Source organism: Xyrauchen texanus, chromosome 37 (genome assembly GCF_025860055.1).
Source record: "Xyrauchen texanus isolate HMW12.3.18 chromosome 37, RBS_HiC_50CHRs, whole genome shotgun sequence".
In the NCBI taxonomy this organism is placed as follows: Eukaryota; Metazoa; Chordata; class Actinopteri; order Cypriniformes; family Catostomidae; genus Xyrauchen; species Xyrauchen texanus.
The window spans coordinates 32,114,667-32,687,980 of record NC_068312.1 but is presented as its reverse complement, the minus strand read 5'-3'; the positions used below and the strand labels follow the sequence as shown (position 1 = coordinate 32,687,980).

The window sequence follows — 573,314 nt, the reverse complement described above, 5'->3', positions numbered from 1 at the left end:
GTGAGGAAGACAGCCTACAAGTTCAGCCATGATCAGAATAGCTCTGCATTGATCTTACGGAGAAGTAATCAATCTCACCGTCTTTTCAAAGCACAAAGCAGAGTTGACTGAATATTTAAAGACACAATGCTTGACATCAGACACAAATATAGTCTCAGCAAAGTCCACTTGTTAAAGATGTTAAATATGGAATCATATGGAATGTTTAGTGAAAATAATTAATCGGAATTTAAAAAGACACTTGTCGAAAAACATGATGAAATATTATTCTTATCACATCCATCCATCCATCCATCGTCAACCGCTTATCCTGTGTACAGGGTCGCGGGGGGCTGGAGCCTATCCCAGCTAACATTGGGCGAAAGGCGGGGGACACCCTGGACAGGTCGCCAGTCCATCGCAGGGTTCCTATCACATATGAAACTAAAATATAAAGATGGGTAATACATCTCTTTCTCTCGCTTCTGTTACAGATGTGTAATCTATTCAAAATTGTATCCAAAGCAACTTAAAGTGCGTTCAAGGTTTACTTTTTATCAGTGTATGTTCCCTTCGAATCGAACTAATGGCATTGGCGTTGCTAGCACTTTTATAAACCAGTTGAGCAACAGGAACAGGTTTCTCTCATTGTTTTGATGAAGCACTTCTGCAATAACTGATCTGATTAAATAGTTTAACCTAAACTAAATTTCAGCGATTGGTCTCGCGTGGTCTTGCACAGAACACATAAGTAGTGGAGTCATTTCTTACAATGTGTAAAAAACCTTTCATTAAACGGAGCGCCAGTGTATCTATGTAATACTTGTGTGTAATAGTTTCTGCAGTGTCATTATCATTTTAAAAGCAATTAATGGTACTTTCCATAATGGAGCGAACAACAACATCAGGCATCTGAGGAAGCTGATAATGCAGGAGAGCTGTACTTTCTTTTTAGAAAATGTAAAAGAAGTCACATGACTGAAAAAAAAGATTTTCCTTGCTCTTATATGCTGTGCTATGAACATTCTAATATTTACAATTTACAATAAGGTTAAATATGCTAACAGGAGTAAATACATTAGGTATCATAGGTATCATGGACTAACAATGAACATTGTTACGAACACCGAGAGCGCCTCCCCCTCCTGTCATCGGAGATCTGATTCTCCGGAGTATTGACCGCTAAGACTACATTTCCCATAAGCCCGCATACCTAGGTCTGATTACTACACAGCTGTTCTCCATTTCCCACGCCCTATATTAACTGTTCAGTTCATTCACTCTTTGCGAAGTCTTGTTTGCTCCGGCGACTCTACCGTGCCAGTTTATCTCTGGTTTACCTTCTAGTTATTCTGTGTACCATTCCTGCCTGTTGTTTAACCCTGCTAGTTTACTGCCTGCCTTGTTTATCTCCTGCCTGTTCAGTTCTTCGATTGTTTGCTGCCTGCCCTGACCTCTGCCTGTTCTAGTTACTCTTCTGCCTGCCTTCTACATTCTCTGTTTGCCTGCCTTTGACCCTGCCTGTACGACTTGTGTGCTGTTTATAATAAATACCGCAGATGGATCCCAATTTGCCTGAGGCTTCATTACAAACATATTTTTTTGTGTTTATTTATCTTTGTTTTTAATGTTAATTTATAAAGATATAATTGTTGATTGTAAGTTCATACAACAAAGTCAACTTTTAAAAGTATAATAGTACATGTAAAAAAATAAAGCAAGATTAATACATGCTGACAAAGTATTGTTCATTGCTAGCTATTCATGGTAAATTATGTAAATTACAACCTAAATAAAACCGTATTGCAAGGTGATACATTTCATCATGCAAAACATCCTTCCCAGTTCACTCAGACTAATATATTTATAAGTCATTTCCTGACTGTATTACAGTACATTTAATACATACATAAATAGAAACACTGCAATACAAGGATTAGTTTAAATAAATTTGTTTTTGCATTACAGTAATGAAAATAATAATAATATATATATATATATATATATATATATATATATATATATATATATATATATATATATATACAGTATACTGTATATATATATGTTTTGCATTATGGTAATGAGAATTGGGGGTAAAAATGTGGTTAATCATCATGAAAGTAATGCCACAATGCAAAAACTCTTACTTCAATAGGCTTTCTTTTATTTATGCAAAATATAACTTCTGTGAAATATGACCTGGACATATTCTTGGCTGGTTTCATTGAGATTCAACCAAAGGCATGGAAACATATTTGAAGAAATCTTGATTAAAGTCCATTTTCAGTTCAATCTACCCATTCTCAGATTAACTGTAAAGTCCAATTTTGCAGAAGAACACCATAACCTTATTACTTCCCCTAAAACCCCATCTTCCGTCACTAATGTAATTATAGAAAGAGACTAAAAAGTGAACAATTTCAATATCTGTATTGACTAAATTACTCACGGGAAACAGTGCAGTTAATACCTCTCTCAACAGAGAGCAACAGTGTCCACCCACCGCCCATGCAGGCTTGGTTCCAGAACACTTTTCTCATTCAATTTCTTCATAGATAAAAAAAAGCACCGTCTTTCGGATGGGACGTTAAACCGAGGTCCTGACTCTCTGGGGTCTTAAAAATCCCTAGGGCACTTTCTCGTAAAGAGTAGGGGTTTAACCCCGGTGTCCTGGCCAAATTCCCCCATTGGCCCCTATCTATCATGGCCTCCTAATAATCTCCATCCCTGAATTGGCTACATCACTCTACCATCTCCTCTCCACCAATAGCTGGTGTGTGGTGGGCGTTCTGGCGCACTATGGCTGCCGTCGCATCATCCAGGTGGATGCTGCACACTGGTGGTGGTTGAGGAGATTCCCCCATACTATGTAAAGCGCTTTGAGTTTGAGAAAAGCGCTATATAAATGTAAGTTGTTGTTGATAGATATTTCAATAAATTCCTCAGAGTTCCAAGCCATAAACCAAACCAACCAGCTCCTAGATGAAGTAAAACAATATATACAGGATTCTGTATATTTAGTTTCTTGCAGAATATGTCCTGGACTTCTCTGATTGATGGATCTGTCTTCAGAATTATGGATATATATAGTTCTTTACAGGCATTCAACTATTATACATTCATTTTTTTTTTTTTTTAAGAAATGTTGTAATTACATTGACTTATGGTTTTTACAGAAGGACATACCATTGTATATGATCTGAAGTTTTCATCAAATGAAAATGTTATTTTTACATGGTGGTGGCGTAGTGGGCTAAGCGCATAACTTGTAATCAGAAGGTCACTGGTTCGATCCCCACAGGCACCACCATTGTGTCCTTGAGCAAAGCACTTAACTCCAGGTTGCTCTGGGGGGATTGTCCCTGTAATAAGTGCACTGTAAGTCGCTTTGGCTAAAAACATATGTAATATGGAACCCTTTAGAGCGCAACAGTCATTTTCCTGAAGTAAAAATCCCATTCAAGTTTCTTCCATAGGCACATTCATTTCAAACAATTACTTATAAAACTTTCACAACAGACCTACCATAAGCTCCGTACGGAAGAGGATTAGGGCCAAGCAATAACGGAAGAGGATTAGGGCCAAGCAATAATAAAAAAATAAAACCATCTCGAGATTAAAGTCATTATAATGCGAGATTAAACTCGTTAAATTTCGAGAAAAAAGTCGAAATACAATCTTGAGAATAAACTCATTAAATATCGAGAATAAAGTCATTATAATGCGAGATTAAACTTAACGAGTTTTTTCTCGAAACACAACGACTTTATTCTCGATATTTAATGAGTTTACTCTCAAGATTGTATTTGGACTTTTTTCTCGAAATTTAACGAGTTTAAACTCGCATTATAATGACTTTAATCTCGAGATGGCTTTATTTATTTTTATTATTGCTTGGCCCTAATCCTCTTCCGTAGCTCCGAACCATCAGTACATACTATTTCAAAATATTTTTTTTACAAATCCTGTTTAATAGCAGAATTCATGGTAAGAACTACACTACCCATAATCTTGAGAAAAATAAATAAATCATCCACCAATTAGAAAATCACAGCCAACATAAATGCGCCAAACAAGCACTGAGGCGACCACCGACCTGCATGATGCAGTCACAATAGACACAATAGAATTGGTCTCCCTACAGTCTCAAACTACTTATATATTTGTATATATATAAATATTTTGCAATACAATTAAAAATATATTCTTTATATACTTTTAATCAACAACTTTAAATCAACTATTTAATAGTTTCCTATCATTTGTAATTTGATTACATCATCTGCAATTCTTCATAGTGCCCTCATGAAAGACGTTAAAGGGTTAGTTCACCCCAAAATGTTAATCCTCTAATGATTTATTTACTTTTAAGCCATTCCAGATGTGTATGATTTTATTCAGTAGATCCGAAGTTAGGATCTTTATAAGCCCATTTCAGCTCAGTTTGTCCATACAGTGCATGGAAATGGGTGCCATCAGGCTGCTGGCTTTTTGACGGTCCAAAAGGAATATTTAGGCAGCATAAAAGTAATCTACATGACTCCAGTTTACAAATTAATACCTTCTGAAGAAAACCGATAGGTTGGTGTAAGAAACAAATCAATAATTAAAATGTTTTTAACTTTAAATAGTTGCTACTGCCCAGCGCTGCTTTACTGTTTGAAATGAACTAACCCTCGAGCGACGTTCATTCCTCTGTTGTATACAAAGTGCACGTTTCTGAGTTCTCGTGTGAATGCGCCATAGCGCTTACATCACTGATGCTTCGAATGCTGGCAGAAAGCGATTTTTTTAAGTAAATAAAGTTTTAATTAAAACACAAACCTATCGATTTTCTAAAGAACACGTTAATTGATAGACTGGAGTCATGTGGATTACTTTTATGCTGTCTAAATATGCCTTTTGGACCATCAAACAGCCAGCAGCCTGATGGCACCCATTCACTTGCATTGTATGGACAAACTGAGCTGAAATCTGTTTATAAAATAACTTTGTCTTTTTGTCTGATTTTAAAATATTTTTTTGATTCACCTCAGAGCTGGCTGGTTTGGATCATAGATTAGAACTCTTTTATGAGGCATTTTATAAAGAGCCCATGGAAAAATACAAAACCAAAAAAAAAGAAAAGCACAAAAACAAAACAATGCAGCTGAAAAAGTGGGCAAGCACCACTGCACTCTATTGTTATGTTACACAGTGTTGCCTCATGGGAAATGTATCTCAATGGTTACTGTTGGAGTGTAGAGAAAATCAGACTATTTTACCACACAAAAATGTGTTTGACAGTAAGCTTTTGGAGGGTGGGGGGGGGGTGGTACGAAGAGAAAGCAACAATTAATTAAGCACACAGAAAACAGCGAGATATATGTGACAGCTGGGAGGGGAAGATGAGAGGCGGCTCGTCCCTTCAGTTTGTGGCAGTCCTGGCTCGAGTTAGTGTTTGGAGCTGAAGAAATAATGAAATAAACAGTTTGGTCCTTTGATCAGCCAATGCAGATGCAAAAAGCTCAGTTACAATGTTATAAAGCAGGCTCTCACCAACATTTCTCTTTAAGATGCAGGCAGCTAGTCATATGCGTTCTATCTCCCATGAAATGGAAGCAAGTTTTCTCTATCTCTCTTTGAAAGGTCCAACAACAGGGTCCAAAATTAACTTTTTCACACATCTGAATTGAAAGAACGCACCTACCATAATTTTTTTTTACCTGCAATGTATCCATTAATTATATATTAATATATATGAGAAATATTCCAAATATATTCTTTAATATTCCAAATATACACTCACCTAAAGGATTATTAGGAACACCTGTTCAATTTCTCATTAATGCAATTATCTAATCAACCAATCACATGGCAGTTGCTTCAATGCATTTAGGGGTGTGGTCCTGGTCAAGACAATCTCCTGAACTCCAAACTGAATGTCAGAATGGGAAAGAAAGGTGATTTAAGCAATTTTGAGCGTGGCATGGTTGTTGGTGCCAGACGGGCCGGTCTGAGTATTTCACAATCTGCTCAGTTACTGGGATTTTCATGCACAACAATTTCTAGGGTTTACAAAGAATGGTGTGAAAAGGGAAAAACATCCAGTATGCGGCAGTCCTGTGGGCGAAAATGCCTTGTTGATGCTAGAGGTCAGAGGAGAATGGGCCGACAGATTCAAGCTGATAGAAGAGCAACTTTGCCTGAAATAACCACTCGTTACAACCGAGGTATGCAGCAAAGCATTTGTGAAGCCAAAATGAAGGCGGATGGGCTACAACAGCAGAAGACCCCACTGGGTACCACTCATCTCCACTACAAATAGGAGAAAGAGGCTACAATTTGCAAGAGCTCACCAAAATTGGACAGTTGAAGACTGGAAAAATGTTGCCTGGTCTGATGAGTCTCGATTTCTGTTGAGACATTCAGATGGTAGAGTCAGAATTTGGCGTAAACAGAATGAGAACATGGATCCATCGTGCCTTGTTACCACTGTGCAGGCTGGTGGTGGTGGTGTAATGGTGTGGGGGATGTTTTCTTGGCACACTTTAGGCCCCTTAGTGCCAATTGGGCATCGTTTAAATACCACGGCCTACCTGAGCATTGTTTCTGACCATGTCCATCCCTTTATGGCCACCATGTACCCATCCTCTGATGGCTACTTCCAGTAGGATAATGCACCATGTCACAAAGCTCGAATCATTTCAAATTGGTTTCTTGAACATGACAATGAGTTCACTGTACTAAAATGGCCCCCACAGTCACCAGATCTCAACCCAATAGAGCATCTTTGGGATGTGGTGGAACGGGAGCTTCGTGCCCTGGATGTGCATCCCACAAATCTCCATCAACTGCAAGATGCTATCCTATCAATATGGGCCAACATTTCTAAAGAATGCTTTCAGCACCTTGTTGAATCAATGCCACATAGAATTAAGGCAGTTCTGAAGGCGAAAGGGGGTCAAACACAGTATTAGTATGGTGTTCCTAATAATCCTTTAGGTGAGTGTATATTGATGAATATGTATAACACAACTACATTTTGGGCTCACATATTAACTCTTTCCCCGCCAGCGTTTTTAAAAAAAAGTTGCCAGCCACCGCCAGGGTTTTTGACGATTTTCGCTAAACTTTAATGGCCCGCAGAATATTTTCTTCCATGAATATATGAAGATGCTATATATCACAATAAAGATCTGAGCCTGTGCTTTTAGGCAAAAATAACGATTTTATTTTATCTTCATTTGTTCTTTTTTTATTGCGACTTGAACAGAGGTCGGTTTTGTCAAAAAACAACATTTCAGACAAAAAGCTGATAAAAAGGCATGTTTATGTCTGATATTTTGAGCTTCTCATACTCCACTTCTTCATGTTTGAGACGATCGCAGTCTGTTTCTTTGATCAAAGAGTTGCGTACTCTTTCAAAACATGCGGAGGGGTCTTCCTTACCGTATAACACCTAAAACACGGAAACCCGGAAAATTCCGTGTTTGGCGGAGAAGCGTTTTTTCATAAAACACGGAAAATTCCGTGTTTGGCGGGGAAAGAGTTAAAAGTTGAATTTGCTCTAACATTTTCTGTTTTTGAAATGACTTTCAGACTTGGAAAATCACTTTGCGGGTGCAATTTTATTCATCAAGACGTGCTTTTTTGCGCATCTGAAATACCCTATCCACAAAAAAACGTATTTGCGCATGTTATAAACTTTGCTCATGTTTTCGTACATGCAAATATTTAGTAAATCAGGGCCCAGCATTTTTATTTACTTGCCAAAAACAATATTTACTAACATTTGTCGCTTGCCGAGTGTTAGTTTTGGACCCTGTGTTTAAGCATTACTCAGACTACATAGCATCATCTATCTACCTCAGAGGCTGACTGCTCTTTATTTTTCAGTAATGAGATTCCGGTAGGGTGGAATAAACAGGACTGAAGCCTAGATGTTTGGGGGGGGGGGGGTTGTCAAATGAAGGAGATGTGGTTTGAAGTAAAATTTAATCAAAAACACAGGGACAAATGTTGTGTGAGGGATGAAAGGCAGAGGCCAGTGGCGAGATGACAAGAAATGTGTCTGTCAATGAGAAGAGAGATCTCATTAGGATACACTGGATGAGGATTTTACGGATGTGCAATTTAAATTTATTTATTAATTTATTGCACTGCTATTGCACTGGAAGACAGGATAATTTCATTACCATGACAATACTTCATGACATGTGTTATGGTTAATGAAACACACTCTGATGGAGGTGTTCTCAACCGGTTTTACTTCAGGACCCAGATTTTACATTGGACATCTAGTGGTGACCCAACAAGTACCAAAAATATTTTATCATATAAAAGTCATTGAACTGCATAGGCCCAACAATATGCAAAATTATTAACATAGTATTGGCTGAGGAGAACAATTTACATTTTTTTGTTGGTAAACATCTCTAGTTTTGTACATGATTTTCAAGAATGAGGGCATGTAACGCAACCTGTTCATATTGGCATCTGCCTACTGTAATTTGGCTAGTTTCTACCAAGTGAGAAATTTGGCTCTCCTTTTGAAAAACTCGATAGTTGGACTTTGAACAGATATCCAGCTAAAAGACACAGTAGACAGAAAAGTACATTTCAAATGTGAGTGCATATAATTTTCCAGATCACAGGTTGATTCAAATAATGACATGATACTTTCGTTTAATGGAAAAGTGCCTAACGTCTCCTTTTTTTATTGATGCAAAATATTTATCCAACATCTATATCACCCATGTGAAAAACTAACTGCCCCCTTAAACTTAATTGCTGGTTGTTCCACCTATAGCAGCAACAACCACCAGCAAACCCTTCTGATAACTGGAGATCAGTCATTCACAACGCTGTGGTGGAATTTTGGCTCACTCTTCTTTGCAGAACTGCTTTAGTTCAGCCACATTGGAGGGTTTTTGAGCATGAACTGCCTGTTTAAGGTCCTGCCACAACATCACAATCTGGTTCAAGTCAGGATTTTGACTAGGCCGCTCCAAAGAAAAATGATTTAGCTTCTTTTGAGCCAATTAGAGGTGGACTTTGGCTCATTGTCTTGCTGCATAATCCAGTTGCGCTTAAGCTTCAACTCACTGACTGATGACCGGAAGTTCTCCTTTAGGATTTTCAGGTAGAAAGCAGAATTCATGTTTCCCTCAATTATTGCAAGTCGCCCTGACCCTGAAAGAGCAAAGCATTCCCACACACTCACACTACCACCACCATGCTTGACTGTAGGTATGATGTTCTTTTTGTGGAATTCTGTTTGATTTACGTCAGATGTAACGGGAACCCTGTCTTCAAACAGTCCCGCTTTCGGCTCATCAGTCCACAGAACATTCTTCCACAAGGTTTGAGGATCATCAAGGTGTGTTTTGGCTTAATTCAGACAAGCCTTAATGTTCCTCTGGGTTAGCAGTTTTTTCACCTAGCCACACTTACATGGATGGCATTTTTGGCCAGTGTATTTCTGAGAGTGGAGTCATGAACAGTGATCTTTATTGATGCGAGAGAGGTCTGAAGTTCCTTGGATGTTGTCCTTGGCTTTTTTGTGACTTCCTGGATGAATCATCGCTGTGCTCTTGGAGGAATTCTGGAAGGTCGACCACTTCTGGGAAAGTTCACTACTGTGCCAAGTTTTCTCCATTTGGAGATAATGGCTCTCACTGTGGTTGTTTGGAGTCTCAGAGCCTTTGAAATAGCTTTGTAACCCTTCCCAGACTGATGTATTTCAATCACCTTTTTCCTCATAATTTCTGGAATTTCTTTAGACCTTGGTATAGTGTGCTATTGGGTGAAACATTTTGGCCAAATTCATCCTGCTAAAAAAGTTTTATTTTGGTGTTGATTTGATTGAACAGAGCTGGCAGTAATCAGGCCTGGGTGTGTAGTCCAGCTGAACCCCATTAGTAATGCTGTTTAATAGATTTGGGGATTTAGTAATTAAGGGGGCAAATATTTTTTCACACAGGCCCAGTTGGTATTGGATAACTTTTTTACTTAAATAAATACATTTTTAAAAACTGCATTTTGTGTTTACTCAGATTATCTTGTTTTATGTTATATTTTATTTGAATTTTTGAATAATTTTGTATGAGATACACATAAAAACAGAAGAAATCATACACTGCACTGTATGTACCCCTGTTTTGACAGAGTAGAGGTCAATCATGTCTAGCCCTGTGTCCAAAGTTAGTCCTTATTATGTGACGGTGAAAAAACCCCACACTAATCAGTCCGTTGAGTGAAGGTCATCAGAATAGTTTTCAAAGACGACAACAAATCAAAATGTTCTCTGATTCTAATATCAAACAGGCACGGTGTCAGCCTTTATCAGAGAAATCAAAAATCTCCCCTCCATCCTCCAACCCACCTCCATACACTGTTGCACTTTAAAGTAAAAAAGAATGCCGGATCGCAAATTACCCAAGAGATGTCTGAGACAGTCTTTGAAGCCCTACTTTGATAGCGTAATTTCCTTTCACCTACCCTCTTTCTCTCTCTCTTACTGTGTGCTTGGAGGCTCTGGTGGGCCTCTTGCGTATGGTTATGGTAAGCTATGTGGCATAATTTGGATTGTTAAAACCAGAGAGGGCATTTAAAGACAAAGCCTCGATATTCTATCAATAGTCTGTCATATATTACATCTCACTTAGTCCAGAAATGACCTTTAAGGTTGATTCAAGGGCAAGAGCTGTTCGCAGCCTTCAATACAGATCTTTTCTACTGTTATTTACCATTTTTACAGACATTTAGATACAATTCAAAAGAGTCATTTTTTATTTTCTCCTAAAACATTAGATGACAGATATATCTACTACGGTACCTTTCTAAACCCCTGTACCACTGCAACAAATTGTTTGACATAAGAAGGAAGGAATGGATATGTTGCAATGGATGTGTAAAGTGGGCCCATTTTGACTGCTGGAAAAGGCAATAGAGATACATTTGTGAAATTGCCATATACTAAACTACTACTAAAATTGTAACTCTGAAATGTACAATGTTGATTTTCTACTTGCAGAATGAATCAGAAATTGTTGTAATATAGTCTGGACATTATAAAATGCTGAATAAAAAAGTGACTGAAATAAAAATAATACACTCACAGCAACAATGTGAATACTTGTAAAATAAAATGTTTAAGTTGAACGTTGCAATCTGCACTCACAGACAATAATCAAAAACCTGTGATTTGAATTCAAAGTCAAAATGACATTCACATAAAACAATGACAGAAACAAACTTGTATAACATATTTCATTTTGTACTTTAATTCACTTTCGCAGTCCAACAACAAATCAACCTCACAATTCTGACACTGTAACTTCAAATATTCCCGCCTTGACTTTTGCAACTACTTTTGTGATAAACCTATATCAAACTTCACTTATGCACTTGTAAACCCAGATGAGAGAGAGCAAGCTACCGGTGTTGTGGAGAAGTTGTGACCAATCACAAGAGCTGGAACAACTGATGCCGTACCAATCAAAATGGATACAAATATTGTACAAATATTTATTGTATAAGTTCTCAAATTCAAATCTACAAGCTCTCGAGTTTTGCAACCGATTTATCTTCATATTATTTCACTAAGAGATATAGTCTCTGACATAACATAATAGTTTGCCTCTATGGCAATCTATCTACACAGCATGAACTCTGCATTGACCAATCAGCATCCAGGACTGGAACTGATCTGATTATAACGCTTAACAGATAATTAATTACGTTATATTCAAACAGTTCAGTTCTTAAACTTTGATTCATACGGTATATTTATATATGATTATATATGAGTTTATTATATAAAAATATAGACAATATTCAGTGTTATTAATAATTAAATAATGAAAGTCATACTGAAAAGTGCAGCTGAAATTAGTTTTTTGTTTGGGCAGAATTCATTAGTGTTCGTTTATGGCTGTTTGCATAACAGTCTTCAAATAAATTTCTGCTCAATCAAAGGCTGAACAGTATGTTTTTTTAATATCCACAAATGGCTCATTTTAAAGCTCAGCAATCATAAATATTCAATAAATTAGATTTAATAAATGTTTGTTAACTTGCCATCCCTGGAGTTAACGGGTGGTTGCGTTTTTTTCTCTAAAAATGAACAGAGGTTTAAAGTTGTTTTTTTTTTTCAGAGAGAGAGAAGAGTTTCACAGTCGGTCCGTGTACAATCCGTATCATTCGTTTATTTCATATTCAAAATCGAAGAAAATAAAAACTACTTATTTCATTATTTGTTTACAAAATCAATACTAAAAAACAAATAATGACTTGTTTTTCGTAAACTCGAATTAATGCTCAAGCTAAAAATAGGAAAATGGAAAAATTTCCACAGGACACTGTGCATTTTAATTATTTGTTTTCACTAATATATGGCTAATATATAACTAATATTTTAGTGTCTTCACAGCTGTAAAGTTGGACATGTTTTGAAAACTGTACATAATTGTGGTAATTTTAAAGCATATTAAGTCTAATTGGAACCTGAAGAGTTTGTTGTACCAAGATTATGTACATACTGTGAATACAGGGGAGGTCCAGACAGCAGGATGCTCGTGTATTACAATACTCAGGCGATGAGACTGCCATGCTGCCATTATTCAGATAAAATTTAATTATTTTGCAGGAGATGAATGTGTAGTAAGCTAAATCTAGCTTTATAACTGTCAATTTACACACTTAATCTCTGAATCTAAATGCTATTACCTACATGAAATGTTTTAGTGTTGACTGAACAACTGATCCTGTTGATAAATTTAATTTATTGTTCTTGTGTAGGAAATAATTATGTATTATGTACACAATAAACTGTACCGTACATAAAGAACTACATGCAATACAAATGAACATTAATTTGGACATACATAATAAACATTGCACACAAAAGTTCAATGTTCTCCTTCTGTCACTCTTGGGGTCTTTCTTGAGAGCCTCGCGTACCTCTGAACTTGAGAAAAGGCCAGATGGAATTTGCATATCCCGCCACCGGGACATACAGGTATAAAGGGAAGCGGGCGTGCGTCTGTCAGTCAGATATTTTCTTCTGAACCGAGCGGTTGTGCAGCAGCAAGCTGAGTCTCACTACTGTTCCACTCACCTCTATCAGAGCACTCATAACCACGCCCCCCCCGGTTACTTTCTTCCCGGAAGTGCATGATGAGCTGATGAGGTCGTGGAGGGCACATTTTACTACCGTGATCCGACCTCCTCGCTTGTCCGCTCTCACTACCCTTGACGGTGGGGCGGCCCACAGGCACACGTTGGGATCGTCCGGTACTCCCCTCCAAGGCCTGTAGGATGATGTCATCACTGACTTCGAAAGCCTACAGCGCCACTGGACAGGCCGCCTCCGCCCTGCATGCCATGGCTCTCCTGCAAGTCCACCAATCCAAGGCACTTAAAGATCTGCACTTGGGAAGTCCTGATCCCGACGTGCTGCAGGAACTGCGCTCTGCCACCGACCTCGCTCTCAGAGCCATGAAGGTCACAGTGCGTGCACTCGGGCAGGCGATGGCCACCCTTGTGGTCCAGGAATGTCACCTATGGCTGAACATGGTCAAGATGCACGACGTTGAGAAGGCTCGCTTTCTCAACGCCCCTGTCTCCCAGCTTGGCCTCTTCGTCGACACATCTAAGACTTTGCCCTGCAGTCTTTGGCGGTAGAGAGGCAGACGGAAACGATCTTGCACATCATGCCGCGGTGCCGCCCCAGCACGGACCGCGCCCTGTCTGCCTGCCGAGGGCGTCCCCCTGCAGCTTCTCCCAAGCGTCCCGCCCCAGACATACAGGTATAAAGGGAAGCTGGCATGCGTCTGTTAGTCAGATTTTTTCTTTGGAGCCGAGTGTTTGTGCAGCAGCAAGCTGTGTCTCACTACTGTTCCACTCACCTCTATCAGAGCATTGCTGTTGGGTCTACGGTGCATTACTAGCGGCTTTCTCCCACGCTGTGCAGTCCACGCCCCACATGAGCACGAGGTTTGACTGGAAACTTCCATACCCCCTCACCCCTCACACACACTTTCTTCCCAGAAGTGCATGATGAGCTGACGACGTCGTGACATTTTACTACACAGATCCGACCTCCTCGCTTGTCCGCTCTCACTACCCTTGACGATGGGGTGGCCCACGGGCACACGTCGGGATCATCCGGTACTCCCCTCCAAGGCCTGTAGGATGAAGTTGTCACTGACTTTGAAAGCCCCACTGGACAGGCTGCCTCCGCCCTGCATGCCATGGCTCTCCTGCAAGTCCACCAAGCCAAGGCACTTAAAGAGCTGCACTAGGGTAGTCCTGACCCCGACGTGCTGCAGGAACTGCGCTCTGCCACCAACCACGCTCTCAGAGCCACGAAGGTCAGGCGATGGCCACCCTTGTGGTCTAGGAATGTCACCTATGTCTGAACATGGTTGAGATGTGCGACGTTGACAAGGCTCGCTTTCTCAATGTCCCCGTCTCCCAGCTTGGCCTCTTCGGCGACACCATCTACGACTTTGCCCAGCAGTCTTCGGCGGTAGAGAGGCAGACGGAAGCGATCTTGCACATCATGCCGCGGCGCCGCCCCAGTACCACAGTCCCTGTTCCGCGGATGCAGTAACTTCGCCTCCGGACCCGCGACTGCCCATCTCCAGCAGGCCGGTACAGACGAGTTCCAAGGACGTCTTCACAGAACCTCCTCCTCAGTCTCTAACCTGCCACCTGCCGGTGCGTGGAGCAAGGGGGACAAATGTTCATGATGTAAATTTATTTTATATCCATGAGCAATAAACACGGGATAATAGCAAATATTTTGCTTTTATATATATATATATATATATATATATATATATATATATATATATATATATATATAAAAGAATAATCAAAAAACAAGCCCTTTTTCCATTTTCGCCAATTGCTTTTGAAATAAAAATAAAAACATTCAAAGCATAATAGATTTTTTGTTTTTTAATTAAAAAAAAATAAAAAAACACAAATGAACACAACATACACAGGCCCAGTCTCTTAATCGCATCCACGTTAGGTCTGACTGGAATTACTGTTGCTTCTTACTTTTTGATGAACAACTGATAACTGATAACTGATTAAGATATTAAAAGACATTATAAATGAAATTTGATTGCTTGGATCCTGTCTTTGATGGACACACATTACCCATAAATGATGCACTGTCACATTACACTTGTCTGAAGAGTCACATGCGTTAAAACTGAGAAACTTGTGAAAACAGTCTGTGGTCAAATTTAACCAAAGTAACAGTTGACCTCATTAAATACAGTGTAAATGTCATTTCAGGCCTCAAACTAAAGAGATGGTGACATCCATACAGCCAAACCATGTGTACATTTCCTTCAGAGTGTGTGTTCATGCGACACAACACATTATGAAAGTTTTTTGCCACCACAACTCAGTCACTGGCAAGTGGTTAATGACAACACATTTTTTCACCTAGCACAAAATCTGGTAGCATATGTGAGTTGTAGAGGTGTCTGTGCAAAGACATTGACATTTGGCAACAACACAGTGCACAGTCCTTTTTAAAGAATTTTTATCCGCCCCACCATGTCACCTTAAAAAAACGAAATGAGCTGTGGTTGGTCGCTTTTCATGTCTGTCAAAGGGCCTCTTCCAATCTTGGGCAGTTCAAATATGTACGCTGTGAGTGGGAGGATATTGTGAAAATAATCAAAAGATATGAGGAAAATTAATGCGTTTCTAAGGCATGCTAAATGTATATACATTTTCTGTGTTCATTTAAAGCACTTTTAAGCACTTTTCAACAAAACATGCTGGTTTTACAGACATTCCAGTCCTTACATTTCTAAAAGTTGAATTCAAGCTCTTTAAGGACCTTGTACGAACCTTAAATAATGCTGCCTTCACATGCTATTGGAATTATTGTAAATACGAGTTTCCCCACTCGGAAGTTGCACATGAACGACCACTCAAGTCGCAATTATGACTGGGAAACTCTGAGATAATTTTGATACCCAAGTTTCCGAGATGGTAGGGGTCCTAATCTTTCAATATGGTGGAGAAGAGTACAGTTTCTGTAGTGAATGACAGGGTTTGTTAATTTTTCTACAACAAATTGTTAGCACTTACCATTTCGGTCCATTTCTATATATCAACAACCATTCTATGCATATTGTAGATTTTTACACCATGAAAATAGCTTGAATATGACCAAAATTCCATTATCTTCAGCAAGGTAACTGAGTATTATGGTGTCAAAATAAAAGTTCCTTAACACATATGTATGAATGTGCTTGGCGTCATCAATGTTTAGGGTTCTTTCTGGCAACAAAGCATTTGAACACGATTGTCTCATAATTACCACTTAAGAAGTGGGAAGTAGGATCATTCTGATAGCAGAAAGCAGAATTATATGCAGTATACATTTTAAACTGTACAGCATGCAGTACACTAGTACTCCATTCTCAAAATGTCTCCCCCTTTACCTAAAGTATTTAACAACCTTTTTCTCTCTCTCTCTCTCTCTCTCTCTCTCTCTCTCTCTCTCTCTCTCTCTCTTCAGAGGGGTTTGGACTGAGTTACTTGTATCCTGGTGTGAGGATTGCTGCAACTGTCAGTTAGAGCATTCTCGTGTTGTAACAGAGGTTAATTTGCAATTGCTCACCACACACGTTTGGACGCAGAGGCCCAGCGGTGCACAGCACAAAGCTTCGGCCTGGCAAGCAGTTCAGAACATTCACATTTGCTGCCATAATTTACTGTGATCAAGCATCTCAAAAGCTTTGATGGCCACCTCATATTAGTGTCACCAAAGAGTGTTCAAACGCTGCGGCTTTCTGAGAGACGTACAGGTTGCTTCAGAACCAATGAGAGGACTCTGCTGAACCTGACATGGGGGATGTGAGGATAGAGGATGTCTTATACATACAATGCGTTTCATGTTCAAGAGGGAGCCGAACATGTCATGTGAATTATTTAAACACTGCACAGAGACTTTATCAATAGCTAAAAAATCCAAGGATTGCACAGCCTTACCTAAGCCAGAGGTACTTGCGCTGAATTTTAAAGTTCAGCTGAGAGAAAAAGAACAATGATGGGTCTTAAACTATACTTAGATGTGTAATGACATGACATGTTAACTCATGTTTTACCTTGCCATCTGAGTATATGTTCTCATGAAAATCTCTGACAATTGTACGTCGATGAAAAGCTCCTCATTACCACAATAGCTTTCAAAACTTTTCCCAGTGTGACCTGGACAGAAAGTAATATAGAATGGTTATCATTTCACAGAAGATACTGTAGGTGATTGGGCAATATTTGATAATAACTAATGGCACTTTGTCATGGCATTTTTGCCATGTACATTCTTATATCTGCAAACAGACAATAAATATACACTGATCAGCCAGACAGCCACAACATTAAAAGCACTTTCCTTATATCATGTAGGTCCCCCTCGTTCTGCCTAAACAGCTCTGACCCATCGAGGCATTGACTCCACAAGACCTCTGAAGGTGTCCTGTGGTATCTGGCACCAAGACGTTAGCAGCAGATCCTTGAAGTTGTGAGGTGTGGCCTCCATTAATTGTTTGTCCAGCACATCCCATAGATACTCAGTCAGATGGAGATCTGGGGAATTTGGAGGCCAAGTCGACACCTTGAACACTTTGTCATGTTCCTCAAACATTCCTGAACAATTTTTGCAGTGTGACAGGGTGCATAATCCTGCTGAATGAGGCCACTGCCATCAGGGAATACCGTTGCCATGATGTGGTGTACGTGGTCTGCAACAATCTTGAGATAGGTGGTACATGTCAAAGTAACATCCACATGAATGCCAGGACCCAAGGTTTCCCAGCAGAACATTGACTAGAGTATCACACTGCCTCTGCCGGCCTGCCTTCTTCCCTTAGTGAATCCTGCTGCCATCACTTCCCCAGGTAAATGACACAGAAGCACAGTTGAATGACGTTTTTTAAGACAGTGACATCTGAGGGATCAGAGATCACGCTCGTTCAGAAATGGTTTTTGTCTTGCCCTTTACGCACCATGATTTGATCAGATTTCTTGAATCTTTCAACTATATTGTGCACTGTAGAGGGGGAGATTCCAAAATCCTTTCAATTTGTCTTTTGGGAACATTCTTCTCAAATTGCTGGATTATTTGCTGAAGCATCTGTTGGTGAATTGACAAGTCTCGAATGATCCATGCTGTTGAAGGACTAGGCTGTTTTTGGAGGCTCATTATAGACTATGACATGATTGCCTTACCTGTTTAAAATCTCCTGTTTCATATCGCCTCGTTATTTCAAATTGTCAAATTGATATTAGTCATAAATTGTCAAATTTTGGGAGTGTGTTGCAATCATCTGATTTGAAATTTGAAGGTAAAACATCATATAATGTGTAGTTGTAGTGTTTTGCTTTCAACATTGCAGAGGGTAAATATAATGGACAAATCACTACTTTTAGTTTTATTAGCATTATTCATAATGTCCCACATTTTTGGGAATTGGGGTTGTAAAAGAAAATGTGATTCATTAGACTAGGCTACCTTCTTCCATTACTCCATGGTCCAGATCTGACCCTCACATGCCCATTGTAGGCACTTTTGGCTGTGGACAGGGGTTAGCATGGGCACTCTGACTGGTCTGTGGCTACAAAGACCCATATGCAGCAAGCTATGATGCACTGTGTTCTGACAAATTTCTATTGAACTGCCAGCATTACGTTTTTCAGCAATCTGTGCTTCCAACACATGAAATTCAAGAACTGACTGTTCACTTGCTGCCTAATATATCCCACCCCTTGACAGGTGCCATAGTAATTATATAATCAATGCTATTCACTTCACCTGTCAGTGGATTTAATGTAGTGGCTGATCAGTGTACATTGGTCACAGGGTGATTCTGTAATTTGTTTGTCAATTTTTTAAACTGTAATTTTTAAGAACAAACTATAGTCATTTCCACCAAACATTACTATTCAATGTGGCAAACACACCCAAATTTCTTCACTTCAGTTGTTTATTCTCATGCCAAAAATATTTAAACCCCACCCTGAAACAGCTGCTGTCAGGAGGGGTTTTGGTTGAGTCGTTGGGTTTAAAATGGGTTTAATCTAAAGCAAAGGAGGAAATCTCATTACAATATACTTAAAATTCTCAGATTCACTTTGGTTTCCTAGTAAGCACACCTAGGAGAGAGAGAGAGAAAGAGAGAGTACATCACAGACAAGAAGAGGAGAGATAGGTGTGAGATTTCTAAACCCAGCCCGTTTTATTTGTCAAAACTGTTCAAACATCAACACCGTCCCACGAACAAAACAGCTTAGCTTTTCGGCTTAGTCCTACTTCCTGAATAATTTATGTGTCAGCGCAGTGAGTGGGAGAGAGCAAATTAATGCTGTATAAAGGTGTGCCAAGCCTGTATGGGCGGCACGGTGGTGACAATCCTTTTTGTGGCCCCATTGAAGTTTTCATGGCCTGATGGGTTTGACCCAACCACTGACTGTGAGGGAGGAACGTATTCTGGTATTCTGAAAACCAGGAGGACGATGCAGACCAGCGTGATAAAGTTCAGCTAAAATAACACCTGTGTGACAATGTTTGACAAAAACTTTATATAAAACCTGTGCTCACTAAGGAATAGAGGAACTAAAATGTCAGTTCATTTGAGGTTCAAAAAAGAGTTTTAAGGTTCCTCAGAACTCCATTTTTATAAATGCCAAGCCAATAATGCAACACGGGGGAATGCAGTTAACAAAAGGGATTTTATTTTTACAGATCTGGGTCTTTATGTTTGTGGGTGTTGTGTCAATTGTTGACTGCATCATTAAAACTGTCTTTGAAACACTAATATGCCTTTTAGTAATTTTATGCGGCAAAAAAATCTACCAAGAGCATAAAATATTTTTACATATTTATGTATTCAAATCAAACTATGATAATCTTAATAAATATTTCAATATTCATAGTGTGGAAATTAATATATACTTTTGCACAAATTATGACCCTTTGTAGTGGTGTATTTTTTCCTTAATAAAGTTTTTTCAAAATAAAATATGACAAATGTGATGAAGAATGAAGACAAATATCACTTGTAAACAGAATACTTTCAATGTGCGTCATTTCCCATTTAGCTGTAGAGCTGTAAAATATGTGTAGTAATATTGCCGTTGAGTCATCTACAACTCATGGTGACCCTATGTGGAATGGAAAGAAATGTTGCCTGGTTCTGCTCCATGCTTATGATCGCTGTAATGTTTGCATTCACTGTTCTGCTATTGGGTCAATCTATCACATTGAGGATTTCCCTCATTTTAACTCCAATTGACCAATCATGATGCCCTTTTCTAGCAATCTATCTTTCCTGATGACGTGTCCAAAGTATGAGAGTCTTGCCATCCTTGCTTCTAAGGAACATTCTGGTTGAGTTTCTTCTAAGACTGATTTGTTCGTTCTTCTGGCAGTAGGGGTGTTCAATGTTCTTTGCCAACACCACCATTCGAATGCATAATTTCGTCTTCTGTCTTCCTTGTTCAGTGTTCAACTTTTGCAAGCATATGAGGTGACTGAAAATATCAGAGCTTGGGTCAGAAGCACTCTCATCTTTAATGTAACATATTTGCGTTTGAAAACTTTGAATATGTCTCTGATCTTCATCAATGAGTGCTGCAAGTCGTCTTCATTTTCAAAAAGCAAGGTTGTGTTGTCTGCATATCACAGGTTGTTTATGAATCTTCCTCCAATCCTGATGCTACGTTCTACTTTGTACAGTCCAGCTTTTCAGATTATTTGTTCAGCATACAGACTGAATAAGTAAGGTGAAAGGATACAACCCACCCGCACACCTTTTCCAATTTTGAACCATGCAATATCCCCTTGTTCTTTTCAACTGATGGTCCATGTACAGGTTCACCGTGAGCACAATTAAGTGTTCTGGAATTCCCATTCCTAGTAATATTATCCATACTTTTCTGTGAATCACACAGTCGAATGCCTTTGTGTAGTTGATAAAACACAGGTAAAGTTATTTCTGAAATTCTTTGCTTTCGGCCAAGATCTACTTGACATCAGCAATGATAATACTCATTCTACGTCCTCTTCTGACTCTGGCTTGAACTTCTGGTGGTTACCTGCCTATTAAAGACAGCAGTCGCTGTGAAATGATCTTCAGCAAAATTGTGTTAGCGTGTGACATTAAAGATATTGTTCAATAATTTCCACAATCTGTTTGATCGCCTCTCTATGGAATGGGCACAAAAATGGAACTCTTCCAGTCGTTGGCCAGTTAATTGTCTTTTAGACTACTTGACATGGAAAAATAAGTGCTCCCACCATTGAATCTGTTTGTTGAAGCAACTCAATTGGTTTTCCATCAATTCCTGGAGCCTTGTTTTTCGCCATTGCCTTCAGTGCAGCTAGATTTACATTTATGCATTTGGCAGATCTTCCCCCCCTTTTGTACCAGCAGTTCTTGATCATATGCTACCTATTGAAATGGTTGAGCCTGGGCCACGTGACTTGTCTGTCAGTTTGCCATGCTGTGGTGGCTTGTGTGTTGCTATGATTGTAGAAGCTTTGCCACTGGTAGTTTCAACTATCCATGGTGGATAGGTTTCAGCAGAGCTTCAGCAGTTAAGTAACAAATGCAAGTGACCAAGTGTAAATACCCCCAAAGGGAGTATGCTTTTTATTCCAAAAATGTATAAAATGTAATTTCCACCACAAAATGAATTGTGATTTGAAATGGAGTGAAAATTCAAACAGAAATGACAGGATTCTCCTGGCAGTGATGCATATTTATACATTGGACATAGTTAATTTGTAACAAATTAAATAAAATAGTGAGTTAAGAATTTTGTTTTAAAGGAGATTAATTTCTAAAAGTCCACAGAACCAAAAGTGCCACAGTTGAAGAAACACCCTTGTTGAAGATAGTCTCATAACAAAGACGAAAGAAGAAAAATGAATATCAATGACACTTCAAAAGCATTAGAACTGATGGATTGTCTTGCAGTCAATGTAGAAACGCAAACAGATCAGCTAAAGTCCAGCGATAAAATCTGACGCTTTATGCATACATGAATAAATATATGAATAGGAAATTATTTGTTTTTGGGGTGGCACAGCTGATTGTAAACAAAACGTATCTGCTGAAGGAAATGGCACTGTCATAAACTCCCAGGTCCAGTAATTGGAAAACAGTTTTTTGTCAAGCTAGGAATGATTTGGTCTCAAACTGAGAAACTGAGATAAACTTACTCAGACTTTGGTTTCCAAGTCAAAATGGTAAAGTAAGTTGCAGATTTTCCTTTTAAACAAAGTACAGTGATGTATCAAATGCAATGCTATGATATATTTCATGTTACCGAATAGTTACAATATTCTTATTCTACAGAATTGTTCAATTCGTTATTCTGATTGGGTGACAAGTTCCAGGGTGTTGATCTGGTGACAAATGTTGCAAGGTGTTGATTGATAAAGTTATATAAACAGCTATATAGTAGTTCCAGAATTGTTGAGCACATAACAGTTCCATAGAACTAAGTCACATATAATACACTTCACTTTTAAATGCAAATTATGATGTTTCTTGCCTATTCTGCACTATGCTGTTGAAGAAAACTGAATGATTAAAAATGTCACATATGGGTGGAACCTACATTTGTATGGGCTGAAAAGGATTGGTGTGACAGGGTTGAGTTTAGATTGAGGGACAAAACTTTATAGCCTGCTTTTAATAAAAAATCATACACTTTTGTGGTGAAATATTTTTTCTCAACATAGGAACACAAATAAATGTTTACATTAATGATAAAAATTATATATAGGGTGCACATTTTGTTTTATTATTCTCCAGGAGATAATCAGTGAAGTGCCTTGGGGACATGGCAAAATGCTTGGTATAAGATAGAGAGATCTTTTACTTTTATGCAAATTATTATTTTAATGCAATAATTATTTTAATTCATTATAATGGACATTCAATTTTGTAAAAAGCTTTTAACATTTCATTTTATTAAACCACCAAATTAAAAGGTCTGAGGGACTGAAATATTAGCGAATCCCAAGCATGACCCATACCTTGTTGACATGATCCATCCATCCAACTTTAACCGCTTACCCAAAGTCGGGTTGCGGGGGCAGCAGCTGCAGCAGGGGGCCCCAAACTTCCCTATCCTGAGCCACATTAACCAGCTCTGACGGGTGGACCCCCCAGGCCAGTGTGGAGATGCAGTTGTTGACATGATAAGGTTTTATAATGAGACATCATGCGGCTGCAGGGCTCTGCGTCAGGGTGGATGATATACCAGTAGAAATGTGTAGACCACTTAATGTATCATGTCTATCATGGTTATTCAAAATCCAGCCACATGGAAGGGATTCCCAAAAAATCATTGTAGTCATATTATTTGTATCCGTTACTATAATTTTGCATTATTTAAATAGGCATCTTTGTTTATGAATTCTGTAGTAATTCTTAATGCTTACTTGTGTATTTGCTAGGGTTAGGGTTAACTGATAATGTACCTCTATTGTGGTACACTAACAGTTACACATAAAAATCTGTGCCACAACATTTTTGACCATGCCCCTAAAATGTTTCACTTAGGGGCACGAGTGCTCCTATACAAATATATTAGCAAATACCCTACTGGTTCAGAGTTTGATAAGCAATGATACATTCTTCTGAAGAGGCCAAAGGTAAGTGTGATTTCAACTTCTCTTTGAAACAGCCAAATTTGAAGTGAAATTCTACACTACCCATAATCCTGAAGGGAGATCCACCACTATTTAGAGTAATTTTTTTATCCCCATTTTACTTCAAATCAATGATTGCTCCTTCAGTCACCCTACATGAAAATAAGAGCATTCAAATATCTAGCATCTGGTACACTAAACACTCTATCACACGTCCACAGCCATGATCAATCATGTCAAGATGCAGTAGAAATATGCAATCACACCCGTTCATACCCTGTGAGCCCTCACAACACGTTTTATCCTGCTTTAAGGTGTTCTTATTAAATTCTTGTCTGTGAGAGTAGCTGAATGCCTGGCCTCTGCCCAGAGCCGCTCCGTGTTGGCAGCCGACGTTAGTACTCAGCCTGAATCCATTACCCCTGACAGCCTTTAAAGTCATAGTTCTCCCAAATATAAATTGAAATATAATTTTTCATGCCACTGAGGCAATTTAGAGGGTGGATGTGAGAAAGATGAATGCCTTTATGTTGTTTTTGCTCACTTATACCTGCTGCCTTACAAACATCCAGCAAAGAGTTGATTCTGATTGGTCAATCGTGACATTCTGCCTTACAATATTTGTAAATAAGGACCACTTAATTGTATAACTGACCATTGACACCGGCTATATAGCCATGTAGTTTCATGTCTCTTGTCTCACTCCATGGTGTGACGAGGCAGGCAAAGAATGGGGATCTAAGTGCAGATTTAATAAAACAAAAGATAAACAAGGTATCGCAGAATATAACAAAAACACAGAAAAACCAAGCACAGCGCATGACAACACATGTGAGAACTGACAAACTAACTGGGGGAAACAAGGGCTTAAATATACAAGGAACAAACAAGGGAACAAGGAACACCTGTGGAAACAATCAGGACTACAAAAACTACAAAGCACTACAAAAACTAACAGGAAGCAGGAACTAAACAAGAATTTCAACATAAAAGCACAAAAACAAAAGACAACAGGGAATATATGACACATGGTCTCTTCTCGCATAATAAAATATTTTTAATTGGAGGTCTTTATATTTATTTATTGTTAAGTACCCAATATACAAAATACACCATATAATATACAGTTAACCCTTCATTTAATGGCAAAATAAACCCCTTTAGTGTGAAAAAACACAAAGTAGTGTCAGACCCATGGCCTAGCAGGTAATGCATGTACTCTGACACACTGAGGTACGACATGAGTTTGAATTCGGCTTGCAACTTTTTCAAATTTTGGACAGAAATTATCCAGATCCAAATCAACTTTTCTGAATAAGAGTGACAAAAAGCCAAAAATAAGTAAGGACATTGTGAAGTCAGCCAGTCATTAGAACGACACGATTAATGATTATGATAAAGCAATGATGATCGACTTACATATCCCTTACATATTTTGTTGTAATATAAATGCAAACACTTGGTTCAGATAAATAAAGCTGATATGTGGTACTTTCTTTGTCCTTGGCAGATATTATTATTTAAAGTACCGTTTGGTTGCAGAATAAGAATAGCTCCTCATTCTCTTTGGAGAAATCTCCAGGCTAAATATTTGTTGGTAGTTTTTGGCAAGTGTATAGGCTCTAGATGATTTAGATTTAGCACGCATGGATTTCAGATACATTTTTCCCTACACATCTAAAGCAGAATCCCTGAGGACACATCAGATGTCTTAATGAGTTTTATGAATCATGTACAAAGTGTCCGGCAATAAAGCAGAATGCCCATGTCAGCATCAGTTAAGTATGCAGCAAAGCACTTGTATGAACAGTTACTGAAAAACAGTAAAAAATGAAATAAGAAAAAATCCTCTAAACAGCCCACTCCTTTACATAATTTATCCTAATGTTCAAAAAACAAACAAACATGGTGGTAGAATTTATGTAGCAATTAATCCTAAAATTTTGTAATTTTTATTTTTACATTATTTATTCTTTATGGTGGATATTTACATACGAAAATATGTATGTTTTTTTGGTGTGTGGGAATAAACATAAATATATATATTTTTTATTGTATTATTTGTACATGTTCGAAATAAAGTTTTTAATTCATTCATTCATTCATTCATTCATTCATTCATTCAATCAATTGTGTGACTTTTATTGCAAGTTACCTGGATGAGATTCTCTTCGATAAATAAAATATATGTATGTATATAATGTAAGAACATTTTTGACAATATTCTCTTATAGAATAAATATATATTTTTTTAAATATAGTAAAATTAAAAACTATTATGAAATAGATGTGATAGGAAAAAAGGTTTTAGTTAAGATTCTCTTATAGCCAATAAAATTAAATGAAATAAATTAAAATAAAATAAAAGTGTTTGATAAGATTCAATTAAAGGGTAAATAAAATAAAGAAAAAAATACAATAAAATACAATTGTCAGAAATCTTCATAAAAGTTTCTCTTTTAGAGTCAGAAATAAAAGTACAATTAAAACATTTAAATAAGGGTTGGAAAAAGATTCCAATAAGATTCGCTGATAATCAGTCAATAAAATTAATTAAAATGTAAGTGTTTGAAAAAGTTTGATTAGATTATCTTATACAGTAAATAAAATAAAATAAAATAAAGAAAAATATCAAATTAAACCGATAGATTCTTTTCCAGGTATGATTATCTTTAGTCAATATAATGAAATAAATTAAGTAAAATAAACATAAATAAATGTGATAAAAAAGTTTCAGATAAGATTGTAAAAAAATACAAATATATAGTTTTTTCCAATTAAAATAAAATAATAAATGTGTTAGAAACCCTAAGAGATAAGATTCTCTTATAAAATAAAATTAACATACAATAAAAGTGTTTAGAATAGTCAGACCCATGGCCTAGCAGGTAATTGAGTGAATCTGCCTTTTGGTCTATCTTTTTCTTTTTCTGAGAGTCCTGCTGAGTGCTGCTGCAATAAACCCATCACTGATCACTAGCTGGAGGTGCACAACATTTTGTATTTTCCCCTCCCACATGCTGTGTTTCTTTTACTTCTTTTTGCCTGGTTCCACCACAAAATTATTTCTAAAAGAAACAGAATTATGGAGGCTACAAAATAAATAATGGTTAAATTGCTGCCCATCTGCTTCATGCACACACAAAACATTTAGCTAAATACATTCAAAAGAACATCTGGAACCTTTATTTTCCGATTAACTGATTAATGAAATTCATTACTCATTAGCTATTCTAAGCCAATTCCATTAATGACAAAAAAGACAAAATACAGTATATTGTTTGTTTTTGTAAACATCCTGTTTAGCCTGAAAGTTATAATTCCTTTAATCTTATATAATTATATTCATGTCAGATCATACCAAACTAGTGTTGAGGGCAGAGGACCTTTTTTGTTATTATGTTGTTCTTTTTGCAAAATGCTTCTATTTTGCATTATTTTCAAATTCTTGATTACAAATACTATTGTAAGCATAATAATTAGATGTGAAAAGTTGAATTGAAAAATCATTATTTCAGATTTTTTTTCTTTCTAAATATTAGTTTATGATAAAACAATTAATACTCAGTTCTGCACAGATAAATCATTGTCAAACTCATATCCCGATGGGCTTTCATACTGAAACTGTTATTGTCTGAATCACTAACTTAAAAGCCATAACTTACACTCAACAAATGCAAACTTTTCAGCACAAATATGTGCAAATAGTTGCTCGCCAATGTGACTCAAACCAATTTCTCATGAAATAAAGAAATGAAAAACACTAAATCCCTCACCATATCCTAGGTATGAAGCCAGTTATCAACATTGATAGCAATTCTGATTCTTCTTTTCAGCTACTGGTTAGTGGCAAAGAAAATCGCTGGCCTTAGGCCAAAGCAAGATAAATACTATGGAGAACAGAAGTTGACTTAGAGTGTAGCAAACGTCAGGGTGTCCTGGAAAGGTTTATTTGCTGATCTTAAGTGCATCCCCTGATCGACTGGATCACAGTGGCGGCAGATGGTACTTTTTATTTGGAGCGAGAGTGGGCTGCGGGAAGAGAGTGGGAAAGTGGCAAAAACTGTGTGATTTAACAAAAAAAAAAAACAGTTTCTAAGCAACAAGTGAGTCTCAAATCAGCTGCGAACAAGGAAAGAAGCCAGGCGAGAACGTGGCCAAGCATCCTTCCCCTATGACCTCCCAATTCTTTAGTTCTTAAGTTGCTTGAGAATAAAATAAGTTGAATATGTTCAGTCGAATCATTCTGTTGTGTCCTACTAAACTCACTCTGTGCATTTTTAAAGCATGCCTGCACTCAATTTCGCCAGGAAATTTGGATAATAACGATGCTTTTAACAGCTTTTGGTATGGACCGTATCCGTTTGACGTCCGTGTTCCTTTTGTATATTTGGTTGGTTTCATCAAGTAACACGAGGAACAAGCTGACACACTATCACGTCCCTCAGTGCAAAGAGGGGTGTTTTCCAATGCCCCGTTCCACCTCTCTGAATATGACCTGCTGTGAACTCTCCACCTCACACTGATTCTGTCCATATCTGCACAATCCCCCCCATTTAGAGGTCATTCCAGAATCCTGTCAATATTTTTACACTCAGAACACTTCTGAATGCCCACCCGAAACCAGGGTTTTGACTGTCGTGGCAGCGACTTTGAGGTGGGGAAAATAATTTTATATAGATCAATAGAATTACAAGGTCACTTGAAAATTCAATCACCAAAAATATTTTAACTCTGAACCTTTGAGGTGATGAAAATGTATACATTAGGGCTGTCAATCGCTTTAAAAAAATTAAATTAATTATATGGTGTCCCGATTAATTAATCGTGATTAATTGCATATACAAATATTTGCTAAAAAAAAAAAAAATGCATGTTGCAACTAATAAAAATAACCTCATGATGTGTGTAAAACACTTATCTTGTGTTGACAACGTCAAAGTCTGTGTGCACATCCAAACTCTACTACAGTATTCTGTCACAGAATCATCTGCCACTTGGAAATACAGCTGATACCAAAACAAATATTTTGCCCAGTGTTTGTTTCAAGCATTCACAATAAAATTGTACTTTATTGTTTATTTACAAGACAGTTATAACAAAGAACACTTTTGCATCAAATGTAGGCCTAGCCTCTTTAATTTAATCTTTAATTTATTTCAATTTATAACATTCAAATTGTGTACTGTGTCATTTTGTTGTGCTTGGTAAAAACAAACATGAACAAGGAAAATGTCCTTTTGTGTGTAAATAGGTTTAAATCACAGCAAAAATGTCAAACAAATGACCTGTTTCCAATAATTATTCTCAAGGAAGCACAACCAAGGATTAAGTAACCATAAACAGCAAAATAATTTCCTTGAAATGACCATTGCATGTACCCTTTACGAACAGCCACGTGGAATGGCCCATCTTGAAGGAATTTTGAACAACCCCTCCCGACAGTACCCTTCAAGGCCCTTCAAAAATGCAGTTTTTAATTTGTCCGATGCCTTGAACAATTAGATGAAACCCCACAATGAAGTACAATTATCATCTAGGGGGGAACAAGGTTAAGCTGTTGGTATTACAGGGCCAAAGGAAGCAGGTAGAGGGCCTGAGAAAGATGTATTTTCCATTCAAATGAACATCCCCAAATTATGATCAGGCAATGCTGTTGGGTGGAATCTGTCTTGTGCCCCAATTAATTCTGTCTCACTCTGCACAACCTTGCCTGTTTATAAACTGATTTTTAAGGAGATTTGTGGTAAGGTATAGGACACTTAATTGTCTCCAGTTGTAAATGGTAGATTTGCACAACACTTTAATGATTTCCACCCTCCCTCCTGTGCGCTGTTGTTTGCTCCAATCAAGAATGTCTATAATACCTGGAGAGAACCATCACATAACATTGCAATTCATTTCAATGGCAGTTGCTTGGCTAGCGCATATTTGCGTCAGCAAATGAAAATTAATCTCATACTCGTCAGTCACGCAACAATGAGTGATCCTGAAACTAATCTAGGAAACGTAATGGGCAAGTTAATAGCTCACTAAATTAATCGCAATATTCACGGTGCTGCTTAATTTTAAATAGTAAGCAAAATCATGCAAATACATTTTAAATATTCAACATGTATTTCCTAGCCCTGGATGCTGTGATCTTTAATTTTGTAAACTATCACAATGAGACAAAGGACATTCCTGTTGAAAGTTTTGTTGAGGACCGCAGCAGTCCAGAGGAGGGCCTGGCAAACGAATTAGCCCCCACAGTGACAGATCGCTCTGGCCTGCCAACTGGGCCATCTGGAAGTGCATGCCCTGTGGGTGTGAACCAGTGAACCCCCACTGCTGTGGAAGGGGCATTTGTAGTCTTCCTGGCATTGCTGCCAAGATCCCTCAGTCTCTCATTCCTCTCAGTCAGTGTTGCCAAAGACATGGTGGCAGTGAGACGTGGCAGAGGAAGTCTCAAAGGAAAGGGGGAGGGTGTCTGTTGTGAATGACCCAACTGACAACATGTAGGGCCGATCAATGGTACATCATCTCAGAATGTGATAAATCAGACCACAAAGGCCAAAAAAACTGTCTAGACGGGGAAAAAAATCCTTACCAGGGGACATGAAAAATATCAGTACATTGACATGCTGTCCCACTGACAAGTTTTTGTCAAAAATAGCAAAAAGATCAGATGTGACATCTTAATGTTGATGTTATACACTCTTCCATGGGTTTAAAATCAAATAGAATCAAATCTTTTTTTAATCGCCACAGGACCAAGGCCAGTGGGGTTTGTTTCACAATGAAATGTGCCAGGAACTTATTACAGGGACAATTTAAATCTGGAGTTATGTGTTTTGCTCATGGGCATAATGGTTTTGGCTCATAGCCAGCTTCTCATGAGGATCGAAACCAGCAAACTTGCGGTAACCAGTCTGGGGCCTTGATCAAAATTATCACTAAACCAAAGTCACTGCATATAAATGAATATACTCCTCCGCTATTCAGGAGTTGTATATGCTTCCTATTACATTGTCCTCAATGATTGGACACAAAAATAATCATACAGCACAACGTGCTGCCCAGTTCTCAAAAGAATCATTCAATTGGAGGAGATCTTTTTAATGAATCAGTTAATAACTGAATCGATTGCAGGAGTCACCAGTCTGAATCATGGACTGAGTGGTGGTGGTGTAGTGGGCTAAAGCACATAACTGTTAATCAGAAGGTTGCTGGTTAGATCCCCACAGCCACCACCATTGTGTCCTTGAGCAAGGCACTTAACTCCAGGTTGCTCCGGGGGGATTGTCCCTGTAATAAGTGCACTGTAAGTTGCTTTAGATAAAAGTGTCTGCCAAATGCATAAATGTAAATGAATTGGTCCATGAACTCACTGATTCGTTTCAGATTACTCAATAAACTTACTGAACGGCACTAAGAACTGTTACTGTGTTATGTGTACTTTTTGAAACTTATGTCAACTTCTGCAACAGCTGTAATAAATACTTATATATATATATATATACATAAATCATCTACAGTAAAGAATTTTATTTTTATAAAATGTTATTGCTGAGCAATTTCTTAGGCCCAATACCAGAGTTATTTATTGAGCGCTTATGTACATTTAACCTGTGTAAATAACAAAATCTAGGAAGTGTATCTAAAAATAAATAAGGGGTGATAAATAAATACTAATACAACAGGCTGGAAAAATAGACATTTTAATATCATTTATATATTTTGAATGTGTTGAAACTTGACACTGGGCGACGCACCCTGAAAAGTGCACCATTTGCATGGTTTTATGCTGAAAAGAAGGAAATTAATTCATTAAAGAAATGATGGTGGGTGGCTTGTGGAAGGATTTGTTTAAAAGCCACTTGAAAATTATTTGACCAAGTGAGTTGTAACTTACGTATAGCTAGTGCAACCAGCCCCAGTAGACTATTATCTCTTAGCCCCATTATTCAACAGTCCATTATACAAGATTTGTCACTCCTTTGCTGCCATAACCAACTAATAATAATAAAAAATAAAACGAATAACCTGAAATTAGATGACTGTCATTGCTGAAAAAGACACTGATCAAAACTGCTCTTTCTGCAACTAAAATGATTGTTGTAAATCACTCAAGTAAAAAGTGAATCTGTAGCTATGGTCTTGTCTGACTGTCTTTTATTTCCATTATTATGCATGAACCCTGGCAAAACTTTCAAATTGTGGAGCAAACTCCTTAAAGAGTCAACGATCTCAGCCCCTCTGGGATGTTCTCAGGGACAGATCGCAAGGAGACTGACAGAGCAGTCAACAGAGCGATTGCTCCCAGACTACAAGGGCATCCAGCTCTCCTTCATCATTAACTCACGTTGCTCATACGGCATTAGTCAGAGAATGTTCTAAATGGTGCACTTTAATTCTTACTTTCCTGCTTCATTAATCAGACTACAAATGGCTACATTTAGCATTTCATGCCTTCTCAAATGTTTATTAAACCTAATACATCCACTGATCAACAAGCACAAGGCCCCAAGGGAGTAAAGCAAAATAACTAACCATTTAAGTGACAATTTACCAGTTGTATAACAGTTGTAATGCCTAAGAAGTGCTTACAATATTTCAAAGCAGCAAAACATAAATAAATAAACTAAAACACTGAATTAATGCTTGTTGCATTGCGTGTCTCACCAATAGAACTACTGATGTCCCGTTAGGGTGGAAGAGCTCAATTGACATATCGGTAACATTCGTCCAATTCCGGATATGACATCATCCACATACAGAGTGGACCGAATATTACAAGTCAAACAGTTGCAGAAGAAGAGGTCCTTAGGTCACGGTCACTGTCAAAACTAAATCAATGGCTTTTCATTAAAGTCTCGGTATTGAACAAAGAAATTGTTGCTGTGGATGCAACACTATTGATGCCGCCTAAACAGTTGAGGAGGTCCATGTCAGCATGTAATGGTCACTCTTGATTAGTCTTTGATTTTGACTAATTCTCCCTTTTCATTGTAATGGTTTATAGGATTTATTGATTTGATGCGTTCGCCTGCAGACATACAAATCACACTAGGTTGTTGTGTACAGATGTTTTCAAAGCTTAATAAGAACAGTTAAATATAAAAATTCTGACCCTGATGACATTTCAAAGCCATATGACTGCTCTTTACCATACAATGAATGGGAATAGTGACTACAGCTTAAATTGCAGTCTGTTCCTCACAAAAAAACTAGCATATGGCTTCAAAAACTTGGAATAAAACACAACATTTGTATGTATTGCCAGACTGGTATATTGACCAGGCCAGTTTATCTGCCAAACTTTGACATTTTTACATTTGCCTGGCCAATTAACAAGTTATTTTTAATTGTATAGCTCTTTTCACAACACACATTGTTTCAAAGCAGCTTTACAGAAATTCATGCTTTCATAGAAAATAAAACTTTAATACCTATCAAGTCTTTGAGTCATCATTACGTAGTTTGAATAAAATAAGGGTTAACTTTCCCTTGAGTTCCAAAATCTACCAATAGATTTGCCAATGAATGGATAGCAAAGCATTTCTGTTTTCAAGTTATTTCCCCCCAAATTTCCCCCCAAGTGAATTTGAGAAACTATTGTATAAAATAGGTGTGCATTTCAGTTTTGAAATGTTGTGTCCATCTGATTTGCTGTTGTTAAATTGTATTATGTATATTGGCCATCAGCCATCCTACTCTCTAAATATTGGTCGACCACAAGTTGTATGGACTACTTTTATTATGCTTTTTGGTTCCTTTTAGTTCCTTTTGGAAATTGACAGCCCCAGTCCTAAACCTCTCTTTTGGCCTTCAACAGAAGAAAGTAAGTCATATGGGTTTTGAACAACTTGAGGGTGAGTACATGATCAAATCTCTTTCAATAGAAAAAACAACTTCCCTATCAACTGTAGAGCAGCTCTAGGCCTAAAGTTTTTACAAACTGTTTCACGTCCACCATCAACAAGCGGCTCTGCTGTTCATCGAGCAGCTCACATCTGACATGACCTTCAATGTTTCAGAAGAAAATGAATACTTCAGACCCTGCCAGGGCTACTCAACATCCTCGTTAGACATCAATAAACTGGACTCAGAAAGCCAAAAGCCTTCAGCCATCCCTGGAGTCAGCAGAATAGTCACCAAGAAGAGTCGCCCAACATGTATTAAAGGGTCAATGCTAATAAGGGTTTAATGAAAATCTCCGTTGCCATCAGCTATCAATAGACTTCAGGGACTGGCTCTGCACACAGAGAAGGAAAATAATTCATTAAAGAAATGATGGTGGGTTGCTGGTGGAAGGATTTGTTTAAAAGTCACTTGAAAGTTATTTGACAAAGTGAGATACTCTTTGTTTAAAAGGTGCTTAAAGGTAGTGGAACCCAAATAACCCATGGACAGGTGCAAACTGGGAAACGCATGTGCTTGCATCCACACATGCATGCAAGCATAGGCAATGCAGCTGGAACAACTGACAAAGATTAAATTGCTAAATCTTGTTGAGTGGGGCTGGTAAAGTTCTTTGTGATTTTCCTACAACTGCATTTTCTTTCCCATAAGGGAACATCAAAAGCAAACAGAAATTGTTCAACATTTGTTCACAAGCTTTTTATATGTTCACAATTTCCCTTGTGCCTGCTCTATGCTTCATCATATACTATAGCTTAAATTATATAGCAGCATATTAATCATGAGAGAACATAACAAGAGTTCATTAACATCTTGATATAAGCAAGCATACCTGTATATAATAATTTTACAAAGGCTTAGTTCAGACAGGCAGTGAAAATCTGAATTTGACATCCAAAAAATTTATAAATAAATGTGTTACCAAGTGTACCAATCAGATCCAAGCCAAACCTATAAGGATCTTTTTGCATCTGGTAAAATCACATTTCAAGTTGTTTTTTTGAGCACTTGTGACGCAATGTGTATTGTTAAATTAAATGTGTTGCTATGCGATTGCTTAGGGGTTCTGGGTGGTTGCTTGCTAGGCCCAATCCAAAAGACCCACAAGTCCTTAAATAAAGCTTGGGTTCATCAGCGAAAGTCATTCCATGAAAAAACAACTACCCACTTGCAAATATCCAATTAACAATATAACTTTTAATTTCACTCATTTAAATGGGATGGGATTTTGAAATAACCTTGAATAACTGTCATAAGGAAAGCATGAGATAATTTTTGCATAAAAACCTCAAATAAATTGAAACCAGATTTTCCAGCCAACCAGGCACTTCAGCCAGGCAATTATCTTAACTCCTGGCATTGGTGGTTTATTGGCAATAGAATGGATGATATGAAAACCAGAGGGATGCCAGTCTGTCACAAGACAAGGCGTGTTTTATTATTTAAATGCTTCAGAACTCATAATCTCTGGAGAGAAACATACCAAATCTCCATGCAAACTAACTCACCATGTCTGGATTAAAATAATAATAATTTTATTTTCTGTGTCTCTGAATGTTTCCTCAAGCAGAGCAATGTGGCTAATGATGAATTTTAGGCAAGGTGAAGCTTAGACTAACACAGGGGTCAGCACAATGCTGGCATGCGGAGGGGTAATCACTGGCATGCCAGCAACAGTGAGAGAGGAGTAGACTCATTTATTTATATAAATTCTGCACATGCATTCCAATCAACATCTTGATGCAATCCTTCCTCATGATCACGTTGCATGTTTTCATGAGCTGAATGGGAGACTAATCAAAAAGTAAAAATGTGACGAGACTGCAGTATACCCAACAGACTTGTGCAGCGCGTGCAAGGTTAAGGTTCACTGTTGGGTTAATCGCGTTAGTAAACGCGCCCGCTTTGGTCAGGTGCGCGGATGACAGCCTACATTCCGTGCTTCATTTGATTCTTTTTGCTTTCAGAACAACAACATGATGTAATAAGGAAAACATCACTATTAATCCTTGAGATTTCCAACCCAGCACACAGCTACACCCTCCTTAAACCATAGTCACAATCAAAATTGCATTAAACAATTAAAAGAGAAAACATAAACCCACATCGTGGAGTTCAAAAATCAGAGTTTATTCAAAATATTAGTAAAACCTGGAAATAAAGTTTTAGGATTTTGCAGGTGCGATCCCCAAAAAGGGCAAAATAATTGATCGGCTTGTAATGCATGAATGGCTTACACGCGCAGCGTGAGACTCATCACACTTTACTCCACTAATGGTTAAGGTAAGCTTTGGGTTTAGGTTGGGGGATAGAATCTATAAATATACTCTTTTTCTCTTCATTGTATAATGTCCTGTAAAGCTGAAAACAACTTGCTTCACTACTAGCTTTTGGCAACCTCTCCTGGCCATAAATGGAGCTCACACGTGCCCATATGCCCTACAACATTTACCGCTTTGGCCACTGGGGGCAGTGTTTCAAAATTTCAGTCAATGTATACCGATTTTGACGAAAGTCGGTCTGCTCTTTCCGGTTTCAGTGTGAGATCAGGCTGCTAAACTAGTGTGCTGAGGGGCTGCCATGTCTTGTATGTTTATTGTTACAATACTGCTACGAATGTTGCCTTCGATGCTTACATAAAATACTGCCTTACATAAAACAATATACTGCAGCCTCCAGGTGAAAAAGTAAATAACACAGAAATGTATTACTATTGTATACAACAAATCCTCAAAGTTATACAACCCAATAAATAATTGTTGGGTTATAATAATAAATGACAACTGAATTGAAGTAGTAGGTTTTGCACACACTGTTCATTGAAAATGTTTTATAAAAAGTGTTTTGTAAAAATATATGTATTGCTATTTTATCACTGTATTGTGGAAAAACTGGAAAAAATGTATTAATTATCTTTAACTAGATTTTTATTTCATTAAACATTTTGAATGTACTTGACTGCAATGGCTGATAGGAAAAATAAAAAATTATAATTTTAAGCTAAAATTTTAGAAATTGGGCACAGCCATTGAAAAAAAATGGCACTCAATGTCAAAAAGGTTGCCGACCCCTGGAACATATCGAACATTATTTGCACATCAACAAATGCACATTCATTAAATCACTGGGTATATTCCAATTGTTCGATAATGCTATGCGAAATAGACTTCACAGGGTATTCGGGGATCTTAAGTGAGATTTAAAGGGTCATGATTTTTTTTTTAGTCATTTTGTTCTTCTGGTTTAAAAACTAAATTTGAAGCAATGTCAAATAACATGATGTATTTGCATAAACATGTGAGTTGTGATTGGTAGAAGAGTCTGCTAAAACAGGTGAAACTCGAAAAATTAGAAGTTCATTAATTTCAGTAATTCAACTTAAAAGGTGAAACTAATATATTATATAGACTCATTACAAGCAAAGTAAGATATTTCAAGCCTTTATTTGATATAATTTTGATGATTATGGCTTACAGCTTATGAAAACCCCAAATTCAGAATCTCAGAAAATTAGAATATTGTGAAAAGGTTCAGTATTGTAGGCTCAAAGTGTCACACTCTAATCAGCTAAACACCTGCAAAGGGTTCCTGAGCCTTTAAATGGTCTCTCAGTCTGGTTCAGTTGAATTCACAATCATGGGGAAGACTGCTGACCTGACAGTTGTGCAGAAAACCATCATTGACACCCTCCACAAGGAGGGAAAGCCTCAAAAGGTAATTGCAAAAGAAGTTGGATGTTCTCAAAGTGCTTTATCAAAGCACATTAATAGAAAGTTAAGTGGAAGGGAAAAGTGTGGAAGAAAAAGGTGCACAAGCAGCAGGGATGACCGTAGCCTGGAGAGGATTGTCAGGAAAAGGCCATTCAAATGTGTGGGGAGCTTCACAAGGAGTGGACTGAGGCTGGAGTTACTGCATCAAGAGCCACCACACACAGACGGGTCCTGGACATGGGCTTCAAATGTCAAACGTCTTACCTGGGCTAAAGAAAAAAAGAACTGGTCTGTTGCTCAGTGGTCCAAAGTCCTCTTTTCTGATGAGAGCAAATTTTGCATCTCATTTGGAAACCAAGGTCCCAGAGTCTGGAGGAAGAATGGAGAGGCACACAATCCAAGATGCTTGAAGTCCAGTGTGAAGTTTCCACAGTCTGTGTTGGTTTGGGGAGCCATGTCATCGGCTGGTGTTGGTCCACTGTGCTTTATTAAGTCCAGAGTCAATGCAGCCGTCTATCGGGACATTTTAGAGCACTTCATGCTTCCTTCAGCAGACAAGCTTTATGGAGATGCTGACTTCATTTTCCAGCAGGACTTGGCACCTGCCCACACTGCCAAAAGTACCAAAACCTGGTTCAATGACCATGGTATTACTGTGCTTGATTGGCCAGCAAACTCGCCTGACCTGAACCCCATAGAGAATCTATGGGGCATTGCCAAGAGAAAGATGAGAGACATGAGACCAAACAATGCAGAAGAGCTGAAGGCCGCTATTGAAGCATCTTGGTCTTCCATAACACCTCAGCAGTGCCACAGGCTGATAGAATCCATGCCACGCCGCATTGAGGCAGTAATTAATGCAAAAGGGGCCCAAACCAAGTACTGAGTACATATGCGTGATTATACTTTTCAGAGGGCCGACATTTCTGTATTTAAAATCCTTTTTTTTTATTGATTTCATGTAATATTCTAATTTTCTGAGATTCTGAATTTGGGGTTTTCATAAGCTATAAGCCATAATCATCAAAATTATATCAAATAAAGGCTTGAAATATCTTACTTTGCTTGTAATGAGTCCATATAATATATTAGTTTCACCTTTTAAGTTGAATTACTGAAATTAATGAACTTTTGCACGATATTCTAATTTTTCGAGTTTCACCTGTGCATCATTCGGTTCTGAGCATTTCTCCACATTAGTCATGACAAGGAACGCTTCCATCAATGGTTGCGCTGCCTCATACATGAGTTTTCATTACAGTGGAGAATTCAAAATCACACACGTGCGTGACAGCGGTGCCTAACCCAGATATGGGTGCAGACTTTTACAGTAAACACGGTGGTGAGATCAAAATAACTTGTCAGAATGGACCACAGACGATAACCGGACTGGAGCCAATCTAATAATATCCAGCGTGAGTAGCAAAACTTTGGCCAACAAACATTACCCGAAGTTTTGCTACTCACGCTGGATATTATTGGATTGTTTAGAGACGCACATTCCACTGCATCCTCTCTGTACGTCTGATAATGGCCAGGACAACACGACAGCTTGTTGTAGTAATCAACATTATGCCACAAATGTCAATAGAGTTTAACTTGAATTAAACCTGAAACATTCCTATTAATAATTGATATCTATCAATTTAACTTAGGTCTCTAAGCAGTCCTGGTTTTGGTGGCAATGCCTGCTTTCACTTAATTCTTTAAAGTTTGTACAAAATATATGAAAGTTTGATTTGCAAACATTTCTATCGTCTACACTCTTTACACGTTCATACTTTTGTACAATTACTGATATTCAGCAAAGTGCCCCAAAGCTCTATTGCTTTTGTTTAATACATTTTGATGTTCAGCCATATCTACCTTGAGTGAGAGGGAGTTGTTATGCTTGACCCCCTCCCATCCTCCACTCCTTCCTATCCATTACCCTCCCACCTTTTTACATCTTTTCACACCAATTTCATGACCCTTTCTGAGGTGCGAACGACTGGTACTGAACTGGGGGGGGTTTCATGAAACGTCAAAATTACAGTGAGTGTACATGCACGGTATGAAGGGCACTTCAAAAAGTATAGGGAACAAGTGTTAATCGATATATCACTTCACTGGAAGTGGACAGGGAAATTTAGCCACCAGTCACTGTGCACCACCTCAGAACCATACAAAGTTTGCCTAAAATAACTGTGGTTACAAAGGAGTTAAAGCTCACACATTTTGTTTTTTGAGCTTAATTGAGTTGTTTGCGTATATAACGTGCACAAGGTTATTTAACAATTAAGAATTAAGACAAATACATATTGTAGTTTGACCAAATTAGAATACGGTAAGTTATACATTTTTACAGTATATTTTCAAGTCTGTTTTGATATTATGTTGATGATATTCCACATAAACAAATTCTGTCTAGTGATGTGAACATCTCCATAAATCTCCTGCTCAGTGTGTAGGAAGCAGTGAACACAGCATAGGCACCCTGAACTGAAGCCGATATAACTTTTGAGGTCTAAGACATGGTCAACAACATATAAAACATACAGTGAGGAGTGTTGTCTTTGAGCCTGCCTTAAACCTCAATGTGTAAAGGTCCTTGCTAAATTTACTCCCTCTGGCTCTGCCCCAAGGCATCTTTCTGAGCCAGTTTTTAATTGCCTAAAACCCATCTGCCCTGTTTTACCAAAACACCAGTACAGGATGAGAGAAACTGAGGTCATGAAATCCAATGGAAGCTGGATGCGGATGTACCCTCTGCTCTTGGTTATGCTGTATCACTTTTCATTTCCGAGAAAAATATATATGAAGTAAAAACTCACCAGAGTGTAATTTACTACTAGACCAGGTTTTATCGTAAATTGTCTGCACTTATATAACACCTTTTTAACCTTTGCGGTATTCAAAGCACTTTACACTGTCTCGTTCACCCATTCACCCATTCTCACACACACACCAAGCGCTAGCCTGCCATTGGGAGCAACTTGGGGTTCGGTGTCTTGCCCATGTTGAGGACACTTTGGCACATGGAGTCGCGTGGGCCAGGAATCGAACCACCAACCCTGCGATAAGTGAAAACCCGCTCTACCACCTGAGTGTTGGGGAAGCTAATTTAAAATTGTAGCTTAGTCAAGCTATCCTTTAGGGAAAGCATTTAGCTACATTGAAAGCTACATGAAGTATCCTTCAGCTGATCATAATGACCTCCATTAAACAAATAGCAATGTTCCCCAATTTACACTTACAAATAATTTTTACCTCATAAAAATACCCCAGTGTTTGGCTTTAGTTGATCTGGAGATACTAGAGAGCCGTTCGAATTTGTGCACTCCATGAGATTCTGGGAGAAGAGCAAACAAATGTTGACTTCTTGACTTTCTTTGGTGGTTTCTTTTTTCTATCAACCTTGTAATCTAAATGGAAAGTTAATGAATGCTCTGTGGACATGTGGGTTCAGTAACACAGTTTAAGGATCCAATCTGTAGTGTGGTTTGAATGATAATGCATCAAATTATTATCCGAATGATGAAAGTGGATTTAGTGGATTACACGTCAACTGCTTCAAAAGGTGACGTGGTCAAAAGAAAGAGCATTTTTGATACCCATGAGAATGGCAGAAGTTGGTGTCGGGGGACCACAATAAAGGAGGTGCATGTACTTTGTTCATGTTGATGTAACAGGGTAACGTTGCTCTCCTGGCATGATGGATGATACAAAGTGATCAAATAGCCCTTTCTAGTGACTGCATGTGAGGGTGAGATGAATACTGATAAACAAGCGCTGTCTTCCTCTCTTTCCTCTAATAAGGGATCAGCAATGACTAAAATTTTCATAACACTCTGCTCTCTACGGTTGCTGCAATGCAGCACAGGAAAGAGACAGATCTTGACCAGTGTTGTCTTCGATCTGGAGTTTAAACATGATGATATGTTGCACCTAAAATGCTTGACATTTATATTACAATACATTAATCCATTAATTTAATATATTTAAAAATAAAAGTTGGACATTAAAAGCACATAAAACTCCTGTGCAGTGGGGTCAACAATCATAGTGGTTTTCACTTCTTCAAGTGTATAATATATATATATATATATAAACAGCGACTGCCCATTTGTTCAGCAGCTTTGGTTCAAAAGGTATATTTCATTCTTTTTTCTCAAGGTTTTTTAAAACTTTCTTAAACCGAAAGTTCTAAGCCACAAAACAATCGAACTGCAATCAAATATTGATGAAGCCAGAAAGTGAATGAATATCAGAAATAAAGACAAACTTGTGCCATGATGCATTCTAAATCTCATCATCAACTCAAAATAAAGTTACATCGATTTTACACATTTCTCCAACAACAGGTCAATGCTTTTAAAACAATTATGAGCACGTTGTAGTTGTCCTAAACAAACTGTAGATTTTTCTTGATTTGTATAATTTTCTCAAAAGACTACACACAAATTTCTCTGATCCAAGATTCATGCTTTCAAGTTACCACAGACAACTAAATTAAAGTCATATTCTCAAATGCACGTGCCAGGTTGTCAAATCCCTTTATACAGACATCAGCTGTGTTAGTAATGCACACAGCAAAGACCACTAGCTAAATCAGTCCTTATCTCTGCCACCCATCTATATTGCTGCTCAATGTATTTCTCCATTACGGTCTACTGGCATTGAAATAACTGTGTCTGCAGCTCTACAATGCAGCACCTTCATGTCGCTGGGTGGGGGAGAGAGGCAACATGTGTGCAAAAGGGCATTAATGAAGCGTGTTTGGTGTTAGAGAAAAAGATTAAAAGATATAGCACTGAAAGATCATGTGTTATCTATGCTCGGAGTGCTTGTTATGTACACAGCTCCATTGTTTTGTCATGCTGTTAATATAAAGTGTAGAAACGGTGACATTGGGCACCGCTGTCATGATGTCTCTTGGACCTGGATGGACCACGACCCGCTATTTGGGGACTGCTGGCATAGAGTATTGCGATCAGACAAAATAACGATTCAGAAAAATAGAAAGATTATGAATATCGGATCTGATTATTGGCCAGGCCCAGGGCTGGACTGGTAATCTGGCATACCGGGCATTTTCCCGGTGGGCCGACACATCATTGGGCACTTTGGGGCTGATCCACAATCAATGTCCAAAGTACTGTACCATTTGTGCTTACAGTGCGTCTTACGTAGGTCCATACAATATAGCAAGACTGCTATTTTGTTTGTACTTTACAGTAAAAGTCCTCATCATCTTTCCAGAGGAAAATATTTTTAAGAGAAATTTTGAGGAATTTTACAAAAACACACAGAAAAAGGTCTTTATTGTGGATTTTGTGGCACATTTTTGACAAATGTGTTACATCAATAGTAGAGTTGTGTGTCTATAGCTGAAAATGTTATGAATTCAATAGAGAATACGTCTATAGTTTTGATGTATTAAGTTTTATAAATGCATTATCAGAAAAGAATACAGTGCTTCATGATGCAGTGAAATTGAATTGTTCGGCAAAATTAAGTGTCTGTTTTGTCATCTGTGTGAATTGTTAGGAGAGCATTGACTATAGTTTCGAGAAATGTGTAAAATCCCCAAATTTTATGAAACAATTTTATTCTAAGTTTTATTATGTATGTATAAATATACTTTGTTTTCATGCTAAATATTCAAATATAAAAGTAGTTTTAGATTAAGCAAGGTGACTCAATTATGTCTAAAGCAGTATTATTATTATAGAAAACAATCGATTAACTAAAATGTAAATGTAAACTAAATTAATTAATCAAAAATTATTTCGATAACTTAAATAGAAATAAAAAAAATCATAATATTGGGGAGTTAAACTAAACTAAACTACATTTCACTCCAAATCTAACTAAAATCTAATAAAAATTACCTCAAATTCATAATTTTATTTGATAAACATTATATTATCAAATTAAAACCTTAACAACCCGCCTTTATTAAGCATGAAAATGCCACTAGAGAGTGATAACACTAGACATCCTTGAGGAATGTAATGCAATTAAACATTTATCAAATATCAGTTTAAAAAGCGTTTGGCTAAATGTCAACATTTTTTATACATTTGAAGTAAAAATGAACTAATATGAAACTAAAAAAACATTGAAAACACTAAAAATATATGAAAACTAAGAGTTTGAGTTCAATCTAAACTAATTCGTTTTTTTATTATAAAAACATTCAACACCATAATATCCCTGATGGGTGATGACTACTCTACTCATTCTAAATAGGAATTCACAATAGTAAAATGTAACTTGCGTAACAGGGACACAATTACATAATGCATTAACAGAAGTAGCAATACATGTTCATAAAAAACATTATAAACTGCCATACTACTTAAAACTGCACAACATCAAAGCGCTGTAATCTGCACTGGATTCCTGAGAGGCATTACAAGTCACATGAGGAGAGAATGGTGTTTGATCCTGATAAAGGAGATGACAGAATGTTTTCCTCAGTCACCATTTACTTCCACTGAATGGAATACTGAAAGTAAATACCCCAGAAGGTGAATTGTGACGGAAGCTGTCATTCTCCTTATTATCTTCTTTTGTGTTCCTTAGAAGAAAGTTGTATGGGTTTGGAACAACATGAGGGTAAAAAAAATCAGGGCAGAATTTGAACTTTCCTTAAGTTGCTAATTATTTACCATCTAGATCACCCAAAACCCACACAGGGACTGTTATAGCCAACACCAACCTATTTATTAGTTCGAAACCAGTTACTTTTGGTTCAAAACTATGAAATCTTTGTGTTTTACATGTAGGAGGGAGAGAGTTCTAACACAGTCGCAATCCCTCGGAGCCACATTATATGACTAAATGCTATGTAATTCTGTTTACAGGATTAATATTGAGATGAATGCAGGGGATGGAAATCAATCAGACTCTCCTTTGGGCCTCAATTATCACGCTAGTTTAATATGCTGTGATTTTAAACTAATTATTTTGTGGTTCTCCATACGACAAACCCTGCTGCTTCATTAATGTTAATATATGAATGATTATAACAGACTAATGGTAAAAAATGTATCAATAGAGTGTCTTGTTTCTTGATTTAATTAGTTCAAGGATTCCTCAGGCTGCTATTTATTTTCTTTTTAATAAATTTTAAATGTTTATCGCTGTGACTGGGCAGTGGGCATCCCTTTGCTTACATATTACTCTAGGCCAATTATCATTGCAATTATTTATCATATTTTTACTTATTTACACAGTAAACATTTAAAATGCATTTAGAAGTTTTTGGATTCTGGACAACATTATTTTCTTCAGTTGTCGGACCACTAATTACAGCAACCAGCGATGTTGGGGCAGAAAGCTAGCAAAAAAACCAGCACGAAAAAAAAAAAGAACATAAAAGCAAACCAGCATGAAGGTTGTGCTGCATAATTCATGCGCCGCTCCTTTTAGAAACAGCAAATTCATCAGGACAGTGACGTTTGACAGAGGAGCCAGTGTCTCTGCTCTCCTTTCAACATCCTCTCCCATCCAAGAAACAGCACAGTGCTATTAAGGATCCACAACGGGGCCTGGGTAGCTACCATACCTGCAGTCACGAGTTCGAATCCAGGGTGCGCTGAGTGACTCCAGACAGGTCTCCTAAGCAAACAAATTGTCACGGTTGCTAGGGAGGGTAGAGTCACATGGGGTAACCTCCTCGTGGTCACGATTAGTGGTTCTCGCTCTCAATGGGGCAGGTGGTAGGTTGTGCCAAGATCACTGAGAGTAGCTGGATGTGGAGACTCTGCGGTGTCATGCACAATGAGCCACGTGATAAGATGCACGGATTGACGGTCTCAGAAGCGGAGGCAACTGAGACTTGTCCTAAGCCACACGGATTGAGGTGAGTAACCGCGCCACCAAGAGGACCTTCCAAGTAGTAGGAATTGGGCATTCCAAATTGGGAGAAAAGGGGATAAAAGAGATCCACACTGAATTGCAGACTGATGGTCCAGTGTAGCCACTTTGAATCACCCAAAAGCTGATTTACCAGAGCACATACATTTTCTGTAGTTTTTTTTTTTTTTGTACTTTTCAGGTCAAAAATGTGTCCAGTGAATCAGGCCTGCCACGTGGCTGTGCCTGTGTCCCGGGCACCACAGTATACCCTCCTAAGAAATGGCAAACCTCCACCGAAGCCACTGGCTGACATTTGTGGGAAGCTTATTCTTGTCTTGACATTATGTGGAAACTTGGGTTTAATGGGTATAAGTGGTATTTTGAAAAACCAATAGAATCAGCTTGCTTTTGGGTAATTTCCATATACAGTATTTCTCTCCACACAGATATATATAGGACATCTGTTCCAAAATATAGTGAGCTGCCTAAATACACAGGCAGCATTGATAAAGAACAAAAGGTGGACTCTGACACAAAAGCTGATCCAAAAGGACATTTTTATTAATATCTCATTCCTTATCTTAAAAAAGAGCAACACTTACAATGGAAGTGAATGGGGCTAGTCCATAAACAACAGAATATACAGTTTCAAAAGTACTGCCACGAGACATTACCGTTTTACATGTTAACATGATTACAGTGTTTACAAGATTACAGGGTTTGCAGGCATCATGTGGTATGTCATGAAAACCAAGCTATAATAATGAATATCATTTTACTCATAAGATATTAGTGGGCAATTTTATCACACTAAAAATCTTATAATACAAAATAACATATAATGTTTATGTCCTGTGGCTTGACTATAAAAAACAGTGAGGATTTTAACTTTTATGGACTGGCCCAATTCACTTCCATACCTGTAGATGCATTGTCCTTTGTTAGTTGGCTGATGAAGGCTTTTGCTGGCAATTAATTTATAGTCTATGTATTAAATTTTACAGTAAGTGTGTAGCCCATCATTAGACAAAGTTGATGCAGCCAGAGATCAGTGAGGCGCATCGCAGTTCAACTGGCAGGTCATTTCGGTGAGGTCTATCCTAAGTCCACAGTTCAGGCAGTGGCACACAAAGTATCTCATGTCATACGGTTGGAGCTGGCATCAGTTCATCCTCTGAAATCAATCGTTATAGACTGAAGTGATGTCTGGCGCACCAGCTGCAGTTAGTCGTCATCACTCAGCAACACATAGCAGTGGAGTCAGACACCAAGTAGGAACGGAGCTGGATCTGTACAGCTCTGGTAACCTCAGGTTATGAATCTTGAGGCTGAGACAAGGAAACAAATAGAATAATATTAGCGTAGATGCTATTCAATTTATTGCAGAGTTATAGATTATGAGAAGTGTTTCCAGATCCGACAGACCTAACTAAAGCAGTCTAATTGTGAGTTGAAGGATTATGTGTATGCTTGGCTGAATAGATGAGTCTTTAGTCTAGATTTAAACTGAGTGAGTCTGCATCACAAACAGTGTTAGGGAGACCTCCTCCTTTTGTGGATTTTGATATTCTAGGAACTATTAACAAGCCATAATTTTGTGATCGTAATGCACATGATGGAATATATCATGGTAGAATATACTGTGGAGCTAGACCATTCAAAGCTATGTAAGCAGTTAACAGAATTTTTTAATTAATAAGAAATGTAACAGTTAGCCAATGTAACAATGATAAAATGTGGCAAATTTGATCATATTTCTTGGTTCTAGTCAGCATTCTGGCAGCTGCATTTTGAACAAATTGAAGTTTATTTCTTATATTATTTTATAAGGAACTTGCAGGACATCCTCCCAGAAATGCATTACAATAATCTAGTCTTGAGGTCATGACCGTATGAATAATTTTTTCGGCATCAGCATGTCGCATTTCTGAGGTGGAAAAATGCTGTTCTACAAACATTGGAAAATTGATTTTCAAAGGACAGATTGGTATCAAATACAACACCTAAATTATTTGCTGTAGAAGACGGTATATTAATCAACACTACCTTTACTTTTTCATTTTCAACATAAATGGGAGATTTGAAATATATCTACAATTAGACAATTCTCCAGGATCAAGCTGTAGCTTCTCAATAACAATTTGATAACTGCCATTTTAAAGTTTCTTGGAAAATATCCTAAGGACAGTGATGAGCTAATAACATTATGAAGAGATTACAGAGAATACCTCTTTTAAGGACTTAGTTGGTATTGGATCTAATATACATGTTGTAGCTTTTTATATTTCGATAAGTTTTGTTAGCTCTTCTTGACCTATGACAGCGAAGGATTGAAGTTGCTCATGAGGAAAAGACACTGTTTTCTGAGGTGCTATGACAGACGATTGCATAATTCCATAATTCAAATTCATAAGTAAAGAAATTAATGAAGTCATTATTATTGTTCCACGATTGTTCGTTCGATGCTTTATTCCCAACCAATTTAGCAACAGTACTAAATAAACAACTAAGATTGTTGTGGTTATTTACTATGAGTTTGCATAAATGAAAACAAAGTGGTGCCATATCAATGGCAGCTTTTTCAATGTCTTGTGCAGGAGCAATGCATTTTTAAGACACAGCAGAGCCTTTATGTTGCAAATATTTGTTTCTTTCTCATTGTCCTTCATCCATGGACAGAACATTGCTTTACGAGCACACAGGTAGGCATCAGAGCAAAGACGAAACCACTACAACTTGAAATAAATGAACAATCACTTTGAAGGACCTTGGAAAGGAAATAAAAACACTGCAATAGAATGAGATTAAAAGAGCACTTTGCAAGGAGAAACACAGGAGTGGTATCCCATCAGTAGGCTTTTCAGAAGGAAAGAGACCACCTGGGCTCAACTCTCATGTGTTCTCTTCATTCACCATTCTTATTTTTTGGTTAATTCCCTCTCCATCTTTCATCTTCTCTCCAGAGTCTGTGCTCTATTCACCGCTCAGTTCGCCAAATCTCACTACTTTATTAAAGCCTACACTCCACGACCCCGGTGACACCATGCCAGACAATGAGCTATTCTACTGTGTCACCATAATCAGATGAACCAATAGAGAGGAAGAGAATCAATGGTCACCTCTGACCTGCTGCTTGTGGTTTCATGGACAAGCAGATGTTTGTAAGTTTAGTTTTCATGAATGTAAGCCTTGTGTTCCTTGTGTTGTGGTTCTTTAATCCTACATGAATGCAGTACATAAGAATCAATACAAAATACGAGACTACCAAGGAAATATGGCAGACTACACATACTGTTCTGTATAGAGGGGAATGTGTAAAAGAAATAACCTTGCACTATCACACGTACAGCCTTAACCTAAAATTATGTTATTTTTTTCTGTGTATACAGGCCACAAATTTTTAATGTCAGCCACAAATCTATTCCAAATTGGGAGATCAAAAGTACTAGTATTTTGGTGCCAATTCAATGTAAAAATTTGAAATCTCTAAGCTACAATTTAACAGTTTTCATGTATGAAAGTGACTACTGGGTTCATTATACACTCTCACTTCACAAGTTATGAGAGTAGGTATATATACTGGGAAAAATCTGAAATCATACTCACTGTGTCGGCAGGACAAGGGTGCTTGGCTGGACTTTGGGCCTTCTTTTGGCAGAAGTTCCCATCTGATTGGCTAATCGTTTGAGGGGTCTGCTGGCTTAGAAGACATGTGGCCAGGCCTACATGACAATGCAACTATGGAAAACAAACAATGATTTGTATTTATTATGCCTGTTGCAATGATAACATATAATTGCTTGACAGGGATTATTTAATTTTTCGGTTTAAACATGGATTGACATTCATTGTGAATGCAAAGCACTCAAGCATTACAGCAATATTTCTAGCTATGTTTGGTTATCATATATTATCGTTATTATTTATTTGGAGACGACAGAATGAAGAGCATATCTGTAAGAAAATATTTTAAGAAACACAGAAACTCAAAGGTCATCCTTAATGCGAAGTGAGTTCATACCGCATTCAAATTATGGTGAAAGTGAAGATTTTTTTCAACAGACTGGATAATAATATTCAACAATAACAACACCACCACCAACAATAATACAATTAATAATAATAACAATGATAATAATTACAGTCATTTATTAAACATAACACAAATAGTATTAAATAATAATTTTAATATTTATCAATGTAATATAACATTATGTTTGGCTGGGATTCAATAAAAGCAACAGCAAAGCAGACCAAAAAATTTAAATATTAGAAACATTGCAAATATTTATTTTAAATATTATTATACATATCATTCTATGTTTGTGCAATATTTGTTTACACAACTTTAAAAAAGTGCTATAAGCAATTTTTATGCAATAGTAAATATAAAATGTCCCAAACATCACAGACATTGGTGTCCTGAGAAATCACACCTGTCTATGTATCTCTAAGATCTGTAAACAGCAAAACAGTGTTAAAGCTTTATTAGTCAATCAGAAAACGAGCCATTCAGAAATGCACGTTTTCTGACATGAGGGTGGGGTCTTGGCGATAGGGCAGGCAAATTAAACTTTTAAAGAAAGTCTTTGTAGAGTATGAGTCCAAGTTCAGTGTGGAAAAAAAATACTTTTTAAGCTGTATATGTAGCAATATGAAACTGTAAATGACATTGCATTCAGCACAGTTATTTCTACAAAAATGAATCGGGACAGCCCTAATTTTGTACTTGCATCGTTCCATCGATAAAACGTTTAAAAAAGGATAGTTCTCATTTTTCTTTCCCTATTACTAAGAGTTTCAACTCACTGTGGTGGAGCTGCGACGTAATTTTATTATTGTGAATTATTTAAACAATTTCTGTTACAACTGTCCTCCAATTTTCACAACTGTCCATTACCGGCAGAGCTGTTACCGTGCGAAGAGCAAGCGTACAGCACTTAGCAGAGGTCAAAAAAGATTTCATTTTTAATGATTTAAGGATTTTAAACTCAGAGATGTGGATTTGCACGGTAATTAAATTGCCATACAACCTTGGTGTTTGTAAAAAACAGTAGGCAATTCGTCCAGGTATTTTCTCGCGGGAGGTGGGAGAAAAACAGAGATATTTTGGAATCGGATGACAATTAAATAATTGACTACCCCCTGTAAATGCTGGAATTACATCATGTCACCATGTACCCTGTGTTCATTCAAAGCACAGTTTCAACCTCATCAACAATCTTTTCTTCTTGGAGAAAGCACAGTTGCTTTTATATACTGCTCTATCACGTTTCAGTTCCTCCCTTCCTCATCCTCTCCTGCCCAATTCCTCCCCTCTCCTCCTGTCTCTCTATCTTGAATGTAACATGGCGAGTCTAATATCTTTGGCTTTGATGTAGTGGTAGCCTTTCATTAGCTCTTCTGGTCAAGTGATGAAATCATGGGAAAGGTGTCCAATACCCAGAATGCTCAGCACTGTAAAACAGTGTCACTCATGTCAGAAGAGCTGTTGATGAATGTGACAGAATTAACAGTTAACTACTTAAAATGTATGCAGCATGCTAAGCCAAATTCTGAGCACATTTATACTGGGTAAAGGGACAGAATAAAAGAAAAACATATTTACACTGATGACTAAAAATTAGCTACTCTGTATCTACACTTTCTACATTCTCAGTAAAGGGATAGTTCACCTAGAAATAAAATTACTCTCATCATTTACTCATCCTCTAATGCTAACTAGATGTGTGTGTGACTTTCTTTCTTCAGCAGAACACAATTGAAGAAAAATAGAAAAATATCTTAGCTCAGTAGGTCCTTAAAATGCAAGTGGATGGTGATCGACAATATTGAATGTACGGCAGATACTCTGGGAGTGTTGATTACTGCTTTTGGAAAAGGTCATGAGGCATCAGTGTATTACTCTCTGTTCAGATTCTGGGGGACGGAGCTTCAACTTCTCTAGTGACTATGGGAGAAAGATTTCAACTTGGTATTGGAGGAGGGAGTATGGGCTAAGATTCTAAAATACGTTATGTCTGTATCTAGAGATGCAAGGGTGCACCTGATTTAATTTAAGATTTCACATCGATTCTATTGGACCCCCTCTAGCTTGTTAAGGCTTGATCTTAAAGACACACCCATCTGCTGGTGATGTCAATCAGAAGATGCGGACACAACCCATGTTTTTTGGTGGTGTGTTAAGTGGTTGTATTGGTTGAGGGTTCAGAGCTTTATGGAGGACGAATTGGACACTCAATATTCATTTTGCTCCAGAATCTGGGGTGGTCATTAATATAGGGGACAGACATATAAAAAGTTGGGTCCTAGCTGGAGTTATGATTGGCAGACGGATCATTCTCAGGATCTGGATCATCCTCATTTTAGGAGTGGTGCAAAGAGATGAGCAGGGTGGTGGCATTCGAGGAGGTAATATATAGAAGGCTGGGAAAATGAGATTTGTTTAACAGGAAGTGGGGTAGATATTTGGCCTTTTTGGAGGGTTCATGGTGAGGAATTTGTAGTTTTAAATGTGTATGTGCATTCTTATTGTTTATTGAATGTATACTTTTTGAATGTTATTTTTTTAATGTAATTTATTATTTATATAGCACTGGAGTGTGTGTTTGTGTCGGGAGGGGGCGGAATGTTCAGGGGAGGGGCTTAATGTATATAATTTGATTCCGTATTTTCTGTTATGTTTATTTACTTTGTGAATGGAATCAATACATATTGTTAATAACAAGGATTACATGTTGGAGTAATGGCTGCTGAAAATGGGCCCTGTCTAGATGTGATCAAAAATTATTTTCAAATAGTGATGGTGCTGATTTTTACATCAGTAATGTCCTGACTATACTTTGTGATCAGTTGAATGTCACTTTGGTTAACTTAAGTACCAATTTCCTTCCGAAACAGCAAGATCTGTACATTATTCCATATTTTTGTCTCCCAGTGTGTGTGTGTATATGTGTGTGTATATGTGTGTGTATATATATATATATATATATATATATATATATATATATATATATATATACACACACACACACACACACACACACACACACACACACACACACACACACACACCGATGAGCCACAACATTAAAAACCACCTGCCAAATATTGTGTAGGTCCCCCTCTTGCCACCAGTGCCAACCCATATCTCCAAATAGCATTCTGAGATGATATTCTTCTCACCACAATTGTACAGAGCGATTATCTGAGTTACTGTAGACTTTGTAAGTTCGAACCATTCTGGCCATTCTCTGTTGTCCTCTCTCATCAATAAGGCATTTCTGTCCACAGAACTGCCGCTCACTGGATATTTTTTGTTTTTGGCACCATTCTGAGTAAATTCTAGAGACTGTTGTGTGTGAAAATCTCAGGAGATCAGCAGTTACAGAAATACTCAAACCAGCCCGTCTGGCACCAACAATCATCCATCCAGCAGTGCAGTGCATAAAATCAGGCAAATATGGGTCAGGAGCTTCAGTTAATGTTCACATCAACAATCAGAATGGGTAAAAAAATTTATCTCAGTGATTTGATAATCACGTGGGTGATTGCTGGTGCCAGATGGGCTGGTTTGAGTATTTCTGTAACAGCTGATCTCCTGAGATATTCAAGCAAAACAGTCTCTAGAATGTACTCAGAATGGTGCCAAAAACAAAAAACGGAAATGCCTTGATGACGTGAGAAGTCAACAGAGAATGGCCAGACTGGTTGGAACTGACAAAGTCTATGGTAACACAGATAACCACTCTGTTCAATTGTGGTGAGAAGAACCGCCTCTCAGAATGCTATTTTGGGGGACCTACACAATATTTGGCTATATAAAGAAATTGTCCCCTGAATTACAGTTTTGTGCAAAAGTTTTAGGCACTTGTGAAAAATTTGCATAGTCAGAATGTCTTCAGAAATTATGCCATAAATAGCTTTCATTTATCAGTTAACATCATACAAATTCCAGTAAACATAAAACACCTAAATCAATATTTGATGTGACCACCTTTGCCTTCAAAACAGCACCAATTCTCCTAATTGGCTAATTCCTTTTTAAAGGGTAACTACTTAAAATTATGAGCAGCATGTGGCTTGAAAACAGTTTCAAAGTATTTTCCCAAACACTGCTGCCCCAGGCAGACAGCTTGCTGTGAAATTTTAAGAATATCAATAGTCCAGAGGTACCACAAGCAACGTGCTGCTTGCGAGTGAGTCTGATCGTAACACTAATGGTGACAAAAAGCGATCTCATCAGGCTCACTTCCTTTGCTTCAGAATTCATCTGCATGCACCCCTACACAAACCGGGCTCTTAAATCAGAGCATGTATAGGCCCGTGCCTCATTACTTGCTATTAAAATATTCCTCCTATTGAGCTAATTAGCCATGTTCCAAGGCAGCAGAGCGACATTCTCTGAGTGAGAAGCAGACGGCACAGCACTCCCCCCGTTTAATCTGGCTGACCAAATCAGCTGTGTTAATGGGGAATTATTTTAATGAACTGAATATCCTTTTCGAAGCTAATGAGCCTACTTGGTAAGGGCCAGATCTTGTACGAGCATAGCGTGTATGGTAAGAAGCTGTGTTCCAGCTGTATAAAGAGCACTTGTTAATAAATTAAAAGCCTACCTAACAAGATAAGGAATAAAACACACATGTTGTCAAGATGTTGTAAAGACAGCTCAAGTGCCTTTGAATGTCAAGTGGTGTGGTTCATTTAAAATATACACTTTAATCAACATTGGTTTAAATATTGTCCAAAAGTAATAATTATTATTATTTTCCTTCCCCATAATGTATTTTTCATCTTGAGAAAGGTGGCCCATGCTGGATGCTACAGCATAATGGTAGAAATGTCGATTATGTCGCGGTTATGCAAACCCTGACCCTCTACTAAGCCTCGTCCCCATTAATTACTCTTGCTCACGCATCTGCTTTCCTACCAGCGCTTGTTCTGCTGAAAACACAGAGAGAAACATATGCACTAAGTTACAGGAATTACTTAACACCATTTTCAACTGTGCATTTCTATATAACAGGGATTTGCAAAGTCTTAAGGCCAAAGTACACTTGGTTTTCAGCATTTTTAAATGCACACAGAATGTGTGATGCAAATTTCCTCATCACCACAGTCTGTCTGCGGACTTCACGGTATTGACACCACAGTCCTTGTCTGTGCACGATATAACTGTACAAAAAAAGTATCATTAAGCAGTCATAGCGTGCATACATCCAACACGTTCATGTTTGCTTGCGTCCAGAAGAATATACTTTGAAATGCTGAGTGCTCGACTGTGTTAGAGACAATCCGGCAAGCAAAAAAATGAAGTATACCTAAGCATTTAGACAGTGAGTCCATATTCCACCCCCACCCTGACAAAATGTACATGCCAGGGCTTCCCTTAAGACAAGCCCCCATATATATATACACATACAATTACATAGGCTACTCCATATTGTATAGTAAGTAATAAAAGCTAATAGTTCAGAATAATCACTTTCTTCAGCTACAATACAGCAATAGCCTAAATCTTTGCCACTTATTTGAAGTTTAATCAAGAACTGCCGACTAGTGTTATCAAAATTCTGTCTCTAAATTTAAAATATGTCAGACACATGAAGACACATCGTCAAACCGATCTCATGTTGAGGTTTTGTTTCACAAGGGATATTTTTTAATTTCCCACATACAGTACGTCACCACAATATCCTTTATGCATCGTAGATAAACTTGTGCAAATTTTCCACAGAAGTCGTAAGATAATGTGAGTCACAACACGTTTTAGTTGCCGGTTTAGCCTATAGCCAATGTCATTTGATGTCAATGTCATATCTCTTACGTCATCAGGGAGCATTATATTATCATTAATGTTTTCATTTCATATACAGTGATGCTCTATTGTGCAACACTTTACTTGAGAAATAACTCCAGTGTTGTGTTTAGATTGTGCTGTGAGGATCTAAAAATTAATTTGATAAAAATGTTCTAAAAAAGTGCAATGTTATAATTACAATTAATTATTCTATTTTTCATTATGAATTAGTTTAATTAGACACCCTTTTAATAAAAAAAAAAAAAGTAATTCAAATTTAAAAATTCTGAAATTCTGAAAAAATAAAATGGAAAACAGTATTTTGGAAAAATACAACAAAATGAAATTTGGAAAAATACGGTCTTACTAAAGTTGTTTCATCCATAAGTGTATATTGTGATGTATATCATCACCGACCAAATATTTCAAGAATACTGTGACAGATTTGTGCTTATATCGCCTACCCCTAGCTGCTGATAGAAATTATGTGACATTGTTAATATTGCAATGATTTAAATGCACTTTTTATTTGCCCATTACGTTTCCTAAAGACATCATCATTAAATACATTTCGTGATCCTGAGATTAATTAAATCAGATGTTCTAATAGCATCTCTGATTTGGACAGTTTTTATCCAATTTAACAAATCATTACAAAACTCTACATTAATTCAATGTTTTTAATAAAACATATTTTTAGGTATCACAGCTCTTTCCACACCCTCAAAATTTATCTTACGCATTCCCATCCATAAAATGCTTTATCGGAGTTATCTCTGGCATGTAGGTGTTTTGCAAATCTATTTACAGTATGTCAATTTTACCTGTTGTGTCTTGTTTCAGGGCTTCTCTCAGAGACCCCTGAGGACCTGGGCCCATTAGCCTGACCCATTAACCGTCATTGGGACCAAACAAACACTTAACAGAACAGCACACAAAGCCTATCTTGCCCTGAATCATGTTTCATGACAAATTTACAAGACTCAAGATGCCTTGAGTTCACAAAGGCAAAGGTAGAGCGACAGTGGGAAGACAGTAACAGAGGACAGAAAATGAGGATTGTGGAGGATGGGAAAGAGACAGAGGCAGTAGACAAGACAGGCATTCTCCAGAATGTTGTCAGGCAGCTGAGTGTCATTTCATTGGGGCAGATGAAGATTAAAGCAGCGGGTCAGAATGTGACTTGTGAGAGGATTCATGGGACATCCACACACAATCAATGTCACGGTCAAAAATAACTCAACAAGACAGCCTCTTTCACTGGAACAAAACACAATCATGTGTGGAGAAAAAGCTATTGCATCATGATAAAATGCATTAACATTGCTATCATACAAGAAATGCTGCTTTACACACTATATTTAATAAGAGAGTCTTCAAACAGGGCCTGTAAAAATGGCCATACATACAATTACCAATGTTTGCTATATATATAATGGATTGAAGTTATTCTTATACATTTTCTTACACATTTGAATACATTTCTTTACATATAATTGTAATCACGGTAGATTAGGCTAATATTATTCATAGTTACAGCTTTAATGTATAATGGATTACAACACATTTTAACATTAAGGTGTTATTATAACACATTATAAGGTCTGAATCCAAGGGGAACTGACTTCGTACATCCACTAAAAATCACCCTGTGACCTGTTGGTACACTCTCAAAAAGGATGTGTTAATTAATAACACATTTTTTGTGTTATTGCTATTCTAACACATTTTGTGTCATTTTAAGTTGATCATGTGTAAAAAGAAAAAGAAATAGAGAGAAAGAAACAACACAGTGTGTCCAACACAATATGTGTTAACTATCATCCAATCACATTGCTGCAACGTCATCCAGCCTCAAGAAGCAAGTTCAGCCTCTTTTTCCATCGATGGATGACTTGGATGCACACGTCAGGTATTTCGATTTATTTTTTATTAGAAATTGTCAAATATAAATTGTCAAATGTATTTTATTATTGTTGTTTATTGTTATTATTGTTGTTGTGTTTTTAGACGGTCAAATGTGCATTTAGTTAGCGGCCTCTACTGTGTACGGGTATTTTCCGTTGACGCGAGAGGCTTGAACAAGGCAGCAACGGCATCTGATAGTTAACGTTATTGTTCACAAATTATTTTTATTTCTCCTCATATACTTTGGTAGGTTTGTTCCTCACTTTCTAGAGAGAACTCCTTTTGAACGAGTTTTGTTTTTCTTTGTTTGATTTGTTGCAAATGACATGATGTCTGATAAAACGCTGCAGCTCGTTAACGAGTTTGACAAACCGTTAGGCCTAACTGTTAGCAGCTAGTGGTAACGTTATCACTTTCATTCCTATCTGTCGCCTCTATTTCATTAAACAACATAACGTTAATGTATTGACGTTTTGTGAAATGCCCTTTAATATTAACATGATTTATCAAGGTAACGGTACAAATTTGATTGACCTCAGTTTGCGCATTTAGTTGTAACTTACGTAATTGACACAAATCGTGTAATAACACATTGGTGTGTAGAAAATTAGCAGGAATAACACATTGTTGAGTTAAAAGTAACACAAACGTGTTGTCCTCAACACAAGTTGTGTTGTTTTCAACATCCTTTTATGAGTGCATTGTAATACCAGACAAACAGATTCGGAATTTCGGAACCGCGTACTAGCACACTAACGTTACTTTTAATATTTTGGGGCAGAATGAAATAGTATTAGTATGAAGTACCAAATTCAGGAAGACTCTTCATTAAAAATGGACTGGTTTTCGGAGATCAAAAGATTGCTTTAGGTTTATCTCGGAAGATTATTATGCTAGCTTGATGTTTTCGTAAATTGATATTGTTCATTCTTACACTGCTTGTTAACTACTCTTTTACATTATTAATGTGAATACTATGCTTAATCAGTATATAACATTATATATATAACAGATTGGTGTTGTTGTTTGCCCTTTTGCAGCTTCAAATGGAGGACACTCCGAAAACACTAGTGGCTGTACTACTTGATGAAAAGGAGATATGCAAAAAATTGCAGCATCTCAAGAGTGCAGCAGAAATAATTGATGCTTCCAAATGTCTCCTCCCCTGTGCTGCAGAGTATCACCGAATTTTAAAATTTAACGCTGATTTTAATGAATTTATTGACACCGACCTAACTGAGAAAGTGGAAGCATTGGACAAGTTTCAAGTTTTGTTTAAGTCGATTAAGAGAAGTGGATCAAATGCATTGGTATGTAATTCCCTTTTCAGTAACATAACATATAATAAGTGACCTGTGTATCCTGCATACAGATTCCAGTATTATTGTACTTTTCTTAAACATTAAAAATGAATATTACGTTTCAATTTTGAGCATGGTAAGAAACCGTTCAAGTGGCATTTCCATTCAAACATGGTGTGGGATGATGATCACAAATGATAATGTAAAGTAGTACAGTATTTATCTACATTTCTTTTTTCATTTGCATGGTACATAATGGTAGCAATTGAAAACTCAAATTAACTTGTCAATTAGTAAACACACTTTACTAGTTTGGGATTGTTTAACTTTGTATTATATGATCATCCACCATATAATGCTTCAGCATTTTCCTACAGCATTACACGTCAAACTTTTGTGTTGCGTACATTGTAATCCTGATTTCATATTTAAACACAATTAAAACAAAATAATTTAATTCAGACACTATTCAGACCAGAAATAGACAACTTTATAAATTAAACTTATCCATTGATAAAAGATTACTTTAACCTTTTTGTACATAACATAAGAGTAGATGCAGTTTCATTGTATTTCATATCTTTATTATTGTACTAATTCTTGTTACATTTGTTGTCCTTTGAGGATGAAAAATTGGATGTAGATGCAGCCTGTCCAAGTCATCAACAGAATGTATGTTCATGGATGACTTGTATATACATAATTACAAGTAATATACTTGAACATACTTTAACTGCCTTTTTTTTTCTTTTCTTTTTTTGAAAGTTGCCCCAAAGAACACGCATGAAGCTGGTCCAAGTAGTCAACAGAAGGTTTGTATATATAACAGAGTGCTGAAATAACAGCACTATTTTCAATATTTGTATTACTCTGTTTGAATTTTTTTGCCCATTCCACAGAAACTAACAGTCTGTACACTTGTACAGTACATCTGTACATTTTGTCAGTCTTTATTAATGAGTGAATCATTCATCAGTTCATTTAAAACTGCTGATTCATTCAGGAGCAATATAAGGGATTAACTTTGAGTAACTGAATCACTAACTCATCTAATAAGAACTACTTTGTGCTTTTTATATTTCCAGCATCAACGTAATATACTTGATGTAGACACAATGCGAGCACTACTTGAAAGCAAAGGTCTGAGTATATATAAGGATTATGAAGCTTCAGGAATGCTTTCAGAGACATCAAGAAAGCTCCTTGTGAAGATAGGAGTCAGTGCGTTGGTGGAACAAAGTGGATTGTAAGTTTACAGTTGAGAAATTAACTACAACAACTGTGAATGCAATAACGTATAAAGATGTTGAATACTTTGAAAACACACTGATTACTTTTAATAATTTGAACATAATTGGGGGGGAAACTTGTAAAACAAACTGCTTATCAGCAGCAGAAAAAACTGACTGAATTTGGTTCCTGTATTTTATTTTAATGTATTATGTATGAGTTGAATTAGGTAATTCTTCCATGCTATGTCTTTATTTTGCTTATAGTTACCCTTCTAATGAAGAGAAACGGATGTTGGCAGAAAGTGTGGTAACACTGTTTCCTTCTCTGAAGATCAAGATGGGAGAAGAGAATGAAGGATTTGTAAGTTGCACTTATTAAAACACACAAAGACCACTTTAAATAAATGCAAATTGGAATAGTACTAATTGTGGTATGTTAATTAGTTAACAGGATACAAATCAATTGAAAATTTAGTGACTGTCATTGGTTTTATTTTTATTTTTTAAATTATCAATATCACAGTTACAATAACACCAAAAGTACATCCACTCTGGTTTGCTCGCCACACATGGGTTCTTGTAAAAGTTACAATTGTTAGGGTTAGCAATAACAATTTCACCATATAATGCTTCAGCATTTTCACTTTTGTGTCGCGTACATTGTAATCCTGATTTCATATTTAAACACAATTAAAACAAAATAATGTAAAAAAAAATCACCATGCCATCTGGCCCATTGACACTGTTTTTTGCAAGGAGCACTATTCAGACCAGAAATAGACAACTATTTATTTATAATTCCTCCCCCTTTCATCCAGGAACATTTCTATGACCCAATTTCCCACAGTGGATTTATTGAGATGAGACTTCGGAATCTACGGAGGAAACTTCATGATGATCAGCGTCGCTACCAGCGCAAACGTAGTCGAATCAGTGATTCCTCTGGAGTGTCTATCATTTGGAAATAACTGCTGAAGGGGAGGAGGAGTCCTCTCGGGAGTGGACGACTGTGATCAAAAGGATGAAACCATCTCCAGAAAACCTCAATACCATCAAATCTGGCATGGAGAAAACGTACAATAATCGCAGGTTATGGGTCGCAAACAAGTCCCCAACAGTGAAAGAGATTTTTGAACAATATCCTCGATTTGTAGACATGCCATACTTGGTAAGGACTTGTGTTTTGCTTGGCTTTTCCTTATAGCTAGGTATGAATAGACTTGTCAAGGGACATGGCTGGTAGATATTATTAAAAATGATTGTTTTTTTAACTTTGCTAGTGCATAATACTAGTCTTATGGTGAAAAATGTATCTATGCAATTAATCCCCACCACTTATTATTCTTCATTCAGTTTAAGTAAAATCGTAATACTGCTAGCTATATATTTATAATTCTTTTTTGCCTACTGTTATTCATAACCTGAAATGGCCCACAATGCCTCTCTGAAGTTAAGATTGCATAAACTTGACTCAAAAAGACTCATACTGAGCAAAACATACTGAGCAAACAGTAGTTTTGTAATTGTGCATTCTATCCTGTGTTGTAGCTTGACACTGAGTTTGGAAAAATGTTTCCTGGGAAGGCTGACCTCTTTCTTCGAAAATGGGAAGGAAATATTGTTCCAAAATTGCAAAAGATGTCCACAGTGAAAAACACTCTGGTCATGCCAACTGAAAATGAGAGTGAAGGTAGGCTACTTTGCTCGTTTTGTCAAAATGTTGTTTTTCTTTCAGTGGACACCATTAGTTTTAGTAGTTCAAAGAGTTTAAAGTCAGCCATTATACCAGCCATGAAAAATGTCATTATATTTTGTGTTTTTCTATCATATTACAGATTCATGTTACAGAGCTCTTCAAATTCTTATTACATTGCTTCCCCCTACTGCGTCAGGAAGGAGCAAAGGGTGGGCCAAATGCAGTACAAAGTCAGCCCTTGCTTATCTCTTGGACATTAAGCCGGTAAGCAAATTATTTGTCCTTTTATGTTAGCTTTATTTTTGTTTGTTAGTTTTCTGTACAAGCACTTTGTGATGTTATTAAATTATATGACTCTGATTTACATAAAACTATACTGTTTTAATTTTGTTTTGTTGTTTAGGTATGCATGATATTAGATTTTTGCATATATTTTTAAACTCATTTTTGCCAAGTGTCTAAAGATTATTTCTGTATTTTAATTTTATTTATTACCAAATGGGCATTAGGACCCAGGGGAGGCTGTTTTTGCTGCTCACGGTAGTGACTGTTTACTCTATCATGCTGGGGTGTGTTTCCCGTACAACGCCGTAACTCATTGCTTCACTACCATAGTACGATGCATCTTGAAGAAATCAACTAGCTAGTCACGACTGTTTCCCGAAACCATATTGTCGCAAACTGGTCGTTCAACCACGTTGGTTTATAACTAGAGGTCGACCAATTCATCGGTTTTGCCGATATATCGGTACCGATAGTTGATTGGTGGAACTATCGTTATCGGCAAAAATCCACACCGATAGTTTTTCTGAGGACTATTTCTCATATTTCTCTGTTATTTCGCTTTATTTCCAGATTCAATCATAGGCTCGTTCTTGCATAGTAGAGCACGTTCGCACATGCGCAGTCTTCAAAATCTCTTGACAAACTCAAAGATGTAAAACACATTTGTATGTATTCTAAATAAAAGACACAGGTTGTACTGAATGTCAGCTTGCTTATTTTGCTCAACATACGGATTTATTAAGTCCACATGTCATGCAATTTAGAAACTATGCTTAAACCACAGGTCGAGAGCTGTCGTTCCAACCACACAACTTTGCGATGCTGTTTGGGAATGTTCGTTGGAACAATGGTTTCTGGAAACACCAACTTGTTGAACTATGTTGATAACGACAGAACTTGCGACCATAGTTGGATAACGATGCTTTCGGGAAACGCACCCCTGGATGTTTCATTCTGTATGTACATTCTCAAATTAAATGCAGTGATCCAAAACTATGGAGGTAAATCAGTAGCTTACATACCTGCAAACTTGTCGCTTTTCGGCGAAAATCGCCGTTTTCTTGGTCAATTGGGTCATTTACGTGAATCGCGTAGAACCGGACAGTTTTTTTATAGGGGGTATGCTGCCCGCCCTTCATCTGCATGCCATGGAGGCTAGAATTGAGAAATATTATTGGATAATTCTTATAATTGACATTTCTCTGGGCCAATCGGAATCTTAGCACAAATGTTTACGACATTTCCTTTTGCACTTTACTTCAGTTTCGCTGCACAATCTCAAGTCGGCACTTATAAACTCTCAGATCTGGCAGTACAAGTTCAAATCCTAGCGCTCTGACTTTTGCTACTCCTTTTGCGGTATTCCTGTTGCAAAAAATGGATTTTATAAAATGTACTTTTATTTTTACAGGCTGGAACCAGCATCTCCAGCCTCCTGGATAGTTCCCAGACAATGGTGGAAAGCCATCAACCCCACATTGTCTGCTTAGGAGCTCCAAGTTCTACAGCGCAATACATCATTGTGGCCGAGAATGACAAAGTCACCATTCCACTTGAGGATAACAGTCTGACGTGTGCCATCGACAAGCTGTTTCAAATGTATTGGGTTTGCAATGTAGAATATCCTGCCCAACTCACATCTGTCTTCAATTTCTTTGAAAATGTGTATGACATTCCTTTCTCTGGTGGGAAGAGATCTAAAGTTGTGGAGCTTATTTCAAAGCTTCAAGCACTTTCCTAAATTGTACCGCCATGTATATATGTCCGAAGTGCAAAAAATCAACTTCAAAAGACATCCGGAAACTTTTAAGTCATCTTAGGCATGTCCATGCACTTTCTGATGGACAGGATTATACAATTGTTTGTAGTCAAAACAACTGTCAACGAACATACCATAACTTCAATTCTTATGCTAAACATCTAAATAGAAACCATGCTCAAGCTGCAAACCCAGTACATTTAGAACAAGATTCTGACACTAGCATGAGTGAGAACTTCTCAGCTGCATCTTGCTCTGCTGCTGTTGATATTCAAGAGACTAATTTTGATGGCTCCAGTAATTTCAGCACTTCTGACTACCAAAGCTGTGCAGCAGCGTTTGTTGCAAAAATGTACTCCTCTTCAAATTGTACCCTGACCGATGTGCAAAGAAGCATCACATGCACAAAAGAACTACTCTGTGAAACTCTGGACTGTTTGCAAGAGAGAACCACATCTCTGCTTAATCGTTACTCTATACCCAATGATGAATTGCAGACTTTGATGAAAGATTTTGAAAGAGGACGAAATATGTTTGAGGAAGTTGATACCCCCTACAAAATGACCAAGTATTTTGCTGAAAACCACTCTTTTATCAAGCCAACAGAACTCTTCCTTGGAAACAGAGGTGACACTGCAAGAAAGCAAGGTAAATTAACTCAAGTGTTAATAGCAGATACATGTCAATACATATCTATTATTGACACCCTGAAGTTTCTTTTTGACAATGAACAAATGCAAAAGCTCTTTGTGGATTTAACTGAAAGTGATGGTAAATTGCGTGACTACTGTGATGGCTCACATTTTAAAAATCACAAATTGTACAGTAGATTTCCTCAAGCTTTACAAATTCAACTTTATTTTGATGATTTTGAAACAACAAATCCTTTAGGCTCTAAAACCAAAGTTCACAAAATGGGAGCAGTTTATTTTTGTTTGAGGAATTTACCTGCTAGATTTAACTCGTCTCTTGAAAACATCCATCTATGTTTGCTTTTTAATTCCATTGACAGAGAAGTTTATGGTTTCGACAAAATATTTGAGCCATTGTTGGATGATATTAAACTTCTTGAAACCTAGAAGTTCAGATAAATGGCCAAAGTTCAGTGTTATTTGGCACAATATGCTTATTTACTGCTGATAATCTGGCCTGCCATTCACTTGGAGGATATTTGGAGAGTTTTGCAGCCAACAAATCCTGTCATTACTGTCTGATTGACAAACATGATATGCAGAGTATATTTGACGACGATTGTTTGGAGTTGCGCAATGAAGTTAATTACAATGAACATGTCATGCTTAAAAATCCTAGTTTAACAGGCATAAAAGCAGACTCTTGCCTAAACTCTCTAGAGTACTTTCATATTACCGATAATGTCTGCGTTGACATTATGCATGACATTTTAGAGGGTGTGGCTCCACTCGAGATCAAACTAATGTTACAACATTTCATCTATGAGCAAAAACTTTTCACTTTAGATCAGTTGAATGACCGAATGAAAAGCTTTGACTATGGTGTGACAAACGCGAAAAACAAGCCTAGTGCCATTCATAATTTAAGAACATCAGAGAACCCCATTAAGCAAAATGCCAGTCAAATGTGGTGTCTCATCCTTTTTTTGCCTTTCCTGATTGGAAATTTTATAAGTGAAGGTGATAGTCACTGGAAATTGTTCCTTCTCCTTAAGGAAATTTGTAGTATAATTTTTGCACCAGTTGTTACCAAAGGATTAGCTGTATTTTTAAAGCAGCTAGTTATTGATCACCATAATTTGTTTAAGACTCTATATCCAAACAAATCACTAATACCAAAGCATCATTTTATGACTCATTACTGGCGAATGATGATAAAATTTGGCCCACTGTCTAAATTTTGGTGCATGAGATTTGAGGGAAAGCATGGTCCTCTAAAAAGACAAGCACAAGTTGTATGTAATTTTATAAATATAAGTAAGACATTAGCCTACAAGAGTCAGGTTCAGACTATGTTTCATTGGAAACTGGGAAGTCCATTAACAGAGAAAATTACTGTCCCAAATGTTTTTCCAGTCATGGTTGGATCTTTGGAAAAAAGTGTTCTGTTTGTTGAAAACATGACAGACTTTGGCTATGAACTTGACACATGTAGCACTGTTCATCTTTCTCACTCTGTTGGTGTGTTCGGTCAGACCTTTCAAACTGGTTGTGTACTTGCTTTAAACTGTGACTTAAGAGAAGAGCGTCTCTTTGGTGAAGTTTTACACATAGTTCCACAATTTGAAAAAGAAATTGTTTTAGTTTTTTAACACAAATGTACTTTCACCCACACTTGTATGCTTACGCTGTCCAAAGAACAAATGAGTACAAAGTGATTAATTTGAGCAATGCTGCTGATGTAAAACCTCTTCACATGATTTCCTACAAAGAAAACCTTTTTGTAAATCCAAGATATAAAATTGTTTAAAAATGTCTTTATGAAAATCAAAAGACATGTGAATGTTGACTTTGTGAAATGTTGAATGTTGTCTTTACTGATTGATGAGTACAGTCAAATTATTAAGTCTCATTTACTACAATTTAAAGCTTCTAGTATTATTTATTTTTTATATTAAGTATTTTTTGTTCAGTCTAATTTTGTAAGTTGGTATATAGAATTATATTCAGTACTCGTTAGCAGCAGAACTAATATGAATATGAATGAAGTGACTTCTCAATTATATTGATTTGTGAGCGGTGTGATTTTCTGCATCTGTTTAGATGTACGTGTATAAATGATTTTCCCTACATGACATTGACATTAAAGAGGTTATACTTCCAGTTTATCTATATTACTGACGAATGTTTTCTGAATGTGCTGCTCTTTTGTGTGAACAAAATGTGAGTGGTGCTTGTTTTGTGAAAATGTAGCAGTTAAGTTTTTAATAAATTATTTTTTTTAAATGCTTTTTTTGTTTTGTGTTCATTTTAACTGGTCAAAAATAGCACATCTATGACACAAATTGTGTGATTTACGACACATTTTGTGTTACTTTTAACACAACCAGTGTGTTATTGTTCTTAACACAGGGAGTGTGTTAAAATATTTAACACACTCCCTGTGTTAAGAACAATAACACACTGGTTGTGTTAAAAGTAACACAAAATGTGTTGTCCTTAACTAGACACACAGGTGTGTTAAGATATAACACAGGTTGTGTTGTTTTTAACACATCCGTTTTAAGAGTGTACAAAAAGTAATAATAAGTGAGAAAATGTCCAACATCATTTGTTAGTAGATGCCACTTGGTTGGACTTTTTTGTTATCTAATGCAAAAAACAACAAAAAAAGCACACATTTCATATGTGGTTTAAGTGTCCAAATATTTTGGGGGCTTCTGTATATTATTCAACTAAGTTGTTATCAAACCTTTTATAATTGATGCATTCTTAGCACTTTTCTCAAACATGGGGTGTTTATACGTTCAAACTTAAACATACTTTAAATTCTTATATACCTATAAAAGATTATTCTTTTAATTAGGCCAGTACGTCGCATCCTCCTCCCAAAGCTCTGACTGTAGTGCATCTCATTCCTGAAATTGATGTTTTTGCATTTAATTCTATAAGCTGCAGACCTCCAGGACCAGTGCTTGATGCAGGGGAGCTTTCCTGCATTATCCAATGCAACTAATTGCACACTCCCATTAAACCCATACCTTTTTAATGGGCTTTGCTGAGCAGGAACAGCAAAATCATGTAAGGAATATTTAGTACAATTTAAACAACCATCTTTGATCATTCTATGGTTATTATGCCCCCAGAAGTGATGAAATGACTGTTTATTTGAGTGCTTCTTTACCTAGAATCCTCCACAAACTTTACATTGCCTTGAGGGGAAATTGGCTCCATTTGTTCAAATCAATTCTGGTTGCTTATGAGAGGGAGATTACTATGAAACAGACTGAAAGTGTACATTGGTTGTTATAGGTGTAGTTAAGCATGACTTTGAGAAGACCATATAGTAGACCATTATTGTAGACCAATTCCGAAAAACAAAGTAAGTGAATTAGGCTTGAGATCTGCCTTAATTATCACAAAACTGCATCTCTAATAGCATTGGTGTAGTGTAGTTCTTCAAAAACAGGTCTGGTAATCAAAAGGTATAGGTTCAAACCCCACAAGCAAACATCTCACTAATTAGTTTGATATTATTACAATTGGTGGGGCGTTCTCTTGAGTTAGATTCATGCACTGATAATCAGTCATCTTTATGATACTATGCATTATGCAATGTATATACAAATACATTGTACTCCAGAATGTGAATTTTAAGCTGCAAGAAAATACATTTTTGTAAATCTTGTGATCCAAACTCCAAAAGCTATGGCCAGTTATAACATTAGGGCACGCACAACAACAATGCGACTGAGACCTCGTTGAGTGTGACAGATCTACGGCAGAAGAGGCCAAGATCTCAGCAATAAAGGCAGGTGTCATAAGAGTTGAACCTTAAACAATAAACTGAAACACAGGAATAATAATAATAAAAATAATAAAAAAAACTGACAGAGAGGTAGCTATAAATGCTGTTCCATGCATATGCATAATCCATGAGCTTGTTGAAAAAATATTTAGTCACAAGTGATAATTAAGATATTAATCCCCAAGCACAGAGAGTTAGAAAACAGCCACCTCAACCATGGGAAGGTGGACGAGGGAAAGAGAGATTGACGGGTTGAGTGAGGAAGAAGCAGCAATGCTGCAGTCAGGGGTTAATTAATTTTTAAATATAAGCCAGAGATCACAAGGTCTAGGGTATTTTCTGTGACTGGTTCTGATAAATCAGGGTTATAGGTAACGCAAATGAGATCAGTCATATTCCTTGCAGGAAACCCATTTGGATTGAAACAGGTTTCTACAGGCAGTGATGATTGAATATGGATAAAGAGGAAAATGACATCAAAGCAGTTTTAATAAATCCAAAACCTGTATCGGCTTCTTCGAGCAGTGGGAATGAAATTTTCCCAATTAAGTAATTGGTTCTTAAAATGCTTGGAATGTTCAAAAGAACAGAGGAGTAAATGTTCCTCAACTGCCATCATAAAAGCTTACAAGTAAATTAGATCAATGGTGCTCAACAGGAGGGTCTTGGCCCAAAAATAGGCAGCAGGTCTATTCTGATAGGATTCATGACAGCAGGGAAAAAGTAATTCTAAATGTATATACATATTATTGTGTATATTTAAGGTAGAAAAAGAAACAGAGAAATCAACAAAAGAAGAATAAAATGTTACCCTTATGCACTGTTCATTATTAAATCACACTCCAGTTGTTCCTGGTCAAAAGTGACCGGAAACAATAAAGCAAGATTTTGGAAATTGTTATGAAAGAAACGTAACAACTCTAATATAAATCATATTAAAGCACTTACGTTGTGCATTTTGGGTGGTTTTTCTGTATATAGACCAAATTTTACTAATATTATATAATAGTTTTATTTACTAATTTATTTACTTATATGACACTTTTAACTTTTTTATGAATATTTTCTCAAATACTGAATCAATCCTTATAAATTATACAAAGTTTGAAAGCTTAAAGTCTAAAGAATAAAACCAGATGAAATTCCAAGTATAAAAACTAGGTGGCTGCAGAGAGCTACTTATTCATCTCTGGTTGAAGAGAAGATGATTTCTAGATTTTGTCACAAGTTCTGCATTTAGATATACATTTAAACATGATCAAAAACTACTTTTGTCAAAGTTTTGCATTTTGTTTAAATTGTTTAAGGTTTTTGCATACCTGAAATGAGTAAAATAACAAGTAATAACCTAATTTATCCCTTGTTGTAAAAAGATGAATGTGTGCGTGTGTTCAGCTTTGTGGGTGTGTTATGGTCTCACCAATTCATTTTAGTGTGTGAATGTTCTGCATTGTGGATGATATTTCTGTCCTTTATCTGTTTTATAATCTGACCAGTTCAGTTTTGTGTGTGTATGTTTTTTTTTTTTGCACACTTGATGTTTAGTAGTCTCATCCCTTCATGTCTGAGTTTGTTTTTTTTCTGCATTGTGACTGTTTTTTAGATTTGATGTAATATATAATGAAAAAATAATCTCAGATTTTTAGTGTTTCCCGTTCATTTCCTTTGGTGATCACTTTTGACCGGGAACCGTAAAAGTGTAACTTATTTTCCGCTACTACTTAGACTTATCGAATCAACTCCAGTTTTTTTGTGTGTTCAGATATCAAATGGACAAAAAGTCACCAAAAGAATGCCAATGCATTTATCTGTTATTTGGTAGACATTACCCAAATTAGGCAGATGCCTTGTTCAATGTACAAGTTATGTGGCATGACCACATCTTTAAAACAGTTTCATTTCAAGGACATTTTTGTTTACTTTTGGAAGGGTGTTGGGTCGCCACTTAATGATCAATGTAAAATTTGGGTCCTCAAGCACAACCAGATGAAGATATCTTAAAGAATTAGGTTAACCCTAATTATAATGATCATATATGTTTATAAAATTATATCAGCAATATGACACCTTGCAAAGGGGGAAAAATGAAATGATGGTCTACTACACAAACTATTTTAAATATTCCCCCATATGAATAGCAAATACTAAACATGATTTTTTTTTTTTTTATGATCAAAGGCTTGTGGTTGTCCCTTGCTCTTTTAATGAGGAATTAGCAGGCCAAGGCGGACAGAGACCACTGTTCTTTCAACTTTACACTCCCTTGTCTTGGAACTAATAAGGAATCCAAGCTAGCTAAAGTTACAACATCAAACATTTTCCTCAGTGCAGTACATTTTCAAAAGGTTGCTGCTTTTTTCAACTCCTCTAAGTTGTTTCTCTTTCTTTGGCATCCCTTCGCGTCATGCTGATCTTGAAGACTGACCAGGCTATTAGTCCTTCCTGGCAAAGCAATTGGTGGACACATGCTCCATCATTAACCGCAGGGCTGAAACATGTTGTGATGGCAAGTCCGTTGCACTCTGATCTTGTGGGTTGTGGGTTTGAGGCCTGCCATTTGTTTCTTCTGACAGCTTAGTTCAACACATGATTAAAGCACCTAACTAGCTGCACGGTTTCAGGCCAGTGTAGGGTGTGAAAAGCCATTAGCCTCTGGAACATTCACGCCAGTCTTTTGATTAGTTTGAGGGCAAAAAAAGGAAAAAAAGACAAAGTTGTAGACTTGTGTGATTACATAAATATCCATAAACTCTGCTACAAGGGATTGACATATGACTGAGCTGTTGGAAGCCCAAACTTAGTGCAATCTAAATGACTGATATAATCATGCACTGCCTTGAATGTGTTAAGTCTGGATATATTACAGCAGGCAGGGCTGCTGGCCCAGTTCAGATTTTTACTTGCCCAACCCAAAAACAAAAAAAAAACATTTGGTAACTTATGTAAGAAAAGTACATATTACTATTTTATTTGATATTAATGATAATGTAATATTGATATCATTAAATATAAAATTTTCTAAACAAAAACTGAGGCAATTGAGATGGAAAATTATTTTTTTTAATTATTCAAATTCAGACTGATTCACTACATTCAATTTATGAATTAGTTTGAGTGATTCACAGAAAGTAATTGACTCATAAGAATGATTCGCTCATAAGGAAGTATTATGAGCGAATAGAGTTTCCTTCAATGACATACATATGTATTCATGAGGCTTGTGATGAGCTGTTGTGTGTAACATGAAAGACAATTAAAGGGAAACTTGTTTAGCCCTTGGTTCCTAGCCATCACTCAACATCACTTATTGCCTGACGTGTTTGTTCCTGGAAATCTCAAGGTCCAATCATTCCTAAGGCTTTATTAAATGGGAAGCTTATATATACACTACCGGTCAAAAGTTTTGAAACTCTTGTCTGAAATGTTTCTCATGATCTTAAATTATTTTTTTTAATCTTAAGGAGTATGCTTAAATGTTTGAAATTAGTTTTGTAGACAAAAATATATTTGTGCCACCATATTACTTTATTTCAATATAAAACAAAAATTGTATTTAAATTATTATTATTATTTATTTTTTTTAATTGCTGACTTGGACCAAATAATAAAGAAAAGCAGCCAATAAGTGCCCAACATGGGAACTCCTTCAATACGGTTTAAAAAGCATCCCAGGGTGATACCTCAAGAAGTAGGTTGAGAAAATGTCAAGAGTACATAGTATGTTAATTCTAGGTAAAGGGTGACTTACTTTGAAGATGCTAAAATATAACACAGTTTTGATTTATCACAACATAATTCCCATAGTTCCATTTATGTTATTCCATAGTTTTGATGACTTTACTATTATTCTAAAATATGGAGAGAAAAAAAAATAATAATGGTAAAAAATTAAATAACTGGTAATGTATATTAGGGGTGTAATGGTCCAAATTTCTCACAGTTCAGTTTGTATCACGGTTTTAGGGTCACGGTTTCAGTACGGTTCAGAAAAAAATATATTTTTGCCAAATCATTTGGTAATGAACACTTAAACAGGTTTGCCCTTAATAAAAATCTATGTTTTAGAGTAACCATAGTTTAACTATGGTATTTGTAGTAAAAACAGTATAACCACAAAGTCAACATGGTTACTGTCATGTTTACAATATATAGTATAATCATTACTATATGGAAACTACAGTATTACTGTTGTAAAACCATGGTTAATTGTATCAAAACCATGATTTCTGCAAAGAAAACCATGGTGACAGCAGTCATGGTTACTACAATATTACTAGAGTAAAACCATGGATCATTTTCGTTAGGGTCTAACAAAAATAAATTCTCTAATTACTAAATCAATATTTTAACTTAATACCTGCACTATTATGTTACATGCATCGACATAAAATTCATTTAAAACTCTACTGCACATATTCAATATTTGGAAGCTGTTCATCACTATAGACGGAACTTTGCGGCTCGAGTATTTTAATCATATGAGGAAATCAAACATCTTTGTCGGCGGAGTAGGGAAACATATCGCTGATAATGAACACCCCAATTGCTTTAGTCATTGATTTATGCCTGTCCTAATTAGCACAGAGTGCCTGCTTAAAAACAAAAAGGAGTGTGTGCCGTTTCGGCTCATCGTGCGCTATCCTTCCCCGGTGATTGCGGCGTAAATGATCAGATATCGATGCAGGGGCGGACTGGGAAGAAAATTCAGCCTGGGATTTTACATAGAAACTGGCCCAAAATGTGGCGTTTTGTGGAGCGTTCTACATAACGTGGTGACCCATGCGGCCCCATTTCGCGGCCGGCCCACCAGGAAAAGTCCCGGTTCTCCCAATGGCCAGTCCGCACCTGCGTCGATGTATTTACCAGTATACAGCTCTCGCGTTGATCAATGTCTGCAACAGGCACTGTTTTGTAAAAAAAACGTTGACCATCGCTGTTGTTATTGACTGCAAAAGAAAATGTTTCCAGACAGGACATCTGAATAACCCAGTGGCTCGTTTTCTCCACTTGCCATTTTCAATTACACACAACACTTGCATAACAGTGATGTCATCAAGTTGACCCATGTGAAACACAGAAGGAGTGTATCCATCTATTGGTCCATTCAGGTGCATTAGCTTAAGTTGTAACTGTACGTGTCTATTTGACTCTTTATTTTCTTCGCAAAAACTTGTGCTCAAGATACATCAAGAAACTTGAGGTGAACCGCGGTGCCAGTGCTCGCTTGCTCTCTCTCTCTCTCACATATACATATATATAGATATATATATATATATATATATATATATATATATATATATATATATATATATATATACACACACCTATTTATATACAGTGAGGAAAATAAGTATTTGAACACCCTGCTATTTTGCAAGTTCTCCCACTTGGAAATCATGGAGGCGTCTGAAATTGTCATCGTAGGTGCATGTCCACTGTGAGAGACATAATCTAAAAAAAAAATCCAGAAATCACAATATATGATTTTTTTAACTATTTATTTGTATGATACAGCTGCAAATAAGTATTTGAACACCTGTCTATCAGCTAGAATTCTGACCCTCAAAGACCTGTTAGTCTGCCTTTAAAATGTCCACCTCCACTCCATTTATTATCCTAAATTAGATGCACCTGTTTGAGGTCGTTAGCTGCATAAAGACACCTGTCCACCCCATACAATCAGTAAGAATCCAACTACTAACATGGCCAAGACCAAAGAGCTGTCCAAAGACACTAGAGACAAAATTGTACACCTCCACAAGACTGGAAAGGGCTACGGGAAATTGCCAAGCAGCTTGGTGAAAAAAGGTTCACTGTTGGAGCAATCATTAGAAAATGGAAGAAGCTAAACATGACTGTCAATCTCCCTCGGACTGGGGCTCCATGCAAGATCTCACCTCGTGGGGTCTCAATGATCCTAAGAAAGGTGAGAAATCAGCCCAGAACTACACGGGAGGAGCTGGTCAATGACCTGAAAAGAGCTGGGACCACCGTTTCCAAGGTTACTGTTGGTAATACACTAAGACGTCATGGTTTGAAATCATGCATGGCACGGAAGGTTCCCCTGCTTAAACCAGCACATGTCAAGGCCCGTCTTAAGTTTGCCAATGACCATTTGGATGATCCAGAGGAGTCATGGGAGAAAGTCATGTGGTCAGATGAGACCAAAATAGAACTTTTTGGTCATAATTCCACTAACCGTGTTTGGAGGAAGAAGAATGATGAGTACCATCCCAAGAACACCATCCCTACTGTGAAGCATGGGGGTGGTAGCATCATGCTTTGGGGGTGTTTTTCTGCACATGGGACAGGGCTGACTGCACTGTATTAAGGAGAGGATGACCGGGGCCATGTATTGCAAGATTTTGGGGAAAAACCTCCTTCCCTCAGTTAGAGCATTGAAGATGGGTCGAGGCTGGGTCTTCCAACATGACAATGACCCGAAGCACACAGCCAGGATAACCAAGGAGTGGCTCTGTAAGAAGCATATCAAGGTTCTGGCGTGGCCTAGCCAGTCTCCAGACCTAAACCCAATAGAGAATCTTTGGAGGGAGCTCAAACTCCGTGTTTCTCAGCGACAGCCCCGAAACCTGACTGATCTAGAGAAGATCTGTGTGGAGGAGTGGGCCAAAATCCCTCCTGCAGTGTGTGCAAACCTGGTGAAAAACTACAGGAAACGTTTGACCTCTGTAATTGCAAACAAAGGCTACTGTACCAAATATTAACATTGATTTTCTCAGGTGTTCAAATACTTATTTGCAGCTGTATCATACAAATAAATAGTTAAAAAATCATACATTGTGATTTCTGGATTTTCTTTTTTTATTATGTCTCTCACAGTGGACATGCACCTACGATGACAATTTCAGACCCCTCCATGATTTCTAAGTGGGAGAACTTGCAAAATAGCAGGGTGTTCAAATACTTATTTTCCTCACTGTAACTATTTATTGCTTTTTCCTGATATAATTTCCCCCATGCAATTAACTTTTACAGTAATTATAACTATAATATAATAATACAATTAACAATATATTAATTATAAATACATGAATTTATGAGCAGAAGGACATAACTTAGGTTACATCTTTGCCCTACGCATCTCATAAGTTTTAACATTACATTTCCCACTCTTCACTAGATTTTATGGAAGTAAATCTGAATTGTCTCATAATTCATCTGTTCATCTGGCAGTTGCAGCTCAGGTGTTTATAGCTGGCAAAATAGCAGCCAAATATCTTCACTGTGTGCTGATACAAAGATAGATGATACCTTTGTTAATTACCCGGGTTCAGAATTTAATTGAGAATGCCTTTTAAATTCCAAATCAATTAAATTCCTGAATTTGGACTGCATTTGAAATGAGGTAGCAATCAAGTTGCAGAAATGAATTTAAGGAAGTAAGAAATTCATACTTTATATTCAACTGTTGTTATGGCAGTTTTAATAATACTATTTAATTAAAAAATATTTCATTTCAGTTTTTCAATAACAACTTATAATACAATTGGCCATATTTATAAAAAGGCAAGCAGAACAAATGTGTAAATCATTAGAAAAACAATTCTTACATAAATCGTCCCATTGAATTCATCGAGACGTTAATTAATTCATTCATTAATTAATGAACAAGGTTCATGAACAACCAACATACATTGGTTATTTCCAGAATCATTACAAAATATGAATAATCAAAATGTTGGAAATGCCACTTTCATGTTATGGACAATGGAGGAAGAACACTTCATTTCTCAGAATAAGGTACTAATAAGGTATAGAAATGTATTATCCATTAGTGGGAATAAATAGTTCAAATGAATGACGTATTTTGTCTAAACACAACAGTTATGGCAAAACTTGTGTTGGACAAAATTAAATCTAACAACATCATCCTCTGTTGTGTGACTGTTTTAAATTTATTTGAATTGCAATTCATTACATTCCTCGCACTGCCCTGAATTTTGGCCATCATGGATGCCTTTTCCCACTTTTTCTTAGTACCTATAAGTGCAAAATGCTTCCCCATTTTAATAAAAACAAAGCCTCAGGAAAGAGTAGTCCTTGAGATTTCTGCCACCAAACACATCAGGAAATAATGAAATAAGTGACATAGCCAAAGGCAAAACATGTTCCCCTTTGATGAAATGTTTATCTTTTCATGCTCAAATCCAATCAAAACACCTTAACAGACTGTCATTCATGAACGGATAAAGTACTCCTTAAAAATGCAGTCATTTATTCAGAAACTTTTATCATGGCAAATACGCTGGGCTAAAATCACATTACAAAATGTTCTCCATCCTTATTAATGCATAATTACACATTATGTTACACATTACACAGGTTTTGTGGTATATTGATTATTAAAAGGTATATGCTATTGCACCCTAGTGCAAATAATGGTATATGGCATTTAAACCCCAGTGCAAATAGCAGCAAATAGCACCCCAAACCTGGTGCAAATAATGGTAGATAATAATTGCAACCTGGTGCAAATAGTGTCAGATCCTATTTGCAACCACAATTAAATACTAACATACAGTATGGGCATCACTGCCTTGTGTTTATTGTTTTTGAGAGTCCCACAGACAAACTACATTAACCCCTACCTCTTAACCTAACCCTAACCTTTCCTTAGAAACAATAGCCTTGGTTTTCATATAGTAGCCATGGTTTCACCATGGTATTTTGTTTTGTACATTTACAGTAATCACAAAATTAACCATGGTTACTATATTACAACCATATTACTGTACTAACATGGTGGTATATTGCATTCAAACTATGGTTTCTGCCAACAAAATATTGTTATTACAATATTAGTAATACAATGATGCAATCTTCACACAATCAACGATGAGCCCCGGGAACAAGTGCAATCGACAGACCCCGCCTCCGGATCATACCCTTCTCTGTACACCTCGACATTAACCGTGACCAAATAACTGTGATGAAGTCAACATTTATATACATTTTTATCTATTATTTTAAGTAATATTATAGAAAATATTAAGAGTGGAAACAGGAAATTAGATTATCTGTTTCCACTCTTAATATTTTCTATAATATTACTAATATTAATTAGTAGTCTTTGTATTTGGACAGAACCAAATGTGGGTGTGGCTTAAACTGTAACGAATTTTAAAATAGAAGGCTTACATTTATCGTTTCTGTATATAAAATATGCCTCGGACAGACCTATTTAAATATTATAATTATAATTATTATTTAATTATATTATTAATATATTCTTAATTTTTTCTCACCAGATGAAGCGGTCTATGTAGGCTAGTTTAACTGTAGAATGTGTTTTTAGCTTTGGTTTCTCCTGGTATTTTTTACATTAATATCTAGAGAAACAGAATTTTGCTTTATGTCTGCAATATGCAAGTAACAATATTATTATGGAGGCACGAGGTGTCAAACAACTTTTAAATGTCAAGCACGCATTTTGCAGTGAATATTATATACAAATGCAAATATTAAAATAAATGAATTAAGCCTATAAACAGGTGAAAACTCCGTAAATTTATGTCAGAAAGTTTTATGATAGGCTACACTTAAGGCTTATTTTGTGAGCACATATTTTAACAATGTAATTATTTAGTTTATAGTTAAATTTAGATAAATTACATGTGCAGAATTAGCAAAATGCAGTGGAATAAATAGCAAGCGCTAGCCTATATATATTTCTAGAAGAGAAAAGCATACAAATTTGCATTTTTTGTTTTCTCTGCAATCCTAAGTGTGCATGAATAGTTTGGGAATAAAGATTAAACCATGTATTACCTTAATTGGTGATGTTGATATAAATGTGGTCAGCTTTAAGAGATGAACAGATGAGCTCTGCTATAAAACAGCACACTTGCAACTGACTATCAACCCACAGCCTGAATGATAATACAACACTTTACAACCAACTGTATATTTTATATATATTATATTTATTGTATAATGTGTATCTATATTGTTGTATTGCATACTGTACATTGTATATTATTATTTGTATATTTGTCAATGAATCAATCTCAAAATTAAAAATAAGCTCACTCTTTGACATGTTTGTGTTTAGTTGTCAGGTAATTGTCACTGGATTTCGAATTGAGAGAAAAGTCACATCATGTGTGATCACTATCGATCATTGCTGCCAAGTCCGAGAACCCAAGTCCTCGTGCCCATCCCTATATGTGGAGCGGCAGGTGCTACACAGCAAGGACAGCTTAAGATTTAATAGAATTTCCCAATTTTTACTCTTGTAAGTTCTTCATAGCATCTTACTTAATTCCACTTAGCTTAGTTAAGAGCAATATATATTTGCAGCTCAGTTTCAATGGAAGTACTTTTGGACTGGTGGAAGTTGAGTTCTAAAAGTTACAGTTTTAATAATTAACTCAACCTAAAAAGATCAAGACAAATTTGTTTCCCCCTGATATGATCCATTTATTGTTGTGATTATTCTATAATGATCTTATCTAATACTGAGGTCTGATGCCCGTATCACAGGTAGACAAGACACTGTACCAGACTCAAAGGAGACAAGGCCAAAAACAGCACTCTTACAAGGCACCCTACACATAAATCGTGTTAATTTGCATGGCGGAAACGTCTGCATTGATCGTGTTTACAGTGGGGAGGGGGTGGTGCAAACAGCGAGAAAGCATCAATACTCCTGCAGAGAGGCCTGGCCCTTCGCCCATGACCGCCTCCACATGGTCCAGCCGAGACACACCTAATCCAGCTCTAATGCTCCAAACTTCAGAGTGTGGGAAAACAGCCTGCTGACCACATAGAGGAGAGAACACTTAATGAACTGGCCCTGTTGCAGTACTGGACTCAAACTAATGAGACCAGCACAACATGGGTGATTTTCACCATGTGTGGCAGGGGAACATAAGCAGTGCTGCAAATGCCCCATACCCTGGTGCGTTTCCGTCATCAACTTAAGTCATCACAAATGTACACATGATGGGGAGCGCGAGTCACTGTTTGAGTTTTTTTTATTAATTTGGTGTCATATTGCACACGGAAATGAATGACACGGAAGTGAATGACACTTGCAGCTCTGTGCATTGCATGCTTTAATTCAGCAGGTCTGCAAGTCCAGGAGAAGGCACCTATATCTGATGTTAGCAAACTGGATTTTTCTGAGGAGACAGCTGGTTGCGAGCCATGCATTTGCAGCACTGCTTATGTTCCCCTGCCACTCATGTTACATTTATTTGTTTTTGTGCAACTGATGATGTAGTCAGGCTTAAATCTGCAAAAACACATTCAATTCAATACCACGGTCAGCTCCCCGGTCCATAAAACAGCTTTCTTACTACCGAATTTTAATGCAAACCGTGATTTGTTTTGGACTAAACTGCCAGTGACAAAGCCCCCATAGACATTTGGTGAGGGGTTTCAAAATGCAAAAAGAAACTAAAATGAATAAAGCACCCTATTTAATTTTTTTAATAGTGTCTTTGGTGCACTAATTCTTAAGAATTTTTGTTTTCATAACCTTCAAACCTGATGCTTTCTGCCACTACATCACCAAATGGAACTGCAAAAAAATATTCACTGCTTATAAACATGTTACCCAAAGCCTCTCCCCATCTACCATTGGTTAAGTTAGAGAAACACATAGTTCTGCTCCAGACTTACACTATTGGTTGAGACAATGTTGCTATGTCAAAGTAGAAAAAAAAAAGCAATGTTTTGCTCTTTCAGCCTAAAACATTAAGTGCTTGTTTATATAATTTCAGCTGAAGAAGGAACATTTATGATCATTGTTGTACGATTTTATTGCTCATTTGAAAATTAAACATTATCTTGATAATCTTGTTTTGGAGAGCTATTAGCTTTCATGTAGACAGCAGCTGTACTTGCATTACTTTTGTATTATTTGCATACATAGAAAATAGGTGCCCGGCGAAATAATTAAGAGGGCCACTGAGTGAACTGACATGCCTTAAAGGCAAGGCACAAGATTCAACAAACAAAAAGTGCAGATAACTGTTATAGTTCGATAAAATACTGACAGGACCTTCAAGACATAGATGGGGATGCACAACCGCTCATCTATATTAAATAAAACAAGGAGAATATAACATTTCGATATCCAGTCATAAAGAATTATGAAACATTTCAAACCAATTCAATTGCATCTGTGACCTGATAAAAGGAGTTTAAGTTAATGGAATGATTTCCAAAAAAAGACACCTGAATAGAGATGTTTCAAGCGCTTGTAAGTTACTACCTCTGCTGTAACCACAGGTGACATCCTTTTTGTGCAATAGCAAAGCTGAAAAGCTTTACAAAGGTTTGTTTGACGAAAAAGACCTGTGTACACCTACAATTTTGCAGACTGTGTGGAGAGTAGCTGCTGTTGATTGAGCACTTTAACCCAAAGTCTTTCCACCTCAGCGCAAATAAATAAATTCAAACTGATCAGATGATTAGGCACTTGAGAACAGCCTTCACCCTTTAATAACCTATTCTTTAAACCATCCAACACTTAATTGCAATACTTCCGAATAAACAAAATAAGAAATAAATGAACCACAGCTTTGATACGGCTGTGTCATTTTGCCAAAAAAAAAAAAACAGAATAAAAGACTCAGTTTCCCATTCAAATCCTGATCTATCATAATGCCACCTGCATGACCATAGCGCAAAGCATCAAAGAACGCAAGACCAGAGCACAGGCATCTTGCAAAATTGCATTTACTGTAAGAATATCAAATCTTGTTCAATACTACTTAGGACACAAGACCTACTCCAGATCAAAAGAAGTCAAAGCACTCAGCCGTAATGGATATTGAGCAAATGTTGGTTCTGCTGTGAGAACACCTACATCTATTGAATCTCAAGTGTGAGTTCTTCGGGCAAGACGCTGTGTGCGTTCTATTAAGAGGATTCTCTCAAGGACTTTGTGTTTGGCTGATTCAAAGAGAACATAATTTGAATGCCTTTTTGGGAACAAAGGCAAGATATACTGAGTAAAAGTACACTGCAAAAATAACATTTAATAGCAAAACTGCACAAGTTACTAAGATTTTTTTTTAGAGAATACACCTGGAATTAAGCTTATTTTTTTGCCATTGGCAAAAAAATCTTTTTAAAGGGGTCATGGCATGAGAAGTCCAATTTTCCTTGATCTTTTGACATATAAGAGGTCATTGTACTATAAAAACATACTGTAAGTTTCAGAACTCAAAACGTTCTTCTCACTGCGAAAAGAGTATTTGTTGAAACCAAGCTGCCAAAACATCTCGTACTCTACTTCCTCCACATTGTGGGATTCTACAGTTAGAATGGCTTGATTCAACAGTGTAACAGCAGCCTCTAGAAGAGAAATAAAAACAATCTAAATCTTTCATCATGAACAATTTTTATATATTTGTTTATTTGACAGGAAAAATACAGAATAACATTGCTACATAAGTTTAAGCAGCAGATACTCTGTACACAGGCTTCTAGCTAATAGCCAATTTGAGCAACACGTCCCTAGTTAGGCTTTTGGTAAAAAACATTTAAAAAAAAACAAAACAATGCAAAATAATAATAATAAAAAAATGTGTGTATATATATATATATATATATATATATATATATATATATATATATATATATATATATATATATATATATATATATATATATATATATATATATGAAATACATAATAGACAATATTGAGACTGCATACATCAATTTTCACAAACTTGATTTTGTTTAAGCCAGTGTTTTACAGTTCTATTGAACACTTTCAACTCTGTTTGTCTTTTAATTTCTATTTGTAATTTATTCCACAGCTTAGTAGACTGTTTTAGTTTGTTTGAATAATTTTACAATGATGCCATTTCATTGACCTTTGATCCATTACTTTCAAATATGTTTATTTGAAGACATAATGGGTTTAATAACTGATTGAGAAGCCTGACTTCAGACAGTCACCCAGTAGGATAATTGTAATACAATGATTGCATGTATATAATTTTGCTGCTTTATTAGGTATATACGGTCTAATCATGTGGAAACAGTTCATATTAGTTCTAATGGTTTTACACAGCCTCTTTAAATGTAGATCAAACTTTAAATGGGAATCCAGAATGACACCTAAAAATGTATCCTTCTAATTGAAAAATACATTGAAACAGTACAATTCAGGGTCAGGCATATTTTAGAATACATAATCAACTGTTGAAATTGAAGTGTGGACATGCAAAGAACAATGTGACTTCACAGAAACATGCCCAGTCTGCACATACATTACTCTCCAACTTCATATCTTGTGGATAATAAAAAAAACTCATTAAACTTAATCTGGTCAAATACAGTATATACATACACAAAATCATTCATATGCTGGATATATAGGCTATAAAAATCTTAATTTGGTAAATACTTAATTATAAAGCATTGTAATGGAGCCAAGTCTTTGTCATTTCAAAATAAGAGTCCCTTGTGTGTTTTAGGCTTGTCTATAGTTAAAAGACCTACACTATGCACCAACTCTTACATTTTTCATTCTGGACACTTGCTGCCTTCATGTTTGTGCCCGTCATAGCAAGAAAAGACCAATCAAAAGTTTTAACATTCAATAAATCATAAAAAAATAAAATAAAACTATTGACCAATTAAATGGTTCTCTGCCTTTTCCATCACCTTAGTTATCAGTATTGGCAAAATCCACTATTGGTTGACCTCTAGTTTAGAGATTTTCACAGGAAAGCAAAACAAAAAATAATTTTGTAGTCAAGAACTTCATTTCCTAAGTCGGCAAGCTGAAAGTGTAATGCCTCTCTCAGACTAGGGAATTAGATCATCAAACTGTAGACCTATTTCCTCTTGATTATAATGTAATAGTATTATTAGAAGTCGTGGTGTAGGATTTCACTGTTACAACATGGTATTCGATTCTACATCTCACTCTGCACTAGTGCTGCACAATTAATCAAAAACTAATGGCGATTACGTTTACGGCTGTCACGATTATGTAATCGTGAAAACTGATGATTATTAAATTTAAGTCTACTCCTGTTGCATTAATGGTTTCTATTTAGAATGTGTTTTTACAGCAGTTAAGTTTCTAACCAATAACAGACATGTGCGTTGAGCAATGGAATGACAACGGCCAAGCTGTGCATTGCTCGATTTTAGTGTACAATTTATAAAAAAGAATAACAGTTGTATTTATGTATTAAACAGCTATAAAGTGGCTTGTTTTGAAGTCACCTTGTTTTGGATATTTTTGACATAAACAAAATAGTCTTTAACATCATATTTCACAGACCATCTTCTTTGTTATCACGTCTGCTCAAATAAATACCTATTTGACCCACAACTGCTGTTGGTAGATTGAAAATTGTAATGAATCACACAAACCAGCTGATCTTAGTCCAAAGTACAACCACTGTGACAGATATTACAACCAAATATGATCTAACGATGATCAACAAGATCACAACATGGGATTTTAAATGCAGTAAGCAACTTCGACCTAAATCGGCTGTTCAATTTGTCTATTGAATATGTCAATTATAATTTAATGTATGTGGGTATGTATTTAAGCAGTAAAGACACATATTACATGTTGGATGGTCATTTTTGTGCCATGTTTTTCAGGCTTTGGAAGTGTGTTAAATGTTTATATATGTGTGTTAATTGTGATTTTTGTCATAATTGTGCAGCCCTACTCTGCACTCATGATGATGTCTTATTCATTATTCATTCATGTATGAATTGATAACTAACTCTAACTGTCACTAGGGATGCACTGATATGTCATTTAATTTTACTTCCTAATGTTTTAAATAAACTAATGTCCATGTCTACAGAAAAAGACATGTAAAGTACACTACATAACTAGAGAGAGTCCTTTTCCACCACAGCAAGTTAAATGGCTTTTGTACTTGCCCTCTTGATTACTGAAACTCACTCTTGTCATTTCAAAAAAGATACAGCACTGATCTATAAATGGATATACTGATATAAATAATAAATATCTGATGTAGGAATTCATTTTTCAGGTTTTTCACTTGCATCTAAATAGGGCTGCTTGATTATGACAAAAATCATAATTGTCGATTATTGCCCTTGATATTGCAATCGCAAATATTAATGACGAAATTACCGTGACGTCACTAAGCAGGAGCCCACTTCCAAGTTCTTCAGAACAGCAGGTTTTGGGCTGCGCTGCAGTTTCTTTTAAGCATTACATACTGTAATAATATTTGATAATGTTACTAAAGGATATTATAAAGGTATATCTATGGTTCAAAGTGAAACATATATATATATATATATATATATATATATATATATATATATATATATATATATATATATATATGTGTAGGTTCTTTTTTAACTATTGACAAAACCATTTTTAATTTCAGTCAATATGCCTGTGTCATGTAACATGTTGATGTATTCACATCCTCACACATTTAACACACTTCCTAAGACTTACTTGGAAAAAATACATTTTTGATCAAATCTAGACAGGCCCCATTTCCAGCAGCCATCACTCCAACACCTTATCCTTGAGCAATCATGCTAAATTGCTAATTTGGTACTATAAAATCACTAGCCATTATATATACCACAGCTGAAAGCTATTTGGTTCATTAAATGAAGCTTAACATTGTCTTTGTGTTTGTTTTGAGTTGCCACAATATGCATGTCTTAAGGTCAATATTAGGTCAAACATGGCAAAAAAAGAAACTGCTTGTCAGCTATACAATGCTTAAAATTGACAAAAAAAAATTATTTCATACAAAGGTATACAGTACAGTCTACAAAGACAAAGAACAACTGGCTCTAACAAGGACAAAAAGAGATGTGAAAGGCCAGATGTGCAACTAAACAAGAGTATAAGCACATCAGAGTCTTTAGTTTGAGAAATAGATGCCTCACATGTCCTCAGCTGATAGCTTCATTGAATTCTACCTGCTCAACACCAATTTCATGTACAACAGTAAAGAGAAGACTCAGGAGTGCAGGACTCATGAGAAGATTTGCAAAGAAAAAGCCACTTTTGAAACAGAAAAACAAAAAGAAAAAGTTAAGAGTGGGCAAAAAAACACAGACATTGGACAACAGATAATTGGAAAAGAGCATTATGGATCTTAACCACATTGAGCTTTTGTGGGATCAGTTAGACTGTAAGGTGTGTGAGAAGTGCCTGACAAGACAGCCACATCTATGGGAAGTGCTACAGGAAGTGTGGGGTGAAATGTCACCTGATTATCTGGACAAACTGGCAGCTAGAATGCCAAGGATCTGCAAAGCTGTCATTGCTGCATGTGGAGGAATATTTGATGAGAAATCTTTTAAGTAGTTTAAGAAGTTCTGAACATTATTCAAATTGTAATAGTAATTTTTCACATTATTAATGTCATGACTATATACTGTGATCGGTTGAATCCCACTTTGGTGAATAAAAGTTCCATCTTTCTATAAGAGCAAAATCTGTACATTATTCCAAACTTTTGTCCCCCGGTGTAGTTGATTGTAAAGAAAAGAAAGTGTATTAAAATATATCATATTCAATGTGAAAGGATCTCACTGATGAACACTTCACCACTATACAACACAATTACTGGTGAGTGAATTGTAAACATTTACCAGTCAGTTGCCAAATACATTCACTTTAGTCACATAGCGTGAAATATGATTGCAAATGCGAGTGATTTCCTCTCATTATAGTAGAGGGTTGTGCATTGTGAGAAAGATCAATCTTGGGATTTAAGAATTTATATCAAATGAAGATCGCGATTAAACTGTAAAACCAAGTTTTAACCCACCCCTAGTATGAACCAAGTGTGCCGCACAAGCCCTCAAAAGTGAAGCCAAAACGTCTCGATCGCCCCTCGGTGACTGGTCCTAGTATAGGTCATAAACCCCGCCTCCCCATGTTATACCAACTAAACAATTAAATTACACTTCACATATCTTTTTTACAAAGATAGTTTCTGTCATTTACTGTAGTTTCTATCACGTTGATGCAATTTCAAGTGTTTGTTTTCAAAATAAGTTTGTTTTTAGTTAGTTATTTGATGCTATAAAAACGGTGCTGTGACATCATGATTGACATGATGAGCGAAGTAGTAACTGAAGCACCAACTGACTTTTTTCGGGATCTTCGGAGGCCTGAGGAGATTGGAGCTTTAAATGTAATATCTAAATTTCTATAATTAATTATTTCACACCGTCATAAGTCAAAAGTCATAAGTGCAGGGGCATGTGCTTGCGACTGATTCAGCGAGAGTGAGGGCGGGGCCTTGATTTTGCGGCTTTACTTCCTGCTCACTACTGCGCAGGTCTGGTCCCGAAATCACAACTGCGCAGACTCAAGTCCCAAGATGTCAGCGCCATAGCGGGACACTGGCGGCTTCAGTTCTCACCAATGGAAAAGAGCGAAGGGGCGTCGTCCATCTTTTTTTTACAGTCTATGGTATGAACTGGAGGGTAACTGATTCATACATCCACTAAAAACTCACCTCGAGACCAGTTGGTTAAAACAAAAACAAAATGACTAAGGAAAGTTAGTTAGTTTGAAAGTCAGTTCTGATAAAAGGTCTAGCCACTTGGTTTGAAATTGTATTATCTGATGCATTTAAATATTTTAAGTCTTCAAATACATTTTCAGCCCACTGTAAAAATGTAGCTACCATAAAAGCAATTTGCAAATAAATTAAAAGTTAAATACATTATAAATATATAATATAGAGCTACTCTATCAAATCAGGATTCTGTAGTGCTTATTATATAAGATTGTTGACTGAGCAAAGATAAAATGCTTGCAGACAATGGGCTCAGGACATCTTGACAGAAAAATGTTGGCTAAACAATGCAGAAACTCATGAAACTTGCTCTAAAAACTTGATAATATCAGTTACTATAGTTATTTTTACTTATGCAAAGAATCGCCTGAAACACTGTAAGGAGCTTTCAGCTTTAAATTTTTTTTTAACATCATTTCTAATTGTAATATTCTGAAGGGTTACTGAATTGTCAGACTCACGTTAAATCGCGATTCACTGACTGTAAATTGTCTTGGAATTCGGACATAAAGGCTTTTTCCCGCCCACCAAAGGTTTCCTTCTTCTTCTTCCCGTCTTTAAGATAATCAAAGACCCTGGTGACACTCAATCGAAGCACCTGAATGGCATTAATAACTTGAGAAAATGCTTCAAAATTCACTCCAACATTCATAACACCCCCATGGCCGCTGAAGCGACCGCGAACACTGGCGCGCGGATGACGTCATCAATGTTGATGGTGGTATTTGTAGTTTTTGACGGGGAAACGATGCCAATATCTCCACAGATAGCATTTCAGTTTTGTAATTACCTTTAGGCAATAAACAGCATTAGCCCATGGACAGCTCCACAGGGATAAATACCATAGGCCTCATACCATGTGTTGTCTATTTTAGAGGTTGCTTTTATTTTTCAAGATTTTTTTTATAACTGGAAATAAACACAAGGCATTAAATAATACAAATAGGCGTTTATTTATATATATATATATATATATATTACTAAAAATCAGCCAAAGACAGCGTGGACGGACGCAAAAAAGCTTTCAGTGTCAAAGGCCACAAAGAAGACTTTAGATTATTAGATCTTTCTTTCCGTTTACTTTGTTGTATTATTATTATCATTATTATTATTAGTAGTAGTAGTAGTAGTAGAAGAAGTAGTAGTAGTAGTATAATTATTACTATTAGTCTATTATTATTAATGACATGCCTAGTATGCTATCAATAACTATAACTACGGTATTTCAGCAGAAACTACGGTTTCAATGGTATATTTGGTAAGGACATGCCTTGTCGCATGTAAAAGGCAACGCTTAGAGAGGAGAGAATATCTGTCATATGTAGGCTAGTTTCTACATCTGATCTGTCTCTTTAAGCGGGGCGGACTACCTGATCTGCTAGTGGGACGGTTCTGTTCTTCGAGCCCGTAGATAAACTTATGTTTCTCACTAGTTGTAGCTACTTGACAAGGTAGGTAGTTTTCAGTATCCAAAATAATTGTGGATTCTTCCGGATTTGCAAAAGGGAAACGAAACTCGAATATTAAGATGCCTTTAGAGATAGTAATTGTGCGCAAAAATAGATTGCTACACAGTGAATGAAGCAGGACGGGGGGATGGAATAAGAAAGGGAGGATAGGTAGGAATGGGAGGTGTAGTAATCTGAAGTCTGTCCTTGAGCGCGCAGGACAGATATAAATTAAGGCAAGGATAGAATCGGAAACTTTAAATGTATGTTTTTCAGGTGGTATATGATTCGCTACGGAGCATTCTGGATCTAGGGCATCTATCTAGAATGCTTTCCAACAAACTACGTAGCAGCCGAGGAAAGCACGAAAGGGAAAGCGTATGCTGTGATCTTTTTCCAGAGTGGAGTAACGTGTGCGTGTGTTTCAGTCATCTATCTCAAGTGATATGGCTGGGAACTGACTGAGAAGGAGTTTGTAGTGAAGCATTCATCTGGGAACAACGAAGGTGCTGATCTCTCTGGACCCAGGGTAAGTTTACTCAAGTGTATACTTTTAAAGTATTTGTAGTTATCCTGTTTTCTTATACCTTTCTGATGATGATCAGGACATCAGAGAATGAACTTTTTTCTCTCTTTTGTATTTTTTTATTTTTATTGGGCAACTGTAGCTTATGAAAAATTCAAATTGTAGTCTATGCTCTTACATTTTCATGATGCTTTTGCAAAAGTGCTTTCATGCATCTCATGTTACGTCATTATAGAATTTGTGTAAATTCGCTTTTTTCAGTATTGTCCCGTCCTGATGTCCTGATATATATATATATATATATATATATATATATATATATATATATATATATATATATATATATTATATATATATATAAATGGTTTGAATTCTCGTTGCAAATCAAAGTGTGAAACATTCTACTGCATAAACGCACATTCTCCACAATGCGCACGGAAAAAGTGGCATGCTCTCAAATTCTTTAAAACTTCAACTATGCAGGTTCGTTTGTAATTTATATTGTGTTTCCTATCTCCTAGGCAAAAGGTCAGAAATGAAACAACTTAACCCATCACACATGCATCGTAGACTGGACTCCGACATCAGGATTGCGCAAAAACCGTTAAATGCACTTTACATCTCTGAACTGAAGTAACATTCACCCCTGGACTTGTTGAAGTCAGTTGCCATATATATAGAATCGCTACTTTGAATTGAAAGATGTCACAACATATCTGAAATCTGAAAGGCATATAGCGTTGTCCATTAAAGATCAGACATTGCCAATTTGGAAGAAACTGATACCACAATGCATACTGGACATTTCACAATCTGAATCACTTCCATGCTGATTTTTCTAACAGCTGTGGCACCTCTTGCCTTTCTGTCATGCCCATGGACCCATCCAGTGCCATGCTCTCACAGGCGCTCCTGCTCTTACAGTGCATTATTCTGACTCTCGGCCAGTATGATATTTGTAAGTCCTTGGTCAGCACGGACGATGGACCAACATGGGAATATTACGCTTGCCAACCCAAACCCATGTCCATGAAGGAGTACATGCAGATTCGAGTGGAGCCGCCTGATATCACGTGTGGGAACCCACCAGAAAGATTCTGTACATTGGTGAGTTTATATCACTGTTGGCTCCACTGTTCTATTGTAGCAGCTCACTGTGTATTCCCATGCAAATAATCAGTTTCCAATAATTTTTATTTATGATAGTTTTAAGTTTTTTGAGTTTTCAGTTGACATGGTGAAAAAGTATCTATAAAAGGTTTATAGAAATAGAAAGTCAGCAAAACAAGTTCAAATCTTTGCAAAGTTTGCAATGGAAGACGCAACTTAAAGGGACAGTTTTATCATTATTTAACATTTTATCATTATTATTCACCCATATATTGTTCCAAACAACTTTCTTCCATGATACAGTATAAAAGGAGATGTTAGTAAAATGTAAGGGACTGGATGCATAAAAATAAAGCAGAATCCATATTCTTCAAAATTTCTCCTCATGTGTTCTATGAAAGAAAGAAAGGCTCAAGGGATTGGATAACAAGAGGGACGACAGAGGTTTATTTTTAACTGCACAATCACTTTTACAGATGCACATTCAGAATAAAACTGTCTATTTTCCTGAACTGTTAAAAAAAGCAATTGGCTGTGTTTCAGAAAAATAAGGAAATAAAGGATAAAAGAAAGCAAAGTAAATTATCTAACATTACAGTAAGATCTGATGCAAAACTATCTAAAAGTCGCAACGTGACTCAGACATGTCTATACATAGATTACGCAGTAAGCAGCAACATGAGTCCATAAACAATGTGCTTGTCCAGAGAGTCAACACAGCCTAAGCTGTTTTGCTGTGTAGTTTTACTCCTTGCATGGGACAGCAGGCACTACAGGATTATCTATGAAAATCATCTAAGGTTTAGCACCGAGCGTGAAGCTGCAAACAGTCTTTGTCTTTCCAGGACACATCTGGTGACTGGTCGACTTGATATTTGGCTTAACCTGCAAGGCAGTTGAATATAAAGAGATTAGGGTTTAGCCTTGATATTATTATTCTTTGTATACAGTAAGTGCTTGAAAACACTTTACTATATTTTTATATACTCAACATAAATTTAACACAATAGTAAACATTAATCAATGTTATAGAATAATAAAATACAACTTTTACAGCATTTTTTTTATATTGGTTAATGTAAATTTGTACATATACATTTTTAACATTAAAGTTGAATGGGCTAACATTAGTTAACAAATACATTATAAACTAACATGAACTAACAATAAACATTATACATTAGCATTAACTTAAATGAACAAATGCTGCAAAAATTATTTTTCATTGTTTGTTCATGAAACTTAATGCAACATATAGAACCAAATGTTTTGCGTGGTGAATTTTAGGTAGATTAAGCCTCGCTTCAGGGTTGTGATATAGGAAAATAGGTTTGTGAGTATAGACAAAGTTAATCTCCATCAAAGATTCAACTAACCCATGCTTTGGACTTTCAGTCAAAGGCTTGATTGCACAATAATCGGATAGAGGATTTGTCCAGCTGGACTGTCACTACGCATGGGGCTCGGAGACACAACAGTGCCTCTGACAGGGTGCTAATTCACACATTTAGAGTGTGCGGATAAAAGACAAGATGCCGTTGAGGGGGTGGCTCAAGCATTATTATCAAGCACTCATTCAATGACATCACTCTCTCACCATATACCATGTGTCTCTTCCATTGAAAACCAGTGGGAAGGAATTCTGAATTCAGACACCAAAATGATTATCCAAGGAGCAAAAATTGTACTACAAAGGCGGAATGATTCACAAGTCTTTTTAGTACTGGTCAAAAAGTTTATGGCCCTCAAAGTCTATATAAAAGTAATGATCATGTTTTTGTTTGAAAATGATCCTGTTTTTGCTGTAAAAACATAACACGCTATACATTCAGGGACTACTAACAGTGGTCAACCATTATGGGTTTTAAAAGTGGATACCTATTTTGATATCTAAAGAGAAGGGTGGCTGATGTCCAGTATATAAATAATGCAATATAAGTAATGCAACCTAATGATAGCAAATTAGATGATGTGTGATTTTTGCACCACTATCGTTACCGAACAAAATTGCAAAAATAAAGATTGTTTTTTATTACAATTGCTGTTCGCTCCCCCGGTTTCCATTGGTCTTAAACAGATAGTCCAACCCCACACTCATGCCATTGGTTGAGCCAGTGTTGCTGTGTTAGGCTTGTCAGATGCTAAAACAAACTGAAACACTTTAACATTGAAAAAATTCCACTCTACCTTTAAATGCTTAATCTCTAACATAATTTGGAAAATGGCTAGATATTGGGCCAGAAATATCGGCAAGTAAATCAGTCTGGCTGATATATCAGCCTATAACTAAGCAGTAACACCTCAAGGCCAAAGTATACTTTGCTGATCGGAAAACGCACATTATGTGCCTGCCATTGTCTGTACTAAAATAGTAAAACAAAGCAGTTGCAGTGTGCATGCATTGAATGCATTTAGTATATTTTGAAAAGTAATGTGGTCGACCGAGCACAATCTGATCTGAAACACTAAAAAACACAGTTTGCCTGGGACTTCAGTGTCAACTAAGTTCAAGTTGAACTTCAAACATGGACTCTTTTGACATAAGCATTCAAAGCACATGTAGCTAAAGCATAGCAAAACGGACATCAGCAATACAGTTTTTAGTATTTACTTTAGCAAGTTTCCCACTTTTAATTGATTGTGCCACATGAATTTCCCTTACCCTCATCACTATTCATACAATAAGCCGATGCAAGGACGTATATTTTGTGCATACTGATTACAGAATATTTTTTCATGTCGACCTGAGATGGCTTACCGAGCAATAGAAACTAGAGATGAGTTTAAGGAAAAGGGTGTAGTCATGTCCTTCCCTGTCAGCACTTTCTTCTCAGATCGATAAAAGCTGACTGTTCATCCACTGATCAGGCCTGCTCTGCATTCAGATGTTGAAAGTGAGAGAGAGAAGAGGGGCAGAGAGGCCAGGCACTTTTAAACTGACAGGACCTTCTGGCATTCACAAGATCAAACTTGCTCCACGTGAGAATAACTCCCTGTGCCTGCAATCACACCACCTTATCAAGTGTGTTCTGAAGAAGCAGCAGTTTCATGACTAAAATCTGGTATTTAAAAGGGGCAGTTTCACACTTGTTTACAGTTACAAGTCAAGGAATTTACAATTTAGTAGGAGACGTCCTTGACTGAAAATGCCTTGCCTGTGACTCTTAGCAGTAGTATGCGAATAATTTATTGCTGTTGTAATGCCTTTACAGCAACGTGGGTGTGACAGGGCGGAGGGCAGGGCCGGGTCGTGATTCCGCACACCCGGCTCCTAATCAGGCTAATCTTGCCTCAGAGAGGGATAAAGGCTGACTCGGAGCGGCAGTGGAAGAGAGAGAGAAAAAACACTTACTCGCCAGTTCTCCAATACGCCGTAGCTTGGTCCTCAGCCACTCCTCCACCCTCTAAAGGACGACAGCCGCGCCTCCCCGGACGGATCGGAGGCATACCTCCAGCCCCTGGCAGACGGAATGCCCCGCCGCATTTTTGGTGGACGGTAGGGGTCTCCCCCACCCCTGGCAGCGGTTGATTGGGAGCCCCTCCTCCCTTCGTGGTCAGTGGCACTCCTCTGCTTCCAGGCGGCCGGGCTCCTCAATCCTTCGGCAGATGGCTGCGGCTGCTCTGTTGGGGTGGATGGAAGTGGCGAGGAATCTACTACGGCACATCCCTCCTCCTTCCTGGGTTTCGGCACCAGTGTAAAGAGGATAAGATGGAAAAGAAGGAGGCGATAACCGGATTGACAATATAAATAATAGTTTAAAACTGAAACTAAAAGACAAATACACACACAGGTGTTGGACAGCTGTCCGTAAATCTCTCTCTCTCTCACACTGCTGCTTCCAGTCAGCCTTTATCCCTCTCTTATTAGCTTGATTAGGGGCCGGGTGTGTGGAATCACGACCCAGCCCGTCCTCTGCCCTGTCACAGTGGGTAATGTGGAAATATTATATATATATTAAGAGTGAATGCACTTGGCTGCATAGGAAAGCTATAGGATGCTCCCTTTCACACTTGCTCACTATTTAGTGAATGACTTAAAGTGGTTATGAGATGCAATTTTTTTAAAATAATTGTATTATCTTCTCTGAGGTACACTGATAATGTCAGTAAAGTTTTTTTTGCACCAAACGCTCATAGTTTAATAATAAATTATAATTTTCCACCCTGTCTCTGGCCCTCTGACTCAAACACTCAGTTTTGGCCTTAGCGTCTCCTTTAAACTTCAATGTAAACAGATTCAGCCATATTTGAAACTCAGTCAGATGAGAACCAATAAGCTCTCCACAACATTGTAAAACTAAATTTCAGGGTTTAAACATTATGCACATCCAACATATAACATCCGAATATATTAAACTGTTCAATCATAACTATCAAACAGTCATGACATATGAAATATTCATGAATTAAACTGTTTCACAATTTTGCAGTCAAGTCCAAATGTTTTTAACTGCCCCATTGTTCAATAACAGTTCCTTTGCAAAGCTTAAATCGCATTATGTCTGGTTGACAAGCAGTCCACAATGATATTAGCTACACAAACACAGTCCATGGCACAGTGAAACTTGATGCTTACACACAGGTGCACTGAGGCACAGATCACCAGAAACGCATCCAAACGGTCAAAGATGTCCAGCTAGTGCATGTTTACAAACACCAGCAATTACCAATTGCACTGATGGGTGCAAGAACAGCAAGACGCAGAGCAGAATGAAACCGAATGGTTTCAATCTCTGTATTTGAATTGTAATTTGGATAAGCCCATTGATTCTCAATGTGATAATGCACAGTGAATATAGGTTTTATAAGGGGAAAAAGGCCTATAGTCCTCGTAAGTAGCCATTATGCTAACAGTATGCCGTTCGCAATATATCGTTAAAATTTTCAAAATGGCATACTGGATGAAACTTGCAAGTCTAGTCTTTTGACTGAACAGGTTTCAATGTAAAAACGTAATGAGGTTTCTTACCAGATGTAGTTTTGGTGGCATTTCATATTGTTTTGTCACATGATTTGGTGCGTCATAAGTTTAACACTTGAGGTTAAAGATGTATCAATAAAAATGTGTTTGCCCGAACCTGACTGCGCTCTATTGTGTATCTAATGCCACTTTTCTTGATCCAATCAATTTAATTGATGAAATCTACTGTATCTAGCTGGTTGAGGCTGGTTTATGCTAGTTTGGTGCTGGTCACGCTGGTGGACCAGCATAGCCATGCTGCTCACCAGCAAAAAATTCTGGTCAACCATTGTTGGTCTTTCTGTTGAAGCTGGTTGACCAAGAAAGTCTTGGTGTTTGAGATAGTTAGTAAGCCTGGCTGGGACGCAAGCACAAACCAGCATCCAAAACATATGCTGGTCTTTCCAACAGGGTTCCCCCATTATTTGAATCTCACAAGCCATATAAAGCATATATTTGATATACTGCATTTGGCACTCTGTTAAGCCGGATGGAACAGTGTTTATAATCAGCGTTCTTTTTACTCATACATTGAAAGCAAGTTAATTGATCAGCATAAGCCCCCTAGATTTGGCAACTTCAGTTTCTTTGGAGAAGCTTTCCGACTCATTAAAGATTTAGAGGAAATTTCAGTCACTCAGCGCCCACAGGAGATGCCGTTGCATTTTTACTCAGCGCCTTGCTTTTTTTATATCCCCTTCTTGCATGATGTTAGCTACCGCTGGAAGCTCTCGTTGTATATAGTGCTTGCTAATTAGGGAGAGAGAGAGAGTATAAAAGATGAGGAGGAAGGAAAGGTCTCAGCTTAGCTAAGCAGAATGATCTATTGCTGCATACAGTACACAATTGAACATTGACCAAGTTGTGTGTTGTACAGTATGTCTGTGTGCGTGCCCGTTTGAAGCAAAACACAACCTCATTTGCTTATAATCGCACATATTATTAGAGTGAAACCACTCACTCCAGTCGTAGTGCCATAAGTGGAATAATCCTATTGGCCCATTTTAGAAACACACTAATGGACAGGACTAAATTTAGCTAGAGTAACTTATTGCAATGCACCTTGGGAAAATAAAAACATTTGGTCTAGATTTTTTTCCTAACTGTGTTTTGTATGCTTTGGCGATGAATTTGTCTGTCACGGAAAAGACTGTAGCTGGTTATTTTTGTCCTTTCTCAAGAATTTTCCATGAATTCAAAGTGCATCCTCCCCCATCTTGTACTCCCAAAGGGGGCTGAGTTTGTTCCCATGTGTCCACATACAATAATCCCCATCTGTCGATTTTCATGCTGCCTCAGGTCTTGGGGATTCTTCAAATCACTATGTCTTTGTGTAGTAATTTACATTCCTCAAATTGGATTGCATTTCATTGATTTATAAATATAATTTTCTTAATGAGAACCTCACTGGGGGTATCCAAACTAGTAACAAAACCAAATATATCTAGAAATCATTATTAAAAGAGGATAGGTTAACAGGGCTAGTTGTCACACTTTAGATCCTGTGAATATTTAGCACAATAGATAATTTGTTTTAAAGTCAATTAAGGCACATAACTTGAAGTCTTGGCTACAAGAACAAAAAGCTATTGAACATTTGCAATTGTAATTGTATGACAAATTACTGACAATGTTCCTTATTTGTAAGCTGCTTTGGATAAAAGTATCTTCTAAATGGCTAAATGCTATTGCACAGGAAGTAAGGCACAGTTTATTGAACACACGTTGACCTTTTGTGAAAACATGCCCCAATAATGGAACAGGTTAACACAAATATGGGCTAAGCTGTCACTATGGAAGCTTACACTAAACAGCCTATTTTTCAGCAAAATGTAAACAATGAAACAATTATGAAACACAAAACATGAAACATAAACATACAAATAGTCATTATTTTGGCCAACAAATATTTAATGTATAAACTGCATTAATATAGAACATTTATAACACTAATTGAGATTTGGAACCAACATATAAACCATAGCAAAAAATGCTGGAAAAAATCACACATTTGTGTAATTGCACTTTTGGCTAAAAACCTTTTTTCCTGAGATATACAGTAGGTCTTGTGACAACTTTTATAGGTCTCCCCTATAGTGCAGTAACCAAGTATTTCTTAAGTAAAACTCATCTAAAATGCATTTGAAATGCACTCCAAATCCATGAAAATTCCAAAGGAACAACTGCACAAACATTAATAAGTTGACTAAATTGCTTTCAAATGGTTATATAATGTATTTGCATTTTAAAGTCTATTCTGGCACACTACGGGACATTTGAAGCTCTTGTGCAAGTCACTTTCTGGCTGGTATAATTAGGCGACTGCATCCCTCTGAAGCTGTTCAGTTTCAGCTGTTATAAGACTTCATATCCAGAGGGATCTGTCTTCATTGTAATTAATTCATACTGCAGAAAAAATGAGGGCCACCTTTCCATGCAGAGGACTAGTGGTGTTTCATAGCTTGTTAGCCGCGGTCAGAACATTTTATAATACCGCAAATGACTGCTCTTATGAAACATGTCCATGTTATCCATTTAAGTCCCAAATATTTTTTTTTTCTATTTTTGTTAACAAAATCTCCTGATTCAGCAGGTTTATTTTAAGAAAACCCATCCATCTTTCTTTTCATAACTCGGCCAGCCTCTGTTTTCAGTCCCACAATGCAACGTGGGCTCTCCTAGGCAATTTTTGCATATTATTCCATATATAAAATGTGCAATATAACTAGACTCATACACCCATGTGGGGAATTCCATTGAAATGTGTGGGAAGCCAATGAGATGGACATGCCCAGCTAATGTCATTAGTCTTTCAGAGGATCAGTGACAATTGCACTGACTGCATTAGCGGCATTCAGGTATAAATAGCTTGCTTTGGGTGCCATCGCTAAACTTATACATGTGACAGGTAAAGTAAGCCAGTATTTTAAAGTGATCGTTCCCCCACAATAAAAAAAAAGGTAATAATTGACTCACCCTTATGGTGTTCCATACCTGTATGACTTACTTAGGCAGAAAACAAAAGGATATGTTTAATTGAAAATTGTCATACTCCAGGTCACCTGAAGACATATGTAGGTGATCACATAAGAACTTGCATTGGTTTTAGCTCTAACTAATGCAAGGTTTTGTGTGAACACGTGTGCCACTCTGAATGAGATTCTCTCATAGCACTCATAAAAGCACAATAGATGTCAAGATTAACACTGAAAAATTACTTCAAGGGATAGTTCACCCAAAAATGTAAATTCTTTCATCATTTACTCTAATGCCATCCCAGATGTATATGACTTTCTTTATTCTGCAAAACACAAACAAAGTTTTTTAAAAGAATATCTCAGCTCTGCAGCTCCATACAGTGCAAGTGAATAGGTACCAACATTTTGAAGCTCCGAAAGCACATAAAGATAGCATAAAAGTAATCCATATGACTCCAGTGGTTAAATACAGGTCTTCAGAAGTGATATGATAAGTGTTTTTACTATCAATCTTCACTTTCACTTTCACATTCTTCTTATTTTGTTTTTTGGCTATTTGATTTCTTCATGCATATCACTTATTTATAGTAATAAAGGACATATTGATCTGATTCTCATCCACACTTATCATATCACTTCAGAAGAGATTTAACCACTGGAGTCTTATGGATTTAATGCTCCCTTTATGTGTTTTTTTGGAGATTCAAGGTTCTGGTCACCATTCACTTGCATTGTATACCGAGCTGAGATATACTTCTAAAATCTTAATTTGTGTTCAGCAGAAGAAAGAAAGTCATACAAATCTGGAATGGCATGAGGGTGAGTAAATGATGAGAGAAATTTCCTTTTTAGGTGAACTATCCCTTTAAATTCCAGGTTGTTTCTCGCCAAAACCTATTGTGTGCCTTCAGAACACTTGGAAAATGACGTAGAAGCCCATTGCACTACAATGAAACTTCTGTGTGCTTTAAATTGAGGTACTATCCACTGCCACTGTAATAAGAAGATGGTCCATGAAGTATATTCATTTAAACATCTCTTGTGTTCTGCATAAGAAAGAAAGTCATGTGGATTTGGAAAAATATTTTACAATGTAGTAGCCTTCTTTGTCTTGCTAATCATTGGTAATAGTTTTCATTGGCTTTGTCCAGTGACATAAGCCAACATAGCCACCTACTGTATGTCTGCGAGAGTTTATGTAAGACCACCGGAGGGAGGGCAAATTATCGCATTCCCTGTTTACTGACATGGCTTCCTGCTGCCGCCAAGCAGTGGGCAAACATTCCACTTAGGCCTGTGCTGCTCTGTAGATGTGACAAGGTTCCAGCGAGGATAGCTGGAGATTTAGTCAAAGGACCACCTGGTGCAGCAGTTGGACTGGATTTGGTGTAGCAGGTAGAGTTTCAGCATTGAAACTGAGGAGTGTGTTAGGCTAAGGTGCTTGCTGGTTATGGATCAAAGCTCTAAGGTGCTCCAGATGGTTGAGACAGGTAGCCTGAATTATTTCTTAATGGAAGCTAATGGTCCATGAAGACACTTGGCCCAGGAAAAATTTAAGTGTGCTGGCTGTAAAACAATAATTATCTCTGGACATTGATCTGTCAGTTTAAAAGGTTGCAGTGTGTGTGTGTGTGTGTGTGTGTGTGTGTGTGTGTGTGTTTTGGGTCAAGGAAGGCGGATATCTCAGCTGAGACTTTTAACTCCTCGAATGCTTATAGTCTGCAATGGCTGTTGCTTATTTACAAGGGAATTAAGGGTTCAAGAGTGGCCAGATGGCAAACTGAAGGCTAATCCGTACACCTGGTGTGTCACTGGGACACAATTAGTGACATTAACAGTAATGATGGGAACGTTGGAAAGGGGGCATTTAAACACAGAGATGTTTAAGCATCAGTTTAATTTACATTTGCCTTTTGATCTAAAGGCTCATGCTTAAAAACTTGAAATTGATTTTGTTGTTGAATATAGAGTTTTTCCCACTGCCTGCATATGAATTTCTTCACAAAATTAAAACTTAAACCATTTATTTAATATGGTTAAATTTGCCCGTTGTCCTCTATCCATCATGGCTTCCTAATTACCCCCTACAAATGAACTGGTTCAGTCACTGTTCTCTCCTCCACACCAATAGCTGGTGTGCTGTGGGCGTTCTCGTGTAATATGGCTGCCGTTGCATCATCCAGGTGGATGCTTCACACTGGTAGTGGTTGAGGAGATTCACCTGCTGCTATGTAAAGTTTGAGTGCCTAAAAGCGCTATATAAATGAAAGGAATTATTAATTATTATTATATTATTTTGATCTGTAGTGGTCATTTGAGAGGTGTAGGTTTGTATTTTACCTTTACTGACCACTGTACTGTATCTATTAATAAAAAGTGAGCACCCCCCCAAAAAAAAAAACACACACACAAAATTATCCACAAACAGTCATATTTTATTATAACAACATTTCTCTTAAAGAGAAATTTATATTTATCAATTGCACAAATCCTTCCTAACATCCGACATTGTGCAGAATTGTGTTCATTGTCTTTTGGCAAACTATGACAGTTATCAGAACTTAAATATACACTATATACATAAATGTGCCAAACATATATACAATCAGATATATAAAAAATGTAACAAGTGCAGAGAGCAACAATAATATAACACATTAAGAATAATATACAAATAAAATAGAGAATAGAATATATATATATATTATATATTACACACAAATGTGAAAACACACTAAAGATAATCTAATTATTACACAATTGCACTAAGAACAGAAAACACAAACTAAAACCTGACTTTTCTGGCTTTCCTTGATGCAAAATCATCAATGATGTCATCGTATGAAATCTGCTCCCCTATTGAGTGATTGATACTAATGACGGCAAGGCCAGTGAGCCGTTCCTGGGACATGGTTGATCTCAGGTATGACTTGATCAACTTTAGTTTTGAAAAGCTCCTCTCTGCTTGAGCCACAGTGACTGGCAGAGTAAGTGCAATCCTGATAGCAGTCCAGAAATTGGGGTAGATCTCCGATAGATCCTTATCATGCATAAAAGTGATAAGCTCAAGGAGGCTCATGGTCTTTGATGGCAGTTCAGGGAAGTTCTTAATTTCCTAAAAAAAGAATAAAGAAAAATATTCATGACACAGTTATAATGGCTTCATGACAGCCAATGTCAAAACCAACATGGCAGTTTAATGCAATGTTAACTCATAAAGCTAAGTAGTTTCTTAAGTTTAATAATTAATCTGCTATGTCATGTTTTTTATGACATATTTATGACAGGTTATGATGTCTTAGTAATGTCAAGTTGTCAACAAAGGCATCTCAAGCAAATAATGTCATATTTGCATTAAAAATGTCATTATTGAGTGAGTGACACTTAATAACAGTTGTCTTAAACATGCATAAAAACCTCCTTCATATTCATGGCATGTGTCATGTAGCAAATAAGTAGTAAATAAATAGCAAATGTCGTCTCTTTGAAACTACCTACAGATCTAAAAAAAATTCCGTTGGCTAATTACAGGGCCTAACGTAACCCAACTGATGGAAATAAATAATAACTGAACTTGTAACAGTTTGGTTGCAAAGCACAATATTATGGTGAAATTAGATCTCGTGTTTGTTGACTTAAAACCGAATTATTGTTGTATAAGCATAGCAAGCATCATAGCAAATAGGCTAACGAACGTAAGAGTTACCAACAATTAACATTAGCCCTTCATTCATGACAACATGGATACCGTAATTATATCACAGAGAGAACATAATTGCATACCTTTATCTTTTGCTCGTTTCTCCTCTTCTTTTCTTTTTTTTCTAAATTGTGGACCTGATGGCTTTGACCTTTTCCTATCCATCCCTGTTTATTTGGCACTCGACAATCAACAGATTTCCCATCCCCCGCCCCCCAACACTGTCACTCACGTTACGAGTCACGGCCAGAAGTCAAGACTAAACCAATTCACCTTGGTGAGGTGACCACATAATCGTTTTGTATTACTTATTTTTATTAGCCATTTCACACAGAAAAACAAAAATGTGCAGGAACTATAGGCCTGTATTTATAATATTATGAATAAAATGTGCGTTATTTGGAAGAAAGTCGAGTGTGACTGACTTTAGCCCACTAATTTCATTAGAGTATTGCTCTGTTATACAGTGGACCCCCCAGTCAGTCACCCAGAGGTGAACTATCCCCTGCCTGCTGCGCCCCCCTCCCCTTTCCCCTTCTCACACACGGCACCTTCTCAGCACGCAGGGGCGCCAATTTGCCAATTCCCCACACGGTGAAATGATAGATAATAGAAAACCTCTATGTAGAAAACCGCAGAGGATTTTTTTTTTTGTAACTGCTCATGCCGCCCCCCATGTGACATGAAAAAATGCCGCCCCGGGCGAATGCCCGGTTCGCCCGTGCCTAAAACCGCTACTGTATAGAACAGTGGTTTTTAGCTGGATTTGCTGACCCAACACAGTATCAAAATGATTTAATGTAAAAATCTGATTGCATAGAGTCACGTTACTAAACCTACATTTTTGCAAAATGTTTTTTTTCCTTCTGTGGTTTGTTGAACATATTGCAGCACTTTCCTGGACACTAGGTGTTACAACATTGACTTTTATTGTTTATAAACCCTTTTTGCCATGTTCCTCAAATGATGCTATCTTATGACATCAAAATGATGTAAAGGACTGGGGAGCAAGTCCTGAAGAACACATTGTTCAGCACTTGAGTCATAAGTGTTAGAAACACCATTAAATTACATGGTTGCTTCAGCAATTATGTTTTTCATGTAACATTTGCTTTTTATGACACTAACGGTTAGGTTTAGGTTTAAGAATTAGGGAGGGAGGTCGATTTTGTTAATTCAAACTCAAGAGATCTGTTTGGGAGAACATTGAACTCACTTTTAGCGCCACATTTAATCAGTGTGTGTATTGCCTGGGAATAAAACCTATGGCCTTGCAGATCTAAGCGATATGCCAAGATACAGTACTCTATGGTTATATTCAAGCAACAAGGAGCTTGCTCTCTATAATTTTGTACTGTACTGTAATTTGCATTTAGCATAGCTTTTTCCTCTACACTTGATGATTGTATCAGAACAGACCTGCCATCCTTTTGGGTGGCGACCCGCCAGATGCAAACTACTGATTTTGACTAAGCTATCCTTCCATAACATAATACCACTGTTTATTTTATCTGTCATTTATCTCTCTTTGGTCCTCTTTTTCTGTAGGAAAACCCATACTTGTGTAGTGATGAATGCGATGCGTCCACCAAAGAACTCGCCCATCCTCCAGAGCTCATGCAAGATCGGGAAAGAATCGGACTCATCACGTACTGGCAGACGGTAACATGGAGTCGGTTTCCTGAGCCTCTTCTGGCCAACATATCTTTATCCTGGAACAAAAGCCTTGAGTTAACAGATGACATCCAGATAACCTTTGAGTATGGGCGGCCCACAATAATGGTGCTGGACAAGTCCCTGAATTATGGGCGAACCTGGCAGCCTTACCAGTACTACGCCGACGACTGCATGGACGCCTTCGGGATGTTGCCAAAAAGGGTGCAGGACTTGTCGGCCACTAATGTGACCAGGGTCATCTGTACTGAGCAATACTCTCGTTGGGTTGGTTCTAAGAACGAGAAGAACGTACTGTTCGAGGTGAGGGACCGCTTTTCCATATTCGCTGGGACAAAATTACAAAACATGGACAATTTGTACACGCGCATGGAGAGTATGAAAGGCCTCCGAGACTTTTTCACCTTTACGAACCTGCGGCTTAGGCTGCTAAGACCAGCTCTCGGAGGAACATACGTACAAAGAGACAACCTGCTCAAGTACTTTTACGCCATCTCCAATATCGAAATACCAGCAAGGTAATGTTGCACAACACTGTGTTTTTGTCATGGCAATTTGTTGCTTTTTTTGTATTGCATCTTCACTCTTTTTTGGCTTCTTGCCATTTTATGGAGAAAGAAAGAGATATGAAAAAAGGGGGTGGGGTATCAGGACACCACACATGTCAGATTAAAACCCACGTCCTCCAATTGAGCACCATGGCTCAATATAACCCCAACATAAATATAAATTAGGCTCATTTCTGTCATGTCAAAACTGTTTAAATGTAAACAATCAAAATACAATTAAGTACAATTGAACTACAATTGAAATCACAAATATATTGAATTCTGTCATACTATACCCACCCCTATACCCTCTTTCTTGCGCTGCACACAAAGGTGTTTTAATGAATATTGCGGTGCATCTTTTCAATAGCAGGTGATAGCGACTCCCTTCAAAGCTTAAAAAGAGGATCCAAAAAAATCATACGTCATATTCCAAGTGTTCGGAACGCGTGTTCACAGGAGAACTTGCATTGTTGATTTTAGCACTACATAATTCAAGTTCTTGCATAAGCAACTGTGTAGTAGCTTCTCTCATAACGTTCATGAATGCTCAACGGACATCACGATTTTCACTGAAAAATTACTTATATACACTGTATATATATATATATATATATACTGTATGTATGTATATTAAGATTATATAATATTATGTCAACTTCCTTCTTATACCTGCCAGAACACATTTGCAGTGCCGCTCTACACTTGAATAGACTTGTGTAGCTAAACATCTTTGCATTATTTCAAACCAGTTGCTCTTTACGTTTAGGTTTTCTTTTGGCAAACACATGCAGCTATGATAAAAATGTCCACCAGTCAATGCACGGCACAAACCTCCGGTAATGCAAACCCTCAATCAATACTTATTCTGGTATGTCGGAGAGGAAATTGTTTTAACAGGGATAGGGAATGGGATGGGTTAAGTAGACAAATGGACATGCAGAGAGAGGCCTATCAGAGCACTGACTGATGTTTCACTCTTTCATAATGAGAGGACTGGGGAGAGTGGAAATGTTAAGCTAATACCCAACGGAAAATTGTTCTGGGATATTTTATTCATTCCACAACATTGGGAAGCGTTTCAGCAGCATTTGAATAATAAAACTGGCACGGCCTCCCTGATGGCCTGCCCTGTGAATACTCCTCTAAATGGAGTCCAAGGGGTTGGCGGGGCGTTGGGTGCAGTAATCAGATCAGACTGCGACAGCGGTCCAGTAATGCTTCCTCCATCACGGCCCATTTCCCCCGTCATCAAGCATACACTAATAATCAGTGATGATTACACTAAATAGTCTACAATAACAAGGGCCAAGCATCTTTAATTGAGGGATATTAAGTGTAACTTGTTAAAAGCAATTAAGGTCTGTTGTTTATTTCCTTATTTACGTCAGTGTTGTGTTTGACAAGAATGTGTTACTTGTGCTCTAATAATACAGTTTTCATTCATTACAACCAATCATTTTCTTAATCGTTATTTTTGTCTTGTTTTTTTAATAAACATAAGCATCCTTAAAGGGATAATTTACCTGAAAATGTCAATTCTGTCCACATTTATGCACCCTTGTATTTCAAACCCATTTTTTTCTTTTTTGGAATACAGAAAGAGGCAGAATGACACACTCAGTTACCATTCACTTTCATAATATGTAAAAAAAAAATGAGATGAATGTGAATGCTGACTGAGGCTGTCATTTTACCTCACTACTCCTTTTGTGTTCCACAGAAGATAGAAAGTCATACAGTTATGGAACAACATGAGAGTGAGTATTTACTTGTTTATGTCATTTGTAGGAAACTTTAGAACTTTACTTTAGAAACAAAATTGCATGAGACATTAAGACATGTTTTCAGAGAAAGTATCCTGAAATGAGTTGATTTTTCTTAAAACATTGGTAAACAGTTTTTCTTTTCTTGCAAGCATGAATCTAACATAATTTAGAGAGGTTTATGTCTACAAAACAAAAATGGGAAAAGAAAAATAATTTTAATTGAAGATATGTTTTCTGGGGGAGGAGGGGGTCTTCATATCTCACACAAGTTTGCTTTTCAAGTAAAGTTATATTGTTTTAGGGTTGTTTAAATATTTTTACTGAAAAACAAGACAAAAATACTGATTATGATTTTTTTTTTTTTTTTTTTGCAGTGTTTTTATGCAAAGTGCCAGCAATACATTACTAACTGATCCTCCTGCAGAATGCTTCCAAAAATAGCCTGACTGAACAATGAAAACATATTCCACAGTTTCTTTTCTCTGCTGCTTTGATGACTTTTGTGAAAAATCTTCTTGATCAGCCCCTTTTCCTGCTAAAAGAAATGTTTAGAAAGCATCATGCTGAACAGCACGCCATGTGTCGCTGAACATAATGAGACAATATAATTCTCCCTCTGAAGCACATCTTGTGAGATCCATTCATCTCCATGACACTAATATGTGAGAAGATAGACTTGTGTTTTATCCTTGCTTTCTCCTCCCTTCGACGGTTTGCTGCAATCTGACGTGAGATTCAAGACAGTAAAAGAGTTCACAAACAGGCGTCCCAGAAGATGGACCGGATTTGGAAACGGTAGAACAGCAGGGGGAGGGGGTCTTGTGTTCCATCAGACAAATATCCCAAAGACATTGCTTGAACCTTAATTAAACCTGGTAGGGGAGGAAATAAATAAATAAGGCAAATTCCCATGGATCATGTTAATTTATGCAAAGACTCGAGTTGATCAAATGCATCTCCTGTTCTCATACCCAGCCTTGCCTCTTTCTGTGTTGAATCTTTTCTCCAGTATCCTCCCATGAAACCATTCTGAACATCCAATGTGCCAGGGTGCAGTCTTCATGCATACAATATGAAAGAAATATGGGATAGAGTTTTGGGAGAAAGATTCTCAGGAAGTATTGCAGTTTAATTAAAGGAACATTTTATCCAAAAATGAAAATGTTGTCATTATTTACTCACCATCATGTCTGTATGCCTGTAATCCTGTTTTTTTTTTTCTTCTTTTGTGGAACACAAAAGTAGATAAAATGTAGCCATAAAATGACAGTTAATTGAGACCAGGGGCTGTCAAGCTCCAAAAAGGACAACAATCACCATAAAACCACCATAAAATTAGCCCATATTACTTTTATTTGGAAAAGGTGTGCTATATTCCAAGTATTCTGAAGACACACAATATCTTTGTGTGAGGAACAGGCCTGTGTCCAGATTTAAAAATGTTACATCAACATCATTGATGTAAAAACAACATTGGTTTTTGCATGTGTTGTAACTGAACAACTGGGCGGTTTTTGAATTCTGGACATGAATGTGGGCTTGACACAATCTTTAGCGGAGGATGAGATTATCAGTGAATAACGACCTGAATTTAGGCCTGTTCATCACACAAACCTACAGTACATTATGGTTCAGATTCAGAAGACTTGGAATATAACAAATGAGTCATATGGACTATTTTTATGATACTTTTTAGGGATATGATGCTTTTGTGTCCTTTTTGGATTTTATGGCAAGAGCTGTGTGCAATGATTCTTTGATGATTCTTGTGCTCCACAGAAAAAAAAGACAAATAAATAGCAAAAAGTACAGGTTTGAAAAGACATGCGGGCGAATAAATAATGACAGAATTTTCATTTTGGGGTGAACTATTCCTGTAATGTACAGAGAACCTGAACCTGCCATTGCAAAAGATCAAGGTCGAACGGAAATAAAATGGGCCCTTGTAAGTCTCTCAGAACACTAGGACTTAGAGATGTCCTTGGGCTTACTTAGGATGCAAGGTGAGATGGAGGAGGCTCGAGAGGTCCCACAAGGACAACATCAGGATCATCCTGTCTTTATCACCCATGTGTGGGCAAAAACTCTATCATGAAAGAACCACTATGAAGAGGTGTTTTGTAGAGAATCTAAAGCCACTCAGAGATTGATTCACACCCACACTCAGATTGTGCAGTTGTAATGAAATGTAAGTGCTTGCGATCTCAATTATTTAATCACCAGCCTCAAAATAAATAAATAAATAAATGAACAAATAAAAGATATATTGAAAAATTCCAAAATAACTTGGAAAGTGCCTGGGTGCATACATTCAACATGTACTTTATGTTAAGCACATGTAGGCTTTGTTTGAAATGGAATATTTGCCAACTGCAAATGCAGTATGTCCTGTATACTGTCTACTGTTTGGAAACTGTATACATTATGCAATGATAATTACATTGCCTGTTCAATTTAGAATCCAGTGGCATTCATTTAACATCTCGGAAAAAAATATGGTTATTTTACAGTTTTAGTCCAAATTTGTGTAAAGATTCTGCAGTCCAATCAAATGAGTTAAGAAAGAAATTAAAATCTGGGAATTTCATGTATACAGACAATGTGCATACTATGCACAGTATACATACAATATACTGAATATACTATACAAAAGTAGTAAGTATTAAGGAGTATTATGATAGAATGCTACGCTATACAGCCATAGAAATATAACATAGGGTCCAACACTTCATGATGTAAGATATTCAGTCCATACAGAAAGTGTGCATTCCATGCACAGTATACATACTATGAGTATTATGGTAGGATGCTATTACAAACATAGCCATAGAAATGGACTGTAAACATCATCACCTTAGGATGTAATATGTAGGTATTCTGTGCATAAAAAAATGTGCATACTATGCACAGTATACAGTAGTACTATATATACTACTGTATATACTGCAGAAATACAAGAGGTATAGTAGTATGCTACTACAAACATAGACATAGCCATTGAAACAGAACATTAACTCTATCATTTCAGAGTGTAAAAAGTCAGCTACATGTATAACATGCTTACATTACATGTATAACATGAAAATGTGCATATTGTGCAGTACAGTATACATTCTATATACTGCAGAAATATTATTAGTATGGTACTATTTTTTTTCCAAACATAGCCATAGCACTGGAACATTAGATCCAACACTTCAGGGTTTAATAGGCTGGCATTATTTGATTACAGAAACATACTTCATACTGCAGAAATGGTAGATGTAGTATGGAAATACGCTACTTCAAACATAGCGATAGAAACTGATCTGATTCTACAGGGTATAATAGGCTGGTATTCCATGCATACAGGACATTTGCATACTATGCATAATATACATACTATATACTGCAGAAATAGTATGATTACTAGTATGCAGTGTGCTATTCTGAACATTAAAAATGCAACCTTAGCACCAAAACCTCAGGATGTAATAGGCAGTTATTACATGCATAAAGATAATTGGTATCCTACACAAATATATAGTACATTCAATATAGTGCAGAAATAGTACAAAAGTGTGGTACTATGCTATTCCTAACATAGAAATAGCAATAGAAATGGATCTTCAGCACCAACAATTTGGAGTGTAATATGCAATGATTATATGTATCAGAATTTAGTACTGAAGGTCCTGTAGCAGGGGTCTGATGGATGGTAAAATAGCACTCATTTTTGTATCACCATCATGGGCAGACGGATCCACTAGTTTTGTCTGACATCCAGGCAGAACCATTTATTCACTCTGACCCTCGCCCACCTCCTCCTTTGGTCCCATTAGGAAAATGTCAGTTTGTCAGGATGTTTTCCCCAGATGAAGGGAAATCTTTGGACAACAGGTAAAAGGTAGAGAAGTGAATTTTATGTGCTGTTTGGTAGGCAGTGAGACCTGAATCTGAGATGCAAGACAGGCAGGCCTTGTCAAAAGAGAACTTAGACAATTTGGAACAAGACAATTTGGGACAGATCAGGTGAGACTGGTTATTTGCTGTCAACAATTTCCCTTTCAGTTGTTTCATTGTGAGGTCAAAATATGCCATGAGAAAATATAATAATACCCTCTCACCCTGCTGAAAATATTAGCTTGAAACCAGCATCCAGAACAGAAAATATGCTGGTAACAAACTTTGGTCTATTCAGGAGGGAATGCAAAAGACAAACTTTCTTTCTTGTATATTTTTCTGATATAAATTTGACCCTGGATTTGTTTTAAGGATGTTGTTCAATTATTAAGCTGTAGATAACAGCTTGTGGAGGAATTCCCTCTGCTCTTCAGCACAAGACATTCATATTATGCAAGAATTGATGAATATCTGACCATTTTTTCAACAAATGATTGTCAGCCGTCTGTTCAAACTGAGGCACTCTTACAATTTGGTCTTCAGCATTAAAGGAATATTCCAGATTAAATACAAGTTAAGCTCAATTGACAGCATTGACAACCACCAAAAAAAAAAACAAACAAAAAAACAACGCACTTGTCCCTCCTTTTCTTTAAAAAAAGCAAAAGTCTAGGTTAAAGTGAGGCACTTACAATGGAAGTACATGCGGCCAATTCTGAAGGGTTTAAACGAAGAAATGTGAAGCTTATAATTTTATAAAAACATATTAATAAATTGTTTTAAATTAATGTATTATTTGAGCTGTAATGTTGTTAAATCGTAATTTTTACAGTCATTTTAAGATTTGTTGACATTACATTGTTGTTAAATTGGCTATAACTTTACACAGAAAAGGTTAGTAATTGATTTTATCACACTAAAAACATGTTTACATGCATATTGTTTATGTCTTGTGGCTCTACTTTTGAAAATGTGAAAATTGTAATGTTCAAAAATGTGTCCCCATTCACTTCTATTATAAGTGCCTCACATTAACCCAGATTTGTTTTTTAAGAAAAGGAGAGATGAGTTGAAATGATATTTTGTGGTAAGCAATATTATGCCACAAATGCTGTCGGTTGAGCTCAACTTACTGAACCAGGAATATTCCTTTAATGTCTTCGGTTCTTTGGAAAAACCCTTGGGTGAAAAATCAACAGCCGACACTAAGCTCTCTACAATAGGCCTATAGCAAAAGTGGATTTAGCTGAAAACTTGGTGTGAATGAATGCACTCCAATACTGTACACAACTGATATTAGTTTGAAATTAAATACAGTAAATAATTCTGATGCATCATCAATGGATTTGCAGGATTCTCTAATGCAGTGCTAACTCTAGTGTGTAGACACCCTATCAATGAAAAACCCTCTGACCCAACTGAAAAGCCAGCTTTAACAACATACAACCAATATCCAATATTTTATCCAATTAACTGAAGAGAATGATGCTGGAGACTGCGATGAATCGTAGAGAAGTACAAGATCTGAGATATTCCTTAATTCTTTCATAATTGCCTTAAAGGGAAATTGTATGCAACAGGGCCTTTTGAACCTTCTGGGCCACCAAGTCTTCATGGTGGTCAGACCCCATAAATCATATGGAAAGTCACTGCTCATATTAACAGCATAGCTTTATTTGATACAATAATATGTTCTGCTGGGATCCGTCAATATTAAAATGTGTTGACAGTTGCTTACCGTCTACAGTGCACTGTGCCGTGAATGACCTGACAGACTGTTGTATACTGCCATCTCTGCTGAAAACACCAGCATATGTTGTGTTTGGTATGCTTAACCAGATGTACTCCAAAGCTGTAATGAATGGCCATAGAATAAAATACAATAACATAAAATGCAAATGCCATTAAAAAATAATTAAATAAATTACACTACTATACTTCACACTTTTCAGTCCTCCTGTTGTACCCAGGTGTACTGCGCATAAGAAAATATTTTTTTACGACAAACTCTCTCCACTGACGTTTTGTGCTTGTCACATTATATTTAATATGGATATTATGTGATAAGAGATGCAGGGCTTGTTTCTATACTCACCTGTGTTTTTGTTCACAGTATTTTCTGACTTTTTTGCCACTGACACATAAGTGCCAGCTTTACAGGTTACATGCAGTTATGCCAGCAGGTTTGTGGGCAACAGAATTGTGTTAACAGATCAGTGAAACCCTCCTCTCACAGTCAGTTGGACACAATTAAAGAGCTAAGCCCTGCGTTTCCCTTAGACTGAGCCTTGAGCTAGCTCTATGCTTCAAGGTATGCTGCTTTGGAAGTGAACTTGTATTACTGCATTTTATTTCAGAGTTGGTTTAATCTCAGATTCTCTTTTTTCGTCTTTTTTTCTCTCTTCTTCTTCTTCTTATTCTTCTCTTACAGAGACAATCTAAGGCCCATAGAAAAATAAAATCATAAACGTTTTTTATTTTTATTTTTTTTCAAGGTTTTGGGGTATAGAGAGTATCAGGGCCAGAGTGGCTAATCAGTTCTGCATGTTGATTAAAAGAAACTTTCAATAATTTGTTGCTGTATATAAGGAAATTGTGTTCCTTATTATAGCGGGTGCAGTCTGTAATGTATTTTATGTCTCATACACAAAGAAATTAAAGAGTGGGCTGTGAGAGACGAAACATTGGCTGTTGCGCCATCACACGGATGCTTCACTTGACAACAGGGGGAGGATCACGTAAAGTCCAGCGAGAACAGTTACTATTAGTTGATTGGATGAATGTGCTTCAGGTAGCAGATCATCACAAGTTCAATACTGATTGTAGTCTCAAAATCATTAATCCTTGCAGTGCAGAATGATAATAACAATATCATTTATAGTCAAAAATAAAGAAATACTAAATGTAAATCAATACAAATGCTACTGCATGACACAGTATGAAAATAATGAGACTTCACATCTCTCAAATGATTAAACTTAGTGAAACAAACTGTGCAGAGTGCCTTCAGTATTGTATTATGTGTTCAAGCCTGATTTTTTCAAGAGACAATAACCATATCGCCAGTGTCCGTAACATCCAAGTAAAAGAAAAGTACAGATTAGTTACTTTTAGTCTTATTCACACTATTGTTGGAATTTGGCTCTTTTATTTTGCACATACTGTATTTTCACTGGAACTGTTGCTATGTTAATTAAAATGTCTAAAATACAGAGCTCTGAACATTTGAATTGTGAGCCTTTACATATTTTTTATGATTAACGTTTTTATTCAAATACAGAAAAATTTACATCTGACATTTTGACATATGAGAAAAGATTGATTGTGTGTCAAAAATAAAATTATAAAGACCACATTCCAACATTAGTGCAACAGTCAAATCCCGAACTTCCCCCCAAACCAAACAAACAGAAAAAAAAAAAACGTGCACATTAATCCCACGCACGACAGCGGCAACTGGCATCCATCTCTCTAAACTCAAACAGTCCATGTACGCCTACGAGAGCCCCTGCAACAACTTTGTCTTCAGATTGCTCAATTCCGGTGTTTCTAAACAAATTTTGTGAGACAGAAACACAAAGAACATTTAGATTCATTCTCAAAACTGTCCTGAAGGTGTGTTCCTCCACAAAAAATGCTACAGTTGCTAGCAGAACCAGCAAAAAAAAAAAGAATAGCTGTTCAGTTTCCTCGGACAGTCAAACGAATGCACAGTGAGCCGGCTGTTCATGAGTGCAGCAGATGACCTAATCCTTCCAAATACTCCACAAAACAAACCCCAGCCAATAGGAGGCATAAACACAAGGAACCTGCAGATTCATCCGCAACTGTCCCGAAGGAGTGTTATTCCACACAAAAACCTGCACAAAAGAAACAAAAAAGGCATCTAGCTTCCTTGTATGGTCAAGTGTATGTTCAGTGAGTCAAGCTCACTTGGTTGCAATGTGAGAAACACACCATGACTTCCTCAGTCCATTTATTTTATGAAAGACATCACTTGTTGTGGGCATATAAATATTTTGTGGCCATCCTTAGTATCTATTCTCAGTTTGGCCAGGAACATAAGTGGAAAAGTGACCTTCCGTTGATGCAAGCGTTTTTTGCATTCCTTGAATTGATCACGTTTCTCTCTTGTCGAATTCACAAAGTCTGGGAAAAAGAAAATGTTGTGGTTCTTTCAAGAAAGCCTTCCTTTACTCCTCGCCTCGCGTAACACGACATCTTTATTGGACAATCTCAGAAATTTGGCCAGAATTGATCGGGGCCTGTCTCACTCAGCAGATCTCCGAGCCGGGACTCTGTGAGCTTGCTTGAATTCCATTATGGCCTGTTATGTCGAGCAGACTCGGAAAGAACTCGTTTAGGAATTTCACCATATCTTGGCCTTCTTTCTTCTCAGGAATTCCAACAATTCAGTTGTTTCACTGATTACGATTCTCAAGGTCTTTTCCCAAACACTTTCCAAATCTACATTGGTCGCTAGTGGATTAGCAGCTAATTCCCTCTCCGATGACTCCAGATAATCGATCTGTTTCTCTACGTCCCCCATTCTTGAAACCAACTCAGTGAATTTCGTCTCCATGTAAGTGATCGATCAACGTATTACAGCAAGATCCTCCAAGTCTGCTACGACCTTGCCAACATATCAACATCTGACGCTGAATCTCTCTCTGCACTGTCCAAACCGAGTCCCTGGTCTGTGGCCCTGTCAGGGGTGTCAGCTTGAGCATATAAGTGTCTTTTAATGTCTCCAGAGCCCGAGAATTTTGAATTCTTTGACATACTGACCTCACAGAACAGTTATGGAACAGGGTGTATCGAATCTCCCCGGTTTATGACACAAAAAGAATGAAAAACTAGCAAAGTGCGCAGAGCTCACTGTTTACACATCCGACCCTCGCATGGCATCACGAGTCTTTACATCTTGAAATACTTATGTTCAATTACTGTTCTATGTGCTATTATTTGCCTAGGCCGACTTTAAATTCCAAACTAACATTAAAATTCTCTTATTTTTCCAACAGATGCAAAGATGTCTTACAATATGTCTGAAGGCTAAAATCTAAGTAACTTAAACGTACATTTTAAATGCCATATGTAGGAAAAATGAATATGAATCCCACTCTGGCCCTGGAAAATATTAAATCAACATTTTATTGGTCCCTGAAATTCTCGATTCTGATTGATCAGTGACGCCATCTAGCGGTCTGATATTTCTGAGAAACGACCGCATATCCGGGGATTAAGACATACCTGTCATCAGGGTATTGCGAGTCATCTTCTTCTTGGATCACTTTGCGATCTCTACAAGTAAGCTAATAAAGTAATTTAAACTCAAATAAATGTTTAATGCCTATTTCTTCATTTATTTGGCATGTAGTCTTGTAATAAGCTGGCTAATGAGGAGTTAGACACAAACATAAATAAATCTGTTCATATTTATTGTAAATAAATACGAACAGAACTCAACGTAAACCAGAGGCAGAATTCTTCTCACATAATTAAGTAATTTCAATGTGAATCAATATTTTATGTCCAATTATTTATTTATTTGGTTATTAGCCATGTATTAAGTGGTATAATGTACAGTCGGTTGGTTGTTATAGCAAAATAAACCTTTTTTATCACATGGCTTGTTGAGCGAATTACTGAAGAGATATAGTGCGTGTGGAGGCTTCATGCTATTCTCTGCGGCATCCAAGCACATGAGAGCAAACCACATTATAGCGACCACGAGGAGGTTACCCCATGTGACTCTACCCTCCCTAGCAACTGGGCCAATTTGGTTGCTTAGGAGACCTGGCTGGAGTCACGCATTATCCCTTTCTTAAAACATTTATTTTATAATAATTATTTTAAGAAAATGTGAGTGGTTCTTGTTCGTACAAAACTTGCTGACACAATGCTAGCTTGTTCACAAAGACTCTTTGATATTTTAATTCCTAGAAATGCCTTGGGTCCCTCACTTTAGGAAATATTTTGCCTGTTTTATAGATTGCCAGGAGAAAAACGTAAGTATGATCACTTTGAATAGTAAAAGCATAATAAGCTGCTCTATTTAGTGTATAATTTATTTCCATAGTGCAAATAATGCAGAGTGAGTTACACAGCAAATGTTATACTTAGGGTTAGGGGTTTGTTCAAATCCTTAACCCTAATTATGAGCAATAGTTATAGTGATGCTTGCCTTAACAAACACCACTTATAAAATAGCTTTATTGCAACTGGATATGGTTTTCATTTACAGTTGCACAAATATTGTTTTCTAAAGTTTTGAAACACACAAAAATTGCAAAGGAAACCTATTTCTGTCTTCCAGCTCTGCACAGAGGTCATTGGTTTTATTTGACCATCATTTCCACCATGCTGCGTTGCGTGGGTGCATGTGTGATATGCAATTTTTGCTTTTGTCTACAGATGCCTTCATGTGATGTAATACTTGCCCTAGTTTTAGGTGCAGATTATGCTAGTGATACGTTGGTACAGTGAGAGGCAGAGAGGAGAATGTATTATAAATATTCGGGTCTAGGCAGTGCAGCTCTTACAGTATTCCCACTGGAACTTCTTGAGTTTGCTTCTAAAAAGCCGAACACCATCAGTGCTGTCCATCAAAGAAGAGTCCTTGGCCTCAGTTACTCTTCTGCTAAGGTTGCATTAGTGAAGCAGCCAGGGGCGCAAACTCAGGCATGCTTCCTCTCTCCTTGCATGCTTGGTGCTGTAACGTATGCAAAGATATATTATTAAACACAGAGTGAAGAAAATAAATTATGTGGGGTTTATTGGCAGTGCGGAAATTCAGATGGCACTGTCTCTAAAGCCCCTATGGTATTGTGTCTTTGTCAGCAACATGCACATTCATTTAGCCAAAGACACACTTTTACATATTTTTGAAACAACAAAAACAAATGTAAGAAATAGTATTAATTTTAGCAATTTTTAAAAGTACACTGGCCCCAAAATGTATTTGGACACTTAAAGGAATACAACATACCCTCATGTTATGCTATTCTGATTACATTTGACAACTAGAATGTGTCAAAATTTCTTTAGTCGTCATTTTGAACAGTACATCAAACATTTGAAACCTAACAAACTTCTTTTTATAAAACTGGGCTTCAGTTGTCTTTCTATTGATATTTAGTTTTCTAATGCCATTACATTCATATATTCTTAAAGGGATAGTTCACCCAAAAATGAAAATCTCTCTCATCATTTACTCACCCTCATGGCATCCCAGATGTGTATGAAATTATTTCTTCTGCAGAACACAAACAAAGATTTTTAGAAGAATATCTCAGCTCTGTAGGTTCATACAGTGCTTTTTACTATAAATCTCCACTTTAAATTTCTTCTTTTGTTTTCTTGGCGATTCACATTCTTCGTGCATATTGCCACCTTCTAGTTAGGGCTGGTCAAATGTGGAGATTAATAGTAAAAAAGGACTTATATATTTATCTGTTTCTCACCCACACCTATTATATTGCTTCTAAAGAAATAGATTTAACCACTAGAGTGATATGGAATACATTTATACTGCCTTTAGGTGCTTTACATTTTACCTTTAGTTAAATCTTTATTTTTGTTCTGCAGAAGATAGTCAAATATCTGAGATGGCATGAGGGTGAGTAATTTTGCCTGCTACTGTCTGATTTCAACACCAAATTACCCTTAATCAATTCTAAATCTAAAATGAATGTTACTAAGACTCATCACCAAGGTAAGACTTGTGAAATGAAAGTACAATATGTCAATGTCAATGCATTTTGCATCAAAGCTATAGAAGAAAGCTTTGAGATAAATTTTTTATTTCAAGATTTATTTCAACTAACCTATTGACAACTTCTCCCTCTGACATTCAAAAGGCACCTTCAAAGCCAGCATCCAGACACACTGAATGCAATGAATCAAGCCAATCCAAAACCAACCGAAGGAATCAGCCGACACACTTTTCATCCATAGTTTGCGGCTTTATACTTGTCTGTTTATATATGGATTGATCTCTCACTAACCCATGTATCCAACGAAGTCTGTTTTCATCCATCTCTGTGCTCAGAAGAGGGTATTATATGACTAATGATGCACTTCCTTGGCTGTGTGTATGATTAAATTAGCCCGTGCCTTTTTTACCCTGAGCCCAACCATCGCATTTTATGATGTATACAAATCCCTCAAAAGCCCCTCATCCCCACCCTACAACACTCAGTAATTGTCTAACTCAATTAGAAATTAACAGAGCCAAAAACAGCTACACAGAACTAAATGTCTGTTTTCAGCTAAAGTGGAAATGTTGATGGTCCTGAACTTAGGACATTTAAAAATTAAGAAATGTTCTGCTTAAAGGGATAGTTCATAAAAAAAAAGAATTGTGCCATTATTTACTCACCATTAGGCTTGTTATGATACCAAAATTTAAGTAGCCGGTACCAATACCACCAAAAATTGGTAATATGCTATTGAGCATACTCCTTTAGCCTTTTTAACAAAGTTAAATAAATCAATGTAAATAAAACATTAAAACAATTGCATCACCATCATGTTGTTCCAAACCTGTAAGTGCTCCAAAGGGAAAAGAAAAACTGTGTATGGAGAATTATTGAATTCTCTGAATCTGAATCTTAAAGTTATCTTAAATTAAACATAGTCTGAAACTTATGTCATTACTTACTATTAATATTTCTCTCAATTATTATCTCTGAAATCTCATTTGCATCCATGTTTGACGAGGGCAAAACAGCATTGGTTCTTTCGTAACTTGTGGTGTCATAACTGAAAGCGGGCGTGTCTGTTTTAATAATACAAAATAGGGAAAGAGATTTGAGAATTGCAGTGACGTGAAAGATTATCAGTGAATGATGATTTGCAATACTAGCGATTTTCTCACACAGAGCTTATCTTATGGCTTCAAAGTACTTGAAAAAGTGTGCATGACTACTTTTATGGTGCTTTTTGTTTCCGTTTTAGAGCATTACTGATATGGTCATCATGACCCTTTTCACACCTGGTATTAAGATGCATTTTGGGTGATCCGATCACGTGGTCAGCACTAAAAACAGGTGTAAAAGGGATCTGAAATGTTTTGTGACTGGATCATAAAAACTACACATGAAGGTAATCAAAAACACATGTGACCACATTGCATTTGAGGTTTAAGCACTATTACGTCCTGATGCGTCCCAGACAGCTATAAAGCACCACCCCTTATCTGTCAATCAACTGCTGGGCAAAAACAAGAGTTTAAACTTTGCTGGTTACAAGCGGCTTTCAAAGGAAAGGAAATACGTGTGCATGCACAAACACGAGAACTTCACAGATCTTTTTTGTATGACTGATATCAACATGCAAGGACACAGATGAGAAGATCTGAAGCGCCTTAATCCATATACTCCACTAAAATGATGGATAATTCTGCTCGAAATTTTGCATTTGTGCTAAGATTATATTTCAACGGCATCTCAAGCTTTACTTGTCTTTAATGATTTTTATCAAAAACGAAATTCAAACACAAGTGGGCATAGAAGATGCATTTAAGCAACCAGGTGCAAACAGCGATGTGTCTTGCCTTACCACATATGATCGGATCGCCTGCTGTAAATGGGGTCTAAGGACATGTTGTTTGGAAAAGGGCTGTGCAAAGTTTATTTTATTCCTAAATAACCCACTCAGCACTCTAATTTAAATGAAAAAACAACAACAAAAACAAAAACAAAAACACATTCATGCATAATACAAAATAATTCCTGCATATTCTAAATGACATTATACTCTACAGAAACAATGACATAATCATCTTGTCTAATTACTTCGTATATCTTGTTAGACTCACAGCACGAATCCCGGATCCGCATGAAAGTGCTCAGGAAATCTGTCTTTGAGATGAACCGTTAATAGTGGAATGCTCAGGTATTTACTTCATTATGACAAGAGATGAAACATTGTCTTAAAATAACAAATTGTTGTGTCTGCTTGTCTGCTTGAAAAAACAAAGGGAAGGAATTGCACACTGCTCAATACAGTTAATGTAACGTCACAGACGAGGCCAGGTTTTATTATTTTTAAAATCATTTTTATTTACTTGCAAGAGCTATACTTAAGTCACTGTTTAAACAGACTTCATGAAAATTGATGGCATAAGATAGCATTGTTGCAGAACCTCTAATGTTCATTTCACCAGGAATGAGCTGCAATACATACAATGAGTAACATAAAATTTATTTAGCACAAATGTAGGTATAGTATAGTTTTCTGAGACTAGGTGGGGATTAAAACAAGGAAAGCAGGTGAGAATAAAGCAAACCAGGCCCTTGACCACTATAATAATTAAGGGAGGGCATGCCCCCCCAATTTTCTGAATAATGGCTGAGCAATATGGGTTTTTTAATGACCATTTCTTACACTTCCACATTTGGTTTCTTTGAATGTTTAGTTGCATCCTTGAAGCAAATCCTAATTATGGTGCACACAGTAAAAATTGTATGAGCAGATTTAATGGGTAAAAATGCCACAGAGAAAAGCACAAATTATTCATTTTAGGATGCTACTTTTGCGGCATCGTTTTCTAAAGGTTATCAGGCAGGCTGAGGAAGAAAAGAGGGAACAACAGAAATCTGTCCTCCCATCGGTTTTTCATTCGCAAGGGGATATTTGAAATTCTATTAGGGTCGCTCGGCCTCCCTGAAAGCATGCACCGCAGGCGTAAATATCTCCGCTGCCCAGATCCACACCCCAGGGGCCCAGAATAAAAGGGGGTGTCCTAGGAAGGCAAACAGAATTTTTCATCAGAACGCCATCGCTCATCAAAATTTCATCTGGCCGTTCTGTATGGGGACTGTATCTAGCGCAAAGCCATCACAGTGGGATTTTCCTGTTCAGTTGACTGGTCCAAACCCCTTCTGCACTTAAAAATATTGTTCATTATATACTTCTCACTGTCCACACATAATATCATAAACTCCATGACACAGAATGTCTGTGTAAGACAGAGTTCTGATGACTGACTTAAAGATTCATATGTATGTCCTTGGTGAAGACATGTGAATAATAAAATCCAGAGTTGAAATGGAGATCTTTTGCAGTGTATCTTGAGTATACTGTATTTATGGCCCTTCTGAGTATGTGAGAGGAATTTATACATTCTTTTTTTTTTTTAAGTAAAGCTGCAAAAATGAGTTGCAGGTCTGTTCTGATTGCGGGCAGAAAGGGAAAAGCAATCCTGAATGCAAATAATGAAACATAACTAAGCTTAAAATTGTGCATTTAGGATTGCAAAATAAATTGTCTTATGTTTAAATGCTTGAAATGATCCTTTTCTTTTGTTGTTGAAGTCTACAGTATTTTGTTGCAAAATAATTTCACTTATTAATATGGATAATATCAATAAATTGTGTGGTAACATGAATAGATTTCATGTTTGATTTTAAACTATCCAGGGGTGTAGATGTAACCCCCCCCAATAATTATACCACGATCAGTGGAAACATTTAAATGACGTGAAGACGTTGCAGCCCCCTCAAAGTTCAAGCCAAATCTACACCCTTGATCCTATCCCAGCTTAATATGTAGAGACAACCATAATAAAGCCATTTTTAGATTGATAACGCTGAAAAGTGTAAACAATGTGTAAACTTTGCTCTGTTTGTTTGAGCATTGGCCCGACATAGCAAAATTAGCTCAAACAATAGTGTTAGTTCAGGGTGGGACTATCTGTTTTTCTGGTTTTTAAAATGTGGGCGTGTTTGGGGTTTGGTGCCACTGATGGCGTGGATATACAGTACCTAGTTGTAAGACACGATATCACGATATACACTTTAGTGTAAAACACGATATCATTTAGCATGATAAGTGTGGGGGCCTGGGTAGTTCAGCGAGTAAAGACGCTGACTACCACTCCTGGAGTTCACGAGTTTAAATACCAGGGTGTGCTGAGTGACTCCAACCAGGTCTGCTAAGCAACCAAATTGGCCCAGTTGCTAGTGAGGGAAGAGTCACATGGGGTAACCTCCTCGTGGTCGCTATAATGTGGTTTGCTCTCGGAGGGGCACGGGTGATGGTGAGTTGTGCATGGATGCCGCGATGGATGGTGTGAAGCCTCCAAACACGCTATGTCTCCACGGTAACGCACTCAACAAGCCATGTGATAAGATATGCAGGTTGACAGTCTCCGACAGAGCGCTTTGGGAATTGAGTATTCCAAATTGGGGAGAAAAAGGGGAGAGAAAAAAAGCATGATAATGTGTGCCCAAATCTCATTGTATTCTGTGTCATGTGGATGCCTAGACTAGAGGATAGCGCTCAGTGGACAGTGACGCAGCAGGCGATGAGTCACATTCTGGAAATAATTGGCCCCATCTCGATGTATCTGGGGAATTAATTATGAAGGGATCTCCCTTATTCTCTCTCTCTCTCTCTCTGACTCTCCTTCAACTTTTTTGATGTGCACAGGCAACAGCAAGGCCACTTGCTCTCCATTTGCGGGTGTCCCCTTCTCTCATCGACTGTGTGTCGTTAATCCACGTCTTCCACGTGAGAGACGGCGGCACTTGTCTTTGACTTCTGCCCTTTTCGTCTGTGAGTGCACAAGAAGCCCTTTTCTGCATCCTGTGTGAATAATTTACAGGAGCTGCCAGTGCCGAAGCTTTCAAGGTCATCTGCAATTCAGAGCGAAACAGCTAGTCACTGTGGTACTGGAAGGGCCTTTCACCTCATGGGGAGTGCTCTCTCTCTCTCCCATGTATCTCACTCTCAGTGTTGCCAGATCTCGCAAGAAAAACAAGTAACCTGGTCGGACAAACAAGCCCAAAATAAGTGACTTACTTCACCAAAATAAGCCTAAATTAGCATTTTTTTTTTTTGTGGTTTCTTTGTTTATGGATCAAAGAAAATTGCTTGTTTCCAATTATCTTATTTTTTGTAGCATAAACTTGCATTAAACACACATTAAAGGTATAGTTTGTCCAAAAATGAAAATTCTGCCATCATTTAAAAACCCATATGTTATTTCAAACCAATATGACTTTCTTTTTGTCTTCCATAGAATACAAAAGGAGAAGTTAAATGTTAGAATGTTAGCCTCAGTGAATGGTGACCGAATTTTAATTCTGTCACCAAGAAGGGTAATGGTAGTACCCATGACCCTGTTTTTCAGTTATCTTGGTTCTGGAAGAATTTTTCTCTTTCATTTTGCCTGTAAGGAATTCATAAAATACTTTCAAAAATAATTCCAAGCCATGAACCAAAACAACCATCTCTGAGGCAAATCACAACATTACAAACTTTGATTTGAAGCAAACAAGTATTTGATAAATGTACAAAACTGTGTACATACTGATACTGCAATGAACTACTCTAACTAACTATCCCATGAAGCATTGCAAATGATGCAATCACATCAAAAATGTTGATTAGATATTGATTGTAATTATATAGACACATTATCATTTAAGTGTATTGGAAATATTAATATACATATATATATATATATAGTGGTGTAGGGAGACAGATCAATTACATCATTCACAATGCTTTCACATTTCACTCTTAAACAAGTTAAAATTGTGCTGACTGATGGCTTAAACAAAAGCATATATCATCGATTAACAACTTTAGAGCTCACGATAGGTCTGTCTTTAAAGGTTTATATGATATTGTTAAAACTTTTTTTTTATAATTTTTTTATATTTATATTTTATCTGACAGTTGCACTCTTTTACATCTTTCTGCAAAGACAGTGTCCTTTCAGTAATAATATATTTTTTACAAAAATAATTAAAATGTTTCACAAGTATTTGTAAATGTTCCAAACAAATCAATGAATAAATCTCTCCATCACTAAGGTGGAGGATTTGACAACTGCTATTAGCGGTTGGTCACACTCGATTGTGCTATGGAGGTCATTTACTAGCAAGCACATATATACAACTGTATTGTGGAAACAAGACCCAAAATCCGCAACCCATGACTGCCCATATTTCTAAGCAATTTTGAGCAAAAATAAGTCTTAAGTTGCTTATAATAAGAGGACATGGCAACGCTGATATCTCTACAACATTTTAACTGCAAATCCTCCTGGAGGAAGCAGTGGAACATGGATGTGGAGGCGAGGTCTCTCATCTGCCACCACCCTTTAGTTGTACTTTTGTATAGACAGCTCTCTCGGGCATTACAGTGGGGAAACATGGGGACATTTTTCATTTGCCAGTCCTCTGGTGCAGGTTAGTAAAAAAAATACGGAAGGGAGCAAAAACTAAAAAGACCATTGAGAAATGAACTCCCCGTGACTGCTTTTAACAGAAGTATCAGCTTTTGTGCAGCTGACCTTTTTTTTTAGCAGCTGTACTTCAAAAACGTTGAACGTCGAAATGGGTTGGAGCGTCATAATTGAGAATATGAAAACAGTCTTCTTGCGAAGTAAAAACGTTTTATAAGAGGTGCGCCACCAGAGGAGTCTAAATTGGGCATAGTTAGCAGAGGTCAGAGCTTTTCCAGTCCCATGGAAAGATTGCAATGAGGAGAAAAAGAGCATTTGATGCCAATTATCCACTTCGTTTTTAGCAAGGCCCTTGTGTGATACCGGTTCTTTTAAATCAATATCTTCTGACTAAACACTGTTAACTGAGCAGAATGTTATTAATGGAGAGCTGTCATGTTCAGTTTGTACCTCCCATCCTTTAAAATACACATTTTCATCTATTTTTATGATATTTTCTGTACAACTATTCATGGAGACTGCCTCACCAATATTTGAATTCATTTTCCATGACAGAAAACTACACCCATAACAAGTGTTGTTTTATTTCATGCTGTAGATTCAAAAGAATCAGTACATTAGAGTCATTCATTCTGGAATCAGACTACGGTGGTCTTGCTGTATGTTTCACACTGTTGATTCAAAAGAACCAGCTCATAAGAGTCATTTATTTGATAACTGGACTCCACTGGTCATGTTGTGTTTCACACTGTAGATTCAAAAGAACCAGCTTATTAGTCATTCATTCAGGAATCCGACTACATTAGTTGCACTGTATGTCTTGTGCTATAGATACAAAACAAACGATTATAAGAGTCAGTCATTCAGGAATCAGATTACAGTGTTTGTGCTGTTTGTTTTACACATTAGATTAAAAAGAACCGCTTCTTTAGAGTCATTCATTCAGAAATGGGCTGTAGATTCAAAATAACCATTTCATTAGAGTAATTTGTCTGGGAATCAGATTACACTGCTCACGCTGTATGTTTGCGCATTAGATTCACTGGTCAGGCTATGTGTTTCACACTATAGATTCAGCAGATCGGCATAAATGTAGATGTATAGCCCAGCAGGAAGAATATTTTAGTATGCTGTTTAGCCCTCTTCAGTGGAAAAACACACATTTATGAACTGTTAACAAAACCGAAAGTCCTGACAATCTTGCGGTTACGGTATTTAAAAAAAAATAGAAGAAAGAAAATGGAACCAGTTCTGAATAATAACTGGTTCCCAACCCTAGTTCACTGAAGTCAATAGTCTGGCTATATGCAAGACTAACACTCATATTAGAAGTATATATATTATGAAGTATGATTTGTGCTTGTTAAAAAAGCAGGCCATTTTCTCAAACAGGCCGTCTGTACAGAGTATTTAAAAACATCCACATTAGTGTTCCCTAATGGCTGTTCTGTCTCACCCATTCTCTTCCAGTGTTGTTTCTCAGCCTGCTTCAAAATGGAGGTAATAAGTCAGTTGTGTAGTGGTGATAATGGCCAATCTCGGCCAGCCCGAGGTGACTCTCCGGGCACCGATTGTCCCTGTCATTCCTCCATCCGTTTTTGTTTGTGTAAGTGCCTCATGATGAGGCCGGCAGTGCTTCTGTGCAAATGAGAATAAATAGTCAAGGCGTCTCGTGAGAGAGGAATGTGGGAAAAATAAATCAAGCGCCCATTAACGGCAGCTTCCAGCTGCTTTAGAGCAACAGACTCCAGCAGCAGCCTTTTATCTGTCTATCTGTGTTTGTTTAGTGCCGTTGCTGTTTATTCATCAGAGCGTCATGCTCCCCTTATTTGTGCCAGACTTTGGCGCATTTAAACAAATCTTGAAATGAATCTAGCCCTCTGTCCCATAAAGGCATAAAGGCTCTTAATGATATTCTATAAACTTTCCTTAATGACACTCCGTGGGGAGAATTCCCACAGCATTTTCCTTTAGCTACACAGGACATAATTGTATAAAATGCCAATTGAACGTTGTCACCTTAGGAATGGCAGGTTACAAGAAATAAACCTGTAATGAAAAATAGAGAATTACATATTCATTAGATAATTCTCAACTTCATGTTTATTTAATTTTCACCTTTTACTTAGTGATTGGCAGAAAATTATTGCTAGGGAATTGGGACCAGAAATCATTGTAGGCCAGAATCCACATCACTTGCATGAGCACCATGGCTCAAAGTCTTGGACAAGTAACAAACTTGCTACCAGCTTGTCATACCAGCTTAATGTGGTAAAGCTGGTTTCTGGCAATAATAAAAGCAAGTTGACCAGCTAATAACCAGGTTGTGCTAGCATTATGAAGGCCATGGGTTTGATTCCCAGAAAATTCACACACGCAAACAAAATAATAATAATAATAATAATAATAATTAATAATGCGTACCTTGATTATTCTCTAAGTCTCTTTGGATAAGAGCATTTTCCAAAAGTATGAATCTAAATATAAGCAACTACCATGTTCCCCAACACAACAACAACACGAGGTAAGTAAATGATTATTTATTTTTGTTGGAACTGCCCCTTTAAGATGGATTCTCCTGCTGGGTTATTAAAGTAAGTAATGTAAGAAACTTCTAACTCATATTCTCAAACTTATAGTCTCAAATTTCAGTATTCAATCTCTCGTTTGAGTTCCTCTGCTGTGTCTAAGCATTAAGGGCCATATGTGTATCTTACACTCCTGATTCTCCAGCCACAGATGGCCAGATAGGGGTTTGATGATCTCAGCCCAACAGCAGAGCATGGCATCCAGCATGCCCATGAGATCTGTTCCTGTCTTAACCAGTGTGGCTCCTGCACTGTGGTGTCTGGATATAGCTGCCCTGAATTGACACTGATCCATAGTGTGCAGGGCAGAGAAACGTCACTTCACACTCCAGAAAAAGATGCCGCTACTCCGCCCCCCTGCAGAGGCCCAGGAAGCCTCCCACTGTTCCCTTGCAACCTGCAGCCAAGTTGCCTGAATCGCTCTGCTTTGTGCTAAACTCCGGTGCAAAAAAAATCAATCAAATAAAATAATATATATATATTGTATATATATATTGTATGTATATATATACAATATATATATATATTGTATATATATACATACAACAGTTAGTTCCGGTCCTCAAATCTGATTGAACTAGAGACTTTCCAAGAGCAACGATGGTCTGACACATCAGCACTCGGACGTTTCGCTGTGTGTGTATCACTCCGCTTGTGTTTTTGCCATTCTAAACTTAAGTTTAAGAGCAATGCAGATGTGTTAAAAGCTATGGTTTGTCTTTATTTTACATGTATTTTTTTTACATTACATATGTTAGCCAGCAGGTGGTGGCAAAAGATAATTTTTATGTGTAATATGAGCAAGTTAGGTGACATGAAGTGAAGCCACTTCAGCCGTTTATATACAACAGCTCTTCGTGATTGCATGTATTACTACTACTAAAGCAAGGAAATAGCTTTAAACTGCTTTAAATGGACAACTTCAGCATTACGGCTCATCACAGCTGAAAGACACAACAGACTGATTAATTACATAAATTACACTTATCTAACTTTCCAAATTGGAGTGGACACACTGTTTAAAATGGAGGACATTGCGGTTCCTTTAGTGAATGACTCTTGCGCACAGGCTACCGCGAAACAGGGAGAAATACCCCCACTTGGACTGCTATTTTTCCACTGAGAAAGCTGATCTTCAGAACGCTGACAGCATCTCTGCTTGGGTGTGGCAAAAGGTGATCACACATGCTCGATCTCTCTCTCTCTCTCTCTCTCTCTCTCTCTCACACACACACACACACACACACACACAGACACACAAACATCCATCACTTGTTAGAAACAGCACAAGCCGTGATACTATTTCTGAAGTGAACAGTTTGAATTACTTATGAAGGCTTGGACGCATCATTTGGTTTGAACCAGCAACGTAATAAAGTAGTTCCATGCACAAATGTGTTTTTATAACCGTATACATTTTTTAAAAATTTACTTGTTCATTGAACTGTTGTATATAAGCGTGTTCAGCACAGCACCTGTGGCCTCGTGCCTGTGGCCGAATCACAGCAGTGATTCTTCAATATCTGTAAAAGACATTATATATATATATATACACAATAGCCGTGGCCAAAAGTATTGGCAGTGACATAAATTTGGTGTTTTGCAAAGTTTGCTGCATCAGTATTTGTATGTGAAACATTTCACATGTTTCTATGGTATTCTGGAAAACAATGATAAGAGTTTCAGAAGTTTTAAAGGCTTTTATTGGCAAAAACACAAATTTATGCAAAGAGTCAATATTCATATTGTTGACCTTTGTTCTTCATAACCTCTGCAATTCGCTCTGGCATGCTGGACATCAGCTTCTGGGCCAAATCCTGACTGATGTGCGATCCATTCTTGATTTATTAGTGCTTGGGTTTGATCACAATTTGTGGGCTTCTGCTTGTCCACTCGCCTTTTGGAGGATTGACCACAGGTTCTCAATGGGATTAAGATCCGAAGAGTTGCCTGGCCATGGATCCAAAATTTCAATGTAATGATCTCCGAGCCGAGTCCTCTTCGAGCACTGCTAAAGATACATGCATGCTGCTTCATCAGCCATCCTGTGATGCCAGTATTTTAATAGGAGCAAAAGAGCCTTGACCTCTATGTCCTTAACAGTGGCACAAATTATTTCATGTCCTTGGTTTTTAATCACAAGATTTGACTGTCTACTTAGCACTTTTTTTGGTGAGGTGTCAATAATTTAGAATATTCATGATGACGAGGAACGCATACCAATCTGCAAGCTAGCATGCATATCGCTTACAGTTTTCACACTCACTATCCAAGCACATTTACAAAACGCCAGCAGGCATTTATTCAGCTGTCAAACCAGACAGATTTCTATGTATCGTTGTTTTTGCCAAGAGCTCACATCACTTAAAGTGCTGTTTCTTCACGGGACGTCGAAATACCGCAGATGCCTTGCGACAATTTGCTGGTTTTGTCTGGAAACTTCATTGAAGATGCAAGATTCTTGATCTAACGTTACATGTTTGAGCCTGGTGAATGCATTGTAATACTGCAACACAAGCAGTGTATACAGACAGAGACAGACGTTAAAAGGACATTTCACAAAAATAAATATATATATTCAAAACGCATATTACTTTCTGTGTTCTGAGGATGTTAGTAAAACGACAGCCTCAGTCACTATTCACTTCCATTGTATCTTTATTCCATAAAATGAAAGTGAATGGTGACTGTGACTACTATGTAATACATAGTTTGTGATGCAGAATGTTGCTTGGCTGTTTTCTTTAAGATGTTGTAAAATACAGCTTATTCAGCCTTTTTGTCCTTTGCTATTTAACTTACCGGAAGGCTTCCACATGTAAGTGCACCTTTTCATTGCAAATGAGATTCTCTACATTTTTGCAGTGTTGCTGCTGCTGCTCACATAATTTGTTGTTTTTGGTTGAAACCAAAGTTTAAAGGGATAGAGTGAATTATGAATTAAAATTCAGATTATACCTTTGCTTTTTTGTGGGTAGATCCAGAATCTTTTGAGAAAGAATCGCTGTGCAACAATGAATCACTTTTTATCCCCACTTTTTTAGCCGGAAGTATTTTTCCAATTCATTTCTTCCAAAGTGACTTCATAAAATTCTTCATAAAATAGCTCTAACTTATGAACCATTACAAACTTTGATTTGAAGCAAGAAAATATGTGAAAATCAGACAAAAAAGTCAAAGGTGCTAGAATGTATTTACTAAACATCTGTAATGAGGGCATGAACTACAATCTCATGAAGCATCGCAAATGATGTAATCAAATAAACAATTATGGAACCATATTTAAAATATTAAAATATTTAATGGAATGACTATTTAAAATGGTTGATTTTAAGTATTAAAAAATACATTTGAATCTTAATGCAAAATGTTCAGATACATGCAAATATATAAGTATTTTGGGAGTGTAGGGAGACCGACTTGATTGTATCATTCAAAGTGAGTCATGAGACTGGGAGGTCACCTCTATATATGAACAGTGTGTTGCATTACACAAAATCTGATCAGGATCTTGTCATTCCTCACAGGGTGGGTCCAAATTCCAATCTGTACTTGTGCTGGTTAAGAGGATTATAAAGGCACAATTCTGGATTTTGTCAGAAAATGATAAGTGCCCTTGCCGTGCTTTAATTGATTAACGCCCGCCTGGAGTCTGGTCCCTCAAAATCTGAGAGGTCTCCCCTAAGGCGAGGATCTCTGGAATTAAGTGATGTGCCGCTGATTAATTTGTCATGATAGGAACTTGATGGGCACTTGCTCTTGGTGAAGCACCCCGAATGAATGAGTCTGTGATTGACATTGGATTTTAATTATGGCTTAAAGGCCTCCAGAGGGTGGTTGGAGTCTAACCGTTTCCTTGGGCTTTTGAAAACAGACTTAATTAAAGTAAATGAAATTGAGTAAAATAACACTCTGCCTGTCAAACGATTCTCCACTATGTTTGAGACATAGGAAGAAAGAGGATGTGAAAAGGGAGAGGCAGGAACCAGAAAAAATATAGTCATCTTGTTGGATGTGTGGCATAATGGGTAGCACACAAAAGCCTTTGTGCGGATAGACTGATCTCCCGAAAAATCTGTTACAGTAGGTTGATTGGTTTGTGTGCTATATTGGTGTATGTGTATGCTCACAGAATTATCTCATTTTATATGCAAAAAGGACATTTACATAGAAGTCTTAAAGGCACGGCTGCAAAAATACAGCTTGTTTAATTCTAAGGGTCGGTGTGAGGGTGGAATATGGGCATTAAAACGAAATTAAGACTGATATGACTACTTTAAAGCCAAAACAAACCCAAAAGCTTGTATACCCTTCGCATATGGTTTAGAGTACACTGTTCCCTTATAGCAAAGAGATACAGTGCACAATGTTTAATTAAAGGGATCATGAGTGAATTATGGACCGGACCAATGGTGCCAGTGCTCAGACGCCCTTGACCTCCAGGGGCCCATTATCTTTGAAAACAAATAATTGTATATGCTTAAATATGTGGCCCCCACAGCTTATTCAAGGCCACCTTGACAGGGTCCTGTGACAAAGACAAAGATGGCCCCCAGCCCTCTTATATGACCCTTTTGGAGGAAAATGTATAGTAAAAAAATGACTTTAAAATGTATCTGTTTCTCACCTACACCTATCATATCGCTTCTGAAGACATTGATTTAACCACTAGAGTCTTATGGATTACTTTTATGCTGATTTATGTGATTTTTGGAGCTTAAATTTTTTGGCACGCATTCACTTGCATTGTGAGGACCAAAAGAGCTTAGAAACTGTTCTAATAATCTTCATTTGTGTTGAACTAAAGAAAGTCATACACATCTTGGATTGCATAAGGATGCGTAAATGATGAGAAAGTTTTCATTTTTGGGTGAACTATTTCTTTATGACCCCATATCCTATTTAATTTCATAATTCCTGTTTTTGATGTTTTGTAAATGAAGTTCAAATCTGTGGTTCCATTTGCAAATACTTAATTTATACTGTGCAAAGAAGTAATAGATTTACAGCAACTTAGAAAGGCACAAGACAGCATTTTGTTGGGGAGTCTCATATGTTTAGATGGCCTTGCTTTTTATCAGAATCTTCGGATGGCGAGCACGAGATATGACCTCATTATATGGCAATGCAAGGTTTGGTTATGGTTGTCCGCATGGAAATATATAGGTCAGCTTCATAAATATTTCATGCAAATGGATAGCTGTTCGCTCTAGTGAGAACGAAAAAAATTCCAAAGCATTGGGATTTACACACTCATTTGATTAGGGAAACTGTAATTGCAAACGCATAATTTCCATACTAACCTGCTTTCCTCCCCAGCCCTTTAATCTCAACTATCCTTAAACTTGGCTGTCAGATCGCCGGAACATTTCTCATAAACTCAAAGCAGGGAAGCGACATTTTGTGGGGCTCTGCAGATTTTTCTTATAAAGCCAACGATAAGGAGACAAGGCCATCTGAACATCTCCCATTTATTCTCATTACTATCGATAATCATAACTCACCCTCTCTCTTTCTTGTGGTAACCCCTCCCCACCCCCACCAGTATACTTCTGCTATATTTGGAGTAGAGCAGACAGAAGCTGTTTACTGTCCTCACAAATCTGAGAGTGTTATTTCAAACATCATATATCAAACTCACCGTTATCCACAAGCACACAATAGAAAAGCCTTTATTGCTTTCAAACACAGGTCATGAGAAGAGTCTTGTTAATAATGAAGGATTAGATATTAAATTCATATACTAGCAAAGTATATGAATTTAATATCTGACTAATCACTAGAGCATTGGACTTAGAAGTTTACGGTTAACAATGCATCTTTGGGGAAGATCATTTTAAACGGTAGTTTGCCAGGCTACAAGCTACTTATAATTTACAGTAGTTAAACTACACTCAATTAGCTACACTACAAACCACTAACATAAGGTAACCAACTACACTGAATTTATTTAAGTGGGAAGTATATATTTTTAAAACATAACTATCAAATGATAGAAATTATAATTTAATCAGAGCTGTAATTTACTGGCACTAAAATAATGTGGGTTTTGAAAACAAATGTGTCATGGCCCTAATTAAGTCTGACAGCATTAATCTGAAACAGAAAAAAAAAATATGAATACAATTGAAGCACAAGAATGCACCTGAATTCTGAAAACGAGTAAAAAAACATATTAATTAACCTATGAATTTAACTAAAGATTTTGCTATTCAAAAAGAAGACCTAAAATAAAAAAGATTTGTATATGTTTATTTGCATGAACCATCTGAGCAAACCGGTTCACTTAAATGAATGAGTTTTCAATGCTACATATGAGAGAAAACACCATTTAGGTTGAGCCTAATGACTTTCCAACACTACATATTATAGAAAAGGTCAGTTTCCTACGAACCATTTCTCTGGAATGAATCAGAATTTCCAAACTTACATATTAAAGAAAGGACCCTTAACAAACCGATTGACCGGAATGAATCAGATATCCAATGCTGACACAGTGGCGTAGCCAGAAACAAGTCTCTGGGTGTGCCAAGGGAAAACACAAAAATGTGACATGTAGCATGTAACATAAACAACCAGTACATTAATGATTTTTTTGCTCCAACTTTTTTTTTTTTAGCAATGTGTTACATTAAAATGACATAGCCAAGCAAATTAAAGACAATTTTAACCATGGCGTAGGCTGGTAAATGTATCCAAATATTAGGCTTAATATTTATTCATGAAATCAGAAATTCGGTCAAAATTCGATCATTTTGGCACAATTCATAATAATTTTCCAAACTATGCTAAAGACACAAATTAAAATGGTTAGACAATTTGCAGTAAATTTGAACATTGACCAAAACTGACCAAGTTTTACATTCACTGCCTCAAAAAACTAATTTAAAGAGAAATAAATGGCAAATGTGTTGTGTGGAACAGAAAAATGCATATCAGTCAGAGGATTCAAAATCTTTACTTTTCTTTTATTCTTTGCTTTTAGAGAGCGGAGGGAGGTTAGAGGGAGGTTTGCTTTATGTGCGACTGAAAATTTAAACAGAAAAAAATTATTCTGATAGTATCATCCAATTATAAATATTCTCGGTAGCATAAACATAAACTTTATTTATAGTGTGACGCTATTGTTCTACCCTCTTGAGGTCAGGAGAGTGAGGTTTACACACTGCACAGCTATCTACCAGCTGGCTCCCGTTACATTCACCCCCCTAAACCTCACTCCCATCCGGGTCATGGCACCAATGTGACGCTCTTGTTCTACCCGCTCCATACGGGACTCGAACCTAGGTCTCCGGCGTGGGAGGCGGGTGCTCTAACAAGGAGGCTAAAGGCTACAGCCTCTAGCATCAGTCGCTAGTTTACACACTGCACAGCTATCTACCAGCTGGCTCCCGTTACAAAAGCACCCCATGTCTGTTGCGAGAGTGCACGTGCAATCTGAGATTGCCCTGGGTGTTATTCTAGTAATATTAGATAATTGAAAATCGAAAATAGATGAAAATCTATAATTACACCGTTTACACTATAATTAATCATAAAAAAATAAATAAACAAACAAACGCCCCTGTGCTTACAAATGGGAGAGAGAGGCCCATTTAGAAGAGTGCATTTGATTATTGTCTCTGCTCGATTTCCTATTCCACGCTTCGGAAGAACAATCATGGTAGTCATGCTGTAAGATCACTTCACACTGAATATCCAATAAAGATTACTTAAAACTAAATTCTGAATTCATTTAAAACAGTGATGTATGAAAAAGCATGTTACGGAAAAACTACTATTCTCAAGCTATGTCACTACTTTTAGTTAGTTACTCCCCAAAACTGACACATACACACACTCCTAAAGGTTCAGACGGATCTATGGAATTTCTTTCAGTTGTTGTTTTCAGTCATGATACAGCACCTGCCCTCAACTAATTAGCTGATTTATTGTGCCAAGTAGGTGAGCTAATGAGCTGCCTCAGCTGACCCTAACAAATGCAAGGGGGCAACCAGATTTTACCCTTGCCCATGGCTCCAATGTAACTAGCATGCTAATTGGTTGCTGTCTCTCATTTTCACAGGTGTAAGTGTAACCTCCACGCTGGTCAGTGCTCTATGCGCGACAGCACCCTTCAGTGCGACTGTGAGCACAACACTACGGGACAAGACTGTTCGGCATGTGAGAGAGGTTTTAAAGCCAAGTCCTGGAAGCCCGGCTCCTATCTCCCCACCCCGAATGGATCCCCAAATATTTGTACGAATTCTGCACCTGGTATATACACACACATACTCACACAAACACCTAAGAAAGGAGCTATGATTTACTCACAGTGTAGGGAAATGGGGCATCTGTGCTCACTAGAGAAGGTAGAATAGCACAAGCTTTACATGTAAACCTCACTCTTCTTCCTAAAAAGGAGACACAAATAAGAGAGATTTAAATATATACATACAGTGCATTCAGAAAGTATTAAATAAACAATACATTTTTTATGTTGCAGCCTTATGCTAAAATAAAATAATAAAATAAAAAAAAATTAATATCAATCAACACTCCATACCATGGGCGGCACGGTGGTGCAGCGGTTAGCACTGTCACCTCACAGCAAGAAGGTCGTGGGTTCAAACCCTGGTTGCCCCGGCCTTTCTGTGTGGAGTTTGCATGTTCTCCCCGTGTCTGTGTGGGTTCTCTCCGGGTACTCCGGCTTCCTCCCACCATCCAAAAGACATGCAGGCTAGGTTAATTGGTGTCTCCAAAAAAATTGCCCTAGGTGTGGATGTGGATGTGGATGTAGATGTGGAGTGTGAGTGTCTGTCTATGTGTGGCCCTGCGATGGACTGGCGACCTGTCCAGGGTGTCCCCTGCCTTTCGCCCAATGCTGGCTGGGATAGGCTCCAGCCCCCCGCGACCCTGTACACAGGATAAGCGGTTGACGATGGATGGATGGATGGAACACTCCATACCCCATAATGACAAAGGAGAACAAATATTTTTGATAACTTTTTTGAAAACTAAAAAAACTGAAATATCACATTGAAATATGTATTCAGACCCTTTGCTATGACACTTAAAATTTTGCTCAGGTGCATCCCATTTCTCTGGATCATCTTTGAGATGTTTCTATACTTTGATTGGAGTTCACCTGTGGCAAACTCAATTGATTGGACATGATTCGGAAAGGCACACACCTGTCTATATAAGGTCTCACATCTGAAAATGCATATCAGAGTAAAACCCAAGCCAAGAGGTCAAAAGAACTGCCTGCAGAGCTCAGAGACAGAATTGTGACACAGACACAGATCTGGGGAAGGGTACAAAACTAATTCGGCTGCATTGAAGGTTCCTAAGAGCACAGTGGCCTCCATAATTTTTAAATGGAAGAAGTTTGGAACAACCAGGACAGTTCCTAGAGCTGGCCTCCCGGCCAAACTGAGCAATCGGGGGAGAAGGACTCAGACTGTTAGAAATAAGATTCTCTGGTCTGAAGAAATGAAGACAGAACTGTTTGGCCTCAATTCCAAGCGTAATGTCTGGAGGAAACCAGGCACCGCTCATCACCTGTGCAATACCATCCCAACGGAGAAGCATGGTGGTGATAGCATCATGCTGTGGGGATGTTTTTCAGGGACAGGGACTGGGGACTGGTCAGAGTTGAAGGAAAGCTGAACACAGCAAATACAGATATATCCTTAATGAAAACCTGGTGCAGAGTGCTCAGGACCTCAGACTGGGCCGAAGGTTCACCTTCCAGCAGGACAATGACCCTAAGCACACCGCCAAGACAACGCAAGCATGTCTTAGTGACAACTGTGTGAATGTCCTTGAGTTGCCCAGCCAGAGCCCAAACTTGAACCCAATCAAACATCTCTGGAGAGATATGAAAATGACTGTCCACCGACAGTCCCCATCCAACCTGACAGAGCTTGAGAGGATTTGCAGAGAAGAAAGGCAGAAAATCCCCAAATTCAGGTGTGCAAAGCTTGTCGCATCATACCCAAAAAGACTTGAGGATGTAAACACTTCCAAAGGTGCTTCCACTAAGTACTAAGGATCTGAATACTTATGTCAGTGTGATTATTAATTGTTTATTTTTAATCAAATTGCAAAGTTATCAAAAATCTGGTTTTTGCTTTGTCATTGTGGGTTATGGAGTGTAGATTGATGTGAAAAAGAAATACTAATTTAAAGCATTTTAGCATAAGGCTTCAACATAACAACATTTGAAAAAAATGAAGGGGTCTGAATACTTTCTGAATGCACTGTACACCACTGTACATTCACTGCCTGCACAAGCGAGACAGGGTTTGTCTTTTTCACTTTTAGATGTGCTGGCAGAAACTTCTAGACTGATAGAGAAATAAATAAAACAAACCCACTAGAGTGTTTTCAAAAATGAATGAGTAAACCTTTCTCATTTGTTTTATCTTCTTTTGCAACCCTCTCTAACTCTTTTCCTATTTCCTCTTTTTCATTTGCAGGTGAGGCTTCGGGAACTTCTGGCAGTAAGTGACATGCTAATGAAATGCGCTGACTGTTGTTTTCATGTTGTCAGTTCCCCTGCCATCACTCTTTTTGGCCTCTTTATTTCATGTCGTTAACAAGACTCTTGTTATCATCTGTCCCTTAACTGTCACAGTGAATTCTGATGCATTTTTCCACAGTTTTCTTCATAAATGTTTCATGTGATGTGAGATGGAAAGAATTCTAATGTTGCGTTGTGATGTATGAGGGTGTCCTCAAGGTTATTAGAGATTTCAGCGTTTTTGTGGTGGACTATGGCTGTTTTGTTGACAATCAGAGGTGAGGACAGGTCTTTTAAGGAAAATTTGATGGAAATTATTTAGCAAAATTTGAAGATTTTTGAAAAGATGTATTTTTATCTAAAAAGATGTATCCGTCTGAATTTCTGAATTTATTTCTGTATATATCTCATTTGTTTCTTCAAGACAGCAATGAGATTAAAATATGAGCAAACTTGTGTTTAGTTCTCTTGATGCTTAGGTTTTTCTCCTGAGAAGACCCTAGTAATCTCTCATGTCTCCTCTGGAGTTTCACAAAGTTTAATTTTCAACAAACTCAGATTTGCCCAGATTCTCAGGTCTCATTTGTGTCTATTACCAGTGTTGGGGAAGCTACTTAAAGGGATAGTTCACCCAGAAATGAAAATTCTCTCATCATTTGCTCACCCTCACACCATTTCAGAAGTGTATGACTTTCTTTCTTCAGCAGAACACAAATTAAGATTTTTAGAAGAATATCTCAGTTCTGTAGGTTCATGCAATGCAAGGGAATGGTGATCAGAATGTTGTAGCTCCAAAAATAACATATAGCAAACATAAAAGTAATCCATGTGACTCCAGTGTTTAAATACATATCTTCAGAATTGAGATGATAGGTATGGGTGAGAAACAGAACAATATTTAAGTCCTTTTTACTCTAAATCTCCACTTTCACTTTCACATTCACTTTCAGATGTGAAAGTGAAACTAAAAAGGTGCCACATGTGACTTTCAGAAGTAAAAGTTAAAGTGGAGATTTAGAGTAACAAAAACACTTAAATTTGTATCTGTTTCTCACCCACACCTATTATATTTATTCTAAAGATATGAATTTAAACACTGGAGTCATTTGGATTACTTTTATGTTTGCTTTATGTGATTTTTGGACCAAAAAGGTCTGATCACCATTCACTTGCATTGTATGAACCTACAGAGTTTTTTTTAAAATCTTAATTTATGGGGTGAACTATCTCTTTATATGTAGTGTATCTTTTTTCTTCTTCTGGGCAATAATGGTGAAACGCACAATAGCTTTTCTGTAGTCAAGAATTTAAGGTAAGAAATGGACAAAAAAAAAATGTTTTGCTTAAGTAAGTGTGACAACTAGCCCCGGTTTCCCCAGTATCAAAGTGCTGGTTTATGGTGTTATTACCTCCTGGTCTCACAGTGCTTCTCTTGTTCATCTTCTTCTTCTTTCTGACATTTTTTGCAAGAGTCCTGAAGAGCTTTTCCATTCAACCTCTGACCAAATAGTAACACTCATTGGAGTGAAAGCAATTTATCACAGTGTGTGTCAGGCTGTGGACTCTCACACTGCCTCGGGGTCCTGCTTCCTGCCATCAAACACACATGCAGAAGACACATTAATATATTATTTCATGTCATATGTTGAAATAACTCCATAATTCAATATTATTAGGACCTGTCAGAGTGCCCTAATTTTGGAGTTTGTGATGTCATTTTTTTCAATCATTTCCAAGATGAAAATAAAGAATTTAGATTATTTGGAATTCAGAAAATCTTTCACAGGGAGAAAAAAGATCAGTATGCAAATGGAACACTACAAATCTTTGGGGTACTTTGTGAACTTTGCAACAGGGGTCCAATCCACAAGTTGTGAACCGGGGATTTGATATAGTATTGCTGATGGCAACAGACAGTGATATTATTTTGGGCAATTTAGCCCTGTTTTAATATGCATACTTCCCTACTATATAGTATGCCAAAAGCAATATGTCAATTGAGTATAGTGTTGTGAATCTATTTAAAAAAAATTAACTAATAATTCGCATATTTTTCTGTGATTAATTGCGATTAATCACGAGTAAATTATGATACCTGATACATTACACCAAATTTAAATAAATCATCATAAATACATTTACTATATACTTTGTCTAAAAAAACTTGTAATAAGTTTGAAAGTCATCATTTATTTTAAATATTTATTACATTTCTTTTAATTTAAATATGTACATGTTAAATTTCAATTCATATCAAACTTAATTGTCAAGAGAAACTTAAGTGTACATTTCCAGTGCAATATTAGCCACTATACGTACAGATATAAAACATATTGAATGCTGAAGTTTAAAATCTTATAAATATTATTCTCTTTGGCTGCCATTAAGTCTCTACATGTATGCCTGTCTGCAGCTTGCTGAACGGCTAGGTCCTTCTCAGTCTCTATCATGCACACGCTGGGTCTCTCTCACACGGTTTCGCATTTGACAGTGGTTCAGATGAAAGTGGGTGAGCGGTTTCAGGTGATGCGAAAAGATATGCCAGCTTGCATGCCTGGTCTTCATTCTTTGAACAGTAAATCCACTCTCGTGTTAACTATGCCTGGGACATGCGTTGTGTGAAATGAATAAGCGCGCACTGCCCTACACAATCAGTTTTTGTGCTTGGATGTGCAGTTGAGTCGAGCAAGTGCCTCCTGAAAGTTTATTTATGCCAATTTTAGTCAAAGTGGGGAAAAATATTAGTAATGTTTTGCCCATTGTACAAATGTGCCTGGGTTTGTTACTGGCAGGCAGCTGATACCCTAAGTATTTACCTGTAAGGCTAAGTAGCCTGCCAGAAACAACTTGGGACACCTTTCTCCTATCGTGTGAAGTTTCAGAAAGTAAAAATATAAGGATATTGCATTAATTGCATTCATTTTTTTAACACGTCAAACAAACTAAAAATATTCTCATAAATTAACATGTCAAATTTCCCAGCCCTAATTGAGTAGTATGTCCAAATCTTTATATAATATGTATTTATATAACAGTAGAAGAGAAATAGCCGGATGACCAACTACATCCAGCGAGATTCGGAAGTGTGCATTCACTGGACACTTTACCATCCTGTAATTACAAGAGAGATGAGGAATTTTCAAAACGCTGATTGTAAAAAGAAATTAAATAAAGAAAACTGCAGAAAAAGGTGAGTGAGTCATCTCTTTTCAACTGTGTAAGTATTGTACTATATATATCAAGAAAGTTGTTACTTGCAGTTAAATTTTACTTGTTTTGAAAAGACCAGAGAAAAATAATTTTGTGGTTGTTGTTGCTACATCATATATTCGGGTCATGGAACAATGACCATGTTTCAGGATGAAGAATGTCCAGAAATGTATTCATAATAATCACCCACATACCTAAAGAACATACTTTTATTAAAAGCCAAGAAGTATGTTTTTCATCAAAATGCAGTACATACTCTAATAGTAGGCACAGCTAATGTGACATTAAAAACTCTACTCGTTGGAAAACAATGGCTTTTTACTGGAAAAGCTACACTATTTTTGAAACAGCTGAGCTACTAAAAAAATGTTGTTAAGTCGTGTTGCCTTATTAGTTAAGTCCGCAACACCAAGACACTTTTAGCTAAAAAAGCTTGCTTTCTTACGTCGTTGGCTTGTGTTCCAAATTGCATGTTCACAATCCATAATTGAATACAAGTACATGTTGCATTCTCAATGTTGACGCAAGGGGCGCTATAGTAGACATTAATGTGAATTCTCCACTTCTACTGTGATTTATTAACTCTTTTGAAGTGTAAATGCAGTGATTTTTTTCCCTGTTGGAAGTGTTTTTGGAGGTGATAACTTTGATTGGAAGAGAAACTCTGAAATATGGTGAAAATATTGATTAAATCCAAATAATTGAAGGATCTCAAAACAAGTGAAAGACTGAATGACAAAATCCCTTCAATAAAAAAAGCAGAGGATGGACTACACACAGAGGATTGTATGGTTAATAGGCTGGTAGTCCTTCCAGGCTACCTTTCTTCCTTACTGGATTGCTTCTGTCTTGCCAATTTTATGCTGTAGATTATCTTGTGGATATTCCTGGGGTGCATATTGCTTATTTTTCCATGTACTCCCAGATTCTGGTCACAAGCTAACGCTAGCTTTGTGCTAATGTTCCTCATCCGGACCATGCCGCCATTGTACTTCACTTCAGATCTTTACAACTTCAGTAATCGCCTGCGTCCGAACAGCATGGATATTCCCAAAGATGTTGAAATACTCTGCAGAGGCTCTCCTGTAAACAGAGGCTTTGGACACATGTTGACATATAATATAATGTCCCCAAACTCCATTCCATCTCTATGGTCCTGCCACACCCCTACTTCCTCATTACGTCACTATCTCCATCCCCTTCCTCAGTCCTCTCAACCAACTACAAACAATGCCACCTGAAACTGCCCTGGCTCAGGATTCGTTCGCTTAACAAGAAAAGACTTCTGAATTCTGATTGAACGGGGAGGTGGTGTTGCTGCTGTGTACAGGAAGGACATTAAAACAACCACCATCTCTATTTCTGCCGCTTATACCTTTGAACACCTTGCCTTCAAACTCTCTGGTCCCACTCCTTTGGTTACTGCCGTTATCTACCCCCATAAACCCCTCTATTCTTTCAGATTTTCTGTGCCATCTCACCTTCTGTTCATCTCCTGGGTGACTTTAATATTCACATTGATGACATAGAATTCTTGGAACTGCTAAAATGCTTCAACTTCACACAATATATTAATTTCCCTCAATGTTGTCATCACATCTTGGATTTGGTATGCTCTACTGGTCTTGCAAAACATCATCTCTCTAGCCTCAACTGCAATATCTCTGATCACTTGATAATCACTATGGACATCCCTATACCCATTCCAAAAGATAAACGTAAAATATCCTTCAGATATATGTTACTCCCTCAGCTCTTTCGGCATCTCATGCCAGTAAAATGTCTGCCTGCCCACCCCTGCTGTCTGTAAATCCCTCTGACCTCATCAACTATTATAATGACACACTCTCCTCCTGTCTTGATCAGCTGGCTCCCATCATAACCAAAATAGGTATAAACCAGAACTTCACCAAATTAAATCCCATAAGCGTCAGCTTGAAAGACTTTGTAAGAAAACTGGTCTAACAGTACATCTTCTAGCCTACACAGATTACATTCAACAATATAAAGACACTCTCAACAAAGCCTGGACTACCTATTACTCTGATCTCATACATTCTGTTTCTACCAACACCAAGGCTCTCTTCTCTACAATAAACAAACTTCTCAGACCCAGTGACACCTCAAAGCCTTCACAGTTAACAAGTGCAACTCTTTTCATTCATTTTTTCAAACAAAATTGAGACCATCTACAGCAACTTGACCACCTCAGTTGCCCTTACTACCTCCCCACCTATCTCGCCCCACTTTACTACCCAGTCCCTGTCTCAGTTTTAACCTGTGTCCCCAAGGGTGCTGGCCAATATTATGGTAGGAATGAGAAACTTCACTTGTGTTATGGATCCCATCCCATCTAATCTTGTCAAGGACTGTCTCCCAGCTATTTCCTCACTCATAACAGAAATCATTAACTCCTCCCTCAGCTCTGGATTAGTCCCCCAAACACTCAATCTGGCTGCTGTTCCTCCCATCCTCAAAAAACCTGAACTAAATCCTGATGTCATTAGAAATTTCCATCCCATCTCTAATCTCCCTTTTCAGTCAAAAATACTGGAATGTGTTGTCACCTCCCTACTCAAAGCCCAGCTTAACTCTCATGATTTGTTTGAACCATTTCAATCTGGTTTCCGCTCATGGCATAGTACAGAATCAGCCCTCCTCAAAGTCACCAACAACATCCTCCATTCTTCAGATTCTGGTCACCATAACATCCTCATCCTCCTCAACCTCACTGCAGCTTTTGACACCATCAACCACAACATCCTTCTCTCAACATCACTGGCACTGTCCTCTCCTGGCTAAGGTCATACCTTACAAACAGACAATAGTTTGTCCATCTCAACCATTGCACTTCCTCATCTTCACCTTTGTCCCAAGGCATGCTACAGGGTTTGGTGCTTGGCCCCCTTCCACTGTTATGCTGATGACTTCCAGCTCTACATCTCTACTAAATCCATCAGCACTGCAACTCATTCCATTCTGACCAACTGCATCACTGAAATTAAATCATGGATGCAAGTAAAATTAAACTGTGGTAAAACAGACATGATCATCATCTGTCCTAAATCCCTCATCAAAACCATTCAGAACTTCTACCTCACCATCAATAACTCCACTCTGGTGCCTTCTTCACACATTTACAACCTCTCTGCCTAAAAAACATAGCTTGTCTCCATCCATCAGTCTCCTTCTCTGTTGCTGAAACTTTGATCCACGCTTTCATCACTTCCAGAATTGACTACTGCAACAGCATTCTTTATGGTGCATTAATAAACTTCAGTCCATCCAGAAATCTGCCACACGCCTGCTTACTCATTCCCGTGACCACATCACCCCTGTCCTCCAGCAGCTTCATTGGCTTACTGTCCCACAACATCCTTCTCTTTTCTCGCAAAGCCCCTCATTACAACACACAGTACATTTTCTGCTTTGATGCAGCTTCTGTGCTGAGTAAAGTCCCTCATAATTGGCAAATTTAACTATAATATACAGTACATTTCCTGTATGGCATTGCAGATTTTAATAGGTCAGCATTTGTCCTCGAAATATTATGTTTTATGTATGCTTGTATTCATGTGTATTTATGTGACACTGTATCATTCATCCTGATGAATAATGGAACATTTTGATACCCTAACCAATGACTGAGGAGACTATTTCAAGACCATGTTGAAATCTGAATAGATTCTAAAACTAGTCTCAGCCTCAATACCAAATATGGTCTCTCCAATGCACATTGTACATAGAAATATCAATGGCAGGTGAAATTGCAAGATTCTAATTTTGTGGTATCTTTTATAACTATTTAAAATGTACATGCCACTGAACAGTTCATTAGAACAAATTAAGCTCTATTTTTTTACTTATAGCTGTACAAGTCTCTTCCTGTTCAAGTGGGTGGTTCTTGGCCTGAATAACCTGCAAACTAGACCAGACTCTGCAGCGATATTCAAAAGTCTGTCTATTGAAGACTACAGCAGTAGTGACCTCTCTGCTCTCTTCCTGTTGGAACGGGGAAGGTTATCAGAATCCAAGCTTCAGGGGTAAATCAAGCCATCATTACTGCAATGCTCTTCAAAGATCCTTGGATTGAAGCTTAAATATATCTAATTTTGTTTTATTCGATTTTAGTGAATGAGAGATATGAAGAGGAATGGAATTACCATTTATTCCAATCCTCTTTCACATACAGTGTCTTCTCCCTGGATAGAGCATTTGGTTGAAACACTGATAGAAAGCTCTCATTGTCCTAAAGGAGAAGAAGACAGACAGGAAAACAGAGCGAGTAAAAGAGAAAGAGAACAATATAGAGAATATAGAAAGATGGAGGGCAGGAATTTGAGGAAATGGATGATGAATGTTTATTAATCTTGTGGGCCTCCCATCACACTAAAAATAACTCTCATACATTTATCCAGCAAGGGCAATGTTATTGCAGGTCCTTATGCCCCAGTGTCTAAGGCACTGCATAGGGAAAAGTATCTTGAAGAATCACTGAGCAACTGTATGTAATAAAGTTGAAATTATTCATAATTACTGCAAGATAATGGCTCTCTTCCATAACCTAGTGAACCTTCGAATAAAGCAATCTAACTCAAATGGAACTTCATAAGTGACTGAATTGGAACACTGTACATAGGCAGTAACTCAAATCATACAAATAATATTCGTCACACATATCCAGTAACATTCCTCATTTGAAAGCACTTAACGCTCGAATCACAATTGATCTCTATGACATGTTGCTAAGCTAATTATATGCTCTAATAAGCATAAAAGCACTCCTGAACAAAAAGAAATAGCTTAAACCGGTCAAAGATGGTTTGCTGGTCTCACATTTGTTTTTTTAAGCAGGGAATATATAATACACATGAATATTAGACTAAACTTAAAAAATATACTGTCCTAAAGGCTAAAAGTTTAGCCCTAAAACTAAACTAAACTTTCCAGTATTTAATTACTTACCCCCCAAAAATTCTGCTATGATCTTGAATTGATTTTATTCACTGAAGCTTATTTTGATGCATTCTGTTTGTCTTCTCTAAGGATACATGCAATGCTGCCTTAGAATTTGGCTCAAATGTATCTTAGAGAAGGCAGAATCATCATACTGCCAACCGTCTGAAGCAACTTTTGCATCGGGAGAGTGCTATGATGCCTTAAAATGCTGCCTGCTTATGCAGCTCTCTAGGTTTTGGAACAGAGCCATTTATTCACAAGCTTGCAAGTGTATCCTATTTTATATTCTCTAGCATGTAAAAAAGAGTGGTATGAGATTAGCTAGTTCTATGTATGCACTTTTGGTTCTGGTCTGGTTCAGTGACAGATGGCGGGTGGGGGGGTTGGACATGAGAAATCTGCCCGTGTTCCAGCTCTCACGTTAACCCCCTGTGGCCATATGCCTGCCCTCCTGTTACCCATTCACAGCTCAGTGTACCTCTACAGAGTTCCTTGCTCAATAGAGAGCCTGGCACTCATACATACGTGCATAAACACACTCTTTGTCTAGAAAGCATGACTTCACTGCGAGAGACTAATTATATTAGCAGCCTGTTAAAAGGTACTGTATGATAATACCTCTACTGTTCATTCTGTGTGGAAATGAAACTGAACAGCATGTCTGGGAATGTGGGGAAATAAAAGAGCATGGATAGTTGTAATCCTTTTAGTTTTTTGCTTATTTATTAAAAAATGTTCACCTCAAACAACTTTGGCATGTCAGCAGTCACCTGTGACAATGAAATACATAACTTAATCGAGTCAGATACACTTAAAGCAGAAGTTCACAAAGGAAGTTTTGGAAGTTACATTTATAACAGGGGTTGGATGGATGGATGGATGGATGCGTCATCAAAAACAGTACATTCTCTGACAGTACGTAATTTCAGATGCAGGTATAGAATGTCTTTTTTGACTTGGGACAGTAAGCAACCACCCAGCAACACCCTAGCAATGCCCTAGTAACCACCAAAAACAACCTGACAATGCATAAATATAAACAAGTATCATAGGTAACACTTTACAATAAGGTTCCATTTGTTAACATTAGTTAATGCATTAGGTACCATGAACAAACATTTAACAATATTTATTAAATCGTGTATTAATCTCAGTTAACGTTAGTTAATATAAATAAAATTATTAAATATTAGTTCATGTAAGGTCATAGTGCATTAACTAATGTTAACAAAAACAACTTTTGAATAAAAAAATGTAATAGTATATGTTGTTATTAACATTAACTAATATTAATAAATGCTGTAAATGTGTCGTTCATTGTTAGTTAATGATAATAAATGTTGTTAACTAATGGTAACAAATGGAAGCTTATTGTAAAGTATTACCGTATCGTAAAAAATGTCAATATAAAAAACGATGTATTTCTTTATTCATTGTTGTGTTGAATCCAAAGGCATTACTGTTATGTTTGGGTCTTTTTGATCCGAAAAGTCGAAATTTCATCATTTACCATTACGTAATATTTACCAAAATTCAATTAATTAAACTGTAAAACTGTAAAATTGTTACATTTAGTCATTTCATTTTGATGGAATTGTTTTTTTTTTTTTTTTATGGAATAGAAGAAGATAAATTATAGTTTTTCACTGGTTTAAATGATCAGAATATAACAGCAGGGTTAAAAATGTACATTTGTCTTTGCGAAAATGTATTGTCACCAAATTATTACAGAGAGCCTATGAGAAATTATTTTCATCTACGCCACTCAGACTCAACACTAAATAAAACATCTGTAAGTAATATGTGACATTTTTCATTAGTAAAATGGATAAATATAATAAACTCTATTAGTTACTCACATGCACTGGTTACGCTCATGGAATTAGGGAACAGTGTCTTCAGCCGTGCTTTAATTATGAAACACTGGGGAAGGACACAGCCTTAATAAAACATCAACATGCCAGAGTGCAGGAAGTGTCGGCCTGCTGCGGTGCTCTCTGTGGGCTGCCCACGCTGAATCCCAAAGCTCCCATCAGCCCTGGCTCAGTGTGAGCTGACATGGTCATTCCACTTCCAGAGGGAAGACGCTTACACCTGCTGCTACGGTTGGAGGGCAGTGAACAGACTAACCATGCATGAGACACTGAATGCCACGTTTCATATTTGACGTACAGAACCGTGAATATTGGCATAGATAGAGCCGATTATCATCGTGTTAGCATTGTGAGCATGTGTGATTTTCATTAAAGGGGTTTGTGGTTGAGATTTGTTTACACCTTCACGAAAAGCATCATGGGATTATTACTATGTTTTTGTGGCATGGTACCAAAAAAGATGGTCTCTTAAACACCATAGGCATACAATGAGCTTCAAACATAAAACTATCCTGCTTAGAATGAACAGTCTGCCCATGGAAAATTCTCTTTAATAGAAGCAAAAAAGAAATAAATAAAATAAAGAGAGAGAGAGAGAGAGAGAGAGAGAGAGAGAGAGAGAGAGAGAGAGAGATGGTTGATAATAGTGCTGTACAGTACAAGAAAAGAAAGATCATTATGCTGTCATCAGTGGCTAATTTCTGATTTCAGTAGATAAGAGGCCAATGTAACAATTTTGATAACAAATTTGTGGAGATTCAGAAGGCGGGGCACATGGAATTTGTGTTTAAGTAACGATGGGAATACGGTGAAAAATATGTGTTAATGACTATAGGTTATAGCAGTTGCATAGGATTATTTCTGGTTAGTCTGATATGTGGTTATGATTTGGTGAACTCAATTTCTATCATGAAGACTTGCAGACTTGAGTGAAATTTAAGATGACATTTATTTGATAAATAAATAACAGAAATGTAATGTATACCTTTGGCGTAAGCCCAGTCTGGGGGTCCGAAGAAGTTGTACTCGGAACGTCATATCCTGCTGGAGATAGGAGGCAGGGGTAAGGAGCCAAGCCCCGTGCAGGATGGAACTCAACTGTAGTGGTGGGGTGGTGGAGGTTGCAATGTGATAGATTGTGAGCAGACTTATAAAGCATTGACTTGCATGTGATTCGCTTGGAGTTACCTAGCTAATGGTGCGATGATGTACAGCTGCTTGTCTTCCCGCTAGAACTACGCTGCACTTACATTGACTGCTGTGGAGGATTAGATTTTGAATTTTGATCTGGGCCCCTATAACGATATCTTGATCTTAGTGCATAAGAGGTTTTCTATGGGCAATTTTACAAACGTTCATAATTTGTTATGTGCGTTTCGCAAAACTACACCTAAAATAAAGGTGCGAGGAGTCGCTTTAAGTGCTTCTTGAGTTGCTGTTCATGTGCGAGGTTCTGAAATGTGACCGTAAAGTGCTGCTCGTCAGTGTAACTTCATAATATTTCTGCGTAACTTTATAGACATTTGTAATTTACCTCGCTGGAAAAGTTTATACACAATTAACCTAATTAATTAGACATCGTTTTGCAATAATTTAGTGTTGAACTATCTATTTATTTTACACAATCACAGCTTTGTTCAACAGGTGTTCACTTTTAGTTTTCACAAACTGCTCTGTTGGTCAAGATGAACGTTTCCAGGATCAGAGAAGACAGCGGAGGCCCTGTGTATGGTCCTGCCAATGACAAGCATTAACTGAATCTAATGAGGTTCACCATTATTGTGGAGTGCAAAATAAGGAGATGCGTGGAACCTGGGCATTAGGGACATTCACCTATCAAAGGGAGGACTACTCTTTACTCCCAAAAATGGTAACAGCAACAGCAACACAACATGTGCAGTACTACACAACGTGTGTTGAAGCGAGAGCGCCCTTGGGTGTCAGAGATGAAGAGGAGATGAGGATGAGGAGACAATTTACAGAAGATTTTCATGCACAGTTGTAAATTATTGACAATAAATAATTAAGGGTTGCAGAGTATCAGATACTGTATATATATATATGCATTTAGATGCACATTGTTCACCCAGTGAAAAGCATTGTGTGTTGTTGGTGTCCATGTGAGGGTGCTCATCTGGCTTGCATTCTTGTACCATGTTGTTTTTAATGCTGTAGCCTGCAGGAAAGTGTCTTTAGTTGTGCCCTTTATTGTGGTCAGTGAATAGCTGAGATCAGGCTGATTTAAACTCTGATGGGCGATACTGTCGCTGTATTTGATCCCTGCACTGGAGAGCTCATCCTTCTTTCTGCTGACTAGACACGGCCACCACCACTGACTCATCAACTGCTCCATCGGCCTCTACAGGCAGATCCCTGATCCCTGACTCCCTCACCAATACAGCAGGTGACATGTAGATACTGCATTGGCATCTTAGAGTAGTTACACTGGTGAATAGATGTTGTGTCTTGATTTACGATGTAATTTTTAATGGAAGTGGTCCTAGCTCTCTGTTTTCCATTAAAGTCAACATGAAATGCTGTTTGCAGTACATTTTACTTCCATAATGTGACATATCTGAAACAGGATATTCACTAAGAAATACCCATCGGGAATTGAATTAAGCATAAAAAGTGGGTGTTACATACCAGCACAGAGGCAGGTGGTTGGAGGGCTTGGTGATGTCTGGGAATGTGTATTAAAAAGGTAAACAGGGTACAGTTTCATTTCATGTTGACTTTAAAGTTGCTTTGCATTGGTGTACTAGGGAGACAGTAGTGTGCCTTTTATAATTAGCATAGATGTGGTGCTTTAGAGAACTTTAGGTTTGAATGAAAACATGTCCAGCTCACGTCTCACCCCAAAATGAAAAGTAACCCTATTTTTTAGGACCATCAAGATTTTTTGCACTTAAAAAGATTAGATAAAAATACTGTATTTTTTTTTTTTAAATCAACGCAAACTACATTTGATAATATTTAAATAAATACATTTCATACAAAATAAATAAATAAATAAATAAAGAAAGAAAAAGTATTTTTGTTATTACTGTTACAACAATGACAGTGGGATTGCTTTGCAATACCGTAACAAGAATTGATCAGGGGAAATTTAATAAATTGTGGAAATAATGAAAATTATGTCACAATGCAAAAAAATAAAACAATTCATATCCTATTTCTTTATGGGGTGAAACATGACCCAGACATTTTCTTGACACGATTGGTGATTGATTCACCCCTTTGCTTAGCTTTGTGGTGAAATACAGTATATACTAGCAATGCAAGTATAGTATGATATATGATCATAAAATCTGTAATAGTATCAAATTCAACTACAATAAAAGAATAATCAGTATTTAATTATCACATCAAAACATTTCAATGTAATATACATATACATATACATATATACTGTATATACTAGTTAGATGTACACTATATCACCCTCTTGTAATTTTAACAGACTTTGTATTATTTTGCATAATAATACAATAAAACCAGTATGTTCTCTGAAGCTATAAATCTAATAATAGAGGTGTTAACAGTAGGAGGTTGCTGGCCCTCTTTGCTTACTCTCTCAGCTCAGTCAACACTGTAATTTTACTGTCCCAAGTGCTACTTGTGACAAGCTTTCTGCCCACAATGCCAGCTGCTACTGTCTCGAGCCAGACAGACAACTCATCTTTAACTACAGTGCCATCTACATCTAATCCAACACTCACAGTAATACCCACAATACCTGACCAGCCAGGTAAGACAACTTTCTGTCAATATCATCACAATTTGTTGGTACATTTTGAGCAAGACAATAACATATCTACAGTATACACACCTTTTTCTCTAAATGTCTTCCAATATTAAAGTTTTAAAAAAATAAAAGTTTGCAAAGACATTTTAACCTTGACATGCCTTCATAATATATGCAAGAATGTGTCCATCTATTTCAGTTAGAGATTCATTTATTCTGTCTGACTTGTGTAACCGAGAGTTGAAAAATTCGACAGGGCGCATGTTTAAAGTCATACTCTGAATTTTGTTCTTTGCCCTCCTGGTTGTGAGAATGCATAAATTACAGTTATTCTATTAGAAGGCTTTTTGAAATCTTCAGGAGCTTTTGACTTTCAAAAAGAAAAGAGCTATTGGATTTGTGTGGCTTTATTCTTAAATGCTATATGTTCACTTTACGGGTATGTGGATAACCTGCTTAAAAAGAAGTTTAGAGGGTAAAAATAAAAACAGGTTTGTATGTCTACACAGCTTTTTAACTTTTATTAACTCATTTGACCTTTTACCTTATTTAACCAGGCAAGTCATTTAAGAACAAGATTTGTATTTACAACGATGGCCTTGGGAATGGAAAAACAATATTACAAACTACACAGAGTACATGTTAATTAAAAACAAGCAAGCTTGAACATACAGCTGCCACAACACAGTTTACATGCGACTGTTACACAATCTCACTAAAACATTTTCATTTGTAATTAAATGAATGAAAACTGTTACAGAGATAGAATTGTCTAATTTCCATTTGAAACATGGTTGACCAGCTTTACCAGCTGAGTTTTGCTGGTCCACCAGCTTCAGACCTGCTCCAAACCAGCATGTCTTCTACATTAAGTCTTTTAGCAGGGTTCAAAAAGCATCATGGAGGCATTCAATTTAAATGTATGGCTTGAAACATCTGTTGAAGCCTATCTGACTATCTAAAATCTTTCTGTTTACTGAATATGTAGAATAAAAAACATAGTGTTTGATTGCCGTGGAGGGATTTTCCTGGGACCTTGAGAAAAGCAATGCATGCAGGGAATGTTCCTCTGTAATTCCAGCCATGTTTGATGGGAGTAATAGCGCACTATATTCTTTCCTGAGGTAGAGCAGGGTGTGGACATTAAACACGATTACTTCTGTGCTAAATCAGTCATTAATGTATATAGGCCATGGTGCCATACCATGTTGCGGCACCTTAAACTATGTCTTCTCTACTAGAGTGTTGAAGTCAGCAGGCCAGATGAAAGCTCACTTACTCTTCAGAAAGAGTCTTTTGTCAGTGTCTGGGTATATTAACATGACATCATGGTGTGTAGGTAAGCTATTACCAATTTAATCTGGGTTTCAGCTATAAAGTAATTACTGACATTAAACTTTTAGGGACTTAAAGAAATAATGCACCCAAAATTCACCTTCATGTTGGTCCAAACATGTATGACTTTCTTTCTACCACTGAACACATAGGAGAGAATTAAAGACTGTTTTCCATGCTCTTTTCTAGGGATGGAAATTTTCAAGCTTTAAAAAGAATACAAAAGCATTATGAAAGTATCCAAGTGGTCCATATGACTCAATGATTAAGTCATTAATCAACAATAGTATTCACATACACTTAACTATTAAAGGCTTATTCAGGGTTCAGTACAACATAAGATCAATCAATAGCATTTGTGGTGTAACTGGTCCTGCTCGACCCGCTCTGAGTAGGATTTGAACCTGCGTCGCCAGGGAGGTGGGTGCGATAACAAGTAGGCTAAAGGCTACAGCCCCTAGCATCAGTCACTATTGCACCTCTTGGGGCCAGAGGAGTGAGGTTTACACACACTGCACAGCACGTACCAGCTGAATACTGTTACACTGGCATAATATTGATTACCACAAAAATTTATGTTGACTTTCCTCTCGTTTTCTTAAAACAATTCAAATAATCTTGGTTACCGTGAGGCACTTATAATGGGGCCAATTTTTTTACATAACATTACAAAGTTTAGCCACAAGACATAAAGGATATGCATGTAAACATAATTTTAGTGTGATAAAATCATGTTTACACTCAACTATTCTGAATAAGTTTTTAGTTTATCAGCATTATGCCACAAATGCTGTTAATTGAGCTTAACTTGTATTGAACCCAGAATATTTATTTAACTTCTGCGACCGGATCATTGATTCGATGAGTTTAACCTAAGAACTGGATCAGTGTTCACATTCACATTTGGATATATAACATTTGGAAATAGCTACTTCTTTCATTAACTGTCATAAACGCACCAAGGAGAGTGAGGTGGATATCAACATTTTCTTTAAATAACAATGTAAATTTTGGTAAGTTTCTTACATAAATCTTATGCAAGACTTTAGAAGATTTTGAATATAGCGCACGAGTGGTATGAACACTTTTAAATTTCTTTTTCATCTTTTTTGAAGCTTGAAAGCTTCAGTATCCATTCATTGTAATTGAATGGAAAAGAGAATGGGGTCTGGTGGAATTATTTTTGGGAGAACTATGCTTTGCCCTCTGGTTTTGATTTTCAGGGGCATTTAATACCTTTAAAGGGCAAATTTGTTCTAACCAAATAAAAATACACAGTGTCATCCTTTTATGTAAAATACATACATTTAATTAACCAATAAACATACTTTGTTAATATGAATAAATGGATTGTGAATTTGTAACCTCTTCTTACCCATAAATTAAATCAACAACAACATAAAATAACATACTGTAAGCACCTGTATACCTAAATAATGTACAGGAATTCATATTTTTAATATCAGGAGCATTTTTGTTATTTTCAGTTGCATTTTTGCCCTTAGTGCCCCCTTTATTTTCTGACCCTGATTAATATTATACCCCAGAGTGATTTATTCCCCTTACCAAGCAGGTTGATTTTCCAATTGGATGAGCTAAACAGCAGATGTTCAGTTTTGTTGACTGCGATGAAATGGTATATTTCCGCTTTGTTTGTGTAATCTAAAACAACATGCCACTACTTCACCTATCCCACCATTTCTGCATCTCATACCAGGTGTTTGTAGCATGTCCGCCTGTGCCTTACAAACCCGACGGCGCTGAAGCTTTAACTATGAAAATGGCAAGCCCAGCCTCTGATACGACCAGCTGCCTTGGGCGATAAATCATTAAATACTTATTTTTTATTGTGAAACACAATCATATGCGGTGGCATTAGAAGCTCAGCTGAAGACCAGAGGGCAATTCTTTCAGATCTATTTTTGAATAGCGATTGAATGAACAGGTGTTAAATATTTCATAAGAGAAAAGAGATCAGGTCATGGTAAGGAGATCAAAAAGGGGGCCAGTTTATTGAACTTATGGATAGGGAGATAGATACATGAAACAATAACAGGAAAGCTAGCGAGTCTTGTCCTTGAGGGGTTGAAAGGGACAAAAGTGTGTGCGTGTGTGTGTGGGGGGTGGTAGTGGTTTTGACAGTTTTACATATCTGACTCTTTATGGTCTATACACAATTACAGTTTTCACAGCACCAGATGTGATACCTGATGCAGCCACTGCAGCAACCAACACCGTCACGTCAACATCTGGCTTTTATACTTCGGTTTTTGCAACAATCCCAGCAATTCCTGATGCAAGCAATTCACCGCCTGTTCTTCCTGAAGTTACTGCAACAGTTAATATAGTCACCCTAGCAACCTCCTCTGCAACTATGGAAACAACACCTTCTGCAACCATGGCGACTTTTGAAACAACACCTTCAACATCGGCTACCACCATAAAAAAGCCAGATTCCGCTGCAGTTTCACCTGTTTCCGACACAGCTCCACTAGAAACAACTATGATGGTTACAACAAATAATTCAGTAATCATGGTTACGAGTGCAGTTGTCCCCTCAACTGATGCAGAGTTGCTTGTTCCAACTATTGTTGCACTTCCTTCAGTCACTGATGTGGTTGTCCGAGCAACCGATATTCCTGAATATGATGGTAATGGTCCTGCTACTGTTGCAACAACTGCAGCTGAAGTTGCCCTAGCAACCAATCCTGCTACCTCAGTAACTGATGTTCCTGTATCTCCTTTATCTGATGGTAAATCTCCTGCCCCTAATGCACTAGCAACTGAAGCCACAACTGATGCTGTTACCCCAGCAACCACACTTGTTACCTCAGCAGCTGATGCAGATGCTGTTGCTCAATTTCCTGAAACGGAGGCTCCAGCAATAGTTGTGGTTGATCAAGAAACTAGTTCCACTTACCCTGCAACTGATGCAGTCGCTCCTGTATCAGGAGATACCCAAGCTACCAATGTATCTGATGAAGTAAAACCAGTTCTTGATGGTCCACGTGATAGTGCTGAAGTTGTCAAGGCAGGTGCAGAAACTGTCGCCACTAATGTAGTCCCACCTACCTCTGATTTATCTCTTCCAACAATTGACCCAGTGCCTGCTCCCGAGGCAGCTGTCCCAACTCCTCAGACCTTTGCTCCAGTACCAGAGGCTGCTCCTCAGCCTGAGTCTGATGTTAAGACTGACAGTAAACCTCTGTCTGAAGAAGAAAAGAAGAGTGAATTTCCTCTTACTGAGACTAAGGAGGAGATCATGTCTACAAACCTGGAGAACAAAGATAAAGTTGTCAAAGCCCCAGGTACCCACAACAGTTCTGTTGAGTACTGAAGTCTCTGAAAAGTATATAAAAGTATTTGTGAAGTACAGTATATGATGACTTTCAAGGGGTGGTCAATAGGTATTTTTTTTAATTGCAATCTGTTGTGTTGCATATTGCTCATGCTAAATTGTCTTTTGGTGCCTGTAGAACAGTTAAAGAATACATCTTAAATGCCTTTTGAACTAAACACTAACATTTTAGTGATTTAAAAATCAATAATAATGATACAATGATAAATTAACAATGATAAATAATAGTCTATTTGGCATCGGGTGACAATATGCACTCTGACTAACTTGCAATCACACTTTTGTGGTTAATTAAGGACTAGTTCACCCAAAAACTTCTGTCATAATTTACTCACCCTCATGTTGTTACCAATCCTAATAAATTTCTTTTTTCTATGGCACAAAAAATAGAAGTAGGAAAGAATGTTTAGTCTCAGTAATCATTCGCTTTCATGACAGTTTTAGTCTTTTTGGTGAACTATCCCTTTAAAAATTTGAAAACACTATTGAAATGTTCCTTATGTTATATAAATAATTCAAACTGTTAATTTCCATGAAACAATGTTCAAAAACATTTTTGCTTAATATTCACGCAAACACTGTTATGTCATCACAGAGCAAATCAGACTTTGTTGCCAGATTTATAAGATATGAACAATGAATAAAATGAACTGGAAAGCAATGCCAAGTGATGTGTTGTTCTCCAAATGCTCATGATCTCTCTGGCGTTCACAGTATCTGGGGACATTAAAACAAATAATGAAGGTGGGAAAACAGGAGAAAGCAGGGAAGCTAAAGAGGAAAAGAAAGAGAAGGAAAAAAAGAAGGAAAAAGATTATGAAAAGAAAGAATATGAGAAAAAAGGTAAAAAGCTGTTTTAGTTACACTGCAAAAAAAGCATTTTTTTTTCTTTTTTTCCATAACATATTTTTAAACATCCTTAAATATTTAAACATTTAAAGAGAAGAAAAATTGCATGAGATACTATGACTTGTTTTCAGAGAAAAGTTTATTTTTGTTACCCAATTGACAAATTGTTTATTCTTGTTTTAACCATATATCTAACAAAATGTATTGTGGTTTATGCTTAAAAGAAGAAAAGTCCATTCGCCAATGGGGTAAGAAAAAAAATGTATTCAACATATATTCTCTGAAAATGAGCCTCAGTATCTTACACAATATTGTTTCTCAAGAACATTTATTGTTTGAAGGATGTTAAATTTTTTATATTGGTAATTATATCTAATATAGTCATGAGAAAATTTTTGCAGTTTTGAGTGTGTACATTGTTAGTAGCTTGAATAGATGTGTGACTATAGAATGGCATAAACTATGCACACAGATTTAGCTTTCAGTGTTGATTGGTTTAGCTGCTTAGATGTTAGATCCATAGATATAAACTCTAAACCATAGTTTCTCCTAGTTTGGGTTTTGTTTTGCAGTATCAGTTAATATAAACTACAGTAGCATCCTGTATCTAGTTTCACATCTATGCTGATTTTTCTTTTTAAACCAGCCAAGGATTAGATAGTCTCCCAGCCTGGTTTACTGGTTTTTGAGGGGTTTTGGGCACTTTTCATTTTGTCACATGATGGGAGACCAGCTATCTGATCCAGCTGAGCAACAGAGTGGCTAGGCTGAGAGACCACCAAGACCAGCCAAAGACCAGCAAACCAGCTTTGGCTGGTTTACATTTTTTTTTTTTTTTTTTTTTTTCGGAAGGGTTTCAGGTCTTACCTGGTCTCCTTTGCTAGAGGGGTTTTGGACACATGTTTTAAACCTTTTAAACCATCTTAAGACCAGCTTGGCCAGGCTGTGAGACCAGCCAAGACCAGGAAATTATCATAGGCCGATATAAGTTGTTTGTCTTGTTTGAGTTGATTGTTTTGGCTGGTCTCCCTGGCTTGTTAGAATGTTGTTGTTTTTTTAGTTTTTTGCTGGTTTTAGAAGGGTTTTAGACACTTTTATTGGCCCACTCACAAACTAGATGATTTCCAGCTTGGCTAGGCTGGGAGACCAGCCTAAATCAGCTAAGACAAGCAAACCATTTTTGGCTGGTTCAGCTATTTTGGCCACTTCATCTAGTCAGGCTGGGAGACAAGCTGGCTGATCACCTAAACCAACTGAAGACTAGCAAGACCACCCAAAACCAGATAAGACTGGAAAACCATCTTAGGCTGGTTTAAGATGTTATTTTAAGCATTGATTGGTCATTTGTGGAAACAGTGCAGTGGTATTAGTTTTGGATATACAACTATTTTCCAACAAAGAAAATAAGCTTAACAGCCCTTGCTTTCATTCCAAAGTTGTTGCAAAGTTTTTGATCCCCAGGGGGCCAAAAACGCAGTTGTCAAGGATAGCATACATCAGATTTCAAGGTAAGATGACGCTTTAAATCAAGATAGCATAGAGACAACATTTTTTTTGTTTGTTTGTTTGTTTGTTTTGTTATGCAGCGTTTCATTGACATTTTATGTGAATGATGTATTTATATGCATTAGGGCTCCTCTAGGCTATGCTTTTCAAAGAACAATTCTCTTTTTGATTTCTGTTTTCAAGAATGTGTGTCGACACTAATATGGAAACTGTGGAAAAATTGCTGCCTAAATGTTATTAATTTTTCTTCCATTTCGTCCTTTTTGTCTTTCCCCTTTCTTTGTGCCTGCATGTTTTGTTTTGTGGTTTGTCTCATAAGGTAAGCCGCTCATGATGTATTGTGTTTGCTAGAAAACAGAAGGATCCCCCCCGAGGCCGTATAATCAAAAGACGGTCTCTTCTAGAAACCAGCTACAGTACTTTGCATTTTCCACTGTTGAGTGTTAGACAGCTGTCTGCTGAAGATGCAGGATGATTTGTGAAACATTGCTCCATCGCTTCACCAATCTGGAGAGTAATTGAGCATTTATATTAAATTAGCTGTTCCTGCCCCCTGCCCAACCACATTACTGACTGTGACACAGCAGGCACCCACATTGACAGCATCTTTAAAACATCATATCAATTATTCAAACCCACAAGTGTCCAAACAGCCAAGAATTTAAACAAATGGCTTTTGAGACAACATCTTTTAACTGCAGCTCGTTAGCAATGTAAATAAGCATTGGTTGATGACTTTCCATTTAAAACAATTAATTAAGCATCAAAGGTGGATTTAACCATTAAGGCTAAGGCTATATATACATCAAGGCTGTCAATCGATTAAAAAATTTAATGGAATTAATTACATGGTGTCCCGATTAATTAATCGTGATTACTCGCATTTAATCGCATATACAAATATTTGCAGAGAAAGCCCCTCATATCACAATGATTCAATATATAATGATGAAATAATTATACATAGTTCTCTTTAAATACTTAAAAATGATGTATATATATATATACAAATTATATATATATATATATATATATATATATATATATATATATATATATATATATATATATATATATATATATATATAATTTGTTATGAGAAACATTTCCACCTAGCAGTTTATTCACACAAAATAATAATAATAATAATAATAATAATAATAATACTAATAATAATAATAATAAAACAATAGAACGTGGGTCGTTTTCAAATAAGGTTGTCTGAGATTATAAAAATAAGAAATCTTTAAAATAAAAACTAGTTTAAAACATGTAACATGTTTACAGAAATCAAATATTAGTGTCCATGTTAGTTTAATAGAATTTAAAAAAAAGAAAAAGAAATTGAAAAAGTAATTATGATTTAATAACTGTCAAAAATGTGAAGTGGTTTAACCATCACGTAAAAGGTATTAAAGGTTAAAAAAAAATCGTTTTAAAAAGAAATAAAAGTTATTTATTGTGCCTTTTCGTAAAAATTTAAAAATAAATAAATAAATAAAATTAAAAAATATTTTAAATGTAATTCACACACGGTCATGCGGTTCTAATGTTGGTTACATTGTCTGACTTTGATTTAGTGAAGACATTTTTTTCAAATAATATTTTTTCTTTAAACTAAATAGTTTCACTGCTTAATTATTAATAATAATAATAATAATACTTTTGCCCCAAAGTTTTTTTTTTTTTTTTTTTGACAGTTACACCACTTAAGCATTCTTGACTTTACAAAACTTCTTAAAATGAAAATATTTTTAAACAACTAATCTCTTGGGCATTTGAATGGATGTATAAAGACAGTTGTCTTCAAGTTCACACATGTGTCCTTGCAGAGTAACCACAAAAGCAATAACATTATCACATGTTCCACTAACTTTCACAATCAGAAAGTGTCCAAATACTTGATCTTCATTTTGAACAATATATTTATTGTTTAATAAACTGAAACATAATTTTTTTTTTATTACTTTCATTACAAAAAATGAACTGGCAACCTCATGCAGTTCACAGAAAATCTCAAAAGGCCATTTGTCTAGGTCTAGTTTATAATCACCTTAAGGTCTAAATATCATGTCCCTCCCCTCTCATCCATGAGCCAACCCCCACCCCACCCCACCCCACCCCACCCCCTGATCCACAGACTAACACCTCTCTACTCTCTCTCCATCAGACTGCGAGTGCAACGGTCACTCAAATCGCTGCAGTTACATTGATTTCATCAACATTGTGACTTGTGTGAGCTGCAAACACAACACTAGAGGGCAGAACTGTCAGCACTGTCGCCTTGGATACTTCCGGAACGCTTCTGCCGAGCTGGATGATGAAAATGTTTGCATAGGTCAGTCATATATCACTCCACGCCAACCCCTTTCACTGTTCCCTTGACGTATTCACACCACGCTGCACAGAAATTGTCCTTTCTGGCCAAATGATATGTTTGGAAAGATTGAGAAATCAATCTCATTCTTTCCTCATATGGTCACACATTTGGTCCTCTGCCATCTGCCATGTATGTGACAATTTCTGAACTTTTAAAGTCCATATTTTGGGAGACCGAGGGTGACTGCAAAAGGGTTTGTAATCACAAACAAGCTACAATGATGACACTTATTAAGTACATGTGCTGTAAATTTTCTCAAATTTTGTCAAAAATGTTGATACCTTCAAAATGTGATAGGATTGTAAGGATTATTACATTAAAACATTCGTTTGAAGACTATTCTTATTAGCTGATCAATACATTTTAGTAAAAAAGATTCTTATTTTCAAAAATCATAATACGGCTTCCAATGTGCCCCCATGTGCAGCTGAGTAGATCTGGGTGTAATGAGGTGTGTGTTGTCATGCTGGAGATCTGGGTTTGAATCCCACCCCTTGACATACTTTTTCCCATGTCTCTACTCTTAATATGTCCTATAATACTACTTATAGTAATAAATAAAAGAGATTCCTTGCATTGATTTGATCACAGTGAAGGTCGGGCGGTTGAGAAAAGGATTTGATCTGAATAAAATTAACCACGGTTTTACTGTAGCCTAGTAATATTGTAGCACCCATGTGTTTTGGTGGAAACAATATAGTTCTGATGTACTAACCATGATGTTACTACAGTAGCATGTTGTTAATAGTAGTTAATAGTAACCATGTTTAATTTTGTGGTTACTATGATTTTACTAGAAAAAATACCATGGTATAATACCACATGATACTATGGTTACTGTAGTAAAACCATGGTTATTTAAATTTTATGGGTAGGGGTTGGTGTAGGGTGTCTGTGGGACTTCAAATAAACACAGTATTAAGGCATCACTGCAGCATTTTTAGTGTATGTTAATATTAAAACATGGTGTAAAGAGTTCAAGCTCGGAGATGGAAGGGAGGAGACGGAGAACAGTGATGCCGTCAAGTAAGGCTCTTTATTTCTCTGCCTTCAACACTCTGCGTGCACTCTTCTCAGAATTTTTCTCAGTTCAATCAGATCAGTGTAACACAAACTTTGTCAACATAAACTTCTCTGAGTCTTCAGCTTCACAATAAAATAAAACCCTCAATAAGACATGCCAGTCACTGGTCGCTCGTGTCATTCTCTCACTCTCGCTCTCTTCTGGTGGTGGCGGGGCTGTTTATATGCTGCAGTCCCCATGCTCTCTGGAATTAGAGACAGGTGTTAGACATAGTTTAGCTCAGGTGTAAGCACTCTTAATGCTTTCTTTCTCTTAGGACGGGCGCTCGACCACGTCCCCACTGCCACACAGGGGAGTAAGAGTATCTGCTACTATTTGCTATACTATACTATATGGGGCAGTGGTGGCTCAGTGGTTGAGGCTCAGGGTTATTGACCAGAAGGTCGGGGGTTCAAACCCCAGCACCACCAAGATGCCACTGTTGGGCCCTTGAGCAAGGCCCTTAACTCCAGGTTGCTCCGGGGGGATTGTCCCTGTAATAAGTGCACTGTAAGTTGCTTTGGATAAAAGCGTCTGCCAAATGCATAAATATAAATATTTGCGCTAGAGTGCAAATAGCATCTAACGCTTAGTGCAAAGAAGGTGCTTTTTACACTTAGTGCAAATAACCTCTGCCTTATAATAACCCTACCCCCTAAAGCTGGCTCTACTGCTGATTTTTGCAATGATTTCAGGTGTTAGCTTCATTAACATAATCACTGTCCAGGCAGAGGGAGACAGAGCGCCTGTTAACACCTCTCAGTGGGATGTGTTAATCACTTGACTGTCTGGACTCCCTGCTGAGTTAATGCATTGATACACTGAAAATAAACATCAGGCTTACTTGAAATTTTCACTGGCTGTGGGTGGGGTGGGAACATGCCACCAAGGCAGTGACCAATGAGTGCAGTTCATATATAAAGTGCTTTTTTGCCGGAGGACCGAAAAAGCATGGCGTCTGGAAAGCGCTCATGGACTGTGCATTTGGAGAAGTTTATTGCTCTTTGGAGTAAGCACGTATGCGTCGCATATGTCAAATCATGACAGACTTTTAAAGGGAAAAAAGTGTTTGGAGATAGCTGCCGAACTCAATGTACATGGTGGAATGTTCAAATATACAATAACGTTTATGAGTAGCCAGGATGTAATTAATATTATCATACTGCTGCAGTGATAAGGCACAGAACAAAGTCAAAGGCAGTCATTAAGTGAGACACATTTCCTCTGTTTTTAATCGGTAAATGTGGCAGGCTCACTGACTAGGAGGGCAAGATTAGCGAAAACCGTCATTAATTGTGACACCCTCACCTGGTTCGAGTTGTTCTGAGTCTGCTAGTGTAGAGCCAGCTTAACCCACACCACAACACTAAACCTATCCATCAGTGGAGTAAAAAACGAATTTTAGAGCGAAAATGCAACCTCTGTATTAAGGATATGCCACGGTGGTCCACTAATCGACTAATCGTCCAACAATTTGGATGATTAAGACTAGTCGATTAGTGGAGTTGACTACTAACATGAGTATTTTTAGTGGTGGTGGTTTTAATGGGAGACGCAATTCTCAAATTAATTGAGAGATGCATCTTGTTGGAGAGCGATGTTGTGTGATAATACAAAACTGTGCTTAAAAGTGAATTATAGTCAGCACAGTTAAATCTGCAATAAGTTTAGTCCATTTATACACCGCTGCTGTTTCAGTCATCAAAACGCTGCATAAACAATACATTACAAGACGATCACTGTCGGACGTTAAATCCTCTGCTGTGAGTTACAGTATGTTTCAGTTTTATGTGGTATTTTGAAGAGATTAAAGTCATTTGCTTAGTCTGTCTGGCACTGCTTGAATAAACAGTTGCAGTTCTGCGCATTTGAATGCGCAGCGAGGATCACCCTGACACTCCCAAGTGCTCTGATTAAATTAAATCTCGTCATTCTCATTCAGGATTCACATAACTAGATTTGTGCTGCTCTGTATTGGAGCCTTTCTTATTTCTTATTTCTCTAACTTTGATAGTTTTGTGCAATACGATGTTGTAGTTATTAAGCCTGTAGTTATGTTGAATATCGGTTGTTACTATGTTGAAATACTGCACTTAGCGTAAATATATCCCTCTCAAACATGTCTGATCGGAGCAATGTGAACATATCGGAACCTAATTATACATTATTATCCATAACACTGACTAGTCTTTCAAACAACCGAGTGACTAGTCTGTTGACCTGACTACAGATCTCGTGTTGTAGAGTTTGCTCCCTCAACATGCTATCAGAGGAAAACGTAAAGCAGTCCGGCAGAATGGGGTCGATATCAGGATACATAAACATGTAGAAGCATCATGTCGATTTCCCTGGTAATAATGTTGGTACCATGAGGACAAATGGTGCAAACTATTCACTAATATTAAAGTATGTATTAAAGCAATGATATTACTTAGATACACAGTAAAGTAATTATATAAAAGTGTTATAGTTGCCACCAACCATATAACAGTGGCAATTGTAACACCCTTAAACAATTGTCTTTTTCATTATAAATCTATTAATGGTACTTTCACACATATATTTTTTTCTTATACGGGGCGGCTGTGGCTCAGGTGGTAAAGCGGGTTGGCCAATAATCGCAGGGTTGGAGGTTCGAATCCCGGCCCAAATACCGAAGTGTCCTTGGGCAAAACACTGAACCCCAAGTTGCTCCCAATGGCAGGCTAGCACCTTACATAGCAGCTCTGCCGCCTTTGGTGTGTGTGTGTGTGTGTGTGTGTGTGTGTGTGTGTGTGTGTGTGTGTGTGTGTGTGTGTGTGTGTGTGTGTGTGTGTGTGTGTGTGTGTGTGTGTGTGTGTGTGTGTGTGTGTGTGTGTGTGTGTGTGTGTGTGTGTGTGTGTGTGTGTGTGTGTGTGTGTGTGTGTGTGTGTGTGTGTGTGTGTGTGTGTGTGTGTGTGTGTGTGTGTGTGTGTGTGTGTGTGTGTGTGTGTGTGTGTGTGTGTGTGTGTGAGACGCAGTGTAAAGTGCTTTGAATACCGTTAAGGCTTAAAAAGGTGCTATATAAGTGCAGACCATTTACCATTGGAAGTTCGATTCCTGGCCCACATGCCGAAGTGTCCTTGGGCATGGCAGCTCTGCGTCATTGGTGTGTGAGTGTGTGTTACAGTGTAAGGTTAAAAAAATGCTATATACACTCACCTAAAGGATTATTAGGAACACCTGTTCAATTTCTCATTAATGCAATTATCTAATCAACCAATCACATGGCAGTTGCTTCAATGTATTTAGGAGTGTGGTCCTGGTCAAGACAATCTCCTGAACTCCAAACTGAATGTCAGAATGGGAAAGAAAGATGATTTAAGCAATTTTGAGCGTGGCATGGTTGTTGGTGCCAGACGGGCCGGTCTGAGTATTTCACAATCTGCTCAGTTACTGGGATTTTCATACACAACAATTTCTAGGGTTTACAAAGAATGGTGTGAAAAGGGAAAAACAGCCAGTATGCGGCAGTCCTGTGGGCGAAAATGCCTTGTTGATGCTAGAGGTCAGAGGAGAATGGGCCGACTGATTCAAGCTGATAGAAGAGCAACTTTGCCTGAAATAACCACTTGTTACAACCGAGGTATGCAGCAAAGCATTTGTGAAGCCACAACACGCACAACCTTGAGGCGGATGGGCTACAACAGAAGAAGACCCCACCGGGTACCACTCATATCCACTACAAATAGGAAAAAGAGGCTACAATTTGCAAGAGCTCACCAAAATTGGACAGTTGAAGACTGGAAAAATGTTGCCTGGTCTGATGAGTCTCCATTTCTGTTGAGACATTCAGATGGTAGAGTCAGAATTTGGCGTAAACAGAATGAGAACATGGATCCATCATGCCTTGTTACCACTGTGCAGGCTGGTGGTGGTGGTGTAATGGTGTGGGGGATGTTTTCTTGGCACACTTTAGGCCCCTTAGTGCCAATTGGGCATCGTTTAAATGCCACGGCCTACCTGAGCATTGTTTCTGACCATGTCCATCCCTTTATGGCCACCATGTACCCATCCTCTGATGGCTACTTCCAGCAGGATAATGCACCATGTCACAAAGCTCGAATCATTTCAAATTGGTTTCTTGAACATGACAATGAGTTCACTGTACTAAAATGGCCCCCACAGTCACCAGATCTCAACCCAATAGAGCATCTTTGGGATGTGGTGGAACGGGAGCTTCGTGCCCTGGATGTGCATCCCACAAATCTCCATCAACTGCAAGATGCTATCCTATCAATATGGGCCAACATTTCTAAAGAATGCTTTCAGCACCTTGTTGTATCAATGCCATGTAGAATTAAGGCAGTTCTGAAGGCGAAAGTGGGTCAAACACAGTATTAGTATGGTGTTCCTAATAATCCTTTAGGTGAGTGTACATACATACCATTTACCATTTGCAGACCATTTATACCAGAAGAATGTAAGTAGACTTGTAAATTATAAATGAAAACACAGTTTCCATACTAAAGAGGACTGTATGTACTGTATGCTTAGTCAGATGTATTTGCCAAGTAAATAAATGAATATTTTAATATACTAGGAATCTATACAACATAATATTTAACTTGCTAAACTTTTTAACATCTTAGACATGTCATATTAAATTAGTATAACATTTTATAAGAGATGATTTCAAAAGCAAACTCAATTTTGTCTGCCTTGTGTGTAATCTTGTAGTGCAATCAAAAATCCCAAGGCCAATCCTTGGTTTTCTGATTAAAACTGTAGCAAGCTTCCCAAGCAATCTATCAGAATAATTTGATAAAGATACAGTGACCTCTGCTGGAAACATACATACACATAAATCATGTGTGTAGTGACTGACAGGTGCCTACAGGGACAAATGACACCAAACTGAATACACAGAGCTAACACTGCAGTGTGACCGATGAACAACCGTTGCTCACTGGTCATGAATTATGGAAAAAATAGAATTGACATCAAAACTTACAAACATTGATAAAACTGAACTATTATCCTGCCAAGACATGAATATGTGCCTGCAGGCGTTGCTCCTTTTTACACGAAATGTCACTTTCAAACATTGCATATTGAGAAATGTTTAATATTAAAGGGATCATACCCCCCCCTTCCCTCCACACACTCTGACTTTCTAAGACTTTATCAGACAGATGGCTCATGATATGACCCCTTTAAGAGAGATCATAGGCTTCCTTCTCAAGGTTTAAACACAAATAATTATGTGTTAATAATGTATTTCTTTTTCTATACACAGAGTGTAACTGTAATCAGCTGGGCTCCCTGCATGCCCGTTGCAATGACACAGGCTTCTGCCAGTGTCGAGAGGGCACAGCTGGGCTGAAGTGTGAGGACTGTCTCCCTGGATACAGTTGGAAGCAAGGCTGCATGCGTAAGTTACACTTCCTGTACTGTTATCTCACAAAGACATGGATGAAATGAGCTTAGTTATTAAACACACATTCTGTTACTGATGACACCACATGCACAGCAAATAAAGTGTGAATGATCAACATATGATATGAGTAATATGATTGTTGTTTAAAGGTCTTTGTTGTTTAAACAAAGTTTAATGTTTTATGTAGCATAAACCCCAGTCATTTCTGTATAATGGTGCGTTCACGTCATGTCGAAATTACTGTAATTACGAGATGGGAACTTGGTTCTACTCGGAGCCGTTCACGTCCTCAGAACTTGTAAGTTATTTGTTTCTATAGCAACACTTAAAACGGCTTTGTTGTTTATAACAGTCAAACGTTTACCTCTATATGCTTTTGCAAAATGTTTATGAACAAAAAGAAATGCTCCAGGCATCAATGGCATAATAAAATAGCATGTTAAACACAAATGTTCACTACTTTTAACTGTTGAAGCCGCTGCCATATTAATTGTTTTCACATGACGTCACAACGGTCAAGTCGGGGCTTTCGTAGAATTCAGAGTTTACAATTTGTAATTACGAGCTCCAAGAAGACGTGACCACTTTTTACAAGTCGGATTCTCGTTATTATGGTAATTCTGACATGACGTGAACACACCATAAGATCTACTTGAAACAAGAAAAAGATTTAAAAGTCTAATGCAATTTTGCTTCTCAAGTAAACTCATACTAAATTACTGAGTAAGAAAATCGAAGGCTAGAAATCCAACATACTTTTCTACTCTTTAGGCCTATTAGGGTTTTTCCAAAATCCCTAAAGAAAAACCAAAATTATTAAAATGAACTTGTCCTAGAGCTGAGAAGCTACATCCACCAAAATTGGCACAGACCTTCAGACTGTTCTGACTTAATGTGCCATGTCTTTTCTAACTAATCAGACTTGTGGTTTTCCTGAAGCGGGTGTGCATTATTTTAATAATTCAATGGTCCGGAGTCAATTATTCAGCTTATACCATGGTTACCATACCTTAAGGTATCGTTCAGGATTTTATCTCAAGACATTTTCTGGTTTTCGTCCCCAAAACTCTCTTGTGAGTGGAAATATTTTCTTCTGCCACGGATGCAGTGTCTTGCTTTAATACAATCCAAGCCATCGTTGCTAATTAGAAAACGTCACTTTAGAAGTAGCAACAGAGGAAGTGTTGCTTTTCAGCATTTGATTAACAAGGTTTGTGTGTGTGTGTGCGTGCGTGTGCACGCATGTATGTGTGCATGTGTGTGTGTGAGTGCGCGGGTTTGGGTGGTTTAGGAAATTTTTTTAGGTTACAGACTGGCAATTGCAAAGGTATTATGCTCTAAATGTGGTTTATGAGGACATTTCTAGTGTCCCCATAATTCACTTAATAAACATATTAAACTATTTTTTTTTTGATAATGTAAAAATGCAGAAAGTTTTATGGGGGCAGCTTTGGCTCAGGTGGTAGAGCGGATCGGCTACCAGTCGCAGGGTTGGTGGTTAGATTCCCGGCCCACACGACTCCACATGCCGAAGTGTCCTTGGGCAAGACACTGAACCCAAGTTGCTCCCAATGGCAGGCTAGCGCCTTGCATGGTGCTTCTGTCACCACTGGTGTGTGAATGTGAGTGTGGATGGGTGATTGGAACACAGTGAAAAGCGCTTTGGTAACCTCTAAGGTTACAAAAAATGCTATATAAGTGCAGACCATTTACCATGTTAGGGTTAGAATCTAGAGTTTGTACAGTATGAAAATCACTATGTCTATAGAGATTCCTCATAATGATAGCTGCACCAACGTGTGTGTGTGTGTGTGTGTGCACGAGCGTGCGAAACTGAGAGATATCGCTTGTGGAATTACTTTTGTTCAAAGGGGCTTTTGTCAGGAATAACATCACATTGACAAAGTGTAAGTTTAAGTCTTAGCAGCAGCTAGCTTACAATCCCAGTGAGTCATGCAGGTGCGCTGACTTTGCTCCCGAGAGAGTTTGTGTGTGTGCGAGGCAGTGCGGTGCTTTCCACTATAGCTATGTGAGGCTGATTAGGGCGGAATACATTGAAGCACATAAAGTTTCAGATATTAAAAGTTATTTTGGATTTTAGAAACTGTTTTATTGATCAAGTTGCGGGGGGATGGGGGAGGGCTCTATTTGTTAGTCGAGTCTCAGTGTGTGTGTGTGTGTGTGTGAGAGACGAGAGCAAAGAGAGAGAGAGAGAGAGAGAGAGAGAGAGAGAGAGAGAGAGAGAGAGGGAGGGATGTAGCCCAAGGACGCTTTTCAATCGAAATTTAAATAAATTTTTATAGACAAAATTTTGTAGACATTGGTTAAGTACATCGGATAAGAATGACAAACAATGTCTTTGTTTTAATTGGTTATTTTGTTGTGGTCACCTGTAGGGCTCAAGTACTAAATAAGTATTTCATAGCAGTGCGTTTACTGGAATATAATTGCACACCTTAGAAGTCTGTCAACCAATCAGAATCAAGCAATTAACAGACCCGTGGTATAATACAAGTTACAATCAATTGACAGCATTTGTGGCAAAATGTTGATTATTTCGACTCGTTCCATCTTTTCTTTTAAAAAAAGCAAAAACTGATGTTACAGTGAAGCACTATCTATCTATCTATCTATCTATCTATCTATCTATCTATCTATCTATCTATCTATCTATCTATCTATCTATCTATCTATCTATCTATCTATCTATCTATCTATCTATCTATCTATCTACTGTATTTCTTTCTGTATCTCTCTCATTTAAAACTTTTTAAAACTTTCAGACCAGGTTTTTTCAAGCCAGCATCAAAGTGTCTCACAAACTTTACCTATATAGTTTTTGATTTGCTATATATTTATGTCACACTCTGTTGAACATCACACCACTGACTAGAATCTCCTGTCTGTTCTTCCTTTACTGTCTTCCTTCAGCAAACGTGTGTGATGATGAGCTACTGCTGTGTCAGAACGGCGGCTCCTGCATCCAGAACCAGAAGTGTGCATGTCCACCCGAGTTTAAGGGCGTTTTGTGCGAGCAGCTACGCTGTCAGGGTGAGAGAGGGTGTGATGGTGCTTCTGCCTGCTCCCTAAGCACCCTAACACTGCTGCTCTGCCTTCTAACCAACAGCCTGCTTAAAGCCAGCGCCTAGAAACCTGTCTTATTCCTGATATCGATTCTAGTCTACGCAGACCAAAGGGCTGAACCCTGCAGACAGAGAGAAAGAGTGAACGGATCCCGTACAGACCCAGTCTAACGGTGCTGAAATCTGTTTTTTTTTTTTGGGGGAAAGGGCAGCGGCTAAGCTGAGGTCAAAAATGCCTTCACAAGATGTGTGTCTCCTAGCATCACTGATCATCTGAACTCTATACCAAAAACAAAAGAAGTTACATTCAGTTTCAACTCACTCTAACTCACAGAACTCTGCAGATAATGGACAAATATATACAGTAGATGAGGTTTAATTTCTTTTGGCATTTCTACCTTCCTGTAGTTTTGGCGCTCACTGCGATACAAGCACTGCACTTGCTTGTTTTGACGAATGACAAACGTTGATATCACGGAAGCCTACTTATGCCAAGTTATTCTTCTTTTGAAGACTTGTTTTTACATTTTCTTTCATTCCTGCATTTTTCTTGCATTTTATTGTCAAATCCTATCGAGGTATAACAAGTAGATGAAAAGAAGTTTTAATGCTAGTTATGAAGAACGAATGTCTCTATAGCTTGTGTTTGAGATTACATTTCTGGAATGTAGATAGAGTTTTAAACGTTATATTGAACAGATACATAGTATATATCTATCTGAAAGAGAGTATGAAGATATGAATTATTGTATATTATGATTATTATTTGAATATTTTTTGTAGAAAATTGTTATTTTTATTTCAAGTAAATGTCACCATTGTAAAGACATTGCAGTCTTTATTGCAGTGCATATGGTATTCACACCATGGTAAAATTATATTTGATGATACAGCAAAGTGCATCTCTTATATGTTTGAAATATTTCTCCATTCACACCATTACCTAACATTAAATAAAGCATAAAACATTTCATTACATGCACAGCTTTAGCTCAATATAACCCACTCACCATCTTGATACTGGCATGCACTCATCTTTGCAGTTATTCCTTTACTAAGAAGACCATTCAGAACTACTTATTAACACATGCAATATAAATATATTTGTAAAGTCCCACATAAACATAATAAGATAGTGAAATAATTACAATGCACATTTCTTTGGAGGAAACACATTGGCTATGTTCAGGATGAAATACTAGCTTTCTACTCACAGAATACTGCACGTTATACACTGTAAACTGCCTACTTAAAAAAAAGTTATTATTTCATTTTAAGCAGTAGTATGCTACATTATTGTCCTCATCACATTGGATTGCAGCTTTTAAATTAATAGGATTCCGTGCAGTGTGCTCTGTTAAGCAATGCACATTTTGACAAAGAAAATGTGCATAATGTGCACAGAATACATACTATATAGTGCAGAAATAGGAAGAGTATTATGTAAGTATGCTATTCCAAACACAGCCAATGTCAATCAAAGCACATTGCCAAATAGAATGCCAAGTCTAACAATTAAATCTACAGTCTATACAATATAAAAGTCAGCACATCACATATCAGGTTATTTTTCAAATATTTTTCTTGCGTGAGCCTCAAAGAAATGCCAAAATCTTTAGCGGCTCCACTTTTTGATGTATTTCATATTTTCAAATGCTTTACATTCATGATGAGCCAGGGTAAATCAAATACTTTGAAAAATTATTATAAATGAATAAAACCTGACAATCAGAAAGCATAAACAAAAGTGAGTGAATCGTTTTTCTTTAGACTTTGTCCTTCCATATGCAATTTGGTGCTTTAAAGAGATAGCTCACCTAAAAATATGGGTAATTTTGTCATTATTCAATCACACTCATGTCGTTTCAGACTTGTATGACTTTCTTTCTTCCATGGAACACAAAAAGAAATGTTAGGCAGTATGTTAGCCTCAGCTACCATTCCCTTTCATTGCATCTTGACTGAGCATTATATACTGTCTAACATCTTGCTTTGTTTCCTACGGAAGGAAGAAAGTTATACAGGGTTGAACAAAATGAGGGTGAGTAAATGATGACAGAATTTTCATTTTTGGGTAACCTGTCCCTTTAAATGCAATTAGGCAGATGCTTTAATAAGAGCTTACTGTACTGAATATTTAGTCCTGACAACAGCATCTCACTTACACTACAGTCAATGCAGCTAATATCAGTCATTAATATTAGAACATTTTTATTCCTTGAAAGTATCATAAGGTGATTCAGCCATATTTATGTCCACAGACCCAAAATCAAATGTGCTGAGCTGTTTGCATTGCTTTTACCACCAGCACTGATAAAAAAATGTATAAACCCTTAATAACACTCTTATGCTGTCTGGAAACAAATAAATAAGGTTCTACTTCAAGCATGTCTTAAGTACAAACTACCCATAGAAATTGACTGCATGCTACAATATAAGAAAGAACACAATGTGAAAAGTGACAGATCTAGTCTAACAATATGTGTGTCCAACGATAGGAATAAGACTGATAACAAGATTTGCATATATGTAATGTATTTATATTAATTCATTTTAAAGACAGCAAGCTATGAATTTGTGTCACGCAATTAACACTCTAAATTTCAACTGGGGTTACTGCAGATGTAGTGTTATGCAGTATCTTTTCAACTTGATGTTAATTTTGATCATTTTTTTAACCATCTTTTAAGAATTTTATATTATCATACCAATTTCTGTAATTGTATCTATAGGATGATGAGATTTAGAGTGAGACAAGCCAACTAAAGCCACAAAACATCTCATAATTTATAATATCCATACTTAATGATGTTTGTGCTGATGTTTTCCCACAATGATTATATCACTTCCTGGAAGATGATGCCAATAAGGAACTGGCTCCTGTTAGTTAAAGGGATATTACAAAAGACTAACCATATTGTTTTAATTACCAATTAAAACAATATGAACAAGAACACATGTTTTGTTTTGATTAGATAAAGGGAAAAATTAAGAATCACCTGGAATTTTTCTTAATGAAATTACAGATTTTAATTTAATTTAGTTTAATAATTTAATTATTATAATTGTATTATTATTATTATTATTATTATATAATAACATCATTGTTATTATTATTATTATTATTTGAAGTTAGCACCAGGAACAATTCTGTCGAAGGACGTGTTTGACGTCATAAACCTGCGACTATATATCCTGACCGGTGGTGCCGGGACTGACACACGTGGATTTTGTAAACACAGTGTGCAAAATATCAGCAAGTCCACCTTTAGTTGTAGACACTAGTGGTGGGTTTTCTCTAGCGTGTCATTGACAGTAGACAACGGCCCCACCTTGACAGGTGTTACGGTTCAACTGGTTTTCATGTTAACTGGTGACCTTTTAGTTTTACACCAGATGCGAACGACCGGCTGCAGATTCGTCGATTTCGAATATGCTTCTGACTCAATATTGTGCTATCCATTAAATCTACACTTTCTACATGATGCTGGCATCATTGTACAGATTAAAATAAATGGTATTATTAGATCAAACGGCAGTAGTACGCAAGATTAAAAGTAAAATTATAACCGAGGTAGGAGATTTGGACTCGGCCATCAATAATATGATCAGCACGGCACTATAACGCCCTAGTCATTTGATACTTGACAGCGACGATATAAACGGGGCATTTGTGTATTTACATAAGTGTGTGTTCGGTGTGAAATGCTGCATATAATCCAGCAGTGCGTCCATGTTAACTTGTGCCTCAGTTTACAAGATAATGGTTTGTCCGACATTGTTTGAAATCTGAACGTCATTTTGTCGTCCAAACGCTTCTCACAAATATTATGCGATTTCATAAAATCAGTAATTGAATGTAAAAACTTCCAACATTAATAAAGCCATACTAGGTTTGTTTGTTATTAGTGTCGACATATGTTCAGTAGGCTTAGGTCTAAATAGTATGGAGATGGAATTGTTTCTTATGAATTCACAAATAGAAAGTTGTTTCACAATTTTTTTTAGGAGATCCACAAATGAATATAAGGAGTTTCACAAAAAAAGTGAATTCACAAATAAATAAAATGAGATTTGCAAATAGTTTGTTTTATTTATAAATATTTATTTTTTAATTCACAAACACTAGTATGTACAGCATTCATTTGTGAAATGCACACATTTATATGTGGATCGCTACATGCGTAAGTCAATTCAGAGTTACAAAAAAAACTTTTTTTTTTTTTTGAAAGTCTCATTTTATTTATTTGTGAATTCACTTTATTTTTTGTGAAACTCCTTACATTTATTTGTGGACCTGATTAAATTTATTTGTGAAAGAACTTTTTATTTGTAAATCTCTTTCCATTTGTATGTTAATATGAAACAAAAATAGCCCCATAAAATAGTGACATTAATGTAGATCATCAACATAAGATCAGAAAAACAAGTAGCCAAAATTACCCATTGTTGCCCATTGTCAACAAGTTTACTTCACTGTCATTTCAGCATTTGATGAAATGGTTTGTCATGTTGGTATACAATAGGTTATTGTGTAGTGTAACTAGCCCGCTATACACTGTAGGATTTTTACAGTCCTTTAAGATAGTTACTTGACACAATGTGCGATACACATCGGTGGTCCTAATCGTCCCAATCAGTGAATGTGATCGTTAATATAATAGAAGTATATAGATCGTTAACAATGAATAGAAGTGAAATGGCAAGATTTGCTTTGAGGAGCATTTTTTTTTCTTTCTTTCTGAAAGTCAGGGCATTTCCATTTCTCCAATATCACTCCATTTTAAAAATTTACAGACAATTAAAGTACATTTATTTAAAGTAAAATAGTTATTAAAATAAAGTTGTAAAGAAAATGCATGATAAACGATAAAAGGGGGGTGGGGGGTGGGGGGGGGGGTCCCTGTTCTTTTCTTCATTTTGTGGCTGTCTTCAGCCAGTCGCGGCCTGTTCTGTATAAGGTCAGCCCGCTTTATGGTGCCTGGAAAAGTCCTGGTTATCCCTATGGCCAGTCACCCCTGGCCAGAGGCTAAAGATCATCGCAAAGCCTATTAATCAGCCGTCTGTGAGCATGTCACACTAAACACTGTAAGATTACCAATATTGCCCTACAACGATAGAAATCCTTTTAGGATTCCCGAAATTTGTCTCAGAAGGCAGAATCATGGTCAAAATCGTATAGTGTGCACTGGGCTTCACTCCAGACTATAACTATTTTTTCAAACCTTTCAAAGCTCTGAAGGGCTTGTGGTGAATGTTGTGGTTAGCCTAAGTACAAGTTAGGATGTGGCAATATTTATGTCTGAATATATTCATAGATATAGATTGTCGTTCATTCAATTACTGACTGGTTTTATGATATCTCATAACATTTGGGTGTAGCGTTTCGACCAGAAAATGACGGTCACATTTTCCACAATGTCATAATCAGAGAAGCTTCAATTTGTAAACTGAGGCACAAGTTAACATGGACACACTGCTGGATTACATGCACCATTATACACTGAAACCTAACCTGAAACCAGCCCAAAACCTGTTGGGTTCTCGGGTCCCATCGGGCCTGGGTCAGGTTGCAGACCTCTAGAAGGTGGTGACAAATTAGTGTCTGGTGTGATATTAGTTAGTCACTGAATCAGCGATCTAAAGAAAATGTTAATCCATTAAGCAAAGAATACTGTATACAAATCCACCATTTGGACTCAGTATGGGTTTAGCTTGGAAAAGTGCGGGGGACAAAATTACATTTTTAAAGAGTGTGGGGAGGTGTCCATCACGTCCCCCACGGCTGCTACGCCCCTGATTGTCATACTGGTCATTATCATTGTTGAGTCCTGACATATATTACAGTTTGCTGGTTAAATCAAAGAGAATAGCAAATTGTATTACTCTGGACATCTTTCCCCACAGAATCCTCATCTAAACCAGAATGCATGGAATAACTTGGAAAAATATACACTAGATAGTAAGGAGAACAAATATTTTGCTTTTATTTTGTATGGCACTCATTTTAGTGCACCCATATTGACAATGGCATTCTACATGTCATGGATATATACAGTCTGTCCATAGCATTTATTTAACTTTACACAAGTGAAACCATATTTCTCGTTCTCAACAACAGTGTTTTTCTTGAACTGTACAGCAAACTAACAAATGAAGTCAGAACCTGGAAATAGCTAAATAAAACTTTAATAATTTTAGAGGCAATTGTACATAAATTGCACAGAACATTTTCTTCAACACAATTAATGACTTGTCATATATTGGTATGTCTTCTGTTCATGAATGTACATGTAGTGAACCAGTCAGTGTTACTGAAACAAACAAAAGATGATGAGATTTTTAGTTCTTGTTTTGTTATTGACATATATAGTAAATGCCAAATATGAAAAAAGATAAATGTTGTCTTTAAAGTTTTACAAAACAGCAGCTCTTTGACTTTCACATAATGTTTGAATGGAGGAAAAACATGGAGGAGGAAAGTGTTTTAATATGCAGCAATATTGCCTTCAAAATGTTAATATGACATGTTTCATTTGCTTGTTATATCTAAATTACTCTGTATCTTAAAGGTGCACTCAGAATTTTTTAATTAATTTATATCATTCACATGAGATTAAGACTCCAGTTTTGCCCGTAGCCTGAGCTTTTTCATTTTACATGCATTTGTGCTACATGACCCGCCAAATACTATAAATTTAATCTTGGTAACCACACCCCCACCCCCACGCATACCATGGCATTGTTAACAGAATTATTGGGTGTGTAATGCCGCGGCCACGCCACAAGATGTCAGTATAAGACCTGCCATTTCAATCAGTGCAGCAAAAAAAGCTGAGTGCGTCTTTAAGATTATTAGCGAAGATGTGTTTTTAAGAAATTGTATGTGTTTTTCAAGCTAATTTCGGAAATCTCCAGCAAACTTCAACAAGTATTCTTAATCATGGGGTTGTGACAACATATATATTTAAATAAATTAAGGAGCTGAACATAATTTAAAACATAAATACAAATAAAATCATAATTCCATACAACAAACAAACAGAGCACACATTTCTGAGAATTGGAGATGTTCAGTATGAGATTTAGCATAAAGTGGTTTGGACTAGCAACTGTTCAAAATGATTCCATTCGTTGGCCTCAAATAAAGGTATTTCATCCTGGAAAATGTATATAAAAAGAAACACTGACAGAAAAACCAGTGGTTTTAAATCTCCTCTCAGCTAACCTCATAAGAATAACAGTTCATTTAAAGGGATAGTTCACAAAAAACTCGAAATGCTCGCTGTCCACACTTCTGTTTTCAAACATTTTCCGAAAGATGCTCCTCCACACTGAAACATATGAAAACACTTAAAACCCCTTAGTGCGCATGCAGAAAACATTAAAACAGTGGCCCCGCGTCATTTCCATGTACAGTCTGAAACGCATTCGTCCTCGCAGTTCCGCATAATCTGTCCGTCACCTTTGAAGGATTGCAATATGACGGTTATACAAAGAAACATTTATCCTTAACAATGCTATAAAAGTGGATAGCAGGCACAACAACCCCGCTACAACACGGGCCACCATCTTGATTGTTTTGGGTTGAATGGATCAGATGACTGCATCAACAAATATGTCATATTTTTGGAATATCTGTTTTCCCTGTCCACACTACAACTTGAAGGTAGCGTTTTCAAATCTAATCACTTGGGAGAGTGTTTTCGAAAAGCTAATTTTTCCCTGGACAAAAATGACGTCTCAGTGTGGAAGGCCAAAACACAACAAAATTCATGCATTTTTAAACAAAAAATAAAACTGTAATATTGTTAACATGGCCTCAATCACTGACATGTTGCTCTAAATATGCATGACTTTCTTTCTTTCTTGAAACTGCGTTTAAAAAAACACCACAACCTCAGTAAAACAATATACTTCACAGCCAATGCAATGACATCATCTGCCCATGACACACTTCACACATTATCTCAAACCATTTTCATCCAGTAGAAGTGCTGAATGTTTTATGCTTTATACTTGCTGCTCTAAATAGCCTTTATAACATGTCCGCAGAAGCAGGTTTTGATTAAAGGGTCCATTCTAATGCTATAGAAAGTGCATATTGTGGAATACAAGATATCATGGGGGATAGACACTGGTTGTACAGTAGGTATGATGATCAATACGGAGTCTGAATACAGCAAGCAGCAAGATTGCTTTTATCCATGTCTTAGCATTGATAGACTGTTTTTTTTTTTTGTGAGCACAGAGCATTAAAGGGATAGTTCAACAAAGAAAGAAAACAAATCTGTCATCATCTACTTACCCTCATGTCGTGGAAAACAAAAGGAGATGTTAGGTAGAATGACAGTCCAAGTCACCATTTACTTAAATTGTATGAAAAAGATTACAGAATAAAATGTTTTGGGTGAACTGTCCCTTTAAATTTTGTGTTCAACTTTGCCCGGTCTAGAAGCAGCACCTGAATTTACAATCGAAGCTTATAGTATTATTTGTATTCTTCTAACACATTACAGCATACCTCAGCACAGGTAATACACACTGTACAAAAAATTAAAATATCTCTTCTCTCTGAAAAGCCAATAAAAATAAAAATAAATGTTAATGAGGTTTATCACCTCCATATAGACTAAAACGTTATCCACATACAAAGTATGCAATGAAATGTGATGTTTAAAGTTCTCTCTTTACCATACAATAATAATAATAATAATAATAATAATAATAATATTTTCTTTTTTTGTGTGTTACTGCTGCCCTGCTGTGAAAAAAGCAACAAAAAAGTTTTAGGAAATGTTTACATGAAATGTACAGATGCATAAAAAAGTGGTTCTGGTCTAATGGAAATTTATAAAATAACACTTTATAAAGTGTTTAAGCAAACAATGACATACCTATGACCGCTTTCAGCATGCTAACTTTGCGAAAGCTAAACCCAAATGGCATCTATGCGCAGATCAAATCTATAGATGACATAAAAATGTTCTTGTGACAAGGGCTATGAATGAAACATCATTTGAATATTCGATTGGACAAAAGATTTTAGCATGGCTAATAATCTAAAACAACTCAAAAAGACTTAATAGCCTTTATATACAGAGTGCACAAACTGGTACAACTTGTTGTTTTCATTGCCAAAGCCAAAGAGTTTCATATGCTTGATATACTGAATTATTTCCGCTCACATACTAAGGACTTTGTAAAGTTAATCTAAACTCATTCAAGTGCCACTTTTCCATATTGTCTCATTGTAAGAGTTCTCCATAGCCCTTGTCCACCATCACTAGGCCTGTGGACCTGTGTGTGTTTGTATCCAGCTAGCAGTTGCTGCTATTCCGGAATTCTCCATTTTCCGTGATCTGCAGCTTAGAAGGGTTTGTGGGAGAGATGCCGTTCCTCGTTTGCATGCTGTAACGGTCCTTAAGTTGAGACAGAGCGCTCATTAGCCGAGTGTTAGCTGCGTCCAGGGATGCGATTCTCTTTTCCTGCGGGGTGCGACCATTAGAGAGGTCAGATGGGAAAAGGTGATTAACAGTGCAATTTCTGATGTTTAATTAAACTCTGTCTACTCCACAATGGATGCAAGGTGACTGGCACTCTCTAAAGCATTCCAGACTAATTATATTGCAATTCCGGTGCAAAATCTATCCGATAAATTCATAAGATTTGAATTCAAATTCATATGGCGACAGCAGTAGTGTCTCCTTGTCTTTATAAAATAAAGCTATGACGTAAAGTGACCCTTTTATGATTTTTATGAGTGAAGCTGGGCATTATCACTAAACTACAAATACATTTGTACCATTTGTAAATACATTAACACCATATAACCTTTGAGACTAATTCATCACAGTACTCCAGATCTGATGTCAGCCCTTGATTGTACATTGTTTTCTACAAAACACAAGAGGGCGCCACGGACCTGCAACCGGTTAGCTGACAAGATTTTTGGTTAACATTTGAATGAATGAATGAATGAATAGGGAAAAATGTACAGTATATTTTGAGATGCTGTAACTGCTCACTATTTATTCACTATTTTATTTATTTTTAATCACTTATTCACTTATTAGATTTCAAGCTGATGAGAGATTTTGTGTCAGAGGAAAAGTATGTCAATGGCAAAAATGTATGGCATATTTATTTTTAAAAAGCATATTTATTTATTATTTTATTCTTAAAAGGTGAAATTAGCTGTACAGGTTAAGATTATGGAATTACAAGTTTAAAATCTCAGATTAAGAAAAAATGCATTAACTCAAAAAAAAAATACAAATCTTTTTCTATTCACCTGGGCTTCGATGATTTTTTGCTTTGAGTCGACGATGGCCTGCATGTCTGCATGATCCTTCTTCAGTTCTTCTTCAACTGACATCAACCTGAAAGATACAGTTGTCACTGGTAATATGCCATGGAGCTTTCCTTGATGGGTTAGAACCTCCAAAATTTCATTTTCCAGATCAGGGTCCATATTTACAAAGATTTTTATCTTAGCACTAGGAGTTCTTCAAAGAGTTCCTAACTAAGAGTTTTTGCTTAAAACTATTCACAAAACTGCAAGATTTACTAAAGAAATGTTAATGTAAGAGTAAGGCGGAGTTGACCTTGTTGTTATGGATGACGTCACATTTTATGAGCATGCTCTTTTAAATGTATTATATATATATATATATATATATATATATATATATATATATATATACACACTGCCTGGCCAAAAAACAAGTCGCGTCCTCTAATATTTCATTGGACCACCTTTAGCTGTGATTATAGCTCAGAGTTGCATTAATTTTGGCAGAGATCTTGTATTGATGACAGGAGAGTCAAACCACTCCTTTCAATGGGGTGAAAATGATTCCTCATGCTCCCTGAACCACTCTTTCACAATTTTGAGCCAGATGAATCTTGGCATTGTTGTCCTGGAATATGCACATGCCATCAGGCAAGAAAAAATCCATTGATGGGATAACCTGGTCATTCAGTACATTCAGGTAGTCAGCTGACTTCATTTTATTGCCACATAACGTTGCTGAACCTAGACCGGACAAATTGAAGCAACCCCAGATCATAACACTGCCTCCAGAGGCTTATACAGTAGCCACTATGCATGATGGGGGCATCACTTAATGCGCTTCCCTTCTTACCCTGACGTGCCCATTTTGCTTCAAAATAGGGTAAATTTGAACTCAGACCACATGACCTTTATCCATTGATCCACAGTCCAATTGTTATGCTCCCTAGCAAGTAATTGTTTTCCAGTTAGCCTCACTAACATGTGGCATTCTTGTGGCCACACAGCTGTTTAGTCCCAATCCTGTAAGTTCTCGTTGCTTTGTGCATGTGGAAATACTCTTACTTTCACTATAAAACATAGCTGCGAGTTCTATGATTTTTTGCGATGTGACTTCACCAAGAGTTTAAGTGATCTCTGATCACAATCATTTAAGATTTTTTTCCAACCACATCTCTTTCACGAAGATGACAGTTCACCACTATCAGATTTTAGCTTTCATCTCCTCAGTTGTTTTCTTTGCTTGATGCAGGCCAATAATTCGCCCCTTCTGAAAGACCACGGGAAACATCTCCAACATGGTTGTTTAAGAAATGAGAAGCTACATACTTCATCAGTTAGGGTAAAATGAATTGTTGCCAGCTGAAACATATTAATCACTGCAGTAATGATCCAATCATTGCTTCTTAAGTATCTACTTATGTAAATCCAAACAGCAACTTTTGATGATATTTTTTTGGATGATGAATATTTGTTCATCATGTATTGGTGCAATGAAACAAGCGTGCATCCCGTCTAGTGCATCAGCTACACCGTGTAGCCCCGCGATGGCCTTGAATGCCACTTTTTTTCTCTGAAGCGAGTGCGCATCCACAGAATAACATATAGCCTAGGCCTAGTATGTATATTAATAGAGACACGCCCCTAGTTTTTAAGAGCTGCTCCAAAATATCCGCATTGAGAGCTACTTGTAGCCTTTACTAGTTACAAATCATCTTTGTTTCAGATGATTCTTCCTTGGGAGATATAAAAATAAACACAAATGAGTCAATTGTTGACATACAGTACAGTAAGAATGTAGAGCTATAAGAATAATTTGGATAGCATAGATCAAATAATTTGGCCTTGAAAGAATTGGATGAGAAAGTTTTGAGTTCATATTGAAATGTCAGACTTTTGATTGCAGACTTTACTATCTTGGTAAATCTGAGCACAGTTGAGACATAGATGAGATCTATTATGAAACACAATATCATTGCTGTCTAGGAGAAACAATTAAGATATTAAAGAGATCACATCACAATTATGATTTCTCTTTCCTAAAGGACACAATCCCAATCCAAACTTTCCTGTTTTCAGAGAATATCAGGATGAGATCTGCTCACCTGGTGATGATGCTCTTCATCTGGAACTCTTTGTCATCCTGCTGCTTGCGTAATTGCTCCTCCGTGTCCTCCAGTCGAGCCTGGTACTCCAAGAGCATCTTCTGGGTCTGGTCGTCCTGACTCTTCATGAGAGATTCATACTCATCCAGCTTCTTAGCAGAAATATGCAGCTTCTCCTGCAGGAGAGCTATCTCCTGCTGATACTGAGGAAAGAGAGAGAAAGAAATACTATTATAGCAGGATTATAGAATAATAAAGCTCTGTGTAAAGGGGGAGATCTATAAACGTGTTAATCATTTCATATGTGTCTGTCTAACTTGGAAAATCCAGCAAGGCTGTATGAAAAATATCTAGTAGACCAAAGAAATGTGCTAGTGAAAAAAGACTTTACAAATGCATGTACTGTAAATGGGTAGTTCAGGATCTTAAACTGCAGCTGTACTGTACATGTAAACAGTGTGAGAAAACTGTTGAAAATGCTTCTATATTCTGTTCTCAATTTCAAATGATATTACCTGCAAAACAATCAAGTGAAGAGATTAACTAAAATCACATGAATTCCAGAATTTCTTATAGTATTTGGGATGTTCCCTTTTTGCTCTAATGTCAGTATGCACTCCAGCTGGCATTACGTTATGATTTAGGTTTTAAATAACAAAGACATGCATGATTTAAGAATGTTGCAAAGGAGTTAGCATGATCAATGTTACGATCAGTAACCTAGTAATAGTTCAAAATCTTTTTTTTTTTTTTTTGCACTTTCAAAATCCTTAAACATCAAAGTCATAGCTTTGTCATAGCTTCATAGCAAAGTCATAGCTTAGCATAGTCATGAGAGTGGTGGTGGCATAGTGGGCTAAAGCACATAACGGTTATTCAGAAGGTCGCTGTTACGATCCCCACGGCCACCACCATTGTGTCCTTGAGCAAGGCACTTAACTCCAGGTTGCTCCGGGAATTGTCCCTGTAATAATTGCACTGCAAGTCGCTTTGGATAAAAGCATCTGCCAAATGCATAAATGTAAATAGCTTGCTAAAGTCACATACATTTTACCACAAAGTATGTTTACAGTAAAAATCAAGATTTTCTTATTGACCGACACTGATTGCTCAAGTCACAAAGTTTAGTTAATGCATTAGGTATCATGATCAAGCAATTAACCATGTATCTACAGAATTTGCTAATCTGTGTTAATGTTAGTTATTAAAAATGCAATTGTTCATTGCTAGTTCATAGTGCATTAACTAATGTTAAATAATACAACTTTTGATTTAAAAACTGTATTAGTATATGTTGAAATTAACATTAACTAAGATTTACAAATGCTTTGTGAGTATTGTTCATTGTTGGTTCATGTTAACTAATGTTATCAAATGTAACCTTATTGTTAAGTGATACCAATACTTTAAAAGACAGACCGAGAGAGAGAGAGAGAGAGAGAGAGAGAGAGAGAAGTGTTTTTATGTTTAATGCAGCTGATCAGAGGAGACTCATTGAGAGCTCATTGCAGACAGAATTATACTGATAGTCTCCAAACTGATTTTAGATTCTGCTTGGCCAAGGGCTTACAGAGACAGAGCTTTTTATTTGTAAAGGAAGAATAAAAAGCAAGATGAACAAGACGAATCTAGTTTCTTCAGGCTTTGCATCTAGACTAAATCTCCATTGTGTAATAAGCTTCTATCCCTTCCGAGGATTCAGAAAAAATTGCTTAAAACGCTGTGCATGCAAGTTCTACTCAGGGAGAGGGTTGAGTATGTGGGTGTGCACGCTCTGTTTGCTCCTCCGGGCTCATCATTCATTAAAGATCAGGCAGACGAGCCCGAACCAGAGTCCACAGAGATGTCTCTTTCACCCCAGCTCACCCGGTTTCAGCTTAATGATTTGAGCTGCTGTCTGTCTAAATTGCAACACTAGAGCGATCAGAAGTCAAATTCATCTAAAGGCCTTTTGAATTTCTGTCTGTTTTCTGAACGTCGTCTACCTGTCTGTGGTTTATATCCGCAGTGCTTTTTCAAACTCTCATCTCAGTTTAAGACAAGGAGTCGTGACTAAGCAACTGGGTCTGAGCTTAAAATATCCTCACATCTGGATGCAGAGAGAGAGAGAGAAAAAAACTTGGATTGTTCTCTTTTCTAGAATTAAAGAGAGGTAATATGTATCAACAAAGAAAGCAGACGGACATCTGAATGTCATTGCATTAGATAACAAAATATCTGCAGACCAATGATGCTAAAGCTTTTTTTTAAACAAACTTCACTTTCTTAGCCATTTTTACCCCGATTTTTGTTCCACGTTTCTTACCCAGACTTTCTTTCTTCTGCAGAACACAAATAAATATTTTTAGAAGGATATTTCTGCTCTGTAGGTCATACAATGCAAGTGAATGGGTGCCAAAATTGACACTCCAAAAAGCACATAAAGGCATTGTAAAAGTAATCTATATTACTCCAGTGTTTTAATTCATATCTTCAGATGTGTCATCAGTGTGGGTGAGAAACAGTTCGATATTTAAGTCCTTTTTTGCTTGAAACTCTTCTCCTTGCCCAGTAGGGGGCGATATGCATGACGAATGTGAATCACCAAAAAAGAAAAAGAAGAATGTGAAAGTTATCTGTATCTCACCAACAACTATCATATCGCTTCAGAAGACATTTAACCACTGGAGTCTTATGGATTATTTTATGCTGCCTTATGTGATTTTTGGAGCTTCAAAATTCTGACAAACATTCACTTGCATTGTATGGACCAAAAGAGATGAGAAATTCTTGTAAAAATCCTCATTTGACTTCAGCAGATAAAAGAAAGTCATTCACATCTGGAATGAAAGAAGGGTGAGTAAATGATGAGAGAATTTTCATTTTAGGGTGAACTATTTCTTTAAGTGTCCAAATGCTTTTTGCAGTGACTGTACATTAGGACTGTATATTAGTCTTTTTGAGGAAATAAACAGTATGTCTGCAGTATTTTTTGCATATGCCATCAAAACTGACCTAAAAACATTATGTTTTGCACTACCTTATTGTAGCTCTCATTATTACCTTTTCAGTTTGTGTGAGATCTTCTTTGTTTGGAAAGTCCTCCCGGTGCTTCGAATCTGGGTCAATTCCTTCCTGCTCCAAGTATTGCACATTCATATTCAGCAGCCATGCAGCAGTGCGGTCCAATGCATTTGGATTCACAGGAGATGGAGCCTAATAAAAGTCCATAAGAAAACATACACAGACATCCGTCAACTTTGTAATGTGGCACACGTTGAGACAGTTCACATGAATCACTGTTAAATTTGTTATTATTAATTATTAGCTGACAGTTTCCAAAAGCAGTACTGCAGTGTGACTTAATCTATACGCTATCTAAATTGTTTTAAATAGCATATTGCTAATTCTTATATGATTATTATGCAAGCCGCTTTTATAATTACATATTAAGGTGATATCTGTACTGAAGTTCTGTTTAAAATGAACTATTGAAGGCAAAAAGGCAATTAAAATTTGTGAGCAGTCAATGAATCCAAGTGTGGAGTGAAGGGGGGCAGGGCCGGGTCGTGCGCCCGGTCCCCAATCGGCCTGATGAGGCGTGCGAGGGATAAAGGCGGCCGGTGACGATGGTTCGAGAGAGAGAGAGAACCTTGTGCATTTTTACATGTTCAAAAAACATAATTTAGGATGATTTACAGTATAAGGTGTTTTCCTCATGGGGGAAAAATGTCCCCACAACATCAAAAAGTTCGGCTTTTACTATCCTTAGGGGGACATTTGGTCCCCACAAAATGATAAATAGACACACACACACACACACACACACACACACACACACACACACACACACACACAGCTTAAAGAGAGTGGGAGAGTAGCCTAAAGGTGGACAGAGGCATTAAATGTTGTCTTAAAACTTTTAAAGGTGACAACATCATTTAGGCTGGCTCATATTCTAATGAAGATCCATTTCACCAGACATCAAATGAACACTTTGGACAATCTAAACAGTCATTTAATCACTAGTGCTGTGCCTGAGCTCTGGCAATTAATTCTGCCTGTCTGTTTTGTTCCCTGTTCTCTGACGGTGAGAAGGCTTTGTGTTTGTCTCAACTTAAGAGCCTCGTTTGAGTGTGCCGATGGACCAAAAGACTCATTAACCCCAAAGAGATCAGAATGTCAAGTTGTTTTAAGGATTTTAGACTTTAGCTAATTTATTGGTACCCAAATGCGCCATGGGAACATAATAACACATATGGCTCTAGTGAGATGCGAAGGATGCGTTCGGTTTTTAAATCTCATGAGAACTTGAGGAAATACAACAATATTTTTATCTCGGTTGTAGCCATAATACAGCAATAAATAGATTACTTCATTTTCTGAAGAAAAGGTGAGTGGTGCTTAAATATGTTTAAATCGCTCCCATGACGTTGGGGTTTTCAGAATGATTGCGAAGGTGTTCTGAGGTGTTTTTAGTGTGTTGCTAGGGTATTCTGGTAATTTGCAAGTTGTTGCTATGGATTTGCTAATGTCTTCTGGGTGGTTGACAGGGTATTTTTACTGATGAAAATGTGAGTGATGCTAGCCCATGCAAAACTAGTCGCCACAATGCAAGAGATTTGTGGGTGGTTACAATAAGAGATTTGTGGGTGGTTGTGGCTTGCGGTTGCAAAGATGTTCTGAGGGATTTTAGGCAGAACCCTTCTAATAGGGGAGTCTACAAGCTTAGCTTAAAATAGCATAAGGCGGTGGTCAGATAGACATTCCATGGGCAGTAGGAGGAGGAGATGCCTCAGCGTTCTAAATAAACTGCTTTTGTGAGGAAACAGCTTATTATTTAATGAATTGACTGGCTTTCAGCTAATCTTCAACATGTTTTACACTAAACAATCCTTTTTGAATTAACTATATATGGAGTTTACTATAATTAAATTGTTGTTTTATAAGAGAAAGCACAGACGATTTTGCAACAGGTAGGTGTCACTTTACGGTTCTCCTCATTCACTTGTAAGGTATCCACAAGCAGTGACTCACTGTCGTAACACACTAGTTAACAGTGTGGTGTTCTGAATGTTTTTTAGCTTGTTGCTAGGGTGTTCTGGGCAGTTGTCTGGGTGTTGCTTACTAAAGAAAATGTGATTGGGGGCCTGGGTAGCTCAGCGAGTAAAGACACTGACTACCACCCCTGGAGTTCGCGAGTTCGAATCCAAGGCGTGCTGAGTGACTCCAGCCAGGTCTCCTAAGCAATCAAATTGGCCCGGTTGCTAGGGAGGGTAGAGTCACATGGGGTAACCTCCTTGTAGTCACTAGAATGTGGTTCGCTCTCAGTGGATGTGGATGGCGTGAAGCTTCAACACATGCTATGTTTCCGTGATAACGAGCTCAACAAGCCACGTGATAAGATGCTCGGCTTAACGGCCTCAGACGCGGAGGCAAATGAGATTCGTCCTCCGCCACCCGGATTGAGGCAAGTCACTATACAACCAGGAGGACTTAGAGTGTGTTGGGAATTGGGCATTCCAAATTGGGCAGAAATAGGGGAGAAAATCAAAAAAGAAAAGAAAATGTGAGTGGTGCTAGCCCTTACAAAACTTGCCGCTATGATGCTAGTGTGTTGTGGATGGTTAACATAGCATTGCTATGAGTTTGCTAAGTATTCTAAATGTTTATTCTGTGTTTATTGCATTTATTCAGAGTCCCACAGAAACCCTACACCTAAACCTTACCATAAACTTAGTATCAGCAAATGCGTATCTCGTAGACTTTCCCAGACAGAGGGTTCCCATCTAGACACAACCATTTTTTTTAGTGTGTTGCTAGGTGGCTGCTTACTGACCCATGTTAAAAGGGCTCAGCCCCATGTCTCTACATATACTCGTCCCTAGGTATAGATAACAACATAGCTTTTTTAAAATGGTTCCACTCACTTGTTTGTGCAGGGTACGTTGCTTGGATTCCGGACTGTCGCCTTTTGATGATGACGACTGCTGTCTCAGTCTAGTGCTACTGCTTGGCCAATCAGGAGATGATGACATCATACTGCCACTAGAGGGACGGGGGTAGGGGGCGGTGTTGAGCATGTTGGGTGGAGTGCGGCCCCTTGTGACAGCTGGAGGTGGTTGATCAATCCTACGGTGTGGCCCTGCACTGTTCAAGCGCAGTACGTTGGTTTGGTGTTGGGTCTCGGTGAGAGACAGCTGTCTGCGTGTGAACTCTCCAGACTGTCTAACAAACTCATCACCACTGCTACCCCCTGCACCGCTGGCACCGGTACTGGACTGGTTTAAAAACGGGTGCTTTGGCCCCACGGTCGCCGCTTCCTCTGCATTACCCTGGGAGCTGATGGAACTCTGGCATTCGGATCCTGAATCGGCACGGGGTGACACGGACAATCCAGCGGCCATCTGGTACACTGGATTCTGGAAGGACAGGGGAGCGAGCAGTTGGGACCTCCCTGGGGCACTCTCTGTGCTCGGTGTTGTGGGGGTCTGACCTGCCCTCCTCAGGGTTGGACCGCAGGGTGTGTTGCCCTTAACAGTGCGGGTGGTCCATACTCCAGTTCCCTGTCCAACAGAGGTCTGGCTGTCATTGATGGGATCACTGTAGGAGGCATTGGGCGTGCTCTCCAGAGAACGACTGTCCTGCAAGTCCACCATGGACAAACTCTTGCTGCCATTAGGAATCTGAACATCTGGCTCATTGGCTTCAGAGTAACTAGAGCTGCGGGCGGGTGACGGTTGAATCACAGAGTTCCTCGTTACGAAAAACAGATCCTTGTTTTCGGGGGTCGGCGAGGGCAGGCGAGTGAAATCCACTAACCTGTTCAAGTGGCATTGGGACAAGAATAAAGATCTCTTTTTTTTATTCAAACCAAACTCGTTACTTGCCTATCTAGATGTGTGTGCTGCAGAATGGGTGGGGGAGTGCAACACATCGTTGCCTGTACTGACCATTCCCTCCGAACACTATACTCAGCTCATGACATTAGACAGCAGTGAAGATTTGTAAAAAGATCTGCAAACTAATTATTAAAACATGTTAAAGGAATATTACAGGTTCAGGACAAGTCAAGGTCAATCAACAGCCTTTGTGGCATGATGTTGATTACCAACAAATAATAAATAAATAAATAATAATACTTAAGACTCACCATCTTTCTTTAAATCAAAGCAAACATTGAGGTTACAGTAAGGCAATAATCGTAAAATGGAAGTAAATGGTTTTAATTTGTAAATGTTAAAGTACTCAATGTTTCAAAAGTATTCACAAGACGTAAACAATATGCATTTTAAAGATTTTAGTTTGATAAAATCGCTTATTAGACTTTTCTGTGTATTTACACCCAATTTTACAAATTTGACGTAATGCCATAAACCCTTTAACCGTAAAATTACTGTTAAAACAATGATTTAAATAATTTTAAAGCTCAAACAATTCCTAAAATAAGCTTTACATTTCTGCATTTAAACCCTATGCACTTCCATTTTAAGTGCTTCACTGCAACGCAGAAGTCTAAATACATTTTTGCTGTAATCAGTATCATCCAACAAATGTTGTTGATTGAGGTTAACTTGTATTGAACCTTGAATATTCCTTTAAACATTATCAGATCCAAGAAATATTCTTTGACATTTTAATGGAACATAACTACTGTAAGACATTTTTTATCATCCTTTTTATCCCAACAGAATAATAAAGATTATACTAACCTGCCATTCTCTGAGCTCAGATTAATTTAATTGTTTTGAAAGATTTATACCTAAATATGAGAGAGCTTTAAAAGTATCTAATTTTCCAAATTTTGTGGCCTGCCACAGTAAGTAGGCATCAATTACATAGCACACTTTATGATAAACACATAATCAAAAACAGTTAGCAAGGTTTTGGAGATTTTCTAGAATTATTTTAAATCTTATTGGCTAAAATAAGTTAATGGGTGATTCTGTTACATGCATAAGAAATGCAAAGAAAAAGTTTGTATTCTCATAATGAATCATTCATTCCAATCACAAAGTCTGATCACAAAGTCTATACACAATTTCTGTACAACTGTTTGCACAGACATGATATTAGTATAGTTAATTATTTTCTCAATTTCAGATACGCCTGCTCTCAACAGCATGAGAAACAAAACAAACTGTGGTGTCGCTTTATATGTTGGTCAGATGTTCACTTCATTAGAGGGCAGTTGTCAGCCAGAATAAGCTGCATTTTGGACCAGACTCAATGATGCAAGTTAAAAGTCTGGCTACATGAGACTACAATTGCCTTGACTTACCCTGTGATCTCACTGTCCATGACCATCTTCTGCAGACCGGTTGACAGGCTGCTGCTGGGTAGTACAGGCGAGCCCACACGCTCGGTTGGAGATGACACAGGGACTCCGGTGGGGTTCGTCAGGGCTAAATTCACGTCCCGCAGGATTCGTGCCAAAGGACCCAGCGTAGTGGTAGTACTCTTTAACACAAAGTAGAACTGTGACTAACCTGATTGAAATGTGAATAGAGCATTGTGAACTCAATCTTGTTGGTAAAAGAAAAAAGTATCACTAGTGAAAAAAAACCCCCACTAAAAATATACTTTTCAAAGCTTAAAGAATATAAAAGAATATAAAGAATTTACAACCCCAATTCCAAAAAATGCTATTAAAAACAAAAATGATTTTCAAGTGATTTTAATGATTTTAAGTGATTTTTAAATTATATTCACCCTTTGCTATATTGAAGGCACCACAACTACACATAAATTGATGTTTTACCTTGTGAATTTCTTGTGAAGTTGTTTTTTAAAATGTATAGTAAATTCAAATCAGATGATTGCAACACACTCCAAAAACAATGAGACGGGCAATTTAAGACTAATAACAATTTGACAAGTTGAAATTACAAGGGGATGTTAAACAGGTGAGACAAATGTGTCAATACTGTATACTGTATAAGGAGCCTCCAAAAACAGACTAGTCCTTGAAGAGCAAGGATTGTTCAAGACATGTCAATTTGCCCACAGATTCTTCAGCAAATAATCCAGCACTTTGAGAACAATGTTCCCCAAAGACAAATTGAAAGGATTTTGGGCATTTCACCCTCTACAGTGCACAATACAGTTAAAAGATTCAAGGAATCTGGTCAAATCTTGGTGTGTAAAGGGCAAGACGAAAACCATTTCTGAATGCGCGTGATCTCTGATCCCTCAGACATCACTGTCTTAAAAAACAGCATTCATCTGTAATGGATATCATAAAAATGGGCTTGGGATAACTTTAGTTAACCTTTGTTAGTCAACACCACTCGCCGCTGCATCCACAGAAGCACTGGCAACTTCTATGGGCTCGGTCTCATCTTAGATGGAAAGTAGAACAGTGGAACTGTGTTTTTTGGTCCGAAGAATCCACATTTGAAAACGTTTTTGAAAAACACAGCCGTCATGTTATCCGGGCCAAAGAGGAAAAGGACCATCCAAGCTGTTATTAGCATCAAGTCCAAAAGCCAGTGTCTGTATGGGTCAGGGGTGTGTCAGTGCCCATGGCATGGGTAACACACACATCTGTGAGAACACCATGAATGTAGAGACAAATTTTGGAGCAACATATACTGCCATCCAGCACCTTCATTTCCAGAGATGACCCAGCATTTTCCACAACTTCAATCCACATACTGCCAGGATGATAAGTGCGTGGCTGTGTGAGCAGAGAGTGTGGGTGCTAGATTGGCCTGCCTGCAGTCCTGACCTGTCTCCAATTGAGAATATGTGGCGCATTATTAAGCACACCATTCGATAACAAAGACCCTGAACAATTGTGCAGATAAAGACCTACATAATGGATGAATGGGGGGAAATTCCACTTTCTAAACTTAACAAACTTGTGTATTCAGTGCCCAAATGCTGGATAAGTGTTATTAGAAAATATGGTGATGTTTCACAGTGGTAAACACTCGACGGTCCCAACTTTGTTGGAGCATGTTGCAATCATTTGATTTGAAATTACAGTACATTTTCAAAAAAACTATGAAATTCAAAAGGTAAGTCATCATATGATGTGTAGTTGCAGTGCTACATACACTTTGTTAGTATTTGGTAGCATTGCCTTTAAATTGTATAACTTGGCTCAAATGTTTTGAGTAGCATTTCACAAGCTTATCAGAGCTTTAACTTCCTGGCTGATGTCTTGAGATGTTGCTTCAATATATATACACATCATTTTCCTTCCTCATGATTCCATCTATTTTGTGAAGTGCACCAGTCACTCCTGTTGCAAAGCACCCCCACAACATGAAGCTGCCACCCCCATGCTTCACGGTTGGGATGGTGTTCTTTGGCTTGCAAGCCTCAACCTTTTTCCTCCAAACATAACGATGGTCATTATGGCCAAACAGTTACATTTTTGTTACATCGGACCAGAGGACATTTCATCAAAAAGTAAGATCTTTGTCCCTGTGTGCAGCCTTTCAGCTTATGTTGATATAGGACTTGTTTTACTGTGGATATAGATAACTGTTGACCTGTTTCCTCCAGCATCTCCACAAGGTCCTTTGCTGTTGTTTTGGGATTGAGTTGCACTTTTCGCACTAAACTACGTTCATCTCTAGGAGACAGAATGCGTTTCCTATCTGAGCAGTATGATGCTGTGTGATCTCATGGTGTTTACACTTGCGTACTATTGTTTGTAAATATAGTTTTTAGTTTCTTCAAATCTTCTAAAGAGTTTTGATTCAATATTTACAAGTACATAATTCCCATACTTCAAATTGTGTTTTTCATAGTTTTGATGGCTTAAAATACTCAAAAATAAAAATAAAGAATCAGTTGGTGTGAACAAACTTTTGACTCGTAGTGTAGATTGCAATCTAATTAAATCTGGGCCAACACAATTTAATAGCCTAAAACTTTTTCCACTAAAAATGGCATTATTGTAAATCAAAGCACTCACCTGATCAAGTTGTGAGACAGCTTCTGACAGAAGAGAATGGAGAGAGGAGAGTTCACGGCCCAAGTCAACATAACCCTCGAAACCTGCTGTGTTAGAGATGGTCTCTGGGTTGGAGATCTCCAACAGAAAACGCTGCATGTTCGTCCATTCATGCTCCAAGAACTGATTCATGAAGGACATGTACTCCTCCTTACTGCCAAATCTAGAATATGAAACACATTAAATACAGCTTTTCCTGATGAAAATGCTTAGTAACGCTCTCTATGAAGCCACAGGGGCCATCCGACCAACCAGTTATCCATTTATCCATCCATCCATCATTATAAATAAAGTGTTACAAAATGTTCTGGTTTGTATGCACACACTTACTTGGTAAAGTTGGCAAGGTTTTGCGTCACTTTGGCGATGAGAGTGAGTGTGCGTGCTGTACGATCGTCAGGATATTCCTGCATGAGACTAAAGAGAGAGGGCGACATAATGGCAGGGCACAGAAAGCGCAGGAAGAGAGATGCACTGATCAGACGTTCACTGATGTCCGGTCGTCCTCGGTTACTGCACTCCTGCCTCCATGATGCAAACACTTCCTTGAGTTCCCGTGGAAATACGCTGTTGATGAAAGACAGGAAAATTTCAGAGCAGTGATAGAGAGGAAGATTATCACAAAATAATGACTTAAATTACAGTCTGTTCCTTACAAAAAGCTACTGTATGGCTTGAGAAGACTTGAAATATAGTGCATGAGTCGTGAACGACAGTATTGTAATTACACTATGTCCTTTTTGAAGCCTGTGGTCAGAAAAGAGCTGTGTGCAGAATCTTTAAAGTTTCCCTTTTGTTAACAACAGAAAAAATAGAGACAGAATTTTCAATTTGGGTAAACAATTCCTTCAAGCATCACTAAGTCTCTAGTTTAGCGCAATCTGCTCTTTTTAAGACCCACAACAGAACTTTGGCACAGTTAGAAAAAACTTAAAGGGATAGTTCACCCAATACATTGAAATTATCTCATCATTTACTCACCCTCATGCCATCCCAGATGTTTATGACTTTCTTTCTTCAGCAGAACACAAAGAAAGATTTTTAGATGAATATATCAGCTCTGTAGGTCCATACAGTGCAAGTGAATGGTGATCAGAACTTTGCAGCTCCAAAAATCAAATAAAGTTTAGTCAAGTAAAATGTATTTGTACAGCGCTTTTCACAACATATTGTTCTGTTTCTCACCCACACCTATTATATTGCATCTGAAGATATGGATTTAAACACTGGAATGGATTACTTTTGATTCTTTATGTGATTTTTGGAGCTACAAAGGTCTGGTCACCATTCCCTTGCATTGTATGGACCTAAAAAGCTGAGATATTTTTCAAAAAATCTTTGTTTGTGTTCTGCTGAAGAAAGAAAGTCTTACACATCTGGGATGGCATGAGGGTGAGTAAATGATGAGAGAATTTCAGTTCAAAATCAGTTTTGGGTGAACTATACTTTTAAGAAGATACAGTTTAAGATAAATGGTCAAAGGCAGGGAAATTCTATTCCCCTGGTGGGATATCTTACATCAGGTCATTGCAGGAGGGATTCATTTACTTTCCCAGCATGATTTTGCAGATACTTAAGTAATGACAAAGGAATATCACAGTCTCACCGAGGACAGATGGAGACCTCTCATTTCTGATTAGACTTTCTGTCAGACATTATGTGTTTCTTGGATAAATGACTACATTAAAGGATCTGCCTATAATTAAGAATTTAAAAGCAGCACATACCCGTTCTTAAGTCTTAATTTTCTCTTTAGATATTTTAATTAAGCAATAATAGTTACAGCTTAAGGGTAATGTTAGGCACGACACAGCAGAGTATGCACCTCTTCAGCTGTATATTCCAAATATACAGTAGCATGGCCTCCAGTACCTTAATGCTTTTAAAAAATTATTACCACATAATAAAACGTCGTTTTAATGACAATTTATGTCTTTAATATTTTCATTAAGCAAAATCATTATGTGCCATACTTCAACAAGAAGATATAGTCCCTACATGTAAAATAAGGTTGAACAGTGAATGGTGTTTCTGGGTTTCTGGTCATAGCCGTTTCTTTTACTGTGTATCTTAACATGACTGGATCATTGTATTGACCAATCAGCATCCAGGACCAAAATAATCCATTTTATAATGCTAAATGAATGTTACATTTCAAGTTCCACAGATAGAAGAAAATTATAAAACATATGACATTTTCTTATATATATATATATATATATATTTAACACAGTTTATACTGTGTATATACACTCACCTAAAGGATTATTAGGAACACCTGTTCAATTTCTCATTAATGCAATTATCTAATCAACCAATCACATGGCAGTTGCTTCAATGAATTTAGGGGTGTGGTCCTGGTCAAGACAATCTCCTGAACTCCAAACTGAATGTCAGAATGGGAAAGAAAGGTGATTTAAGCAATTTTGAGCGTGGCATGGTTGTTGGTGCCAGACGGGCCGGTCTGAGTAATTCACAATCTGCTCAGTTACTGGGATTTTCACGCACAACCATTTCTAGGGTTTAAAAGAATGGTGTGAAAAGGGAAAAACATCCAGTATGCGGCAGTCCTGTGGGCAAAAATGCCTTGTTGATGCTAGAGGTCAGAGGAGAATGGGCCGACTGATTCAAGCTGATAGAAGAGCAACTTTGCCTGAAATAACCACTCGTTACAACCGAGGTATGCAGCAAAGCATTTGTGAAGCCACAACACGCACAACCTTGAGGCGGATGGGCTACAACAGCAGAAGACCCCACCGGGTACCACTCATCTCCACTACAAATAGGAAAAAGAGGCTACAATTTGCAAGACCTCACCAAAATTGGACAGATGAAGACTGGAAAAATGTTGCCTGGTCTGATGAGTCTCGATTTCTGTTGAGACATTCAGATGGTAGAGTCAGAATTTGGCGTAAACAGAATGAGAACATGGATCCATCATGCCTTGTTACCACTGTGCAGGCTGGTGGTGGTGGTATAATGGTGTGGGGGATGTTTTCTTGGCACACTTTAGGCCCCTTAGTGCCAATTGGGCATCGTTTAAATGCCACGGCCTACCTGAGCATTGTTTCTGACCATGTCCATCCCTTTATGGCCACCATGTACCCATCCTCATGGCTACTTCCAGCAGGATAATGCACCATGTCACAAAGCTTGAATCATTTCAAATTGGTTTCTTGAACATGACAATGAGTTCACTGTACTAAAATGGCCCCCACAGTCACCAGATCTCAACCCAATAGAGCATCTTTGGGATGTGGTGGAACGGGAGCTTCGTGCCCTGGATGTGCATCCCACAAATCTCCATCAACTGCAAGATGCTATCCTATCAATATGGGCCAACATTTCTAAAGAATGCTTTCAGCACCTTGTTGAATCAATGCCACGTAGAATTAAGGCAGTTCTGAAGGCGAAAGGGGGTCAAACACAGTATTAGTATGGTGTTCCTAATAATTCTTTAGGTGAGTGTATAGAGAGATCTTTTAAAATAAAATAATAAAAAACAATTCTCACATCAACATCTCACTCCATACAATGACAAAGCTAAAACCAGATTTTTGATCATTTGCAAATGAATGAAAAAAACAAAAAAAAAACTGAAATATCACATTGGCATAAGTATTCAGACTCTTAACTCGTACTTAGTCAAAGCACCTTTGGAAGCGATTATAGCCTCAAGTCTTTTTGGGTATGATGCGACATTGTGACATTTAGGGATTTTCTGCCATTTTTCTCTGCAGATCCTCTCAAGCTCTGTAAGGTTTTCTCTGCATGGCATCAAAGATGATCCAGAGAAATGGTATGCACAAGTGTCATAGCAAAGGGTCTGAATAGTTATGCCAATGTGATATTTCAGTTTTTCATTTTAATAAATTTGCAAAGTTATCAAAAAGCTGGTTTTAGCTTTGTCATTATGGGGTATGGAGTGTAGATTTATGTGGAATTTCTTTTTATTTAAACATTTTAGCATAAGGCTGCAACATAAAATGTGAAAAAAATGAAGGGCTCTGAATACTTTCTGAATGCACTACCTATATATATATATATATACACTAGTGGCAAAAAGTTTGGAATAATGTACAGATCTTGCTATTTCGGGAGGAAATTGGTACTTTCACCAAAGTGCCATTCGACTGATCACAAAGTATAGTCAGGTCATTACTGATGTGAAAAACAGCACCATCACTATTTTAAAAAAGTCATTTTTGATCAAATCGAGACAGGCCCCATTTCCTGCAGCTATCACTCAAACACCTTATCATTGAGTAATCTTCACTTGAAGATTAATCACTTGCCATTATAATCAAACACAGTTGAAAGCTATTTGGTTCATTAAATGAAGCTTATCATTGTCTTTGTGTTTGTTTTTGAGTCGCCACAGTATGCAATAGACTGGCATGTTTTAACCTGTTCAACTCTTAAACTCTTAAATCACGATCATCCTTCAATATTTACATGTCCTGATGGAACAGTAACAGTCATTACAAAGACCCTCTACTTTTCACACAAAACCATAATTTTGTTATTTATTTTACATCGCACAGCATCTGAATGTTTAAATTCCCACTTCCGCAACCAATATAAAGATGAATATTTTTCATATCGCTCAGATTTGATGAACATAGACAAGCCATATATCAAACAAAAGCTCTCATTCTCCAGATTATGAATATTTATTTTGTTGGAATAAAACAACAGATCAAATAATTGCTGAAAGAATCGCAAAGAAGATCTTTTATATTTGTAAACACCGTAGTGCAGAACATAGGTTGTTATTTTCATAAAATCTGCAAAATATGGTATCGTCCATGGATAATGACGAGACACATATCATTGGAAAGCTGATGTTCTAAGCTGTCCACAGACATGTCCATCTTTCCCTTCTGACCAATCAGAGCTTGAGATAATCATCATCATATTCTGTGTGCAATTGGGCGTAAATACGAGGCCTGTAACGTGCGCTCACGTGAGACGCACTTTGTATTGTAGAAGCACTTCCAGACGCACACACAGACACACACTTTATTTTTATAGTTTATTTTTTATCTCAGTATGGCTCCAAAAAAGCAAACCATGAAGTGAAAGAGAGTTTTTGTTGGTGCTGAGGCTGTTTTAGAGCAACTGGATTAATATATTATATAAAACATAAATTATGTTAAAAAACTTATAGTTTGTGTTTGCAATTTACATTGCTGTTTATTGTGTCTTTTTCATTCAATATTTGCTTGTTCTATAGAAATGTTTGCAGTTTACATGTTTGCACTTTTTGCATTTTATATTACATTGTTACAGTATATTACAGTGTCTATCTATATATTAGAGTTTGCAATATATATTGCTGTTTATTGTCTTTTATAAATGTATTATTTCATTCAATATTTGCTTGTTCTAAAGACAAGTTTGCATGTTTGCACTTTTGCATTTTGTACTGTTTTACATTTTACATAAGTATTTTCATGTCTCAGGTATAATTTTCATCTATCCCATTACTAATATTTTGTGTGTCTTTGAAAAGAAGATATGAAAGCCTTTTTGGGAATCCTTGTAAGTTCTGTTGTCATGTATATCTAATAGTAAAAGTAGGATGTTTGGTGTAATATTCTTTGTAATAGCTTGTTTTTGCATTTTGGATAGCCCGGGACCTTGGAGACACTAAATGGCCACTTTGCCACCCTTCGATTTCATAGTAATACCTTTTTGAATTGTAAATTTTTTTCATTTCAATCCTTTTTTCAATCCCAAATTTTACATTTACTACACTGTATGTGGTAAGATAAGCCTTCAGATTTGGGTTTGTCAATTTCAGGCGGAATTCCCCCCATAAAAACGGCAAAAGAGTTGAACAAGTTAAGGCCAATATTAGGTCAAAAATGGCAAAAAAGATACTGCTTCTCAAGAAACTCGTCAGTTAATCATTGTTTTGAGGAATGAAGGCTATACAATGCTTGAAATTGACAAAAAACTGAAGATTTCATATAAAGGTGTACAGTACAGTACAGCCCAGATATAGAACTAAACAAGAGGATAAGTACATCAGAGTCTCTAATTTGAGAAATAGACACCTCACATGTCCCCTCAGCTGACAGCTTCATTGAATTCTACCAGCTCAACACCAGTTTCATGTACAACAGTAAAGAGAAGACTCAGGGGTGCAGGCCTTATGGGAAGAATTGCAAAGAAAAAGCCACTTTTGAAACAGAAAAACAAAAAGAAAAGGTTGGAGTGGGCAAAGAAACACAGACATTGGACAAAAGATAATTGGAAATGAGTGTTATGGATCTTAACCACATTGAGCTTTTGCAGGATCAGCTTGACTGTAAGGTGCGTGAGAAGTGCCCGACAAGACAGCCACATCTATGGCAAGTGCTACAGGAAGTGGGGGTGAAATGTCGCCTGAGTATCTGGACAAACTGACAGCTAGAATGAAAAGGATCTGCAAAGCTGTCATTGCTGCACGTGGAGGATTTTTTGATGAGAACACTTTGAAGTAGTTTAAGAAGTTCTGAAAATAAAATTCTAATTGTAATAGCAATTTTTCACATTATTAATGTCCTGACTATACATTATGATCAGTTGAATGCCACTTTGGTTAATAAAAGTACCCATTTCTTTCCATAAGAGCAAAATCTGTACATTATTCCAAAAAATAATTTCTGGATGAGTGTCTCTGGGTCTGCAAAAGAAAATCTATGCAATAGTGGTACTTGCCACAACACTAAGTCGGGCAGATTACATTTGTGTTCAGGTGCCAATATGAGAGGTGATGTTGATGGCATTACCAGTAAGAGTTAATGATCTTGCAGAAAGCCAGCTCACAGCACATCTTCAGGTTGCTTTGGTGTTCATGCAGGTCGCTGGAGGAACACTTAGAGGGATCCACCTCACAGTTCTCATCTGACTCATAAAGGGCTTTGATAAATTCACCTGACACAAAGATAATACAAGGTAGCAAGGTAAACCGGCAGAAAAGCAGAAAAACCTGATTAAGCACAGATAGTACTGTATAAATAATACTGTTATACTATACTGTGTGTTTAATATTACAGTTAACATTAACGCAGCCTTTGAAGTATTCATAAATGTTGTACATTTGAACCAACATTTTTCTTTCAAAACTTGTAACATAATCACATTAAAAAGTTAAAGAATCAATGACTTGGTTTCATCTTGTATTTAGAAAAATGAACTAATGAACAACTTTGTAACCGGAAAAAGGTACCCGTCGACCACATAGTTTCATTTCATGATCAGATATCAATCAATAACTTGGTTTCAATTCATAATCAGAAAAATTTACCAATCGATGACTTGGTTTCTATTCGTAACCAGAAAAATTAACCAATCGAAGACTTATAAATAAATAAATAATAAATGAACTAATTGATGACTTCGATTCAATATATAAATGAAAAAATAATACGTAATATACAGTGAATTGGTTTCTATTTGTAACCAGAAAAATTTACTAATCAATGACTTTGTTTCATTTCGTAATCAGATATCAATCAATGACTTGGTTTCATAACATAATCAGAAAAATATACCAAACAATGACTTGGTTTCATTGTGGATTTGATAAATGAACCAATCAATCACCTTGTTTTATTTCATGATCAGATATCAATCAATGACTTTGGTTTCAATATCTTAATGCAGATGAAAATACGATGTCTTCTGGTGTTGAGTAACACTTCACTGATCACTGTTGCATCACTTCATTCTCTTAAAAATCAATACATAAACAATAAATGAACTAAAGCCGTTGCTAGGCTAACAGCGGGTAACGGTGCACCTATGTGCATCCCCGCAGTCATGGACTTCAAATACACTTTATTATAAATCATAGAGTTCAAACAATAATCTTTAGTTTTAAACAGTACCTACCAAAAAAGGCAAATTAGGCAAATGAGTTTATAAAATTATTTCATAACTAATAATTTTATGTAAAGTTGTTTTGAAACAATGCGTATTATGTAAAGCGCTATGCAAATAAAAATGACTTTCTCACAGACTAAATGTTTCAAGTTTTTTTTTTTTTAGCACATTGAAAAGTGTCCAAAACAAACTCTACTGAGTGTAACCGCCCCCCCCCTCACTTGAATCTGCAGTTATATTCACCAATCCAGTTGGAGTTACTTGATATCTTCATTCAAAAGAACTTAAAACACACAGATACACAAAAAGTTGTAAATTATTGATTCTGTAGTCTCACAAGAGGACAACATTAGATTGCTTTGGGACGTCAAAATGAAAATTAAATTTCAATATACATTTTACAGAGAAACAAACACACAAATGGCGTCTTTTTTTTACCTAAAGCATCCTGTAGGTACTTCTGTCCCACTAGTTTCAGGTACTCCTCTATTGCTTTAGTGGCCAGAGTGTTTTCACGGAATATGAGATGCTCGTTGTCTCCGCAACGGTCCACCTCGGACATCATCAGATCCGTCAGAAAGTCCTGAGGGGGAAAAATATTTTTAGAAGTCTTAATTGATGAGCAGTATTTGTAGAGAAAGACTTGATCAAAGCCTTAAGTTTAAACGGCAAATACAACATTTGTTTAAAGGTGAACTGTGAAATTTCAGATGCTCAAACAATCCTAATGATCCTAATGATGTATTGATGCTACTTATAGTTACTGGGACAAGAGAAAATCTTTTAACACAGAAAAAATACACATCACTTTTAAAATGCAAATTATTATCTGCTGACTTTAGTACACAAGATACAACTGAAAGGAATAGGCTGTCTTTTGTTTCCACTGTGCTGCTACTGGTCTATGTTTGCTTTCCTCATCTTTGATCACTCCATTTTTGAAGTCCTACTCTTGATTTGAACCATCCAGAGCCGAGTGTCTAACTGGATGACCTGAAAATAGCAAATACATCTGACAGGCCAGATATGTTTGGTTTTGAAGTCTAGTGAGAATGTGTTCCAGATTACATTGCTGGTGAGATGACTCATATGAAGTGATACTGATGTGATCGTGGGATATGGATGCTGTACAGTCCAATGAGGTTTTCCCTTGGTATCGCTGTATTATTATTTCCCTCACTTCCTGTTTTTCCTCTCTCTAGATGCATATCACATGTCTGGGTTCTGCCTCCACTGCGTCTGTAATCAGTTTCAGCTGAGTACATCCACCACCTCAGAAGCCCAGTGAGTAAATATGCAAATGTTCTGCTCTCATGTGGCCCTTGTGTAAAAGGCCCTTTATACTGCTGAAGATCTACAGAAATGACTAAGAGTAAATCCTTAAAAGTAGATTTTTATATTTAAAACCAATATTAAAAAAAAAAATCACCACAAAAGTAGTCTATACAACTTTTGTTGTTCAGCCATATGGTTGCTTTACATAATGAAAATATAAGTCTAATAACTCATACAGTGCTTGTGCAAAAATCTGTACTTTAAGGGGGCAGTATGAAGTCAGTATGAATTGTTGACAATAAATTCAGTTAGTAATGTTTAAATGGGTTCAATGGGATATTTGCTCAGTGGGCTTGTTAGGAACAATAGAGATCAATGAAAAATAAACCTCAGTAATTTATAGTAGAGTCCACGTAAACACATTGCTTTTAAGCTTTGAGCAATCAGGTTTTTCAAAGGCACTGTTCCTTACAAGGTCATAAGAAATAAAGTTATATTCCTGGATTATAATAACAGACAGAGCAATAAATCTTGTTGAGTTCAAGAACTTCTTAAATATTTTCATTTAATGTGGATATCAGCAGCTTTTTTATTTTTTATTTAACAGCATCTATCTTTGAGAGCATCGCTCCGGCAGTGTCCTGCACTAGCTTCAGATACTTATGAAATCCATCTTTTCAAATAGAGTATTGCTGTTAAGTACACAGAAAATAATATTTTTAATCTCTTAATTTAAATTTTATATCATTCCTTATCCAGTATGTTCATCTGACTCCAGAAAACATCCTTTTTTAGGTCAGTTTTAGCACATGGTCCCAAATAACTCAAGAATGAAACAGTTTATCTCCAAATAACAAGTAAAATATGTGCATTTTCTCACAAAATTTCCCACAATATTTTTCTAAATTAAACTATGTGGGCTTAGATAGTATGTGGGCATAATAGGGTCACTTCCTCCTACATTCAAAAGTCTGAGCCATACAGTATAACTTCATTTGTCATTATTCAGGTAAGTTGCTCAATATATTGCTCAGCAATATTCTCTTCAAGCTGTTGCACTGCCATGATAGTAGCTCACTTCAAAGAGAAAACTCACTGTAGAAGCAGACAGTTCACACAAATGTCTGCAATAACACCCCTTGTGGCAACTTTGAGAATGCCAGCACAACGTCCTTGTGACGTTATGTATTGTGGTTTGAGATGTTTTGGAACAAAATTACGCATAAAATTGGGCTTGCATAGCTAGAAGCATCTGCATTCACAGGCCCTGTTCCAAATGGCACATTTGATGTGGACTTAAGTCTCATGACCTTCATTTGCATGTTCCCGCGAAGCCCACGAGACTGTAGCTGTCCCATTTGACATTTTAATGCTCCGAGGGGTGCACACAAGCACCCCCTTTGCACCTTTAATGTGCCATTCGGCTGAGTCCGCATCAGTGCGAGCTAAACAGTGGCCTATTACCCAACAGTCCATGCTGCTAATCCTCTCGACTAATCACAGTGGACTGGAGTTTCTGAGCTGTAGAAAAAATCATGCCGGACGAGGCCATGTCAATAACGGATTAAATATTGATTTTAATAATAGTTTTTTCCCAATTGTCAATGGCGGATCACTTTCTTTTTTGTATGTACAGTAGTAGGGCTGAAACGATTAGTCAGCGTTATCGACAACGTTGACAATAAAAAATTGTCAACAAATTGTCAATCAAATAGTCGTTTGATCTCATTCAATGTAACATGAGATCACATTAAAATATCAAGATGGCACGCAAGAACAGCACTGCAGCTTGCGCCTGACTGAGGCGAGGAAGAAAACAGCTCACAGATGCGCTCCAAACTTTCCAAACAGCTTCAGGTGATGTAGATCGCAAAGTATGAGGGGAATTATAATGCAAAAATACAAAATAATTAAATACAGAAGCACTATCGTTGTGGAGTAAGCGGAGCCAGAGCTGCCGCTCCACTGAAGCAAACTTGTGTGTCAAGCGTTTTTAAAGGAAACACCCCGTTCTTAAATCTTTAATGCAGTTATATTTAATGCATTATAGCTTTGTTAAAGTTACAATAATAAGGAAGCCGGTCATGTAAATAACTACATTTCTCTGTGTGGTCAGCGCCACTTATATGAGTTGCACGAATATCCTGATCTAAGGGGGAGAGATTGAAACTGATGCACACTCTGTCGCGGGGACGCTGCAGCTAGATTATAACGTGATGGCTGTTTTTTGTTTTGGCTTGTTTTCCAATATAAATATCTAAAACTCATTTAAAACAACGTACATTTACTTTAGAAGCTATACTGTAAAAGAAAACATTCTGAGAATGTTGAATATAATATTAAAAATACAAATATAAAAAATGGAGAAAAAAAAGATGCATTTACCTGAGCAGCAGCATATTAGTTATTTAGACTTGCTTTTAGAGGATAGATCTTGAATATAAGTATATTTTGTCTTAACTGTACTCGCAGAAGTATAACCATGTGAAATAATGGACTTATATTTAAGATATACATTCTCTTAAAGCAAGTCTATATATCTTATATGTTGCTTCTCAAATAAATGTATCTTTTTTTATAAAATCTTTAGACAATTCAAAATGGAAAACAAGACAAAAATACTTGATAACAATAGGATTTTGTGCAGTATTTGTTTTTACTGAAATAAACTTAGTAAAAAGTATTTTTTTTCCCCCTTTAATTCAGTGAATCTCATTTAGAGGTACTTTTAAAGGATGATTTTGTCCTCTTTATTGTTAGTAAGCATGTTTAATACAACCTTTTAAGTCGTTTAATAATTGGTTAAGAGCTAATGATTAATCGTAGCAATAATCGCAGAATAGTCGAATAATCATTCTACTAATAGTTAGATTTGTTGACTGTTAAACTAATCTTAGTTGCAGCCCTAGTATGTAGTATCACATTTTAGTCTGATGTGTGTAACTGGTTCAAAACTTTGTTTTATTTAGTTTTCCAGAGATATGGAATTACTCAAATTCACTGTAGAACAATGTGTGCGGTGCTGTGCGATTGCTGTCAGCAGAATCTGTGTAAATGACACAGACAAGCATGTCTACAGCTGGCCATGATTTCTGCTGATCCTCTGGCGAGGGATTATTTGCAGCAGATGTATGTCTGTGAAATGAGAGGTATCATTCGATTGTTACACGCCTCTACAAGAAAGCACAACTCTGAATATTTGGTCTCCTAAGCAGGTGTCTACAACAATCGAAACAGTTTCCGACACATGTTGCCTTGTATAAGACAAGAAGCAATGCAAAGCACAACCTCCAAACAGAGCAGTAAATTAGCTTAACAACTGCAGCAACTTGGTGCCCTGTATTTAAGTGCCCATGGAAAATGGCAGAAAAGGAGGTGGTAAACTGACTTTTATTAAAAAGAACATGTTTTGTACATTTCCTGTCAATCATGGCAACATTATTTAATCAAATAACAATCACATGTTGGAGAAGAACATTATAAGAAGTTATATATCCAGACATGTAGTGTAGTCAAGAGTCCTTTTGGCATTGTAAAGAGATGATTCAGGTTCGATTTTGAATCGATATACAGTACTGTGCAAACGTTTTAGACACTCGTGAAAAATTTTGCATTGTGAAGATGTCTTCAAAAATAATGCCATAAATAGTTTTCATTTATCAATTACATCATACAAAGTCCATTAAACATAAAATAAGGTAAATCAATATTTGGTGCGACCACCTTTAAAAAAGCCTTAATTCTCCTAGGCACACCTGGACACAGTTTTTCTTGGTTGTTGGCAGATCGATGTTCCAAGCTTCTTGGAGAATTTGCCACAGTATTTCTATCTTTTTAGGCTCTCTCAATTGCTTCTGTCTCTTCATGTAATCCCAGACTGACACGATGTTCAGTGGGGGGCTTTTTGTGGGAAATGCCATCTCTTGCAGAGCACCCTGTTCTTCTATTCTAATCTTTTCTATTTGCAAAAGAAATGTTTGGGAGTCTACCATTTATATTTCCTATTGACACACTAAAGCTGAAGATATAAATAACCATCTTAAGACAAATGCTTTTGTGAAACATCTTATGTGGCTAAAACGTTTGTATGCAATATTGTGGTTGTCTGCTGTACAATTCACCAACTAACTCCGGCCTAAAATATGGTTAACTGCGGCATGCAAATTGCATTCAGCACAGATTTTTGCAATATGCTAATGACAAATGCTAAAACAATGCAGACAGCATGAAAAAAACTACTAGAAGGCATAATTCATTCTTAGTGAACACCCCCCCCCCCCACCCCCACCCCCTCAATTTTATGCATAATGTAACAAGCTAAATGTTATGTTTATTCCTAAACTGATTAACCATAATTGTAACAAACAAAACCTAAAACTGAATTAAAAGATATATTTGAAAATAGTATTAAAAGGAATGTTCTGCATTTTTTAAAACAAACACACACACACACACACACACACACACACACACAAATCATGATTACTTGCAGGCACTTGCAATTGAAGTGAATGGGGCAAGTTTATAAACATTAAAATACACTGTTTCAAAAGGTATAGCCACAAGAAACGTTACATGTTATATGCATGTTATACATCATACATGTTAACACGATTTTAGTCAAATAAAAGAAGGAATTTACCGGCATTATGCTATTTACCAGATTAGTTTAACACTGTTACATCCATATGACAACAAATTTATAATATTGGATATACGTTTATACAGCTCAGGTTAGTAAGTGATTTTAACACACTAAAATCACACCTAGGGCCCTATTTTAAGAGTGTTAGCATCAAGTACTGTGCAATGCCATAAGTCTTTAGAGCAAAGTCAATTGGCATGGCCATGAAGTTTTGGTATTTTCCTGCAAGCATGTGCTAAGTCTAGTCATGAGTGGATTTGTCGAAATCGCCCACACAAAGCGCTAATGGGCTGGATCAATTAGCGTGTGCAATTGGCAAGTGCAATTTATTTCTGAGGTCCTATTATATAGTCCATTCCCTCAAGCACCAGCGATATAAACAAAGACACATTCATAAGAAGTAGGTTGAGGAAATGGACTGTATGCAATGAATTACAAGAGTTGAAAATTGTCCTCGATGATTGTCGGGCATATTTCTATGACAGTGACGTTCCTTTTATATGCAAATGGAATTCTTGACAGAATTTGTATGTACTGTATGCTCTGTTAAATTACAGAGATTGTAAGTATTATTAATAATTTTCATCTAATAAAATATGATAAATAATAAAGAGGTCAAAAAATCATACCGTTCCAAACATCTCTCCAACTTAAAAACGACGATGGCTACAAGATGGCTACAACTCTTATCGTCAGTGACATAATTTCATGTTCCACTATATTTTCAGAGTTTTAACGTGAACTTTATTAACACCTGCTGGTGGAATCTCCAAACCACAGATGCAGGAACTAAATGTAAACTTTGCCCTGAGTTAAGATGTGGTTTTCAAACTTAGCGCAATGACATATTTCTCAGGAAAATAGCTAATTGCACTTTGTGCCACTTCATTCACATACAATACACCCACAGTTTGCAAAAATACACCCACAATAGCACAAACACTCCCACCCACGGCCACAAGCACTTTGCACTGGCACGAAAATTGCTATTAGAATTAGTGCTCTCACGAAAATTGGATAAGCCGTTGAGCACGGTTGTTGCGTGTAGCGCAGCGCTTTGCGTGCTCACAAAAACAGAGCCCATAATGTTTACATTTGAAACATAGTGTATTATATTTGAATGTGTATAGACTGCCCTTTATTCTTTTACAATGTAAATGCCATGTGATGAGTCAAAATACTCATTATGCCACAACTTAACAGGTATTGAGCCAGGGACATTCCTTTAAAACTAATTTTAAAAAGCGATAACAATAATAACCTTATTTATTACAGACTTATTTTGGTGTATATATAAGACAAGAAACAATGCAAAACCCAAGCTTCAGCAAAAAGCGCACTGCACAAAGCTCTCTCAAGCATCACCAGTGGGATCAGGTGATAAGGGCATATCTGTGCTGTTATCTTCCCAGGATGGCTGAGGTGTATTGTGGTTATGACACTGAGAGGATCAAATGAGACCCCATTTCTCTAAGAGCTCTGCGTCTTTGGCAGGAGTCACAGCACTCAGTATACAATTAGGACACAAGAGCATAACACAGCAAGCTGCACTCAGTGCCCTCTCCCTGATGAGACTTATCCTCAGTCTCACAACTCATCAGAAACCACAGAGCGCGGCACATCTTCCATGGTACGCCTGTCACATCCCATCAAGCCCATCTGTAGCTTAGCACCACAGTCATCACAGACCAGCAGAAGAAAAGCATGAACGGACAGTAGTGTGGAATCAAAGGTTTGAGTGGCTATATTCAGAATGGAATACTATGCATACTGCATACTTTGCAGAATAGACTGTATAATGTTTTATGTGCACTGCTTAAACATAGCCTGTGAAACATTAGGTAATATGCAACTATACAGATTCAAAAAGTAGTATGCAAAGTGTCCAATCAGAATTTAGATTCTGAACTGTGTGTTTTATATCTACACATAAAAAAAAACAGCTTAATAAAATCTAAATAATGCAAACACCAGTCCAATGTAAAATCCGGCACAACATATTCTGCATTTGTTGCATTTTTATTTAGCTCATTTAATAATATCAAACCCATAAAACTTAAATTTGTGGCCACCTTGAAATATCGTATATAAAATCGTTTTTATAGGCCGTACAGTCATAATGATACTCCGTGTTTCCCACATTTCCTGTTCCCCAATAGCCTGCGGTGGGGTTGTTAATGTCCTGTTTAAGAATCATGCTGACAGCGGTGTGAGGCAGGCATGAATAATTAAGCAATGACTTGTTAAAATGGCAGTGTGTGCTCTCTAGAGTCCGAACCTCCTCTGGGCAATCCACTAATGACCTCGGTTCTACAGGCCCCGCCCCCAAGGGCTCCACCCTCTCCTATGCAGAGACCTGATCGTTCGAACTTGCTCGTCACAGCTGCATTCTTTACTGTGTGTGGCCAAATGAACCCGTGTGGCCCTTAAACCAATGCCTGAATTAATAAGATCTGATTAGCATGGGGCCTGACACTTGGAATGTCCCTCGGGCAATGCTGAGGACAAACCTGGAGCGGGCAATATCAGCTCTTTACTGGGGGCTGAATCATCAATCTAACCAAGCATCTCAAAATCTCCTCCAATCCGATCAATACTTCTTGCACAAATACAATACTGAAATCGTGGCAGTGTGGTGAAGCTGTCCCCATTTAATTAGTTTTGGAATATCAATATCAATGCACAAAAGTCTGTATTATCAAGCCCAAAAACACTGGGGCTTGTGTCTTTTAGAGATAGATAGATAATACCAATACCACAATACACATTTCAAATCTAAAAATGTTTAATTTGAAAAATATATGCTTTTTGCATATGTACTATTTTTAATTTTATCGCTTTTAGTCCATAACTATTAGCTTTGAGGCCACTATATATTAGTGTACAACTTAAAGTTGATAAAATTAACTTTTAGCAGATATACTGTATGTATTTACAAAATGTACAATTACTCTCTTTAGGAAAAACTGAATAACAAATATTGTTGACTTATCTTGGCATATGCAAATTTTTGTCCCAACTAATAATACAACCTGCCACTGAAGACAAACACCTATATGCTTCAGCAATATTGCAAAATAATGACAGTTTTTCTGAACATGCCCATCTTTCATCTTCCAAACAGATGCTTCTGCCGCAAAACTTATGGCACTGATTGAGCCAATGTATCAGGCTGGTTTGGTTGAACAAATAAAAAGAACAATGTTTTGATCTGTCACAAAGCCAACGTGTTTACACTTTTCAGGAAATCAAAGTCTTTTTATTTGTCTCTGCATATTAAGCAAAGTTCTTGAAAACTGTAAAAATAACACCATTTAAAGGTGATTGTGTAAATTCTGTGCCACTGAACAAAATTGCAAAAAACAACAACAATGTTTTGAAACAGATTTCCAAATATGCCCCTTCTCTGCTGTGATCAAACAAAAGGATAGTCCCACCCCCAACTCATGCCATTGGTTGTTGTCAATGTTATTGCTTGTGGCTGGATGGGCCGCTCAAAACAAACCATTTTTAAACCGCCACCGACACAGTATTTACAGTTTGAGGAAATATACAGCATCTACAAATGGCTTATTTACAGTTGTCTCTGCGAATAAAACGGGGACAGGTGAAATTACCAAAAAAGTTACACACTTCAGCTGTAAATTTAAAAGGCAACTTCAAAATAAGATGCCTCACGGAATTCATGGAGGCCTTCAGACAAAAGGAGGATGGTGAAATGAGCTGTGGTATGCAGAGACTGTGTAAATAGGACTTTATTTACAGTAACCAGAATACAGAACAAATGACAATATAATAGCTGGCCCACTCTGGCCTTGCATAATGAAAGACAATGCAGTTTCTGAACAATTTACTCCACCGTAATGAAAGTGTGGCCGTGTTGTGGACATAATGACTTACCAACGTATATAGTTTTCATTTAATGACAGATCGGACTCTCAAAAATGCCATAAAGTGACCCCAAAAAAGTATTTGGATGCTTAAAGGGACAATTCACCCAAAAATGAACTCTCTTTCTTCCATGGAACACAAAAGGAGATCTTAGAGAGAATGACATTAACCATTCATTTTCATATTTTTCCATACAGTGACACTACATGGTGACTGAGGCTTATATTCAGCCTGAGATCTGCTGTTATGTTCCACAGAAAACAGAAAATCATACAGGTTTGGAGGCGAGTATGACCGAATTTTTCCCTTTAAGTGTCAAAACATGTCGACACTTTTTGGGGCCACTCTGTTAAGAGTTTTGAAAAAACGTAACCTACACAAAAGATCTTGGATTGTCCACTGTGGTGTCAGTACAATAGAAAAGTAATAGCTAAGCAGGGCACCTCTTGTTCAAGGTTTTTTAATTTGTATTATTTTCACAGAGGAGACAGTGTGCTTTGAAGTCGTATTATTGTGTTGCGTAAACCCAAAATCCCAAATGAGCTCAAAGTGGCACTCAACAATAATGCGATCAAACATTATAGCGAACTGGACAGCAAATTTCTATTGTTCGGCAGGTCCATTTTTATGCAACAATGCCACGGATTGCTATCAAGAGTGCTGCAGACAAAAACACAATCACAAAACACCTTACTTTTGCAGCATCTGATCAATAATGACAGATGAGTGACAAAGCGTTAGACGGCGCACTTTTGTGCGTGATGTCATCTGATTCAGGGCTGATTTATAGTGACTATCTGAGCCAACTGCAGCGCTTGCGGTCAAGTTAATGAAGGCAATCAGTGCGCTCTGTGCTTCAATGATTAAATGAGTGGAGGCAGGCCACGTCTCTATTGTTCTGTTCTATCAATGATGTTTTTTCAAGGTTGGACATTTTGAGGGTTGGGGATTTAGATTAAAGCCTGGAACATTCAGTGCCGAGGCGCTCACTTTTAGAAGCACTAAAAATTGGACAAAAACTTTTAGATAAAAGCACATACTGCTCAGAAAAACTCTTCCAAGATGAAATATCCAACACAAAATTCAAGGTAAGATAAAACTCCTCTAAACAGTTATGCCACTTTTGTACAGTATACAGTATTTCAGCGTGAACACCAGTGTTTTGTTTAGTCACCACCCACAATCCAATTTAACTAAATGTGCTGCAATAGCACTGCGCCATGACAATGTAAATTAAGTTTCTTTCTTTCTCTTTCTCTTCCTTTTTATACAAGTTAGGCTTATACTAGAATACGGCTTGTTTACAAAACTTAGAGCTATTTACCTAGTGGAATTAATACCGCACCATTAGCAGCCAGAAAATGGAATGTCTCCCTCATGTCAGCAAACAGTATCATTAAGGGGCTGTTCACACCGTACGTGTTCTTATTTAAAAGAAAGCTAGCCGGAAAATTCTAAATTTGTCTAGGGCATTGAAAAAAAAACAAAAAAAAAAAAACAGCACAAGCAGATGCAAAAATGTGTTCCGTGTGAACAGTTCCCAAAAGCCAATGATTAAACAGGAAATTCTACAGCAAAATTCCTATGTATAAAATGCACAATCATGCAACATATTTACATTTTAACGTCAACATGAAGCAGAATTCACAACCCATTTTACTTTCATAATGTGATGAAATCAACTGAAAATTTTATAAAAAAAATATTAAATCTTTACCTAAACCTTAATTACAGTAAAGCATTAACTGTTGGCAGAATTACATACAACAGTAGCTTAACCCTGTAAAGCCTGACATATGAAAGAATGATTAAAAATGATTACATTTTATTATTACACTGTTTTTAGTATCACTAGACAAACTATAAAAAATAAAATCATAAAATTCTTGGATTTTATTATTTATTTATTTTATTTTATGTATCACATTTGATACAATGGTCTTTGAGGCCCAACAATGAAGTTTTGTGTAGGACAATTGTTATTTAAGTTTTTCTTAGCCCATTCATGCTACAGTGGTAAATCTTGGAGTATTATCAGAGGACTCCCTGTGCTTATCAGAGATGCCAAATGTTTGAGACTTCCTCTACTTCCTTTCCTGGGTCTATAAATATGGATTGAAATGTTCAATTCAGCACATCAAATACAATATGAATAAAAAATACAAAAAATACAAAAAAAACTTGAGCAGGCTGCAGATATGAAAATACACAGAAATATTCGTTCACACTTTAACTGTATCTTATAAAAAGTATATGTCAGAATTTTCAAAGCTCTGTGATTTTGTTTTGTGGTGGGCATGAATGGAATGGAACTGTGATTGAGAGATACCTCAAAAGCGTGTTGTATCATATGTGATACATGTCATTTCAACATGCTTTTTCAATAAAATAATATACAAAACAATTCATTTTAACAATATAATCATAACTGTCACTTTTACTTTATTAAAATAAGCGGTCGTAAGAGTCATTTTAAACAGATCGATATAAACATTGAAACCACTTTTTTCCACAAAAAACCACTAGATGGTGCCATAAACATGTGAACTTATATACCATAATTTTTTGGCTTGAACAGAGAGTAAATCAGGAGCCGTCAAACTTTGCTTATCAAATTTGATACACACGGCATTATAGGGTTAAAACACTGCCTAAAAATCTATTTGGCGATTGGTTAACATTAACCTGCACGGTCTAACTGATGTAAGCAGAAAAGGAAAATTGTTTCAGGATTGGAATACATTTTGATGTCAGACTACAAAATTTTTATTTTTTTTCTTCTTTGGAATAAGCACAATAAGACCAGGAACATGGTATTAAGAAAGTAAACTGAGAAAATGTTGATTCATATTGACTTTTAAGGAAGAATGAAGCATACAGTTTGATTGTCTTACCTTGGCCTTGCCTGTGCTTTGCAGGATATGAACAAGTGCACAAGCCATCTCCTCTTTGTTCTTCACACTGAGTGCTGGCTCCAGCACCGAGCACATTAACATGTAATTATTTGTAATATACTCTGCAAACTCCTTGTACATCTCCATGGGGAGGATACTCATGCTTTGATATCGAGATTTCATTCGGACCATGGGCCCCGGAGTCTTTCCTTTATTGGGATTCGGTGTGCTCACTGAATACCACTTTTCCACAAACTGTCGCCCAGTGACTGCTGCTATGGGGATATTGACCAGCCCGATGTAATTATTTTTGTCCTTCTTTTTCTTTTTGTCTGTTTCCTTGTATAAGTGCACGGTGATGCTCTTAACTGAGGGCAGGTTGTTGAACTCAAAGTGTTCGCCCCAGAAAACATTGTCTGTTTTGAGTTTGCAGGTAGTCCGTGCATATAACGTGTCATCTAGACAAAGTTCGCAGAAGTATTTTTTCTTTGCTGGCAAGTCCTTGCCCTCAATAATCCAACATTTCAGCATGTTTTCCACCCGACGGGTGTTATCCTGTGGAGAAAAAACCCAAGAAAATTTTTATTTGAATTCAGTAAATAATTTCAGCACTTTTGTGCACAGTATTTGAGGGCAAAAATACGCAATCTAGTTTAATCTAGCAGTAAATTAAATAGCACAGTGGAATATTTAAAATAAGTAATTGTTTTCAGTGCAATTACACAGCCTTTCTATATAAATTGGGCTTTTTAAAAATACAATGAAATGAATTGCTAATGAGGCTAACATTGTGCCTAACATCTTTTGTGTTCCATGAAAGACAAAGTCATAAGGGCTCAGAACAACATAAAGATGAGAAAATGATGACAGAATTTCCCTTTAAATATACCTTTAAACCTCATCTCGTCTAGAATTACCCCGGATTCAAAATAATCATCCGATTTACCTTGTTTGGATGTACAGCACGTCTCAAATTCTCCATCCATTTGTCTCTCTCGGCAGCCGACCGACATGAGAAGCATTTGCTTCCTGTTGAAGTAGTTACCTGTAATTATAGATTACAATTATCAAATTTGAGGATAAGTGCATTAATGGAAGTAGAGAGGACTGTAATGTAGATCTACTGTCAATGAATCTACTCAATCAATGAAGCATTTCCCAAGAGTGGACAGCAATTACACTTGGAGAAAGAATGAAACTCCTAAATAGCCCAAACAGACAGTATGCACTTAGATAAAATGCATTTGCAGAATCCCATGCAATATCAGAAAGAGAGATACATGCAGAGGCTTTTTTTAATATATATATCATTTTAAAATATCATAAGAACAGTGCAGCCAATGTACAACCCCAATTCCAAAAAGTTGGGAAAGTATGGAAATGCTAATAAAAACAAAAAGGAGTTACTTGTAAAAATTCATTTCATCCTGTGCTATATTTAAAGGACTACAGCAACACATTATTTTATGTTTACCATGTGAATTTATTTATTTATGTAATTTTTTATTTATTTAAAAAAACAAAACGTGTGCTGTGCTTATGAAAACAAAGCTACTCTTGTGTGTATCATTAATGCGTCAGATTTGAATGGGTAGAGGGAAAGATTTTCAGTGAATAACAGCTTAAATTTTATTCTGCTCCTCATGCAAAACTATCGAATGGCTTCAGAAGACTTGGAACATAGTGTACAAGTTGTATGGACCACTTTTATGGTGCTTTTCAATCATTTTTGTATGGAAAAAGTAGCATCAACATTTTACAGAATTTCTCCCTTGTTTTCCAATGAAGAAAGAAACTCATAGATGTTTGGAACAACATGAGGGTGAGTAACTATTCCTTTCAGAAAATCTACATGCAGATGCCTGATTACTGTAGTATAATTCAAGTTTCTTTTGTCTGCGCCCTATGATCTTGCGATTATACATTTGGGAATTTGGCCTGTGTGTTACCGAATATTTATACCCCTATGAAACAGGAAGTCATAGCTGAACAATTTCATGTTCCTAGTCACCCACGTGCACTAAAAAAAATGTAAAATATGAATGGGAATATAATTCAAATATATTTTACTCATAAGAATTTCTAGGGGAGCCAATAATTGGGGCCAATGTGTTTTGGAGAAAAATATTTAATAATTAGATATTTCTCCTCTTTCAATTGTTTTTTTTACTTCAATTATAGGTTAGATTTTTGTGAATGAAAGATCAAAAGCAAAAACAATGGAGATTTTTTTCACAGCTTGCTTTGCTCATATTTACCAAGGGTGCCATTATTTATTATCTGGTTGAACTAAACCTTCCCTATAGCACACACGGAAATTATGTATTTATATGATCCGCGGGCACTCAATGATTTAGCCAAAGAATGGCTAGATAGCACTGCTATTTCTGCAAACTATTTGATCTCGGCTAATGGACTTAATGAAGTTTTAATGGACCTTTTCTATGTGCTATTTTGAGACTGGTCAGAGATTATAACCCCTTCATGCTATTTATACAGAACTGTGACTTCGACAGAGTATCAGTATCAGCCTCAGACAGGATACCCATGGACTGTTGACCGTCCACTACATACTGCACAAAAAAATGGACAGTACAATTTTGATTTGGAAAGCCAATTCGATTTAGAATCTAGGATGATTTCACAAAGGATTCTTATTGAGTCGTCCTGGAAAAAAGCAATGTTAACAAGCATCAAATCATTAAGCCAAAGGTCTTACACAAGACTAGCAGATCTTCAATAAGCCACCACCACAAAAAAAATAAAAAATATTAATAATAATAATAATTTAAACAGTGCTTTTGTCTTGTTTTTGATTAGAAATATCTGAACATCCTTTAAACTAAATACATTTACTTTACATTGTTTTCGGTTTTAGATATTTAGTCTTTTAGTGAGGTTTATGCTTAAAATAAGAAAATAATTTCACCAATTGGGTAAGAAAAATGCCCTGCGATGGACTGGCGACCTGTCCAGGGTGTCCCCCGCCTTTCGCCCAATGTTAGCTGGGATAGGCTCCAGCCCCCCGCGACCCTGTACACAGGATAAGCGGTTGACGATGGATGGATGGATGGATGGGTAAGAAAAATAAACTTACCCCATACTTGTTTCTTGTATTAAGAATAAATAAAATAAATAAATAAATAAATAAAATAATTAAAAAATATATATATATATATATATATATATATATATTTTTATATATAAATGCCTTGTTGATGCTAGAGGTCAGAGGAGAATGGGCCGACTGATTCAAGCTGATAGAAGAGCAACTTTGCCTGAAATAACCACTCGTTACAACCGAGGTATGCAGCAAAGCATTTGTGAAGCCACAACACGCACAACCTTGAGGCGGATGGGCTACAACAGCAGAAGACCCCACCGGTACCACTCATCTCCACTACAAATAGGAAAAAGAGGCTACAATTTGCAAGCGCTCACCAAAATTGGACAGTTGAAGACTGGAAAAATGTTGCCTGGTCTGATGAGTCTCGATTTCTGTTGAGACATTCAGATGGTAGAGTCAGAATTTGGCATAAACAGAATGAGAACATGGATCCATCATGCCTTGTTACCACTGTGCAGGCTGCTGGTGGTGGTGGTGTAATGGTGTGGGGGATGTTTTCTTGGCACACTTTAGGCCCCTTAGGGCCAATTGGGCATCGTTTAAATGCCACGGCCTACCTGAGCATTGTTTCTGACCATGTCAATCCCTTTATGGCCACCATGTACCCATCCTCTGATGGCTACTTCCAGCAGGACAATGCACCATGTCACAAAGCTCGAATCATTTCAAATTGGTTTCTTGAACATGACAATGAGTTCACTGTACTAAAATGGCCCCCACAGTCACCAGATCTCAATCCAATAGAGCATCTTTGGGATGTGGTGGAACAGGAGCTTCGTGCCCTGGATGTGCGTCCCACAAATCTCCATCAACTGCAAGATGCTATCCTATCAATATGGGCCAACATTTCTAAAGAATGCTTTCAGCACCTTGTTGAATCAATGCCATGTAGAATTAAGGCAGTTCTGAAGGTGAAAGGGGGTCAAACACAGTATTAGTATGGTGTTCCTAATAATCCTTTAGGTGAGTGTATATATATATATATATTTATTATTTTTTATTTTTTTTTATTTAGTGAAGATTAAGAACTGATTTCTGTTTAGATATTTTTACTGGGAAACAGGAGAAAAATACTGTGACGAGGAGGAGGGTGGGGCCAGGCAGTGACTATGCACGCCCGGTCCCCAATCAGGCTAATTAGCCGAGGAGAGGGATAAGTGTAGCCGGATGCGGTAGTTCGAGAGAGAGCCACATGCAGCTGCCGTGTGTGCATTTGTGTTTCATGTCTTTTTGTTTAAGTTTAAATTAAATATTACTTTGACGGTTCAGCCGGTTCCCGCCTCCTCCTTGCCCATCTCTATACTGTTACATTGGTGCCGAAACCTGGGAGCGAGGAGGGATGTGCTGTCGTGGAGTCCTCGCCACTGCCATCTGCCCAAACGAGCAGCCACCGCAGGACAAAGGAGTCTCTGCCAGCTGCCTGGACAGGGAGGAACGGCTGCTGTCCGCAAGCTGAGGAGGGGCTTGCTGCTGGCCGCCTGGAGCGGTGGAGCTGCTGCCAGGGGCGGAGGGGCGTTCCATCCACAAGGGGTCGGAGGCGTGTGTAGTCACGGCCCGGCCCGCCCTTCTCCTCCTCACAAATACTAATTAAGAAAATGGTTTTGTGCGGTGTTGAGGCTGTTCAGAGAGCAGTCAACTCACCTCAAAGCAGAAATCCTGTCCCAGGATGCTGCTGTGCACCGGTTTGATGAGCACTTCCTCCTCCATACTGAGATCAAGAGCTTCTACTGCACTGCTGGGGCTGAGCAACGACTCGTGAGACCGTGACTCCTTCAGCCTCGGCATCAGATGGGATCTACTGGAGAGAAACAGGAAGAGAAGACATTCATCAGGGCTACACTTCCTACAAGTGCCCATTAGACTCAAACAGGTGTTTTTAGTTCATAGTCACTGGTGTTTAAAGTGCGGTCACTGGAACACTTCATCAGTGTTGAGGATTTCTGAAGCGTTGCAGTGATCACTGTATGAGGTACTGGTACCTCACTGTCTACCTACTGAGTGCTTAATGGTAGTGTTAGTTAGTGTTGTCCTGTTACATTCCAGACACTGCAAAATATCATTTTCTTGAGCAGTATTTCAAATCCCTTTATTGTCACTCAACAATAAACACAAAGTGCAACAATGGGTGAAAGTCTTGAGGTCAGAGCACAAGGTCAGCCATGATACGGCGCCCCTAGAGCAGATGGCGTCAAGGGACTAGCTCAACAGTTGCATGTTGGCAGTACTGGGACTTGAACCCCCTTCTGGTTAGTAACACAGAGCCTTAACCGCTGAGGCACCACTGCCCCTAATTTGCCTTGAAAATATGATACATTTATGAAAGAAGCTAAATTTTATAAGATAATAAACCTCTGTTTCAAAACCTATAGTGTGGCCAATGTAGTCAGCATTTTAAGGTATCATAGGAAAGCTCCTGATGTAAAGGCTGTTCCAAAAGGTAGGCAGCTTAATCCCTGCCTTCTAAGGCTATGTCCACACTACAAAGTTTTTGATTGAAAACCTCTCACTCACACTGAAAATAAACTTTTGGAACTTTTGAAAACACTCTCTAATTCATCATTCTTTGGAAAATGATCATGTTAGGAAATGTAAATCGGAAAACGTGTTGGTATAGATGTGCCCCAAGATGCATCACATGCATCCTTCATGGAGAAGGCAATCCCATTATGTTTTATGACAGATTTAATGTATCGTTTAATAAATTTATGATGCCAGTCAAAAGGAGAGAAACTTCAAATTATAAATAAAACGTATTCAAAAGGAATAGATTCTATAGAAAGTATTGATAAAATAAAGTAAATAAAAAAAATATATATTCTTTTTTATATCTTATTCTCTATTAAAGAATACTTTAATTTCAAGACATGTCATCTAAGAATTCTTAAAGGGAAACTGTAGTTCACCCAAAATGTTCTCATCATTTACTCACCCTCATGCCATCCCAGATGTGTATGACTTTCTTTTTCTGCTCTACCAAACAAAGATTTTTAGAAGAATATCTCAGCTCTGTAGGTCAATACACTGCAAGTAAATGGTGATAAGACATGTGTAGCTCCAAAAATCAAATAAATGTAAACATAAAAGTAATCCATAAGACTTGAGTGTTTAAATCCATATGTTCAGAAGCAATATAATATGTGTGGGTGAGAAAAATAACAACATGTAAGTCCTTTTTCACTCTAAATCTTCACAGAAAGTTAAACAGGCACCACACGTGACTTTCTGATGTAAAAGTGAAAATGGATATTTGGGGTAAAAACTGACATAAATATTTATCTGTTTCTCACCCACACCTATCATATTGCTTCTGAATATATTGATTAAATCACAGGAGTCTTATGGATTTTTATGTTGCTTTTATGTGATTTTTGGAGCTACAAAAGGTCTGATCACCATTCACTTGCATTGTAAGGACCTACAGAGCAGAGATATTCTTCTAAAAATCTTTGTTTGTGTTCTGCAGAAGAAAGTCATACACATCTGGGATGGCATGAAGGTGAGTAAATTATGAGATAATTTAAATTTTTGGTTGAAATGTTCCAGTAAGCAATATTTTTTCAAAAGTAAACATATCTTAATTTTGCAATGTGAAGATATGTTTTTCTGGAGAACAAGACAAAAATACTGATTAAGAAAGTGAATTCTTTGCAGCACAAAAACCAAAGCTTTCAGATACCATCATTACTAATGATATTTCATCATATCAGTTGTTGAAAATTAGAGAGACTGTGGCCTGGGAAATATGCTGGGGCCACAAGGCATTTAAGAAGTTGTGATGAACCAACAAAAGCAGTGTCACTTCATTGGAAGTGAGGTGCATCTCATACAGCAAGTGGAAAATAAAGTAAGCCACCGAGGCAGTCGACAATCAAGACTCTCTGACAGGACTGCTAGCATGAAAGGGCATGTTGAGATTACAATCAGCGTCACAAAAATTATAAAGTTATGATTTGATATGATTAAAAATTATTATGTTAAACACACAAAACAAAATGTAAAGGGGTGTCTCTTTTCTTGTTTTTTTTTTTTTGTGGCAATCTCACATATCTGAGAGTAAGGGATTAATGGAAAGGAGGAGGTGAGAACCGGCTTGACAATATAAATAATATGTAATACAAAACTGAAACAAAAAGACAAACACGGACAGCCGGACAGCTGTCCGTAAATCTCTCTCTCTCTCTCTCTCTCTCTCTCTCTCTCGCACTGCAGTCCACCTTTATCCCTCTCTGAGGCTTGATTTGCCTGATTAGGGGCCGGGTGTGAAGAATCACGACCCGGCCCCGCCCTCGTCCTGCCACACTGTGATTTGACTTTTAGAAGAGATCTCTACAATGCCTCAAATTGTGCTTAGATTTACCAAGATACTAATGTCTTAGATTGAACGTCTGAGGTTTAAAATAATCTCAAATTTTTCATTAAATTCTTCCGCAACCTCTTAGCAATAATAATTTCATCTGTGCTTATCAGACACATATTCTAGACTGGTAATGTGCAAAAATGGTTAAAAACATGGAAATTAAGCACCCTGCTGTGAGACATAGGTAAGGAGATTTACACTGACTTGTTCATCTCGATCCATGAATTAAAGATGCCTGCCTCTGTGCTCTTGGGAACAGGCTTTTTAAATCCTGAGAGGTGGAAGGCTTTATCTGTTACTGCAACTAATTTGTGCTCTGCATCACTGAAGTTATAACAACCACAAACATACACTGCAAATTACAGTACCGTTTAACTTAAAGACAAGAGAAAATGCAACCAAATTTAATTTCTCTGTACAAGACATTGAGATAATAGACAATAAATTGAAATAGTCACATAACCTAAAATGGCAGAATGACAAGTCAAATTATGGGTTTTGAAATTGTATGGAGCCCCTTAAGTGACTTTGAGGGGGGGTCACCTGTAATCAGGGCCGGAGTGGGATTCATATTCAGCCCGGGGTGTCATGTACAAGTTAGCCCACACCCAAAAGGGGGTTTGGAGGTGAAGATGATAACAATAGATCACAGCAAAAATATGCAATATATGCAATTACTTGAAAATTATTTAAACTCTCCATGTCATTATACCATATACGGCATTCACTAAGATTTTCACTTTGACATAGTATGTGTTGTAAAAATAAGTGAATGTTAAAGGGATATTTGATCATTTCCTCACCCTCATGCCATTCCAGATGTGTATGACTTTCTTCTGCTGAACATGAATGAAGATGTTTAGAAGAATATCTCAGCTCTGTTGGCCCATTCAATGCAAGTAAATGAGAAGTGGTGAGAAACAGATCAATAATTAAGTCATTTTATACTATAAATCTACTCTTTCATAAGCGCTCTTCTCTCTTTAGAGTTCTTCTTCTGTTTTTGGTGATTTACATAAGCATATCGCCCCCTACTGGGCAGGCAGGAGAATTTATAGTAAAAAAGAACTTAAATATTGATCTGTTTCACACCCATGCCTATCATATCTCTTCTGAAGACATAGATTAAACCGCTGGAGTTGTATGGATTACTTGTATGCTGCATTTAAGTGATTTTTGTACCTTACCATGAATCCATAGGCTATAAATGGCCACATACAAGGATATCCAGAAGTACTCATAAACAGGCACCATACAATACAAGTGTATTATCCTTTTTGGCCAAGTTTAAAATGCAGAAAATCTCTATCAATTCATGCGCACCCATAGACTCGCGCACGTGAAAGTTCCTCGTGCTCACGCATAAATCGCTGGTCTTTTTTCCCGCAAAGGTCAATTAAGGGGCTCCGTAAAATTGTCTGATCATATCGACTGCTCATAGAATAGCCTTGTCTAATAGCTTACGACAAATTTAATACTTCAACACTAGTAAATCTTAACAATATATGTTTCGATTAACCTTATTTATTTTATTTGTATTTATTTTTTTCATTTGATGTAAAGTGCATGAGATGTGTTAGTTTGACGACACCATTTAGTTAACTTTTAATTTGACAGGGAAGAAAAGATACAAATACTTCAGTAGACAAGAGATTCTTGTTGAGGGAATTACTTCAAGGAAAACGTTCTCCTTGGGAAGCATGATAATTATATCAGGTTGGAAAGTAAGAGGCAGGTAAATGGGAAAGGGTGGTGGAGGCTGTCTCCACTGTTGCCAACTCTGTTAGGGATGTGGATGGGGGTGAAAAAGAAAGTCTCAGCTTACTAATATTATAATTATTGTTTTTATGAACCCTAAAGACCATGGAGAGAGAGCACTATATTTAGCACATCCGTTTGAATTAGCATGATTGATCACCACATTAAGAAGCTTCAAAACAACATTTATTGTTTGAATTTGGTAATAACATTTACATGGTTTACAAGCTAAAAATAAAATAACATAAAACACAAAGCTTTTCACATTTCTATGTAAACAGCCCATTATGACTTCTGACTCAATACAAAAAATTACATTTAGGATTTAAGTTCACTGTGCAGTTATCCAAACTTTAAGATGTTATTTATGACGATTTTTAAGAAAAACGTTTTCTGAGAATTTGAATGCTTCTTAAGTTTTTTAAGTTAATACAAAATATTCGTAACTCTTTTCTTAAGTTAGAAATGGTAGTTAAGGGGGGTCTGGGTAGCTCAGCGAGTATCGACGCTAACTACCACCCCTGGAGTCGCGAGTTCGAATCCAGGGCGTGCTGAGTGAATCCAGCCAGGTCTCCTAAGCAACCAAATTGGCCTGGTTGCTAGAAAGAGTAGAGTCACATGGGGTAACCTCTTTGTGGTTGCTATAATGTGGTACTCGCTCTCAATGGGGTGCGTGGTGAGTTGTGCATGGATGTGGCGAAGAATAGCGTGAAGCCTCCAAATGCACAGTAACGCGTTCAACAAGCCAAGTGATAAGATGCGCGAATTGACTGACTCAGACACGGAGGCAACTGAGATTTGTCCTCCGATACACAGATTGAGTCACTACGCCACCACAAGGACTTCGAGCGTATTGGATATTCCAAATTTGGGTAAAATTGGAGAAAAAGATATTCTTCTTAAGAACATTTCGTGAATCTGGTCCCAGGCCTATTTAGCTATCTCGCTCCTTGACATTCAAAATTCAGCTAGAGTAACAGTCAGAATGGGGAGTACCTATTAGGTCAACAGAAAACACAAAAGGTATGTGTGCTTTACTTGTTCTGCCCAAAAGCCTCAGCAGATCTTACACAGCATCTGTCAAGGACAATAAAACAGCTCTCAGCCAAATTTAGCAGGAAGTCGACCATATTACCCTCCTGATGCCCTGCGTACCATACATTTTTTTCTGACATATAATAGATAAAGTCAATCCAGTGCTCATTGGTGTGTTTGAAAGATTGACAAATGGCACACTGCTGATATTAAAATTAAAACTCATATAGCATCCCTCCAGTGAATCCACAAATGACCCCAGGTGAAACATATGTTCACCTCAAACATTGCCAAAAATGACAAGGACATTTTATATAAAAATTGGGTAGCTGACATATAAGTGTACATGCACTTTATCATCATCATCATCATCATCATCATCATCATCATCAAGATTTATATTAAAATGTATATGAGTGTATATTTAAATCGCTGTGACTTCACTATTTAATTTAAAATTGTCCTGCAGCATGACAAATAAATATTAAATGCAGAAATACTGCACGTAGTCTCCCATAATAATTATAAAATAATTAGCAAAATGCTATTTAAATAATTAAGTCACACTGCAGGAAATGTTAAGTGTCCAAAAGTATTTTAACTCACCATTTGGAGAATGACTGATAACACCCCAGGGCTGTAGACCATAATTGGTGGCATTTATCCAGTTAAATACAAGACATTTCTACAGAATTTTATAATATTTTTTTAATTGAGTATAATAATTAAATAATGATTTTACATTTTATGTTAAATGTTTGGCCTTTTCACCATTTTATTTGGGAACTAGATGACAGGAAATGAGCAGCATAAATGAAGGAAAGGGATTGTGAAATGCTGCAAGTCGGATACAAACTTGGATCACCTGCATGAGCACCACAGCATAATGTATCATCACACTAAAAAGGTGCAATTTGTATCCACATCTTCTTACTGAAACAATAAAAACTGAAATACACCAATGAGTAGAGAAAAAAGCAGGGTTAATGTATTCACACCAATAAATAATGCAAAGGTCTGGCAGAAAGCTGCACGGATACAAAGTCGTTTTACAGAGGCAAACTTGGGCTCATCAGATCAGAGCGGGCTGCTGATGACTCAGGGGAAATAGCTCAATTTTAAGTGCCAAACAATCCTGAGCACTTATTTGAGGAAAATGGGGACATAGGTATACTGTATGTGTGGAACTGTTCAGTGATATGCAGTTTTGCAGTGATGTGTTAATATGCCTTATGTGTTAATGTGGATTATTTTTCTTTTTAATTTTCAGATTTTCCCAGATTTTAATGTAGTCTTAAAATGTAATCTTACAGCCCACTGTTATTCACATGCCTGTTTTCTCATTGGTGAAGTTTTAATTTCTTAGTAAAGTATGACATATATATATATATATATATATATATACATAAAAACAAACCTAAATAATTGATACCACAGTCAGACGAACAAAGCTCCATTCCTGATGGCTATTTGAAAATATGCTAAAGAATTAGGCATGGAACACAGAAACAACAAAATCTTATGCAGGTTATTGGAAAACAGCCATATACTTTCCAGCTAATCTATTAATCCCAGCTAACTCTGTGCCAATAAAGAGGTTTGCACGTTTCACTGGAACCACAGTTATCAAGATCTGAAAAACCGGAAGAAACATTTTCCAGACTTACTTTTTACTATTCTGATTCAGCATGATCCCACTGCACAACAAAACAAGTCCAGAGGCTGCAAATTCTGTAAGCCAGTGCAGTGATTATCCTTGATTTTCCTGCGAGATATGTGACGGCCAGGCTTGGAAATTGTTTTACTGTACAAGCGTACTGCTGAAAACATTTAGGGCAAGGGAGTGCCCCTGTCTCCAAGCACCCTAGGGAACAATTTGCTGCATCTTGAACACACCCAAATCCATTTTCAAGGATTTCTATTTAAAAATGCTGTGCTCGCTTTCAGAGGAGGGATTTACGTACCACTGCTGTCTCAGGTTTCAGCTCTGGTTGGGTTTGCATGGCTTTAACCTTTAATTAGTATCAGAGAACATTGCATGAAGAATATTTTTGATATGATTGTGCCAAGCCAGTACAGAAATTATAATGTTCTTGTTAATTACATAATTACGCTTAAGTCATTGCTCCGTCACTAACACCACAAATTGAAACTTCAAAAATAATGACTGTTTTCAAAATAGTTTCCAGACCACTCCCCCAGCTGCTATAGGTCGGACAACAGCACGGTCATTTTTGCTGTGTCGGGCTGCTCAAACAAACATAGCAATGTTTTAATAGTGCTACAGAAATTATAGTTGTCTCTGTATATTATGCTGCGATGGGAGAAAGTATTTTAACATATAAATATAAATGACACTTCAGCTAGAGGAGATAAGAAATAAGCAATTGCTAGTCTGTATCATAACTCTAAAAAACTTTCAAGTAAACAATGATGACGCGCAATAAATTAGCATTCACTAAAATATTACAGTGATTTATAAATTCCCTTCAACATTACTGCTAGTTCATTTAAAGTATGTATTCATGAGCTGATAATAAGAGAGTAAGTATAGACAGCAGCATACTGTGGACTCCGCAGACCTCACATGCTGTAATTAAATTCATGTATTGGAGTACTGCCTGCAGTCTGGTCTTAGTTTGTGTCCTATATCTGTGGCTGACTGCGTATGGTTTTCTCCGCCTCCAACAGTTCCCACACTCCCCGACAGGAAGCAGCCCTCCTCCCTCGAGATCTCTGCTCTAAATAGGAAATGACTGCCAAGGAAACTAGCCATACAAGCAAGATTTTTAAGAGAATGGCAATGGTAGAGGGAGGCAAGCAATGAACTTGGCATATGGCACATTTTAATAGAAAATCATAAATTGATGTGCAGAGCAGCTGGGATGAACAACTACATTGCTGTCATTACACGTTATTACATAGGGGCAAAACCAATTCATAAGATACACAAGTGTGTAATTTCCCACTAGTGTTACTAAACAAATCTGGAAAAAAACCAACAAATTAAAACATATTCCAGAAAACTCCCCATGACTTCCATTGGTTGTACAAACAGATAGTCCCACCCTAAACTTACACCATCGGTCAAGGCAATGTTGTGGTGTCTGACTGTGTGAGGAACAGATCAATATTTAAGCCCATTATTACTATAAATCTCCACTTACACTTTCACTTCCATATTCTTCTTTTGTTTTTCAGCAAATTGCATTCTTCAAGCATATCGCCTCCTAATGGTCAGGGCTGGTCAAAGGTGATTTATAGTAAATAAAATAAAAACTGTGTTTTTCAGCCTCACCTATCATATTCCTTCTGAAGACATGGATATGACCATGTCTTCAGGATTACCTTTATGCTGCCTTTATGTGCTTTTTGGAGCACCATTCACTTGCATTGTATGGGCCTACAGAGCTGAGAGATTCTTTTAAAATCTTTGTTTGTGTTCTGCAGAAGAAAGAAAGTCATACATATCTGGAATGGCATGTGGGTGAGTAAATGATGAGACTGAAAACATTTTCATTTTTGGGTGAACTAATCCTTTAATGATGATGAGTTTTGTATGGCTGGGTATTGATATAGATTTCCCAATTCAGTTAAATTCCGATTCCCAAGGTCTTGGTTCGATTTCAATTCAATATCAATTCATATGGGTATATTTCAGTTATAATGTCCCTTTTGCTTATATGTAAAATTAATTATCTCTCAGCAAATGCTGTTAATTATACAGGGGACCTTTTAACTAGGTACATTTGAAAATAATAATTTTACTAATTAGACCACTAATTTGGTCACATTTTGGCTTTTTAAAAATTAATAAAAAGGTTTTCGATCAATAAATAAGATATTCTATTTAATATAGAATTTTTTTTTTTTACATATTTATTGTTAGATTTCATAATTTGTACTATTTACAGTTATTTTCATTGATTGAACACATGCTAAACTGGTATTGTCTCTTTAACAAAAAAAGGCATTCTGTTAAAAGCGCCTTTAAATGAGTGCCTGTTAAGAATTCAAAAGTTTTTTTTTTTTTGTTTTTGATCAACAACTGACTGAAACAGAACAGAAAGAGTATTAAAAGATATCGTATTCAATGACAAATGGGTTACATGGATCTTGTCTTGGATACACATTACACATAACAATTTTTACTCTCAACACACTGTGAAAGGATCTCGCTGATGAACACTTCACCACTATACTACACAATTAATGGTGAGTGAAATGTAAACATTTACCAGTAAGTTGCCAAATATATTCACTTTAGTGGCATAGCATGAAATTTTGTTGCAAATGCGAGTAATCACCTCTCATTGTAGTATAGGGTTGCGCATTGAGTGATAGATCGATCTTGGGATTTAAGAATCGATATTGGGATCGTTCAAATGAAGATTAATAGGAAAAACAACAGCAAAAAAAATGTAATGGTCAGGTTATGTAGAATATGCAATGTAGTTTTGAAACCATTTATATGTATTTCTGTATTCCTATGTATTCAAAAAATCTGAAAAATTAACTTAAATATACAGTCGTTCTCTTATGAGAAAACAACTCAAAAATATTGATGACTTATGTTACACTACACATATTTTTTCCAATCAAATTCTCTCTAGAATCAAAATGAAAAAGTTATTCCCCCTAAATATACAATATGTAGCTTACAAGAGAGTAGCAACTCATGGTTCACAGCTGTGATGTAAGGTAACTAAAGCCTATTGGCCCACTCAAACTTCATGTTTTAATAGGAAATATGTCAAAAAAGTACAAAAAAAGCTTATCAAGCTATTTCATGAAGTCTTTAAAGTAAAAAAAAGCCTTATTGTGAGCTAGATCTGTCAGCTATCTGCCAAGATACACTATTGGCTCATTTAAAATATGTCACTAAACCTCTCATTCTAATCAGAAAAACATTTGGAAGCTCGAGGAACAATGTTATTATTCAGCATCCCATCAGACCCTGGTATAAAGCTTATTACTGCATTTCAACAGCTGTGTTATTTGAGTTCACAGAGAATTTGTAATCTCACTAATATTGATGGCAGTACCTTAAAATCTACAAGCCTCTTTTCCAAGAAGCTTATACAGGGTGATTTGTATTTATTTTATTTTTTGTAAGATTTTATTTTTTGGAGATAAACAAAGAGGTATTGTTGGTCTTGAAGTTTGCATTGTGATGAGATAAGGTTCTTTCCTCCCATGAAAAATGCAACTCACATGTAATAATGTTAATGTAATAATGTAAATGAATGCTTGTATACCGCTCTGACCAGTAATCACATTATACAAGATCACGAGCTGTTGACGTAACCCATGCCTTGACTAACATGTGACTTGGGATCTTTAAAGCAGTTATATCAACCATTTCTGAGCATTAAACCAGTCACAATTATGTCATTTTGTTTATTTCTTTTTTCTGTTCTACACTTTAAAAAAATACTGTAAATTTACAGCCAAATTCCTACAGCAATCTACTGTGATTCTTAAGTACAGTAGTTTGCTGTAAAAAAATTGCATTCTGGGAGATCAAGAGGAGACTCACTGTGAAGTGACTAGTTTTACAGTAAATAGCTGTTCTATGCAAGGCATTAGGGGAAAATAAACATTTAAAATCGTGATATCATCTCAAGCTTTAGTGACATTTTGAAACAAATTATATATATATATATATATATATATATATATATATATATATATATATATATATCATGATGCTTCTGACCTACTCCTCTGTTCTTTATCATCTCACATCAGCCTTCACTTGTCTGTCTAATGAGAAGTCAAATAAAAAAAATCAACCTTTGAAGCAATGTACATATTAAATGTACAGTTTTGCCAAGATTGAAAAGTGTATTTTTTATGATAAAAACAAAAAAACAACAACAACCTGCACACAAAATAACAGCATAGCACTGCATTGTGGGTTATAATGGTGACATACCCATAAGCCTTTGCGCTTGAATAAGTATGCATGCTTTGGAAATGCATTGGGGCTACAAAAATTAAAAACAAATAAAAAAACATGTACAAAAGTTTTTATTCAGATTTAATAGAAGTCTTAGTTTAATTAGTGTTGTTGTTTTGTTATCAATAGTTGTGTTTTTTTTTTTTAAGTCAGCATTATGGCGATTAGTGTTCTCTTGAGCTGGCACACTGGACCTTCTTTATTATTAAATGATGTTCTTCCGGCCAGTCAATTTGTGTTTAAATAAAACACGAGATGATGCACTGGGCTAGTGAATAAGGTTTTGTCTGATCCTCCCTCATAAACGGCACTAAACGTGTCAATAGTTATGCATTACACATAAAAATATAAAAGCAAAAACAGTAAAGGATATTTCAGCAAAATAATATCAGCAAATTGAATGTTTTATGTTTTTGATGAACTTACAGAATAACAGAAGTTGTTAACAAGACACACACAGTTATCGACTCTCGGCATACAAAACGCAACAATGGTGACAATTAAATTGCAGTTGTATATTGTAGCATTCAAAAACAGTAACTTGCAAGAACGGTAACAAACCGTATTTTTACAGTATAATGCTGGCAACCACAGCTGCCAGTAGTTTACTGTTTTTTTACAGGATTTTTTTTTACAGTGTAGCCAATACTTCAGCATCCATTTGTTGGTAGTTATCAAAAAAACATGGAAAAAATATTTAATTTGTTGTTTAAGTTTAGAAATGTGAACTATTTAGAAACACAAGGTTGCATTATAAAAGGAGTGATTTATTTAGATGCGTTGCAACATACTGTACTGCTGTGACAAAGCATGTGACAAATTAATTTGAGAAAAATTGCATCTTATTTAATGTGAGGTGTCTTATTTAATATGAGGTTATAGAAACTGCATGTGAAATAATTATACAAGAAATATGTGTTCAGAATAGTTTTAAATTAAGTACTTTATAGACCCTGCTGTCACCATTTAAAATATATTAACCAACTATTGTACAATTTTACCAACCCACAGCCAACAAAAAAAACAAAAATTATAGTGGGGGAACTGTCAGAAATCACTGAAGCTCTACAAGTGTTGTCTGGAGGGAGGCAATTAAAATGGAACGATATTTCTACACTAACCTTGGCGAGTCTTAATCTGCTATGTGACAAGGTTGTTGAAAAAGTTTTGTGAGCCCTAAAAAAATTATTCATACAACTTGTTATAATATCTTAGAATGGCTTGGACAGAACGAGTCAGACACACAGAAAGAGGCACACAATAAGACCTTATGACATAAGGTCTAAATGTACTATTGACAAATATCCAAAAGAACATAAGTTCAGTAGAACATGAAAACATCATACTAGTTTTTTTTTTTTTTTTCAATCACATTGCACCTGCCTGAAAAAAATCAAGGCACTGTGAACAAACAACATGTTTATCTAGCCAGGTGTCAAACTAAATAATTTGATTGTACAGCAAAATGTTGCTTTTAAAATCATCAATTAAGCTTTCAGCTATCTATTAACAATATACAGTATGTTACATATGTTAATGTTATCAGTCAGCCACAAAACAATGACCAGCTGACTGTACATTATCTCGCTTATTACATGACTACTTGCTAAATTAATCTTGATTTCAGTTGAAATAATTGTATTATGTGAGGGGGAAAAAAAATTATACAAGAGACATGGGACCCGCCTGGGATAACTTATATTTATAAATGATACATATATATGTGTGTGTGTGTGTGTGTGTGTGTGTGTGTGTGTGTGTGTGTGTGTGTGTGTGTGTGTGTGTGTGTGTGTGCGTGTATTTATCACTTTGTGGGGACCAAATGTCCCCATAAGGATAGTAAAACCCAAAATTTTTGACCTTGTGGGGACATTTTGTCGGTCCCCATGAGGAAAACAGCTTATAAATCATACTAAATTATGTTTTTTGAAAATGTAAAAATGCAGAATGTTTTCTGTGAGGGTTAGGTTTAGGGGTAGGGTTAGGTTTAGGGGATAGAATATAAAGTTTGTACAGTATAAAAACCATTATGTCTATGGAAAGTCCCCATAAAACATGGAAACACAACATGTGTGTGTGTGTGTGTGTGTGTGTGTGTGTGTGTGTGTGTGTGTGTGTGTGTGTGTGTGTGTGTGTTTAAGAATCTGTAAATTGGTTAGTTAGTGAACGCATACACAAGTCACATTGTTAAGTCATGTGAGTCTTGGTTGGTAGATTAAAATTCAAAGCCTGATTCTTGTCAACAGTTATTGTTGATTTCTTATATTCACAATATAAATTAGACTGTTTTATACATGTCTCATAAGATAAAGATTTATATGTTGTAATTTGTTCAGCAGCATGTAGTATGACAACAAAAGAGGAATAATTCTGTTTTGTTTACAGAAAAACAAATACTTATATTAATCAAATATGCAAACATGTAGAGTGAAATATTTATTATTTATAATTAATTCTGAACAAACACAAGCACTGATTCTCACGTCATCACAAATGAGCTTCTCAAGCAAACAGTCTAATAACACACAGTCTCTTGCAGACACACCTACAGATGGATCCAATCAGACATACATGGCAGACACGGAAAAGGAATTTAGTGTCAGAAATTCATCTCTACAACAGCAAAGCCATTGCATCTCTACAGAAATAGATTATCAGATCCACCCCATGCAAAGTAGAGAACGCAGGGATGTGCATTGCATGTTCACCACCCAGTAACAGAGTGAACTAATGGATCTCATTACACCAATACACAACCTGACTGTGCTTTTAAACAAATAACATCACCAAATGCATTTAAAAAAGCCAAAAGACACCTGACCAAAAGCCACAGTTGAGTATTCTCCACCTAGTATTCCTTTTCCTTCATCTTTTAGTACACAAAGGACAGACCAGTGTAGCTGTGGAGAGTTAAAGGGATAGTTCACACAAAAATGAAAATTCTGTCACCATTTACTCACCCTCATGCCATTCCAAACATGTATGGCTCTCTTCTTTTTTTTCTGTGGAGCACAGAACTAGATGTTAGGCTCCAGTTCACCAGTCAGTTTTAATGGGAAACGATGCAATAAATGAGTTATTGGTCTGGATACATCAGGGTGAGGTGAGTAAATCATGACAGAATGGAAATTATTGGGTGAACAACCCCTTTAAAAGCCCAGATCCCTTCATACACACTATACCTCTGTTACTGGCCACAATCCCTACTGACCACAACAGTGCGTCCTGCTAGCACTGTTTACCATAGATTACCACCCTGATAACACTGAGAAAAGGCTGGAGAACACTGTGACTCGTCTCCTGTCTCTCTCTTTCTTTCAGCACGGGTGGTCTGTAATTAGATGCTATTCAAAACACAACGCGTTCCTGCAGCGGTCGGTACATGCAGCGTCCGTAATACACTCCAGTCCGTTCCGAGCGGCTGTTAAGATCAGGACATACATCGTGCCTGTCAGAACGGCGGGGATTCAAGGATGCAACACTCACCGGTCATGCCGTCAAGATCCCGGGAGCGTTCACGCTGCAATGAAGACAAGGATGAGGAAGGGGAGCTCACAGCTCCATTTTGCGGTATCTGTTGAGCTGCGGCTCCAAGCCGCTGGGAAAAGAGGACACACACAGCTTGTTCGCAGCGTGTTTACAGAACAGGGCACACACACACAATCTCAACCCTGCTTCCTCCTCACTCCTCACTTCTCACTCCGGTCTCCTTGTTTGAACTATCACGCCCTCATAGGGAAATACCCCTCCTCATGGGCCAGATATCCTTTAACAGACCATGGGCAGCACATCTTTGTCTCTATTGTCGTTTCGGGTGGACTACTGCTGTGTGCAATAGAAGCAAACTGAACACAGTGTGAGCTGGCCCTGCCCCCTTCCCCGTGTTCCCCTGTGTGTGTGTGTGTGTGTGTGTGTGTGTGTGTGTGTGTGTGTGTGTGTGTGTGTGTGTGTGTGTGTGTGTGTGTGTGTGTGTGAGCGTGTATTTCTCAATTTGTGGGGACCAAATGTCCCCATAAGGATAGTAAAACCCGAACTTTTTGACCTTGTGGGGACATTTTGTCGGTCCCCATGAGGAAAACAGCTTATAAATCATACTAAATTATGTTTTTGGAAAATGTAAAAATGCAGAAAGTTTTCTGTGAGGTTTAGGTTTAGGGGTAGGGTTAGGTTTAGGGGATAGAATATAAAGTTTGTACAGTATAAAAACCATTATGTCTATGGAAAGTCCCCATAAAACATGGAAACACTACGTGTGTGTGTGTGTGTTTGGGTGGTTTTGAGGAACTTTTCTTAGGTTACAAACTGGTAATTACAAGGGTATTATGCTATAAATTTGGTTTATTAGGACATTTTTAGTGTCCCCATAATTCAAATCGATTAAAAAAACATATTAAACAAAGTTTTTTTGAAAATGTAATTTTTTTTAAGCAATTGCAATCCTGTATCATAGTCTGTTTTATGTGAGGGTTAGGTTTAGGGGTTGGGTTAGGGGATAGAATCTATAGTTTGTACAGTATAAAAATCAGTATGGAGAGTCCTCATAAGGATAGCCGCACCAGCGTGTGTGTGTGTGTGTGTGTGGTCTTTGTCCTGTGCTCTTTTGTAATACTGGCCTCTTCCCAGTACTGGGAAAAAAATATCCTAGGCCCACTGTTATCAATATCTCAATATCTAGACAATATCTACAATCTATCTATGTATTCGCAATAAACCTTGACCTGAGTAGAGTGTGATAAAAAAAATATATATATATATATATAATAACAAAATCATCTTTTTTGTAATATTAGCTTTGCTTGTTAACGCACCACAATAATGATCTTCATGCTTGGGGTTCAAATACCTACATTTTGGTGTTAATATCGTTCTGCACTTTTTGTGCTATAGACATAAATGATCCAACAAATGGTCTGGTTTGTTGAGGAGAGTTGTGTCATTACTTTTCTAAGTGATTAGACGTATTTTGCCTGGTGCATCATGCATGAACGGGTTAAATAAATCCCATAGACTTACATTGAAGGGACCTGCGTCATATCAAGGAAATTGACAATTAGAGACTTTGAGTAGGACATGAGCTCTTTTGAATTTGTCTATGAAGCAACCACCTATCAAACCACCCAGACCACCCTAGCAACCATCTAGTGTCCACACAACACCTGGCCAAATCTAGAGACCAAAATATCAGAGACTTGGAGGTTGACACTTTTATATTGGGCAATGAAGCAACCACCTCACAACAACACAAACATCATAGAAATTACCTAGCAACCACAAAGCACATGCTAGCGACACCTAGTGATCAGCCAGAATGCCCTAGCAACCATATAGCCAAATCTATGGACCACATAATATCATATAGACATGGGGTTGGGATCTTTTGAATTGGATCAAGAAGCAAACACCTAACAAACACCTAGAACATCATAGCAACTACGCTTAAAACCCCCAAGAATACCTTAGCAACCATCTAGCAACAACCCACTTAGGGGTGGGCTGTTTTGACTGTTTTGAACCACCTAGTAAACACACAGAACACCCAAGCAACCACTTAATGACAACCCATAATACCCTAGCAACAACACCGTGTAAATCTAATTAATTAAATTGGGCTCTTTTGAATTGGGCCAGTAAATAACCACCTAGCAACCCCCCAGAACAACCTAGTAACCATCCAGAATATCCTAGCAATGACTTAGCGACAACCTATAACACCCTAGCAACCACAAAGCCAAATCTATGGACCAGAATATCACTTAGGGGTAGGCTCTGTTGACTTAGTAATTTTAACTTAGTAAAAGGGTTAGTAAATTACCACCTAGCAACCCAGAACACTCTAGCAACTATGTAGCGATAAACCAACAAAACCCTAGCAATCACACTGCTAAATCTAGGTACCATAATATCATTCAGGGGTGGGCTCTTTTAACTTGGGTCTGTAAATAACCACCCAGAACCAGAACACACTGGCAACTTAGCAACATCCCAAAGCACCCTAGCAACTACACAGTCAAATCTAGGGACTGGGACCAGAATATCGCCTGTTGTTGGTGGGTTCTTTTAACATAAGCTAGTAAATAGCCACCTAGCAACCACATAGAACACGTTAGTAACCAAAGAGAAACATGCTAAAAGCATTGTAGAATGTTGCATGGAGAAACATCAGTCACATTTTCTACAGAAAGAGTACAAACAAATATCTTGTTAAAAACGCACACATTTTTAGTTATTATGTGAATTTGAAAACTCACTGGGCAATTCATGTTATGTTTTTAATACTAGTAATACCAATCAATTATGAGATTATTTAATCAAGCTCTGCTTTCAACCCTCAGTTGTTTTGTGATTAAACCTGCTATTAATACAATTTAGCTTAAGCCATAATTAGAGGAAAAGGGCTGAAAAGAATGTCACTTAAAACTATTAGTGTTATGAGCTTACAACAGTAATTGAATTCAGTGATTGTAACTAATCTGGAAAAAACATAATATGAATTCTAAAATAACATAATATATAATTGGTTAAACTTTAGTATAAAATGAAGATATACAGTACACTGCGTTTTTTATGGGAAGAAAACATGTCATCATAAAGTTAAAACATGACCTGAAGACAGCTTGCGACCTGTGCGTGTAGCGCAAAGTGAGCGCAACGCGATGCACTCACGTCAGTAACTCTGGACTTGAAACAGACAGACAGAAAAGCGCACGGCAAGGAAATCAACCGAAACCGTGTGCTCACACAAAGACAGACAATGAAACACAAGACAGACATGGGACAATGATGCCATGGTCCTGTCAGACAAAAACCCATAACAACATAAGCACTGATGATGCTGATGTAGGGCCATATAGCATGATTGCGAGTGTGATATTGCTTATATAAACAGTTCTATAAGCAAGTACATTTTTAAAAATGAGGAAAAACCAAGTACCGTCACAAAAAACACATTTGTGCATGGAACTACTTTCTTACGGGACGGAATAGAATCTGCCATTTTTAGTTTAAACCAAACGTCCATCCTCTCAAAAACATCACATGTGAACTAGTATCATGGCTTTTGCTGTTTCTAACAAGTTATTTGAGAAACAAGGATGTATGCATGTGTATGTGTTTGTGTTTGTGTGTGTGTGTGTGTGTGTGTGTGTGTGTGTGTGTGTGTGTGTGTGTGAGAGAGAGAGAGAGAGAGAGAGAGAGAGAGAGAGAGATATGGAGCATGTGCGACCACCTGTCTTTGTTGCCACTCCCAAGCAAAGATGCTGCAGTGTGTTAGTCAGCTTTCTGAAGATAATGTAATTTTTGTCAAATGCATCCTATTTTCTCTGTGGAAAAATAGCTGTCGAAGCGGGGGTATTCCTCCCTATTTCACGGTAACCGGTGGACAAGAGTCATTCACTATAGAAACCACAATCTCCTCCGCCATTTTGAAAAGTATGTCCGGTAAGAGGTAAGCACCTTGAGTTTGTGTTATTAATCAGTCTGTTATGTCTCTCAGCTGTGATGAGCCTTAATACTGAATTTGTTAGTTTAAAGCTGTTTAAAGCTATTTCCCAGCTTTAGTAATAGAGCATTAATCCAAGAAATCACTGAATGCAGATGAATGAAAATACTGACTGACTGACTGACTGACTGACTGGCGAGGCATGTCATCTCAGCTGACACATTTACACACTAAAATGGTCTTTTGCTGCCACTTGCTGTCTAAAATCTTCAATGTCACAAAAATAAATGTTAAGAGACACATCTAGCGGTTTGCATATCTGCACTGCTCTTACACTTTAGTTGAGAATGGCATGAACACAAGTGGAGTGATACAAACACGTCTCGTCCAATCAGATTCAAGGACTGGAACTAACTATTTTATATAAGATATTATACTATCTGAAAATGCCTTTAATAGTGTAAAGCAGTTCAATGGAAAGGAGGAGGCGAGAACCGGCTTGGCAATGTAAATAATATTTTAATGCTAAACTTAAACAAAAGACAAACACACACAAAGAACGGGTGTAGAATCACGATCCGGCCCGCCCTCCGCCCTGCCACAAATAGTTTCAATGTACAGTAATTTGTGTCTTTTTGTTAGTACCATGTAGTGTAGCTAACTACTTTTTCAGAGTACATTGACTGTATTTTTATCTACTTTAAATTTTGTGTAGCTTTTAGCTTGGCAAGCTACGATTTCAAAATAGCTTCCACAACACTGACTATAACACAGGAACTGCAAGATGGGAGAGAGGAATTTCTTATTACCTTTCCCACAAAGTCAGTCTTTAACATAATGCATCGAATGTATGCAAGTCACTCAGCAGACAAATTAATGACATATGCTCTCGCCATTCTTCACTACGCATGGATTTCCCCAACGGCAACCCTATGATTCATTTTCCAGTATCATTCTCTCAACTTTGTGTGTGTGTGTGTGTGTGTGTGTGTGTGTGTGTGTGTGTGTGTAAGCTAAGAGCAATTACTTGTCATCTTGCAGCCTCACCTAATGGTCCCACACCTGTCGTATGGAGTTTTGGTAGTATTTTAATATTAATTTGTATTCCTAGAATGGATTCCTCAAACATATGCTCCCTGGAGCATTTAAGCAGAATGAAGATTGTAATAACAAGGCAAGACTTTCCCACTTGCCTACTAGGTTGTCAACAGACAAAATAATCATACAATAATGCAAATGTGACTAGCTGCCTCTCATATCTGTCATGTAACTGTTCTGCTAGCTTTTATTGGTTACATTTACATACTATAACTGCATAATATGGTTGTCAGTACAGTTTGGAGAGCTAAATTCAATTATGTTAATACACAGTTTGGTAATAAAAGTTTTTGGGATAAGTAGAAAGAAAGAAAAAACTAACTGGATGGAAATGGTGAGTTTTGGGATGCATATTTAAAAATGATACCCTTAAAGATGCATTACAACATTTTTATATTTTTTATATTTACTATCGTTATCTGCAGCTATTGTTACAGACATTATTCAAGACTATCACGAGTTTGAGAAGGGTATTGACTTCAGTTACCTGTTTATACAAGCATTATTCAATCTGCTTTTGTCTGCTGTTGTACATAACAGGAAAATTTGAGTCACAACCAAAAATACGGTTGTCAATCCCAAATACGAATGTCGCCATTATTAACTGTAAGGAAATCACGACATCTCTAACGTATGAATGTATATTCTGTGAATCAAAAATGGCTAATGATGTTTAAAGAACACACTAGAAAGTTTAACAAATTTAGGCAAGCAGCAGAATGCAGAAAGTATCCACGCTGTTAGCTCTCTCTGTAACCTTTCATATTCCTCTCAGCGATGTTAACATTCTTCTCCTCTCTCTTCTGGCTCCATTAGCAACAACTACAGACCACTGAACACACAGAACCATAAATCCGCCCCCCTATTCCCTTATTACAATTTGTTGCCTTATTACAATTTGTTGCCTTACAGGCTGGAATTATGACACATCAAATTGACCTAGTTTTCCAGAAGCTCTGCTAACAACCCGCTAGGACAATAATGTTAATCAGAGAAATGTTGGATGACATTGTCATAGGCTTCATTTAGTCATGGTTGAAACAAAGTGTTTTCTGGTCATGAAGGGTCATGCAGGGTGCATCAGTTTGAAGCATCTGCTCATAACGTGACTCTCCCCTTAAAATACACACTGAGATAGCAATTATTAACATTCATTAAAACAAGTGTAAAATGAGAAAAGAAGAATGGCTTATTGAATTCTCCTTTCTCTTTCTTCAGCTCAACTGCTGTGGATCCGCGTGCACAGGATTGTGGGATTTCAAAGGCAGCGAAGGATACATATATGCTGAGTTCAAAAATTGATCAGATGAAGGTATCTCAGTAGACAGGATGTGACATAAACATTGGATTCGGACGTGCCTTGGTCCCTTCCTACCTCCGTATACAGCCTCCGGAGGCAGCATTTACCTGGTTTCGGATGCAGCCATAGAGTGCTCGTTCTTCAGAGTGAACATTTGACTCTTCAGAGTCATTTTCACAGTATGATCATAACGTGAAGGGAATGCATATTAACAAGATATTTATGTTGCGTATCATTTAGACAAGCTAGAATAAAAAAATGTCACTAAACATCTCTTTTACTTTTTCGGCCCCTGTCTAACTCGCTCTAACACATATTGTTTTATTCCTATTGGTTCTTCATTAGATGCCCATTATGGAGGCTGTCACACTGCAATTGTGCGACCGAAAATTCCTGACACTTCGTCAGAGGCTAAGATTCATCACAATGACAATTAATCTGCCATCGGTAAGCAAGGCACTTTTAAGCAACTAAAGACTGATGATTTGTCCCTATGCTGAAATAAATATTTTATGATTCCAAAATTGTCTTGAAAAATCCTCTAAGCCCTGAGAAAGAATGGCATCAGTGTGTGTGGCATTTTAAAGGGACTAAAACTAAACTGCTGTAGGTCATATAAATACAGCTACAGTGGCCCAACGAAGCTGCTGGCTAAGAGATCAGATCAGCGTATTGTTGTAGCAAAGGTTAATCTGATGATTTGATTTGTTATTGATCACTGAACTGGAGCGAATCCGCCATACACAGTTAGACACTTTGCGTCCATTGAGGTTGTCAGCTAAAACTCAGAAGAAGTGCTAGCCTGCTTTCAAAAACCCCAAACATTTTAGTTTTGTTCAGTGCAAAACTAAATCAAATCTGCCATGAGTGCTCCAACTGACCTAAGAAACATCATGGTTACTGTTGTAACCTCCGTTCCCCGAGGGAGGGAACGAGACGTTGTGTCGAATGAAGTGACACAAGGGGTCTTCCTGGGATGCCAAACGTACCTCTGAACCTGAGAAAAGGCCAATGTCAAGTTGGCAGACAGAATTTGCATGCCCCGGACATACGGGTATAAATTGAAGCAGGGCAGCAAGTGCCAGTCAGGATTTTGCACTGAGGAGCCGAAAATAAGGTACGGCCGTTTACAGTGGTAGGTCTAGTGCTGTGGCAGTAGGGATACAATGTCTCGTTCCCTCTCTCGGGGAATGGAGGTTACAACAGTAACCATGACATTCCCCTTATGTCACTCACTCGACGTTGTACCGAATGAAGTGACACAAGGGGTCCCATATAAAAACGGCATGTACTGACCGTGTTTCGTGAACTGTCGAGACAGGTCCAAGCAGGCTACTGCGTGCTAGAGGAAACGGTGTCGGCTGCACGTAGCCCTCTCCAATACCCCCAAAGAGATGTGACATACAGACCTTAGGTTCCCCGCACCCCTGAGGGGGGATGGGGGGGTGGCGGGGTTACAGGTGCATGGGAGCAAGCCCGGTAGCCGCAGCCTTCTCTCACATTATGTCTCACACGTAGGACATGAAGCGTCCTTAAATCTTAACACTATGAAATGCGTCGGGGAAGGTGGTCTTTCCAGGTCCTATTCTTTCAGGGGGAAAATACCCTGCGGAGGCCACATCCTACCCAGTCTACGGGGAGGTAACATGTGGCAAATACACCACGAGGGTTGTGAAGCCGTACGTGGGAAATGACGCTGTGGTAGGTCCAGCCTAATGAGGGAGGACTCAGGGACCGGGGCAGTGGGGCTGCAGAAGGAAAACATGGGTCCGCCGACAGGGGGACCGTACCACGGGAAATACATCACAGGGAGTTTGCCTGAAAAGGGAACTAAGCCTGTGGAGCGTGACCCCAGTACAGAGCACCTGTGACTCGTAGTGGGTCTGGACGCAAATTTCTCTGCAGAATTCGCAGACCAGAAGGCTAGGGAGGAGAACATCCAGGGAGCAACGCTTAGTGGCTAACCTGGGATAGAAGGTGCACTGGATCAACTTGGTGAAGGGCGCTGTGTGCAAGCGGAACACTCGGTCGATTTTGCAGCGTTACAAAGTTCTACCGGCTTGGACCTGACCAAACACGGGACATTGCCCAGTCCGCTGCTCTGCAGATGTCTGCTAAGGAGCCATGGGCCAGTGCCCACGAGGATGCCACACTTCTCGTAGAGTGTGCTCGAACCCGCAAGGGGGCGGGCACGGCCTGGGTGTGATAAGATAAAGAAATAGCATTGCACACCTCTGTGGGTCTTCGGCTCGGGAAGAACACCAATTCACGAACAAGCGCCACTTTAGGGTGTAAAGTTGCCTGGTGGAGGGAGCTCTGGCTTGGTTGATCGTGTCTACGACAGCAGGTGGTAGATCCACTAGAGCCTCGGTAGATCCAAAGTCCAGCCTCGCGCTCACGGCGGCCCAGGAAAGCATAGCGGACATCTGCGTGTCAGCCTCAGACTGGGCGAGTAGACCCGAAGGTGGCAGCCCAGACGAGTCATAAGCATCAGACGCCGGTGTGACGCTCCCCGATGCAGCGCCGATGTCGTCATTCCATTCCGGGGGCTCAAGGGAGAATGCCGACCGCAATGTTACCATTGTTATGTTCTTGCACTGAGAACATGAAACTTTTATGACCATCAGAAGTGGAGAGAAATCAACCGCATCCAGGAACTACACAGAGGCGGAAAAACATCTTTAAAAAGACGCGTCCTGAAAAGGACATTCAACGCCTGCTGTGTATTGCTCTTTTATGAGAGGGAACTCAAATTCTTTTAGAGGAAATAAACTTTTTTAGGAGCAGAAACACTTTTTCAGGCAATGAAAGCGCTGTCGAAGCGCCCAGGGGCGTGGACTGCACAGCGTGCAGAGAGAGAGAGAAAACGCCAGCTGGAAATGCGCCGTAGATCCAACAGCAGTGCTTCTTGCCAACAGAGGTGAGTGAAAATGAGCTTTGCTGTTGCACAACCGTTCGGCTGCGAAGAAAAATTCTGACTGGCATTCGCTGCCCCTCTTCCCTTTATACCCGTATGTACGGGGCGGGGCATGCTTTCTCAGGTTCAGAGGTATGTTTGGCATCCCAGAAAGACCCCTTGTGTAATTTAATTCAACACAACGTCGAGTGAGTGATAGAAGGGGAACATTTACTCTCAAAATATTTTATAAACTATGAAGTGTGTCTTGTATTTCTGTTGGCTGTTTAAAAGAACTAGCAATGCCCAATTTGCAGATTAATAATCCTTTTGAGTCAGTTCTTTTCAGTGAATTGGCCAAACGGGCTTGCAAAACAGTCTGAATTAATTTATGATTCAGTTTAATTCATTTAGAACGCTCTCTCACTGAATCATTTGGAGCGGCGTCTCACACATTAAAACAGTATAGGGATATTTACGAACATAGAGAACAAACAGCGCTGGTAGATGTAGTTGGTTTCTACAGTAGAAATTTACCTACAATAAACTGAAACAAAGGGCAGTCTTTTTGAGAGGTAACTTTGAGAAACTTAGTGCCGTGTCATGTGAACAAAAAAGTTTTTGTGCTGTTTTTGAATCAGGGGCGTGTCTAGGGGGAGGCTGGGGGAGGCAGTGCCTCCCCTAGGATAAACTCTGCCTCCCCTGAGATTTTGAGAAACAATCTGTCCATCTGTTGTTTTGAGTGTAGCCCCGAATGTATTTTGAATAGTTGACTGACAAATATGAAACCGGACAAAAGCCTATGTAAACCCCCGAAATCATAAGATGCCTTATTTCATTGTGCTTTGGCTTTGCACATACTGCATACAGCCTGTAAAAATAGACATAGGCATAATCTAGCCTATAGAATAAGTTCCTTTGCTGTCGGTAGCCTATGGGCGACTCCGTTTCTTCCTCTCTGTTGAATATGCAGCAGGTAGAGGAGGAGCTTGTACAGTCGTTGACATCAACTAACGTTACTTAGTGGCGAGTTAACGGCAATTAGCAGGAAAGACAGCAAAAATTAAGCAAATGAGGCTTTGGGGATTTTTCCGAAAGAAGTCAGTAGGTAAGAATTCACATTTGTTTTTGTCCTTAAAGTCTTAAGATTATCATCTAGCTGGCTTTCACCCACAGTAGGCTAAACCTCAAGAGTTGTAGCCTCTAACCTCATTGTTTAGATTGATGCAGGTTGGTAGCTCTGAGTTAATGCAGCTGCCTCTCACACCGCAGACTGCGGTTCAAGCCCCGTTCTACGCGTACTTTTCTTGTTTATCAGGTGTTGTTTTCGCTAAGGATAACCAATAAGCATTAACATAAAATTTATGTGTGACTTGTTTTGTGATATTAGTTTGTAGGAAATATACACTTTGATTTGATTAAATGGTTTTGTAGAGTGTAGCAAAGATGAGCTCCAGACTGAGGAGCAGCAGCAGCAGCTGTGCCAGAATCAGGCATGGAAACTGGTAACAATTAATAAGTCACTTTACTTTAGAGAAAGTTAAAAGTGAAACATTGTTTATCTCAATGATCCTAATGAAAGGATTTTGACAGATGAATTATTCTCATAGAGATGATGAGAATTATATACAGTTCGATGCCATAGTGTGTCAATGAACTTAGACTGAAGTCATTCATGTATTGCTTTAACTTAGGATCTTATACATCATTTTGACTATATATGTCAAAAAATATAAATTATTTATATTCAATATTTTTTTTACCTCACTTTACTCTAATATAACTCTTTTGTGATGACTTTATGTTAATGTACATGAAAATTCAAGAATCATGATAGATATTAGGGCAATCCCACTGATCTGCTCTTCCCAATACATTTTCTTTAATGGTATTGGTCCACAATTTGACATATGTAGCACTTGATGAACTAGTTGTTTCAAGCTGATTTGCAATAAGTTATGTGCTGTATCTGTTCTTTTGCATCACAGATGATTCAGGGAGGAGAGAGGATGTTGAGGATAGTTCTAGAGTGGAAGATTTAGGAACTGTAGAAACAGGCCCAGCCAGAGCAAAACTCAAAGAATACCCTCTCACCAGCTTTGGACTACAGAGAAGTGGTTGCTAGTGTGAAAATAAAATTGTCTGGGCTAAGCCCCGGATGTCCTTCAATGCTGGAAACGCCTCTGCATCTGATGATAAATTACAATTTAAAAGTGGATTGTTTTGTGCATATTTTTCCATAGCTAGCAGATGAGTGAGGTCTGACACAACAAAAATCCAGTTTAAGCCCTATAGCCTAATAGGGGCCCTGTGCCTATCTCTGGGTTCCTGGCTTAGAAAAAGATATGCACTAAAACAGATTGTGTGTCGTATAGCTTAATTTTGCGTCGATTTTTTCAATTGTTTATGTTGCCCCCCCAAACAAGCCAAATGCCCCCCAAACATGATATCCTGGTGTAGAACCCTCACGGGAAGGAGGACAGGAAACGAAGGTTCCAGGGAAAAAGGTAAGGGTTTTAATGTCTGTCTCAAAAAATAATTATAACAAAAGCAACACACAATAACATAAGCGCAGTGGGTTGGCTTGTTCTGGTCCAGTCCCTCTGCTCTGCGGCCGCTGGCTTTTCACCGCCTCCTCACTCTACTGCAATTAGAGACAGGTGTTAGTCATAATTTGGCCCAGGTGTGAGCGCCTTACCGCTTCTCTCTCCGGACGGGCGCTTGACCACGCCCGCTGCCACATACCCCCACCGCCCGACTCAGGCCGGGCGTCATCCGGCCTGCCTACCACTCCCCCATTTCTGGAGAGGAAGTCGGCGGCAGCCATCTGCACCCCGGTCTGTGGATCACCTTGAATTTAAAAGGCTGGAGAGCGAGATACCAACGGGTGATCCGGGCGCTAGTATCCTTCATGCGGTGGAGCCACTGGAGTGGGGCATGATCCGAACAGAGGGTGAAGGCCCGCCCCAGCAGGTAGTAACGGAGGGTGAGGACCGCCCACTTGATGGCCAAACACTCCTTTTCCACGGTGCTGTACTTAGTCTCCCTTAAGGAGAGCTTCCGACTAATGTACAGCACCGGCGCCTCCCTCCACCAGCTGCAGAGTACGGCCCCCAGCCCTCTGTCTGAAGCGTCCGCCTGCAAAATAAAAGGGAGAGAAAAATCAGGTGCATGTAAAAGCGGCCCCCACAAAGTGCAGCTTTAATCTGCGTGAACGCCTGTTGACACTGCTCCGACCATTGGACCGGATCTGGAGCCCCCTTTTAGTGAGATCAGTCAGCGGGCTGGTGACGTCCGAATAATTAGGCACAAATCTTCTGTAATAGCCAGCCAGCCCCAGGAACTGTCTCACCCCTTTTTGGTCTTAGGTCTAGGGCAAGTCGCAATCGCCGCAGTCTTTTCAATTTGGGGACGCACCTGGCCATGACCTAAGTGGAACCCCAGATACCGTACCTCCACACGCCCAACCGCACACTTCTTAGGGTTTGCCGTGAGCCTCGCCCGTCGCAGCGATCTCAGGACGGCCCTCAGATGATGCATGTGCCGCTGCCAATCATTGCTATAGATGATAATGTCATCCAAATAGGCAGCGGCGACGCTGTATGCGGTCTGAGGATCCGATCCATGAGTCGCTGGAACGTGGCTGGGGCCCCGTACAAACCGAAAGGAAGCGCCACAAATTGGTGTAATCCAAACGGCGTGGTGAAGGCTGTTTTCTCGGGACATTGGTGTCAAGGGATCTGCCAATAGCCCTTTGTTAAATCCAGGGTCGAGTAAAATCGAGCAGTACCTAACCGATCGAGCAGTTCATCAACACGGGGCATTGGGTACGCGTCAAATTTAGACACCGCGTTGACTTTCCTGTAATCCACACAGAACCGAACCGACCCATCACTCTTGGGAACAAGAACAACCGGCTGGACCAATCACTGTGGGATTCCTCTATTACGCCCATATCGAGCATTGCATCTAATTCTTCCCGAACGACTTTCTTTTTATGTTCGGGTAAGCGATAGGCGGCAACGCACCACCGCGCCCGCTCGGTCTCGATGTGGTGCTGTATGAGGTTCAGTACGGCCCGGAGAGGGAAAACACGTCCGCAAACTCTTTTGTAACTCGGAAACCTCTGTGAGCTGCCGCGGTGAGAGCTGGTCCCCACAAGTGACCGGAGTGTTAAGATTGTAGTTTTGTTTACCTCCGGTCCGAGCTCCGCCCTCTCCGAACTACCGTGGCCAACGCCACAGAGGCCGTCTCCTCCCTCCACAATTTCAGGAGGTTGAGGTGATATATTTGACGCCACCTCTATCGGTACGCTTGACTTCATAATCGAGATCCCCTACTGCGTCGTGTGACCTCAAACGGTCCTTGCCACTTGGCGAGTAATTTTGAGCTCGATGTTGGGAGTAATACAAGCACTTTATCTCCCGGTGCAAATTCCCGTAGCTGAGCACCCCTGTCATACAGCCGGCGTTGGCGTTCTTGAGCTTGGAGCAAATGCTCTTGTGTTAATCGCCCCAGTGTGTGGAGCTTTGCTCGAAGATCAAGAACGTATTGAATTTCATTTTTGGCATTAGAAGGTCCCTCCTCCCAATTTTCACGGATGACATCGAGGACACCGCGGGGCGCCGCCCGTACAGCAGCTCAAACGGGAGAACCCGGTGGAGGCTTGCGGACCTCTCGCATCGCAAATAACAGGGGTCTAGCCACTTATCCCAATTTCTAGCGTCATCGTGCACGAATTTACTGAATCATGTTTTTGAGCGCTTTATTAAACCGCTCCACTAGGCCATCTGTCTGAGGATGGTAAACGCTAGTGCGAATCGATTTAATGCCCAAGAGCTCGTGAAGTTCGCGAGCGTCCGTGACATAAAAGTTGTGCCTTGATCGGTGAGGATTTCTTCGAATCCCCACCGGAGATTATCTTGAAGAGTGCCCCTGCAACACTACGCGCGGAGATGTTGCTCAGAGGCACTGCTTCCGGATATCGCGTCGCGTAATCCACTAGGACTAACACGGCTGATGTCCGCGTGCTGACCGCTCTAATGGCCCGACGAGGTCCATCCCAATTCTTTCGAAGGGGACCTCGATTAATGGTAGAGGGCGCAAAGGCGCTTTTGGGGTGGCCGGTGGGTTTACCAGCTGACATTCGCGCACGCCGCGACACCACCTGCGGACGTCACCGCCAATGCCCGCCAATAGAAGCGGGCTATTAGACGGAGAAGTGTTTTTCGCTCCCCTAGGTGACCGGCCATAGGATTATAGTGAGCCGCCTGGAAAACCATTTCCGGCGGCTCCGTGGAATCAATAATTGTGTTACTTCCTCCTTTGTTTGGGCGCCCTGCGCCACCCTGTATAAGCTGATCTTTAATAAGCTGAAAAATACGGATATGAGACGGCGACACCCGGCCGGAGTTGTTGACCATCGATTACTCTCACTTGGTCAAAGGCGTGCTTAAGGGTATCATCCCGCGACTGCTCCAAGGGAAGTCCTCCGGGAATTCCCGAGAGGAGGAGCGCCCACCTCGCCCCTTCCCACGCCACTGGAGCAGTCGAGGACGGCCCTGGCTCCGCCTCCCGCCAAAGCATCGCACATCACACACCCTTCACTCGCGCAGGACCCATCCGCACAAACTCCCTCCAATAGCTTTCTAAAATTCGCCAATCCGCACCCAAAATTAGCGGATGGGTGAGGCGGGACTAACCGCTGCCTCTACACTATGTTTTTCTCCCTGAATTTGATCGCCAGAGTCACCACGGGATATTTGTGAATATCCCCGTGTACACACCTTACCCTCACCAGTTTAGCTGAGCCCAAAGCCCGGGTTGAACCAAGCGCTGGTGGATGGTGGTCTGGTTACAGCCGGTATCCAACAAAGCTTGGTATGTACCCCTGGATTCTTACCGAATCTGCACGCTCCAGCCCGATCGGGGCAGCCTGTGGAGCATCGGAGACCCGCACCACCGCCCTATTTCCATCAGCGGGCACTGATCCCGAAGTGGTCCGGTCTCCGCACCTCCAGCAGACCGGCCCAGACGCTGCGGCCGCACCTGCGCTGGCGGGCTCCCACCTGAGGAGGAGAGCGGCTGAAGGATGGAGAAGGGCTTGGTGGGCGTTCCCAAGACCGGGAGCTGGGCGCTGAACGCTCCACGCCTGCGGGGGCAGGAACGGACCCTGGGGAGAGAGCAGAGCGAGAGGGAAGAGGGAGGGAAAAAAACAGGGGAAGACACAGGGAAAGGGGAGACAGACAGAGAGGGCTCATCCGCCCGGAATCGCCGCCATGTGGTCCTCCGCGAGCCGGACGGCTTCCTCCAGCGACGCCGGGCGGTGGCACTGGACCCACTCGGCCGTCTTCCGGGCAAACGCTGGACAAACTGCTCCAGTACCACCTGGTCGACGAGCTCCTCGACGCCGTGGTCCCGCGCAAGCAGCCACCTCCGACACGCATCACGGAGCCGTTGGGCTGAACGCGAACGGGCGGTCGGATTTCTCCAGTTTCAAGGCCCGGAAGAGTTGGCGACTTTCCTCTGGGGACCGACCAACCCGTTGCAGGATGGCTCTTCGCAGATCATTGTAAGCCAGGAGGCTTGTTGCCGGCAGTTGTTGGGCCGCGAGTTGTGCTTCCCGGACAGGAGAGGGACTAATCGGGCTGCCCACTGGTCTTGGGGCCACCCCCAAATCTCCGCCGTCCTCTCGAAGAGGTCGATGAAGGCCTCTGGGTCGTCCGCCGCCCCATCTTCTGTAACGCGGTGGGGGCAATGTGGCGTGGGTGTCCGGGGTCGCGGCTGCGGCTGGAGCGGCCTCCTGGCTGAGGAGGCTCGGATGGCGAGCCGGTCCTCTGCTTGGGCCCGCATGATTTCAAAAAACGACGATCCTGGTCTTGCCGGAGCTCAAGCAGGGATTGTTGGTGGCTCTGGTGGAGTGTCGCGAGGGACTGGAGGACTTCAGCCAGCTGGGAGGACTCTATGGGGCGACTCTGTTCCATTATTATGGTTTTTTTTTTTTTTTTAATGTCCCGGGTTTCGGCACCAGTGTAGAACCCTCACGGGAAGGAGGACAGGAAACGAAGGTTCCAGGGAAAAAGGTAAGGGTTTTAATGTCTGTCTCAAAAAATAATTATAACAAAAGCAACACACAATAACATAAGCGCAGTGGGTTGGCTTGTTCTGGTCCAGTCCCTCTGCTCTGCGGCCGCTGGCTTTTCACCGCTCTCCTCACTCTACTGCAATTAGAGACAGGTGTTAGTCATAATTTGGCCCAGGTGTGAGCGCCCTTACCGCTTCTCTCTCCCGGACGGGCGCTTGACCACGCCCCCGCTGCCACACCTGGTAACCCCTCTGTTTTGAATCATTTTCCATGTAAACATTCGCTAGAAGGATGACTTTGACAACTGCATCATGTTTCACTGTGTTTTTAGCATCTCTCAAAGAAGCACTGCATTTTTAGATGCCGTGTCAAGTTAAAAAATAACTTCTTCAACTGACAAAAAGGCATATTGAGACACCTGCATTCAGCCCTATTCGTTGTGGGGCATTTTGCTTTTTAGGGGAGAACGTGTTTGTTCTGAATGGTTACTGGAAGAAATGCTTTAGCCAATAGATACATGAATGCCACTCATACTTGGAAAAATACAAAAAATGCTTCTCTTAAAGTCAACAGAATTTAATGCTTTGTTGTTGTTTTTGCTAAAAACATTCTCACTGGTGGAACATGCCCACGAACCCCCCTAGATAGGCTGTATTAAGCAGATTTCCGTGCTTACCCTCAGACGCAATCCTGGAGGCGCCCATGCTGTTATTTGTAAGAAGGTATCTTACAAGGTGGCATAATCATGTTGCCTACCTAGAGGTAAATCTATTGCATAAGGAGCACACCTAAGATGCCAAGCAAAATGCTTACTAGGTTGCTTATTCTCTCTCAGATTTTCCATCAAATATGGTCTGAAGTAGACTCTCAACCGACTTCTTGACAACTTCTGGCTCATGTTGTTTGTTTCTGAGTAATGTTTGGCAATTACAAAGCATGGTTGATGTGGCTGGAAAATTCCAGAATATGATGGGCTGTTGAGTTGGAATCTATGGGACGCTCACAGGACATGAGTGACAGCAGTGTAATGACTGATGTTCGTGCAAAGTCTAATGCCTTACCTCAATCGCTGTATGAATAGCAGAGAGTACAAGGAGACAGGAGAAATGACAGCTGTGTTCAAGCTGTTCCTCATGGATTTGGGTGCAAATTAAAAAGAAAATTCTTTCAGAAGCAAATCGATTTGCTCAGGTCATGGTCACTGCAAAAAGACTCATTACTAGGGCTAAACAGTCAAATGATATTGCGGTGGTAAGCCATCTTTTAAGATGCAAATTGCAATCCATCTATTAAGTTTTAGACTGAATTTCTCATTGAAACCCTCACTTTCATGCAAACTAAACTATTTTGAACGAAACAGCTATTATAATTAATAACACAAAATGTTATGATTTTCGCTTAGTTCTGCGATTGCAAGGGAATTCCATTGGAATACTTTCAGATGATGCAACCCAAAAAGTTCCACATTTGTATACACTTGCGGTCACAATGCCTGTGACACAATTAAACAATAGATTAAGTCAAATTGAAGGATGCTGGCTGAATCCATCTCAAATATGTTTAGCGGCAATTAGATTAGCATAGGTATAGCATGCAAAACACCATTGTTTTTTTTCTATCATGCCACATAATATCTAAATCGATGATTTAACATAGTTAAAATAATTTTCTGGGCTCAAAACAAGGCTCTATTTGCAGCATACAGCAATTTACTACTGAAAGTCATTTCAAATGGTACCTCTTTCTTTTTTAAAGAAAACATTTGTAAGTCTATAGGGAAAGTCAGTTCAAAGGGTTAAAAAGCACTTAATTTTGAATGTCTCTAATTAACATGTCTAAAGTTTTAATTTTGTGGCGATACTTTCCAAGCAGAGTGTATTGTAACATTTATTCCTGTGCAATGCATTGCATCATCGGCTTCCTTTTTAAGAGCATTAAAAATTATTGTCTGTTTTTACAAACTGAAAAATTAAAAACAAGTAAAAAAAATAATACATTCTGTAGTCATAAAGTCAAAGGTGCTGTTGATAGAGCTTAACTTGTAACCTGGAACAGTACTTTCAGCTATATTACATAGAATTTAAATTCAGAAGCCATTCAGCTAAAATTTGCATTATCAAGAAGGTCATTCTGTCTGTAAGGAGGCCAAACAGTTGGAGAGATAAAACGAAATGCATAATCCAAAAATGGTGTTTAATTGGAAGGTGCAAAAATATTTACAGTGCAGGAGGAAACTAAAATAAATAAACATTGTACAAAAAGAACACAAACAGCAACAATTTGCTAATTTGGCTAAACCGAATGGCCCAAGTCGGCAACACTGCTCAATCCACAATCAGAGCTGAATGCATTCAGCCAGCAAGCCTATTTATAGGCTAAAGCCCCACCTACAGGGCAAACCAATTTAACAGAAACAAACCAAAAAGTTTGCAACAATCAAATATAATATAATTTAAACACTCAACAAAACTTAAACTTCCCAAACAGGTAATACTATAACCATTAACAGAAGAAAGTTTAACAAAAATAAATGGTCAAAAACCACGGTTCCTAAATTCTCCCCTGTGACATCACACCAAAATTGTAGCTTCCACAGGAAGTGATGTGGCTGTTGCTTTAAAAAGCAGTTTGACCCAGTTTATGGGTTTGGTTGTACAGAGTGTGAACCGGGAAGTTTAACTGCTATCAGGTTTGTGGAAAATTTGTGGGAAAATAAAGGTAATTGTCAAATGAACTATGTCCAAGTTTACACAGTCAAAAGGTTAACCTGTGACACTGTCCTTTTCAGCTAAAAGTTGTATTATCAAGAAGGTCATTCTGTCCTTTGGCTCTAACATCACTTCACATCATAGCTATGAGATTCAGTGATTCTGCGAAATAAGATAGGGGGATGGGTACAGTAGGTCACCTTTCTTGTCCATGAAGATGTCAAACACAAGCCTGCTTAGAATTGCATTACAGTATATCATCCACAAATTCGATCTATATAATATAACATGACATGCATTTGAAATTAGAGGGAAATGAAAACAAGGGAGAAATATTGCCAATAAACAACATCATTGAACCACTGGGTCAAAGTGAAAATATTACGTAACACTGAATTGATGGATGTGCTAGAAGATCAATAGTTGGTCATGTTTTATATCGAACACGCCTTTTTTGTTCCTTTTCTGACACTTTTATTGACAGGAACAGCATAAAGGTGGAATTAAGTGGAGAAGACTATAGAACAGGTTTGGGAAATTATTGCATTGTCAACATATTAGTTTACCCAAATTCAAATCCTGCCATTAATTACTCCTTATTTTGTTCATTAACTGCATGTAGTTATTTCTTTCTTTGAAAATGCAAAGGACAATTTTGAAGAATATTTAGAGCTATACAATGACAGTTCATAGAGACAACATCTGTCAAGCTCTAAAAAAGGATAAAAAAAGATACCATAAATGTTGTCCATATGAATCATGTGACTCAAATGAGATTTTAGAGCTGTAGAGAAGAAGAAGATTACTTACTTAAATTTCAGCCTTTTCCACATATAAAGATGTTGTATGTCTTTTGAAGACTTGGAATAAAGCTTAAATGGTGATATGCTGGTGTTTTATGTCCTTTTTGGAGATTGACAGACTTGGTCACTATATACTGTCAATGTATGGAAAAGAAGACTCTTCAGATTATTAAAAAAAATATGCTTTTTGATATCCACAGATAAAAGGTTTGAAATGACATAACGGTACATTTATATTTTTGAGAGAACTATTTATTTAAGGTGATATTCAAATGTCCTTGGACAATCACAGAAATGCTCTGAACGGCAGATATTCGTCATATTCATAGCTTATATTTGAGGTTGATGGAGTGTCAAAAGCAGAAATAAAGTGCAGTTTTAGTGGAGGAGAGATAGAAGAAACCAATTAAAGCGGTGAGGGTGGGGGGTGGATGTGGAATAGAAGCCTGAAAGAGTGGTAAAGCATTTTACAGTTTGGGGGTGACGCACTCTAAAATATGTTCAGGTCATGTTTACTCCAAAATCAAAAGAAAAAAATATATTTTCATAAAGAAAATAAAATAAAGCTTACTTTGCATTATGACATTAGGTCCAGTCTGTTAATCTCTAAGAAGGATGGGGGCATCAAGGAACCGTGCTTCATCAGCCTCCCTCTTCTTAACCAAGTTGAGCAAAACTGCCTTATCCACCTGGAGAATTGCGAGTACCCCTAGCAGCCCCACCATCGAGGGTAGTGAGAGCGGAGGAGCTCAGAGATCAGGTCCATTCAGTAAAAGGTGCATGCCACAACGACGTTGTGAGCTCCTCATGCACCTACGGGAAGAAAGGGACCGGGGCAGGGTGCGGACGTGAGCAGTGCTCTGGGCCCTGTAACCAATCATCAAGTCGCGAGGGTTCAGGGCGTGGTGGATTGTTACACTCCAGCCCAACACTCACAGCCACCTAGAAAAGCATGGCCATCATCTCTGCGTCGGCCCGCGACGGGGTGACCGCACCCAAAGGTGGGAGCCCAGTCGAGTCCTTGGCGTTAGACTGAACCAGCCTGCTCTCCGATGCTGCAATCAAGAGCTCATCTGCTTCGTGAGCCCCAAATGAGATCGCAAACTCGTCCTGAGACGAGCCGGTGGTCCCATCGCAGAACACAACCGGGGGAAACGAGCATGCTGGGGAATGGGAAGTCCGTGGGGGGTTATCCAACAGAGCAGCTCCCATTGAAATACCCAAATCACCCCCAATGCTAACCGACACAGCCTCAAACCCGTAGGTAGAAGGACCAAAGCGGGGAGCCGCTGGGGTGGCTTTCTCTGAGGAAGGAAAGCCGTGACTGCTATGTTGCCATAGTCATGCTCTCGCAGTGAGAATATGACCCGTCCACAAACACTGTCCCTGCGTGCCCAAACACGTGAGGCAGCAATTGCGGCCGTGGGAAGCGGAGAGGTAACGACCGCAACCAGGAATTATACACAAACGGAAAGGCATCTTTAAAAAGACACTCTCCATGAGTGCCACACTTTTAGAAGGAAATATACTCTTTTAGAGGAAGCATATATACTCTTTAAGACTGCTAAAGCACCAGGGGCATTCTCTGCACTACACCAGTGCAAGAGGGGGAGAAGCCGCTGTAATGCACCGTAAATCCAACAGCTTTGCAGAGGTGACTGGATCAGCAGAGGAATTCAGATCGCTGAAACAAAACCGCTCGGCTCCGAAAAACTAAATCTGAATGAGTGGTGGCAAGCCACTTTTATACCTGTATGTCCAGGGGAGCGGCATACAAATTCCACTCGCCAATTCCCATTGGCCTTTTCTCATCTGTGTGGTTGTTGGGGCTCCCAAGGGTGACCCCTAGTGTCACTACATCAACACAACGTCGAGTAACAGATAGGAAACCCAAATGTTTTGAGGGACAACACAACTTTTTGAGTGTGTGAACTGTGTAAATGATGGTGAGTAAATGATAGCCCTTTAAGACTAGGAATGACAGCATTTACTTGCCATTTAAATCAATGGTGTCATGTTCTGACATTCTAACTGGCAAGCAAAACTAAAATGGTGCCATACAAACCCAAGCAATCCCTTGCACTACTGCTGACACTGATGTGCCTGAAATGAGAAGATGACCAAAGGTAGCTGTCTTTTTGCCTTGCTGCACTATCAGTCAATGATAGTCACATCGTTGCTAGGGTACCAGCAAATTATTATCGTCTGCTTCATTGTGGTTCGGTTGGACTGAATGGTCTAATAATCTAGAACAAAATCAGGACAGTTTTGGTGATAACCAAGTGTATGTTTAATAAATAAAATACTACTTTCTCGCTAGAAATGGAATCAAAAGTTGGAAAAAGTTCATAAAACTATCAACTGCCTCTTCGGCTACCATTTTTTTTCTTCACCTTAACCGCTGTGGCTCCACGCACACAGGATTGTGGGATTTCATAGGCAGCTAATGATACATCTATGCTGCATTCAAAAATCGATCAGATGAAGGTATCTCAGTAGACAGGATGTGATATGAACATTGGATTCGGACGGGTCTTGGTCCCTTCCTACCTCCGTATACAGCATTTGGCAGCATTTTCCTGGTTTTCGGATGCTGCCATAGTATGCTCATTCTTCAGAGTGAACATTTGACAGTGATTTTCACAGTATGATCATAACGTGAAGGGAACGCAAATTAACAAGATATTTATGTTGCGTATCATATAGACAAGCTAGAATAAACACTTTTCATGAAACATTTCTTTTAATTTCTCAGTCCCTGTCTTACTCTTGCTTTCTAACTTGCTCTAACACACATTCCATATCAATTGCTTTACCCCTATTGTTTTTTCATTAGATGGCCATTATGGGAGCTGTCACACTGCAGGACTTTGACTGAAAATTCATGACATTCGTCAGAGGCTAAGGGTGTGTTCACACTTGCATCCAAACCTTGGTGCGCACCAAACAAGCAGACCGAGACCGCCTGAAAAGCGTGTCTCGGTCTGCTTTCAAACAAACTCTGGTGCGTTCGATTGATATATGAATGCAACATGGACCTAAGACGTCTAAACGACCAAAAACAACAAGCGCGTTTCGCCAAGCAGCAATCGTTGTTTTGAATGATAGGCAAGTTCTTTTAAGCAACTAAAGACTGATGATTTGTCTCTACGCTGAAAGAAATATATTACGATTCCAAAATTGTCTAAAAAAAAATCATACATGTGCACCTTGCTTTAGATGCACTAAGCTCTGAGAAGGAATGGCAATTTTGTATGTATCAGTATGTGTGGCATTTTACAGGGACTAAAACTAAACAGTTGTAGGTCATATAAATACAGCAGCAGAGACCCAACGGAACTGCTGGCTAAGAGATCAGATCAGCGTATTGTTGTAGCAAAGGCTAATCTGATGATTTGATTTGTTATTGATCACTGAACTGGAGCGAATTCGCCATACACAGTTAGACACTTTGCGTCCATTGAGGTTGTCAGCTAAAACTCAGAAGAAGTGCTAGCCTGCTTTCAAAAACCCCAAACATTTTTGTTTTGTTCAGTGCAAAACTAAATGCAATCTACTTTTAATAGTTCTGTTCCAAATCTGCCTTGCTGCCACCAAAATTGAAAGTGACCGATTTGGAATGATCTACTTAGGCAACATATAGCATTAGAGATGTCAAAATAATTTGGTGTTGATATAGCGCTAAGCTAACAAAACCATACTCTAATAAGCATAAAAATACAAAGCACACAAATATTGGGTAAAACATCCATGTATTTTAATCTACACTTTTCATTATTGAATGAATTCTAAGTATGCTTATGTATATACAGTACTGTAAGTCACTGTGCATACCATGAGTGCTCTGACTGACCTTTGTTGTTGTTTTAGCAAAAACATTCTCACTGGTGGAACATGCACCCGAATCCCCCTAATAAGCTGTATTAAGCAGATTTCTGTGCGTACCCTCAGGTCCAATCCTGGAGGCACCCATGCTGTTATTTGTAAGAAGGTATCTTACAAGGTGGCATAATCATGTTGCCTAGCTAGAGGTAAATCTATTGCATAAGGAGCACACCTAAGATGCCAAGCAAAATGCTTACTAGGGAACAGAACCATAAATATTGAATTGCTTATTCTCTCTCATGGTTTCCATCAGAAATGGGCTGAAGTAGAATCTCAACCGACTTCTTGACAACTTGTGGGGCTCATGTTGTTTGTTTTTGAGTAATATTTGGCAAATAAAAAGAGTGATCTGCATGGTTGAGGTAGTTGGAAAATTCCAGAATATGATGGGCTGTTGAGTTGGAATCTATGGGACGCTCACAGGACATGAGTGACAGCAGTGTAATGACTGATGTTCATGCAGAGTCTAATGCGTTACCTCAACCGCCGTACGGATAGCAGAGAGAACCAGGAGAAGGGAGAAATGACAGCTGTGTTCAAGCTGTTCCTCATGGATTTGGGTGCAAATTAAAAAGAAAATTCTTTTAGAAGCAAATCGAATTGCTCCGGTCATGGTCACTGCAAAAAGACCCATTACTAGGGCTAAACAGCATTCTTTGTGTGTCATAATGACATTGTGGTGGTAAGCCATCTTTTAAGATGCAAATTGCAATCCATCTATTACGTTTTAGACTGAATTTCACTCTCACTTTCATGCAAACTAAACTATTTTGAACGAAACAGCTATTATAATTAATAACACAAAATTTTATGATTTTCGCTTAGTTCTGCGATTGCAAGGGAATTCCATTGGAATACTTTCAGATGACGCAACCCAAAAAGTTCCACATTTGTATACACTTGCGGTCACAATGCCTGTGACACAATTAAACAATAGATTAAGACAAATTGAAGGATGCTGGCAGAATCCATCTCAAATATGTATAGCGGCAATTAGATTAGCATAGGTATAGCATGCAAAACGCCATTGTTTTTTCACATAATATCTAAATCCATGATTAAACATAGTTAAAATAATTTTCTGTGTTCAAAACAAGGCTCTGTCTTCAGTATCAGTGACATTCAGCAATTTACTACTGAAAGTAATTTCAAGTTGTACCTCTTATTTTTTTTAAAAAACAAAAATGTTTGTAGATATGCATTTGGAAGTCTATAGGGAAAGTCAGTTCAAAGGGTTTAAAAGCACTTAATTTTTTATTCAGAAGCCATTCAGCTAAAAGTTGTATTATCAAGAAGGTCATTCTGTCCTTTGGCTCTAACATCACTTCACATCATAGCTATGAGATTCAGTGATTCTGCGAAATAAGATAGGGGGATGGGTACAGTAGGTCACCTTTCTTGTCCATGAAGATGTCAAACACAAGCCTGCTTAGAATTGCATTACAGTATATCATCCACAAATTCGATCTATATAATATAACATGACATGCATTTGAAATTAGAGGGAAATGAAAACAAGGGAGAAATATTGCCAATAAACAACATCATTGAACCACTGGGTCAAAGTGAAAACATTACGTAACACTGAATTGATGGATGTGCTAGAAGATCAATAGTTGGTCTGTTTTCTATAATTTGGCTTTTCTGACACGTTTATTGACAGGAACAGTATAAATGTGGAATTAAACGGAGAAGAATGTAGAACAGGATTAATGAAATATGAACATGTTAATGGAATAGTTTACCCAAATTCAAATCCTGCCATTAATTACTCCTTATTTTGTTCATTAATTGCATGTAGTTATTTTTTCTGTGAAACTGCAAAGGACAATTTTGAAGAATATTTAGAGCTTGTTGCATACAATGACAGTTCATAGAGACAACATCTGTCAAGCTCATAAAATAACAAAAAGAATCCATAAACGTTGTCCATATGAATCATGTGACTCGGATGAGATATTAGAGCTGTAGCGAAATTTCAGCCTTTTCCACAAATAAAGATGTTGTATGTCTTTTGAAGCCTTGGAATAATGCTTAAATTGTGATATTCTGGTGTTTTAAATCCTTTTTGGAGCTTGACAGACTTGGTCACTATAAGCTGTTATTGTAAGGAAAGAAAAATGCTTTTTGATATCCACAGCTAAAAGGTTTGAAATGGCATAAGGGTACATTTATATTTTTGAGATAACTATTTCTTTAAGGTGATATTCAAATACTTTATTTATGGTTAAAAAAAGAACACATTGTCATGGCTTCATTTAACAAAACTCACTGCTGATCTCCTATTATAATGGTACAATACATTTTGTAGAGATTTCAATATCAGTAAATGTTAGAAGGAGAATCAATTGAAAGTCCTTTCATTTGTCCTTGGACAATCACAGAAATGCTCTGAATGGCAGATATTCGTCATATTCATAGCTAAAATTTGAGGTTGATGGAGTGTCAAAAGCAGAAATAAACTGCAGTTTTAGTGGAGGAGAGATAGAAGAAACCAATTAAAGCGGTGAGGGTGGGGGGTGGATGTGGAATAGAAGCCTGAAAGAGCGGTAAAGCATCTTAGAGCTTGGGGGTGACGCTCTCTAAAATATGTTCAGGTCATGTTTCGCTCCAAAATCAAAATAAAAAAAATCTTTGCATTAGGAAAAGAAAATAAATGAGATTTTTTCACAATGTACTTAGTTTTCATAAAAAGGTTGCAAAACAACTTAATGTTAATAGAATAGGTTTCATTTTCTTGAAGCAAAATATTATGTCTTATTTCTTTCTTTTTGATTTTGGGGTGAAATGTATAACTGGGACAAATTTCATGAGATTTGCACAGAAACGAGAGAGAACAGGAAGACAGGGTAAGACAAAGACAAATGAAAGTGATGGACAGACGGACTGAAGTGAGGACATGCGGTTCTTCTGTGGGTGTTTCTTTGTGCAGAATGCAGCTTAGAATTTAACGAGGCTAATCCGTTACGGGCAGACTGCCATAGACCTAACATAACACATGTCTCCAAACCAAACCCAACTGAACCACCAGCACACACACTCGCTAGCAGCAAACCCCCACTCCCCTCCTGGGATGCCACATGCTGAAGGACAGTGGTTTCCAGTGTGTCTTTAATCAATAGTGAGTCAATAGTGGCATCTTGGTCATGTATAATTAAAGAGCTTGGCTTAATACGACTTTTCATTAGAAGGATATATTGGACTGCAAGCATGGTTTTCCGCAAATTACACAAACAGGGCATGGGTGTCACTTGGTCTTAAAAAGTGGTAGGGACAATTATGCTGGGGACAAGCTTTGATGTGTATGATCTTTCATTGTTTTGATAAATAAATGGTCTATGTGAGGTGTTGAGGTACAGGTTAGGTCTGTAGTAGAGCGTTTACAAATTTTTAAGGCCACATCCACACAATTCATAATTTATTCCAAATGCATTCATCTCACTATGTTTACACCTCTCATCCACTCTAGAACAATGTTGTCCTGATAAAAGAATGTTTCGAAAATGCATTCAATTACCGCATTACCTTCAGATGTTTTTGTGCCACTTATGATTTCTTATTATATTTATGTGAATCCATTCTTTAAAGATGTTTAGCAGATGTGTACACTATTACAACGCTTATATTTGAACACAATGCTATTTCACAGATGTCTTGCAGATATACTGTAAGTATTATACATTTCACACATTGATAGTGACCACGAGGAGATCTGCATTGGAATTCACAGGTCAGTACGTAAATAAAACAACATAACAGCTTCTGATTACACCCTTTATCTGAAACATGCACACATATAAACAAACACTGAGAGAAATGGAGACAGTAATGTGTGGCACACAACAACACTGGCACGCCCTGGGCGAGCATGTCTCTTGGTATTAGCAGAGCGCAGCAAGGCCATGCATTCTCTCTATTACACAGTTCTCAGGCCTGTAATTAAGTGGGACATGACAAAACAGCCGGCAGCCAGAGGGGAGACTGACCTGGAAACCTTGCTTTGTCCAACCCGGATGATGCAAGCGTCCCTTATCAAATGAAAAAACACGATGCTTTAGTTCATTGTTTCGAGCAGTGTAGCTGATGCAAGGCAACATGACTTACATGATTCTGAATGTCTTTAGATAAAATATAAAGGATTGTGGAGCAGTAATGTTAAGAAATATACAGAAAAGGGAGACAAGAGGTTGAGAAATGGCATCCGGTGAAGGAATACAGTTGTTTATAATAGCCCAATCCATCACGGTGTTGAAAAGACACCCCCTGCTTTATTTCTCATTCTATTATGCGAGGATGAAGAGATTATGCAGCCATTTTTGTTCAGAAAATAGTAATTGGGAAAAAGAGGTAAAATCAATAGTCAATGCCATAGATAAATCCTTGTCAAAGGCCACAATGTAAAGAGATCTCCTAGGTCTGCATAGCATGGTGAAGTCTTTTTTTAATCTAGTAGTCTCATCTCTCCACTTAGGCCTACAGTCAATATGCTCTATTTGGTGATATGTTTTTATACATTTTCAATTCAATGAATTTCAATAACAATTATTATTGTTATAGCAACAGTTTCTGATATAACCTCCAAGCAGTTCAAAAGAACATTAAAAGAGATTTGTAAAAAGGTTGCACATTACAATAAGGTTGTATTCATTAACACTATTTAACTAAAGTAAATAACAATGAACAATTAATTTTTTTCAGCCATTTTTAAACTTGGTTATTGTTAATTTCAACATATGCTAATACAATAAAACAGACATGAAATAACCATGAACAATTTTATTTTATAAATTCACAATAACCAACATTAATACTAAAAGATGTAAAAATATTTTGTTCATTGTTAGTTCATATCTAACAAATAAAGTGCTACATATAAAGTATATATATATATATATATATACACATATATACACTTTGTCAAATTAACCACTATTCAGTAACGATACTGGTTTAGTACAAAATTTGTTTGTGCTTCATTTCAGGTCAAACATGAATGAAAGTATCCATAAGCGAGTCAGATGTTAATTTAGTGGCAAGGATTCTGTGAGTTTAAATTAGTGAAAGATTAATTAAATGGATTCAAAACAATAACGTGTAAAGCTTATTTTGCGATTCATAACTAATCATCATTTCCTTTGCTGGGGTGCTGTAGAATGTAGATTTGCTACAATAAATACAGCTTAATGCACATTCAAATTATTAGAAATGTCATTCAACACCATATATTTTCATATTTGAAAGTACATCTGCTGCTGATCTGTTTAGTATGATATAATATTTGTTAGTGACTTATTAAAGTTATTATAAAAAACTTCCCCTATAAAACAAGTCAACATTTTCAATACATTCAAGCCAATCTTTTTTTCCTTTTTGTAAATCTCTGGTTGAAAAACACAAAATCTGTAAAATCATTAAGTAGGAACTTACAAGTAAAGTGTATAATTTTTTGCACCACTAGCAGGGAGAAAAATGGAATTGAAAAAAACTAAAATAAATGTTTGGCCCCAATCCCCATCTTTCATTGGTGAGACATATACAGTATAGTTAGTCCCACCCCAACCTCACGCCAGTGGTTGAGCTAAAACAAACAGCAATATTTTGATAGTTTTGATGTTTGCAAATTTATAATTGGCTTGCTTATAGCTGTCTATGCACATGAAACTTGAGTAAGAGAAAGAATTTCAATTGAAAATTCATATTTGTTTTCATTAAAATTATTTTGACGCAACCCATGCACAATACGCTACGTTCGAAACACATTTTTATTCCGTAATGTTTTATATTTTTTGTAAAATGGGATATCCATTGAGAAAAAAAGAAGTAGAGTGGGACCACTGATCTATAATTACTGAGTGGGACTTGATTTAATCCATCAGGAATTAATGACCATGTTTACATGGACACCAGAATGTGGCTGATTGTAAGAAAGGAGCTTATTGCGAGAAAGTGGGTTATTACGAGAAAACAGCATTCCCGTGTACATGCACTGTATAAGCGGTGTACTCTTTAGTCCAGTATACATGTGGCTCCATCAGAAAGCAGTTTTTCCAACAGCAACATAAATTTCCTACAATGCTTGTGTAAATAACACACATAGCATCTGAGGAAGACTATTTTACACTCTGTTGATTCACTTTATTTCCAGATATTCCAGAGTTGTTGCTGCATTTGTTTCTTCGCAACCTGCAGCTGAATTGCGATGCTGTAGTGGGGGTTTCCCTCATACATAAATCTCTGGGATTACCACAAGGCAGAAGCGCATACGCTAACCCGAGGGACAGTCACTACTTTACATTTGTGCGTATAAATGGGTATAGTTTATAGTGTGTGATTTTCCATCTGTACTCCCAGAAATGTTGAATTCTTTCCACTGTGTTGACATGTTGATCATCCTATGACGTTAGCTATTGTTTTCAGAAGTGCATGTAAATGTGGTCACTCATGACAAGTGAGCGCAACATACCAGAATGGAGCAAGGTGACTGGAGGGGCTGTTAAAAAAATCAGTGCTTTGCTGACAGTTTCAGAGGCAGAGCACATAATGATATTTGAATGAAAGACAACCAAGACATTTGTAATTTTCTTTAAATAACAAGCACTAATGAACTATGCACTGTAAGACAAGGAACGTGTTTTAAGAAACTAAAGAGAGTATATTTTTATTTCATGTTTACTTCAACAAGATTTTAGCCAGCGAGATACTGAGAACATGGAGAGGTGATAGACCTTATCTGAACTATGCCGCATAAACTTCCAGGACCTTTGCAACTTCTATATCCTGGCAGGATGGACAGACAAGTCTGGGAAAATGACCTTAATTTACTCTGACTGGCAGAATCATACTGGTACAGATGCTGCCGAAGCATTCAAAAAGTAGTGTGTGTGTATGTCATATCCAGCTCACATACCTTGATGCCATGAAGCTGATGGTCTCTATCCTTGGATAATACAGTATGCTGGTCTAATGAAACATAAAATCTCTGGAAAACCAAGGCCATAACACTACAGCAATGTTGGCAGTGAGCTGGAGAGAAATCTTTGGTGTTGTTGCTATGTTACCTGTAGGCCTTTAAAGTGACTCAACACATTTCCATGTAAGAGAAAGTGCTCTTAAGATTCTGTCCAGGAAAATGAGAATACTTAGCCATAGGAAAGAAAAACTTTGAAATGAAAATGTTGAGAGACACCGCTTAAGATGTATTTTTACAATGGCAAAGTTAGTTGTCAGCACTCCCTTTTAAATGACAAATAGTCTCAAATGCAAATGTGATATCATCCCAACTCTTCTACTCTACCATCCGCTGTGAGCTAAGTTGATCTGTGTGCAATGCTACAAACTTGTAGACAAGCCGCATACTCTGACCTGAGGCTGTGAAACAAGCTGCTGTTTGTTAGGTCAATGTATTGGAGTCAGCTTGCTGCTGACTGGTTCTTCCACATCAATAAAACATATGGCACCAGCAGCCTGGAGCCTGATATTTCTTCTCTTTAAACACCCAAACAACTCAAGTTGGTCCTATGCAGGGAGCCGAATGTTTCGCAAGCTATCTCTTGCAAATTATACAGCAGCAAGACCATTTATCCTGCGAGTAATCCAATTCACTCTTCACTCCATGATCTCAATTCATTGGGGAGAAAGATGACTCAAACATTTTAGCACTGCAATAAGTGACTCTAAACAATCTTAATGGAGATGAAAAGAGTAGCTAAACGTTCAGTAAATAATGTGATAAATTTAAGAAGATGTACCCAGGAAAAATGCAAACCACGATGTTACACGGTGTAAATAGGACAAGAGGAAATCTGTTAATCAACCTGATTTGCGGTTATGACGTGTAATACTAAAATCGAAATTTTCCGTAAACTCTATTGCAATTGATCATGCAAATGCCACACCAGCAACAACGATTTGACAACTATCAGTATGATATGATGAATATGATATGATGGATTGAAAGTGTTGGATAAACCAAAATATTCAATAATTCAAATTGATAGCTGCAATTGAAAAATATAATGTTCGAATCAAGATGTTTCACTTTGCAAACAGGCAAGAGGAAATCTTTAAATAAACTCAATTAGTCATGATTGTGTGCATTGCAAAAAAAATTACATTTTAAAGTACAGTAATCACTTTTGCATCACGTGTTTAAAAAAACAATTATAAATGCCATACATGCAAGAAAGTATTGACAGCTGTCAAAATTATATGATGTACAGTATGTGAAATGATGGATTCAATTGGATGGATAAACAAATTATATTTAATTCATAAATGTATCAAATAAACTAATAGATAAACATGTAAAGCTGCAGTTGAAAAATGTAGCATGCAAATCAGGATGTTACACTTTTTAAACATAAGAGGCCATTTTTTAATCTCTTTTAATTAGTCGCGAAGGCATGCAATGCACAAATTTGATCACCGCAATCAATTATAAAAGCCACACCAGCATGAACGTGTCAACAGCTGTCAATATGCTATGATGAATATGACATCATGGATGTATAAGATAAAGAAAAATATATATATTTAATTAATCAAATAATTAATTGGCAAGTTTGCAGTACGAGTCAAAGGCTTATCAAATAACAAATGAATTGATCAAACTGAAAGCTGCAATTTAAAAATGTAACACACAAATATTATACTTTGTAAACAGACAAGAGGACATCTGTTAATTAACTCAATTAGACATGAAAGCGTGCCATGCACATACTCAACAGTCTTGTAAGTTTTTATGTCATGATTAAAAATAAAAATTATTAACACCACATTGCCTGTTGGATGTATTGACAGCTGTCATTATTGCATGATGGATATCATATGATGGGTATGAAGGTATTGGATAGACAAAAAATTATATTTAATTGATCAACAATTAAAAAAATAGTTCAAATTAAAAGATGCAATTGAAAAATGTAATGTGAAAATCAAGATGCAACACAGTAGAGGAGATCTGTAAATTAACTAGTTGTGATGGTAAATGGTCTGCACTTATATAGCACCTTTTTAACCTTAGTGGTATTCAAAGCGCTTTACACAGCATCTCATTCACCCATTCACACACACATTCATACACCAATGACGGCAGAGCGGCTATGCAAGGTGCTAGCCTGCCATTGGGAGCAACTTGGGGTTCAGTGTCTTGCCCAAGGACACTTCGGCCAGTGAAATCGTGTGGGCCGGGAATCGAACCACCAACCCTGTGATTAGTGGACAACCTGTTCTACCACCTGAGCCACAGCCGCCCCATGATGGGTGTGCAATGCACAAACTGTTTGCAACTGTTTTACGCCATGATTATAAATGTAAAATGATAAACACCACATCGGCAAGGGTATGTTGACAGCTGTCAGTATAATAGATATGATATTTACAAGGTGTTTGATAAACAAAACATATTTAATTGATCAAAGATTTTGGAAACATATCAAATTGAAAGCAGCAATTGAAAAATTAAATGCGCAAATCAAGATGTTACACTGCGTAAATCAGACAAGAGGAGATCTGTTTATTAACTCAAATAGCCATGATGGCCCGCAAAGCACACAATCATAATTTACCTGTAAACATACTTAAAATGATCATGCCATGATTAAAAACAACATCAATTATAAATAGCACACAAGCAAGGGCACATTGACAGCAATTAAACCAAAACATTTAAACGATCTAGTACACTATAAGAAAAGAAATGGAAAAACCCCATGAACATGTGTTGGTGATGCTCAACTGGATCTTCATGAAAATATAATGATCTCAGTATGCATCCAGCAAAATGCAAATCAATACACTCAAAATCAATGTACAGTACAGAACATACAGTATGCAAACACTTGAACAGGTATGTAAGCATCTCCACCTTACCTGTCATTCTCTGCGCTTTTGAAGCCAGGCAAGATGTTCCTGAAGCTGCTGTGACGGTCGAGCTTCGGCTGGCTTTTGGTGCGTTTGATGGAACCCTTCAATCTGCGGCTCAAGAAGCCCTGGATGTAAAGCCAGACCAGAAGACAGTATTACACTCACAGACCTCACTTGTGGCTACACAACTGGAGCAGCTGCATATAAAGCCAATGCTCTGTTTTTCGGTTGTTCCTTTTTTCCTTCATCTATCTATCTGTCTCGCTCTCCTCTCATCCGTAGCGTTTGGTTAAGCCGTGCATAGCTGTGTGATTGGCGCGGCACACACATCTGCTCATGGCGCGCTGGGCTGAAGTAGCTACGCTGATGTGATACTCCCCTCAAAGCCGCTGTTACCATGGAAACTGTTGGCTGGCATGGAAAGGGGGGAAAAATAATGGTGCACTGCAAGTTCATAGGAGGAGAGCTGAGCTTGTGCTTTTGAGAAGCTGTAAAGATGAAAAGGACCTGAATTTTTCTTGAAAGACGAAAGTCTAAGTGAGATGTTTGAAGCATTTGAAGAGGAAAGAAAAAAGAGAGGGAAATAGCACACAAAAACATTTCTCAGAGGGCTTTAGACACAATTAGGGGGTGGGTTAATCGTGGTGTTTAGGATCTGAATCAAGGCCCTGTGCATGAATGAAATGAATGGCTGATTGACCTTAACAGACCACTTAATGCTTGTTGTTGCACAACTAACGATTAAGGGGCTAAAAGGAACAAACAAAGGCATAAAGAAGGGGTTGAACGCCGCTGTAAAGCTGCTGATCCCCAGCATGGGATGCTAGTGTGCTTGTGTTCCAAGAAGGCATCTTAACTAGGTTAATGCTTGGTCAACCATCAAGACACAATTGTAAACCTCAACTCCCAAAATCAAAGTACAAAACATACTATACTGTATGCAAACACACACAAAAAACAGGTATGTAAACGTCATTCTCTGTGCTTTTGAAGCCTGACAAAATGGTTGAAAAGAACATTGCTTTTGCGCAAAATGTACTCAAAAGGTTAAGTTAACAATCAGGCTAGCTTATTGACCAAATTCAGTCTGGCCATCAATACATCTGTCTATAGTTTCCAGATAAGTATCGTTGGATGAGATGGTAACATAGTCTTATTTCCTAGAGATGTTCACTTCATAGTGCTCCACCGGTCAGTTGTAAGACATCTTATCAAAACAATTTCAAAGCATACTTTTACCCTTGGGTGTAATCAAAATTTTACAGAACATCCTTTCTGTGACTTTTTCAGTTTGTCTAACTTCCAAGTAGAATTATTCATCGAGCCTGTCAGAGTGAAGGAAGGAGTTGTTTGATGCTGCTGTTGTTTGGAACAGACGTGCAACTGGGTGTTGCAGCTCCAGTCTGGGTCAGTCCAATCAGACAGCAGTCTGCAAAGTTCAACTCTTGTAGCAATGTGTACTTGAGTTGTGCTGTGTTTTCACATCTTATAAAAGTCGGAGATGTCTTTAGGACATGTCTTTTAGTTTGTCTGTAGCATGTACATTTGAATGTTTTCATTGTACTCATAATAATTCTGCAATTACAGATACATCTGAATCAGTGTCTCTTATGCTGTTTTCTGTTTTATCCCTGCAAAACCTCCGCCCCTGATAACATATTACATTAAAATACCATTCGTTATAACAAAACTCTTGTGAATGTGTATCTTTAACTACATGCTGCTATATAAACCATTAAGTGAGTGTGTCAGATGTTATTTCAGATGTTAACGTTTTGACTGATTATTAAAAGAACAGGCTCATAAAAAAAAACTGTTCAAGGAACGAAAATGAAAATTAACAAATTAGAGCAGCACGTCCTAGAAAACAGAACAAAGTCCCATTCTATTGTTATGGAGTGAAACTTTATTTTTAAATGCTGATAACAGGTTAAAAAAATTTTTGTAATGAAACTAAAGACCAAATGGTTAATCGCATTTTTGGAATTACACTACTTCCTATTGCCCAAAATGGGGTTTCACTCATTTTAGTAGAACTGACATTTTCAAAGTCTGCACTGAATTATTGTTACTTTATATATTATGCATTAATTCAAATTTGATGCTGACGAGTTTTGACTGAAATGCAGAACTGTAATTAAACAATTATTAAATAAATACAATAAAATAATTAAACTATTATTAAATAAATAAAATACAATAATTTGGCCCACATAAGATTATGTTTAGTCCAAACGTGCCCATGCAGAATGTGTGCAGAAGAGAGAAATTTTGGGCTAATAATTGATTTTAGATGGCCAGATGTATATTTGAAATATTTTGGGGGGATACATTTAATATTAAGAATACATTTATTAGAAAATAAGTTACACATTATAAGCTACTATATACTATGCTTGTTATAATTTCTATGCTGATAATTCCCCACATGGGAATTATGTTTTATTTATTTTTTTATTATTTTCACTTATTTTGGTTAAGGCAAGTCCCTTATTTTGAGCTTGTTTTTCCAGACCATGTCCCTTGATTCTTTTACCAGATCTGGGAAAACTGCAACTGGTATATCACCCAACCTTGGCACAGAGTATTGTCATTTTAAAAAGAACGTTATTAATGGTTCTAGTATTTCAATCTAACCAGTTACCAATTGGAAAGGAGGCAGTGGAATGCCGGAGTGGAAACAACAAAAAAAATACAGTTTCTGCTCAGAACGAACCAAAATGATACATTTTTAATCTCTGCATAAGAGTCATTTGTTCATGATTCTGACTACAACATTCTGTATGCTTGTTGTTGATTCCAGTCAGAGAAGACATCTCAACAGAATGTGCTGTCTCAGTCTGTTTATTGTCTTTGCATTATTACGAAGTCCAGTCTTATTATCTCATCACATTCAACTCAGAATGGAAACTCACAGCACAGGTAAAATACAGCTTCTTTAGCCATGGCGTTGTAGATTAAGTTAACAGCTTAGTACCGCCACTAAATTATGGAGCATAAAACAATAGTGGACTATTAAAATGTTAAAGTTTGAGTCAGATCAACTGTTTTTGTATTTTTCAATATATTCATTGGACATTTTTTGGTGTTTGAGTATAACACACTATTTCAGCCCTTACTAGCTAACGTGCAGTGATGTTGGCATCTCGTCTCTGTAATAATCTCTGTCAGTTGTCAACAGACTGAAGGACACACAGATTCCTTTTACATCTATTGTGTGCATGTACTGAATACTTCTAATGCTTTGCTGCTGAGCCTGCATACCCCACCCTCATCTCATCACCCCTCTTCACCCCCTTCTCCTGTCATATTTATGCTTGGCCTCTCTCTGCCCTCTTGTGTCCATGCCTGTGAGTTTGTGTCTGACAACTTTAATTGTGTGCCTGTTTGTTTGTACATGCTGACAATGCCAGACACTGCGTGATATCTTTTTAGGCAGATACAAAAAGATTTTAAAGCCCCATCTGGTTTTATACACCTTGAGCCTTTCTTTGTAAGATAGCAGAAGAGTAAGCCCTGTCATGTCCCCCAAAAAACACTATTAGTCAGTTGGATTATAAGACTCACTTCAGTGCTAATGACAAAGCAGATCTTGGGCTCTGTTCCAAAATCTAATGAGCTGCCTATATAGACAGCATTTTAAGGCATCATAGGTGCCATCCCGACATGAAAGCACTGACTAAGATCCGCTAGAAGCAAAATTGTAAGGCAACACCACATGTATCGTTCGTGGAAAAGGCAGTCCAAGAGATGAGGTCAGTGAAACTCTCAAGATGGCGGACGAAGTGAGAGAATTGTAGATTAAACATAATTCTATTTTATTCACTATTGAAAAGTAGTGATAAAATATCTTAATCTAATAAAAATGTACAATTTTACCCAATATTTGTGTGTGCTATGTGTTTTTATGCTCAGTAGATTATCACTTTGTTATTTTAGCAATATGCTAGTGGCATAAAAAAAGTGTTTAAAAATATTATAATTAATTTAAAAAATACAATAATTATAAAAACAATTAAAATAATAACAATGCTACTACTACTACTACTACTAATAATAATAATATTGTTTTAATAAAATATTTTATGATTATATTAAAATATATTTTAATAAAAAAGATTTTTTAAAGTTTTTAAAAGCAAGTAGCATATATAAAAATAAGAGAAAAATACTTGGACACTTTCAGGTTGTCAAACATTAGTGGAACATGTCTGTACATACTGTCATGCACAGTGGTTGCTCTGCTAGGACACCTGTGTAAACTTGAGGGGAACTGACTTCATACTTACATTACAAATCACCTTGAGACCAGTTCAAAACATCTTCTCCATAAGTCCCACTACACCACAATCCCCGAAGTTGTGTCTCGACAAATAACAAGCCAGTCCGGTCATAGCCAGTGGAATGAAGACTATTCCTTTCTCATCCTAAATGTGCCAATGGACCAAGTTTACAAGAAAAAAAAAAACCATCCTGGAAATTATTTTCATCTTAAATGAGATGTCTTCAAGAGGCCCTTTATGCCAAACCTGCCAGATGTCTCCTTATCAAGACCTCTTGATTACTCTGAAAACAGATTCTTTGTAGAGGGGTGCCAAGAGTGTTCAGTCTTCCATGAATGCACTTACAACAGCATAACAGCCGTTATCCAACATGGGAAAGATGCTCTGTATCTCGACTCGGTTAAAAACTAAACAAGACTTAAGACTCATGACTCACGGCTTCAGCAAGCATCTACAGTAAATCTCTTTGAGCATCTGCTAAACAATACATCAAATGTCATTATCTGTTGCTCGCAGCCAGACAGTCTAGCCTGAGCCATAACACAGAGTAGTGCACACTCTGAAGCAGCTTTCTCTGCAAGAGAAACGGGGCCTGTGGGAAAATCCGTAACCCTCGGTTCCTAACGATCGTGGTTGCATACATCACCGGGGCTAGATATTGGATTTCTCCCAGGGATCTCAAAGTGGCCGGCACAGTGTGAGGGCCTTCCTCCTGCTGTTCTGACCAGCTCAGGATCCTGTTCAATTAGCATGGTTCCCAGTACCAGAGCTGTGCATAGTCAGAAACAGCAGGGCTCTTTTGGGCCCCACAGTCTCCTCCCTTCTCCCTCCCCTATAATTAACAGTCCCAGATACAGAAATTTAATCAAAGGACAAATGCAACATTTCAAACTGAATTATTCATTATTTTAGTGGATGACCTGTATTAAAGGAGCTTCAGATATTCATTCAAAAGTTTAAACCTTTGTTTTAGCACAGTGGTTGGACTGACAGATAAGGGGTGGTGCTTCACTGCTGTCCGGAACACTTACAGGACAGATTAGCATTTACACATCAAATGCGATGCAGTCTTATAAATTTTTTTACATATTCTATGCAATTTTTGTGATCGGATCACAAAACGTTTTAGACCCTAGTTAGACCTGTGTTCAGCCACATGTGATCGGATCACCAAAAACGCATCTTAAAACCAGGCTCATTGTTAAACGCAATCTTTAGTTAATGGCTATGTTTATGCAAGCGGCTCCTGATGCTGCTTTGGTTCTGTGTAAATTAAATGTAGCTTCAGAGCAGCTTCTGTGCCATCCTTGCAGTGTAAAGATGGCTTAAATTTGTTGAGCCAACATAAACAGAATGAGCAGGTGTCCCCAAACCTTTGACTGGTAGTGTACATACCAGACTCTGTACTAAATAGTAGATATCTGAACATTTCAGTGCATTTTGTTGGAGAGGCATGGCCCATTTGTTAATTAATCTCCTATATTCCATCAAGCATGTCTTTGACTTAGATATTATTAACAAAAGTTCTAATATTTACAGCAACTCAAAAGAAAATTAGCCTGCCTCAGTAAATTACACTTACACATATGAGCTGCACTGTCGCCATAGTAACCAGTCCCGATTGAGTTGTACGCCTGGTTAAGTGACAGCTGTACATTAATAGGGCTAGGAGACAATCCTATACAATACCTCATCAACTCTGAGGCACACTTCACTTTGAGTGACATGAGAGGGTATTTTGGCATCGCAGGAAGGCCTGAAACCAGCGCAGGGATGCGTGGGCATTGGTACTGCCAGCTGCGCCTGTGGCATTTCCACATAGTGGCTAAATGCAGCAAGATTCTCATCCCATCTGTCTCATTTACAGCATCAGCCAGGACAGATTGCATCTCCTCCACGGACTGCTCCCATTAGATGCCCATTCAGGTCTATAAACCGATGGCTCAACTCTATCAGGGTGCCTAATCCTTCTCTCCTCTCTGGCTGATCCAAGGCTTCAGGAGCAGCTGTGGCCGGGTTGCTCACTTATCTGTGAAGAGAGTCATTAGGTGTGGTGCTTCTCGCCCTTGGCAGGAAGTGCATACTGCACTACAGCAGCAGTGAACCAACAACCTGCTACCTCCCTTTAGGGTGTGTAATGACACCAGCATTATCCGACAAGCAACAACTGCTGGGATTAACCTCTTAACAGAGTTCAGTGAACTGCAGGCAGGAGTAAGTAAGTAATGTAAAGTTTATTTATATAGCACTTTTTGCAGATATACATCACAAAGTGCTTCACAGAAATATTAAAATGCATTAAAACAAAACAAAAATCAAAACTTAAATCACAATAAAGGAATCATGAGAACAGCCCCCAATTTATCTGACCCTCCAAAGAATGTTGATAAAATTGCGCTACAGTCTAAACATCTGAGCGCTCCCTGTGCAAAACTCAGTGGTGAGTTTAACAACACTCAGCGGCACGTAAAAAAGCATCAGCGGAGCACACATGTTTAAGCTTGTCCGGGCTTGTTACACTGCTCTTTAAAACATGAACCAGCTACTTTTAGGTGAGCACATTTTATCGCATCTAATTCAATCAAAATGCAAATTACTTAGCAGGTGGTCAAAACTACAGACTAAAAAAACTTCCCGGCTGTTACAGAAGTGATGTCAGCTCATTTGCACAACCTTTTTCAACTGAAGATAAATCGATGATGAAAATACACATAAACGTTTGCTTTTATTCTCCATTCTTCAAGTGTTAAATGGGTGTGTCTCATCTGTTCAAATGCTCTTTTTTCATAAACAATAACCAATTTTTATATTCAAAGTAATGTTAATCGAAAACCTACTTGGTATTTGAGTGTGTTAGGTCAATTTTGTTCTTTGGCCAGATATTAAAAAGGAATTTATGGTCAGACCTTAAAAAACTATTAATTAAATACCCTTGACTATTTTAATGTAAACAAACCCATATTATTAACAGTGTTTTGTGTTCATGCTACTATGTTAGTTACAATGAAAGTTGCTAGGTAAGAAAAATATGAAAAAATGTGTGGCCCCATTAAGTTTTCATCTGGATAATCTAGACCACGAAGAAAGTGAGCCCTGTCATATAGTAACCCCAAAATGTATTTATTTATTTTTAAATAAACATATGTTGTGAACAAAAGCGGTCTCCGAGTATCATTTCCCCCAAAAAATAAATGTATAAATAAAAATTAATAATCAATTTTAATCCTAACACGGAGAGTACCTGCACTTTTTTTTCTTCCACTTCAAGCACTGAGTACTGGGCATTTATACAGTATGTTGTCAAATGTGGTGGGTGGTTTGCCTAGTTTGGGTACCTTACAAAACATCACGTTCTTACTCAATATTTTTGTCTTGTTTTCCAATTTAAAAAAATCTAAACATCCATTAAACAAGATACATATACTTAATTTATAAGTTTTTTTTTTTTTTTATAGAAATCAAACAAAATCTATTGAGGTTTATGCTTAAAACAAGAAAATAGCTTTGCCAATGGAATAAGTAATAAAAATAACCTTAATTAAAAGGGAAAGCAAGTTTATTTTCATACCCCATAGTGAAATAGATTTTATTTTTTGTGAAGCACAAACTTCACTAAATTTTGTTAGATTTCTCTCCAAACAAAACGAAATATCTTATATAATTTTTATCTCAAGTAAATGTAAACATAGATATTTCTACTGGAAAATAATATAATATTACAAAAATAATTATGATTTTAATTTATTTATATTTGTTTATTTGGAGTGCATCCAGATGACAATGACGAAAACTAAAATAAATCAGAGCAGTATAATGGCCAGGTGGGTAATGAAAATGATCTATGTTGCTCAATGGTGCTTATGTGCAGGTGGCCCGTGTTTAAGTCTGACTTGGCTTGCTTTAAGCAAAAGTTCTTGTTGAAATTCACAACTGTATGTAAGCTATTTTAAAAAAAACATTGTTAATTGAAAACGGCCAGGATACATTTGATCTTGGGAAACATTACAACGAGAAAACCTAAGCTTCAACTTTCTTTCAAATCTTTTACATAAAGCTACTAGTTTCTCATGATAGCAAAGCATGAATCAATAGAACAACACCTTTATCAGTATACTGCAATTCAGCTAATTGTAGAGTTAGTAAAATGTTGACTACAGCGTATGTTTAAATGCACATTTTGAGATACTGCAGTCATTTTATTGCTACACCAAGCTCTCAGAGATATACTGTATATAGTACATTTCTTTGGTGGTTGTGCTCCTGTTTACATCTCTGATGTTGTCATAAATTGCGTACCGTGACTTTAAAAGGTGTTGACGTCTCTGAATCCATGGTGACCGCCGTTTTGTCCGCTGTGCTGCTAGGCATGCTGCGCCGCCGGCCCATTCTGTCAGTGGGTGACTCTGAGAGAGACAGAGGGACAAATAAGAGAGTAGGCCTATTAGCACTAGCACAACCTGTGTGTAACCTGTGAATGTAAGAAGGCTGATCTAGAATTTCCCCTTTCATATTTTGAGTTGAGTTGATTGGGAAGGAGCCGCTGATCATTAAGCCAACCAACCAAATGAACACTGAAGCTTTAGGAACACTGCTTAGAAACATTCACAAAACAAATGAAAAGACTATACAAAATATTATGGTTATCCAAAATCTTAGCTGTTTTTTTATTTTTGTGACTTTTAGCATATTGCTATGTTGAAGCTAGTCTTCCAGAATGAGCACTAACATATGCAATCCAATGTAAAGTCATGACATAAATAGACGTGTTTGGTTGTGAGACGCTAAAATACAGGACAAACAGCTTCCCGTATGGATTTCATAAGGAAAACAATTTTGTTCTCTTAGTGATAGTTCACCCAAAAATGAAAATTCTCTCATTATTTACTCACCCTCATGATATCCCAGGTGTGTATGACTTTCTTTCTTCACCAGAACAGAATATCTTAGCTCAGTATGTCCTCAAAATGCAAGTGAATGGATATTTCTTTTTTGAAGCTCCAAAATCTCAGACAGTCAGCATAAACATCATCCATATGACACCAGCTATAAAATGAATGTCTTCTAAACTGATGCACATGCGTCACAGCTGGAAGAGCAGCGCTATTTACAACTGAGGAGGAACGCTGTACAGTAGCTTGGTTGATTTTGGTTTAGATCTACTCATCCTGGATGTCTCAACCAAGTGGAGAATTTGAGATTACCTCGGTATCCATGGCAACACAAATACGTCACACGAGAGACTGCTTGGACTCCTACCTCTCGTGAAGCCAGAGTGAACAGAAGTAATGGTTTATAGTTAAAAAGTACTTAAATGTTGATATTTTTCACACCAAAAGTGATCGTATTGCTTTAGAAGACATTAATTTAAATGCTGGAGTCATATCGTTGACATTTATGCTGACTGTCTGTGATTTTTGGAGCTTCAAACTAGAGTAAATAATGAGAGAATTATTACATTTTTAAAAGAGACTTTAAATACGGGACAATTCTGTATTATATGGGACTATTCTGTACAATACATCTGTTATGCAGTTGGTAGCATGTTCTGGGTATTCACTAGAGCAGGGGTGCCCACAATTTTTTGCGTGATGATCTACTTTTAAATGACCAACTCAATAAACTCAATAAGTTTCATTTAAAAAATAAAATAAAATGCTTGTTGGGACTACTGCATGTATCCCTACATGGAATTAATCTTCAAATTAATTACAAAAAATACAATAATGTTCAATGTTGACATCATCCAGTTTTAACACTAAACCCAAAACACCTACAGCACAATAGATTACAATAGCCAGGGCATTTACCTTATTCTGATGACTTGCACTGAATGGAATCAGACAGTTTTGCATAATCAGGGCAGTAGCTGCTGGTAGCTAGTCTCAAACACTGCTAGCTTTGCAATTTCACGCTCTGTTCTCAGAAGCCCTTGGAGGGCGCGAACCTAGTTGTCATGGCAACTGAATAAACAAATCTCGCCTGGTCAAAATTTACTCGTCAAGTTCAAGTCTGACAGAAACTAAAAGAAGGAAAGACATTATATCTATTTTTATTAAAATTTAATGAAAGCACATTTAAATTTTGTGCGATCTACCAGCATTGCCTTTGCGATCGACTGGTAGATCGCGATCGACGTATTGGGCACCCCTGCACTAGGGCATTTCTAGTTTGTTTTCAAAGTGCTGCGATACAATGCACTCAGGGTGTTCTGAGTGTTTTTAGTACACTGTTTTGATTGCTAATGCTCTGGGTGCTGTACCGCTGCTCCCAATACGCATATTATGCAGTCTGCATAGGGCAACAACTCCCTAGGGAGGCACCCAAAACTTCACCGGCTGCCCTTACTCGCACGCTATACGGTACTGATGGACCCAGTAGCAGTCACGGAACACAGAGTATCATCTCGCACTTTCGCCCTGCGCCTCACAACAACCTCCAACACCCTCCAACGATCCAGGATCTGCGTAGGGCAACAATTTGGCCATCAGCGGCCCTGTCTGTGTGGTTGCCATATGGTGGCCCAAATCAAAACCACCAAGTCTCCTTGATATTGTGGTTCTTAATCAATTTTACGCTCTCAGCCACAAGACTCTGTCATACTTAGCTAGCTGGCTGAATCTCTTCCTGAATCAGACTGTATGAAGCTTGGCATTCGCCACACGCCTGTATCTCTGTCTGCCTGATTGATGGAGGGAAGGAGGGAACAAGTGTTTGAACAGAAAACAAATGAGAGTGAAGGCAGCCATCAAGAAAGACAAGATCTATGAAATTAATCCTACAGTTTCTCTCTTTGCACTGTTTGAATCATCTGAAACTAGTGTAGGATGGGTTGCAGTGCATAGCTGCAAAGATGCATCACTGACAAGATGTGGAGCCTTATTTCTGGAGCTCTTTCTGGCAGCAGTTTTTCTAGTGCTTGAATCGGTTATTTGAATAGAAACAGTCTCGCACTGCAGAGAGGATCAAATTAAGGCAGGGTTTTGGGGGTATACGGTTTCCTTATTAACAAAGGCCTACCACGTTTCAGTTCCTTATGCCTATTTGTGCCACAGATGTCAGTTAGCACTTTTTTCTCATCACTTTATGAAGCAGCATCTCTATTTCTTTTCCACTACTTGCTATTTGTTCCATTAAAAAAATTACAAAACAAATGCAAACAGATGTGTTCCAGTGGCTGATATAGATCCACTGATGTAGAGCTGCAAATTTTGATTATTTAAACAAAATCTTAACTTATATTAAACCTCAAACCCAATGTATCCAAAGCCATAATGATATCACTATACCAGGTCATGCCAGATTCTTTATCCGAGAAGAATCTAAGAATACATCCACTGACTAAGAAATTGGCATGTAAGGATGAAGTTATCAAATTAAATGTCAAAGTTAATTTGAGCACTTGTGTTGGTCGACAGGAATGATTGTTTCTTCAAACCATTGTTTAACAAAAAAAAATATTATAATTTGTTCAAACATTGGCACCCAATATGCTTTTAAAACTGATGTTTAAACAATTTAGCACATTTCATTTTAATTGTCACGCCATTAATGACATTTTTCTTTATTCATTTCAGCTCTCATTTGGAAATGAGCAAATATTCCACTACACACCTGATCTCTGGATCAATACATTGCATGTTCATTTAGGAAAACATTAAAAAATCATATTAAAATATTTGAGTATAACCTAAATGTATTATTATTAGTTTCTCCCATTTTGTAATATAAAAAGCAGCCCACATAACTCTTGTTTATGACCAAACTGGATGAATGTAACCATATTTAGGACTCTAAAACAGAACTGACAACTGCAAGTGCCCATGGTGTGTTCATCTACTTCCTGTTCTGCACATCAACATCTAGGGGATCACAGATATCAATCACCCACTCAAACGATATATGGATTAAAGGATGTTGGCGTGGATCTGTATTGCCACCCAGACCTGAGTCATCATTTAGCTTTGGCTGAGCAAATCTAGACATGACCGAACAACATGGAGGAAAAATGATCAGCCGCCCACCGGAGGTATCGACATATGAAGATTCCGTCTGTGTGTGTGTGTCAGTAATTTCACTCCATTGTCGCTGGATAGATTAACAGATTGGAATGCATGGGAGGGAAACCTCAAATGCAGACTGTTGATATCACAACATTCTGATCCATATGTTCAGCATGGAAGCAAGATCACATGATCTTTAACATAAATGCAATGTTGGAAAACAAAGACACACACACACACACACACACACACACACACACACACACACACACACACACACACACACACACACACACACACACACACACACAAACACACACACGTTGGTGTGGCTATCCTTATGAAGTAATTACTAAACTATAGTAATTATGAATACACGTAGGACAAATGCTTCCACAATTTGACGCATTTCCGAGTGAAAGTAAATATTGTACAGGAAATAAAGTAGGGTGGGACTTGATATTATCCATCAGGATTTAATTGGATCAAGAAAAGTGGAAAACTGTTAAAGGAATTTGCATTGTGAGGACCAAAGAGCTGACATATTCTTCTAAAAATCTTTGTTTGTGTTCAGCAGAAGAAAGAAAGTCATTGACATCTTGGATGGCATGAGGATGAGTAAAAGAAGAGATAATTTTAATTTTTGGGCAAACTTTTCCTTTAAAGCTTCGAATGACCAATCAGAATCAAAGTGTTAGCAATAATGACTGTTATTCAGCACTGAATAACCACACAGTCTCCGTCAGTTCAGTTGTGGTGACAAACTCTGAAACCACTCTGCTCAGCATGATAAATACAATGCCATTACCAACTTACAAACTGGTAATTGGCTCAGCTATTCTTTTATCATTAAGCTGCTTGGTCACGATGGAATAAATGCATCTCAAATGGAAAAAACATTAAACAGCAATTAAAAGACGGCTCCAACATTCTTCCTCTCAGAGCCAAGTGTTTATGAAGAGTGGAGACAGAATACTTTCATATTGAGAAACAACACAAGGGGCTTAGAGGAGAAGCTACCCTCTGGCACATAGCAGCATACAGTCTGAACTCTTGACCCTTCAGCTGACATTTGTCCAGAGCAAACATGCTGACATAACAACAGAAGTTGAGTGTATATGTTGCTGTGGAAATATTCTCAATTTTCTTTCAGGAAGGACATGGTAAGAAAACGTCAGAGAAAGGGGACTGATTATCTGGTTAAGGTAATTAGTCGAGCTGTTGTTGTTTTGTCTGTTTTGGTGATCAAGTCTGTAATGCAACAGTGTGTTTTTCATAATAAGAATCTGTATAACTTAAGGGAAAAAAAAATCTAAGACATGAATCACAAGACACAAATCTTGCTCTAGCTGAAAATATAGAAATTATCAATTGATAATGGGCAAAGAATGACATTATTTTCAAATGTTGAACTTTGTTTCCAGGTGATCTTCCTAAAGGGCCATATCATGGAAAACACAAGGGTTCAAGGTTTGACTGCCTAGCATGATCCAATTGGCCCATGCTGGTATATGCCATACATACACCATACTACACATACAATCACTGATGTGATTACCTATGGCCTCGTGCCTGTGGCCGAATCACAGCAGTGCTATCGCACTCTTGCTCTTGTGATATTGCTTAATTATTTAATTTTTTTAATACAAATAATATAAGTTTAGTTCCCTTCCCAGTCCACCTAGACTATCTACTGAACCTTAGCGGCAAAAACAGCTGTTCACAAATCAAAGTTGTTACTTCAATCAAGTAGCAAAAAACAGAGAGAGGGTGGAAAATGGTTGTGTTAAACCAAATTATGACAATTGTTTGTGCAAGAAACCTTGACTGATATTATAAGCACTACAACATGTAATCTTACATAAATGAATATGGCACATACTGTATAACAAAAGTGTTCTCCACTGGGGAAAACAGACGAGTGAATAATGTTCCACCTAAGTTAATCAGTTTAGCCACAGATGTTTGGAAGACTTGTGGGCTGTTCGCCAGAGAATCATAGCTTAAATGCCTGGTGCTAGTGGCCCTATTAATCTACACTGAAGAAGATACATGGCCGAGGCATGTAAGAGATGTCTGCACCGGGGTTCCACTTTCCTCCATCTAATCTCACAGATGACTCTGTCATTCCAGGAAATTACACGAAAGTGTTACAGTCTCATTTAGCATTCAAACAGGGTGATAACTCACAGACCTGTCTCATTTTCTCTTCATCTAAATGCACATTCCTTTCTTCACGTCCACAGGACCATGATGAGTATTCACAGGCTGCTAGGTTTGGAGGCCAGGGACACAATGTCTTCAGACTTGTTTGCAAGTGATGCTCTTCTAAACTGACATTCACACATACAGTTCATTACAGCGATTTGCACTGACATGAAGTCATTTATTTTCAATGACAATTTACAGTTTCCGGTGACATAAGTGACAGTCAGCACTGGTGATGCTATGTGGGCGTGTCCAGTGATGCGACAAAGCTGAGAAAAGCTTAATTTAATGCAAATGAGAAATGATGCACAACTACCAATAGGAGTTAAGACATTTGGAGAACACGCGATCCATCTCTGTTTCGTGACCATTTGTGACATACCGTATTCTGCGATGTATATGTTTGAATGAGATATGACAGCGCCATTATGGAGTGTATCAGGAGAAGATTTATAGTGAATAATCATTTAAATTCTACTCTCCACCTCACACAAAGCTATTGTATGTCGTCAGGGAGCACATCGGGTGCAGCGCATTGCCCTTTGGACTACTTTTGTACTGAATTTTGCCAATTTGTTTTTTTATAAATTATTATGATTATATTTATCTGTGTGTTACATGTTTTATATGCTTATTAAATGGTTTTGGTTTAGGTTTAGGAGTAGGTGTTGGATTAGCAGCTGTAAAATATATATATAAATTAATATATTATAACAAAATTATTGCTAATGTACATTAATCTACTCGTTACATGTTTTTATATTGTTGAAGTGTGGTTATGTTTAGAGGTTGGGGTATTATTAAGGAATCTAAAATATCTATAAAACAGTAAAAATTTCTATTAAGCGACGGATATTAAGTCAATTTGAACAGACAATGAAAAATGTCATGACCGCATAAGAGTACTATGACACCCTCTATAACCCTGCAAAGCATTGTACTGTATTTATCCAAGACAGGAAAAAAAAATTCTATCACCCTTGCAAGTGGCACGGCAGCGACTCAATGACCAAACGTGCTGTCTGTGCCTGGCCCGGCCCAGCAGTCTGTAGTAGTACCATTTCCTCCCCAGAACTCTCCTGACTGCCCCTGACATAGTCTTCAAGTCCCACTTTCTATCGAGATCAACTTCTTTAGAACAACTTAATTCAGAAACTGCAGGAAATATATTTGCTGTAGACGCTCCAGAATCAATGCCAGAAAGGTAGATATCTCATGTTTTGCGAATTGATGCATTGTTCCTACAAGTCTGCTCGTGAAATGACTAGACAGAGTTGCAAGTCTAGAGGGGAGATCAAAAGAAAAAAAATGAGGGGGGTGGTGAAAGTTGAGGGAAAGACACAACTCCTCCCCACAAATCACCTCTATGATCTGGGTATAATACAACTATGGAGATGAGAACATTTTTATGTAACTGGTCTGCACTTATATAGTGCCTTTTTAACCTTTACAGTATTCAAAGCACTTTACACTGTGACTCATTCACCCATTCATACATGCAAGGTGCTAGCCTGCCATTGAGAGCAACTTGGGTTTCAGTGTCTTGCCCAAGGACACTTCGGCATGTGGAGTCATGTGGGCCGGGATTCAAACCACCAACCCCGCAATAAGTGGCCGACCCGCTCTACCAACTGAGCCACAGCCACCATATATCATGTAAATGAAAGAGCAGATATGTCCTGCGCTGCAAAAAAAAAAAAAAAGCACAATATAAAGATTAAAAGGGGTATTTCACCCAAATATATACATTCTGTCATTTTCTCAAACCTATGTTGTTCCAAACCTGTATGACTTTTTCTTTCTTCCATGGAGCACAAAAAAGATGTTAGGCAGAATGTTACCATTAGAACAATGTTAGAATGTAACACCATGATTTTCTTCGAAGTACCTTTGAGTATCATGTAAATACTATGGTATATGGATATAAATATGATATCTATTATATATCTATAAAAGTACTATCTGATAGCATTATGGTACCAAGGTATCGCTACAGTAGCTTGTACGTACAATAGTTATGATGAATTCTGCATACTGCCTGACATCACTGAAGACTGAACAGGAGGTTTGTCCCTTCACCCAGCCCATTTCCCAGCTTAACATCCAATACGTTGACACATTTGCTGTGCTCTTACAAGGCATTTGACCCCTATGACCTCTATGACAACACTAGCTCGTGATAGCATGAGATTTACGATCAGCAAAAGAACATCTCACCTCCCTGATGAGTCAACAACCGACCAGACAGGGATGAAAAAGATTAAAAAAAAAAAAAGATTTATGTGCACGCGTGACAGCAGAGCTAACCAATTAATCCAAATATAGGTCTGTAAATTGCCTGAAGTGTTGAATAATCCCCTGTGTTTGTGCAGATTTGTGAGGTATGAATATATAATTATATATACAGTGGATATAAAAAGTCTACACACCCCTGCTAAAATGCCAGGTTTTTGTGATGTAAAAGAATGAGACAAAGATAAATCATATCAGAACTTTTTCCACTTTTAATGTGACCTATAATGTGAACAATTCACCTTACAATAACCTGGTTGCATAAGTGTGCACACCCTCTTATAACTGGGGATGTGGCTGTGTCCAGAATTAACCAATCTCATTCAAACTCATGTTAAATAGAAGTCATTACACACCTGCCATCATTTAATGTGACTCCTGATTAATCACAAATAAAGTTCAGCTGTTCTAGTAGGATTTTCCTGACATTTTCTTAGTTGCATCTCAGAGCAAAATGGTCCGCAGAGAGCTTCCAAAGCATCAGAGGGATCTCATTGTTGAAAGATATCAGTCAGGAGAAGGGTACAAAATAATTTCCAAATCATGAAATCATGTACCATGGAACACAGTGAAGACAGTCATCATCATCAAGTGGAGAAAATATGGCACAACAGAGACATTACCAAGAACTGGACGTCCCTCCAAAATGTATGATTAGACGAGAAGAAAACTGGTCAGGAAGGCTTCCAAGAGGCCTACAGCAACATTAAAGGAACTGCAGGAATTTCTGGCAAGTACTGGCTGTGTGCTACATGTGATAACAATCTCCCATATTCTTCATATGAATGGGCTATGGGGTAGGGTGGCAAGACGGAAGCCTTTTCTTACAAAGAAAAACATCCAAGCCCGGCTGAAGTTTGCAAAAACAAACATCAAGTCTCCCAAAAGCACGTGGGAAAATGTGTTATGGTCTGATGAAACCAAGGTTGAACTTTTTGGCCATAATTCCAAAAGGTATGTTTGGCGCAAAAACAACACTGCACATCACCCAAAGAACACCATACCCACAGTGAAGCATGGTGGTGGCAGCACACCTAGGCTGTTTTTCTTCAGCTGGAACCGGGGCCTTAGTCAGGGTGGAGGGAATTATGAACAGTTCCAAATACCAGGCAATTTTGGCACAAAATCTTCAGGCGTCCGTTAGAAAGCTGAAGATGAAGAGGAAGTTCACCTTTCAGCACGACAACGACCCAAAGCACACATCCAAATCCACAAAAGCATGGATTCACCAAGAAGAAGAGTAATGTTTTGGAATGGCCCAGCCAGAGCCCAGACCTGAATCCAATTGAACATCTGTGGGGTGATCTGAAGAGGGCTGTGCACAGGAGATGTCCTCGCAATCTGACAGATTTGGAGTGCTTTTGCAAAGAAGAGTGGGCAAATATTGCCACGTCAAGATGTGCCATGCTAAAAGACTCCTACCCAAAAATACGGAGTGCTGTAATAAAATCAAAAGGTGCTTCAACAAAGTATTAGTTTAAGCGTGTGCACTTATGTCAGTTTTTTTTTTTTTTTTCAAAGATTTCAGGTGCAATTTACATAGAACTTTGCACTGCTTGTGTTTCTTGAATGAGGCACAATGTGTTGAATTGAATGTCATCCCACCTTGCTGGTTTATTTTGTTAACCTGTGCAGAATATTCACCTACAGAGAAACCCCTTTCTCAGAATACCCAGGAAAAAAGACACAGACACAATGTACAGTTTCTCTGGTTATTGTTACTATTGTTAAATCATGCTGGATGTCCTTCAGTGTAAAAAGCGAATAGAGTTGTTGTTTTTTATAAGACTGATTTCTTTCAAATTATGTGACTTTGGTGACATTTTTGCAAAATGATTTTATGTCGCTCCTTGCTTGTATCACAGCAGTTCCAAGGTGAAATGTACGCTGTGTGGGATAAACAAGTATGTTTCACCTTAAAAGTCATGTACTTTATAAAAAAATTATAGAGGTCATAAAATAAAATAGTGTGAGATATGAGGTGAAAAATTAAGCCCCTACCCCACCCCCACCTACAATAAATGTGAATAGTGAATGAGGCTGTCAATCTGCCAAACTCCTGTGTTTTTACCTAAGAGAGTAAATCCTATTTACATTTACATTTATGCATTTGGCAGACGCTTTTATCCAAAGCGACTTACAGAGCACTTATTACAGGGACAATTCCCCTGGAGCAACCTGGAGTTAAGTGCCTTGCTCAAGGACACAATGTTGGAGGCTGTGGGGATCGAACCAGCAACCTTCTGATTACAATTTATGTGCTTTAGCCCACTACATCACCACCACTCCTTATCCAAATCATATGGGTTTGGAACAACACACGGGTGAGTAAATGATGATGGAATTAAAATTGTATCTATTTACACCCATTAACAGAAGCTCTAGTGTGAGCTGCAGTTCTTAACTGAGTTTTTATTAAATAAAATCCAATATTCAGTTGAGCGGATGCAAAGCCATGCCAAGTTACCTGCTTTCAATTCACTCTGAAACCCTCTACTACTCTGCCAGCACATGAACTCTTCATACCAAAATGACTTAGTCACTAAGTCATTTAGCTTCAGTGCACAGAAAGTACACTGATGAAAATAATAGACTTGACTTCGGAGAGCAGTCAAGACATGGTTACCAGAAAATTATCCAGAAAATCTGTTTACATGCAGTGCCCCCCTCTGAACCAAACTGGTACTGTTATTGTTTGGAGAGAGAAAACAAATGTGCTAAAGACTCTGAATGAAACAACATTTGAAGATTTTTTAAATCAATATTACTTTCATTTTCAATGAATGACAGACAGATTTATGAACAGTTAATAAACAAACTATATGCATCCTCCACATCAATAGTAGTTATATAAAAGTCCATTAGGACAAATACAAGTGATAAAACATACAAATAAAAAATAAAACAACATACTGAGTTCACCTTTAATGCACAGCGCATAATACATGATATTGCTATTGACTACTTTAATAACTGCACAAAGTAAGCGTCAGCAAATAAGGGTAGCAATCTTGAGCTTGTAGGGTTAACAGAGAGACCCTCTGGGTGGTTTGGAAGCACAGAAAGATCCATGTATTTTACATAAGCAGCAGTTTAGTAGTTTTTGTACAAGTCTCCAAGAGTCTACTGCCAAAACTATTGACCAATGAGCACACACAAAGACATTCTATCTGTGATTATGTAAAAATGTGAATTAATGAAGCAATGAAAACTGAGTGCACAAACACATTAGCTGAGATGAAGAATGCACGAGAAACAGTGTTCTGGACACACTGATCTAGTCTGTACACATCCCTGAACATATCTAAATTATTGTGCAATTATTGCAATAATGGCAAGTTTGTTAAGAGATGTTTTACTATGCAATTACACCCAGTTCTTTCCATTTGAGAGTTTGAAAATACCCCATTTGTATTGTTGTTTGGGGCTGTTTAAGGATTATTTGCATTTATTTTTATGATCATTATTATATCTCAAACATAATATGTACATAGTGTTATTTTTATTATGCTGCTCTGGAAACCATAGAAAAGCAAGTGGCCACTGCAAAAGTAAACAATATTTTAATTCAATTCAGTTTATTTTTATTGCGCTTTTTATAATACATATTGTTCCAAAGCAATATACAGTATATACACAAACAGATCCAGAAGGTGCAGTGCAGCAAAATGCATATTTATGCATCATCTTAAACAGGGAGACATTTTCTCCAATTAGGTAAGGGAGGCCGTATCTCAAATAATTATATAAGAACATAATCGACAGCATAAAATTAAAACAAATATTGTGAAATATGACAGAAACAGCATAATTTTTGCCTCCTTTTTGTTGTCATTGAAGTCCTATGTACTTCTGCATAATTCTCACATTTGCTGCTACTGAGGTTGAGGTAGAGTAAGAGTAGGTGTAGGAGTAGAAGTAGGGTTTAGGATAAGGGTTGGGCTAGGGGTTAGTGTTAGTGTGAGGGTTGGGGTTAGGGGTCAAGGTTAGGGGTTAGGGTTAGGCTCAGGTTTAGGGGTAAGGTTAACAGTGTAACCACAGATGTAATTAAATGCAGGTACCATAAATTTAAGCACAATGCAACTACACGTATGTACATAATAAGTTAATAGTAGTTAAAGACACCTAATATAAAGTATATCCAAAAGAAATTAGCAGTGAAGCGTCCAGTAAGCTCATACAGAGTAACACCCCACTTCAACTTACAAAAAAGTGTTGACAGAGTACCAGCTCATAATTTTGGAGACAGGACTTTAATCAGAGAGCTATATGGGGTCCTACTGGTTTACAGAAGCTCTTGGGTATTTGCCCCTCTTTGAACATCTGGACATAATGGAAGGCAAGAGGCACTCAGTCACCAGACTCCATTAAAAATCAAGCACCCTAAATCCCAGTCAGTGACAACGCATTTCCTGCAGCAACAGTCAACAAGACCATCAATCTTTTCACAGGCTAAAACCAGTGTCAACAGAAAGAACTTGGTTGGAATTTTTTTCTTTTTGAGGACCACAGTCAAATATCTACAAAGACACAGTGTAGAGTGATGGTAAGAAAATTGTAAGAAAAGCTGGCATGTATATGTGTGAGATTTGAGAAAAGCTAAAAAAAAAATATCTATATTTTAAAAATCAGAAACACATAACATTCCATCAGTTCTTCAACTGAAAGACAGTTAAAGAAATGGTTTACCCCAAAATGAAAATTCTGCCACTATTTATTTTGGCATTTTTTTTACCCCATATAATTAAAGTAATATGAGGATGGAGGCTCTTATATAAAAACACTATAAAAGTTCCATAAAAGTGATCCATATGATTTGTCAGTCTTCTGAAGGCAGATGGTAGCTTGTGAGGAAGAGACCATAATCTAAGTCTTATTAATACTTCCACTGTAAATTCATCCCTCCGTCGTAACCATTAAATCTCATTTGCATTCAAGCAAAATCAATTACAGTCATTAGTTCCATCGTTGCTTCATTGGCACCAATTGTCATTGATGACAAACATGGTGTAACACATCTTGAAGTGTCAAAATTTACATCAATGACATCAAACATCATTAGTTCCATGACGGATCATCATTGACAAATCTGATATAGATTGCAATATGTAACAATTTTCATGTAATATTCAGCTTTTTTTTGCCAATGTGTGAACGGCTTGAAAATTAGCCCTTCTCTGGCTACCTAGGTCGCCCAATAAAGCTTGTAGACTGATTTTCATGCGAAGGGAGCGGGTCGCTATTGCTGGGAAAATCCAAAGGATGTGACATTCATGTGCGCTCCCGAGAGCCTTGCCTCTGACAGTAATAGCTTCTCTTCCACTATCCAACAGCAACACTAGGTAACGTTATCTTGGAGACGAAATCCAGCAAACGGCCAGCTCCTAGCACAAATTCAGAGTTAGCCAAATAAAAAACAACAACAACAACAACAACAAAATATTAGCTACTGAATCCCGTCTGGCTAAGCGGGAACGTGATCGTGGTCGAGCAAAAACTAGAGTGAACATCGGCAGGCATTTGATTCCTGGAGGGACCTTCGTTTGTTTTTGGGGATCAAAACCGACCCTGAATTGGCATTCTTCTTATTGGACAGGTAAGCTTACATAACTGCAAAGCATGTGAAATATAGTGTCATAAGGATTGGTCTGTGTAATTTTAGCTAACTTGATCTTGCCTGCACAGTAACTGTCATAAACAATGTTTATCTGTAATTATTCAACAAGGTAAACTACAATAACACATGAAATTAATGCTAGACAATGTTCAAGATAATGCAAAAATCTCCATTCATTAGTGCAACAGAAAATATATACATTCTAATATCATAAAACAAAAGCACATCGATATATCAAAAGGACAGTTGGGATGGAATCACATCAATATTGAATTGTGTCAACATATTTATAATGCACAGTATATTTTATAAACAGCTACTGTCATCATCCACCAAATTTAACTAACAGCTATTGAAAGCTGGCTAGCTAGCTTTCATTTAAATGCAGTCAATGTATCAATGCAAAGAAAAGTGATTCATACAAACTACAGTCTCACATAGTCAGACATATATCTACACTTTGTTTAAGCTCTGTTCCAGCACTAGAGAGTCAAATATAATATACAGTCTTAACGTTTGTAGTAAAACAATAATAACTGTATAATTTTAATTATATCCAGAAAATCTGTCAGCATGATGTCAGTGAATCATGCTCAGTCTCTTTGTACATTACGTCATTGTTTTGGCCGATACTCGTGTCTCTATGGAGTGTGTACGAGCATGAGCAACAGGCAGCTGGCTGCAGTTCACTTAACGGCCACAGGTGTCATTAATAACACGGGTTTCTGAATCTTACATACTGCACCTTTAACTTATCAAACATTCATCAAGTTGTGGTGGGAAGTGTTGCAATAAAACTATTTTAATAAACAGTCATGAACAAACTGCATAGCATCAGGGGAAGACAGTGGAAGATTTCTATTAAATATTTTTGAATATATTTTTTATTTATTTGTTTTGTTTTGTAATTGAACTGCATTATTGAACAACGACAAGCTGGCCAAAATTGTCTTAGCAATAGCAACCAGTAGGTAGGCAGCGGTGTAGTGTTGGGGATATATATATATATATATATATATATATATATATATATATATATATATATATATATATATATATATATATTATAATATTATATATATTTGTAATTTAACTATGCTACAAGCTAAACATCAAAAACCATCAGTGTTTATTATTTGTGCCAGTGTTACTGTGTCACAATGATTTTTTTAGACAGTGACATTTTCATATATCTATATCTATATACTTTATTATAAATCAGGGGTTCATATCCATTCTCTTTCTCTTTCTCACCCTACTAGATAATTTCTCAAGGCTCTTCTATTGCTTTAGGTTGACTGTTCTTCTCTAAACGGTACGCATGTACATGAATTGAGGTTGTGACTGTCACAAAAAATACCAACAAAACAAAAGCTTGTCAGTCATTCAATTAATACAGTAGAACATTCGTTTGCACATAAGTCCAATTGCTGATGGCATGCAGGTCAATCATATTACTTGAAAAACTAAATTCTGGAGATAAGACCTCATTCACGATAGTGCTTATGTTTTTTCTGTTGCCAGATGTGGAAGAATGTTGCTAAAATTGTTGCTAGTCGCTAAGTGTGTTTTTTACTCACTAAGGGGGGTCAAATCTAGTGACAAAGTTGCTAAATAGGTAACAGTCGGCGATCTTTAATTGAAAATACACGATTGTAAATTATATTTCTGATACACTGCAGAGGAGAAGATTTTCAGCAAATAATGATTTGTTATTTTTGGAGCTTGACAGCACTCATGACCATTCATTTTCACTGCAAGGACATCCTGCAAATGATCTACTTTTTCATTCCACAGAAGAAAGAAAACTATGGGATTGAAATGGCATTAGGGTAAATGATGGCAAAATATATTTTTTTGGCTGAACCATTCATTTAAAAGACAGGAAAACAGCTGGTTTGTTTCAAATACACCCATTCAAGTAGGCCTACATATAGCAGATCAAATTTATTTTGGCACTGGATCCTAAAATGCATTAAGGCTAAAACTAATCCCATGTTAAATACAATCATGGCCACAATTGTTTTCCCCAAGCTCCCAACTCCATTTTTGCAATTATCTCAATTACAGAGAACAACGAAACTAAGCTAATAGCTGTTGAAGAAAAGAACCCTGACATGTTGTTTTGATTTGTTTGCCCTCGTCAAGAATGCAGTAATTTACTTTCGAGTTCAGCTCCAGCAACAATCCCTTGAACTGGTGGGACCTCTTAAACACATGTAGCACATTTTTGGTTTGACCCAATTTCAATTCAATTTTCTAATCTAAACAGGCTACAGAGATTATTCTACATGTCCAAGCGACCTTAATTATAAGCAAAACAGATGCTTACAGATTTAAGTATTTTTACTTATCTTCGATAATAATCAAGATTTCAAAAAAGACATTGCTGTTGCAATTACACTATTTTGTGAGGATAATCTAAAACTTGGCAAACACATTCAAATTGCTGTTCAAATATCAAAAAAGGAGTAAGAACATAATAAATCACCCACTGATTTCAGCTGTATTCATTATTTGGGCTAAAAGCATCACTGGTCTACCATAAACCCTCTCCTGGGGCAAACAAGAGATTATTTTATTCCACCAAATTAGGTTTAGTCATGTCATCAAAAAATGGACAAGTTGACATTACGATGAAATTTTGTAGCTTTACGTCCTTCAACCTCATTCTATTCCAGTTTAAGAATGCTGTGCATCTATGTAGAGGCCACTGCAGAATTTCTTTCAGCTGAAAATATGACTAGTGAGAGGTCGATTGATGCCTTTAAAGTATCAACAAGGATATACAAGGAATGTTAAATGTTATTTGTAGTTAAAGTAAAGTGTGTGGTTTCTGAACCACTAGTGTCACTAAATGGAATTGTAAAAATAATAACTGTTCTCAAACATGTTTCAAGCTGGGATGTGAGAAAGTGTTTTAACTAAAGAAAATTACACATCACCTTTAAAGAATGTATTCTGCTTATCAAGCTAGACACAATCATTATTTCCACACTTAGACATTCGTTGTCACCTTGAGGGACGTGTACTAAATTAAATACTATCTTAAGAAGAGTGTATGCTGAAGCATCTCTGTACTGTCTGGTATGCTGTCTACTGTCCTTCGGTCTAATCTAAAACTGCAGGACCCATCAGTATGTTATTAGGGCACATACACAAACTCAAATAAGTGGTGTGATTACATTAAAATCAGGGGTTAGGTTACATCAAAGAGGAAATACAGTACATCAAAGAGGTGCATAAGTGGTCCACTTCCTTTTGCTCTGTCGGGGTCTCCCAGGGGCAACCAGGGCAGGTTATGCTGAACATAAGTACTCAGCAACTTAAATTATGATCTATAAAATAGGCCATGAGAGTAACCTTCCCTTTTTATATCCTCTAGAAAGTGCACGAGTATGCATTTTTCAAACAAAGGTTGAGAGCGATTCCACTGCAGCCATCATAATATTTACAAATATCTTATAGGCGCTGCAGATATGCATCATAAAGCAGATCAGAGCTCTGTTGCTCAGTTAATTAATTGGACTTTGGCTGTTCTCTTCTGCTTTGGTATGTTAATGAACGTCTAGCACAATGGATTCCATGGCACCAAAGAGGCATGGATAAATTATGCCAAACAACACCTGCTCATTCCAACAGCTCGACTGTCTCTGCCAGGATTTGCATAAAACGTTCACAATGAACGGAACCAATGTTTACTGTGATTGGTAGAGTAAGTCACAATTTAGCAAATGAGATACACATTGATGCATCTAAAAAAAATAACAATTTGCATTTCTTGGGAATGCCAGTGCTTGCAAGGCAGAAAAAGTAGAAAGTTTTAGGTACTGTAAGTTTAAGTTTTAAACTTTGGTATTGCGTAAATGAAATACTGCATCAGAGCCATTTTTCCATTATCAAGATACTCATCATGATAGATATAGATAGCACACCTATGGCCAGAAACATACTTTTTGCAAGTGCGTGTATGTAGATACGAGCACTTGGCAAATGTGCAATCTGGGACAACAGGCGTAAAGGAATAGTTCACCCAAAAATTTAAAATCTCTCATTATTTACTAACCCTGATGCCATCCCAGATGTGTATGACTGTCTTTCTTCAGCAGAACACCAATGAAGATGTTTAGAAAAATTTTGAAGCTCTGTGGGTCCTTATAATGTAAGTAAACAGGTGCCATCAGGCTGCTGGTTATTTGATGGTCTAAAAGCATATTTAGGCAGCATAAATGTAATCCACATGACTCCGGTTGATCAATTAATGCCTTCTGAAGCAAATCGATAGACTGGTGTAAAAAACAAATCGATAATTAAAACTTTATTAACATAAAAAAAAAAATCCTGCCAACAGTTGACGCATCAGTGAAGTAAGCCCTATGGTGCGTTCACGCGAGAAGTCGGAAGTGTGCGCTTTGTATACAACAGAGGAACGAACATCGATTTAACGTCAATTTAAGATGGAAGCAGCGATTTAAGTTAAAAACGTTTTCATTGGTACCCGTTTACTTAAATTATAAGGACCTGCAGAGCTTCAAAATTTTTCTAAAAATCTTAATTTGTGTTCTGCTGAAGAAAGACAGTCATACACATCTGAGATGGCATCAGGGTAAGACAATAATGAGAGATTTTTCATATTTGGGTGAACTAATCCTTTAACATGCATACTTGTGTTACTGTGGTGGTAACTAACCTCAGTACTCAAAGGGGTGACAAAGTCACCTTCAAAATGTTGGGCCATTAAACTGGATGTGTTCTTATTCCAGGTTAGCTGCTATAAATATGTTCACTTTAACTTACTTGCTCAGCAAGTTCTCTTCAAACATTTGCTCAGCCATAACAATAGTTGGCTTGAAAGAGAAAACTCACCATAGACGCAGATAGTTCAAACTAATGCCCCTTGAGAATGTAATGCATACTTGTGTTATGTTATGAATTGCAGTCTTATGCATTTTAGAATACAACAAGGCATGGGCTTTAAGCAGGCTAGTCAAATATAGATAAAATAATCAATAAATGATGGCCTGTCATGCTTGCGCTGTTGGTGACAACATAAAAAAATAAATGATAATATTACAATGAACACATCGGCTATGACTGCGTAACAAACAGTCAGCTTAAGGTAGCTACAAGTATTATGCGGTTAAATCTAAATATAATGAATCTAAACTGCTTTACCAAACTTAATTTATAGCTTTACTTAAAGAGCTTTCCATTCCATTATACACTAAATTTGTGTGGGGTGGGGGTAGGTTAAAAGTGATCTGCTGTGATGTCACAATCGGTTTGTATTTTAGGAGATGGATCTGCCTGAAGCTTACATATGACTGTCAAAATCAAAAGTTTGAGGGTCTGTCTGCATAAACTTCCCTCACCCACTTAACAAATTGGAACAGACTTCCAAAATCGCGGCAGGGATTCCCCTGCGGTGAAGTGCGCGTGTATAAGTTTCAAATAAAGTCGAATGAATCTCATGTCTTTAGGGACCTTGCTATGTGCAGAGGGGTACCATCATGCTGGTACAGAAAATGACCCACTCCCAAACTGTTGCCACAAAGTTTAAAGCACCCAATTTGCAAGAAAATCATTGTATGGAATAGCCAAACCCATTAATTAGAAGGAGGTGTACATGTACTTTAGGCCATACAGTGTAGCTATAAGCTTCAACCACATGCTATACAAAAAAAGACCTTTTTATATTGGCAGGGAAACCTGGAACCATCTATACAACAAGAACAGAAGTTGTTCTGCAAGGTACATATGGCAGTTTTCCAAAAAACTCATGGCCAGGACATACTTATATTTAACTTTAATAAAGGCATTATATCAGCAATCTCTGAAGCACCACAGCTTTTAAAGTTCAAAGTTGTGCTTGGCATACCTTTACTTTGGAGTAAAATATCATCCAGACAAAAAAAGGGAGGGCATTTGTGGAAGATAGACAAAATATAGACAAAGAGAATAAAAGTGGAAAAATGGAAAACAGACCAGATACTAGATCCATTTATTCATTAGACAATCTTAAAACAGGGAGTCCCATATCATAAAATGTTAATTGCTGACACAGCTAATATATACCCTCAAATTTAGACTTCTGCTGGCCAGAAAATAATTTCCATGTTTCCATGTGAATTTATGGGCTGTTTAAAGCTTTTTCAGTGGCATGTTTCAAAGTGCTGGAATGTGACTTTGTGAGATGGACTTAAGCGACGTTGTATATTTACACTGACTGCTGGAAGCCATATTTCACACATAATTTTCATGTAATAAGGTAGCCTATTAAAGGCCCCATAAAGTCAAAATTGAAGATTTAATACTTTCAAGCATTGTTTGTCAGCATTGACTTCATCTACTAGTGTACTTCTTAAAGTTGACATAATACACTTAAGCAGATATACACTTTTCAAAATGTAGTCTTGCTCTTCTGGGAAAACAGACCAAAGTTATTGATGAATCATCTTGCTTTCAGAGGTGCATACAAATTGATGTCCAATCAAATAAGGGAATGAACTACAATCCTATTAACCATTGCAAATTTGTGTTGAGTTGAAAGTAGCACAGACTGATTGATGGCTTAAACAGAAGTATATACCATTAATTCGAATATACCATTACCACAACCTCAGAGCTCAAGATAGGTCTGTCATTAAAATGTTAAAAATTTCAAATCATTCAATCAAATGAATAGTACTTTTTAAAGCAGGAAAAAGAAGAAGTGGTGTTGTGCACAGTTTGTATGATATGTTGGATGGCACACACTTCCTGCAAGCCTGAAGCATACAGCATGCAGTTAAAAAGAAAGCAGGCCCTACATCACATCATGTTAGAGCCCAAAACAGCTCCTTCTCACCTTGGTTGCCCCCAGGGGACCTCTCAGAACTAGGCCAGATTTACAAGCAGGTCACCCCATCCTGGGAAGAGTATAATCAGAAAGGAGCATACTCCAGCTGAAGGACTGAAGGAGGTGTCCAGCACTGTAGTAGCCCCTTATAAAGAAATACAATCCAGCTCAAATACAAATCTGCCATCTGCCAGCACCAAATAAAATCTGCCATCTTTGTGCTGTGCCTCCACATTGTTGTAGAGAATACCACAATCATTTTTATACAGCGATCAGGCCTGCCACATTGTGCAGAACTATCCCTCCACCATTTGGAAAGAAAGAAAGAAAGAAAGAAAGAAAGAAAGAAAGAAAGAAAGAAAGAAAAGAACAAAAGGGACAGTGGTTACTTTTTTCCATTTTCAAGAGCAGTTAGGGGGCCTAGTTACAGCATTCTTTCTCTTTCATTTTGCACAAACATCTTTTGGGGTAACGAGACCCTTTTGAGAGCTGAATTCCTTTGGAATGTCAACCAATCAGAGCACAAGCTCTAGGGAGTGTATTATGGGAAGGTCTGCCTGGGCCCTGGCTCTTTATTCTACCAATAATGCCAATATGTGGAAAAGCTTCAATACACAGTTACTTCAACATGCAGCTGCAAAACACTTTAGAAGCTACGCAGTCATTTTAGATGAAAGGATGCGGATGATTCTGTATATAATACAGTCAATAAAAAAGACTGGAGCAATGTTTTTATTTTTACTGCATTACTAGATTGACTACTGATGAATTTCTGTGCCACCTGCAGCACCAAACAGAATTTCTAATATAAACTGTTTTCTAACAAGTTTCCAATAGCAATATTTTAGGTTCATTGTAAAAATGTTCAGATATGTATACAAATACATATAGTTTTGCAAGTGTAGGGAGTCATGAGACTGGTGGTTTTTAAGTTAAAGTTAAAAATCAATTTGCATATGTAAAAAAATTAGTATGATACTTACTTCCGGAACCAGACTGTAGCACTCTACTGGTCTGATTATAAAAGTCCTGTCCCACACACAGTCCACATGGTAGAGCCAATGTTGCCATGTTGAACTGGTTGGGATGCAAAAGAACAATGTTTTAAAGCGCACCAGAAACACAGTGCTTTTGGGGGAATTAACACTTTTGAGGGGCTTTTAAGGTGCACTCAGCGAAGCGTTTCCTGAGAAACACTGTTGATATTCGAACTCAACAGCCAAAAACAAACACACCCCTCCCTTCAGTGCTCCTTTGGAAGCTCTGCCCTCGACTTATCACAATCCTTCTTTTTTAGTTTATATTCGTCTGACCTTTTTCTCTTGGTCTGTTTCACAGCCATTTGTCCTCCTTGGAGTTAAGAAAGTTCACATCAGCCAGATTTGCCGTCACTGTTCTAATGAATTTCCCTCTTGCTCTGCCCCCACCCCCCATCCTGTGCACATTCAAGAACCACCCCCTGTTGCTTATTGTCTGGAGTAGTGTTGTGTGGATCCCACAAACATTTTTGTCCCATTTATAGAGCCAGGGCTGTGTACAAATACTAGATTTGTTTTTCAGCCCACCCACAGAACAGACAGCTAGCAGACTGTCAGGGAGATATTTGGAAAATTTAACAAAAAGTGTATTGGATTAGAATTACTGAGTGCACCTTTAACCTACGAATGGCATACTTATAGCTATCTCAGCATATTAGTAGGGATTAAGGGTTTCAACATCGAAAAAATTACATGCATCTCTTAGGTTTGATCGTGGTTATTTGATCTAACTTCGGTTATTTGAGATAATCGTGATTATTGGGTATTTAAATTCCAATCACATTTTAATGCCTAAAATAAGGAAGTTATAAGCGAATATACTGTATACGGTAAAAGCCATGAAGGGCATTTACAAGTATAAATTACAAGTTTACAAGTAAACTTTGATAGTGAACGCAAAGTGCTCCAGTTTCACTTCAAACAATCGTGTAATGGCAAATGTTCCTGGTTAATACATGCAGTGTTAATGGCATGCAGTGACACAGAGGAGATACACGCTTACTCTAGTTCAGAGTGATGAAATGATTAAATTAAATCTAATGACAAACAAGGGCTCGTGGGTTTAATCAGTGCATTAAAATAACTTGTAAAAGTGAACAAATTAGGCCAGAAATATTATTGCATAATATAATAAAATATAAATAAAAATTATACTATATATTTATAAAAATATATTTTATATTATTTTATATAAGTTCAAAAACCAAAAGTGCAAACGTAAAATTGACCAAAACTAAAGTTATATTTTGATATATAAAACATTCTTTTTCATGTAATTCGTGTTGTCATGTCATGTGAAGTTTAATATGTAAAAATGATTGTTAAGGTGTATGAAGCACACATGCACCTTAAGAAATATGACAATTTATATGACAATTAATCACAAAAGTCCCAAAACAGTCAATTAATCGCCATAATTGCAATTTGTTTGACAATTAATCATCAGCCAAATTTCGTAATCATGGCAGCCCTTGGCTGGCATCACCTTTAAAGTTGTGGGTATACTTTAAAAATAGTGAGATATTATAAAACACGATCAAAACTGTTCCATGCTGTCCACTAGCCTGCTAAACATCTATTTTAAGTGTAACCCTAACCTTCATTGTAAACACATTTTCCATTAATTTTTACAAGCTGAGGGAGTCAAAATGAATTTGTGTGGTAATCGTCAGCATGCCACAGATGCTGTCAATAGGCATTAAGATGTAAATAACCCTGAATACAACCCAGACTATACAAACTTAACAACGGCATGATTCATGTTTACAAACGTATCCAAATGAATCGCGTCCAAAGCAAATGCAAAGCCAGGTAACCAAAATAGATTTGCTGGTTGTGTGAAAAACACCAGCTTCAGTCCCATCTGTTTCAAATGATGAATTAAAAACATGCATCAGTCTAATCTGCAGAAAGTTTCGACAGTGATAAAAGCTCTGGGCTGCTCAGGATAACCAAGCAACAGTTACGAAGCTTCAGTAATTTGTGGTTCAGTGAAGGAGACGAGATAAACGCTCAGCTCACAATGCTTTACTTCAAGCCACCTACCAGCTCTCAAGAGTTCATATTGCACTACACTACAGCAATAGAGGACATTAAATTAGCAATGTCTAAAAGCTGTCTGCCCATCCAGACTAATGTGGATCGAGCGAAGTGGAGTGCTCATACACAACATATTTTACGTTCTCAAACTTTATTGTTAGTTTCACTGTGAGCAGTGTCATGGAGAAACTAACAAAAAATAGTGACTCCACTGACTTAACATCAACATGAATACATTTTTGCAACCAATTAATTATTATGTGAAACAGAACATTCAATAAGAAAAAAAATTCTGAACATTATTTAATTTCATCCACTCTAATTTGATTGGATTATGAAAAGTGAGAAACACAGTTCACAGTTTAAATCATAGCTGAAATCCAGAAGAACTTCAGTGGCTTTGGTGACTTCAGCCAAAAAGGAGACTCATTTCAGAAGCGAAGCTAGTTAGTGCATTAATTAATCATGCATATTAACACTAGTTATGCATAGAAAGAAATTATAAACAGGTTTAATTTCAAACGAAAATTACTCACTGATTAAATTATTATTGTGTTGGTGGCGTAGTGGGCTAAAGCACTAAATTGTTAAGCAGAAGGTTGTCGGTTCGATCCCCACAGCCACCACAATTGTGTCCTTGAGCAAGGCACTTAACTCCAGGTTGCTCTGGGGAATTGTCCCTGTAATAAGTGCACTGTAAGTCGCTTCGGATAAAAGAATCTGCCAAATGCATAAATGTAAATGTTGTTAGCTACAAGATTAAAAATGCATTTCTCCCTTAAATGACTTCAGCACAGTTAGTTAGTTTAGTTACTCAGTTGAAGGGTAGCAAACAACTTCTTGAAAAGTGTGGCTTGACAGAAGTTGAATTACTTAAAATGTAGAGTAGCTTGTAGCTTGGCAAGCTACAGTTTCAAAGTAGCTTCCATAACACTGGTATCATGAGCTCAACAAACAGAAAAGCGACTTGATTTACAGTTCCAGTCTAAACATCCTACTGGGAGTTCTCCAAACCTGTGAAATGATAAAGAGCAGGGATTTGGACTGCTGCTTTTACCGACACAAAGGCACTTCTGTGAAGCATGTGAGGTCTGAAAATCCATCGGACGTATGACAACCAGTTGGTCAAGTTCACATGCAAATTAATTCTGACTTCAAATGCAATATGCCCACGTGGATTTGTGATCGCTCACACATAAAAGACCCTTCACAAACTGAAGATAATGCTCATTTTCATTAACAGAATGGAACTAAAGGTGGACAGTTGTAGCACCATATAGGTATTTAATGTGATTAAAAGGGTTTGAAAGACAAAACTGTTGAGACGTATCTCTGTAAATGGCTAAATAATGACCTTATCATCCAGGTCTTGGATATAAAGGCTTTTCCGCTCACCTATTCCTGATGCTGATGACCCATTTTTCCAGCTGCCCTTTTAAAAGATGTCCTTTGTTTTAATGACAGCCATTCACAATTTGGTAAAGGTCAACTGTGTGTCACTAAAAATGTCAACATTACATTGAGACCAGGCTGTAAGCAGGGCTGTAACCAGTACAGACATTGAGGAAGACATTCTTAATTTATTACATTTGGTCCCACCCAATCTTTAATATGTGGTCACATCCTTGGTGTAAACAACACTAAGATTTAATAAAGGTGCACTTTGTCATTTTATCCATTCATTTGAGCTGCCTAGGATTTTCAGCAACGGTGTTGCGCATACCTTCATAGAAAATAATTGCTTCAAATTTAAGAATGTGCCATGTTGTTTGCCAGCTGCGTCAGTGTTAGACCCCATTTAAGTTACCCTGCCACTCACAGTTTACCAAAGTTGTTTTGAGAACTATTCTGTAATGATTAGCACTATTTATATCTGGGGAATTTTTTTTTTCTAATTATTGATGTGTGGAAAAAAGTATTGATCCCAAGCCTACTTATAAATCTCATTTCAAAACCAGAATTTTTTTTCTTTACAGTGTATCTGTACTTTGCCCTACTATGAAACAAGCATCTCTTGTACTCCTAAAACATGAGTGCTTTATTGTTTCCTTTCTTTCCAATGAATCTCTAATTGATTCTTACAATACTATGCAATTAGGGGAGAGCCTACTCTACTCTTTGAGCTGAATAAAGACTCCATTTGACTACTCTTAATTATGAACAATAAAAAGCCTCCTGGCGAGCCATCCAGCCTACCTAAAGTTAGTAGTTGTGGAATTTAAAAGGAGAATTTTAAAACTAGGATGGATTTATGCTTGATGATGAAAAAGTTTTAAGAGTATCCTAATCTGCTACTCACTGTCACTGTTTATTTAGGGGCTGTTAGGTTATAACACAGTAGAAAATAGGTTTACACTGCAGTGTAGGACTGCAAACTTGTATTTATATTGAAGACATCTACAGAATGTCTGCCTTTAAAAGTCTTTAAGTAATGTGACCCAAACGTAGTACTGTAAGTAAAGTATACTTAGACTCAAGGTTAACTGGGGACAACATATGTTAAGTTATGTTTTCCATAAATAACACAGTAACAATGAAATACCTTGTTTGTTACAGTGCAAAAGTATATTATTTAAATGTAATATATTCTATTATTCAAATTGTGTGTGTTTAGAAGACAGCCAAGAAATGACTACAAGTCTAAAACAGAACTGCCAAACAAATGTATTAAACGAAAGCAGGACAATGTGTATGTTGTCTTGATGTAACTATGGTGTGACAGTCACCTGAACTACAACAACTAAAACAAATGAAAATAAATGCTGCAAAAACACAGGATGCAACACCAGCAACATGATGGATGCACATATGAATGTGTGTCCTAATATTCAACTAAAGGAGATTACGTCCATCCTGATATACTTTACCACAAGGATTACTTTCTTGTCTTAAGATTGTCAATATAGAAAGCCATGTCTGGCTCTATAATCCTCAGCAAAGTTGCAAGCAGGATTGCTCTGAGCCCAACAGACATTTGAAGAAAGATATATAAAGGAATAGCTGGCCCAAAAATTAAAATTCTCTCATTATTTAGAATGTCCATGTTGTTCTTTTCCATACAATGAAACTGAACGGTGACCACAGCTGTCAAGTTTTTCAAGGGAAGATTTTCAGTGAATAACAACTTTAATTCCAATCTGTTCCTCACACAAAGCTATTATATTTCTTCTAAAAACTTGGAAGATAGTTCACAAGTCATATGCAGTGTTGGGAAGTAACAAAATACATGTAACAGTATTACGTATTTAAAATACAAAATATAAGTAACTGTATTCCACTACAGTTACAATTTAAATCATTGGTATTTACAGTTTCATTCTGATGTATTTTGATTACTGAAGAGATCAATTAGCATTTTTTTGTCATTTGTTTAATTTAATATTTAGTCCTTTCAGATGGAAAACATTTATACATACAAATGATGCGATCCAAAGTGCATTTGAACTGCAGTGAAACACTTTCTTATGATGTGTTACATTTATACGAGCAGACAGAGAAGTTAGTTTGAAGTAAGTTTGGAGCACAAGAAATAGAAATTGTCAGCTTTACGCTAAGCTAAAGTGCTATTTCTAGCCATTTTACATGCACGTTACCAGGCACAATCAGATTTTTTTTATCAAGAAAATTCACGTTGGATCATAATTAATTTTATTCAAGTAAGACCTTTCAAATAGTATGTCCAAGTTTAGGGCAAAAATCATATTCTTGATAATAATTTTTGTATTTTATTCCTTTAAAAATCTCTAAAAATTCTTAAAACAAGATCAAATAGATTGACCTTGTTTTAGAAAAAACACAGCATAAGATATTTAGGTTTTTCAGAGAATGTATTTTTAACATGTGTATTTTGTCTTACTGTACTAACAGAGTTTTTATAGTCAAAACAAGTGAAAAAATCTACCAGCACTGAAGAAGTAATCCAAAGTATTTAGAATATGTTACTGACCTTGAGTAATCTAACTGAATACGTTACAAATTACATTTTACAGCATGTATTCTGTAATATGTAGTGGAATACATTTCAAAAGTAATCCTCCCAACTCTGGTCATATGGCACACTTTTATATTGCTTTAATGGTGCTTTTTGTCCTTTTTGAAGCTTGACAGGCCCTGGTTCAGAATTCAGATCAGACATTCAGCTAAACTTCTCCTTAGGTCCGCATTAAAGTGACACAACAGACAAAAAACTTCAATCTCACTGACTGTTTCCTTTGCTTTTCATCCTACTACAGGTTTTGCTTTGTGAATAAAGAGCTAAAGGGAATTATAAAGTTTATTCTACATTAATCCACAATGAGTGGATATAAATGATCAGATCTCTGTGAAAAAAAAGCCATTGAATGTATTAATCATCAAATTAAAACATTTTATCTCGTGTTGAAATGCAAGAGGACTCTGATGAAGATTCCATTACAGATTCCATTTGATTCCAGACGTGATGAACGATGATTTATATGAACAAAAAACGATGAACATGGCATCAAAGGATTTCTGAGCCATTACCAACCAAATACTTGCCTATTTATGAACCATAAATAACCCACAACATTTCTCACAGTAAGAGCAACCTCCATTCCATTAATATCTAGTCCTAAAATGTCAGAACAAGAAAATGTTCAAAAAGAAATGCAATAGTTGCCTCCTTTGAGAAGAAAAGTTGACTTAGCATGTAACATTTAAAAAGCAAACATTTTCCTAACCTACATGAAGTGTACGCATATCTCTGATGGTATAACAAGCTAATTTTCTTCTCATTTATGTATTGCTTTTTGTCTTTCAACACCAGAAATCAAAGAACAAGTTGAAACAATAAAAAATTGTGATCGGACAAGCTTCAAAATTTTTATGACCGTTTGCTTAAGGGCCCATGACACAGATCCATTAAAATCTCAGTGTGTGATGTGAGTCACATCAGCATGAACATAGATGGTATAACATTCTTCACTACAGTCTTGAGTGTTCTTTCAGTCTCATTAGAAAAGCATTAATCAACGTAACTACTACCAGAACCACGAGTTCATTCCCAAATACAACAGCTTACAATTTTAAATGTTTTACTAAGTAAACAACATGGCACATGCCAACATTTCTAAAAATAATTGTATACAAATTGTAATTTTAATATAAAACTCAATAAATAAAGTAAATAAATCTAAATAATTATTGTAAAGTTAATTACCTTAAGGGAGAATTTTGGCTTGTTCAATATTTAAAATTAAAAATTAAAAAAATAATAATATTGTCTTTTTCATCAACATAACTACAACCAGAACAATGAGTTCCTTCCTAAATAAAATGACATACACAGTTTAATGCTTTAGAAAGTAACAGCATGGCCACAGGTTCCATGGCAACGTTTTAATAAACAAATTTAATACAATTCATTGTAAAGTAAATGTCCTATTTTTTGGTTTGCTTTGATAAATATGAAATATATCTTTTTAAATACTTCTTGTGCACACTGGAAAAGCCAAATTTGACCGGCAGTATTTTCCAAGCTGGTTTATGCTGGTCAAACTTTTGGACCAGCATAGCCATGTTGTTCACGAGCAATAAATAAATAAATAAGAAAATAAAAATTGATAGTCAACCAGCTTGATCTCTGTAAAGAAGCTGGCTGATGACCAAGGAGGCTTGTTGGGCAAGCTAACTAAGAAACCTAGTAAAGACACCCACATTGTCGCTTGGATAAAGTGTCAGCTAAATCAAAAATGCAAATGAAAATACACCAGCAAAATCCTATGCTGGGGACCAACATCCAAAACACAACATATGCAGGAGATCTTTCTATACATAGTTTTGCTTTATTCAAATGCACACAAAAAGTTTATGAAGTAGATTTGTAGATTGCAAGTAATGGTCTTCAGTGCTGTCTGACAAAAAGTGAACCGATGGCCCATTTGAGATTTCTGCTTGAGGTAACAGTAGCAAGCTGTGCAAACACATCTGCTGATGTTTTAGTGTTTTCACACTGTTCATGTCAAAACACATGTAATTACACCCATTCTGTCATTACAACAAAATACAAACACTGAAAAAAAAAAAAAATCATAAAAGAGGACAGACATTAGAACAGGAAACCTGTTTCACAGCCCAAATGACGCAAACAAACACAACCGCACATCACTGTCTGCCTCTCAACACTTTCTGCACTTTGTAAAAACTGATTCCAAGTTCTTGTCTTACCATGGTGGCTGTCCAGCTCAAGTTTGTTGTCCAACTCCATAACTTCAAAGAGAGGCAGAAACAGACATGCTCTCAGTTTCAAGGGTGTGGAAGACACAGCAATGGTTCACAGGGAGGGTATTCTATCTGCCTCGTTACCCGTTTGCCAGAAGAGCGCTGCCTTCCGTGCAGTCTGCCTGCACAATGTTCTGGCTGCAGCGTTACATCTGGCAGCCGGAGGAGAGCTGAGCTGGGCTGGGCCACTTCTCTGGGCCCCACTCACTCCCACACGAGTGCCAGAGCTCTTAAAGATACAGCTCAGCTTTTTTTTTTTTTTTTTGGTCATTAGCTTTACCTTACTCCATTCTCTCTCTTTTGGATTGCAACAGACGAGAGTCCAGTTACATTAAAATTCAAAGGTTTGGTAGCACATTAAAATAAGGTTCCATTTGTTAACATTAGCTAACAATGAACAATATTTACTAAGCCTTATTAACATTAGTTAATGTTAATTTCAACATTTACTAACGTTTATAAAACAAATCAATTTTAACAAATGAAGTTGTTTTGGTTAACATTAGTAAATGCACGATGATCTAATATGAACTAACAGAATTGTATTTTTTATTAACTAACATTAACAAAGATTAATAAATACTGTAAAAAATATATTATTAATTGTTTGTTCATTATACCTAATGCATTAACTAATGTTAATGAATGGAACCTTATTGTAGTGTTACCAAAAGTTACAAATTTACTCATGTTCATAAAACATTTTGATCTAAAGGCTTATTACATTTTTGCCTACATATTTGTAAAATTCAAGCAATTAATGCTTGAATTTTACAAATGTGTAGACAAAAATAAAATGTGCTTACATATTCTTATTAGACATTCTTTACCAAATAAAAAAAAAAAAAAAATATATATATATATATATATATATATATATATATATATATATATATATATATATATATATATATATATAATTAGTACAGTAATACCGGCTAGTCCAGTATTTATATATACTGGACTAGCCGGACCTAACAAAAGCAGCCAACAAGTGGCCAGTATACTGTACATGGGAACTCCTTCAAAAGCATCCTTTATGAGGTGGCACCTCATAAAGATTTTAATGACTGCAGTATTAGACTTTACAATTATTCTCAAATGTGGAAAATAAAGAATAAATAGGTGTGTCCAAACTTTTGACTTTGTAGTAAAGTACCATGCCTTTCTACTAAATCTTAAATGAAAGTGATTTGTTCATTCTAAAGTAAAAGCGCTAAAATAGAAAGAAAAAATATATATATAATAAATACTTATTTCACTTGTAGAAAAATGAAATAAACTGCTTCAAACACAAGCTCCTTCCTCTTTAGATGCAAGTTACTACACAGACTAGGATGCTGATAAAGCACACGGGGTGTTTGGGGAATTAAACGTGCATCTCTGCAGGGGGTGTGCAGAGTAAACACACACAGACATTTACTGAGTCAGCAACAGGCTGCCACTGTCTGACACATGCATTTACACAGCAATGCATTACAGTGAAACCACAGCTCAAATAAAAGACTCACAACTTTAGAATTAAAATGACTGTCTGGAATCTAGGAGATCTATTGACAGCTGAATGTTTAGGATATACAGTACTGTGCAAAAGTTTTAGGCACTTGTGAAAAATGTTGCATAGTGAGGATGTCTTCAAAAATAATGCCATAAATAGTTTTCATTTATCAATTAATGTCATACAAAGTCCTGTAAACATAAAAAATCGAAATCAATATTCGGTGTGATCACCTTTGCCTTTAAAACAGCAACAATTCTCCTAGTCCTAGGCACACCTGGACACAGTTTTTCTTGGTTGTTGGCAGATAGGATGTTCCAAGCTTCTTGGAGAATTCGCCACAGTTCTTCTATCTATTTAGGCTGTCTCAATTGATTATGTCTCTTCATGTAATCCCAGACTGACAAGATGTTCAGTGGGGGTCTCTGATGGGGCAGGGACATCTGTTGCATAGCTCCCTGTTCTTCTATTCTAATCTTTTCTATTTGCAAAAATAATGTCTGTGAGTCAAACATTTATATTTCCTATTGACACACTAAAGCTGAAGATATAAATAACCATCTGAAGACAAATGCTTTTGTGAAACATCTTAAGACATTTGCACAGTACTGTACCTGTGATTATACTGAATGTGAAATTGATATGGGGTTCAGTGTATAGCTGTTGAAAATTTGTTTTTTTCTCAAGACGCATTTCATCCAAACATATGTTTTTGAGGATTTTGCAAGATGTCTTGAAACTTGATCAAAACATTTAAGGCCAAAATTTACTTTAATATATTTTACATTTTACAGAGCAGCTTATAAATTACAAAGTACCTGATTTAAAAAAAATGCATTAACATTCCTGACCTATTTAAGCCAAGAGTTCTTTTTGACCCTATCACAAAGCACACAATTTAGCATAATGCAGCTCATCACCAAATGCAATGGCACTGTGAACCAGAGCCCCTCTTGGGCAATTGTAAAATAATAGCTGTCCTGTAACACCATCTCCCACTCCAAATGACTGCTCTTCAGCTCTTAGTCAGTCTTAGTCAGATCTTGACAAAAAAGACCACACAAGCCCAAGTATTTAGTGTCTACAGTGGATTCAATTATATTTGTAGTGGTGCTCTAGCATCATATCTGAACTTTAAAGCTGATGCATTTACATATTTTTTATGTGAAATATTTTTCACATATATTAGCTTAAGGAAAAAGTATAAAAGTAAATTAAATATATTTTTCTAATCCCTGCCTATAGTACAGCAATGCAATGTCAATACCATTGACCACGTTTACATGCACTTCAGAAAACGGTTTATTCCAGGCCTTTTGCAGAAAGTGGCATTCTGAAAACATCATGTAAACGCCAATTTCTTAATGTCGCTTAAGGGATTAGCAGAAATTGGCTTAACACACCTACATATAAGCGGCGTTCTTACAGGTGTGAGCGTGAGTGGAACAGACCGGAATAACAAAGGTCATAGGGTGGAGCCCAACAACAATTCAACACAGCAGGCAGAATTCAAAATGTTTGGTAGTACAGTGGGAAAATCACATACACTATAAACTAGACCCATTTATACAAACCAATGTAAAATATTGACTGTCCCTCAGTTCGTGTATGGGATTGTACATTGGGGAGTTTTAAGTAAGAGGAAAACCCCACTATTGCAGTGCAATTCAGCTGCAGGTCCCAACAGAAATTGAAGGAAACAAACATAGCAACAACTCTGGAATATCTGGAAATAAAGCGAAGCAACTGAGAATAAAATAGCAAAGTCTTCTTCGGTTGCCATGTGTGTTATTTACACAAGCGTTGCAGGGAAATTACGTTGCTGTGGAGAAAGCTGCTTACTGACTGAGCCGCATGCATACTGGAGTAAAGAGTACAGCGCTTATACACTGCATGTAAATCGGAAAGCTGTTTTCTTGCAATAACCCACTTTCTCGCAATAAGCTGCATCCTGGTGTACATGTAAACGTAGTCACTGATTAACAAAGTACTAAATAAATGACGGATATATGTTCCATTGTAAGAGCAGCTCAGATTAGCAGAAGGAATCAATATTGCATTCACGTTTTTAAACATGACATCATACACCAGCTGAAAGCATTTGTCTCACCACAAAGACCACTCATCTGGACTTTTCAAGTCATATCATGAGTATTCAAACCACCAAGAACAAAACATAACATATGGTAGAGCATGCCAAAACCTTTCCAGACTGTGTCTAGCACCAGTTCATGCATTTCAATCTGAAGAATCCCAGCATTAGAAACAAGTGGCTGAAGTTGACTTTTGAACAATGTCCCTGATCATTTCAGTTTAATCTAAATAGTTTGAGTGGCACAGACTTTGCAAAGAGGCTGTTATCTTGTAACAGGTGTAGTGTTCAGTGCTGTTGCCCATTTCACATGCGATGGAGACATTTCTTAACAAAAATAATGAACTAATATAATAAGTGTAAAGAAATATATATAAAATATTACGATATGACCCTTTTCAAGACTATTGTCAGTGTTTATTTCTCTTCAATCTGTTTCTTCACTGTTCAAAGAAACAAATACAATTTCTTACCTTGTATAGCAAGGGTACGTATACAGATGCAGCCCTTAAGAATGTGTGTCAAAGGGAAACAGATCCTGCAGTTTTACGCGGTGTGACGTGACATTAGGTGGTACAAGAGAGATATAATCAGTAGGGGGCAGTTGTGTTTCATTCTTTGAGCACCAGTCGCTAATGGTTTAGTCAGTGAGTTCATTTCTCAAACAGGCCCATCTACAGCAGGGGTGTCAAACTCGGTTACTGGAGGGCCACAGTCCAGCAAAATTTAGCTCCAACCCTAATTAAACACACCTAATGCAGCTTATCAAGGTCTTCGGGGAGCTTGAAGATTACAAGGAGGCATTTTGGAGCAGGGCTGGAACTAAACTCTGCAGGTCTGTGGCCTTCCAGGAACTGAGTTTGACACCTCTGATCTACAGTATGTGTATGCACTCACTGCTGTCTCTGGTTTGGGTGCTCTGGTCCTTACGGACCTGAACTTCCTCTGGAATGCTGGTGCTGCGACGCAGGAGCCATACGGTGCATGATTCAGCACGGCGCTCTTGGAAGAGCAGTGGACTAATCTAAGGACAGATTGCAGAAAGACATTCATATGGGCTGCTGGTGAACAAAGGCCTACAAGGTAGTCAGTCAGTAACCTTTATTTAACCAGGATCATTTTTATTGAAATAAAATCTGTTTGACAAAAGTGACCTGGCCAAGAAGGCAGCAAAGACACAATGACAAATGGCCGCAGTTCAGCCTTGGCATAAAGAGTACAGTGGTGAGTTTGATAAGATAGATTCCACAAGATAGAGGACAGATTCTAAATATGCTGGAAAAAAAAGTCATCTTTGCTCTGTCAAGTTTCTATAAAACTATTAATCTGTGCTGCCCTCTTGAGGTCAAAATGGTACCACAAATATGAGGTCACGATGCATATTTTGCAAGTCTCAGTTACTAATATTAAGAGAGGATGCCTGATACAATTACAGTAGCAACAGAATTTATATTACCTAATTTCTGTTATATAATCATACATACAGTGGTAAAGTATTTATTCACATTCTAAAAATAATTCTAACAACTAAAGTATAATCAATGAAGAAGAAGAAGAAGATTATATTACCTCTCTCTTGTCAAGAAGAACTAGTTGACATTCAGCCACCAAGCAAAACTTGACCTTCCAACCAATAGGTTCTGAGAGTGGCTGTCCACAAGATATCCAGTGAACCGATGAACCTTTCATGTCTGTAAAAAAGAAATTACTTTTTTATATTAAAATATGAGAAGAAATGGAAGTTGAGAAATCCATTGATAAATCATAAGCATGATAGAACCAAAGTGTTTAAGTCTAGCAGTTAATACTCATCCTATAGGAGGCGACCCACTGGTCATAAAGCCAACTGCCATATAGATAACAAATCTATGAATGGACAATCCTGCTTGGCCAAGATTCTGGTGCATCGTGCATGGGTACTGTATCATACAAAATTAAACCCTTTGCGTTACCAATTTTCTAACATGAATTTATAGGTTTTAAAATAGAAAGACTTCATGTATAAAATATAAGTAGCGAGTATAATTCCAAAGCTGTAGAGAATCTGTGGTAGGCTATTTTGTCTTTACTGTAGCATTCTTTAGTCTTTATATGATTAGTAGCTGACAAAAAGGCAAGACATTGGAAATATTCATGTTAATTGTGTCCCTCTTGGACCACTGGGAAAATATAGAATAAATTACATAGGATCTGTTTGTAGCTATACTACATTATAGACTTGAGACACAGATATACCATGTGGTCCAAAATTGAGATCACAAATATGGGACTAAAAATGCAGCTGTAGTAAACATATGGCAGATATTATATCATTTTGCATGCATGCCAGAATTCGTAATATATGCGGAGGGCTGAGGGCTGAACTATGTCTGGGCAAAACAAATCGTTTTATACTCACCGGTTACCCTCATCCAGCCCTGGTGCTGACAGCGGGTGATGTATGGTGCCATACTAGTGCTGTGTGGACCACTAAACATGTTTTTAACTAGTACTTTTCAACATGTAACTCTCCTGGCCACTTGCACAGTTGATGGATGCCCCATGCTGAATGAATACGGCACCGAAATATACTTATGAATACTGTAAAACTACTGATGACTCGTAATACTGAGACGCGCGCGTGCACTGCAAACGGGTCACTGAGAGTCACGTTGTTAAATACCTTAATTCAATTAATGGATTAAACTCTCTGGCGAAGAAAGCAACAAATGTCTGTCCACAAACACGAACCACTCTCTCTTAAAAAATGAATTTAATCTGGAAATATAACGAGTGGATTCTTTCATTTAGACATTGTTTTTGCATATTTTATATTATACTGAATATTGGAGAACAACAAATAACATAACGGTTACATTAAAGGAAATGCCACAGAAAAAGGGGCATTTTTACCCCTCCGTCATTCACTTGTTTTCTCCCAAGTTAACGTAACATCGGCGAAGTCTTGACTCATGTATATTAATTGAGTAACGTAACAACACCTGCCTGATTGGCTGAAAGACCCTGGCTGATAGGCCCTAGTCAACTAGAAGGCGCGGTATACGTGCTGCCCTGGATGCTCTGGTTACCAAGCAATGTTAGCGTCACCTAATTAATATTTATGATTTAAACCTTTGCCTCAGTAAGGTTTGTAATTTCATGACCCCATGACTGTGGCACGTAACAACAGGGATTTATACATTTATTGACAGTTATTGGAGTTCCCACACCTTTTGACATATGTATTTACACGACTTTTCCAGTTGTTTATGATTGCATAACATTTTATGGCGACTGCAATCACAAAAAATAATTTAGTACTTTAAAGCTGAGAATTATTATTATTTTTTTTTTTTACGTAAAATGAAATTAATTTACATTGCTACAGCAGTTTTGTCATGACTGTAATAAGTCTTTGAAATAACACAGAGCTATATGGTTTACTAATATTTGTTACTAATTTCTAATAGGTGACAAATCAGAGCAAAGATATAACACAAATAAGACTTATGCATTAGCAAAAAATATAGAATTAAAACTTTCTAAAATTTGACCTTTCTTAAAGTAGCCACCCTTTGTCTAGATAGGTGTTTCATTCATGAACAAATCAGTGTTTATCAATGAATCTTTTAAGTGAATGAATTGATCTTGTTTACTTCCATTGTTGATCATGAAAGACTCAATGTAATTACTGTAATTCACTTAAAGGGACAGTTCACCCAAAAATGAAAATTCTCTCATTATTTACTCACCCTCGTGCCATCCCAGATGTGTATGATTTTCTTTCTTTTGCAGAATACAAACAAAGATTTTCAGAAGAATACTCCAGCTCTGTAGGTCATTTCAATGCAAGTGAATGGTGGCCAGAAAATTTGAAGCTTCAAAAAGCTGAAAACTGACTGGATCGTTTCAGATGACATTGATTAACCACTAAAGTCATATGGATTACTTTCATGTTGCACTTTATGGAGCTTCAGAGTTCTGGTCACCATTCACTTGCATTGTATAGACTTACAGAGTTAAGATATTCTTGTAGAAATCTTCGTTTGTGTTCTGCTGAATAAAGAAAGTCTTACACATCTTAGTTGGCATGAGGGAGAATATATGATGAGAGAATGTTATTTTTGGGTGAACTATTCAAAAGCACATAAAAGACAATTATCTGTTGCCACATAATGGCATAAAGATGCAATCTGCATAAATGGCGGCTAAACTAATCTGAACAAATGTTTTTGTTTAGAAACATAAATTCACTATGTCTAAATTTTTTACCTTTTTGTTTGAACAGTATCATGAGACACACAAAATCATTGCTGACAAAATGTTTAATGGTCTGAAACAGGAATGAATTAATAATGACATATGCAAGTTTGCACAATTAACACATTTGAACACAGTTTCCAAACATTACATGTTTGTCATGTATGGCTTTGAATGTGCTATGTAGGAATGCTGTAATAAGAGCATCCAAAACATATTAACTTTAATCTTGACACAGATATGACAGATATGTTATGTGTTTCTTCTGAACCCTGTTAAACTCGGAACCAAATGATACAAAATTGAAAAGTAATCAACAATTGAGACAAAACTTGTGAACATGATCAGTACTCTGTTGACAATACTGTTGCAACTGGTATTCAATTGCACAAATGCTTTAATTGGGGAAACATTATAAAAGGTACAACAACAATAAAAGAATATCAAATACTTGAAATAGCCTTTTATATAGTTTTCTTTAAATTCAATTACAAAATATATGTTAATCTTTCCAATAATAGCTTGCATAGCTGACATAATATGAATAGTGCAATTATAAAATGGGGGTTAAACTTTTATTCAATTATATACATGTAAATAATAAAGTATATTTATAATGTTGTGTACTATAAAACTAATGAAGTCCAATTATTGAATCATCAAACCTGACAGCTTTGAAACTTCATATATCTTTCAATTTTCCAGTCAACCCAAACATCTGTTAATATGGATATATCCACTTCCATATCCACCTTAAATGAAATGAAGAAAATGAAAAATCTTTGGAGAAAAACTTTGATTTGACTGTAATCAGTGGGCAAATGCTAAAAATAGCCTAAATTATTTTGCAAATGAAACAGTTTCTCTGGAACGCTCCACTTTCAGTTTTGTTTTGTTTTCTCAGCCAAAGCAGGTCTTATCTTACATACAAAAGCATACAAAATAGAAGAATACTTTTTAACAGTCTTAAAACAGTATTTGCATCACTTTGGTTATATAATCACCTACAAAGTATTTCAAAACTATAGTTGAAAAAAAAAGTTCATACTAAAATGTATTTTAACTAAATATACCGCTGTCTGACAATTGTTGGTGAACAAACAAATGCGCACAAGTCATTATATCACCCTATTGCAGAAATACTGAGTGAGATGAATAAAAGACATTAAGAAATCTACTCTCTGAGATAAGAGCACTGCTTGGAAAAAACTCCACATTTAAAAGAATATTCCGGGTTCAGTACAAATTAAGCTCAGTCGAAAGCACTTGTGGCATAATTTTGATTACCACAAAAAAGTAATTTTGACACGGCTTAAAAAAAAAAAAGAGGTTTTGTTTTGTAAGCACTTACAATGAATGTATAGGGGGCACATTTTTAAAGGGTTTCAAGGCAGAAATGTGAAGTTTCTACTTCTATAAAAGCACATACATTCATTGTTCTGTTAAAACTCATGTATTATTTAAACTGTAAAGTTGTTTAAATCGTCGTTTTCACATTCAGTTTAGGGTTAATGTTTAAACAATGTGTAACGTGGTCACGTCGTCATGACAACTAAGTGTAAAATTGGATATAACTTTATACAGAAAAGGTTAATAAGTGATTTTATCAGCATAAAATCATGTTAACGCTCATTTTGTTTATGTCTTGTTGCTAAACTTCTGTAACAGTATTTTAATATTTAAGCACTGGCCCCATTCACTAACATAGTAAGCGCCTCACTGTAACTGAGATTTTTGCTTTTTTGTTCATTCTTAACGAAAAGGACAAGTCAAATGAATTTTTGTTGTACTCAACATTATCCCACAAATACTGTCGATTGAGCTCAATTTGGAATATTCCTTTAAAAGAAAAGTTAAGCCAAAAAATTCAAATTCTGTCATTATTTTGCCACCTACTGTCTGAAGGGGAGTAAATAATGATATGATTTCATTTTGGGGGTCAAGTATTTCTTTAATTGAACCCCAAACTTAATTAAAGGTGCATTCCTTTCATACAAAAATGAAAATTTTTTTATAGGCTTTTACACTTATGAAACAGATCTAGAGCTACTCAGAATTGATGAGTTGCCATGGCGCTTTGATGACCAATAGGAACTGAAACTCTTGGGTCCCACAACTAAATTGAAAATGAATTAATATTGTATAATACTGTCTTTTATCTGCTGCCTACTCACTGATACCGCTGTTATACTGTGTAAGGTTAGCATATGTGTCTAAACTAAATCAGACTGCTCATGTCTGTGAGTTTAAAGTGCCCAAGCAAAAGGACACTGTGATTGACTTCAAGAAAAGAAATGAAGAAAAATAAAAGACTAAGGTCCCACATCAAACAAGACCAGAGTATCAGATAACCCTTTGCTTCTAGGAAAAAAACAAAACAACACAACTATGTGGTTTATAAAATATGATTTGTGGAAAAATCTAAAACTCTGAAACTATGACTTTCAGAAAAGCAACACAGGAAAATAAAGAGAATCTATTGAGAGCCAAGTCACCTTCCTTTGCCGCCCATCTGTTTGACACCTCCTGTTCTATGACTTTCAGTAAGGTGTAGTTCCTTCCCACTCCACTAAATACTGCACCTTGCCTTCGGGTGTGATCCTACGAGCCAGAACCTGATATTTCTCCCCACAGGTGAGCCGACCAGCTGCCCCAAAATAGCTGGTGATGGAAGACTTAAGGTGAGACAGCGAGTCGTCGTCCTCACTGATGCTCTCAAAGGTGTGACTGTCGATGCTGTTCTCCATCATAATGTTGCTCTCCTCAACAGGCATGCTGAGCGGACTGAGCTCACTCTCCACCATCTCTCTCTTTGTGGCCAGCACAGAGTAGTTACAAGAGGGCAACTTCCTCTTCCGACTTCCCACATTTTTCCTGCAAAAATACTGTTTTAGCTTAAAAGCTTTTCGTTGTAATCATGCGGTATCAAGACAACATGAAATAAAAACTGGCAGCATTTACTCACAATAAATGTTAGTGGTTTAATTGTGCAAAGACATCAGTGCACATCATGCTAACGAGAAAGTTTTAATCACAAACTTTTGAAACAACGTTTCTGAAGAATTTTCTACCCGGTACCCATGCAGAGTTGGGAACTTTTGAACGCACACAACAACCAAAAGATGGCGACAAGCAAAGCTGCTGTGGAGTCTCAATTGAATCTTGTTTAAAAGAAAAGTGGAAAAAGCCAGGTTTGGAAATTCTTTGTATTTGAGGCTGATGAAAAGGGAAACATCATAGATCAGCAAAAACCTATTTGTAAACGCTGCTTTCGCAATTTTCTGACGAAAGGAGGGAACACATCAAACTTAATAAAGCACCTGAAAGACACCCGGATTAATTCAATAAGTGTTCAAAAATACTTTAAGCATACATTGTACAGTTTTGTTATAATTAAAAAACAATATATTTAAATTAAAGTAATGCTCAATGGCATATTTCTGTTCTTAGTTCTGCTGCTAATGTTTTGTAGACTTTGTTAATAAAAGAGTGTTGTTTAGTAACCTGTTTTTGCTTTGGTACCGAAAATGGTATCGAGTACCGTGAAATTTCACTGGTATTGGTACCGACTACTGAAATGTTGGTACCGTGACACTACTTTGAAGATGCTAAAATATAACACAGTTTTGATTTATTTGGGATTTTGTTTAGTCACAACATAATTCCCATAGTTACATTTATGTTATCCCATAGTTTTGATGACTATACTATTATTCTAAAATGTGAAGAAAAAAATATATAATAAAGAATGAGTAAGTGTTTAAAAACTTTTGACCGGTAGTGTACACACACACACACACACACACACACACACACACACACACACACACACACACACACACACACACGTATATATAGTTGTCTCTCTCTCCATTTTTTGGGCATAAAATCAAGTCCTGGCCTACATTATTTCGCATTTCACACAGATATACAGTATGTCCTCGTTTTGCTAGTGTAAATGCTATTTCATGTTGTCTTAAAATTAATTTCACATTCTTCAGTTATAAATGTGCATTACAACTGCTTTCCACAAGATGTCCCTATTCATCACTAAAAGCAGTCCCTATTAACTTGCCTCTGTGGGTGGCATCCCATTTAAAGGTTGCATAGCAGAATCTGATTTTTATTTAATTATATATATATATATATATATATGTATATATATATATATATATATATATATATATATATATATAAATAATTATAATTTTTTATTTATTTTTTTTTCTTCCCTGCAGCAAATCTTCGGGGAGTTTCCCAATCCGCATAAACTATACCACACATGACCACACATTTCTAATCAGGGACAAGCATTACAGGTAAATCCAACAGATCCTCCATTTTAGAGTCATTAAAGCTGCTAAAATAGGACGTGGCCCTAAACAGCATTAGAACATGAAAGCCAAGCATGGAAAGCAGATATGTTTTGCTGGTATGTTTGATCAAGCCCACAACGAGTATTCACAGTAGGGGACGGGGATCTGTCGACCCTAACAACTTTTCCATTAGAGAAAACCCAAGTTGTGTTTATTTTTCTCCACCCTCTCTCTCTGCCTCTATTCAAACACCCTAAGGAACGCAGCGAGGATGATAATGAGCGTTCATATCCAAAAATAAAAAAGACGAACTATGGGAAATATATCAAAGAGCGAATGGGGACGTTTGGTAGTCCCAAACCAGCTATCAGCCCAAACGCATGGTCTGAGCACAGAACTTTGGTTTCTGTAGTTATGATTTCTTGAGGCCAAGCGCAGTGGGTGAAATAATATAAAAAAAATAAACGCAAAAGAGATTATTGTATCTAGTTCATTTCTACTTTGCATTGCATTTTCATGTCCCAACATATCATTTCTAAAGATGGAAATCATTTTCTAGCTTCCATTTATCACAATATAAAATTAAGTGAACATTAGGGTACATTTTAAATAATTTAATGGTGGGTTCATAACATGTTAGAATTACAGTAATTGAAACTTCACTAAGCTCCGCCCCCTTAGTTATGGTTGCTTGCTCTGACATGCTCCCCATTGGAATGTGAGATTGCCGTGAAATTAAATGGATAATATTTTTATGTGGGTTGGTATGAAGAGTGACATTGTAAGGCATATTTATTTTAAGTTTGTTGTAATATAAATTGTTAAATTACAGAGTAATTTGATAACACTAACATTAGTGTACAGTAAGTGAACAAAGATGTTGTTGCAGGGTGGAGGGCGGGGCCAGGTCATGAGAGGGATAAAGGCCGAACATAGACGGCAGTGGGACAGAGAAAGAGATTTACGGACAACTGTCCGACACCTGTGTGTGTTTGTATTTTTGGTTGAGATTTATATTAAACTATTATTTATATTGTCAAGCCGGTTCTCGCCTCCTCCTTTCCATTAATCTCTTTACAGCTGTTTATCACGTCTCATAACACACTCATTTTGATGCTGTGAACTGTTTATTTACAATCGCTTTTATTATGACTTGAATCAAATTATAAATGAATTAATGTTTAGTTATTAGCTTTAATTTACCTTTGAGCAAATGAAGGTGTCGTTGCAGATGCAATATGTTCTTTTGGGAATGATGACTGAAACAGTTTAATCCATAACATGCTCTTCTCCAGATGTTTTGTAAAGATTATTAAAAAAAGAACGGAAAAAAAAAACTGAGTGTATCCTCTCTGGGTAACTCACGTCACTATTACAAATGACCCAGCAAAACTACGTGTTTACATTTTTTATTATTATTTTGATAAAATCCTGCTTAGAAGTTCTCAAACATACATTACTTCCATAGGCATCTGAGAATATTAAACGCATGTCAGAGTAATGGCGGCAGGGCAACAGATGCTAAGACAGGATTGGTCAGAAGTGCTTTTAAGGCGGGGCATAGCAAAGAGTCAATTACAAGATTCCGACCTGAAAAAAGCATTCACGTCTTCACTGATCTCGTGATTACAAGTTGTAAACTCTATGAATTCTATGAAAGTTCCAACTTCGTGATATCAGCAGTTGTGATGTCATGTAAAACAAACCAATATGACAGCAGCCTCAACAGTTGAAGGTAGTGAACATATTTATGTTTAATATGCCATTTTATATCAGCTCTCTGGAATACTAAATTCTGATTGGTCAATGGCGCCATCTAGTGGTCTGATATTTCTCAGTAACAACCGCATCTTCACGTATCAGACCACATATCTTGGTATATTCAAATGATCTTTTTGTTGCTTCTCGGATCACTTTGCATTCTTTACAAGTAAGCTAATAAAATCATTTCAACTCAAATCAATGTTTCATGTGCATGTATTTATTTATTTGTCAAGTAGTCTTGTACTAAGATACATAATGAGCTGTCAGACATTCATTAATTACAAAATAAACACCAACAGAACTCTGACACAAACTGGAGGTGGATTTCAGTTGTTCAGCAATTTCTTTCTTGTAACAATTTTTGTTGCTGTTCTTAAACATTGCAAGAGCAGAGGTAAATTACTGAATTATTGTAGTGATAAACATTTTGTTGTTATCAACAACAAAACTGTTTTGGCGTTATAAGTGTTGCCATAGAAACGAATAACTGAGAATGTCTGAGGATATTATCAGCACAGAGTAGAATCTACGAGTTTCCACCTAATTCCGACATGATGCAATCGCACCATTACTAATTTGGTTTGAGCAGATGTTGCGATTTTTTTACACATGTCTCCTTAATTTTTTCTTTCTCAAAGCAAAAGTTTCACAAAACATGTTTTCTTGGGAATACTGCTTTAATTAGTATTCTACTTATGTTTTCCCTAAGTTCTTACTATCACTTTCCATTCCATTCCCAAAATTTAAGCAACAATGGCACTGTTTTGAAAGTGTAACAACAACAACAGACCAGCCAGTTGTTGGGCGATCGCGACCCATCCTTCATACAACAGATATGAGTGATGACATCTTCAATCCTGGCATAGATTGACTGGCCATTAATCTACTTTTACTGACTCTCTAAAAGAAACAGGGGCAAACAAGTGCCCATAACCATAAATAATCCATGTGACACCACATTTGTCTCCGAGCTGTCAGAGACGCTTTACACACTACATCAGGTGGTGATGGACGCCTGTTATTGCTCTTTAACTTGTGGGCAGCAGAGTGCAACCCCAGCAGGCGAGGTGAGAATCGACAGTGACAGCTGCTCTGCCAAAATGTCCCACTAAAGCAATATTGATTACGCTGCAGTGTAGCGTTGAAGAGGACACTTGTGATGAAAGGTGTAAGGCAGTAGTTCCAGTCCCAGAAATGAACTGTTTTCACATGGAGCAATATTTGCCCCTTAGAATTGAATTTCTATTGCTAACTAGAAAAAAAAAAACATTGTGTGCAAATCTATGCCAAATATTTCAATTAAGTTAAAGTAAATAAATTAAATTCTGGTTACACACATTAGGCAATACATTAGTTAACTTGAAGTAACAATGAGTAATGCTTTTATAAATGTATTATTAATGTATTACTAATTAATGTATATACACTTTAACATTAAAAGTTTATTATTTAATGCATTATGAACTAACAAGTACAATTGTATATTAATTGTATAATATATTATGTCTAACACTGATTCTTGAGATAAGGGACAAAACATGTCTTACATTCAAAAGTCATCTTTATGTTAAAAATTTATAAATTCATAATAATAAAAATACTGGAAAAGTTAAATCTAAAGCAAATGTGTATACTCAGTGAATCCTTTTCTTATATTTTTTAATAATTTCATTAGAATGTTTTTTTTTAATGCACGCTCTATACTTGAAAGCACACTTAACACTTAACCTGTCCTCAGCAAGAGTGTTTAAAAGTGTTTAAAAATACAACAATTTCATAAATAAACATGTCAAATGAAAGGTAGGTATCTGTAAGATCTCAAACAACACATTAAGTAAACGTTAAATGATATTTTCCATAAAACACTGTCTATCAACAGTTGAATAAATCAGCCAATGTCATGGTCAGGATAACTCTGAGTGCCCCTTTCCCACATCCTGCTCATGGTGGATGCAACAGTAGGTCACGTGGTCTGGTAAGTTTAATATTTATAACAAACAATGGTTAAGTCTCGGCGGTCAAGGCTTCAACATGTCAACTCCGTCATTCCCACTGTGGTCATTTCTGGTAGAATTGTGGGATACATTTTTGGCATTTTAGTTGAGGTTACCGAGGCAGATTCAACTAAGGAAAAAATGAAATGTATCCAGTGTACACCACAAGGTTAAGATGGAAAAATATTCAGAATAGTGTGAAAACAGAAAAACAAAAAAATTATGGAATATATTTCATCACTTAACTTCTTTACTGAACACTTTTATTAGATAACTAAATACTTTACACTCTTGTTGGATGGATCAAATTAAAATAGCATGCTTTTTAGAGTGTCTGATGGAGTTGACACAAATCACAGTAATATGAAAGTTAGGAAGTGAATAAATGTCAATTTTCAGAAAAAAGTGTTTTTATAAAAACCACATGGTTTGTTAGCAGAGACCTTTGTCAACAAATATATCCATTTCTAAATAATTTAGTATTAAAAAAATTAAACATGTTTTGTCCCTCATCATAAGAATCAGTGATAATTTAAGATTAACATAGATTAATAAATGCTTTTAAAATATTGTTAATTGTTAGATCTTGATACCTAATGCATTTATTAAAGGAATAGTTCACCCAAATATAAAAAATGTCTCATTATTCACTCACCCTGATGCCATCCTAGATGTGTATGACTGTCTTTCTTCAGCAGAACACCAAATTAAGATTTTTAGAAAAAGTTTTAAGCTCTGTAGGTCCTTATAATGTAAGTAAATGGGTGCCATCAGGGTGCTGGCTGTTTGCCGAACCAAAAGGCATATTTAGGCAGCATAAATGTAATCCAGTCAATCAATGTCTTCAGAAGCAAATTGATTGGTTGGTGTAAGAAACAAATAGATAATTAAAACGTTTTTAACTTTAAATCATTGCTTCCGTTCAGCACTAGAATGCTGTTTGAAATTAACTAACTCTCGCATGACGTTCATTCCTCTGTTGTATACAAAGTGTGCGCTTCCGACTTCTCGCGTGAACGCACCATAGCGCTTACATCACCGATGCGTCGAATGTGGATTACTTTTATGCAGCCTAAATCAAACCATCAAACAGCCAGTGGCATGATGGCACCCATTTACTTTATAAGAACCTACAGAGCTTCATTGGTGTTCTGCTGAAGAAAGACAGTCATCTGGGATGGCATCAGGGTAAGTGAATAATGAGAGAATTTAAATTGTTGGGTGAACTAACCCTTTAATGTTAGCAAATAGACCCTCAATGTAAAGAGTTACCCAAATTCTTAATATGACCAATTAATGTCTGTTAAATATGAAATCAGATCAACATCAAATACATAGCTAGCTTTAATAAATGCACAAGATCTCATTGCACAGTAAATAAGTGTACATTATGTAAAATTTTTACATATAAAAAAAACTTCACTATGGTGTCTGCAGTGGCATTACGACTATATTATGAAACATAAAAAGACATTTTAAATATCTGATTATCCGAAATCATTTCTTATCCGAAGTTGTATGCAACCTTTTTGACACCTGATGCCCAAAACAATTTTAGAATTTAAATATTTCATTTAAAACTTTAAAATGTTCTTGGCTTTGAGTGGCAAAGATAACTTTTTGTTTAATTTGTAATGCAAGTTAAACATGAAATGCAGCTTCTCATACGTTTTGGGATCAGATTTATTGCACTTGAAGGAACAAAAAACACATAGCCTGCAATAAGGATTACTACAGTGTGCTACTGGTCTTTTTATATTATACTGAAAGGAGTAAACAGCTTTGTTTACACTTGACAATTTATTTGGTTTATGCTCAATGGGGACCTAAATCAAGCAAATCCATTGCAAGCAGGGACCATGTGCACCAACTGGATTCTTGCCAACCCACCATAGTTATTTCAGCACTTAAGTCAAATTCATGATTGCTCGAGCTCAAGTATATTAAATGCAAAGCGGTAAGAGGAGGCTTGGCGAACCAGCAGTTTAGTTGCAATCACTGATGACACCATTCGTGACGAATTGGCTCTCAGAATCCCTCAGGCTCATATCAAGTGCTTGTGTTATGAGTGGATGAGCCAGTCGTGGTTTAGGGTTAGTATCGGTAGTTTCCACGGCAACAGGGTGCCAGTGAGGTCACAGGCTAATGAAGGGAAAATGGAATGGGAACTGCGCCGCAGGTGAAATGAAGCATTAGGCTGACACTTGTGTGTCATGCAGTGCTTTAACTTCACTGATTGTTAAGTGAATCGTGATGCTGGAAGAACGCTACAAGAGTATGGCTGATTTGCGATGGTCTGTGCACTGCAAATGAATGTACATCCCTACGGCTAAACAATTTTATATTTAACCTGTTTTTCCTGTATTGAATAATCCTCCAGCATGAGTTCTGTAATGTATGCTCTAATTAAAAAATGTCACCTTACACTTCACAGCAGATACATTGGATGACAGATTATGTATTATGAAACATATAATATGATTTTTACATGTTTATAATGATTGATTAAGATAAGATACTACCGCAAGCGAGATTGCCGTGTATGTGTGCCACTGTCACAAACGCCGGCGAGAGCACATCCGCAATTGGCCACCGGAGATCTGACTCACCTGAATTCTAATCACCCGTGCACCCACATACCGGGCTTGATTAAGTCACAGCTGATTCCCATTCCAGCTTCCTCTATTTAAGCTACACGCAGTGACATTGTCACTGCGAAGTCTTGTTTGTTCCAGCTACACTACTGAGCGTTCTACTACTAAAATCTGATTCATTCTCTGCCTACCGACCTTGCTTACCCCTCTGACTACGATTGTTTGCTACCTACCTACCTGAAACTCTTGCCTGCCTCTTCGTATTGCCACTTGCTGCCTGCCCTGACGTTCTGCCTGCCTCACTACGTGCTCAGCCTGTCTACGATTGCCCTGCTTACCCACTGCCTTGACCATTGCCTGTTTATCTCTGTGAGTTCAATAAAGAAACTGCTGATGGATCCCAACTTACCTGAGTCTGTGTTACAGAAGACTTCGCCAAACATCGATCCAGCGGTGATATCACGCCTGGCTGAAGAACTCACCGCCCAAGCAAGTCAGCTATCAGCCCAGCACCACCAACTCGACCGCCTGACGTCCGCCGTGGATGAAATTATGCGGGCTGTACAAGCTCTCCGCCAGCCAGCACCGGCGCCCGCCGTGCCTCAAGCCAGCCAAGCGGCCGACGCCGCTTCTCACTACCAGCCGATCGCCGGCCCTCGGCTCGCACACCCCGAGAAGTTTGACAGCACGCCCTCGAAGTGCAAGGGGTTCCTCATGCAGTGCTCGGTCTTCCTCTCTCAACAACCGGCACTTTACCCCACCGACGAGAGTAAGATCCTCTTCGTGTGCTCCGTGCTCACGGGCAGAGCTTTGGATTGGGCTAACGCGATCTGGTCCAACCAGGGTTTCACCCAGTCGACCTACGAATCCTTCATGGGCAGCTGACCACCGTCTTTGACCATCCCGAGAGCGGCAAGAGCCCGGGCGAACAGCTGCTAGCCCTGCGTCAGGGAAATCGCACGGCAGCGGACTACGCGCTTTCCTTCCGCACCCTCGCTACGCAGACCGGCTGGCCAGAAAGCCCCCTCAAGCTCCACTTCCGACAGGGTCTGAGTGCCGATCTTCAGTCTGAACTGGCCTGTCGTGACGAAGGTATCTCCCTCGATCAATTCATTACTCTCGCCATACGGATCGATAATCTCATCCGCTCCAGGCGACCAACCCAGCGGTCCGCACCGGCAGCCCCGACTCGTTCATTCCACGATGAACCCGAACCCATGCAGGTCGGCCGGACACATCTCTCTCAGGAGGAAAAGGAACGCCGCATCTCACACAACCTCTGCCTCTACTGCGGTCAAGCGGGGCATCAACACGCTAACTGCCCGCGAGTCCAATAACTATCTCAACTTTCACTGCTTCTTGTCTTTTAGTCCCCGTCCAAATCACTCACGTTACTGCTAACCTCACTACTCATGCTATGATTGACTCAGGGGCGGCGGGTAACTTTATTGATGAGTCACAGTGCAAACGCGCTAACATTCCTCTGATATCTTGTACTCCTCCCTTGGCAGTGGCGGCGTTAGACGGGCGCCCTCTGGGGACCGGTCGCGTGTGGTACACCACCACTGACGTGATTCTGCAGGTGGGGGCACTGCACACGGAAACCACACGCTTTTTCATCATTCACTCGCCCCACAACCCAGTGGTTCTCGGCCATCCCTGGTTACGCAAGCACAACCCACACATCTCCTGGCGGGATCATCAGATCACACAGTGGAGCGACGACTGCCTCACGGAATGCCTAAAGTCCCCCACGCCTATCTTGGCAGGTTCCACCAGTATTTCGGCAGCTCCTCACTTCTCCTCCCTGGTACCCTCTGAATACGCTGATCTAAGCGTAGCCTTCAGCAAGGTCAAGGCAGCACAGCTCCCGCCTCATCGCGTGCACGACTGCGCCATCGAGCTCATTCCCGGCATGTCACCGCCCAAGGGACGCATCTTTCCCCTGTCAGAACCCGAATCCCAAGCTATGAGATCCTACATAGAGGAGGAGCTCGCGAAGGGGTTCATTCGGCCATCCACCTCTCCAGCCTCAGCCGGCTTCTTCTTCGTGGGTAAGAAAGACGGATCTCTGCGCCCTTGCATCGATTACCGCGGACTCAACGACGTCACCGTAAAGTTCCGCTACCCACTTCCTTTAATTCCCGCGGCCCTCGAACAACTACGGTCCGCCAAGATTTACACCAAGCTGGACCTACGCTGCGCTTACAACCTCATTCGCATCCGAGAGGGGGACGAGTGGAAGACTGCCTTCTCCACCACAAACGGCCACTATGAATATATGGTGATGCCTTTCGGCCTGTCTAATGACCCCTCCGTCTTTCAGTCTTACATCAACGACATCTTCCGAGACATGCTCAATCAGTGTGTAATCGTCTACATCGACGACATACTGGTTTACTCCAACTCACTGGAGGAACATATCACCCAGGTCAGAGCCGTGTTAAAGCGTCTGGCAGAGCATCAACTTTACGCCAAGGCAGACGTGCGAGTTCCACTTGACCACTGTGACATTTCTCGGGTACATCATCAGCCCAGAGGGGGTGGCCATGGACGAGAGTAAGGTGCGGGCGGTACTAAACTGGCCACGACCCAACACTGTGAAGGAGCTGCAAAGATTCCTAGGATTTTCCTACTTTTACCGCCGCTTCATTAGGAACTTCAGTTTTGTCGCCGCGCCTCTCACCGCCATGGTAAAGGGGGGACTCACCAAGCTTCACTGGTCCAACGAGGCATTCCGGGCATTCCGCCAGCTCAAAGAACGTTTTACCTCGGCTCCCATTCTGCACCATCCCAACCCAGACCTCCCATTTGTAGTAGAAGTGGACGCGTCCAGCTCAGGTATTGATGCCATCCTCTCTCAACGCCAGGGCAATCCTCTCAAGCTGTTCCCCTGCGCGTTCTATTCCCGCAAACTCTCGCCCGCGGAATGGAACTACGACGTAGACAACCGCGAACTCTTGGCAATGAAGGCCGCTTTGGAGGAATGGCGACATTGGCTGGAGGGAGCACGACATCCTTTCCAAGTTTTGACTGACCACCGCAACCTGGAATATTTGCGCTCAGCCAAGAGGCTCAACCCTCGGCAGGCTCGTTGGGTGCTGTTCTTTACACGCTTCCGCTTTTCCATCTCCTATCTGCCGGGCTCCAAGAACATCAAGGCCGACTCACTTTCCCGGCAACACGACGCCATGCCCCCGAGCCCCAGTGTTGAACCCATCCTTCCGCCCACATTAATTCTGGCCCCAATCCAATGGGACATCATGGCTGATATCACCCAGGCCCAAGCGACCGAACCGCCTCTGCCCGACTGTCCGCCCAACCGGACTTTCGTACCACGCAGCCTCCGCGAAAGAGTCATTCGTTGGGTTCACGACGCCACGAACTCAGGGCACCCCGGGATCGCTACCACTACACGCCTGCTGCAGAACCGCTTCTGGTGGGGAACCCTACAAGAAGACACCACCGACTTCGTGCACAGGTGCTCCGCCTGCAACACGGCAAAAACCCCGAAGCAACCACCCGCAGGGCTTTTTCAACCACTCCCCATACCTCACCGGCCCTGGTCCCACATCGCGGTGGATTTTATCACTGACCTGCCGGTCTCCCGAGGCCACACCACTATACTGACCGTCATCGACCGCTTCTCTAAAGCATGCCGCTTAATCCCACTCTCCAAGCTCCCCACAGCCCTCGAAACCGCGGAACTCCTCCTCCACTGGGTGTTCCGCTATTACGGTCTACCCGAGGACATCGTCTCGGACCGTGGACCCCAGTTTACCTCCAGGGTATGGCGAGCCTTCTTCCGACTGCTCAACATCAATGTCAGCCTCACCTCGGGGTACCACCCCCAGTCTAACGGTCAGACGGAATGCCTAAACCAAGAGATCACCAGGTTTCTCCGCACCTATTGCCATCACAACCAAGCCGATTGGAGCCGCTTCCTCCCGTGGGCCGAGTACGCCCAGAACTCCCTCTTAAAACCCTCAACGAACCTAACCCCGTTCCAGTGCAGCCTGGGGTACCAACCCCCTCTGTTCCCCTGGTCCGGAGAGCCATCAGAAGTTCCGGCAGTCAACAACTGGCTCCAGCGCAGCGAAGCAGTGTGGGATCCCAACTTACCTGAGTCTGTGTTACAGCCACCATGTTGTTTACATTTCAATGCAGCATGGAATTCTGAGTTCCCAAGAAAACCTAGCCCTTCCACTTTTTTTTGCACCAGAAGTGGACTCATGTAGACAAACTAGTTTATTAATTCTTTTTTTGACATCAGAAAGCTTCACTGCATCGCTGCTTCAAAACAGTCAGCTCCAACAGAAATGGCTTTAAACCTTTATTTTGTAATTCTCTGAATGTTTGTATCATAAAAAATAAAGATACTGTGATCTTGAAAAGCCTATTTGAGCAACTGATTCATTATGAAAACCGCTTTATTCCTTCATTGCTTGTAAACAGCAGCACGCATGCAGAATTGTATGCCTCTGAGCCCAGCCTAGTGTAATCACACCGGTTTGATCATACCTATGAAAGGGTTTAAGCAATGTCGTGAGCTTTAAGTGTAAAGAATTTCAGACTCGCTAGTTATACACAACAAACATACAACACAACGCCGTTGTGGAATTTTCATAATTGTCAATAAAATTACTGAACAATTATAATTTTTTTGTACATTTTGTTAATGTTAACATTTCAAACGCAAATGCCACATGCATGTAGGTCACATTTTAATTATGTATAATTATAATTATGATGTATTCATTTATTATAAAATACTATTATAATTGATGATAATTATGTTTAGTTTGAATTGATTAAAATATCTTGCACAATTTAAATAAATATATTTAAAGGCATAGTTTGCTAGAACAATAAATAAAATTATTGTAGTTCTAAAGCATATGACTTCCTTCTTCTGTGGAACTCCAAAGGAGACCTCGGTCACCATAAACTTTCCTCTTTTTTCCATACAATGAACGTATAAGGCGACTGAGACTCTCATTCTGCTTACCATGAAAGATAGAAACTCCATGAAAGATAGAAACTCTTATAGGTTTGAAACATCAAGAGGGTGAGTAAACGATGATAGACATTTTTTTGTGAACTATCCCTTTAATTTTGCAAAAACACATGTGGAGGACTCAAAATACCACATGCATGCAGCAGCGCTGCTATGATTTTGGGCCCCCCTGACAACTTTATACTCTGAGCCCCCTGAGTCTTATTGCAACAAGTAACAACTTTTTTTTTTTTTAAACATCATTATTAACAACTGTAAACATAAGCATGAATGCACATTCAATAAAAGACTCTAAAAACAAATTTAAGATTGAACAATTTATTAAAATACCTTAAATTATGCATTTAATTAAATTACTACATATAATAAACTAACATATACATATTTGAATGTTCGACCAAATCAGTCTAGTGAGTTGGAACTGTGCTTCTAATGCTTCTAATGGCTTTTCAAGTTTAAATGCTGATTTATGTAATCTCTTGGACAATCTGAAGGCAAACAAAACCGAATTAGAGAGCATTAGAACAGAACAGCTTTTACACAGGAGGAAAACAGATAGCTTGGTCCATAATTCATAGTGGCCCAGGCTTTAAAGGGTTGGTTCATCAAAAAATGAAAATTCTCTCATCATGTATTCACCCTCATGCCATCTGAGATGTGTATGACTTTCTTCTTTCTGCAGAACAAATTATGATTTTTTTTAAAGAATATTTCAGCTCTGTAGGTCTATACAACGCAAGTGAATGGGTGGCAACATTTTGACACATGTAAAGTGCAGATTGACTGAGCAGGGAGTAGAATTTATAGTACAAAATTACTTAAATATTGATCTGGTTTTCACCCACACCTGTAATATCAGTTCTGAAGATATTGATTCAACCACTAGAGTCCTATGGATAACTTTTATGCTGACTGAAAATGTTGGCACCCATTCACTTGCATTGTATGGACCAAAAGAGCTGAGAAATTCTTCTGAAAATCTTCATTTCAGTTCAGCAGATGAAAGAAAGTCATACACATCTGGGTTTGGCATAAGTGTGAGAAAATGATGAGAGAATTTTCATTTTTGGGTGAACTTCCTTTAAAGCCTTTCATTTGACTGATTTTATATGTAAGAGAGTTACCACAGATTTGACCATGGATGGTATGTCATTGAGTAGGTCAATCTAACTGTTCTATAAAACAATCTACATCAATCTGTTATGGAAAAAACAGCAGCCTAGACACTTTTTGAATTTATAACTAAAACTGTAATAATACAAATGGAGTAGATTTTTCCATCCCACTTATATAGTTTTAATATGAATATATAACATTTCTGTCAAAACACCAACAGTTGGTGCTACTACAGTAATGGCACACAATACGTTTTCTCGTAAGTTCCTCGTTAGTGCTGTTTAGAATATTTGGGCTGTCTGACCTTATGAGATGTTTGACATTCTCCATACTGCTTCAAAGTAGAAAACTGTTGGTTTAATTCTAATGAGTCTCACAGGTTTTGTGGTTTGCGCCGCGTTGTTTAGCAAAATCTGTTCCACAAGATCCAGTCAAGCATACTGTATGACGCTCTCACAGAAGTATGAGGATGCATGTAAGTGCTGTACTAATGGAAAGTGAATTTAGTGCTTAAAATAAAAAGCACTTTTAGAATAAAACACTGAATATCTTACGGGGAGTCCACACACTAGATCATCTTTTATTATCATGAAAGAGCAATTTTCATCCAAGCTTACCTGGGCAAAGTGGCCATTTATAACAAATCATACAGAAAAACTTTCAGTTATTCTGATGGGCCCCCTGTCTGTCCAGGGCCCTTAAAATTGTTTTACTGATTCAGCTTGTTCTCACTATACAACATTTTTCACAACCGCCTAAAACTTTTGCACAGTAAAGTATTTTAATACATTTAGGTTGGGTTTAGTACACATTTAATGTGATTAAATGCATAATAGCATGTATAGAATGTTCTCCTTCACTTTGAGGACTGTGAACTGGTCACTGAGATTTTTCAGGTGAGTGTACCTGCATTCTTTCCCATTTGATAGAGGAAGCATCTGATGAGAGGAAAATGAAATGTACCTGAAGTCATAGGAGACACTGGTAGTGGCGGATCCAGAAGTACTGGCTGCATCGGTGGAGTCCTGGTCCAAACTGAACGTCCGTCCTGAACTAGTACTAAGAATAAAGAGACAGAGATCATGAACGTTTTAAATAACAAAGTGCTATATTTAAAACCATCACATACTTAAAGGAATAGTTCATCCAAAAATGAAAATCCTCTCATCATTTTCTCACCCTCCTTTTTTCTTCAGCAGAACTCAAAGATTTTTAGAAGAATATCTCAGCTCTTTATGTCCATACAATAAAAGTGAATGGTGATCAGACTTTTGTAGCAATATAATATGTGTGGGTGAGAAACAGCTAAAAGTTTTTACTCTAAATCTCCACTTTCACTTTTACATCTGCAAGTCACATGTGGTGCCTGTTTAGTTTCACTTTTACATCCAAAAGTGAAAGTTAAAGTGGAAATTTTGAGTAAAATTACTTATTGTTCTTTTTCTGACCCACACCTATTATATTGCTTCTGCAGATATGGATTTAAAGACTGGAGTCATATGGATTTCTTTTATGTGATTTTTGAAGCCACAAAAGGTCTGATCACCATTCACTTGCATTGTATGGACCAACAGAGCAGAGATATTTTTCAAAAAATCCTAATTTGCATTCTGCAGAAGAAAGAAAGTTGTACACATCTGGGATGGTATGAGGTGAGTAAATGATGAGAGAATTTAAATTTTTGTGTGAACTATCCCTTGAAGTCAACATGAAACACAATTTTGCAACCCATTTTACTTCTGCAATCAGATGTGAATCAGGATATCAATGATAAAAAAAAAGTGGAACAGGGCTAGATTTTATTCATCGGTAATTGATTGAATTGTAAAAATGGCTGTTAAATACCGGAAATGAATGAGGTGTTTGGAGTGGAGGTGTTGAAAAAGTAAGGAGCGTGGTTTATTTTCCTTCTCCCACACCTAAACATTTAACAGGATATTTGTCTGGCTCTTTTCCGTATGCCATTTTCCATATTCTGAGACATGTTGACAGCTTTAACATTAATGATTGTCAGCGAATACCCCAAAGTGCACGATATATATGCCATACGAATGTCAAAATCAAGTGTGGTTCTGATCACACAACTGAACTCGCTCTCAAAATTCACTTGTGAGTCCTGAAAACTCAAGGTAGTCACTTTGGTAATAGAACACAGATGTCAATCTTGTTTGTTACTAAACTGTGTATGAATAGGACCATACTGTATTTAATACTTACAGGACTGAACAACTGAATTCTGTTGCTTTGTGAACATAGCCAGTAAGACTAGCAATGACTTAACTTTCAAAAATAACTTTGCACACTCAAGAGGCCAAGGGAACAAAATACTGAAGAATACAAATGAATACAGTTGATCCGACCAGCTGCTTACTATTCAACCCATTGGGATTGCGATAACAGAATTTATCAGCAGTACAATTCAAGGGGCAATCATTAACTACAGTTCACGGCTTTGTGATAAACCCAACGTGCCCTTTTTATTATGGCCAAAATCAACTCCAGATTTCTCTTTTATACACTTCAACAACCCCTATCAGACATTCTCTCTCGCCTCTGAAAGCTTTGTCTGCCCCAATAGTGTTTCCAATTCTCTCATTATTCAGGCCTTTTTGAGAGACGATTACCTTCACAGAAAAGTATAATTAAATCTCTTCGCCTACTGTGTTGATAAAAACTTCCAAGGGTGGGGTTGTGATGGGGAAAACTGTGAGAGACCTTTCAGATTTTTCAAAGGGAAATTAATGCAAATGAGCGTAATTGTTCGAAAGCCAATAAATAGATGCGTGAGCAGTCAATTGAAAAGGTAATGAGAAAAGGTTAAGTGTGCTATCTGTTGCTTTGATGAAGAGAGACTGAATATGATTGAGACCTCATTAGGGTTATTACGTACATTCACGTTGTGGCGACAATTAATTTCTGTCCGTTTTAGCACAGGTGAGATGACTGTCAAAAAATGAAAGGGCAGGCGTATCAAATGTGCCATCAAACCTAAAGAGAGCAGATTTCTTTATTATACGGTTAATTGTTACGATGTGTCTCGGGGTCCTGACGGATTATGATTATGTCACTGAAAGGACAAGGGTGGTAATGTGCTATTTTCCCAATATAAACTGATTATGCCTTATTATAGCTAAATATTTCTGAAAACATAAATATAAGCCATTCATAGGTTGATTTTCACAAAAACTGCTAACACTGTGGTGCTACAAAACATGTTTTATTTGAGCATCCTTACCAACCCAACACATCAATATTGACTCAACCAAAGGCGAGAGTTGTGGGCAAGCATATATGTTGGTCAGACCATGACATATGGGGAAGTGCTGTGTTTGGAATAGTCATGTAAAGAAACTGTGTAACTCCAATGTCATTAATGTGCACTCAACCAAAAAAACTTTCTGTGAAACGCTAACCTAAACTGCCACTATTCTTAAAGAGACAGTCCCATTACAGCACTTGCTCTACATATCAATGTAAAAACTTGTAAATAGTTCAAATTGAAATTTCAAGACATCATATTTGCTGATGGAACACATAGAATTTGTACATTTTTAAAAAGCTAAATGTGATCAAAATTATGATAAACTAACAAAAAATTTGTTTTTATCAGATTATTGTACTAATAATGTACCAAGTTAGAAGGTCCCCTGTATAACTGACAGCATAAGTTGAGAGAAAATTAATTTTTTATGTAAACAATATGGACACCCAAATGTAAAATATACCCAAATGAATCGTTATCCAATTGAGAGCTTTTGAATCTTAATCAAATTAGGAAATCTATATCAATACCAGCACTATTCAGCTTTAATTAAGAGCTAAAAAGGCCTTTCCCCACCCAAATCTTGAATTTTCAAGAATTCGAAATTAAACAAAAATTTGAATTTGAACTTGTTTTAAATTTGGCTTTTTGGTGAAAAAAATTGTTTGCGACATTTATACGTTTGTGTCGTTGTCGGACTTGGTGTGAACTTGTGTTTTGAGTGTGTATTACCAATAAAGTTCAATTTACCTCTTTAAACTCTGCAGCTCATCCAGCGTGAAGTCAAAGATGTTGGCCATGTGATGATTGGTGCTCCAAGTGGAAGTGAGGTCATTCTGTGTTGACGTTACAAACAGAATGAAATACAATGTAAAAATGTATTACACTGCATCGACTCATTGTCATTCAGATGGATACAATAATCACTGCTTTTGATTATGATGATCATAGTCATCGTGCTCATTAAAGTTACTCTAATGCGGTCATTAAAGTTGCTCTTGGCATTACTAGACATGCTGCCAGGAGTGTCAAGACTGTGTTGTTGGAGTAAAACATATCTGGGGATGAGACCTCTCCGAAGGATTTGTCAGTTAAGTGTTTCAGAGGATGAATCCAATCTTTTTTATAAATGCAGAAAGACAGAATGAGAGGGTGAGAGAGAACAAGAGAGAGCAATGTTGGGGAGTAACTAACTAGTAGCAATGCTACTTATTTAAATGTGCATAAGTTCGTTCTTGTTCATGTCGTCTTCGGCTTATGCTGACACCTAGTGGACTGGATGGAGCATCATTCAAACGCAATAGTTTTCAGATACTGATACCAATGCAAATGCTTCTTTTTAGGGTACAACACAGACTGTACATTTTAAGAGTGTATATCTGCTGAAAGGAGTAAACTAGCATAAAGATGCTCTCAAAGCTTAAAGATGTGGACTAAAAGCCACAAAACTCAAATTTTTCTATGGCAAGCCTACAATGATTTATATGTTGAGCTGCTGGTCGGATTTGGAAATGTGATAAGAAACAGATCAACGTTTTAGTCCCTTTTACTACAAATCTCCACTCTCACTTCCATATTCTTCTTTTGCCTTTTTGCGATTCGAATTCTTCGTGTATATCACCCTACTGGTTGGGGCTGGTCAAAGGTGGAGATTTATGGACTTAAATATTGATCTGTTTCTCACCCACACCTATCATATAACTTCTGAAGACATGGAATTAACCACTGGAGTCTTATGGATTACTTATATGCTGCCTTTATTCGCTTTTTGGAGCTTCAAAGTCCTGGTCACCATTCACTTGCATTGAATGGACCTACAGAGCTGAGATATTCTTCTAAAAATCTTAATTTGTGTTCTGTAGATGAAAGAAAGTCATACACATTTGGGATGGCATGAGGGTGAGTAAATAATGAGAGAAACTGTTTTAAGAGTAGCTCATTGGATGACAAACTACAGGTTTCAAAGTAGCTTCCTCAACACTGAGAGCGAGAGAGAGCGAGAGAGAGAGAGAGAGAGAGAGAGAGAAATGTGAGAAAGATACAGAAGATGACATAAAAAAAGAAATGGAGAAATGCAAGGTCTGCATGGGAGCAGTCAGAGGGAAAAAAAGAAAATCACCACGGGCGCAAAGAGATGCGAGAGACAGATGAAGGGAGGCAGGTGAAGATATCGAAAAGTAAACTTCACACAAGTCATGTATAAATGGTTTTAAGTCAACAAAGTAGTCAGTACATTACAAACTTTGCAGAAAAATATTACTGGAATAAAAAGCAATTCACTCAGCTACATGAAAGCAAACTATCAAGGGATTGCAGAATCTTATAAGAGGCAGAAGACACACTCTCCGTAAGAGGTTCAAGTTTGCATTGGCAGGTCAAATAGAGTCTCGGCAGTCCAACACATCTTTCATCCTTTTCATGAATCTAATTTCAAGAGAACTGCACAAATTGCATTATTTAAGTGTTTTGTGTGTATGGTAAAGAACTAAAAATCAGCAAATTCTGAATACTTAAGAATTACTAAATGGTTCCTATTAATGGCTTTGCTATCAAAGTAATGCAACTATTACTTTGATTAGGTTTGGTTTTATACATAACTGCAATTGCATTTGACATAATTTTATTTGTGGGTGAACTATTCCTTTAATTTCACAGAATTGCAATGTAAAAAAATTACACTTGTATAGCACTTAGGAAAGATCTTGAATAGTTCCATGTTTATAGTAAGTACTACAGACTTGAGAACTAGAAATGCCATTTCTTCAAATCCCAAGGATTTGAATGCTTTTTTCATACTTAGAAAGTTTAAGACTTACTTACCGTAACACCAAAAGACACATTTTAATAGAAAAGAAAAGGTCGTGTTCAACAGCTGGAGAGGCACTCTAGTTTTTATTAAAGAAACAGTTCACCCAAAACTGACAATTCTGTCATCATTTACTCACTTTCATATTGTTCCAAATACATATTAATTTATTTCTCCTGGGGAACAAGATAGAAAGACAGGTTTGGAACAACATGAGGGTGAGTAAATGATGACAAGAGTTTTAAATTCTTTGTGAACTATCCCTTTAAAACTCAATTCTATAAAGTGTTACCCAAGTATTCAGAGTGAAATGCTTACATTAGGAATAGCATCCTCCAGCAGCCATTTGGACCTCTTCTTCCTTCTCTTCTCTACAGGAATAGAATTACTGCAACAGCGGAAAACGAGAAACATCCAATCACCATAATTTAGCATAATGACAACACAACTATCAATCTAAAACTGTCAATCAATGCATCATCTCTGCCCACAAAACATGTCATTACAGATTTGAGGGTCGAAACTATTGAATCCTCCAAAGTAGACGCAACTCTTAAAAGTAAATTATAGGGCAGAAGACACTTGTCTTTCTGTGTGTTCCCTGCATTATCAAAACACTGTGAACGTCTAAATTCCAGTGGGTCAGTAGTTTACAAACACAAGTTAACTGTGCCTTTAAGCAGCTTGGAAAATTCCAGAAAATGATGTCAAGCCTTTAGACAATTAACTTCTGATAAGGGGTGTACTGAATTGGAGGTGTACCTGTGGATGTATTTCAAGGCCTACCTTCAAACTCAGTGCCTCTTTGCTTGACATCATGGGAAAATGTAAAGAAATCAGCCAAAACCTTAGGGAAAACAATTGTGGACCTCCACGTGTCTGGTTCATCTTTGGGAACAATTTCCAAATGCCTGAAGGTACCACATTCATCTGTACAAGCAATAGTATGCAAGTATATGCACCATGGGACCAAGCAGCCATCAAACCGCTCAGGAAGGAGACACATTCTGTCTCCTAGAGATGAACGTATTTTGGTGCGAAAAGTGCAAATCAATCCCAGAACAACAGCAAAAGATGCTTGAGGAAACAGGTAGACAAGTATCTATATCCACAGTAGAATGAGTCGTATATCGACATAACCTGAAAGGCTGCTCAGCGAGGAAGAAGTCACTGCTCAAAAACCACCATAAAACACCATCCCAGCCATGAAGCATGGGGGAGGCAGCATCATGTTGTGGGGGTGCTTTGCTGCAAGAGGGACTGGTGCACTTCACAAAATAGATGGCATCATGAGGAAGGAAAATTATGTGTATATATTGAAGCAACATCTCAAGACATCAGCCAGGAAGTTAAAGATCAGTCGCAAATGGGTCTTTCAAATGGACAATGACCCCAAGCATACCTCCAAAGTTGTGGCAAAATGGCCACAAAGGACAACAAAGTCAAGGTGTTGCTGTTGAACACAACATCACCGTGCAGCTGGGTTCAACTACAGTATCGCCTTCCAAAACGGTCAGAAATCTAGCGGTAACCATCAATAACAAGCTAAATTTCACAGACCACATCTCAAAGACTGCAAGATCGTGTAGATTTAAACTCTACAATATCAGGAAGATAAGACCTTTCCTCTCTGAACATGCCACACAACTGCTTGTTCAGTCACTTGTCATAACTAGACTGGACTACTGTAACTCTCTCATTCCTGCATGTGCAATTAGACCTCTGCAAATGATCCAGAATGCAGCAGCACGTCTGGTCTTCAATGAACCGAAGAGAGCGCATGTTACACCACTCTTTGTCTCTCTCCACTGGCTGCCGGTTGATGCACGTATTAAATTCAAGGCTCTGATGTTGGCATAAAAAAACAGTCACTGGGTCTGCTCCAGTATACCTAAAATCATTTATGCAGAACTACACTCCCGCCAGAAGCCTGCAGACGGCTAAGGAGCGTCGCCTTGTTGTACCAACACAAAGAGGCACCAAAACACTTTCCTGGACTTTCAGTTTCATCATACCACGTTGGTGGAATGACCTTCCCAACTCCATCCATGAAGCTGACTCACTCTCTGTCTTCAAAATACAACTAAATACACATCTTTTCCAAGAGCACTTAACCAGTCAAAAAAAAAAAATTATAATTCTTGTTGAACTTAAATCTACTATTCTGATGATAGTGAAACTTTGTAGTATGGCACTTTTCATACCAATGTCTCCTTAAGATGATTCGCTTATATTTTCCTCTTTTGTAAGTCGCTTTGGATAAAAGCGTCTGCCAAATGAATAAATGTAAATGTATTGAGTGGCCATCACAAAGCCCTGACCTCAATCCGATTGAAAATTTGAGGGCAGAACTGAAAAAGCATGTGCGAGGAAGGAGGCCAACAAACCTGACCCAGTTACACCAGTTCTGTCTGGAGGAATGGGCCACAATTTCAGCAATTTATTGTGAGAAGCTTCTGGAAGGCTACTGAAAATGTTTGATCCAAGTTAAACAATTTAAAGGCAATGCTACCAAATACTAACAAAGTGTATGTAAACTTCTGACCCACTGAGAATGTGATGAAAGAAATAAAAGCTGAAATAATGAATTCTCTATTATTATTATTCTAACATTAGTCAGAATGACTCTCATTCTTTTAAATGAATTGGTCAAAAAGACTCAAGTGTTATTGGTTTTAATCAGTCTAACTACTTCATTGAGTAGTCAGTCTAACTCAATAAATCAAAATATCCTTAAAATATAATTAATTAACAAAAGAAACTAACCTGTTTCTGCTAGCCCCATTCTTGTGGCCCCTGTGACCCTCACTGTTCTGGGCCTTCTCCGGGAACAACTTAGAGGGCGGGTTCGGGGGAACCCTTGTCCTTAGTCGGAAAATGCATTTTCTCTTCTTGATCTCCTTCCCACAGAGAAACCTGGAACAAAAGCTCTATTGTTGAGACTTAAAATCACTAGAGTTTTTCAGTGACTCATCCAAAAACTACAAGAGGCATTCATGCTGCATATGCTTAAAGATTTAGTTCGTGTCTATTAGCTATAGATTCAAAAACAGAAGTCTAAAGTTGCATTGGCCAGAGTAACGTAAAATTCTGTCATCGTTTACTCATGCTCATGATGTTCCGAACCCATACAAATTTCTCAGGTAGAATGTTCAGTCTCAGACACCATTCACTTTCATTATATGGAGAAAAACAAAGCATGCACTGAAATTGAATGGTGCCTGAAGATATCAGTTTCTAACATTCTGCCAAACATTTCCTTGTGTGGTCCACAGAAGACAGAAAGTCATAAAGGTGACTTTATGACAGAATTCTTAATTTTGGTTGAACTATTCCATTAACATTAAAATGAGCAGAAGATGAAACATCTTTTTTTGGGATTACACTTCGCTACCACATCAGTGATAGGAAAAAGAAGGAAAACAATTCTTACTTGCTTTTATAGTTGTTGAGGGCATCAAGAATAAACTGGCCTCGTTCAGATGGAGGGGTACTGGAGAGCTGAAGGGGTAGAAATCATTGAGAGAGTTAAACCATTGAGAGTCTTTGAGAAGAACTGTTTCTGTGGTATGGTGCTTTTTATAAGCCATTTCCTTTGCCTGTGAACCATGAGCTGTCATGTTTCAATGAAGACAAATGCAGTCCTCAGGCTTTGTTGTGCTTGTTAACTCTTCCATGCAGAGAAGTGTGTGCAATTTAGAAATGCTGTTTTCTCAAGATTACACATGACAACATATAAGAGGTTAGAATGACAAGGAAGGATGGCGCAACAACAAAAAGTTTTATTTTCACTGTCCATTTGTTCCTATAGGAATTGGTTCCAAATGACCTGGCAATTACAACATTTTCATTTAATATTGTATTTAGATTATCATATTAATGTGTGATTTCCATGCCACTAGTGGCATTAAATGGAAATGTAAAAATAACTACTAGTAAATTTTCTTTTTTGAGTGAACTATCTCTTTAAAGGAATAGTTCATCCAAAAATGATGATTCTCTCATCATTACTCACCCTTCTACCGTCTCAAACTCGTCTGACTTTCTTTCTTCTGCGGAACACATATTAAGATATTTTGATTGATATATGAAGTGAATACATCCATACAATGTAAGCCAATGGGGTCAAACACTTTCAAGCTCCAAAAAGGACATAAAGACAGCATGAAGGTCATTAATACGACTCTGGTGCTTTCATCCATGTCTTCTGAAGTGATACAATCAGTTTTGGGTAAAAAACAGACCAAAATGTAACTACAGTGTAATTGTGCTTTAAATCATGATCACACCTACACCAAGGAGACTGCAATGTCAAGATTTAAAGTGAAAAATTGGTTACATTTTGGTCTTTTTCTCACCAAAATATTATATCACCATGGATCAAATTCAATAAAAAGATCTTTAAAGAGTGCACTTGAAGGAGATGTACATGACACTCAGACATTTTTTTTTTTTAAATAAGTCAGCAAGACTGGGAAGAAATATCATATATTTCAATTTATATGGATATATTGCAAACTTCCAAATCTAACTTAATAATTTAAATAAATATGAGGTATGATGTCTTATCTCATTTAATACTTAAAACGAAAATGTGATGCTTTAACTTTATTTCCTTCTTTTTATTTGAAATAAAATATAATGTAAATTAATTAATGTTATTCATGGAATAGGTTTGAAAATATTATTATTGGAACTAACATCCTGTTTTGTTTTGTTTTTCAGGTTTTTTTCTTTTTTCTTTCTCCAGTGTTTTTATTTTATTTAGTTATGTATTTTTTGATGCATGATTTGTATTTTGTCTTTAGTATAAATATGTAGAAAAAAAAAGAAGATACCATATAAATTGTAAAGATTACCTTTAAACTTCCTTCATGTCCTTTTGGGCACTTGGAACGTAAGAACATCTGTATTCAGCACTAAAACAGTGTGAACCTCTGTGAGCAAGCTTCTCTCACAGCGCTCATAAATACGCAACAAGATTTTAGCTGAAAAATGTCTTACATTTCTGGATGTATTTCACAAATAACAATCGTATGCCTTCAGAAGACTTGGAATATGGCACATGAGTCGCATGGTCTACTTTCATGAAAATGTTGTGTCCTTTTTGAAGCTTTAAAGTGAGTCACTATTAACTGCCACTGTACTGCCACAACCTTTGATATTCATAAAACATCTCCATTTGTGGGGGTCTGGGTAGCTCAGCGAGTATTGATGCTGACTACCACCCCTGGAGTCTCAAGTTCTAATCCAAGGCTTGCTGAGTGACTCTCCTAGGTCTCCTAAGCAACCAAATTGGCCCAGTTGCTAGGGAAGGTAGAGTAACATGGGGTAACCTCCTCGGGGTCGCTATAATGTGGTTCTCGCTCTCGGTGGCGCACATGGCGAGTTGTGCGTGGATGTCGCGGAGAATAGCGTGGTCCTCCATATGCGCTTCGTCTCCGCGGAAACGTGCTCAACAAGCCATGTGATAAGATGTGTGCAACTGCGGACTGACTCAGACACGGAGGCAACTGAGATTCGTCCTCCGCCACCCGGATTGAGGCGAGTCAATACGCCACCACGAGGACTTAGAGCGCATTGGGAATTCCAAATTGGGGAGAAAAACAAAAAACACATCTCCATTTGTGTTCCACATAAGAAAATCATACGGGTTTTGAACGACATAAGGGGGAGTTAATAATGACAGATTCATATTTTTAGGTGAACTATTGCTTTAAACCAAAAAGAAACTACACATTTCCCCTTCAAATCTATTTCTGAAAATGTCTTTGATAAAAAGCTATCACCTTGCCCAGCTGGAAATGCTCCCAGTTGTTACTGATGAAGGCAAGGATCTCTTCCAGTTCAAAATATTTTTTCTTACTCTGAACTCCAAGGTTGTACAGAGCGAGATGGACGACATCCACCCTGCCAATAAAAAATAAGTTGAATTTAAAAACTTGATAAGAGAGAAAATCTCATGCAAAATCCCACTTAAAACTCTTGAATCTAGAGAGTAAGCTTAAAATGTTTTAGACCTAAAGCAAAAATGCTTTTAGATCAAAGGCCGCCACCACCAATATCTATTTGCATTAAGTGTCACATGCGAAATGTTAAATAGAGGGCCCTTAAGCTCACAAGGCAAGGTCCATTTTAACACACCAGACTTTCAAGAAGGATAAAGCTTAAATCTGAACCGAGACTGGCTTCATATCTAAATATCCAGCACATCCAGCTCAGTGTTTTTCAACAGTAATCCCCTGCTATCATAAGAAGTCCTCTCCACACCAAATCTTTGGTTTAAATGACTATTTATCATTTGGGACAAAAAGCCGAAATCAATGTCCAGACAACTCTATGATGAAAAAAACGCAATGTACACTTTTCCTGAAATAGCAGGGTGCTCAAGAGAAAGCTTTTGGATGGAGATCTCTGGCCCACATCAATCACAGACCGACACATTGACTACATAATTTTGACACAGATCGGGGCACAATCATTCTCAAGGGGAAAGAGAGCGCTGCCATTTACCATCTGAGAGCCAGCCGCTTGATGTATTCCATTCCTTTATTGCACACCGCACAAATGAACAAGTAAAACCTGGGAGGCAAAAGATAGAAAAAGTGAAGTCAATTAAACTACGCACATTCAAGAGGTACAAATGGTGCTGCGTTCATAGAAATATAGTTTTCAATAGTGCAATTACAAGCTTTTAAAAATCTCCAAATGCAGGTTAACATCTATGTGGGACGCTACAGTAAGTTTGTTTAAAAATCACTAATCATCAACGCATGTTGCCAATAGAATTTTGCCTTTGGTGATCACATTCATTGATCTTTCAGAAAAGCAATGGCTTACATCTCAATAGTATTAAAAGACAATTGCTTTTCAGGAAGATTACTGGTTTACAGGGAAGCAAAGGTTCAGAAATCCATTCGGGAACTTGACAGAAACTTGATTAATGGTGAAATTCTTTTTTCATTTGTTTGAAAAAACTGTGTACGTTAAGGAAAAATGGAAGAATAATGGTTTTGAATCTCATTAAGTTACATATTTTTATAATTGGAAAGAATTATACATACAGTATATAAATAGAATATTTAATGCATTTTTCGAATTATTACATATGTATTATTCATGCAAACACATTAGATAGATTAGTTAGTTATTTCAGAACACCAACAACAACAAAAATGAAATGATTTGATTGTCATTAGTTTGGATCATCATTGTGGAGAAAGAAACTTAAAAAGTCATCAAGGGATCATATTTTTAATATAACATTCTATAAATCTGCTATTTACATTGTGATTTATTGGAACCTAAAAACAGATCTATAAACTTCTCTTCTCTATTTATAAACTACATATTCTCAGATATAATATTTCTTTTTGTAGCTTTAAAGGGGATAATATAATATAATATAATAGAAGAACAGAATCCTTTATTTTGGTCACACATTATACACACAGTTTTTTGCATATATACAGTGAAACTTATTAGTTTTCACATATCCCAACTAAGCTGGGGTCAGAGTGCAGGGTCAGCCATGATACAGCGTCCCTGGAGCAGATAGGGTTAAGGGCCTTGCTCAAGGGCCCAACAGTGGCATCTTGGTGGTTCTGGGGCTTGAACTCCCGACCTTCTGGTCAGTAACCCTGAGCCTCAACCACTGAGCCACCACTGCCCTATAACTGTGAATTGCCAAAAACACTGAGATGTACCAACATCGACTGATAATGGATTTAGCTGATACCGATAACTAAGGTGGTGGAATAAGCAGAAATCGAACGATAGATTTTAAGACCATTTTATACAATAATTAAAAAATATCTTAGTCCCCCTTAATATGATTGGCACATATATAGAGTTGAAATCCCTAATGCAGATTATTGTGCAACCATAAATCCAAGAATAAAAAATTAAGATTTGGACATTTAACTAAAAAAGCCTTAAATACACAGAGGACTCTTATTTTGAAATGACAGAGACTTGGCTTTGTTACAATGTAAGACTGTTAGTATTTACAAAGTTAAGCCTATTATAACCTTGATATTCACCAGATGAAGATGACTATATAGGTTCCCTCGCTTCAATTTAGAGCACGAAGAATTAAATAAAAATATCAACTATCTGCATAGATTTTTGCTGATAACTAATCTATCGGCAAAGATTAATCATAAAACCGATATATCGGTCTATCCCTAATGTTTATGATACTTCTTATGGAGTATGATATGGAGGAAATTATCTATAACTTAAGACAAGAAATGCAGAGGGTGCATTGGTTGACATTTTCTCTGTCTACTTTTATTTATTTGGGTAAAATTAATGCAAATCTTATTATTATATTGCTATCATTGCTAATATATTATATTATTATCTATAACAGTAAAGCATTGCATTTCAATTATCTTTAAAAGAAAATAGCTGGCCATGTTGCTTTCTACATACCTATCTCCAAACATCATGGATTCCTGCAAGCACTGTGTACACGCTTCATGAAACCACTGCTCACAGCGAAAACACTGCAGCATTTTCAGGTACCACCTAGTGGGATAATTAGATAAGCATTTTAAATAAGTTCTCATCAGACAGAAAACACAAATACATTACAGACCAATTATATTTCAGCATAAACAAAAAACAGAAACAAAACTTCAAGATAAACTAGAAGGCGGGGTTGATATGGTGGCACTAAAATCTCTTTGTATGCATTAACGGCATTGCTCACCCAAACATGAATGACTTTATTTCTTATTAGGGGTGTAAATCGCAAGCTTCATCACAATACAATCTTATATCGGTTCTCATAGCTAGCGATCCAATGCTTCCGAAAGTCTGCGGGTACGATTTCGTTTTGATTCAGGGGCCTGTGATCAATGATATTATGTGCCTATTTTACACACTCAGTTATATTTTTTATCTCACAAATGCAACCAAAATATAATTTGATTGAGCTCTCTTAAAAAAGCAAATCCAGTTTCCACATTTCGACATCATGACAAAATAAGGTACTTCAGTTGTTGACAGAAATGATAAATACAAAGTCACATACATGTGACGATCAATCGTTTGATAACAGCTAATTGGCTTGTGGAATGAGGGAAACACTACAGTGACAATTTGTTATCTTTACAACAGTCAATGTCAATCCCAAATACTTACAATAAATACCTACGACAGGAGAGTTTGTGCTACCCTTGATTTTTCTCGGCTACAACTTCTACATTTGTATTGAAAAATTCTGTAACGGTTCATTGTGATAAATGTTAGTAGGGGTGCAAATGTGGAGATTTGACAAGTCTTGTAATTGATGCTGGTGCAGGGCAGGTGTTTTCTAATCCCTTAGTCAGTGCTGTTCAGAATAATGGGGATGTTTAGACGTTTGGCATGGTGGATATACTCCAAAGCGCTTTAAAATAGAAACTTCTCATGTAGAATTAAAATGTGTTGCATGTGCCACGATATCGAGGGAAGCCTGATTTAAACGTGCATGTGATCGGCACTGTGCTATCCTGCCACCGGAGCTCGCAGCCCTGTTGACGGGTGCGCACGGACAGATCGGAGTGCAACTTCAGGCTTCAATCACTCCGCACACATCTGTGTCCCACATGGGAAGCACATTTAGCGATTATAAGTAAGATGACTATCGTAAGGTTGCTACATCACCTGACGGAAATGCATACGGACACGGATACATCGATGTTTACATGATGAAACGATGACATTGCATTGTTGGTTATTTGATCGATGCATAGATTCAGTTTGATGGATCATTACACTACTATTTCTTATGCGTAACATTAAAGGACAAACATTTCAAGATTATCCATTTCCATTTTGTCAATACTACCAAAACCAAACGTATGTCAATGACAAAGAAGTTGCACTGACTACTTTTATGATACATTTGGGTCCTTTTTTCAGCTTTAAAGTGAGTAAGTATCAACTGCCATTGTATTGAAAAGTTTTGTGTTTGATTTTTAACTCCATGCCAGCTTCTATGGATATTTTCAATGAGTGCAGGGGTGTTCATAATTTTTTTACTGTGTTCCGCATAAGAAAATCAGACAGAAACGACATGAGGATGACTAAATTATGATGGAATTTTAATTTTGGAGTGAACTATTCTTTTAACAAGATTAGACCAGGGGTCTGTGGTCTGGGAAACACCAGGGGGGCCACAAAGTGAGAATAATAATAATAATATTAATAATAATAAAAAAGAGTGAAACAGTTATAAAGTATGACATTATTAATATTTCATTCTGCTTTCTAAATACTGGTCAAAAAACATGAGTATTGCAATTATTGTATTGAAAGCCATTATTAACATTTATTGTGAAAATCGCTTTTTGTTTCTCTTTAGATTTATATATTATCATTTTGCAGATAATATTTTTTAACATTTCTTTAGGCATTAGTACAATATAAAGTCGGTTATTTAAACGTGCATTTTGCTAATTATTTAACTAAAAAACATGTTGTCTTTACAAAATTCTACAATTTTTCTCAAACATTATAAAAGGGTATTTAAACATGCAAATATGTAGTTACTTTGAAAGGGATCCCTCACAGGGAGATCATTATAAAGTATTTGGGGGTCCTTGGCAACAAAAAGTTTGTAATCCCATTTTAGACAATTAGCTCAGTATTTACTGGATATTTCTAGAAGCTGGAGGGTGACCAACTATATATGTCTAGACCTCCAGGGTGATGAAATAAAGGAAGGCTCCAAGCAAAAAGAAAATATAAGCAGCAGGACAGAGGAAGCCAAAGAGCATGTGAGACAAGGCAGACTCACTCTCCAGGTCCTCCGCAGTAACAGTAGCACTGCTGATGGTTTGTACGATGCAACGAGTCCCACTCCAGCTCGTCTGGATTATAGCTGAGCACCTGCTTCATGGCCTGCAGCGCTTTAGCGATCGAACCTTTTTTCAGAGCTCCCCCTTTCTGGCCCATAAAGAAACACACACATCAGCATGGTGGAGCAGTGTCACCGGTCCAATTCAGTTATATCCATGACAACAAATGTAGACAACTGACATCATTTCATCTTTGCAAGGATAAACATTTCATGTGCCCTGGAAGGATTACAAGACAAACAGGCTCTGTTCTAAAACCTAGTGAGCTGCCTACATAGGCAGCATTTTAAGGCATCATTAGAGACACTAAGGCAGTTCCAAACTGTAGGAGGCATAATTATGCTGTCTTCTTAGATAAAAAAATTAAAATAGATAATAGATTTTTTTTAAATCTATCCATGCTAGATGAAACCTAAATATAACCTATATTATTACTACATACACTATATTTACTGTATGAGTATGTAGCATTGTTATATCGCCTTGGTTTGCTGGTGGATATAGATTAAATTACATAGTGGATATACTGTAGATATGAACAACATTCAAAGGTCTTGAACAGAAAGACTTACTCTAACAGCTAAAGCAAAAATGCATTTCCTGCAGAACCATGGTGACAGGTCAGCTGAGCTCTCCACTGGGGGCAAGTGGCAGAGCTGGTGGTAGCCTGAAGATGCAATGCAAGCATGTAGAGGAAAGGAGGACAAATATTAGCACAACAACAGACTGACTAAGACCCAATCAGGTGTATAAATATGAACAGCAGAGCTGAAGACTTCACTAATCCTTGAGACTTCAGAGAGCCACTTCTGAGTCCCATGTGAGTCATTACAGTAGAGCCGCCTTACCAAAACCCCTTAAAGTCATCAAAGACACTCTCAGGACTGCTCTATTTGCTTTATAAACTGTATGGACTTTATAATGCAAATTGAACCATGTTTCCTCACCAGTCTACATTTTCACAAGTACAGGTTAATCAACTGTATCCACAGACAGAAACGTTCCCCAGACAAGACGTCATTACAGAATAACATCAACATTTCTATTACTTGATTTTTACATTTTCTCAACAAAATGTAAGTGGTGCTTGCCAGTGCAGAAGTCGCTATTGCAATGTAAGGGTGTTGTGGGTGGTTGCTATGGTGATCTGTAGGGCGGAAAATACTGATTTTTCAATTAATCACAATCTGCAAAAGGTTAGTTCACGCAAAAATGAAAATTCTCACCCTCATGCCATCCCAGATGTGCATGGCTTTCTTTCTTCTTCTGAACACAAATGAAGAATATTAGAAACACATCTCAGCTCTGTTGGTCCATTCAATGCAAGTGAATGGTTGCCAGAACTTTGAAGCTCCAAAAAACACATAAAGGCAGCATAAAAGTGGTTCATAAGGCTCCAGTGCTAAATTCCATGTCATCTGAAGCGATATAATAGGTGTGGGTGAGAAACATATCAATATTTAAGTCATTTGTTTTTTAAATTCTCCTCCCTTCCTAGTAGGTGGCGATATACACAAAGAATGTGAATTGTCAAAAACAAAAGAAGTGGAAGTTAAAGTGGACAATTAATGTAAAAAAATACTTAAATATTGATCTGTTTCGACGCCCACACCAATCATATCGCTTCTGAAGACATGGATTTTACTTTCATGCTGCCTTTATGTGCTTTTTTGAAATTCAAAGTTCTGACCACCATTCACTTGCATTGAATGGACCAGCAGAGCTGAGATATTCTTCTAAAATACTTTTTTGTGTTCAGCCAAACAAAGTAAGTCACACATCTGGGATGGCATGAAGGTGAGTAAATGTTGAGAGAATTTTCATTTTTGGGTGAACTGTTCCTTTAAACGTTTCTGATATTGATTCTTAAAATTCCAAGGCCGATCTTTTACATTAACTTTAAAGTTTACTTCAGTTTTGGTTGTGTTGATAATTATATCCCTTACATAAATAGCAATGTAACTGGATCATTTGGGCCCTGTTATTATGTTGTAAAATGTTTTAATATTTGGGAGTATTATTTCATAATGTACCATGTTAAAATATTCCCTATATAATTTATAGCATTAACTAAGAGGGAATTTCTTTCATACTTAAGCAAAATGGACATTATTTATAACTGAAATATATCCAAATGAATCAGAATGGAATCAAATCGAGAAACATGTTTCAAGCTTTTCTGATTTCAATCTGACATAACCCTCTATTTATTAAGCTTTTAATTTGATCTAAACCCTTAAATTACTTTTATTGATGTAACCTAATGTATTCAGGGAGATTCAGTCATATTAAATAATATTTTTTACTTCAATAAAACTAGTTAATTTAGATACATAGATATGACTTGAGCAGGTCTTCTTATTGCAGTTTTTTTTTATTGTTTTTATCATCTGTCAGGCAAAAATAAAAAGGATGATCATTTTGAAAAGTAATAGCACACTTGCCGCATGATTTGATCAATCAATCATGTCCGGAGCAATAACAGTAGAGGATGAGTTTAATGCTTTGTGTTAGGTGTTTGTTCAAATCCCTTAACCCAAGCATGAGTAATAGTTACAGTGATGCCTGCCTTAGCAAATGGGAAACTGAGAGTTTATGATTCAACAATTTCTATGAAAATTAATTTATTTCCCGAGCCACAAAACAAGCTTTATACTGAGATAAATTCAAGTTTTGTGTCTTATACAAAACTTATATCAGCCAAAACATTAAAACTAACTAATATTGTGTAGATCTCCCTCTTGCCACCAAAACATTACCAACCCACCGTTCTGAGATGATTTTCTTCTCACCACAATTGTTCAGAACATTTTCTGAGTTACTGTAGACTTTGTCAGTTCAAACCAGTCTGGCCATTCTCTGTTGACCTCTCTCATCAACAAGGCATTTCCATCCACAGAACTGCCGCTTACTTAATTAATGTTTTTTTTGGCACCATTCGGAGTAAATTCTAGAGACTGTTGTTTGAGAAAATCCCAGGAGATCAGCAGCTACAGAAATACTCAAACCAGCCCGACTGGCACCAACAATCATGCCACAGTCCAAATCATTGAGATCACATTTTTCCCCATTCTGATGGTTGATGTGAACATTAACTGAAGCTCCTGACCCATATCTGCATGATTTTATGCACTGCACTGCTGCCACACGATTGGCTGATTACATAATCACATGGATGATTGTTGGTACCAGACAGGCTGGTTTGAGTATTTCGGTAACTGCTGATCTTCTGGGATTCTTGTGGGTATGTTGAGCTGGGATGCAGGCAGCACCTCATCACTGCCATCACTCACCTATTCCACACTTCCCACAGATAAGGATTTCATTACCAGGATCCAGAGACATGTCAGAACACATTGAGCATTTGGGATCCTCCCCAGGGACCCCCGCTGAGTGAGAAAAGGGGAGAATAAAGCTTTAGTTACCTTGTTACAAGGCAGTAAACCCATATTTCCACACAGGCATCTCACGGAACACATTGACATATTATAAGCAGGTGCTTTCTAACAAGCTAATCGACAAATTAATCACTGGTACTTCTTCAGTATCTTTCGTGAGATTTTAAACACTCCTACCATGCTGTATGTCTTTCCAAAGCACCCAAAACTTGGAATTGTCTTCAAACGTCACAAAGCAACTCTGCTTCGAGGTGCTCACCTTTAGGCAATATAGAATGTGGAGAAAAATGTTAGTTCTGTGATATGCAAATATAGACTGTAAAGACAAGAAATATACTGTATGTTTGCCAAATGAATTATTCATGATTAAGAAAGAATGCTATCAGGTCATGAATATATCTCGTATCTATTCTCCTGAGACCCAGTAATTAAATTTTGTTTTTGCTGTAGAGCATTTTGCTGTTATGAATTTCCCTGAAACCCTACATGTCACACTTTTAACAATTTTGGGGCCGGATTCATGAAAATCGTCTTAAGAAATAAGTGTATGTATGTGTGTGTGTGTGTAGGTATGTTTCTTATGCTCCAAACACTCCAATGACTAGAAAAAATAAATAAATACAAACTTTTACTTTATTTTTTTATATTTTTTGCTGGGTCCAAGGAGGATATACGGTACAGAATGAGTAAAGAAAACAGAGCTATACTGTGCTTTATGTAGTTCGGGAGTATGTAAATCCCTACAGTAACAGTGACTCACTCTCTGGATCTTGCCCAGGTAGTAAAGGCCGTCAGACCAGCGGCACAGCACGTACTGGCCCACGGTCAAGCTGGTCTCCTGGTCAATGCAGGTTTTTTCTCTTTTGGGAAGCAGGCGCTTGGGTTCCAGAGGTTCCGACCCGACTGACAGATAGCCGTCCAGGTAGGCCATTTCCAACATGCTGACAGCAATCACACCTACACTTCCTGTAGACCAGCAGTAAAATGTTAAAGGTAACATACACAGAAATCATAATATATCACGTTTTTCCAGACTTCTGTTTGCTGCTAAGAAAAGTTATTTTTGCCTAACCCAGGGGTTTTCAAACTGGGGTCCAGGGACCCCCAAGGGCCCAGAAGGGGGTGGTAGGGGGCCCATGAAAAAAAAAAAGTGTAAAAAATGCTTTAAAAAAATATATAACATTACTGAATTTGCCGTTATTACTATTTAATTCAGCTTTCTAAAAAAGGGTTGTAAGGCTGTATTCTCAGTACAGCTGCTTTGGAACAATATTTATTGTGATATGCACTTTATGAATACATCTGAATTGAACAGAAAATGTTTCTCTTCAGATTTATTCAATAATCTAATGGTAAAACTTTACTCTTTACTCACTTTAAACTTAATAATAAAAAGTAAATACTTTTATAGATAATGTTTTTATTGCTTTTGGCTTTAGTACAATGAAACTATAAAAGGCAAATATTTAGTTTTACATTACTATAACATTACTATTACTATTTTTCTCACACAGTAAAAATGAGTCTTTCTTTATACATGAAAATATAAAACTGCATATATATTTTTGGAAGGTGGTCTATAGTTAGGGGATCATTATGTGGAGGTCATTGGCATCTAAATGTTTGAAAACCCATGGCCTAACCCATTAATGGGCAGATTTTTCCCAGAGATGTCTTAATTACAGTGTTCCCACTCTTGTTGTCCTCTGGAATTGTTTGACCTTTCCAGTTATTTGTGTTTACTGCAGAAGGTTTTTTGAAGAATCATTTTAATGGAAAAGTTCACCCAAAATGTTTAAATCTCTCATCATTTACTCACACTCAGGCCATCTAAAATATATATGACTTTCTTTTTTCTGCAGAACACAAACAAAGATTTTTTTTAGAAGAATATCTCAGCTCTGTAGGATCATACAATGGACGTGAATGGTGGCCAGAACTTTGAAGGTTCAAAAAGCACATAAATGCAGCATAAAAGTAATCCATATGACTGCAGGGGTTAAATCCATGTCTTCAGAAGCGATACAATAGTTGTGGGTGAGTAACATATCAATATTTAAGTCGGTTTTACTATAAATCTCCACTTTCACATTCTTCTTTTATTTTTTTGGCGATTCGCATTCTCATTGCATATCGCCTGATCGATGCTGGTCAAAGGTGGAGATTTAGAGAAAAAAAGGACTTGAAAAAATATTGATCTGTTTCTCACCTACACCTATCATATCACTTCTGAAGACATGGATTTAAACACTGGAGTCATATGGATTACTTTTATGCTGCCTTTATGCACTTTTTGTATCTTCAAAGTTCTGGCAACCATTCACTTGTATTGTATGGACCTACAGAACTGAGATATACTTCTAAAACAACTTGGTTTGTGTTTTGTAGAAGAAAGTCATACACATCTGGGATGGCATGAGGGTAAATTAATAAATTCTGAAAGAATTTTCATTTTTGGGTGAAATATTATATACTTTAAAGAGACTGCACTCACAAAGAGCAATTATTAGCTGATTAAATGTTTTAGAGCAAAACTAAAATATATTTAATTGACTATATAGAAAATTCCATGACTATCCATGTTTTTATTTATTTTATTTTTTTAGATTGTATTAATTTCAGGCCTGGGGAATCACAATTTTAACATTCCACTATAGGTTTGTCAGGATGTGAATCATGCATACTTCTTGAATATAACAGTCCATGCTCTTAGGTAGGTCTATTTATGTTCATGATGCTTCTGACAACACCACAGGAGGAAAGGAATCCAGTTGCACTGCAAAGAGACTCGACCAGCCACCACAGTGCGCATGGGGACTACTGCCTGACTCAATCTCAACCCTGATGAGTTAAAAAGGGAGCAGAAAAAGTGAGTTGGTTGACTCATCGCCAGGATGTGAACTTCAGACTTAACTGATCACGGCCAGTTCTTTTTCTGCTGCCATACCAGTCTAGTTTTCCGAATATTCAAATGAATCGATACCAAAAGGCTAAGAACCACATTCTTTTTTCATACTACAGTAAAAAAAGATGTACTCTCGCATGCGATTTCTCTCCAATCCAGAAAATTAGACAAAACTAATGCATCGAAAACTAATGCAAAGCATGCACGCCTGCTTGAAATGTATAAAGCCAGTTTACAATAATGTACACTTTGCAAAAGTCTATAGCATAGTTACTTCATAAATCATAACCAGCTCATAAATCTCTGCACAAAATCCCTCCCGATTTTAATACTGCTGGAAAACTTGCGCACTATCAAAACTTATCAGACAAGTTGACATGTAGCCAAACACATGCACTTACATAAAGATACGCTATTACTGTCTGATAAGCATGAGTTAGCTCGTCAGCTCCACGCAAACTGTAAATGTTACGCGCTAGAATGAGTTTTGAATTAGAGTACAGTTACATTCAAACACATCTCGCTCTGACATTACCACTTTGATTTCTCTCCAGTCCCGGATTTAAAACGCGCCAAAAAGTGTAGATACTCCTCCTTGGGAAGCCCGATATCCCATTCGCAATGTTTAAGAAAAGTTTCTGGTGTTTTTAGAGGAGCAGTGGCGCAGAAATGCAGTCTGTGTGCGTCGCCATTTTTTCACCTTTTCCCGCGAATCATTTACGTTTTGCTTATGTAATTAACATAACGCGACCATCATCCGCTTACAGGAAGTACAGCAGCAGCTGCCGCGAGGAGGGGCATACAGAAACATATTACTCCTGTTGCAAAATAAAGCCATTATATGATGAAGATAGATAGATAGATAGATAGATAGATAGATAGATAGATAGATAGATAGATAGATAGATAGATAGATAGATAGATAGATAGACAGACAGACAGAGAGACAGACAGACAGACAGACAGATAGATAGATAGATAATTTTTATATATATATGATAGATTCAGATTTTTTATGGTTGTTTTGGAGCAGTGGTTTCTTCCTTGCTGAGCAGCCTTTAAGGTTATGTCAATATAGGATCTGTGGATATAGATACTTTTCTACCTGTTTCCTCCAGCATCTTCACAGGGTCCTTTGCTGTTGTTCTGGGATTGATTTGCACTTTTCGCACCAAACTACATTCATCACTAGGAGACAGAATGTGTCTCCTTCCTGAGCTGTATGATGGCTGTGTGGTCCCATGGTGTTTATTCGTGCATACTAATGTTTGTACAGATGAATGTGGTACCTTCAGGTGTTTGGAAATAGCTCCCAAGGAGAAACCAGACTTGTGGAGGTCCACAATTTATTTTTCAGATGTCTTGGCTGATTTCTTTTGATTTTCCCATGTTGTCAAGATAGACAGACAAACAGACAGACAGAGAGAGAGACAGACAAACAGATAGACAGACAGACAATGATTCAAACGCATGAAGTACTGTATATATATATACAGTTTTTTTCAATCATGTTCTCTGAACTGTAAGTGCAATTGTCACAACTGTTTGATGGGACATCACAACTATATTGCATGTCTGAAAAATTTAGTAACTCACCCTAAACATTGAATTCATGCTTCAAAACCTAGTTAGTGTGTCAGTACATTAGCCAATGCAACCAAAATTAAAATTATTTTTGTCATCGTGTGAGCCGTACTGGTCAAAATGTTTAGATGTTTGTTTTTTTTTATGATATGTATGTACAGTAAATGTATTTATGTAGCAATATGTTACATGTAAACAGGAAATTCACATTTGCATGTCCATTTTCACACATTTCTTACATGTAAAGTCAAATATAGTGAACATGAAATTGCTACAAAATGGAATCCATGCAAAAACAATGAAGAAACCTGCAGTAGTTTTGTAAAAACAACGAAGTGTACCTCCTCACGGTATGTAACACTACAAGTTCCCATCTTTTTGGTGGACATCCTGTCACTCTTGTTGGTTTGGCTAAAGATTTTGCAGACATCACAAACATTCCATGTCATAGTTATTTATGGATATACATGATTGTCTGACAGATGATGATAATCCAAAGGATCAATTTGCATGTGATGGCTCACATGATGAAAGAATGTTTAGAAGTTGTGTAGAGTATGACAGTTTCACTGACAATCAACTCAACAGTTTTGATCAGCAAGCCATGTGCATTTAGTTATTGTGCAAATTGTAGACAATTGAACTTGACACACATGTGCCAAAACACATGCAATTTGCTTAAATGAATAAGAAATTCAGATCTGGTGTGAACAAGAAGCTAATTGTTCAGAGATTTGAATTTATTGTTTTGAAAAAAAAAAAAAAACATTCTCATTCGAGAATTGAGCCAAAGCAATTGTGAAAAACTGTCAAATACAAAATAAACGTTAAAATACAAAAGTATGGAAGAAGATGCAAGTAAATAATAAAAATAAGACATTACAATAGATATAAAATAATAAAAATTAAGTGAAGCATAAAATCAAGTAAGGAGCAGATATGTATGGAAAAGATAGATAGACAGACATATCGATATCTGCACATTATAAAGTTCATTAATAAATCATTAACTAATATCATATAATGCTTGACAGATCAGTACTTGATGTACTGTACAATTATTCATCAAAATATTGCATTACTATAACTATTTTAATGTGCATTTATGATGTGTTAAGCATACAATGTTTGTCTGTTTAACAAAGTTATTATAAACCTTTATTTGATAAGTGGGTGAAAAAGCGGTGACAAGAGTGAGCTGTTAAGCTAAAATGTCCTTAGTGTCAGCTAAGGTTTGCTGGCAGTGCAACTGTCATAATACCAGTTACATTTTTAACACATACTCCTTGCATAACAGTAATATTCTTCAATATCTGTGAAATTCCAACATTGTGATTCAGACAGACACCAAGGTCACAGCCAGCTGACTAAAAACATTTTTTGTCACAGAACAAAACTAACATGGACACTGGAGGCTAGTAACATGACTGAGAGAACTTATATTGTACAATAACATATAATATATTATTATCTTAATGAACCATAGTCCAGCTTAATAGAGACTAGACAGTAGCTCTATGGCGTTATAATACTGGTAAATGTCATGAGTGCATGCATATCATGCGAGAGTGCAACAATATACCAGTTGCGCGAGCGCAAAGGTCTCCAATTGCATGCGGATTTCCTTTCTCTTGCACAAAATTGGATGAGTGCTCTCAATTATGCGCTGCTCAGAGAGAGCTCAAAACTGTGTCTCATGCACTTGCGAATCTATTATATAGTCATATAGCTCTGCCTGTTCATTTGTCACCACACGTCCAGAACGAGTTTAACATGATATCAGGTCCATGTGTCTTCATCAGTGCTGAGTAAATTACACAAAAAGAATCCACTACAAATTAAAAACTACATCTCTTGATTATAATCTGATTAATTTACTGATTACTTAATTAAAATGTAATCACATTACTGATTACTTTACTTTTAAATTACTTTCTAAAACCCTTTCAAAATTCAAAATTATGTCTATTTTTTCCTTTTTCATTGTCACATTCCCTTCAGCTGTCACAGAAATGCAAACAGATGTACATATGAATGTTTGTGAAAAGTGTAGTTTCACATATATGGAGACTGACACATGTGATGCGAGATTATCACAAATATAGGCTAAAAACAGTAATAACAGTGGTGTGGTGGTCTAAAGCACATAACTGTAATCTGGTAATCAGAAGGTCGCTGGTTCAATCCCCACAGCCACCACCATTGTGTCCTTGAGCAAGGCACTTAACTCCAGGGGTATTGTCCCTGTAATAAGGGCTCTGTAAGTCGCTTTGGATAAAAGCATCTGCCAAATGCATAAATGTAAATGTAATAAAAACAATGCAGACTACAGTTTTATATTATTAATAGAAATAATTATTTCAGTGTTTGACACATTGCCGAATGAGTCTGTCAGACTGAATTTAAGGTTATTGATCATCATTGGTGAATTGCTCCAACTCCTGAAATAAGATGAATTTCGATAATATCACATTAGAGGTAAATAATTGATAAAACAGTTTTTAGTGTAAGAAGGATACTTTTTTTTACATTAGCACAGGCTATCTTATTTATTATTTACTTGGCTATTGTATACACTGGGAGGTTTGGGGGGAAAATCCCAACTATAGAGAAATAAAACAAACAAAAGTAGGGAGCAAACGCAATTTATTTTTAAATACATAAAAAATATGAAAACTGCAGATATGGTTTATAAATATATATATAAAATAATTCCTTTATAAATACAAAAGAATACAATCTAAACATAGTCTTTCATTTATGCACCCACAGGAAAGCATTGCAAATTAGATATCATGTGAAGAAAAACAGCTTAGCAGATCTCCCATCTGAAATAGACAAAGCAAAACCTTTTAATTAATGAATATTTCAGCACTGTAACCGATCCTGACATTCTACACCCAGCTGAAAAGAGCACAGGCCTGTTTCTCTGCACTTCATTTTCATTTTGTGTAAATTGTAAATCCGATCTACAATTTTAAACTTGATAAAAATGCTCTCTTAGATTTTCAGCAGGGTAAGAATATAGGGGGACAAAAAATTAATAAATAAATTTAAAAAATGCCCTCGAAATTCAAAATGTGGGTGCCACTGCCCTTGTAATGAATTCTTTTTTTTTATTAGATTTTTTTCATTTGAATAACATCTGAAACAGTTCTTTATAATTTAAGATAGTCCTAGTTATACTGTACATATTATGGCATTTTATGACATACTGTATGTTGATTTCATTCTTAGGGTAAGGTAATGCATTCTTCATATTGAGAATTTGTATTAATGATTTAAAAGGATAGTTCACCCAAAAATACAAATTCTCTCATTATTTAATCACCTTCGTGATATCCCAGGTGTGTATGACTTTCTTTCTCCACTAGAACACATTTGAGGAAATACAGAAAAATATCTTAGCTCAGCAGGTCCTTCAAAATTCAAGTGAATGGAGATTTCTCTTTTGAAGGTCCAAAAATCACAGACAGTCAGCATAAATGTCATCGATACTACTCCAGCGGTTAAATGCATGTCTTCTAATGCGATAGGATCACTTGTGGTGTGAAAAAGAAAAATATTTAAGAGCTAAGAAATGTTTCTATTTTTCTTCAAATGCATTCTGGGGAAGAAAGAAAGTCATACGCACCTGGGATATCATGAGCGTGAGTAAATAATGAGAGAATTAAAGTTTTAGGGTGAACTATCCCTTTAATGAATCAATGACAAACACATGCAACACAATTTTTGTTTTAAATGTTTAGAAAAATATGCCCGAAAATCAAAAGAGGGGATTATTGCCCCTTCATATAAGAGTAAATTTCTGGCATGGATTTCCAGTCATATTTAAAGGTGATCTGTGTGCATTTTTCAATTTTAAAATAGTTTCAATGCAAAAACACCAGCTTAAGGGATAGTTCACCCAAATATGAAAATTTTGACATCATTTACTCACCCTTGTGTTGTTTCAAACCCGTATGACTTTCTTTCTTCCTTTGAACACAAAAGGAAACATTACTATTAGGCAGAATGGCAGCCTTAGTCACCATTCACTTTCAAAGCATATCATTTTTTTTTAATGAAAGTGAATGTGACTAAGACTAACATACTGTGTAACATTTCCATCTGTGTGCCACTGAAGAGAAAAAGTCATACAGGTTTTTAAAAACATGAATGAATGATGACAGAATTTGTTATCTGTTACGATAAAAATGCTTCAAGTTGCTCGCTCTTTGCTTATCTTATTTACAGTAGCTTACAGTAATGTCTGTATAAATATCAAACTTTTAAAACTAGTTTAAACTTTCAGACATTCTTTGTCAAGCCAACATCAAAGTTTGTCTTGACAAACTTTACCTATCTATTTATTTTTGCAATTTCTGTCTAGTGACGGTCGTGGTGCAGCAATCACACGCTTCACCTTTAACAGCCAGGCTTTCCTGGTTCACGAGGAGGTGTCCACTACACACTTGATATAAGTTGTGTCATCCTTGCAGTAGGCATGCTTAGGTGACCTCAATTTCCCCAGAGGGAAGAACAGGGGACACCCGCTGGCCACATTCATCTCTGAGACGGGCCGGTGAAAGGATGCAGAGGACAGGTCGGGACGGAAAGCATCGATGACATGCTCTCTGTGGTTCTGATCTATGAGAAAGAACGTTACCTGCAAGATATGCACAGGAGAAGTCAATGGGAGGTCATGAAAAATGCTGATGGCACAATATTAAAGAACCAAAGCTAATTTGATTAATAGCTGAACAGAAACTACAATTAAAGGAGTCATATCATACCTTTTTTCGTTTTGGTAAATGGTCTGCACTTATATAGCGCCTTTTTAACCTTAACAGTATTCAAAGCGCTTTACACTGGGACTCATTCACCCATTCATACACCAATGACAACAGAGCTGCTATGTAAGGTGCTAGCCTGCCATTGGGAGCAACTTGGGGTTCAGTGTCTTGCCCAAGGACACTTCGGCATGTGGAGTTGTGTGGGACGGGATTCGAACCTCCAACCCTGTGATTAGTGGCCAACCTGCTCTACCAACTGAGCCACAGCCACCCAGTTTTAAATATATTTAGTAAAGATGTTCACTAATAATGTTCCTATATGCAGTAATAGTCTTTTGCACCACAAATAATCATAATTAAATTTTTCATGACCACTTTCCACCTTCTCTCAGACCCTTTGAATTAATTGATGCATTTTTTTTTTTGCTGCTGTGCATTTAAGACTTCTATGTTAACACCCTCTTTGCATGTGAAATGTGAAACATTGCTCACATACAAACTGTGATGGATCCAATATAGTTTTTGAGATCATGTTACAGTATGCTGTCATAGTACATAAAAATCTTTCATCTCAAAAGTTCAAGGGAATTCTGAGTGCTCATGATATGACCCCTTTAATCTGTAGAGACAACACAGAGGAAAGATGCACAACATTTTAATTGATTGACAGCTTAATTATAGAGTTTTACCTTGTGTCTGAATGGCCATGAGAGAACAGGGTCATAGTCCCCTTTCATGATAACAAAGAAAAGGGAGATATGCGTTCCCTTCCCAACCCCATCTCCATTCAAGTAGAGCCGCATGCATACTTTAAATCCATACCTGGCGGTGTAGAAAGCTGAAAAACATAATTCATTGTAATTTTCATCTGAAATGTGATGGGTTTTATTTAAAACTCTGAGCACAGACAGCCTTAAAAATAGCTGTAGATAACCACGCAAGTCTCTTTCAACTCAAGAATCAAACGTGTGGCTTTCTTAATGACTGTTGTTATTGGAGGAATTGTTATTCTGATCCTATTCTGTAATGACGTGTAGGAAAGCAAGTCAATGAAATTGCCTTTGGTTGTTCTCTCTTTCTCTTTCTCTGCCTTTCTTTCCATTATGGTTGTAATCACAGAGACATAAACCCACTGGGCAAAGAATGCCATAACTGCTCCACATTTGCTGAGGCATTGAAAACTGAATTTCTGAACTGAACTTTACCTTTACATTTCAGTTTGTTCCTCACAGAAAGGGTCTGAAACATAGCACATGATTCACACGGACCACTTTTAAGTTTTCTTTTAAAGTTTGACAGCCACTAGTCAATGTCTACCTTTGTTGTATGAAAGAGCTGTGAAAACTTTCTACCTCATACCTCCTTTTGTGTTCCACAAGGAAATCATACAGGTTTTGAACGACACCAGAGTAAGTCATAATATTTTAAGCTTTTGGGTGAACTATTCCTTTACATTTCAGTCTGTTCCTCTCATAAAGCTATTGGAATAAAGCACAGGATTCATACGGAACACTTTTATGCTGTTTTCATGGTGCTTTTTCTAGCTTAACAGCCTACTTCCATTGTATGCAAAACATTCTTCAAAATTTCTCCTTTTGTGCTCCACAAAAGAAAGGAAATAATTTGGGTTTGGAACAACACAAGGGTGAGAAAAAAAGCACATAATTTACATTTTCAGTCGCACTTTTCATTTAAGAACAACTCAGAAAATATGTGCTTTGCTACCTGGTGAGTACTGACTGATCTTTTGCCCGGTGGCTGCCTCTCGCAGTCTCTTGCTGACATCACACAAGCGCCAGAGAAAGGTGCCATCATACGAGACGTCCTGCTGGGTGCTGATAGACTGCTGTAAGGATGCAATGCATATGTTTTTCCTGACCAGTCGCTGCAGCTGCTCGGCTACCTAAAATGTGATGGAAAACCATTATCATGGATGAATTACCCAAAGGTACAGATTGGCTCACTGTAAAAGCGCAATATTAATGCATCATAATAGGCCTTCTGAGCTGGTTAATGTTAGTAGCATTGTGCGAGATATTTCGAGATATACAAACAGAAAGAGATGAGACACGTTCTTTTCTTGTCCACAAAAGCTCTCGCAGAATTGTCAGACAAATCTATTTTATACAACTCACCACCTGCATCTCTATTCTTCAACTTATCTTTTCATTTTCAGCTATTCAAGAGTGTCACTGCAGCTCACGTGTTAAATAACTCAAGGTAGTCGAGCGCCAACGTAATCATTTTTAATCACCTTACGGTGATAAAAATAGAAACAAATAAATTATAATTTCATCTCTCAGGTCCCAAATAAGCAATATCTTTGTTTGTTTTAGGCGAGCTCTGACTTAGAACATAAATTCTACAGCCCATCTTTCAGCACAAATAAATGCCACTTCAAAGGAAACAAATGCATTTCAATGATTCCTATATGGGACTTCAGAGTTTTTGTCCCATAAACACATTAATTACATTCAAACGTATTGCAGATTCACAGTGGGAGAACTATTTAACAGCCACAGGATGCATTAAAGTAATAACATTTTAAATCCATTGTTGCATCAAAGTGCACACAGTGGAACTCCTGCTCTGATGATTTAGATTATGCAGTATGGAAATAACAGGATTTCCAGGGTTGTGTGGCTTTCAGAATTGAATTGAGATTGCCTTGTAGTGTACAATCCAATTCGTAGGAAGCAAACAGGATGTAGAATTGTAATTCAAATTAAAATTTAGGGAGAATGTGTAATTCAAATGTAATTACATGAAAATAAATTCATTTAAATGCTGTAAGTGTAGTTCTTAATAATACTTCTATTAAAAGTATGCCGTTTTAAAACATGCTGGTTTTTCAGAATTATGTACCTATAAACATGTTATCATAAACACAACAAATGGGTTTTTCAGACACATTGGATGGTACTGATCCACTGATTTATTAAATCACAATGCAAAAATGTATTTTAAAGTTTCTTGTTACTTCAAAACAGGAATATAATAATATTAGTTTTTTTTCAATTATGTGTTTTCAGAGTTACACATCTGTCAATTGCAATAGAAGACAATGAGCCTTTACATGCTCGGCAATACGCTGATAACCAGGGACTAAAAACGGTTCAAGGAACAAAACAGAAAAACTAAAACAAACTACATTTTTGGCAGAACATAACCAGAAATTGGAACAAAATTCCATGAAATTGTTCTGGAATGAAATGTTATTTTAAAATGCTGATAACCGGTTAATAACCGGTTCATTTTGATCTGCAAATTTTTTCATGAAACCGAAGAACAAAGGGTTATAACAGTACATTTTCAGAATTGCACATTTTCCTGTTGCCCGAAAACATTTGGGTCATTTTATCTTCAATAAAGAAGTCTCTGCAACTGGGTTCTAAAAACCTCCACTTGACAGACTACCTCTGTGACCGAATTCTAGAACCTACCATGAACCCAGCAGAGCAAGTTGGCCAAACCAGGGATCCAGGTCGGCAGTGGAATACAGCTTGGAATTTTGAAGGTTGGCATTTCAGACTATTATGCTGGCACTAAGAACAATATTCTGGTTGGGACTTAAATTCTTTAAGGGACTGAAGGTGAGATCGAGACTGATGGAGGAGACCCAGGAATAAGCCCCCCCACCGCAAGTCTTCACCTGCTCAGCTGCGTACTACTCCTCCAGCGGCAAAACCTCCTGAAACGCCACCGGAGTTATGCTGATTAGACAGCTTTGTTTTTAAAGAGAGCATTCGTGATAGTGCAGAACTTTGTGTGGAGCATCACTGCGCTCGTGTCGAAATGCAGGTCTCAAACCGTGTAAACCTGCAGTGAGTGACACTGTGTATATATATATATATATAGCCCTCAAGATCTCCCTGTCTATTGACTTGCATTGTTAACTGTATCGAGTTGAGTTTGGTGAGTCTTAGTCTTGTTTCTATTGTGGTTCCTCTTCTTCTGGATTATTAAAAAAAAAAAATTCTCTGCAACTGGGTTCTAAAAAACCTTCACTTTCAACCCTACCTCCGTGACAAGGACACTGTATACTATGCTTGAGATTTCTATCCTGATAATTCCCCCACATGGGAAAATTTTATTTGATTACTTTAGCTTCTTTTAATTAAGACATTTCCCTTATTTTGAGATTTATTTCAAGACATGTGCCTTGTATCTCTTGTGAGATCTGGCAACACTGCAACTGGTATATCACCCACCCTTAGCACAGAGTACTGCCATTTCAAAAAGAACATTATTAGCCGATCTTTAATGTTGTTCTTACCCGTTACCAATTGGAAAGGAGGCTGCGGAATACTGGAACCGGAACTAAAAGATAATGTTTCTGCTCAGAACAAACCAAAAGGAAATACATTTTGTTTTCATTCCCTGCTGAGAACTCGGATATAAAATCTGACAAAGACAAAACCGTGTTTACGTGTGATTTAAAATAATTTAAGTAATTCTGTGTTTTGATGTCAAACCATGAAGAGGCGTGCACACAACACTTATGCACATTGGATAAGATGGCAAGAATGCTGGAAAAGGGGTTACATGTAGCCCAAAATCAGGGTAACTTGCAAAAATCTGTGACGATCAATTTATTTCTAAGCCGCACATGACCTTACACCGACAAAGGAATGCAGTTTATTGCTTTTACATGACCACACATGTTGTCGGCTGGTGTACTTGCATGTAAATGTGCTCAATGGTAAATAATCCAGTGTAACATTCAACATGATGGCGGCTATGGCTCAGGTGGTAGTGCGGGTTGTCCACTAATAGCAGGGTTGGTGGTTCGATTCCCGGCCCACACGACTCCACATGCCGAAGTGTCCTTGGGCAAGACAAGGCTAGCAGCTAAAAGCAGGCTAGCACCTTCCATGGCAGCTCTGCCGTCATTGGTGTGTGTGTGAATGGGTGAATGAGACGCACTGTAAAGCGCTTTGAATACCACTAAGGTTCAAAAGGTGCTATATAAGTACAGACCATTTACCATTCTCCTGAATTACTGACAAGCACCTTCCCCCATCAGACATTTTTGCATCAATTCAAATGCATTTACCTTTCCCTGTGGTGCTACTAATAGGGTATTGTGCAAGCAATCTCTGAGACACATGTTTGGATACTGTGGATACCAGAAAGTAAACATGTTGATATAAACAATGAGCATGATTCAGAGTTTGCATTTTAGATCTAAAATTTAATTTATACTTCACTGATGGTTAGGGTTCGAGAGTATGGTTAATAAAATATGCATTCTTGTTAACTGTATTACATCATTTACAACTAAAAATACAACTCAATTTTGGGGTTACTGCAGACATTTTAACAACACTTCCAACTTCAGCCACTAGGGGCAGCGGCCATTTTTGACCGAGAGAAAGTTTTGAGTTCTGAATGTTACAGAATGTATTTATAGCACATTAAGTTCAAAGGAAAATTGAATCCCTCATTATACTGTATGCTCACTTTAAAGCTTGTTAATCCTGTTTGTTTATTGCAAGCTGTAGCAATTTTATTGGTATGCTTTTATCTGAGAACTTACCTTTGTTTCTAAGTGCTGAATGATCTGCTGGTTGTTCTGGTTGTCTCTCTCCAGTGTGACCACACTGATCTGGGTCTTCTCCACCTCTCGGTTCAAAGCTGAGATGATGTTCTCCATTATCTGCACTCTCTGCTGTAAGCCGTCTAGTTGCTGTCCAATGGCAAGTTCAGCATGGTTGTCGTGGAGGCTGAAGGCTTTATCGCTTATTCCTGGGTCTGCTCCATCAGTCTCAATCTCACATTCACTCTGAAAAGGAGAAGCACCACCACTCTGTCCAGGATGAAGATAGTCTAGAGCGTTTTCATGGTGACTTCTCTCAGGTGGGGAATGTACAGTTCGCTGAAGAGTCCTGGTGACCTCCAAGAGAAGCTGAAGATGACCAATGTGACTGCAGGACTCGTGCTCTTTTACTTTGTCTGCATTGCCCTGAAATAAAAGGCGATGGCATGTTGCAGCAAAATTTTAGCATTCTGTAAATATTCTTTTAACAATTTTTCCTCTTCAGAATTGCTATTTTATTTGAGATATATGAAACTTCAGTAAAACTAGGTTGATTTAGCTTCTTATTCTATTACACAAGACTTATTTAAAAATGGTTGGAGGATCTTGACTAAAGGAATAGTTTCCCCAAAAATTATGCTGACCCTGTATTATTTTCTTTCTTCAGTGAAATACTGTACATAAGATGTTCAGCAAAATGTCCATGCTTCTGTGTTTCATACCATGAAAGTGGATGGTAATTTATACTGCCAAGCTCCAAAATGACAAAAAGGTACCATTAAAGTGTCAAAAAAACAGTCCATATGACAGTCCAAAATGTAAGTAGATGTTTATTTAAAATCTGGCAGTATAAATCACCATCCACTTTCAATTTATGAAAAACAGAAGCTTATACATTCTTCCCAAGATCTCCTTTTGTGTTTCTCCTTATGGAAGAAAATAATACAGGGTTGGAATGTCATGAGGGTGAGTAAAAGATGACAAAAATGTAATTTAATGTAAGCTATTACTTTAACAAAATCATACTACAGGTACTTTACTACAAGACCAACCTTAAATGGACAACCAACTTCTGAGAAAATGCATGGCTCTTTTTTTTTGGAGTTGCCTTGTGGATTATTCTACAAAAGACACACACACATCAAAAAAAAATTTTTTTTTTTAGAATTGTTCTCTTTTATTAATATTTAGTGATTCACCAAAATCAGCGATTCTTCAGTACCTTTTGTCTTTTCTCTGCCTTTGCTGTCTTCTTATCTACTGAACTGGAACATGCATGCTTCTGTGAAGACAATAAAATATTTCCTGCATTGATAAAGGTTTCACACATTGTTGTGCCACAAACATCTAATTCAGGCTTTTCATCTTAATTTGTGGTAAGAAACGCATTGCATTAAAGGAAACCTTGACTAATTTGTGGTGTTTGATGCTTGACGTCTAAATTCACTGGATTTCTGCACTTTTTTTCACCTCTTTATTCCTCTAATCCATGTCTCGGAGTGCAGGTCCCAATGGGTGAAACCAAGTAATATGGGACACACTAGAGACTGTGGCTTAAAACTGACCCCTGGGACTCTACCAAGGGCACACTGACCCAGAACCACTCTGGCAACAAGAGGAAAAATATCTAGCACTATGAGCCTATTTGCACAATAAAATATAATATGTACAGTATTGTGCATGCACTATGTATATGGGTTGATGACGTAAAGAAATTTAGTTTTCCTCCGGATCAATTAAGTTAAAGAATTTAAAAATACATTACAAATGTAATTCACACATAACAATTGTTTAAATATACGTCTACTAAGAAGAACATGTTTTCAATTTCTGAGTTCAAGTAATTTTCATATTTTTCTTCTGGGGCTAAAAATGTAAAAGTGTCAAACAGTCCGAAAACAGTCAAAGTCTCATTAAAAGCATTTTTTGGTATACATAGTTGGAATAATGTTTTATTATATTGTATATACTTCATATACATATATATATATATATGTCATATAATATGACATTTTATCTCGATCTTTTTTTTAATTAATGTAAGTTTTGTACACTCACATGCAACCTGGAATTAAGTGCCTTGCTCAAGGACACAATGGTAGTGGCTGTGGCGATCGAACTAGCAACCTTCTGATTACCATTTATGTGCTTTAGCTTTACATTTAACAGTACCGTAGCAGCAGTTCAGTTCAGCTGTTTTCAAACTAGTGTATTTTTTTCAGTGACAAGCTCATTTTTCAAAGTCTCAGTGTAGATACTTGTATTACACACACACACTTAAACGAGCGAACTGAGGCAATAATATAATAAGCTTTCCAAAACTGTCTTCTCCCAAGTAACGCATAGGAAAGTCCAACATTTCCTTACCTGGAGTTCTCTAGGTGTCAGGACACCTGAGCAAGAGGAACATGTGGTCTTGTTGTTCGGACAGCCTCTTTCCAGATGTGTGGCCAATGTCTTTCTCTGCACCATTATGCCACAGCCAATGTTGCAAGGGATCAGGGCATATTCACACTGACTCTGATGCTCCTGTTGAGTGAGTAATTTCAGTATTGGTGAACTATTCCTTTGAGTAACTTTGATGATTTCTATATACCTAAATAACCTCTAACAGAGTGCAAAAATAATTCTCATTTTCCTTCTGACCTCATGATTTTTACTGAAAAACATAAAATGTACACAACAACCTACATGTTTTTGTTCTAATAAGGAGGTTGGGAACAATATGATATTCTCAAAGGGCTTTTAGACTCACTTGAGTGCAGAGAAAATGTAAAAAAAAAAACAAAAAAAAATGGAAACACAAAAGACTTCCATTAGGCAGCCATGAAGGTCACATTGAACACTCTACAGTCTCTATAAAATACTGACCTCTAAAACTTGTATGCAAGGCTTTTGAAAGGCTAAAGTTTGAGTTTGTTATTGTTCTGTCATACTAAGGATTGATTCAATACACTGGGGAACATCTGACGCAACAGTTCTAGTGAAAACCATCTTTATTATTAATGTCTTAATGGTCAGTTCATGTTATGCAATAAGCACAAAGCTACCAAGTATGAATTACCGTAAAATAGCATCTTGTGGTTGTGAAGTATATGGCTGCCTACCCCGGAGATTTCTTTTCTCCTATGATTTAACATTTTAATTGAACCAAAAAAAATATAAAAGTTCTTAATGTGATTGACACAAGCCCAATACTGTTGACGTTGACTTATGTCAAGTATAAAATACATTTTTGAAATGTTCCCAATAGCTTTGTAAGTTCCCAATAAGTTTGTAGCTTTGTCAAGACATTTTTATTTGTATAGCACTTTTCACAACTCTCATTGTTTCAAAGCAGCTTTACAAAAAAGCATGTTTAACAGAAAATGAAGCTGTAATATCTATAAAGTCCCATAAACAACCCTGCCTTTGCCTGATCTGTAGACTTCAAAACAGGCCTATTGGTTCAATGTTGTATTTTAAACCATTGGTTCTCAACTGGATTTGCTTCAGAATACAGATTTATACATTAGACATCAAGTGGTGACAAAACACAGAACCAAAATCTCATCTTTGAGTAACTTAAAGATAATTTTTTCCATGCAAAATATAAATAATCATTTCCATAGTGACAATAGTGAAGTACCTCAAAGTTCTTTAGGGTACTTCTCCAGGGGCAGCCATGGTTAGCACAGTGAACTTTCAGGTCTGAAATTTCCTTATTGATAGCTGCATCATTGAAGAACTGCATTTTAAACAAGAGGGGAAATTATGAAAACCATCCAAACATGAGTCACAAACCTTCCACTGTCTAAAACAGTTACAAAATGCCCGCATAATAACAGTAAATGTGAACACATGTTTGTAGATAGATAGACAGATAGCTAGATAGAATTACAAATTAGAAAACACAAAAAAATGTAGGATTTTTGATTACTTGTTCAAGAGTCAGTACACTAGTGTCATTAGTGTCAATGCTTGGGTCCTCTTCTTTACATTTGGTGCACACAAGGTCCTTGTTGTTTCTATATGAAATATAAATTATTAGCAACATTAACATTGAAGGTATAGGCCCATGTCTACAGTATTAAAAACAACTATGGAATACAACATCTATACGTAAACATTAACATTTAAGGTATCTAGCAGACACTACAGAGCAACTTTATCACTATCAGGCAAAAATAAAAAAAAATGCCTAATCTTTATTATGACTATTTAACACGCTTTAAAATAGCAGTAAAGTCATCATAACTATCAATGAACACAAATGAAAGTGTTTTGGTGGTGTATTTCCAAGAGAAACATTTATAACCGACAATTGAAGTAATTATATATCAACAAGCTAAACTTATTTTATATGATTTTAATGTAATTGAATATATGCAGTTACACAAGCAGAATTATTACCCACATATAAAATGACTACCCAACCGAAAATAAAACTGCAAGAGCCTTTATGAATTCAATGGCCACAACTGCGCCATGTCTTGAGTGTTATTGTGAAACTGCACCTGTTCTGCTCTAATGATTCTCTTCTTACCTTACCAGCCAGTTGACGCAGGCGAGGCAGTAGCGGTGACCGCACACCGTTTGACACGCTTTATTAAGTACATTATTACAGTTGCTGCACAAGTACTTCTCCTTCGGGACTTCATCACAGATGCTCTGAGGGAAACCTGACGGGTACTCGTTCTCACCCGGTGTGGACGAAGCCCCGTTTAAAGACGGATCTGGTACTGATCCAGAAGCCATTTAGTTTAGATTAAGTCGTGGCTGTACCAACAGCACGTTATGATGACATGTATTCTTTTCACTTTTCGTAGTATAGGCCTACCCAGGGTAGTGAAAAACACCACGGGGTTCCCCCGTTTTCAAAACACCCGGAAATATTATTGCGCTGCTAACATTTTTGTTTCCGCCCGTTTATCAACCACGTTCATGGATTTGTCGATAATACTTTAGACAAAAAAATAAAAATAAAATAAGAGGCATGCTTTTAAATGACACCCGAAAGTGATTAAAAAAAAAAACGCTTTTATACACACAGGCTGTGTTTCACAACCGTGAAAGGTGCCTAGTTGAGGGGCGTTCAAACAGAAAATATTTTTTATTTATTTTTTCGTCCATCCGCGCGCCTTCTTTGACCGTTGCGCCGCGACTTGACTGTGTTTTCAGTTTCTTGTGCAGTAGCGCTGCATTTACAGACGCCGTATAAAGTTAATAATAATAAAAATTAAACTGTTAAAAACGCATACCTAGAAACATGTGTAGTGTTCTATTTGTTGCGCCATGCTTTCTTGCGCAATAACGCGTTCAGTCTGGGTGGTCTCGCACCTTTTATGCGGTTTGGATACATTTGTGGAACGTTCACACACAACGCGTTCTGTCATTCTAAAACGGACGCGTTATGGATACATTTTGACGCCGTCTTAAAACGCAACTTACGTGGTATGCGTCCCCGCATTAAAAAACTAGGCGTGACGCATGTCTGGGGCTGACGGAACGCGAGAGCTCGTTCTGTGTCAACGCCTCTATGTTTTCCAAAAAACGCTGTTTCGGAACGCGCCGTTAATGCACATAAATGTTGTATAGGTAGGCAGCCCGCGTGGTTTTGAGACACTTCTCTATTTTTCTCAGAACTTGGCCGCACTTCATATCATATCCGTCATATCTGTCGACACACGGAAAGTCCCATGTGAAAACAACTTTGTGTTCCGATGTGGTGGACAGGTGCTCACCGTTGTTTTTGTTATATATATATATATATATATATATATATATATATATATATATATATATATATTTTTTTTATGTTCATCTATGTTAATAATATGAGGACATTTGCATGTCTTAAGTTGTGTAGCTCAAATAAATAAATAAATAAAAATAAAAGGGGGATGGGTGTCATTGTTGTGCAGTTATCTCTTTTCTTCTGTATTACTACATGCAGTAGGGTGACCCAGGGGGCAGACTGGTCATGGGGAGAACCAGGACTTTTCCAGGTGGGCTGGTCGTGAAACGGGCCGGATGTCCGAACACACACCCACACCCAGTCCGCCCCTAGGGTGACTAGATGTCCACGTTTTCACAGTCAAATACCAGGACTTTCCCTGGAAAACGGGGACGTCTGGTCACGCTATTGTCCCCGGAAATGTCCCCGTTTTTACTGCACGTTCAAAACAGTCTGCAAAATTAAGATCCATGGCAAGAAAGCCCCTATTGAAGCCAGCCGGCAACAGGCCTAATCGTGTGCTGTTTATTTTGACCAACAAAGGGGGCTGCTCGCTATAGATGCTTTAAGTCAATCAGTGTTTTCCTTTATGAATTACTTGTTCGTGCTGGTTTTCCCATTAAGAACTGGACCAGGAGCAAGCTCAATTGAAAAGAATCATCATCATTGTTATCAGATTCGAGGTACATACAAGCTATGTTATAAAGAAGTTATATTGTTATGTATCAAATGAATGCTTTTAAAATAAGAATATGACATTAATAATATAGAGGGAAAAAATTCAATGTATAAGGTATCTGAAAAGAACAACCATAAATGTAAGTCAGCACATTACAGCATTGATTAAATTGCACCAAGCTGGGAAACAAGTGAATTACAGTTGATCAAAATAAAATATAGAATTAAGAAACACAGGTCCATAGGAGATACCATATAAGAGAACGGATAGAAACAGTTAGGTGAAATAGTATAATAATAATCATTATAAATATTATACAATATTGAATATCTTTGTCATTACAACAAAAAATGAATTTAAGACCCTGATGTTGTTCATAGTGTAAGTGTTTCATGTGATTTCAGTTGTAATGCTGAGGGAAATGGTAGACAAGTGAGTTCATTTCTTTTGAAGTTCCTTTGCCAGTTTGCCAGCAAGCAAGTTAGTAGCCTGCTGTCTTACTTTTAGGAATGTGTCAGGAAAAGGTGAAGGAAAAGAGGAGAAGGAATTTTAGAAGAGAGGGAGAATAGTGATGCAAAGAGTGTGGCCAAGGGCAGGTGTCCCTGTGCTGTGGAATCAGCTGCAATAGTTCCTATTTTCAATCATTGTTAATATATATTTTAGTTTATTTCTTTGCCAAGATGTCATCTACTGAATACACTGCGGAAATTAATAAACTCATATGTAACAGAAGACAATTAAAAACAATCAACTTTACTGCTGTACCAGAATTTCTGAGTATTATATACAATAGTTCATCACATTACTACATTCACCATGGTCAAAATACATAACATCCTTCATTGTCCCCCTTTTTAGTGAAGATAAGTAACGTGAAATTTCTATGTCACTCGGCTCACTCCACTATAAACTCAGCAAAAAAAAAACTTTCCTTTTTCAAGACACTGTATTATAAAGATAATTTTGTAAAAATTCAAATAAATTTACAGATCTATATTGTAAAGGGTTTAAACTATGTTTTCCATGCTTGTTCAATGAACCATAAACAACTAATAAACATGCACCTGTGGAATGGTCATTAAGACATTAACAGCTTACAGACGGTAGTCAATTAAGGTCACTGTTATAAAAACTTAGGACACTAAAGAGACCTTTCTACTGACTCTGAAAAACATCAAAAGAAAGATGCCCAGGGTCCCTGATCATCTGCGTGAATGTGCCTTTGGCATGCTGCATGGAGGCATGAGGACTGCAGATGTGGCCAGAGCAATAAATTGCCATGTCTGTACTGTGAGACGCCTAAGACAGCGCTACAGGTAGACAGGAAGGACAGCTGATCGTCCTTGCAGTGGCAGACCACGTGTGACAACACCTGCACAGAATCGGTACATCCGAATATCACACCTGCGGGACAGGTACAGGATGGCAACAACAACAGCCCGAGTTACACCATGAATGCACAATCCTTCCATCAGTGTTCAGACTGTCCGCAATAGGCTGAGAGAGGCTGGACTGAGAGCTTGTAGGCCTGTTGTAAGGTAGGTCCTTACCAGACCTCACCGGCAACAATGTCGCCTATGGGCACAAACCCACCTTCGCTGGACCAGACAGGACTAGCAAAAAGTGCTCTTCATTGACGAGTTTTGTCTCACCTGGGTTGATGGTCGGACTTGCGTTTATTGTCGAAGGAATGAGTGTTACACGGGATCGATTTGGAGGTGGAGGGTCCCAGCATCATCGGACTGAGTTTGTTGTCATTGCAGGCACTCTCAATGCTGTGCATTACAGGGAAGACATCCTCCTCCCTAATGTGGTACCATTCCTACAGGCTCATTTTGACATGACCCTCCAGCATGACAATACCACTGCTCGTTCTGTACGTGATTTCATACAAGACGGGAATGTCAGTGCTCTGCCATGGCCAGCGAAGAGCCCGGAACTCAATCCCATTGAGCACATCTGGGACCTGTTGGATTGGACTTGCAAGTGCCAAGGTGGAAGATTGGGGTAACATCTCACAGCAAGAACTGGCAAATCTGGTGCAGTCCATGAGGAGGAGAAGTACTGCAGTACCTAATGCAGCTGGTGGCCACATCAGATACTGACTGTTACTTTTGATTTTGATCGCCCTTTTGTTCAGGGACACATTATTCCATTTCTGTTAGTCACATGTCTGTGAAACTTGTTCAGTTTATGTCTTAGTTGTTGAGTCTTTTTATTTTCATACAAATAGCAGTTGAAAGTGAGAAGGCGTTTCTTTTTTTTGCTGAGTTTAGAAATGTCCCAGTTTTTCATTTCAGAAATCTGGTCGCTTAACATACAGTATATAGCCTACAGGCCTGTATAATGTTACAAAACATTAATTCATTCATCCATCCAATGTATCAGATTTTTCAATATTAACAGACTTATTTGGAGACTGTAAATGTCTATCTTTGTTATGGTCTGTCTAACTATACATACTTGTCTGTCTGTCTTTCTATACATCCTTACCTACCTGCCTGTCTAACTACATACCTAATTACCAACCTATCTGTTTATACATACATGTCTACTCTGCCTCTTTGTCTGTCAATACATACAGTACCTATCTATCTATCTATCTATCTATCTATCTATCTATCTATCTATCTATCTATCTATCTATCTATCTATCTATCTATCTATCTATCTATCTATCTATCTATCTATCTATCTATCTATCTATACATACCTGTCTGTCTATCTGTCTGTCTGTCTGTCTAACTATACAAACCTGTCTATCTGTCTGTAGGTTGTGGATTGTCTTTCTGAGTAATTTTAAAATAGATCACTCATGAATCTTGATTTTAATGATATTATTTATTTCAATTATTGCAATCAATACAAACTGAACCCTGAATGAGATTTTCAAAAGTAGAGCTGGTTTGTAATGAATGGTACAGAAACCATTAGATAGAACAGCTTGCTTTGTCATTTATGCTCTGTAAAACGTTTCACATTGAATAACATCTCTGATATTCACACCTCGATCATATTACGATCAACTTGACCTAAAGAGTTTGTGCATCGCTTGCAGTGTCTTATACATAGAATCATCCACCCACATAGACCCCACACTCACATACTTAAGATCATTTATTATTGACCATGTGAATCATATGATCATAATTTCAAGAGCAAGTGGAAATGCCCCTGGAATCTCTTAATTGCGATTGAAAAAGCAGTGCATGGTACAACATGCAAAGAAAACTTTGCATTAATAGGCTGACAGAGTCAAGTCATAAGGCTTATACACTGATCAGCCACAACATTAAAACCACCTGCCTAATATTGTGTAGGTCCCCCTCGTGCTGCCAAAACAGCGCCAACCTGCATCTCAAAATAACATTCTGAGATGCTATTCTTCTCACCACAATTGTACAGAGCAGTTATCTGAGTTACTGTAGACTTTGTCAGTTCGAACCAGTCTGGCCATTCTCTGCTGAACTCTCTCATCATAAAGGCATTTCCATCCACAGAATCTCACGCTTAGAGCTCATTGGCTTCAATGGCTATGAAAGGGAGAGAAACTGGCTAGATTGATTTGTTCACTTAAAAGAAACATCACTGTTTGTAACTTATGTTATCTCTAGTATCTTAAATAAATGTTTACCACAGAACTTATTTTAATCATAAATCTAAAACTGGCATAATAAAAACCCATGTCTCAAAAATGCTAATTATGTTCTAGCTCTATAGCAAACCTCTCAATAAGCCGCATGATTTGAGATATCATTCATGTCCATAAAATGTTTCCAGACAAGTTGTGCTCCAAAGTTTAATATTTAATATTAGGGGTTTGTTCAAATCCCTAATCCAAGGTATGAGCATTAGTAATAGTGACACTTGCCTTATCAACCACCACTAATAAGAGAGAGGGAAAGAGAGAAGAGATATTTTTTTGCCAAAGAGGGCAGTCAGGGGATTTCAATATCTGGTTGAGTGGATTAATGACTTGGGTAAAACTATTCACCTCTACAAGGGACATTCTTCACCTCGAATCAATTACCATGTAATAGGAGAACAGGGATATGCTGGCCTGTTTTTCATTAAACAGCAATTCAGATGAGGTACCCGTGCATCAAAATGACTGCAGCAGGTGGCTCTGAGAGGTTTCTGTGTAAAAGGAGATGTTTGGACATTAGTGATATTGGAGGAAGGAGATAAGAGCCCAGATGTGTTCATGACTTGCTGAGCATAAAATAACCGGTGTCCAATTAGCAGGACTCTCGCTTGTGATGCATCTTTGACTCTATTTTGAAGCTTAATTCTCTGTTCAACTACACATATACTGCATATACATATATATGGTATAAAATGTAAATGGAGTGGTGGTGGCGTAGTGGACTAAAGCACATAATTGGCAATCAGAAGGTTGCTGGTTTGATCCCCACAGTCACCACCATCGTGTCCTTATGCAAGGCACTTAACTCCAGGTTGCTCCGGGGGGATTTTTCCTGTAATAAGTGCACTGTAAGTTGCTTTGGATAAAAGCGTCTGCCAAATGCATAAATGTAAATGTAAAATGTATAATTTAGTTCATTATTAAACATCAGGAAATGTATAGTTTGCAGTCATGTTAAAAAGAGGCTGCTGTGTTCTTTTCAAAATGATTTATTTATAATGATTGCTGGATATTTGTTTATTTTTCTCTTGAATACTTCACAAAGGTCATATAAATGGAAACATCTCTCCTTTTCACCATTTAATGTCATACATTTCACAAAATTCTTGAAACATGTATCAATTGAGAGCCTAATTTTTGCCATCTGGGCTCAGGATTGCCACACTTTCAAATATTTAAAAGCAAGGCAAATGTGATTGTCCCGATATTCACACAAAATAAGCTTTGCCTATATGGATATATTCTTGGCCTACCTAGTCAATTACCAACTAATGAGATGACACCTGGCATTCACTTCAAAACTGCCAAAGAGGAATTAGTGTACTTCTGTCACAGAAAATGCTCCAGTCACACCAAAAGATGTTTATTAAATGTCACTCACTGAATATTAACCATATTTTAATGATCAACAAAAATGAGAAATTAATGTACTGTTACAAGACCCCAAAAATGACTGGAATCTAAGTTCATCTTAATTCCTGAAATATAGTGGAGCTTAGCAAATCTTAATTGAATGAAGTGCATGTCTGCATTCATACAAAAATAAATGTCAGTTTCATAGTCTGCCAGAAATGATGGATTTGAAGGTTTGGGGATGTTTGGGAGGGCAAAATGTGTTAAAGCTAAAGTGTGTAATTTTTTAAATACCAAAATACTTTCTCATATCCCAGTTTAATATGCAGAGACAGCTGTAACTTATCCATTTGTAAGTTGAAAAGTGTAAACATTATGGTTCCAACATTGACTCAACTGATGGCGGGAGCTTGGGGCGGGACTATCTGTTTGACTACCAATGGTAGACATAGGAAGTGCTTCAGAAAACCTGTTCTAAAACCATTATTTTTGCAATTCCATTTGGTGACGACTCAGAAATTAAACATTTCAGCTTTGAGAAAGGAAACCAAAATTATTCTCTTGTCATCCTGGGGTGTTATTATACTCAAAGGCATGCTTCATTTCAAGGTTATTGTAATTTTGTAACAAATTATTCATATGGACAACTGTCAAGCAGATAGGTGTAGTTTGAGAGGGCATCAGCGGGGGTTCCTGAGTCCAAGAATTTCACAGAGAGCAACTCTGGGCTATGAACTGAGAATTAATCTTTCCCCAAATACTTAAGCAGTCTAGAACAGAGGTCTGCAACTCTTCCTGGGGACCCACAACATTGCACATTTTGTAAGTCTCCCTTAGCTGACAAACCCAGTTTAGGTCATGGAGCTTCTGCTAATGAGCTGATGATTTCAATAAGGTGTGTTAAATAAGGGCGACATCCAAAATATGCAGTGCTGTGAGTTTCCAGCAACAGAGATTAAGACCTCTGGTCTAGAACATTCTCCCCTTCATCACCCAAAAAATATCTCTCATTGCATTCCTTAGCTGTTCCAAATCCTAGTAGGCTGCTTAATTGCTTACCACCTACACAGACATCCTAACCAACGTGACATCTCATACATTTTTTCATAGGGGAATCAATTTGTAACAAATACATATAATCCTTACAAGACAGACCTACAGCGAGCTCTGAGGTTGTTAATTAATGGTATATGTTTCAATTGAAGTCATCTATCTGCATTATTTCATCTTTCAGAAATTTGTGTTTAATTTTTGGTGAAGAACTACGCTACCCATGATACTGGAGAAAAAGCTCCACCAATCAGAGAACTACCTTTAATAAAGTGTGCCAAACCAGCTATGCAGTGACCACCCACTCCTATCATGTACAAGTCGCTCTCTCCCTACACTCTAAATCAACTTATATGGCAATAAAGGCAAAATATATTTTTTCTATTCCTATAAATGACAACTTTAAATCAAAAGTTGTATAATTTTCCATCGTTTTTAATTCGACAACATGTACATCATTCACATTGCTTCATGGGATTGTAGTTTATTCACTTGAAAGACGTTAAGGACACAGTCCTGTACCTTTGTCATTTTGTAACATTTATAATACTTTTTGGCTGCAAATCAAATTTTGTAATTTTTGATGCACCTCGGAGCTGGCCAGTTTTGTTCACGGCTTTGAACACTTATATGAAGGATTTTATGAAATCCCAATGGACGAACTGAATGGGAAAACTACTTCTGGAACCAAGACAACTGAAAATAGGAAGGGCACTGTTGTACTCTATTGAGTTTGATGTTAGCATGTTGCTAAGCTAATAACGTGAAAGCATAAATATACATAGTATACACAAATGTTGGATTAAATTATGAATTTTTATTACACAGAACTATTTCTAGTGATACTTTTCATTATGTAATTAAATATACTGTATGTTTAATTGAAACACAGTATACTATAGTGTGCTTATGATGTCTTGAAATGCTGCCTTCATAGGTAGCTCACTAGCTTTTGGAACAGATCATGCATCTAATGTTTATCCCTCATAGAATCATACCCAAAAAGAACTACAAAATGCTTTAAATGTGCATACTAGTATATCAGAACACTTTAAATGTGCATACTAGTATATCAGAACAACTGTAGGATTGAAATCCCTCCTACAGTTTGTCTAGGAAATTGACTGTGAAACTCATTCAACAGAGCGCCGTTCACCACAATTTCACCTCACAGAAATGACTTTGCTCTGCAAAGCCTGTGGTTTCCTTTATTGAGTGAGATAATGTCACAATCTTGTTTAAAAGCTTGGATGCACACTTTACTTTTGATGGGGCTGTGACAGCTGTTCGATCTATTGTAGTTTTGTCTTCCTTTGACTTTTGGTGAATTGTTTTTTCTGTACGGGTTTGCATTTTAGTATATAGGTTTATACATATTTTAGAATAGGTTTGCATTTCAGTATGTAAGACCAACACACTCTCATGGTGAAATCTTCAGGATTTGTAAGACTTTTCTAAATTTGACTAATTCGTATGATATCGTGCGACAGCATTCGTTTGAATTCCTACAACTTTCACCACAGCCAATGACGTTGCTAAACATTGTTTCCATCTAATACGTGACAATTACTTGCTTCTGCCTCACACAACAGCTTCCACTGATGTTTACACACTCTAAAGATTGGTTGTTTAGATAAAAGGTTTGGGTAAGGGCATAATATTAATAAGTATGTCCTTAACGCCTCATGCACGGAACTCACGCTTCCAAATTAGACATCCGGGAATTTGCACGTGATCGTGCGAGACTATTCATGAGATCGGGTTGGTAAGACATTTTTTACAACAGCAGCTCAATATCGAAAGATGAGTTGAATTATATCCTTCAATACATGAAATGATTTCTTTGAAGTCCTTTCTATGTTGATATAAAAGTGATTGTAAAACTTTTCAAAATGGAAAAGTCTGTTTTTTTTTTTTTGTTTTTTTTTAAAGTGCAAACAATCTCCATCTTTGACAGAATAATCAATGTACAATCACAACAAAGATACAAATAGTTATGAAACCAATTTTCACATTCTAAACCATGCAACACTGGTTCATCTAGTGGTCATCATCCTAGACAATCCACATGGATCTCACGTGACAAACGGAATTAATATACAAATAAAACTGCATGTTGACATGGAATGTTCAGGAATGAGTTAATTATCAAAACTAATACCAAGACATAAATCTAAACATGAGCAAATGGCTAAAAAACATTGTAAGTTGATTGTTTGGAAAGAAAACGTTATGCACAAATTCAATGTTGAAAATTAACTATATCCGGTTACGTTATTGGGTCAGGTCTGCATAGATAGAAAACAAGCAAACAAAAAGAGAAATATTGCCAAGCTGTTTTGTGTTGATGCTTTTAAACCAGCAGCTGTTAACAGAATAGTTCACCTAAAAAAATAAAAATGCTATCATGATTGACTTACCCTCATGTCCTTCCAAACCTGTTTGACTCTTTCTTCCATGGAATACAAAAGTGGATATTTTCATAAATCTTCACACAGCTCTTTACCATACAATGGCAATTTATAGTAGCCATGGATGTCAAGCTCCAAAAAGGACAGACACAACATAAAAGTACCATAAAAGTAGTCCATACGACTTCAAATCTCATTCGTGTTTCCACATATTCAAGTCGATGTAGCTTTGAAGTCCATGATATCAAGTACCACTGGTTCTGGTGTCGGTCGCAACTGACCGTGACATGAGTAAATGATGTGAGTAAATAATGACCTCATTTTCTTTTTTTTGAGTGAACTATCCCTTTAAGAAAACAAAACACATCCAGATATGAAGAACCTCAACATTTATCTAAAATAATAGAAGACAAATAATAGATGATCAAACATTTAAGAGAAACAAATGAGCTACCTAATGACCTGCAGGATGATCTGATTTATGTTTCATAATTAAATAGTAGTGAGAGTCTGCGCACAACAACAGAAATGGTTCAACCCAGGTTCAGTTCCCAGATCTTCCCTAACAGTCAAACCTTAAAGGGAGAGTTCACTCAAAATGTAAAATCTTATCATCACTTGACTAATTCTCATGTTGTTCAAAATCTGACTTTCTTTCTTCTGAGGAAAGTGCCATTCATTCTATTCTTTGCAATGAAAATGAATGGTGACGGAGCCTAACATTCTGCCAAACATCTGCTTTTGTGTTCCACGGAAGATGCAAATGTTGATAGAATTTTCATTGTGGGGGGAACTGTCCCTTTAAGCTTCGTTAAGCCATCTCATTGTCATTTCAGGCCAAAACTGACCTCTTGAGCCATGTATACCATCCGAAGCATAAGATCCACAACACTCTGATAACTGACAGTAATACCAGGTTTTTTGTAGCAAGTTCTGTTTCTCCACTGATAAAGCTTCCAATGACTGGTGCACCCTGGTGCAACTGCCTGTCAGGGTGAATAATGTGTCTGAACTGGCCCATCACTCTGAAAGACACCTCTGTGACACATATTCTCTTTATGCATTCCTGATCAATAACGTATTTACTCAACATGTGGGAAATCTAGTTACCTCCCAGATATCACATAAGTGGGTGGACACCAATGTAACTTTGTTATGTTTAATTGATTAAGCACTGAATGAAAATAACATAAGACAACCAGTCTCTCTGTTTGAGAGGAGTTCAAAGTCTTCATTGTTATGAAAAGCTACACATTCAGATTTCACAGCTACAGAAAGTTTTTTTTCCCTTTCTTTTTTTTTTTTTTTTTTTTAGACAACAACTATTTATTTATTCATTAGTAGTTTTTAGAGCAGTGGTTCTCAACTGGTTTTGCTTCAAGGCCCAATACTTTTTTTTCACAACATGGTAGCAAAATTTAAAAATGTAAAACGTAAACAAAAATGTTCTTAAAATCAAACATTGAAATGTATTAATATTACAGTGAACTGCATAGGCCCAACAATATGTAAAATTATAACATGACATAGGCTGAATAGGAAAATGGACCATTTTGGAATTAAAAATTTAATTTGAATTTTGATGGTTTCATGCTCTTAGCAGCCAATAATTCACAGTAGAAAACACATTGAGGTAAGCACAAATGTTTATCCTCGCTGCAAGGGAACCTGTATCTTATGTAGTGTGTCACATAATCTATCCACATTGGTAACCTTCTAATATGGCCAGCTTTTATCATAAGAACTTTGAATTTGCAGCAAAATCCAATCACGCCAACAACAAAAGATATAGGAAGTATTTACTCCCCCTTTTGAAAAGTTGATAATCCTACTTGTTTTACAGTGCTAACCATGCATGATTATATGGTTAGTTGCCTTTTATTATTACATTTAGCATTGTTTTTTCCGCTGCTGCACCTATTAGAACTGCGACCCACCAGTTGAGAACCACTGTTTTCGACAATAACTGCAATGTTTCATAATAATATTCAGAGATGGGAACAACAGATCAAGAGAAAAACAGAGGCCCTCCGGGCATTAGCACAAACACTACAAGATGGTCTGGAAACAGGGAAAGGGAATACGAACAGAATCATGGCAAAAGAGAAGTCAAAAGTTCTCGCGTTTCTGTATTGAGTGTCTCTACCACCTACAGCCATCTATGAGTTCCTCTTTGTTCCTCTAGGTTCCTTCTAGTTCTCGCTCATTTATTCTCTTCCTTGGTGGGCCTGATCTTCATCTCCGTGAACTTCAGCGAGTACTGCCACCCTGTCCAGGACGACCACTCGATACCATCAGCGTAGGAAGTGTGCTGGCCGCGCAGGTACTGTCCGTTGAGGTTGGAGGTGTGACAGTTACGGTACCACCAGGCTCCGTGGTAGAAGGAGGCACAATTGTTCTCAGAGTGGTCGTTGTCCTTGTCCTTAGTGGTGAATTTCATCCCATTGTGTTTTAGCAGCGAGTCGCCTAGATCATCCATGCATGATGGCAAGAAAGGTTGAGAAAGACAGATAGTGGGTGAAAGAGTGAAAGCGACAAGGATGCCAGGGAAGGAGACAGAAACAGAGGACAAGAGAGTCAGTCGACCATAACGTTCAAGGAAAGCTTAGATTATGACATGGACTGCAGTGAAACTGTACTTGAACTGTACTTTCAACAAAGCTCAAAACACAATTCAATTTATTCATTTACACTGGTGGCCAAACGTTTTGAATAATGTACAGGTTTTGCTGTTTTGGAAGGAAATTGGTACTTTAATTCACCAAAGTGGCATTCAACTGATCACAAAGTAAAGTCAGAACATTACTGATGTGAAAAAATGCACCATCACTATTTCAAAAAAGCCATTTTAGATCAAACCTAGACAGGTCCCATTTCCTGCAGCTATCACTCCAACACCTTATCCTTAGTAATCATCCTAAATTGCTAATTTGGTTCTAGAAAATCCCTTGTCATTATATCAAACACAGCTAAAAGCTATTTGGTTTGTTAAAAGATGCTCAACATTGTATTTGAGTTTGTTTTTGAGTTGCCACAGTATGCAATAGACTGGCATGTCTTAAGGTCAATATTAGGTCAAAAATGGCAAAAAAAGAAACAGCTTTCACTAGAAACAATTTCTTTCTCCAAAAAACTAAATATTTCATACAAAGGTATACACTACAGTCTTCAAAGACAAAGGAAAACTGTCTCTAACAAGGACAGAAAGAGATGTAGAAGACCAGATTTACAACTAAACAAGAGGATAAGTACATCAGAGTCTCTAGTTTGAGAAATAGACACCTCACATGTCCCCTCAGCTGACAGCTTCATTGAATTCTACCAGCTCAACACCAGTTTCGTGTACAACAGTTAAGAGATGACTTAGGGATGCAGGCCTTATGGGAAGAATTGCAAAGAAAAAGACACAGAAAAGGTTAGAGTGTGCAGAGAAACACAGATATTGGACAACAGATAATTGGAAAAGAGTGTTATGGATCTTAACCCCATTGAGCTTTTCCAGGATCAGTTAGACTGTAAGGTGCGTGAGAAGTGCCCGACAAGACAGCCACATCTATGGCAAGTGCTACAGGAAGTGTGGGTTGAAATGTCAACTGAGTATCTGGTCAAACTGACAGCTAGAATGCCAAGGACCTGCAAAGCTGCAAAACATTGTGATAAAGTACCAATTTCTTTCCATAAGAGCTAAATCTGTACATTATTCCAAACTTTTGTGTATACAAAGTGTATACACTTAACTACACATTGTTATAAGACACAACTAGTCAGTAACTGCACTACCTTATTGGAGTCTCACAAGCCTTAACACAATATTACTTAACACAGTAAGAGTTATTGATTCATTTATTGTCAAATATAATGAAGTCATTGCACGTCGGCATGTCGGCAAGACTAAAGGAATTTTACAAGTTTAATACAAGTTTATGAAAATTAATTTCCAAAAAACTGGGTCCAATACGTAAAAGAAAAAATGCTTAATGTTTCAAAAGTATAGCCACAAGACCTACACAATACAGTATGTATGTTAATGTGATTTTAGTAAGAAACAATAGCTTACTGATCTTTTCTGTGTAAAGTTACAGTATATCTAATTTTACAACGAATACACTAGTTTTAACAGAATAATTAATGCCAGTGATCTTGTAAAATTACAAGCTTTACATTTCTGCCTTTAAACCCTCCAAACATTGGCCCCATTCACTTCATTGTAAGTGCCTCACTGTAACCTTGATTTTTGGGGTACACTGGATGCAATGTGTGTTTTGTGCTGTTGATTCAAAAGAACCGGCTCATTAAAGTCATTATTTTGAGAATCAGACTTCAGTAGATGCACTGTGAGTTTCACACAGTATATTCAAAAGAACCAGTTCATTAGAATCATTCTTTTGATAAAGTTTGGGGAAAGTTGCAAACACAAAGTTTAATGCTTAAGCCTAAAGTACAGGATGTATGATGCAATTCTCATCATCAGCAGAGCGCTTGAGCACTAAAGGCACGCAGCCCAATTTTACTAACTGCAGGTCTTTGAACACACAGAATACGAATGGGCCTGGAATTATTTGCACTAATTAGAGTGTCCAAAAGGTGGCAACACTAACATTTCAGCCATTGTTGTCACGATGATGTGCTAGAAAAAGATGTAATTGCCAGTAAACAACAGGAGACAAAGGTAAAAATGTCAACAGTGGATGTGCATGTCATGAACACCTGTCTGAGGTCAGGAGATACCGGTATTTATATAACATGAGTCTGAAGGACTATAAAGACATCTTTATGGGTCTACACTCCTGATGAGAAATAGTCTCATAAAGTTGTTGCACGCATGTGCCTAAAGCCTGTGTATGCCCGCACAGCCAGATGGAGTATACACTTTGACAGGCTCACGTTTAACTGTACGCAGACCCTGAGTGTTCGTATAAAAATCGAAGTATAATTTGTGCTTAAAGTAAGGGGTTTAGAAGATACCACTAAACCTAATTTTTTTCCAATAATAACTATGATGTCTGCCTTCGCAAGCACCACCAAAAATCCTTGAAAATACTAGTTATATGCTCACATAGAACAGTAGAACATAAATTAGAAATGTGTTTTTTGGAAATCCCAATAATTTTAGTATATAAGTCTGCAAATTTAGACTGCTACAGTTATCTGTGTTTTGGAGAGAGATACAGAGAAACTGTGGAAAGAGGCATGTTTACGCAGTGCTGCTAATGTGCCCTTATTAAGCTCTGTGATGTATGTCTCAGGGTTGTAATGCCACAGTGTGTGGCTTGGCTAATCTAATCCCAGTTCTTGCCTCCATACTGCCTGGCTGCACTGTGCTTGCCCTGCTGACAAGATCAGCCTTTTATTGCCAGTCTTTTCAGTAAAACCCCTTCCTCAAACTCCAATTCTACCCCGGCGCAACATGATAGCTGTGATAGCTGTTTTATTGGGACAAAGGAGTTCCAACTGATGCGGTTATGTCTTATCGTAAAGTGTGTTACACATCATAAACTTGTTTCGGGTGCATCATAGATTTATCAGTGTGGTTTTGAAGGTAATGAATCAACAAAATGATGGCTGTGTAAAATTGGGATTGGAAACCAAATGAACAGCTGTGAAGATGAAATGGACAGAAATCAACATTGATTGAAAATCCAGCTAAAACAGCTCCTGATGGTAGCTGGCTGCATCTGGTTTCTATCTGATCTAAGCTGGTTATTTATTGTCATTAGCTTCTTCAAATGGTAGATCAGATGGACTACCAAATGGTGGACCTGGTTTTGACAACAATTTTGGTCAAGCTTAGAGGTGGTGGACCATTTTAGCAACAACAATGTCCCAAAAAACCCACTTGACCATCTTAACGGTGCACTCAGTAATTTTTTGAATAAGATGTTTTAGACTTACACCAACACCTAGGGGCATAGTTGCAGCATAATTCAAACACAGCAGTTTTCAGTTACCAATGCCAATGTATAAATTCACTATTTACAGTCAGCCATGATCTAACTACTGTAACTTTTCTATTTACTGATATGACTGGAGTCTTCATCTCATGTGAGTGGTCATGATTTCTTACATATGTTTCAAAAATAATATTCCATTCTTTTGGAGTAAAACTTTTTTAATGAAGAAAAAATTATTGAGTGCACCTTTAAAGAAGTAGTTCACCCACAAATAATAATAATAATAATAATAATAATAACAGCTCTTCCGTCTAAATCATAACATTTTTCAACAGAAGCTGCCGCAGCAGCTCATTTGTTTTTACAGCAGTCACCGCTACTATTTTAAGTGCTACTTTAGTCTTTCTTCCTAATCTCTACGTGCCAAAGTAGATCATTGCGTGAAGCTGTTTCCACAACTGGCTGTTTCGGTGCCGTACACATGTCAAACAGCTCCCTACGACTGTTCATATGTTCTATCTTCTAAACTTTCCACCCGGAGCGGTCCGTTGCGTGAGCCTGCTTTGCGAACGGGTGCCGCCAAGCATGTATACCCACATTGCTTCACATACTGTTTGTTCCAGACATTTAACCTAGCAAACAATTACGTTTAAGGCATCCGCAGACACCATGTCTACTATGCCTCTCTCAACAAGCATTCGTTCAATTGCGTTTGCATGTTTCTTGCAATACCTAATCATAGGGAAATTCGTCAACACATCTCCTTACAAGCAGTCAGCTCACCATCCGTCCTCAGAATATTTCACTGCTCATACGCCTCTGTTTTCCACGCAACCTGTACTTTCTGCCAACATCCATCCCTCCTCCCCCTCCCCCTCCTATCCATGGGCCACTGGAGCACAGATTCCCGTGTGAGGTTGCCTCCGCTGGAGAACCCCACTCCAGACCCCTACTCCGGAACAGTTCCCTGCGCAAGCCTGCATTCACAAGCGAATCTGGTCCCTAATCCCTTCTCTGCTAATGCCGTGAGAGCACACGCTCATGGATTCAGCCGCTCGCAGCACTGAGTGAGCTCAGTAAATGCAGCATAATCCATTCTCACATGAATCGTATGCTCTTCCATTGAACGCTGTGCAGTCCCATGCACGAGGTTCCAGCCCATTTTAATCACAAAGAAGGGAGGGCTCTTGGGGCCTGGGTAACGCAGCGACTATTGCTGACTTCCATCCCTGCAGTCGTGAGTTCGAAAACAGGGTGGGCTGTGTAACTCAAGTCAGGACTCCTAAGCAACCAAATTTGGCCCGGTTGCTAAGTAGGGCAGATTCACATGGGGTAACCTCCTTGTGGCGCGATTAGTGGTTCTCGCTCTCAATGGGGCACGTGGTGTGCAGGGATCGCGGAGAATAGCATGGGGCTCCACATGCTGGGAGTCTACACGGTGTTATACACATCGAGTCACGTGATAAGATGCGCGTATTCACTGTCTCAAAAGCAGAGGCAACTGAGACTTGTCCTCTGCCACCCAGATTGTGGTGAGTAACCACTCCACCACAAGCACCTACTAAGTAGTGGGAATTGGGCATTCCAAATTGGGGAGAAAAATGTAAAAAAATGTAAAAAGAAGTGAAGCCTCTCATTTTAAAGCAACTCTAATCACTTCATTCGATTGCAGCACAAGTTCTCCCATTCAAATACAGCAAGAGTCACCACGTTCAGGACGGCCCTCCCGTTCAAACAGTACAGACCTCCCATTCAAATGCAGTACAGATCTCTCATTCATGTGGCTCAGTGGTTGAGGCTCAGGATTACTGACCAGAAGGTCAGGGGTTCAAGCCCCAGCACCACCAAGATGCCACTGTTGTGCCCTTGAGCAAGGCACTTAACTCCAGGTTGCTCCGGGGGGATTGTCCCTGTAATAAGTGCACTGTAAGTCGCTTTGGATAAAAGCGTCTGCCAAATGCATAAATGTAAATGTAATTCAAACGCAGTACAAATCTCCCATTTAATCGCAGTAAGGGCTCTCCCATTCAAATGCAGTTAGAGTTACCATGTCCAAGTCATGGGCTCTCTCATTTGAATCGCAGTGAGGTCTGCAGGAGGTCTCAAACACAGGAAGACCCCCATTTGAATGTAGGCTGGGTTACCCATTCGAATCACTATGTAAACCTTACATTAGTAGAATGCAGGATAAGCAGCTAAGTAAATCATTTACGAGAATCAGACCAACACAAAGAGGACATTCAATTTACATTTCCAACCTGCCGAATACCGCCCAGGCCTCAACAAAGTAAAACAGACCCAACCAAAAGAGGGCTTTCTATTTTAAATCTGCCCAGTCCCATCCAGCCCTTTCAATCACCAGCATGCTACCTCCAATACAGAGGGTCCAAATTCAGAAACTCTCTCAATCCACATTTCGTAGATGACAAAAACCAAGCAGTTTCCCCAATTCTGGTTCCAAAAACACCTCAAATTCTTTCTGATTAAATCCGCCATTTCAGAAAAACCATACTCAAACCATTCCTTCTGTATTTGTGCTGCAGCCACATCAGCCAAAAGAGGCATCAAATATGCCTTCTGGGCCGTTGGTCATCTGACACTGCTACATCCATACCAACCATCTCCATATCAGAAAAGCACATAAACCCTCATCAGCTAACCACGATGCATTCACGTTCAGGGTCAGGGGGATGCTTGCTTCATCTTTGTCAATCCACCAGGCCTCTCCGGCCAGTCCGGGAGCCCCCCGTCTCCAGTTGCTGGACGGGCCCGCCTCAAACACTCAAGGGCTCTCCTGTACGAACTGCAGCAGGGGGATCTCCCATTCGAAAGCGTGCAAACGAATTCATTTATTTGTATAAGGCCGCCGTGGTAGGGCGTTGTAGAACCCTCCAACACAATCCATTCAAGTGCTCTCCCATTTGATCAGCAGTGGGATCTACTGCCCGAATGCAGTGTAAACTATTGATGTTTTTTGTATCGTGGGCTCTCCCGACTGCAGTCTGGGATGACTTCCCATTCTAATACAGGTTGGGATTGCTTGCTTGAGCAGCTGCCGAGTCTCCTTCCAGGTTGACCTGGTGGCTAGGATTCAAGCCTCTGTCCGGGGTGACCCTACCCTACCACAGGACCCTATCCTCAACACAGGATTACATTAACTTGCAACTACTGAAATTATGTTGGAAAAATTACTCATTTCATAAATCTCATGATTAATCCTTTTAGTTAATAGTGTGATTTGATGCAAAACAGACCTCAAAACTTGTGCTCATGGAGGTTGGAGGTGGGGGGGTGTTTTAGGAAATATCTGGGGAACGACTTGCTCAGGAGGCTGATGCAAGTCATTAGGTATGTGCATGAATCATGTGCATAATCGTATTAATGCTGAAAAACACAGTAACATCTGAGAGAAATTATATGCTCATCTACTTCGACAAGCATTGTTACAAAATAATCAAATGTTCACATGCAATTTCGGTTCTGACTATGGCCTCCCTAATGGTTATGAAAACCTTTTTGTGTGGTTGCACTAGCATACTTTGAAGTAGTCAGTGTATTAGTACTCAAAGTGTTTTCAGAGATCAGGACATCATAGGTGTAAAAACTAATCTCGGGTAATTAGATCTTTCCAGAGCAACCTGCTGCGGCTGAGCTCTCCTTCTCTATCACAAAGGCCTTTCATTAAACAGCACCGCTTTAAAGACAGCATGCATTGCTTCACATTCACACTGAAGGCAGTTATAATATGAGCATTCTAGCATGCAAAGAGAGGGTGTGAGGCACAACGGTGCACTTTTGTACCACAAAGGCAGACAAAATGTGAGATTTTATCACAGTTGCAAAATACATCAGAGTAACTTATGACAAACAAAGGGTTCTGGGGTTTGGCTCATCAAAAACACCACAGGGATGCACTGTCATGTTGAAATAATGTCAGTACATTAAATCGGTATATCAGTATAAGCACACAATTGCTAAAAACACTTTTCAGACAGCTTTGCATTGTTTTGGATGTCAACTGAAGAAACAACTTGGATGGCTGGTAAAATAGTCCATCTGTCAAAAATAAGTGACTATTTGCACTAGGTGTAAATAGAACCTGCCACACATTGCAGCTATTTGCACTCAAATAGTCTACTACTATTTGACAGTCCTACTGACAGTGCTGCTGCAGTGGCGTGATGTGTTAAGACAGTGTGAATGTGTTTTATTTTTCTTCTGGACGACCTGGGTTCGATTCCACCTTTTGTCCAACTTGTCCCCATCCTGTTTGCGGTCTCCACTCTTTATTTCCTTTAATATTACTTAATATATACTCAGCAAAAAAAGAACTGTCCCTTTTTCAGGACACTGTGTTTTAAAGATGTTTTTGTAAAAATACACCTGTGGAACGGTCGTTCCATTAACAGACATTAACAGCTTACAGACAGTAGGCATTTAAGGTCACAGTTATAAAAACTTAGGACACTAAAGAGACCTTTCTACTGACTCCATGCTCATCTGCGTGAACGTGCCTTTGGCATGTTGCATAGAGACATGAGGACTGCAGATGTGGCCAGGGCAATAAATTGCAATGTTCGTACTGTGCGACACCAAAGACAGCGCTACAGGGAGACAGGAAGGACAGCTGATCGTCCTCGCAGTGGCAGATCACATATAACAACACCTGCACAGAATCTGTACATCCGAATATCACACCTGTGGGACAGTTACAGGATGGCAACAACAACTGCCCGAGTTACACCATGAATGCACAATCCCTCCATCAGTGCTCAGACTGTCCACAATAGGCTGAGAGAGGCTGGACTGAGGGCTTGTAGGCCTGTTGTAAGGTAGGTCCTTACCAGGGACTCACCAGCAACAACGTTTCCTATGGGGACAAACCCACCTTCGCTGGACCAGACAGGAATGCCAAAAAGTGCTCTTCACTGACGAGTCGCAGTTTTGTCTCACCAGTGGTGATGGACACGCGTTTATCGTCAAAGGAATGAGCATTACACCGAGGCCTGTAATCTGGAATGGATAGATTTTGAGTTGGAGGGTCCATCATGATCTGGGGCGCTGTGTTACAGCATCATCGGACTGAGCTTGTTGTCATTACAGGCAATCTCAATGCTGTGCATTACAGGGAAGACATCCTCCTCCCTCAATGTGGTACCCTTCCTGCAAGCTCATCCTGACATGACCCTCCAGCTCGTTCTGTGTGTGATTTCCTGCAAGACAAGAATGTCAGTGTTCTGCCATGGCCAGAGAAGAGCATGGAGCTCAATCCCATTGGGCATGTCTGAGTGCTAGGGCCATTCCCCCATAAATGTCAGAGAACTTGCAAGTGCCTTGGTGGAAGAGTGGGGTAACATCTCACAGCAAGAACTGGCAAATCAGGAGCAGTCAATGAGGAGATGTTGATTGCCTCGCAGTGGAACAGTCATGGTCAAAGTCAAGGATTTGAGAGAAATGTTTGATCTGGGTAAAGTTAACCATGTTTTTACTATAATAATATTGAAGTCACCATGTTTTTGGCAGAAGCCATGGTTTTAATGCAATTAACCATATTGTTACTACAAAAATATGGTGTTAATATAGTGACATTATATAATTATATGGTTCATTTGATTTAGTTATAAAATACAATGGTTACTGAAGTTAAACCTTAATTTCTGTAAGGGAAGGTTAGGGTCAGGTCTAGGGGTTGGTGTAGAGGTCTGTTGGACTCATGACCCATTTCGATTTAGTTCAACTACTGACACAGAAGTAACACACTTCACCTTTACAAAACATCACTAATTAACTCTACAGATCACTAGATTTGCATAAAGTTTTGCTTAATTTGTTTAATTAAAAGTTCTTTAAAGTGTCTTTTTGGTTTTGTTTTCCTTTGGTTTGGTGTTTCCTAGTCAATCATTAATATATAAGAAAGAGATTCTGTGTGCTCAGAGAATGCCAGTGAAATTCATAGAGAATATATTAAAGCGTGATGTTTGTTGAATTCTCAGCTGCTTGACACATTCAAACGTTTTCACACCTGGTTTCATGGCCACGATGTGCATTTACCTGTGACCTTGTGTCAAAATTTTTCCCTTCTAATTTCTTTGATGGTGGACTCTGAGGACAAACTTGCAATTTGTCTGACAAACCATTATTAAAAGTGTCACTGTTTTGCCCTCCAGGAGTCATAGTTTGTCTGAGATGTTCTGTTATGGTCTGTCTGTCTTTCTTTTGTTTTGTTTTTTATTTTCTTTTATGCGCATTGCAACTCTCGCCACATTCACACAGAAGCAGAAGTCAGTTGTGACTTTAAGCTACCTTTGATATTTACTTGAGTAACTATCACTAGTGTTATTTACGGCTATCTTGAGAATAGAAAAGTGGCTCGACATTGGTTACTTGTTCATACAGACAATATTCCAGCCTGATGAAGATTACATGAGAAAAGTACATTTTTAAAATGAGATTTCATGGTTCCTATAAGTATACTTCTGAGGTGAAGTATACTTCACTGTGCTGCTAAAAGCGAGTTGAATTTTCTCCCAAATAGATGAGGTTTGAAACATCAATGCTCTATCGAGATTTATACCAACAAAATGACCTCCCTCCCCTCAAACCCTAACCTATAGGGTCATAAAAACAAATGTGACATGAAAAACACAAATGCTGAAGCAACCACGTCAATTTGCTGTGTTTTAATGACACTTTGGGCTCATGTGTCTGCTTGTGCATCCACTTAAGGACTCGTCCTTTGCATCATAAATACAACACTCTATTAGTTGAGCTTTCTGATCACTCTTAAACAAATTTGTAAATGTAGTTGGTTATGTAATGCAAACATTAAAATATATCGCATTGCAAGTATACTATAGTAAAAGCGTTAAATGTCATAAGATAGCGTTGTGCGAGGAAAACATTTTTGAAGTGTTTTTTGTCCTCTGTCTTCTGTTTGCCCCGGACTACATTTCCCATAATGCACTGCCCCCCTCACTGCCATCTGTTCCCCATTGTTCTCACCTGTTCTCCATTCCCTCATTAGCCCTTGTGTGTATAAATACCCTCAAGATTTGTTCCCTCTTTGTCTGTTCTTGTTTGTTGCTATTTGAGTTCACATTTGTTTCACTTTCATCATCTTTAAAATGATAAATAATGTAGAACATGATTCTACGAGACCAGGTTGCAGTATTTGTTTTTGAATTGGAAATGTACGCTTCATATTCAAGCAGGCCAGCATTTGAAACCAAAAATCTAAATTAAATTTCATGACTCTGCAAGTCCAACCTACTATTCATATATACATTAATTCTTTATACAATCATGTGTGCATTTTAAGCATGCATCAATCAAGACAGCAAAGTGAGAGTCCAAAACAAGACGTAATTGATAAGATTAGGGATCAATGTGGCATGACTCCTCTAGTGGAGGATGTTTTAAACAGCCTTGCTAATTAGATGCGTGGAAGCAGTATTCTCCTCTTGATTTATGTTAATAGGAGTGTTTGTTTATGTCGCCCATAATAAGCGGAGAGTTTGCTTTTTTAGAATGCCAAAGATGTATTCTACAGCTTCATTATCCCTGCCCTTTCCGGCACACAGCGAAGGTCACGCCTGCGACCGGACCCAGCGCGCAGGGCAGTGCCTGAGGAAAGACACCTGAGAATAATAGAGTGCGGGACCCAATTAACGTTAAAAAGAAGCCCCGGCGACAGCACAGGTGAAGCATAGAGAATTGCTCATCACTTTACTTCGGCACAGATGATAACCTGCGGCCCCCGTTGCTTAGCGTGCCACTGGAATATATCTGAACAGTGCTGACAACAGGCCAGGATATTTTAAATTAGTCTTGTGATTCTCATGATATTTTCTATTCTTGGCTCACCTTTTTTTGTTTTGCTGGGAGCAGTTCAGGCCACAAAGCTTGGCTTGGCTGTGTTTAAAGGGACAGTTCACCAAAAATTCTGTCAGAATTTACTCACCCACATGTTGTTCACAACATATATTATTTTTCTTCTATGGATTGCATAAAAAAAGCTGAAAGTGAAAAATGACTGAGGCTAATACCTCTGTGTTCCACAAAAGACAAGTTTTGAACATTTTGAGGGTGAGTAAATTATGACAGATTTTTTGTTTTTTGTGTGAACCATTCCTTTAACAAGGTCTTGTTTTCAACTTTGCTAAACTTCACTAAAAGCTAACCTTATCTTTTAACTATTTTTATATTTGAAAATGCAGCTAGCACATTTTTACTTGTTGTAAACCCTACACAAGGGTTTACAAGTAAAAATGTGCAAGCTTATTTATCATAAAACCAATACAAATATATATATATATATATTAAAAATAAAAACGATATATATATATATATACACACACACACACAGTTGACGTCAGAAGTTTACATAAACCTTAGCCAAACACATTTTAACTCAGTTTTTCACAATTACTGACGTAATCGTATTTAATCGTAGAAAACAATACCTGTCTTTGGTCAGTTAGGATCACTACTTTATTTTAATAATGAGAAATTTTTGAATATTGGTATAGAGAATTATTTATTTCAGCTTTTATTTCTTTCATCACATTCCCAGTGGGTCAGAAGTTTACATACACTTAATTGGTAAAATTGCCTTTAAATTGTTTAACTTGGGCCAACTGTTTTGGGTAGCCTTCCACAAGCTTCTCACAATAATTGCTGTCTGATGTCTTGAGATGTTTCTTCAATATATCCACATTATTCTCCTTCCTCATGATCTATTTTGTGAAGTGTACCAATCCTTTCTGCAGCAAAAAATAAACCCACAACATGATGCTGCCACCCCTATGCTTCACGGTTGGTATGGTGTTCTTCTGCTTGCAAGACTCATCCTTTTTCCTCCAAAAATAACAATTGTCATTATGGCCAAACAGTTAAATTTTTGTTTCACAAGATCTTTGTCCCCATGTGCACTTGCAAACTGTAGTCCAGCTTTTTTATGGTGGTTTTGGAGCAATGGATTCTTCCTTTCTGAGCAGAATTTCAGGTTATGTCGATATATAACTTGTTTTACTGTGGATTACTTCCTGAGCAGTATAATGGCTGCTTGTCCCATGGTGTTTATACTCACGTACTATTGTTTGTACAGATGAATGTGGTACCTTCAGGCATTTGGAAATTGCTCCTAAGGATGAACCAGACTTATGGTGTTCCAATATTTTTTCTGAGGTCTTGGCTGATTTCTTTTGATTTTCCCATGATGTCAAGCAAAGATGCACTGTGTTTGAAGGTAGGCCTTAAAATATATCCACAAGTACACCTCCAATTGACTCCAATATCAGAAGCTAATTGGCTAATTGTCTTAGTGTATGTAACCCACTGGAGTTGTGATATAGTCAGTTAAAAGTGAATCAATCTGTCTACAAAAAATTGTTGGAAAAATTACTCATGCCATGCACAGAGCAGATGTCCTAAACGACTTGCCAAAACTATAGTTTGCAAATATGAAACCTGTGGAGTGGTTAAAAATTTGTTTTAACGACTTCAACCTAAGTGTATGTAAACTTCTGACTTCAACTGTATGTATATATATATATATATATATATATATATATATATATATATATATATATATATATACACACACACAACAGTTAGTTCCGGTCCTCAAATCTGATTGGACAAGAGATGTCCCATGAGTACTGATGGTCTCACACCATCAGCACTCCGACACTTCACTGTGTGTATCACTTCGCTTGTGTCCGTGCCATTCTAAACTAAAATGTAAGAGCAGTGCAGAAGTGTTAAGAGCTTTTGTTTGTGGTAGCAAAAGATCATTTTTATGTGTAATATGGGCCAGTTAGGTGACAACAAAAGCCAGACCAGCACCAAATTTTACTAACCAACGTAAACCAGCCTAGACCAGCATGCATTTTTGCTGTATTTTTTTTCCAGCAAGACAGGCTAAGAACTGAGTAATGGGCTGGTCAGACTGAACGCATTCTTTTGCTAAAAGAAATTAGACGCAGTGCAAAAATGGTACTGAATGCAAGTGTCTTGATGTACATTTAAAAAATGAAGAAGTTCTTGTAAACTTGATACGACATCTAAAATGCACCGCTCCAGTACGAGACGCTGAAAAAACAGCTAAACATGGCACAATGTTCAAAGACGTCTATCTAGTGTATGTATTAGGGCTGTCGATTTAACGCGTTAATAACGTGTGATTCATTTGACAAAAATTAACGCACTTTAATCGCAATGCTTAACTGAGAAATTCAAGCTTGTAGTACCACCTGTTTACTCCAGAGGGCAGTAATTGAAATTTCAGCTGTGTGAGCAACACACAGTTTATACAGTGAAGAAAACAATTTCTTGCGTTCAAAACACTTGATGGAGCGCAAGTGCGATCTTTAAGGGATCTTAAGATGTGTTTAAATATTGAGTATTAAACTACATTTAACTCGACACAGTGACCTAAACATTTTATTTTTATGACTCAAAACGTACGGTCTTTACCTCATACATATTTAATTACCAACAAGGTTAAGGTGGTGTCCTTTAAACTGTTACACCGTTTTTACCCAGTTAATCTTTATGTAAGAAACATGCTCCCTGAAATAGATCCACTTTGCTCCTTCTGTAATGCTGTAGATGAAAAGTTTGTTTGTTTGTACGTACCTCTATTTTAACTAGTTTTTCTTTGCTTTATAAAGACGTTTTATTTGGTTTTCACAGTTTTGATAACTTAAGTTAATATTTTCTGATTAATCTGTTTATTTTTCTTGTCAAGTTTTTTTATACATAAGTGTAAATGTATGTCTATAAAGCCCCTATTTGCACTTTTTTGTAAAGACTTGAAATATTATTTAAATACTCTTTGTACCTCCAACAACTCCAAAGCATTGAAAACCATTGAACTATGTAATGAATATAATGACTTGGCATTATCGTAAAAATATATTTGTAGTATTGTGTACTATGTGTACCCCTGGCTTGTTTCTAAAAAAAAAAATGTCTAACGCAGGTGTAAATTGACAGGTCCCTAAACAAACCCTCACAATAAATCTCAAACTGATTGACAAATTCACTTGTGAAATGGATTGCTGTGAACTGTATGGCCATGATTGACTTATGATCAATAATATGGTAGTAAACAATACATTGTATTCTAAAGCCACTTTTTATATTGTCTTATCAATGATTAACTCTTCTGCTACAAGAATGTAACGCATTTTAATTATCTGAATATTTGTTTATTTTATATATATATATATATATATATATATATATATATATATATATATATATTTTTTAATATTTAAAGAGAACTATGTATAATTATTTCATCATTATATATTGAATTATTGTTATATGAGGGGCTTTCTCAGAAAATATTTGTATATGCGATTAATCGCGATTAATTAATCGGGACACCAAGTCATTAATTCGATAAAAAAAATTTCGCGATTGACAGCCCTAGTATGTATACATATAAATACAATTGGAAAAACTACACAGACAGATGAAAAAATGCATTGTGTGGTAGTTATACTCTTCTCCTTAAAAAACTAAATATATCTGAGGTTCCACCTTGATATTTTTTAACCTTGGCTCCAGACATCAATGCGGTCCATGATTTAATTTCTGTTGGTGTACAGAGTGTCTTCAGAATAGAGAGAAACTCTTTTACTTATGACTTCCTATGAGAGCTCTACCTTTGCAATAAAAGTAATAGACCTTAGCTGCTGTTAAAGAGGCACACTCCACACAGCAGGTTAAAACTTGCACAGGAAGTGTGTAACATACCTGCAGTGCCAGAGTAGTCAGCGATGCTCAGCGGGTAACCATCCTCATCCGGGTCAACTGAAAACAAACCCACTCCAAAAGATCCATACTGTGCAAAGGAGGTACTGTTCTCGAAGTCCTCCAGGTCAATTCTCAGCTCGTAGTTGGCTTGAATGGTAAGTGCATGGATTCGTTTCATCCCTGAAAAAGAGATTTCGAAGCACTTAATAAAAAGGGCTGGCAAAAAAAAAAAATAACTGCAGACAAGATTAATGTGCACATGCAGAAGGACGACACTGCCTTATTGAAGGGTAGTGTGTTCATTTAAATGTGAAGTGTGAACAAAAAAACAAAAAAACAACAACATAGACTTATATTGATGGAGGAACGTAAGCAATATCTAGGGACTAGAACTTCAACCAGACCAACTATAGTCGCAATGTCCTAGCATTCACTCAGAACACCACAGCAACCAAATATCAACTCCCTGGCAACCACTCTGAACACCCTAGTAAGATGGTGGCAAATTTTGCATTGACAAGCAGCACTAGTTATTTTTAGCAATTTAGTTTGTACTTGGTTAAGACATGAGACTGGGCTTTGAGGTTTCTAAATTCTAAGTTTGACAACAAAACAAACCAGTGCTGAACTCTAATTCCCCACAACAGCATTCAAAGTAAAGTTCAATTGCAAGTGATGCAACTGTGTAATATTTTGTCTCTAAATATGTACAAGGTGCAATCTTCTTTCTCAGAGAGACGGGGCTGTTAAAACATAACATATCATTCCTGACTGAGACTGTCTTGAAGGACTCTGGTCTACTCCCAGGGATCAATATTTCCAGGGGAGACCCAGATTCCAGTAAGTTCTGTCCTTAATATTCCACCATGTTTTCACAGAGAGCTGGAGAGGCGCTTGACAGAAAACTAATGTGCTTGCCTACAAATGAATTCCCTTTGTAGCCCGTACACTGGCATGTGTGTTGCACCCCCAGGACAGAAAATCAATACAGCAGAGTTTTGCTTGGTCTAATCGCAGCTCGCTTGTGATCTTCAGCTGTTGAGGAGTGCAGTGCATGTTTGGGTAGGGTTTTAGGTGAATGAACTTTAGCTGCATGTGGCCATATTTACAAAACAGAGAATATGTTGCTTAAAAAACACCATACTGTGCCTAACAGATGTTAAGGGGCCATTAGATGACTACAGGCATTCCAAAAGAGCTGAGAGTTATAATAATGAATAAAGTTAGCATTAACATTGAAATATTGTCTTAAAGTCAATGTGAAATAACTTTCACAACCCATTGTACTTTTATTATTGGGTGTTTTTCTGAGTAAAACAGGATTTTAAATGAGAAAATGTAGCGAAGGACTTGATTATATCCAACAAGAATTGATTATGAAAAGTGGGCGTTACATACCAGAAAGGTGGTTCAAGGGAGAAGGGTTCAAAAATTAAGAGTGGTGTCAGTTGAAAATGAAAGTGGTTTCAGAGGGGGAGCCTATAGCCTGTAGTAAGTTATCAGAATACATTTTTATAAAAAAAAAAAAAAATATATATATATATATATATATATATATATATATATATATATATATATATATATATATATATATATATATATATATATTATGAATTCAAACCTGTTTTTAATTAGAATAGCATGCACTAAATATGTGCATATAATAAGACCAGAAATATGCATTATGACAGTAAATAGGATACATTTTTATTTTAAAAACCTTTTAAAGGTGACATGTCTAATCTTACAATGTTAAAAAAAACTAATATCCCACCTTAATATGCAGGGATAACTAGGTTGAGTTCCCCAATGAGAGTAAACACTGTGGCGCTATCACAACATGCTCTGTTTGTGTGACAATCCCAAATTGGTCTGGGACTCTGTCTGTTTCATTACAAATAGAAGACAGGAGAGTGTGTGGGAAACCAGTTTGAACCACTCATCATTTTTGAAATCTGTTTGGTCGCGCAGAAATGAACGCTTCACCTTCAAGAATAAATGTTTTTTCTTTTCACTGGTGTATAGTAATGAAGTACAAATACTTTTGTTTCCCTACTTAAAGGAATAGTCCTCCAAAAATGAAAATTCTCTCATCATTTACTTACCTTCATGCCATTCCAGTTGTGTACAACTGTATTTCTTCAGCAGAACAAAAACTAAGATTTTTGGAAGAATATCTATGCTCTGTAGGTCCATAAAATGAAAGTGAATGGGTGCCAAATTTTTTAAGCTCCAAAAAAAACACATATAGCCATCATAAAAGTAATCCAGACGACTCTTGTGGATTAAGTCATGTCTTCTGAAGCGAAACGCTAGGTATGTGTAAGAAACAGATCAATATATAAAACTTTATTTACTAAAAATTCTCTAGGGTGGATTCAAATTCAAGCTACATCTTGTGTAATGTAAGCACACTGGCAAATTCACGTGAGAGCTGACACATGAAATTCGAAAAAATAAGGAAGCGTAGTGTTGTTTACAACAGAGGAGCATATATATTCATACGCAGATGCCTCATTTGGCTGGTTTGGATACTTGCTCCTTGCCCACTACATAAAATGCTTTTGTGTAGAAACAGTACCGTGGTCCATAGGAAAAGCTGCTAATAAGGTATCTACATATGAATATCCATGCAGAGGAGGCTTAAGTGCTTATGTCACACGAGAGGCAGTTTGAACTCCACCCTCATCAACTGGTCGGAAGCTAAAATTTTAATAAATATATTTTGTTTATATTAATCTATTTCTTACACACCTAGCATTTTGTTTCATGGATTACCTTTATGATGACTATATGTGCTTTTTGCGATTTCAAATATGTGGCGCCCATTCACTTTTCTTGTTCTTGTTGTCTTATTCACATTTTTAATTCTACAGAGCTGAAATATTCTTCCAAAAATCTTCATTTGTGTACTACTGAAGAAAGACAGTCATACACATCTGGGATAGCATGAGGGTGAGTAAATGATGAGAGAATTTAAATTTTGGGGGAACTATTCCTTTAAGTACATTTCTACTTTATTACAGTATAAATATTTCTGTTGACTTTCTCTAAAATTAATACTTTTACTCCGATACACTTCTCCAGACTCTTCTGTGTAAACTGCATGCGGATCGGTGCTAGTTATGACGGATTTGTCACATTGTCTAATCTTTATCACATTGATTCTTCTGAATCAGTCAAAATGATTCAAAACTCAGTCTGAACAATTCATTTGATGAATACCTTCATGAATCACAATTAAAATCAGTATATTTCCTTTGAACTAATTTTTTAACTTGAGTCAATTTCCATAAATGACGATTGGACACTTTATACAACATTGCTTGTAAAGAAAAATATATATTTCACATCCTCATAAGTGCATTTCAACTTTGGTGATTCATCAGTTACATAGCGCCTGGCTGATTTCAGTTCAACTTAAAGTCCAATAAACCACAGCATGGAAAACTGGCCGGGGAGAGAAGAAGCGATCACTTTTTCTCCCCCCAGTCCTGCAGAATAGACTAACATTTGTTCAAATGATATTGGCATAATGACAGAGATGGTTATGATGCCTCTGAATGGAAGAGGACTGGTATGGCTCCAACCACAGTCGAGCACAACATCAGGCTCTATTAAGCACAAACACCCGTCTAATGGCCTCTGCGCTGACTAAATGGATAGGCCATTTGCACTCGAAGGTCATTTCTGTTTCGACCCAGGGACCCACAAATGATACACAGCGGAGGCACAGAGGTGCAATATATCAAAACAGGCCTAACAGCAGACTGGCTGTGCCATTTTGCTTTTAAAGACTAATGTACGTATGATTATCTTCACCGGGTCTTGGCTTCAAACAGAACCTGATCACCCGATACAAGAACTTCCTTTTGGCTTGATCGATATTATCTGAAGCTCCTACTTGATTATTCTTTGATAGTCCCATTTATTTAATTTTTTTTGTGGCTTATTTTAAACTGGCTTCTGGTGTTGCCAGTTTTGGCCTTTTTATGGCAGCCTCTGTAACAAGCATTTTGGAAACTTTATTTGCATCTTGGTGTTTCCATCCAGCATTTTTATGCGAAATCCCAAAATTGGCATGAAAATATGTGGATGGAAACCCAGCTTGTAATAACAAATCAAAATGTTACTTACACATTTTCTTGATATACTGTATGTAATAAGTGTTTGGTGTAATCTGATTACAAAGTAATTAATAACTGTAAATACAAAATACAAAAGTAGTGTAATGGACAGTTTCTTTCAGTTAAGTCAATTACTTTATGGGTTACACATGTAGAATACATTTAAAACATGAATTACGTTAATATGTATCTGTTTGAGTTTTGCTACAGCTGAAGGGTTTGTGCCCCCTATAAAGAGTCAATGAACAAGAAGGAAATATAGACATTTTTTCTTTGAGTGGAAAAACAAATTTGTTAATCTGAAAAACAAAAGTTTTTCTGTGAAAAGTGTTTAGAAGGAAACTAAAAATGTGATTCATTTTTCGAAGAAGTAATCTGTAAAGTCAGTAATCTGATTACAGTTTTAAAGTAGCAATTAGTGATTTGTTGTGATTTTTTTTGTATTTTTTATAATTTACCCAACAATGTAAGAGATAATTCTGACAGGGTCTTGTACCACTCTGATGGGATTTTATTTGCGATAATATCCAGCAGACTGTATATTATCCTACTTATTACATGACTACTTACCAAATAAACTGACATTAAATATTGATATGAATTTAAATTACTGTATTATATAAAAAGAAAAAACACAGAGTGATAATACAAGTGACATTAAATGAGCACAGAGGGAAATAGGTTACTTGGGATAACAGATGCCAGCAAAGACATTGGAAGCATTTTATCCTCCCTTTTAAAAGATCATAAGCCTATTAATTTCGCTGTTGCATGTGCATTTAGCTTTATTTTGTTATTTGCAACCCTATCAGAACAGAGCTGTGTGAACCCACCGGCTGAGAAATCTCTGGTCTATAACAAATGTGTGAATTGGATACAAAGGCAATAACATGTGAAGTCCTCTCAGGGAGACTTTCTATTGCTGCCAGTGTTGTTGACACAAAGCCTGTTTGATCTGTTTTTGGGAAGCATTGATCACCTCTAAAAATCCTGCATGGAGTCGGAGCGCTCTCTCTCTCTCTCTCTCTCTGTCCACAGCTGATCTGACATTCAACACAGCAAAATCAAACACAAACCCCTCAACCTCTCATTTTATTACTCTACAATCTTCATGTGCCAAATGTTGTCCAAGAACCAAACATCTATTTTATTTGAATAGATTTGTAATTGGTGATATGCGTCAGAAGAGCACTTTCTCAGAACATTTGTCTCTGGGGAAAAAGCTTCTTTTTTTTTCCTGGAGATAAATAGAAATTGATAAAGCTATTTTCATTCAAGCTTTACATCAAAATAAATACATTTTAGGGCCCAAAAGTCTAAGTAAAAATCCAATGAAAAAAATATTTACGATTCTGCGCTGTTTCTATTTCACTACTAGAAATAAGCATATTTGTAGCATAGACCTTGTTAACTCCTTGAAAAGGTCAGATTCCCTTGCTTACATTGATGTACACAAACTAATCTTTGGAAAGTTCTTAAATCATTTTGAGAAACATGGTTCTTCAGGTTTCGCACAAACTTGTTAATGCCAGCTTGAATACATGCTGTCATAAAAAGCATATAGGGAACATTCCAAATACTTTTTATTTAAAGTTATGCTAATAATAAAATTTGTCTCTTTTAGGTTTTTACTCACATGAAAACAACAAAAAAGTACTGCTAGAATCATAAAATCATCAGAAGTATGGTAATAAGCATTATCTGAAAAGATGTGCATGTCTCGTGTTTAACATTTCTTTTTTTTAATTTTTTTTTTGTGTCTATAATTGTATTTTTTAACTTTCACTCCAAGGAGTTACATTTGGCTATTCAAAAGAATCTGCAGGCACAAAATGTAACTCTGACATCAAACACAGAAATCCTTGAATTGTATGGTAGTTATGTTTAAATTGTAGCTTTCCTCTGAATTCGCATAATTACATTCAGAGCTTTAATTAAATATTGAGAATCACTCAACACAAGTAACAATAATTTCTTAGCAATATATCAAACAGCAAACATGTTTCCATGAATGAAAATGAAGTACTTGGGTATAGGTGGAAGATATTAATCAATGGTTCTGTAAAAGCAACTTTAAAGTGGCTTTTAACTTTGAAAGGCTTCATATCTGGCTTGAAATACGTATCGAAACAGTTTGCATAAAATAAATAAATAAACAAAAAATAGACTCTGTCGTTATTTAGGCACCTTTATATCATTCCAAGCCTGTATTATTTTCTTTCTTCCTTAAAACACAAAAGGAGAGGTTAGTCACAATGCCTAAGCTTTGTTTTTAATATAATGAATATTGATTGTGAATTGAACTCCCAATCTCCAAAAAGGACAAAAAAAGCATCATAATATCACCATTAAAGTAGTCCATATGATTTATGCACAACTGTAAATTCCAAGACTTCTGAAGCCATATGATAGCTTTGTGTGAGGAACAGACCAAATTTTAAGTCAGTATTCACTGATAATCTTTTCCGCTGCCATTACTTTCACATTTAATTTGCTCACGTTCATTGATGCGAAACAGCATGATCCTCTTGTATCATGTGACCTCATTTTACCATCACAATGCATATGAGATTTTAAAGTCGCAGCGGATGAGAAGATTATCAATGAACAACAGCTTAAATTTCAGTCTGTTCCTCAAAAAAGCTATAGTATGGCTTCATAACACTTAAAATATATTGCAAGAATGGTATGACAACTGTTTTGATATGGAACTTGGCAGTATAATTCACTTTTTATTTTCAATGCATGAAAAACAGAAGCTCTGAGATTCTGTCTAACATCTCCATTTGTGTTTCACAGAAGAAAATGTGTCTAAACAATGACTAAATTTGAATTTTTAGCTGAACTATTCCTCAAAAACACAACTTAATGTGTTTCAATGACTTCTGACATTGTCAGCTCCATGTGCTACTTGGTTGTTCAAAGGGAACTTGCCCTGTCTTCAAAATGACACTTAACAACCACTAAACTGTGAAATAACTTGTTTTGGCATCTTAATTTCATGTTAGATTTTCTTGATGCATCTTAAAAGGAATGTGATTCTTTTTTCAACTCAAGCGAGAAACTCAAGGATGTGAAGCAGTCGTGAATTTGGAGGCTCTCCCGCTGAGGATACATCGCTGTCTGGCAGGCCAAAAGCTAAGCTCAATTTTCCCCATGCAACCATCCACTGATATAAATTTTTAATCAAGCTACTCCATCTGTGCTTCAGCGAGAGCTCTGCTGCTTTTCACAACCGTTCTATGAAAAGCGTCTTGCATGGACATTCACTGCGCTCTGATAGACAATTGTGAGACATGTGAGACGTGGAGAAGTGAGATTTGAGCTAAGTGCTCAGGCTTTCACTCTTGCAAACCACCCCTCCAATATTCTTTCAGATTTAGTTTCTTGCTGGGGAAGATCTATTTCTATTGGGCAGACCATTCTGCCATCTGAGTAGCAATGTTCTATGTAGCAATGTGCTATTTATTATAAGAAAATTAAATCAAAATTCTTAAACAGAACTGTTAATTTCCATATTAGGCTGCAGTCACACTAGGCTTTGAGCATGCAAAATTACTTTGGATTTCACAAAAGGAAAGGATATTATGTGAGTGATTATTTTAATTTTTTTTTTTAAATATTAACATCTATTTCAGAATTTCTTAGTATATGGCATCCTCTCTGTTGCTTTAATGATGTGCATTAATGACTCCACAAGTTTGTGCAAAACCTGATGATCCATGTTATCCAGCATGATTTAAGAGGTTTTCAAAGAGCATCTTGTGTGCTTCAACGGAAGCAAGGAAACCTGAACTTTCATACAAAAGAGTGGCCACAAATTTGCATATGCGCTAACCAGGTGTAATGCAATAATGCCTTTCCCCAGAATGTATCATTAAACCTAACATGCCTGTTGTTTCCCAGGTCTGCCCATCAAAAGCTAGTATAAATGGGTGGGCACTGTCAACCCCACCAGTATGGATTAAGCTACTTTTCGAATGCTCGTCTGCATAAGAAATGCTCATTACACATTCTACCAATGCCAAGCTGTCTTGGCAAAATCCATTTATGGGTCTTGAGCTCAATTATATGCAAATCAAGAAGAAGTAGATTTAATTAGGCTTGATGCAGCTCTTGTTTTTTTTATTTTTACATATTCAGAGTGGAAAAGATGTTGTCTTGGTTTCTGCGGCTATGTTTGGAATAGCGTAATTACATATTACTCTTACAATGTCTGCCATTTCAAACAATGTACTGTAATGCAGAAATATTAAGATTAGTACGGTAGTATGATACTCCTCTGACACCAGATTATAGACTGAAATAAGAAACTCCAAGCTACTGAAGCACAAAGCTTTGAAAAAGATCTGATATAAAATGTAAAAGGTGTAAAACCCAGGCCAGAACATCTGCTCAAGTACTATTGCAAACACATCTGTAAGTACATCTCAGATCAATGCAGTCGTTTCAGTGCAATTAAACAGAACATATGGGCTCCACCCTCCTGAGACTATATTGAATACAGTGTTTCTGGGAACATGCTCAACACATAGAAGCTGCAGAAAAGGAAGACCTGAGAACAGACTGACTTGCTTTGAAATCACTGGCCATTCATACAGTACATTCCTTACCAGTCCAATTAAAGATGGTGATGATGAGTTCTGCAGCACTAGAAAATGGTAATTGCCTATGATTGCCTTTAATGTGACATACCATTCTGCACCAAATTAAATGAAGATATTATTTCAATGACATCTCATTGCCATATTCATAAAAGCTTATCAAGATTATCTGGTTGTTATTAAAACAACATTATTATCTAATGTTGTTTTAAGATTTTTAAATCCAATTTCTCTCCATTAAATACAATTTCAACATAATGTATTTTATTATTAATAATTGTTTTAAAGAAATAATCTCAATTATTATAAAAAATTTTTTTTAACTAAATTACTTTTTGTCTCTTTTACTCACAGATAATAGTTACTCAAAATTATTGGAAAGGAAGAGAGGGGAATGGGATTCGGACATGTTGGAGGTTAGACAAAGCATATAATGGAAAATAAACATATATTTAAAAAAACCTCACCCATCCCTTTTGCCCAAAAATTGCTGCACATTCTCAGGACCAATCTGAAAAATATAGTTTTAGCATACTTTGAGCTAAAGTAGCACAATTTAAAGATTTAAGATACTGATACTGTCAGATTTATTGACATACAGTAGACCCCAAAAGTATATGGACACTTTAAAATATATATATGCATATGTCTTTGGATTATACAACACAATATCAATCAATGTGGCATTTATACATATATAAAAAAAGCACAACTAACTTTTCATAACATAACAAAAAAACTTAAATATAAATATTTCTACTTATGCAATGAAAAACAAAATATACAGTGTTCAAATCAAAATTACAATAAAGCAGGAACATTTCATGGTTAATGTGTTGATCTACACTGTCTTCATAAATCCACTAAAATAGGACCAGTTGTTTAAAGTCACTGCAAAAATGACAAAGTAAAGTTACATTGTAAAAAATAAAAAATGTAAAAGACTGTAAAATACAGTACACAAACGTAAATTGGTTAACAAGTAGTTACCGTAAAATATAAGTTAAAAAATGTCATATATTTAAAAAGAAAATACATGTAGTTTTACGGTAAAATGTTGTAAAAATAAAACAGTTTAACATGTAAAAAGTATTATTTGCCCGTATAATTAACAGTTCAAATTGTTGTTATGTTTAACGAGAGTAAATGTACTTTTTGTGGTAAATTATTGTTAAAATTACAGTAAAAAAAAAATAATCAGCCGTTCCCAGAATTCCCTGTGTGACCCAATACATATCATTATATTTTATGGGAATAGTTGTTTCTTATTATTTTTAATTAGTTATGTACTTTGGGGTGTTCTGTGTTATATTTGAAGTAGTTTAGTTAATGTTTATTACATTATTTAAATTTCACATGTGTTACCCTGATGGTGTTTGTGTGAGTGACACTGAGCACTGTCTCTACATGTTTATTGGTCATTGCTCCAAGATGGGCCTCTAATAATGAACTGTCATTATGTGCTCTTCTGTAATTACTACGGTGATTAACAATACATTATAAAGTAAAAAGCACATTTTTTTAGTTTCAGAAGGTTAATATATTATGTTTATCATTTAATAATATAAACAATGGTACTGCACCATAACATATATATATATATACATACATACACGTTTTAAACTGTAAAATTACAAAATTCTACAAAGGTTGTTCTGTAAAGTTGTTTACATTTTTTCTTTATTTTTAACATAATTATTCTGGCAACAACATCTGTCGTTTTTCTGACCAACATCATCGGTTGTTTTTTACAGTGTAGTTCTGAAAAAGATTTGTTTGACAAATCATTAGATATTTTTTATCTAATGGAATTAAATTAGCAACTTTTCAAAAATTGTTTAGGGCCAATCTATGTTATTGCGATTTGGTAAAAATGCCTGAGAGACATTACCAAGAAGGTTTCCGAGTGAACCAACTAGTTTCAGAAGAACCTGTGTCATCTACATGAGCACACCTGCCAGGAGCAAGAGGTATCCACTGCACAGCAAACAGGACGTGTTTAAACAGGCATTGACAAAGATAGAGTTGAACATGACTGTTGTCACATTCATCAAATTTGTTATTCAAGTGGGGACTGTCACAACAAATAGCATTTCATGTGTGGCTAATGTAAAAACTTAATTACATCATTGTAATGCTGTGGTGCACACAAGCAGTCATCTCAAACATCCTGCTGTACATCGAGTAAAATGTAAAAAACAGAATTCTTTAAATAATTGATTTCTAAGTGTCTTTGCAATGGAGATAATGAGCTTTAGAAGAGCAGTTTGCTAGCATTTTACTGCAGTTCACTGAAAGTATTAACTAAACACTCACTAAGCCTGTTACCTTAAAGGGATAGTTCACCAAAATAGTGAAAATTCTGTCATAATTTACTCAACTTCCGTGGAACACAGAAGGAGATTTTTGGCAGAATGATAGCGTCAGTCACCATTCACTTTCAGTGTATGGAAAGAAGATGCAATGAAAGTGAATGGTGACTGAAACTAACATCTTTTGTCTTCCACAGAAGGTTTGAAAAAAACCTGAGGGTGAGAAATGAAGATAGAATTAAACATTTTTGGTGAAAAGTCCAACAAGCTTTTGCTATATTTGAATGTATGTCTATAGAAGTACTGAGTGTTTGGATAGTTTAAACCGAATTGTACAAAAAATAGATGTTATACAACACCTCGTTAGCTCCAATGTAAATTCATGTTAATTAATTAACATATTGATTCAGGCCATAGAAAATGTGATAGTTACAAAAGAGTTCAAGGTACCATATGTTTTAGTATGCATAATTTAACCATTTCTATCAAGATAAACAACAGATTTAAAATAATTAGCAATGTCGCACTTCATTGCAGCCCATGTAAGAATAATAGCCACTCAATTTTTACCACTTTGAGCACATTTTCTAAAAAATTGCACTGTTCACAGAAATCTCCAATTTATTCATAATGGGAGTTTTTAATACTAGTCTGAGCGAGCAACAGTAACCAAGGGGGTGGAGATTAGCAAAGAGTTAATTTGGCTTTAATTTCATATGGCAAAGGGCAGAGACATCTTGCATTACAGAGATAGATGCAGTTCCTCACCGTGCCAACTGTTGTTTGACACAGTATTAATAAGATAAAATGCAGAGACCTGCTCCTGCTCATATGGAGTTGTTGGATCTTAATGGCTGTTCAGTTAGCACTGTGAAATTAGCTTGAGTACTTTCGCTGATAGGATCAGAGCAGCTTTGCTTTGCCATCAGCTGAAATCTTATCAGGAACATCAGAGTCCTATCTGCGTCTGACCCAGTTTCATGTTTACAGCTCGCCCGCCTGTCTATATCTCTGAAACGCTTCACAAAACACACATTACAGTTCATTACTGTGTTCAGGTTTGGCTAAATTAATGGACACCGTGGGACGAAAAAAATATGTGGAGCATCCCGAAAATTATGGAGACTGAGAAAATAATTGTGTTTGAAAAATAGCCCCCATTCGAATTTTGAAGCGTTCAATGATGCATTGCTATTTAACATTGATAACCTCTGAAACCGGCAAGTTATACATCTGTCTTCATAAACATGAAAATGTAAGCCTCGGACGGATGCAACTAGGACGTTGCCTGATCAACTAGACAAATAATCGGTCCAAAAGTGGATAATTCGCACAAAAATTTACTTTCTGTCATAATTTACTCAACCTCATGTTGTTCCATACATGTATGACTTTCTGTCTTCTGTGGAACACACAAGGTGATGTAAGGCAGAATGTTAGCTTCAGTCACCATTCACTTTCATTGTATGGGGAAAAGGATGCAACGAAAGTGAATGGTTGTCAGTTTCTAATACTCTGCCTAAGATCTCCTTTTGTTTATATTAATTTACATGATGGTAAGTAAATGATGACAGAATTTTCATTTTTGTGTGAAATATCCCTTTAAGAAAGCCCTGTATAATTGGGCTGGTTTCGGGTTCACCTCACCCCGAAAGCACGTTTCTTAGGGAGCATTTACATATGATGCATTACTGCTTAACAAACAGTTGCAACACAATGTAACAGAACACAGTGTCTCGAAATGTGTTTTTAAAAGTTTAAGTATTTTAAAATTTTACACAAAGCACCTTGTGCTCAAAAAACAACAAAACGGAATGGCCAAAGATCTCCATCTGAATGCATATGGCTGTAGAAGCAGTGCTTTAAAAGGTATATATTTAAAGAAGCAATTTCTCCAAGAGGGTTTTACTGTGCCTTAAAAGCAATAGCACTTCCGGAAAAAATAGACTTAAAAATTAAATATGGAAAAATCAAAAACTAGCAGTAACTGTTAAACTTGTCAGTTGTTGAATAACTAGACTCAGGGCCGAAACCACAATATACATTGTGTCCCCCTAAATGATCAGATATGGCCAGGTAATCTGATGTAATGAGGTAATCTGGCAAGCTTTTGAAGTATTTTTTTAGAAAATCCAATTGACACTTTAGATAAGAAAACTAACCATAAATCACAAAGTAGAGCGTTATCACCCATAGATTAGAACTAGAACATTAGACCTGTGACTTGTAGCTTCCATTGAGTTTTAAGGTTGTGGAAAGGACAGTGTCATACAGGTATATTTGTATTTTCTCTTTGTAATTTGACAGGAGTGGTCATTATGAACTGTGTTTGAATGGAAAAGAGCAGAGTTAGAATTCTTGAAGAAAATATTGTGTTAAGATTTAAAGCCATTATTCAGAAGATGATTGCATTCTGCACCTTTACTATATTAAAGGACCAAAGAGCACTATATTTGTGACCTCATCACCCGAGACCACCCACCCCCAAAATGGATTGGTCCCCCCAATGTTCAAGACATGGTTACAGCCTTGACTAGACTACTTCGTGTAACACATGCATGAAGATTATTTTGTTGAAATATCAAAAGATTGAATTCATTTTTGTGCGAATGCCGTTATGGAACTTAGATCACACTGTTTTCTGAATATGAGTTTGATACCAGCAAGTGAAAAACAAAAGTCTCAAAGAAAATGCAGTGATAACACACTTGCGGTAATGCAAGAAGCATCACCGATGTCTATCATCACTGTGTTGGTGCTGATCTTTTTCCTATTCCAGAGATCAATTCTAAATCACTCGGATTGATAACTTTTATAATGGATTATACAGGTGAAACTCGAAAAATTAGAATATCGTGCAAAAGTTCATTAATTTCAGTAATTCAACTTAAAAGGTGAAACTAATATATTATATAGACTCATTACAAGCAAAGTAAGATATTTCAAGCCTTTATTTTATATAATTTTGATGATTATGGCTTACAGCTTATGAAAACCCCAAATTCAGAATCTCAGAAAATTAGAATATTACATGAAATCAATAAAAAAAAGGATTTTAAATACAGAAATGTCGGCCCTCTGAAAAGTATAATCATGCATATGTACTCAGTACTTGGTTTGGGCCCTTTTGCATTAATTACTGCCTCAATGCGCGTAATTACTGCCCCCTTCACTTTCATTGTAAGTGCCTCACTTGAACCCCGTGGCATGGATGCTATCAGCCTGTGGCACTGCTGAGGTGTTATGGAAGACCAAGATGCTTCAATAGCGGCCTTCAGCTCTTCTGCATTGTTTGGTCTCATGCCTCTCATCTTTCTCTTGGCAATGCCCCATAGATTCTCTATGGGGTTCAGGTCAGGCGAGTTTGCTGGCCAATCAAGCACAGTAATACCATGGTCATTGAACCAGGTTTTGTTACTTTTGGCAGTGTGGGCAGGTGCCAAGTCCTGCTGGAAAATGAAGTCAGCATCTCCATAAAGCTTGTCTGCTGAAGGAAGCATGAAGTGCTCTAAAATGTCCCGGTAGGCGGCTGCGTTGACTCTGGACTTAATAAAGCACAGTGGACCAACACCAGCCGATGACATGGCTCCCCAAACCAACACAGACTGTGGAAACTTCACACTGGACTTCAAGCATCTTGGATTGTGTGCCTCTCCATTCTTCCTCCAGACTCTGGGACCTTGGTTTCCAAATGAGATGCAAAATTTGCTCTCATCAGAAAAGAGGACTTTGGACCACTGAGCAACAGACCAGTTCTTTTTTATTTAGCCCAGGTAAGGCGTTTGACATTTGAAGCCCATGTCCAGGACCCGTCTGTGTGTGGTGGCTCTTGATGCAGTAACTCCAGCCTCAGTCCACTCCTTGTGAAGCTCCCCACACATTTGAATGGCCTTTTCCTGACAATCCTCTCCAGGCTACGGTCATCCCTGCTGCTTGTGCACCTTTTTCTTCCACACTTTTCCCTTCCACTTAACTTTCTATTAATGTGCTTTGATACAGCACTTTGAGAACATCCAACTTCTTTTGCAATTACCTTTTGAGGCTTTCCCTCCTTGTGGAGGGTGTCAATGATGGTTTTCTGCACAACTGTCAGGTCAGCAGTCTTCCCCATGATTGTGAATTCAACTGAACCAGACTGAGAGACCATTTAAAGGCTCAGGAACCCTTTGCAGGTGTTTAGCTGATTAGAGTGTGACACTTTGAGCCTACAATACTGAACCTTTTCACAATATTCTAATTTTCTGAGATTCTGAATTTGGGGTTTTCATAAGCTGTAAGCCATAATCATCAAAATTATATCAAATAAAGGCTTGAAATATCTTACTTTGCTTGTAATGAGTCTATATAATATATTAGTTTCACCTTTTAAATTGAATTACTGAAATTAATGAACTTTTGCACGATATTCTAATTTTTCGAGTTTCACCTGTAGGGTTCAAAGCGAAGCCTGAAGCTCTGAAATCATCTCATTTCCACAGAAGCAAAAAGAAGACAGAGAGAAAAACTGAAAATAATGTAAAAAGAAGGGCAAGGACAGGGGAAAAGAAGATCACAGGAGTTTTCAATTTTACCTCACATAACATTCAAGGCCATCCACATATGGGGCACGAGCTCCATGTGGTTAATCCATGGTGCAAGATAAGTAGTCAGTCTAAAACAATCCGAATGCCGATTAATGGAATGCTTTGTGGATGCTGAGCAAGGCCATGTTTTATTCAGAGCCTCAGGAGGGCTATACTCGCAGATAAATCACAGATAAAGACCCAGTGAAAATTGCCAATATTTTCATAGTGCCAAACAAGTCTGTGGGGACCACGCTGGTTTTATATCCATCTTTCTCCCAGTTTAGATTTGTTCCACCAGCCCTCAGACACATTGCCCAACACTCAATCGAAGGGGAATATATGTCTCGTGAAAGATCTACCCTATTTATTTTGTTTACCCTTTATTTTTATCCCTCTCAGCTGACAGGAAATTCACCCATAGACCTATACAGCTATTATTGGAAGCGGTCGGAAATGCTGACGTAAGGCTGCTCTCTATTATCTTACATGAGGTATATGTCAATGTAAGATCTCAGTTAATCCTGACCTGGAGGAAAGCTACTAGGTAGAGTTAATTGAAAATTATAAATTCTATCCATAGATGGAAAGGTTATTTTTATGTAAGATGGATGCCAGCTTGCAGCACTTGAATCACACACTAGTATTTTACCCAGAAATCCACAATAAAGGCAGTGCAACAAGACCAGATTGATCTCACAGTGAGATCAGAAAGAGTAGGTCAACATTTCTTTATCTAAAATCTGCGCACACTTAACGAAATTCGGAACACTGCCCCATGTGGCCAAAGCTGTAAGTGTTCTTGGGCGTATGGTCAAGTGCGAGCGCAATTTTCTGGGTGTAATGTCCACGAAGTTGTTTTCTGCTGTACCAGCACATATGAGGAATGACTGTTTAATAAAGTCTACAACCCAACCCAAACCTACACCTAACCTTAACCATTAGTGTATGAAAAATATAATGTTGTGAAGATGCAACGTCTGCTGCACGGCCGTCACTGATTATGCGATCGCGATTACTCCCTGATCACAACGGGATTCGATGCTGTGTTCCCCGCTGACGTAACACGCATTCAGATGTAACACACTTGTGGGTGCGCCACAGAGGAAAGCAATTGAGAAAGAGCCGTTGCAGACATGCAGAGTCGTTATAATATCGCTGATCCTAGTGTATCAGAACTATCCGAAAAAACATGCCGAACACCCATGTGGTCATGTTTAACAAGACTTTTAGCTTTAACAATAAAAGACAAAGATCAAAATTATGTGAGAAGTGATGTGAAATACAATATTCAAAATAGTTAATTTAACAGTAGGTAATTTGCTTTGGTGGAACACATATTTCATTAAGCTCCATAAGGAAAAAAGGGCTCATAGGAAAAAAGCTTTATTTGTATTTAGTGTTAATGTATGTGTTCGAGTTTGATACTTTTTGTGTTTTAGTTCCTGTGTAAAAATTATATAATATATAATTATGCAATTAAAACATTGATTTCATTTCTTGCTGCTTTTTGTTAGTATATTAGTGTATCTAAGTAATTTTTATAAGAGCAGCTTCTCTAAAGGCAATTATTGGTCTAATCAATACACAGCCTTCACAGTTAAAGCTAAATTGTGTAATTACTCTGCCCTAACATCACCTAACAAAAAAAGAATTTCAAAAATAGTGACTCTTTTCAAACATGTTTCACAAACACTCCCTTCGTCTTACATTGGTCCGAAAACAGAGAGACCCACGGCTCCTGTCCCAAACTCATGTCTTTGGTTGAGCCAATATTGCTGTGTTGTTTTTAAACATAGTAATGTTTTGTTAGTGCCACAGAGCCACAGTTTTTACAAGCGCTGGATGTAGGCATGGGCAAGGGGGGCCAGTATTAAATAAAATATTATATATTTGTTTTTCAATTTGTGCATTCATTAAAAGCAATATGGGGGTGGGCTGTGTGTTGCAATCATTGAGGGTTGGCTGTAGACCACACCAACCAATTACATAATAACACCAGAAATGTGTAGTGTTTTTCTATTTTTGTCATTGGCTGAAAGCAACGACACACTAACCAGAATGCTAATAATTAAATATTTGATTGCAATGCAACGTTTTTTAGTGCCCATAAAGAAGCCTAATGTTGTCTCTAGCAGTGACCATGTTGCTGCTGTTAATGTACCACAGGCTCCCTTCAACGTATCTCCCTCTCATTCCACCTCCTCCCCAAAATTACGCAGCAGATATTAGATATTAGTGAAATTCTGGAGTTGAAATGTAAAGCACCATCCCAGACAATATTAGCTGATGGTACATTTGCAACCATCCAGTGTTTTGCAGGATGCGTGCTTCTGTTTCCCCTGTTGTAAGTTCGGTGTCTCTGAGAGGTGTTATCTTCATACATCTTTTTCAAGCTCTGTGATAGTTTGCTGTTTTTTTAATTGTGCTTTAAACTAATCTGTTTTTGCCATTAAAATAACTTTCCATCCATCCTTCCATCCATCCATCCATCCATCCAAATTCCTGTCTATTTATTTAAATGACTTTACTCATGTTTAGTTTACACTGGTTTAGTTTCACTCAGTTTTTACTTTTCAAAAGTGTTCAAAATACGCTTTACTACCCTACAAACTCAGTAAATACACCAACGCTGAAACAAAAAAAAAAAAGAAAAATGGCTTGAATTATTATGATTGGGATTTGCACTTCAAGTTTTCGCTGAATCATAGCATATAAGAAAAACTCTTTTGTCACTGGACAGACATTGTCTAAGAGACCTGATTTCAGTCATAACTCAATTTTACATTTAGCCTTTGTAGAGCAGTATAACTGCTAAAAATGTCAATTTTTCAAGTCTATTTGCTGTAATTTATGTCTTAGTAATGGTGGTAGCATACAAGAATAAGGTTGTCAGGGCACTTAACTTATAAATATATCAAATAGTTTGATTACGATCTTATGATTAAGTACAATGTTTATCTGTTTATTTATTTAAATATATATATTTACTATGGGGAATAATGTAAAATATAGGTGTAACAGGCCTTATGACCTAGTTTTGTCAAAAGTATTGGTACTTCGGTACCAAGTCGGTACTAAAATATAAAAGATGTAATGATACCAGTGATTCTACAGTACCAGTTGTACCGAGCACCGACTCTATCTGGTACCAGCACGCAATATGCCTGACATACGACTGCTTTAAAATGCTCACATGCTCCTTTTACACTGAAATGCACAACTAATCAAATTCAAATCGTAATATGGTCTAGTGTGATTATTAAACCATGAAATGCTGCAATCATAGTCTGTATGAGCTGCGTGAGCTTTAAATGAATGTGTGAAGCAGACCGCTCATACACTGGAAACTTTACATACTATGAGAATAATATGCGTTGTATGAGAGATGACAGAGCAGAGCACTAATCCACTCTGATGCGTTCATTTTACATAATTCAATCACAGCATTTGCGCTTTAACGATCACACTGAGCCATGTAGCGAGCTGTTTATCCGGAGAGGTTACTTTCTGTCAAAATTACACGTCAAAATAAAAGAACAATTCATAATAAAAGCCAAACGCCTGAAATTGAAGAAATGGCAAAATAAATATATTATAAATGTATATTAAAATGTAATCATCAATGTAGAAGTTATAATAAGGATAATAATAATCATTATAATAAATAATGATTAATGAATAATGATTGTAATTGTAATAAAATTAAGAAAAATATCAAAAGCAAGAGTGCTTTTATACTGAATAAGTTTGTTTAAAAAAATGCAATGTAATGGTATGTTGAAAAGTAATTGTTCTATTTTTTACTTAATAAAAATAAAACAGATTTCAGTAAACAAACAACTGTTATAAACACTTGAAGGAAACATGCATATCTTTAAATGTATTATTTACATTGAAATTTACTTTAAATAGTCTAAAGGAGTGTGTTCAATAGCACATCATCATATAAGCAATTGTTTTCGGTGGTATCGAAATTGGTATCAAGAACCATGACATTTTACTGGTATCGGTATCGACAACTGAAATTCTGGTACCGTGACAACACTTTTATGACCTTAACAATTATGGCATGTCACGGCAATTACAGACATGAAAATAAGTAGTCTGAGTTCACGACACCTCCCGTTCACAAATGCCCACCTATGAATCTCCCTGCCCACCCTAGCGTAGCTGGTAGGAGCCAGGAATGGTTTTTGACAATTTTAATTGGAATCGACCTACAAATTGCTTACTTATCATTGTCTGTACATAAAGCTGGTATAGGAGTAATTTATTTTAACATCAAGAAAAATACACACTTTACCTTTAAAAACCAATATCTTTTCATCAAACACTAACTGCACCACACAAAATCTTGACTTCATTAGAACATCAGCAACAAAAATTTCACATTTTTCTTAGCTTGGTGTAAAGGTTTCTTCACCCCAGCTGTGATTGAGCAGACTACAGCATCAAATGCCTTTTAGACTGTTTAAAAATTTATTCTGAATTAACACATCCTGACAGAAATATTGTGGTTGAGCAATAGAGTCACAGTATCGACTCGTGTTCTTTGAAATCCTCAGGTTTTTAAATATTGAGGAGGTCACTGTGGTGGATTCCTCCATCTTCTGGACGTAGACATTAATAGTGTGATTTAGAAATATAACTTACACAAACACGCATACACACAAAGTGAATAAAAAAAAAACAGGATCCAGAGGAGAAGTCAAGCGGTGAAAGGAAAATATGTTTGTCAGCACTATCTCGGCCATACATCTCAGTGTAACATCCAGGGGATTTTGGGAGCGTAATAGTAGGATGTGGGAAAGAAATGAGCATGTGAGAGAACAAACCATGAATTTCAAGAGGAAACAGAGTGGTATGGATGTGAAAAAGGAAAAGCCAATAGAACCATGATGTAGCTTGCACAGAGTTGGAAACAGGGTCCAAATACGTAAAATTAGTTAACATCGGTTTTGGTGAGTAAATACACCATCTCCTCAGCAGTGGACACTCACTTTTTAGGAACTGCAACAATAAATTGTTTAAATTAAGCTACTGTATATGAATAATAATCTGACCCTTGCTGTCTACAAAAGAAAATATCTGTCACGACTATCATGTCTTCGAACGTCTTTTACCTTGGGATGGAAATGGAGAGGACAATTTGCCATCAGAAGTTTATTTGATGCATTCTTTTATGAGAACACAAATAATTAAATGACAATAAATCAGATCAATTAACAAAAAGCAGACAGCACAGGCTCCTTTCAAAGTGTGGCTCATTTTTGAAGCTGCTCAGGCTATTAGAATGCATAGCAGTCTATTAACAGCAGTTCTGTGTTGAGTAATGAATGCAGAGACAGAAACACACACGGGAGACCACCATCTTTTTTGTAACCCACTTTTTAAAATTCACATGTCCAGACGTGGGAAGCCTGCAGAAGCCAACATCAGTGGTGAGAAAATGCTTGTCTAAGTTTATTGAAATCAGTAAGACTTCAACATCTGAATAAGAAAACAATGCACAAATGCAGAAAGAGAGTGAGCAAGCAGAGATTTAGAGGGGATTATGGTATTTCAAGAGTCAGCATTATGTTCAGCAGAAGGTTGGATTTGCAGTGGTCTCACATTGCCAGACCTTTGACTAAGTGGCAAAAGTTCTGGTCCACATTCAATATTATTACAGAGAACCACCCACTTAGACAGAAAGTGACTGTGTAACCGCCGTAAAGCGAAAACAATTGAGTTAATTTTTATTTGCATACCATAGGGTTGGATCCAAAATTAATAGACTAGCGTGAAAGAAAACGAATGGTTATATATGGTTATGCATTATGCAGACTGGGCCGCTATATGCCTAAGGGGGCAGTGATATGCAGAAAAGAGACCCCCCCGCTCAACAACTTTTGGGCCAGTTTCTATAAATCCCGAGCCGATTTTTTTCCCAGTCCACCCCTGACTGTAGACTAGATTTGCAGAGGAATAACATGGTGATACCACTCTCTTGTGGCCAGCGTAAGTGCTAGAGACACCACTAATTTATGCATGTGTGGATAATGGAAGTTACACTCATCTGTCAAGCTGCGAGGAGCTAAAAGCCACCAGCACACTTTGAGATAATCTGCTGGTAACCAAGTCACTTCACATTAACAGCATCCATTCGCTCTTGCTTTCTTCATTTATATGACGCATTCACACCGCTTACACGCTCCGCCACAAAAATCTGAAAGCGACGAGTCACAAAGCCCTTGAGATAACGTCTCCATTTTTTGCCAGCTAAAGCAAGAATGCTTTCTCTGAATAAATTGCAAAAGGTCATGACAGAGACATTGACAGAGGAATGTTCTGTATAAATACACAACTACAGTACTTTAAGGCTGAAGAGAGTACATTTTTTTCTAAAATACTTTCTACTTTTGCACATTGCATTGATTCCCCGAAAAGCGTGAACACTGTTACTCTGTGCCACCATCAAAAGCATTTGACCAGCCCGGCATAGCAAAACTGGCTCAACCAATAGCGTACGTTTGAGCAGGACTATTTGTTTGTTCAACCAATTGCAGATGGGGGGAGTCTTTAGGAAACCAGTTTGAAAGCAGTTTGCACTTCCATTTGGTGATGCTTTATTGGCACAGATATGATGCACTTCAGCTTTAAAGAAGCAGATAAGAGTGTAATAAAGTTCTTGTTTTTTTATATATTGGCTTCTTTGTATATATTGACCAACTGCCTGTGGCCTAACTAACTTCTGCTAAGTTTGCTTGCCATAGGAAGTTCATAAGGTCAGCCAAAACTGTCTGTCATTGTATACTTTGCAAAGCAATTCCACTGCATACAGTTTTCCCAGTCTGAGTCTAATCTTTTAAGATATTGTGACAGTATCTGAACTCTGGAAGGTAAGGGGTGAGGAAACTGTAGTTCAAAATCCAGTGCCTTTAAAGGTGTTGTGTGTAATTTTTTTGATGTTAAAATCCTTTTTCCTCTGCAAACTTAATGTACAGAGACCACTATAAGTAAGCCATTGGTAGGTTGAGTATATGTAAATACTGTGGCTCTGAGGTGCTTTCATGACATTGCTCTGTTTGACTTAAATTTCAGTCAGTTCCTCACAAAAAGCTATTTTATAGCATGACATGACTGGTAATATAGTATATCTACTATTGTGGTTCCACAGAAAATAATAAAAGCATATGGGTGTGGAACAACATGAGTGTGAGTAAAACATACCAGAATTGTCATTTTTTTGGTGGTATTATTCCTTTATTATGTTGAAAATGTCTCATATCTCTAGGGACTCTCTACGGACATCAAAAAAAGCTCATCAGAAACAAATACGTTTCAACTGCAATGAAGTAATCTACACCAAACATGACAAATAAGAGAAAATGAAAGGCTAAATCTGTGTACTGTCAACTGTTGTGCCAACTTCTGACTTCTGGCTCATTTGTGATGAGACTAGAGTTCTTTGGATCGATGAGATTATAGGTTATGATCCCCTTTTCTGCTGACGTGGGTCTGGACAGGCTTTCGGGAACACTGTGTGATGACTTCGGGGATGTGGCAGGGATTAGAAAACACGATTGAAACACAACTCTTTTTTTAAAGAGGATGTGGGAAAAGGGTTAAGTTCATTATTTTTGGCAGGTCATCAAAAAAAGGAACATCAGTTATAAAGAACTAACCAATAGAATGCTAGCCTTTTAATAGCTCACCACACATCCTTTGTACAGTATTAGCTGATTATAGTTTGATGTACGGGGGTCGTAAAAAAGAACTTGGACATTTAAGCCACACTTAAAATGCAATGAAACTTTTTAAGTGTCCAAATTCATTTGGGGCCACTGTGTGTGTACTTGTAATGGGACAAATTTATGATAATATCCTAATTCTCCTATTAAAACCTCTTACAATCAAGGAAGGCTCTTAGAAGTGAAAAAAGGTTCAAAAATGGGCTATCAAATCAATTGTCTGTAATAAGTATGGTAAGAGCATAATAAGTATAATTAGCTTAATTTAAGAACAATAGAAGTCCACGAGTTCCTCACAAGTATGTATAATTGCAGGTATACATGTGTGAGAGCTTTTTATTAGTGCTCGAGATTTGACACTCTAAATATCGAGTTTTTGGGGCAGTGGGGATGATTTATTATAACCAATTCAACAGCATTATGTGAAAATGACTGATAAAAGACTTATTTATAGTGCTCTGGGAGGTTGATCATGAATGGATATGCTAATGCACTACAAAAGAAAAATTATGGAATGGTAATTCGAACCTCTCCTTTGATGACACAAAAATACACTCTTGTGCATTAATATTCATGTTTCCCCCTTAATATCCGACTTAAATTTATGCATAGCCAAGTATTTCATGCTAATTGTTGTCGTGGCACTAAAACGATCTCTGCTTGGCATGCGTGTCAAAAGTAGCTCATAATCAACTCAGAGAAACTTCACATTTGTCAGTCATTGTGAACTGTGAACCAAGTCCTATCTGTATTCACAAATTTATGAAAACCAGGAGCTGGATTTAAAAAAAACAAAAAAACGAAAAAAACAAATTAGAACTATTTGACTACTATTTTATTATTATTTTCTAACTTTAAAAAATTAAAGAATTTTTAGTTTTCGCCCAAAACTTGTCACTTATAATTTATCCTAAGGTCTTTCTTAGAGGGCGAAGCAAGGAAATTACTTTTGGATGGGCCTCAAAAAAATATTTTTTTTTCATATGGAAAAAAATCCACAATCCATATTTTCCTTTCACACTTTAAGAAATCGGAATTTATGAATTTTTTCAACAGTTTTATGAATATATTTGAAGTCAAAGAATAATATCTAATATTTTGGGCCTAATATCTCTAATATTCCCCTAATATATTTTCTCTAATATACCTCAGCCCACCCTTGGCTATGCCTCTGCCAAAAGGTTGCATTAACCCAAAACTTTCCATCATGTAACAAATTCAAAAACATTAAAGAATATTTCAAAATACTGTACATTATAATGACATAAAAACAAGGCATCTGGTTGCTTTAGGAACATTCCTAAAGTAGGGAAAAGTGTGGTCCAGTGGAATAATTCACTGGATATTGTTAATAAAAACATGTGACTGTCGACTTTTTTATATTACAAAAGCAGAATAAAAAAGTCCCACAACACAAAGAACCCACAACACAGTGCTTTGTAAGACTAAAATAGGTTTTTGCCACAAATGCTCTTATGATAATTACACTATGTAACATTAAAAATACCAAATGTTACAATATTACTGAACAATAGTAACCTGACTCTTTATAGATGCATTAATTTACTTTCTGACATTCAGATCAATTGCTTATATGATCGAATTATGACCCTTTTTTCTTTTTGGTTGTCCACTATTTTAGCTCTTTAAAACTTCCATTGTAGTCAATGTTTTGCTAAAGGTTATGAAATACCTTTTTTTTTCTTCTTTTTTTTTATGTTCCCTGAAGTTCCTTTATAATATAAGTAGAGTTTTTCAGTGAAGCGATAAGGAAAAGTAGGTGTTGATGTGTTGTTGGAGGCAGTCTGATGCAAATGTGACATCACAATATGGAAGAAGTAGAGAATGAGTCGTTATGGCAGCTTTGTTTCAGCAAAAGCTTTTTTTGCAGTGAGGAGGAAGTTTTGAGTTCTGAAACTTATAGTATGTTTTTATAGTACAGTGACTTGTCAAGACCCCTTTAATTTCAGGTCACTATAGACCTAATATCTGTATAATTTTGTAAACAACAATGAATAAAGATAGAGCATGATGAATTTATAACCCCAGCCAGTAAAAGTGACATATAATGATTATTTGTAGCAAACAACCCATGAGATCTTCATTATTTAGAACTTAAAAAACATAATAACACTCATAAACATGCAACTGAAAAATTACTTACATTTTGTTTTGTTTCTCATCAAAACTGTATACATTCAGAAGACTTGCTATATAATGTTGGAGTTATGTGGACTACTTTTATAATACATTTGGGTCAAAAAATGATAAGCTCCAAAAGGGCAACATAAAAGTACTCCAGAGGAATCTGGCTGTTCAATCAATGTCTTCTGAAGTGATATGATAGGTGTGGGTTAGAAACATATCAATATTTAAGTCTTTCACTTTCTCCTGTTTTTGGTGATTCACATTTTTCATGCATATCGCCTCCTACTGGACAGGGAGGAGAATTTATGATCAAAAGATGGCTTAAAAAATTGATCGGTTTCTCACACCTATCATAACATATCTGAACACATGGATTTAACCACTGTCATATGGGTTACTTTTATGCTGCCTTTATGTGGATTGTGGAGCTTTCAAATTTTAGCATCCATTCACTTGCATTGTACGGACCTACAGAGCTGAGACATTCTTCTAAAAATCATCATTTGTGTTCTGCAGAAGAAAGAAAGTCAAACACATTGGGGATGCCAGGAGGGATAGTAAATTATGAGAGCATTATAATTTTGGGTTAAACTTTCCCTTTAAGCTTTAAATTAAGGCACTACCTATAGCCAATGTGTTGAAAAACAGCCTGCAATATTCATTAAAACATCTCCTTTAGTGTTCTACATAAGAAAGAAGTCATACAGGTTTGGAATGACGAGAGTTAATTATGACAGAATTTTCATTTTTAAGACAGGTTAAAAACCCCTATCACCCTAGTAGGCATTACAAATCAGTTCATAAATGTGCAAAATAATATCTTTAATAAATATAAAGTGGCTACACAGTGTGTGTAATGGGTACGGTAAAAGTGTAGTATAATTAGCTTAATATAAGAACAATAGAAGTCTGTTTGCAAACTCGCTCTTTGCATGTGCACCAAACGTAGCTCATAAGTTTCCATACACTCATATTCGTCTGTCATTGTGAACTGTGAGCCATATCCTATTTGTCGCAGGTGAGAGGCTAGATTGTCTCCTGCTAAGGGGCCCCCTGCCTTCCCCAGTTAGCCTGTCACCTCATTCCTGATGAGTCTGGCTTGTTGATGTTTTCTGGAACTCATTTCACCAGCCCTGGAGGTTAATTGTCTCCAGCTCCCTCATGTCTCTTATTGATTAAGAGCGTGGGTTGGAGAAGCTCAGCTCATTGACATCGCACACACCACAAGCCAGGGCCTTGAACTTCGACACTCCAGGGAGAACTGTTCTATCCTGGGCTTGCCCACAGGGACCTGAACCCCTGACCACCAACACAGGTAATAATATCCTGTGTCAAACAGCCAGTGGGATTTGGCTCTTGGCTCTTGGCTGGACTGTTGAAGAAAAAGGAGCAGGCCATGGGAAAAAGTCATTCTCAGCCACAGCGGGCACGAGAGATGCCGCTAGCCAGTGCCATCCCGCTCTCACAGTGAAGCTGTCAATCTTTCAGACATGACACTTCGTGACAGGTCTGTCATAGTTCATCATTGGTGACTGAGACACAAACCCCTGAGCACAGAAAAAACGTACACCAAGAACAAGCCTCATCACACGTTTGGACCTACATTGGTTGTCAGGCAAAAGCAAAAAAGCAAGATGCACACCATCAACGCTGTCATCGCAGAAATCATTCCCATCTTTTGTCTATGAAAGAGAAGCGACCTTGCGGTAAATAAAAGAAAATAAAATGTATCTTGTTCACGTTTTAAATATTGGAGAGCAACCGCCATTTAGAGAAAACACACAAACAAACCACAAATGCACAATATTTTTGCTTCATTCCATCCTTCAGATTTGAAAAAACTGTTCATCCAAACATTAAAGTTCTCTTATTATTTACCATACACTTACACTTCATTGTGTCCATGTCTGTCATGCTACAAAAAGAACAAAAAACACCATATATGGTTGTTCTTCCAAACTCTGGTCACTTCTAGCACTGTGTACTTAAAGAAAGTAAAGTAGTATTAAATCGTTTTTTTACGCTGTCTACAATTTTTTTTTATTTTTGGTCTAATAACAATACCAACAATGTCCGACAGTGTATGAACATGCTTCATGGAATTTCCACCACAGTATCATTTCCACCACACATCAAATTTTGTGTTGTGTTTAATAGAATTGCTTGGTGGAAATGACTGTGATGAAAATGGAAGACTTAGTCTTGCTAAGGCCAATTTCACAGCTAGCATTTATGAATCCTAAAAACAACACAAAATTATTGCTTGATTGGATTTGACGCCAAATATAAATAGTCAGCTCAAAAGTGATATTTACCTTGAATGTTCTTTGGTTTCTTCAAACATCACATGTCTCAAATTTTATTTGAAGCATGCTCTTCAGTTATGCTTTTGTCAACTTGGTTAGCAAGTACACTTTCTTTTAATCAAACTTTATTGTTGGCAAAATTACTTGGTGAGGTGGGGCAGTCGAAAGTTTAGAAACATTTACAGAAATAATTTTCATACAATACATATTAAAATGGTTTGTTTATTTAACACTTTGTTTAGATTATCATAGTTTTAAACTTAAACATAATAATTTTGTTTGGATTTTCATAGTTTAATATTAAAAGTCTTGGTCTGGGACAAGGATAAAACAGTAAAATCTATGCATAAAAGGCATTTAAAAAAACCTAAATTAAATGATGAATATTTTTATTGAGTTTTAATGAGAGGTTTTACTCATTCATGCAAATATCTAATCAGCCAATCGTGTCGCAGCAGTGCATGAAATGCATAACATAATACAGATATGGGTCAGGAGCTTCAATTAATATTCACATCAACCATCAGAATGGGGAAAAATGTGAAAATATAAGATTATTGTTGTGCCAAATGGGCTGGATTGAGTATTTCTGTAACTGCTGATCTCCTGGGATTTTCACGAACAACAGTCTCAAGAGTTTACTCAGAATGGTGCCAAAAACAAACCAAAAAAACACCTTGTTGATGAGAGAGGTCAACAGAGAATAGCCAGACTGGTTCGAGCTGACAGAAAGGCTACGGTAACTCAGATAACCTCTCTGTACAATTGATGTGAGCAGAATAGCATTTCAGAATGCACAACATGTCGAAGAGCAGAAGACCACATTGGGTTCCACTTCTGTCAGCCAAGAACATAAAAACAGAGGCTGCAGTGGGCCTACCATCTGTGTACCTCATCAGACTATGCTATCTTTTTCCAGTCTTTAACTGTACAGTTTTGGTGAGTCTGTGCCCACTGCAGCCTCAGCTTTCTGTTCTTGGCTGACAGAAGTGGAATCCGAAGTGGTCTTCAACTATAGTAGTCCATCAACCGCAAGTTTTGACATGTTATGCATTCTGAGATGCTACTCTGCTCACAACAGTTGTACAGAATGATAAAAATAAAATGGTCACTGTGTGTGTATGTATATATATATATATATGTATATGTATCACTTTGTGCTGGAATGATCTCATCATTGATGATCCCGTCAGTCACGACCGCCTAGTTTGCCTATGCCTATAAAAAGGCCCTGCATATATCAATCTTTCAAACTTGCACCCAGAAACAATTTTTTTAACTGAATGTGAATACAAATGATTCAGCAGAGGGGAAAAAAATCTGTGAATAATTTTGGTATGTTCCTCACACATGCGTAGCTATCAAATGGCTTCAGAAGACTTGAAATATGGTGCACAAGTCATATAGACAGATGTGGCCACTATACACTTTTGCATGGAAAAGAGCTATGTGAAAAATGACTCCTTGTGTTCTACAGAAGATAACAGCATAGATAACAGCATATGGATTTAGAACTACAAGAGGTTGAGTAAATAAATGACAGAACTTTCATTTTTAAGTGTACTCAGCTGAACTAATAAGCAGTAATCTAAAAACTATACATGCTTTATCAGCGGATGTTATGATGAATTTCCCCACTACATTCAGCAGCTTTACAAAGCTTCACTCCCTGTCCACCCACTGCCATCTGCTATGCTCAGCTCTGGACACACAGCTTGGTATTTGATCCATGCTGGCAGCTCACCGTGGTAATAACCGAATGTGCCCGTGCTACTTAAAGTTGTGGGCACTGAAGAAAAACAGTCACATTTAAGTAACGAGTGTGTTTATATCTAATCAGCAAGCTTATAAAAAACAATGTTGACATTCAAAAGCAAAAACTGTGATGTATGTGCAATTTAATTGATTTCAAGCCTATTACACTTTTAAAACTGTTATGGGCAACAGATGAGCAATTGTACATGCAGGGGTGCATTTGGTCTTCAACAAACCATCACAACGAGGTACAAAGTCACTTTTCCAGAACAAGTTTGCAACCACCACACGATCTGCACATTATTTTCGAGCACTTTAAGGGGTATAGTTCACCTGAAAATGACCATTCTTTCACCATTTACTCATCCTCATGTTGTTCCCGGGAAACACAAAAGGAGGCGTTAGGCAGTATGATAGGCTCAGTCACCATTCGCTTGCACTGCATCTTTTTTCTTTCATATGTAAGTGATTGGTGACTATTCTGTTGAGGTGATTATTCTGCTTGACATGTCATTTTGTGTTTAAGTCAAATGCGTTTAGAACAGCAAGAGGGTGAGTAAATTATGAACATTTTTATTATTGGGTGAACTATTTCTTTATATGCAGCAATTGATAAATTATACAGTAATTTGATTAAAAACTGTGGAGGCTGTGAATCAGAATCAAGGCAAACGATTATTACAGTCAATTGAAAAGAGAGAAACTTAATTTAATAGTGATTACACATCTAATAACATTAGTGTAAGTGAACAGAGCTGTTTATCATGTCTCATAGCACTCATTTTGATACTGTGAACTGTATTTATCGCTTTTACAATGACTAGAAGCAATACACAAATTAATTAATGTTCAGTTATTAGCTTTAATTTACCTTTGAGCAAATGAAGATGTCATTGCAGATGTTATGTGAATGACGGCTGACACAGTTTAATCCATAACATGCTGTTCTCCAGATTTATTTAAAAATGAATTTGAAAAAGCAAGAAAAACACTGCGCGTATCGTCTCTGGTTAACTCATGTGACTATTACAAATGGCCCGGCAATAACGTGTTTTACAATCTTTTTATTATTTTGATAAAATCAAACTTAAAAGTCCTCAAACACACATTAATCCCATTGGCTTTTAAAATAGCTATCACATGTCAGACTAATGGCGGCAGGGCACCAGTTGCTAAGACATAATTGGTCAGAAGTGCATTTAAGGCGGGGCTTAGCGAAGGGTCAATTATCATGTTAATGAACACTGTTTGTTTGTCAAGTTTATAGAGGTTGTAAAGTTTCCTGAGTGAGAAAAAAATAATCTTAAAATAATTTAAATTGATGTTCAAACTAAAACCTTTTTATAAACAGACAATAGATAGAGATTTTTGCAGGGCTTACCGAGCCAATGTTCTCCTGTTATCTTGCCAAATCCCTCACGGTATGCTTCCCAGTCACGAAAAAAGTTAACAGAGCCATCTTCTCTGCGTTGAATCACCTGAAAGAAAGTTAAGAATTCATGAATCTGAAACAAAGCAACACTTTTTAGATCACTACTACCGCAATGCAGGCGTGACATGAGCTACAGACTAAGTGTGCATTGACAGATTTTACACTCAAGAGTGACAATGTAGAGGATTCATTGTTTTCCATCAACAGTGTGACACCTCAGTGTCTCTCAAGTTTGCAAGAGATGTTAATGACTCTTTCCACTGCGTTGACGGAATCCTAGCTTTGCCAGTCTTTCTGCGAAATGACCTTATATGGCATCCTAATTATCACCGAACCTCAAAAATGAGTGAACAGGAATACTCTACATACAATTGGACAGCTACTTAAAAAGAACTATTCTTGGTTCAAAGCAAGTTAAAGTGAACTGATAGCATTTTTTGCATAAAGTTTATAACTTTAAAACAAACTTTTTTTTATGTATTCTTTATTTTTATAAAAAAGGCAAAAATCCCAGTTACAGTAAGGCACTTACGTTAGAAGTGAATGGGGACAGTCAATAAATGTTTCAAAAGCATAGCCACAAGATGAAAACATTATGTGAGTTAACATTATTTTGAAATCAATGTGTTACAGCATTATGCCAGATTACATGGTTTACCGGCATTACATCTTCATGACAACAAAGTTGTATTACTGAAAATAATTGCACATAAAATTAGTAACTCCCCCTGGAGTTCGCTAGTTCGAATCCAATGGTGTGCTGAGTGACTCCAGCCGGGTCTCCTAAGCAACCAAATTGTCCCGGGTCCAAATTGTCATACAGCAGCCTAGCATTTGGAACAGCATAAACATTCAAATGTCTAGTGTATGATTCATTTAAAAGCTGTTTAGGTAGGCAGCTGAGCAGCACTAAGTTTTGAAATGAAGTGTTTGATTTTACATGATCATTATGAGAAAGGAGAACACAGCACCATCTGTCATCATCATCTGTCAAACCCCTATTTGCCTGAAAAAAAAAATGGCTGAATCTTTAGAACCTGTTCAAACTCATCCCTTTCCTGCAAGTAGATCCTTTATCTTTGGTATGCAGATGTATTATTTACTGTGAAATGAATGAAGGGGATGTAAAATAAGTGGAGATGGATATTTCAGGTGTGCAGTAAAGAGGAAGCGCAGAGGGTCATGGTCCTCAAGAGAAAGGTGACACACGTGTGGAATTCAAAGTGAAATTACGACACTAATTGACTCCTGATCCCTTTATAGAAGATTAATCAGGCAACCAATGATCAATGGCAGCTGAAAATGCCAGCAAAGGAGAAGTCTTGCCATCAATGTAAATGAGCCAAGCACAGCGCCCTCCTCATACGCTCACCAGTGCTCACAAGCCAAGAAGAAAACACACAAGCCTCTGGGGACATATCCCAGAGGCGCCCCCAACACCTAAACAAAACGAGAACGATTCTGAACAGGAGGTAAACCACTCTCTGACCTGAATACCTGAATTAGACATAATACGATCATCTTACTAGCTATGTTCAGAATTGCACACTAACTCTATCTCTTTGTGCAACAGTGGCTGCTGGTGCTATTCAAGTGTGAGGATACACAGATGTCAGTTCTCCATTGCAAACTATGTGCAAAGATCTAGCTTTTTAGACTATTTTAGTGTCTGCTATGTTGCTCCCAAAACTACTATACAAAACAGTAAAATTACATTAAATTACTTAACAAAAAAGATTGATGAAGCTCAGCACTGTAATTTTTCAAAATGCAACTTTACATCCCTTTACAGTATGTACCTTTATATATAAAGGTCCTGTATATACTGCACAATATTCAGTAAGTTGCAAGTAACTATTCCACTCCAAACACAACCCTGTTTTTGAGGAGACAGTGTGTTTACTTGGCTTAGATGCACCATGTTTGCTTTAAATAAGTCTAATAAAGGTGCGGTTTCTTGACTATTCCTTATTAGAAACATTTATCTGTAGCAAACCAAAGGGTTTTCCAACTGTGAAGTTATAACACATGCCTTATAGCCTCCCCCATTAATCATGTCCAATATCTCCTCTCTGAACTTCATAGGTGCCCTGAGATGTGCCCGTCTGAAATGTGTAAACACCTAAACACCTTCTTGCTTAAAACCAGCCCCTGTCACGCTAGTGTTAATATTCAAAGTAGCACCTATGAAAAATTTATCGGAACATGAGAATTTCCCTGTATTTTAATCACCTGCTTTATTCTCGAGGTTTAATAAAGTTTAAGTGAGCCCACTGCTGAAATGTGAGAGTGTTCATTTACAGAGTTTATGGTGAATAATTAAAATCTTTTTGGTTGCTCTGTGGACTGAAAAACAAGCTTAAGAAAGGATTTATTCAGAGTCAAGCCACAGCCATTAATTTTGTATGTAGCCCAAAGCACCTGCACAGTGTGTTAGCATGTTTTATTAAGAGAATGGCTGTGTTTTCCAAGATCGCATGCCTGGGAGGTGCCACCCAAATGTGTTTTTTTTATTGTTTTGTTTTTTGCACAATATACTGTATATGTTGTATATCATCACAAATAAAAAGCTCACTTATGTCCTGTTAACACCTGGATTTAGGACCAGTTTTGGTTGATCCAATCAGAACAGTTCAGTCAAGAGTTCACTGTTTACACTTGTTAAGCATTGCACTTGCATCTTCTGTGACCCCCCTCGTGATTAGATTAAAAAGGAAGGTCTCTGATTTAGTGGCTTATTACAATGCTTACTACATCAGTGTTATGTTGAAAAAGTTACATTTTGGTAGAACACTATGTTTTTCCAAACTTTGTTTTCCAAAGTATACAGTACTAGATAGCATTTTGGATTGACTTTCTAAGAAACAATGTACAACTATAGACCGTGTCCATGCTAATACATTTGAAATTTTAGGCCACGTCCACACTCATTTTAGTTCAAAACTCAGCTATCCAAACTTCGTTTTCCAAAGTATGCGGTACTAGTGAGCGCTTTTGAAAGTCTACCTTTTGGTGGAGGTAACTGCTGTTCCAATGTCATAAACGAAAGATGTTAATATAGCAGAACCAATGCAATTTGAATCAAAAACATATGAGTGTGGACGTTACCTTAATTTCACCGTTATAATTATATTATCTGAACTTCGGATGCTGACCACTATATTAACTACATTTCAATTGCTGACCACATCTAAAAGTGGATTGTATCACACTGTACCCCATTTATACCATTATTCAGTGCTGTGCAGTATGTAGTACATCTAGTACATAGCTGAAAGGTTTATAAATTCTTAAAATAAAACAATACACTACAACTGGACTACACTACAAATATGATTTTGGCCATGTGCGTTTCTAACCACCTCTCACTGTGGTTTTAGTGATCTGACATCAAGCGTTTTGGACATTGTTAATATGTTTAAATAGCACTGTCTACCCGAGATGGACGTTAATACCTACAAACAGGGTCTTAAATGCACTCTTAAATCATAAAGGTCTTCAATTGATGTAAATCAATGTCTTTATGATGTCATAATAAATGGGAAAGAAACGCTGTGCTCTGCTCTTACAATTGTGTCCCTCCACGCATCTATTTCAGTTGAGTCCAGCCTGTGTGTCCCAAAAGCAATTTCTCCTGTTACAATGAATCTTCAGTGCCGGCAGAGCGCACAATAGCAGACGTGATGAGACTCAGCTCTAGATCACAGCATCGGGCGGTGAGTGGTCACGCACTTTGTCTGGCAGACTAACACATACGGATGACCTTGTTCCACATGCGATGAGATGTTCTTACATTTCACAATTGTCAAATAAGACTTAGAGGCTTTGTTCCAAGATGTAGTGAGTTACCTTGCTGTCTACAGCCTAGCTACTTTTAAAGGGGTCATTCACAATGGATGCATTCTTGTGTTATGTCTTTGCTATTTTATAATTGTTGGTCTTCACACTAGACAAAATTTTGGACATTTTGGTGCATCTCGTTGATTTTTTTCAGTGTCTTGTGGCAGGAGTGCTGTGTTTTGAAGAAATATAGTTCAACATTTGACACATTTAAAACTGATGAATGTCAGTATTTTGGGGGGTTCCTCCCCAGTTTGGCATGTCCAATTCCCAATGTGCTCTAGGTCCTCGTGGTGGCATAGTGACTCACCTCAATCCAGGTGATGAAGGACAAATCTCAGTTGTCTCCGCTTCTGAGACAGTCAATCCTCGCATCTTATCACATGGCTTGTTGAGTGCGTTACCGCAGATAGCTAGCGCATGTGGAGGCTTCACGCTATTCTCCGTGGCATCCACGCACAAATCAGTCAAGTGAGATCAGAAGTGAGAACCACATTATAGCGAGCACGAGGAGGTTACCCCAATGTGACTCTTCCCACCCTAGCAACCGGGCCAATTGGAAGCTTGACTGGAGTCACTCAGCACGCCCTGGATTCAAACTTGTGACTCTAGGTGTGGTAGTCAGCGTCTTTACTTGCTGAGCTACCCAGGCTCCCCCAATGAATGTCAGTATTAAAACAGTGGACTAACAAGATTAATCTGGGAGTAGGATCAGAATGTAAAGTATGACCAACTTTGTGAGTTAATGCATCTATTTAAGCACATTCTGTTAAATTATGTTGCACTTCATCGAGCTGTTTTTAACGCTAGAACACATACTATGTGAACGCCCCTAAGGCGACATCCTATCTGATATGGTTCCACATAAGTGACTGGTTTGGAATGGTCTACGAAGACAACATGAGACTAGACTGACTATTGATTTCAATAGACTTTTGCATTAGCATGTTGCTAAGTTAATAGCATGATACTCTAATAAGCATAAATATACATAGTACTGGGTAAATATGATATATATATATATATATATATATATATATATATATATATATATATATATAATTTAACTAGATTAAACAATTTTTTCTATTATTTCTACAAGGTCAGGTAATTTTGTCAATTGCTTTGTTTTTTACTTCTGTGGTGTCAGACCAGGTCATCCGCCCACTGTGGACTCCCATTGATCCAATATCATGCTTATCATAAATGTACATTAAACATTAAAAAACAATTTCGTGTTCAGTGTGGACAGTCAAACTACAGACTGTCACTGGATTGTTATCGCATTGTGTCTGTTTGGACACAATATTAGAAAGCAGCATAAGCATGCTTAACTTTTGGAACTGATTTCACATCTGGAGCACGCTATAACGCCTTGAATGTTACCTACGTAGGCAGCTAACCCAGTTTGTAGTTCCAGTTTTGGAAGTGTTTGTGCAATGAGCTGAACAATCTTTCCTCCTTAAGGCAGCTCTTTGTTCACTTGAGTAATTTGCTCAGAAAAAAGAGCAAACCTTAAGAATCTCCTTGTTATCTCTTAATTATCTACTTTTTGATTTGCGGCACTACGGCAGACAGCACACACAGAGAGGCTCAGGGGAGTTTAGAAACACCTCTAGCGAGCTGGTAAAAATTAATAATTGTTCTCAAAGGCTGAACCTCCCTCATATTAGCTGAAGTATTTCATTGTGAATGTAAGAGAGAGAAAGTGTGTAGAAGATTAAAAGGAAGATGAGAATTATGTTGAATATTCAAACATGATGGAGTATTTTGGCTCCCTTAACACTCCATCATGTTTGAATTAGATTATAAAATAATTTCAAAGATTTGGAGCCAGTAGCTGGGCTTAATTCTAAAGGAAAGATAGAAGATATAGTAGTGTGGTTTTATTGCTTTAACAACAGTTCTATAATATCTGATTTATCTTTCAGAGTGCTGGAATTAACCTCTGTAATTTCTCAAGAGATAATTTTTGTAATCTACCTAATTTTTCATTGTTTTGTGTCATTGGTTGAAGGTGAGTAATAAATTGGTTGTTCAAAGGATAACCAATGGCCGGATAAAACTAGGAGACTGGGGCTACACACACTTTTTATTTCAGTGAGTAGGTTTGGGGTAGGTTTATTTTTGTAAGCCAATTTCTGCCTAGGCACATACCTTAAAATCATTTCCACCAAAGGAAAAAAAGACTTCTAGCTTTCCACAGGGTTTTTAATTCATTCACACGCAGCCTAGCTAGGTACTGTAGATCATGTTAATTATTGGTAGGCTGGTATAATTTTGTTTTCTGGTAATTGCTTATACAGTGGATGATGTCATAAACAGATGATGTCATAGCTAGACTAGCACGGAAATTCATGTGATTGCGTCAGGACTCACCAGGTCATAAAGTTGTGCCATGTACCACTGTTTCTGTACAGTTAGCAGGTAAACTCTCTTGTAATGTGTGCAGACCTCACAAGTAACAACTTGCACATACACCCGGACTTAACCTCAGTCACCATTCACTCTCATTGTATGGAAAACAGATGCACGTTGTGAACATTGTGCCTAATATCTCCCTTTGTGTTCCCCTGAAGAAAGAAAGTCATACTGGTTTGGAACAACAGAGGATGAGTAATTGATTAGGGAATTTTCATTTTTGGGTAAACTGTCCCTTTAAGTGGCTATAATGATCATTTTCATCATTAGAAATCTCACTTAAACTTTCCATTTAATAGAGGTCTTGAATTGAATTAAAAAGAAAATAAGTTGTATTGCCTATCCCTAATGTGTTGTCAAAATTAAGAATGTCACACTCCTTTAGGTAAACAACCTCTCCGAGCTTGTAGTGGAGCATTTGTGGGATATAAAAGCTGCAGAAGTGTGGGCTGTCTTTCACCGGAATCGGTGGGTAGCGGCAGGTTTGGTTTCATATTACTGAGAGCAGAGAAAACAAGCCTGCTGCAAAAATAACTGAAATCAAATCATGTTGTTCGCTCATATTCCCCATTGAATCCCAGTGCAGCCAGCAGTGGCACAACAGACTGTTGATAACAATCTGCTGGCCTGGAACAAGAGAAGACGTTCGGTGCCAAAAAACACGGCCTCCTGTCTCGCTGACAGAAAACAGAATCAGACCAAACACAGGGCAAACGGGTGGGTGATTTGACAATTGTGTCCCATAGGCCTGTCAATCAACTGAGGTATAAACTTGTGGCATCTACAGCCCTGGTTGTACTGGCAGAGAGTCAGGGGGTGTATCTGTGGCGACTAAAGGGAAGCAGTGATTGAGTGTGCCCCGAGTGCCATAGATGAGTCCTCTTTCTAGTTTGGCAGTACAGTGTCCGAGAGGGACCCGTAAAAAAAGAATAAACTGTGACAACGTTTTTTTTTATTTAATTACAGTGTAATTAAATAAAAAAAAGTGTATATATATATATATATATATATATATATACACACACACACACACACACACACACACACACACACACACACACACATACACTCATCATGTTCTTTGCGCCAAAGAGGAAAAGGACTATCTTAGCTGTTATCAGTGTCAGATCTAAAAGCCAGTGTCTGTCATGGTGTGGGGGTGTCAGTGCCCACAGCATAGGTAACTTACATATCTGTGAGGGCACCATTAATCCAAACGCCAAACCACATACTGCCCGGACTGAAGTGTTTGACTGCGTTATCGGAGAGTGTGGGTACTAGATTGCCCTGCCTGCAGTCCTAACCTGTCTACAATTGAGAATGCGTGGCGTATTATGAAGTGCAAAATACGGCAATGAAGGCCCCAATTGCGCAGCTGAAGACCTGCTTAATGGATGAATGGGGGAAATTTCATTTGCATGTTGAAATTATCTCATTTGAAGTAAGTGTACATTTTTCAAAAAAATCTAATAAATTCACAAGGTAAAACATAAAAAACAATTGCTTTCAACACAACACAGGGTGAATATAATTTACAAATCACTCCTTTTTATCATAATTTTTCATACTGTCCCAAAATTTTGGGAATATGGGGAAAATATCAAACCATGAGGGATTTATTTTAAAAGCAGCACTAACAATTTCAACCTGGTCTCACGAAAGTTGAGAAAATACAATTAACCAACAAACGATATTATGATTTTTCCTAATTTAAACCAAACCTAAACCTAACTCTAAAATCAGTGGCGGCCCACGCATTAAGTCTAGGCCTTCAGTGCGATTCATGCCATAATGAAAACATTGTTTCACAATGATTAAGACGCCTAATGGACATCACACATTATTACATCACAGCCAACTAATAATACCAAATGACATTTTAAAAACTCATCCACGAACAAAAGCTAAAACTTGAAGCGGCACTGAATGCTCAAGGTAGTCTCACTAAAATCATGTTTACACACATGCTGTATTGTTTGTCTTCTGGCTATACATTTGAAAATGTGAATATTTTAATGTTCAAAAATTGGCCCCCATTCACTTCTATTGTAAGTGCCTCATTGGAACCCAGATTGTTGTTTTTTTAAAGAAAATAAGGGCAAGTACAAATATTTTTTTGTGATCAACATTGTGCTGTTGATTGCGCTTAACAAGTGTTGAAACCTTTAAAAAGAAGGTTTTAAATGCTAAAACAATTCATTTTGAAATTAAGACAAAAAGCATGTGATTGTCAAGCGTTAGTGGAACGTGATAAAATGTGTATAACTACACTTGTGCTTACTCTCCTAGGACAGCTGTGTGAATATACATAAAAAAAGCTCAGAAAATTGAAGCTGGTTTTGAGTAAAGTTTCAGCATCATTTGTTTGCAGATGACACTTGGTTTAATAGTTTGTTTTTTATGCAATTAAATGCTCATGTGTCCAAATTCTTTTTGGGGCATGTTGTAACTTTGAACACACCTTGAATATGATGATCCATTGTGACAACCCAGTTAATTCTCTCAGAGAATAGATTACTTTCTGAATTCATGCAGAGTCAAAATTGCTCACTCCATCTATAATTAGACTCTGCCATAATATCAAAATAGCTTCAATAGCCAAAAGCCAACTGGAAAACGACACAGCATTTTTGAGACACTTCTCTATTAAAGACTTGAAACTGTTAGATACAAAGTGATTTGTGATGACGACAGGGAGAGTGCAGGGCAGACTTTGAGTGGTGACCCTTTCCTCCTCTGTCTGACCAAAACCAGCTCTCAAAATTGCACAGAATACATCAACAATAAAAACCCACTGTAATCTTTCAGACAGATCACTTGCTATAAAGCTATACCAAATATTTTTCTTTTTATATATAATTCACTCTATATCAAGCCAGATATTTAGTCTGGCTCCCACTCATACCTCAAATCTAGGTGAATAAATATACTGAATGCATACACTACAAAACACATGGTTAAACTAATTGTGTGGATTTCAAACCTCTACATGTTTTTTATACTTTGAGTGTTTAATCAAGACAGTAAATCTTGTAATCATGTTGTGAAGTTTAGCATTTTGTATTAAACTGAATTATATTGAACTGCTTGTGAAGTTACAAGGAAATAAATCACAATGGTTATTGTTGAAGTTAAAAGGATAGTTCACTCAAAAATCGTCAAACCTTTTTTCAAATCCCCCCCCCCCCCCACCTCTTTTCCATACAACAATAACTGATGATGACCATGACCGTCAAGCTCTAAAAAAATCAATAAAAAATCAATATTGAAGTGCCATATACAAATTTACATAAGTCGGTATTCATATACAAATCTTACCCTTTACATCAGCTCTCCACAATCTCATTTGTCCTTCTGCATATTCGAAACTGCTTCATAGCAATCTGTCATGTGACACGTGAGGACCATTTGTGTTTCATGTCAAAATCGGTCCAACTTTTATCTGATTTGGCACGCAAATGAGAATTTAGCACTTAGCGAAGGGGAAATTATCACCAAATAACTTTGTTATTCATAATCTTTCATTCTTACGATTTCATTCTGTTCCTCATATAAAGCTATCATATGGTTACAGAAGACGTGGAATATGCAGCACATGTAGTATGGACTACTTTTATTGGATTTGTGGATTTAGAAAAAAAGCTGCATAAAGATTGTTTGAAATTCCTGCTTTGCAAAAACAAATAACAGCATGTAATGTATTATTGAAGAGGTCAAACTGAACACAAATCAACAAATAATAATACATATACATTAAAAATAGTAATAAAAATGCCACCTGATGCTCTTGAAGTAGCTTGATGCTTGAAAACAAATGCAGAGTAATCATAAACATTTATGGGTCATCAGCATTGTTTTTTAAAAAGTGGCATGTACTTATTTACATTCACCCAATCTGTTCCATATGTTGCTGGTCACACTCTGCGCCTAAAGGTCACACAGTTAAGCTGTTTGGATTACCCATCATGTCATGAAGTTTAAGCACACAGGATGAACTGGCTTAGCTGATCTATGCCACCTGTGAAGGACCACGCGTCTTACCTCAACAAATCACAGCCGTGTAATCCTGTCAATGGTTTTAAACTCCCTAACAAACACCTCTAACCTGATCCGAGCCAAGCTTTACTTAAAGACTCAATGCTCGCCCCCGATTGGCTGGCGAGGTTATTATCAATCAGCTGGCTTGTGCAGTGCGCCAACTGCGTCACTCTGGTTCGTCAGGATAGAGCTGTAGCCAAATGATTGAGAATGTTCACTTTAGGGCATCGTGTTTTGCCAATGAATCAATGCTGTACATAATGAAGAAAAAGCTTTCAGTTGCCTTTTGCTAAAAGTCAGGTTGTAACCTACAGTGCTGTCTTTTGGAATAGATAAATTGATCACGGCCAGTGCAAAAAAAAAAATGCTCTACAGCAATGCATGGCACAGCTATTTGAGTATGTCAAACTTTTAATTTCGGTAAATCTTGGGTTTTCCTTCGGAGAGATTTGTCCTATTTTTCAAACTCACATTTGACTTTTTTTAAAGTGACATTTCACCTATTTATTTATCCTCATGTTGTTCCAAAGCCATATGACATTCTTTCTTCAATGTCACCATTCACTTTCATTGTAACAATTTTTTTCCATATGGTGAAAGTGAATTGTGATTGAGGCTATTCTGCCTAACATCTTTTATATTCTACAGAAGAAAGAAAGACAGAATGGTTTAAAACAACATGGTATGTCCCCTCTACCTACATATATTTCCTACATCAACATCAACAGCCTACACCATTACCGTTGAAATTTCAGGCAATAATCATTTTGATTTTCCATTACAAAGACAATGATTCAATGACTGATGGCAGGCAAGTGTCAAATCCTCTTATTAACCAATATGCTACTATAAATATAAGTTAAAAAAGTTACCCTAAAAAGTTAGCCTATTGGCACTTTTCCACTGCATGTTACGGTTTGACTCACCACAACTCTACTCGCTTTAGTTTTCTGAGCTTGTATTTCCACTCCAGTTTTGTGCCTCCTCAGCGTGGGTGGGATTATAGGCTGATTGTCATAGTTGCACCGCTTCTACTGCCGTGACATCATCTTAAACATGACACAAACTGACCAAAACAATAACACAACCGCTAGCTGTTAGCTTCTAGCTCATTGTGCTGCATAAAGCAGTTGTTGCATGGTGATTTTACACAAGTGTAACAGTTAAATTGGCCTGGTTGTTTTAGAAGAATGCTTCCAGTAGCTGGTCAACTAATATAGTGAAGCTTTCAAGCAGAGTATAGAGTTAATATAACAAAACGTACCATCCTCCATCATTGCTGAGTCCAGGGGACTCTCCCTCCCATTGCTCGCCGGTTTAGATGGCGTCCATTTGGTCGAACCACTTCCACTTTTCCTTGATGTTTCTATAGTCACTTTTATTTATTTTTTACTTTTTCCTACACTGTTGGTAGGCCCGGTGGTAGCAGCCAACAGCTGAGACACTTCCTCAAAGTCTTTTTCCCTAATGAGTGGACCGTCTGCACCTCGTTTATTGACCACAGTGTGGTTTTGTGCACAGCCATTTCTTTTTTCACAATTCGAAAGTCGCGTGAACAAAATGATACTGCTATTGCTGTTACTAACTTTAAAACTAGCGGTTTGATGTTGCGTGTCGTAAATCCAGTGACGCTGTAGTGACGATTCTCCCTGACCATTCAGATTTTGACGTCACATTTAGTATCGGCACAGCTCGCTTGGAACCTCGACTGAGGTGGTACTAAAAATAGTATCGGGTACCAGGTAGCCTACTATCCACAGTGGAAAACCCCCAAAAAAGAGCAGAGTTGAGTTGAGTAGAGTTGTACCGTGCAGTGGAAATGCCCCATATGATTCAACCAAGCTACAGCCTTTTTGGTGCATCACCCCTCTTTTTCCACCATCCCCATGTGGCCACTCTATTAAAAAATTCCCGGGCATGCCACTGAGAGTGAGAGCTTAGACATGCGGCATAAAATTAAGATGTCTACAAACAACTTTTAAACCTCTACGGGTCGTTCATCTAGTGAACCATGGAATAAAAACATTTTCTGGCCTCCAAGCTGCACTTCCAGGCACCGTAAAACTGACATTCTTGTGCCTCTTGTTTTTCACTGTGAGAGTTCAAATTGATCCAAACACACAATAGTGTCCAGAAAATACAGTGACACTTCAAAGGGCTGGGTTCTCAGAGGCCAAAGAGCCATTTCACACCCAATCAAGTCAACCCGTAATCCAGGCTGGGCCTCTGCAGATAACACACTTTGAAGTGAGGAGGTCCACTGACAGGAAAACTTGAAAATCTGGGAAAGGTTCCCTTCTTTCAGACTTGTACATGCTTATTCCGCTTTGCTTTATGGTTCACGTTTGTCAAGCTTTTGCAGTTAGACTGCTGCAGAATGAAAGAATGTGTTATTTCTGAAACTTAATTTTCAAGTTTAATTCTTGGCCCTGTTTGCCATGCATCTTGAGTGATCCGATCACAATTTATCAGCCAAAACAGATTGCAGTTTACATCCAGTATTAACATGTGTCTCCTATGACCAATGGTGGTTGGATTTTGTGAAGGGGATTTTCTCCGATTTCATGACTACATACATTATGTTATGTCACTGCATGTTGATAAGGCATACTGGACATGTTCTGTGAAGTCTTGTGCATGTATATGTGTGTGTGTGTGCTTTCCAAATTCAGATGGATGCTTTTGGATGGATGTAGTACAAGCAAAGTTTAAAGTTGACATGAAAAGCATTTTGCAGCCAATTTCGGGAGATTCAATATATGGCAGATATTGATTTTATTATTTTTTATTTTATTTTAAATACCGTGCAATGATGAATCATTCACATTAAAACAATAAGACCAGACACAGTGATCAATAAAGTAACTAGGTTGAAATTGTATTGGTTATTATGATTTTTATTCTTGTTGACTTTAAAATCCTTGGTGCAGTATTGGTGCAATGGTAAAATGTGGCACATTTTGGTAATGTGCACTCATTATGAGTATGTTTATTTGCACAACATTACATGGATAAATACCAAAAGCCTTATTAAAAAAAACAATTATATAAAACTGACAACATAAGGAACATAAGGTTTACAGGACACTTGAAACGATCAGGTTATTCTTTGTTTTTGACGCGTGTGGCGACAGGTTATGCTTAAACCAATTACAACCTTTAAGGCATTTCCATCACCTGACATGCTGTAGGTTAATTAAGAATAATTGGTGAAAGATTGTAAATGTAAACACACTCATTTAAGGCACTTTGGAGGTGGTCAACACAAAAGCTAATGCAACTGTGCACTGATGCGTAATCATTTACACCTGTATTCTGCGCTGTTCACGTATGATCTAATAACTTTAGGCAGATTTTAACAGCAAGGCCATTGAATGCTCACATTTCAAGTAACTATCCATTTGAAACTTTGGGAGTAAACACCTAGTAAATAGCTAAAGGGTTTATAACTTCTTTGCATTTCTTTTGGTTATACACATTAATGATGTTTAATATGCAAATCGTATGGCTAAATCAGTTGAGAGTGATTCGCAATTAAAATCAATGGGACCATCTGCAACCCATCAGCGATTTTACACCCCCTAATGTGGTTCAAATCGAACTGTGGCACTGGACATTCACACTTCCAACACCAGTGAATCAATAAAAGGCAGTCGCACCGTGAATGATTACGCATATAGCAGCTGTGACAAACTCTTGTTCTGATCACAGCTGTGGCATGCAGCACATTCCAGTCCACTTATGATACAGTACCATGACTAATCTAATAGTGTGTGGCATATACAGAAGCACTGTATATGGCACATTAATGTTAGAGAAGTGCAACACAGGTGCAATATGTTTACTTCAGGCGTTTGATAAGCATTAGATGGCTTCTATGACCAAATATCGTGGGTGAAGTCGGAGTAGCCGAACACGGTATCTTCAAAGCACAGTGAATGGGACCAGATTTCAAGGGCTTACCCTCGAATTCTCAAGGTTAACATAGGCTTGCTCCTGTTATCTGGACCACATTAATCATTATATGAGTTGTGAGCTATATTAAGAGAGTCATTGTGTACATATTTGCAGGGGTATATAAAGAACAGCAGTTTTGGAATATACTTATGAATAAGAGAGGTACTCAACAATAGTTTTGAATTAGAAGGGAAGTGACTCTTATGAGCCAGTTCTTTTTAATGAATCAAAAAGACTCAACAATCACGAGTTTGAATCAGTCTAATGAATCACTCATTTACTGAATTGGTTGAAGCACTTCTTGACATATTCACAAAAATGCTGTACAGTAAATCCAAACTTTTGACATGTTTAACTCCAAATGAATACATCTACAGTCCATAGACTGCAAGTTATGTTAATTACCGTAAGACTTGTGAAACCGAAATCAGTGTATTTGCGGACAGGTTGTTCATAGTTGATTTTCAGCCACTTTCAGAATCCGTTCATTCAGAGTTTTGTCTTAATAATTGGTCTTTTAATAAAAAAAATAAACACCATCATATGTTACCCAAAAGTATTGTTTTTGTGTAGAATATAAGTTCGACAAAAAAATCATGAATCAAATCATGAAGGAACCAGAACCATTTTAGAATTAGAACCATTACCAGAATGTAAGTTCCTTACAAACTCTCATCCCTAATAAATGTTGAAACTTTTGTGTTTTATCATAGTTAAAAAAACGAATGTATCTTTAAATTTATTGATGAACCATATAAATCTAAACTAATGGCTTTGTCCTGTCCTATACATTGAGGAGATTTCAAATGAAGTATCTGAATACATTTTATGACATTATAAAAGCTATGGCTCCTTACCAAACAAAGAACAGCTGAATCATCTGCTCAGCTAAATTTTAATGGCTCTCTTCTTGATCCAAATAGCTACATTCCTAATGGTGTTGTAAATGGGTGACAAAGTCAAACAAATGAACAAATGAACAAAGAAGAATAAGCAAGTGATTGCAAAACTGGACGGCAGATAAGTCCAGAAGGACCAAAGTGTTCTGGAACAGATGAATGAGCAGAGAAGGCTTTTCAGGAAATAATAATAAAAAACATTATCTGCATGTTTATTCATAAATATCTTAAAACATCAATCCCACTGTGATCTGTATTGTTATGTGTGAAACAAATGAATTAAATGAAATGCCTTTACATTTATGTGTTTAAGAGTGATCTTTGTAACACACACACACACACACACACACACACACACACACACACACACACACACACACGTAGTGTTTCCATGTTTTATGGGGACTTTCCATAGAGATAATGGTTTTTTTATACTGTACAAACTTTATATTCTATCCCCTAAACCTAACCCTACCCCTAAACCTAACCCTCACAGAAAACTTTCTGCATTTTTACATTTTCAAAAAACATAATTTAGTATGATTTATAAGCTGTTTTCCTCATGGGGACCGACAAAATGTCCCCACAAGGTCAAACATTTCGAGTTTTACTATCCTTATGGGGACATTTGGTCCCCACAAAGTGATAAATACACGCTCACACACACACACACACACACACACACACACACACACACACACACACACACACACACACACACAAAACAAGTTTGGGGTCTTGACAGCACAAATGTAAAAATTCACTTTACCGAAGAGGTAAATATTTCAACTGAGCCACTTCATTCACTATCCTCTGGTCATCTATAATAGATAAAGCATTACATTTCACCCCAGTGCTTCAAAAATAAGGGAAATAATAATACAGCAAATAATGCATTTTCCAGAAGCTTGCAGAGAGCTGTAACTACATTTGATTTTTTTTTTTTAAAAAAGGCCAGTGTAATCTGAATGCAGAATAATGAATTTTCTTTTCCTTTTGAGACCTGACTCAAAATTCCAGGCTGTCTATAATCATGAAAAATCATTACTTTCTACTAGATCAATGGGAGAAACCAGTCATTATAAAACAACCTAGAGCTGGCGTACCGCTTGGAATATAAATAGAGCAACCTCAAGAATCGTTAGACCTCCAGACCTTTAGTGGTCATGTAAAATTCAAACCGTCAAGATGGAAAAAGAAAAGAAAAGATATGCCCAGACTTTTCCCCCTCTGGCAATAATGTTACTTTCAGCTTTCATCACCTTTTAAGATCTGTCATCAAAAACAGACCCCTTTTTTCGCCCCACATTTCTTGGGTTGTTTCGCAAGAGTTACAAAACGAGAAAAATACAGCAATTAGCGGAGTGCCAGGGCAGGACCGGAGACGGCAGTGGAAGAACGATGAAGCCGCTGGAGCAGGGAGTGGGTGGCAGTGTTCTGGTTTGAACTTTTCTAGGTTTAAATTGAAACTAGATTGATATATTTAATTCCCCTGCCATGCCACTTCTTCCCCTCCAAACAATTAAGATGCCATCGCTGGTACAATTTCCTCTCAGATGGTTTGATTGCCACTCATGTCAAGCCATCTTTCAGAAAGCTTTTGCTTGATGGACTCACTCGACTGAAGTCTCTCTTTTAAAAATGATTTGAGACTGCTTCGAGGTCAGCTCTAGTTCCTTCAATCACTCAGACGTGTTTAAACTGTTTGTGTATGGACTGCGTGTAATATTAAATGGTTGAAATAAAACAACTAATGTCGAAATGCTGCCCCAGGAGGTTAAAATGACTCAAATTCATTCTGCCGTCAAAAGAAAAAGTTAAATGCAGCTTGACCAGTTTTGATGTAATAGATCAGTGGTTCTCAACTGGTGGGTGATGACCCAAAAATGAGTTGCAGGTATGTTCTGATAGGGTCATGGACAGCCAGACACAAATAATAAAATTCAGCTAACCATATAGTCCTGCATAGCTAGGAAGGAAAAAATAAATAGGCTTATAAACTTTTCGAAAGGAGGTAAAACACTTCCCATAACTTTTGTTATTGACCTCAAAGGCTGTACGATAAATCAAATATACTTTGGTACTGGCCTGGCTTGATTTTAAGGACATTTTTATTTACTTTTGTATGATAGACAATGCGGTACTCTGTTGTCCAATGCAAAATCTGGGTTCTGAAGCAAAACCCGTTGAGAATCACTGTAATACATTAAAAGTCTCAATTAAACAGGTACGCAAAATAATTGATAATGACAAAAAAAACAAAATCCAATGTATTTGTATGGATCTCCTAAAAATGAATGCAATAATTATGTGCTCCCAACAAGCAAATAGCAGAGATGATCTTTTTTAAAATGCCCAAGGAGACTCAAGGATTTGCCCAAGGATTTTTTGACTGTGGATGCATCGTTATTTTTGACAATTAGTACTATGAGAAAGCTTCTGACAGAGGGAACAATAGCACAATCTAAATCAATGCATTAAAGTGCAACATAATCAGAGTTCCTTGAAAATGTGCTGGGGGTAATTGAAGGGGAAACAGTATGGAACCCTCAGTGTTAAATGAGCTTTGAAGATCCAAATGTCAGTAGTGCCATCCGACAGGGCGGTATGAGATGACTAGCTATTAGGAAACCAGCAGAGGTGTGGGGTTGTTATAAAAAATACTAGAACTGAATGATTTTTCTTACATTCTGGAACGGTTCTGAATGTCTGCCTTCTTCCGCCAATGCGGACGGAACACTACTGCGCAAGAGCAGATGTTTTAGCCAAGTGAGTTGATTGTGATAGACTTGGCGCCACAAAAAAATACAATGACAATAAATAGGCAATACAACCCTTTCTATTGTGTTGCTCTCACAGGTTGCACAGAACAACAAACAGTTGAGTAATCCAACTTGCAATCAAATGATTGTTTTGAGTTAAAGATACACATTCAGATCAGTTTTGTCATAATAAATTGTAATATAATTCTGAAAAATATAATTTCTGATTGGGGTGTAAAATTGAATGTTCATTTGGAGGGGTTTGAATCCCACCAAAGGAAGTCAAAACAAAAAGTTTGTAAAAACTACACATACACAACATTTCATCAATCAAAAATATTTTATGACAAGTTTTTTAGGCCACGTCCACACTTCAGTGATACATGTTGGTTTAAAAATGCACTGAATTAGATGCGTTTTGCCCTCTCATTCACACTGGAACAATGTTTTCCTCAACCAAAATCTGAGGCTTTCAAAAACACTCTCTAGTACTACATACTTAGGACAACAATGAGGTTAGGAAACTGAAAATAGTTTTCAAATGAAAATGAACTACTGTGGATGTGGCCTTAGAGTATGTATTTTTACTGGCTAAAATAGACATTCGAAATCGTGTTATCCTGATATGGTATGAATCAGTATGCGATGCTAAATCGACAGAACCTTAGTAAATACTTGATGTTTGTCTCCTTGTGCTATGGGCGCATAAAGATGAGATAGGTTGTGTGAGGCAAACCTCAACAGAATGCACATGAAAATTACCCATGGAAAAACTTTAATTGTTTAATTTGCAATAAGAGTGCAGATCCTTTCAAGCGCTCAAACAGTTTATCAAAGTTCATTCAAAGATAAACAAAAGGGGGCATAACATACCCAGCACTCTGACTGGTGCTAGTTTTGAGAGCTGCTGAAATGTGCAAGAATGTAAAGTTCATGTCACATCTCTGTTTCCTCACCTCTGAGCAATCGCTGACATTTCAGTTCACAAGCTTTCGATAGTGGTTCACATCACCCTGACTTGTGTCACGCTTTATTTTCCCCCAAGCTGTTTGCTGAGCGAAAGACTTTGGGGTGAGGATTATGTAGTTAAGCTGATGCAAACATACAAACCGAAACAAAAGCCAAGCCTTGTTTTCTCTGATGCATTGGTCTTGATTGATCCACTGGATCAGTGTTGGGGAGTTCCTGAATAAAAGTAGCAATGCTAACTTAACTACATTGATCAGTAGTGTGACAGTGTGAGCTGAGGCAGTAATCAAATATGCTCGCTTAAAAGTGTATCTCTCTAATTTAACAAACAGATGAAAAAAATATTCCCTTGTGTCTTCTCAAGCTACAAGCTACTCAAACTTAAAGTAGTTAAATTATAGTCGAGCAACTCCTTAAAATAAAAGTAGTTATCTACGCTCTTTGGAATACTCAATTCTGATTGGACAATGACCCACCTAGCGCACAGGTAATTCTCTAGAGCAACCCCACATCCTCGAATCAGACCACTCACCCACACCTATCATATCACTTCTGAAGACATTGATTAAACCACTGGAGTCTTATGGATTTACTTTTATGCATAAGCTTTTTGGAGCTTCAAACCCCTTTCACTTGCATTGTATGGACAGAGCTGAGATATTTTCTAAAAGTCTTTGTTTGTGTTCCACAGAAGAAAGTCATACACATCTACAATTGCATGAGGGTGAGTAAATTAGTTTACATTTTTGGGTGAACTATCCCTTTAAGGCTGCACAGGGCTCAAGTGAATCAATGAAACATTTATGTGAACTTGTTTATTTACATGAGCTGAACAAATGAACTGACTCCAATGCTAAATATAAGGGAATCGTTTATTTTAACCAGTTCATTTACATGAACTGTCTGAAAGAACCGATTCACCTAAATTATTTGGATTTTCAAATCGCTTCATATGAGAGAGAGGACGTTTTAAGTTAGCATGTGGATAACTCCTTCCATTGCTGCGTTCACAAAAAAATGTAACCAATATATTTTGCTACACTCTTTGTGATGCAAAAGTGCTACTCTTTGGAAAATGTAGCTTGCTAATTGAAAAAAGGAGGAGGCCTCCTCCATGCACATATTCTAGTTTCTTATTGTATTAAGTTTCAATTTAGCTTTCAATTTAGCCAAATTAAGATTAATTCCAAAACCCTAATTATTTTTGCCAAAGAAATACACCTCTGATTTAATTATAAAGTACATCATTAGCCAGTTATATATTTTAAAAACTACTGAGCCCTTAAATAGCTTCAATGTTAGCACATTTTTGTTAGTAGCTTGTAATGAAGCAAGCTACTTTTCCAAAAAGGGTAGCTTGAATGTGGTTTAACTACTATAAAGTATGAGTGTTGCTTGGCAAGCTTTAGTTTCAAAATAGCCTCCCCAACACTCCATTGGAGTATTTAGGAAAGTGGTGTTTTGAGGAGAATGCACCTGTGTGCTGATGGAGGTAGAACAGGGACATTTTTCCAGACATGGCTGACAGTCGCATCTGCCCTCCAGATGTTTATACATCTGATTGCTGCATAAATTAAGTATCTGCTCCAATTAACTCTGGTTTTCTGTCGTGATTTTGTAGTTTCAGAGGATTTCAAGCTTTTCATACCCACACATGTGCACTTTCTCCCATTGGCACCTCTCTGCCTATGTCTCTTTTCCTCTTACTCAGTAGATGAGAGCAGAAACCTAGCCTGCAGAAATATGGAACTGAATTAAATGGGTCATGTCATAATTTCAATGTTTCTTTTTTTTTGCCATTATTAAATATTTTCCCCTACGGTTCACTTACTGTATAATGTTAAAGTTTTGTTGTTCTTGTTGTTGTTGGTTTAGTTTATTTTTTTAATGCCATTGCAGCCAGAATTAATCTTTTCACTACTATTTTTCACCCTATCTCTGACCTTTAGAATTGATCACTCCATAATGACACAGGTTGTTGGTTTGCTGTAGAGTCCAATATCATTTTAAGTGCCCCATCCTTCATAATTATGTGCAACGATGTTTGCTCTGGGAATTATTATTTGTGCTATTATTTATTTTCCTTTTTTTTTCTTCCTATAAGTGTTTGTATAAATACTAGGGGTGTAATCATCCCATGATTTGATTCAGTTCACGATACAAAACTCACGGTTCGGTTCACAATTTTAAAAACTAAACCTGAATCAATAAAATTAAGATTGATATTTACCATACTTTAAAGACAAATACAAAATAGTTTCTTTCCTATAACCTTTAGCTAAAAATACTGTTTTTAAGTGCTAAATGATCTATCAGAGATGACCAACAATTAGGCAATTACAATTACACCAAATGGAAATATTAGCTAATAATTCTGCTTACTCAAAATCCCAAATTACTTCAGATACATATGCTGCTTACACACTGTCACTGATTACATACATTTAAAATATTTTAAATTAAATCTGTATTAATTAAACATCTGTAAACTTAAATTTTCTCTCACAGAATAAGAGCAGATCACTCTCATGCTTCAAACAGACATCCGATCCCTTGCACTACTAATAGGTCACGTCTCTCTCTTGCTCCTGGTTCTCCCTGTATTACATTTGCTTACATGGTTTCTGTTACAGTTTTCACAATTTCCACACAACTCATCGTGCAACACCTGTGGCTGTTAGTGTGCAGTCGTATTTTAGAGCTCTTTATGTGCAATGAAGCGATTTCCGTTTGTATGCCCACATTATGTAGGCTGAGGTCGTCACACATATAGAACAGAGGCTAAAATAATTTGTAAAAATAATTTAAAAACCGTCCCATCTCCGATGCAACTGCAACTTATCGTGCCACAATAAACCGTTACACCTCTAATGCTATGATGATTGTGATTGATATTATGATGACGAATATGCTTGAATTAGGATTTGCTTTTGTGTGATGACAAAAAATAAAAAAACAAATTGGTCACAGAATATGACTTCTATATATATAAAAAAAAACTAGGTGAACAATGAAGTGTGTTAGAGAGACTCGCGGAGCAAGAACAGCTCATTACAGCACTAACTAGAAATGTACATGGCAGACAATTGCCCATGGATGGGAAATTACAGTCCTTCCCCTCCCCTCTCCATGACCCAACTGAACTTGGCCTGATCTACTCCGGTACTGGCTGAAAAGCCCTGCATCCTCATCAGAAACCGCTGAAGGCCACAGATATTGAATAGGTGCTCTGGATCTATTAATTCCCAGTAACATTTCCATTCTGCCTCTTCAGATTCTCAGCGCTTCCGGCACACTTAGCAGTGAAAGACAATGTGCTAAGCTTATGCTCTGACAGCTGCAAAGCAGCGTTGACTGTAATCAGGGAATACAATATGTCACCCTTTTCAACACTATGTGTACAAGTCAACGAGAGCAAATACGGAAAATTTGTTTCCTGACACTTAAAAAGCCCAGTGTTTTGTTTTTTTATCAGAACTAAGGCTATTCCATGTCTGTGCTTCTGGGTTGGGTGAAATTCTGAATTTAAAATTGGCTTTAAATTTCAAGTTGGAGTTCGAATTTAAAAGCATTTGTAATTTGTGCACAATCCCACCAAAAATTCAAAATCATGGTCTGCACTTATATATCGCCTTTTTTAACCTTAGCGGTTACCAAAGCGCTTTACACTGTGTCCCATTCACCCATTCACACACACACACACACACACACACACACACACACACACACACACACACACACACACACACACACACACACACACACACACACACACACACATGTTGTGTTTCCATGTTTTATGGGGACTTTCCATAGACATAATGGTTTTTATACTGTACAAACGTTATATTCTATCCTCTAAACCTAACCCTACCCCTAAACCTAACCCTCACAGAAAACTTTCTGCATTTTTACATTTTCAAAAAACATAATTTAGTATGATTTATAAGCTGTTTTCCTCATGGGGACCGACAAAATGTCCCCACAAGGTCAAACATTTCGGGTTTTACTATCCTTATGGGGACATTTGGTCCCCACAAAGTGATAAATACACGCTCACACACACACACACACACACACACACACACACACACACACTCATACACCAATGACAACAGAGCTGCCATGCAAGATGCTAGCCTGCCATTGGGAGCAACTTGGGGTTCAGTGTCTTGCCCAAGGACACTTCAGCATGTGGAGTCATGTGGGCCGGGAATTGAACTGCCAGCCCTGTGATTAGTGGCTGACCCGCTCTACCACCAAAATAATATACTCACCCTCATTCTTTCTTCTAATGAATCCAAAAGGAGTCTCAGTCACCATTTAGTTTCATGTTCCCTATCAGCCCCTAACACAAAATGATGTGCCTTGTTACACATTTCAATGCATTTCAATTCAGAGTCCAAAATCTAACACTCAATGAGGTGAGCTACCACAGAAGCTAATGACATTGGAATAAGGGTCTGTAATTTCAAATAATGCATTATAGTAAAAGTGTTTCTATATCATAACATAGCAGTGTGTGAGTAATAGAGCGAAAAATACAGTAAGTGATATTAAAGTCATTATCAGCCATTGTAGACATGATTTGTGTGAAAGTGAATAAAACATACAGTCATTGCAGTGCCTCTAATGTTAATTTTAGCAGGAAACTGCAATGAAACAGAATTCGGCCAAATTGTAGTTATAGTAATGTTCATTTTGTGAGACTAGCTTGCCCTAACATCTGCTTTTGTGTTCCACATCAAAAAAGTCAGTCATGTGGGTTTGGAACAGTATCAGGGTGAATAAATAATGACAATTTTAATTTCTGGGTAAACTTGCCATTTAACATGAGGACATCTATATGGTGCGCAGTCCTCTCTGCCTTTTTAAACATCTACCATTCACCTTAACAAAACACTGACAACAAAACATACACTCTGAGAATGAGGTCTATAAAGATGATGCGTCATCAAATATCTTCTTTCCCTTTACTGCAGATGTCAGCCTTGCCCTCACTGTGTCTTTATCAGGATTTTCAAAGTCTTAGTAACACCATCTGTTATTTCAAATGTCTCCTTCCATTGCAATAGCTTGGTTAAATAAATAGCCTTGCACAGACAAAGACAGACTTACATAAAACCTTGTGATGTTCCAAAGTATTGTTTAAAGAACCATCTGATCAGACAATGAGCAAATGAGTATAGGGTAGTAACGGCGTGCTTTCAATCATCCATTGTCAGATATACTGTATATCAAATAGCTCAATCAGCAAGTAACATCAATAGATTAAATTAAAACAAAGTGCTGTGTATTATATGTAGGATACATATCTGAAGCCACTTATTAATAAAAAAAATCCCTATCTTTCAACACAATAACAACAAACTTGAAGTCATTCCTGTGTATTTCTTAAGATGTTGGAACACTGGGTCCTAAAAGCAAATAATGGCACTTAAGCAATTAAGGTGTTCTGCTAAAACTGCATTTTAACAAGGTGGACTCTCTTTAAAGGAGACCTATTATGCCCCTTTTACAAGATGTAATATAAGTCTCAGATGTCCCCAGAATGTGTCTGTGAAATTTTAGCTGAAAATACTCCACAGATCATTTATTATAACATGTTGTAAATGTCTCTTTTTGGGTGGAATCAAAAACCCGCTGTTTTCGTCTGTGTCTCTTTAAATACAAATGAGCTGCTGCTCCCCGCCCCCTTTCCGGAAGAGGGCTGTGTCTATACAACTGGTGTTTAGGATATTACAGCAACAATCTAATCAGAACCAATTTGACTGACAGCATAAATACCAGAGTACATTCAGAAAGCGATTTGCAAACCGGGAGTACATGAAGACTCTTATGTTCACTTTTACAGCCAACACCAGAACATCGCTTGCGAAGCTGAGACATTATTTATTTCACTGTATCTGCTCCAGCACAGAACAAAATGGCAGACTGCGTGTAGCTCACTCAGGGGAGGATCTATGATAATAGGGTGGAGTCCGTCACCAGTTGTGGGCGAGGCCTTCTCTAACACGATGTCATGTTAGAGCAGAAATAAAAACCATTCATTTTGATTCTTGGCCCACACGACTCCACATACAGAATTGTCCTTGGGCAAGACACTGAACCCCAAGTTGCTCCCAATGGCAGGCTAGTGCTTTGCATTGCAGCTCTACCATCATTGGTGTGTGTGTGTGTGTGTGTGTGTGTGTGTGTGAGCGTGTATTTATCACTTTGTGGGGACCAAATGTCCCCATAAGGATAGTAAAACCCGAACTTTTTGACCTTGTGGGGACATTTTGTCGGTCCCCATGAGGAAAACAGCTTATAAATCATACTAAATTATGTTTTTTGAAAATGTAAAAATGCAGAAAGTTTTCTGTGAGGGTTAGGTTTAGGGGTAGGGTTAGGTTTAGGGGATAGAATATAAAGTTTGTACAGTATAAAAACCATTATGTCTATGGAAAGTCCCCATAAAACATGGAAACACAACATGTGTGTGTGTGTGTGTGTGTGTGTGTGTGTGTGAATGGGTGAATGAGTTACATTGTAAAGCGCAATGAAAACCGCTAAGGTTAAAAAAGCACTATATAAGTGCAGACCATTTACCATAGGAGTGGGTGGACTTTTAACATTGTAGGGTGGTTGTGTACACACACACCATGTGAAAGTGAATTTTGCATAATAGGTCCCCTTTAATAATTGTAATAGAAAAACATTGTCCAAGTTATTATATATGTCTTATTGTGGGTAGGTGGAAAGACCAAAAGCTTAGATGGATGGACAGATAGACAAACAGATAGACGGACAGATAGATAGGTAGGCGGCGAAAGGTTTGTAAAAATGTACAGATTTTGCTGTTTCAGAAGGAAATTGGTACTTCAATTCACCAAAGTGGCATTCAACTGATCACAAAGTATAGTCAGGACATTACAGATGCAAAAACAGCACCATCACAAACAAATCTTGACAGGCACCATTTCCTGCAGTCATCACTCAAACAACTTATCCTTGAGTAATCATGCTAAATTGCAAATTTGGTACTAGAAAAATCACATGCCATTATATCAAACACACCTGAAAGATATTTGGTTCATAAAATGAAGCTTAACATTGTCTGTGTTTGTTTTTCAGTTGCCACAGTATGAAATAGACTGGCATGTCTTAAGGTCAATATTAGGTCAAAAATGGCAAAAAAGAAACAATTATTGTTTTGAGGAATGAAGGCTTATACAATGCTTGAAATTGACAAAACACTGAAGATTTCATGCAAAGGTGTACACTACAGTCTTCAAAGACAAAGGACAAATGGCTCTAACAAGGACAGAACGAGATGTGGAAGGCCACATGTAGGACTAAACAAGAGGATAAGTACATCAGAGTATCTAGTTTGAGAAATAGACGCCTAACATATCCTCAGCCGACAGCTTCATTGAATTCTACCTGCTCAACACCAGTTTCATGTACTACAGTTAAGAGATGACTCAGGGGTGCAGGCCTTATGGGAAGAATTGCAAAGAAAAAGCCACTTTTGAAACAGAAAAACAAAAAGAAAAGGTTAGAGTGGGCAAAGCAACACAGACATTGGACAACAGATAATTGGAAAAGAGTGTTATGGATCTTAACCCCATTGAGCTTTAGTGGGATCAGCTTGACTGTAAGGTGCGTGAGAAGTGCCCGACAAGACAGCCACATCTATGGCAAGTGCTACAGGAAGTGGGGGTGAAATGTCAGCTGAGTATCTGGACAAACTGGCAGCTATAATGCCAAGGACCTGCAAAGCTGTCATTGCTGTATGTAGAGGATTTTTTTGATGAGAACTCTTTGAAGTAGTTTAAGAATTTATTTATATATATTTTTTTTAATTGTAATAGTAATCTTTCACGTTATTAATGTCCTGACTGTACGTTGTGATCAGTTGAATGCCACTTTGGTGATTAAAAGTACCAATTTCTTTCCATAAGAGCAAACTCTGTACATTATTCTAAACTTTTGGCCACCAGTGTAGATAGACAGACAGATCATATCCTATTATAGCATAACCTGTCAATAATTGTGAGAATAACTTTTGAAGCCATTGTTAAATAGCCTTTATACACACATCTGTGGCATAGCAGAATCTCTGCTGGTGGAAAAATGTAAACAGCTATGTCTTATTTTTTTTTAAATGTAATTTTTTTTTTAAAGACCATGAAATTAAAACACTTTTGCGTGTCTAATGACTAGGTAATACTCTCGGAAAAAGTGCTTGATTCACTCTATTCTGCATGCAGCAGCTGTAATGGACTGAACACTTGTGAAACATCAGTTTGAATCGTGTTCATGCACGTGAATGCGTATGTGTGCATATTTGTGACTTGCCTACTTATGCATAGGAGCGTGCACTTAACAACAACTCAACATCTAATGGAGTGACTCATTACAAGTCATCTTAATTCCTAGAGTCTATTCAGATATATTTAGCAACCAAACAGCTCAGAAGCTTCCAAAAACTGAATCTGTCTAATGCCCTGATGTGACACCGTTATCACCTCATGTAGCACTGTACTGTATGTCACTGACTCAGATCACCAGAAAACTGACACCTGAAAGACTCACCGTCCATCCGCCCTCATCAGTAGTCATGTCACAGAAGACCTGAAAGCCTGCTGGATAGTGTGTAGGGAACACAGAATAGATACCGTCCTCTCTTTGCCCGCTGGCATAGATGTCACTGCAGTCTCTGGGTCTGGAACCTGCCACCAAGACAGAACATGTACTGTAAAAAATTATTCTAAGATCAAATAAATAATGATGAAAAAAGAAACATATTAACTAGATTATTATATTTTTTGTTGTTGTTTATTTGCTATCACAAGGATCTACTGTATCAACTAGCATAAGTAACTGCATCTCAATGCATTTTGATGGTTTTGCCTTTTTTTAGTTATGTTTTTGGTATTTTTACCTATTTTAGACAGGAAAGTAACCTACACTAAATTTGGTATTGTGGTAGAGTCCTGTTTGCCCACTTTTCTCAGCATGCATAGGACCATGAATAATTCATATGGTTGCATTGCTTGACTCATTGTGTTTTTTTGTCTCATGAATGTTCATGTGATGAAAATTAGGGGTCAACTCATATGGGTTTTATTAATGGCCGATGACGAAATGGTATCTAAAGAGCAGGATAGCCAATATAAATGCAATTTATATATTACAATTTAACAACAGCAATTCAGATGTACATAAAATGTGTGTAATAAAAAATTTAAAAGTGAAAGAATTTTCTCAAACTTTGAACTGCATAAATTTAATATAACTTTAGAAATCTTATAACAAGGTACTTAGTATAAATAGGTCATAATTACAATGATGGCAGGTTTTAAGTCATGGTAACTTGAAATTTTAAGTTCAGTCAAGAAATACTTAAGTGGATGTATAAAAAAAAGAAACAAAAAAAGCCATGCACAGTGTAGGCTTAATTTTAAGTTCTATGAACAAAGCGTTTTTTGCAGTAGGCAAGAATCGTCCTCATCAAGCGTCAATCCAAAACTCAGGGTTCCCACTCCTTTTGATCAATGACATTTTTACCATTTTCATGATTTTTTCCAGTTGTTTATAATTAATGGAATTTTTTTTTTTTTTTAATCATTCTATATAGTCACACAACGAGCAATTTATTGCTGTTTAAGCATTTTAAACCTGAACCTAACTAGAAAAACTTATACTCACTATAGAAATTTCCAAGAATTTCTTTAACTTTTCTAGAACTGCAATTCTCAACTTGAAAATGTTCTGATATATTCAGATTTTCTATGACTTTTCTATAACCCTGCCAACTACATCTTTTTTTTTTTTTTTTTTTTTGTACAACACAAGAACAGAAAGCTTTTCAGACTTCAAATCTGCCATATCACACCTGCTGTCTAAGCAGTGGCATGTCTGTTTCACACCGTCAGACGGCTAATGAGGGAATAGGTGTGACACCATTCCAGTGCTCATTAGGGCTGGCTGGAGAGTTGAGGATATTGGGCTAATGAGAAGCTTTTGTACCTTCTCCACCAGCACAGCCCTTGGGCCGGACACTGCGCACAGGAGCCCTTTGCAGATCTGCCTTGAGACGACTCTTGATATTTCCTGTTTCCTTCTGCATGGAGCTGAGGGCTTCGCTCACAGAGTTCACCACCTTCACCATGTTGATCTGAGTCTCAGACAGCAGCTGAAAAGGGAAAATAGGAGAAAGAATTAGACAGATGCTATTTGCACCCTGGTGCAAATGTAAATGTAAATAATGGTATATACTATTGACACCCCAGTTCAAAAAGTGGCAGTGTGTTTATTGTGTTTATTTAGAGTCCCACAGACAAACTACTTAAACCCCTACCCCTAAACATAACCTTAACCATACCTTAGAACAAATGACCTTGGATTTACTACAGTAACCATGGTTTCAGGCAGGGACGAGTGTGATAGACAGACCCCACCTTCGAATCAAACCCTTTTCTTCACTCCATTCACAATGACCAAATCACTGCGATGAAATCAACATTTATGTTCATTTTATCAATTATTTTAAGTAGTACTAAATGAAATATTAACAGTGGAAACAGGAAATCGTATTGAAAAACACTGTGCTCTACAATTGTCGTATATTTCTGTGGTTCCACCAGACTATTGGGGTGCAAATGGCTGCTCTGTGTGGCAGATGCTATTTACTATTTGTCTATTTGGATGCAAATAGACACTCCGAAAGTTTTATGGAGAGGTAGAAGAAAAAAAGAAAGGCTGAGGGGTGAAAACGATTGTATGTGTGGTATTTCACCACAAAAACTTGTGTTGTTAATTAACCATCTGCAATCACCACCATTCTTAATTAGGCACTAAATAGCACAACACCATGAGTATTTAAATGAATGAATTGGATCTCATTCATTAAATGCGTAATAACTCTGTGGAAAAACCTGAGTGTTTTTTAGAGAATAATAATGATTCATCAATTTGTTACATTTTTTTCTAAATTCAGGATTCAAATTTAGTTTTCAACTAAAAACGGAAAACGTTTTATGTGTTTTGGCTGTTCGTTTACACGACAACAGCGTTTTGGGGCCTTCAAACGCAAACTTTTGAAAACGGGTTTCAAAGTGCAAGTTTTTGAAAATGATGCCATTATCATCTCCGTGTAAACATACAAAAACACGAATTTGTGAAAACGATGACGTCATGCACAAGCGTATTACGCGTTCAGTCTATAGGCACACGCGCGAGTACTTCAAAACAACTCGGGAGACATTCAAACAAATATTATCTTGCATAGGTTCTGAAACAAGAGTTTTGAGAATTGCATACTTGGCTTACCTTTTCGAATAATGAATCCACCAAATTTTCTTATTTAAACGAATAAGTGTTGACATGGTATGAGTTTCGTTGGAGCTTCTGAGCAGTTATAACAAGCTCGTAGTTCAGTTCACTTTTGCCTTGTTTAAAAGCTTAACTCAAACAATAACAATAAAGTCTCTGTATCACCGCGTGTTTGTCAGGATTTTGGACATGTTGTTCTTTGTTTTAGACACTTGAGGGACTCAGTGGTCCCCCTTATGTCATATTTTCCCTTTGTGTCATTATCATTATTGCTGTCACCTTGTGTCTCGTTCCCCTGTGTGTATTTAAGTTGGTTTGTTCCTTTGTTTTAAGGCTTGCTGTTTAGTTACTTCAAGCTACCTGTGTCACTGTTCCTATGTTTGGGTCCTGTGGACCTTTCTATCAAAGTTCTGGCTGTGTATTATATTTTTTTCCCAATAAATTTCTCTGTTGGATTGTTTTTGTGGATATACTGTATTTATTTTGCTTTGTAGATTACTCATTGCCTTTGCTTGCCCTACTTCCCATTTGGATTATATTTTCATTTTCTACCTACTTGGACTTTATTATTACTCATTCTTTTTGGAACAATACTTTGTTCATGAGTAAGCCTTTGCAAGTTCATTGTCTTTCCTGTCATTCACCGGTAGCATATCTGGCTCCTAAGTTGCTGACCCGGGTTCGAGCCTCGGCCCTGACAGTGTTCCTCTGTTCTGCATTAGAGTAGCAGGTGTGCTATGCTGCACAACACTGATAGCACTTTAGTTTAGTGGGCTCATTGTAAGTGGGGCTGGAAGCTGCTCTTTTTGAGCTTCCCAGACAGCTCTTTATTGCCTGTCTTCACGATTCTCAATACCAAATTTGATATAGGAAAAAACAATATGCTATTGAAAACCCTTTGTTTAAATTGTCTGCTACTGATATTCATATTTACAAATTAAACTTAAATGGCATGTAACCTTCCAATTAGTCTATCAATTATGTAAAATTATTTTTGGAGTTTCTTTTTAAGAAAGTTTAGAATTTTGTCCTGCCTGATTACATTCACAAGACAAACTCTTTTACTAATACCGTCCAAAACTGGGTATTTGATTGTTCACATGTGTGGCCACATTGTCGTAGCAAAGTATGATGTAAAGGATTTGGTACAGTCCTTGGTAGGACCCATACTATTGAAAGACTAGGATCTTTTTGTTTTACTTGTAGTATTGACTTGGTACTAAGGTACCTGTCTTTTTGATATCTCTAATAATGATACGATGTGGCACTTGAGTCAGCAGGAAACTCCGGTGACAATTAGCAAAAAAGTTGCCCAAAAAGTAAAGTCATTTTCCTACAATACATTTGTATACAATACATCAGCTTAAAGCTCCACTTTGAGTGTGAACGAACATCCGAGTTCTCTGAGTGTGTCACTAACAGGTTTGCACGTATGCATATGTTGCTGTGACAACACTGCAAGCTAAATATGTATGTGTGCATGTGTGCGTGTGTGTGTGTGTCTGTGTGTGTGTGTAATCGGCTGAAACTGATGATGACTGACACACTGTGCACTTGCAGCACTCTTCACACTTGTTTGTTCCAGTTCTCGGCCACAGCAACCACACTTTAACGTCTATAATTCCGAGGACTGTCCACCATCAAAAGAAAAATGCCACATGTATGAAAAATACAATGTCCTTATGGCAGGGCAGAGGGCGGGGCCGGGTCGTGATCATACACACCCGGTCCCTTATCAGGCTAATCAAGCCTCCGAGAGGGATAAAGGCCGACTGTTGAGGATTGTGCGGGAGAGAGATAGATAGTTTACGAACATGTCAGTCGTGTGTTTGTGTCTTCTGTTTAAGTTTATTATTAAAATATTATTTATATTGAAAAGCCGGTTCTCGCCTCCTCCTTTCCATTGACTTCTTTACACTGGTGCCGAAATCCGGGAAGGAGGAGGGATACGTCGTAGTAGAGTTCTCGCCACTACCGTCCACCCCAACTGAGCAGCCGCGGCCATCTGCCGGGGGACGAGGAGCCCTGCCACAGTCCTCAAAAGTGCAGTGCGCACCACGCTATAACATTTTACTACCCCCCTTCTTCAATGGATTAATTCACTTGGCCTACACTCAGTAGGACGGAAGACCTTTGTTACCACATCCACTCTAAATGTTCGTAAACTTTCATTAAAGCACACAGCAGGATAATACCCATTAAAAGTCTCATTAATACCCATTAAAAGCCTTTAAAAAGCCATATTCAAACAAGACTAGTTTTCCATCAGGAGTTGAGGAAAATAAATTCTTTAAATTATTGAGGTATTATATATATATATATATATATATATATATATATATATATATATATATATATATATATATATATATATATATTACTATATCAATATCCTAACATCAAGAATCAATATTTTTAGTAAAAATGTTTCACATTTATATTTTTGGGGAAAAATACATTGACAAAAACTAATAGGCTAAATAGGCTAAATATATCAATGCATTAGCAAGTGTCAGCTGCAGTTTCTGGGTGAAATGTCCCCTTGCCAAAAATGAGCATTTTTTTGTTCTAAATTATATAATACAGTCAACAGAAATGCAAACTGTATTTAACCCCAATCCCAAGCCTAACCATCAGTGGAGTAAAAATGCAATTTTAGAGTGAAAATGCAATCTCCCAATCACACTTGCCATTATTTATGTGAACATGATTACGTTCTGGTTCCCACATGACCAGAAAACATGACTTAGCGGTTGCTCATGCAGTGCTAGAGTGTAATCTGATCAAACTTGAATTGGTGCAAAAATTTATAATTCGACACTATGGTGTCGATTTTAGGTTACAGTAACATTTTGATCATGTTGAATATAGACACTCCCACCTTGGTAATAACTAGAGAGCTCCCAATCCTGTCCAAATCATGAAATCACACATTTCCTCTGTTAATAAATGTAAATAACTCAGGATGTATGTTACTAACATTATTTATAAAACCAAACTCACTTGAATAGTGCTAAATTCAACTTGAACATTCAATTTCAATGTCACGTCATGGAGGTACCGGTAGCATTAGTGTCCACCTACTGCACATCTACAGTGCTCAAGGTCTGTTTAAATTCTAGATCGACCAAGCAATGATAAAGAGAAATGGAGTGAGGTTAAGAGTCCCAAGCCAAACCATTTTAGCAGATAAAGAGACACAGATAGTCTCTCTTTTAAATAAATGCTGCCCAACCCATTTGTCATATCCACTATCTCCAGCCCAGACCGGGACACCAATGGCATAAACATTTTTTAAAAGAAATGTGCTTCCTGTTTGAGGAGCGATCATTAATCACTGGCGTATTCGAATGCTCTTCCTCAGCAAGCCTCCATATCATCAATAATCTCTCCAACAGAGTATGCATCCAGGTTTGGAGCGAAGCTCTCAGGTTTAAAAGTGACCGATGATAGATTAAAGGTGAAAGATTAATAAGCACAATTGAATGGGAGGAGACCAAAGGGAAAATTGTGCTGCTTGCTGACACATCAAAACTTTCTTTACACACAAATTATATATAAAATTGATTGCTACACTTAAGCAGAGTTACCTTTTCCTATAAAAAGTGCAATAATTCTACAGTTCAAGTGCAATGGTAGTTCTACAGCAACAACTCAACAATAGTGGGGCAGTCAGTTCATTTACAACTAAATGAAATGGGACATCAAAATGTACTTTTTCATAGATTCGACTCATCTAGCCTTTCCATGAAAACATTTTTAAATGATCAAATAATGTAATTTTCCAAGTGCAACAGCAAACACTGTTGATGTGTGAAATTCTAAAAGTTGAGTTGGACTGGCTCTTTCATTCAAGACTTAGACCCAATGTTTTCCATCAGACAACAGATGTGGTATTGCCCAGAGAAAAGGGGAAGTGTCATTATGTATTAATTTTAAAGTCTGGCTGACAGATGAGTCAACATTCCCTCCCTCCACCCATCTTCCAAAGTGAAGAGCAAAAGAAAGTTGTCTCTGCGACAGAAGTTTATCATAAGCAAGAAAGGCTGCAAGCTTCTCTCCTCACTGAGCAATTACCCACGGCAAAGCTCTAATGAGTCTAGTCTCATAATTAACAAGACAATTCTAATAAAGTCCTACAGCAGGACTAATACATTTTCCTTTGAGACCAAACAGTCAAATGCGTATCAGGAAATAAGATCCCCATCTGTTTTGGCTGGGCGATTTTTCATATATTTATGATATATTTGTGATGATTTTACTTTGGATATGAAATTAAGCAATGTCACATCAAGATTTTAAACCGGTTTATATTTGGCTATAAGAGCTATATATTTAAATGTTGTTGAGTGTTTTGTTGGGTTCGCTGTTCCTTTCTGCATATCGCGATGGCACGTTTCGCGGCCAAACCACCGGCCCGCTTGTTTCTCCCGATGGTCATTCCACGCCTGATTGGCCCAAAAGTGGGATTAACAGTCCTGCCCTGGTCATGGGTGTGGAAGGTTTCTGCTAGGCTCTTTTGTAGCATTTCTTATTTACCAGGAATTTCGCTTTTCAACATTATTTTTTTTTTATTATTCTTTGAATAATGACTTCAACAGAAACACATGTCACCAACTAACAACCTTATATCTCAAGGTGTCTCTGTCTTTAAAGGTTTAAAAGGTGGTTTTTATGGAGATTTTTCCATTGACTGTTGACAACTAGGTCACTATGCTGTTTATCACTATGTACTGTGTATTGTTATATTGGCACATATACATAAAATATTAAGTGTAATTATTCCTTGTGTTCATTTAGTGAATTTATTATTTTTTATTTTTTTTATGGGGGGGGTTATTCATAAGCTATTTCAGATATGCCCTTCACTAAACCCAGCTGACTAAACCCCAGGTTCCATGACACACTGAACATGGTTGTCAAGACAGCATTAAAGTTGGATAGTGAGGCGTGAACCATTTCCCTGAATGTATGTTAGTGATCTCTCGCCACCTCACATGTGCTGTCAACTTTGCAACCATGGCAGTGACCTAGTTGTGTACTCTCTGGTCTAAATAAGGAGAAAGTTATGGGAGGTAGTTGTGTCTTATGCTGGAGAACATTTAAGATATCCTGAAAATATCAGCGTGCAACTAACAATGTTAATTTCATTAATTAGTGCGTTTGTAGGTTCAGGTATGACATATTGACCTATAAGTTGTCGTATGAGTGTAATGTGTCTGTGGAGATATGGTCATGGCTGAGTGACGTCTGTGGAGAGTGAGGCCGGGAGAGAGAGAATGGTCAGGATTGACACCTGTGGAAAATGATCTCTGACAGCTGTTTTGTGTTAACAATGAAAGCTGGAGGGAGATAAAAGAGCAGCGGAGCCACAGTGAAGGGAGAGGAGCATATAACGCTGTGGAGGGCAGCATGACTTTATGTTGAACCTTGAGGAAAGGACTTTATGTTGAAAGCTGATGCGTTTTTGTGTGCCAGCTGTAAAGCAACTCAAATAAATCACCCTGAAGTGTGTAAGCTGGTTCCCACTTCCTTATTTTCCATTTTAACTGACCTGAGTGTCACAGTGATGCCAAAACCCGCAACTAAGGAAGAAATCGCCATTATGGAGTCCTCGCCTCTGGCTGAGGTGATCAAGACCCTCACTGGTATCCACCAAACTCAGCACCAGTCCCTACTGGATCTGCTTCAGACCTAGGTGGAGGACCAGTAGGTGTTGTGGAGCTTGTTGCCCCAAGAGGAAACTGCAGCCATGAACCCGGCCACAGCCTCAGCCATCCCCATGTCACACTCATAAAGATGACAGGACAACCCAGAGGCCTTCATAGAGCTGTTATGAAGCAGACGGCCAAATCCTGGGGATGGCCCAACAACCAGTGAACAGTCTGCTTATTGCCACTTTTGACCAGGGAAGCCCAGCTCGCAGCCCAGTAGCTGTCGGTGGCAGATCTCCTGGAGTATGAGAAGCTGCGGCAATCACTGTCCAGAACAGCATTGCCAGGGGTTCTGTTCTCTTATGCTTGGTGAGCTTGGCTACCCGTTTGCCTTTGCTCAACAGCTCCCTGACTCCTGCCAGCGGTGGTTGCTGACAGCGGAACGTGATGCTGCGGCCATAGTCAATCTGGTAGTGCTGAAGAAATGTATCACCCAGCTACCAAAGGGGATGACATAATGGGTCCAGTGCCACCGACCCAGCGTCACTGGATGTAGCCATCCAGCTGGCTGAAGATCACTTGGCGGCAGTTCAGGTCAATGGCGAACACACTTTCTCTCTCTCTCTCTCTCTCTCTCTCTCTCTCTCTCTCTCTCTCTCACTCTCTCTCTCTCCCCTTATTCTTCCCCCTCCCCTTCCTCTTGTCCTCATCCTGTTCCTCCCTGGAAAAGGGAAGTTGTAGTCCATAAACCAGTTTCCTGTGCCTGGGGATCTTTCAACCCACCGGTTTCCCCTATCTCTTGCCGCTCTCTTCCCCAGGTTGGTGAATCCTCTGCCGCAGGTGGAGGCGGGAAGTCTAGGCAGGTCTGGTGGAGCTGTGGGGAACTGGGTGCACCACGATGGAGGTGGAGATATTAATCCGGATCCCCGACGTGCCTGACACCTGTGAGTATTAGGGGGGGAGGCCAAGCCTTGTAATCAAACCTCCATTCACCAAGGCTTGGATTAATATGAGGCTTTGGATACAGCACGGCTTCCCCCACCCTTAAAGGATTCACTGCAGGGGATTTTCTTCTGGAGCAGATGTGAGACATAACCCTTAGGCACGCCTTTGACCATGTAGAAGTGATTGAAGGTCAAAGTCTCCGGCCAGACATTGCACTTTCATGCCCATATGTTTTATTATTAAGGATCGGTTGTATCGAGTGACGCAGGACATTGAAGATGTTGTTCCAGACGGCTCATCATCCGATGGTGGACTACTTAGGGCAGAAAAAAACATTTAACCGTCTGATAGCCTGTTTTTTTTGACCGGACCTTGTCGGCCATTATTCTGGACAGCATGCGGGCATAACTTTATGTTGGTTCTGGTGGACTATGTAACGCAACATTCGGAAGCAGTGCCTCTGCGCAATATCTCAGCATGCAGTGTTGCCAAGGCACTCTTCTGAATAATCTACACAGTGGGGATTCCAAAAGAAATCCTCACTGATCAGGGCACTACGTTTATGTCACATACACTATGCAAACTCTATGAATTATTGGTGATTCGGACCTGCGTTTACCACCCCCAAACAGACGGCTTAATCGAAGAATTTAATCAGACACTAAATTATATGATTCGCAGGTTCATGCACGAAGATGCTCGAAATTGGGACAAGTGGCTTGACCCCCTATTATTTGCTGTACGTGAGGTCCTGCAAGCCTCCATGGGGTTATCCCCACTTAAATTATTGTACGGGTGTCGACCACGCAGTGTGCTCGATGTCCTATGTGAAAATTGGGAGGAGGGACCTTCAAACAGCAAAAATGAAATTAAATATGTTCTTGACCAGAGAGCAAAACTCCACACATTGGGACAATTAACACAGGAGAATTTGCTCCAGGCTCAAGAACATCAAAGCTATGGGAAGTTCTCGGCTATGGGAATTTACACCGGGAAGTAAAGTCCTTGTATTACTTCTATATCTGATACATTTAATCGCAAAACTTGAAAAAATTGCATCCATTTTAAAATGTGTAAGTATTTGGTATTTCACCCTTTTGTTTTCGATGACAGCATGTACTCGAGTTAGCAAAACCTGATGATCTATGTTATTCTAGCATGATTTGGATATGTTCCAAAGAGTATCTTGTGTGCTTCAATGGAAGCAAGGAAATCTGACCTTTTATACAAAGGAGTTATATGGTCAATGTCACAAACTGATGACATTTTAATAGTGACCTAAATATTGCAGAATAAATTTCATCTTCATCATAAATTTCCTTTGTTAAAAATGTTCAAAATCCAATTTTGTTTTAGTTTATTCCAGGTCTGAATGAGAAAAAATGTCTAAGAAATTCAATGTGGTCTCAAACCTTTGGACTCCACTGTATGTAATGTTTAGATTGGGCTTTATTCAAAAGCATATGGGCAAATTCTGCCCAAAGACTTATGCAATGTTAAAATTCCATGAAAGTTAGGCCATGCATCCCCGGCCACTAATGCGTCACTACGCTCCCAATGTTCTAGTTTATCTGGAGCAGTGAGATGGGATAATGACTAAGGAGGCCTGGAATCAGCCAACTTAATTAATGAGCCAGGGCTTGTGCAGAGTCAGATCACTGAAACATTGGGATCCACAGAAGAAACCTTTATCCATTCTTCAAGACAGTCTGAGGAAAGATTTACTTAGCATCTCAGCTATTCCACTGTCATTGGAGGAAAAATGCATCTATTGATTAAAGGCGAAGTGTGCAGTTTCTGCACTACAAGTGACACTAAATGGAATTGCAAAAACAAACAGATTGTCCAAACACTCATACTGTCCCCATATATACTGTCTCATACTGTCTACACTCTTCGGGAAGTCAACTAATGAATGGCATCCTTATAGTTGTCTCAGCACATTAAATGTGAGCATTTGTAGGTATTTAAACAACAAGTGTGATTCAAGCACACACATCCATTGTTTGGATGGACACTGAAATGTAAAATATCAATATACTGATATCTAAAATGTCATTTTCGGCATAAACAACTTTAGAGACATACAAATCTTTATTAATCCTTCGAGGTTGATGGAATGTTGAATTCATGAAATTCATGCATGGATGGATTTTCACATATTTATAAAAACATACTTACAGTATTTAATTAACACATTTACCAAATTTGACATTAACATGCCTTTGAATACAAAAAAGATCACCCAAGTACTTTACACTGGATCTTTTTTAAACAAATACAAAAACATTAAGACATTTTGATTTAATAAAAAATTTCTTTGTGCAAATATGATCAAATTTGCTATTTTCAAGTAAGTCATAATCCATACTGGATTTCATTTCATTGGTAAGGACTAGGTTTTGGACAGACCTAATCATATCAGCTCAGGATATCGTGGTATACCTATAATTAAATGTATTAATTTATTCGAATTCTTCGAATTCCACTCAATAACCTTATATTTGCTTTCATATTTGTCTTGCAGTTTTCAAGGAGAAAATTTGCAAACCTGTTTATATATCTCATCAACATAAGCATGACAAGCGAATGCGTCCCTCAGGTGGAGAAATCCATCCATATCATAAAGTTATCTCTGACTCTATGATAAATAATAAAAAGTACCCATGATATTACCAGGCCGTATAGTCTGAAATCCACACAGCTGGGGAATACCACCCCCTGTTCTCAACCCAATCATCTCCTCTGATAAGGCTTTGCTTTTATTGTCTGGCTGAGGAAATGTAATGAAAGCGTGGCCCTAGTTTACTGGCTGAATTAATAAAACACTGATCTAAATGTAGGGGCCGTAGGCTGCATCTGTCTCTCATTCTTTCTCCTGCTCTCCAGAGCTAGGGCTGAAATTATGCTTTTACATCTCAGACACACAGGAAACCTGCGGTACTTTGATAAACATCAAAAAATACTGACAGTTACACCATACTGTAGTTTACACAATTCAATAAGAGACATGATTGTTTATATGTTTATCAAGATTCACATAACACAATGTTTTTTTCTGAACATGAATTTGAATGGAATTGGCACAACCCACAATGAAGTTAAATTGGAATTAAAATTGGAATGACAAAAAGAAGAATTTACAGAATTGAAATAATAATAATAATAATAATAATAATAATAATAAAAACAGTCAAACAATAGAAGAATTATTTAGTCCAGCACAAGTTTTGTGAGAAAAAAACCCCCCATAAATAATTAAATCGTTCATTTGGACTAATTAGCCTATTGATTCTCTGATATCTAGTACAATTTTCTTTTTCTTACATTTTACAATAATGTTCTATTTGTTAACAATAGTAAATACTTCAGGTATCATTAACTAACAATGAACAATATACAAAAAATCAACAAAAACAATATATAGTATTTGTTAATATTGGTTAATGTTAATTTATAAGAAAGTTAGTTCATCTTAGTTTATAATGCATTAAAGGATTAGTTCACCCCAAAATAAAAATGATCTAATGATCTACTCACCCTCATGCCATCCCAGATGTGTAAGACCTTCTTTCTTCTACAGAACACAAATAAAGATTTTTGGAAGACTATTTCAGCTCTGTAGGTCCATGAATTACAAGTGAATGGTGCCACATATGCAGAGCTCCAAAAACCACATATAGCCATCATAAATGTAATCCATTCGGATCAATATTTAAAACTTATTTTTTTAATTCACGAGGGTCGAGGTCAAGCATATTGGCAAGTTCACGCAAGACCTGAACTGGTGAAATGCAAAAATGCGCAGTGTTGTATACAACAAAGAAGCATATGGAATCATACATAGATGCCTCATTCGGATGGTTTGAATATGTCAACTGTGGCGCCATCTTGAAACGGTCAACAAAGAGAGCTGTTTGAATGCAAGTGAGAGAGTGGAGGAGATGCCTCAGAATGAGGTCCTTGCTCAGACCACTGCATAAACTTATTTTGTGACCAAAAAGTACTGTGGTCAATAGAAATAGCTGCTGATAAGGGATCTATGCTTTAATATCTATACAGAGGAGGCTTACGTACTTACGTCACATGAGTGGCAGTTTGAATTCCACTCTCGTCAATGTAAAAACCTCAAGCCAGCCAGTAGCGAACATTTTTAGTAAAAAAGTTTTTAATATTGATCTATTTCTTACACACACCTAGTGTTTTGACATTAATTAGACCACTGGAATAGTATGGATTATTTTTATCAAGGCTATATGTAATTTTTGTAGCATCAAAAAGTTGGTACCCATTCACTTGCATTGTATGGACCTACAGAGCTGAAATATCTTTCTAAAAATATTCATTTGTGTTCTGCTGAAGAAATACAATTATACACACTTTGGATGTCATGAGAGTGAGTAAATGATGATAGAATTTTCATTTTTGAGTGAACTATTCCTTTAACTAATGCTAACATGTACTTTTCATATTTAAAATATATTAATTGATGCTAAAATTAACATTAACCAAGAGTATTGTGAAAAAAGTATTGTTCATTGTTAGTTAATGTTAACAAATGTAGTTAATTAATGTATACAACATTATTGTAAAGTGTTGCCCTTTTTTCAACTGACTATACATATAGTATTTCTCTAAATTAAGTTCAATACTATAAAAAAATTATAGCAACCAACCATAATGTCCACCACAATGTTTTCAGAAAACTTGATAAAGTTTGGCTCCATATTGAAGGATTTTGGGAAGTTGAAACATTTTGTAAAATGAAGTGTTCTCCCATTCATCCATCCATTCATCCATCCATTCATCCATCCATTCATCCATCCATTCATCCATCCATTCATCCATCCATTCATCCATCCATCCATCCATCCATCCATCCATCCATCCATCTGTATAGCATTTTGTGTACACTTCTATACATGTATATAGTAAAAATATATGTGAAGCAGCACAGCCCAATGTCAATAAAGCACATTTAGGTGGGCCTTTATCTCTTATACAGACATCATTTGGCTTATTAAATTCCCTATTATAAAGTTCTAGTCATGGTGTGCCAGATCAAATAAAGTCCTCCACACTGTCTGACACCATTGAGCTCCAGTGCATTTTGACATCTCATCTTCAAATGCACAGTGAAAATGAAGTGTGCCTGTTGGGAGTGTTGGCAAAAGGCTCCTTAGTGTGAGCTCCCTCCCCTGCTAGTTAGCCTGCAAGACACTTCCCTCAAGTTCCAATTATCAAAAAAAGAAAAGAAACTGGGGGGGGGGATAGACAGAGCTGTACATCAACACACCATTAGCTCATAAAGGGCTTTAGTTTGCCAACAACATATTGGTGGAAGTGTAAAAGAGAAACAGCATCTTATAAACACTGAGAGATTTGTTGAGTGTTTGAAGAAGCTTAGAATTTCAGCTGCAAATTACTGTCAAGGATAAATAATCTCACCTTCTGCTGTGATCAGCAAGTGTTACACTCATAAAAGGCCATAAAGTGAGAACTTTGTGTGTAATGATGCATGTGATTTTCTTCCACTGTTCAGTCTTAACAATCCAGACAGTGTTGATGAAGCCTTTTACAATAAGGGTATAGGTGAAGGAGATGGCAAGTTGTATCGTACTTAGGAACTGATTCATTTAAAAACATGTTAGTAGTAAAAGGTTCTGCAAGAGGTTTTATGTGAAGGCCTTAACAACACAGAAGTATAAAGTATTCTCAAACATTGTTTTGCACCAAACTCTTCACGCTGATGCCGGAAATGCCAAATGCTAAAATAATGAAACAAATAACAAAATAATCATGCATAGTTAGAATAGCTAAATAAATAGGCTTATCAATGTTTAAAAGGGAGTAGAAACCTCTTTTTTGTTGATATGAAAGGCTTGTCAACTGACAAGTTATTTGACATGCCCTAATCCTTGAGAACCAACCCCAACAAAACTACTAAATGGTAAAAGAAAATACAACCCAGACTAAATTAAATATGCATTCACTTGCAACATGGATAAACAAGGTTTGAATTTTCATGGAATTAATTTTTGTCTGCTTTCATTATGAAACCATTGAAATAAATTGTTTTACTATAAATGTTGTAGCCTACTATAAACACTTTTGGTACCTTCTGCGTTATGAGGCAAAACCACTACAGTTGAACGTTATTTCAAAATTGCGTTGAGATGCAATGTGATTTCATGACTTCAAGGAACAGTTAAACCAAAAATTACAATTCTGTTATCATTAATCATGTTATCATGGGATGCCTTCCCAGATGTGAATGTCTTTTTTTCTTCTGATGAGCAAAAATTAAGAATTTAGCTAGATGGCTCTATAGGTAATATTCAAGCTCTATATAGTAATCGAGCTTGAAATCAGGATCGCAAGGAGACTGCTGTCAATATTTATAGTGGAAAATAATTACATTTTGTTCTGTTCTCAGCCAAAACCAATTGGATCACTTTAGAAGACATTGATTAAACCATTGGAGTCTTATGGATTACTTTTACGATTCTTTTAAGTGATATTTGGACCTTCAGATTTCCGGCCACCATTCACTTGCATTGTATGGACCTACAGAGCTGAGCCATTCTTCGAAAAATCTGCATTTGTGTTCTGCAGAAGAAAGAAAGTCATACACATCTTGGATGGCACAAGAGTGAGTAAATTATTAAATAATTTTCATTTTTGGGTGATTTATTGACTATTCCTGTTATTAACTTATATGACTACAGATGACAAGTCATCTCAGGCTAATTTGCTGGGTCTGATTTTGAATAAATTTTCATTCATTATAAAAAACATTATCCAAACAAACTAACCTGAATGAGCCTGCCCTGTTCAGTCTGCAGAGTGCTAAGCTCCTGTCCGATGTTGCCCTGGCCCTCTCTCAGTGTGTTGTACTCCATCTTTAGTTGACTGGCGTGGGCGGACAGCTTGGCCACTTCCTCAGCCAGTTTAACCAGTAGAGCCCGGTCCTGCCCTTTCACTGACTTCAGATCAGTGTCGTGGTCAGTAAGAGAGTGCAGCAGAGAAGTCTGCACCCCCTCCAGACGCAGGAAGTTATTGTTGTAGTCGGGGCAGTTGGGGTCAATGAAGATGTTGATGCGAGAGCCGTCGCCCCTCTCAATGGTAACCAAGGCATTACCCTCATCCTGGTTGGTGCTGATGAGAGGGGGACCATCGGGGCCAGTGGGCGCTTGGTAATGGTTCATCAGAAGTATGATCCCTGTTACCGTGACAGCCAGCAACACGGCAACAAACAGCAGGATGGTGCATAAGAGATAGCTACAGCTCATCCTCTATAAATAGATAGAAAGAGAGAAAGCTGTAGATTAGTATACATAAATTCAAGATATAGTCACATCAAAATGTTGCTGTTTAAGAAGCTCTCCATTATTTCAGACTGAAGAAACTGGCTGAGTATTTATAAGAACTTAAATAACTCAAATGACCAGCAAATCCTTCTCTGCTTCTTTCAGCCTTTCATTCTCATTCACCTTTTTGCTTGTGCATTATCAATCACTTTCCACTCCTAATTCATCTAAAAATCAAAACACAAAGTTTATCCCTTCAGAATGTATTCCTTGATGCTTACAAGCAAAGCATGGCAGCTTTTTCACAAATCTTAGACGCAAAGCCGAGCTCGTTAGCCGAGGCAGCACATGAGTCTGAGCTCCACCCCGTTAGGCCTTCAGAATATCCCTCAACAGAGCAAATGAAAGGGCATCTAATGTCAGATTGTCAATTTCATCAGCCGATCAGATTGATTTATTTGCTCTTGGTGGGTGTAGTCTTTTAGATTACTCCAGTCAAGGCCTTCTAGAATCTAGCTGGCCTTGAGTGATGCAATCACGCATTAAGTAATATGCGTAATTCGAAAGTGAAGTGTGTGAGAGGCGAGATCAAGACAGAGACGGCTGTCATCACTCACTGCCATTATCACCATTGAGAATGAGATCCTTATGGATTTATAAACCCGAGATGTTCTGCATGACCGTGTGATCGCTTAATTTATTAAACAGGAAAGGAGGGCTGATTTTGACTTTGATTAAATTGGTAAGTGCTTTTTGCATTGTTATAACAACATCAAGAGTATTCAAAGTGTAAATAAGGATGTCTTGAGCATTCAGTGAAATTCATCGCAAGCAACATTTAAATCGCAAATATTATCAGATAGCTTTTTCCAGTTGTTATAGACCTCCTTGTTAGATTCATATGAAAAATTATAATTTTTTGAATGTCTGTTTGAGAGGCATATCTAACTCTTTATTTAATCATATATTTCACAAAACAATCATGCCGCAGTTAAGATTATGCTACCTTGAGCATTCAGTGTTGTTTCAAGTTTTGGCTTTCATTCATGGATGAGTTTTTAAAATGTCAATTGGTATTATTAGTTGGCTGTGACGTAATGTATCATAGGTGTCTTATGCATTGTGAAACTGTGTTTTCTTAGTGGCATGAATTGCACTGAAGGCCTAGACTTAAAATGCATGGGCATTTTAAGTGATGTTAAGGCCACTGCCATAACATCACATGAGTGTTTATATAAGAGATATAAATTTAATACCACTTTATTGGGATTCACTTCCTCCATCACTCAAAACAAGCATAAACATTATCAGCACATACAGCAGATGGACATTTTGTTGTTTTTTCCCTAGTAAATTTTAATCTAAAACTCTACAAAAAGCTGATAGATAAGTAATATGTGATGATTAAACTTGCAGCAGGCCATATCAAATCTGGCATACACTATACAGTTAACTCTGATGCAAAAGTAGGTTTCCTACAATTGCAGCGAACTAATTCCACATCTAAAAATCCCAGCTGAGCATTAAACATGTATGGAGATGCCAGTTGCAAGTTTAATCTGTTATTATGCAACACCTGAAGACAACTGTAGGCGAATAAATCCAGGTTTTTCACAAAGGTTTTAGAAAAAGATTAAAAGAAAATACGTTTGTGTGGTGCTTAAGACCTAATTACTATAGTACCACATAATGCTGCCTTCAAGTCATACTGGAATGATTGTATTTACAAGACGAGTGCACATGACTGCTATCAAAATGTTGGTATGAATGGAATAAAACTTAAAAATCTCAGACTTTCTAAGCTGGAAATATGTCAGTTAAATTATCATGCTGAAAGCCTGTTAGTAGGCCTATTAGTCATAATTAAATTTTCATGTTGAGTGTTCAATTTAATTTGAACACATTTTGAATAGTTATAAAGCTTGCTGGAAAGTCCTCTTCCTATAGCTTAGGCGACAGTTCATGTAGCTCAAATGGAAGAGCATGACACTAGCAGCAAGTGTTGTGGATTTAATTCCCAAGGAACATGCATACTGATAATTGTATACCTTGAATGCACTGTATATCGCTGTGTGCATCTGCCTACAGCATAAATGTAAATGCAAACTATGTGCAAGTATGAGATTGATCAATTAAAGCAAGAAGACACCATAGGTAAGAGGTGTTCTTAGGCAAGAAGCAAAGTGGATAAACTTTGTGTAAAATGCTGGCAGCAGCACTATGATTAAGCACACCCATGTTCAATAAAAAGTTAAATGTATTATTTTAAATAATCAGAACAAACAATTCTACCAACAAATAATAAAATGTATTATCCTAACTATAGGAGTTTGAGGTTACATAGCAATGCAGCAATTTACCAAGTTACAATCACTTTTCCGCAAATGCTGCTCATCCAATTAGAATTTAGAGTCAAAACTATCAATCAATCTATCAATTACACACCTAATGCACATTCTTTGGCATCTAAGATAGAAAGAAATGTGAAATTGCCCAGTGCATCCACTTTATTCTAACCAAAATCAATTGAATGCTTCCCAACTTGTATGAATTTTCCTAGAGGACATCCTAGAGGCAGAATTTATGTTTATTACCAATCATGTCCATACATATTTTTTAGACCAATAAAAAACACTTTAAAAGTACAATTTTCAAATATTTCATCACTGCAGCATGAATTCTAATGCTTGCAAGCATTAGTGCCTCTCATTGTGGCATGGTCAAACAACAGTTCGAACAGCAGTGACACATACAGTAAATATGTTGTAATTAGAGTTACTTTTTATTGTTATTGTACTGTATTCTTATTTTTGAAGTAATATAAAAGTTTGAAATTCATATTTATATGTTTACATATTCTTACAAACAATATAATAGTATTGGTTGCTTGTTTGATTTTTACTGTTTTAGTGATTATTCTACTGTTTTATTATTTGTGGAGTACATTTTTTTTAATGCTTAAACATGATAAGTCTATGATGTGACTTCATTTTGTATTGATTGCTTGTTGATAGTGCAAGGTAAAAGCTGTCCATATGCCTTTAACCTTGAAAATGGTGCACTCATCAAATTGCTATCATATTTTCACACCAGTTCTCCCAATTTGGATATAGTTCTCTTACGAGAGGTTCTCTCGTATTGCGTAAGCTAGCTTACGGTACGGGAAAGATTCATCTTTTCTGAGATATTGAAGCCAAAAAATGATCCTTAATTTTGTATCCATTGTCAACGCACTGCAGCAACTGCATACCTTGAGCGGGCTAGCTAGCGAGCTCATAGGTTGCTCTGCGGCAACTGCTGCAGCCTATAGACGAACTTGAGTGAACTTGCGTCCAATGACGACGCCGCGCCGTCACTGTATCAAAGCCCGCCAAAATGGGCGTGGCTAGAGTGCATATAAGCGTAAGTTCGTAGGCTGGAACCCTGATTTTCATCTATTCAGCGAAGCTCTTCGCATCTCTGAACTGCAGAAGCCGCGTCGCCGTTCGAGGGGCATCTAGCAAGCTTGGACAGTGCTCGAAGAAGCCGGCCGTCTTCGCCACCTTCAGCCGTCCTGCGAGCTACGCCATCCGGCGACGTATCCTTTTTAGAGCAAGCTAGTTTCTCAGCGAACTTCACAAAAAGAGCAACGTGCGTCTTTTTAAAGATGCCTCGCACCACCTGTGCCTCATGCCGCGCCCCTCTCAGCGCCGGAGACCGCCACATCATATGCGCTCTCTGCCTGGGACTGGAACATGCAGAGCTCGCCCTCGCTGACGGCGGATGCAACCTCTGCGAGGAGCTTCCGATGTCGACCCTGCGGGCTCGACTCGAAGCACTCAAAACCGAAGCCGCCGCGCCGCCTTTCGTTTCGCCGCGCAGAAAGAAGCGCCGCTCCCAAAGGCTGCCGGAACTGGTGTTAGAAGCGACTACCTCGCCGGAGCCTCTCCCTCGAGCCTCGCTTTTACCCTCCCCGCCCCCCCCGGGATGCACAGTTGCCGCCGAGCGGCCGCACTGTTGCCATCTCGGATGACGAGGCAGAGGATAAGGGCTGCTGTTCCATCATGGCTTCAGACAGCGAGGAGTGGTCAGGCTCCCAAGCCTCCTCCTCGGCCCAGGAATCCAGCAGGACCCGCGCCGGAGTCGAGGAAGAACTAACGCGCCTCCTCACACAGGCCGTCGACCGCCTCGGGCTCGAGTGGTCACCGCCCTCTGAGCAGGCTCCCAACAGACTCGACGGCTGCTTTCTTCAGAGCCGTCGCCGCGCGGCGCCCGCGGCCCGGGCCGCTCCCTTCCTGCTGGAACTCCACGCCGAGCTCTCTAAATCGTGGAACGCGCCTCTCTCGGCCAGGAACCGATCCCATGTCTCCACCTCTCTTGCTTCGGTGGACGGCGCCACCGAGATGGGCTACTCTTCCATCCCCCCGGTCGAGGATTCGGTAGCAGCACACCTTTGCCCGCCCTCCGCAAGATGGCGGTCTAAGCCAGTGCTCCCGTCTAAGGCCTGCAGAACTACTTCCGCCTGTGTTGGCCGTGCCTATGCCACCGCCGGCCAAGCCGCATCTGCTCTGCATTCCATGGCCGTTTTACAGATCTCCAAGCGGACCTTCTTCGAGAGTGGGATGAGAAAGGCAGGCACCCAGAGGCTGTTTCAGATCTAAGGAGCGCGACGGATCTCGCCCTTCGCGCCACCAAAGCTGCAGCTCAAGCCCTAGGGAAGTGCATAGCCGCGCTGACTGTGACCGAGAGACACCTATGGCTAATGCTAGCCGACATGGGAGAAGCTGAATGCTCCACGTTCCTCAACGCGCTGCTCTCTCCGTCCGGTCTCTTCGGTTCCGCGGTGAGTGGCATTGTTGACCGTTTCTCGGAAGTCCAGAAAGCCACCCAAGCCATGAATCTCTTCCTGCCTCGTCGCGCTAGCTCCTCTGCAGGCCGCCCACGTGACAAGCCTCCTGCACAAGCCTCTTCACAGCGCCCAGCTCAGCAAAGCCAGACTTCTCAGCGTCGACAGGGCGGCCACCCTAGAACGCGCTCAGCCAGCCGCCGCAGACCGCCGCCCCCCCCCGCGGGCCTCGGCCTAAGATTGCGCTGAAACCTGAGCAACCGAAGTCCTCCTAGCTTTGTTAAGGAAACGACGGCTCAGTCCCGCCGCGGCCGGACCACCATCAAAGCTTTTCCCCCTGTCAGTCCCCTTCTCTCAGGCTACTGCAATGGTGGATTCAGCAGCCAACAAGCCGGTGATACTGCCCGCTTGCCTGCACTCAAATGCCGTTTTCACGGCGACCCAAAGAAATCTTGTGAAAAGCAAACATGCCTTATGTGTAGAAAATGTGCCCACAATCCAGTGTTCACCCCTACACACAAGCATTACACTTCCCGTGTCCCTATCAGAGCCCACTCACATAAAACAGGCACAGCCAGCTTGAGTGTTAGAGTCAATAAACGCGCCCGCGAATCCGTGCGCGCGCCCCTTCTCTGCCCGCTCTGTCACACGGCCAGCAAACACCTCTCTGTATGTAAGTCCCATGCCCGTGACTATGCTCGCGCATCACTTCACAGATGTGACTCTTTCCCCATTCACCTCAATCGGAAGTCACTCACAGAACAGCCTGTCCCTGCTATCTGCGAGCAGTCATGCATAAGCACAGTAAGCCGCTCACACATTCTGTTCAGCTCGCTGTGTCGCGGCAATCAGGGCGACTTGGCCATTCACCCTCTAGCGTTACGCTTCAAAGCGTGGAAAGCTATCCCAGGGATATCCAAATGGGTGTTAAGCACAATAAAACAGGGCTATTTGCTACAGTTCGATCACCGCCCTCCCGCTTCAGAGCTGGCTCGAAACTACTGTGAACACGGAAGCAGCCTGCATGCTTCATTCAGAAATAGCAAACCTTCTGTGCAAAAGGGCCATAGAGAGGGTGCCACCTTCTCTGAGCGAGTCAGGGTTTTACAGCCGTTATTTTCTTGTCCCCAAGAAAGACGGCGGCCTCAGACCAATATTAGATCTCAGGGTTTTCAACAAGGTGCTCGCAAAAAGACCGTTCAAAATGCTTACAATCAGGAAACTCCTCGCGCATGTGCGCCAGGGGGACTGGTTTATTTCTCTCGATCTGAAAGATGCCTACTTGCAGATTCAGATAAATCCCCGTCACAGGCCATTCTTGAGATTCGCCTTCGACGGCCAGGTTTATCAATACACCGTCCTTCCATTCGGCCTGTCTTTAGCACCCCGTACTTTCACGAAGTGCATGGATGCGGCGCTCGCACCCCTGCGGAATCAGGGCTTGCGAATTCTGAACTATTTGGATGATTGACTGATTTTGGCACAGTCACATACGGAGCTTCTGTCTCACAGGACAGTTCTCCTCAGTCATCTGAACAGTTTGGGTCTTGCAGTCAATTGGACCAAGAGCTCACTACAGCCCAGTCAGGCAATTTCCTTCCTTGGAATAGAACTAGACTCCATGGCGATGACGGCTCGCTTATCTACACAGCGCGTGCGCCGTGTTCAGCGACTAGCCGCGTCCTTTCAGATGAACAGCCTCACGCCTCTGAAAAAATTTCAGAGAATGCTAGGTTACATGGCCTCAGCCGCAGCAGTACTTCAGCTGGGTTTACTGTGCATGCGCCCACTTCAGCATTGGCTAAACACCCGCGCGTCTCGCCGGGCTTGGGCCACGGGCCGCCAGCCGATCAGAGTGACTCAGACCTGTATCTCAGCTCTGCAGCCCTGGGCAGTGGCCGAATGGTATCAGCGGGGAGTGACGATGGGAGCTGTATCTCGCCGAAAAGTCATCTCGACAGACGCGTCCAACACGGGTTGGGGCGCGGTCTGCGAGGGCTCTCCGGTTTTTGGCCTATGGTCAGTTCAGGAAAAGCTCCTTCACATAAATTGTCTGGAAATGATAGCGGTCGAGTACACGCTCGTGCGCTTCCTCCCGGTCATTCAGGGTCACCACGTCCTGGTCCGTTCGGACAACAGATCTGTGGTATCCTATCTAAACCGTCAGGGCGGTGTCAGATCCAGGAACCTCTTCCATCTGACAAAACGCATACTGAGTTGGTCCCAGTGCCACCTGCGCTCGCTGAGGGCAACGCACGTGCCAGGCCACCTGAACGACGGCCCAGACAGACTGTCCAGAGACAATATTTCCCCAGGGGAATGGTCCCTGCACGCTCAAACAGTCCAGAAGTTATGAAGCATATTCGGCAGAGCAGAGATAGACCTCTTTGCGTCAGAAGAGAACTCTCACTGCCCAGTATTTTTCTCAAAAAGCGAGGACGCGCTGGCCCAGGACTGGCCCAACTGCCCGCTTTACGCCTTCCCTCCCGTCTCGCTATTGCCACAGGTAATGCAGAGGATCAGGGAAATGTGTCACTCGGTGCTCCTCATAGCCCTGCGCTGGGAGAATCAGACATGGTTCCCGGAGCTTACGCAGCTGTCACTGACAGCCCCGTGGCCCATTCCAGTGAGAGCAGATCTCCTCTCTCAAGCTCGCGGCACGATCTGGCATCCCCACCCAGACCACTGGGCGCTGCACGCATGGGTGATCAACGACTACCCGTCGCTTTGCCAGAAGGAGTAATAAACACTATCAAACACGCTAGAGCTCCTTCCACGAGAAGACTCTATGCGTCCAAATGGTCTGTGTTTTCAAAATGGTGCACTGACAGAGACCTGGACCCACGGACATGTGGGGTGTCGTCGCTGCTCGTGTTTTTACAAGAGCTGCTGGATAAGGGCAGATCCCCATCCACGCTCAAAGTGTATGTGGTGGCCATCGCGGCGTTCGCTGAACCCCTGCACGGCCAGTCACTGGGAAAAAAAACGAGCTGGTCATCCGCTTCCTCAGGGGAGCTAGAAGGATGAACCCCCCGCGCCCCCCATCGGTTCCTATCTGGGATCTTTCCGTAGTTCTCGAAGCTATGAAAGCCCCCCTTTCGAACTGCTTCAATCCGTGGATTTGAAATACCTTTCACTCAAAACCGTTTTCTGACTGCCCTGTCATCAGTTAAACGTGTGGGAGACCTTCACGCGCTGTCTGTCAGCGCTGCGTGTCTTGAGTTTGGACCAAGTGACTCCAAGGTAATTTTAAAGCCTAGACACGGCTATGTCCCCAAGGTGATCGGTACTCCTTTCAGAGCACAAATCATTTCCCTATCGGCGCTGCCAGCATCCGATAGCGAACGCGACGCCAATCTCCTTTGCCCAGTCAGAGCACTGAGATTGTATACTGCACGCTCTGCCTCTTTCAGACGCTCTGAGCAGCTTTTCGTTTCGTTCGGAGGGCGCACCAAAGGTTTTGCCGCCTCGAAACAGACACTGTCTAGATGGATAGTGGACGCTATTGCTGCCGCGTACGTGTCAAAAGACCTACCATGCCGCATTAGGGCTCACTCCACAAGAGGCATGGCCTCCTCGTGGGCATGGTCCAGCGGGATTTCCATTCACGACATATGTGTGGCAGCGGGCTGGGCTTCCCCCTCCACCTTTGTCAGATTTTACAATCTGGAAGTGCCCGCTCTGCAGGCAAAACTACTAGCGGTTTAATACGCTACAGCTCCCCTGGTGAGCTGCATTGATGGGACACATTCCACACAGACCGGCACCGCCGCTCTGTCTTTTCCTTCCCACTATGTGCTTATTTATTACACACACACTGGCCCGCACTCTTGCCGGCCAAATATTATTCCCCCACTCACAAGGGCTCCCCCGGGTCCCCCCACCCCCGGGGCTCATGCAGTGGATGCTTGGCGCGCACGGCGTTGACAATGGGTTCCCGTAGCGTAAGCTAGCTTACGCAATACAAGAGAACCTCTCGTAAGTGAACGAATCGGTTACCTTACGTAACCTCGGTTCACTCTAGAAGAGGGAACGAGTATTGCGTAGCCGGCCGTGCTCACGCCACGAGCGATTTTCGCTTCATTCAATGAAAACCAGGGTTCCAGCCTACGAACTTACGCTTATATGCACTCTAGCCACGCCCATTTGGCGGGCTTTGATACAGTGACGGAGCGGGCGCCTGTCATTGGACGCAAGTTCACTCAAGTTCGTCTATAGGCTGCAGCAGTTGCCGCAGAGCAACCTATGAGCTCGCTAGCTAGCCCGCTCAAGGTATGCAGTTGCTGCACTGCGTTGACAATGGATACAAAATTAAGGATAATTTTTTTTGGCTTCAATATCTCAGAAAAGATGAATCTTTCCCGTAGCGTAAGCTAGCTTACGCAATACTCGTTCCCACTTCTAGAGAGAACTGAGGTTACGTAAGGTAACCGATTCGTTTTCCAGCATACATTACATTAATGCAGTATGCATACTTATGCATGCAAGCATCTGTTCCTCTTATTGTGCATTAAAAATATAGTGTAAAACACATAGCTTATGTACTTTAGGAGAAGGGGCCGAAGCTAATTTATAAACACTTTGCACTGATTTGTGTGGTTGCCCAGGGCCAGACGATGGGCTGGAATATATAAACGACAAGATGAGCAGTGTTTCTTCGGAGGATCTACAAAGGCAAATCCCCACAGGGCAAAAGTCTAGAAACTACAGACCTGAGCCTTACAGCTCAATATTACGGTCTGGTTAAGTGTCCAGAGATGACAACTCTCTCATCTGTGTGTGTGTGTGTGAGTGTGTGTGTGTGTGTGTGTGTGTGTGTGTATTCACCTACAAACGCAAATAACAACAAATGAAGTGAAGAACATTTGATGGGAAACTAGGGATTGCCACACAGGCACTGGAGAGGGCTTGCTTATCTTTTCTTGAGGTCTTTTTTTATTTAGGGGGAGCTCTTTCCATGCCTGCACCATTCCCCCCGCTGTTTTTTCAAGTGCCACTTCAATATTCTACTTGACAGCGTGAGCTTCGAGTACAATTTGTACATTTTCATTGTCGAGCTTCTCCATATATGCCAAAGTGACTCAATGACCATGTACCGTAGTGCCATTTATATTTAAAATTAAATCACTGTTACTCAGTTTGAGGAAGAGCACAGCTGCAAAATAAGACATTTATGACAATAATGCAACCATGTATTTCCATGCAATGTTAAATCACCCAATGTTCTCCACCTGCAAACAAGTAAACACAAAAAGCAATAAGCTGACACGTTCCTTCTGAGATGTTGATTTTACTGTCTCTATGTTGAATAACAGCCCCTGAGCTCATGCACAATTTCCTTGTAAAACACATCTAAATTTAAAATGTATGCGTTTTCATTCTTAAAGGGATAGTTCACCCAAAAAAGAACATTTTTAACACATTAGGACCCTGCTAACAATTATAGGTTCTCAGAACATTCTGAGAATGTTAGTTTCTGGCTATCAGAACTTTCCCAGAACAGATAATCTAATGCTGTTTTTTGGTTAGCCAGTAAAGGTTTTTGTTTTGTTTTGTTTTAATAACAAAAAAAAAGAGTGTTCCCTTTAGGTTTGGAGAATTTACCCCCAAAGTTGTACTAATGTCCCCCCAACTTTCTCCTAACCTCTACATTCCGATAACCTTTCTGCAACCCAGCTGTGCATCAATCTACAATCCTTGTCTTGTTCTAATCCATCGTTTAATTAATCATTAAAATACAGGTGAAACTCGAAAAATTAGAATATCGTGCAAAAGTTCATTAATTTCAGTAATTCAACTTAAAAGGTGAAACTAATATATTATATAGACTCATTACAAGCAAAGTAAGATATTTCAAGCCTTTATTTGATATAATTTTGATGATTATGGCTTACAGCTTATGAAAACCCCAAATTCAGAATCTCAGAAAATTAGAATATTGTGAAAAGGTTCAGTATTGTAGGCTCAAAGTGTCACACTCTAATCAGCTAAACACCTGCAAAGGGTTCCTGAGCCTTTAAATGGTCTCTCAGTCTGGTTCAGTTGAATTCACAATCATGGGGAAGACTGCTGACCTGACAGTTGTGCAGAAAACCATCATTGACACCCTCCACAAGGAGGGAAAGCCTCAAAAGGTAATTGCAAAAGAAGTTGGATGTTCTCAAAGTGCTTTATCAAAGCACATTAATAGAAAGTTAAGTGGAAGGGAAAAGTGTGGAAGAAAAAGGTGCACAAGCAGCAGGGATGACCGTAGCCTGGAGAGGATTGTCAGGAAAAGGCCATTCAAATGTGTGGGGAGCTTCACAAGGAGTGGACTGAGGCTGGAGTTACTGCATCAAGAGCCACCACACACAGACGGGTCCTGGAAATGGGCTTCAAATGTCAAACGTCTTACCTGGGCTAAAGAAAAAAAGAACTGGTCTGTTGCTCAGTGGTTCAAAGTCCTCTTTTCTGATGAGAGCAAATTTTGCATCTCATTTGGAAACCAAGGTCCCAGAGTCTGGAGGAAGAATGGAGAGGCACACAATCCAAGATGCTTGAAGTCCAGTGTGAAGTTTCCACAGTCTGTGTTGATTTGGGGAGCCATGTCATCGGCTGGTGTTGGTCCACTGTGCTTTATTAAGTCCAGAGTCAACGCAGCCGTCTACCGGGACATTTTAGAGCACTTCATGCTTCCTTCAGCAGACAAGCTTTATGGAGATGCTGACTTCATTTTCCAGCAGGACTTGGCACCTGCCCACACTGCCAAAAGTACCAAAACCTGGTTCAATGACCATGGTATTACTCTGCTTGATTGGCCAGCAAACTCGCCTGACCTGAACCCCATAGAGAATCTATGGGGCATTGCCAAGAGAAAGATGAGAGACATGAGATCAAACAATGCAGAAGGGCTGAAGGCCGCTATTGAAGCATCTTGGTCTTCCATAACACCTCAGCAGTGCCACAGGCTGATAGCATCCATGCCATGCTGTATTGAGGCAGTAATTAATGCAAAGGGGCCCAAACCAAGTACTGAGTACATATGCATGATTATACTTTTCAGAGGGCCGACATTTCTGTATTTAAAATCCTTTTTTTATTGATTTCATGTAATATTCTAATTTTCTGAGATTCTGAATTTGGGGTTTTCATAAGCTGTAAGCCATAATCATCAAAATTATATTAAATAAAGGCTTGAAATATCTTACTTTGCTTGTAATGAGTCTATATAATATATTAGTTTCACCTTTTAAGTTGAATTACTGAAATTAATGAACTTTTGCACGATATTCTAATTTTTCGAGTTTCACCTGTAAGTTAAACACACATGTGTTTATGGAGGATTAAATTCATATGTAAGAATCAATTCTTCCATTAGTATGTACACATTTGCAATAACACAGTATAGGGTTTTTAGACATCAAAAAATTTATAAACATTTAATTAGCTTTATCTAAGCAGGACGAATGACATCTTCAGTCACCATTCAGTTCCATTGTATGGGAAAAAAATGCAATGAAAGTGAACAGGGACTGACGGCTTCATTCTAACCCTAACACATTCAGTCCCAAACATTCTGCCTAACATGTTCTAATGTGTTCCACTGAAGAAAGGAAATCATAAGGGTTTGAAACTATATGATTGTGAGTAAATTATGATGACTGTGATGATTTATCGGCCAATCAACACTCTCAATCCTCACCAAAGCCACGACATCTGTATCATACAGTCAGACTTTTTATGTTGCACAGTCTGCATTTTTCTTTTACACAAAATCTCACTGGGGTCACATCATACAATCTGACGAGGAATCGTAAAGGACAAAAGAAAAATATATGCACAATGTTCACCCATCTTAACAGTCTTTGTACCAAGCATGTGCAAAACTTCCTAAATCAAAATTTGCATTGAACATTGCATGTATATGAGAGACAAATTTCAGGATTCGTAAAAGACTTCTGTCACCGTAGGGCAAAATTGTTTGTCTTTGATCGCTTATTATGACCAGCTCATCGACAACCGAAGAATTGCCCCTTAGCCGGTGTTCAAATTGAGTCAGAGCTCTTGGGGGTCCCCTTATCACCCCCCCCACCACCACCACCACCACCAATTCACATAGTGCCCTTAGCTCCTTCAAAACTTCTTGCAAAACACATCTAAATTTATGATGCCTGTTTTTTGTCCCTTGATCATGGAGATATACTTCATGTTATATTTCCATACTTGTGTGGAAGAAAGTCTCTTTACAAAACACCCATGAACAAAAACACAAGTGCGAGCCCTATTCCCTGTATCCCACCGCATCCACTACAGGCACTGTCATATTTATTTTAAAGATAATTAATGTGCACAAAAGACTCCAGCCTACTTCATCACGCAGCACAAGACTGGAACAGTCTCAGATCAATTTGTTACAATAAAACAACAATACCTGCTGTCTGCAGGAATAAGCTGAGCTTCTATCTGACCCCTCGGCAGCAAGCATATCACAAACAGCCGCACAACAACAAAGAAGCGGGCGAGACCCAGCTTTTCCCTTCGGAACAGCCCTTGCGAGAAATCCACGGCGACACAATGAGGGAGCAAGCTCGCCTATTCTGTGTACGTTCGCCCTATCAATCTTGCTCTTCTTCATTGTGATAGAGCCTCTCTAAGGGCATTTAGAAGAAGAATCGGCAGCTCTTAAACATTTGGCTGGCGTTTCATGTCTTGAATCTTAACTAGGTGGTGAGGCCTAACTGTAGCCTTCTACCAGGGTCAGAAATGAAGGGAAAAGTGCCACCGAAATTGACAAAAATACCCCTAAAATATTCAATATTCTCAAAATGCACCTGTATTTAATCCCTTGTTTTTATTGGTTCACTGCAAAAAATTATTTTCTTACTCAGTACTTATTTCTTGTTTTCCAGTAATAATATCTTAATCCATCATCATTAAAGCAAGATACATACTGTAAAAAAATGTCGATTTTAATGATAAAAGACAAAAAATGCTACAGTAAAAAAAAAACGTTAATAAGTTAATGGGTAGTTACCTTAAAATATATGGTAAAAGTTTTTTAAATATATTTTAGAAGACAATGCATGTCAATTTACAGTAAAATTTTGTTAAAATTATAAAATTTACATGTAAAAGGTATGATTTTACTGTATTAACGGTAACAATTTATATTATGTTTAACAAGAGAGTACTTTTTACAGTAAATCATTGTTAAAATTACAGTAAAAAACTGTAATCAAGCGTTCCCAGAATTCCCCATTACATTCCAATATGATTTATGGTAATAGTTTTGTTTCTTATTATTTCTAATATCTGTTATGTACTCAGTGTTCTGTGTTATATTTGATGTAGTTTAGTTCATGTTTATTGCATTCATTTAATTTCACATGTTTCCCCGATGGTGTTTAGTGTTTGTGTAAACCCTGAAATGTGATTATCGTATTTTATTACAGTAAATGTTTGGTATCCACAGCTGCTGGTAATGAAAACATTTTTACAGTGCATTTACTTGAGACTTTATATCTAATGTCATTTCCCTTCTCAAGTAAAAGTATCTTGTTTTAAGGATGTTAAGATATGTCTACTGGAAAACAAGTCAAAAATACTAAGCAAGAAAATGACTTTTTGCAGTGTAACATCTGATATAGTTCTTAATTTTATTCTAGACCTAGTTATACACATATATGAACTTCATTCAAATTTGATGGGTGAGTTAATAAATTCTCAATGTAAACATTCACATTGAGACTTTACAGTATGCTAACAAATTCAATAAACTCAAGTATTTGCCAAGGATTTGTATACAGTATTTGTTTATATGGACAGAAAAAATATGCCCTCGCAAAGGAAAAAATCCTCCTGAAAATCAATTCAAAATGAAAATGTTATAATTACTTCTCACCTTCATGTTGTTCCAAACCTCTATGACACTGTACACTGGAAAAAAAAATTATCAGTGGGGTTATAATTGTAAAAAAAAACAAAAAAAAAACAAGAGAATATTTTCAACAGATTCTATGTTTATAAATGTAATTTGATAATTTAAATAACCTACTTAAATAACTACGTAACCTCCGTTCCCCGAGGGAGGGAACGACACGTTGTGTCTGAGAAGCGACACTAGGGGTCTCTCTTGAGCGCCGATATTCACCTCTGACCTATTGAAAAGGGCCAATGAGAGTTGGCAGTCAGTATTTGCATACCCCGGCCCCGCATACGGGTATTTAAGTGGGGCAAATAAGGAAGTTTAGTCAGGATTTTTCTGAGGAGCCGGAAATGGTCTGGCCACAACAGTGGCTCGGTTCAGCGACATGGCGGAGGAAAGACACAACGTGTCGTTCCCTCCCTCGGGGAACGGAGGTTACATACGTAACCAAACGTTCCCCTTCTGTCGCTCTCTCCACGTTGTGTCGGAGAAGCGACACTAGGGGACCCATTCCAATCTTGCCATGTGCTGAACCGTGTACGTGAACTGCCGATACAGAGGCGGGCAGGGATTCATCCAGTGCCACGCATCGTCTGTACCCGGCTGCACGTACCCTTCCCCAATGCCCCATACTGAACATCGGATCCTTCTAGTTACCCTGAGAGGGAACAAGGCGATGTTTGCCAACATGGGAACGGGCCAGCCTGGCTGGGCCTCTTTTCTCTCTATGTTTCTCGCATAGAGCAATCACGGCCGGGGCCCTAACACGCATATAGGGAAGGGGGTCTTACCCAGACCCTGCGGAGACCACACCTGCCCTTTTTCTTGGGGAGGAAAAGTGGTAGACACGTCACACGGCCGTCTTAGGGCTCGTGTGGAAAGTATGGTGCGGTGGTAGATCCAGCCTCGAAAGGGGGGAGTTGCTACAGCACGGCGACTGGGGCAGCTGTAACTGCCTAAGGGAGACACGGGGGTCCGCTCGTAAGGGGACCGAACCGTGGAAATACACACAGGGGGAGTCCGAGCAGGAGGCCTTACCTGTGGAGCACCTATACCAGTACAGGGTAGCCATCAGGGTACCCGCAGTGGCTTGGGTCGGCGAGTTCCTCCGCTGAACCGCGGACCCGGAGGGCTGGGGAGGAATCGACCAGGGTCCCGACTCAGAGTGGGGCGCCCTGGGAAAAAGGCGCACTACTTAACCTTGACATCAGGAAAGGGCGCTGGGCATAAGCGATCCACCCGGCCGGTCGGTCTCACGTGTTACCGAGTTCTACGGGCTCGGACCTGACAAAACACGAGACGCAACCGACTCAACGCGGAGGTTGTAAAACCTCGCGAAGGTGTTGGGTGTTGCCCAACCCGCGGCTCTACAGATGTCTGCTAGGGAGGTGCCCTTGGCCAGTGCCCACGAGGACGCAACACCCCATGTTGAGTGAGCTCGGACCCCCAAGGGTAGGGGCACGGCCTGGGTGTGATAAGCCAGTGTGATGGCGTCAACAACCCAGTGGGTGAGCCTCTGTTTGGAGATGGCATTCCCTTTCTGCCGTCCCCCAAAGCAGACAAAGAGCTGCTCAGAGCATCTGGTGCTCTGTGTGCGGTCCAGGTAAATGCGCAGGGTGCGCACTGGACATAGCAACGAAAGGGCTGGGTCTGCCTCCTCCCGGGGCAGCGCTTGCAGGTTCACTACCTGATCTCGGAATGGTGTGGTAGGAACCTTGGGCACATAGCCCGGTCACGGTCTTAGGATCACAGACGTATCTGCCGGACTGAACTCCAGGCAAGTGTCGCTGACAGAGAATGCTTGCAGGTCACCGACCCTCTTGATAGAGGCGAGCGCGATCAGCAGGGCCGTCTTAAGAGAGAGGGCCCTGAGTCCAATTGAAGGGGGGTCTCTGGAGTCCTGCCAAGACTACCGAGAGATCCCAGGAGGGAACTAGGCCTGGCTGGGAGGGATTCAACCTCCGGGCGCCTCTCAGGAACCTGAGGATCAGGTCGTGCTTACCCAAAGACTTGCCGTCTACAGGATCGTGGTGGCCGGCAATGGCGGCAACATACACCATGAGGGTGGACGGGGACAGCCTCCTGTCCAGCCTCTCCTGTAGGAACAGGAGCACTGACCTAATCGCGCATCTCTGCGGGTCTTCAGTTCGGGAAGAACACCAATCTGCGAACAAGCGCCACTTTAGGGTGTAAAGGTCGCCGGTAAGCCGGCTAGCTCTTCCGCATCCCGTCCAGGGATCAGACGTGGAGGTTCCAGTGGTCTGGGCGCGGGTGCCAGAGCGTGCCCCGTCCCTGAGAGAGGAGGTCCTTTCTCAGGGGAATTCGCCAGGGAGGAGCTGTCGCGAGAAGTCTGAGTTCCGAAAACCAAGTCCGAGTGGGCCAGTAGGGGGCCACTAACGTGACTCGCTCCTCGTCCTCCCTGACCTTGCACAGCACCGGTGCAAGAAGGCTCACTGGGGGAAATGCGTACTTGCGCAGCCCCGAGGGCCAGCTGTGTGCCAGCGCGTCTGTCCCAAGGGGAGCCTCTGTTAGGGCGTACCAGAGCGGGCAGTGGGAGGTTTCCTGGGAGGCAAACAGGTCTACCTGGGCCTTGCCAAACCGTTCCCAAATCAGCTGGACCGACTGGGGGTGAAGCCTCCACTCCCCGCCGGGCAGGCGTTGTCGTGATAGCGCGTCCGCTACGACGTTGAGCTTGCCAGGAATGTGAGTGGCACGCTGGCTCCATAGGAGGAGACGGCGGGCGAGTTGTGACATGTGGCGGGAGCGTACGCCGCCTTGGCGATTTAAGTATGCCACCACCGTGGTGCTGTCCGATCTCACGAGGACGTGTTTGTCCCGAACTAACGGATGGAACTTCCTGAGGGCGAGAAGGATGGTCAGCAACTCCAGGCAGTTGATGTGCCAATGCAGCGGGGCCCCTTTCCAACGGCCCGCTGCTGCGTGCCCGCTGCACACGGCACCCCACCCGGACCGGGAGGCGTCGGTTGTGACCAGAACGCATTGGGACACCTGCTGCAGGGGCACTCCTGCCCGTAAAAAGCAGAGGTCTGTCCAGGGTCGGACTGTTTTGAGGCAGGCGGGGGTGATCCTTACCCGATGCGTGCCGTGGTGCCATGCTTGTCTCGGGACTCGAGTCTGGAGCCAGTGCTGGAGTGGTCTCATATGCATCAACCCCAGCGGCGCGACCGCCGCGGAGGACGCCATATGCCCCAGGAGCCTCTGGAAAAGTTTTAGAGGGACCACTGTGCCTGGCTTGAAGGAAGCGAGGCAATCCAGCACCGACTGAGCACGCTCGCTCGTGAGACGTGCTGTCATTGAGACTGAGTCTAACTCCAACCCGAGAAAAGAGATGCTCTGAACCGGAGTGAGCTTGCTCTTTTCCCAGTTGACCTGAAGCCCAAAGCGGCTGAGGTGCCGGAGCACCTGGTCTCTGTGTGTGCATAGTAACTCTCGAGAGTGTGCTAGGATAAGCCAGTCGTCAAGGTAGTTGAGAATGCGGATGCTGGCTACTCGTAGCGGGGCAAGAGCCGCCTCTGCGACCTTCGTGAAGACGCGAGGGGACAGAGACAGGCCGAAGGGGAGCACTTTGTACTGAAACACCTGGCCGTCGAACGCGAACCGTAAGAAGGGTCGGTGTCGTGGCAGAATTGAGACGTGGAAGTACGCGTCCTTCAGGTCTACCGCTGCGAACCAATCTAGATGCTGAACGCCAGCCAGAATATTTCTCTGCGTGAGCATTTTGAACGGGAGTTTTAACAAGGCCCGATTGAAAACTTGCAGGTCCAGGATTGGTCGTAAGCCGCCGCCTTTCTTGGGTACAATGAAGTAAGAGCTGTAGAAACCCTTCCTCATTTCGGTTGGAGGGACGGGCTCTACCGCGCCCTTGGCTAAGAGGGTCGCGATTTCCGTGCGCAGGGAACTGGCATGCTCACCATGTACTGCGGAAAAGCAGACGCCCCTGAAGGGGGGCGGGAGCCGGGCAAACTGAATTGCGTAACCGAGTCGAATGGTCCGGTGCAGCCAGCGTGATGCGTTGGGAAGCGAAAACCACGCTTCCCAGCTCTGCACTAGGGGCACCAAAGGGACGAGTATTTTGGACGTACCCGGCGGGGCCTCGCAGCGGGGCGGAACAGGTAATGCAACATCGGGCGGCTTCGTTGCGGCCTGAGGCTGGGGTGCTGAGAATAGACTCAAAGCACTTACCTTGCTCCGCGCACCCGGCAGGGGGCGGGTTCCTGACTGAGGAGGAGGTTTGCTGGCGTCCTCTGGACTCGTCTGAACCGGCCGGCCGGGGGGCAGTCGTAGGCAGGCGGAAGGCGGGATCGCCGCGTCCGGTGTACTGGGACTGTCGTAATCTGAAAGCAAATTGCCGTGAGAACGGCATTTGCGGGCCAGGTGACCCAGAGGCAAAGGAAATAGCTCTTTTATTGAGAATGTGGGTACCACAGCCCCCGTCAGGGGGTGTGGCAAATGAAAAAACAAAGTATTCTCCTCCCGGCCCTCCACCGGGGGACGGAGCGGTCTTACCACCTCCGGAGCTAACGTCTTGGGCTCTGGGTCGGCTGTCTCAGGAACGCTGTCGGGGAACGGGAGGTTCGCGGGCGGAGAAATGCGGGGTGCGGCTGGGGGTGGCTTGCTTTCTATTGAAAGCAAGCCGCGACCGCAACGTGGTCATGGTCATGTTCTCGCAGTGAGAACATGAACCATCCACAAACGCCGCCTCGGTGTGATCGCGGCCCAAACACACGAGACAGCGCCTGTGGCCGCCTGAAGCGGAGAGACTTCTACCACTTCTACCACATCCAGGAACGACACAGGGGCGGAAAGGCATCTTGAAAAAGACGCGTCCTTAAAAGGACGTTCAACGCCACTGTGTTTGCTCTTTTAGAGAAATTTGCTCTTTTAAAGGAAATCACTCTTTTAATACACAGTGTGTGTGTGTGTGTCTGCGCTGTCGAAACGCTCAGGGGCAACAATGCACGCCGTGCAAAGTACAGAGAAAGCCGCTGTTGTGCGCCGTCAAATCCAACAGCAAGCAGATCGTCAGAGATACAGGAACGTTCAGGGTGTGTATTCTCGCAGCAGACTGCAAACAGACCATCGGCTCCGAATAAATTTTCTGACTAAACTTCCGTATTTGCCCCGCTTAAATACTCGTATGCGGGGGCGGGGTGTGCAAATACTGACTGCCAACTCTCATTGGCCCTTTTCAATAGGTCAGAGGTGAATATCGGCGCTCAAGAGAGAGACCCCTAGTGTCGCTTCTCCGACACAACGTGGAGAGAGCGACAGAAGGGGAACATTAGTTACAAACACATCATTCTTATGGTTAAATATTGAATGTATTATCTTGAGTAATCTCTACAAGGCTTTATAGGAATGTGGACTTTCGATATAGTATTTAAGTTACATTTACTCAAAAGAATTTGAATGATGCAATTTGGTTGAAACAGCAGGAAACATCTCTACAGTGGACTATGCCATGAGGTACATGCGATTTTAAAGTAATTTAAAGTTTTAACATATGTAGCTGGACTTATTACTGTAAATGACTTAATTTTGATTGAGTTTATTGTTGTAAAGCTAAGTGATTGTGCATAGTATGTGTGTGTGTGTGTGTGTGTGTGTGTGTGTGTGTGTGTGTGTGTGTGTGTGTGTGTGTGTGTGTGTCCATGTCCCTCAGGGCTTGCCGTAGGTGGGTTTTAAATGCATGTGTAGCATTGCACACCAGATACGCAGTGGGCAGTTCAGTGAGTTGCAAAGTGCTGCATCAAATAAATGTTGGAGAAGTTCTGTTCAGGGCCGTAAGCACAATATACTATGAGGGGGACAAGCTGCCAGTTTATATTGAGCAGGAGCTGTCAAGCTTCATAAACACTATAAAGCACTATTAAAAGTTCAGTATAAAGACATCATAACATTAGTCCATATGATAAGTGCACTATATTCCAAGTTTTCTGGAGCCACACAACAGCTACTGTATGCGTTGTATGGACTACTTTTATGGTATTTTTATAATGATTCTCTTTGGACCTTGACAGCAGTGGTCAATAAGATGTGTTTTTGTATGGAAAAGATCGGTGTTAGGATTCTTGAAGAAAAGATTGTGTTAAGGTTCCACTGGGGGAAAAAACTCAATGAGGGACAACTTGAGGGCAGTAAATAATCTTGTGTATTTTCTTTTTGCTAGCCAACTGACACAGCCATGTCATTTTACAGATGGCCTGGGTAGATCAGCAGGTAAAGACATTGACTACTACACCTGGAGTCACAAGTTCGAATCCAGGGTGTGCTGAGTGAATCCAGTCAGACTTCCTAAGCAACCAGTTGGCCTGGTTGCTAGGGCGGGTAGAGTCACGTTGGGTTAACCTCCTTGTGGTCGCTATAATGTGATTCTCACTCTCAGTGGCGCGTATGGTGATTTGTGTGTGGATGCTGCGGAGAATAGCGTGAAGCCTCCACATGCGCTATGTCTTCACGGTAACGTGCTCAACAAGCCACGTGATAAGATGCACGGATTGACTGTCTCAGACACGGAGGCAACTGAGATTCATCCTCTGCCACCCGGCTTGAGGCGAGTCACTATGCCACCAAGAGCACATTGGGAATTGGGCATGCCGAAAAGGGGAGGAAAAAAAAAAGCTGATGCAAATGATTTTGAGTAAAACCAGCACAATATTTTTTATAGTGTATTCTTGTATTTTTTTATCCATGGAACTCAAAAGAAAACATTAGATGGTATGTTATTCTCAGTCACCATTCACTTTCATTTGGTCTTTTCCCATACAATGAAAGTGAATGGTGACTGAGGTTGTAAATCTGCTTAACATCTATCGTCATAGAATGACATGAGGGTGATTAAATAATGAAATTTTTGGCTGTACTATCCCTTTACCTTCGGCCACTGCCAATTTTGAAGCATCCACACACTTTTACTTCCCTCTCACAGTCTGGTAGGCAGCGGTTATTCAGATGCCCCCTGAACAGACACAGGTTGAGATTAGACGGCTATGCTCAGCTGAGCACAAACAATATTTGATAAGGACTTTTATCTGCCTCTGCTGACACAAGGCTGTTGAATGAGGAAGGGTGAAACAGAGAGGAGCTGCAGAACAAAAACAGCGTCACAGTCTTTTCTTGGCCCTTTTCAGACTTATAAGACCCACAGCGAATTGACATCGATACCAGCTGCAGCTCGGGAACTGAGAGGGAGGTCAAGCGTGTTGACACACGAGGAACATCACATGACAGGACCTGAGATTGCTTATTCAGGGAGATGTAAGTGAGGAGTCAGGTTCTCCTCTTGACATTGGCCTCCAACAAAAGAAGACACACAAAAGAGAACCCAGAGCCTGTGAAAAGTCACAAATAAGAGCTCAATATCTCAGCTGATTCTCAAGGACAGCATGAGATTAAATAGAGAACAAATGGAGACATTAGATTAAGCCACCTGCGTCTCAGGCTTTTCTAAATATCTAATCGATACAGTACAGGCATAACATTTTGGCTAGCCTCCTATACACCACTCTATTAGGTTTAGTTGTTAACATTGTTTGTTGGTTCATGTATTTTATCTATGTAAGTAGAAGTCATCAAGTTTTGTACAAACCACCTCCTACTACAATTTCTTTTGATTTAGCAATCTGATACTACCATAAGACCGAATTGGACAAATCAAATCAAGTTTCAATACAAGTTAAGCTCAATTGACAGCATTTGTGGCATAATATTGAGTACCACAAAAATTACTTTCGACTTGTCCCTCCTACAAAAGCAAAAATCTGGGTCCCAGTAAACACTACAATGGTAGTGAATTGGGCAATTCATAACTGTTAAAATACTCACTATTTCAAATGTATAGCCACAACACATAAACAATATGCATGTTAACATGATTTTAGTGAGATAATATCCCTAACTAACCATTTCTGTGTAAAAGTTATAGCCAATAATACAACTTTGTTGTCATGGCGATGTCAACAAACCATAAAACGACTATAAAAATGACTATTTAAACTTTACAGCATACACACAAGTTTTAACAGAACAATTAATGGCCCCATTTTATTCAATTTCAAGTACCTAACTGTAATCAAGATTTTTGCTTTTTTTAAAGATAAGGATGGACAAGTCCAAATAAATGTTGGTGGTAATCAACTTTACGGCCCAAATGCTGTTGATTGAGCTTAACTTGCATTGAACCCGGAATATTCCTTTAATATATCAGTTGCAAGACTGATTTAACAGATTGAGAAAATTGAGACTTTCACTGAGATTTCTATAATATCTCAATTGTTTCTCCAAGATAGCAATTATGGGCCATTAACACTGGATCCATTTTTGTATCTGACTGCGCTCTAATATTTAGACTATTTTTTAATGGTTGCAACACATCATCTCATTTTTAGGACCTCGCAAAGACTTTCCCCCCCATATGTACTCTTCGCTCTAGCTTGTGTACTAGTTTGGTGGTTTACTCTTAAAATTGTGGTAATATCATTGACTCCTGTGTCATATACTATCACATTTTACCTGTTTTTAGGACGTCACTTAGGAAAAAAGCATCCGCTAAGTAATTAAATGAAAATCTGAAAGTAAATGTCACATACTGTGCTCTGATTGGCCAAGATACCAAAGTCAAAGTGTGTTCGCACACTCCTGATTTAATTGAAGGTTATATGAGGTAAGATATCAGGTAAAAATTATTTTATGCCGGGTAAGTGTCCTACCCATGAGACACAAATGGTTTAACCATTACTTAATCCCAACAAAAAAACACACGAACACATACATTATACTCATGTGTTCTTATAATATTTCCAACCATGAGTTTGTAAACATCCATTATAATGTGTAGCTTTATTGTAAGAGTATGTTACATTTTAATACAGCCAATAATGACATTGCAAAGATGACCTTGATTCTAGTGAGATATTATTGGAAACTGAACAATGCTAAGCCTTTGAAACTAAACGTTAATTGAAGCGCAAAGCTATGAATGGAAAAGCAAACTATAGGAAATAAAACACACAAATGTTATTGTGTTTTAGATTTTGAATGGAGATCTTTCCAGAAAAATATGCCTCCTTTAGAGTTTCAGAAAAGATCTCAACAATGTCTCAAACTGTGATTTGCCAACACATCAAAGTCTGAATTCAAAAGTCATATATTATAGATATATTAATATGAATTAAAAAAATTCTCAAAAAATTGATCCAATGTCTCCAAGCTGTGCTATTCACTTTATTTTTTGGACTCTATAATCAAACGCTCTTTCAACAATTATGTCTCATTTATGTAATTTTTTTTATTTTTCCAAATAACTTTCAGGAGAAACATCTGAAATCAAGTTGATATTCAAATTAAACATAATTGTAAAAATAACATTTTACAATAAGTATTTTTTTTTATTATTGTTCTATTTGTTAGTATTAGTAAATATATTAGGTGTCATGAACTTACAATGAACACAAATTAAAATGAAAAACAAAAACCAACAAAAAAAATCTGCATTTATTGATCTTGGTTAATGTTATTTAATGTCAAAATTGTTTGTTCAGAAAAACAATCATTTATTACTAAACTATAACTGTTTTAGTGCTAAAAACTTTACTAACATTATCAGTGGACCTCTGGGAAGATAATTCAATTATATAAAAATATAATTTCATGACTCCTTTAATTTACATGGACCTCTTCTTTACTGCTTGTTAATTCACATTAAAGGTCACAGAGCACTATCTTGAAAGGATAAACTGTTAAGCTATTGTTAATATCCTCACTTAGATGAATAAACCGATGGAAAAGGGCTTGGATATAAAGACATTTTAATAGCTGAGAACATGCAAGGATGGCAGGCAGATGGACAGCACTCCCAGTCAGCACTCGCTAATAGACTTGATTATGTGTACCAAAACATTTGCTTTAGCTCAGGGGGCCCCTTTATCACAGAAAATAAACCTACAGCTCATACTGAAATATTGGGGTACTTCAAGCCTGTAATCTGAGCCTGACATAATCTTCTTAAAAGGGCCTAAATCAGAAAGATGGTCGCCCAGCTGTGCACATACTGTACATGTAGAGAGTGAAATAAACAGGCTATAGCAGTCAGACATGTACAGCAGTTGTTTCTTTTTCTCCTGGGTAACAATTTACCTTTGATTTAAGAGTACTGGCTTATTAATTAAGTATTAATTAACTACTGTATGAGACCTTTCATGTTCTCAAAGTTACAGCAAAAAAAAACAATCCAAGACATACTAAACAGTATCAGCGGGATGTGTCTGTAACTTGATCTACTAATATCAGATGTATGTAGTCTATCCCGATTACCACACGTTTTCGCTATTCTGGGTTATTTTGTAGTATAAGTGAAAAATGTTATTTGTGCAACCAAAAGATTATTTTCGGAAAGCTCATAAACTTAACAGTTGCAACTTTCCCTACATAATGTAAAGAGAGACGCTGTCTAAAACTAAAAGACTAATTAGCCAACTAATAAAACATTCAACATAGATTTTTTTTTACCTTGCACTCAATTTGAGTTGCTGTTCAGTACAGTAAATAGCCACTCTAGATGGTTAAATACATAGTATATTATCTAAGACACATACACTGAAAATATAGGCCTTTTATACTCCTAAATTATACTGTATTTTTAACACATTTAACACTGCACTGAAGTTTGATTTGCAGCCAATAATGTAATAGCCACACACACTAGATGACGACGTGCATAGCGTACAGTATATGATTTGAGACACATACATTTTGAACATAGGGAATTTAGATTCCTACATTGAATGTTTAACACATTCAACACATATTTCTTTTACATTGTCCTCAATTTTGTTTTGGTGCCACGGTTTATCTCAAGGTTTTATTCTGAAGACCCCTAGAGCACTTTTAGCCCTCTTCAAAGCATGCAAGTCTTAAATGTGGTCAAGCTCCAGTTGTTTTACAAATTAGACACGTGTACAGCCAAATGCCTGAAAGCAATGCCAGTCAATCTGAATTAAGAGGTCTCCAATGCTATGCTATTTGCCACGAATTACAGCAACTCAAGGCCTAGAAAAACCCTCACCATACAACGTGAAAACACGAATCACAACAAGTAAGTCTTAGTGCTTTTGGCAGACCAGATGTAGGGTATTAGTCTTAATCTGCAAAATGGCCACACGACTCCAGCGCTTCTTCTCTTGTTCATTTATCACCTACGCTGTATGGCAGCAAGATGCAGGAAAAAGAGTTTGGAACTAAAGTTAGGAGAAATCAATTCTTTTTAACTAACATAAAACACTTAGATGATTTAGTTGTTATGTCCCCCAGTACTGTTGGGTTCCAGCAGTTGTTGGATATATGCTCCAAGTATGGGGGTGAGTTTGATGTACAGTACAATGCAAGGAAGAGTGTTGTGTTGGTTTGTAGGACTAGAGAAGATCAGAAGCTGCACTTTCCTATGTTTTTTACCTGTCAGGGCAATGTATCTGTGTATCTAACTGTACAAACTATCTTGGGATTATCATTACTGACAAGATGGAAGATGATGCTGACATGTATAGGCAAAGACGAATGTTGTATGTACAAGCGAACATGTTAGTCAGGAAATTTCATTACTGCTCTGATGATGTGAAAGTGCACTTGTTTCGTGCTTACTGTACCCCTATGTATGCCGCCCCATTATGGGTCAACTACAGAAAGGAGACCATGCGTAAACTGCAGGTAGCATATAATGATTGTCTGAGGATACTGCTGAAGAAGCCCAGGAGCAGCAGTGCAAGTAAGCTTTTTTGTGACTTGAGGCTAAGCTGTTTACAGGCCCTCTTGAGGAACCTAATGTTTAAGTTTATGGGTCGACTTGATGAGTCAAGAAACTATATTATAGTAAGGCTCACAAGTCCCAGGTGTAGCTCGGTCCGATATCAATCACACCTATGGAAGCATTGGTATGAGCGCCTTTTAAGATTTTTGTGAAAAAGGGTGTAATGTATATGTTTATGTAATTGTTTTTTTTTTTTTTTTTTCTCTCTCTCTCTTTTTTTGTGATGTATGTCCTGTTGTTGGGCCTAGAGCCTGTAATAAAGTTTAAAAAAGACTTAGGTTAGACAATGGTTAATATAGAGTAAGATTATGAAGCAATGGAATTACAGTGAATGACACAAATCAGATCATTTGATCTTGGGAGAATGTGTAGTAAAAGTATCCATTTACTCTCCATTTAACCTCACTGCTGTCTCAAAGAAACAATTGAGAATTTAAAGATATCTCAGTAGTAATGCTTATGTCCTATATGGGTTACTAAGAGATCTGCATTGCTGCAGCCACACAAAACAAAACACATACATACACATACGTACTGTACAGCAGCAGCACAATTTGTGCTGGCTCAGTGTGTGTGGCTTCATTAGCTGGTTTGAAATGATAAATAGTTTATAGTGCATGCAAGGGGCCCGTGCTTGAGGCTGTCGAAAGAAGATTATTCAGCCTCCTCCCTCTAGTTCCACAGAGGCTATTAAAAAGGCATCGCGCTAGACTGTAAAACTGCTTTTCTGGGCCAATAGGTGATGGCATCTTGAGAAGAGGCCGCTATGATCTCATCGCTTTGAAATATCTCATGAGCTTATTGCTTTCTTCCACATCAGATAACAGCGACTCAACTTCAACGTGAGGAGTTACTAGCAGGTCAAAAGCGCTACAATGCGCTTGATCTAGCCTGAGGTAAATTATTAAATTGATTATTTTGTCTGTGCACTAGATAGGTAAACAAGGCAGTGGATATTTCTAGAAATGAAGACGCATTTACTCGTAGTGCACTTATTGTGAATTAAAATGCAAGAAAACAATGGCTTTCAGAGTTTAAAGAGCCATCAAATTGAGAGCTACAAGTATAGGTTAAGAAACAGCACTCTTTGTATAAATATTACAGGTGTTTCTGTATAGTCGCATGTGGTGTGTAAGGCATTCACCGAGACGTAGTCAAACTCTAAGCTCTGCATTTTCTTGCCATTTTGAAGGAAATAAGCAGGTGCCACCACAAAACTGAGAAAGCTGACACTTCAACGGTATGTTTCTTTCATGAAATTGCCGCCATATGCAACTAAAGTGGGTCTGAAAACCCATGTATTTTTAATCATAGTCCTTTTCCAATGACCCTAAAACTTCTTTCTTCTAGCCTTGGATAAGTTTGACTCATGCACATGTTTGGGCGGAAATGTATGTTTGCTCTCTTTTTTTAAATATATTTAGCCTCTTTAGCCCATAGGGAAGAACGATCACAAATTATATCTCTTTAACATCTCAAATTTTTCTCCTAGACAGCAACGAGTTTAAATGAAAAGCAACTGGACATTTTTGATCCTGTACATAGGGAGCATTTTAAGGCATTTTAGGTGTGCTCCCAGAGCCAGTGTTTCCGAAGGGAATCCAGCGTCATAAACTGTGCTCAGATTTGCCAAGATAATAAAATCTTCAATCAAAGGTCACAGATGTATGGTACATTGATCCTTCCATGGAATAAAACAATTTAAATACATTGGCTACTTAATATCTTATATCTAAAAATTCTGACTTTATCTTCCAGTTGTATCTTTATATCTCAAAATTGTGAAGAAGTAATCAAAAGTATTTAGAATAAGTTAATGACCTTGAGTAATCTAACGAAATACGTTACAAATTCCATTTTACAGCATGTATTCTGTAATCTGTAGTGGAATACATTTAAAAAGTAACCCTCCCAACCCTGACCGTGCATAAACACTTATTTGTATGTAAAATGTTTTCACAGAGAAGTCATGATTCATCAGTAAGTTTGCACTAAATTCTAAATTTACGATAACATTTAGAAATAACTGTAAGTATGCAGAAATCCCATACTGGGCCTGAAACATGGAATGTGTCAAGACGAATGTTGACGTTCTGTATATTATTAGAAATTGAACAACTAATTCTCAAAACAAGTTGAAACACATTTTATACAAGCCTAGACTATACAGTAAGTGACAGCAGTAGGCATGAATAGAACAAGCACAACTTATTTCAGTGCATGCACACAGACACCAATTCAAAAGCAGATCCCAGATAACATCCAGAATGAAAGTTCATATGCATAAATTCTCTGGCAAATGCACAAGATGACAGGAAAAACAAAACTCTCAAGCAGCGCATCACATATCTATTTTGATAGAGATCTCAACTGATGCCAACCCTGAGCAAACAGATCTCAAATTTGTTATTTGTGTGTGTTTGTGCAGCAAGTGAAATGTTGTATCTGTTGTCTTGTGCATGAGGTGAATACAAGTTATCTACAGCTATCTTCAAGCAAAAGTTCAAAGGAATGAAAAAAATTACCTGGAGAAATCCATTTGTGACATTCAAGTTTCGGAGTCAAAAAAGAAACAAGATGTCAAAGGAGCTACATATAATTTTATAGGAATCCAGTGATATACTGTAACTCAAATGCTTGGCTGCAAACTAAAGAAAGCAATAGATATATAGCTTTTTCCTCCATTAAATAATGCATCTTACTTATTTTGCTATTCCTTGTAAAAGACACTGGGGAAAATGCAGCACAACGTCCCATGAGTAACAATGAATAGAATAGAATCCTTTATTTTGGTCAAACATTATACACACAGTTTTTTTGCATATATACAGTGAAATTGATTAGTTTTAACATATCCCAGCTAAGCTGGGGTCAGAGTGTAGGGTCAGCCATGATACAGCACCCCTGGAGCAGATAGGGTTAAGGGCCTTGCTCAAGGGCCCAACAGTGGCATCTTGGTGGTGCTGGGGCTTGAACCCCCAACCTTCTGGTCAGTAACCCTGAGCCTCAACCACTGACCCACCACTGCCCAATGGCCTTTACAACAAACTACTTTTTTATATGCTTGAATGTATCTAACAACACACTGTCATGCCAACAACCAGTCAGTAATTAGACTGATTCACTAAAAATAACTGGCTTTTAAGAGTAATAAACTCATGAATCAGACAACACTGGTCACACCATATGTGCGTTGTTGATTGCAACCACTGAAGACAATCCTATATGTGATGCTTTTGTATGGGACTCGAACCTAGGTCTGCAGTGTAGGAGGCGGGTGCTCTAACAAGGAGGCTACAGCCTCTAGCGTCAGTTGCTAGTGCACCTCTTGAGGTCAGGAGAGTGAGGTTTAAACACTGCACAGCTATCTACCAGCTGGCTCCTGTTACACTCACCCCCCTAAACCTCACTCCCATCCGGGTCACGGCACCAATGTGACGCTATTGTTCTACCCTCTCCGTACGGGACTCGAACCTAGGTCTCCGGCGTGGGAGGCGGGTGCGCTAACAAGGAGGCTAAAGGCTACAGCCTCTAGCGTCAGTCGCGTGAGGTTTACACACTGCACAGCTATCTACCAGCTGGCTTCCATTACATATAGACAGATGTGTGTTCTATTTATTGATTTTTTATTATTCTGCAGTGCCCGGTCTCAGCACAGGCAATTCAGACTGCAAACTCACAAAGCAGCTAAAACATAATATATGGTGCCATGACATTGTAGATTCAGTAGTGATGCAGGTGTGTTGTGTTTTTGTACAGTGTTCCATTCACATTGTTGAAATAATGCAGATGCTCTAGAACTGTTAACAAGGGTTGGTAATCAAGAACAGTTCTTATGCATAAAAAAACAAAAAAACTTGAAAATAAAGATTTTCATGACATTTCTACAAGATGCAGGTACATTCAGATTTTTTTTTTTGTCATAATAAATGGTCAAAATAAATAAATAGAAAACTGTGAACTATCAATATTTAATAACAATGCTTTATCAGTTTTTCATTTGACTTGTTAAGTTTTATTGTTTTTTTTTTTTTTACGGTTTGAATCAGAAGCAGATCTCGATTCTTAACTCTACTCAGAATTTCCAGAATTAAAAAAAAAAACAATAATTAGAGGGGAACAAAATCTAACACTCGGTTTTGGTGCTTCTTTTCTTTAAGACTTGACAGTAAACATCCACTGTTGTGATTGACTCTCTACTCTGACTGACCAGCTCTCTCCTTGTCATCTCAATGCTCACTGCAACTGGACAAGGCAATGGAAGCGATAATGTAAAGTAGGTATTGATGTGTTGTTGTAGAGGCGGTCAGATGCAAATGTCTACCACAGTGTGACATCACAATGTAGAGAAAGTAGAGAACGAGTCATTTTGGCAGCTTGGTTTCAACAAATGCTCTTTTTACAAGTTTTAGGAAGTTTTGAGTTCTGAAACTTACAGTATGCTTTTACAGTACAATGAACTCTTGTATGTCAAAAGATCAAGTAAAATGTAATTCCTCATGTCATGACCCTTTTAAATTACCATACAAAACATTATAAAACCAAACATCAAAAATCTTTCGGCTCTGTATTTTTAATATATATATATATATTTTTTATAAAACCTGTTCACCGTCTGTCGCTCACTTCGACGTTGTGTCGAAGGAGCGACATTGGGGTCTCTCTTGAGCGCCGAATATACCTCTGATCTAAGAAAAAAGGCCAATGAGAAATTGGTGGACAGAATTTGCATGTCCCACCCCCGGACATACGGGTATAAAGGCGGGGAAATGTGTCTGTTTCATTCAGAAATTTTCTTCGGAGCCGATGGTCGTGTATGCAGCGAGCTGCGAGTCACACACCTGTTCCTCTACCTCTGAGCGATACTGCTGTTGGATCTACGGCGCACTTCAGCAGCTTTCTCCTTCTCTGCACGGCAGTGCAGTTTGCCCCTGGGCACTTCGACAGTGCAAAACTTAAAAGAGTTTATAAACGAGTGATTTTCTCTAAAAGAGTAATTCCCTCTAAAAGAGCAATACACAGCGGCGTTGAACATCCTTTTCAGGATGCGTCTTTATAAAGATGCCTTTCCACCCCTGTGTAGTTCCTGGATGCGGTAGAGTGCTCTCCGCTTCAGACGGCCACAGGCGCTGTCTCGTGTGTCTGGGCTGCGATCACACCGAGGCAGCGTTTGTGGATGGTTCATGTTCTCACTGCGAAAACATGACAATGGCAACGTTGCGGTCTCGGCTTTCCTTCAACCGAAGGAACGCCACTCCAGCCACCCCCCGCGTCGTTCCTTCTTCCCACGGGATTGAGGACGACACGGCTGGCGATGGAGGCGATCCGGGGATGGCAGCGGGCTCGGTTTCGCCGGGTATGTTCCCACAAACCTCCCGCCCCCGGCACGCTCGTTGACTTCCATCCGGGCTCGAAGCCTCACAGCCAGCCTGCCTATCCTCTCGAGCCCCCTGAGCTGGATGAGCTCACCGCTGCATCGCAGAGCGGTCAGGCATTGGACGGATGCTCTGAAAAGATGCTCTGAACTGGGTGCGCACACAACAGGTCTCGAGAATGAGCACTTCCCTTAGCGGGGCAAGGCTGCCTCTGCGACCTTCGTAAAGACTCGAGTTGACAGGGACAGTCCGAAGGGAAGGACCTTGTTCTGATGCACCTGGTCCTCGAAAGTGAACCGCAGAAAGGGTCTGTGCCAAGATAAAACCGAGACATGGAAGTACGCATCAAACAGGTCTACCACTGCGAACCAATCTTTATGCCGAACACATGACAGAATGCGCTTTGAGTCAGCATCTTGACTGTGCAGGGCCCGCTTCAGCACTCGCAGATCCAAGAAATGTATTTTTATCCCCTTTTCTCCCAATTTGGAATGCCCAATTGGGAGAAGTGGTGGTGCAGTTACTCACCTCAATCCGGGTGGTGGAGGACAAGTCTCTGTAGCCTCCGCTTCCGAGACCGTCGCCACGCATCTTATCACATGGCTCGTTGTGCATGACACCGTAGAGTCTCTGCATGTGGAGGCTGTTGTTTATACAACCGGCCTAACTCTACTCACAATGCAAATATATTTCTAAAAACACACATGAACAGTACCTGGCAACAGGTTGAAGTGTTTAGTCTCAGCAATTGTGAAAGTAAAGTCAAACGGAAACATTTCATTACTTCACAGGTGGATAATAAGGGTCGTCCATTTTTGTCACACTTCCATTTTTCCAGAGAGACATAGTTAGAAACTGCCACACACTACAAGCATGAAATACTGTCGGGGGAAATGTTTTGCTCATTGTTATGCGTCTCTGATGCATTTCCACAAAACACTACAATATTGTTAGGGCCAGAGGAAATGTTTTCTTAAGAACAAGCCACATATCTATCATGAAACAAAAGGATACTGCCAATCATGATCTTTTCAAAATTCAGAATATTATGCACATAAGGCAGTCATTCAACATCCCACTATCAAAGGCATCACAAAACGCACTTCACTTTAAATGGAAACCTTCGAGAATTAGCCTGTAATTTGCACAAAAACCTCAAATAGCTTGTGTTTTGAACCCTGGCATGTGCTGAGCATTTAAAATGACACAGCCTGTTAAGGCTTGACAGTGCAGAAACTAATTAGACTGTCCATAATGGATTCCATCTCACTTTTTATGATGTGACTTGACAGCTGCCAAAATGGTTGTGAAGTATGAAGTAGCTTTGTGTGTCTGAGCACAGTAATTCATCCCTTATTTCAGCTGTTTAGGTTCAACCCCTACCGCTCAACTCTGTTTTTTTTTTCATATATGATGTGCATATTGTTCTAAAATTTCTGCTAGTCAATGACCGGCTCTCCTCAGAGCTCAAATCCATTTGCACCTACTGCAGGTGGCATCACACCAGGATGACCCGGGTCACAGCAGCATTGAAAACAGCCCTTTAAAAGCCATCAGAAATCCCCTGCCACATGCACAATTTCAGGGATGTTATGTCAACACAAATGCACAGTAAAAGCAAAGGTGGGCTGAGGTTAGGGGTGGGGGCAATTTGATGACCCTGTCAAAGAGGGCTTGTTTGCCTAGTGGTTGGAACAAATTATCATGTTTAAAAAGACATGTTGAGCCATGGTGTTCACGTGGGAAATGCAGGTTCACATCTGGCCTGTGTTGTGTTCTGATTCTATTATGGAAGTAAAATTGGTAGTAAATGGATTGTGTTTTAAATTGTGACTTTAAGGGAATAAGGTTGCTGTTTTGATTCCCACAAGGAATAAACTGTAATCTATCACTAAACAATGAACAAGACACCTAACCTTAAATTGCTCTGGGGGGATTGTACCTGTTACAAGTTCATTTGGCATTCTATGGCAACATCACAGAAGTCTCAGAAACACATTCCATCTTCACTGGTCATGTGGGGATATATAAAGCTTCTTTTTCTATACTGTTAAAAAAAAATTGTTAAAGGTGAAGGTTGACGTGGACAGAACAGGAGTCGTTATTCTGGTCCTGTGGACCATTGAACTGTGGGCAATCTGCTAAGCCTGATATACAATTGGAGCAATCATTCCACACATGGGCCATTTAACAGGCCTGTTTTGCTGAAGGGGTACCCGGTTGATGTGCTGCACACTACTGATTTCAAACCACCAATAAAATCTGACCACAATGGTATCATAGACTTTGCATCTTCAACTGAAATCAGGCAACATCGACAACAACAAAAATATTTCAGGCTGGTCCCGCAAATGTGCATGTTCTTTTGTAAAAGACAAAAGGAGAAGCCAGAGAGTAATTCCAACCAGAATCACTTACACAGCATAATTACAATTTCCTTAAGAATTTCCAAGGAGGACTTGCAGCAATAATGTGCGCAATCTAGTGGAGAATTTACCTAAAGTACAGTGTAGATGTTAGTACGATTTAACAGTAAAACTGTCATTAATCACTTCCAAGAGCTAGTGATGACTCTATAGGGATCTCTACTGAAATGTGTCTATTTTCTCAGACAGTGATAATTGTTATAATTTGATGTGCAAGGCACATTTGGCTATTACAGTTAATAAATGTCATTATCCCTCCAGCTAGTACCATGTTTAGGTGAGAGAGAGAGTAATTGGGGTGCTTAAAACATTTCAAAGATAAGAATCAGGTGTGTGGCATGAACATTTTGGGAACCACTGAAACAGTGGTGGTGCTGTTAGTGCAGATTTCATGGCTGTGTAATCTGTTTTGAAAGTATTTAACTTAGTTCACAGAAATATGTCTAATCAGTTAAGAAAAAAATATTTTACATATTAGCAAATAAATTGGCATAATTACTCAAAATTAATGATGCCATTACATTTAATCGCAAAAATTGACTTAGACTATTTTAAATGACTCTGAATTTATTTGAACTGCAGTTTAGTACATTTCTATTCCTGTCATTCTAATTTAAATTCCCTTTTAACATTCTGTGAGGTTAAATTCAATATGAAGTCCAACCAACCTGCTCTTATAGTACAAGATGGTGAAATCTAGGTCTGTGTATTGATTTAGATTTCTCGTTTAGATTCCGATTCACAAGATCTCAATTCCGATTCAATATCAATTCATATGGGTGTGCTTCTGTTCCAATGTCCATTTTGCTTACATATGAAAACATTTTCTCTCAGCAAATACTCTTAATTAAAAGGGACTTTCAAAAGTTTTATGCAAACACAAATTACATTTATCATTCATTTTTAATATTGGTCATTGTGTCAGGTTAGTATGTGAAGGTGTGAGGAGGAAGCTGGATATGGCAAAATTCAATTCAAAGGGTAATTTATTTTATAAAAAATCTAAAACTCGCTTTCCACCGGAACAGTTCTTTCAACACACACACACTTTTATTTTTCTATTACCCCCATATCTAGCATGGCCTTTAATTCTTCCCGAAATACTTTTTTTTGTGCTCAGGTAACCAGTACGGAAGACTGCGTACCACGTCCCCTTGGGGTCGTTTCGATATGGTGCTCTATGCGATTTGTATGACCAGGAAGAGGCGAGAGCACGTCAGAGAATTCTCCTTGCAGCTTGGCAACCTCCGCAAGTGACCGGGGTGACACGATCAGAGGATTTTAACATGTTACTAACCGTGACAAAAAAATCCAACCAATTCTGGACCCAGCAGAGGCACAATGCGCATCTTCCTTTTACCGTTTCTCGTAACTGTCTGTTTAATTCATCAGCGCATGATTCAGCTCGTCCACCTTCGCAATGTCCGACAGAGGGGAACTGACGTGAGGGACTTCACATGTGGGTTTTTGATTGCAGTGGATGAGCTGGACTATGATGAGATGTATCTTAAAGAGGTTTATAACATCTGCCTCGATCAACCTCTCAGTCAGGGGAGATGGAGAAGCCATTCCATCATCCCAGCCTTAACAAGCCCCATCCCCAGTCCTCTTATGACCGTAAATGGAGGAGGTGGAAGAATGGGTGGTGGAGGAGGAGGAGGAGGCTGCTATTGACTGCCATGGGGCAAAGGAGGCCGCTGCTGACCACCAGGAGGTGGAGGAGGTTGCTGCTGACCACCAGGAGGTGGAGGAGGCTGCTGCTGACCACCAGGAGGTGGAGCAGGCTGCTGCTGACTACTGGGAGGCGGCAGCCGTTCTTGCTGCAGAGATTCCAGAAGAGGAGGAGAAGGAAGCCAAGTAAGGTGCCTGTTCCACAGTCACTACCAGTGTTCACGGCCACGGAGGAGATTCCCCAGTCGCTAACAGTTCTCGGCCATGGAGAACATTTCCCATCACTGCCAGCACTCCCGGCCTCAGAGGCCGTTCCCCAGTCGCTGCCGCTCCCGACCATGTTAGTCACCACACAGCCTGTCCAGTTCCCTGTGGTCATCATGTCTTTTCAATTTCCTGAGGCTGTCGATGAGCCTGTGCTGTTCTATGTGGCTGTCGATGAGCCTGTCCTGTTCCCTGTTGCTGTCGACGAGCCTGTCTAGTTCCCTGTGGCCATCGACGAGTCTGTCCAGTTCCCTGTAGTCATGAGTCCATCCAGTTCCCTGAGGCTGTCGATGAGTCTGTCCTGTTCCCTGTTGCTGTTGACGAGCCTGTCCTTTTCCTTGTCGCTGTCAACAAGCCTGTCCAGTTCCCTGTAGTCATGAGTCCATCCAGTTCCCTGAGGCTGTCGATGAGCCTGTCCAGTTCCCGGAGGCTGTCAACAAGTCTGTCAAGTCCATAGCAGCCGTCGACCAGCCCTTTGCTCAGTCCAGTGGCTAGCACATGTCAGACACAAACAACCAGTCTGTTGCTCATCCCAGTATCCGGTATCTGTCAGACACCAGCTAGCAATCGTTTGCTCAGTCCAATGTCCAGCACCTATCAGACACAAACTACCAGTCTGTTGCTCAGTCTGTTCAGTGCCCAGAGGCCACCCACACAACTAGGCTGACCCTAGTTCAGTGTCCATCCACAGTCAGCCAGACCCCTGTCCAGTGGCCAACCAGGGTCAGGCTGTTCCTTTGCCTGTGGCCGCCACCCAGTCTGATCCCAGTCCTGCAGCCATATCTGACCTCACCCTCTGTTCTGTGGCTATGTATGACCTCATCCTCTGTCCTGTGGCCATATCTGACCTCTCCATCTGTCCTGTGGCCATGTCTGACATTACCCTCTGCCCAGACCTTTTCCTCTGCCCAGCAGCTATCACTGATATCTCCCGCTACCCAGTTACCACCCAGGCTCATCCTGCCTTTATCACCCTCATTACTACCCTAAGTCCTGTTTGGCCATCCGCCAAAACTATCCTGGCTCCCTATGTCTCCGCCGAGTCTGTCCTGTTTCCCGGGCTGTTGTCCTGACCAATCCTGGCTCCTCAATTGTCCACCCTTTCTGCTCTCGTTCCCTGGCCGACTGCCAGACCTATCCTGGCTCCCTAAAAGTCTGCCAACCTGCCCTGGCCACCTTCCTTCCACATGGAGAACGTCAGCTCTGTTTCCAGGATGACTGATTGTTTCCCCACCCAGCTCATCACCAGTGGCACCTGCCTCCAATTACCAACTCCTATATATTGTCTCCTCTGTTGTTCTGTCTTCGTTGGATTGTTTTGCTGCGTTGCAACTCTATCATCATGTTCTGGTCTGTTCCCTATTTTCTGTCTCCAGTTTCAATCGGTCTAGTTTCTGTTTTGTTTTTGGTTGTTTATTCTTCTCCCTCGTGAGAGTTTTGATTTTGGGTCCTTCCCTACTATCCATGACACATAGAAAAATAAAAAAAATCCTGTGGTTACTTCAGCTATTTTTTATGTCTAAGTATGTTTAAGTGTTTTTTATGTCACACTTTTCTTTTATGACACTATCAGTTAAGTTTAAATTTAAGGTCAAGGGATGTACTGTAGAAAGTTAGGTTTTGTTAATTTGACCTTAAAAACCTTGTCTGTTTTTCATCTATCATTTGATTTTTATGATGCTGTCATTTAGGTTTAAGGTTTAGGATAGGGAGTTAGGTTTTGTTGATTTAAAATTCAATACAGCTTTAATCTGTTAGGGAGAAAATATAACCCACTTTTTGTACATTTGGATAGACACTGAAACATTCAATATTAACGTGTAGACAGCATTTAAAATGTAAACCCCTTTTCCGTGTGTACAACAAATCCTCTTGGTTGAAACTAAAATAGTCTGAACGCTTGCATGGGTTTCGTCGCAGTTGACCAAGTTCATTTTCAGAAGCAATCCCATACCAAGACTCACATTTATGAGTAAATGATTGAGAAACTTAGTCTGAGAAATTTACTTCTAAATTAAATCCAGATGGGACTAATAAAAGTAAAGTCATTTGCACTCTTTGCTAGGCTGAATTTAATTATCTTCAAAGCTCAGTTTAATGTGTACAGTGGAACGTTAATATGTTTCACCTATTTACTCATTTGTTTTTGTGAGTGTGTTGTTATATTTATTGCAATAAAACTGTTATAATTTCAGATTAGATTAGTTAAGTGGAATGCACTTAAGTTATTACTATAAAAACAATAAAACCAACCTATGAATTACATGCATTCAATATTTTATGAACCACAAAGGATTTAGCACTTTTTTTTTCAAGGCAAAAATGAATGTAAAAAGATTTATGTTGTAGATACTGTCAATATGTTTATACTATGCACTGTAGTGTCTTTCCAAAGGTATGAAAATATGTGTGTGCTAGAACCACTGCCAAAATAATGTTGCCCAAGAAGTGTAGGCCTTTATAACCTAAATAACTAAATAACAGTTAAACAACACCATTGGCATCTTGTTGCATGATCAGCCAATCTGGCTAGGGAAGAATATGTGCATCAGAGGCTAATACTGCACAAGGCTTCCAGGATTCATGGAGCTCAGAACAGCTGGGTTCTGTTACACAGAAGTATTTAATGTCTGTCTCTCCATTTTAGAGCTGAATGGCTACCACATTGGTGGAGATCAGAAGGACTGAAATATTCTGTCTTGGATTATTACTGCTCAGTGGCATATAGTCTTAAAAGATCTCACATTAACTGAGTCTCTAAAACACTATCCAGTTTGTAAATCACACCAATTGACTGGTGAAAAATAACAACTTCCTGTCCATACAAACTGCGGAATTACCTCTAGGTGACAATTATGTTAACTTTAAGTTTATACAAATCTATCTTCCAATGAACTCAGTGCCGGTGTGTCAGGGGAGGCAAGAAAGGCAGAGCCTCCTCAAAAGGTATTCAAAACAAACAAAGTGATAACATTTGAATTTTGTATGAACTATTCTTTAAAACATCAAGACAATTTAAGATATCAGGGAGAGATAGTCTGTGCACGGTAACATAATGTTGATTTACATAGCAGCCTCCCTGGAAAATTCCCTCTCGGACTGCCACTGCCAACAATTCAAAGCATACAACTGGTTGTGACAATGGCAAATATAAGAGTGAAATTTAAGAGTGTAACAATTGGCTCCATTCATGAGTTGGAATTAATTCTGAACTGGCCACACCCCACAGAATGTTGAAGTGTTTTTCAAACTGAGATGGCAATTCTAGATACTCCACTTACAGCAGCTTTCATCCCATTTTCTGCAATTGCAATTCTGTATTCTACTAATCTGTATTTAACCAATTCTCAATAAAATTTTGAATGGAGCACAAAAACAATGAAATACTGTCCACACATGCAATTTTATGTCTAACAGAGCATCCTTATCCATTCTTTTGTTGTGTATTATTGCCACACAACAGTGCAAGTGTGGAAGGCCATTCAGAGGTCAGTTTGAACAGCACCAAAAATTGCATGATCTGACCTTCCAATTTAAAGAGGAAATCTTTGCCAACCATTGTCACGTAAAATACTTGATGCCGTAAGATTCAGTACACCTAAATCATATCTGCCCACCCCACTTGGGCCAGGCAACGAGCATATAACTGACTGTCAAAGTCACTTATGTTTATACTATTATTTTTCCACAATACATTGGACTAATAGGCTTAAATCTGTCAAAACTTTCTGAGCAAAATTTTCTTGCTCAAAATAATGCAGCTAATGCCAATGTTAATTCCACCATTTGTGCCTTACATTAGATTGGATAATGTGTATATTTCATGGCCTTTGACACTGTTTGACTGTTAGCAAGTGATAATTGCCTTGGCAAACACTACAGTTGTTAAATCTTGCTGGAGTCATGGCCTAGCAGTTCTCCAGACATGCTGAGCTGTGGTTCTCATGTGGGTGATGTAGGTTTGAATGTGGCATTTGTCAAGGAAAATATTTTTTTAAGGTAAAATTAACAAAACCTACCTTCCTACAGTACATCCCTTGACCTTTCATTTAAACTTAACTGATTGTGTCATAAAAGAAAAGTGTGACATATAAAACTCATAAAATATTGCTGAAGTAACCACAGGATTTTTTTGATGTTTCTATGTGTCATGGATAGTATCTTGAACATACCTGTATACTAGTATACCTAGTATACTCTGTATGAAGTACTATGCTAGTATCAAGCTAGTATCATTGACTATGCCCACTGCTCTGGTGAGAGTTCTACTGTACTGGAGAATTATACTCCCACATTGAGATGGTAATAAAATCTGCTTTTGCTGCTCTCCCTTACATTGATCCACCCTGAAGACGTCGACTTTCACTGAGTGCTCTTAAGAAACACTTTCTGTCTTGTATGCAGTTGCTAAGTATTATTATCTCTTTTTGGTCTTCTGTCTTATTCAGGTTGAGTGAAGATAAGGATCAGAATGTAACTTTCTTTTTTTACTCTAGGTAATCGCACAAAAGTAGAGAGGAAATGTCAGATGAAAGACAAATACCAAAGGTGTGCCTGTACTGCAGAATTAAATAAAGGAAGCTATTGCAAAATGTCAACAGATCTGACCCATACAAATTTTATTGTTTACATTTATTCCTCATTGTCTTAAAAATCCTTCCATAAATGGGTAAATGCCCCCTCAGATTAAAAAAAACAAAACAAAAAAGAATTGTGCAACTAAATAATATACATACATATATACATACATACACACACACGCACATATATATATATATATATATATATATATATATATATATATATATATATATATATATATATATATATATATACAAACAATTATTGTCAGTAAATAAGGGTTTTGTGTGGCAGAAATGACTCATTCTCATGTCTAAAATTGGTGGATTCCACCTGCAGATCATTTGTTTTTAACCAAAAATTCTGCCATCTGTCCACACTAATGTGAAGTTGGATTATTAATATAATATTTTAATATTAATATATACCAATATATATATTATCTATAATATTATATATATTATAGATATACTATATGTAAATATAATATTATACAGTATACTACATATATATATATATATAAGCATCCAGATAATGTCAGAGGTTCAACCAAATAACATTCGGTCCAGCACAGCCATGACATTCATAAATGTTCTGGGTGACAAACTGAAAAAACGATCAATGACAGTTTGATATACAGATGTCATCTATGAGGGCCATTGACTATAATTATACAACCAGTCTTAGTGTGAGCCCCTCCGCTATAGACTCTATACATCAGATTTCATACGCCGTCAAATTGCCCCACAATCCTGTGATTGATATCCTACACAGATAACAGCAGAGAAGGTAACGCCATATTTCTGGAGGGACTTTCACATCTATCCACTGTTGCTGTGCTACTACCAAGGCCAGAAGACTTTATTATGCATATAGGAAGGCTTGACGAGGACTGAGGAGGTATGGTTGAAATTATCTGGTTGAAATTTTGTTAGCTTTCACTTGCGGCCAAAATAAATAGTGAAACATAACAAAGATTGAAAGGGAAGGGTTTTTAAATGGGTGTTCTTTGAGTTTGAGGCTCTTAGCCATTTCTATGAGTCATACTTTATGATGACGATGATTTAAAACTAGGGCTGCATGATATAGCAAATATACACAACATATTTGTAATTATTGTTCTGGCCATATTAATCTGAGAAAAATATGAATGTGAAAATAGCATTGATTTGAATGTGCTTTAATGTGCTCATTGAATTTGTTTTGCAATCCTTCCATCTCAGGACTCAGAAAACATAAAGACTGAGAAGTTTTAATAGTGTCTCTAATTTAAACTTAGTAGTAGTAGTACAAATATTGGTAAGTTCAGCATTTTGGTGATTCAGTTCAAACTGTCTGTTTCCATTAATTGATTTATAACACTGATTCAGTGTTCTGTAGACTTACTATAAAATATTCATGGAAGTAATTTTTATTTATTAAAGGAAATTTTAGCAGGTTCAGTAAGGTTCAATACAAGTTAAGCTCAATCAACAGCATTTGTGGCATAAAGGTGATTACTGCAAAAAGTCATTTTGACTCGTTTATTGAAAAAAAAAGGCAAGCATCGTTACAGTAAGTTTTTAAAAGTACAGCTGCAAGATGCAAACATTATACGTTTTATCATGATTTTAGTGTGATAAAATTGCTTACTAACCTTTTCTGCGTAATGTTATATCTTTTTTATGATAACGTATAAACCTGTAAGTGAGTTTATCAAACTTAAATCATGTAGAACAGAGATTTTATCACAAATCATGTTCACATGTATTATGTTTCATGTGGCTTTCATCGTGTTGCTATACTTTTGATACAGTGTGTATTTTAATGTGTAACGCTTATGGACTGGCCCCATTCACTTCCATTTCAAAATGACTTAGTTTAACTTAAATTTTTATTTGTATTTTTTGAAAAAAAGATAGGTTAACCAACATTATTCTTCAAATTATTGTTCCTTGTGTTCATTAGGTTAAAAATAGTATGAAAACCCCGCTTTTAGTGTTTTAAACTAGATTTGTACTGTATTTTATTATTTTCTTTAAATAATTTGAATATACTTGGTTTCAGTAGCTTAGTGGTCACAATAACAGTTCCTCTGATTAAAAAAAATAAATATATATATAAAACCCATTCTGAAATAACCCTATCACTAGATATAGTTGTGTGTGTGTGTGTGTGTGTGTGTGTGTGTGTGTGTGTGTGTGTGTGTGTGTGTGTGTGTGTGTGTGTGTGTGTGTGTGTGTGTGAGTGTGTGTGTGTGTGTGTGTGTGTGTGGTTCAAACATAATAGCGTGAGTGCTTTTTTGTGAAAGCAAATAAACAGCAATTGTATGGAAATATGCAGACCTTTGACACTAATACAGGATGGAAAAGCACATGGACACCACTTCATTATGAAATGGGAAAGCGTTTTAAGGTCAACAGAGCAGTACGGCAGCATACTTTGTAGGCCAGGGACATGTTAGGTATCCAGTGTTTTATCCTGTATACACATAATGACCATGTTCAGTCACGCAGTAATAGTTTTCATTACAGAACAGCAGGCTTCCAGGTTTTTGGAGGAGTGTTTAATTGGCAGCACCATGTTTGACAAGCATCCCAAAGAAATGAATTTCAGCCCACATGTTTGGGCTTTTTCTGCCCATTGTTTCCAGAACAAAATTGGTAAATATCTCTCACATTGTCTTTGTTTGGCCGTGTTGAATTGCAGTGTGTGCCGAGGGGAATTGCTGGACAGTCATACACTGTAAAAGACATCACAAACTCTTAAATTATTAACTCAAAGGATAAAGGGGAAAATTCACATTAGAGTGGGTATTTCACATCAAAAACCAGTGACGTATTCACTAACCACCTTCAATCCAGTTTATCCAGGCACTAAATGTGCTGAAATAGTGCAGGCAGTAAATGTAATTTTATCAAAAAGAAATGTTTGTGTATATTTTCTATTGATCAGTTCATCAAATCACCATCAAATAATGAGAGAGAGAATCATTACAACTCTGCATATATCCAGATAGGTAGTATAGCCAAGCTAACTTTTGACATTTTATAGAGCCGATTCAGGTGCCTGGATCACAGTAGTGGCGTGATGTGAGTTCCCTTCCCTTTCCCTTTTAGTATGTCAGATCGTGGCAGTCTGCTGCATCCTCCACAACTGTGCATTCACATTTGACCCACAAGATCGGGAATTGAGGTGAGTGAATTTCGTTCAGCACAAAATGTTAAGGCGTATTTGCATCTTAACCTAATTATTTCAGTGAAATTGGTGCTTAAACAACGCAGACAGCAATATAGGCAAATAATCCACACTGTCAGCCGGCAAAAATTCATTCTTGAATTCCCCTCAAAGTATCTGGATTTCCTCCACATCCAGACTTCATCTTGATGAAAGCTACTCAGACAATCATTCAGAAATCTATTCATTGTGCAAATCTTTCGCTCCTACAATTTAAGTAATTTGACACATTTTAGAGGATAATGAATGGATAAAACTCTATTTAACTTTAAGAGGCTGCAATCATCCTGTGCTGAGATGATGTCTGCAAGTAATTATAGCCATTGCTCATTTCTCCTGCTCTACGATATGGAAGACTACAGAATCTTCAATCCCTCTAGCCTTTTACAGCTAAATGGTTCTATTCAAAAAGCAAACGAGTAAATCAATTACCTAATATGAAGAGGTACCTAGACTCACCATGAACTGTTTTAGGTGTACAGTATATTTACACTTCTGATGTTTAAGTTTCAATCTGTTATCAAGGTTAACAACATAGTAGCTGCTTAAAATGTACCCTGGGTGGGCAGAGAATATGAAATCTCCAACAAGAGCCAACAGGTCCATCTGATAGGTTGTTACTGTCTACAGTTTACTAACCAATAATGATTCTGTCTACAGCTTAAACTAACCAGCTGGTCCTAATCTAACTGTCTGTTAACCAGCATCTTGGTGGTCATTGCTTATACTGTAATAAGAAATCACGCCACTAATTTTCATTGTTTTCCTCTTTCCCTTTATTTTCTAGGCAATTAACTTTTTTAGGCACACTGTACATCATATTGTCAACAGAAAGCTAAACACACAAATCTTCATTTTACCTGTACGCCTGTCCCAACGGACCGTTCTGCCTATTTTAAACCCATACTTACATTACCATCTTCAGTGCAAACGGGACAACGGGCTTCACCCATTACACTCAACTGGAAAATCAAGCCACAAAGAGCAGCACTAGGAATTACAAATCATGTCCATCAAAGTCTGAATGCTCCACTACAGCAGGTGAGCGGTTTTATTCGTCTCATGAGATGAGAACCCTCTGTCTCTCTTCCAAGAGAATATTTTATTAATAAACATCAGTCAAACGGATGGCAGAAGAATTCACGTTAATTAATTATCAGCCCCTAAAATAACTTCGGCAGCAAAAAACAAACATGCCCGGGCAGTTTAATAAACTGGCAAGACACTTGAGTTATGCTGTGTGCTAAAATTACTGCATTACACATCCTCATGTTGACTTCTTTCTTCTGTGGAACACAAAAAGACTGAAAGTTAGCTTCAGTCACCATTCACTGCATCTTTTTCCATACAATAAAGGTTAATGATGACTTAGGCAGTCACTCTGCCAAACAACTCCCTTTGTGTTCCATGGAAAAAAGAAAGTCATAAGGGTTTGTAACATGTTAATGATGAAAGATTTTTCATTTTGGGTGAAATTTCCTTATAAAATGACTTTAACTAATATTCTGGGTTCAATCTAAGCTAAGCACAATCGACAGCATTTGTGGCATAATGTTGACTAACACAAAATGTTTTAATGTTGTTTAAATTGTTGAGATTACGGTCAATTTAGGGTTTACTGTGTTGTTGTCATGAAAGCAATGTTTAAAAAAAAATAGCTATAACTTTACACACATAAAAAGGCAAGTAAGCTATTTTATCACACAGGTCATTTTAACATGCATATTGTTATGTTTTGTGGCAATACTTTTGAAACATTTTAAGTTAACGTTTATTGATTGGCCCCATTCACTTCCATTGTAAGTGCATCATTGTAACCCAGATTTTGCATTCTTTAAAGAAAAGGAGAGACCAGCTAAAATGTATATTTATGGTAATCAACTGTGTGTAATGCCACAAATACTGTTGATTGAGCTTAACTTGTAATACACCCAGAATGTTCCTTTAAAAAGACAGTATGAAAGGCATACAGTATGAACTCCCATTAATAAAGCCAAAGCAGATGTGTTGCAAAAAGGCTCAAACTCCAGTTCCCTGTTATATTGATGCTGTTTAAAAGCAGGGCTTGACATATTACTGAAAGGGCATTGTATTATGCACACTTCGCATCCCCATTGAGAGGGGGTTAGAGGAAAAGGCCATGCAATGATGATAGCAGTAATAAACAGATGTCACGGCCGTGATCCAATCCTCAAACAGCTATAATCAGGACCGCTATAAACAATGCGTTATGTATATCCCCCCTAAATGCTTGCAGTAGATTACAGTGACAGTGAAAAGTAGGCAGCGGCGAGATACAGATTTTTTATTTTTTTTTAAACAAGCTTTGAAAGAGAGCTTCACACCCTTCAGCATGTTGAGTTTCACCATCAGAGCTTCTCTGTGGTGTGTGCTTTCTCCCTCTCTCTGCAGTGAATGCATGGAGCTCCACCAGCCATGAGTGAAATTTTCTGGCAGACATGCCATCGCTCACACATGGAGGGGCTGAGCATAATCCCATAGTTCTGTCTGAGCCGCATAATAGAAACAAATGTATTCCCTTGTGTGCAGAGAGCATGGAAAGAGGTGTCATCTGACACTACTGCTATATCACTCTTAATACTTTATTCCTAAAAGGGCTTTATTCCTTAATCTTAAGTTATGGTCAAAATGTCATACAAAAACACTTTTATAAAGGTTACGACATGGTTAGGCTATGACAAATGAGATGCACATACAAAAAGGATTTATTCTTGATACATACTTACTATTGTGCACTAGGATATAGGTCATACAGTAGGATACTCTTAAAAACTGTTTCATGTCCATTGCAAGCTGATCATTGAATTCTTTTCGATGCAGAGCAATTAGTTGTCAGACAGAATAACCAAAGAGACAAAATAATGACTCTCTAAAATGTCAAATATGTGCTTAAAGGCTTGGATAAATTGCATATGTGAAATGTATTAATAGTGGGTGTTATTTAAAATATATAAGTAGTATACAGGTCCAAGAAAAATCCCTTTGCTTTCTATATAAGAAAAAATAAGACATGCATGTCACCATATATATAGTTTTTAACCTGCCTGAGCATCATGAATACATCGACACGTCTCTCCCTCAATATGATGCGCTCGCATCTTTCCAGGGAAAGATTCAAAGAACACGACACGCGCGTGTCTACATACCTGAGATTTATGCTGCTGTCCATCCTCGAGTTCTGAAACACTGTTCATGATTTTCCATCGATCATTTACCATTCTCTGGAATCCTTACCATCCGAGAGTTGGTTTCATGTGCGAGAGGAGAGAAAACGACTCAGTCTTACTGAAATTCCAGTATCCAACAAAGGAAAAAGGAGAAGAAACAACACAGTCTACAGGAACTAAAAACTACTAAACAGATGATCCGCACAAACCTACTGAGACGATCTAGAGATCACAGATCCACACTCATTCTGTTAAGAAAAAACAGCCTATACGTACTTCTAGGGACTTGTCCCTCACCCCAAAACAACGAAACAACAACCAACAAAAAATACAGTCCAAAAGCTCCTCGACCCACTCAAATATCTGAGAGAGGAAGGTGTGACAGTTTGCGGACGATGTGTGTGTGCCTGTTCCGTTCCGCGCTGTCATGTATTCCTCGTCAGATATTAAACTTTTCTTGTCCAGTCCATAAGAAACATAAACAAAACGCGTGTTTAGATAATAAGGAATAAAGTTATCCGAAAAAGCTGTGTGTTACACATCCGTTAGAGTTGCTTCATTCCTGTGGTCTGCGGATACGTTTTGTGGTCGAGAGCTGCTAAAATCCGCCCCCAGATCTTGCGCTAACACCGTGTCTACACTGGCAGGCGACCAACGTCGCGTCGCGCCGGCTTGAAATCAGCCGCACGTCACCTCAGAATGTTCACTTAGATACTATAGACAAATCAGCCTTATCCTCCAGGCTAGATACAGTAACAGTAAAAATGAGAGATTTTGTATATATATTTTTTTTTTATTCCTGAAAATGAAATAGTTTGCTATAAAACTGGCTTAGGCTGTGCTAATTTATAGTTATGAAACATTTTTTATAAATGCAACTCCTTATGCGTATGGTTAGAAACAAAATTAGTAGACACAAGACCAAATATGGCGAGCTGGCTTGGACATAGGTAGCTCAGAAGTTATTTAAATAGCCTAAATAGTCGGCTATAACAGAAAAATTTATAGCAATTAATTTATGGTATATGTAAATAAAATAATTGTATTTCAAATGGAGAATGAAAATGGCTGTGATAGCAGGATACACACCTGGAGACTGGGAAGGTAAAATTATGCTTGAAAAAAGTGATTTGCATGCTCAGAGTAAGATTTGTGAAAGTGTAAATCACATTACTCGTGAAAAAATAAATGACATGTGCGCCGAACGTTTTGTAAAGGAGTAAATCATGTTACAAACGTAAGAAATATATATTTGCAATGCTTTAATGCTTTGTATAAATGTAATTTATGTGTTGTGAATCTGTAATTTCATGTATTTTTCTGACTTTTTTTTTTTCCTTTTGCACTTACACTTTTGGCACTGTTTTTGCACCTAAACGTGGCCAAAAACATGTCAGACCTGCAATCAGTGATATGCAAGCAACGCAAGGGTGTCACGAACAGCCAAATGGATTAGCCACATAGAATCAGTATGTATGTGTACTGTAAAATAAACTACTGAAAAAGTGTAAATGATTTGTGTTTGTTGCATAAATATTTTCCAGAAATAATCCGATATACACTGTTCAGTCTTCCCGAGGGCGAAGGCAGGTCTACCTGCTTCTACTAACCAATCAAATTAGGTTTTCGCTGACCAGTTTACTAGTTTACTCTGACCTAATTGGTTTAATAACAGACAGCTTCTTTTTCATAATGCTCAGTGTCATTCCTCTAGATAGCTCTCCTCTCTTAAAGGTGCCATATGTAATATTTTTACTGTACTAAATCATACTATTATAATATGTCTTTAGAGAATTAGGAAACATGCTAAGTTGAAATACTGGCTTCTCCGATATCAATGCCACAGCCAGTATATTCTACATTGAAGTTTCCATTCCTGGCCGGTATTTCTGTTTATGTTTTGGCCTGTGTGATCCCGCCTACTGCCCACTCACCAGTATTTCAACACTGTGAAATACCAGTGTTGAAATGCCAGATTTAAACAATTTTGCAGGGAAACAACACTGAGTGCTGCAGCCACGGAAGCCAACAAACGAACTGGATTCAGAGATAACAGATCCACCCAACCTAACAAGCCTTGCCATCAGTCTTAAAACCACCATGACCAGAGGCGTAGTAAAACAAGGATAAATATTGGAGGTGCCTTTGGAAAACGGAGACAGCTTAAAGCCCAGAAATCCTTTAAAACAGATGCTGAGTTGGCTAACATTAACATTCTGGCAACCCGCATGAGCTTGGAGTCTGGGGCAGTGCATGTAACGCTCCAATATTTTGAATTTGAGCTGCAGTAACAACACTTGTTGTCAATCTTACATATAGCACCTTTAAATATTTAACTGAAATATTAATAAATACATGTTCTTTTAGTACGAGTATAAAGTTGAGCTGACACCATTTATTGATAAATATCTTAATCTAGTATTCAAATGTTACTTCTTGTTGCTGTTCATTATTTTAATTACATTTTAATTAGATCATCACGTGGATGGATGGATGGATGGATGGTTGGATGGATGGAGCTTTCTTGTATCATTGAACTCATTCTAAAAAACAAAACAATATAAGAAAACTATCTTTGGTTTACTTTATTAATTCGTATTCTAGCATGAGTTAGTACCAGCTAATTCCATCTATTCACCAAACTGCCTTGCCAGTGATAATTAATGGTAAATATAATTAAATCGTGTATGTATTAATATTTCAGTTAAATATTTAAGAGAGGAGAGATACCCAGAGGAACAATGCTGAGACTTATGAAGAAGAAGCTTGCAGTGTAAACGGCACAATTGATTATCTCTGTTATTGTGGGAGCGATAGTTTTGTTCTTTACTGTTTCTTTGCAGTAGGTTCAACAAGAACGCTTTTTTCACAATCTAGGCTTCTTAAGTGGATAGTATGGTTCTTTGGATACATTTCTTCAGATCCGTATAGTTTTTGTTGTCTGGGTTCTTGAAAGGAACTACATTTACTAAAGGAATGTTGTTTCAATACAAGTAAAGCTCAAATGTAGCGTTATATTGATAACCAAAAATATACATTTTGACTTAAAAAGAAGCCAAAATCTGGGTTACAGTAAGGCACTTTGGATGGATGAAAATAAGGTGCATTTCAAACTGTCCTGAGACCAGTTCCCTTAAGAGTTCCAGTCATTCATAAATGCTTTCGATTAAGCCGTTTACTTATTATATTATCGGATGCAGCCTATCTCTTTCAGTTTGATTGAGTATTCCGGCTAAAAAATAAAAATAAGGCTAGGCATAGAAATGCATCTATTCTTGGACTACAAACTCTTCAGACATGTTTTGTAAGTTCAGTCTCTGGTTTGTATGCAGTTATGTCAATTCAATTCAATTTTATTTGTATAGTGCCTTTCACAACACACATCGTTTCAAAGCAGCTTTACAGAAGATCAGGCATTAACAGACGATAAAACTGTGATGTCTATAATGTCGATGAATCATCATTGTGTAATTAGATAGAATACGTGTTTAAAAAAAGTAATGAAATAAAAATTGTTGTAATAACCTCAGTGAGCAAGATGAAGGCAACTGTGGCAAGGAACACAAAACTCCATAAGATGTTGACTAAAGGATAAAAATAACCTTGGGAGAAACTAGACTCACTGTGGGGGCCAGTTCCCCTCTGGCTAACATCATGAATATAATGTAAATATTACTTATGTATAGTTAAAGTCATGGTTTAACATTTTTAAACTAAGTAAGTGTTAAGGGACAGTGTTTAAAAATCGATTTTGTTTGATTTTGTAAGATTAATGACCAATGTCTTTGAAGTCCATCCTGTATTAACTGCAGAAGTTCACATACAGTAGATGCAATTGTCCTTGTTAATTGGCTGATGAAGGCTTTTGTTGGCAATTGTTAGTCTACACATTCCATTTCAAGATCGAAGTCCATCAATAGATCGAGGTGATGCAGGCAGAGATCAGGGATGTGAAACACAGTTCAACCTTTCTGGTAATTTCGGTGAGGTGCGGTCCATTCTAAATCCAAGGTTCCGACAATTACATATGAAGTATCCCATGTCTTATGGTTGGAGTTGTCATCAGTTCATCCTCTGAAGTCCATCATAATAGACTGAAGTGATGTTTGGCTGGCACCGGCTGCATTTAGTCATCATCATTCAGCGACACGTAGCTGCGGAGTCAACACGAAGCAGGAATGGTACTGGATCCAGCCGGTTCTGGTAACCTCAGGATAGGAGTCCCGAGGTTGAGACAGGGAAACAATTAAAATAATATAAGCATAGATGCCATTCAATTTATTGCAGAATTATAAATCATGATCAATGTTTCTGGTTCCGGCAGACTAAACTAAAGCAGCCTAATTGTGGGTTGGAGGATAAATTAGGTGTATGCCTGGCTAAATAAATATGTCTTTAGTCTAGACTTAAACTGAGTGAGTGTGTCTGCGTCCCGAACAGTGTTAGGGAGATATTCCATAGTTTAGGAGCCAAATATGAAAAGGATCTACCTCCTTTTGTGGATTGTGATATTCTAGGGACTATTAACAAGCTTGAACGTGATAATTTCAGGGATTTTTATTAGCTACATAAATTTGCAACATTTAAAAAATATATTAAGTATCACATCATATTGTCTCTCAAAATTAGTCCATCAAAACAAAATACAACTGAAATTAGTTTAAGCATTCTATTAATCTGAAATTACATATGCTATCCATTTTTAGAACAATTTCAGAATGTTTTGTTTTAAATAAATTTTTATGAAACAGTACTCAATTATTTTACACTTACAAAAATGTACCACATGGAATTACAGCATGTTTTTTATAATTTACTTTGCTGATACTATGGGGTTTATTTGTGTGTATGTGTTGTTTATGTAAATACCATGACATATGGATACAGTACTCATTCAGTGCCATGACATTTAGTACCTTATATAGTATTACCTTGTGATACCATTTCTGTACCATGTACCACTACCGCTTTTTTGTAAGAGAACAGTATGACAATGTTGCTGTACCAATTTATTTAGCCATCATAAATGCAACTTCATTGGGTGTCAACTCTATAACAACTCCATAGATTTATTTGAGGGGAGAAATCCACTCGAAGGTTAGTTTAAAAAAAAATGGATGCAAGCATTGTGTCAGATGGTAAACAACGTGCCATTTGTGCAGTGAAAACTCTGCCAGAAGGTGTTCAGAACACTGCAGAAAACTCTGTTTGTCCTTCTGTGTACTGTAGCAAAGTAACGACAACTGTGAGCATTGGAAACAAAGGTATTCAAGCTCTTTTTCCTATTGAAGTTCAGTACAGTTTTCCCAGTTTCAGTACATGATCCAGGAAAACTTCTGTTTCCTGTATTATAAGAATCCACCCCTGCCGGTAGTGGATGCTCTAATTTTAGTCTTTCTGAAAATTTTAGCATGTGTTTCATGATTTAGTTGGAGTGTGCAAACTTGAAAAGGGTGGCAGACATAAATGTCAGCGTTCCTGTAGAAACTGTAGCATAATGAACATCCATTCCATCCTTTCCCTAGTTGTATGTGCAGTGCTCATTGCTGGCTCTTATGTGAAGTTGTCAAACGAGAGAGTTAGCACAGCTGGAAACATGAACCACCAAGCGTTGCCCTCTGTCAAAAAGCAGCCTTCTGCTGTATAAAAAGACTCTGAATGAAACTCAAAAAGGGAAGGCACTAGCTGTAGCAGTTTGGCAATATAGCCTACATAAAGATCTCATTGACAGCTCGAAATGGCTAGGCTGATCAATATTTGTGATTTCTCAGATTCAAGGAGGTTTATAATACCTAGAGAGAGATATGCTGTACGTTAGCATTGACATTCATCTCAATGGCAGTTGCTCAGCTGGCTTACATGGTAAAGCTTGAATAGCCATAATGGTATAGGAAATGGCATCTACCAGCAGAGGCTATCTGGACCATGCTTAAGGCTGTTTTTATAGTTCTGCATCAAATCTACGCTGTAGGCTATAGCTATGGCATGTGTAGTCTACACCATAGATCAATATGCACAGGCTGTAAATAATCATATTTCATAATTTATAAAAACAGAACACTTCTTATGTTTCAGCAAATAAAAAATTAGTCATATTGCCTACATGCATTGTAATATATGTCCAGCTTCTAACCTTTAAAACGACATGCATTTTGTGTCGGTCAAGCAAGTAGTTGATTTAATCTTTTTGTTTTTCACTGTAGAGCATCAAAGTATGCCAAATAAATGTATTATTATTTAAGTGACTCAAGATTTTCTTTCTGCATGGCAGGCAAAATAATGATAATAAATATGTATAATAAATAATATGAACCTAAATCTCAGCATGTCCACATACTTACTTTGATGAACTCATTGTTAATACTAATTTAATAAGTGCTGTTGAATCTAAAAAATCCACTACTTTTGTTTATTTATTAAATGTATAATTATTTCGAAAATTAGGGCATTTTATCTCAATACACTAGAATTTTTGTCTGCGTACTCACCAATGGCATAGATTTGTTGCAGAAATTGACCTTATCCCGCCAAACATTGACCCTTTTGGCTGAAGGCAGAGTTGTCATCCCCCAAAATAACCAAATAAGACTTAATTTGAGTAAAAACAAACAAAAAGCAACTGAGCTGGCAAAAGAAAGAAATGAAAACCACCTTCTGACTCAAAAAAGTAGCTAAAAACAATAAGTCAAATGGAAAATCGATAAACCTACCGCTTTGTCGATAAGTTGTTTGTAAACCTGTCCATTTACTTAACATCCATCAGTCAACTTGCCGCTGTCATCAGAAAACTGGAGTTGTCTCTCTCTCTCTCTCTCTCTCTCTCTCTCTCTCTTCCTCTTTCACCCTCTATCTACACTACCTCACACCCCCGCTCTTAGCAGGACTCATATTACGGATGCAAGTAGCAATGTTCTCTTTTCACTTGCATTGCTCCTCCGCAGTCTAGACATCAGATCTTGACAGCATAATTGGCAATTATTTGGCATTTTGCTTTGATCCACATCTCTAACCTTCCGATACATAACATTTACTGCAAGGCTACTTTACTCTGAATAGTAGTACACATAAAGATGCATGATTTCTGGAGTAAATTATAACCTTATAGTAGACTACAACAACAACCTATCATATCATCTGCCTTAACATTAGGCAGGCTGTATAAACCACAGAGGTCAAGGTGAAACCAGGTATCTCAGCTGCACTAACATCCCTCTGGAAACTTAATACAAGATAAAAGTACTTTACGACACAGAACAAATGACTGTAAACTCATTCCTCTGTTGGTGCAATTAGCTATTCATATTTAATTAATGTATTTCTTGTTATTTAGGGCCTTCGGTGCTGTAACATAGTGTTGGATGATTTCCATAAGGGGTGGGGACTATGACAAAAATCGTACATCTTGTTATGAGTAATGTTATTGCATGGTGTCAATCAGGAGCGCATTAACACACAAGCATATATGGGCTGAAGCCCAGGGGCCTACAACTCCCATGGGGCCCAGCTTGCAGCCATGGGGCCCATTTTCCCCTATCCATGTTCACGGGAGGAGCGTGTTTAAACGCTTTCAGCGGGAGATGCGGTTGTTGACATGGTGACAGTGCACAACCATTAAAGGTATCCGTGTACTGCTTGTTCAATGCACAGCTGTACAGGCGAGTAAGTCTGTTTCACTGCAGCGCTCTTTTTCTAAAAACTGCTATTTGCTCAGGTGGTTATTGTGACCTTTTCTTATGTAAGCTTGCACAGTAAGGACCGTTTTTGGCCATCACACAAAGAAGCGTGTCTTTATCAAGGTAAGCCGTAGCCAAATCAGGCATTGGTACACATCGTCATCTTAGGTCATTAGTTTAAATAAATCAATACATAGCTAGACTGTGTCACTAGTTAAATAAGCTCTAGGCTTTCCAGGTCCAGGTAAATATTATGCGTCAGGTCAATAACCATTTAAGCCATTCGGCAAAGCTAGCTCAGGCACACAGAGACATAATTCATTAGTGTTACTCCATTATCCAAGAAGGCCCATATATGTATAGAGCTTAGCATAATGCTCATTGTCCAAGCAGGCCAAGTCATACCTAGCTTGCATACACTTAGTGCACATGGCTAGTAGCAGTAGTACACAAGTCTTGGCAGTAGACCTGCTTGTTTGGGAGGTTATGTTTTGTGCTATGCTTTGTACAGCTTCCCTGCTTTGTTGGGGGGTTGTATTTATGTATAATTGTGCAACATTTACTGTCAAAAAAGATACCAGTTTAATTTTAAGTCAACGGAGGAGATGACTCAGAGCGCTGCATTAGCTCTGTGGAAACAGTTCATCATGTAATAAATTGACTGCCTTGGTGCCAATCTTCAATATGTTTGTCACGTTAAAGATAATGTACAGTCAACCGGTTGTTATCACACAACAAACCCTGACAGGGGTTTATTTTACAATAACAACCAGCTGACTGTACATTAGCCCACTGATTCAATGGCTACTAACCAAATAAATAAATGCATGGACATAAATTATTGATTTGCATTGTTTGATTTTAATTTGAGAAGAAATTGCTGGAATCAACCTCCGGTTTACTTCGGAGATCTGTTGGTGTTTAATTTGTAAAAATGACTGTCTGACTCATCAATATTCAGCCTATTACAAGACTACTTGCCAAATAAATGATATATCTACTTTCACAAAATCTCATACACACCACCAAGCCTTACTTTATACAATTCTATTGTGTGTTGGTCATGCCATATAGCAGCAATGACTATGTTTTAGAGGGTCCCGAGTCCTGCAAAGTCAAGAATAAAGTTATTTAGAGCCATGATGGACCAGGCAAAATACCAATCAGCCATTTCTTCCCTATGCAAACAAACTGCCTTGAATCCAAAGCCCAGTTTACACCTGGTATTAACATCTGTCTCTGGCGATCTGATCTCAAGTGGTTTACTTTCGTGACCACTTGTGATTTGATTTGGCCCAGGGAAGTGTTTCTGATTTCATGTCTACACAACCTACTTAAAATCAGTGTGATACTTTATACTGATATCAGGCATACTGAAGATATTTTACTGACATTGTGTGCATAATTACTGTACATGATCTTTCAGATGGTTGTTTCTATTAAAGCTGTAGTTGACAAAGTTATATAGAACCATTATGATGTTAGTAAGCGATCCAGCATCATGCTTTTTACTCCTATAATTAGCACTGTCCACTTCACCCAAGACAAAATGTTAAAACCAGGTGCAAACTGTGCCTATGATCCTATGACACCCAGTGTGTAATTTCAGCATCACTAGTGTCACCAAAACAGAATTTCAAAAGTAGTGTTTTTTCTTTTTCAAATATGTTTATTTAAGTCTTATGAGTTTTGCATTAGACATTTTGGGAATTGTCACAGGGTATTGCAAAGAAACATAACTGCTGAAAAACTACTAATTCAATATGTTTCACAAAGTTACAGGAGTCCAAATGATACTTCTTGTTATTGGTGTTTCTTTTCCCTTGATTGTGTTGTATCGGAATGTCCAGGGGACATACAATATTTACTTATTTACCTTATTAGGGGATGGGAGAGTGACCAAAGCAACAGACAGTATTGCACCGCAAGCCTGTTGGGCTATACCACCTGGGAATATCATAATGGTTCTGCTTTCTGCTTCATATAGAAGGGTTAGAAAAACAGCCTAATTGTGAAAATACCCATCTGCCATGTCCCTATGTTTATCAGCCAGGAAAAGAGAGAGGCTTAATGAGAGATGGAGAGATATACAGGTAGAGAGGAGATAATAAAGCCGGAATTATAGCATAGACATGGGTGGTTTTAGAACAGAGCCTCTGGATTACTTGGTGGATGTTTACTCAAGCAATGACTATAATAGATCTTTTTTGTATTTCTACCGACAGCAGTTATCAGAGCTAAATCATGAACTATTCATGAACCATTAACTGCTTGAGAATGAACAAATTATGCGCTTCTGACAGTGAGAGAAGATCAAGTCTCCATACATTTTAAAACAATTTTCAGTGTATAAATAAAAGAGCAAATTACAGATGAGTGAAGAAAAATAGGTGGATGTAAATGATATAATTGCATTAGGCTCTGGCTGATATTTTAAAATGAGTACAGATGAGAGGAGATTTTGGATTAATCACACATCAAGAGAGGAGCAATCAGTAAGCATAGTTAATTTAATGAAGAAGAAAAAAGAAATACTTTAAAGGAACATTTCACCCACAAATTTTAAGTCTGTCATTATTTACTCATCCTCATGTTGATCCAAACTCATCTGTTGTTTTTTTCTTCAGTGAAACACAAAATGAGAATTTTAGCTTGTATACATTGAATGATTTTCTAATAGAATTTCACTGACCACATTAACTAAAACTACCATTAAAGTAGTCCAAACGACTTGTACGCTATATTCCAAGACCAATATAGCTTTAAAACTCTGTTTTCAATTTTCCAAAATCATCTTTTTACAAAGTGTGCGGTTATGGAGAGCATTTTTCAAGTCTCAGTTTTCACTAGACAGAAATACAATTCTATTGTGGATAAAAGGCAAAAACGTAGCAAAATCAATGCGTTTTCAGAAGAAGACATATTAGTGTGGACGTGGCCCAAGTCATCTGAAGTCATACAATAGGTCTGAATGAATGAATGAGTAAATAAATAAATGAATGAATGGAATTTCAGAGCTTAAATTTCAGTTTGTTCACTCAAACAGAAGTCTGAGAAACTCAGCCATCCGCCAAGAAGGGGAGGAGCCATTCCGTCCACCAGGGGTCTGAGGACTCGCTGCCATCCACTAGGGGAGGAGGGCGCAGGAGTGGCTGAGGACCAGGTGAAGTCATGTCTGGGGACAGGCGAGCAAGTTTTTCTCTCTCTATCTTCTCTGTCTTTCTCTGTCTCTCCCCCTCGCTCTTTCCCTCTCCCCTCTCCCCTCTCCCTCCCCTCATCTCTCCCAGGGCTCCAGAGAGGTGGGGAAGACCTGCCGGCAGAAGAATGGCTGGAAGAGCAACACCTCCTCTCCAGGAGTTTTCCCCTTGCCTGAATTGGGCGGTGGAGGAGTGTGACGAGGAGGAGGGCGTGGCCGGGCCGTGAGGGTGCATGGCCGGTGCTGAGTCACCTAATCAGCCGGGAGGGGGATAAAGACAAATGCCAGTTCAAGAGAGAGACACACAAGGCCGCTGTGTGTGTGCGTCTGTGTTTTATGTTATGTTCCAGTTCTTTTATATCATTAAAGTTATGTTGTCTTGACTGTTCTGCTGGTTCCCGCCTCCTCCTTGCCCATCCGTTTCCATTACAATTGCATTCAAGGTACATTTTTTTTATCAGTTTGTGTGTTCACTGAGAATCAGACCCATGATCTTGGCATTGCTAGTCCCATGCTCTACCAGTTGAGCTACAGGAACCCATCAAACCATGTCAACAGTGTCATATTATACACTGGCAACTGTTGCTTTTCAAAAGTGGAGAAGCACAGACTAAGGTTTTTGTTGTCTGCAATGTTGCTCACGAAAGATTGAATTTGGGTTCAGTCGAAACATTTGGGAATGTTTCAATTCAAAGGGACAAATAACTTCCACCTAATATCACACCTAAAAGGAGGGAATCGGTAAGACAAGAGAGACAGAGAGAGAGAGAGAGAGAGAGAGAGAGAGAGAGAGAGAGACAGCGTAATGCAACAGTTGTGTGATGAGCATGTGTGTGGGGTGACAGAAATCTCAAATGGGGTGGTGTGGTGAGGAAGGATGCTGCCGGGCTCACCGCTACATTGACAGGGATGACACTACCTCATCAGCCGTGCATTTTATACTCTATTTGTGCCGAAACACTTCAGTGGTTTTGTAAATAGGCAATTATTTCCGAAGCAGACAAAGCCAAGGATTTACACATTGACAGCTGCATTGAGTTTATCAAGTGTTTTAATAGAGAAACGTCAGGCACCTGAACTATCTGTGTGATGAGTCCCACAATGCCTTCACCTCGGTCTGAATAAATAACCAGAGGTGCGCTCTTGCTAATCTCACTGAGCAATGTTGTATTCATGAGGGTTTACATGGCACACAAGTGAAGTATGCATGTCACACAGTCTTGGTCTTATATCTCAGGGTTTAGTGGGCCACACTTAATGCATTAAAACATCATGCAGGAGGGTTTAAACCTATTTACCATTAATCCGCAATTGACATATGATTCCATCTGTTACCGCTCAAAGTCTCATTAACAGAGGAGACAGCGATTCCGGATGTTTTCGTGTGTGCGTGCATTTGGGTCACTCTATGAAACGGGTGCCTTTTGCATTTTGAAAAGGTTTTAAATGTAGGTAATCATATGCAGTAGGCTAAATAATGTGTTTAAGTGTTAATAAATTGCAATGCATAATATTATGCTAAATGCACACATTTTAAGGCAGTGGGGTGCAAAAATAGTCAGTTTAGGAAAATGCTTATATTTTGCCCTCATTTGCATTTTTGTTTCATTTCTAGGTCACGTCTAGGTCAGTATTATTGGCATAATGTTAATAACCCCCAAAAAATTGTGAACTTGTCAACGTTTTTTTTAAAATACATAAATATATAATAGCAGGCACAGTAAAAAAACACAGTTTCAAAAGTATAGCTATAATACGTACACATTATAAATGTTAACATGATTTCAGTGTGATAAAATCCAAGATTTTCTGTCATTACAGCATTTACCATATTGTGTTGTTATGACAAAAAGGTGGAAATCTGGATATAACTTTACACATGTATGTTTAATTATCAAGTCATCACAATTTTTTTTTAAATATACAGTGCAGTATTTGTGTCTTCTGGATATGCTTCTGAAACGTTTGCATTTTTACGGTATGTTTATGGACTGGCCCCATTCGCTTCCATTGTAATTGCCTGTAAATGCAATTTTTGGCTCTTTTTTTATGAAAAAGTAACAAGTTGAAATAATGTTATGTGGTAATCAGCATAATTCTACAAATGCTGTTGATTGAGCTTAACTTGTATTGAACCCAGGACATTTATTTAAAGGTAAATAAATTGAGCTTAGTTCACTCAAACGGGAAAATTATGTCATTATTTACTCAACCTCAGGTTGTTACAAACCCATTTGACTTTACTAGTCAAACACAATAGGAGATCTTGTAACACAATAGGAGAAATGTTAAAGAATGTTGCCACTGCTCTTTCCCTCGCAATGAATGTGAATGGTGACTGAGCTTGTCATTTTTGGGTGAACTGTACCTAAATATCTTGGTATGAAGGACACAAATGACAGCCGTTTTGTAGAATGACCCATTTGCTCTCTTTTGCTGTCTGCTGGTGTTTTAGTTCACTGCTTTGGTATCAGTAAGTTTTATCGTAGCTTTTTCAGTTTTCCCCCCTGTGGCTTCAGATCCCTTCAACCAGAACACCTCACAAGGGAAATGTAACTTATCACTCACAATGTTCCTTTGACAGGAGTATGCAAAAAGCCTCAGACTGCGTTTAGTCATGCTGCAATGGAGATTAGGCATTGGATTGTGCCGCTGGGTGTGGTGAAAATTATCATCTTCTGCATCTTTGTCAAACAGGAGAAAAACAAATCAGAGAAAAAGCTTACCTTTGCAAAACGACAGCTGTTTGCAAACCAGTAGAGGAACTTCAGAGATTAATGGCCAAGCTTAAACTAAAAATAAATATTAAACAATGATAAGTTAAAGGTCAAAACAGCTGACCGACAGGAAATGTTTTTTGTAAAATCACTGGAATATAGGGCTCTATCTGGCGGAGAGCAGTTGCTATCTGTTCAAGATTATATTGTGTTTCTGAGTAGGAGATTACCGCATGCAAAGTCAAACAGATTTTGATTTGAAAAAAACCCACAAATGTTTAAATTCATTGATGGCCAAAACTGCAAACTCATGCAAGTTCTGAGTTTCTTAAAGGTGCAGTATAAACTTTTTTATGTAAAAAAAAAAAAAACGTTATTGTATCTAATTTTAAGCAGGTTAGGTTGATTTTTTCCACATAGCTCCGTTTGTGAGAGCGGTCCAACATGACATCATCTGTCTCAAACAATGGCATAAGTTTGGGGCCGTTAGTCCTTTCAGATGGAAATTATTTATTCATGTAAATGATGCGATCCAAAGTGCATTTGAACAGCGGTGAAACACTTTCTTATGATGTGGTTACATTCATACGAGCAGACAGAGAAGTAAGTTTGAAGTAAGTTTGGAGCATAAGAAATAGAAATATACCTTGTGTAAATTCTCAGCTTATGCTAAGCTAAAATGCTATTTCTAGCCATTTTACATGCACATGTTACCAGGCTCGATCATATTTTTTTATCAAGAAAATTCACGTTGGATTATAGTTACTTTTTTCTAGTAAGACAATATAGTCAATATAGTGCTGAAGAAGTAATTCAAAGTAGAATCCTTTAGAAATAATCCAAAGCAGAAGGCATAGGTCTGTGTGATTTCAAAGTATTTTTTTTTTATTGTGTTTAATTGCTGAATTTCCAAGTACTGCACTACCCATAATCCGAAAGAGAGATCCACCAATCAGCGATGTCACTGTTACAATGGAAATGGAAAGTGCTGAAAAAATATCTGTACATGTCTCTGTAGAACCCATAATTAGTCCAATTAACTTAAAAATGGGAAACTTGGTATTTTATGAAACCTCTGACTTGACAGTGGTGACGTCATGTAAAAAGAACCAAAATGGCCTCAAAAGTAAAGGATTTACTTTTTTCAAACAGGTTCCCTGGACACTGGAAGTCAAATAAGTTTGGGACAACATGAGAGTGAGTAAATAATGAAAAAATGTTTATTTCTGGGTGAATTATTAACTATTAACTTTATTCCCTTACTTGTAATTTTCTTGCAAATTACTTGGCATTTTGAATCATTTTGTCCTACGTTTGAGACGGCTTACCTGTTGATAGCACACAGGGAGCTTTGGACTCTCAGCCCCCACAGGTAATGAGAGCGACCTAGCAGATGGTTCCACAGATGGAGCTTCTCTGCTCTGGACTGGACATCGGGCGCAAGAGCATTTTGAGTCACCTGATGGTGTGTGTGTGAGAGAGAATCTGATTCTGCAAGAGGATATGAGGGGATGAGAATACAACATTAGGTAGAGTATCTCAAAATAATGACAGGCTGCTCCATAATGGGTAGAGGCTGTCCTCTTATGCTCCAAATCATGAAAGCATGGGCATAAAAGGGTCATGTTCTAATAGCACATGGGGCATCCGCTCAAACAATGACCGACAGACTTGTGTGCTTGCACATACATGCATACACATTATGGCATCTTTATAAAGTACTACTGGTGAGCGATGCATGAGATCACGCTAAAATACCTCTCTAAATAAACATTTACTTCAGCCATGCAGGTCTGGTCCATGCAATATGGTGTGACACTGTTATCATTTCATATTAGAGAAAAGACAAAAGGGACAAATAGAAATCTACAGACGTCATCTCTATCACTGGCTTCGTCACCTTACAGCAGCTTCTGGCTTTTATATTATTGTTTTGTTATTTTCTTTTTTCTGCTGGCTGAAATGGTCAACCTGGTCTTTTGCAACAAAAAATACAATAATGTGTGGTTCTTTGTAGGTATCACAGCAGTTTCCTGGTGGAGGGAACATTAGAGGCGCTACAACAACATTGACTTGTACTCCCTTTCGCTCAAATCACATATGAAAGGGGCAGATTATGAGTTTATAAGCACTCTCACGATGTTATCTAATTAATCGAAAACTTTTTACTATAATGCATGACTTGTAAGAGCATGCAAGTCGACATGTGAGCCAAAAGTGTCACAGAAGAACCACAAAATGAAAAGGTTGCTTCAGCAATTCCGTTTTTCATGTCACACTGGCTTTTTATTGATGTTATTTTAAACTCGATAGATAATTAAACTTAAAAACCTCACATGTTTGGTAGAAAATGTTACTCTGTTTTAGGGCCACACTCTGGACTATTCACCTTGGAACTGTCATGATACTTGTAAGAAAGCACATAATATCATGGGGCGGAGCGGCTGCCAATTGCAGTGTTGGCGGTTTGATTCCCGGCCCTCATGACTCCGTACGAACAGTACATGCCGAAGTGTCCTTGGGCAAGACACTGAACTCAGTGTACTTTACAGTGTAAAGCACTTTGGTAATCCCTAAGGTTAAAAAAAGTACTATATAAGTGCAGATTATTGACTATATAAGTGCAGACCATCATTTTACAAAAGTGTGGTCACTGTCATCTAATTTTCATGAGATCAGGCTGGATATGGCAATTGTCTTGGACTTGCATGACACAAACGTTTTAAACTACTGATGCTATTGCACACAAGCATTATTTGAAGTCAGCCATTATTTATTTATACTTTTGAGATTATAGTGTATGATAATAGTCTGATTTAAGTCTTTCATTAGTGTTTTTCAGTTATACATTCTCTCCTATTTCCAATTTTCACTTATTATTAAACACCTATGTACTATATATACACATGATATAATGTAGATCTAAAATAAAATCACAGGCAGAAAGCTTAAAAGACATTGAAATATGAAAATCTGCCACAACCGACAGCCTTTAGGCTGCTACTGGAAAACTATGCAGCTATATTATCAACATACTAAACAAGAAAGTTGTTAAATATATTTTACATAAAATTTAGCTTTCAGGTCAGATAACTTTGCTTGGAATAGCATCTTAAATAACAACAGGGGCACTCATGAAATGCTAATCAAGGCACCGATACAGAAATCTTGGAAGATGCCTTACATGACAGCTCATTAAATTCTGCACACTTAAAATGTAACATTACTTTCCAGAATTTTTAAAAATGTATCCTGCCACAGCAACATTTGCTCAGACAATGAGTTTGAGACATGAGCTTTGGGTTGGGACTATCTGTTTTTTGACTATTGGAAAAAATGGAGTATGATGTTCTCTGGAAACCTGAAAAGTAATTATTTTACCCTCAGAAAAACAAAACACCATTAAGGAAACACAAAACACCATAATAATACAAAAAAACATTAACTAAACAAAACAAAACAAAAAAAATTATTGTACATAACTGATTTCGAAAACAGGAAGAAGAAACCTAATTATTTAAATAAAATGTAATCTAATAAAATGGGAACTTCTGGAAAGGCCAAACTATTGCTTTTCACCATCATTTTAATTATAGTTTTCTGTGAAACATATATTGTCTTGTTAAACATAACTTACATTTAAAAAAGAAATTAAAAATATATATATATATATATATATATATATATATATATATATATATATATATATATATATTTTTTTTAAACATAACAATAATAACATATGGTTTTATTTATAATATTAATAAGAAATGTATTAAAATATAATAATACATTTACTAATAAATGTTTTTTACATTAAATATTTTAATAATTTATATAATGATTTACAGTAAAACTACATGTGTGTCTTGTTAACTATAATATAATTTTCACAATATGCATTTTATTTTCATAACAAATTCCATCAAATTGAATTTAATTGAAATTTAAGCTAAATTAAATTAATGAAACATAAAATTCTATTTTTTTTATTATTATTATTATTATTATTCAATGATTATGCAATTACATTTTATGTAAATTGGTAAAAATGTAAATGTGTTAATCATATTTTTTTTGACATATATATATATATATTAGTGTATGAAATGGTAACTACCAGTTAACATTTCTTTTTTTTTTTACTGTAATGTTTTTACATTAGTTTTCTGTTAAAATTACATAGATGTTTTTACAGAAGATTTACAGTATGTAATCTTTTTGGAGCTTGTACTTTATTTTTGAGTAAATAGTTACACAACACCTGATTAAATGTGAACATTTTGAAAGTATTATTGTCCCTGCTGGTTCTGGCAGTGTTAAAGTTTACTATCAGAGTCAGAAGTAGGTTTTAACATAATAAATATATAAATGTCCTTAAATGAGGTACATTCCCATCAATATGTCAGCTTTGAAAAGTGATGTTTATGTCTCTCTGACAGATTGTTACACATGGCTTAAACTTGTTAAGGGTTTGCCCTGAAATGCTCTCCCCCACACATGTCTGCATATAACTCAAGTCTTTTTAGACCCAGCTTGCATATTTATTTAGAGAGCGATTTTAAGAATTATGTTGCAACTAAATGCCCAGAGGCCAAAAATGAGTATCAAATGAGTCATAGGTCATTGACGAGAGAGAAAGGAGAGAAAGAGTATTATTAGTTTTTCCATAGTCACAGACAGAGTCAACAGCTAGAGCACTGCTCTGCGTATTCAAAACCTACAACGCAATGGCAGAAAGCTGTATTCCTCTGAAGAATACTGGCTTACTGTATGTGAATGTAAACACTGAACTATATACAAGCCTTTGATTTTCATTGCTGTCCACATTTATATTGATATTTCTTAAATTATTTCCATAAATTATACTGATACTGAATGAGCTTCAGTATCAGTATAACTAATGGAAATCATTTAAGAAATATCAATAAAAAGGTATATTTCTCCATCCATCCATCTGTCTGTCCGTCTGTCTGTCTGTCTGACTGTCTGTCTATCTATCTATCACCTGCCAAGCCATTTTAAGGGTATTTAGAGCCAGAATAGAGTAAATTTGTTATTCAACAAATTTTTGCTTGGCCTAATTTTAGTTTGGATGGTATTATTTGAAAGGTGCCGGAAATATTGCCAGGCACAATTCAAGACTTATTTAAGCTCACCATCAGACATCCCTGAAGCACAAAACAACTTCAGCCCACGACCGACCTTAAACTTGTTTTTCTGCCATAAGGTGTGAATATTTTACTGTATATACATACTTCACAGAAGTCAGAGGGGAACAACTGAGTAAGTCAACACTTTGCCTTACCACGGAAAGGACTGAATATTTGTTTGCTTTGTTTGAAAGCACAAGAGACCACACAGTTCATGACAAGCCATATAATTTGTTGACACAGATGTCTCTTAGAGCTCACAAATAACATCACTAAAATGACAAAGAGAGGAAAAGACAAAAGTAACTTTTATGCCTCCATAAAAAACAAGTTACAGTTTTGCATCAGTGCTAGTACATCACAACTCCCACACTGACTGTCTGATACATATTAAAAAATAACCTGGAAAACACTCATCTGCAACTTCCAGGAGTAAGGACACACAGGGTTTATTTTTTTATATTATTATTATTATTATTATATTAGTCCGCAATCAGTCATCTTTGCAATGCACCAGTTTGATACAATGATCGCTTTTGAGGAAGAATTGTAGTATTAACTGCAGTTGACAATCTTTGAAAGATAGCCCTGTTTGAGGCAAATAGAAGCAAGTTAACTAAATAACTATGAGCAGGCATTCTGCTTTGTTTCTGCAATTCACCATAGCACATAAAAACAAAACTGTGGATGATCACTTTATATGTTGTTTAGACGGCTGCTTTCTGTCCGGGAGGGAGGTTCTTAGCCAGAGTAAGATGCAATGGAGAGCATCAGTGCCCACTAGGGACTTGAAACCTGGGCTGGGAGGGTTACTTTTTAAATGTATTCCACTACAGATTACAGAATACATGCTGCAAAAATATTGAATTTGTAACATATTTTGTTAGTTTACTCAAGGTCAGTACCATATTCTAAATACTTTGGATTACGTCTTCAGCACTGGTAGATATTTCACTTGTTTTGACTATAAAAACTCTGCCAGTACAGTAAGACAAAATACACATGTTAAAAATACATTCACTGAAAAAACGAATCGGTTACCTTACGTAACCTCGGTTCTCTCTAGAAGAGGGAACGAGTATTGCGTAAGCTAGCTTACGCTACGGGAAAGATTCATCTTTTCTGAGATATTGAAGCCAAAAAATTATCCTTAATTTTGTATCCATTGTCAACGCAGTGCAGCAACTGCATACCTTGAGCGGGCTAGCTAGCGAGCTCATAGGTTGCTCTGCGGCAACTGCTGCAGCCTATAGACGAACTTGAGTGAACTTGCGTCCAATGACAGGCGCCCGCGCCGTCACTGCATCAAAGCCCGCCAAAATGGGCGTAGCTAGAGTGCATATAAGCGTAAGTTCGTAGGCTGGAACCCTGGTTTTCATTGAATGAAGCGAAAATCGCTCGTGGCGTGAGCACGGCCGGCTACGCAATACTCGTTCCCTCTTCTAGAGAGAACCGAGGTTACGTAAGGTAACCGATTCGTTCTCTTACGAGAGGTTCTCTCGTATTGCGTAAGCTAGCTTACGCTACGGGAACCCATTGTCAACGCTGTGCGCGCCAAGCATCCACTGTATGAGCCCCGGGGGTGGGGGGGACCCGGGGGAGCCCTTGTGAGTGGGGAAATAACATTTGGCCGGCAAGCGTGTGTGTGTGTAATACATAAGCACATAGTGGGAAGGAAAAGACAGAGCGGCGGTGCCGGTCTGTGTGGAATGTGTCCCATCAGTGCAGCTCACCAGGGGAGCTGTAGCGTATTAAACCGCTAGTAGTTTCGCCTGCAGGGCGGGCACTTCCAGATTGTAAAATCTGACAAAGGTGGAGGGGGAAGCCCAGCCCGCTGCCACACATATGTCGTGAATGGAAATTCCTCTGGACCATGCCCACGAGGAGGCCATGCCTCTAGTGGAGTGAGCCCTAATGCCTAACGGGCATGGCAGGTCTTTTGACGCGTACGCGGCAGCAATAGCGTCCACTATCCATCTAGACAGTGTCTGTTTCGAGGTGGCGAAACCTTTGGTGCGCCCTCCGAACGAAACGAAAAGCTGCTCAGAGCGTCTGAAAGAGGCGGAGCGCGCAGTATACAATCTCAGTGCTCTGACTGGGCAAAGGAGATTGGCGTCGCGTTCGCTATCGGATGCTGGCAGCGCCGATAGGGAAATAATTTGTGCTCTGAAAGGAGTACCGATCACCTTGGGGACATAGCCGCGTCTAGGCTTTAAAATGACCTTGGAGTCACTTGGTCCAAACTCAAGCGCTGACAGACAGCGCGTGAAGGTCTCCCACACGTTTAACTGTTGACAGGGCAGTCAGAAAAACGGTTTTGAGTGAAAGGTATTTCAAATCCACGGATTGAAGCGGTTCGAAAGGGGAGGCTTTCATAGCTTCGAGAACTACGGAAAGATCCCAGATAGGAACCGAAGGGGGGCGCGGGGGGTTCATCCTTCTAGCTCCCCTGAGGAAGCGGATGACCAGCTCGTTTTTTCCCAGTGACTGGCCGTGCAGGGGTTCAGCGAACGCCACGATGGCCGCCACGTACACTTTGAGCGTGGATGGGGATCTGCCCTTATCCAGCAACTCTTGTAAAAACACGAGCAGCGACGACACCCCACATGTCCGTGGGTCCAGGTCTCTGTCGGTGCACCATTTTGAAAACACAGACCATTTGGACGAATAGAGTCTTCTCGTGGAAGGGGCTCTAGCGTGTATGATAGTGTTTATTACTCCTTCTGGCAAAGCGACAGGTAGTTGTTGATCACCCACGCGTGCAGCGCCCAGCGCTCTGGGTGGGGATGCCAGATCGTGCCGCGAGCTTGAGAGAGGAGATCTGCTCTCACTGGAATGTAGATGTCCGCTATGCTTGCATGGACCGCGGTGAGCGTGGTGCGGGACTGGAACCCTCTGCCCCCCACCCCCCACGGCTAGACGATTGGTTCCCAGGTCAGGGCACCGCTCACAGCCACCGTGCGGGCCTTGTTCTGTCTGCTCACTGAGGGCGTCCCAAACGTCAGGCAGCTCCGCTTCAACCTGGGCCCAGCTCTCAGCCCCAGCGTTGAGCGCCCCGCAGGAAGCGCACACCCCCGATCTTGGACTTGTGGGTTTCCTTGGACATCCTGGCCCACTCCCGAGAGTTACTATGTGCCCACAGGGTCCAGGTGCTCAGGCATCTCAGCCGCCTAAGGCTTCAGGTCAACTGGGAAAAGAGCAAGCTCGCCCCGGTTCAGAGCATCTCTTTTTTCATCATGGAGTTAGACTCAGTCTCAATCGTAGCACACCTCACCAACAAGAAGGTTATGACGATCTTATGGGGCATTGGGGAAGGGTAAGTGCAGTCTGACACGGCCTGTCGCTTTGAAATGGGCAAAATGGGCGTAGCTAGAGTGCATATAAGCGTAAGTTCGTAGGCTGGAACCCTGGTTTTCATTGAATGAAGCGAAAATCGCTCGTGGCGTGAGCACGGCCGGCTACGCAATACTCGTTCCCTCTTCTAGAGAGAACCGAGGTTACGTAAGGTAACCGATTCGTTCTCTTACGAGAGGTTCTCTCAGTATATGCAAGCTAGCTTACGCTACGGAACCCATTGTCAACGCTATGCGCGCCAAGCATCCACTGTATGAGCCCGGGGTGGGGGAACCGGGGAGCCCTTGTGAGTGGGGAAATAACATTTGGCCGGCAAGCGTGTGTGTGTGTAATACATAAGCACATAGTGGGAAGGAAAAGACAGAGCGGCGGTGCCGGTCTGTGTGGAATGTGTCCCATCAGTGCAGCTCACCAGGGGAGCTGTAGCGTATTAAACCGCTAGTAGTTTCAGCCTGCAGGGCGGGCACTTCCAGATTGTAAAATCTGACAAAGGTGGAGGGGAAGCCCAGCCCGCTGCCACACATATGTCGTGAATGGAAATTCCTCTGGACCATGCCCACGAGGAGGCCATGCCTCTAGTGGAGTGAGCCCTAATGCCTAACGGGCATGGCAGGTCTTTTGACGCGTACGCGGCAGCAATAGCGTCCACTATCCATCTAGACAGTGTCTGTTTCGAGGTGGCGAAACCTTTGGTGCGCCCTCGAGCGAAACGAAAAGCTGCTCAGAGCGTCTGAAAGAGGCGGAGCGCGCAGTATACAATCTCAGTGCTCTGACTGGGCAAAGGAAATTGGCGTCGCGTTCAGCTATCGGATGCTGGCAGCGCCGATAGGGAAATAATTTGTGCTCTGAAAGGAGTACCGATCACCTTGGGGACATAGCCGCGTCTAGGCTTTAAAATGACCTTGGAGTCACTTGGTCCAAACTCAAGCGCTGACAGACAGCGCGTGAAGGTCTCCCACACGTTTAACTGTTGACAGGGCAGTCAGAAAAACGGTTTTGAGTGAAAGGTATTTCAAATCCACGGATTGAAGCGGTTCGAAAGGGGAGGCTTTCATAGCTTCGAGAACTACGGAAAGATCCCAGATAGGAACCGAAGTGGGGGGTTCATCCTTCTAGCTCCCCTGAGGAAGCGGATGACCAGCTCGTTTTTTCCCAGTGACTGGCCGTGCAGGGGTTCAGCGAACGCCACGATGGCCGCCACGTACACTTTGAGCGTGGATGGGGATCTGCCCTTATCCAGCAACTCTTGTAAAAACACGAGCAGCGACGACACCCCACATGTCCGTGGGTCCAGGTCTCTGTCGGTGCACCATTTTGAAAACACAGACCATTTGGACGAATAGAGTCTTCTCGTGGAAGGGGCTCTAGCGTGTATGATAGTGTTTATTACTCCTTCTGGCAAAGCGACAGGTAGTTGTTGATCACCCACGCGTGCAGCGCCCAGCGCTCTGGGTGGGGATGCCAGATCGTGCCGCGAGCTTGAGAGAGGAGATCTGCTCTCACTGGAATGTAGATGTCCGCTATGCTTGCATGGACCGCGGTGAGCGTGGTGCGGGACTGGAACCCTCTGCCCCCCCACCCCCCCCACGGCTAGACGATTGGTTCCCAGGTCAGGGCACCGCTCACAGCCACCGTGCGGGCCTTGTTCTGTCTGCTCACTGAGGGCGTCCCAAACGTCAGGCAGCTCCGCTTCAACCTGGGCCCAGCTCTCAGCCCCAGCGTTGAGCGCCCGCAGAAGCGCACACCCCGATCTTGGACTTGTGGGTTTCCTTGGACATCCTGGCCCACTCCCGAGAGTTACTATGTGCCCACAGGGTCCAGGTGCTCAGGCATCTCAGCCGCCTAAGGCTTCAGGTCAACTGGGAAAAGAGCAAGCTCGCCCCGGTTCAGAGCATCTCTTTTTTCATCATGGAGTTAGACTCAGTCTCAATCGTAGCACACCTCACCAACAAGAAGGTTATGACGATCTTATGGGGCATTGGGGAAGGGTAAGTGCAGTCTGACACGGCCTGTCGCTTTGGCACACAACTGCCTGCCGCATCTGCGTCAGCAGCGTACATACACGGTTCAGCGCATGGCGTGATTAAAGTGTCGCTTCTTCGACACAACGTCAAAGTGAGCGACAGACAGGGAATGTCTAGGTTACTATTGTAACCTCCATTCACTGATGGAGGGAACGAGACGTTGTGTCCTCCCGGCCACAACCGAGCCACTGTTATGGCCAAACCTCACTCTCGGCTCCTCAGGGCCAAATCCTGACTGGACAGATGCATTTCCCTCCCTTTATACCCATATTTCCAGGGTCGGGACATGCAAATTCTGTCAATATCTCATAGGCCTTTTCTCAAGTTCAGAGATGCGCGAGGCTCTCAAGAGAGAACCCTAGTGTCGCTTCTTCGACACAACATCTCGTTTCCTCCATCAGGGAATGGAGGTTACAGTAGTAACCTAGATGTTTGAAAGTGTGGGAAGACCAACTTGTGTCATTTGCAGTGCATCTTGGAAGTAATTCTGTTTTTAAAGATAAGTTATTGTTAATAATAAAACATTTTAATAATAAAAAATGTATCTGATTTGTACATCCAAAACCAGATTTTTCTACTCTATATGGACTACATTTTATGCAATTTAGTCAAACGTCTGGCCACAGGACAGCGACAACACTGCTTAACTTTTTTTAAGCTATGTACAGCAACAGGTTGATGCCGTCAGCTGCCGTGCTAATAACAATGATTGTGCATACTAATGATATACTCCACTGTTATTGTTATCATCAATGTAATGACTGTAGCAGACACAATGCTCAGCAGGCAGAATGGATATTTGAACACAGGAGCTGATTAAGTGCAATTCATACACAGGTGCTCAATGGAACCAGATCCTTGTTTATGAGATGGAAATCTGTTCATCTATTTGTGCGAGTGGGAAGCAGGCAGACAGGGTGCAGGAAATGCATCTTTGGAACATTCAAGCAGATGCCACTGAACCATGGAATAATACAGCTGCAAATGGAATACAGAGTGTCTCTTGGAGAGTTCTTCTTGTGGAGTCTTTAACTTGAAATAATCTGCTTGGATTGGAGGCGTTTCAGGGCCTCCTGTAGCTCCGTGATGGAGAGAGAGGGGAGAGTGGAGCTTGACAATCAGTCACACGGTGCTCCCAGCAATGAGGTTGTCTCCAGGGGAAGGCCTGGAGTGAGAGCACATGCATGCACGCACATACACACAAACTCACAATGCACAACAGGCATCTCGCGCACTACAGATGAACATGTCTCTCTCAGTGGTGGTCTTCAAGTGGTCCATTAGTAAGTGAGTTTCCCAGGAGGGGGATGTTTGACCCGAAGACCTGGGCTTTCAAGATGAACCAATCATGGTTGGGGTTGATGTGGCCTCTTTTAGACACAGTACATTGCCACTTTTAAGACGGTTGTGAAAATGCATTAAGGTGGAGTCAACAAAGCTGACCAAAATGGCAAAAAGCAACACTTTTCTCAAAGGCAGAATCTGGAAATGGATTACAGATAAATAAAATCACCCAATTGCGAATTAACCCAAAAAAGGTTTTTGTATCATGGCTATACAAACATTTGAGTGGCAGGATAAAGGAGCACTAAGGGAGTGCATGGGCCAAATTTCAGTTAAAATAATTGTATTTATTGACCCTGCAAATACTGAGATCGTGTGATTTTGTATATTTTTCTAAATGTGACATGCTAGCATGTCGTTAATATCTTTCACAAGTTAACTACATTTCGAGGGGCATTCTCAGCTTAAAATATTCTTGCAAGGAATTGTATTATTATGTTCAGGTTGAAAATGTTTAAACTTTTTTTTTAATAATCTGACACAGAATGTTATTGTATCTTGGATGATACGTTGCCCTTTTAGGGCGACGTTTTAGTCCAACATCTGAATGGAGAGTGAATGGTGAAAGGTTGACTGTGTTTCACAGAAAATCAGTACAATATTATTGATTAATATTGTAAATAATTAGTGCAAGCAATGGTTGGATCATGGTCCCACCACACCCTAGTTACACATCTTTGGACTGGCCCCACTGGCTGAACTCTTTTTTTTATTATTTTCATGAACAATTTTTTATTGATTCCATACTTATATTTAAATAAACAGCACAAGAATACACAGAATCAATTCTTATCAATTATATGTCACTCCACCCAGCCGTCTATGTGACATCTCTTCAAAAGCTGCCACTTTGCCCAACTTGGTGCACCACTCATGAAATGACTGTGCACCAGGAGACTTCCATCCCCTTAGAATTACCTGCCTGCTGATCATCACTCTGGTAAGGACCCATTTTTTATTTTTTTGTTTATTAAATGAATACCCGCCCCATCACCCAAAATACAAAGTCTGGGGCAAAATAAAAGTGTGCTCAAGTGCTCAAGACCTCACAGATCAAATTCTGAATCCTCGACCTAAACTCTTAGTACAGCACCAAAAAAACATGGGCTATGTCCCCATCCTCCAACTAGCATGGCCAGCAAGTAGGTGCGTCTTTAAGGTCAAGCCTATACAATCTAGACAAATGCAAAATCTTAAACTGAATTAGGTGCACCCTTGCATCCCTAGACATAGACTTTACTTTTTTTTTTAATCCTACCCCATTCTCCATCTTCCAGTACTAAATTCAAGTCTCTCTCCCATAATTTCTTGAGAGATGTTAAAACCCTGTCCCCAAGTCTCTGAATTAGCCAGGAATAGTATGCTGAAGCTTCTTGGCGTTTTCTAAAAGCAGCAAGTACCATCTCAAGTGTCTGATTGTTCACCACTGCCCACATGACATTAATGAAATGCCTAATGTTATCAGAAGAGTTACGGCCCCGAATAAACCCCGCCTGGTCTATATGAATAAGAGATGTCATAACTTTACTTGATCGGTTAGCATATTTTTGACAAAATATTAACATTTAGCTTCATCAGGGAAACTGGATGTTAACTCTTACACTCACTTGGATCTTTTTCCTTTTTAAGAATCAGACTGATCCGTGCTTGTGTCATAGTTAGTGGAAGCTTGCCATTCTTTAATGATCCCATATAAACTTCTAGCAAAAGTGGAGCAAGTTCTGTAGCACAAGATATGAAAAATTCAGTGTCAAAGCCATCTGGCCTCAGAGCCTTACCTGTAGGCAAGGCCTTAATTACCTCACCAAGCTCCTCCAAGGTTATCTCAAAATCAAGAGAATGTTTTTGCTCAGTCATCAATTTAGGAAGTCCTAATGGTTCCACAAAGTTTCTAATATCCTCATCAGTAGACGAAGACGTGGAACTATAGAAATGAAGAAAGAATTCTTTAAAAGCATTATTAATATCAATGGCCGAGGTAAATATTTCACCACTAGCAGATTTCACTGAGAAAATGGTAGAAAAATACCAGGTGTTTCCCTGCCTTGTCCCCCGACTCAAAGTATGACTGGCTTGCCCTGAATAGCCAAAACAACACCTTTCGCAACAAAATAGTATTATATTATACTGTATTTCAATCGGGTCAACTCCCTGAGGCCATTAGACAACATTTGGCACTTCAGCTCTGCCTCTGCACTTTTAATATTTGTTTCCAATTCCATGAGTTCTTGTGCTTTGGCTTTTTTGGTGAATGCAGCATACTGTATGATCTGGCCCCAAATAATGAAGATAAATGCAGCATACTGTATGATCCGGCCCCTAAGAACCACCTTAAGTGCCTCCCAAGCCAGCCACAGAGGATAATGATGCACAGTTGGTCTCCATATAGACACTGATTTCAGCCTTTAACATTTGTTTGAATTCCGGATATTGCAAAAGGGATACATTAAAGACTCACCTATTTTTTTCATCTGTAGCAACAGCTCTAAACACACCAGGGTGTGATATGAGATTAAAATGTTTCCAACTGAGCAATCAACACAAGAAATTAGGGACTTAGATATAAAAAAATCAATTCTAGATTAAATCATATGGACTGATTAAAAAAATGCATAGTCCCTCCCAGATGGGTAAAAAAAACTCTGTAAGACCAATATTTTTACCCATCCTGGGAAGCTTCAATTTTGCTCTAGGTGGCTTGCACACTTTTGCTTCACTATGATCAAGGACTGAGTCATCAAAAGATTAAAGTTTCTGGCACCCGTTTAAAGGCTAAAGAGGGGTGCCAGCGGCTTGCAACATCCCTTCAAGATTTATAAAAAAATCAACATTAAAATATGTATGGTGCATAAATGTTAGCCAAAATAAGACTTTGTCCCTGAAATTCAGCTAAAACAATAATGACTCTTCCTAATTTATCTTAATCTGTTTGAGACATTTGAATTATAGATGTGTAATGACTCCCTTGCTCTTACTTGTGCCAGCACTATAAAAAAAATGCCCACCCCACATCTTTCCAAATTTTCCAGCTTTCTGCAGAGAAAGGTGCATTTCTTGAAGAAATACTATATCATATTTCTTACGCTAAGAAGATAAATAACTTTCCTTCTTTTTATGGGTTTCCCCAACCCATTCACATTCCATGTGGCGAGAGACAATCCACTCATATTAACATTTGACATTTTGACATATAAGAAAAAATACATTGTGTGTCAAAGACAAGATTATAAAGACCACATTCAAACATTAGTGCCACAATCAAACCTAGAACATCCCCTAGAACAAATAAACTGAAAATGTGCACATCAATCCTGTGCATAACAGCACCAACTGGCATCCATCCCTCCAAACTCAAACAGTCCATGCGCACCTAAGAGAGCCCCTGCGACAACCTCAAGTTTTTCTATACACATTTTGTGAGACAGAATTACACAGCCAAAGATAATCTATAAAACATACTCCAGCCAATAGGCAGAATAAACACAAAGAGCATGAAGCTTCATCCATAAAACTGTCCTGAAGGTGCATTATTCCAAAAAATTAACTCCAGCTGCTAGGCGGAACTGCACAGAAAAGAACGCGCAGAATCTTCAGTCAAGTGAATGTTCGGTGAGCTGGTCCATTCGGCTGCAACATGAGTACCACAAGATGACTTACTCACTCCACTGACTTTATGAAGGACATCACTTGCTGTGGGCATTTTAATGTTTTACCATCCTTAGCATCTATTCTCAATTTGGCCAGAAATATCAGTGCAAAATGGCCTTCCGTTGATGTAAAAGTTTCTTGCATTCCTTGAATCGTTCACGCTTCTCTCTTGTCGAGTTCGCAAAGTCTGGGAACAAGAAAATGCTGTGGTACTTCCAAAAAAGCCTTCCTTTACTCCTTGCGTAACACAAGATCTATATCTGATAATCTCAGAAAGTTTGCCCAAAATGATCAGGGCCTGTCTCTTGCTATGTCGAGCAGACTTGGAAAGAGCCCATTCAGCAAATTCACCATATCCTGTAGCTCGGGTCCCTCCGGGACTCCCATGATACAGACGTTATTCCACTGGCTACAGTTTTCCATATTCTCCAACTTCTCTCAGACATGCTCCAAATCCACCTTTGTAGCTAGCGGATTAGCAGATAATTCCCTTTCCGATGACTCCAGATAATCGATCCATTTTTCGACATACCCCACTGTTGTGACCACATCATCAAACCTTGCCTCCATGGCAGTGATCAATCTACATATCACAGCAAGACCCTCTAAGACAGCAACGACCTTCGTTAGCATTGCCGACATGTTCAGCATCTCTCGCTGTATTTTCTGCATCTCTCCAACCAAATCTACTCTTAGGCCCGCGCCCTACTCAGGATTGTCAGCTTGAGCACATAAGTAAAACTTTAAAATATATTTAAAATATGTTTAAATCTGGTAAGAAGCCAAACATGCACTTTTTTAAACCCTTTGGGGCAGTGTATCCTGGGGAATACAAACCATAAAATTTAAAATAAAAGCAATATAATACATACATTTTAGAAGGTTTGCTTATGATCTTTCCATTTTTAGGGTTCAAAAAGTGAACGGAATAGTACACCCCAAAATGAGCATTGTTTAAATATTTTTACTCACCCTCTTGTCGTTCTAAAATTACTGTTATGTTGTTATTTTGTCCATGGAGAATTTAGAAACAAATCTTCAAGCACCTCTTTTAGATACAGTTTCAGTTCATAGTGACAACATCTTTTTTCAGCATATATATAAATGTAAAAAAATATATAATATATATATATATTTGTACTGAATATTGATTGAGCAACAGAATTTGTGTTAAAATAAACAGAGAAGGCTGTTTTAATTCAAATTCAGTTTCTTTAAAAAAAAAAAAAAAAAAGGTTCCACTTGGGGAAAATGCTCCCTCACTTGGGGTAAAAAGCCCCTAGGGGGTTTAAAGTGATATTGTGCAGAATCCAGGGCAATAGATATAGGGTACAATTTGTAAACTTATAATTTTGAGACAACAAGGTCCTTTTTTGAGTAACAAATCAAGATAATACTTACTCAAACCAAACTTAAAATGATAAATAAGTGTTTTGTCTCAAAGAAATGTGTTAATTTCAGGGATTTTCATTAGCTACATAAATTTGCAACAATTAAAAAATATAAAAAAATTTGATCATCTTGCCTTAAAATCAACCTTTAGACACCACATGCAAAGCTCTTGTGGACAAACAGCTGTTTAGGAAATTACTGTGGTAGTTTGTTATGCTATTTAGAGTTTGTGGGAGAATTAAAGTCAATGGAGCCTTTTTCCCCACAAAGCCTTTAGACCTGTTGTACCCTATATGATTTGCATCATAAACATCAGTCATTTTTGGGGGTCATTAATCATTATTATAGCCTCCAAGTTTTAATAAAAAGTACTTTTGAACTGGGGAATTGTTCTCAGTTCTGAAACATGCACTGTGTTTTTAAGCACATTGAGCTATTTTTAAGTCAAAAGATCCAGGAAAATTGATTCCTAATGAATGACCCCGTTAATTTATGATACGGTGTGGAAAATACGTATACAAATAAAAAAGTAAGTCTGAAAAGAAACTAAAACTCAGTTCAGAGAGACACTAATGGCACTGACAGTAAGAAATATTCTGATCTTCACAGTGCACTTAAGACGTTTGGCTTCTATGACTATGGAGTCTGTTTGGAAGAAAACTGTGGTGCTTTTACTTTGCTGATGGGCATGAATTCTTTATAAGTGAAAATGCTATATTTTTCTTTGTTCAGTAATACTTTTTCCTGCCTTTTTGCTAAAATATACTCTGTTTGTAATATGTATGTCCTTTCATTCTCATAAATTCAAACTATCAGATGAATTCAGTGTAGGTTTCTGCAACATTAAAATTCAGTCAATGGGAAATTTAAAAAATGCAATCTAAAATTTCTATTAAGTTTACAAAAGTATACATTTTAATGGAACAGCAACGCCAAACAGTGGCGATTTTAGGGGGTGACTTGGGGTGGCCTGGGCCAACCCTGAAATCCCCAAAACTGATTGGTAGTTCATCATGTTCATCAACACAAGAACCAAGAACCGAGAGAAACACCTGCCAATCAAAGATGACATCTCAGGTCATTTGTTGATTTAGAGCCACACTAACCCAGGATCAGTTTTATATTTCTGACCATTATAGTAGTGGTGGGACTGAAGTTGTGTGAGCTGATCTTTGATCAGTGGGGGGAGGGGCAGACCGCGGGCAGCCAGGCAGGTGCTGCAGGTTGCGGGTGCCAGGTCTGGAGAATAACAGACAGTCAGAAGCACAAAGCTGGCACGAGCTATCGTCTGCCTCCAACTTCCAAGGAGTTTGTGCTGTGACTGTACTTTATGTCTTTACATGAGTTATTTATGAGCTCCTTGTGTGTATTATTGGTCAGTCAGACCAATCAAATCTATTTTTTATACCTTATTTGACATTTTAAATATGCAGAGGCAGGGCAAATTGCACTTAAAGACTGCAAATGATTTGAATAACTATTTTATTTGGTAATTTTCAAGTAATTGAAGTTATCAGAACATGTAGAAAATAAACCTGTGTAGACACTGTAAATAGAGTTTTGTTTTGTACTGTAGACAGAGCTAAATCTGCGATTTTGGGGTTTCCAGAAAGACACCTATAAGCCCTCGTAGACAATTTCACACACTGATTTGTACTCAATTTAACAATATTTCTTCTGGACAGTGCAGTTATAGCTAATAAATGAATGAATAATTGATTGCATGATTGATTGAATTGCATTTCCCCCAGGATATCATCTGAAGAGACCAAAGGTATTAAAATCTTTTTAGATAAGATAAGATTCAGAACCAGTCACAGCTACTTCCAGCAGCAGTGGAAAAGCCCACTCATTGCCTGGATACAGACGTTATCAGTCAGCTCCCCCTGCACAGCACGGTAAGTCGTGTTTAGATATTCCCTGTGACTTCTGGATATACATATGTGAATTTGCTATGTACTCTTAAATTCAAGTTGTCACTCAGGTACAATCATATGATCAAGAAGATTAGTTAAAATAGTTTTAGTATAAATCATCTCACACACACACACACACACACACACACACACAGTAATGCAGAGAGTGAGAGAGAGAGAGAGAGAGAGAGAGAGAGAGAGAGAGAGAGAGAGAGTACAAAGCAAAAGACATAGAGGAAAGCCTCCAACCTGATGTCTCTTTGTATTCAGACATTGCAGCTTCAACTTCAGTTGACTGACCACATTCACAACAGAAAGGTGTGGGAGACGAGTGTGATCTAGGAGTGTCTGGAGCACTATCTGCCTCACCTCACAATAGTATGTCAAATTCAGTTGCTTCCTTTTCTGAGTTCCATGAATAGTTACTTCTTTTTTGTGCTCATATTTGCTTTCATTTAAAAAGTGTGATACTCTGTTGCTCAGTGTATGATATTATTTTGCTAATACAGAGCAAACCCACACTTTAGCATACATAATATTATTAACATTTCAATACAGAACATAAAAAATACAGGAAGAAGTCACATCAATGTGTCCATGAGCAAACTATGAATGTGATGGTTATTATTTTTATCACATCTAGTGGGGAAAGTGATTCTAATGACATTACATGAGGTGATGTTGACACAATCTTTCAGTCTAAACAACATTATGAGTGCCTTCTATGTAATTATCATGGAACAAGTTTGTAATACTGACTGTAACTTAACTTTGTAACTAATCCTTTTAAATGTAATTTGAATGTTACATTCTTGCTCATATGACATGCCTTATAAAATGATGTAATAATGCATTGATACATTGCACCAGTTAGTCTCACAGTGATGGATTGATTTTTATTATTATTTGTAGATGTTTCACAGTCCAGAGCAGCAGGTCTAACACAGCCTCATCTGAAAGTATTTCCCCGGACACTGCAAGGTATAAACAGTATCCATGGCTTGAATATTGTCAAAGCCAAAATTCTGCCTACTGTTATGCATGTAGGCATTTCTCTCTGATAAATACCCCAGCATCTGAGTTCCTGTCACAGTAAGGCTTCAATCATAGGAAAAGGGAAATGTACTGTACAGAGATGCTGGATTCAAATCCTGAAATCCTGGAATGCTTGGCAAATATGGTCCGAAAAGTCAAAATTGAGGAAGTGAAGCAAAGTGAAGTTTTCTATGTGATGGCAGATGAACAGCTCTCACTGGTACTTCCCTACTGCTACAATGGAGAAGTGAGAGTCTGCAATAGATGGAAGGGCCATTTGTTTACCTCTTCAGAGCATTATGTTTGAATAATTCATGGACATGCATGCAGGAATGATGGGAGTTAACAACCACATTGATTTGCCAAGTAGAGCCATCTGAGAAGTATACAGTCAAGGACAGGGGTGAACTGGGCAGAGAAATAGGCCCGGAGAGGGGGTTGGGTCGATGTCTTTTCTGCATATCGCTGCCCCCTTCGGCATACCGCGCATAACATGCCGGCTCATTTCAGCTTAGTCCAGGTTCTCCCTATGGCCAGTCCATCCATAATCGGCCCCAAAGTGTGTTGGCCCACCAGGAAAATGCCTGGTATGCCAGATTACCAATCCAGCCCTGTTTAAGGACCAATCAAATTTCTGGATAGCACTGGGAGTAACCGGTTGAGATTTCTCTAAGTTTGACTGAACAACTGGTCATATTTGAATCAGTATTCCACAGACCTCCACCACAAGTGAAGTGAACCTGTTTTAGCTTGTTTGTGAAACACTTCACATTTATATTTGGTTCTTTGACAGAACACTTCTCCTGGCTAGTCAGTTGGCAACATGCAGCTAGCCAGTTGTTTACTGTAAGTAAGGCTATAATCATGTTCTCATATGAGTGTCTCTTCGAGTATGGCCACTTTTGGCCCTGTGGACTTCAGGAAAATAAAGCACCGGCATTGACAAACACAAAGTGCATGGATCATAGCAGAATTCTAGGAGAATTCAACAGATTCAAAATAATGTCTATATTTCATTGTTGTACAAAATTCACACTTCAGCTGTCACAGAAACACAAACAGACAAACATATGCACATAATTCATGTTTTTAATGTATTCTACATAAGTAATATTATTTTAGAAATAAGTGAAATTGAAGTAATGTAACCTACTTAAAAGTAATTTAACTGAAGGTCAGTAAATGTAATCTGATTACAAGAATTACAAATGTATTGTATTACACTTCTTTGAAGTGTAAAGGTGATGAGATTACAGTAACTAATTACTTTGCAATAAGATTACACCCAACACTGGTAAGATGGTACACTAACATTTGAAAAACTTTATTTGTGGCAGAATTGCTGGTCGTGATGGAAATGATGAATGAAGGTCCTTTGCATATATACAGACAAATTAGATTGTAACACAATTCATATTGAAATGTTTTATGCATCGTTAAAAGGTAATAATACATATTTTTGCGATATGATGTAAACATTTTAGATTAAAAATACATAAAAGCCATTTGAAAGGTTGCAAAAAATAATGATGAAAATGTTTTCCTGAAAACTTTTAGGGCCTTCATATCAATAAACATTTTTGTTTTGTTTTAATACAAATCAAACCTTCAGACAAAAAGGAGCACCTAGTTGAAGAAACATCCATATAAACATGTATAATGATGTGCTGCAATTACAATGTCATCATTCCTTAACGTCAATCTCTCAATATACGTTTAATAATGCAGCTCTATCTACTTTCAATGCTACAAATTTTCCTCAGGCTTCATAAAATTTTTTACTGATTTACATTCGTGATACGAAAACAGTATCAAAACAATGTTCTAAACAGTGAAACAAAATAACAATTGTCAACACAACAAGCTGGATTTAGAACGTGAGGGACACGGTAATTAGACACCGGCAGAGTGGCGGACACCTGCTGTTGGATTCCCTGAGGTCCCCTCTACAGTATATCTCCATTCCTCTTTGAGGTACAGCAAGTTTCAAACAAGTTGACCATAATGTGACACTTAAAACATTCAACCAGAGGAGAGAAGGTCACATACTCTAGGCGCAGAATCCACAAAACAGATAGAAAACAACATTTCATGGTATTATATGGTGCCTTTATTGAATAATTGAATGTGTCCCTGGAATGCAAATTTGCTTGCGCATAGGAACAGAATTAATTATCTTACTGGATTTCTGCTGCATCATGAGTTCAGGAACAAAGTTGACTAATTAGCTTGTCTTTGACTTTTGCATGTAAAAGGGATAGTTTACCCAAAAATGTATAAATCTGTCTTTATTTACTCTCCCCTCATATCTTTTTGTCTTGCACAGAATACAAAGTAATTATTTAGCAGAATGTACAAGCTGCTCTGTCCCTGTTTAGACTGATCTCACAGTTAAATCGGAAAGAGTAGGTTGACTTTTCTTTACCTAAAATCTGTCTGTGCTTACTGAAATGCGAAACACTGACCCCAGTGGACTGAGCTCCATTTTCCGGGTGTAATGTCTACTGAGGGGCGCCAAAAGCAAGTTGTGAAGCGAGTTCTTTTCAGCTGTACATGGAGTGATAGAGTGGAGAGGAATGCATGATTTATAAACTGTTACCTCCAACACAAACCCCAAACTTAAACCTAGCCATCAATGAAGTAAAAATGTTATGAAGGAAAAATGCAAACTCTGAATCACGCTTGTCACTAACTATGCAATTAGTTAATGGATTCAATGCAGGATCTGAACCCTGATCTCCCATGCTGTTGATGCAACGTGTTTCTGGTCACGACACAGGGGAAGGTAAACGCACTGGAGCCGATGCAATCATGTCTGATATGAGATGGAGCTTATCAGTGAATCGGCATAATGTGGCCGATCCTAAGGTACTGGAAGTATCGAAAACATAATGCCAACCTCCCATGTGATCATGTTACCATGTTAACCATTCACTTTCTTTCTGTGGAAAAGAAAGACAATGAAAGTGAATGGTGACCAGGCACAGATCAGCTGCTTGGACATTCGCTTAAATATCTCCTCCGAAAGTCATTTGGGTTTGGGATGAAATGAGGGTGAGTCAATGAAGATCAAATTTTCATTTTTGGGTGAACTAACCCTCTAAAGGAACAATTACTCTTCTATTTACGTGTGGCAAAATTTAATTAACTTAAGACTTAAAGTGAAGCTTGAGTAAAAGAGCAATATATATATAATTTGACATGTTCAAGACATGAGCTGTGATTCTGTGTGTATTTTTGTAAAAAGATAATCTTTGGAAAATGCATTGCATGTATGTTTACACTTGATCATAAGTCTGTCTGCTTAAACAGACTTTTGCCAGTGGCAAAATTTTTAAAGGATTAGATAATAATCATATCATGGTACTGTCAAATGCTCCACACAAGGGAAAGCTGGGAATAGAAGTAATAATGCCTCAAAATATTATCATAAGCCTGGAAAATTTGTGTACATTGGTAGAATTTCCAATATTTTTAAAATCTTTGTTGGCAATAGTATATTAATCACACAGAAATACATCTTACATTCAGCTAAATAAACCAACGTGTTTCTCTGGATTAAAGTATGCTTTGTCATTCAATTTCTTTCCTATTATAGCATTATACTTTATATGGTTGTTTCTTCTACTTTTGGCACTTTCAACGCTGCGGACTTCTGGAAACTAGTCTTGTTAAAACATTTTTCACACTCTCTCAAATTTTTTTAATTGGTCTACAAATGTTCAACAGTGTAGGTACATGCATCACATGAGATTTGTCATTTTTTGTAAATTTTTTCTGAAATTCATGAAAATTCCCACCACAGTGTCCTTTCCACCACATATCAAATTCTATATTGTGTTAAATAGCATTATGTGGAGGAAATGACGGTGACTGAACACTTATAATGTTTTTTTTTCTTCTTTTTTTCTTCTTAGTCTTGCTTAGGCTAACTTCTTAGGTAACATTTTATGTTTCTAAATATGCAAAATTAAATAATATTGTCCTACAAAATTTCTGCTTGATTGTACATGACACCCAATAACAAAATTGGTGTTGTGATTTATGACAATTTTTCGGTTTTCTTCAAACAATCACCCCATATTCAATCTCATGCAAGCTGTTTACTGACATTTTTGTCGACTTAAATTACAAGTACACTAACTTTTGAAAAAAAAATAATAAAAAATAATAAAAAAAAAATATATATATATATATATATATATATATATATATATATATATATATATACAGTATAATAGGCCTATTTTTATATGGTTTAGTGTGGTGGAAAGATGCCCCAATTGTGAAACAGTTGTAATTTTTTTTTTTTAATTGATAGAATCAATTAATCATGTGTATTTCACTCTTTGTTTAGTTAATGATTTGTATATAGTATAATGGATTTTCATAGCTTAATATTGAAAGTCAGGGTCTGGGACAAGTCAAATCTTTGAAACTGTCAGTGTGGAAACCTGTTTGAAAGCTTTCAGTCAAAAGTCAAAAAGTCATTTTTTTGTAATTCTATTTGATGATACTAGTGGTGCAGAAAAAGCTCACTTTACATTTAAATGTGTGTACAAGTATGTTAAGTATAGGCAAAAAAATTCTTATTGAAAGCATAACTTTCAGTTTCCACTTCCAGCAAGTATGACGTTTATTTCGAGAGACCGAAATCCCAGATTATGCATACAACAACATTAAATTGATTCCGAGTTGACTCAAGGGTCACAAGGTCGCGAGTAAAGCAAGAGACCTTTTGGAGTGCTGTGGGCTTTGCGAGCATACGGACAGCATGTTTGATTCAGTGACCTATGGTCCTCCATCAGTCTTGGCAGAAGATTAGACACTGTGCATGGCATTAATTAATAAGGCTTTGTAAATAAATCCCTGTGTAAAACTCGCAATCTTTGATTTAATCCCTTGTTTAAAACTCAACCTGACAAATCTGAGCCCCTGCTAAAATAATTTAGCCTCCTCTCTCTGCCATGCCAGCCTGCCGATGGTCTGAGCCCAACCCTTGAGCCTCAACCAGGTGTGAAAACCATTAGCCTGGTTAGGTTGGCCTCGCAAAGTGTCTTAAGAGCATCCGTGTTGGTTGGCTCAAACATCGGACATCTTTTCTCACACTTGGCTCCACAGATGTCAGATTAATTATCAGTGTTTGAGTACCAACAGGACATAGAGAGGATTTGGTGCCACTTCTAAGAAGGATTCTGATTAAGACTCGTAATCTGCAACAGAGAAAATCACCACTGACTGGAGAAGAGTTTCTAGGACAAAGCCCTCAGGGGGTTTGAAGATTCTGGGCGAGAGTTCAGGAAATAATCCCAACAGGCACCGTTTACTTTCAACTCATTATCACATTTCTTTTTAGAAAATGTTTAATTTTTCAATCAGTCGGCCAGAGAGATGCAGAATTCATGCTAAAACACAACTGAGGGGGTTTAAACAAATCGGTCCAACGAGAGATTGTAAGCCCTCGAGATAAAAACAAGAAATAAACAAAACGACACTATGAATTTGAATGAGGGTAGGTTGAACTTAAGCTTAGCATCCATTTAAGGTGGAAAATCAGTACACCTTTCAGTTGGAGACTCAATTTTGAGACTAAAAAATGTCTTTAAATTAATCGTTCATCCAAAAATTCTTCTATCATAATGTACTCACCCTCATATCGCTCCAAAGGCCATGCTACATTCTTTAGCCAAGTGAACACTAAAAATGTATGTGGCAGCGGGGACGTGGTCAAGCACCTGTCCGGGATAGAAAAGCGGTAAGGGCACTTACACCTGAGCTAAATTATGTCTAACACCTGTGTCTAATTGCAGTAGCATGAGGAGAGCTGTTGAAGGACGGGGAAGGGGTAGGCGGGTTCTCCCACGGCCGGGAAGTTGGTCTCGGGTATACTCCACGCCTGCGCGGGGCAGGAACGGGCCCTGGAGAGAGAGCCCGACACCAAGGGCAAGAAAAGGACTGTGTAAAGTGATTTGAGAAGACTGTTCAGGAGATAGATATTAAAGAAACCTTACCTTTGACGCTGTTTCCCGTCTCTTCCTTAGTGGAAAGTTCCACAATGTAAAGTACGCATGTATTGAGAGATTATTCGAAAGTCTCTGTTTTCGATGGAGGAAAATGTGTTCCAGTGTGGATGAGGCATAAAAATTGGGCAAAATAAAAAAAATTCTAACTAGAATGGATTGATGTGGATATGGCCTTTCTTCCTTGCAACACAATGATCATTTTTATCAAAGTATCTCAGCAGCTCTGTTCCATAAAATTAAAGTGGATGGGGACTGGGGCTATCAAGGACCAAAAAGCACCATAAAAGCATCATTAAAGTTGTCCATATGACTTGTGCACTATATTCCAAGTCTTCTGAAGCCATACGATAGCTTTGTGTGAGGAACAGACTGAAATGTACATTTTTATTCACTGAAAATATTGGTTGACAGCGTGATCTCCTTTCTCTTTCATGGTACGGAAAATAGCAGCTTGGATATTCATAACTCTTCTTTTTTGTTCCAATGAAGAAAAAAAATCATACAGGTTTTGAAAGTCATACATCACGACAGGCAATTTGTATTTTGGGTGGACTATTCCTTTAATAATAACTTTAGCTCCTTAGAGCATGAATTAGTGTCACTTTCCTCAATGTAACTCAGTTTATCAAAGCACTAGCAGAAGAAAATGGCTATCCCTGTAAAGTATGTCAGTAAATTGCTTAAATTGGGGGGAAAAAAATGTTTACTCCCCTTGAGCTTTTAATGGTTATTCAGGAAATATTTTAAAATGATTAGTGGAAAAGTCCATGGTAAAACAAGATGCAATACATAACACATCTTGACAGCATGACTAAATGCTCAAATTTATAGGATGCCGTTTGATGACCAAAACATCCACTCACCTCTGATTTTTCAAATAAGCCCATTTGAGACTAGTATAGAGGCATATGGGTATTTTATGCATAATGTGTCCAGTTTATTTAAATGCACAAGGACAAGTGTATATTTTAGGTACTGTAACTGTTTTTAAATACATGTTTTTTTACAATTTTAACTGCCTTTTTTTCCTTCTCTATGGCTTATTTTAAATGTGTCTGTCATGTGACCAATTCATTTTTTTTAAGTACAAATATTACACTGAGTTGAACAACAGAGGTTGATCCATAGTGCTGTAAAATGTACAAATAAAACATAAAAAATAACCAAAAAAATATATAGTAAAAATGCAACCTTTATATTAAAGACAACAACAACAACAAAAAACTGATCAACAAACAGTACATTAAATAGTATCAAAAGTCAATGAATAAAAATAAGACTTAAGGGCAGATTTGAAAATAGCTAAAGAAGGTGCAAGTGAAAGGGAAGGCTATTCCAAAGTTTTGGAGCAACAACCGAAAAGGCCCAATCACCCTTTGACTTACAGCGTGAACGGGGGACAGATAAAATAAGCTGATTACCTGATCTGAGCATTCTTAGAGGAAAGTCAGAGTGCAGAAGGTCACTAATGTATTTAGGTGCAAGGCCAGAAAGGACCTTGTACACAAAGACAGCAATTTTAAATAATTTCTTAACTTAACAGGAAGCTAGTGTAGAGATAATACAGGGGAAACGTGATCCCTCTTTTTAATTCCAGTTAAAAATCTAGCTGTCCCATTTTGAACAATCTGCATACGAGATATAGAAGATTGAGGCAGACCGATATACAGTGAACTGCATTAATCCAGCCGCAATGTAATAAAAGCATGGATCGCAGTTTCTAGGTCTTTTTGAGAGAGGAACTGTTTTTATGCATGTTTGTTTACACGACAATGCCGTTTTGGGGCCTGAAAACGGGTTTCAATAAAAGTGCAAGTTTTTGAAAAAGATGCCGCTATCGTCTCGATGTAAGCATACAAAAACACAAATTTGTGAAAAAGATGACATCATCTGCATGCGTATTATGTGTTCAGTCTATAGGCATGAACTTCGAGAACATCATCCTGACTTCCGGAACGAACAGACCAATATGAGATGCCCATCTGGAGTCCCTAAAAAGGTGGCTTGCTTTATAGTCCAGGGTCACTTGTAGTAATAAAGCAACCTCATCGTCCATCCAGAAACAAAGTTACAAAGTGACATTGCCATCTACTGGCCTGGCATGCATAATACAGCATTTTAAGTCGTTTTCGTAGATCCGTGTGAATGGGGATCGTTTTGACAACGTTGTCGTCTGTATGCAAAACTTTTCAAAAACGCAAAGGAAAAACTTTAATTTTGTACATCGTTGTCATGTAAACGGGCCGAAAATGGACCCCTGGGGCACACCACAAGATAAGTGGGCTGATGTAGAGGAATAATTCCCTGTGCTCACAGAGAAGAACCTATCTCTCAAGTAAGAGGCCAACCACTGCAGGGCAGCACCTTGAATGCCAGCCACTCTCTCCAAACGATTTAACAGAATATTGTGATCAATAGTATTGAATGCAGTGCTAAGATCCAATAAAACCAAAACTGCATATGACCCAGAGTCCAGTGAATGTAAACTATCATTAGTGACCTTCAACAACACAGATTCAGTACTATGTACATTTCTGAAACTGGACTGGAAAATGTCTAAAATATTAAAAGAATTCAAATGGGAATGTAGATGGGAATACACACCTCTCCAAGAGCTTCGAAATGAAAGGCAGTTTGGAAATAGGCCTGTAGTTATTGAGCACAGTTGGATTGAGATGAGGTTTCTTAAGCAGAGGGTGCACAACAGTATGTTTAAATCTTGTAGGTACTACTCCATTTACTAGAGAGCTATTAATGATAGCTGTCACATTTGAGCTTAGAGTTTAAAAGACATCTTTGAAATGATGTGTAGGAATAACATCTTTCTTACAACTTGAACACTTCCCCTATAAAACGTAATCAATTAACTGGGCTGAAGTGACTGGTGGAAAGCAAGTTAAATAACTGAGTGGCCGATATACCAGCGGTGGATTACATTTTAAGGGCTTAATGGACAACTTAATATCTTGGATTTTATTATCAAATAATTTAAGAAAATTCTCATAGGTCTCAAAAGATGGATCAGCACATGCAGCTGAAGAAGGGTCACACAGCAGTGTGTCAACTTTCCAAAAGTATTTCACGTCAGCTACTTACTTGCTCAAAAGAAATACGCAAAAATGTAGAGATAAGCACATATTTTAAAAGTATACATTCTTGTATCACTATAAAACATTAAAATGTGTAGTCCTCATTACACTAATTATACACTAATATGGGTAATTATACTAAATGTTGCACAGACTGTGTCATAACATTACAGTATGTGGCAATCATAGGCACATTTCATTGATGTTCAAACAAGCTTATGTTGTCCTCTAGGTTTAGAGATAAAGCCATAGTCTGGTTCATACAGTTTGCGTTGGCGTTTGTGTTTCCTTTTTGGCACACCTCAAGCTTTTGAGAGGTCAAATGGATAATCGTGTGATAGGATTGAGTTAGATCTCCAACTCTTTAAGTGACAGAATTTGTCCACCACAGGTGTTAAAATTACAGTATTAAGAGAAGATCAACTCCACTGGCACTGGAGGACAGATCGATACATGTCCAGAGCAAAAATGTCCTCTGACTGGATCAGTGGTGCTCAAATGGTTTTCCATCAATACCCAGATTTTACATTGGACATCAAGTGGCCACCCAATATAGTACCAAAACTGCTTATTGTACAAAAATAAATAAAATGTCCTCTAAAATCAAAAATGTAAATGCATTAAAAACACCTCTGCATAGGCCTAACAACATTTTTAATTATCAACCTGATACACAGCAACTAGAAAAATTATACATTTTAAAAATGCATAAACAACAGCTGAAGTGTGATTTTCTAACCTAACACATCGAACAAACACTGGGCCAAAAATTGCATTAGTAGTAGGCATATTACAAAGTGATAAATTAATTTGCGCCAAACTACTGTAAACTGGACAGGCCTTCAACAACACCAAAAAATATTAAACAGCATTTATCCTCCCTTTTTAAAATGTGCTAATCCTATTTCCTTTGCATTAGAGTTAGAATGGATGCACAGCCTTGCACATAATAACAATGAAAGATATGTTCAAGTGTTTTCTCCCTTATAACTAAGCCTTTGTATTTGCCTATCCTAACTATGCATGATTATATGGTTAGGTGCATGTTATTATTTGCATTTAGCATTGTTTTCCTTGCTGTCCATTACCAGAACAGACCTGTGGCCCACCAGTTAAGAGCCACTGCTCTATTATCTCTGTAATTTGGATCTGATTACCGATGTTGGCGGGTTTTGATTACCACACTCAAATAAGGTCTCTGTTCTGTGAGTCATCACCCCCGCCCCCATGAGTAATTGCACACACACTCGAGCAGGTGTTAAGAAATTGAACAGCACTCTTCTGTGTTGATGTTGCTCTGCAGTTCCAACACGTGCTTAAGATTGCACTCTAGCAGTAACCCTGAGGATTGTAACATAAAAGTTGACGTAGTTTACACTAACAAAATTAACTTGACAACTGTTTTTGGCAGGTTTGTAGAAATCATTTTGCAATGTCAATGCAATTTTTTTTCTTATTTCTATGTTCATCCCCTCTATGTTTCGAAAGATACAGTGGCCTTAATGTGTCTTACATTTCAAATTATTTTCCTATTTTTCAATACTCCAATATTGCACTGATTTTAGCTTTATTATTAGCCGTAAATATATATACACACACACACACACACACGTGTTAAATTAGTGCAACTAATTATATGAAAATAACACAGAAACAAATAGAGATTAATCATGCCCCGGCCTGCACATATATTTTGTAATAACAAAGGTTCTTATCGAAGCAATTCAAGCTTTATGTAATGTACTACCTTGATGTCAAACCAAAGAGAGCAACAGGAAGCTCAGCCATCCAGAGTTTCAGCATTTCAAACTATGTTTAACTTGACACAGCATCCTAAAAACACATATGAAGCTGAAAACTAGTGAGATGCAACGTGATATGTGAGATGTCCTGCTCTAGAACCACCGTCTCCAGCATGGGAGGTGGGCACACTAACAAGAAGGCTAGAGGCTACAGCCTCTACCTAATGCACCTCTTGAGGCCAGGGGAGTGAGGTTTACACATATCATGCAGTATCACATACCAGCTGGCTCCCATTACACATATACACACAATATGCATATACATTCTCACAAAATACTTGCAAATACACATAAAAAGCTACAACTTTCAGTACTGTTACCCCTGGGAGTCCAGTCAAGACAGGGTGTAAAACTGAAACAAGTCTATTTTAAATAAATTAACACAAAGTTAGTGCAATGGCAAAGGGTGGATTTTAGCATTTGTAAATCACCGTACTGTTAAGGAGAGCCTTGTTTACTAGAAAAAGTAATTTTGTTGTGAATCCCATGACTATATAATTTGATTTTAATTATGTTGCAAGTAGTCACAGTGCAGTATTTGTCTGGTGAAAAAGCAATATGAATCAAAATGAGGGTGATGGCATCATCAGTCTGAATGGCTGTACCAAGTCGCAGAGCACCAATCACATTTACTGTGATCATGCTGATTCTTTTTTTGTTTGTATTATTATTATTATTTTAACATTTATAGATACAACCAGAAATATGAAAGTAAACAAAACATTTAACAGACCGCTGGTTTGTTTTATTTTGTCATAATGTTCTCTCTGTTGGGTTCAGGTGTTGCTGACTCATGTGTTCAGTGTTGCCATGGAAGCCTTGATTGTTTCCATGGTAACACTGATCATGCCAGCTTGCTGCAAACGAGCAGCACGTGATCGCCATTAGTCCCCTGGCTATATCTTCCTCCCTCTGTTTTGTGTTCGTTGCTTGATTATTTGTTTGAGTCCTGTTTCTTACCACTCTCTCCCTCTGCTCTAGTATATCCTGTATTGTGTCTGTATATTGGTTACCAGTCCGTGCTGTGTGCGCCGGGATTGTGGTTACCATCCTGCCTGTTTGCCATGCCTCCTTGATGCTTCTTCTGAGTTTCTCCTCAGCGATACTTCTCTCACACAAGCCTACAAAAATACTACTCTTTCTGGATTCCTCAAGGATCTGCTCTACAAGACCACATAAGCACATAAGCATACAAACACCATCCTCCACGCTGCAGTCCTCTCTCGAAGCTTTAACAGCCTTGCTGTGTTTATATTAATAAACTGATCATTGTTCTCCACAATTGGATCTTTTGTCTCATCCTTCCTGACAGAACAATCGAGCCAGAATGGATCTAGCAGAGCAGACTGATCTGCATTCTGCGTTCACTCAACAGGGAGCGTTTCTGGGTCGCCAGCAGGACCAGATCTCCACTTCCAACCATGCCATTGAAATGGTGGCCTCTCAGCTAGCCAGACTCACCGCTTTGGTTCAACGACTCCCTCTACTCTATCAGTCTTCTGACTCCACTGTGGAGTTTCCTTCGCTGCTGCCAGTGGTTCTCCCTGGCCCTGGATGCGCTGAGCCCTGTGTCAATCCTCCACCTCCATACTCCAGTGAGGCGGGGTCCTGTCACTCATTCCTCATGCAGTGTTCACTCTGTTTCTCGCTGCAGCCCTCAACTTACTCCATGGAGGCTGTCAAGATTGCCTTCATTCCCAACTTCCTGACTGAGAGGGCCAGCAAGTTGGGAACTGCTGTATGGGAGAGTTGCCACCCTTTCTGCTTGCCTTTCAAGGAGTTTTCGGCTGAGCCTCTGCATGTTTTCGATGGATCTACACATGGACGAGAAGCTTCAAGGGTTCTGTCCAGTTTGACTCAGGGTAACCACTCGGTTGTGGACTATGCTATCGAGTTCCACACTCTCGCCACTTCCGCTGAGTGGAATGAGGCAGCCCATTGGAGTCGGTTCCTGGATGGTTTGTCAGATTCTGTTCATGATGAGGTTTACACTCTGGACTTCCGTCTTCTTGGAGCTCTCATTAAGCCGGGGTCGAGTATGCCCACAATTCCCCTCCGTCGTTGTCGAAAGGGCTATCACCATTCCAGTGTTGCCTGGGTTATCAGCCCCCTCTGTTCCCTGCCCAAGAACCCGATGCTCAGGTCCCGTCCACACCTTCATCCAACAGTGCCGTTGTACCTGGCGAATAGCCAGAGAAGCCCTCCTCTGGACTGGCACTCGTATTAAGAAGTCGGCAGATCACCATCAGTGTAAACATCCAGCTTACATCTGCGGGCAGAAGGTCTGGTTGTCTACCAAAGACATTCCCCTCCGACTTCCCTCACGTAAGCTGGGGCCCAGATTCATTGGGCCATTTCCCATCACTAGGGTCATTAGCTGGTGGCTGTCCATCTCAGTTGCCCCCTTTCCTTAGTCCTGTCCACCAGGTGTTCCGTGTTTCCTGTGTCAAACCAGTCATCCGGTCTAGCCTACACCTTTCCATGCCTGTCCCTTGTCTGGTGGAGGGCGCCCCAGCTTATTCCATCAGATGGTTACTTGACGTCAGATGCAGGGACAGAGGGGTTCAGTACAATACTATGGTGCTGAGGAGAGATGCTGGGTCCTGACTCCGAACGTTCTGAATTGCGCCCTCATCAGTTGGGGGGGCTCTCACGGGCTCTGTGAGCTGGTTTGTATTTTTTTGTCATTAACGTTCTCTCTGTTGGGGTCAGGTGTCACCAACTAGTGTGATCAGTATTGCCAAGGAAGCCTTGAATGTTTCCATGGTAACACTGATCATGCCAGCTTGCTGTAAACGAGCAGCACCTGATCGGTGTTACTCCCCGGGCTATATCTACCTCCCTCTGTTTTTTGTTCGTTGCTTGTTTGTATGAGTCCTGTTTCTTACCACTCTCTCCCTCTGCCCTAGTATATCCTGTATTGTGTCTGTATCTTTCCATGCTTTATGTATGTAGATTTACCTAAGTATAGTAATAGATTAATCAAGTAATATCCTATATCATGAGACATGTCAGTTAAAGAAACCAAACCAGGGGAGTAGATTCCGGGGGGATAAACAAAACAAGCAATTACAACCCAGCTTTACACTGCAACCTATATGTATATATAGGAAGACTAAGGCTAGTCGTCACTTGGGGGTGTTGTCACAGGGGCCATACCTCTTTAACTATAAGGGTTTGAGTCTAAAGTCTAATTACACAAATGTGTGTTTTCTCAGTGGTTTTTGGTCTCAAACTTCTTGTTCAAAAGCCTTTTAAATTAGAATATTTTTTCTGAATCTGTCCTCCAAACCATAACTAGTAATTTGTTTGCTGTTGCTTTTGAGTAAACAAGTGAACACGATAAAACCAAACTAGCATGCACTCAGGCGAGGATAAAATTCTAAATAATTATTCAAGTAGATTTTAACCAAAAGGCTGAATATCATTCTCAGGACAAGGGTATTTTTTTAGGTCAGTTAGGGGCAAGTTGTCTCATGCATTGAAATATTATAATGCATGCATTTATTTAATATATTTAATTACATATTATTTATTCATTACAATATTTTCAGGCCAAAACAAAGGCTTGATATTTTGCTTTGTGATCTTTTACTTTTTGCTGTTTCATGAATTGTTTTGTTTCATAATTGTTTTACTATTTGGATTTTGTTGAAGAGTTAATAATACATTGTTTGATGTCAGGTTCCATTGAGACACATTATCCTATTTTGTGTGAGAAAATGTCCTAGGAAATTACTAAAGAGTGAGCCCGATATCTAGTACAATTACATTTGTTATATGACATACTGTATGAATACATTGCTTTATGTATGTATGTTGGCTGTTACTGCTATGTATAATGCTATTCCTGTTCAATAGCCTTTTTCACTGTAACTGGAAGTCTTGAACTTCAGCTACCCAATAAACATAATTATTTTAAAAGTATTCAGTTTTTTCTCTATCTATAATATGCAGTTATGCAAAAAAAAATTGTGTTTGCTCTAAATAAGCAGGCTGTTTGTCTGTGGTTTAGTGTTGTCCCTGATGTTCAGCGCTGACACTTATGTAACAGGACGTGGCAGACTTGGGTGAAAATGGAGTACAAAAAAATATATTGGCAGCAGATGATAAAAAAATAATAATAAAAAAAAACTATTTCAAGCATATCAGAGTCAAGCAGAAAACAAGCTTTAAACTCCCTCAAAGTTGGATCATTCAAATTTCATGCCGTGTTATAACAATTTGGGTTCTGGAAGACTTACTGTTAAACTATTTAATCACATCAACTCAAAGCTGCAGTTTTTGGACCAAACTGTGCGTGCAGTGGGATTTTAGACACTTGGTGCATTTCATTAAACTTTATTTTAGGGTTACGACAGCTGCGTGTTCCACATGCTGATGCATGAATACACAACAGGGCCTCAGCTGGCAAAAGGATAATATGATCTGAATGAACGAATGAATGAATGAATGAATGTTACATTTATATAGCGCTTTTCTGACACTACACTCAAAGAGCTCTACACAGTGAACAGGGGACTCTCTTCAACCACCACCAGTGTGCAGCATCAACTTGGATGATGCGATGGCAGCCATAGTGCGCCAGTACACATCACACACCAGCTGTTGGTTGAGAGGAGAGAGCAGAGTGATACAGCCAATTAATGGATGGGGATTAATATATTAATCCCCATCCATTAATTGGCTATATATATAATTTCTATAGAAAGCCATGATTGATAAGGGCCAATGGGGGGAATTTGGCCAGGACACCGAGGTTACACCCCTACTCTGCTCTGCTCTGTCGACGTATAAACTTCTTTCATAAATTATGCATGATATGATTCTGACAAAATTGTCCTATTTAGTAAACATACTGTCAGAATGAACAGACGTTAAACATTACAGAGTTATTCACTGGAGTTTGCATGTATTTTAAAACCAACCTAATCTCATTAGCATTCGTAGGTATCCTTTGCATAAAGTGCAGTATATGTTTGGCATCTAAAATATAAACCCTTTTAAATGTGAACAACTTTGGACATCATAGAATATTGAATTCATACTGGTTAATTGGTTTACTGCATTCATATTAAATGAGAAGGTTAATTAAAAAAAATTTTATTCCATAATTGGACATTGTAATAATTTCTGTGATTTCTAAAAGCAATAAATGGGAAAAACATATGTTAATATTTTGCCGTCAATATAATCAGTATAGAGTAAAAAAAAGATGTACTTTTTTTAGTCCCATCTTGAATTCATTTCTGAATAAATCCCCATTAAAAAGGTCTTTCTCAGAAAATGTGCCTTCTACAACCTTTACTGATAATAAATTGCATTTAGAAAATGTAAGTTCCAAGACAGAAGATTTGTAAGCATATGTCTCTAAAGTTGCAGACAGACAGACAGAAGGATTTATGTTTTAGATGCTGTCAATACGTTGATATTGTACTGTACATTTCAGTAGTTCGGTAAAGTTGGAAATATATTCACAGATTCGAACTTCCTGGATCAGTAGCTCATAAGCGAAACGTTGTTAAAACACAAACGATTCAAGTCAAGACAAGTAATTTTTATTTGTATAGCGCATTTCACAACACACATTGTTTCAAAGCAGCTTTACAGAAGATCAGGCATTAACAGAAGATAAACATCATTGTGTAGTTTGATCAAATTCGATTATGAATTGTGTTTAAAAACAAGTAATTAAATAATAATTGTATTTATAATCCCAGTGAGGAAGCCGAAGGCTTCGAGCTACAACGAGCTACAAACTAATTGTCATCAAAATGGGCTGTCCTCCGAGCTAGACCAATAGCATTGATCTCTATGTGCATTCGGCCGTGAGACGAGTGCGCAGACACCTTCTAAAAAGTGCAACTCCGATTAGTATATTCAATAACTGCACTCTTACAAAATGTATTGTCACCAATATCACTTCACACATCTGTGGTCTCCTGCTGTAGGTTACCCTACACAGTAAAACACTTAGTTTGGAAAAATTTGCTTTTGTATAATTTGGGATAATTTTTATTGGGAATAATATTCAGTAACTTTACTCTTATGCAGTTTAGTGTCACCAAAATCACTTCACAAATCAATGGTCTACTGATGGTTATACTACACAGTACAACACACAGTACAAAAAAGTCCTTTTGCATATGTAAAAACCAATGTGCTTTTCATATGAACACCTACAGAGATGAAGGAGATCACCCTTTACATACTTTACATGGCCTTGTGTTGATTTTTCACAGCCCTGATTCAAGCCAACACTGTAGATGTTGTTAGTTTATTTATTTTTTTATTTTATTTTATTTTTTATTGTCTTAGCAAGCAACCTGCCATGGGTAATGACTATAAAAAAAATAAAAAAACACACCGCTTTACCATTGGGATGCTGTTCCCATAAAATGCCAACTTTAATGCAATGTCATGGGGGCCTGAGTTCACTTATGAGCTGCCTGCAAGTTCTTTATTGGATCAATAGACCACAACCCCTCCTGTGCTCTGAAGAGGCTGGCGCTCCGTGCCCTCTGTCCCAGGTATCGAGATCTGGGACATGGCACCCCCGCATTTTGTAACGTTCCCACATGTGGGAGGGAGAATATGATGGATGATAGAAAGTTTTTAAGACACTTTTTTTTAGCTCAAAACTAAATAAAACATATATTTCATGCTCGTCTAGCTAATGCGCTTGCCGGTTACAGAGTATATAAACAGCCAAATTGCCTTTTTAACTCTAAGGTAGACTGTGATGTCCATTTTCTAGCTAAAGCTAGAAGGCTAAATCACCAAGGGCTCCTTCTAGAATTTCTTATTATTTAAAATGTTTTTTATTTAATTGTTTTCTATTTATGAGTAAAATAAGGACTGTGGTTAACATTACTTGAAGATATTTGGATATTTTTTGTAGAATTTAATTGACACAGTCTTACCTCAAATGTGAATTTAGAGGTCGCTGTGTTTTTAAATAAAATTATAATGCTAACAAGATGCTAAATAAGGACTACAACTACCAAAGGCATGTGAGTGCATGTGCCTAATGAAACAGAAAACATGTGTAGTCCTTATCTAGCAGTGTGTTTTCAACATACTTTTCTCTTCAAGTAATGTTTACCACAGAATCATTTTACTCATAAATCCAATAAAATTTTAATTCAGTAAAAGAAAATCCTATTGTTATCAAGTATTTTTGTCTTGTTTTCCATTTACAATTGTCTAAAAATCCTTAAAACAAGATACATTTACTTGAGAAGCAACTTATAATATATTTAGACTTGCTTTAAGAGATGTATCTTAAATATAAGTGTATTTTGTATACAAGTGTATTTTTCCATACATTCAAGGTCTATTCTCTAAAAGCAAGTCTAAATATCTTATATACCGCGTCTCAGGTGAATGCATCTTTTTTAAAGGATCTTTATACATTTAAATATTTGTAGTTTTATATTATTTTCAACATTCTCAGATAACAATTGTTTTTTCTTCATTATAGCTGATAAAGAAAATGTACATTGTTTTAAAGGCGTTTTAGATATTTATATTGGAAAACAAGCCAAAACAAAGACAAATCAAAAACGTATTTTGTTGCAGTGTATAATGGGGCGAAGACTCTCTCACCTTTCTGTTCACTTCAATCCATCTTTAACTCACAAAAAAACAAACTCGCTCTTATTAATAAAGCTGCATATTGCAAATTTTCTTTATGATAAGAAATGCACAGTGACACATATATAATGATTCAATAAATCGCGAGCCATCACGTTATAATCTAGCTGCATTAAGTGTGCGCACTCGCGAGATGAGCATCCCTGAGACAGATTTTATCAGCCTGATGCAGTTTCAGTCTCTCCTCCTTACACTTGCGCAACCACAGGCGGAAATCGCGAGGGGGTGGGGGGGGGTCAGGACCCCCCTAAAATATAATTAAAGTATGTGTATTGTAAATAATGTAATGATATATTCTTAAAATAATTGCTTAAGAAATAAAATAATACAAATGCAAACGGGGCAACAACAAAAAAAACCCTTGGTGTCCCCTTAAAAAAATTGCTCTTGAGAATTGTTATGTTTATTGTCCCCCCCAACATTTTGATGAAATTTTCGCCCCTGTGCGCAACTCATAGAAGTGGCGATGACCGCACAGATAAATGCCAGTTTCAGAGTATGTAGTTAGTTACATGATCTGCTTCCATATTATTTGAACTTTAATAAAGCTATAACACATTAAATATAACTGCATTAAAGATGTAACGTCGGGGTGTTTCCTTTAAAGAGCTCCGACTCAAGAGTGCTTCTCTATTTACTTATTTTTTTGTATAATTTCCTTGTACTTTGTGATGTGCATCACCTGAAGCTGTTTGAATTGTTTAGAGTGCATCTGGACTGTGAGCTGTGTAATTCTTCCTCTCCTCAGTCATGCGCGAGCTGCAGTGCTGCTGTTGCGCGGGATCATTCAAGTTTAATGTGATCTCATGTTACGTTAAATGACATCAAACAACTATTCGACAACGGAAATTCTTGTTGACAATTTGTTATTGTCGACTAATTGTTTCAGCCCTACTTATAACATTGGGGGGAAAACAAAGCTCTTTTGCGTTAAGAACATCGCTGTGGCAAGCAGAGTGATAGTTTTGGAGAGGTCAGGACCACAAAGCAGAGTCACTGTTGACATATTTGGTTATAAAATCTAAATCATGCTGGACTGTTCTGTCTACATCCATCTTTTGTCAACGACAGCTGAGTAAGCTTCACTGACATTAAACTCCAAGTTCACTTTTACCCTCCAGCCGGAGAGACTATTCTTTAAACTGACAGAATATTTTCCACAGCATAATAGCCAAAGCTTTCTTTCATAATACATTCATTTGAATTACTGGGAAAATGCACAATTAACTGTTTAAAGAGAAAGCTTATTCGTGGAGACCAGAGGTTTAAGGTTGGGCTGCCAGTTAGTTTAAGCAGGTGCTGTTAATGCATGAATGTGAACAGTTGTATAATATAATGTTTCGGAGGTCGTGTGTTAATGTCTGAGGTCACAAATCCAAGAGTTTTAAAACGAACAAATTTGCATCTTGGTTTCGATAAATGCTCTATTCTTGATTTCTTAAAGTTATGATATTTTATCAAAGTAGAGTTAATCCTTATATCCCAAAAGATAAATAATATCAAACAATAAAACAAGTTTGAGAAAAAGAAGATCAAAAGATAAAGAAACATTTGATTCCTTGTGATGTGACCTCTTTAAATTTGTATTAGATCCCAGATGTGGACAAAAATGTGTACAGAAATAACACACCATAGTTATTGTTATACCTGAGTTCACGGGATGTCTTTGGAGAAAATTCTGAATAAATAAATAAACAAATAGGAACTCAATTAAATGCAAAGGACCCTTTACCTCATTATGCTTTACCCTTTGTGATTCTCTTCCTTGTGTGCTATTGTCTCAGTTAAAGGATTCAATCTAATATACAGTGTAATTGAACAGTAATGATCTGTTGTATCCGAAAGGCCGCTGTAGCCGTTTGCCAATTGATTAAGAGTCATGCTTAAATGGAATCAGCCATGTCTGACAAATCAGAAGTCATTTTGCATGAAGGGCATTCTTGGAGAGAGAGATTGAGAGAGAGAGAGATAACTCGCCCACCTGCTCGCTCTCAGAGGCAGCATGAGCTGCTCTTTTTCATATTGTCCTAATTAGCTAATTCAGTCTCATCACTCTCTAAGCCATTGGCAGCCAAAGAGGTTTTTTCCTCAGCCAAAGAGAC

The 573,314-nt window shown here is 38.0% G+C and overlaps 5 protein-coding genes and 1 long non-coding RNA gene across 16 annotated transcripts; 2 read left to right on the top strand and 4 right to left on the bottom strand.

The window, feature by feature from the left end:
* Positions 1–58,904: 58,904 nt before the first annotated feature.
* Positions 58,905–59,732, top strand: LOC127631294 (uncharacterized). The gene is made up of 3 exons (XR_007968932.1): positions 58,905–58,952; positions 59,226–59,386; positions 59,637–59,732. It is a non-coding gene; the product is annotated as an uncharacterized LOC127631294 (long non-coding RNA).
* A 27,743-nt stretch (positions 59,733–87,475) lies between these two features.
* LOC127631292 (netrin-G2-like) lies at positions 87,476–170,492 on the top strand. Of its 5 annotated transcripts, XM_052109375.1 has the most exons (9): positions 87,476–87,557; positions 87,831–88,083; positions 88,602–89,187; positions 102,377–103,020; positions 133,558–133,748; positions 135,956–135,979; positions 159,009–159,176; positions 165,539–165,673; positions 168,611–170,492. In XM_052109375.1, exons 3-9 carry the CDS (start codon positions 88,951–88,953, stop codon positions 168,826–168,828), a joined length of 1,617 nt encoding a protein of 538 aa, XP_051965335.1. In that variant the 5' UTR covers positions 87,476–87,557; positions 87,831–88,083; positions 88,602–88,950; the 3' UTR covers positions 168,829–170,492. The 5 variants fall into 5 exon arrangements, with proteins under 5 accessions (XP_051965335.1, XP_051965336.1, XP_051965334.1 ...); XM_052109376.1 differs by having other exon boundaries at positions 87,500–88,083; positions 133,558–133,730; XM_052109374.1 differs by having other exon boundaries at positions 87,500–88,083.
* Positions 170,493–174,733: 4,241 nt separating this feature from the next.
* Positions 174,734–304,669, bottom strand: LOC127631287 (disabled homolog 2-interacting protein-like). 5 transcript variants are annotated; one of them, XM_052109357.1, is made up of 16 exons: positions 304,506–304,669; positions 274,584–274,690; positions 266,011–266,129; positions 217,458–217,614; positions 213,636–213,734; positions 212,690–213,244; positions 200,423–200,567; positions 198,889–199,033; positions 192,440–192,676; positions 192,071–192,272; positions 189,422–189,600; positions 187,071–187,962; positions 184,204–184,356; positions 181,162–181,364; positions 179,057–179,144; positions 174,734–178,250 (listed from the first exon to the last, which is right to left on the bottom strand). In XM_052109357.1, exons 1-16 carry the CDS (start codon positions 304,543–304,545, stop codon positions 178,083–178,085), a joined length of 3,489 nt encoding a protein of 1,162 aa, XP_051965317.1. In that variant the 5' UTR covers positions 304,546–304,669; the 3' UTR covers positions 174,734–178,082. The 5 variants fall into 5 exon arrangements, with proteins under 5 accessions (XP_051965317.1, XP_051965318.1, XP_051965321.1 ...); XM_052109358.1 differs by having other exon boundaries at positions 217,458–217,611; XM_052109361.1 differs by lacking the exons at positions 266,011–266,129; positions 274,584–274,690; positions 304,506–304,669 and adding an exon at positions 232,415–232,839.
* A 7,780-nt stretch (positions 304,670–312,449) lies between these two features.
* LOC127631004 (PHD finger protein 19-like) lies at positions 312,450–353,084 on the bottom strand. The gene is made up of 15 exons (XM_052108940.1): positions 352,946–353,084; positions 350,266–350,471; positions 349,683–349,764; positions 349,401–349,496; positions 346,680–346,774; positions 346,047–346,195; positions 343,694–343,789; positions 341,771–341,839; positions 341,047–341,167; positions 338,691–338,758; positions 338,024–338,173; positions 335,576–335,645; positions 333,202–333,287; positions 330,153–330,248; positions 312,450–315,262 (listed from the first exon to the last, which is right to left on the bottom strand). Exons 2-15 carry the CDS (start codon positions 350,443–350,445, stop codon positions 314,929–314,931), a joined length of 1,692 nt encoding a protein of 563 aa, XP_051964900.1. The 5' UTR covers positions 350,446–350,471; positions 352,946–353,084; the 3' UTR covers positions 312,450–314,928.
* A 3,547-nt stretch (positions 353,085–356,631) lies between these two features.
* LOC127631127 (TNF receptor-associated factor 1-like) lies at positions 356,632–369,877 on the bottom strand. Of its 2 annotated transcripts, XM_052109124.1 has the most exons (11): positions 368,834–369,877; positions 368,228–368,315; positions 367,937–368,035; positions 366,676–366,837; positions 365,531–365,590; positions 365,361–365,429; positions 364,309–364,734; positions 360,495–360,672; positions 359,459–359,607; positions 358,400–358,642; positions 356,632–356,822 (listed from the first exon to the last, which is right to left on the bottom strand). In XM_052109124.1, exons 1-10 carry the CDS (start codon positions 369,043–369,045, stop codon positions 358,424–358,426), a joined length of 1,662 nt encoding a protein of 553 aa, XP_051965084.1. In that variant the 5' UTR covers positions 369,046–369,877; the 3' UTR covers positions 356,632–356,822; positions 358,400–358,423. The 2 variants fall into 2 exon arrangements, with proteins under 2 accessions (XP_051965084.1, XP_051965083.1); XM_052109123.1 differs by having other exon boundaries at positions 356,632–358,642.
* A 10,433-nt stretch (positions 369,878–380,310) lies between these two features.
* LOC127631128 (fibrinogen C domain-containing protein 1-like) lies at positions 380,311–519,759 on the bottom strand. Of its 2 annotated transcripts, none has more exons than XM_052109125.1 (8): positions 519,400–519,759; positions 519,170–519,252; positions 471,425–471,904; positions 456,706–456,871; positions 455,269–455,405; positions 427,752–427,848; positions 396,821–397,000; positions 380,311–381,629 (listed from the first exon to the last, which is right to left on the bottom strand). In XM_052109125.1, exons 2-8 carry the CDS (start codon positions 519,239–519,241, stop codon positions 381,367–381,369), a joined length of 1,395 nt encoding a protein of 464 aa, XP_051965085.1. In that variant the 5' UTR covers positions 519,242–519,252; positions 519,400–519,759; the 3' UTR covers positions 380,311–381,366. The 2 variants fall into 2 exon arrangements, with proteins under 2 accessions (XP_051965085.1, XP_051965086.1); XM_052109126.1 differs by having other exon boundaries at positions 519,467–519,759.
* Positions 519,760–573,314: the final 53,555 nt, after the last annotated feature.

What these genes read in the sequence shown, in the direction of transcription:
- LOC127631292 (XM_052109375.1), top strand. Translation starts at nt 88,951, where the DNA reads ATGCCCATGGACCCATCCAGTGCCATGCTCTCACAGGCGCTCCTGCTC. An exon ending in TTGTACGAATTCTGCACCTG is followed by an intron (nt 133,749 to 135,955) that starts GTATATACACAC and finishes TTTCATTTGCAG; the next exon opens with GTGAGGCTTCGGGAACTTCT. An exon ending in TTGGAAGCAAGGCTGCATGC is followed by an intron (nt 165,674 to 168,610) that starts GTAAGTTACACT and finishes GTCTTCCTTCAG; the next exon opens with CAAACGTGTGTGATGATGAG.
- LOC127631287 (XM_052109357.1), bottom strand. Translation starts at nt 304,545, where the DNA reads ATGGAGTTGGACAACAAACTTGAGCTGGACAGCCACCATG. An exon ending in TGAGCTGGACAGCCACCATG is followed by an intron (nt 274,691 to 304,505) that starts GTAAGACAAGAA and finishes TGTCTCTCTCAG; the next exon opens with AGTCACCCACTGACAGAATG. An exon ending in CAACACCTTTTAAAGTCACG is followed by an intron (nt 266,130 to 274,583) that starts GTACGCAATTTA and finishes CTTTACATCCAG; the next exon opens with GGCTTCTTGAGCCGCAGATT.
- LOC127631004 (XM_052108940.1), bottom strand. Translation starts at nt 350,445, where the DNA reads ATGTTGGAAATGGCCTACCTGGACGGCTATCTGTCAGTCGGGTCGGAA. An exon ending in TTTTTGCTTTAGCTGTTAGA is followed by an intron (nt 346,196 to 346,679) that starts GTAAGTCTTTCT and finishes TTTATGGGCCAG; the next exon opens with AAAGGGGGAGCTCTGAAAAA. An exon ending in GAGCTGCAGAGTTTAAAGAG is followed by an intron (nt 330,249 to 333,201) that starts GTAAATTGAACT and finishes CTTTATTCTTAG; the next exon opens with TACTAGTTCAGGACGGACGT.
- LOC127631127 (XM_052109123.1), bottom strand. Translation starts at nt 369,045, where the DNA reads ATGGCTTCTGGATCAGTACCAGATCCGTCTTTAAACGGGGCTTCGTCC. An exon ending in GTGTACTGACTCTTGAACAA is followed by an intron (nt 368,036 to 368,227) that starts GTAATCAAAAAT and finishes TTTAAAATGCAG; the next exon opens with TTCTTCAATGATGCAGCTAT. An exon ending in CATGGCCATTCAGACACAAG is followed by an intron (nt 358,643 to 359,458) that starts GTAAAACTCTAT and finishes CATATCTTGCAG; the next exon opens with GTAACGTTCTTTCTCATAGA.
- LOC127631128 (XM_052109125.1), bottom strand. Translation starts at nt 519,241, where the DNA reads ATGGTAAATGATCGATGGAAAATCATGAACAGTGTTTCAGAACTCGAG. An exon ending in AACAGGGCAGGCTCATTCAG is followed by an intron (nt 456,872 to 471,424) that starts GTTAGTTTGTTT and finishes TTCCCTTTTCAG; the next exon opens with CTGCTGTCTGAGACTCAGAT. An exon ending in GGGCTGTGCTGGTGGAGAAG is followed by an intron (nt 455,406 to 456,705) that starts GTACAAAAGCTT and finishes TCTTGGTGGCAG; the next exon opens with GTTCCAGACCCAGAGACTGC.